Source organism: Mobula hypostoma, chromosome 6 (assembly GCF_963921235.1).
Source record: "Mobula hypostoma chromosome 6, sMobHyp1.1, whole genome shotgun sequence".
Classification (NCBI taxonomy): domain Eukaryota; kingdom Metazoa; phylum Chordata; class Chondrichthyes; order Myliobatiformes; family Myliobatidae; genus Mobula; species Mobula hypostoma.
Genome location: NC_086102.1, coordinates 185,158,407 through 185,653,836, shown reverse-complemented (window position 1 = coordinate 185,653,836; position 495,430 = coordinate 185,158,407). Strand labels below are relative to the sequence as shown.

The 495,430-nt window shown below is 42.3% G+C and overlaps 4 protein-coding genes and 1 long non-coding RNA gene across 7 annotated transcripts; 3 read left to right on the top strand and 2 right to left on the bottom strand.

Annotated features, from left to right (window-relative positions):
• The first annotated feature begins 6,051 nt into the window (after positions 1–6,051).
• On the top strand, positions 6,052–9,772 carry dbi (diazepam binding inhibitor (GABA receptor modulator, acyl-CoA binding protein)). The gene is made up of 4 exons (XM_063050154.1): positions 6,052–6,206; positions 7,954–8,071; positions 8,162–8,224; positions 9,468–9,772. Exons 1-4 carry the CDS (start codon positions 6,198–6,200, stop codon positions 9,542–9,544), a joined length of 267 nt encoding a protein of 88 aa, XP_062906224.1. The 5' UTR covers positions 6,052–6,197; the 3' UTR covers positions 9,545–9,772.
• A 28,341-nt stretch (positions 9,773–38,113) lies between these two features.
• Positions 38,114–53,197, bottom strand: LOC134348685 (uncharacterized). Its single transcript, XR_010018475.1, has 3 exons — positions 53,076–53,197; positions 39,771–39,892; positions 38,114–38,280 (listed from the first exon to the last, which is right to left on the bottom strand). It is a non-coding gene; the product is annotated as an uncharacterized LOC134348685 (long non-coding RNA).
• A 114-nt stretch (positions 53,198–53,311) lies between these two features.
• On the top strand, positions 53,312–89,388 carry tmem37 (transmembrane protein 37). 3 transcript variants are annotated; one of them, XM_063052464.1, is made up of 4 exons: positions 53,312–53,627; positions 65,063–65,207; positions 66,715–66,795; positions 82,261–89,388. In XM_063052464.1, the coding sequence occupies exons 2-4, from the start codon at positions 65,145–65,147 to the stop codon at positions 82,828–82,830; spliced, it is 714 nt and encodes a 237-aa protein (XP_062908534.1). In that variant the 5' UTR covers positions 53,312–53,627; positions 65,063–65,144; the 3' UTR covers positions 82,831–89,388. The 3 variants fall into 3 exon arrangements, with proteins under 3 accessions (XP_062908534.1, XP_062908535.1, XP_062908536.1); XM_063052465.1 differs by lacking the exon at positions 65,063–65,207 and having other exon boundaries at positions 53,317–53,627; positions 82,261–89,386; XM_063052466.1 differs by lacking the exons at positions 53,312–53,627; positions 65,063–65,207 and adding an exon at positions 54,029–54,348.
• Positions 89,389–103,968: 14,580 nt separating this feature from the next.
• LOC134347747 (secretin receptor-like) lies at positions 103,969–191,531 on the bottom strand. The gene is made up of 13 exons (XM_063050153.1): positions 191,420–191,531; positions 170,587–170,704; positions 144,954–145,061; positions 141,941–142,044; positions 137,903–138,000; positions 131,449–131,581; positions 127,200–127,350; positions 127,004–127,064; positions 125,248–125,317; positions 121,775–121,866; positions 112,404–112,542; positions 107,116–107,157; positions 103,969–107,004 (listed from the first exon to the last, which is right to left on the bottom strand). The coding sequence occupies exons 1-13, from the start codon at positions 191,516–191,518 to the stop codon at positions 106,819–106,821; spliced, it is 1,401 nt and encodes a 466-aa protein (XP_062906223.1). The 5' UTR covers positions 191,519–191,531; the 3' UTR covers positions 103,969–106,818.
• Positions 191,532–196,788: 5,257 nt separating this feature from the next.
• cfap221 (cilia and flagella associated protein 221) lies at positions 196,789–396,818 on the top strand. Its single transcript, XM_063052456.1, has 25 exons — positions 196,789–196,843; positions 253,313–253,480; positions 267,059–267,159; positions 271,333–271,419; positions 278,233–278,328; positions 283,016–283,116; positions 286,442–286,545; positions 290,498–290,657; positions 314,253–314,391; positions 317,252–317,348; positions 335,626–335,734; positions 335,992–336,079; positions 348,104–348,193; positions 355,290–355,385; positions 358,663–358,759; positions 360,483–360,610; positions 363,708–363,788; positions 363,987–364,094; positions 365,523–365,702; positions 371,097–371,249; positions 372,491–372,591; positions 377,287–377,382; positions 384,152–384,256; positions 391,468–391,524; positions 393,188–396,818. Exons 2-25 carry the CDS (start codon positions 253,345–253,347, stop codon positions 393,312–393,314), a joined length of 2,637 nt encoding a protein of 878 aa, XP_062908526.1. The 5' UTR covers positions 196,789–196,843; positions 253,313–253,344; the 3' UTR covers positions 393,315–396,818.
• The last annotated feature ends 98,612 nt before the right edge of the window (positions 396,819–495,430 follow it).

The window sequence follows — 495,430 nt, the reverse complement described above, 5'->3', positions numbered from 1 at the left end:
GAGGAGCAGGATCCAAGAATAGCCCTCATTTCTACAATAGCTGGGTTTAGCATTTGTGTTAAAGAAAGGCCAAAGCATATTCAGCCAGAATAGTTAATTCATTTCAGGTTCCTGCAGAGATGTTTGCCAACACAGAGATCACCAGTTACCACTAAATAAATTCACTCCATGTGATAGCAAGAAATGGTTGGGAGCACCAAATACAGCAAATGCCATGGGAGCATACAACACCAAGCTGGGCATGAACTCCAGAATCATGGGCACTAGCCTCTGTGGTATATAGGACTTCTTCAAGGAATGCTGCCTCAAAAAGGTGGCATCCATAATTATAGGAACAGAAAATAGGTGCAGAAGTAGGCCATTTGACCCTTTGAGCCTGCACCGCCATTCAGTATGATCATGGCTGATCATCCAACTCAGAACCCTGTACCTGCCTTCTCTCCATACCCCTGATCCCTTTAGCCACAAGGGCCATATCTAATTCCCTCTTAAATACAGCCAATGAACTGGCCTCAACTGTTTCCTGTGGCGGAGAATTCCACAGATTCACCACTCTCTGTGTGAAGAAGTTTTTCCTCATCTCGGTCCTAAAAGGCTTCCCTTTTATCCTCAAACTGTGATCCCTCGTTCTGGACTCCCCCCAACATTGGGAACAATCTTCCTGCATCTAGCCTGTCCAATCCTTTCAGGATTTTATTCGTTTCAATAAAATCCCCCCTCAAGCTTCTAAATTCCAGCGATTATAAGCCTAGTCGATCCAGTCTTTCATCATATGAAAGTCCTGCCATCCCAGGAGTCAATCTGGTGAACCTTCTTTGTACTCCCTCTATGGCAAGAATGTCTTTCCTCAGATTAGGGGACCTCATCAACTAGATCATGCCTTGTTCTCATTGCTGCTGTCAAGAAGGAGGTACAGGAGCCTGAAGGCACACACTCAACAATTCAGGAACCCTCTGCCATTGATTTCTGAATGGACATTGAACCCATGAACACTACCTTGCTACTTTTTTATTTTTAATTTTGCACTACTTATTTAACTGAACTCATAGATGTATCTTACTGTAATTCACATTTTTCTATTATATATTGCATTGTACTGCTGCCACAAAGACAACAAATTTCACAACATATGCCAGTGACATTAAACCTGATTCTGATTCCAAATTATCTGTCCTTTTTAGCTATTTCAGTACATTGCAACATAATGTTTGGATCTAGCAAGCAGGTTTGCCTCATTAACAAAAAGCAGGACAAATCCAATCCAATCAATTACTGTCCAATCAGACTTTAGTCAATCATTTGCAAAGTGATGGATACTCTCATCAACAGAGCTTTCAAATGGCATTTATTCATCACTAACCCTCTCACCAAATTGGGTTTTGCCAGGACCAATAGTCTTCAGACCTTATTACAGATATAATGCAAATGTGAACCAAATATTTGAATTCCAGAGTGAGATGAGAATGACAGTCCTGACATCAAAGAAATACTTATTTAACAATGGCAACAAGGCACTATGCTGAAATTAATACCTATGCGCATCAAGGGAAAACACTCCAGTGGTTGGAGGAAAATGGCTGTGGTTGTTAGAGGTCAAGATCGCCAGCTACAAAACATCACTGCAGCAGTCCTATTGGTCAATAATATCATAGACCTAGTTATGTACCTTAAGCTTCCCTATTATAATACCTTACTTACTTACGACCCATTATGCAGCTGGTATTTAGGGCAGCAATGAAGGGCCTCTACCTCTGGTGGTGTTCAGGGCTTCCTTCATGTCAGTAGCTTCCTCTCAGTTTTCACTACTGTCAGTCTTGCAGTCGCACCTGGAGATTCAGGAACGCCGTCACAATCAGATGTAGAGGGATTCTTCATTGTTGTTTCCGTAACAATTTTGTTTTACCAGTTAGGGTTGTTAGCCCTGAGCTGAACCCCAGAACCTAGAGAATGGGTGGACCACTCTTAGGCTGCCCTCTATCCTTTGACCTCTTTGGTACGTGTGACCCTACCAAGCACCAAAGCATAAAGCCCTGACTCCAGCCAACATAGCTTTCTGGGTTACTGAGGCACACAAGTCCCCATACCACAATGTTGTGGTTCTCGTGGAGGATTCTAATATCAGAGGTGAGATTATGCAATGTTCAATTCCATTTGAAACTTCAGATAATGAAGCAGCCCATGCATGAACAATAACAACATTCAGGAATCGGCTTATAAACAGCAAACGGTGTTACTGTCACTGAGATATCAGGCAATGATCATCTCCAACAATTGAGGGTCTAACCACCTACCCTTGATATCCAATCAAGTTACAACAACTTACCACACCACCTCCCTCTCCAACACCCAAGGCAATATCTTAAGTGTCATCAGTGGGCTGAAACTCATCTGGACCAAATGCCATAATTGCCATTCCAATCTACAAGAGTAGGTTTGAAGCTAGGTATTCTGTGAGAAATTACACACTCTGAATCCTAAAGCATTTGGGATTTTTTTTGTACAAGGCATAAACCATGAACATGATGAGATATTTTACACTTACTTAGATAAATACAGTGCCAACATCTCTCAAGAGTCTCAACACCACACTGGACAAAGCAGCTGTCTAAATGTTATCATCTGTCCTAAACACTAAATGATCTTCTTTTCCTGTATTGGAGTATTTAATTGCGAGCTGATATGAACAATCACGTTTACCCTTTCAAAGCTTCATAATTTAAAATAATTTAATTATATTATTCAACTAGCTGGGGGTGGTAGTGGAAATAATCTCCCACAATTTATTAAAAGCACCCAATGATGTGTGTCTCAAATACCCTTTGACAACCAAGTCCAGCTCGGGGTCTTCACATGTGGTTTAGCTAGTAAGCCAAGCAGAACCATTTCTACCGACAGGAGAAGTGACAAAGGTGGGTTGCTGACGCCTTAAAACCGGTCGCTTCAGACAGATGGGGCTGGTCAGTCATGGTTGGCAGCTCATCAAGGAGGAAAACTCTGAACTCAAAATTTCACTGATTTGTAGCTCTACCACGGGGAAGACTTCAGAAGTAAACCCTTGGGAAAAGTCCAGAACCAGAGCCCAGAAGGCAGTCCTGCGTTCAGTTCAACGCTGACTGGCAATTCCTGCAATGCCACTTTTGCCAAACTGTATCAGTCTCTACTGTTCCTTTGGATTCATCAGCAGCTTGGAGAGGAGGTGCCGGCTACATGGGCAACAGCTTGCTTTCCATATCATACTGCCCTGGCTTGCGTTTCATGTAGACAGCTGGGACGCAACAAGCATGATTGACTATGTCCAATGGTGGGCCTCAAGAGAAGACAAGCAACTTTGTCAGTACTCACCAGTATTCTCCTCCCTCCATGGACACAAGAAACAGGTGCAAAGGAGCCTTACCACCTCAAGTGCCCCCCTTCTCCAAACTCTCCCACCTCAAGTCACATATCTTCCTGACTTGGCTGTTACCATTCCATCATGCTTGCTGAAGGTTCTATGCTTCATTTTATTTACAAAGTATGCATCTACAATACAACTCTGATATTTGTCTTCTCCAGATAGTCATGAAATACAGAAAGACCATGGGCGTTGATTAAAGAAAAGCCATCAACATCCCTATCCCTGCATGAAAAATAATAACGGGGGACAAGAAGATGGCTGATGAACTACATGAGTATTTGCGTCAGTCTTCACTGTGGAAGACACTAGCAGTATGCCTGATGTTGTAGGGTGTGAAGGAAGAGAAGTGGGTGCATTCAATATTACAGGAGGGGTGGTGCTCAGATAGCTGAAAGACCTAAAGGTACATAAGTCACCTGGACCAGAGGAACTGCACCCTAGAGTTCTGAAAGAGGTAGCATTAGAAATGATCTTTCAAAAACCACTGGAGTCAGGCATGGTGCCAGAGGACTGGAAAATTGCAAATATTACTCCACTCTTTAAGAAAGGAGAAAGGCAGCAGAAAGGAAATTATAGACCAGTTAGCCTGACCTCAGTGGTTGGGGAGATGTTGGAGTCAATTGTTAAGGATGAGGTGATGGAGTACTTGGTGACACAGGACAAGATAGTACAAAGTCAGCATGGTTTCCTTCAGGGAAAATCCTGCCTGACGAACCTGTTGGAATTCTTTAAGAAGATTACAAGTAGGATGGGGGGAGGGGAAATGCAGTGGATGTTGTATATTTGGACTTTCCGAAAGCCTTTGACAAGCTGCCACACATGAGGCTGCTTACCAAGTTAAGAGCCCATGGTATTACAGGAAAGTTACTAGTAGAGCATTGGCTGATTGGTAGGAGGCAGCGAGTGGGAATAAAAGAATCCTTTTCTGATTGGCTGCCAGTGACTAGTGATGTTCCACAGGGGTCGGTGTTGGGACTGCTTCTTTTTATGCTGTATATAAATGATTTAGATGATGGGATGGATGGCTTTGTTGCCAAGTTTGTAAATGATACGAAGATTGGTGGAGGGGCAGGTAGTGTTGAGGGAAAAGGTGGGATGCATAAGGACTTAGACAGATTAGGACAATGGGCAAGAAAGTGGCAAATGAATTATAGTGTTGGAAAATGCATGGTCATGCACTTTGGTAGTAGAAGTAAATGTGCAGACTATTTTCTAAACAGGAAGAAAATCCAGAAATCAGAAATGCAGAGGGACTTGGGAATCCTTGTGCAGAACACCCTGAAGGTTTACTTACAGGTTGAGTTGGTGGTGAGGAAGGCAAATGCCATGTTAGCATTCATTTCAAGAGGTCTAGAATACAAGAGTAAGGATGTGATGCTGAGGCTTTATCAGGCACTGATGAGGCCTCAACTTGAGTTTTGTGAACAGTTTTGGGCCCCTCATCTTAGAAAAGATGTGCTGGCATTGGAGAGGGTCCAGAAGAGGTTCACAAGGAAGATTCCAGGAATGAAAGGGTTATCATACGAGGAACATTTGATGGTTCTGGGTCTGTACTGGCTAGAATTCAGAAGGATGGGGGGGGCAATCTCATTGAAACTTTTTGAATGTTGAAAGGCCTAGACAGAGAAGATGTAGGAAAGTTTAAGACAAGAGGGCACAGCCTCAGGATAGAGGGGCACCCTTTCAAAACAGATGCAGAGAAATTTCTTTAGCCAAAGGGTGGTGAATTTGTTGCCACATGCAGCTGTGGAGGCCAGGTCGTTGGGTGTATTTAAGGCAGAGATTGGTAGGTTCTTGATTGGACATGGTATCAAAGGTTACAGGGAAACTGGAGTTAGCAAAGGATCCACCATGATTTAATGGCAGAGCAGATTTGATGGGCCAGATGGCCTAATTCTGCTCCTATGTCTTATTATCTTATGGAAAAAGAAAATAGACAAAACTCGCAGACCCCCAAATCCCCACCTTCTCCCCACAGAAAATAACAGAGAAAAAATAACAATCCCCCGCCCCCCACTCTCCAATGTTTAGCGTGACACTCCCTAACAACTAACTCTGCTCCGAGTGCTCAGATAACCGAGATGTCTTACAAAAGTAAATGCCTTCACAGTTTATATCCCGAAAAATTAACATGAATTAAAGAGATTCTTGCTCTGCAGAGGAAATTTCAAAGCGGTGCCGGGGATGATGCAGTGTGGGCTACAATGCAATGAAACTAGATCATGCCAACGATGATCTATGTGAGATAACTCAAGACACCCGAGACATTTTGAAGCAAAAACTCATGTGAAATTCCGCGAGTCGAGTCGCATATGTGTAGGCACTAAGATGGTGGATGATTCCGGCCGTGACCTTACATCGGGATTAAATAAGATTGAATTAACATTGTAGAATTCGGTCACGGATAAGCACTGAGATTTTCTGTGGAATCCAAAATTGTTTGAACGATTGGATAAATAATGCATCGTGGTGAATTCTCAGCGGATTATACCGTATTGTGAATTGATTTTGTAATTCTTTGCTTTCGGGTGCATGTGTAATGGTGGCTTTCGACAGAAGGGAAGATATTTGCTCAGCGAGCAGTTTGTGGTTCGTGGGCGCCCCAGCACTTCCTGACACTGCTCCCGGAGTCCCGGGACGTCCGAGCAGCCAGCAGCATCCGGATGGGGCCCCCGCGCTTCGGGAAGGCTCCGCCGACCTAGTCGGTGCTCCCGCATCGCCCAATCAGCGTTGGCGCTGAGATTGTACTGGAAGCGGCGTGATCGAAAGGCAAGGGCTGGGCGGAGCGACTACCGCGGTAGCAATGGCTCAGGTAACGTGCGAGGTGCTGGGGTGGGGGTGGGAATTTGAATGGGGAGTGAAATATTCCAAGGGATCGGCTCGGTCCCGAGGAAAGTTTGGGTTGCAGGACTCGAACCGGGGAGCCAGCCGCTTTGTGTGGTGTTCTGAATGAGTGAGCGGAGTCTTGCCGCAACCCTTCCGATCACGGCACTGAGCTCCCAGCGTTGGGTGCTAGGACGGGACCCGGGGTTGAACCTGCACCCCGACATGATGCCAGTTCGCTGGCTGAGCATGGGCCGCCGCATTCGGCTGAGCACAGGGACTGCAGGGAGGGGGAAAGACTGGGTCTTCATTGCGGATTTCCGCAATCTCCAATGTCTGCCTTTGTTACTGAGATACTGTATAATGGGCGAGGTGGTAAAGAGTCCATTGATTGCAGAGGAAGCATGCGGTGCCGGCAGGCAGAAAGGAAAGGGCATAAAAAAATCTTACAATGGACAGGCAAACTCTTGGCGTTTCTAGTTTGGGGTTTGCTAAGACCAGACTTAAAATTTGTGCTGTAAAATAAATGCCGAAGGATAACTTTTTTCAGGACATTGACCAACGACCTCGAGACTATTAACTCAGGAAGTTACACTGGTGGAAATTCCACCAATTGCCTTACAACGTTTAAAATGACCGAGCCTATAATTAACTTCGTTGAAATTATCGAGAAAAATAATTAATTCTCAGAGCTTGTCGGTAGAGATGTAATAGCTAGATTTGTTTATTTAATATCATCGCACGATATGCTTTTGGTCGATTATTGAAACGGCTGGAGAAGTTACACAACAGGAAAGTTGATGGATGGCAAAGGTGTGTGTCCACTGGTAGCACTGAATGGATTGGGCCACGTCTGCCAATTGGTATGATCATTCTGAGTGTAACACGGGATACAAAAGAGCATTTGTGTACTGTCTTCAGATCCTCTGAGAGTGAAGGAAAACACTCCTGTGATGGGCACAGGTGGTTGTTGGAGTTGATGCTGACTGATAGAACAGCATTTAATTATAACCTGATGCGCCTTTGTGTGGCATCACCAAAGTTGTGTTAATCTTAAGGCAGCTTTAATTAAAACCCCCTAATCTTTGTCGTTTACTTATGTTGAGCTAGGGTGGGAACTTTGATCTAGTTGAAGCTTTATAATCAAATATTACAAGATGAAAGCCAAAAAAACTATAGAACATAGAACAGTACAGCGTGGGAGGAAGTGGAAGTGGTCATGGGGGAGAACAGATGAACTCCTTACAGGCAGTGGCGGGAATTGAACCTGGGTTGTCTGTACTGTAAAGCGTTGTGCTAACTACTACACTACTGTGCCATTTTTATGCACCAGCTACTCATACGGCCATCCACCACCTGGTCCCATGGCTGCACGTGACCTTGATCCAGGGTAGGGGGTGGGGTGGGGACTAAGCAGGTGCTACACTTTGCCTAAGGGTAGCCTATAGGCTAGCAGAGGGAAGGAATACCTTACCCCCCCCCTTTGGTAAGGATGTATCTCCACCCCACCTCCCAATTTCAAATGTACCATTCACAAAGAGGTTACAGTTGTTCTTGGATCACGTTGATACAGCAAACTTACTGAAGTTTACTATTGCCTTCATTAACCCTGAGTTTATCTAGTATATTATTGGAACTAGTAGAGTGCACATAACTCTCTTGAGCAGGATGACAAATTTTGATCATGTCCCAAGGATGTTTTTGATCTATTCTGATCTTATTTTTTTCCATTTTAGGCTGATTTTGAAAAGGCGGCAGAAGAAGTCAAACGTCTCAAAACTAAACCATCTGATGAAGACATGTTGCTCATCTATGGTCTCTACAAACAAGCAACTGTTGGAGATGTGAATACAGGTCGGGTGGTAATCATACTCAGTACCAAAATCAGTTTATAGTGGGGATTGCTGTTCAGTTTTTATATATTATTTTATTTTATTTTTCCAGAACGCCCAGGCATGCTTGACCTGAAAGGGAAAGCCAAGTGGGATGCATGGAGTGCAAAAAAGGGTTTGTATTGTACAGCTAAACAAAAGCCTCCTAATTAGTATAATTAATAGTGAGTGTAGAGTACATAGAACATCTATCTAACTTCACTAGTTTTTTTCTAAATTGGATTAACATTACTAATCAGAAACTGAAATTACAATCTCTTAAGAGAGTAGCTAGTAATATTTAGAACTACCCTGTGTACGTAATTAAGTATAACATATGTAAACCAATAATTTAATGTTTTTGTATTAGTTTCTGCTGTAATTTCCAAGCTGTCACAGTGGGCAGTTATAGTGGTAGAACCTCTCATTAGAGATTAGATGGAAGTTATACCTCAAATTATAACAGGATGTTTGAACCACCTATCTAAGTTGATGAAATCAGAAATGCTTTGGGCCTTTTCATGTGGGGTGGACATATTTTTCTAATTTCCTGGTGATCAAGACTGGAGATTCTTGCACTGAGATTCTGATTCTTGATTTAATTAAATAGAGCAAGCTCATTTCCATTTGCATTTTTATAATACAATATGTTACTACTGACATTTTTTTTAGAATTGCATTGAAAAGAAGGTTCCATTTATAAAATTAAAACTTAGACAATAAGATGCAGGAGAATTAGGCCATTTGGCCCATCGAGTCTGTTTCACCATTTCATCATGACTGATACATTTTCCCTCGCAGCCCCAATCTCCTGCCTTCTCCCTGTGTCCCTTGATGCCCTGACTAGTCAAGAGTCTATCAGCCTCTGCCTTAAATATACCCAATGACCTGGCCTCCACAGCTGCCTGTGGCAACGAGTTGCACAGATTCACCACTCTCTGGCTAAAGAAATTCTTCTTCATCTCTGTGATAAAAGGACGCCCCTCTATTCTAAGGCCGTGTCTTCTGGTCATAGACTGTCCCACCATAGGAAACAATCTCTCCACATCTACTCTATTGAAGCCTTTCAACATTTGATAGGTTTCAATTAGGTCACCCCTCATTCTTCTGAATTATAGTAAGTTGAGGCCCAGAGCCATCAATGCTTCTCATATGACAAGCTTTTCAGTTCCAGAATCATTTTCCTGAACCGCCTTTGAACCCTCTCCAACATCAGCACAATCTTTCATAGACAAAGATCATAGCCCGAAACTGCTCACAGTACTCCAAGTGAGGCCTCACCAGTGCTTTATAAAACCTCAACTTAGTTGTAAATAAATAAGCTAATTTTTAATGCATAGAAGGTAGTTAATTTTAATTCTTTGATTATCCTTTAATAGGTACAACTAAGGAAAATGCAATGAAGAATTACATTGAAAAAGTTCAAGAGCTGAAAGAAAAACATGGCATGGAATAGTTTGTGGCCTTAATAAAGTGGCACATTTTATTTGGAATTGTAGGAAATAAACACAGTTAATTTTTTATCTTCATCTTACTGAGATATTATCTAAACAGGACTGCCTTAATGGTGGTATGATTACTTTGATACGATTACACGTCTCTTCATAATATTTACTAATGTTTAGCCATACTTGAGAATTGGAAATCTGGATTTACAATAAACCTAAGAAAAATAAAATCACAACTGGGTTTCAACTATTACTTATTGCTGTCTGTTTTGGCTATGGAATACTTCAAAAAATCATAACATTACAGGCATTTGAAGTTTTTCATTTTGCTTCAACAAAATGATTTCCATACTAATTTAGAGTGTGCAACCAGATGAGGTGCAGTTCTTCTGTGGCTTTTTAGTCTTTAGAAGTAGTGATTGACCTTTCTGCAAGCATTTCAGGTTTCTAAAAACAGGGAGGAAAGATGTTTAAAATGAACACCAATTTTTGGGAAAGGAATGGGAAGTGAGTTGGTAGGATGGGTAGTTCAGTGAGCGATTTTTTTTTTTTGGTTTAGTTTCTGTTCCCTTTACTACCATGACATACTGATTAACTCCATTTTCTGTAGTCATCAGCCCTACAGGGGCATAGGCCACCAACAGCAGCCCGCCAGAGTCCCCTATCCTGGGCCTGTGTCCCCGGGTGTTACCCACCTTCTAGGCCAAGGTCCTTCTCTCAGGAGGATGTGGAGCTTCTGTTGGCGTTTCGGTTCCTACGGAATAGGGTTGCTGAACCCATACTCAACTTTCCTGCAGCCGGACATGAGACATTCCATGGAGGAGTCATCTCCATTTTAGTTCCCTGCAAAAATGGCATGTGTCACGTAATTTTTGACTGTAAAGGATTATTACTTTTTAACCAAAAATATGCAGGGGGATAAGTTAGCTAAGAAAAGGCATGGGATGGATGGAAAGCTGTTACTGCACGGTAAGATCACAAATTTGCAGTAAAGATACTTGCATGGGAAAAGTCTAAATATTTTGTGTAAAAATGACTCATCTTGAACAAAGGAATGAGATCAGCACACATCTTTGAAACTTTAGGAGAAAATTCCCCTGTTGTTGCAGTTCAGGGTGTAGGGTGGTCAAATAGTTGGGTAAAATCATGCAACACACATAAAAATTGCTGCCTGGCCTGCTGCGTTCACCAGCAATTTTTATGTGTGCTGCTTGAAATTCCAGCATCTGCAGATCTCGTGTTTGCGGGTAAAATCATTGGCTTGTCTTCCCTTTTAGCTTTATGCACCCTAGTAATTAAGAGTAATGCACTTCAGTACTGGTGAAAGGTCTTGGCCCAAAACGTCGACTCTATTCCTTTTAGTAGATGTTGCCTGACTTACTGTGTTCCTCCAGCTTTTTGTGTGTTGCTACTCTGGATTTCCAGCTCTGCAGAATCTCTTGTGCTAATAAGTATTCCTGAAACATGCAGATGGTGGAGGAAGGTATGCAAATGAGGCAGAACTGCTTTTGCTTTCATGTTAAGGCCTATTGAGTCTGCACCACATTCCACCAACCCCCTCAACCTCATTCTGCATTCTCCCCGTAACCTTTGATGACCTAACCAAGAACCTATCAACCTCTGCTTTAAATATAAGGACTTGACCTCCACAGCTAACTGGCAATGAATTCCACAGATTTATTACCCTCTGACTAAGATACCTCCTTATCTCTGTTCTACATGGATATCCCTCTGTTCTGAGACTCTGCCCTATAGTCCTAGACTCCCCACTACGGGAAATGCCCTCTCCGTATACACTCTTATCTAGATTTTTCAATACTGTATTCAATAAGATTCCACCCCGCCCATTCTTCTAACCTCAGAAAGTACAGAGCCGTCAAACACTCCTCACATATTAACCCTTTCATTCCCAGAATCATTCTCATGACCCCCTCAATGCCAACACATCTCTTTGATAATGGGCCCAGAACTGCTCACAATATTCCATGTGCTCTGACCAATGCCTTATAAAGCCTCAGCATTACATCATTGCTTATGTATGATAGTCCTCTTGAAATGGGTGCTGATGTTGCATATGCCTTCAGACATTTGCCCTGAGTCGCCACAGACTCAAGCTGCAAGTTAACCTTTAGGGAATCGTGCATGATGACTCAAATCCCTTCGCACATCTGATTTTTGAATTTTCTTCCCATTTAGAAAATAGTCTATGCCTTTATTCCTTCTCATACACTTCCCTGCACTATAATCCATCTGCTACTTTAGCTGTAGAGGTCAATTCATTGGCTACATTTAAAAGTGGAGGTTGATAGGTTCTAGATTAGTAAGAGGAGTCACAGATTACATGGAGAAGGTAGGAGAATGGGGTTGAGAGATACAGTAGTAAATCAGACAATGGAATAACAGAACAGACTCAATGGGCCAAATGGCCCATTCTGCTCCCGTGCTATGGTCATATACATTGAAGTTGCGTGATGTTTTTGATTACGTTGGATGCTTTTCTGAGGCAGCAGGAAGTCAAGTACTGAATTAGTACTCAAATAATGCTAAGGGTTTGAGTTTTGAAACTCACTAAAGGGACATACACAAGAGATTCTGCAGATACTGGAAATCCAGAGCAACACACACAAAATGCTGGAGGAACTCAGCAAGTCAGGCAGCATCTATGAAAATGAATAAGTAGTTGACAGGTTCTGGCCTGAAATGTTGACTAGTTACTGATTTCTATTCGATACTAATCAAGAACACCTATTAGCATGGTCATTCACCTCCCTCACTTATATCAGGCATGAGATACAAAACATTGAATTCTCCAATTTACGGTAATTCCCTCCCCCCCCCCGTTACCCATCCCAATTTCACTCTGCCCCCTCCCTCAGCTGCCTATCACCTCCCTCATGGTTCCGCCTCCTTCTGCTACCCATTGTGTTTTCCCCTATTCCTTCTTCACCTTTCCTGCCTGTCACCTCCCTGCCTCCCTTCCCCCACCCCTTTATCTTTCTCCTTACTGGTTTTTCACCTGGAACCTACCAGCCTTCTCCTTCCCACCCTCCCCCAACCTTCTTTATAGGGCCTCTGCCCCTTCCCTCTACAGTCCTGACGAAGGGTTCCCGCCCGAAACGTCGACCGATCTTTTCCACAGATGCTGCCCAACCTGCTGAGTTCCTCCAGCGTGTTGTGACAGGTGAAGTATTGCCTCATCTGGAAGGACTGTTTGGGCCTTGAATGGAGGTAAGTGAGGAGGTGAATAGGCAGGCGTAGCATTTCTGTCACTTTCAGGTACATGCCAGGAAGGAGATAAGTGGGGAGGGACAAATGGTCGAGGGGATCAAAGAGGGAGCGATTCTTGTGGAAAGTAGAAGGGGAGGGAGGTAAAGGTATGCTTGGTGGTAGGATCCCCTTGGAGATGGTGGAAGTTGTGGAGGATGATGTTTTGGATGCAGAGGCTCATGGGGTGGGGGAAGAGGAACTCTATCATTGTTAAGGCTGTGGGAGGATGGGGTGAGTGCAGATGACCAGGAAATGGAGGAGATGCGGGTGAGTGCAGCATCAACGGTGGAGGAAGGGAAAACCCTTTCTCTGAAGAAGGAGGACATCTGTTCCCAGGATGAGGCTTTCCTTTCCATCTCTGATATCTTGGCTTATTCTGGGAACAGATGTGATGGAGAAGAAGGAAATGAGAAAAGGGAAAAACATTTTGTACAGGAGACAATGTGGGAAGAGATACAGCTAAGATAACTGGGAAACAGTAGGTTTATAAAAGATGACAGTCAACAGTTTATCTCCAGAGGTGAAGACAGAGATCAAGAAAGGGGAGAGAGTGTCAGAAATGGACCAAGTGAATTTAAGGGCAGGGTGGAAGTTAGAGACAAAGTTGATGAAATTGACAAGCTCAGCATGCGTATGAGAAGAGTCCCATGTTTTCAACTGTCCTGTCTCTGCCTGTAAAGAGTTTGTATGGTCACGCCATGACTGTGTGGGTTTCCCACCACACTCCAAAGATGGACTGGTTGGTAGGTTAATTGGTCATTGTAAATTGTCCCATGATTAAGCAAGGATTAAATCGAGGGATTGCTGGGCGGCACAGCTTGAAGGGTCATATTCCACACTGTGTCTTGATAAATAGATAAAAAACTAGGGGCCAAATCCAACCATACTTAAGATAAAATTGGATATTGAAATGTACTTTTGTTCATGATGTGTGGAATAGAGGTTTTATAAGCATACGCTCAACAATACAGAAATTGGCATATCACTTCAACTACAATGATGAGCACTGTTACACTAAAATATTAACATTACTGTTGTTGTTTACCGGCTGTCATCAGGACAGTTGTTTCAAAGACCCATGATGCAGTTGTGATTAGAGATGCAAGTCACGGTTCATTGCCTGAATGAAACACCACACAGTTTTCTTCTATGTGTTAATGTGACTACTTGTAGAACCTCCAGAGTCCTCAAATTATACATGCAACACTGCATTTTGTTTACAGTCAAGTGTTTCATGCATGAAACTTGTCTATTTTGATTTCCACTTCTGGGATCTCTTTATCAGTAAGTAATAGTCAAACAGTTTAAAATAAATGATTTATCCAGTTTACTGGACACTGAGCATACAAATATATAAACACAGTTTATCCATAGTTCAAAGTCCATTTATTAACAAAGTATGTTTATTATATACAACATTGAGATTCGTCTCCTTACAGGCAGTTACAAAACAAACCCAAACGAACCCATTTAAAAAAAAACACTGAACACCCAATGTGCAGAGAATAAAAAACAACAAATTGTGGAAACAACAAAAGTAAGCAATTAACATTCAGGGCTGAGAGAGAGCTCACAGGCAGGAAGCCAGTCATCAACTGCAGCCAATCCAGGAGTCTGTTAGTTGCAGGCCACAGCCCTAGTTCTACGCATAGATGAGTAAACGTTACCGAGCAGCAAGCTGAACACCTGTCCGTCGCTCGCCTCCATTGCTTAAACTATTAAATGCCCATGCTTGCAGTCTTATACTTTATACTTTATTGTTGCCAAACAATTGATACTAGAACGTACAATTATCACAGCGATATTTGATTCTGCGCTTCCCGCTCCCTGGATTACAAATATTAAATATTAAAAATAGTAAAATTAGTAAATATTAAAAATTTAAATTATAAATCAGAAATAGAAAATAGAAAAATGGAAAGTAAGGTAGTGCAAAAAAACCGAGAGGCAGGTCCGGATATTTGGAGGGTACGGCCCAGATCCGGGTCAGGATCCATTCAGCGGTCTTATCACAGTTAGAAAGAAGCTGTTCCCCAATCTGGCCATACAAGTCTTCAAGCTCCTGAGCCTTCTCCCGGAGGGAAGAGGGACGAAAAGTGTGTTGGCTGGGTGGGTCGTGTCCTTGATTATCCTGGCAGCACTGATCCGACGGCGTGTGGTGTAATGTGAGTCCAAGGACGGAAGATTGGTTTGTGTGATGTGCTGCTCCGTGTTCACTATCTTCTGCGGCTTCTTTCGGTCTTGGACAGGACAACTTCCATACCAGGTTGTGATACACCCTAGAAGAATGCTTTCTACGGTGCATCTAGAAAAATTAGCGAGTGTTTTAGGGGATAGGTCAAATTTCTTTCATTTTCTCAGGAAGTAAAGGCGCTGGTGGGTCTTCTTGGCAGTGAACTCTGCTTGGTTGGACCAAGTCAGGTCATTTGAGATATTGACCCCGAGGAACTTAAAGCTTTTGACTTGTTCCACTTGCGCACCACCGATGTAAATTGGGTCATGCGGTCCGCTACTCCTTCTGAAGTCAACAACCAATTCCTTCGTCTTGCTGACGTTGAGGGATAGGTTATTGTCTTCGCACCATGCCACCAGGTTCTTAATTTCCTCTCTGTACTCAAACACGTCATTACCCGAGATACGGCCTATAATTGTTGTGTCATCAGCAAACTTATATATTGAGTTTGATGAAAACTTGGCTACACAATCATGGGTGTACAGTGAGTACAGCAGGGGGCTGAGTATACAGCCTTGTGGGGCACCTGTGCTCAGAGTGATTGTAGAGGAGAGCTTATCCCCTATTTTTACAGCCTGGGTCCTGTCTGTGAGGAAGTTGAAGATCCAGCAGCAGATCTGAGTTGTAAAGCCCAGGTTCCGGAGCGTAAGAATCAGTTTACTTGGAATGATGGTATTAAAGGCAGAGCTGTAGTCAATGAAAAGGAGCCTTAAGTATGCATCTTTACTCTCCAGCTCCAGATGTTCTAAGGAGGAATGTAGGGCCAGAGAGATGGCATCTGCTATTGACCTGTTGCTCCGGTAGGCGAATTGCAAAGCGTCGAGGTTGACCGGTAGGCTGTGGTTGATGTGTGACATAACCAATCGCTCGAAGCACTTCATAGCAATTGATGTCAGAGCCACAGGTCGATAGTCATTCAGGCATGCCACCTTGCTCTTCTTCGGCACTGGGATTATCGTTGCCTTCTTAAAACACGAGGGGATCTTAGACTGAAGCAAGAAGCAGCTGAAGATTTCAGCAAACACTCCAGCTAGCTCGCTTGCACAGGCCTGGAGAACCCGTCCTGGGACGCCATCTGGGCCCGTCGCCTTCTTTGGATTTATCTTCAGGAAGGCCCTTCTAACGTCCTCCTCGGTGACGATGAATCTCGATGGCACCAGGTTCGGTTCATCCGGAGGGAGTGGGACGCTCCTCTTCTGTTCGAATCTTGAGTAGAATACGTTAAGTTCGTCAGGAAGAGAAGCGCCAGAGTTATTGATATTCCCAGCCTTTTCGTTGCGCCCAGTGATCTCATTTAGACCCTGCCATAATCTACTGGCTTCCCTCTGGTTAGCCTGGGCTTCCAACTTGGCTCGATCTTGCCTCCTGGCGCCCTTAATGGCTTTCCGGAGTTCACGCCTGGATTCCGTGTAGCGACTGGTATCCCCGGACCTAAGAGCCGCAGGTCTAGCCTTCAAAAGGGACTTGACCTCATAGGGTCTTGCTCCAGTAGTCTATATTGATGAATTTTCAGCCACACTTCAGAACACCACTGAAAGCGCAAGATCTGTGTGCTAAACATAGAATTCCATGTATTAGATCAACATGGACCTAAGATCAACTACCCAGAGAAAAATAGACACCCAACCCACAATGCTGAAACATAGAAACATTAAGGCATTGGGATAAATTACTAAGAAAGCACAGAAAGCACAGAGAATATATATTAGCCAAAATGGTAACGTTGATAAGGTACAAACCATAAATCCCTTCACTGAAGGTCTTCTTTTGTGTCTAAGAGTTACATTTAATCATAAGGTCACTTGATATTTTAAATTAATGGCAATTGCCATGAGAGGCAGTTGCATGAGGTGCCTGTTGTAGGCAGTCTATATCTCAGAGCTTATGGGAGTTCCAGAGACACACAAAATGCTGGAGGAACCCAGCAGTCAGACAGCATCTATGGAAATGAATAAACAGTCGACGTTTCAGGCTGAGACCCTTCTTCAGGATTGAAAAGGAAGAGGGAAGATGTCAGAATAAAAAAGTTTGGAGAGGGAAAGAGGCTAGCTGGAAAGTGATAGGTGAAGCCAGGTGGGCAGGAAAGCTCAAAGGCTGCAGAAGAAGGAATCTGATAGGAGAGGAGAGTGGACCACAGGAGAAAGGGAAGGAAGATGGGACCCAGGGGGAAGTGATAGGTAGGTGAGAAGCGGTAAAAGGTCAGAGTGAGGAACAGAAGAATTTGATATTCATGCCATCGGGTTGGAGGCTACCCAGACAGAATATAAGGTGTTGCTTCTCCACCTTGAGGGAGGCCTTATCGTGGCACAAGAGAAGGCCATGTTGGAATAGGAATGGGAATGGGACTTGGTGGATGGAATGGAGGTGCTTGAGGAAGTGGTTCCTCCAATTTACAATCAGTTTTTCCAATATAGAGGAGGCTGCATTGGGAGCAACGGATATAATAGACAACCCCAGGAGATTCACAGATGAAGTATTGCTTTAGCTGGAAGTACTGTTTGGGGCCCTGAATGGAGATGAGTGAGGAGATATATGGGCAAGTGTAGCACTAAGTCCGCTTGCAGGGGTAAGTGCCAGGAGGGAGGTTAGTGGGGAGGGAAAATGGACAAAAGGAGCAACGTAGACCAGGAGATATCCTTCAGATCTGAGGTCCTGCTTTTCTCAGTTGGAGCATGGAAGATGATGGTGAGTTTCATCACTAACATCCATCTTCAGCAAGAGGAAGCGTCTGAGATATGGGAGAATTTCCTTCTTGAATCTCTATTGAGAGAGGCACCATTTTCCAAAGGAGGCAGGTTGGTAGTGTTACATGTTGAGTGTAAGGCCTACCTTTTCATATGCTTTTGTAAGTGAATCAAAGACAGTATTGCTTGTTGCCGTACTTTTTGTTGAGTTTTCCAACAATGAGAATAACGTCCTGTGTGCCTCTGGGTGTGCAGAATCAGGACGACAGTTCAGGAGTAACTCTGACCATTGGGAAGAAGCAGCTGAGATGATCCTGGTAGTGCCTTTCACAACTGCAGATAGCATGGAGTCCCCTACTTTCTGCAGATACCTCATTCAGACTTGTCCATGTCTTGAAGATGGTCACAATTATGGAATCTCTACGGTCCTTTACTTATTCATCTCTTCTTAGAGGTAGACATGAGATTGATGGATCTCTAGATGCATGAGTGAAGCTACTCAGCAACCAAGTTTCAGAAGGTTAGCAGGAATCTGTCAGATCATGAAGCTTTCTTATTTTTTAGTTCAAAGTTCAAAGTAAATTTATTATCAAGGTATATATATGTTACCATATACAACCCTGAGATTCACCTTCTTGCGGGTGTACGCAATAAATATAGAGAACATGAGATGAAGAGTCCTTGAAAGTGAGTCCATAGGTTGTGGAAACATTTCAATGATGGGGCAAGTGAAACTGAGTGGTTATCCCCTTTGGTTCAAGAACCTGATGGTTAAGGGGTAATAACTGATCCTAGACCTGGTGGTGTGAGTACGGAGGCTCCTGTACTTCCTTCCTGACGGCAGCAGTGAAACAAGAGCATGACCTGGGTGGCAGGAGTCGCTGATGATGGATGCTGTTTTCCTGCGACAGTGTTTCGTGTAGATGTGCTCAATAGAGAGGAGGGCTTTACCTGCGATGGACTGGGCCATATCCACTACTCTTTGTACAAATCTGTCTGATGCCAAGGCCTTTCTTATTTTTCAGTTGAGATATGATACGGTACCTTCAAACTTTGGTTTTAATGGAACCAGCAGCAAGTGTAGGCCAAAATAAGAGATGTTCAAATCAAGGACAAAGTTGTGGTTGAGGAGGCCTTCAAAGTGTTTCTTGAAGCAATCATTGACTGCCTTCCTGTCCCTGATCGTTTCAGCTCCATTAGTTAGCAGTATGGAGTCACTGTTCCCTGTAAGCTGTTTGGCTGCATGGCCACGCAATAGCCGAAATGCTCCTGTGCACATAGCTGTTGCTGCACAGCTGGAATTGGGTGCGGCTGGAAGAAGTTTACAAAACAGGAAAGATTTTCTTTGTTGTACTGCATTTCATTATACCCCTCAATTAACAAATAAAATCAATATTATGTGTTTTTTTTTCATTTTCATTCTAAATATTCATAGTATGCATATTACTAAAAAAAATGTTTAAAGTGCTAAGCTGTTTTCAGGCCATGTACAAATTTCTGGCTCACAGCAATAGTTGGCCCACTCAACTGTTAAAAAAAAGAGGCAAGGTTTGATAGGGCTTTGGCTTATTTAGATAGCAGACACCCTTTACAACACAGAAAATCAATTCATATCTTGTCTATTGGAAAGTAGTTGGGCCTCCAGAACTCCTTCCACCCACCATCTCTTTTCAATCATTTTTTTTGCTGGACCTCAGCCTTGATCTACCAGAGGAGCTGTTTCCTTTTGATTTGAAGCCTAACACAATTTTGATAAAACATCATATACTTTATATACTCCTACTATAAGTAAAAATCAAGGCAACTTATCTTTAGCCACAACATGCAAGTATTTTTATCATATGTGAACCCATACATATTTCATATGAGGTATTTAATTTATGGAAAAAACGATATCAAGTATATCACTGCACCATTCAGCCTTGTTTAACTCATAGTTATTAAAGTTTGAAAAACTGCTTTCCATTTTAAGACATGAATCAGTAATTTTCAAGCAATGTTGTATTTTATGCTTTTAAAAGATCAAGCATGGATTGTCCACAAGGCATTGTGGAAAAAAGCTCTTTTTCTAATGTTTGAGTTCTTAAATTAAATTTTCAACACAAGCTCCGACCCTGCGAATGGACTATCAGAAGGTTAAATAGCAGAATAGTTAGTCTGATATTGAATTTGCAACAAAAATAAAACACTGATATATCAGTTTGTTGTCCACTTTTGGCTCCATAATTCCTTCAATGTTTTCAATTTTGATGAGGACATATGTTCCAACAATTTAATACAGAATTGTTGGAAATGAAGAAGACACAATAGATTTACGTCAGTGCTGCATAAATACGATAAGTGATATTTTCTTGGTGATATGACCAAATACTGCCAGGTGTTGACCAGTGGGTGACCTTCTCGAATCAGAGCAGGAGGATTTCAATCTGCTTTGAACTCAGAGATAAGAAGGGTTGTTGTGCTTGCACTTTGTATATGTGGGGATTGTTTGAGATCTGCCCTTAAAGATCATGAGCTCTGTGAGATCAGCCTTGTAAATCTTTCCATCTTTGACATTAAAAATGGATTGATGTGATAGGCAGATCCATTTCAAAAAGTCTGTCCTGTCCTGGAATTGGTTTAAGTCTACATTTGGAAACATACAATGATCTGAATTGAAAGTGAGCAAGCTTCTTGCAAAATACTTATTTACTCAGCGATGCAGTACGGTGTAGATCCTTATGGTCCTTTGGGCCCACCGCCCTAGCAACCACCGACAAACCCAACCAACCCTAACCTAATCACTGGACAATTTACAATGAGTAATTAACCTACCCAATGGGTCTTTGGACTGTGGGAGGAAACTGGAGCACCTGTGAAGAACACACGTGTTCCATGTGAAGTACGCACAGACTCCGGACAGGTGGTGCCAGAACTGAACACCAAAATTCGGAACGCACCGAGCTGTAATAGTGTCGCGCTAACCGCTATGTACCATGGCGCCCATATATAGTCATCTAGTATATTAATGATTTATGAAACCATTAACATACCTACAGATCAGTTTAATAATCTATTTAAGAAACTTCGGGATGCGAGCCAATGAGCTTCCATTATTCACTGAGGAATGAGGAATGAGGAAGATTGAAACATCAAGGCCAACGTGGAAGACGAGCGAGAGTTCAGCACTGGCTACCTGCCTTTCGTTCCCTCTGCTGCCAGAGGACCCTACGTGGCCTTTCACTGTACCCGGAGGATGGGCCTCTCACTTGCCATAATTTTTTTTATTAAGTGCAATCGTGAATAATAGCCAGATCAGAAATGCTGATCAAGTCAACCAGTTCCCAAGGAGAACTGTGATGGGCCAATCAGATGGTTCACTGCTGCTCAGCCAATGTTACCTAGATTCTGTGTTTATGAATTTGGACTGTGGCCTATGGACGTTTTCAGTCTTACGGTTTTTATATTCTGGTTGTTGCCCGTTCTTTCTCATTTTTTTGTGCGGGGAGAGGGGGTTTTGGGGACTCCTGTTCTTGTTGCGCCTTTGTTAGGTTTTTTGTACAGGAGAGGGGTATTTGGGGGTTGACGTTCTTATTGTGTCTAGTGTGGTGGGAGGAGGGATTGGGGGCCAATGTTCTTGTTTTTCGTTTTTGTGTAGGGAACTGAATCTAAGGGGTTAATATTGTGTTGTCATTTTGTGTGTGTGTGTGTGTATGTGTGTGTGTGTGTGTGTGGGGGGGGGGGGGAGTTGCTGTTTCTCTTTGCTTCGTGGCCACCTGGAGAAGAATCTCAGATTTGTATATTGCATACATACTTAGCTAATAATGAACCTTTGAACTTTGAACAATGCATAAAGCAGCCGAACAATTGTCAATTGTTCTTCAATCATAAGAACCAGCGTTATATAAATATGAACCTTGATTCAATTCCAATATTGGCAATAATGCCTCAAAAGAATTTGTGGGAAAGGTGAACCTTATTCTTGATATACTGGTTAAGTGAGATCTTGCTCTTTCCAGCCTGCCCTTTTAGAACTACATGTTGCCAAGGACCAGAACTTTAAGTGCAGCCTGACCAACGATGCACTTAATGTTCTTTTTTTTTATATACACAGCTGAGCGGACCAAACATTGCCCTGAGCAGGACTTTTTGTTCTACACTGCTGAAGCACCTTCAATTACTCCAAAAGACTGAGGTTTGGCAAAATACTGAAAGGCTTTTATTCGCTGTACAATACGACCTCCACAGTGAGTGTCTGCCCCCAGACTGAGGGGGAGGGGCAAGGCGAACACCTTTATACAGGACTCTGTGGGAGGAGCCACAGAGGCAGTCAGCAGAGGGGTGTGTCCAGACAGGTAACCGAGTTACAACATATATACATGGTTTACCACATTCACCCCTCCTTTTTTAAAAAAGAGTCCCACAGGGTGAAGTGACTGACAATATTTACAAGAAGTATATTTACAGGTCAAGTCTATCAGGCGGTCGAGTCCGTCGCTGTGATTTACGTAGCACCGGCAATGGCGGTTGTGCTGGCTCCGGCCTGACTTCAGGTGCCAGCACGTTAGGCGTCGGTAATCCCTCGTGCGTGTGCGTCGCGCCCGGTATGGGAGTGTCGTGTGGTGTCTGTATAGGGTTTGGGGTGCACGGTGTCTTGTAGGTACATACATTGGTGGGGACTGGGTCAATAGTCACCATGGAGTGTTCAGGGTAGGGGCCCGGAGCTCCTGCGGGCGCCAGGTTGCGGATGGAGACCGTGTCCTCTCGCCCATCAGGTAAAACCACGTAGGCATACTGGGGGTTCGCATGAAGTAAGTGAACCCTCTCGACTATCGGGGAGTATTTATTGCTCCTCACATGTTTCCGGAGCAGCACTGGCCCCGGGGACATCAGCCAAGCTGGTAGGGTGGTTCCAGTGGTTGATTTTCTGGGAAAAGAAAAGAGCCGCTCATGAGGGGTGGCATTGGTGCATAACAGGGAGTGGATGGAGTGGAGTGCCTCGGGAAGGACCTCCTGCCAGCGGGAGACCGGCAGTCCCTTTGACCTGAGGGCTAAGAGTGTGGCTTTCCACATTGTGCCATTCTCTTTCTCCACCTGTCCATTCCCCCGGGGATTAGAGCTCGTGGTCCTACTGGTTGCAATTCCCCTAGCCAGTAGATATTGGCGCAGCTCGTCACTCATAAACGAGGACCCTCTGTCACTGTGGATATAGCATGGGTATCCGAACAGAGTGAAGAGCTTGCGCAGGGCTTTTATAACTGACGTGGTAGTGGTGTCGGGGCAGGGGATGGCGAAGGGGAACCGCGAGTACTCGTCAATTACGTTAAGAAAGTACACATTGCAGTTGGTGGAGGGAAGGGGGCCCTTAAAGTCAACACTCAGTCGCTCAAAGGGGCGGGTGGCCTTGATGAGTGGTGCCTTTTTGGGTCGGTAGAAGTGCGGTTTGCACTCTGCGCAGACTTGGCAGTCCCTGGTCATCATCCTGATCTCCTCAAGGGAGTAAGGCAGGTTCCGGGCTTTCACGAAGTGGAAAAGCCGGGTGACCCCCGGGTGGCAAAGATCTACATGTAGGGCGTATAGCCAGTTGATCTGGGCGCTGGCGCATGTTCCCTGGGATAGGGCATCGGAGGGCTCGTTGAGCTTCCCAGGCCTGTACATGATGTCATAGTTGTAGGTGGAGAGTTCGATTCTCCACCTCAGAATTTTATCATTTTTGATTTTGCTCCGCTGCTGATTATTAAACATGAATGCGACTGAGCGCTGGTCAGTTAGCAGGGTGAACCTTTTGTCAGTGAGATAGTGCATCCAGTGCCTTATAGCTTCCACTATGGCCTGGGCCTCTTTCTCTACCGCAGAGTGCCGAATTTCAGGGCCTTGAAGGGTACGGGAGAAGAACGCCACTGGTCTTCCTGCCTGGTTGAGGGTAGCAGCCAGCACAAAGTCGGAGGCGTCACTCTCTACTTGGAAGGGAATGGCCTCATCCACCGCATGCATTGCTGCTTTGGCAATGTCCCCTTTTATGCGGTTGAAGGCCGCGTGGGCCTCGGCAGAGAGGGGGAATGTGGTGGACTTGACTGGGGGCGGGCCTTGTCTGCATAGTTAGAGACCCATTGGGCGTAATATGAAAAGAAGCCCAGGCACCTTTTGAGGACTCTGAGGGTATTGGGAAGAGGGAGTTCCAACAAGGGGCGCATACAGTCGGGGTCAGGGCCAATGACTCCATTCTCCACGACACACCCAAGGATAGCAAGTCGGGTGGTCCCAAATACACACTTGTCCTTGTTATAGGTGAGGTTGAAAGATTTGGCCGCTTGGAGAAAGTTTTGGAGGTTGTTGTCGTGATCCTGCTGGTTGTGACCGCAGATGGTGATGTTATCCAGATATGGGAACGTGGCCTTTAGTTGGCACTGGTCCACCATCCGGTCCATTGCCCTCTGGAAGACAGATACACCATTCGTGACACCGAAGGGGACGCGCAGGGATTGATAAAGCCTGCCGTCCGCCTCGAAGGCAGTGTAAGGGCAGTCCTCCCGGCGGATGGGGAGCTGATGGTAAGCGGATTTTAGGTCTATGGTCGAGTACACCTTGTACTGTGCTATCTGATTGACCATATCCGCGATGCAGGGTAGAGGGTACGCGTCGAGCTGCGTGAACCTATTGATGGTCTGGCTATAGTCCACGACCATCCTATTCTTCTCCCCATTCCGAACAACCACCACCTGGGCCCTCCAAGGACTTGTGCTTGCCTCAATGACCCCCTCCCTGAGCAGCCGCTGCACCTCCGACTTAATGAAAGCTCTGTCCCCCGCGCTGTACCTCCTGCTTTTAGTTGCCACAGGTTTACAGTCGGGGGTCAGGTTGGCGAACAGCGGTGGGGGAGGGATCCTGAGGGTGGAGAGGCCGCAAGTGGTGTCGGTAGTGTGGCAGTTGGCATGATGTTGGGTGGGATGCGCGGGTCGGTGTGTGTGTGTGGTCAGTAGCGGGGTACGTGACATATCTCTACAAAACAGGGGATTTATGACAGTAATTGGCGGGAGGGGCCCATCATACTTCATTGTCACGCTTTTCAGGTGGCTCTGGAAGTCCAACCCCAACAGCACAGGGGCACACAGTTGAGGCAAGACCAGTAACTTAAAGTCCCGATATTCTGTGCCCTGCACCACTAGTGTCGCTACACAACCCCCCCGGATGTCTGTTGTATGCGACCCGGAGGCCATGGTGACCCTCCGACTTACCGGCCGTATCATGAGGCCACAATGCTGCACCGTGGCCGGGTGGATAAAACTCTCCGTGCTGCCTGTGTCAAACAGGCAGCTTGTCCTGTGCCCCTCCACCAGGATGTCCTTCATTGACCTTGCGAGCTTGTGGGGAGCGCTTTGGTCGAGGGTCACGGAAGCCAGGGTGGGGTCGCTGTCTTGGTCCGGCGCGGTGGGGTGGCCCGTGAGCACCCGTTGGTCGTAGGCGGTGGGAGGTGGCGCCGACCAAGATGGCCGCCCCCATGTCTTGCACGTGGTGGCGGCGTGCAGGGAAGATGGCGGCCCCCATGTCTCGCACGTGGTGGCAGTGTGCAGGGAAGATGGCGACCCCCCACGTCTCGCACGCAGCGCTGCTCAATCCCGCTCGCGGTTTTGATTTACAGACCTTGGCGAAGTGGCCCTTCTTTCCACAGCTGGAACAGGTAGCTTGTCGGGCCGCGCAGCGTTTCCGGGGGTGCTTCTCCAGTCCGCAGAAGTAGCACTTTGCGGACTCACGACTGGCGGCAGCTGAGGTCAATTCGCCGGCGGGTTGCGGGGTCTGCGGCGCCCACGAGGCCATCGGGGGATCGCGTGCCTGGAGAGCCTCGGAGTTATGCAGAGCGGCCTCCAACGTATCAGCCAGCTCCATCGCCGAACTTAGGGTAAGATCGGCTTTTTCCAGCAGCCGCTGGCGCACGGACACTGACCTGGTCCCCGTGACGAAGGCGTCTCTCACTAGGAGTTCTGCATGCTGCGCCGCCATCAGCTCCTGGCAATTGCAGGCCCGCACGAGCGTCCATAGGGCCCGGACGAACTCAGCACTCGATTCCCCGGACCGTTGTTGCCATGTCGCTAAACGGTGCCGAGCATAGACGCTGTTTATCGGCCGCAGGTATTGTCTTTTGAGTGCGTTCATTGCACCGTCGTAGTTCGGCTGGTCTCTGATCAGTGAATAGACCCATGGACTGACCCTGGAGAGTAGAACTCTGCGCTTCACTACGGGGTCGGTCGCTTTAATCTCCTCTAGATACGCTTCGAAGCAGGCCAGCCAGAGTTCGAAAGCGTTTCCAGCATCAGGTGTTTGCGGATCGAGGTCTAATTTGTCTGGTCTCAGAGCCTGTTCCATGTTTTAAAATGTACAGCGAATAAAATTGAAGCACCTTCAATTACTCCAAAAGACTGAGGTTTGGTAAAATACTGAAAGGCTTTTATTCACTGTACAATACGACCTCCACAATGAGTGTCTGCCCCCGGACTGAGGGGGAGGGGCAAGGCGAACACCTTTATACAGGAGTCTGTGGGAGGAGCCACAGGGGCAGTCAGCAGAGGTGTGTGTCCAGACAGGTAACCGAGTTACAACATATATATATGGTTTACCACAACTGCCTATAAACTGTGTGGCACATCATATAAAAGCAAATTCCAGCTGCACTACGTGCGTGGGAGCATTTCAGTTACTGCAAGGACACACATCCACACAGCTTTGAAGGAACAGTGAGCCTGATATGTACTTTCTTTCAGTCTGAACAAATTACTTGGGTCAATTCAACCACATAGACATATGTTTGATACGCCAAACTTATAGGATCTGTCAACATCATCTCACCACAGAAGCAATGGTAACGTCCTTCAGTTTTGCCATCCCATTGTTATTTTGTGAGTGCACTCTGTATTCCATTAGACTAGAAAATGGAGCAATGTAATCAGAAATATATTTTAATAGGAAGATGTATATAGATTTCCAATCATAACAGATGCATTTATAAAGGAATTTTCTCATTACAGTACAAATGTCATGATTTCATTTAGATAGAAAAAAATGAATTTTTGCAATACATTTAGCCACAAGAGTGAAATAACTCGTTTTATTTTATATTTTAATCTTCAAGTTGCATTATCTAGAGAGATTAAATAAATTATTTTTGTTCATTAACATAATCATGCTTTTACAAATGTAGCAAATTAATCATGATATCATCTTATAAATTGCAGCAGATATGTTACTGATGTCAGAGATTGTACAAGATAATTTTGCTGTACACAGAGTCCCCAAGTTCCGTTCCTGAGAACTGTTTGCAACACAATGTTTTTGTCAGTCATAAATGAACAAAAGCAGTGTGGGGGAGAGGATCATTGAACAGCTGTAATGGGAGAGGGAATTGGGAATAACCACTCAGTGACTCAGTCAATCTGCTCAACGCTCCCAATTGTTGCAGCCCAGGGGTGGCGGGGTGGCAGGATGGCAGGGTGGGGGGAGGGGGGAGTTATGCGGAAATGCTCCATTCCCACCTGGCAGAAGATGCCCGTCGCCCCACAGCAGCCGGCAAATCCATCGCCATCCATCCCTGTGGTCTCCAAATGGTCATTCATATATAAGGGGGTCCATAATTTCAGCATTCATAACCCATGGACGGCCAGTAATTGGAATTTTAAATAAACATTGGTATGTGTTTGCAATAGAAGCATAGTGCATACGAGATAAGATCATAAGGCATAGGAGCAGAATTAGGCTACTCGGCCCATCGAGTCTGTTCCACCATTCCATCATATCTAATTTACTATCCCTCTCAACCCATTCTCCTGCCTTCCTTCTGTAACCTTTCATGCTCTGACTAATCAAGAACCTATCAACCTCTGCTTTAAATATACTCAGTGACTTGACCTTTATACACTTTCCTGCACTTCTGAATTCCATCTGCCATGTCTTTGCCCAGTCTCCTAATCTGTCTAAGTTCTTCTGCAGACTCCTTGCTTCCTCAACACCACTTGCCCCTCCACCTGCCTTCATATTGTACACAAATTTGGGCACAAGGCCATCAATTCCGTCATCCAACTCATTCACGCATTAATGTAAAAAGAAGCAGTCCCAACACAAACTCCCACAGAACGCCATTAGTCACTGGAAATTAGCCTGCAGCTCTGAGTATAAATGTTAATTGTTGTTCCTTTTCACACATTGAAACACAGAAACATAGAAACACAGAAAATACAGCACAATACAGGCCATTCGGCCCACAAAGCTGTGCCGAACATGTCCCTACCTTAGAACTACCTAGGGTTACCCATAGCCCTCTATTTTTCTAAGCTCCATGTAGCCATCCAGGAGTCTCTTAAAAGACCCTATCGTTTCCGCCGGCAGCCCATTCCACGCAGTCTTCACTCAGCATAAAAAACCTACCCCTGACATCTCCTCTGTACCTACTTCCAAGCACCTTAAAACTATGTCCTCTCGTACTAGCCACTTCAGCCCTGGGAAAAAGTCTCTGACTATCCACACAATCAATGCCTCTCATCATCTCGTACATCTCTGTCATCCTTCGTCGCTCCAAGGAGAAAAGGTCAAGTTCACTTAACCTATTCTCATAAGGCATGCTCCCCAATCCAGGCAACATCCTTGTAAATCTCCTCTGCACCCTTTCTATGGTTTACACGTCCTTCCTGTAGTGAGGTGATCAGAATTGAGCAAAGTACTCCAAGCGGGGTCTGACCAGGGTCCTATATAGCTGCAACATTACCTCTTGGCTCAAACTCAATCCCACAACTGATGAAGGCCAATGCACCGTGTGCCTTCTTAACCACAGAGTCAACCTGCGTAGCTGGGTAGCATTTTTGCCATTTCCTTAGCATTTGTCTGTTTCTAATGCCACCAAGTTGCTAATTCAATGCTCAACCCAGTGCAGATGGAAAGCATGCAAGGAGCCAGCCGGATTTGAATTCAGGGCCACTCGCCTTGAAGTCCAGTGCTGATGCCGGTCCACCACTGGCCGGCAACAAGTGTTAATGCTCGTGATCAAACATTGCCAATGCTTTGCTGTGTTGCTGTGGTTGTCATTGGGAATAGGAAGCGATTTCAGTGAGGGCATCCAGAAGAAGCACAGGTATCTCAGACTCCATTCCTCATTGTGACTCACACAGAGAAAAGGTTGCTTCGTGGACATCCTGGTGAAAAAAGGCAAACTGCAGATAGCCCTTCTTGTCCTTTTCCTTAATATATTGACTTATTTATTGAGATACAACACGGAATAGGCCCTTCCGGCCCTTCGAGCCACACAACCCAGCCATGCCCCGATTTACTCCAAGCTTAATCACGGGACGATCTACAGTGATCAATTAATCTCCCAAACGGAAGGTCTGTGGACTGTGGGTGGAAAGCGGAGCACCCATAGAAAACCCATGCAGTCACGGGGAGGAAGTACAAACCCTTTCCAGATAGGGGTGGGAATTGAACCCGGGTCGCCTGCACTATGTTACCGTGCACAATGCTTGACAGTAACACCGACCTGGGTTCAATTCCCACTGCTGCCTGTAAAGAGTTTGTACGTTTTCCCCGTGACGGGGTGGGTTTCCTCCAGGTGCCCCAGTTTCCTCCCACAGTCCAAAGATGTACTGGTTGGTAGGTTAATTGGTGATTGTAGATCGTTCAGTGATTAGGCTAGGAGTAAATTGGGGAACTGCTGGACGGGACAGCTCGAAGGGCCCAAAGGGCCTGTTCCATGCTGTATCTCAATAATCCAACAAATATGTAAAAACACAAAGTTTTCCTTATTCATTTATTGCCTGTTCTCCCAGATATGCTGCAAGTCCATGAAGATTACTTGCTAATGCGCACACCCTTGGTTGTAACCGGTGTGTTTTTAAGCCTTGAAGCCAAATGAAAATCAGATTAAAACCCATCAGCACCTGACAAATAATCCCTGTTGATTATGATATTAATGAACTCTAGAAAGCACTAGAAATTTGCAAAAATACAGAAATATCTAGTCAAGATTATTCAGCAACTAAATAGGATGTAGTTACTACTTTTAAACAGCACTGATGAAGGGTGGTTTCTGATACAGAACTGATGCACATGTATTGTGCTTCAGAGAGTTTGCGAATAGAAGCACCATCTTCTGAAATGTCAGCACTAGCACAACATCGGCAATATATATTGATTGGCATACAATTCCCCTGTTCTGCAGACCTGCGCTTTACATTAGCTGTGCACATTTTAACATCCTCAGTGTAGTACAGGTACCACTACTTCCACTAACAACAACCAACAACCAACATCTTGGTTCCAAAAATAATACATGCAAAGCCAAAAATACAAAACATAGGATCCAATTTTAAGCCTAATTTCTTTTGCCCTTGTTTTTATTTTTGCAGTTTTAATTAATATAAATTAAAATGGCAGATATACCAATTTTTTGCCAACTGTGTATTGTAGGAGGTAATTTTCTTTAAATGTATTCTTTTGTTTATTGAGATATAGTACAGAATAGGCCCTTCCAACCCTTCAAGCTGCGCCACCCAACAACCCCCAATTTAACCCTGACTTAATCACAGGACAATTTACAATGACCCCATTAACCTACCCACCGGTACAGCTTTGGAATGTGGGAGGAAACCTGAGCATCCAGAGGAAACTCACTTAGTCACGGGGGAAAATATAAAAACTTCCTTTTGGACAGTGGCAGGAATTGAACCCCAGTCGTTGATACTGGGACTTCATTCACTGGAATTCAGAAGGATGAGAGGAGATCTTATAGAAACATATAAAATTATGAAAGGGATAGATAAGTTAGAGGCAGAAAAGTTGCTTCGACTGGTGGGTGAGACTAGAACTAGGGGGCATAGCCTCAAGATGCGGGGGAGTAGATGTAGGACGGAGATGAAGAGGAACTGCTTTTCCCAGAGAGTGGTGAATCTGTGGAATTCTCTGCCCAATGAAGCAGTGGAGGCTACCACAGTAAATATATTTAAGACAAGATCGGATAGATTTTTGCACAGTAAGGGAATTAAGGGTTACGGGGAAAAGGCAGGTAGGTGGAGATGAGTCCATGGCCAGATCAGCCATGATCTTATTGAATAGCGGAGCAGGTTCGATGGGCCAGATGGCCAACTCCTGCTCCTATTTCTTATGTTCTTATAACCATATAACGATTACAGCACGGAAACAGGCCATCTCGGCCCTGCTAGTCTGTGCCAACCTTATGTATCTCTTATGTACTGTAAAGCATTGAGCAAACGACTATACTACTGTGCAACCCACAGTAAAATAATAAAATGATGAGAGTGACATTGTTGTTAAGCCAAATAAAAATATTACTAAATACATATAGGTATTTATAAAACTTCCAGTTGATCTGTGAGCCACATAGAATTTGTATAAGCAGCTCCGTAAATGCTTTAGGAGGCAATTCCCCTTGAGAAAAAAAATACCTATCTACCATGAGGAAAGGAAGTTCCAGGTCTAAAATAATTGTCTTCTCCCTATTTAAAGAACTATTCCTCAGGCAGTGATCTTGATTGACTGGACTTGTCAATCACTATAAACTCTATGGACCCACTGATGCCCATGTTATGGTTGTTTAATAACTTCAGATCTGCAGCAGTAAATGTCATGATCTTACCATTAAATGCTTAGTGCCGATGGGATCATAAACTTATATAGAAAATTGATCTCGGGAGATAGATTAAAACAGTATGATTACTGCATAATTGTTTAAAAATCACAAACAACAAAAATTGTTTAATATGAGGGACGAACATTTTGATATTTTTATGTGCATAAAAAATATCAAATATCTAAAAAATATCTTTTCCTTTCTGTGCTCAGTTGCACAGATTCCACCTGCAAAGCTGAATCATTCACTTGTCACAAATTATTAATGGAAGTTTATTTTCCTTGAGAGATAGTTTTGCTTTTGCTATTGCTTGCATGGGGGGGGGGGGTGGGGGGGATGGGGGGATGGGGCGTTTGCTGCTGCTGGCACGTGGGGGGGTGAGGGTCAATGCTTCTGCTGCTGCTTGTGCGATGGATGGGGGGAAGGTAGCTTCGGGGTTCTGACATTTCTGTCATACATACCTATCCCTCAACATCAGCAAGATGAAGGAATTGGTTGTTGACTTCAGAAGGAGTAGTGGACCGCACGACCCCTTTCTATATCGGTGGTGTGCAGGTGGAACAGGTCAAGAGCTTTAAGTTCCTCGGGGTCAATATCACAAATGACCTGACTTGGTCCAACCAAGCACAGTCCACTGCCAAGAAGGCCCACCAGTGCCTTTACTTCCTGAGAAAAATAAATAAATTTGGCCTGTCCCCTAAAACCCTCACTAATTTTTATAGATACACCGTAGAAAGCATTCTTCTCGGGTGCATCACAACCTGGCATGGAAGTTGTCCTGTCCAAGACCGGAAGAAGCTGCAGAAGATTGTGAACACAGCCCAGCACATCACACAAACCAATCTTCTGTCCTTGGACTCACTTCACACCGCACGCTGTCAGAGCAGTGCTGCCAGGATAATCAAGGACACGATCCACCCAGCCAGCATACTTTTTGTCCCTCTTCCCTCCGGGAGAAGGCTCAGGAGCTTGAAGACTCATACGGCCACAGTGAGAACCCAAGAATCAATGGAATTTTGTTTCTTACCTGAATACAAAGTGTCTGTTCTATCTCTGCCGGCCACGTATACCACTGACTGTTATTATCAGCTAAGTCCTGAAAGGGTTGTTGCCTGGTGATGTTGGACCAAATTATACTTGAGAGGAAAGTGAAACTGCAGCAACTGCATTGACTGGGTAAGTTTCAATCCTTCCAAAACTCTGGAGATTTCCTATTTTTCCTTCAAAGGTTCTCTTCTGTCTACATCGAGTATCCACAGCTCCATTTAACAGCTTCATTAAATCACAGAGACACGCAGCACACTCTTCAGTCCACCAAGCCATCAACCACCCATTTTACACATTACGCTAAACCATGGTCCCAACCTGAAATCCACAGACCCCTCGGTTAATTGTAGGTGTCCATGGCATTAAAAGAAAGTTGTGAACCCCTGCAATAAACCCATGTTTAATTCTTACCACAAGCTCATCAAATCCCAAGGCTGAGTTACAGTGGCTCATTAAAAATGTTTGTGTCCCCCTGTGAAACAAGACTATCTCCTGTCTGTAGAGATGAAATGCACCTGGCCTTGGCTGGATATTGTTCATCCACTAAAGACAAGAAGCAAAAAGTAGCGTAAGGACAGGAAAGAATTTGTAAAGTGAACTTTCCACTAGGTACAACCAGCAGGAAGATTAGCAATGGAGTTGACACTGCTACTTGTAAGAAAACAATACATTTTATTTGGAAGCATTGGATCAGCTTTCACAGCAACAATATTTTTAAGAGATTGGTGATGAAACATATCAGATCCTGCCTGAGAGGTGACTTGTATCCTCTCCAGTTGGCTTATTAGAATAATGGTCTACAGCAGATAACATCCCATTGATTCCTCGCTCAACCCTGGAATATCTGGACAGCAAATATGCGTTCATCAGAATTATCATTATTGACTACAATTCAGTATCCAATGCCATCATTCCCCTCAAAAGTAATCAATAAGCTCCAAGACTTCGGCTTCAATACCTCCTTGTGCAGCTGGATCCTGGATTTCCTCACCTGCAGACCCCAATCAGTTCAGATTGGCAGCAACATCTCCTCCATGATCTCCATCGATGCAGGTACTCCAGAAGGCTGTGTGTATAGCCCCCGGCTCTACTCGTTTTACACTTTTGACTGTGTGGTTATGCACAGCTCCAAAGCCATATTCAAGGTTGCTGATGATGCATTTTTGTTCAAAGTAAAATTTATGATCAGAATACATACATATCACCACATGCAACCCTGAGATTCTTTTTCCTGCAGGCATACTTAGCAAATCTACAGAACAGTAACTGTAAACAGTAAACATCAGGAACTATAAACTGTAAAGAAACTGTGCAAATGCAGACATAAATAAATAGCAATGTTGTGGGCCAAACCGAAGGTGGAGATAAATCAGCACACAGGAAGGAAATGATGATCTTGCTGAGTGGTGTCATAACAACAACCTCTCAGTCAATGTCACTTGTTGCCTGGATTGGGGAGCATGCCTTATCAGAACAGGTTGGGTGAACTCGGCCTTTTCTCCTTGCAGCGATGGAGGATGAGAGGTGACCTGATAGAGGTGTATAAGATGATGAGAGTCGTTGATCGCGTGGATAGTCAGAGGCTTTTTCCCAGGGCTGAAATGGCTAACAGGAGAGGGCACAGGTTTAAGGTGCTTGGAAGTAGGTACAGAGGAGATGTCAGGGGTAAAGTTTTTTTACGCAGAGAGTAGTGAGTGTGTGGAATGGGCTGCTGGTGATGGTGGTGGAGGTGGATACAATAGGGTCTTTTAAGAGACGTCTGGATAGGTACATGGAGCTTAGAAAAATAGAGGGCTATGGGTTACCCTAGGTAATTTTTAAAGTAAGTACATGTTCGGTACAGCATTGTGGGCCGAAGGGCCTGTATTGTGCTGTTGGCCTTCTATGTTTCTATGTCAGCAAGATCAAGGGACTGATTATCGTCTTCTGGAGAGGGAAACCAGATGTCCCTTGAGCTAGTCCTCATTGGAGGATCAGAAGTAGAGAGGGTTAGCAACTTCAAATTCCTAGGTGTTACTATTTCAGAAGTCCTGTCCTGGGTCCAGTACGCAAGTACAATTGCAAGGAAAGCACGGCAGCACCTCTACTTCCTTTGGAGTTTGTGGAGATTTGGTATGACGTCTAAAACTTTGACAAACTTCTATAGCTATGTAGTGGAGAGTATATTAACTGGCTGCATCACAGCCTGGTGTGGAAACACCAATGCATATCAAAGGAAAATTCTACAAAAGGAAGTGGATTCGGCACAGTACATCATGGGTAAAGCCCTCCCAACCATTGAGCACATCTACATGAAATGCTATTGTAGGAAAGCAGCTTCCATCATCACGGACCCCCAGCACCCAGGATATGGTCTCTTCTCACTGTTGCCATCAGGTAGAAGGCACAAGAGCCTTAGGACTCGCACCAGCAGGCTCAGGAACAGTTACTACCCCTCAGCCATCAGGCTCTTGAACAAAAGGGGATAACTACACTCAACTTCACTTGCCACATCATTTAAATGTTCCCACAACTAATAACCACACTTCCAAAGACTCTATCTCTTCATCTCATATTCTCCTTATTTATTGCTATTTATTTATATTTGCATTTGCACAGTTTGTTGTCTTCTGCACTCTGGTTGATCTTTCATTGATCCTGTTATAGTCACTATTCTATAAATTTACTGAATATGCCCAGAAGGAAATGAATCTCAAAGTTGCATATGTGACATATCTGTACTTTGAACTTTGAAGATGTTGCTTCTTCCTATTGGACCAATGGAGGCACTGGGGTCACGTTCTCAAATCGTCTGACTTAAAAAGATTGAAATTTCTTGAGCTGAAAATCAGAAAGACTGCTGTCATCCTCCCTGGAATTTGTTTACATCTACTCTAAGTCATAGTCATAGTCATACTTTATTGATCCCAGGGGGAAATTGGTTTTCGTTACAGTTGCACCATAAATAATAAATAGTAATAGAACCATAAATAGTTAAATAGTAATATGTAAATTATGCCAGTAAATTATGAAATAAGTCCAGGACCAGCCTATCGGCTCAGGGTGTCTGACCCTCCAAGGGAGGAGTTGTAAAGTTTGATGGCCACAGGAGGGAATGACTTCCTATGACGCTCAGTGCTGCATCTCGGTGGAATGAGTCTCTGGCTGAATGTACTCCTGTGCCCACCCAGTACATTATGTAGTGGATGGGAGACATTGACCAAGATGGCATGCAACTTAGACAGCATCCTCTTTTCAGACACCACCGTCAGAGAGTCCAGTTCCATCCCCACAACATCACTGGCCTTACGAATGAGTTTGTTGATTCTGTTGGCGTCTGCTACCCTCAGCCTACTGCCCCAGCACACAACAGCAAACATGATAGCACTGGCCACCACAGACCCGTAGAACATCCTCAGCATCATCCGGCAGATGTTAAAGGACCTCAGTCTCCTCAGGAAATAGAGATGGCTCTGACCCTTCTTGTAGACAGCCTCAGTGTTCTTTGACCAGTCCAGTTTATTGTCAATTCGTATCCCCAGGTATTTGTAATCCTCCACCATATCCACACTGACCCCCTGGATCGAAACAGGGGTCACCAGTACCTTAGCTCTCCTCAGGTCTACCACCAGCTCCTTAGTCTTTTTCACATTAAGCTGCAGATAATTCTGCTCACACCATGTGACAAAGTTTCCTACAGTAGCCCTGTACTCAGCCTCATCTCCCTTGCTGATGCATCCAACTATGGCAGAGTCATCCGAAAACTTCTGAAGATGACAAGACTCTGTGCAGTAGTTGAAGTCCGAGGTGTAAATGGTGAAGAGAAAGGGAGACAAGACAGTCCCCTGTGGAGCCCCAGTGCTGCTGATCACTCTGTCGGACACACAGTGTTGCAAGCACACGTACTGTGGTCTGCCAGTCAGGTAATCAAGAATCCATGATACCAGGGAAGCATCCACCTGCATCGCTGTCAGCTTCTCCCCCAGCAGAGCAGGGCAGATGGTGTTGAACGCACTGGAGAAGTCAAAAAACATGACCCCCACAGTGCCCGCTGGCTTGTCCAGGTGGGCGTAGACACGGTTCAGCAGGTAGACGATGGCATCCTCAACTCCTAGTCGGGGCTGGTAGGCGAACTGGAGGGGATCTAAGTGTGGCCTGACCATAGGCCGGAGCAGCTCCAGAACAAGTCTCTCCAGGGTCTTCATGATGTGGGAGGTCAATGCCACCGGTCTGTAGTCATTGAGGCCGCTGGGGCGCGGCGTCTTCGGCATAGGGACGAGGCAGGATGTTTTCGACAGTACAGGAACCCTCCAGAGCCTCAGGCTCAGGTTGAATACATGGTGAAGTACTCCACATAGCTGAGGGGCACAGATTCTGTCTACTGCCATTTCAAGTTATTTTGATAAATGTGACATTGGGCATTTTGACCTCAGTCTCCATTTCTTGCATCTCATCCATTCTATCAGATTATTTTTGTCTTTTTTTCAGAATAGTGGCTTTCCCATTGTTTATCTTTTCCTTTGGCAGTTAGCTCCTTCGTTGCTATCACGAGGCTTGAATCATCAAATGCTTTTCCAGATGAATTCCCAAACTAACATTACACAAGTTATGCATAATTTAAAACAGCTGTATCTCAGATAACATTTTATTTCATCTGCCAACATTATTTTTGCAGTCTTTTCATTGGATTTGCCAACATAACAATGGCTAGAAACAAGCAAGCACAAGACACAAGAAAATAAGACCAGGGAAAGCCACTTAGCCCTACCATTCTAAAGACTATAACTGATTTGCTCTAGGCCTCTTTTACTTTTCTTTGGCAGTTGCCCATAATCTTAAGTTCCCAACCTATATAAAGTCATCTACCTTCTTTTTAAATACCTCCAGCAATCTGGTCTGCACCACTCTCCAGGGTAGAGATTTCCAGAGTTTTACAGCCTTCTGTAACAAGAAATTCCCTAATCTTGTAATTATGGTAATTCTCCCTCTGGTGGAAAAAATACTGTCAGCAAATGCCTTGTCATACACCATAGGCTCTTACATATTTCGATAAGATCACCACTCCTTCTTCAACCCTCAAATAACACAGATCCAATTTCTCTTGCTACTCTTGATAGGAATTTCCGCAGTGAAAAGTACATTACAATTAATTATTATACAGTATACTAGAACAAACACTTTTTTATTAATTTATTAATTTATAACAGGGATTCCCTACCTTTTTTATGCCATGGACCCCAACCATTAACCGAGGGGTCCATGGGCCCCAGGGTGGGACCCTTGATTTATAGCAACAGCAATATGGATATCCTTGGTAAAACCACCACTTACTATGCTTACTTTGAGTAGGTGTTTGCATCCTGAATCTGTTGACGGACAGACTGAATGATTATGGTGTTAATTGAAAGGCATTTGAACGATACATCACTGGAGTTACATAAAGGCACACACTCAATGTTTCAGGAACAGCTTCTTCCCCTCTGCCACCTCATTTTACAATGGATGTTGAACCATGAACTCCACCTCACTACTTTATGTTCATGTTCGCACTACTTGTTTAATTTAACTATTTAATATAGATATACTTACTGCAATTCACAGTGTAATTTTTTTCTCTATTATTATGCATTGCATTGTACTGCTGCCACAAAAAGAAATTTCATGGCATATGCTGGTGATATTAAACCTGATTCTGGGTCTGATTCTGAATTAGGAGAAGCTATGGCCCATCATGTTCCTGATTTTTGCAGAGTAGACAGTGGATTTCTGAGTAAAGGAGAAATTTATTTTTGAATATCCAAGTACAGTCCACTTTTATCTGCACAGGATTTAGAGGGTTGGTATGTTTTGGCTTCTCATCATTCTCACTCTCTCTCCTTCTCTTGACCCCCGGTAATGTTGATTGATAATGGGTCCTCGGTGATGACAAAGCTGTTGAACAGAAGTGGACAACAAGGAAAACAAGATTCTTTTCACCTGTTGGTAATATTCTTATGTTTTTGTGCATTTAAGGAATGTTTTGTTATGCATCCTTATGCCAGTGTTTCTGAGTGATTCTTCATATCAAGATGCTACCAAGGACAGTGAATATCTGCAGCACCATAAGAGGCTATCTGAACATTTTGCCTATGCAACCTTTTGCTGGGGCAATCCTAAAATAATCCTATTACCGCATCACCTCCCTCTGTTTCCTATTGATTCTGAAGAAATGAGTTAATTAAATAACTATAATAATCACTAGGTGGAGCTAGTGTACCTACTTAATAAAAATCATCTTACAAAATTTGCATTTCATATTAAGACCATAAGACCACAAAATATAGCAAAATATAGACCAGCTGGCCCATCAAGCCTGCTCAGCCATTTCATCATGGCCGATCCATATTCCCACTTAGCCCCATTTCCTGCCTCCTCCACATATCCCTTCATGCCCTGGCTAATCAAGAATCTATCAACCTCTGCCTTAAATGTATCCAATGATGTCCTCCATAGCCACCAGTGGCAAACAATTGTATAGATTCACCATTCTTTGGCTAAAGAAATCCCTCCTTATCTCTTTTCTAAAGGGATGCCCCTCTATTCTGAGGCTGCAGAACTTACTGGTGGGCAAAGATTTTAATTCCAATTCCCATTCTCATTCCAATATGTCAGTCCATGGCCTCCTCTTGTGCTATGAGGAGGCCACTCGCAGGCTGGAGAAGCAACATCTTATATTCTGTCTGGATAGTCGCCAACCCGATGGCATGAATATTTCTCCTTCTGGTAAAAAGTATCCCTGCCCTTACCCCTTTCTTCTGTTCCCTACTGTGGACTCTTACCTCTTCTTACCTGCCTATCATCCCCCTCAGGTTCTCTCCTCCTTCGCTTTCTCCTATAGTCCAATCTCTTCTCCAATCAGATTCTTTCCTCTCCAGTCCTTTACCTTTTCTACCCACCTGGCTTCACCTATCACCTTCCAGCTTGTCCTTCTTCTCCTCTTCCCTTTTTATTCTGGCATCTTCACCCTTCCTTTCCAGTCCTGATGAAGGGTCTCAGCCTGAAACGTCGACTGTTTATACACTTCCATAGATGCTGCCTAACCTGCTGAGTTCCTCCAGCACTTTGTGTACAGTGCTCTGGGTTTCCAGCATTATGGAATTTCTCCTGTTTACATAAATACTTTTGTTGCAAGTACAAGAGCAGGTCAGAAGCTGGTCATCCTGAACCAAGTGACTTGCTTCCTGACACCACAAAGTTTTTCCACCATCAAGCAAGGCACTGGATATTGTCCACATACTTGAGTCAACAGCTTCAACACATCTATCTCCATCCAGGACAAAGCAGCTCACTTGACTGGCCGTATTCTTGCTATCTGCTCCCTCCACCTTCAATACAATGTATGTCATATTTAGTCTGAATTGGAATTGCCCAGTTGTACTTACATCAACAGCTATGAAGTGTTTTGAGAGGCTGGTTTGATTTGGATCCACTCCAATTTGCCTAGCAGAGCAACAGGTCCACATCAGATGCCATCTCATTGGGTCTTCACTCAACCCTGGAATATCTGGACAGCAAAGGTACAAACACCAGGATACTCTTTATCAGCTAAAGCTCAATACCATTCAGTACCATCATCCCCTATAAACTAATCAATGAGCTCCAAGACCTTAGCCTCAATACCTCCTTATGCATTTGGATCCTGGATTTCCTCACTTGTAGAACCCAGTTACTTTGGATTAGGACAGCATGTCCTCCATGATCTCCATCAGCACAGCTCCAATACCATATTCAAGTTTGCTAATGACACCACTGTTATGGGCCAAATCAATTATGATGCTGAATCAGCATACAGGAGGGAGAGTGAAAATTAGGCCGAGCAGTGTCATAACAACAACCTCTCACTCAATGTCAGCAAGACCAACGAACTGATTGTAAACTTCAGGAGAGGGAAACCATGAGCCAGTCCTCATCGGGGGATCAGGGGTGGTGAGGGTCAGGATCTTTAAATTCCTGTGGGTTACTCTTTCAGAAGATCTGTCCTGGACCCAGTACATAAGTGCACTTGTGAAGGAAACCCAGCAGTGCCTCTACTTTCTTCGGAGTCTGTGGAGATTCAGCATGATATCTAAAAATTTGATGAACTTCTATAGATGTGTGGTACAGAGTGTATTGAGTGGCTGCATCATGGCCTGGTATGGAAGAACCAATGCCATTGAACGGAAAATCCTACAAAAGGTAGTGGATTTGGCCCAGGACATCATGGGTAAAGTCCTCCCAACCACTGAGCACATCTACATGAAATGCTGCCATAGGGAAGCAGCATCCATCATCAGAGATCCCCACCTGTCATGAGCCCTGTGGCTTGCAATAGAGCATTAAACTCCTAAGGTTTTTGAGCACCTGTGTTTTCTAATCAATATCTTAACTAGAGTTGTTATGCCCTTGTGTTCTCAGGTTTAATCTTGTCAAGTTCGTTGTGGCTGGCACATGTTTCCCGCAGTCTATGATTATTTATAGAGGACTCCCATTCACTGCCTTGGTGCTTCATTGTGCTGAGGGGGTGAATTGTCTCGTGGTGTCGCTCAGCTAAGACTCTGATTCCAACTTTTAACTTCTGGCTTCCGTCTCTTCCTGGGGATCCAGCCATTTCACTGCATCAGCGTCCGTTCCTCTTGACAGCCCATCATGACACCACCACCCACACTGCTGCCATTAGGTTGAGGGTACAGGTGGCATATTATTATCTAAATGGAGTCGTTAGGAAAGAACAGGAAGGCAGATTATTATCTAAGTGGAGTCAAGTTAGGAAAAAGGGGAAGTACAACGAGATAACGAGATCTAGGTGTTCTTGTACATCAGTCACTGAAAGCAAGTATGCAATACAGCAGGCAGTGAAGAAAGCTAATGGCATGCTGGCCTTCATAACAAGGGGAATTGAGTATAAGAGCAAAGAGGTCCTTCTGCAGCTGTACAGGGCCCTGGTGAGACCACACCTGGAGTACTGTGTGCAGTTTTGGTCTCCAAATTTGAGGAAGGACATGCTTGCTATCGAGGGAGTGCAGCGTAGGTTCACAAGGTTAATTCCCGGGATGGCGGGACTGTCATATGTCGAAAGATTGGAGCAACTGGGCTTGTATACTCTGGAATTTAGAAGGCTGAGAGGAGATCTTATTGAAACATATAAGATTATTAAGGGATTGGACACGCTGGAGGCAGGAAGCATGTTCCCACTGATGGGTGAGTCCAGAACCAGAGGCCACAGTTTAAGAATAAGGGGTAGGCCATTTAGAACCGAGTTGAGGAAAAACTTTTTCACCCAGAGAGTGGTGGATGTATGGAATGCTCTGCCCCAGAAGGCTGTGGAGGCCAAGTCTCTGGATGCTTTCAAGAAAGAGATGGATAGAGCTCTTAAAGATAGCAGAATCAAAGGTTATGGGGATAAGGCAGGAACTGGATACTGATTGTGGATGACTAGCCATGATCACAGTGAATGGCGGTGCTGGCTCCAAGGGCCGAGTGGCCTACTCCTGCACCTATTGTCTATTGGCTCAGGACTTGCCTCAAGAACAGTTACTACCCCTTAACCCATCACAACCCCATACTGTACTGGCCAAGGGAGAAGGGCAACACACAGGAACACCTCACCCTGAGGTTTCACCACAATCGCTTTAAGGGCAATAATTGTTTGGAAATGAAAGCTGACTTTGCCAGTGAAACCTACTTCAGGTAACTGAATAAAGTCATCCATCTACACTTCCCTATCTTTATTTTGACTTCTTTAGAATGATTATTTTTTTGCTTCCTCATTTACTCTTTTTTTTAGGTAATACTGAAGTCTGATAATACCACTGTCGAGGAAATGCCACTTGGGAAGGAAGGGAGTTAAAGTCTGTTGTGTATTTGCAGCCTATCTCAGTATTTAATCAGATAGTGCATATACCATGACTCAACACTTCATGCTCTGAACGTGCCCTTATTTCTCATTCTTGCTTCCATGCTCCCTCACATCACATGATTGACATCATCACCATACCTGACAAGTGCCAAACTACATTAACTGACTTTACCATTTCAATACACGACATCGCTCCTTTCCTGAGAAATAAACTTCAATGTTTTAGCAGACATTCGACTCACAGATTTAACCATTTCAATTCAACACAACACATACTCCCTGATTTGCATGGCTATAACCAACACATTTTCTGTTTCAACTTAATGATAACTCTGGAACTGAAAACTTCATTTTCAACTTACAACAGTTTTCATTGTTTTGAAATGAACTTAAAGCTCTACTTCAATACAAAATTGTTAAACTTCAGTGATTGTTTTCTAACCCTTTGAGTTCTTTCTACTGGTTTCTCTTTGCTTTCAATGTCTGGCAATGGCTTTTGCTCACTGTGAACCTTCAGCTTATCTATAACTGTCCATCATATTGTCCTCCTGTCCAGTACCTCATTGTCAAATCCTTGAATTTCCTCCTGTTTGTCAAAGTCTCTCTTGTGTTGAACTTTTTTACATGTGTGCTGTTCATTGAATACTGCACTTCAGTTGGAGATTCAACTACCACTTGATTTCTTGTTTTCCTCTCCACCCTGTGTGGTGTTGTGTTGAAACATGTGTTGAATTTGTCCATTTTTTCTTGCTGGATAGACACACTGTTGTCAACACTTACAATAGACTCGTGTGCTCCTCTGCGATCATCTGCATACAGCTTGTAGTTTCCTTTATGTTCTGCATCCCGATCTCATACTCCCAGTTCTGCTGTGTGTATCTCCTTGATGTCTGGTAACTTCCCCCTCATTCTGTGGTTGTAGAGAAGTTTGGCAGGATTTCCCCTGTAGTGGCATGTTCCACACATCTGTACACAGTTACATACTTTCTCAGATCACATTTCCAGTCAAGTCCTTCTGCTTGAGCAATCCTAATGCTTTTCATCAGTGATGCATTTTGGCGATCCACTTCACCATTTGCCCAAGCCCACTTTGGCATTGTTTCCAGGTGTTTGATTCCATTTTTCTCACAATATTCAGATCTGATTTGATAGATACGGCAGTCCATGTCTACTGAAAATGTTTCCAGACCGTCAATATCTCTCTCTGCCATTGTAGAGGTCAAAATGTAATATTCATAAAATTGGCTGTGGTAATCTACTACTACTAGAATGAATGAATGGTTTATTGGTACTGGTCCGAGCAAATCAACAACTACTTCCTGCCAAAGATCGTCCGGTAATGGTGTCAGTTTTAGTGGTTCTGGAGGGACGGGTCTAGATACAGTTTCATAGCCGTGACAAGTGTTGCAGTCTTTCTCTGGCTACCAAACCTTGGTTGTGAGATGCTACTTTGTACCAACTATTCCCAAATGTCCTTCATGAGCTAGGGTGAGTGCCCGTGTGTGCAAGGCTTTGGGTAACACAACCTATGTTCCTTTAAGGATAAGATGACCCACTACACACAGCTCATTTGCAATGTGTGCAGTTCTCAAAGGGTCTATTCATGATGGCTTTGTCAAATTTGCTGACAATATCACCCTAATAGGTATCATATCAGACTGTGATGAGACAGCCTATAGGGAGGAGGTACAGCATTTGACAGAATGGTGTTGTCATAATAACCTGGACTTGAACATCACAAAAACCAAGGAGCTGATAGTAGACTTCAGGAAATCAAAGCACACCGAGCACTCTGCTCTGCACATATACGGGAAAGAGGTGGAGAGAGTAGAGAGTTTCAAGTTCCTTGGCGTCCACATCTCGGCTGACCTCACCTGGACCGCCCATATCTCTTATCGGGTGGGGAAGGCCCAACAGAGGCTCTACTTCCTAAGGAAGCTAAAGCACGCTCTCCTCCCTCATCACCTGCTGATCAACTTCTATTGGACAACTATAGAGAGCCTCCTGACGTATTGCTGTGCAGTGTGGTTTGCCAGCTGCACAGAACAGAACAGGAAAGACTTGCAGCGGGTGGTGAGGGTAGCAGAGCGGGTTACTGGCACAACATTACCCTCCCTCAGAGACATTTATACTGGCAGACTTCAAAAGAAGGCTACTTGTATTTCAAAGGATCCCACTCATCCTGGACATCACCTGTTTTCCCCTCTACCTTCTGGGAAGAGATACAGAGCATTAAGGATGAAAACGAAGAGACTCCTTAACAGCTTCTACCCACAAGCAGTGAAATGTATAACACCCCCTTCCCTTCTCCTGACTCCCTCCTAAGACGGCAGCGGCTAAATGCATCACACTTCCAGGAATAGCAGATGTGCAATAGTCCTACCGCCCCATCCATATATTATTAATTTTGGACTGCACTCCTGAGGTTTTAAGAGTTTATTTTATGTATATATTCTTTGTCATGCTGCAAAACATTGAGCTGCTAAACTGTGTTTCATTGCTCCACAACAATGACAATAAAGATATTCTATTCTATCTCCTGCAGCTCTGGAACTAAGGCTCTCTTTACCTCTTGTGTTGTCAGGGATTTGGGCACAGCTATGAACCTGACATATTCCTCTGCATCTTGCTTGTGTCTCCCTTTTTGAGCAGTCTCTCCCTGTAGCCTCTGCATTAGATCTGCAATGTTCTGTTTTCCTGGTATGTGTATGACTCTGTAGTCATATGGTTGCAAACTCAAGATCCACCACTCTATACGCGCGTATGTTTTAGATCTTGAGCTGTAAATCATCACCAAATTATAGACCGGTTAGCCTGACGACAGCGGTGGGAAAGATGCTGGAGTCAATTATAAAAGATAAAATTACGACACATCTGGATGGCAGTAACAGGATAGGTCCAAGTCAGCATGGATTTACGAAGGGGAAATCGTGCTTGACTAATCTTCTGGAATTTGTTGAGGATGTAACTATGAAAATGGACAAGGGAGAGTCAGTGGATATAGTGTACCTGAACTTTCAGAAAGCCTTTGATAGGAGATTAGTGGGCAAACTTTCAGAAAGCCTTTGATAGGAGATTAGTGGGCAAAATTAGGGCACATGGTATTGGGGGCAGAGTACTGACATGGATTGAAAATTGGCTGGCTGATAGGAAACAAAGAGTAGCGATTAACGGGTCCCTTTCGGAATGGCAGGTGGTGACCAGTGGGGTACCGCAGGGTTCAGTGCTGGGACTGCAGCTATTTACAATATACATTAATGATTTAGATGAAGGGATTAAAAGTAACATTAGCTAATTTGCAGATGACACAAAGCTGGGTGGCAGTGTGAAATGTGAGGAGGATGTTATGAGAATGCAGGGTGACTTGGACAGGCTGGGTGAGTGGGCAGATGCATGGCAGACGCAGTTTAATGTGGATAAATGTGAGGTTATCCACTTTGGTGGTAAGAACAGGAAGGCAGATTATTATCTAAATGGAGTCAAGTTAGGAAAAGAGGAAGTACAACGAGATCTAGGTGTTCTTGTATATCCGTCACTGAAAGCAAGCATGCAGGTACAGCAGGCAGTGAAGAAAGCTAATGGCATGCTGGCCTTCATAACAAGGGGAATTGAGTATAGGGGCAAAGAGGTCCTTCTGCAGCTGTACAGGGCCCTGGTGAGACCACACCTGGAGTATTGTGTGCAGTTTTGGTTTCCAAATTTGAGGAAGGACATTCATGCTATTGAGGGAGTGCAGCGTAGGTTCACAAGGTTAATTCCCGGGCTGGTGGGACTGTCATTTGTTGAAAGATTGGAGCGACTGGGGTTGTTTACACTGGAATTTAGAAGGCTGAGAGGGGATGTTATTGAAACATATAAGATTATTAAGGGATTGGACACGCTGCAGGCAGGAAGCATGTTCCCACTGATGGATGAGTCCAGAACCAGAGGCCACAGTTTAAGAATAAGGGGGTAGGCCATTTAGAACGGAGTTGAGGAAAAACTTTTTCACCCAGAGAATGGTGGATTTGTGGAATGCTCTGCCCCAGAAGGCTGTGGAGGCCAAGTCTCTGCAAGTTTCAAGAAAGAGATGGATAGAGGTCTGAAGGATAGGGGAATCAAAGGTTATGGGGAGAAGGCAGGAACTGGATACTGATTATGGATGATCAGCCATGATCACAGTGAATGGCGGTGCTGGCTCAAAGGGCTGAATGGCCTACTCCTGCACCTATTGTCTGTTGTCTGTTGTCAAAGGTTTGTGATCTGTGATCAGGTCAAATTTTCTCCCATATAAGTAAGGATGAAGTTTTTCACAGGCCCATACTAGTGCTAATGCTTCTCACTGTGGTGAGTATTTTCGTTCACCGTCTGTGAGACTGCGGCTCACACAGCAGACAGGTACCATTTCTTCACTTTGTTTTTGTATGAGTACTGCTCCCAGTCTGACTGGGCTGACATCTGTCTCGGCCTGAAACGTCGACTGCGCCTCTTCCTATAGATGCTGCTTGGCCTGCTGCGTTCACCAGCAACTTTTATGTGTGTTGCTATTACTTTAGTTGGCCCATCTTTATTAAACTAGGCCAGTTTACCAGTTCTTACTAGCTCCTCTCTTAGGGCTTTGAATACCTGTCTCTGTTCTCCTCTGAACTTGAACTAGGTATCCTTCCTGGTCAATTGCCCTGGTGGTTCTGACGCAGTTGCAAACTGTGGTATGAATCTGCCGCTATAACCAACACTTCTCACTTCTGTGGCGTTTTGGTTCACAAGCCTCCGTTACCTCTTGCACTCTCTCCCCAGTTGGTCTGATGCCTTCCTGTGACAAGAGAATTCCCATCAAAACTAGTCTGTCCATGTTGAACTGACATTTCTCTGGGTTTAATGTCAGTCCACACTCAGCGAGTCTCTTTAAGACAGCATGCAGTCTCTCATCGTGCAGTTTTTGGTTAGACGCATGTACAATCACATCATCTCAACTCCTTTAATTCCAGCTAAAGCATTTGCTATCTCATGCTGGTACTGCTCACTGGCTGATGACACACCAAATACAAGTCTCTTGCAACTATACACTCCATTATGCACAGCAAATGTGGTTTTCCCTCTAGATTCTGGAGTTAGTTCTAGCTGGTGATAGCCCCATTTCTCGTAGTTGTTAAACACCGCAGTCCCATTCATACCCCGTAGCATCTCATCTACAGTTGGAATAGGACATCTCTCCCCCACAATTGCTTCATTTGCCCTTCTCATGTCAAGGCACTTTCTGATGCCCTTGTCCAGTTTTGGTAAAATTACTATCGGGTAAATCAAGGAGTTGGGGCCTGCCACTTTCTCAATAATGTCCATGTTCATTAGCTGTTCAATATTTTTTTTTCAACAGCCACCCTTAAGTTGTAAGGTCTGTGTCTGAGTGTATGAGCCACAGGCTTTACCTTTGGATCAATGTACAGACTGATCTGCTGAGTGTTCAGCTTTCCTCCCCCTTCAAATACTTTTGAGAAGTGACTCTTTGACATCTGTCACTACTGACACACTTTCTCCAGTCTTTTACACACCCAATTTTGTAATGGTTTCTCCACCTAGGAGTGGTTCACCTTTGCCTTTTGTCACAATGAACTCTTCCTCGTCTTCTGTTTCCAATACTGATTTCACACTCAAACATCCCCTGAACCTCCAGTGATATGCCAGATAAATATGGGTTCAGTTTTCTCTTCTGCTTAATAATACATGAATGGCACTTTATCTTCTCAGACTTAATTTTCCCACACATTTTCACCCAGTACACTACTTCTGGCTCCTGAATCTACTAACATGCACAGATTTACACCTCCTACACAAAGAGTAAATTTTTTCAGATGGCTGTCTCATAAACACCAAGTGCAAATTCTTTCTGTTCATCCTCAACATTGTTCACTTTTTGGGTCTTTAATTCTTTTGTCCAACACATTTTGCAAAGTGGTCCTTTCCAGTGCACTTTCTACATGTCTGTCCAGTTTGGGTCTCTACCTAGGCGATCTGTGTTTCCACATCTGTAGCATTTCCTTTCATAAGAAATAGGAACAGAAGTCAGCCATCTGGCCCATCGAGCCTGCTCTGCCACTCAATAAGATCATGGCTGATCTGGCCATGGACTCATCTCCACCTACCTGCCTTTGCCCCATAACCCTTAATTCCCCTACAATGCAAAAATCTATCCAATCTTGTCTTAAATATATTTACTGAGGTAGCCTCCACTGCTTCATTGGGCAGAGAATTCCACAGATTCACCACTCTCTGGGAAAAGCAGTTCTTCCTCATCTCTGTCCTAAATCTACTCCCCCAAATCTTGAGGATAGACCCCTCCCAGTTTGATAAGTAGACTTTCTTTTTCCCTCTGTCTTTTTGCCATGTGTCGTGTCCTCACGGTGTGAAATATGGCGCACAGTCTATGGCTGGTCCCCTTGGAGTGACATGGCTAACAATTTTTCCTTTTCTTTTTCACATTGTGCTGCTATTTCCAGTGTGCAGGCAAGCATTAAGCCCAGCATATTCTCCAGTAAGTTTCTCCACACATAGACTAAGTTATATTTCCCCGCTATGGCATCCCTGATTTAGTTGTCTGTGTCAGTTGGAAATTTAAAGACTTTTGCTCCCTGTTACAGGTAAGTAGAAAACTCTTGAACCGTCTCACCCTGTTTTTGGACAAGCTGATGAAAATGCTGCTGGGCAAAGGTTGTGTCGACCTAGGGAACAAAACCCGTACCCTCAATGCTACTGTTGTGTATTTGCAACCAATCTTACTACTTGAATAGATAGTGCATATATTGTGACATGTTGTTTACAATGTATATTAGTGACTTAGACGAGGGAATTAAATGCAGCATCTCCAAGTTTGCGGATGACACGAAGCTGGGTGGCAGTGTTAGCAGTGAGGAGGATGCTAAGAGGATGCAGGGTGACTTGGATAGGTTGGGTGAGTGGGCAAATTCATGGCAGATGCAATTTAATGTGGATAAATGTGAAGTTATCCACTTTGGTGGCAAAAATAGGAAAACAGATTATTATCTGAATGGTGGCCGATTAGGAAAAGGGGAGGTGCAACGAGACCTGGGTGTCATTATACACCAGTCATTGAAAGTGGGCATGCAGGTACAGCAGGCGGTGAAAAAGGCGAATGGTATGCTGGCATTTATAGTGAGAGGATTCGAGTACAGGAGCAGGGAGGTACTACTGCAGTTGTACAAGGCCTTGGTGAGACCACACCTGGAGTATTGTGTGCAGTTTTGGTCCCCTAATCTGAGGAAAGACATCTTTGCCATAGAGGGAGTACAAAGAAGGTTCACCAGATTGATTCCTGGGATGGCAGGACTTTCATATGAAGAAAGACTGGATGAACTGGGCTTGTACTCGTTGGAATTTAGAAGATTGAGGGGGGATCTGATTGAAACGTATATGATCCTAATGGGATTGGACAGGCTAGATGCAGGAAGATTGTTCCCGATGTTGGGGAAGTCCAGAACGAGGGGCCACCGTTTGAGGATAGAGGGGAAGCCTTTTAGGACCGAGATTAGGAAAAACTTCTTCACACAGAGAGTGGTGAATCTGTGGAATTCTCTGCCACAGGAAACTGTTGAGGCCAGTTCATTGGCTATATTTAAGAGGGAGTTAGATATGGCCCTTGTGGCTACGGGGGTCAGGGGGTATGGAGGGAAGGCTGGGGCGGGGTTCTGAGTTGGATGATCAGCCATGATCATAATAAATGGCGGTGCAGGCTCGAAGGGCCGAATGGCCTACTCCTGCACCTATTTTCTATGTTTCTATGATGCCTTATGCTCTGAATGTGTTTTTATTTCTCATGCAAAAGAATCTCTGCAGATGCTGAAAATCCAAGCAACTCACACAAAATGCTGGAAGAACTCAGCAGGCCAGGCAGCATCTATGGAAAAGAGTACAGTCAACATTTCAGGCTGTTAGAGTGGATTTCGTTTTGGGTAGATGATTTGTTTACACTTAAATGACTTTGGCCACCAGACGTCTATTTTAACTGTTTGATAAAGGACTGTGGATTGAGTCCACCACAATGGGCTTCCTAAAAGGGTGTGAATACCAGATGCTTCTGGTGCCTGATGCTGTAGTTTCAAAGACAGTATCACCTATACATTATAAATATTAATTGTCTTCTATGTTAACACGGGAAATGCTAAATAAATGTATCGTAGACTTAATTTACATTCCTAAAGGCTGTGGATACCAACCCAGACATGTTGGCGTCAGGAGGAAAGGATGGTGTGATATTTTGTAATGTATCTTCAAAAGGAAGCATTGTCTATAACTTTTAAGTAGTGATTGCCTTTGTGTTTAGCATATAAATATCGAGCCCACTGTGTACATACATCTATTGATGCTTCTGAACACATCTTCACACATTGAGCTAACAGACCTTTCTGTGGAAAGTGTCTCCGTCCGTAAGATGGTTGCTGTATGTTGTCCAATAAAGAAGCTACTTTGTATCCACCAGTGACTCTGTCTCTCCGGTAATTTCATCCACGCTACAACAAGGCCGAAGCAGGACTGGAGGAAATAGATGAGGAGTCAGAGTGAGAAGTGTGGGGGGTGGGGGGGGGGAGGATGAAACATAAGATGATAGGTGAAACCAGGAGGGGCGGGGGGGGGGTTGGTGAAGTAAATAGCTGGGAAGTTGAATGGTGAAAGGGATACAGGGCTAGAGAAGGGTGAGTCTGATAGGAGAGGACAGAAGGCCATGGAAGGATGAAAAGGGAGAGGAGCACCAGAGGGAGGTGATGGGCAGGCACTGAATGGTGAAGGCGGGGGGACATTACTGGAAGTTGGAGAAATCGATGTTCATGCCATCAGGCTGGGGGCTACCCGGACGGAATAGAAGGTGTTGTTCCTCTGGTTGGGTGTGGCCTCATCGCGACAGTAGAGGAGGCAATGGACTGACACGTGGAATGGGAATGGGAAGTGGAATTAAAATCGGTGGTCACTGGGAGAACATAAGAAATAGGAGCAGGAGTCGGCCATCCAGCCCATCGAGCCTGCCCCGCCATTCAATAAGATCATAGCTGATCTGTCTGTAAACTCAGCTCCATCTACCTGCCTTTCCCCCATAACCCTTAATTCCCCTATGTAAAAATCTATCCAACTGTTTCTTAAACATATTTAATGAAGAAGCCTCAACTGCTTCCCTGGGCAGAGAATTCCACAGATTTACCACTCTCTGGGAAAAATAGTTTCTCCTCATCTCTGTCCTGAATCCTCTCCCCTGAATTTTGAGGCAATGTCCCCTAGTTCTAGTCTCACCTACCAATGGAATCAACTTTCCTACTTCTATCTTATCTATCCTTTTCAAAATTTTGTATGTTTCTATAAGATCCCCTCTCATTCTTCTGAATTCCAGAGAGTACAGTCCCAGGCAACTTGATCTTTCCTCATAGGTTAACCCCTTCATCTCTGGAATCAATCTGCTGAATATCCTCTGCACTGCCTCCAAAGCCAGCACATCCTTCCTCAAGTAATGAGACCAGAACTGCACGCAGCACTCCAGGTGCGGCCTGTATAGTTGCAGCATGACCTCCCTGCTCTTGAATTCAATCCCTCTACCAATGAAGGCCAACATTCCGTTTGCCTTCTTAATAACCTGTTGCACCTGCAAGCCAACTTTTTGCAATTCAAGAACAAGCACTCCCAAGTCCCTCTGCACAACAGCATGCTGCAATCTTGCATCATTTAAATAATAATTTGGTTATCGATTTTAATGGATGTTTCGATGACAAATTCTGCCATCTTCATCGAATTCCAGTTCTTACTTACAGCAAGCCCTTTGCTTTAGTTAAAATTCTTCTCCTCTAGTTGTATTACAATGGCTTCCTTCACCAGACCGTCCCAATATCCATTGGGGCAGCATGGTAGTTTTGTATCATCTAAGTCAATCCTACGCCCATTTTGACTTACTACCTCGCTAAGCATTTAACAACCATGCTGTCTCCCTTTGTTGGGTGCTGTGAGCATCACATCCCAAATTCAAATGACTTCGTAAAAATGATAACAAACATCCAGCTGACCCCAGAGGACATAATGGTTAGTTTCAAAGTGGTGTCCTTGCTCAGGAGAGTTCCCATTAGGGACAGCTTGTTCAGCCTGCGGTCAAAGTTTGATAAGGGTACCATTGATCTTTTTGAATACACTCTTACATCGAAGTACTTCCTCTGTAAGGGAACTACTATGAACAAACAGATGGAGTGTCCATGGGATTGCCTTTGTAGCCACCTATTGCTAACTTCTACGTGGAGGAATTTGAGGAGAGGACTCTGAGCTCATCGCCCTTGCGCCCCAAATGCTTCTTTAGATATGTCAACACCTTCGCAATGTGGCCTTATGGACTCCAACATCTCCATGACCATTTGAACAGTATACATCCAAACATTTAATTTACAATGGAGATGGAGAGGAATGATTAGATCCCACTTTTTCTGGCGGACGGAGTGTAGGTGTTTGGCGAAGCAGTCTCCTCATCTACCGATCCTTCTTTCAGTTAGTCCTGATGAAGGGTCTCGGCCTGAAATGTCGACTGTACCTCTTCCTAGAGATGCTGCCTGGCCTGCTGCGTTCACCAGCAACTTTGATGTGTGTTACTACTGATCTCCCACTCGGGTCTCACTGATATACAGTAAATCAATTTATCATTCTTTATGCTCCTTCACCTTACGTGTTGTTTACATCATCACTGTACCAGGTAGGTGTCAAACCGATATATGACATGACATGGTCTGAGTCTCCTACATCTTTATGGCGAGGACTATCCCGCCACCGCCCAAAAAAACATTAGTTTATAGTCAGAGGGTGGTGTAATTCTGAAGTTAGTTGCAGCTACTGTACTTACTGTCATTGTGCAAGTCTAACTCGGCAGTCCAACAGCTATGTTAAACGTCCCAGACATAACTGCCCCTTCCCGTGCATTATCAACCCTTGTTTACGCAGGGCATTTCTTCCAGTGGGGTGAGGGGAGACTTCACACGGGACTTTTCATCTTGTGACGGGAAGCTAATCGCGCGTGACTCATACATACATAAAGATATATAAACCACGCAAGAAAACACGTATGTTTTGACAGACTTTTCACAGCTACTTGGTTCACTGAGTTCCTGCACCAGTTTTTGTTTTCGTGTCTGCAGTTCGTCCATGTCATGTCGAAGCAGACAGCCCGGAGCTATTATTCTTACTAGTCTTCGCGAAGGGCTAGGAAACGCCTGTGGTTTTTTTTTCAGTCGTCAGCAAAAAGGAACCTTCAAAACAAAACATTCCTTCCTCTCCGACCACAGCTCGTTAATCATAAAACTCGACCCGATGACTGTCGGACTATTGTGTGGTAGACGCCCCCGCTGCCCTCGGTAGTCTCTCCGCACCGATTATGAGGACTGGCTTCCCGGTACAGGTACACTAAATCTTGTTTTTACAAAATAGTAAAGTGTACTATACGTGCTGACGTAGGAATCTAGTACTCTAACTGTATTTTGGGGGTAGTATTCGAGCGTTCAAACAGTGGAAGAGGAGATAAAGGTAGAGAGTGAATAAAGTCCGTACGTTATTACAGTATCTACCATACCACAAAATAATAGCTTTTCGTGTTTAGAAGTGTTGTTTGGTCTTTACGAACAAGAATAAAATCAGTTTGCTTTTCCGACAGCCTATCTCTGCTGGAGGAATTTAACAGAGGTAGGGTAACAATATCTGTTAAAGAGGAACGGTGGACATTTGATGCAGAGTTTGGACCCTTTCCTAAACCCCCTTCCTACCACAGACTTTGCTGGATCTATTGAATCTTCCTCCAGCAGACTGTTCGTTTTGTTTAGTCTCCCGTGTATTAGATTTAAAGGGTGGATGCAGTGCACGGCCCTGAGATTTATTTGGCGATACAGCACAAAGTCGGGCCTTTGCCCCATCAACCCCCGACAAACCCGATTAACTCTAACCTAACCACGGGACAACTTACAGTGACCAGTTAACCGGTGGGGCTTTGGACTGTGGGAGGAAACCGGAGCACCCGGGAAAACCCATGTATTCCGGGGGGAGGATGTACAGAGACACCATAATTGAACTCCAAGCTCCAGAACAGCCCGAATTGTAAAATCGCCGACTGAATGACAATAATAAAGGTGAGTTGGGAATATTATTTTCAAAAGGATTTGGTAATATCAGCCAAATGATCCCCAACAGATTCATCAGAACCCTGACTCAGTAGTCAGTGGTAATCTGAACCAGCGGCCATTGATTTGACACTGTTAATCTTATTTTAGAAATCCTCAATTTATTAGAAATGTCTCCAGAAGTGTTCCTACTGTCTTCTGTAAGATACATCACCAACTATTTCTCTGTGTCCTTGCGAAACACTCTAATGTCACAGTAAACTTCAACTTGTGGATTTTGCTTTGTGCTCCGTTACTGGTTTCAGTTTACACTCTACGCAGTAATCACCAATGTTTGTTTGAAGCCCATTATATTATTAAATTCTTTACTGGTTGATCAGTAAAGTATTTGTGAAACTAACAGTCTGATCTTAAAGAGGGTTAATGCCCTGGCTGAGAAAATTGTCCTCTGTTAGCTTTTGTCTTCTGTATCTAGCTTTTAAACCTTGGTCCCATTGACTGCTTACAGCAAGGATGGATCATTAACCTTCCAGTGTTGCAATGTATAATTACTTTTAAAATGCCTATTAATGATTTAAAGTTTACAGCTTGAGTTGTTCACCCTATAAAGTTTAAAGGGAAACTTACTTTCAAATGATAAATTATCATACAATTTTTACAGATTTAATTCATGAAATGATATATTATACAACTTTTGGTAATCTCTGCTGGCTCCAATTCTGCTTCTGTGGATGTTAGATGTCTTCATGAATCATCTTGTTTTTTAAAACTTTGCTAAATTAAAGTTGTTGCATAGTTGCAAGTGCAAGATTGTGTTTGCTGTGTGTGTGATGTTGCTTCAAATTGCAACTAAAACTTTGAAAGAATACATGTAGTAGAGGCAGAATCCATAATCTTATAAATTTACTATTTTCAATTATTGATAGCATGTTTTGTGTTTTCTTCAAGAACACCAAGTTGCATTTTTCCATGAGCTATTAGAGAATGTAACACTTTCTTTGACCTTGCACATGTGAATAAAAGGAAAAAGTTAACATGATAAATTTTGCAGACGCTGGAAATCCAGAGCAACGCACACAAAATGCTTGAGGAATTCTGCAGGTCAGGCAGCGTCACTGGAAATGAATAAACAGTCAAAGTTTTGGGCCAAGACCTTTCAGGACTGGAAAGGAAGGGGGGGGGCGCGGTGAAAGAGGACACAATAAAAAGGTGGCTGGAGAGGAAGGAGGCTAACTTGAAGGTGATAGGTGAAGCCAAGTGGGTAGGAATGATAAAGGACTGGAGAAGAAGGAATCTGAGAGGAGAGGAGAGTGGACCACAAGAGAAAAGGAAGGAAGAGGGAACACAGGGGTGTGGGTTGGTGGAGGTGATAGGCAGGTGAGAAGAGATATGAGGCCTAAATGGGGAATAGAAGTAGAGGGGCGATAAATCCCCAGGGCCTGACAAGGTGTTCCCTTGGATCCTGTGGGAGGCAAGTTCAAAAATTGCCTGTACCCTCGCAAAGATATTTTAAATGGCCTTAGTGACAGGAGAGGTACCAGATGATTGGAGGGTACCCAATTTTGTTCCGCTGTTTAAAAAAGGCCGTAAACAGACGCCAGGAAATTATAGGCCAGTGAATCTGACATTGGATGTGGGAAAGTTATTGGAAGGTATTCTAAGGAACTGGATATATAAGTATTTGCATAGACATGCACTGATTAAGGATAGTCCGCATGGCCTCATACATGGTAGGTCATGTCTAACCAATCTTACTGAGTGTTTAGAGAAAGTTACCAGGAAAGTGGATGAAGGCAAGGAAGTGGATGTTGTCTACATGGACTCTAGCAAGGCCTTTGACAAGGTCCTGCATGGGAGGCTGGTCAAGAAGGTTCAGTCACTAGGCATTCAGGATGAGGTAGTCAATTGGATTGCACATTGGCTTTGTGGAAGAAGCCAGAGAGCAGTTGTAGATGGCTGCCTCTCTGACTGGAGGGCTATGGCAAGTAGAGTGCCACAGGAATCAGTGCTGGGTCCATTGTTGTTTGTCATTTATATCAATGATCTGGACTATAATATGGTTAACTGGATCAGTAAATTTGTAGATGACACCAAGATTGGGGGTGTAGTGGACAATGAGGAAGGCTATGATGGCTTGAAGAGGAATCAGCTGGAAAAATAGGCTGACAAATGGTAGATGAAATTTAATGCAGACGAGTGCAATGTTTTGCACTTCAGTCGGACCAACCATACTCCACTGAGGTTGGGTGGAACTACAACCAGAGGTCATGGCTTAAGGGTGAAGGTTGAGAAGTTTAGGGGAACATAAGGGGGAACTTTTTCACTCAGAGGGCCATGTGAGTGTGGAATGAGCTGACAGCATGAATGGTGTATGTGAGTTTGCCTTCAACGTTTAAGAGACATTTGGATAGGTACGTGGATAGGAGGTGTCACAGTGCAGTCATGAAAGACTGGATCCAGGTCCAGAGGCACGGCGGAATCCCCAGGAAGAGAAAGAAACAAGGTTAAATATCAGAGTCTGAGCCTCTCTGAGCAACAGCACAAGACAATTCATCCTTTCTGACACAATGACCCCACAAAGGCACTGAATGAGAGACCTCTTTAAATAACTATAGAATGTGGGAAATCTGTGCCAGCCACAATCAAATTAACAGGGTTAAACCAAAAACACAAGGCGTAACAACTCTAGTTAAAATATTGGTTAGTAAATATAGGTGCTCAAGAACCCTGGAAGCTCAACACTCAATGGCCATGCCACAGGGCTCACGGCAGTGGGGTTATGGTCCTAGTGCGGGTCGATGGGAGTAGGCTGTTTAAGTGGTTTCAACATGGACTGGTATTTTTTTGTAAATCTCAAATAATTAATTACAATTTAAATTCCACAGCTGCCATGCTTAAAAACACACACAAAATGCTGGAGAGCAAGTCATTAGGTCAGGCTGCATTTATGGAGGAAAGTAAATAGTCGACATTTTGGGCTGGGACTTTTCTTCAGGACTGGAGAGGAGTTGGGGGTAGGACAGCAGCTACAATAAAAGAGTAGGTGGAGGGGCTAGCAGGTGATAGATATCTTTATTGTTATTTCAGGCACCTAGATTACTGCTATGCCCACAGTTTACCCACAGCTATTTTTAGAATTAAGCTCCCATTTATGTTATTCAAAGTTCAAAGTACCTTTGGTATTAAAGTATGTGTACCATATACAGCCTTGTGATTCGTCCTCTACCAGCAGCCACAAAACATTGTGCAAACAATAAAAGTAAGCAAATAGCATTCGGAATTGAAGTTCATGGCAGCAAGTCCACAGACACAAAGCCAGGTGTCGTTGCAGCCAATTTAGGAGCCCATTAGCTGCAGGCCACTGCCTCAGTTCAGCACAAAGACATGTAAACCTCACTGAGCCAGCCCATCCTTCACCTCTGGCCCTGACACCCTAAACTTTTCAATCTGGCCTGGCACTGAAGTCGCCCAAACCTCTGGTTGTTCCTTGCATTCAGAACTGGCCTCCACCGCTCCGACGAGGTCACAGTCACAGGCTCGGGGCTCACTGCTTTGGTTCAGCACGTGCCAGATCTTTTCGATTCGGCCTGGAGCTTAAATAGCTCAAACGGGTCTTTCCTCGCCTCAACCCTTGCCTTGGTTCTGCTGTGTCAAATCAACTCCAAGTCTGCTCCAGCAATGGCTAAACTTTAACTCATCCTCTGCTCTCAGGCCCAGATCCCACCATCTCGATTCAGCCCCATACTCGGTGCTGTGCTACAACCATCCTGCACCTTCAAGGCTTCAGGTTCATACCACAAAAATGCCAGGTTGTACAGGCAGTTCAAAAGCTCACCTCCGAAAGGGAAGTTACAAGCTATTTGTAGATGGGGAGGGGGGAGTAATTTACCACTTTTAAACTGGTATGAAGGACGTTATGAGTCAGAGAAGTTTGATGAAATAAATGTAAAATCTAAAGTAGATGACCCTTTGGGCAGCAGTGAGAGGAAAGAGAGTTGGTACTTTTGAAAGGAATGGTCCTGGGGTATCACAGAGCTAAGCTGCGACTTCACATCAATGATAAACTTTAGAATGGGGAACTTGGCTTTGCCTAATGCTATGTAAAGGCAAGGGAAGCTCAGAACCACTTTCCTAGATCATATAGTGAAGGCAACCATGCTTATAACCACTTAAACAAGTTTACTGTATGGTGGGTGTCAGGGTGGAAATGTCTACCAAAGGAGGTGTAAGGTGCTCCTTCTGCCACTGGCCTGCAGGTCGCCCTTGGGCAGGGTACAGCACCTGCTCAAACCACCCCCCCCCCCACCACACCTCAACCCCGATCAGGGTCACATCAAGCCATGGGAGCAGGTGGTGCACATCACAAGTCCTGGTTATGCGACTACTGACACCAGGCAGGCAATCTGTGAAGAGTATTGAGAATGGCTGTGGTCACCTGTCTTGTAAAGACCCTGCCCTGAATAAGGCAATGGCAAACCACTTCTGTGGAAAAATTTGCAAAGAACAGTGGTGGTCAAGACCATCACCGGCTATTTCCTATGAAACGGCACATAGTGATTATGATGACTGAAATTAAAACGACAAAAATATTTTCTATTATTTTAAAAGGCATTTATTCCTAAACTGTAGTTAATTTCTGGGTACATTTAAAATACGTGGCATGATGTTATTAAATGTTATTGATCTGGAAAAGTGAAGGCTACTCTTTCTCCTAGCAACTCGTGAGGCTTGTTGATGACAAAGTTAAATAAAAGTTGGAGTCTTGTTTCCAAGGGCAATTAATGTTGTGCTGATGCTTCAAAATTTCCCTTTTGTTATGCTCATGGACATAAGTGTGACTTCATGTGAAACTGTTTGCTTTTCCATTGGACTCAGAGGGAAAGCTGCAGGAATTAATCACTATCCACACACTACACATCTGCTTCCCTTCTCACTTTTCTGCTTGATCTCATACATTTGGATAAACATTTTTAATTAACTATTACAGAAGACAAAGTTTGCTTTTGTCGCTCACATTTAACACACTAATCCTGTTCTTAAAAAGTTGAATGCTGACCTTATTTTGCAAGCAAAACACTTCCAGTAATATCCTTTGCCATGTATGTTCCAGTTTCAAAGCGGTTCAAAGGTGTCAAAAGTCAAATGCCATATTATATCATGTTTTTAAATTTGCAAAATAAATTGGTGATAGCTTGTTTCATTTTGGATGCAATGTTGAAAAGTCTGGGCCCCATATGTTGGTATAGCTGATGTAATCCAAATTAGGAATGTGTTTTCAGGTGGACTAAAATTATATTGGAGTTTTCTTCTTTTGCCTGTTACGCCACTGGCACTTAGCAGACATCCCACCTCTTCCGGAACTTGCGGGAGTCTCCCGCATATTAATAGTGGCTCCCTGATGCCCACAAGTTATATACAATATCACGGAAATCAATTTTTTTGAGAGCGAGTGAGAGAAAAGCAAGAGAGAGCGTGAGAGAGAGCACGCGAGAGAGAAAGCAAGCGAGAGCGCTTGAGAGCGCGCGAGCGACCACGAGAGAGAGAGAGAGCGCGCCATGGCAGAGTGTTCCAAAAAAAATATAAAACGTACATCACCCCAGACTACACTAAAGTGTACCCCTGCCTAATAGGGTTCAAAATAATGACAGTGTTGCTCGCTGCACTGTTTGCAACAGTGACTTTCCTATTGCCCATGGTGGGTTAAAATGTAAAAGACGTGTTGAGGTGAGTTTAACAGGTGTCATTCATTCATTAGCATAGCTAATGTTATTTAAACTAGCTGGCCAGTGCTAAGGAGCTACTCTATTGCAGACATCCCACCTCTCCCGGAAGTCTCCCGCAAATTGATGGTGCTACCTCCCTGAAATGAGTTTTTGCAGGGTGGGATGTCTGACTTAGGGCAGCAGTGAAGGTCTTCCATCTCTGGTGGTGTTCATAGCTTCCCTCATCGTGTCCAGCTTCCCTTCTGTTTACTGTCAGTCATGCATGTCCCAGGTGGCGACTTGGGAATATCATCACTCACGATGTAGAAGGATTCTTCATTGCTGTTTCCATAACAGTTTTGTTTTACCAGTCAGGGTTGTTAGCCATGAGCTGAACCCCCAAACCTGGAGAACCAGTGGACCACTCTTAGTTTGGCCTCTACCCTTTAACCTTTTTTGGTGTGGGTGACCCTACCAAAGGCCAAATCATAAAGCCCTAACACCAGCCAGCGTAGCTCTCCAGAATATTGAGGCATGGAAGCTTCTAACCCAAGACAAGGTTGTGGTCCTCCTGGGGGACTCTGGAGTCTACCCAGACAATTATACCAGATTTAGTAATTAATTGTCCAGTTCATCCTTTTGTTGCCTGTTTAAAATATTCCTACTGAAGTATTTTCAATTTGTTGAAGAGGAATTATGGATTCTGTAGGATGTGAATTCTGTTTGTGAATGTTTGACTTACTAGGTTTGAGAACCATTGGGAGCACTCTTCATTAAAGAATAGACAAAATTTCCTCCTGTTGTAAAAGAAAGTTAGTAATGTGATCTGGGAGAAGAACAGTAGAGAAAGATGGATTCAAAAATCTAAACTAGTGTGTTGTGGGTTCTTCTGAACTGTCTCAAGAGCAAAATATTGCTTACTTAAACATGGTTTGTTATGTGCCATGTCATATGACTTAGGTGATCATATGATCACGATTGTTATTGGCAAATTGTTCTACAGATGTGGATTGCCATTAAAGTGGAGATGTATCTCTACCAAAGGACGTGTAAGGCACTCCTTCCCTCCGCTAGCCTGCAGATCACTCTTGGGCAATGTGTAACACTTGCTTAGCCCCTGATCGGGGTCACATGAAGCCATGTAAGCAGGTGGTAAATGGTCGTATAAACAGTTGGTGCATACCTTAAGTCCTGGTAATGCCACTACTGATGCCTGGCAGACAGGCTCTGAAGAGTATTGATAATAGCTGGGGTCACCCACCCATCTTGTAAAGTCACTGCCCAGAAGGCGGCAATAGCAAACCACTTCTGTAGAAATATTTGTCAGAGCAATCGTGGTTGTAGGAAGACCATGATCACCCATGTCGTACCACACAGAACATGATGATGATATACTAATAAAAGCGAGCCAGCAATATAAATAAACTAATCTATCTCTTGAGCCTGCACTGCCAAGCAATAAGTTATGGCTGATAATCTATCTTAATGAAAGTTCCCACCTTATCACCATTCCTTCATTCCTTCAAAGTTGAAAGTGAATTTATTATCAAAGTACATGGATGTCACCATATACAACCCGGAGAAACATTTTCTTGCAGGCATACTCAATCAATCTATAGAATAATAACTATACCAGTATCAATGAAAGATTGAACCAACTTGGGTGTTCAAGATGTATTTCAAATTCAATGTCTTGAAATCAAAATTACAATCAAAGCGGTAATTGATAATGCCTGATCCCAACAGCAGGGGCTCCCAACCTTTTTTTATGCCAGGGACCGAGGGGTCCATGTACCCCAGGTTGGGACCTCCTGCCTTTCAGCAACCTGAGCTAGAGAACTTCACAGATTCACCACCCATTGAGCAAAGAAATTCCTCCTCATCTTGGGCCAAATGACCTAGCCTTATTTTGAGACTTTGATCTCTAATTCTGAATTCCTTGGGGAAATAGACTCTTGACATGTTTCCTCCTGACCCCTTTCCCATGGCAAAGTTCACTCACTGAAGATAGTCCTTTTTGTCCTGTTTGCCCATCGAGAAGAAGGTGCACTCTCTGCCTAGTTTTTGAGTTGACAGTTTCCTGGCTATAATGTCTTACTCAGGGCAGTGATTCCATTGACTGTATATGAGTCTTGACATTCTTGGCCCTGATCTTCTTACTGAAGACTGGACATTGTCTTTGTGAAACTTTTATTTATCATGGGACAGTAGCTGCACACCAGTCACCACATGGATTTTCAGAGGGGGGAATTAATTCAGTGGCAAGCTGGTGACCAGGCTGTAGTACACAAACACGAATACCAATAAGTGGGTAGAGACATACCCACTTACTGACTAACCTCCCATGTTGGATCTGGTCAGATGCTTAACTAAAGTGCACATAGACAACATCCACTGCCTTACCTTCATGAACTTTCCTGGTAACTTCCTCAAAACTCTGGTTTGATATGACCTACCAGGCACAAAGCCATGCTGCCTATCCTTAATGAGTCCATGTCTACCCAAATACTTATGTGAATGATGATAAACCTGATTCTGATTTGGGTCTCTATTGTGGACGGGGAGTGGGAAGGGGGCAGGGAGAAGGGAAATCATGGTTGGGAAAAGGGAAGGAAGAGGGGAGGGAACGGGAAGCACCAGAGAGACATTCTGTAATGATTAATAAACCAATTGTTTGGAATCAAATTACCTTGACTGGTGTTGCAGGGCTGGGTGTGTCTGTACCCACCCCCCCCACCCTGGCACTCATTCTCTGTCACCTATCTCACATTCCTCCAATGGTGCTCTCCCCTTGCTATTCCCAACATTGTTGCTCCCACCAGTTTTACAAATTCGCTCTCCACTCCATGTTGGCAAATACAGTACTGTACAAAGGTCTTAAGCACCCTAGAAATGTATATGTGCCTAAGACTTTTGCACAGGTCTGTATGCCATGCACGTGCTGACTCCATTCATTCTTTTGATCCGATTCAATCTCCATCCTTCCTGTCCCTCAATCACTTCTTTAGTCTTGGCCTTTCTGCAGATCTAGCTCCTCCTTCTACATAAGAATATAAGATATAGGAGCAGAATTAGGCCATTTGGGCCATTGAGTCTGCTCTGCCATTTCATCATGGTTGATCCAATTTTCTTCTCAGCCCCAATCTCCTGCCTTCTCCCTGTATCCCTTCATGCCCTGACCAATCAAAAATCTATCAACCTCTGCCTTTAATGTACATAAAGACTGTGGCTAAGAATTCCACAGATTTGCCACGCTGTCTAAAGATATTCCTCCTCATCTCTGTTCTGAAAGGACACCCCTCTATTCTGAGGCTGTGTCCTCTGGTCTTAGACTCTCTCACCATAGGAAACATCTTCTCCATATCCACTCTATCAAGGCCTTTCAGCATTTGATAGGTTTCAATGAGGTCACCCCTCATTCTTCTGAATTCCAGTCAGTACAGGCCCAGAGCCATTAACCACTTTTCATGTGACAAGCCACTCAATCCTGGAATCATTTTCATGAACCTTCTTAAAACCCTCTGCAGTTTCAGCACATCCTTTCAAAGATAAGGGGCTCAGAACTGCTCACAATACTCCAGGTGAGGCCTCACCAGTGCTTTATAAAGCCTCAACATTACATCCTTGCTTTCATATTCTAGTCTTCTTGAAATGAATGCTAACATTGCATTTGCCTTCCTCACCACAGACTCAACCTGCAAATTAACCTTTAGGGAATCCTGCACAAGGACTCCAAAGTCCCTTAGCACCTCAGTTTTTTGTATTTTCTCTCCATTTAGAAAATAGTAAACCCATTCATTTCTTCTACCAAAGTGCATGACCATACACTTCCTGATGCTCTATTCCTTCTGCCATTTCTTTGCCTATTCTCCTAATCTATCTTAAGTCTAGCTTCTCTACTTCCTCAAAACTACCTGCCCCTTCACCTATCTTAATATCGTCCGCAAACTTTGCAACAAAGCCATGAATCCCATCACCCAAATCATTGACATATAATGTAAAAAGAATTGGTCCTAACACAGACCCTCATGGAACACCACTAATCAGCAGCAGCCAACCAGAAAAGGCTACCTTAATTCCTACTCTTTGCCTCCTGCAAATCAGCCACATCTTATCCATTCTAGATCTTTTAGCTTTTTAAGCAGCCTCATGTGTGGCACCTTGTCAAAGGCCTTTTGAAAATCCAAGTACACAACATCCACTGATTCTCCTTCGTCTATACTGCTTGTTGTTTCTTCAAATACGTCCAACAGATTTGTCAGGCAATCTTGTGCTTGATTCCATCATCATTCCCTGAACTGGGCAACCCTCCTGTATCTCTTCCTTCTGGCCTCTTGCTCTCAACCCATCTGCATGCCCTGAGTTCCTGTGGATAGCCTCTGGCACTGTCATGGAGCAACTTTTCCTCAGCAATAGGCTCAAGTGGCCAATGGCAGTGGCCTCTGGGTCATGCTCTTCATCGTCCGTCAATGTAAGCCCAAGCACTCCATGACTTCTCCAGTGAAAAGGTACATGGCTGAAGAATGGAATGAAGTTGATGGATGTCTGCCACGTTTGCTTCTGATTTCAGTGTGTCAGAAATTCAAGATGATGTTATAAACTAATTTGCAAGGAGTGCAAGAAATATGCTGCTTCAATAATTTATAATGAATCATTAATGTTGGGTGAGTTAATTATGTGCTCGTTTCCATCGTGCTAAATTGTTAACTTTTATTTAAATAAATTTCTTGCTCATCTGAGATTGGATATTGAACAAAAGGGATTACAACTCGGAGAAAGTGAATATTGAAAGAGCCTATGGTAAAGTAAAGGCTTAAAGCTTAACTGCTCGTGTTAACCAATGTTTCAGATAAATGTGTATGCATGTGTGTGTGTATGCATATACTATATATATAATAGAGCACAACTATGTTTATTAATCAAATGGTAATTTATATGATTTGCATATACTAACATTAATTAGTTATCCACAATTACTTACCAAAAAAGCAAATTAAATTTCGGAATGATGTTTCAAACAGATCAATTGAATGTATTACACCCATGTGACCAATTCACCTACTGACTTTGGAATGGGGGAGGAAACCAAAGCTCTCGGGAGCAATGCACACTGGACGAATGTACAGTCTCCTTACAGACAGTGGTGGAGTCAAATCTGTGTTACTGGTACGGTGATAGTGTTATACTAATTGCTACACTATCATGCCACCCCTTTGATTAAGTTGTAGTTAGTTTTTAAAAGTTCATATATTAATATAATAATTTTTATCGCACCAGCACCAGTATTAATGTAGATCTTTACTCAAGTGAATCACTCCATCTGAAAAGATTTAAAATGTGTGCTTATAAGGTAAAATATTATACTAAATGAATTAATATTTTTGGCACATATAGATAGTGAAAAGTAAAACACTATCATGTTTTGTATCCTTGACGGGAGCCAAAATGCTGACTGCAGCATTGATATTCAAAGTTATTGAAGCAAAAATATTACTGATGTGATTAGGCAACTTTTTTTTTTACCTTGAAAGCCTTAAAGGTGTCATAGGATCTAGTTGAAAGCGATCAAGCACTCTGCAATTGGAGCTAAAAGAAATTTAGTAAACCTAATCGACACACACAAAATGTTGGAGGAACTCAGCAGGCCAGGCAGCATCTATGGATACTGTCCTTTTTTTCCATTGATGCTGCCTGGCCTGCTGAGTTCCTCCGGCATTTTGTGTGTGTTGCTTGGATTTTCAGAATCTGCAGATTTTCTCTTGTTAGTAAATCTAATGTCAGGCTCATGTGAAGCCATGGGAGCAGCTGGTGGGTGGTCATATAAGCAGCTGGTGCATATCACAAGTCCTGGTTATGCGACCACTGACGCCAGGCGGACAATCTCTGAAGAGTACTGATACTGGCTCGGGTCACCCATCTTGTAAAGACATTGCCCAGTAGAAGGCACAAACCACTTCTGTAGAAACATTTTGCCAAGCACAGTCATGGTCATGGGAAGACCATGATCACCCATGTCATATGATACGGCACATAATGATGGTGAATGTCAGTTTCAGAATTTACAGGTTAATAGATAATATGTGATCAACACATCATTTGAAAATTATTCTAGTCAATTTCTTGTTTCAAAACCTGTTGCATAATCTGAAATGATAAATTGTCTAATAGGATATACTCCATTGAGCATTGCAAGTTTATTTCTTTTTTTTGCACTAATTTTTAACTCAACCATTTAAAAGACGTATATACACTTACTGAAATTCAGCTTTTTCCCTATATTTATTCATCATGTATTTCATTGTACTGCTGCCATAAAGTTAACAAATTTCACCATGTATACTGATGATATTAATTCTGATTCTGAAATCCTTCTGTTGAATATATTAGAGGCTTTTCAGAGACTTTCAGATAGGCACATGAATATGAGGAAGATGGTGTGATATAGACAGTGTAAGTAGGAGGGATTAATGTTTGGGAGTTTTAAAATTCACTTCTAAGCAGGGTCAGCACAACATTGAGGGCTGAAGTACCTGTTCCTGTGCTGTTCTGTTCTATGAAACTTGTGTAGGCTTCACAGAGCTTGAAATCTGAATAACAAATAAAGAGATGCATCTTACAGCATTAGAAATAAAATAACGAACTAAGATTATTCTTCATATTTATGCCTTTGCAGATTGATGATGGAAAACGTGACATGCACATACTAGCAAAGGTGAAAATGTTCATCAAGAAACAAAATGAATGCTTGCTTAAGGTGAGTTTTTAAACGACTGGATTTGCTCAAAAACTTTTATGAAAAAAGGCACCAATTACCAAATCACATAATGCACCCCGTTCATGACAGGAACGTGTGTCTTTCATGGTGGTGGTCTCTGAGACCCCAGAGGACATCGCCTGAGAATAGAGGGAGAGTGGTGAATCTGTCTAACTTGTTGCCACTGATGGCTGTGGAAGCCAAGTCATTCGGAATATTTAAGGTGGAGGTTGATGGGTTGTTGATCAGTCAGGGCATGAAGGGATTCAGGGAGAAGGCAGGAGATTGGGGCTACAGGGAAAATAGATCAGCTATGATGTAATGGTGGAGCAGACTCAATGGGCCAAGTGGCCTAATTATGCTGCTATATCTTATGGTTTTATAGATATGAATACTGGGGAACAACTGGATGTCATATTTAGAGAGATAACAAAACTCCTACAGTAACTGCACCATGGGTGTGCCTTGCGATCCCAATTTTCCTGTTATAATTGATGTAGAAATACTGTTTAGAATTTCCAACTGATAAAAATAAACACTTAAAAACCATAAAAAAACTACAGCACAGAAACAGGCCTTTTGGCCCTTCTTGGCTGTGCCGAACTACTTTCTGCCTAGTCCCACTGACCTGCACACGGACCATATCCCTCCATACACTTTTGAGGTGCTATGGGGATACGTCTCGACCAGAGGAGGTGTAAGGCACTCCTTCCCACCACTAGTCTGCAGGTCACCCTTGGGCAAGGTGAAGCACTTGCTTAGTCCCCCCTCCCCAATGATCAGGGTCATGTGAAGCCATGGGAGCAGGTGGTGGATGGTCGTATGAGCAGCTGGTGCATATCACAAGTCCTGGTTATGCGACCACTGACACCAGGCAGACAATCTCTGAAGAGTACAGATAATGTCTGGGGTCTGGTCTTGTAAAGGCACTGTCCAGACAAAAGCAATGGCAAGCCACTTCTGTAGGAAAGAATTGCCAAGAAAAATGATGGTCATGAGACCATGATCACCCATGTCATACGACACAGCACATGATGAGGACATGTAATTCACATAACATTTTGTCACGAAGCCCATGACGGGTTGAAAAGGACCAGCAGAAATGGAACACACCTGGAGTCTGGTTTGCTATAAATTAAGACGATATTTATTACTACTATGAATTAATATCATTAAACTGAATAATACAATACAGGTTAGAAACTTTTTTTTATATATATATATCTGTAAATGTGTGTGTGGATACAAAAATAATAGTCCAGGAGGTAGATATCAGTCTTACGGTGTCAGGTAAGTTTAAGCAGTTCAGTTCACTTTGTGTTGTGTCGAGTTGAATTGATAGAGAGAGAGGGAGTTAATTGAGTTGATGTTCAAGTCGGCAGCATTAGTTGTTCTTGCTTCCGAAGTCTTCAGAGTCACTTGTTGTGACCACCCCCACCCCCCCCACACAGACACAGATGGACAGAGCCCCTTCTAGGGAACGGTCTACTAACCCACAGCACGGGTTCACCACCAGCAGACCCCCACAGGCAAGCTCTTACCCGCACTGGTAATCACAGGTCGAAATTAATCGGTCCGTGGCCTCCACCCTCATGGTGGTCTTAAACTCCACCAGTGGTTTCTCGGGTAGCTTCCCCAGTTCTCTCGTGTCGTGTCTCCTCTGCCGTTATCAGACCGAAGGATCAACCTTTTATAATCCATCCAAAATTCCAGCGTCCGTTAGCTCAAACGCTCTGAGCTGTTACCATGGTGACTTCCCAGCTCGTGTCTCAGCTTGCGCTGTTCTCTCTCTTTCCCCCTCTCCCCCCCCCCCCCCCCCCCCCCCCCCCCCCCTCCCTCTCCCCCCTCCCCCCCCCCCCCCCTCCCCCCTCCCTCCTCTCCTCCCCCTCTCTCCCCCCTCTCTCCCCCCCTCTCCCCCCCCCTCTCCTCCCCCCCCCTCTCCCCCCCCCCTCCCCCCTCTCCCCCCTCTCCCCCCTCCCCCCCCCCCCCCTCTCCCCCCCCTCCCCCCTCCCCCCCCCCCCCCCCCCCCCCCCCCCCCCCCCCCCCCCCTCCTCCCCCCTCCCTCCCCCCCCCCCCCTCCTCCCCCCTCCCTCCCCCCTCCCCCCCCCCCCTCCCCCCCTCCCCCTCCCCCCCCTCCCCCCCTCTCCCCCCTCCCCCCCCCTCTCCCCCCCCCCCCCCCCCCTCCCCCCCCTCTCCCTCCCCCCTCCCCCTCTCTCCCCCCCTCCCTCCCCCCCTCCCTCCCTCCCTCCTCCCCCCCCCCCCGCTCTCTCCCCCCCTCTCTCCCCCCCCTCTCTCCCCCCCCTCTCTCAATTTCCTCCTTGTTCATTAGACTGCTGAACTTTCTAGCAGTTTCTCATCTGTGTGACACTGTGGACTCACTTTCAAGGACTCTTCATCTCCTGTCCTCAATATTTAATGGTTATTTACTTATTGCTATTATTTTTCCTTTTGTATTTGCACAGTTTGTTGTCTTGTGCACACTGATTGTCTGTCTTGTTGGGTGCAATCTTTCATTAATTCTATTATGGTTCTTTTATTTACTGTGAATGCCCACAATAAAACAAACCTCAGGGTTGTATATGGTGACATGTATTTATTTGATAATAAATTTACTTTGAAGTACTGAATTTATTTATAATTTTCCTCGGTTAACGAGTTGCCCCGTCTGGACTTAGTGCGGGAAGAGAGATGCAACTGTGGCCCGGAAGTCTCTGCTTTGTACGTGTTACTCTTGCTATTGAGAATGTTGTTTTTCCGAATCAAATTGTGCCACCTACTGGAAGCACCATCTTAGGAACACAAAGTAGGTTTCAGTTTACTGCCATCAGTAGCATTTCTGAATGGGTCCTTTCTTACCCAGAAAGACATTATTGCTCAACATCACCTTTCCTGTTTTGTAAATAGGAAGCTTATGACACAAGTAGTCCTTTGGCAAAACAAGGTCTTTTCCCATGGCCCAGACGGTGCTTTTTCATTTCAGACATGTTTACACACAAATTACAAAAGAGCAACAAGTACGAAAACAAAAAAAAACTCCCAATGCTGTAAGTCCGGGGAAAAAAAATATTCTGGAGCAGAACGGCAGCATAGTAGTTAGCACAACGCTTTACAGTCCAGCGACTCGTGTTCAATTCCCGCTGCTGAGTGTAAGGAGTTTGTATGTTCTCCCCGTGACCACGTGGGTTTCTTCCGGGTCCTCCCACAGTCCCACAGTTCAAAGAGATACCGATTGGCAGGTAATTGGTCATTGTAAATTGTCTGTGATTAGGCTAGGGTTAAATTGGGGGATCGCTGGGTGGTGTGACTCGAAGGGCTGGAAGGGTCTATTTGTTGCTGCATCTAAAAAAACAACTAAATTAATAAGTAAGGCAGAAGATATTGGAATATTTAATACATTGGTAGCAAGTGAAATGTATCCAACACTTTCTGCTTTAATTATGCAAAAATACGTACAGATATTTCTGAAATTTCCCAAGCAAATGACATTTGCACAAGAGTCCATGTCAGGTGAGCATTTTAATATCAGACGGGAAAAACTAATCCTTAAGTATTTGTGTGATGTCCATAATTAGATGGAACTCGATATGGATTCAGTGTGGATTTGCTCGTGTTTGGCATTCTATAAATTAATTACAGAGTAGGCCCATGGGGCCACACCATCCCGACGACCCCAATTAACCCCAAGCTAATCACAGGACAATATACAATCTAAGTGGTACGTCTTTAGACAGTGGGAGGAAACGGCGGCATCTGGGAAAACCTGTGCATTCAGTGGGGAGCACATACAGAGACTCCTTACAGAACGGTGCCCAAATTGAACTCTGAACTCTGGAATGCCCCAAGCTGTAGTGGTGTCATGGTAACCGCTATGCTATGCTATTTATTTCCCCCAACTCGTTTAGTCGAACTACGGCCAGGATATTTAATGGTGTGTGATTTCCAAGAATGAGAGTTTCTGACAATTCTAAGTTGGGCATGCAAGCCTTTTTTTAAAATGGGGATTAAAAGTGAACTACTCTCAGTGATCAGGTTTCACCTGTAGACAGATAAATCGAGTCGTTGTTTGATAAGAATCAGAAGACTTAGAAATCAAAAATGCTTCAAGATGTGTAGAAGAGGGAATCTGAAAGAATAATATTATTTTAATTAGAGAATGTGGTGGGAGAAATGGGTAAGATTTGGGGCTGCTGTGATGCAGATTGAGAAGGCTAGTGGATGGAGTGTGCGGTGAGAGGTCAAGGACACAAATTTGGATAAGCAATAGGTTGGCACTGAGATAAATTTATTTATTTATTTTACTTGTTTAGTGATACAGCATGGAATAGGCTCTTTCAGCCCTTCGAGCCGCCCCTCAAACCTCAACAAACCCACCGATGAACCCTGTCCGAATCACAGAACAATTTACAATGACCATTTAACCTGTGGGTCTTTGGACTGTGGTAGGAAACCCACACATTCCACAGGGAGACCGTAGAGAATGGCACCGGGATTGAAATGCCCCCGAGCCGTAATAGCATTGCGCTGACCGCTTTAAGTGGAGAGAAGTGAGAAGGAAAAATTATGGTTATGGTCTGGAATTGCTGATCTTGCTGCAACCCAATGGTTTTGGCAGAGCCTTTTGTAACTGCAGGGGAGGAGAGCAGGTTTTTGATTTTTGGAGATGGTCAGGAGGCCAGATCTCGAGGGGATTTCAATGATCTGAATGGATCATCAGTGAATGGAGTATTACACAGCTCTTTGGGAAGAGGTCAGTGATTTTGATGGAGAATCATCGAACCTGCATTAGGGCTTGATGATTTGCAAGGCCAGTGGGGTTACAGCATGAAGGTGGTTGGGGAAAGTCAGTGATTGCTGGTTGTAATTTCTTAATTATTAACCAACAAAACAATATCATTACCAAACTATCAGGCTAATTACAAACTGTGTGAGTGAGTCCTTTGGGTATTATTCCTTGCTAATGAGTTTTTATATAAAGAAGTTTAAATAACACTGTCACAAAAAAGCTATCATAACATCACTCTTGAAACAGTTTAATTAGTTCTGTCTTTATGGCTAAATTACAAATTATTAGAGCAATCTGTTATTAAAAAAGTATTAATTTTGGCTTAAACAGTCAGGTAAGGATTAATTCAGATATTAGGCTACTTTATGTAAGCTATCTGACCAGAAATTAATTTCATGTGATACCAACCATCCTAGTTATCTTCGAAACCAGAGGAAATTTCCTGGTAATGTGACCTTTTCTGTTCCAGTTATCTTTCATTTTTTTTCTCCCTGGGGGTAATTTCCTGATTTATCAGTGGTACCTTCTGTACACAATTGGGTTGATGCTTAACAAGTCTTCATCATTCCTATTCCCCTCCCCTACCTTTTTATTCTGGTATCTTCCCTTTCCTTTTCAAACCTGAGGAAGAGTCTCGGCCTGAAATGAAGACTGTTTATTCATTTCAGTAGATGTTACCTGAACTGCTGAGTTCCTCCAGCATTTTGTGTGTGTTACTCTAGATTTCTAGCATCTGCAGAATCTCTTGGTTTTGATTATTATTCCTATTTCCTTCATTTATCACACACTGCTTAGAAAGGGAGAAGCTTAACCTAGAGGCCACTATGACTGTTACTGTTGCCATTAAACAGCACTGATTTACTGAAAATCCTCTACATTACACGTGCAAAACAAGTGAACAACTTCTGCTTTCAGCTTTTGTCTTCCAAATACTTCATTCTGACAGCCACAAATAGTATTTAAGCATTGTAACATGTTGATTATCTTCTTTTCCTTTAAGCTTAATAATGGAGTTTAAACACTAATTTTGATTGCAGTAGTCATAACCAATTGATCATTTACAACACGCTGGAGGAACTCAGCAGGTCGGGCAGCATCTGTGGAAACGATGAGTTGACGTTTCGGGCCGGAACCCTTCGCTACGTCCACCACAACCAGCAGGATCTCCCGGTAGCCACCCACTTCAACTCTGCTTCCCATTCCCATTCAGATATGTCTATACATGGCCTCCTCCACACTGCCATGATGAGGCTAAACTCAGGTTGGAGGAGCAACACCTCATATACTGTCTAGGTAGTCTCCAGCCCCTTGGTACGAATGTAGAATTCTCCAACTTCTGGTAATTCCCTCCCCCCTCCCTTCCTCTATCCCTATGTCACACTGCCCCCTCCCCCAGCTGCCCATCACCTCCCTCATGGTTGCACCTCCTTCTACTACCCATTGTGTTTTCCCCTATTCCTTCTTCACCTTTCCTGCCTATCACCTCCCTCATGGTTCCGCCTCCTTCTACTACCCATTGTGTTTTCCCCATTCCTTCTTCACCTTTCCTGCCTATCACCTCCCTCATGGTTCCGCCTCCTTCTACTACCCATTGTGTTTTCCCCTATTCCTTCTTCACCTTTCCTGCCTATCACCTCCCTGCTTCCCCTCCCCCACCCCTTTATCTTTCAAATTACTGGTTTTTCACCTGGAACCTACCAGCCTTCTCCTTCCCACCCTCCCCCCACCTTCTTTCTAGGGCTTCTGCCCCTTCCCTCTTCGGTCCTGACAAAGGGTTCCAGCCCGAAACGTTGACTATCGTTTCCACAGATGCTGCCCGACCTGCTGAGTTCCTCCGGCGTGTTGTGAGTGTTGCTTTGATCCCAGCTTCTGCAGATTATTTTGTGTTTATAACCAATTGATCAAATTCCTGAAATTGGTAACAGGAAACATACATTTTAGGTCGTCATCATCATCATCTTGCGTCATGTCGTATGCTGTAGGCAATCGTGGTCCCCTTGATCGTTCTTGATGTGATTGTTCTTGGCAATTTTTTCTACAGAAGTGGTTTGCCATTGCCTCCTTCTGAGCAGTGGCTTTGCTAGACAGGTAACCCCAGCCATTATCAATACTCTTCAGAGATTGCCTGGTATCAGTGGTCGCATAACCAAGACTTGTGATATGCTCATATAACCATCCACTACCTACTTCCGTGACTTCATGTGACTGTGATCAGAGGGCTAAGCTGGTGCTACACCTGCAGGCCAGCAGAGGGAAGAGTCGTCTTAGACCTCATTTGGTAGAGACACATCTCCACCCCATCACCCAGCATTTTAGGTAAGATTATGAAAATAAAACTCCAGCTTATGTGAAGGTTTACGGATTATTTTGTTGAATGCATTGTCAATAATAATGTGGAGTGTCATCTTAAGTTCATGTTATGTCCATGATGCCTTATTTTTTTCCACCACATTAGTGGACACTTTGTATTCACATTTTCTTACAAAGTTGGGGGTAAAGTTGTGAATTTCTGAATGAACTTTGTTTCTGTCAAGGTTTAGAGTTTCGGGCTTTATGAAGCTTTGGACACACCACATTTGGAGATTGCGAGCAGCTTTGGGCTTCAAATCTCAGAAAAGATGTGCTGGCATTGGAAAGGACCCACAGGAAGTTCATGAGAATGATTCCAGGAATGAAAGGGTTAAGTTATGAGGAGTGTCTGATGGCTCTGGGTTTGTACTTGCTGAGTTTAGAAGAATAAGGGGGATCTCATTAAAACCTATCGAATATTGAAAGGTCTGGATGGAGTGGATGTGGGGAGGATGTTTCCTATATTGGGTGAGTCTAGGACCAGAGGGCACAGCCTCTGAGTAGAAGAACTTTGATTAGCCAGGGCATCAAAGGGAGGCGAATGAGGTTAAGAGGGATAATAAATCAGCCATGATGGAATAGTGAGATAGTCTTGATAGGCTGAATGGTCTAATTCATTTTGTTATGGAGTCAAGGGTACTCATTGCCAAGGTGGGAAATTCTTTAAAATTCTCCTTCCAGTGAATGTCAGGTAAAATGATTCAAGAATCAAGAAATAAGTGTGCCATCCCTGCCAACTCATGAGGTTCCCTGCATTTGACTGTTCCAAATGAACAAGAAATATTTGAGATGCCATTTGGAAAATCTGAAGTCCATTCATTTACAGGAACACCATTTAGGCCAGGGCTTCCTAACCCGGGGTCCACAGACTCCTTGCTTATAGTATTGGTCATGGCATAAAAATGTTGTGTACCCCTGAGTTAGTGTTCTGACCAGCTGCATCACCGTCTGGTCTGGGAATTGCAAGGCATCTGACCGCAAGGATTGAGGGGATCACCAGGGTCTCTTTCACCCATCGGAGTTTGTTTTCCAGGAGAGCTCCATAAGCAGGGCACTTAAGTGTCAAGGATCTCGCCCATCTGTCCCACAATTTCTTTGACCCTTTACCATCAGGCAGAAGGTATCGTAGCATTAGGACAAGACCAGTTAGGATGGGAAACAGCTTCTTTCCCCAAGCTATGAGACGACTGAACTCCCTGCCAGCACCCAGGTCTCGTCATATATGAAGTGCCAGCAGTGTTATACTGTTTAAATGTGTCATAAAGGCACCGTATGCTAAATGTCAATCTTTTGGAATATATTTTGTTATTTGTGTTGTGAGTTATATGAACTGTTTTACACACCTTCATCTGGAGGGTCATTGATTTGTTTGGCAGTATACATGCATATAGTTCAATGGCAATAAGCAAACTTGATCTGGGATTTCCAATGCACCAGTATTCTTTTAGCCAGCCATGTGGGGATCAAAGATTATTTGCTCCTTTACTAGTGATGAGCTGTGTATTGGTGAATTATTTGCAGGTTAGCTGCTTGACCACTGCTTTATCTTGAAAAAAGCAGTATTCTGGTCATTATCATCATCATCTTAAGCCTATCACTCCTGCTGGGGCGTAGGCCGCCAATAGCCGCTAGCCAGAGTCCTCAGTTCCGGGCCACTCTTTCACATTGTTTCCCTCCCTCATCTTGGAGTACCCTTCCTCTCCCAGGGATGAAGCCTTCGGAGCTTGTGTACTCCAGGTACATAGAGGATGGTGTTACTGGCCCTACCCTCCTCCTTCCACTGCCAGGTTTGGGACCATCCATGGTGGGGTTAGGTCATATATCAAGGAGATACAAAACATTTGGAGATCAAGATCTGCAAAACTCTGCAGTAATACATGGAAGTTCTTCCCACACAGGGATACAGGTGCAATGCCATGAACTCATGAACTTTGTTCCATTTTTATTTCATAATTTATAGTAATTTCGTTTTTGCTGTGCACAGCCGGCACAAAACAAATTTCACATCATATAAAACAATGATAATAAACCTGATTCTGATTTCGATTCTGGTGTCTAGCGAAAAACACCCTCCCTCCTTCCTGACTTCTCACCTGTCAGTCAACCTCTCCCTCGGCCTCCCCTGCCTTCTATTCTTTTCAGCTGCTCACCTTACCCTGTTGGTCACAGCACCCCGACTTCCAGATACCAGAGTTTTCTTGCTATTCTGTCACAGTTCACACCTCTCAGATCAGCTTGCCTGTCTTCTAAAACTGTGAAACCGCACATTCAAACCCTGCCTAACACAGCAGGCCACAAGATGTTAAAACCCTGGCCTCTAGTAATCCCCTGTTCAAATTACTCAGCTTCTAGGCAAACAGAACTGTCAGCTTGTCACAGATGTCAGCATCAGATATTTTCCTTTACTTGAAATTCCTTTTTTCCATGTTTTAATCTTATGATGTGGCCCAGGTGTGATAGCGATCTCCTTGTGCACTGCTGACAATTTACTCTTAAGCTGTAGGTGTCCACATTACATATGGTGCAACATGGCAGGAGAACATGTGTTTATGCCAATCACTCCCCTTCTGTCAGCCCGGAGAGTCATTTGTATTGTGAAATGAACACGGTTTCTGGTTGCCTGAGTACTTATTTACAGACCATTTGAGAGAAAGGTAAAAGGACAGCATTGACCTGGTCAATAATTAATAGCTTTTGGGTTGTATCCATTTAGAAAAGTTTGAAGTAAGACTGCCTAAACATCATAAAAGAAATGCTTTGTGCAAATCTAGACAGAGATTCGATAAGGTTTATCACCCAACTGCTGGACTTGCTGAACTTGTCTGATATTTTTCTGGAGCTTGATGTTTAAAAGCCTGACTACTCTCCATGCACGCATTTCCCTAAAGCCAATTACATCTTGGTCTCATTTTTATTTCCCATCTGCTGTTAAGCAGAAAATTGACCTGGATTTTAGAAGGATTTCATGGGATTTTCAAATGAGCAGAGATTGAGTTGTTCGGGCCCGTATTTCTTAGCGTTGAGGTAGAAGACTGAGACATGATCTCGTTGAAATAGGTCACAGAGTCAAAGAGAAGTACAGCACAGAAACAGGCCCTTCAGCCCATCTACACTATGCCAAAACCATTTAAACTGGCATGTAGTATATACTTAGAGCTGGTGGTTAAGCAGTGTATCATAAGACCATAAGATATAGGAGCAGAATTAGGCCATTTGGCCCATCTAGTCTGCTCTGTCATTTCATTACGGCTGATCCAATTTTCTCCTCAGCCCCAATCTCTTGACTTCTCTTCATATCCCTTCATTCCCTGACCAAGCCTTAAATGTACATAAAGAATTAGCCTCAACCGCTATCTGTGGCAAAGAATTCCACAGATTCACCACTCTCTGGCTAAAGAAATTCCTCCTCATCTCTGTTCTAAAAGGACGCTCCTCTATTCTGAGGCTATGTCCTCTGGTCTTAGACTCTCCCACCACAGGAAACATCCTCTCCACATCCACTCTATCAAGGCCTTTCACCATTCAATAGGTTTAAATAAGGTCACCGCCTCATTCTTCTGAATTCCAGTCAATACAGGCCCAGAACTATTAACTGCTCTTCATGTGACAAGCTACTCAATCCTGGGATCATTTTCATGAACCTCCTTAGAACCCTCTCCAGTTTTAGCACATCCTTTCTCAGATACGGGGCTCCTCAGAACTGCTCACAATATTCCAAGTGAGGCCTCACCAGTGCTTTATAAAGCTTTGACATTACATCCTTGCTTTTACATTCTAGTATTCTTGAAATGAATGCTGACATTGCGTTTGCCTTCCTCACCACAAACTCAACCTGCAAATTAAAATTAAGGGAATCCTGCACAAGGACTCCTAAGTCCCTTTGCACCTTAGTTTTTTTTTGTATTTTCTCTCCATTTAGTAAATATCAACCCTTTCGTTTCTTCTACAAAGTGTATGACGATACACTTCCCAACACTGTATTCCACCTGCCACTTCTTTCTTCATTCTTTTGTGTCTAAGTTCTTCAGTAGCCTCTCTAATTCTTCAAACTACCTGCTCCTCCACTTATCTTCATATCGTCTGCAAACTTTGCAACAAAGCCATCAACTTCAACATCCAAGTCATTGACATAGAATGTAAAAGAATTGGTCCTAACATAAATCCCTTTGGCAGCCAGCCAGAAAAGGCTCCCTTCATTCCCACACTTTGTCTCCTGCCAATCAGCCACTGCTTTATCCATATTCAATTTTTTTCCTGTAATACCATGGGCTTGTAGCTTGCAAGCAGCCTCATGTGTGGCACCTTGTAAAGGCCTTCTGAAAATCCAAGTGCACAACATCAGCTGATTCTCCATTATCTAACTTGCTAGTTAATACTTCAAAGAATTCCAACAGATTTGTCAGGCAAGATTTTTCCTTGGGGAAACCATGCTGACTATGGCTTATGTGCCTCCAAGTACCCTCAGCCCTCATCCTTAATAATCAACTTCAACATCTTCCCAACCACTGAGGTCAGACTAACTGGCCTATAGTTTCCTTTCTTCTGTCTTTCTTCCTTCTTGAAGAGTGAAATGACATTTGCAATTTTTCAATCTTCCAGATCCATTCCAGAATCCAGTGATTCTTGAAAGATCATTACTAATGCCTCCATGATCTCTTCCGTGGCCTCTTTCATAACTAAGGGTGTACGCCACCTGACCCAAGTGACTTATCTACCTTCTGATCTTTTAGTTTCCCAAGAACTGTCTCCCGAGTAATGGTAACTTCACACACTTCATGACCCCTGACAACTGGAACTTCCGCCATAGTACTAGACTGATGCTAAATACTTATTCAGTTCCTCAGCCAATTCATTGTCCCCCATTACTACCTCTCCCGCATCGTTTTCCAGTGGTCCGATATCCACTCTCGCCTCTCTTTTACACTTCATGTATCTGAAACACTTTATGCCTCATTTGACCATCTTGTGCAGATCTACGAATCACAGACTCAGAATAGATAGCAAGTGTTTGGGACAAAAATGAGGAAAGTTTTCCATTTCCAGAGAATCGAGTACCTTGGATTTCTTTTTTTGCTAGGAGGTTCCCAATACTGTTTTGTTGATTTCATTCAAGAAAGAATTCGGAAGGTATTTCAATATACAGAGAACCATAGGATAGCATCATAGAAAAGCGCAGCACAGAAGTAAGCCTTTTAGTCCATCTAGTCCATGCTGAACCATTTAAGCTGCCTACTCCCATTGACCTGCACAGGGAACATAGCCCTCCACACCCCTACCATTCATGTACCTACCCAAACTTCTCTTGAACGTTGAAATTTAGCTCGCATGCACCACTTATGCCAGCAATTTGTTTCACACTCTCACCACCCTCTGAAGTTTCCCCTCATGTTCCCCTTAAACATTTGACATTTCACCCTTAATCCATGACTTCTGATTGTAGTCCCACACAACCTCAGTGGAAAAAGCTTGCTTGCATTTAAAGTATCTATACCCCTCATAAATTTGTATGTTTCTATCATACCTTGTCTCAACCTTCTACGTTCCAAGGAATAAAGTCCTAATCTATTCAATCTTTCCACATAACTCAGGTCCTCCAGACCCAGCAACATCCTTGTAAATTTCTCTGCATTCTTTCAACCTTATTTACATCTTCAAAATCTTTAAACTTCATATTTATTCTTTTCAGAATCTTGAATATTTTCAGAGCAAAAAACCTATCATCTTCATCTAACAAAGCGTGATCATTATCCACAAGACAGCAAGTTCAGCTGCAGTATAAATACATACAGCTTTATTTTTCAAAGAAATACGGCAATGAGCCAGTAAAATAATTCACTTATGTCAGTTCCACATCCCTCAAACCAGCTCGAGGTTCAAATTCATTCTTAAGTATAAGACCGTTTTCAGCAATGTGGAAACTTGATGGTCCTATCCATTTAAACCTGGTTCAGTAAGCAATATTTCCTCTGCTGTTCTTCTCAGTGTAACTTCACAGCTTACCAATTTACTAATTTACACAATGTTCCTGGTGTCTCAAATCATACCGCAAAATTTCAGAAAGCAATATTTTTCATAGAAAGAATTTGAAAATGCACATACTTCTAATTTTATTTTTCAGCAATAATCACTATAACAAAGGTTTCTAGATAAAAGGTGCTAACTGGAAGCTCTTTTCCCAACAGAATGAACTGAGCTGTGTGTGTGTGCTTGTGGAAGAAATTCAAGGAAGTAATATGACCTGCTATCGTGCAGCATGTTATAACAAATTAGATCAGTCTTTGCGGGTTCGAGAACATTGATTTCACAAACTTCTGGTAATTGTTCCCCACCCCTCTCTTTCACCGTTCCCAATTTCCATTTCCCTCTCTCGCCTTATCTCTTCATCCGCTCATTACCTCCCTCTGGTGTCCGCCCCCTTCCCTTTAATCCACAGCCTTCTGTCCTCTCCTATCAAATTCTCCCTTCTCCAGCCCTTCATCTCTTTCTTCAGTCGACCTCCCAGCTCAGTACTTCATCCCTCCCCCTCTCCTGGTTTCATCTATCACCTACTACCTTGTACTTCTGCCTCCCGTCCCCCATCACCACCTTCTGACATCTCGTTTCTTTTTCCAGTCCTGACAAAGGTTTCGGCCCAAAACATTTTGACAGTTTACACATCGCCATAGATGCTGTCTGGCCTGCTGAGTTCCTCCAGCATTTTGTGTGTATTACTAGGGTGTTATAACACACTTGAATGTGATACAAACTATAGCCCTTACTTAAATATGCAATTCAGGTTTCCTCAGACTTGTCCAGGAACCACACAAGCCAAACCAAAATCCAGACCAGGACACACCCATTTTAAAAAATAGCTATGTTATAATGTTCTTTCATTCCTAATTCATGTACCTCAGGCCTGGCTTTCTCTAATTATAATCCATCCTTGACTTCTCTCACCGCTATTTGCTGAGTATCCCAGTCCTATGGTTTGTTCAACATTTTGTCATTGAAGATGAATTTGAATGGATATCTAAAATCATAGAATGGATTTTCTTTTAAAGTCAATCATATAGCCCAGTCCATCATGGGTAATGCCCTCCCCACCAATGAGCATATCTACATGAAATGGTGTCACAGGAAAGTAGCAGCTATCATTAGGGAACTTCATCACCCAGGACATGTTCTCTTCTCAATGTTGCCTTGGTACAGGAACCTCAGGACTCACACCACCAAGTTCAAGAAAACCTTTTGCCCCTCAGACAACAGACTCTTGAACCAAAGGGGATAACTTTGATAATAACTGTACTTTGAATCTTTGAACTTCGCACATCACTTGTCCCATCACTGAAATGTTCCCACATCCTATGGACTCACTTTCAAGGATTCTTCATCTCATGTTCTCAATATTTAGTGTTTACTTGTTTATTAGTACTTTTCTTTTTGTTTCTTTTTGTATTTGCATAGCTTGTTGTCTTTTGCTCACTGGTGGAATGCCCAAGTTGGTGTTCATTGGTTCTATGATGGTCATTGGATTCATTGAGTATGTTCACAAGAAAATAAATCTCAGGGTTGTACATGATGCCATGTGCTTTGATAATACATTTACTTTGAACTTTACCTCAGGTTTTTAGCTACTCTTTCCAGCGGGGCCATCTTATAGGTAGCCCATTTTCTCATCTATGAATTAACTGGGTGTCTGAAATAAAAAAAGAGTTTAATTCACTAACCATAATCCATTATCTGAGTGAGCACAAAATGTGTCAATATTCCCTGCTTAATATTGGCAGTTCAAGGAAACTTGATTGGCTTAAAGTCCAGATTTTATCTTTTAAATATGTAAATACATGTAAAGATCATGTTTTCTCCCCCCATTGTTTTACCATCAAGGTTCAACTGCTTAATTGTATTGATTATCATAAGGGCTGCTTCTGTAACCGATTAGGGAGTGAATTACCACCATGCAGTCTGGGACCACCACTACGATAAAAATTCTCCTAATTACGGTAATTGAAAGTAAAGATTGATGTGGAAAGCTGAGTGAAATCTATTCTCATTGTGAAAGTGACAAGTAAAATTTAATTGAATGTGGATTCTGTAAATATGTCCTCCGGTAGGGTAATGTAATTGGTGGAAACGTACAGAATTCATAACCACTGATACTGGGTTAGGGTTCACATTGAGAGGTGGGTCTGACATGATGAGGGAATTGTGTGAAGGACTTTTAGCTTGCTTTGTGTTCAATTTTTTGGTGGTCAATAAATGAGTTGCTGTGGCTTTTCTGAAACATAAAACGCCTCCACCGTTTTATTTGTAAAAACTTGCACTCCTTTAATAATGTGTACATTTCATTACAGGTTCGGAGCCTCCTGCACAGGAAGACTGGAAGATCAATACTAGATGTACTCATCAGGATTCTTATAATTCTCTGCACAGCAACAGTAGTGGTTCTATCCTCCATTTCTGTGTGCTACGGTCACTGGCTATTTGCAGACGGGAAGATATTTGGACTCTGGCATTTTTGCACTTTAGAATTTGACCAGAAGGCTCAGTGTACAGCTGATATCAGTGTTGCTAAGGTAGACGGTTTATACACTGGCCTAGTTTTCATACGGATTACTGTCACTCTTGCCGTGGTGGTGGCAATGTTTGGTTTGGAGATGCTACTCACTTCTCAGCTTTGCCAAGATGACTACACCAGACGCAAGTGGACCTTTGGCTCGGGACTGACTCTACTATCGTTTTGCATGATGTCTGTTGGCATGTTGACCTTTGCCGTTCTGTTATTGAACTATATTACATTCACTGGTTTAAGTTTAGCATTCTGGTGTGAATTCATTGCCACTTGCCTTTCGCTCCTCAGCAGTATTAGTGGTCTTCAAATTTACACGATCCCCTCAGCTAAAGATAATTCAGTAGATGTGTAATTGTTCTAATTTCCCTACTTCTGTAAAAATAAGCTTCCTTGTCTGTATATTTGAAATGTGAATAAAAGTGCAAGCTGTTATAGTATCTCTTGTGATATTGTTAACCTATCATTTTGCTTTATTTAAAAACCTACTCCAGTTTGTATTGTAATCTGGGCTTTTGTGTTTCTCCCTTTCTACAAGAAGTCAATAAATTTGATACAGATATTCTTCATCTTCTCGAGAGCATCACCACTACTGGGACATAGGCCACTGGAGTCCTCTGTTCTGGGTCAATTTTTCAAGCTTATGCAAGTGTAGCCCTTCATGGTGAATCCTTCCTCTCCCATCAACAAGGTCTGCGGAGCTACTGTTCACATTTCCGTCGCTGTGGGTTGTTACAGGACAGAGTTGCTAGCCCCATGCCCAGCCCTCCTCCCTTGTCAGCTGGGCTTGGGACCATCCATGGCAGAGATGATTCCGATATTCAGACCCAAAAAATTTTCCAGGTGAGATGTGGGGAAGTGTGTGGATTTGTCAAAAACTTTCCTGAAACATTGCAATTTTTGTTCTTTTAGAAGAACCCATTGGGTTGACAGTACTGCAGTAGAGCCAGGCAAGTGAGGAGAAAACATGAAGTTGGCATTGAAGTAATACTTGAAAATTCCAGGCATTTCCTTACCTAAAGAAAGTATCCTGGATATTTTTTGAGATTTTTGTCTTCAAAACAATACAACTACATAGTGCATTTCAAGACAAGTGTCCTTAATGAATTAATAATAGCACCATGGTTTACTACATTGTGCTTTTTTACCTTCATGGGATTTGGATGTGAAACGAAGACAGACTTTCTGGATGAAAGATTCCTGTTCTTTGACTGCAGGAGCTCTTGAGTAAAATTAATGTGGAAAGCCTTAAACCAAACCTTTTGGGGGTTGGTTTACAACATAAAATGTTCCCAAGTTGACACTAAACTAACTGAATCACTGGGAAATTCTGGAAATGACTGATGGCTGGGGGAATTAGGAAAATGGATACTGATGCAGTACAGGTGCTGCTCTGAAGTTGTGTTGAGGCACGTCGTTGGGGTAGAACAGATTTTTTTTGCAGTAAGTTTCACTAAACAATACCTGTCATCTAGAAGTTTTAATTCTGACACTGAACAGAGACACTTTATCATCCTGTGCTGTCAATGCAGTATTTACTAAGGAGGCACTGAAAATTACCCCATATGATAACAATATTGCAGTCAACAGCTTGAGCCTTGCTATTCTGATGTGCTACGTAATGTCCTGCCAGCTCACTGCACTGCTAAAGTGCTATAATAAGTGAAGTGATGTGGCGTTAAATAACTACTAAAGACATGGGAGCAGAATTAAGCCATTTGGCCCATTGAGTTTTCTCCAACGTTTCATCGTGGCTGATCCATTTCCCTCTCAACCCCAATCTCCTGCCTTCTTCCCACAACCTTTCATGCCCTGGCTAATCAAGAATGTATCAACCTCCATCTTAAATGCACCCAGTGACCTGGCCTCCACAGATTCCACACCTTCTGACTAAGGATGCTCCTCCTCATCTCCATTCCACATGGACATCCCTCTATTTTAAGGCGATGTTCTCTGGGCCTAGACTCTCCCACCAAAGGAAACATCCTTTAAGAAAGAATAACATGAAACTCTTTCATGACTAAATCTGAAACATTGGGTTTAATATGAGTAGTTAAATAGTGTAGTTTGAAACCTATGCAAGAACAAATTTAATAAGATCTCTGACAACTATAGACAACTTGTCATTATACAGTAAAGGTATTTTGTGTTATTCACATTCTCATAGATGCTCTTGATTTGATCACAAACATTTCACAATTAATGATACATCATATAAAGGAACCTTTAAGCATGAAATAATTATAATGAAAAAGGACACAAATTACAGCTTAGCTTATGCAGTAACGAAAGGCTACAACAAATCAGCCCAATATCATCAAATTCAGTTTTACACAATGATTATTAAATGCAATAGATCACATTTAAATCTTTTACAATAATGCTGCACTCAACAAATAAATACTTCTGATTCAAATACATTCACAGAATATATTGAGATTTTTTAAAAATGGGGAATTAAGCAAGTATAATATCATCACAAACCAAATATTTAAATGTTATGCATTTTATAAACTTCTTGTTTGAATGGCCTGAATGTTATTACTTTAGCAAAAGGGAGAAGTGGCTTTTAATAATACCTGTATGTCATACAAACTTGTTTTATTAAATATACTGAATAAGAGCAAACCAGTTTTTTAAAAAAAACCTTCTTTCTATCATTAATTAAAAACAAAGAAATTGTAATACAAGTTGTTATTTGCACATCCCCATCTAGCTAGGATGAATTATAATCCACACTGAATTAAAATGCTTTTATTAATATTACTTCTTTGTATTTGTACCATTTTTAAATGATTTGTAAATCTGCATTGTTGTGAAACCACTTTTTTGTGCCTTCTCCGAATTGTATGTTCATTGTAAAATAAATTTCTGTGAAATCAGCTTTAGAATGATGCTGTTAAAAGTAGGCATGTAGTTTGCTGCCTTTTCAAATTTGGTTCAGATTTAAAAAGATAAAACCTTAACAACAGAACATTGATTTCAATGGCTATTCAATATTGTTCATCCTGCACTTTATGCAAGCATTTGTCAGCAATGAAAGAGGCTCTCCATAATGTTCAATTCTGTTTATTGAAGTTCATATTAAAATGCCTTTTGTATATCACATCGGGATGGTTGTGCAACAACTTCTCAGACTAATAGATTTTAGACTATAGATATAATCTTAAGAGTTTATTTCAAACTATAACCTGTTAGCAGATACTTTATTGAATAATTTGCTGAAACAGGGTATTTAGACATTACGTTATGTCAGGGTAGCCTCTAACCTGACGGCATGAACATCAATTTCCCCAGCTTCCTGCAATTTTCCCGCTTTCCCCCTATCCTTTTCTTTAATTCCTCTTTGGGCCCCTTATTACCACTTCTCTTCTCCTTACCTTCCTATCACCTCCCCCAGTGACCTTTCTCCCATGGTCCACTCTCCTCTCCTAACAGATTCCTTTTCCAGCCCTCTACCTTTGCCACCTATCACCTCCTAGATCCTTGCTTCATTCTCCCCACCCCCTCACCAACCGGGCTTCACCTAGCACTTTCTAAGCTTCTACTCTTTCCCCAGCTGCACCCCCCCGCCATTTTCTTGTTCAGGCTTTTTGCCCCTTCCTTTCCAATCCAGATGAAGGGTCTTAGCCCCAAACGTCAACTGATTATTCATTTCCACAGATGCTGCCTACTGAGCTTCTCCAGTATTTTATGTGTATTGCTCTGGATTTCCAGCATCTCTGGAATCACTTGTATTTAGACATTTGCATTATGTAGACAAACTGCTGTGCATTTTGGTTGCAAATATTTTTTTCAGCAGCAAGGGAAATGGGGGTATCTGAGACCTAAATGGTCAGGAGAATAACTCTAAAAATACCAAATAGACAAAATGTGAAATATAGTGTGCAAGGACTGAAAGAAATTAAAATGTGTGAATTCAGTATAAAACTAAGAGATATGTATGGGGTTGGGGGAAAACAGTAGATTTTGAATCTGAAGAACAAAGGAATGAAATCATTAAAATAATGAATATTCTCAAAATTTCCCTCAATAACCCATAACCAAAGAAATGAAACTGCAGCTTATGTAATAGTTTTCAGCCCTTGTGAGATTGTTTAATAGTAATTAATATGTATTCTGTTTTTAACAAGATACGACAGATACAGAGTTCAAAGAGGTTCACAAGAATGATTCATAGAACTAAAAGGTTACTATATGACGAGAGTTTGTGTTGGACCTGTAGTCACTGGAATTTAGAAGAATGTCGGGGGGGAGGTGGTGAGATCTCATTGAAACCTATCAAATGTTGAAAGGCATCGTAGAGTGGAGGTGAGGAAGATGAGAGAATGTTTCCATTGCTGGGGGAGTCTAGGACCAGAGGGCACAGAATCCAAATAGAGCGACGTCCATTTAGAACAGATGAGGAGGAATTTCCTTAGCCAAAGGGTAGTGAATCTGTGGAATTAATTGCCACAGGCGCCCATAGAGGCCAAGTCACTGGGCGCATTTAAGGTGGAAGTTGATAGGTTCTTGATTAGTCAGGGTGTGAAAGGTTATGGGGATAAGGCAGGAGAATGGATCCGAGAGGGGAAAAGATCAGCCATGATGAAATGGCAGAGCAGAATTAATGGGCTGATTGGCCTAATTCTGCTCCTATATCTTATGGTCTTATACTAAATTAAAAAAAGGCATCCGTTAGTCTTGTGAGACCATGGATCTGCGCCTGGAAAGTCTTCACTCTCCAGGGCGCAGGCCTGGGCAAGGTTGTTTGGAAGACCAGCAGTTGCCCATGCTGCAAGTCTCCCCTCTCCACGAAGGGCATTAGGACCCATACAGCTTGGCACCAGTGTCATCACAGAGCAATGTGTGATTAAGTGCCTTGCTCAAAGACACAACACATTGCCTCGAACTCACGACCTTCAGGTCGCCAGTCCAATGCCTTAACCACTTGGCTACGTGCTCATACTAAATGTGAAATGGATTAAGCTTTGTGCAACGTGTTTAGTTCATTTGCCACAGAAGTATACCAACATCACTGGTGAGAACGATGAAAAGATCCCAATTTTTCAAAGGTAAAGTGGAGTGTCATATTCAGAAACAACTAACTTGAACTTGCTGAATAGAAAGTGTTATGAGCTTTCCTGCTAATACTGAGATCTGTTCATTTAAATTTGAAGCAGCATTAGTTGCTTAGCCCAAATAGAATTCCTTTTGATTTTTGTATTTTTTTCGAGCATTTAATAATCACAATTGTAGGTGAAAAATAAATTGACTGTTTATAAGTTTAATTTTAAGGTAATAAACTAGGGTCTTATGGGCATTAATGGCAACAAAGGACAAGTCACTAAAGTGAATAAGCCTTGTTGTGAAGGCCACACAGCACTTTGGGGATACTTGCTGGGGATACAAATCTACATCTCTTATTGCTATACTGTTTGACAATCTGTACCAGCTTTCTTCACAAAGACCAATAACAAAAAAAACTATTTTTGATGGTCTACGTTTCAAAGGGGTGACAGGGTGGAGATGTGTCTCTATCAAATGAGTTATAAAGTGCTCCTTCCCTCCGCTAGCCTGCAGGTCAACCCTGGGCAAGGTGTGGCACCTGCTTAGCCCCCGATCAGGGTCATGTGAAGCCATGGCAGCAGGTGGTGGATGGTCATACAAGCAGCTGGTATATATCACAAGACCTAGTTATGTGGCCACTGACATCAGGCTGACAATCTCTGAAGAGCATTGATAATGTTTGGGGTCGCCTGTCGGGTAAAGACACTGCCCAGAAGAAGGCGATGGCAAATAACTTCTGTTGAAAAAATTTGGTAAGAACAATCATGGCCATGTGAAGACCATGATCACCCATGTCATACGACACAGCACATAATGACGGAACATTTCAAAATCAAATCCTGAAGTTTTAAAACTGTAATGTAATTCTGTTAATCATTCAAAATACCCTTTTCTAGTTTGGTAATTGTTACTTGAATATTTGTGTAGGATAGTTTTAAATTTAGTCATATTAATATTAATTTTTTCTCTATTTTCTCCCTTCATTTGCTGGTTCTTTGTGAAAATATGATGACAGTTAATACAGCTCCTTCCAGTAGCTTTATTCATGGCAGAATTGTAACAATGAGCACTGGAATGATAATTGTTAGTGGTGAAATCATAACTAAATCCTATCATGTTCTCAACATTTCCTCCTGCAAGCTCACAGTGGAGCTGCTGCTCTATAATTTTTACTGTAACACTGGCTGATATTTTTCTCTCGCCATTTCCACTCAATGTGTTGAAGCCACTTTGCTGATATAAACTAACTTTCCATGAGTAATTGAGCTAATAGGGAAGCTTCCAAATTGTGTTTTTTTTTGTGCAGAATTAATCTTTCAGTTAGCAATGAAATCCACGAAGAACAATGAAATCATTTTATATTATTTTGCTGAAACATTTTGCTCAATGCAGATGAGGAATTTCTTCAGCCAGCGAATGGTGAATTTCTTCTCAGACTGGAGGCCTGTGACTAGTGGTGTGCCTCAAGGACCTGTGCTAGGACCATTGTTGTTTGTTGTCTATATCAATGATCTAGATAATAATGTGGTAAATTAGATCAGCAAGTTTGCTGATTACACTAAGATTGGAGGCGTTGTGGATAGCGAGGAAGGCTTTCAAAGCTTGCAGAGTGATCTGGACCAACTGGAAAAATGGGCCAGAAAGTGGCAGATGGAATTTAATGCAGACAAGTGTGAGGTGTTGCATTTTGGAAGGACAAATCAAGGTAGGACATACACAGTAAATGGTAGGGCACTGAGGAGTGCGGAGGAACAAAGGGATAAGACCATAAGACAAAGGAGCAGAAGTCGGCCATTCAGCCCATCGAGTCTGCTCCGCCATTTTATCATGAGCTGATCCATTCTCCTATTTAGTCCCACTCCCCGGCCTTCTCACCACAACCTTTGATGCTCTGGCTACTCAGATACCTATCAATCTCTGCCTTAAATACACTCAATGACTTGGCCTCCACTGCTGCCCGTGGCAACAAATTCCATAGACTCACCACCCTCTGACTAAAAAAATGTCTTTGCATTTCTGTTCTGAAAGGGCACCCTTCAATCCTTAAGTCATGCCCTCTTGTACTAGACTCCCCCATCATGGGAAACAACTTTGCCACATCCACTCTGTCCATGCCTTTCAACATTCGAAATGTTTCTATGAGGTCTCCCCTCATTCTTCTAAACTCCAAGGAATACAGTCCAAGAGCAGACAAACGTTCCTCATATGTTAACCCTTTCATTCCCAGATCTGGGAGTTCAGATACATAATCCCTGAAAATGGCGTCACAGGTAGACAGGGTTGTAAAGAAGGCTTTTGGCATCCTGGCATTCATAAATCAAAGTATTGAGTATAGGAGTCGGGATGTTATGGGGAGGTTGTATAAGACATTGGTGAGGCCAAATTTGGAGTATTGTGTACAGTTCTGGTCACCTAACTATAGGAAGGATATCAGTAAGATTGAAAGAGTGCAGAGAAGATTTACCAGGATGTTGCCGAGTCTTCAGGAGTTGAGTTAAAGGGAAAGATTGAACAGGTTAGGACTTTATTCCTTGGAGCGTAGAAAAATGAGGGGAGATTTAATAGAGGTGTACAAAATTATGAGGGGTATAAACAGAGTAAATGTGAATAAGCCCTTTCCACTTAGATTAGGAGAGATAAATACGAGAGGACACGGCTTTAGGGTGAAAGGGGAAAGGTTTAGGGGGAACATTAGGGGGAACTTCTTCACTCAGAGAGTGGTGGGAGTGTGGAACGAGCTGCCACCTGACGTGGTAAAAGCAGGCTCACTCTTAAGCTTTAAGATTAAATTGGATAGGTACATGGATGGGAGAGGTCTGGAGGGTTATGGACTAGATGCAGGTCAATGGGACTAGCGGAATAACATTTCGGCACAGACTAGTAGAGCTGAATGGCCTGTTTTCTGTGCAGTGGTCTATGGTTCTAATCTGTGGAATTTGCGGCTGTGGAGGCCAAGTTAAGGCAGAGGTTGATAGATTCTTGATCAGTCAGAGCATGAAGGGTTACTGGCAGAAGGCAGGAGACTGGGGCTGAGGTGTAAAATGGATTGACCAGTGGTGGAGCAGACTTGATGAGCTAAATGGCCTAATTCTGCTCCTATATCTTATGGTCTAAAAATACTCATCTCAGAATCTTGTTAGACTGTAGAATTTAATAATTACTTAAATTAAAACCCTTCATTTGTGATTGTTATAGAACAATACAGGTGCTTTGGCCCAAAATGTCCATGGTGCCCACCCAGCTAGTCCCACTTTCCTGTGTTTGGTCCATATCCCTTTAACCTTCTCCTCTCTATGTGCCTGACCAAGTGCTTTTCGAATGGTACGATTGCATCCGCCTCAACCACTTCCCCTGGCAGATCACTGCATCTATTCACCACCCTTGGCGTGGAAAAGTTGATTTCTGGTCTCTTTTAAATCTTTCACCTTTCAACTTAACTCTATACCCTTTATTATTGTACTTTCCTACACTGTTGCCTTATCTCTGTTACCTCTCAGAACTTTAATCACTTTTACTAAGTTAACTCTCAGACTGACCAAAACTGTACACGGTTCCCTTTGTGGCCTCTGCAACAAATTTATACAACTGTAACATAATTTCCTAATTTTATACTCGACACCCTGACTGAAGGTCAGCATTTTAAATACCCTTTTCTCCACTGCCTACCGAAGTCACTTGCAACAAAATTAAAATGTGTGAAATCATTGCCAAACCAAGAAATGTGGATGGGGGTGGGGAAAGTAAGATGGTAAACTTTGAATCTAGAGTACAAAGGAATGAAATCATTAAAAGAACACGTATATTATCAAAATTCTCCTCAATAATCTCTACCCAAAGAAATGAAACTGCTCTTTATGTGATTGTTTAATGGTAATTATTATGTATTCTTTTGTCAACAAGATACCTAATGTGAAATGGACTGGACTTAGTGCAATGTGTTTAGTTCATTTACCACAGAAATATACTAACATCATTCAGTGAATTTTAATGACGAGAAGGATTACAAGGTCCCAGTTTTACAAAGGTAAAGTGGAGTGTCATATTCAGAAACAACTAACTTGAACTTGCAGTTATGAGATTTCCTTCTAATATTGAGGTCTGTTCATTTAAATTTAAAGCAGAATGTATCTTTGTTTAGCTCAAGTAGAATCCCTTTTGTATATTTTTCCCTTTCAACTTAAACCTGTGCCCTTTAGCGCTGGACTCTCCTACGCTGTCACCGTCACCTTATCTACACCACTCCGAAGTTTAACCACTTTTATAAAGTTAACTCTCAGACTGACCAAAGCTGTTCATGGTATTCTGTGTGGCCTCTGCAACAACTTTATACAACTGCAACATAATTTCCCAGTTTTCATACTCAATACCCTGACTGAAGGCCAACATTTTAAAAGCCTTTTTCACCACTGTATACTGACTTCACTTTGAACTAACTATGCAATTTTACTCTGAAGTCCATCTGTTCCATCACACTCCCTAAGTGCCCTACCATTTACAGAATAAGTGCTGTAGTGATTTGACTTTCCAGAATGCATCCGCTCACTCTTGTCTGTATTGAAATCTATTTACCCGTCCTCGGCCAACGTCTCTAACTCAGCAAGATCCCCTGTACTCCATGATGACCTTCTTCACTTCAACAACACCACCTAATTGAGTCATCTGCTGACTCGCCAAAGAAGCCTTGTATACTTGCATCCAAACAATTTAGATAAAAGATAAGTACAAGGGTTCTAACACCGACCCCTGCAATACATCACGTGACACCAGCCTCCATGCCAAGAAATAAACTGCAACCACCACCCTCAGTTTCCCATTTCCAAGCTAAATTGGAATCTATTTCATGAGCTCTCCCTGAATTCCATGGAACCTAGCCTTATAGACCAGCCTACCTTGCAGAAGGTCTTACTAAAATCCAAAATATCCACTGCCCTTCCCTCATCTATCTTTTTATTTACCTCTTCAAAAAAACTCAAGAAGGTTGATGACCTTCCATACTAACTCCTGCTAATCAGCCTATCTATCCGAATGCTGGTAGATCACTTCCCTTGCAACCCCTCCAATAGCTCATCCACCACCAACCTTCTCTTTAATTCTTTTTTTATAGCTGCATAGACCAACCTTTGCTCTGAGAAGGAAATGCTTACATGGCCAGAAAACTGTGCAGCACTTTATATTAATATATAAAAGAAAGTTCCAGCTGCGTGGCAACAAAGGCTATGTGCGCGGAGCATTTCTGTTACTGTGCAGCTGCATACCCGTGCACCTTGGAGGGAACAGTGCCCACCACTGAGGTCAAACTGACAGAAAATGCTGGAGGAACTTCATCAAGTCAGGCAGTATCTAAGGAGATAAATGAAAAGATGACTGACGAAAGGTTTTGGTCCAAGTTGTCAACTGTTCATCCCCTTCCAAAGATGCTGCTTGACTTGATGTGTTCCTCCAGCATTTCATGTGTGTTGCTCAAGTTTTCCAGCATTGGCAGAATCTCTTGAATTTATGAGTTGTAATGCTCTAGCTTGTCCTTGATTTGCTTCTGAAATGAGGAAACAACATTTTACTTTTTGGGAAATTTACCAGTGGCTAATGATAAGCAAATATCTCCACAAGGGCCTTTGCAAATTCTGCTCTAGTCTCCCACAAAGTCCAAGGATACTCTTGGTCAAGCCCTGGTATTTTATCCACCTTACTGCACTGGTTGGCTGTAAATAGCTCCTCCTGGGAATGCAGATGTTCTCTAAAACATGTCCACCTGTTTCCCTTATTTCCTGAGCGACCATAAATTTCTCCTAAGTAAACACAGAGCAGAAATGTTCATTAAAAATCCAACTCATCTCCTGTGGTTGAAGACATAGATCTGATGATATTTAAAGGAACCTTCACTCTCCATAGCCACAACTTTTTTCTTGATACAGCTGCAGTACATCTTTGGATTTCCCTTAACCCGACCTACCAGTTCCATTCTATCTCTTTACATCTCTGCTATTGTAGCAGTTACTTGAGAAACAAATCAAAACCCCCGAGTGACAGGGGATTCACGTTGTGTGACACGCTTCCCAAGAACTGAGTTCCAGGTAGAAAAAAGTATATTCGATCCTTTATTATGAAACCAGCAAAGATGAGCAATCAAAGTTAGTGATGTCAGAATTAGTGAAATGAGGGTAATTCTGCTTGTTTTGCTAATGTCACTAATTTCATAATTGCTAATTTTGTTTCTGCTAATGTTAACGTTAACTTCGCTAATTCTGACATCAGAAAAGAGATACGTGGCTCCTACAGCCACTCTAAGCACTGGTGCTCCACAAGGCTGTGTATTCAGCTCCGTACTCTATTCACTGTAAGCTCATGACTGTGTGGCCAGATTGTGGTCTAACTTCATCTACAAGTTTGCATACACTACTACTGCAGTGGGACTTATCTTAAATTAACAATAAATCAGAGTACAGGAAAGAGACATATCTGTACATAACAGGGATTATAAACCCATCCTGGACATCAATGACAGTGACGCCTCTGCTCCTGATAGGCTGAATGCATTCTACGCACGATTTGATACAACGAATAATATAACATCAAGGAAAGCCTCCTCTCCCCGAGGAACATAGATAGATAGATAGATATACTTTATTGATCCCGAGGCAAATTGGGTTTCGTTACAGCTGTACCAACCAAGAATAGAGCATAAATATAGCAATACAAAAACCACAAACAATCAAACAACAAAATGCAAACTATGCCAGATGGAAATAAGTCCAGGACCAGCCTAATGGCTCAGGGTGTCTGACCCTCCACAGGAGGAGCTGCAAAGTTCGATGGCCACAGGCAGGAACAACTTCCCGTGACGCCCAGTGTTGTATCTCGGTGGAATGTGGCCGGGGTCCAACAGCAAAAAGTTCAATATCCGGTCTACAAACACGTTCCTCGATCGTAATATGACCAGTATTGCACCATCCGTTGTTAACCAGAACAGTAAGCCCCCAACTCCTGTACACTTACCGCTCTCAGTGCACTTCCAGTCAGCCCGAACGGTCTGGAAGCCGTCCATGGAAAAGATTTGATCGGGTATGTCCTCGTGCAGCCCCGTTCCAGTAAAACACATAATACTGCACTCCCGAAATGTTCCCTGACGCCTGGTTAGTGTCAGAGAACAACATGCACCTTGCTTGGCCACAGACAGCGGTGAAGAGGATCCTTGCCAGGTTAAATCCTTGCAAAGCTGCGGGGCCAGATAACATACCTGGTTGTGCTCTAAGAGATTGTATGGCCCATCTAATACAGGTCTTAACAGACATCTTTGGTATCTGAAAAAGGATCTATTGCTTTCCCAGCGTATATAATGAATAAATTATTCTCAGGCTTCCAGCGAGGTACAGGTATCAATTTTAACTGATGTTTCAATGACAAACTCTGCTATCTTTATCAGGGATGATGCCTGGGCATGTCTAGTTTGGTGGTATTTATACCCCCACCATCCATCCCTCCTGATTGGTTAGTCTCATCCAATCAGCTTTTCGCTGTTCCATCTTGTTTACAATTGAATTCCAGTTCTTACTTAGAGAACCTTTGTTAAAATTCTTTTCCTCTAGTTTTATTTCAATGGCTTCACCAAGTGGTCCTAAAAGCCATTGGCGCGGCACAATAGGTTTGCGCCAAAGTCAATCCTACGGCCATTGTGAATGCAATATTCTGCTACCACCGATTTCTCTGGGTAACTCAAACGAATGCACCTCCTGAGTTTTTTGATGTGGGTTTCCACCCTATCTGGTCGACATACACTGCTCCGCATTCACAGGGAATCCTGTAAACGCCAGATATCCTGAGTCCCAGGTCATCTTTGACCAGCATAAGCTGTAATTTGAGCTTCCTTACAGGTTTGTGGGTGGTATTAGTCGGGTATTTCTTCAGAATCCTGGAGATCCTTCCAGAAACTGTGGAAAGATAGGGAAGACAGGCAGCAGTGACGGGTTCCCCCTCATTGTTAGGTTTCCTGGTTTTTCTATTGGCCCTTTTAAGAGCCCGATTGATTTCCTTCACCTTTTAGCCTTAGCTTTTGGGACCACTTGGTGAAGGAAGCCATTGAAATAAAACTAGAAAAAAAGAATTTTAACAGAGACAAACGTCTTGCTCTAAGTAAATACTGGAATTCAATTGTAAACAAAGTGGGACCGCAGAAACCTGATTGGATGAGGCCAAACCAATCCGGAGGGACAGGTGAAGGGGGTATATATACCATTGGACTAGACTTGCCCAGGCGTCATCCCTGATATCGATGGAAGAGTTTGTCATCGAAACGTTGGTTAAAATTGATACTTGTACCCGGCTGGAAGCCCAAGAAGAGTTTATTTATCTTTAGTATCTCTGTGCAATTGTCCATTGTCTCTGTAGGCTTCAAGGCAGTTACCATAATTTGAGCAGCTAGTAATGGATCTTCCACCTTCCAGCTACATTGGACCCTTTCCAGTTCACCTACCACTCTAACTAGTGCAATGATGACGCATGACTTCAGGATTGAATGACGTCCATTTAGAACATAGATGCAGAGAAATTACTTTAGTCAGAGGGTGGTAAATCTGTGGAATTTGTTGCCACGAGTGGCTGTGGAGGCCAAGTCACCTGGTGTATTTAAGGCAGAGATAGATAGGTTCTTGATTAGCCAGGGCATCAAAGGGTATGGGGAGAAGGCAGGGAAGTGGGGATGACTGGAAGAATTGGATCAGCCCATGATTGAATGGTGGAGCAGACTCAATGGGCCGAATGGCCTACTTCTGCTCCTATACCTTATGGTCTTATGACAGCATAGCCTCAGCTCTCCATTCCGTCCTGTCCCAGCTAGAAACTAATGCCTCAGATGCCCAGTTGTTATTCATCAACATCAGCTCGTCGTTTAACACAACCATCCCTTAGAGGCTAGTAGATAAACTGTCCTTCATGGTTTACTCAACACCCCTCCCTGTAAAATGGATCTTGGATTTCTTGACGAGAAGACCCGAGGCAGAAACATCTCAAGCTCCATCACACTGAGCTGTGTGCTCATCACTACTCTTCTTACTGCTGACTCACAAATCACTGCCAGCACCAGCTCAGGTCGCACCATCAAATTCACTGATGGTACAAGAGTGATGAGTCGCACGTGGACCAGACAAGAGATCATTGTGGACTTCAGAAAGGTGCAGGTCAACCACTTCAATGGCTCTACCGTGGACAGAGTGAAGAGCACAAGGTTCCTTGGTGGATGATCTAACCTGGACCCAAACATCTGCTCATTAGTCAACAAGGGGGCAACAGCATCTGAGGTGTGCAAGGTTCCCTTCTCCATTCTAACAGCTCTCTGCAGGAGCACCAACAAAGGTCTCCTGTCTGGCTGCATTATTGTGTGATACCGAAACTGGAAGGCATGGGACTGCAAGACCCTGCAGAGGACAGTCAAAACCACTGAGAGGATCACTGCTGAGGCCTCCGTTCCCACCCCCCCCATATGTGACACTTCAAGTTCAAGTTTATTATTATTCAACCTTATACCACCAAACAAAACAGCATTCCTCCAGATCAAGGTGCACAACACAGCACATATAACTCACACAAATAAAGTGATATTACCACAAATAATAAGATGCATTTATGACCCAAGTGAAAAAGTAAACAGTACAACACTACTGGCACTTCATGTGAGATGAGACCTGGGTGGTGGCAGTTAGTTCGGTAGTCTCAAAGCCGGGGGAAAGAAGCTATCCCCAGGCTGTCATGGCCAGCAGCATTGTATACAAAGGGCCTGAAGCATTGAAGAGGATCCCTGCTACTCATCCCACAGTCTCTTTGACCTTCTACCATCAGGAGGGAGGTACAGGAGCATCAGGACTAGGACTGCCAGGCTGGGTAGCAGCTTCTTCCCTCAGGCTGTCAGACTAATGAATACCCTGTCACCACTGAGGTCTTGTCAGTGGGTCAGCACCTGATAATTAGACATATTAATAAAGTCTCACTTCAGCCCCCTTTGCTCCCTAAGAAACAAACCCTACACCTCAGCTACAATCTTCAAATCACAGCAAAATGTTGTTAAGACTCCTCTGCATCAATTTCAGTGCAATCATATCTTTCCAGTAACATAACTGGAACAGTACAGAGTTCTTCAGTTATGTCTTTTATTGTTGCATACAGTTTTAATATAATCTTCCTGTTTGTCTTTTTGCTTATCTTATTTGTCTGCCCTATGATCTTTAAGGGTCTGTGCATATATACCCCAAGGTCTTCTGTTCTTTAACCTTAAATTCTTCAGTGTTCTTACTTCTGAGGACCTGTCTTGTCCCCAGTGCCTCTACTTCTTTTACAGCTTGCCTGGTAGAGAGTATATTGATTGCCTGCACAACAGCCTGGTATGGAAACACCACTACCCTTGAACAGAAAATCCTACAACGTGTAGTGGATTAGGGCCAGTCTTTCACAGGTGAAGTCCTCCCCACCAATGACCACATCTGCAGAAAATGCTGTGACAGGAAAGCAGTGTCAATCATCAGGGACCCCCACCACACAGCACATGCTCTCTTCTCATTGCTGCCATCAGGAAGAAGGCGCAAGAACCTCAGGACTCACACCACCAGGTTCAGGAACAGTTATTACCCCTCATCCATCAGACTCTTCAACCAAACAGGATAAATTCACTCAACTTCACACACCCTAGGCTGGCTGGTGGCATAGTGGCATCAGCGCCGGACTTCGGAGCAAAGGCTCCCGAGTTCAAATCCAGCCGGCTCCCTTGCACGCTTTCCATCCGTGCTGGGTTGAGCATCGAGCTAGAAACTCGGCCTCATAAAAATAAGAAAGCCTACTAAAAGAACGTCGTCATGACAGCATCCCGATGACTCCACTCAGAGTTAAGGGCTTTCTTCTTCTTCTTCTTCACTCACCCTATCATTGAATTGTTCCAACAACCTATCCTACGGACTCACTTCCAAGGTCTCTTCAACTCATTTTCTCAATATTTATTGCTTATTTATTTATTATTATTATTTCTTTCTTTTTGTATTTGAAATATTTGTTGTCTTTAGTATGCTGATTGAACAACCAATTTGGTGCGATCTTTCATTGATCCTGTTATGGTTATCATTGGAGTCATAGGGTCATAGATAAGTACAGCACAGAAACAGGCCCTTCAGCCTATCTAGTCCATACTTTAACTATTTAAACCGCCTACTCCCAATGACCTACACTGGTACCATAGCCCTTGATATCCCTACTATCCATGTACCTATCCAAACTTCTCTTAAATGTTGAAACCGAGCTCGCATGGATTACCTTGTGCTGGCAGCTCATTCCACACTCTCACGACCCTCTGAGTGAAGAAGTTTCCCCTCATGTTTCCATTAAACTTCTCACCTTTCATCCTTAACCCATGACCTCTGGTTGTAGTCCCACCCAACTTTAGTGGAAAAGGGTTATTTGTATTTGCCCTGTCTACATCTTTCATACTTTACGATACCTCTATCAAATCTTCCTTCAATCTTCTATGTTCGAGAGAATAATGTCCTAACCTATTCAGTCTGTCCTTAAAACTCAGGCCCTCCACACCCAGCAACACACCTGTAAATTTTCTCTGGCAACACACATAAAAGTTGCTGGTGAACGCAGCAGGCCAGGCAGCATCTCTAGGAAGAGGTGCAGTCGACGTTTCAGGCCGAGACCCTTCATTTTCTCTGTACACTTTCAACCTTGTTTACATCTTTCCTGTAGGTAGGTGACCAAAACTGCAGACAATACTCCAAATTAGGCCTCACCAATGTCTTCTACAACTTCAACATAACATCCTATCTTCTGTACTCAATACGTTGACTTATGAAGGCCAATGTGCTAAAAGCTTCCTTTATGACCCTATCTATTTATAACTATTACGGATTTATTGAGAATGCCCACAAGAAAATGAATCTTTGGGTTCTATATACGGCGACATACATGTATTTTGATAATAAATTTACTTTCAACTTTGTTCCTTCACACCACAGGGTTATAAAAAAAGTACAGCACAGAAACAGGTGCTTTGGCCCATCTAGTTTGTGCTGAACCATTTAAACTGACTACTCTCATGGACATGTTCCAGAACCATAGCCTCCACACTTTGACTATCTATGTACCTATCCAAACTTCTCTTAACCGTTGAAATCAAGCTCGCATGGTCCACTTGTGCTGGCAGCTTGTTCCACGCTCTCACGACCCTCTGAATGAAGAAGTTTCCCCTCCTGTTCCCCTTAAAATTTTCACCTTTCACCCTTAACCCATGACCTCTGGTTGTAGTCTCGCCCATCCTCAGTGGAAAAAAGCCTGCTTGCATTTACCTTTTCTATATTCCTCATAATTCTGTATACCTCTATCATATTCCCTCTTGGTACCTACCTCACAGATCCCTGGATTAAATTCCAATTGCGATTTTTTTTGTTGAGATCATCTGTGGTTTTATTCCTGTGAATTACACAGCAAGGTGTTGTATCATCAAATTTCTTTTCATCCTGTATCTTCATCAATGTTTTTATTATTTCTCAATATCATTATCTAATCACAAAAACACAAAGGAGCTGTGGAACCTTTCTGGTAAAGGATGATGCCAAGTCAAAAAAAATCACTTGTCAACCAATAAACTTTCACTTCTTGTTTCTGAGCTAATTTGGTGCATTCCTTTGGTCACCATCTACTTACTCATTTCTGACAAGCCTGCCTGTCGGAAGCCTTGCTAAAATCCAAGCACACTGTTCCTTCATTAACAAGAAAGTTGATCAGACATGCTGTTCCCTTAAAATGCCCAGATTGACTGTTCCTGATTAATCCGTGCCTTTCCAATGCGTTATGTAGATTATAACATGGATTAATGTTGGTTTGCATATACCTTATAATGTACAATTAACTGCTATTGAACAAAAGATCCTTGACACATGAATGTTTGTTTACGCTTAATACAGGCATTTAAAAGTGCTCATATTTTCCATTAAGAAAATACTGATTACACTGGACAACAAAGATTTTGCTTCCTTTCAGCTTGTATCTTAAGGATTTTGGGCCGCTGATCATGAAAATCTTCCTAAAATTTCGCTGTCATGCACCATTTTTAAAAATCGTCTATATTTGTTATTTCAATTTATAATTCAAGTCAGGATAACTGATGCCAAGATTAAGGAAGGCATTTTTTTGGTCCACAAATCAAACAGGCCATTAATGACAGACAACTTAAAGGATTTCAGGTGGGTTGGACAAAATCACATGGGAGGCATTCAAGGATGTTGAAGAAGATATTCTTGCCAACTACAGAGCACCAAACTATGTGCAGCTGGTTGACAACATGCTTCAAGCATACATGACCATGAAGTGCAACATGTCACTAAGGATTCATTTTCTGTATTCCCATTTAGACTTCTTCACTGTCAGTGAAGAGCATGGTGAAAAGATTACACCAGGACATTGTGGTCATGGAGAAATGGTATCAGGGCAACTGGAATCCATCAATGCTGGCTGATTGTTGTTGGACATTTAAGTGAGAAGCCTCAGAAACTGATTACAAATGAAAATCATCAACAAAACATGTTTAGCTTTGTTGAACTATTGCAAAGTGTCAGCACTGTTATGCAATTAAATGCAGTATATTCAATAAAACTTCTGCGTGGATTGTCACCTTGTCATGGTGGAGAAGCTTGTGTGGTTCTGTGATCCCGAGAGCAATGCCGTCTGGAGCTATGCTCCTGGCAGGGTCACCCATGGCGGTGAGGTCGAGGGTGAGGTCCCTGACAAAGAACAATCCAACCAAGAACTCAACGGTGGAACAGGCGGATGAGGTTACCTCGAACTCAACGGCTGTGAAGGCGGATGAAGGCTGCAACAAATCCATCAGCTCCAATCGTCATGGTTTCCATGCCATTGGAATCAGTTGGTTTGTGAAGTACCATGTGCTTCTTGGAGTGCAAGATCAAGTACACGTTAAACAGATACGCGCACAGGCGTCTTCACCCTGTAGGCCACTTCTTTAGAATGAAGACCATCATCCTCGACCTCGAGGGATAGCCACGACGACGATTCAATAAAAGTTAATTTCTTACTTCTCCAAGTAGTCTGAAACTATATTTGTATTCAGCTTCAAGCACTCTATCATAAACCAAAAAAAAGAGGAAGCAATACTCTTCAAAAAAATTTGTTGTTCAATGTTACTTTTCTCAGACTTCCAGACTATAATTTTTAAGGAAATCTTGAATAACTAATCATGTAAGAATTTGATTAATGACATAAAAAAGTTACTATCTTGCAAATTACTGTTAGCTCATACTGTGTATATCATGTGAAGTTACAAGGAAAAATAAGATTAAGCATCATCAATGCTAGAATGAGGATATGTTATATCAGTATTAAAACAAAAACCTAAAATATATTTTATGTTAAGCTTTAACCAGAAATAGATCTACATAAAATAGGGATCTATGGCCTATGATCACTTGAAAAGAGTCTGTCCATTTGCACCTCTAGAGTGATCCTGGACTTCCTGTCAGATCACCAGCAGGTGATAAGAGTAGGCTCCCTCACCTCCACCCCTCTGACTCTCAATACAGGAGCCCCTCTATACTGGGCTGTGTACTAAGTCCCCTCTTTTACTCCCTGTATACCCTTGACTGTGTCACCACCCGCAGCTCCAATCTGCTAAATAAATTTGCTGACGGCACTACACTGATTGGCCTAATCTCAAACATTAACGAGGTGGCCAACAGGGAAATCATCTCTCTGACACAGTGGTGTCAAGAAAACAACCTCTCCCTCAATGTTGCAAAAACAAAGGAACTGGTTATGGATTATAGGAGGAATGGAGATAGGCTAACCCCTATTGATATCAATGGATCTGGGGTTGAGAGGGTAAACAGCTTTAAGTTCCTTGGCATCCACATCACCGAGGACCTCACGTGGTCTGTACACACCAGCTGTGTGGTGAAAAATGCACAACAGCACCTCTTTCACCTCAGACGGTTGAGGAAGTTTGGTACGGGCTCCCAGAACCTAAGAACTTTCTACAGCGGCACAATTGAGAGCATCCTGACTGGCTGCATCACTGCCTGGTATGGAAACTCTACCTCCCTCAATCGCAGGATTCTGCAGAGAGTGGTGTGGACAGCCCAGCGCATCTGTAGTTATGAACTTCCCATGATTCAGGACATTTACAAAGACAGGTGTGAAAAAAGGACCCGAAAGATCATTGGAGACCTGAGTCACCCCAACCACAATCTATTCCAGCTGCTAGCATCTGGGAAATGGTACCACAGCATAAAAGATAAGACCACAGGCTCCAGGACAGCTTCTTTCACCAGACCATCAGACTGATTAACTCACGCTGATTTCAGTGTAGTTCTATGTTGCATTGACTGTTCTATTTATTATAAATGATTATAAATTACTATGATTGCGCATTGTACATTTAGACGGAGACGTAACGTAAAGATTTTTACTCCATGTGTATGAAGGATGTAAGAAATAAAGTCAATTCAATTCAAAAATTCTTTGCTTCTCACTGTAAATTCTCTTCACATAAATGAAGTAGTGCTTAGAGTGTATCTTGAAATAATTCTAATGGGAACTGTTACTGACACTGCAATGAGAGTCCGGCTTCATCACACAGCCAATATTCTAACAGACCTTTAAAATATTTTTAATTCTAATGGGTAAAGCTGCCTGCTTATCTCCAGTTCCTTGCCTCTCACCATGGAGAAAATATGTTGACTTAACATTCATCGGCCGAAAGTGGATGAGACTGTATTTTACTATATTAAATTTCAGTTTTTTCCCACCCACCTACCTGCACTTTGCAACATTCTGCTCTTATCTAAATAACTAATTTTGCATAAAGTTACATTGAGTTTGAAGATCAAATGGATCTTATTGAACGATGGGGCAGGTGGGAAGGGCTGTATGGATTACAGGTGTCTCCCGCTTTTCGAACATTCGCTTTACGAAACCTCACTGTTACGAAAGACCTACATTAGTACAGTACCCTGTTTTCGCTTTCAGAAGGTGTATTCACTGTTACGAAAAAAAATTCAGCGCGCGATAAAAAAACATAATTCTGATTCCCATTCCTATTCCAACATGTCGGTCCATGACTGTCTCTTGTGCCAAGGTGAGGCCCACCTCAGGATGGAAGAACAAAACCTTATATTCCATCTGGATACTCTCCAACCTGATGGCATGAATATTGATATCTCCTTTCGGCAAGCAAATTTCACACCACTCCCCATTTCCTTTATTCCCCACACTGACATTTTACTTTTCTCACCAGCCTATTACTTCCCCCTGGGTCTCCTCCTCCCTCCCTTCCTCCTATGGTCCACTCTCCTCTCCTGTCAGATTATTTCTTCTCCTGCTCTTATTTCCCATCCAGCTGGCTTCACCTATCACCGTCCAGCTATCCTCTCCCCTTCCCCCACCTTTTTATTCTGGCATCTTTCCCTTCCTTCTCACTTCTGTGAAGGGTCTCAGCAGAAACGTTGTCTGCTCATTCAATGCCCTTGATGCTGCCTGACCTGCTGAGTTCCTCCAGCATTTTGTGTGTGTTGCTTTGGATTTCCAGCATCTGCAGACTTTCTCCTGTTTATGATTTGCCTTTCATCGGATAAGTGTTAAGATCTGGTATTGTGTAAGTCAAATTTCAAAAAATTTTACCGGCACCCACCTTAATCACACCCCCGCCAATAATTCACTAGGAAGTTTGTATGGCCACATTAGCACCGTGTGAAGGAAAAGGACAATCTTGCCAGGATTCAGCTGGATGGCTTTTATGAGACTGTCACGAGGAATCAGGCCTGACTTATAGGGACCGTTTGAGTAAGCTTGGTGGGTATGAGACTGAATGGTAACTTCGTAGATGTGCAAAAGATCATGAATGGCATAGAGCTGGTGAGTGCACTTTTACTCAGGGAAAGACAAACAAAAAAACTAGAGGACGTGGACAACAGGTGGTGACCATAAGACCCTAAGATGTAGGAGCAGAATTAGACCATTTGGCCCATTGAGTCTGCACCACCATTTCATTATAGCTGATCCCTTTTCTCCCTCAGCCCCAATCTCCTGCCTTCTCCTGCATCCCTTCATATCCTGACTAGCCAAGAATAATCATGTAGAACATGCACTGCAGATACTTGTTTAGGCAACCCTGATAACAACGTCCAAACTAATGACTTTTACTATCAAAAAGGACAAGAGCTTCATGCATATGAAACCACCATCACTAGCAGGTACCCCTCCCAATCCCACACAATAAATATATCTAATTACTGGAACTCTCTTCCCTATCAGTGGTGTGGGAGGATCTGTGTGAAAGGACTGCAGCTATTTAATGTGGCTGCTCACCTACTGAAGGGTAATACAGAATTAGGCAATAAATGCTGGGTTTCACAGCACAACTACTTTCTGAAAAATGAAAATTATTCCTCCCATTTAATTACTGTTATATTTGATAGATCTATAATTACAAGTTTAATGATTAAAGTCTGTCCTGAGCCTTGTGGCCAATCAGGCCGGTTTCTGTGGCGTGAAGCGACTGAGAGTACGAGACTCCCCCCCGGGATAGGACGCCAGTCTATCATGAGGTTAACCCCCAGTATTCTTGCTGGTACCCATTCTCAGCTGGGTAGACTGGAGCATTGTGTGGTTAAGTGTCTTGCTCAAGGACACACACACTGCCTCGGCCGAGGCTCAAACCCACGACCTTCAGATCGCTAGTCCAAAGCCCTAACCACTCGGCCAGGTGCCACAGAAGTTACATAAGACACTAGTAATTACAAGTTACTAGTGTCTTAAGATTGTCATGGCTGGGGGAGGTTGTGGGGACAAGCTCCCACTACCTATTAAATGCTCTAATGGCGAGCACCTCAAATAGCCTCTGACAACCATGTCCATCTCCTGGCCTTCATGTGTAGCTTAGCTACTAAGCCCAGGGGAACTGTTTCTACTGACAGGACAAGGGACAAAGCTGGGTTACTGGCGCCTTAAAACCAGTCGCTTCAGGTAGATGGGGCTTGTCAGCCGTGGTTGGCAGCTCATGTAAGAGAGGGGAAACTGTTCTCAAGCTTCCGCTGCTTTGCAGCTATACCCACTCACGGGGAAGGCTTCAGGAGTAACCTCTGAGGAAAAAATCCGGAGCTGGAGTCCCTACACTGAATTCGACGTTGACTGGCAACCCCTGCGACACTGCTGGTGCTAAACTGTATCAGTCTCCGCCGTTCTTTTGGATTCATCAGCCACGTGGAGAGGGGAGCCTGGTGCATGGGCATCAGCTTGCTCTCCGTATCGTACTGCATGGGCTAGGACACAGCATCCACGGTCAACCCCAGTCCACAGAGGGCCTACTACTATTTATCACTCAGGGTGTGTTTTCAAGAATGAGAGTATTAAAATCAGTGTTAAGAAGATCATTATAGCATTATAGGTAGATAGGATAATAGGACAGCCATGTTAGAAACCTGCCTGAGGGCTCAGCCTTCCTTTGAGACTCCCATAGTGATGAAATGGTTGAAGTGATATTGCTGTGGATTAGTTTGGAGAGGATGCCAGTGAGGTCTGGCGTTGGGCATTGAAATGTGAGGTTCAGGGCAGCATCCTAGCCAGTGCAGAGAATGTAGACTATCACTGGGGACTAGCACCAGCTACAGTGGATGTTGACAGACCAATATGTCTATCTCATCCTCACCGGTTGGTTCTGATGGATCTCCCTCTTGCTTTCCTTGTCTACACAATTTATCCCATAGGCTTCCCTATGTTGACAAAGGCGATATTATCAATGAGTTAGTGTTATGACTCTCTTTTTCTAAAACATGAACCACACACATTTCTGGCCAAAGGTTCCCAACCTGGGGTTCATGGACCCCTCGGTTGATGGTAGGGGTCCACGGCATAAAAAACTTTGGGAACTCCTGCTTCAGACATTACCAAGTTTGACTGGAAAATAGTTCAACAATACTTTACAAAATACCTGCTCCATAAATTTATAGCTAATGGATAGAACAAAATGAATGTAACTTGCTTGCATACAAAATATACATGTGTATAGTCACACATAATCCACACATGCATATTTTGTATATCTGATCATGACCCTTCTTAATCAGAATAACAATCCTTAATAAGCATTTAACACAAACACCGACTCACCAGGCAAACCATTTTGGGACAGTTTATACTTCCCAGCAGATCTGTCAAGCCTGGCACCTGATCTACAAATAGCAGCATTATGTATTCTCAAATTGTTCACAGTTAAGTAAATCACTTGAACTACAATATCATATTCGCTCCTTTAAAGAACATTTGATTCCTGGAAAACAAGTTCTTGTTCCTTGGAAGTGGAACTTGTCAGCAGAGATGCCCGTGTCCCACCAGTCATTCCACTGCTCATTATGGAACTGTGTCGGTTTTGTGAATCAGCAGCTAAATATTTCTTCTGCTTCCACCGTCTCCATTTTTTTTTGATTTCAGTTTGAACCTATGTGTAAATAGTCATAATTTATTGATAGGAAGGTAGAATCATGTTGATTGTTTTACGGAAAGAAGTGATTTTGACTGTGGGTAAGCATTGTTTATTAAAGGTACTCACTTCGCCATTAAGGAAACAGTAAAGGACTGCAACAGCGGAGCCCTATGGGTTAAAAATAAACTTTATTAATGGTTTGAGATATATTCTCATTGATACATGTATTCATCTACAAAATGCATCCATTCTTGGAATAATCTTAATCTGCAATTATTTTTAACTGGAATGGAATAGGTTTCCTTCATGTACCTCTAAAATCCTCCAGGAGGACCACAAATTTGCCACAGTTTGGAAGCTTGCATGCCTCAATGACCCAGAGAGCTATGCTGGCTGGAGTCAGGTCTTTATGTTTTGGCTCTTGGAAGGTTCACCCATTCCTAACAGGTCAAAGGGTAGAGGCCAGACTAAGAGTGGTCCACTGGTCCTCCAGGTTCGGGGGTTCAGCTCAGGGCTAACAACAGTCACTGGTTAAAAAAATTGTTATGGAAACAGCATTGAAGAATCCTTTTACATCTCAGTGTGCGAATATTCCTGAGTCTTCACCCAGGAGTTGCATGACTGTCAGTAGTGAAAACCGAGAAGAACCTACTGACACGATGAAGGAAGCCCTGAACAGCACCAGAAACAGAGGGCTTTCACTGCTGCCAAAAACACCAGCAGCACAACAGACAGACAATAAGTAAGTGACTTCTGAATCAATTTGTCAGGTAATCTGACAGGATGGACAGGACTGGCAGCTCAATGTTCTGTTGTTTTAGACATGATGGGGGGGGGGCTTTAAAGCATTACTCATCAGGGAAAATGTCACAGTAGTGCTCAGACTGGAGGGCCTGTCTATTGAAGCTATATGGGTAGAACTGAGTAATAATTAAAGGATGACCACGTTAAAGGGACCGCAATACTACGTTAAGGAATGCCTAGCGTTCCATGTCCAGACCACATTTCGGGAAATCTGATCACTTAGCTGTCCTCTTCCTACCTGCAAATGGGCAGTGTCTAAAGAGCAAGGCTCCAGAGGTAAGGACAACAAAGAGGTGGTCATGGGAGGCAGAGGAGCAGTTTTGGGATTGCTTTGAGTTGGTGGACTGGGCTGTGTTCAAAAACTCATCAGAGGATCTGAACCAATACATTACAGTTGTCACGGACTTTATAAAAAGATGTCATAGATGAGTGTGTCCCCGCAATATCATTCAGAGTCTCTCCCCAACCAGAAGCCCTGTATGAACCATGAGATCCGCAATCTGTGATGGCTAGATCAGTGGCATCCTGGTCTGGTGACCAAGTAAAATACAAGAGCTCCTGGTATGATCTCCAGAAAGCCATCTCGTATGTCAAGTGGCAATTTATTTACTTATTTTTCTTTTTATATTTGCACAGTTGTTTCCTTTGCACACTGGCTTTTTGTCTGTCCTACTGGGTGCAGTTTTTCATTGATTTTATTGTGTTTCTTTTATTTACTGTGAATGTCACAGGAAAATGAATCTCAGGGTAGGAACACACATAAAAGTTGCTGGTGAACGACGCAGGCCAGGCAGCATCTCTAGGAAGAGGTACAATCGACAATTCGGGCTGAGACCCTTCGTCAGGACTTATACTGTCAGGGTAGTATACTGTATGGTGACATACAGTGCCTATAAAAAGCATTCACCTCCCCTTGGAAGATTTCATGTTCTATTGTTTTACAACAATGAATCACAGTGGATTTAATTTGACTTTTTTGACACCGATCAGCAGAAAAAGACTCTTTTGTGTCAATGTGAAAACAGATCTCTACAAAGGTGATCTAAATTAATTACAAATATAAAACACAAAATAATTGATTGCATAAGTATTCTTCCCCCCCTTTAATATGGCACACCAAATCATCAATAGTGCAGCCATTTGGTTTTAGAAGACACATAATTAGTTTAAAGGAGATCAGTTTTTGGAGACCTGTGTACAGACAAGGTGTTTCAGTTGATTGTGGTAAGAATCCACCTGTATCTGGAAGGTCCAACTGCTGGTGAGTCAATATCCTGGCAAAATCTACACTACGAAGACAAAAGAGCACTCCAAGCAACTTTGCGAAAAGCTTACTGAAAACCAAAAGTCAGGAGATGGATACTAGAAAATTTCCGAGTCACTGAACATCACTTGGAGTACAGTCAAGTCAATCATCAAGAAAAGAAAAGAATATGGCACAGCTGTAAATCTGCCTAGAGCAGGCTATTCTCAAACACTGAGTGACCGTGCAAGAAGGGGACTAGTGAGGGAGGCCACCAAGAGACCTAAGACAACTCTGGAGGAGTTACAAGCTTCAGTGGCTGAGATGGGAGAGACTGTGCATACAACAACTGTTGCCTGGCTGCTTCACCAGTCGCAGCTTTATGGGAGAGTGGCAAAGAGAAAGCCACTGTTGAAAAACACTCACATGAAATCTCAGCCAGAGTTTGCTAGCAGGCACGTGGGAGACTCTGAAGTTAGTTGGAAGAAGGTTCTATGGTCTGTTGAAACCAAATTTGAGCTTTTCAGCCGTCAGGTTAAATGCTATGTTTGGCGTAAGCCAAACAGCACACATCCTCAAAAACACAACATCCCTACCGTGAAGCATGGTGGTGGCTGCATCATGCTGTGGGGATGCTTCACTGCAGCAGGCCCTGGAAGGCTTGTGAAGGTAGGGGGTAAAAAGAATGCAGCAAAATTCAGGGAAATCCTGGAGGAAAACCTGATGCAGTCTGCAAGAGAACTGAAACTTAGGAGAAGATTTGTTTTCCAGCAAGACAATGTCCCCAAGCATAAAGCAAAAGCTACGCAGGAATGGCTTAAAAACAACTAAGTTAATGCCCTCAGTAGCCAAGTCAGAGTCCAGACTTCAGTCTAATTGGGAATTCATGGCTGGACTTGAAAAAGGATGCTCACTCATGATCTCCATGCAATCTGACAGAGCTTGAGCAGTTTTGTAAAGAAGAATGGGGAAAAATTGCAGTGTCCAGATGTGCAAAGCTGATAGAGTCCTATCCACACAGACTCAAGGCTGTAATTGCTGCCAAAGGTGCATCTACTAAATACTGACTTGAAGGGGGTGAATGCTTATGCAATCAATTATTTTGTGTTTCATATTTGTAATTAATTTAGATCACTTGGTAGAGATCTGTTTTCTTGTTGACATGAAAGAAGCTTTTTTTGTTGATCAGTGTCAGACAAGCCAAATTAAATCCCCTGAGGTTCAATGTTGTAAAACAATAAAACATGATAACTTCCAAGGTGGGGGAATACTTTTTGAGGCACTGTATATATATTTCGTTAATAAATTTACATTGAATTTTGAACTTGGAACTCCTGATAGAGCTGACTGAGTTTACAACTCTCTGCAGCTTATTCCAATCCTGTGCAGTGGTCCCTCCACACCAGACTCTTGTAAATCTTTACAGAAATACTGTAGAGAGCATTCTAATTCGTTGGATCACTGGTACGGAGGGTCCACTGCACAGGATTGGGAAAAAGCTACAGAAAGCTGTTAACTCAGCCAGCTCAATCATGGACACTGGCCTCCTCAGTGTCAAGGATATTTTCAAAAGGTGATGCCTCAGAAAGGCGGCATCCATTATTAAGGAGCTCCATCACCCAGGACATGCCCTCTTCTCATTGCTACAATCAAGGAGGAGGCATAGGACCCTGAAAACACACACTCAACATTTTAGGAACAGCTTCTTCCCCACGACCATCAGATTTTTGAATGGACATTACGTACACTACTTCACTATTTTTTCTTTTTTTTGCTCTTTTGCACTATTTAATCTATTTTCTTTATATATTTCTTATTATAATTTATTTTTTTTTATTATTATGTATTGCAGTGTACTACTGCCACATAATAAGTTTCACAATGTATGCCGATGATATTAAACCTGATTCTGATACTGATTCTTTCTCCCCTGGAGCGGAGGATAATGAAGGGAGTTTTGATAGATTATGAAGGCTAAGTATATGCAGACTTTTTCCCTTCAGGTTGGGTGAGACTAGATCTAGGGGTCACAGGTTTAGGGTGATAGGTAAAATATTTAAGGGGAAAAGAAGGGGAGCTTCTTCACTCAGAGGGCGGTGAAAGTGTGAAACAAACTGCCAGCAGAAGTGTGGATGCCGGTTTGATTGCAACATTTAAAACATAGAACATAGAACAGTACAGCACAGTACAGGCCCTTCGGCCCACAATGTTGTGCCGACCCTCAAACCCTGCCTCCCATATAAGCCCCCACCTTAGATTCCACCATATACCTGTCTAGTAGTCTCTTAAACTTCACTTATGTATCTGCCTCCACCACTGACTCAGGCAGTGCATTCCACGCACCAACCACTCTCTGAGTAAAAAACCTTCCTCTAATATCCCCCTTGAACTTCCCACCCCTTACCTTAAAGCCATGTCCTCTTGTATTGACCAGTGGTGCCCTGGGGAAGAGGCGCTGGCTATCCACTCTATCTTTTCCTCTTATTATCTTGTACACCTCTATCATGTCTCCTTTCATCCTCCTTCTCTCCAAAGAGTAAAGCCCTAGCTCCCTTAATTTCTGATCATAATGCATACTCTCTAAACCAGGCAGCATTCTGGTAAATCTCCTCTGTACCCTTTCCAATGCTTCCACATTAGTGAGGCAACCAGAACTGGACACAGTACTCTAAGTGTGGCCTAACCAGAGTTTTATAGAGCTGCATCATTATATCGCGACTCTTAAACTCTATCCCTCAACTTATGAAAGCTAACACCCCATAAGCTTTCTTAACTACCCTAACCACCTGTGAGGCAACTTTCAGGGATCTGTGGACACGTACCCCCAGATCCCTCTGCTCCTCCACACTACCAAGTATCCTGCCATTTACTTTGTACTCTGCCTTGGAGTTTGTCCTTCCAAAGTGTACCACCTCACACTTCTCCGGGTTGAACTCCATCTGCCACTTCTCAGCCCACTTCTGCATCCTATCAATGTCTCTCTGCAATCTTTGACAATCCTCTACACTATCTACAACACCACCAACCTTTGTGTCGTCTGAAAACTTGCCAACCCACCCTTCTACCCACACATCCAGGTCTTAAATCCATTGGATTTAAGAGAAGTTTGGATAATTACAGGGATGGGAGGGGTATGGAGGTCTCTGGTCCAGGTACGGGTAGATGGGACTAGGCAGAATAACAGCCATCATGGACTAGATGGGCTGAAGAAGCAGTTTCTGACCTGTAGTACTCTCTGACTCTATATTATTGCACTTTGAAAATCATCAGCTGTGTGCAAAAATTATTGTTACAAAATACTATTCCACTGGAATAATAATATATCAAATGATTATTCACTAATTCCAAAGTCTATTCAAGCACATACCTGAAATGATCCAAAAAAGAGATCAAAGCCTATTCGTGAATCTGTTGCGAGGTTGCTTTCTTTATCCGGGAAAAATGCAAAAATGATATAGTGGATTCCAAACAAGGGGATTAACAAGAAAGTTGACTTTGCAAGTCTCCTAGAAATAACAAATGCAACATACAAAAAGTGTTAAAATACATCTGATTTTTATATTCCTGAATGGTTTTTCACTTCTAAGTGGAAAACCTGAATGATTCAAGTAACAGATGTAGTAATTTTGTTGCACATCTGTGTTAATTGCCTAACACTGTGAGTCAATTTAGCCCTCATGGTGTCAATTCCATCAAATAGAAGTTGGGTAAAGAATGTTACCTTGATCATTTGTGCTTGAATATCTGATTATAGTTTTCAGAAATGACTTGGATTATGATATTATTTTCTCAGCATGTGGAAATCAGTGCGCGTTCACTCATTGGTGATGCTGTGAGAGGTTTAGAAAGAGCTTGGGTGCTGTTCAGCTTTTTTCTTGGTGGCGGCAATCAGCAATGGGTCAATAAAAAGAAAGGAGATGTAAGTGGAGTGGCCATTGTGTGACTGGGGCTTTGTTAGAGTGGTCTGGTTTTGCCAAGAACAGACTTAGGCAAGTACAGGTACTTACTTTCTAAGTAAGTAAGTAAGAAAGCTTCTGGTAAGTTTTTCTTTTCTGTTTGTACATATCTAGTGCACTGAGAATGGATGTGGAGGTAGTGTTATGTTCCCTGTGTAAGATATGGCAACTTTGGGAGATGTCCAATCTCCCTGATAACTATATCTACATGAAGTGCATTGAGTTCAGCTCCTTAGACTGTGTTAAGGAACTGGAGCTGTAGCTCAATGTCCTTCAGCTCATATGGGAAAATGAGGAGGTTATAGATAGGAGCTATAGGGAGGTGGTCACCCCTCATTTACAGGAGGCTTGTTCCTGGGGATTGTCAGGCAAGAAAAAGTGAATAGGCAGTCAGTGCAGAGTAGTCCTGTGATTGCTCCCCTCAATAATAAGTATACTGCTTTGGATTTTTTTTTTGGGGGGGGGAATGACCTACAAGGGGAAGCCACACATTGTTCAGGTCTCTGGCACTGAGTCTGGCTCTGTGATTCAGAAGGGAAGGGAGGGAAAGAGGAGAGCAGTAGTGATGGGGGATTCCATAGCTGGAGGAGCAGAAAGCAGATTCTGTGGAAATGCAAGAGAAACCCGGATGGTATGTTACCTCGCAGGTACCAAGGTCACGTCCATGACGTTCCAACAGGGGAGGGTGAACAGTTGGAGATCATGGTACAGATTGGTACTAATGACATAGTGTAGGCAGGAAAAGGGAGGAAGTCCTAAAGGGAGAATATAGGGAGTTAGGCAGGAAGCTGAAAAGCAGGACCTCCAGGTTGGTAATCACTGGATTGCTGCCTGTGCCATGTGCCAGTGAGGGTAAGAATAGGATGATTTGGCAAATTAAGGTGTGGCTCAAGAGTTGCTGCAAGGTTCTGGCTCTCATCTTTCTGGATCATTGGGAACTATTCTCAGAAAAGTATGACCTGTACATGAAGATTGGATTACACCTGAATCCGTGGGGACTGAATATCTTTGCGAGCAGGCTTGGTAGAGCTGTTGAGGAGGGTTTAAACTAATTTAGCAGGGGGATGGGAACTGTAGTGGCAGGGCAGTTGCAATGTGAAGTGAGACTGTGAGGAAGGGCAGGCAAAACTGCAGTCGGTGGGATGAGGCGAAGACAGAGATCTACAATCGGAAAGGGTGATGAACACAGGACTGAAGGTGTTGCATTTGAATGCACGCAGTCCAGGGAATACAGTAGCTGATCTTGTAGTGTTGTTGGAGATTGGCAGGTATGATGTTGTGGGTATCTCTATGAGTCCTGGGCTGAAAGAAGATCATAGCTGGGAGTTTAACATCCAAGGATACACAATGCATCGAAAGGACGGGCAAATAGGCAGAGGGGGCAGCGTCACTCTGTTGGTAAAATATAAAATCAAATCATCACGAAAGAGGTGACACAGGATCTGACGGTATAGAGTCCTTGCGGGTAAAGTTAAAGAACTGCAAAGGTAACAGACCCTGATGGAAGTTATATTCATGCCCTCAAATAGTAACCAGATGTGGACTACCGATTACAATGGGAGATACAAAAGGCATATCAAAAGGGCAATGGTATGAGAGTCATTGGGATTTCAATGTGGAGGTAGATTGGGAAAATCTGGTTGGTGCTGGATCCCAAGGGAGTGAACTTGTAGATTGCTAGTGAAATGGCTTTAAGCAGCTTGTGGTTGACCCCACTAGGGGAAAGGCCATCCGGGGCTGCGTGTTATGTAATGACCCAGATTTGATTAGGAAGCTTAAGGTAAAGGAACCCTTAAGACAGTGCTCATAATAGGAGCACTGAAGATGGTGGAGCGACGCAGCACACACTGGCCTCTCCAGTGATGAATATCTGTTATCTGTCAAGTAGGGTGCTGTGCACAATCCTGATGTGATGGAGACAGATGTGAGAGCATGGAGGAACATCTGGTGAAACTTCTGAAATGCCTATTTCGCTGTCGCTGCTACTGTGTGATCCGGAATCTCCGGAGGGGAAGGCCCCGAGTCCTCGGCTTTGCTTGTTGCTTGGCAGCCGGGGCCGGGGTCGAAGCGCTCGGCAGAGATGGTGCTCGGTGCTCGGTGTTGGAGGGCTGGTCGGAGGCTCTAAGTTTTCGGACGGACTCAGAGTCGGCTGTGGTCGGGTGCTTCCAGGATGCTGCATCGGCAAGTTTGAGGCGCTGGAAGCTCATGGCAGGGAGAGTTTCTCCCTTCTACCGTCTGCGTGAGATGATGGACTATCGGGACTTTGAGACTTTTTTTTACTGTGCCCATGGTCTGCTCTTATCAAATTACGGTATTGCTTTGCACTGTTGTAAATATATGTTATAATTATGTGGTTTTTGTTAGTTTTAGTCTTGGTCTGTCCTGTGTTTTTGTGATATCGTACCGGAGGAACATTGTATCATTTCTTAATGCATGCATTTCTAAATGACAATAAATGAGGACTGAGTGTCCTCATAATTTAATCTAATCTAATCTAATCTAATCTAATCTAATAATATGATAGACCCTAACCCTGCTGTTTGAGAAGGAGAAGGGGAGACATTTAGGGTTTTAGGTATGTATGTCCAAAAGCTAACGAAGCTGAAAGGGGAAGTAGATGAATACTGCTTTTCAGATAAATGCAAGGGATACAAGAACAAGGAGATAATTATATAGTAAATGTGTATTACTCTGCTCTTTTAGCATCAGCCAAAATAATCAAAAATACAGAGAATAAGAAAAGAAGTGTGCAACTGTAATGGAAATATAGTTCGTGCGTGAAAGCCTGAATGTTTCTTCCACTCTATAATGTCTAGTACATCAATTTTGCATCATACATCATGCTTCTGGAAAAACGCTGCTAATAAGCACACTGTAGAAACAACAAGTGAAATAAAACACTCTTCTTCTGTGCAAAATATTCTTTCTGATTATTGATGACACCAGTGCTAATTTAATTTCAATGCACTTTGTAATTCTTTCAATATGTTTAAGAAAAAGTGAGAGATTTAAAACTGATGCATGCAAGCACTTCTTGCAGACAATGATGTACTCTGGGAATTCTCTGTCCCAGAGGGCAGTGGACTCCAGATTGTTGATAGTATTTAAACAGGAAGTACAAACACCATTTCCAGAAAAGTTGGGATATTTTCCAAAATGCAATACAGACATCCCACCTCTCCCAGAAATTCCGGGAGTCTCCCGCATATTAATAGTGGCTCCCTGATGCCCGCAAATTATATACAATGTCACGGAAAACAATTTTTTTGAGAGCGAGCGAGAGAGAGCGTGAGAGAAAACAAAAGAGAAAACACAAGAGCGACCACGAGAGAGAGAGTGTAGCAAGCAAGCGAGAGAGAGGAAGGAAGAGAGAAAGAGAGAGAGAGAGAGCACGAGAGCAAGCAAGCGAGAGCACGCGAGCGAGAGAGAAAGCAAGCGAGAGCGAGAGAGAGGGAGAGGGAGAGAGCGTGAGTGAACGAGAGAGAAAGCATGAGAGCGACCACGAGAGAGAGCGAGCGAGAGAAAAAGCAAGCAAGAGAGAGAGAGAGAGAGAGAGCAAGCAAGATCGCACCATGGCGGAGTGTTCCAAAAAAAGAAAATATAAAACATATGTCACCCCAGACTACCCTAAAGTGTACCCCTGCCTAATAGGGGTCAAAAATAATGACAGTGTTGCTCGCTGCACTGTTTGAAACAGAGACTTTTCTATTGCCCATGGTGGGTTAAGACAGTAAAAGACATGTTGAGGTGAGTTTAACAGGTGTCATTCGTTCATTAGCATAGCTAACGTTATTTAAACTAGCTGGCCAGCTGCTAAGGAGCTACTCTATTGCAGACATCCCATCTCTCCCGGAGTCTCCCGCAAATTAATGGTGCTACCTCCCTGAAATGAGCTTTTGCAGGGTAGGATGTCTGGCAATAAAAACAAAAATCTGTGATATGTTAATTCACATGAACCTTTATTTAACTGACAAAAGTACAAAGAAAAGATTTTCAATAACTTTACTGACCAACTTAATTGTATTTTGTAAACATACACAAATTTAGAATTTGATGGCTGCAACACACTCAACGAAAGTTGGGACAGAGTTGAAATAAGATTGAAAAGTGCACAGAATATTCAAGTAACACCGGTTTGGAAGACTCCACATTAAGCAGGCTAATTGGTAGCAGGTGAGGTATCATGACTGGGTATAAAAGTAGCGTCCATCAAAGGCTCAGTCTTTGCAAGCAAGGATGGGTCATGGCTCACCCCTCTCTGCCAAAATTCGTGAGAGAATTGTTAGTCAGTTCAAAAGGAACATTTCTCAACCTAAGATTACAGAGAATTTAGGTCTTTCAACATCTACAATACATAATATTGTGAAAAGATTCAGAGAATTCAGAGACATCTCAGTGTGTAAAGGGCAAGGTCAGGAACCACTGTTGAATGCGCGTGATCTTCGAGCCCTCAGGCGGCACTGCCTAAGAAACCGTCATGCTACTGTGACAATTATAGCCACCTGGGCTCGGGAGTACTTCGGAAAACCACCGTCACTCAACACAGTCCGTCGCTGCATCCAGAAATGCAGCTTGAAACTGTATTATGCAAAGAGGAAGCCATACATCAACTCTATGCAGAAATACCGGCGAGTTCTCTGGGCCCGAGCTCATCTCAGATGGACCGAAAGACTGTGGAACTGTGTGCTGTGGTCAGATGAGTCCACATTTCAGCTAGTTTTTGGAAAAAACGGGCGTCGAGTTCTCCGTGCCAAAGATGAAAACGACCATCCAGATTGTTATCAGCAAAAGGTGCAAAAGCCAGCATCTGTGATGGTATGGGGGTGCATCAGTGCCCATGGCATGGGTGAGTTGCATGTATGTGAAGGTACCATTGACTCTGAGGCGTATATTAGGATTTTAGAGAGACATATGTTGCCATCAAGGCAACGTCTCTTCCCGGGACATCCATGCTTATTTCAGCAGGACAATACCAGACCACATTCTGCACGGGCTACAACAGCGTGGCTTTGTAGACACAGAGTGCGTGTGCTTGACTGGCCTGCTGCCAGTCCAGATCTATCTCCTATTGAAAATGTATGGTGCATCATGAAGAGGAGAATCAGACAACGGAGACCACAGACTGTTGAGCAGCTGAAGTCTTATATCAAGCAAGAATGGACAAAATTTCCAATTGCAAATCTACTACAATTAGTATCCTCAGTTCCAAAATGATTAAAAAGTGTTATTAAAAGGAAAGGTGATGTAACACAATGGTAAACATGCCTCTGTCCCAACTTTTGTTGAGTGTGTTGCAGCCGTCAAATTCTAAATTTGTGCATGTTTACAAAATACAATTAAGTTGGTCAGTAAGACTATTGAAAATCTTTTCTTTGTATGTTTGTCAGTTAAATAAAGGTTCATGTGAATTAACATATCACAGATTTTTGTTTTTATTGCATTTTGGAAAACATCCCAACTTTTCTGGAAATGGGGTTTGGAGATAGATTTTTGAAATATCGCGGGTGGGGAGGTTGAGGGCAATAGGGAACTGATCTAGAAAAGGAGATAAGAGCTGGTTGTCTATTCCTGCTACTACATCATTATTTCTCGGCCATTTTCAAGCAACATTAATGTGATTTCATCATAATTTATAAAGATTATCCATGTTCACAGTGAAATGCAAATATGAATAAAAAGATCTGAAGACCTAGGAACAGAATTGGGCTATTCAGCCCATCAGACCTGCTCTGCCATTCCATCATGGCTGACTATTATCCCTCCCAACTCCATTCTCCTGTCTTCTCCCCATAACCTTTGACACCCTGATTAATCAAGAACCTATCAACCTCCATCTTAAGTATACCCAATGACTTGGCCTGCACAGCCGTTTGTGGCAATGAATTCCACAGATTCACCACCCTCAGGCTAAAGAAAATTTTCCTCATCTCTGTTCTAAATGGATGTCCCTCTATTCTGAGGCTGGTCCCTCTGGTCCTGGAGTCCCCCTCTATAGGAAACATCCTCTCCACATCCACTCTATCCAGACCTTTCAATATTCGGTAGGTTTCAGTGAGATCCCCCCCATTCTTCTAAACTCCAGCGAGTACAGCCCACAGCAATCAATTGATCCTCATGTGTTAACCCCTTCATTGCTCAGATCATTCTTGCGAACCTCCTCTGGACTTTCTTCAATGCCAACCCATCTTTTCTTGGATAAGGGATCCCAATCTGTTCACAATACTCCAAGTGCCGCCCAGCCAATGCCTTATTAAGCCTCAGCATTACATTGTTGTTTTTGTATTCTTGTCCTCTCAAAATGAATGTTCACATTGCATTTGCCTTCCTTAACATTGACTCAACCTGCAGGTTAACCTTTAGGGAAATTTGCATGAGGACTCCCAAATTCCTTTGCACCTCTGATTTTTGGATTTTCTCCCCATTTACAAAATAGTCCATGTCATTACTCCTTCTGCCAAAGTGTATGGCCATACATTTCCCTACACTATATTCCATCTGCTATTTCTTTGCTCATTCTCCTAATCTGTCGAGGTTCTTCTGTATCCTTTCTACTTCCTCAAAACTACCTGTACCTTCACTTGTCTTCGTACCATCTGCAAACTTGGCCACAGAGCCATCAATTCCTTCATCCAAATCATTGACATATAACCAGAAAAGAAGCAGTCTTATCACTGACACCTGTGGCACAACACTAGTCACCAGCAGCCAACCAAAAAGGCCCCTTTATTCTGACTCTTTCCCTCCTGCCAATCAGGCAATCTTCTATCCATTTTAGTACCTTTCCCATAACACCATGGGCTCTTATTTTTTAAGCAGCCTCATGTGTGGCACTTTGTCAAAAGCCTTCGGAAAATCCAAACAAACAACATCCACTGACTCTCCTGCCTGTTATTTCCTCAAAGAATTCCAAAAGATCTGTCAGGCAATATTTCCTCTTTAGAAAACCATGCCGAATTTGGCCTATTTTATTATGTGCCTCCAGGTACCCCAAAACCTCTTCCCTTAATAATAAACTGCAATATTTTGGCCAGGCTAACTGGCCTTAATTTCATTTCTTCTGCCTCTTTCCCTTCTTGAAGAGGGAATGACATTTGCAATGTTTCAGTCCTCAGCAACTATTCCAGAACCTAGTGCTTCTTGAAAGATCATCACTAACGCCTACACAATCTCTCCACCCACCTCTTTCAGAACCCTGAGGTGTAGTCCATCTGGTCCAGGTGACTTATCTACCTTCAGACCGTTCAGCTTCCCAAGCACCTTCTCCTTAGTAATAGTAATGGCACTCACTTCTGCCCCCTGACACTCTCACATTTCTGATATTCTGCTAATGTCCCCACAATGAAAACTAATCCAAACCACTCCATAAGCTCTTCCCCCATTTCTTTGTCCCCATTACTACTCTCCAGTGTCATTTTCCAGTCTCTCTTTTACTCCTTATATAACGCTGGACTGGCCATGTAATCCGCATGGGTGAAACAAGAATCCCCAGGCAGCTGCTCTACTGTGAGTTTGAGCACGGCAGTCACGATCAGGGCCGCCCCAAAAAAAGATTCAAAGACAATCTGAAATCGTACATCAAATGGGCAGACCTCCAGCCTCGACAACTTGAGGAGTCTGCAGCCGACAGGGCTGCATGGCGTACCCTGACCAGACAAGCTTCATCTGACTTTGAAGATGACCGAAATCAGCGCCTTGCAGCAGCACGAGAGACCAACGGCACAAAGCTGTGTATGCACCTGTTCTAACAACCGCCATTCCATGCCTAACCTGCAACCGCTTGTGTGCTTCAGACTTCGGCCTCCGAAGTCACATGCGTATCCACAGATGACTGTACAATGTTTAGTCTTCCTCGGACCCCAAGAGACAACCACCACCATCTGAAAAAATATTTTGTACCCTCTCTTTTATATTATTGGATAGCTTACCTTCGGATTTCAACTTTCCTCTCATTATGGCTTTTTTTCGTTGCCTTGTGTTGTTTACTAGAAGTTTCCCAATCCTCTTCCTTCCCACTAATTTTTGCTCTATCATATGCCCTCTCTTTTGCTTTTATGCTGCCTTTGACTTCCCTTGCCAGCTATGGTTGTGATCCTGTCCTTAGAATACTTTTTCATTTCTGCTGCACCTTCTGAATTGCTCTCAGAAACTCCAGCCATTGATGTTCTGCCATAATCTCTGCTAATGTTTTCTTCCAGTCCACTGGCCAGCTCCCCTCTCATGCCTCTGTAGTTCCCTTTTACTCCACTGGAATGCAGTGGAACAGTGATCATGATTTTTTCCATGACCATGACTTTTCTTTGCAAATTTTTCTATAGAAGAGGTTTGCCATTGTCTTCTGGGCAGTGTCTTCACAAGATGGGTGACCCCAGCCATTATCAATACTTTTCAGAGATTGCCTGCCAGGCGTCAGTGGTGGCATAACCAGGACTTGTGATGTGTGCCAGCTGCTCATACGACCATCCACCATCTGCTCCCATGGCTTCACAGATCTTGATCCGGGGGTGGGGGGTCTACACCTTACCCGACGGTCTAGCAGAGGGAAAGAGCACCTTACACCTCCTTTGGCAGAGACATATCCCCACCCTACCTCCCAATATTTTTATAAATTTCATCACTTCAGAGGCCATGATATAGGTTATGAAACAAAGCAACATGTTAAATCAGAGATAGCACGATGCTGTGGTATAGATCTTCTAACACTGTTGGGGAGTATTTATGACTTCCCACAGGCAGGGGAAATTTTGCATTTGCCATAAAGAGGATGTCAAGTAAAGTGGCTTACTTGTATTGGTTAAATTCATTCCTCACAACATCAGGTGCCTTTAGCTTTTTGATTAATATGCTGATGATGTGAACAAAGAGCACAAAGCTGATCTGCAAAACAGAAAAAAAAAGTAAACATCACTCACGGAAAGGTGCAGGACTGAACTGGCATTGACTATCAATCATCCATTTTCACTAAATCTACAGTAATCCGGTTTTCTTCTTTCCAGCTCTACATGAGGGCATTTCACTGAGGAAAACCATCTGTGCTGCCCTCCAGTGTTCAGTCAGTGGAATGACAGGCTGGATTGCGTGCTTCTTCACACTGCTGGGTACCTGGTTACTATACCATCAATTTGCGGGACATGTCGCTTAAGGTCTCGCACTATATATGTGTTTTTGTTTGCTTGATTTTTTTTTGTTCACCATTTTGAAAGTGCTGTGTACGTTTTGCATCTTGGCCCTAATTCATTTGGCTCTATCCATTTGATTTAATTTGATAATTAACCTATCAATCCGCAAGTCTTTGGGACGTGGGAGGAAACTGGAGCATCCTCATGTGATCATAAGGATAACCTGCAAACTCCACATGAACTGCATCCAGGGTCAGAATTGAAACTGGGCCCTGTCACTGTGACACACCAGCTGTACCAGCTGTCCCACTGTACTGTCCCCGATGTCTTGGTCCCATTGTACTGCCCCCGGTGTCTGTCCCACTGTACTGTCCCCGATGTCTTGGTCCCACTGTACTGCCCCCGGTGACTGTGTCCCACCGTACTGCCCCCGGTGTCCGTCCCACTGTACTGCCCCCGGTGACTGTGTCCCACCGTACTGCCCCCAGTGTCCGTCCCACTGTACTGCCCCCGGTGACTGTGTCCCACCGTACTGCCCCCGGTGTCCGTCCCACTGTACTGCCCCCGGTGTCTGTGTCCCACTGTACTGCCCCTGGTGTCTGGGTGCCACTGTACTGCTCCTGGTGTCTGTCCCACCGTACTGCCCCCGGTGTCTGTGTCCCACTGTACTGCCCCCGGTGTCTGTCCCACTGTACTGCCCCCGATGTCTGGGTGCCACTGTACTGCCCCTGGTGTCTGTCCCACTGCACTGCCCCTGGTGTCTGGGTGCCACTGTACTGCTCCCGGTGTCTGTCCCACCGTACTGCCCCCGGTGTCTGTGTCCCACTGTACTGCCCCCGGTGTCTGTCCCACTGTACTGCCCCCGATGTCTGGGTGCCACCGTACTGCCCCTGGTGTCTGTGTCCCACTGTACTGCCCCCGGTGTCTGTCCCACTGTACTGCCCCCGTTGTCTGTGTCCCACTGTACAGCCCTCGGTGTCCGTCCCACTGTACTGCCCCCGGTGTCTGTCCCACTGTACTGCCCCCGTTGTCTGTGTCCCACTGTACAGCCCTCGGTGTCCGTCCCACTGTACTGCCCCCGGTGTCTGTCCCACTGTACTGCCCCCATTGTCTGTGTCCCACTGTACAGCCCTCGGTGTCCGTCCCACTGTACTGCCCCCGGTGTCTGGGTGCCACTGTACTGCCCCTGGTTCTGGGTGCCACTGTACTGCCCCCGGTGTCTGGGTGCCACTGGTCTGCCCCCGGTGTCTGTCCCACTGTACTGCCCCCGGTGTCTGGGTGCCACTGTACTGCCCCTGGTTCTGGGTGCCACTGTACTGCCCCCGGTATCTGGGTGCCACTGTACTGCCCCCGGTGTCTGTCCCACTGTACTGCCCCCGGTGTCTGAGTGCCACTGGTCTGCTCCCGTGTCTGGGTGCCACTGTACTGCCCCCGGTGTCTGGGTGCCACTAGTCTGCCCCTGGTGTCTGGGTGCCACTGTACTGCCCCCGGTGTCTGTCCCACTGTACTGCCCCCGGTGTCTGGGTGCCACTGGTCTGCCCCCGGTGTCTGGGTGCCACTGTACTGCCCCCAGTGTCTGTCCCACTGTACTGCCCCCGGTGTCTGGGTCCCACTGTACTGCCCCCGGTGTCTGCCCCACTGTACTGCCCCCGGTGTCTGGGTGCCACTGTACTGCCCCTGGTGTCTGGGTCTCACCGTACTGTCCCTGGTGTCTGTCTCACCGTACTGTCCCCGGTGTCTGGGTGCCACTGTACTGCCCCTGGTGTCTGGGTCTCACTGCACTGCCCCTGGTGTCTGGGTGCCACTGTACTGCCCCCGGTGTCTGTCTCACCGTACTGTCCCCGGTGTCCGGGTCTCACTGCACTGCCCCTGGTGTCTGGGTGCCACTGTACTACCCCCGGTGTCTGTCCCACTGTACTGCCCCCGGTGTCCGTCTCACCGTACTGTCCCCGGTGTCTGTGTCTCACTGTACTGTCCCCGGTGTCTGGGTGCCACTGTACTGCCCCCGGTGTCTGGGTCTCACTGTACTGTCCCCGGTGTCTGGGTGCCACTGTACTGCCCCCGGTGTCTGTCTCACCGTACTGTCCCCGGTGTCTGGGTGCCACTGTACTGCCCCTGGTGTCTGGGTCTCACTGCACTGCCCCTGGTGTCTGGGTGCCACTGTACTGCCCCCGGTGTCTGTCTCACCGTACTGTCCCCGGTGTCCGGGTCTCACTGCACTGCCCCCGGTGTCTGGGTGCCACTGTACTACCCCCGGTGTCTGTCCCACTGTACTGCCCCCGGTGTCCATCTCACCGTACTGTCCCCGGTGTCTGTGTCTCACTGTACTGTCCCCGGTGTCTGGGTGCCACTGTACTGCCCCCGGTGTCTGGGTCTCACTGTACTGTCCCCGGTGTCTGGGTGCCACTGTACTGCCCCCGGTGTCTGTCTCACCGTACTGTCCCCGGTGTCTGGGTGCCACTGTACTGCCCCTGGTGTCTGGGTCTCACTGTACTGCCCCCGGTATCTGGGTCTCACTGCACTGCCCCCGGTGTCTGTCTCACCGTACTGTCCCCGGTGTCTGGGTCTCACTGCACTGCCCCTGGTGTCTGGGTGCCACTGTACTACCCCCGGTGTCTGTCCCACTGTACTGCCCCCGGTGTCTGTCTCACCGTACTGTCCCCAGTGTCTGGGTCTCACTGCACTACCCCTGGTGTCTGGGTCTCACTGCACTGCCCCTGGTGTCTGGGTGCCACTGCACTGCCCCCGGTGTCTGTCTCACCGTACTGTCCCCGGTGTCTGGGTCTCACTGCTCTGTCCCCGGTGTCTGGGTCTCACTGCACTGCCCCTGGTGTCTGGGTCTCACTGCACTGCCCCCGGTGTCTGGGTGCCACTGTACTGCCCCCGGTGTCTGGGTCTCACTGCTCTGCCCCTGGTGTCTGGGTCTCACTGCTCTGCCCCCGGTGTCTGGGTCAGACTGGCAAAGTGGCATTCATTACCCATCCCGAATCGCCGTTAGACTGTGTAACTGAGGTTGAAAGTGAGCTGCTCCCGTCAACACTAGACAGCAAATTGCTGAATGTTATTTATGTTTAAAATATGTTGTTTTAACTAATATTTTACCGCAACTCAGATTTTTTTTAAATTGGAGAATACTTACAAAAATAGATAAAATTACAGGTCCCTTAATAATCCACCATATGAATTCATTTGAATTAATATCCCAGCAGCTGTGGATTAAACAAAAATGTTTTAAAATGTGTTGTTTCTCAAGAAAAAATATAGATGAACCATGTATGTGAATTAGAATAAACTATTGGATTAAATACCACACCTCTTGTCATGTTAAATTTACATATGATTAGAGTTCACTTTACTTTTGGCATCTTTAGTAATTAGCACACAACACACACAAAACTGGATAAGATAGTTATAAAACTAAATTATATAAATAAAATTATATTTTCTAAAAGCACTAAAGAACAATTGTCAAAATGGGCCAGAACAGCAGGTTTTCATTACTACTGGCCTGGAGAGTAGGCCATATACCATAAGATATAGGAGCAGAATTAGGCCATTTGGCCCATTGAAACATAGAACATAGAAACATAGAAAACCTACAGCTCAATACAGGCCCTTCAGCCCACAAAGTTGTGCTGAACATGTCCCTACCTTAGAAATTACTAGGCTTACCCATAGCCCTCTATTTTTCTAAGCTCCATGTACCTATCCAAAAGTCTCTTAAAAGACCCTACCGTATCTGCCTCCACCACCATTGCTGGCAGCCCATTCCATGCACTCACCACTCTCTGTGTAAAAAACTTACCCCTGACATCTCCTCTGTACCTGCTTCCAAGCACCTTAAAGCTCTGCCCTCTCGTGCTAGCCATTTCAGCCCTGGGAAAAAGCCTCTGACTATCCACACTATCAATGCCTCTCATCATCTTGTACACCTCTATCAGGTCCATCGCTCCAAGGAGAAAAGGCCGAGTTCACTCAACCTATTCTCATAAGGCATGCTCCCCAATCCAGGTAGCATCCTTGTAAATCTCCTCTGCACTCTCTCTATAGTATCCACATCCTTCCTGTAGTGAGGCGACCAGAACTGAGCACAGTACTCCACGTGGGAGTATTGAGCTTTGAACCTGCTCTGTCATTTCATCACAGCCCATCCATTTCCCCTCACAGCCCCAGCTCTTTCCCTGTAGCCCTTCATGGGTGATTTCTGAGAAGGTGTTTAACTCACTGCATAGCTTTGAACATATGCACTGTGAGGGCAGTACATAATAGCACTATGCACTTAATAATTGGGATGTATTGGGTGTCCAGGGAGGGTAATCTGTGGTGAAGGGGCTTATCATGTGCATTCTAGGGCAGCCCACTCACCTTTGGTTCCCACCGGACGTTCAGCTCTCACCTGAAACTGCTTTACATGCGACAGTGGCCACACCCTAGTACTCTGCTTTAACAGGCGAGCTAAACCAGGGGAGGGTAGACCAGCAGACTCATACCCTGGAGAGATAGGGGCATGCCTGTCCCAGCATGTGAAGTCAGCTCTGGCGGACTGGGTGGATGAGATCTACGGTGAGATCCAACGGCTAAGGAAGCAGTTCCGTAACACTCAGTGGAGAGCGAAGGGCGTGACAAGCCATAGAAGACGTCATGGTCATCCACTGCAACCAAGGAAGACCCCGGTTTATGATGCTTCTTCGTAGTACTGAACCTGGACTTCTAAGGTCAAGAGAGTGGAGCTGCCCAGTGCAATTGCTTTTCCACTTTAAAAATTCTCTTGCATAGGACCTGACGGACAACAGCTATAACGTCATCCATCTGCGCCATCTAATAAAAACTTTTAATTTTCCTGCAATATTGGTTCTTCACGGACAGCTTTTATTTATCATGGAAACAGAGCTTACCCAATGTTTTCATAAAAGCTTCTCATAATTGCCCAAGGTAGAATAAAAAGTGCTGGGGCACCTGAAAATGAGATGATAAAAGAATCAAAAAAATCAAATAGCATCACTGGATTCAGGAAAAATGGACAAGATTTTCCAAAAACAAACAACGCAAGTGAACACAAAAGTTTAATTTAGTTTTTAAAGGGAAACTTACCCCATCCTAGAATAATGAACCACCTGAAATACTTCTGCGGATACGCAGATACCACCAAGAGTGTGTGCAGATACAGTGCTTCCACAAGCAACCAGCTAAAGTTAGCCAGAGTACAGTATTGAAAGAAAACGATAGCAAATTTGCATTCAACCTGGAAATGGAGCAGACAGAAAACAAAGTAAATCACAAGTTAATTCCTGAGTTAACCTGATTTTAATCTGACATGTTCACCCTGTTTCTCTTTCTCCAGATGCTAGATGACGTTTTGAGTGATTTTTTTAAAGCATTTTTTGATTTGTTAATGCTTTCAGTTTTTGATTTTCATTCATGGGGCAATTCAAAGTTCAAAGAACATTTATTACGTCTTGATGAAGGATCTTGGCCCGAAATGTCAATTGTTCATTCCCACCCACAGGTGCTGCCTGACCAGCTGAGCTCCTCCAGCATATTGTCTGTATTGCTGTTTAAAATCAAAGTGTCCATACAGTATACAACCTTGAGATTTGTCTTCTCACGGGCGGCCAGAAAAGAGAGAAACACTAAAGAACCTGTTTAAAGAAAAACCCCACTCCACAAGATCATCAAATATTCAATGTGTGAAAAAACACAAACAATGAAAAGTAAACAAATAACATGAGCTGCTGAGTTAGTTCAGATCAGCACCGAGGCACCCCGATCAAATCACAATCAAACATAAACCAAAACATAAGACTACAAAACTCTAGAGTTCCCAAAATTCTCTTCTAATTGTAGAAATTGACAACATAGTGGAATGCTATTCACAAAACTACTTCTTTCACAGCTTCCTTTCCTTTCAGATGTGGTGCTGCCTATGGTCCACATTTTGGTGGTATGTTTTCAGGCCAATTGAGTGCTCTGGCACTTTGCTGTCTCCGAGGGGGCTCGGTGAGGTTTTGAGCGAAGTGTGCCGTCTCGAGGACAAGAAGCCTGGTCACCTGATCAGCTCCATTTCTCACCGATCTTGCCAATTAAATTGATGAGGAAGATTGGAGATCATCAAGGATGGGAGTGGAAGGCGGCAGGTGTTCTGTGCCCTCTACCTGTGTATGTCCAGTCTCTCTCTCTCTCCATTTCACATGCTGCTCTTGGCAGAATGTGTCTGTGTGTGACGGTCTCTCTCTCTCCCGTTCACACGCTGCTCCTGAGAATGGTGCCAGTCCTGGGTCTTGGGCAAGGTTTAATCAACACGGTTTGTGGGTTGGACTCTGTAGCTCCCGTTATGATGTGGTTCTGGTTTCTGGTTGCTCCTTCTTTTTGTTGCTATTTTGTGTATACTGACTCTGCGGCCTGCAGGTAACGAACAACACAGCTATAGATTGAGCTGTACTGAAATGCCTGGACTCATTCAATGACTTTTTGCATTTTATATTCTGTGTTTCTCGCTCGCTTTATTTGAAGTTGGCACTGTTAGTTTTTTTGTGTTGTCCGTTTGATGCTTTCCTTTGAACGAGTTCCATGGTTTTCTTTGTTTTGTGTCTGTGGCGAAGATGAATCTCAGGGTTGTATACTGCATGCAAACTTTGATAATAAGTGTACTTCTGAATCTTTGAATCTCAAATCTAATTATTTTGGCAGCATGTTGGCACAACATTTAGTTGAATGGCATGATAGATCAGTAGTTGGTGCTGCTGGCTCACAGATGGGACACATGGGTCAATACTGACACTGGGTGCTGTTTCACTGGATTTTGCACCTTCGCCCCATGATAGCATGGGGCTCCACTCTGGATAATTGTCTTCTGTAAATTGCTCCACAAATATCAGATAGTGGCAGAAAAGATTCAAGGGGTCAATGAGCATGTGAGAGAAAAAAATAAATTGCAGAGATACAGGGAAATAGCGTGGGTTAAGGAGAATGAACCTGATGGGATTGCTCTGCTGTGGAAGAGGAGTGAACTGATGGGATTGCTCTGCTGGGAGCAGGGGAATGAACCTGATGAGATTGCTCTGCTGGGAGAAGGAGAATGAATCTTATGGGATTGCTCTGCTGGGAGAAGGAGAATGAATCTTATGGGATTGCTCTGCTGGGAGCAGGGAATGAACCTGATGGGATTGATCTGCTGGGGAAGAGGAGTGAACTGATGGGATTGATCTGCTGGGATCAGGGAATGAATCTTATGGGATTGCGCTGTTGGGAGAAGGGGAATGAACCTGATGGGATTGCTCTGCTGGGAGCAGGGGAATGAACCTGATGAGATTGCTCTGATGGGAGAAGGAGAATGAATCTGATGGGATTGCTCTGCTGGGGTAAGGGGAATGAACATGATGGGATTGCTCTGCTGGGAGCAGGGAATGAACCTGATGGGATTGCTCTGCTGGGGAACAGGAGTGAACTGATGGGATTGATCTGCTGGGAACAGGGAATGAATCTTATGGGATTGCTCTGTTGGGAGAAGGAGAATGAAACTGATGGGATTGCTCTGCTGGGGTAAAGGGAATGAATCTGATGGAATTGCTCTGCTGGGAGCAGGGAATGAACCTGATGGGATTGATCTGCTGGGGAAGAGGAGTGAACTGATGGGATTGATCTGCTGGGAGCAGGGAATGAATCTTATGGGATTGCTCTGTTGGGAGAAGGGGAATGAACCTGATGCGATTGCTCTGCTGAGGTAAGGGGAATGAACCTGTGGGATTGCTCTGCTGGGAGCAAACAGAGATTCTGTGGGCCAAATGGCACTCTTCTGAAACATAGTAAGCAATACTATTACCACTAATGTTAACTGTGCATAGATGCAGTAAAAAGGTTATTTCTTGGAAGAGAGTAACAATACATTTGGGGTATGAATGAGTAATCAAATGTCCAAATACAATGCAGCAAAAACAGTGGCCTCCCAGAGGACCACAACCTTGATGTGGTTTGGAGACTTGCATGCCCCAATGACCTGGAGAGCTAAGTTGGCTGGAATCAAGCTTTATGCCCTGTGCTTCATGCTTTGGATATTGGTGGGGTCACAGGTCAAAGGTCAGCAGCCAGACTAAGAGTGGTCTACCAGTTCTCCAGATTTGGGGGTTCAGCTCAGAGCTAACAGCCCTGACTAGGAAAACATAATAATTATGGAAATAGCGATAAAGAATCCTTCTAAATTTGTGTGTGTTGGTATTCCTGAGTCTTCACCCGGGATTTGCCTGACTGACAGTAGTGAAAACCAAGAGGAATACTGACATGTTGAAGGAAGTCCTGAACACCACCAGAGATAGAAGATCTCCATAGCTGCCAGTGGCACTACGTATAGGAAGTGAAAGTTGTCTAACACTTTTTGATCTTTGCACCATGTGTGATGTAGCCCCACAGAGTATGAAGATATGATTTAAGATGCAATGCTAAAAAATTTTAGCTTCTGCTGGAATAAAAACACATGAATTCACTTCTGCCATTAACCTGGGTACTTATATTATGCTTGTGTTAAGTGGGGCTAGAAGCTGGGATAATTGAGCAACATGTACCCACTCCACAAAGATACAGGAACCTCCAGGGGCACTCACCATGCTGCTACTTAAATCTCAGTGGGAATTCCTACGACCAAGACAGTTGGACTGAAAAACAGCTTCTTCCCGAGGGCTGTTGTGTAGCTGGATAATGCTACACCCCAGCTTGCCAGTCACGTTTGAGTGTTATGGACCAGCAAAGGCACTTGTTGCATGTAAATATGGAGATTTTATGCATGTATGTATGTATTCAATTATTAATTTATAAATTAAGCTGTACTGCATGCATTGTAAATATCTGTTTTTCACAGACTGGAGTAACACCATAATCCCATTAACTTGAGCAATGACAATAAAGTTCTATTCTATTCTATTTTAAATACTGGAGGCAAAGGCCTAAACCCAGATTCTTTAGCATCCAAATTTTGGTTCAATTGCATCTTAGCAGACAAAATATCGTCTGTTTATTCACTTCCATAGATGCTGCACGACCTGCTGTGTTCTTTCAGCATTTTGTGTGTGTTGTTCTGGATTTCTAGCATCCGCTGACTTTCTCGTGTTTGTGACACCTTAGAATAGCTCATATTGAAGATGATTGCTCCGTGAAATTTGTGGCTTTACTGACACAAACTAGAATATAAAGTTGCAAGCTATGACATTAGCAGAACTAGTAGAAATGTGCTAGTTTGTTGCTTTCACTCATTATTTAAAAAGACATTCTGCTGACATCGGAGAACCGTGAGAGCAGTTTCACAAAAGGTTTCAGGAAGATGTCATTTTTTGTTAAGTTACATAATATTTACCGAGTAAGCACTGCAATGATCAACTTCCTTATTGGAAAACAGGATGCTGTCTTTTATGAAGACGGAAACTGCACGAAGCATGTGTGACACAAAGAGATGCATGTGAATGTAATTCCTGGTGCAATGAAGTTTCCTAAAAAAATACAGAAAAAACAATTAATGAATAGAGTACAAAATTAAATAGTTTAAACATCAGTCTTTCTATACATTTTATAAAATAATGGTACATTTCCCAAGCAGTTCCTAATCATCTTGCAAGTAAGGAATAGACGGCAGAAAGCAGGACCCAGCATCATAATGCTTTACAGTACAAGTGACTCGGGTTCAATTCCCACCGCAGTTTGTAAGGAATTTGTTCTTTCTCCCTGTAACCGCATGGGTTTCCTCCCCCAGTCCAAAGACATGCCAGTTAATAGGTTAATAGGTAAGTTGTCCCAGGATTAGGTTAGAGTTAAATCAGGGGCTGCTGGATGGCATGGCTTGAAGGACCGTAAGGGCTGGAAGGGCCTATTCCATGCTGTATCACAATAAATAAATAAGTATTTTTCCTGAATGAGAAACAAATATACCAATACCATTACCGACATCTATCATTAAGGACTCTCACCACCCAACACATGTTCTCTTCTCATTACTGATGTCGGGGAAGAGATACAGGGGTCCGAAGACCCCCAGTGATCCTCGATGATTCAGTGGTGCCCCACCACTGGTTTCGGAATGGTTGAAGAACCAAGAACACTTCATCATTGTTTCATTTGTACTGTTTATTTTTGTAACTTACGGCCCTGCACTGCTGCTGCAGGTCAAGTCTTATATCAGACATGCAAGTTTGTGATAATAAATCTGATTCTGATTCTGGGCAGCCCTAACACACAGGAGTGGGGAGGGAGATGGAAGTGACCATAACTCAAAGAATGTGAGACAAACTAGGACAGAAAGCTTCAAGCTCAAAACTAGTCAAGAGACAGGTCTGACGTATGGTTTTGCGGAGTGCAGACAGGGAACATCAGTGCCTTCTAACACATAAATCTTCTTGGGTCAGTTGAAGAGACTAACAGGAAAATAATGGATGGGTTTGTACTTTTGGTTAGACTATAGTTTGCTGACTGTATAGACCTCATGCCAATGTTACATGAAGAATTCTGTAAGGTTGACAGCACTCACTAAATGGACTAAATCAGGTGGGATATTCTTTGCACATGCAAAGCTCTCTTTAGAACTCTCAAAATTGTTGTCAGAGATGCCTGTGTTCTTTTACTATCTTCACATTGAAATGGTCATCACAATACAAAATTAGGGAGGGAGCTGGGAAAAATATTGTCTTTCAACTCCCCACTAATGATAGCAAAGAAAATGAATTTGTAAACATGAGTGTAACATCCACTCTATCTACTCCTTTCAATATTTGTTAAGTTTCAATGAGATCCCCCTCATTTTTCTAGACTCCAACGAGTACAGGCCCAGAGCTATCTAACAATCCTCACACGCTCACCCTTCCGTTTCTGGAATCATTCTTGCAGACCTTCCCTGGACCCTCTCAAATGCTAGCACATCTTTTGTTGGATAAGAGGAACAAAACTGCTCACAATACTCTAAGTGTGGTCTGACCAATGCCTTACAAAGCCTCATAAAGCCTCAGCATTTTATCTTTGCTTTTATATTTTAGTCATCTCAAAATGAATGCTAACATCGTATTTGCTTTCCTTATCACCAACACTACTTGCATGTTAATATTTAGGGAATCCTGCGTGAGGACTCCCAAGTAACCTTTGCCCTTGTAATTTTGAATGTTCTCCCCTGTTTAGAAAGAAACTTATTTCTTCTATCAAAGTGCATGACTGTACACTTCCCTACACTATATTCCATCTGCCACTCTTTTACCCATCCTCTCAACCTGTCTTAGTCCTTCTGCAACTCCCTGCTTCCTCAACACTATCTGCCCCTCCACCTTATCTCTGTATCATCTGCAAACCTGGCCACAAAGCCATCAATTCCATCATCCAAATCATTAACATATAACGTGAAAAGAAGCTAGTTACCGGCAACCAAATTGAAAAGGCCCCCTTTATTCCCACTCCTTGTCTCCTGCCAGTCAGCCAATCTTTTGTCCATGCTAGTATCTTTCCTGTAATACCAAGAGCTCTTATTTTGTTAAGCAGCCTCATGTGGGGCACCTTGTCAAAGCCCTTCTGAACATCCAAGTAAACAACATCCACTGACTCTCCTTTGTCTATCCTGCCCAATATTTCCTCAAAGAATTCCAACAGATTTGTCAGGCAAGATTTTCCCTTAAGAAAGCCATGCCGACTTTGGTCTATTTTATCATATGCCTCCAAGTACTCCAAAATCTCATCCTTAACAACAGACTTAAACTTTTTACCAGCCACTGAAGTCAGTATAATATGAGAAGCATACACAAGATATACGATCAGAATCTTTTCCCAAGGTAGAAATGCCAAATACTAGAGAAAATATTGGAGTTACAGTATAGAGCATATCTATTCAGCCTATCTAGTCCCATATGGGTGAAGAAATGGCAGATGGAGTTCAACCTAGCCAAACTTGAAGCCTTACACTTTGGTAGGTCAAATGTAAAGAGGCAGTATACTGTTGAGGGCAAGACCCTTAACAGTAGTGATGAGTAGAGGGATCTTGGGATCCCAATTCATAACTCCCTGAAAGGGTGATAGGTTGATAGTGTGGCCAAGAAGGCACATGGCAGGCTTGCATTTATGAGTTGAGACATTGAGTTCAAAAGTCAGGAAGTTATGTTGCAGCTTTATAAAGCTCTAGTTAGCCCACACTTGGAGTATTGCATACAGTTCTGATCGCCCCATTATAGGAAGGATGTTGAGGCTCTGGAGAAGGTGCAGAGGAGGTTTACCAAGATGCTGCCCAGGTTAGAGGGTATGAGCTATAAGGAGAGGTTGGACAGACTTGCGTTGTCTTCTCTGGGGTGGCAGAAGCTGAGGAGAGATCTGATAGAGGCCTGTAAAATTATGAGAGGCATGGATAAAGTAGACAGACGATATCCTTTTCCATGGCTTGAAATGTCTAATACCAGAGGGCAAACAACAGGAATTCTGCAGATGCTGGAAATTCAAGCAACACACATCAAAGTTGCTGGTGAACACAGCAGGCCAGGCAGCATCTGTAGGAAGAGGTGCAGTCGACGTTTCAGGCCGAGACCCTTCGTCAGGACCAGAGGGCATACATTTAAAGTGAGAGCGAGTAATTTCAAAGGAGATGTGATGGGCAAGTTTTTTACACAGAGTAGGTGGGTGCCTGGAATGTGCTGCCTGGGGTGGTGGAAGAGGCAGAAACGTTAGACACTTTAGGAGATGTTTAGATAGACACATGAATTTGAGGAAAATGGAAGGATATGGACATTGTGTAGGCAGAAGGGGTTTGCTTAGTTAGCCATTTGATTACTAATTTAATTGGCTGACACAACACTATGGAGCAAGGAGCCTGTTCCTGTGCAGTACTGTTCTTTGTTCTATGAAGAAGCTCCCTTCGGATTTCTCTTTCAACCTAAACCTATACTCTCTTGTTCTAGTCTCACCCGCCCTGAGGGGAAAAGTCTTGCACGCATTCACCCTGTCTGCTATATATCCCTTATAATTTTGTATCACCTTTTAATTTCCTGCACTCCGAGGAATAAAGTCCTAACCTATTTAACCTACCTCTAACTCAGGCCCTTCTTTCAAGCTTATTGATATCTTTTCTGTAAGTGTCTGACCAGAACTGCACACAATACTCAAAATTTGTCCTCACCAATGTCTTGTACAACTTCAGTAGAACATACCAACTCCTGGTTTAGGAAGGCCAAAAGCTCTCTTGATGACCCTATCTCCCTATGGCACAATTTTCAAGGAATTATGGATCTGTATTCCAAGGTCCCTTTGTTTTACCACACATCTCAATGTCCAATCATTCACAGAGTAAGACTTATGCTGGTTAGTCCTCCCAAAGTGCAACACCCCACACTTGTCTGCATTAAATTCCATCTGCATTTTTCACCTTCTTTTCCCAGCTGGCCCTGATTACTTTGCAAGCTTTGACAGCCTTCCTCACTGTCGACTATGCTCCCAATCTTAGTGTCAGCCACAGATTTTCTGATCCAGTTACCCATCTTATTCTTGGAGTCTTTCTGAAACAGCAGAACAACATTATCCATCCTCCAGTACTCGTGCACTTCACATAAGGCTAAGGAGGTTTTACTGTGCCTTGAAAAAAATATCCATTCCCCACAGCTATCTTCACATTTTGCTGACTCATTTTCTAAACTTGAAATATAATGAACTAAGATTTTTTGAGCTAATCTACAAAATATTGTGCATTATATCAAATCAATATAAAATCTCCAAAACCTGTCAACAATTTATCAAAAATTAAAAACCAAAATTGTGAGGCTGAAACAGCATTCACCCCCTTTGTAATTACCATGCTAACTTTCCTCAGGGGCAATATACTGCAATACCTTACCAACTCACCCAATTTGTTGATGTAGAAAATTGGAGAATTACCTTTTTTCAATGAATTCGTAAGAATAAATACACCCTCTCTCTGTAAGGTCCAACAGGATGGTAGATTTTCAAAAGACCAAACCAAAATGAAGACAAAACAGCATTCAAGGCAAGTCAGGGAAAGTGACAATAGAGAAGCACATATCTGAGGAAGGGTACAAAACCATCTCATACCTCGCAACTCACTGCAATCCATTGTGAAAAAGTGGGAAAAAAATGAAACCCCAGCCGTACTTCCCAGATCAGTCCGTCACTTTAAAATTAGCCGCCAGAGAAGAAATGCACTTGAAAGACTAGCTGCCGTGATGTCAACATTTACTCTGAGTGAGCTGCAGAAGTCAGTGGTTACAACTGGAAATGAAGTTCATCGTTCCACAATCTCTAAGGCCTTGCACAAAATGGGTATCTATGGAAGAGTGGCAAGGAAGAAGCCCTGGCTAAAGAAAAAAAAACATATCCCTGCCCATAAAGACTTTGCAAAGCGTTACTTAGAAGATACTATAAAGATGTGGAAGAAAGTCTTATGGTCAGATGAATCCAACGTGGACCTTCTTGGCCTCAACACTAAACAGGACAATGACTCTAAAAGTACACTGACAGAACAACTATGGAGTGGCCTCAAATGAAGAAAATTGATGTCCTTGAGTAGCCCTGTCAGAGACCTGACCTTAACCTGATCGAACATCTCTAGCAAGACCTCAAGATTGCTGTCCATTGCTGCTAACCAACTAACCTTGTACAGCTTGAGCAATTTTGCAAGGAGAAATAAGCAAATCCTGCCCCGTCACATTGTGTAAAGTTGATGGAGATTTATTCAAAACATTACTGGCTGTAATAGTGGCGAGGGGTGGTTCAATTAACTACTGAGCAAAGGGGGTTGAATTCTTTTGAAATGCTGATGCTTCAGTTTTTGAATTTTTAGTTTTCATGCTTTACAAATTTCCCTGTTTTTGGGATTTACTATGAAAAAAGGAGCATGTGATTCACAAATAAGAATTCTCAGTTAAATTGACCAAAATCCCCAGTTGTAAAGCTCATTTAAGTGAACAAAGGGTTGGAGGCTGAATACTTTTACAAGACCCTCTAGATATGTGGTGGGGAGTATATTGACTGACTGTATCACAGCCTGGTATGGAAACACTAATGCCCTTGAACAGAAAATCCTATAAAAAGTAGTGGATACAGTCCAGTCCATCACGGGTAAAGCCCTCCCAACCATCGAGCACATCTACATGAAGCATTCTCGCAGGAAAGCAGCATCCATCATCGGGGACATCTACCACCCAGGTCATGCTCTCTTCTCGCTGCTGCCATCGGGAAGAAGGTACAGGAGCCTCAGGACCACATCACCAAGTTCAAGAGCAGTTATTACTCCTCAATCATCAGGCTCTTGAACCAATGGGGATAACTTCACTCAACTTCACTTACCCCATCTTTGAAATGTTCCCACATTAATTGCTTATTTAATTATTATTATTATTTATTTCTTTTTGTTGTCTTTTGCACACTGGTGAACACCCAAGTTGAAGCGATCTTTCATTGATTCTGTCATGATTATCATTCCCTGGATTTCCAGCATCTACAGAATCCCTTGTGTTTATTGAATTTTGGATGTCAGTTTAGAGGATGCATGAGTGGGGTTCGTATATTTATTTAGAGATACAGTGAGGAATAAGCCCTTCAGGCCCTTCGATCACCCTGACAATTCTTATTAACCCTAACTTTATCACGGGACAATTTGCAATGACCATTTAACCTACCCTTGTTCTGAGGAACTCACAAAATGTCATGGGTAATCGTTAGGGAGGTAACTATCACCAATCAAAATGTTCATGTCCATCGAAATAGCCAAAACCATTGGCTCATTCATAGTCATGCACCAATACATTCTAGCAGACAAGTAAACACAGAAGATTGATACTCACCTCAATAATCCAATAATTGCTACTGCAATGGACAAGGATACTAAGGATGTACTGTATCCTACTGTATACATGATCTTCATATTCATATAGTTTGCAGTCTTTGTAAAAATATAAATAAATAATATTATAAAATACATTTAACATCAGACAAGATAAAGAATTAAAAAGAGGTGGGGGGGGGTGGTCACATTATTGATCGGGGTAAATGTCACAGGGGACATCCTGTGAGGTAATATGGTCGGAGATCAGGTATAAGAAAGATGCAACCAATAATGATGGGATCATACAATAGACCTTCAAATAGTCCATGGGAGATAGAGGAACAGCTATGAAGACATATTATGAAAGGATTTAAAAGTCACAGGGTAGTTGTAGCAAGTACCTTTAATTTCCCCAAATATTGACTGGGACTCCACTGTTGCCAGAAACTTAGACTGGGCATGAAGTTATAGAAAGGTTTCTTAAGCAGTAAGCTTGTAGGTGATAACAAAAATTGATGGAATAGTGGATAGTGAGGAAGATTAACAAAGGAATCAGCAGGACATAGATCAGGTGGAAATGTAGGCAGAGAAATTCTAGATGGAGTTTAACCTGGACAAGCGTGAGGTGTTGCACTTTGGAAGGCCAAATATAAGAGAAAGGTATACGGTACTGTACATGGCAGCACCCTCAGGAACACAGATGTTCACAAGGATCTCACGGTGTAAATACACAACTACACGAAAGGCCCAAATCAAATAGACAGGGTGGTAAAGGTGGTCTATGTGCTCAGGGTGTTGAATATAAAAGTCATACTGTAGTTGTATAAAAGATTGGTTAGGCTGCGTTTGGAATATTATGTGCAGTCCTGCCATGATGTCCAGTCCTTTGGAAAGGGTGCAGAGGAGCTTCACCAAGATGTTTCCTGGATTCGAGACTATGAGCTACAAGAAGAGATTGGACAGACTTGGATCGTTGTCCTTGGAGTGTTGGAGGCTGAGATGTGACCTGGCAGAAGTATATAAAATTATGAGAGACAAAGACAGGGGCAATAATCAGTGTCTTTTTCAAAGCATAGAAATATCAAATACTAGAGAATATAGTTTTAAGCTGAGGGGAGTCAGCTTAAGGTTTTTTTAAACAGTGAAAGATAAGTGCCCGGATTGTGTTGCCTGGGGAAGTGCTAGAAGCAAAAACAATAACAATATTTAAGACACATTTAACAGACGCATGAACAGGCAGGGGACAGAGGTGTACAGACAACGTATAGGTCAATGTACTGTTTAAATTAACATAATGGTTTGCACAGCCATTGTAGGCCGAAGGATCTGCTCCTGTGCCATGATGTTCCATCTTTTATGTTCGATATCACTGGCTCATGGTTCAAATGATTTAGCTAACTATATAATTGATTTAATCACTCATGCAAAATTTTAAACTCTATTAATAAAATGTAAATGCCAGCAATGTTGACCGAGCTCCTCCATCCATTCACTCTGGAATATTTGCTCTTTTGCATCAACACACTGTCTCCTGGAGGAACTCAGCAGGTTGTACAGCCCCAGTGAAAGCAAAGAAACAGTCTCCATTCCGGGATGAAACCCTGCACCAGGACTGAGAATCGAGATGCAGTATGGCCAGCATAGAGAGAGAGAGAGGGCAGGGAGTTGACTGATGGACTGAGAAGAGGTCGGAGATGACAGGCAGGGGAGGTGAGCATGGACAGAGCTGGGAGACCATGGCAGGAGAATAATAGATGGAGGCAGACAAAGTGAGAGAGGAAATAGAAAAAAATCAACAGGTGGAGCAAGGTGAGGAGAGGAGTGTGTGAAGATGAAAGACAGTTATTGGACAGCAATAAACAGCAATACAAAATGCTACCCGAGCTGGATTTAGATAAGTAGAAGCGGTGAAAGTCGAGGAGAAGGGAGAGGTGAGTGGCTACTGGAGCCAGCTGAGGGACGGGGGAAGGTGGAGGGAAACCTGTGTGTGATGTTGGTAGTTGGAGCCAGGAGGGGGAAGGGGAAAAAACTGGTTGCAGGGAGGCTGGGAGGAGGGTGGAATAAGAGACAAAAATTGGAGGACTGGAGGATCACAGGCAGCAGGAAACTAAGGGGGTGGTGGGAGAGGGAATAAGAGGGGGCAAGGTTAAACTTAAAACTAGAAAACTCAATATTCATGTCATTGGGTTGTACACTACCCAGGGGAATATAAGGTTATGGTCCTCTTGTTTGCATTAGGTTTCATTTCAGCAGTAGAGAAGGCCAGGGGAGACAGGAGAATGTGGGATTGAGAAAAAAAAAGCTGACATGGTCTGCAAATGGGTGCTTGGAATGGTCATGGTGAACCAAGCATACAGTAGTTGTTCTGCAAAGCAGCCACCAAGTCTTGTAACACACATCAAAGTTGCTGGTGAACGCAGCAGGCCAGGCAGCATCTATAGGAAGAGGCGCAGTCGACGTTTCAGGCCGAGACCCTTCGTCAGGACTAACTGAAGGAAGAGTGAGTAAGGGATTTGAAAGCTGGAGGGGGAGGGGGATATGCAAAATGGTAGGAGAAGACAGGAGGGGGAGGGATAGAGCCGAGAGCTGGACAGGTGATAGGCAGAAGGGGATACGAGAGGATCATGGGACAGGAGGTCCGGGAAGAAAGACGGGGGGGGGGTGACCCAGAGGATGGGCAAGAGGTATATTCAGAGGGACAGAGAGAGAAAAAGGAGAGTGAGAGAAAGAATGTGTGCATAAAAAAGAGTAACAGATGGGGTACGAGGGGGAGGTGGGGCCTAGCGGAAGTTAGAGAAGTCAATGTTCATGCCATCAGGTTGGAGGCTACCCATACGGAATATAAGGTGTTGTTCCTCCAACCTGAGTGTGGCTTCATCTTTACAGTCGAGGAGGCCGTGGATAGACATGTCAGAATGGGAATGGGATGTGGAATTAAAATGTGTGGCCACTGGGAGATCCTGCTTTCTCTGGCGGACAGAGCGTAGATGTTCAGCAAAGCGGTCTCCCAGTCTGCGTCGGGTCTCACCAATATATAAAAGGCCACATCGGGAGCACCGGACACAGTATATCACCCCAAATCTTGTGCTTGGTCTCGCTGAGGTAGAGGAGGCCACACCGGGAGCACCGAATGCAGTAGGCAAGATTGGAGAAGATGCATGTGAATCTTTGTCTTACCTTGACGGACTGTTTACATCCCCGGATGGTGGTGAGGGAGAAGGTGAAAGGAGAAGTGTAATACCTACGCAAGGATGGGGAAAAGAGCAGAGGGTAAGATGGGTTGTGGGTTTGGTGGGATGAATGGACTAGGGTGTCATGGAGGGAGTGGTTCCTGTTGAAGGAGAAAGGGGTGGGGTTGAAAAGGTGTCATGGGATCACTTTATACCAGGTGTAAATGAAGCTGGATGTGGAGATGCATAGGGTGAACGGTAGGGATGAGGGTCCTCTCTTTTCTATCTCAAACAGGGGTTCCCAACCTTTTTTAATACCATGGATCAATACCATTAAGCAAGCGGTCCATAGACCCCAGGTTGGGAACCCCTGATTTAGAAGGAGGCAGTGTAAGAAGTATGAGAAAACAGAGGAGATGTGAGATTAGGCTCCATCAATCACAGAAGAAGGGAAGCTATACTTCTTGAAAAAGGAGGACATTTCAGATATCCTGGAATAGAAAGACTCATCTTAAGAGCATGTGTGGCAGAGATGGAGAAACTGAGAGAGCAGAATGACAATCTTACAAGAAAAAGGACGGGAAGAGGCACAGTCTAGGTAGCTGTGGGAGTTGGTGGGTTTATAATAAATATCAGTGGATAGTTTGTCCCCTGATGTAGAAAAGGGAAAGAAGTATTAGAAATGGTCCCATAAATCTGACAGCAGGGCGGAAGTTGGCAGTAAAGGTGATAAAATTGAGGAGTTCCATACAGGTGCAAGACGCAGCACCAATGCAGTCAGGAAAGTAATGAGAAATAATTGGGGAGGGGTATAGGATGAGGTTTGGAACAGGGACTGTTGCATGTCGCCAACAAGAAGACAAGCATTTGTATTTCTGCAATCTCACCTTGACGTCACTTGTGGTATCATTCACATCATATCCACAAGCTGCTTTGTATCCAGGGAATGTATCTGACCAACCTTCACTCGTACAGTTTCGGTAAAGGAAGCCTGGCAAAATTTGTAAACAGAACTCGATCAGCCTCAGAATCAGATTTAATATCATCAGCAAATTTGTTGACTTTGCAGCAGTAGTACAATGTGATACATGATAAATAAACAAAAAAACTGAATTACAGTAAGTATATCTATGCCTATTAAAAAGTTAAATTCAAATAACTAGTGCAAAATAAAAACAAAAAAAAAAGAATTCAGGCAGTGTTTATGAGTTCAGGTCTTCCAAGACTTTAAAATAAGATATCAAAAATACCATCTGCCGCTGGCTACCCAAAGGATCGTTCCATTTTACTCATGAAGTCCTGATGAAGGGTCTCGGCCCAAACCATCAGCTGTTTACTCTTTTCCGCAGATACTGCTTGGCTTGCAGAGTTCCTCCAGCATTTTGTGTGTGTTGCTCTGGATTTCCCACATCGGCAGATTTTCTCATGTTTGGGAGAAAGATACTATATTACTAGGCTTTTCCCACTGGGGTTGGGTACGACTACAACTAGAGGTCATGGGTTAAGGGTGAAAGGTGAAAAGTTTAAGGGGGATGTGAGGGGAAACATGTGCACTCAGAGGGTTGGGAGAGTGTGGAACAAGCTACCGGCACAGGTGGTGCATGTGAACTTGATTTCAATGTTTAAGAGTAAGTTCGGATGGGTACATGGATGGTAGGTGTATGGAGGGCTATGGTCCTGATGGAGGTTGTTGGGAGTAGGCAGTTTAGATGGCTTGGCACAGACTAGATGGGCCAAAGGACTTGTTTCAGTCCTGTACTTTTCTATGACTCTATGTATTAATTCCCCAGGGTCCCCAGACAATCTGCCAAATATTGCTAATATTATTAAAATTAGCTTTGATGTGCTGAAGGCATTTACGCCTGTAAATAAGCAGAGTGTGTATTCATATCACAGAAAGAAACAAGCACATAATCTAAACTAGAACTTGACTATAAAATTGAAGGAGTGCCTTTCTATTGGAAGTGGAGCATTTCAGAAACAACATTAAACGGAAGTTCCATCTGCTCTGTCACATAGACATCAGCTTCAATAGAAGCAAAGGGTCAAATCTTTCAATGTTCTGGTCAACTTTTATCTCTCAGTTTAACATCTGAAAAAGTCAAGCTTATTATTAATTTGCTTGTTCTTTGTTGGCATAATGTGCAAACTGCCTGTCATGTTTCCAAATACTGAAACTTATTAAGTAGCTCCACTATTAATGATGTTCAGATACATCACAAGATGTACTGGTGCACATTATCAGTGATGCAGCCTGGGGTCATTGGGTGTTTCAAGTCTTTCAACATCAGACACCAACACCCAGGCAGCACAGCCAGGGTTGATCAGACCCTGGCTTGTGTCCCAGCAGCATTGGTCCACGGGTCACACCTCTTGATCCATAGCCATCTGGAGGCTCGCTCAGCAGCCTCTGTGACGGTCCTGCTGGCTCTTCTATTTGCAGCCCCATAATGCCAAGGAGAGGGTAGGTTCTTCACAGCAAGCAGCCAGAAAAACCTCCACACCCCACCTCCATAGGCTCGCATTGTGACCCCCCTCCCCCATCTCTGGCATTGCTCTAACCCCTCCTGGTACTTTGCTTTCCTACACTCAATCCGGTCTTCCCAAGGAACTGTTAGTTCTGCCATGACACCATGGTTCCATCTACCATGACTGAGAGCTCATCACCATGAGATCATGAAATTTGTTGTCTAAATAAACATTCATTAGAGAAATAGTTAATTTTTTTTATCTTTGACAATAATAAACCAGTTTACCGAGGAACAAGTCATGAGTGTGATAAAATACACACCATTTGCACGGGTTAGTACAGTTCCGACAACCCTCAAGAAATTCAATACCATTGCTTGAGTATTCCTTCTACCGTCAGCACACAATAAAGTTCAAAGTTCAAGCTTAATTGTCACTCAACTATACATGAATACTCATGAATACAGCCGAACGAAACAGCGTTACTCCAGGCACAAGGTGCAACACACCTACCAACAGATAACACAAAGCACATACAGTATGAGATACCAGTGAAATACAGTCACACAAAACAATATATCCAAGATGCTGAGTCCATGAATGTTGCAGAAATCTGCTAACACAATACAGCTTGTCTTCTGCCAAGCAAGCACTGGGGGCTGCACTGACTCCAGCTTTTTGACCAATTTGCAAAAGGTATTTGAATAGGTTGTTGGATCAGTTATAGTGACTCTGCTGGTTTCTGACTAAGGTGACTTCTACTTCTTGTCTGTATTTGAGCTGTTGTCAACAGCAGTTGTCAGAGGCATTCCATCACAAACACAAGAGATTCTGCAGATGCTGGAAATCCAGAACAACACACACAAAATGCTGGAGGAACTCGGTAGGTCAGGCAACATCTATGGAAATAAACAGTCAATATCTTGGGCCAAGACCCCTTTTTAGGATTGAAAGAGGGAGGGGAAGACATCAGGATAAAAAGGTAGGCGAGGGGAAGGAGGCAAGCTAGAAGGTGAGAGGTGAAGCCAGGTGGGTGAGAAAGGTCAAGGGCTGGAGAGGAAGGGATTTGATAGGAGAGAACAGTGGATCATAGGGGAAAGGGAAGGAGGAGAGGCACCTGGAGAGGTGATAGGCAGGTGAGAAGAGGTAAAAAGCCAAAGTGGGGGCCAGAAGAAGAGGAGATCGGGAGGGAATTTTTTTAACCAGAAGGAGAAATTGATATTCATACTATCAGCTTGGAATTCAATCATATTGTTCCACTTTTAAGGTGTAGTAATGAAACAGAAACTATAAGAACATTGTAAAATTTATCTCGAAAGGAAAAAGTATTTGTTCAGAAGAAAATATGAAAATAAATTCGATTTCTCATTTAATACCTTGAGATGAAACTTCAGTTTAAAAAATGAGAGTTATTTGCCATTTTTTTTTTACCTTCTTTATGAGTCAAAAGATAAATCACCTTGGGACAAGGTACAGCAACAGTCTTTCCCAATGAGGAGGAGGGCCAGCACGTCATGTTGTCCCACATTCCATCACACTCTGGCGTAATAGAAACAGAAACAGAGAACAAATGCTTAGACCAAATGGTGTTCTTAAACAATAAACATAGTTCACCAGTGCTTGTTTTCTCTTTAAATCCTCCACTACAAACATATTAATATCTTAAAGAATAAATCTAGTTCACCTATGATTGTCCACCTACAGTAAACTAAGTTTCCACATTTAATGATTGTAAAATTTCTATCCATTCCAATTATTCTAATTTGTATTAGGAATACCTGATGTCTTAACATATTAAAAATAATTCTTTCCCCTGAGAAGATATTACTTATGCAATGAGTTTGAGAACTAAAACAGGATTTATGGTGTTTGAATGAACAATGAAAGTCAGAAGAACCGGTCCAAATAATTCAAGCAGAGAATTTGAAAAGATGAAACTTCCCTGTGATCTTTTTCGGTGCATATGGTTTTCACTTGCACCTATACTCTGAGCTTAGCCTGAATCCACCTAGATGTGATAAAACTTATTGGAGATATCAGAGCAGGACAACCCAGGCTCTTGTTTAAAGTTTATAAAGACTGAAAAATATGTCACAAATAAATTACAGTATGAAAAACCATTGAAAAAATTAAAAGATATTACAAGAAACTGCCAAAAATCGTAAGACTCAAATACTTACATTCTATACACTAATAGGAGCCATGTGCAATATTATACAGTTTTAATCCTCCACAATAACTGCAACTTTGACTCATATCAGAATCAGAATTAATATCACCAGCATATGTCATGAAGTTTGTTAACTTTGTGGCAGGAGTATAATGCAATACATAATAGAGAGCAAAAATGTGAATTACAGCAAGTATATATTTATATATAAAGTAGTTAAATTAAGTATGTAGTACAAAAAAAAAGTAGTGAGGTAGTATTCATGGGTTCAATGTCCAGTCAGAAATCAGACGGCAGAGGGGAAGAAGCTGTTCCTGAATCATTGAGTGTGTGCCTTCAGGCTTCTGCACCTCCTTCCTGATGGTAGCGATGAGATCAAGGCACGTCTTGGGTGGATGGGGGCCCTTAATGAAGGACGCCACCTTTTTGAGGCAGCGCTCCTTGAAGATGTCTGGATACAGTGGAGTCTAGTGCCCATGCTGGAGCTGATTAAGTTTACAACTCTCGGCAGCTTAATTCAATCCTGTGCAGTAGCCCACCACCCCCCCCCCCCATACCAGACTGTGATCCAGCCAGTTAGAATGTGCTCCATGGTAACATCTGTCAAAATTTGTGAGCGTTTTTGGTGCCATGCCAAATCCCCTCAAAGTCCTAATGAAATATAGGCACTGTCTTGCATTCTTTATGGCTGTATCAATATGTTGGGTCCAGAGTAAAAAAATTGGATCACTCAAAGAAGGCTTAAAAAAGTAATTTCAGTAAATTAAACTACAAAGTTTAAATTTTTTAAGATTAAAAAAATTGCGGAACTGGAGCCAAATTTGTAAAGAGTACTTTGGAAAAATAAAGGTATTAATTCTTTTTTGGATTTATTTAAAGAAGATAGATTGATGTCTTTTGAACAATTAATTGATAGATATTCTCTTTCATACTCACACTTTCTGCAATACCTTCAAGTTAGACATTTTTTACAAAAATATTTAAGTAATTTTCCTTACATATTGGAGGCTGATCTGTTAGATACTATTATGAGTATGAATCCTTTGATTAAGGATTCTGTTGGAAGAATTTATAATTTATTATTACAATGGGATAAGCGTCCTTTATCTAAGATTAAACAGGATTGGGAAAAGGAACTTAATTTGACTTTTATGTTGGAGGATTGGATGCGGATTTTGAAGTTGGTTAACTCTTCTTCAATTTGTGCTAACCATTCATTGATTCAATTTAAAATTGTACATCATTATCATTTGACAAAGGAGAGACTTTCTAAAATCTTTCAATGTTGATAGTCATTGTGATAGATGTAAAACTGAGATAGCTACACTGACACATATGTTTTGGTCTTGTTCAATATTGGAATAGTTCTGGAAGTCGGTTTTTTCAATAATTTCTAAAGCACTTAAAATTAATTTACAACCTAATAAATTAACTGTGCTTTTTGGAATAATTCCTCAAAATATTCATGGTATTTCTGTGTCTGACCAACATGTTATTGTATTTGTTACATTGATAGCTAGGAGGGCCATTTTGTTGAAGTGGAAGGATACATCAGCTCCCACTTTGTCACAATGGTTCTCTCAAGTGATGCTATGTCTTAGTTTGGAGAAAATTAGAAGTCGAATCTTTGAACCTTTATTTGATTTTGAGAAAAGATGGGGCTCATTTGCTCGTTATTATCATTTGAGTTAATTTATATAATTTTTCCATGATCTAATTGTAAATTTTTTAGTATATTTTCTTTTCTTGCTGGCAGTTTGATGTTTACTTTTAGAAGCTTTTTGTATGACGCATGGCTCCGGGGTTGTACACCTAATGGGTTCTTTTTTTTTCTCACTTTTCTGCTTAGTAGGTTTTTTTTGTTATCACAAAATTTTTTTTCAATCTTTAAGATAATGTCTTTTTTGAGACATTGTAAGTGTTATTACTTCAATGTACTCATGTTATTTTTGCTGTATAATATAACAATAAAAAGATTTGAAAAGAAATACAGTATGTTGGGTCCAGGTTAGATCCTCAGGGATATTGAAACCCAGAAACTTGAACCTCACCTTAATTTTGTCTCTGAAAGCACACACAGAGTGATTGTCCAAAGGATCTCACCAATCCCCAATTGTACAGTCAATCACCCCTGTCACAATTCTCTTGCAAACAGTACATTTATTTTAAATATTATGCAAAGTTTAAAGCAAATTTATTATCAAAGGACATACATGTCACCGTATACAACCCTGAGATTCATTTGCTTGCAGGTATTCACAGTAAATACAAGAAATGTTGAATTTAAAACCAATGTTCCCTCAACCTATGGACTCACTTTCATGGACTTTTCATCTCACGTTCTCAGAATTTATTGCTTATATATTTATATTATTGTTTCTTCTTTTTGCATTTGCAAAGTTTGTTGTCTTCTGCACAACAGGGACAAACAGCCAATGTGCAGAAAACAACAATCTTCATAAATACAAAAGAAAACAAAATAATAATAAATAAATAAGCAATAAGGGTCAAGATCATGAGACAATGAGTCCTTGGAAGTAAGTCTATAGTCTTCTGCGGATAGATTTTAACATGTTTCATTCAGTGCATCAGTCCTTTTAAAGGTCTTTTGCATTTGCTTAAGTTTCATCTGAATCCTCCTTATCTGACAGTACTGATAATTTGATCATTGCAACCCTGCCTCTGTTGTGCAATCTCCTTCCTGTCTGCTTGCTGTAAATCCATTAACTGATTGATTTAAAAATTTCATTCCAAATATTATTAGCACAACAAGAATGTTTCAAAGGGAAAAGTGTGATTTTGCCATCATTCTGAAATTTTACCGATGACTCCTACGTTAAAGGCTGGTGGACAGAAAAACATTAGCTGCAACCACCTTTGTGATTTTTTTTGTTGGCACTGCCTGAGCTTGGAGAAGTACACCATGGTCAAATTTCAAATCCATCCTGATTATGAACATTTTCCTTCAGTTCAAAGCTTGTTCTAAAATTAATCAGAGCTTCATAGTTTCTCTCAGCACACTGTAATCATTTTAAATCAATTTTGTATCGAAGTTGGTTACTGTTATGTTTTGTAGCTTCAAAACATTAAACTAATTCAAAGGAAGACATTAGAGTCTGAAATGTGGGAAAGGGCTCCGTCCACTCGGGCAGAGGAGAAGTGGAGATCAGGAGGAAGGAAGACATTTTAAAGTGACTGGTGCAGAAAGTCCTACCATCAGAAGAAATGCAGCGGGGACAGGGAAACTGGGGGAAATGCAAAGGGAAATATTGGGTCAGGAGAGGATTTTGATGGCACAGTGATGTGGGCTCCCTATTGTATAGGGATAGACTAATTAGGAACATAGTCATGTTCATGCACCATGGCTACACAGAGTCTATCATCAAAACTTTGGTGAAAATCAATATTGGTACCTGGCTGGAAGCCCGAGAAGAGTTTATTTTTCCAATAACTTTCCCAGTACTGATGTCAGGCTCAATAGCCTGTCTTATTCTTGGTTTATTCTTGGAGCCTTTCTTAAACATTGGAACGACATTAGCTATCATCCAATCGTCCAACATCTCACCTGTGGCAAAGGATGCTTTAAATAACTCTGCTAGGGCCCTTGTAATTTCTGCAATAGTATCCAAGGGAACACCTTGCCAGGTACTGGGGAGTTACCCACTCTAATTTGCCTCAAGACACCAAACACCGCCTCCTCTGTAATCTGTATGTAGCCCCCACCCCCCCCCCGGCCACCCTCAGGGTCGCTCGGCTCGCTGTCGTCTAGGGAAACAGCCTCGGCCCCGCCAAACTGGATAATTCGTTTGTGTGGATGCTGTGTGATGTACCCCACCCCGCCCAAATAACAGACAATACACCAGATACGATTAAATGATTTACAGTTTATAGATATTACTAGAACTATATAATTAAGAGAGAATAAAATATAAAAGGAAAATAAAAGGCGCCACACTTATCAAAGTTCAATCTCTTCGTGCACAAAACAGTTGGAGCTCAAGGACCACCTTGACCGGCCGCCTGGGACCAACAACGGTGGTCGACCAGACGCTCCACACAAGTCCATCTCCGTCTCCTCTCCTCGCTGAACGCCCCTCTCGGGTTCTGACCCCCTTAGCGAACATCACAGCACCTGGTCCATCCTCGGTCTCGCTCTCCCGCCTTCTGCCCCAAAACCCCGTGCATACAGTATCTTCAAATACACCAAAACCATAACAACTATCCCAATTGGTTAATAGCACCCTCTTATCACCCTCTAAACCACAACAAGCTGCTAGCGCAAACTTTCTCTGCATTCCCCACATTAGCATAACAAAGACACCATTTTAATTAGCCTCCTCAGTGACATAAAAGTCGAAACCCCCTTACATGTATATGGTCTTTGACCTTGCTGCTGCATTTCCTGACATCTTTAGACTCCGTGTCCATCTCCTGAGTAAATACAGAAGCAAAAAATCCATTTAAGATCTCTCCATCTCATTTGGCTCCATGCACATATTCCCACTGTGATCTTCCAGAGGAACAATTTTGTCCCTTGCTATCTTTTTGCACTTAATATAGCTATAGAAGCCCTTAGGATTCGCCTTCACCTTGTCTGCCACAGCAGCTTCATGCCTTTTTTTAGTGCTTCTAATTTCCTTTTTAAGTGTTCTCTTGCATTTCTTATACTCTTCAGGTGCTTCATTTGTTCCTACCTGCCTATACCTACTTGGCATCTCCTTTTTCTTAACCAAGGCCTCAATATCTCTTGAAAACCAAGGTTCCATAAACCTGTTATCCTTCCTTTTTATTCTGACAGGAACATACAAACTCTGTATTCTCAAAGTTACACTTTTGAAGGCTTTTGAAGACCAAGTACACCTTTGCTAGAAAACAGCCTGCCCCAATTCACAAATGCCAGATCCTTTCTAATACCACCAAAATTGGCCTTTCTCCAATTTAGAACCTCATCCTGCAGACCAGACTTATCTTCTTGCATATTTATGGCATTGTGGTCACTGGATGCAAAGTGTTCCCCTACACAAACATCTGTCACCTGCCCTGTCGCACTCCCTAATGAGAGATCTAGTATCGCACTCTTTCTAGTACAGTCTTCGATGTACTGTTTAAGGAAACATTCCTGAACGTATTGGATGACCTCTTTCTTATCCAACCATTTTAAAATATGGGAGTCCCAGTCAATATGTGGAAAGTTAAAATCACCTATTATCACAACGTTATGTTTCTTGCAACAGTCTGTAATCGCTCTACAAATTTGTTCCCATAAATCCCACGGACTGTTTGATAATATAATCCCGTTAACATCGTCATACCTTTATATTCCTCAGTTCTACCCTAAAATCCTCATTAGATGAGCTCTCAAGTCTGTCCTGACTCAGCAGTGCTGTGATATTTTCCCTGACTTGTAAAGTCATCACTCCCCCCTTTAACCCCTCCTGCTCTATCACGTCAGAAACAATGGAACCCCAGAACAAGGAGCTGCCAGCCCTGCCCTTTCTGCAGCCACGTCTCACTAATGGCTACAGTGTCATAATTCCACTTGCTGATCCAAACCCTAATCTCATCCACCTTTCCTACAATATTCCTTGCATTGATATACAATGGATCCCAGTTAATTGTGGCACATCAGGACCAATACATTTTGGCCCAATTAAGCTGCTGCCCCAATTAGCCAAAGTTCCATGGAAATAGTTAAAACGGTATAAAAAAGACAAACTACCGTTTAACTGAGTAACAAATAGCACACTTAAATGAAATATAGAATAAATTAGAACACTACCAAAACCTCTGCAGTACTATAAAATACTATAAAGGATGATAATGTGTTCTCTTGGACCTTACGGGAGGCAAGTGCAGAAATTGCCGGGGCCCCAGCTGAGATATTTAAATCACCCTTAGTGACAGGGGCGGTGACAGAGGATTGGAGGATAGCCAATGATGTTCTGCTGTTTGAAAAGGGCTTTAATCAGAAACCACGAAATTATAGGCCAGTGAGTCTGACATCAGTTGTGAGTAAGTTATTGGAAGGTGTTCTAAGGGATCAAGTATATAAGTATTTGGATAGACATAGACTGATTAAGGATAGTCAGCATGGCTTCATGGATGGTAGGTCATGTCTAGCCAATCTTATAGTTTTTTGAGGAAGTTACCAGGAAAGTGGATGAAGGCAAGGCAGTGGATGGTGTCTATATGGACTCCAGTAAGGCATTTCACAAGGTCCTACATGGGAATCTGGTCAAGAAGATTCACTTGTTTGGCATTCAGGATGAGATAGTAAATTGAATTAGACATTAGCTTTGTGAGAAAAGCCAGAGAGTGGTCATAGAGGGTTGTCTCTCTGACTGGAGGTCTGTGACTAGTGGAGTGCCACAGGGATCAGAGCTGGGTCCATTGTTGTTTGTCATCTATATCAATGATCTGGATGATGTGGTTAACTGGATCAGCACATTTGCAGATGCCACCAAGATTGGGGATGTAGTGGACAGTGAGGAAAGTTATCATGGCTTGCAGCGGGATCTGCATCAACTGGAAAAATAGGCTTAAAAATGGCAAATAGAATTTAATGCGGACGAGTGTGAGGTTTTGCAATTAGGTAGGACCAACCAGGTTCACTGTCTTACACAGTGAACAGTAGGGCACTGGGAAGTGTGGTAGAACAAGGGAAATCTGGGAATACAGGTCTATCATTTGTTGAAAGTGACATCACAGATAGATAGGGTCATAAAGAAAGCTTTTGGGGTATCTGCCTTCATAAATCAATGTGTTGAGTACAGAAGATGAGATGTTATGAAGTTGCACAAGATACTGGTGAGGCCTAATTTGGAATATTGTGTGCAGTTCTGGTCACCTATCTACAGGAGAGGTGTAAACAAAGTTGAAAGAGTGGAGAGAAAATTTACAGGGATATTGCCGGGTCTGAGGGACCTGAGTTATAAGGAAAGGTTGAATAGGTTAGGACTGTATTCTTTAGAACATAGAAGATTGAGAGGAGATTTGATAGATGCATACAAAATTATGAGGGGTGTAGAGTAAATGCAAGCAGGCTTTTTCCACTGAGGTTGGGTGGGACTACAGCCTGAGGTCATGGGTTAAGGGTGAAAGGTGAGAAGTTTAATGGGAAAGTAACGGGAAACTTCTTCACTCAGAGGGTCATGAGTGTGTGGAATGAGTTGTCCACAAAAGCTCGATTTCAATGTTTGCATATTAGTTTCTAATAGTTATTGACAGAGAAATTCATTCAGCATACGCTGATTTGTTGTTTTGATTGACTGTAAATAAAAAAAATCAGCATGGACACCTAGCGCATCCTCTAAATCATTTTTATTGTAACATTCAAGATGATTGTCAATACTTTCAAATTCTTTGTAGTTCCTAACTTGTTGAAGTAGTGAAACCATTTCATTTTCACTCCTGGCCATTTCTGGCATGTCCAAGCCTCAATGCTTGAAACTGCAGTGAGCAAAACTGTTCCGAATTGTCTTACCGCTTATTTCTTGCCAACAGAAATCACTGATTTTTGAACAGAGAAACATGTAACTGACACTATTTAATAACTGTTCGCTCCAATCACTGTCTAGTGTCTAATGGCCACACTACTGCACGCGACTGACGCTAGTTAGAAACTATTCAGCAACAGTCTCCTGTCCCAATTAAGCAACATAGTGTCCCAAATAAACAAAGGGAATCCCAACTATTTTCTTATTAGATTTTGTTCTTTATTTGTCCCAAATAAGTAGCTGCCCAATTAACCTAAATCCACTGTGTATACAACTCAGAACATCAGTCACACAATGCTCAACCTTTCGATTCCTGACTTTGTATGAAGGCTTATCATCTTTCTCCACAACCACTCCTCTATTTGCTCTGGCACTCTGGCACTCTGGTCCCCATCCCCCTGCATCTCACCCACCCACCCCGTGTAGCACTACCAAGCCTCCCGCAGGGATATTAGTCCCCCTCCATCTCAGGTGCAAACTGTTCCATCTGTCCCACCTTCCCCAGTAATCCAAAGATCTGAATCTGAATCAGAATCAAGTTTATTATCACCAGCATGTGTCGTGAAATTTTTTAACTTCGCAGCAGCAGTTCAATGCAATATATGATAATAGAGAAAGAAGAAATAAATAAATAAATAAATCGCGGTAATTATATCTACATATATTGAATAGATTGGAAATAGTGCAAAAACAGAAATAATATATTTTTTTTACAAAGTGAGGTACTGTTCAAAGGTTCAATGTCCATTTAGGAATCCTATAGCAGAGGGGAAGAAGCTGTTCCTGAATCACTGAGTGTGTGCCTTCTGGCTTCTGTACCTCTTTCCTGATGGTAACAATGGCAAGAGGGCATGCCCTGGCAGATGAAAGTCCTTACTAATGGACGTTGCTTTTCTGAGGCACCACAGCTTGAAGATGTCTTGGAGGCTAGTACCCAAGATGGAGCTGACTAATTTTACGACTTTCTATAGCTTCTTTCAGTCCTGTGCAGTAGCCCCTCCCATATCAGACAGTGATGCAGCCTGTCAGAATGCTCTCCACGGTACATCTATAGAAGATTTTGAGTGTACTTGTTGACATGCCAAATCTCTTCAAACTCCTGATGAAGTATAGCCGCTGTCTTGCCTTCTTTATATTTGCATCGATATGTCGGGACCAGGTTAGATCCTCAGAGTGTCACCCAGCAACATGAAATAAGTCACACTCTCCACTTCTGATCCCTCTATGAGGATTGGTTTGTGTTCACTCGTCTTATCCTTCCTAAAGTCAACAATCAGTTCTTTTGTCATACATTGAGTGCCAGGTTGTTGCTGCGACACCACTCAGCTAGCTGGTATATCTCACTCCTGTACTCTCCCTCATCTCCATCCTAGGTTTCACCAACAATATTAGAATCAGCAAATTTATAGATCGTATTTGAACCATCTAGCCATATAGTCATGGTATTTTTTTTATTAAGTGCAATCGTGAACAATAGCCAGATCAGAAATGCTGATCAAGTCAGCTAGTTCCCAAAGAGAACTCTGATAGGCCAATCAGATGGTTCACTGCTGCTCAGAGAACACGCACGAGGGTCGCTAGCCCCTGTACCCCAGAAACACAGCTGAGCGATGCGGCAGAGGTACGTGCTGTGCATGACCTGATCTGAAAGCATCATGTTAACTCATAACAGATCGTGTTCACAGTGGAACAGCTTAGTCAAGGATGGGGTGATCAGCACAGCTGGACAAATTATACTTCCACTACCCTGGCATAGAGAGAGTAGAGCAGTGGGCTAAGCACACACCCTTGAGGTGTGCCAGTGAGGGGATAATATTATCACCAATCCACGCAAATTGTACTCTTCCAGTTAGGAAGATGAGGATTAAATTGCAGAGGGTAGTACAGCCCTCTCTTCTGCATCACTTCCTCAGTCATATGTTAAACTTTCTGGTCTTACTAGCAGGTGAGGTAGGTATTAATTCTGAGGTCACAACCCTGGCGGTCCTGTCCTTTAACTTAGCACCCAACTCCCTGAACTCACTCTGCAGGACCTTGTCACTCTTCCTACCTATGTCATTGGTAGCTACATGGACCACAACTTCTGGCTGCTCACCCTCCCACTTAGGAATGCTGAGAACTTGATCCAAGATGTCCCTAAACACGGCATTTGGGAGGCAGCAAACCATCTTGTTCTCATCCACAGAACCTCCAGATGTTCCCCTGTCACTACAGTTTGCCTCTTCTCCTCACTTCCTCGCTACGCCACTGAGCCAGATTCAGTGCCAGGGATCTGACTGCTATGGCTTTCCACTGCTAGGTTATCCCATTACTGTGAGAACATTGTATTTTGGATCTCTTTTGTATAATAAATCCATGTATTTTACATTTCCACAATGATATGAGTAATAATGATCGAATTTTATTTGCTTTTCAATATACTTAATTATTCCACAACATGGTAACTATGGATTTAAAGATGTATAAAATTATCCTTGTACAGAAAAAAGCTATGCTCACTTATATTAAAGCTTGCATGAAAATCGTCCATTGTTTCGTTGATGTGGTCCAGTGCTTCACAGATCAATATAAACTCATGTTGCCGTTTGTAAAAGGATGATTAATCAAACGCTTTCTGTGCACTCACTGACTCTATTTATTGTGGTTGCGAAAATGATCTTTCCAGTTAAGCTGTTATGGAGTATCTAGATAGCATCCGTTTATGAATTACTTAGCCAACTGCAGGCAAGGTTCAGACACCACTTCTTGAATGGGGGGGGGGGGAGTGGGGAGCATTGTACAAACTTACAGTATTGAATGCCAAATCAGTTTATTGCCGGAGACTTGGGTGGTGGAGTAAGGATGGTTCTTACAGGGGTAGTACCCTTGTAACCTTTCACTCCTCAGGTAATTTCATCGCAGCTGATCCTTAATCTATTCTAAAACTTTTTTAAAATGTATTTAGGACTGTAAAGCTACCAGGTGCCATAAACTTTCCACCCAGTACGTCACGGGTAAAGCCCTCCCAACCATTGAGCACATCTACGTGAAACACTGTTGTAGGAAAGCAGCATCCATCATCAGAGATCCTCACCACCCCGCCAATGCTCCTTTCTCACTGTTGCCATCAGGTAGAAGGTACAAGAGCCTCAGGACTCACACGACCAGCTTCAACAACAGTTACTACCCCTCAACCATCAGGCTCTTGAATAGAAGGGGATAATTACACTCACTTGTCTATTCATTGAGATGTTCCCACAACATCTTTATCTCATTATCTCATTATCTCATGTTTTTGTTATTTATTCCCATTCATTTATATTTGTCTTGTACAGTTTGTTGCCTTCTGCACTCTGGCTGATCTTTCATTGATCTTGTTATAGTCACTATTCTATTGATTTGCTGAGTATGCCTGTAGAAAATTGAATCTCAGGGTTATATATGGTGACATATATGTAATCTGATAATAAATTTTGCTTTAAACTTTGAAGTTTGATATGACTTCCGACATTCACTGGCAGTGTCAGAAAAGTCAAAATACATGATCACCAACAGTAAGCAGAAAGCATGGCCGTACCTCTATCTCCTTAGGAGTTTGTGGATATTCGGCATGATATCTAAAACTTTGACAAACCTCTATATGAAGTGAATATCGACTGGTTGCATCACAGCCTGGTGTGGAAACACCATTGCCCTTGAACAGAAAGTCTTACAAAAAGTAGTAGATATGGCCTAGTCTATCATGGAGAAAGCCGTCCCCACCATTGAGGACATCTACATAAAATGCTGTTGCAGGAAAGCAGCATCCATCATCAGGGACCCCCACCACCCAGGACATGCTCTCTTTGCACTGCTGCCATCAGGACTTACACCACTAGTCACACACCAGGAACAGTCATTACCCCTCAACCATCAGGCTCTTGAACCAAAGGGGATAACGTCACTCAACTTCACTTGTCCCACCATTGAAATGTTCCCAGAACCTATGAACTCATTTTCAAGGATGCCATCTCATGTTCTCAATAGTTTTTGCTTATTTATTTATTAGTATTATTTCTTTATTTTTGTATTTGCACAGCTTGCTGTCTTTTGCACACTGGTTGAACGTTGAACGCACAAGCTGGTGCAGTGTTTCATTGATTTTGCTATTATTCTGTAGATTTATTGATGATGTCTGGAAGAAAATGAATCTCAGGGTTGTATATGGTGACGTATATGTGCTTTGATAATAAATTTACTTTGAACTTTTAAAGTCACAGATCATTGATATTGCAATGACAATCAGAGAATATGTCAACTAAGCACCGAAAGAAAAGACCGCAGATATCTGGCTCCTGTAAGTAAAATGTAATGATAAGTTTCATGGGATATAGCTGGTTGCTCAGCTGGATCAGATAATGAGCAAATCACCTAATAGGTCTGAGGTTCAAGCTGAGGTCCATAATTTCTTAAAAGTTTTCTGCCAGCATGTTGTGTGAGAGTGCTGGAATCCGGGGTTCCAACCTTTCTTGTGCCACGGACCCCTACCATTAACGAATGGACCCCAGGCTGGAATTATAATTGATGATATTGTAGTTAGCAGAGGCAGATCAGATGGTGTACTTCCCTGAGAATGTTGACTTCTTGCAGTCTTGCAGGGGTGAAGCACCAACACTCACATGATAAATATTTGCTTGTGTATTTGACAAGATAATATGATGTAATACTCATTTTCATCATCCTCAACCAGGGCACTGAGTTCATTTCTGATCAGCTGAAGGAAATGCGTTGTGCATTATGTGGACGATGTAGTCATTTCACTGGGCAAATGCAAGTATATTGAATGATGTCTGTTGAATTCACTGTTGGCAGGGGTCTTTCCAAACAATGAGAAGTTAGTGACAAAGATTAGAGTTTTGTGCTGTCACAGATGAATCTACAATCACAGGTACAATGGCCCACCATCACAGTACTGTACAAAAGCCTTAGGCATGTATATATAGCTAGGATGATTAAGACTTTTGCACAGTACTATATTTATCAACGTGGAGCAGAGAGCGAGTTTGTAAATCTGGCCGGAGCAAAGGATGTTGGGAATGGCAAGTGTGGAGCACCATGGGAGGGGTATGGGACAGGTGGCAGAGAAGGAGTGCCGGGGCGGGGTGGTGGGGGGAAGGGGAGGCATGGGATTGGACACACTCAGCCCTGAGACACTAGGCAAGGTTACTTGATTCCAAACATTTGGTTTATTGAATCAGAATCAGAATCAGATTCTCTCTGGTACTTCCTGCTCCCTCTCCTTTCCCTTCTCCTTTTCCCAACCATGAATCCCCTCTCTCTACCCTCTTCCCACTCTCAGTCCATAACAGAGACCCATATTAGAATCAGGTTTATCATCACTCACATATGTCATGAATTTTTTTTTGGCAGCAGCAGTACAGTGCAATACGTAAAGTTACTACAGTACTGTGCAAAAGTCTTAAGCACCCTAGCTACAGTATGTATATGCACCTAAGACTTTTGCACAGTACTGTATCTCTCTTATGAACTTATACACATTTATCAGGTCTCCCCTCAACCTCCACTGCTCCAGACAAACCAAGAGAAGTTTATCCAACCTCTTCTTATAGCACATGCTGTCTAATCCAGGCAGCATCCTCGTAAACTACTTTTGCACCCTCTCTAAATCTTCGACATCCTTAATGGAGTAATCGGAACTGAATGCATTAATCATAACAAACTGCAGCATAAGAAGGAGAAGAAGAAGGATAAGAAGAAGGAGTCTGAGAGTCTGAGTGGGAGTGCCGAGAAAGAGATTTTTGAAATTTTCGTTATTTTTTTTCTCCAACGGCTTTCTGAGAGGCGGGACTGCGCAGGCGTGTGACGTCGGGCAGTGCAGCGCGGCAGATTTAAAAGGGCAGACATCCTGCTTCGGGTTTGATTCGAAGAAGGAGTCTGAGAGTCTGAGTGGGAGTGCCGAGAAAGAGATTTTTGAAATTTTCGTTATTTTTTTTCTCCAACGGCTTTCTGAGAGGCGGGACTGCGCAGGCGTGTGACGTCGGGCAGTGCAGCACAGCAGATTTAAAAGGAACAAAGCCTCATAGAGCGGGCAGCGTAGTTTGCGGGCTGCGGAGTGAGCCGGGAGCAGAGTGAAGACTTAAGGGCTTCGGCTCACCGGGCTTAGGCGGAAGTGGGCGAGGCGAGGAAGGTTTGACATTCATTTTCTGTTGCTATTTGAGGAGAGGGGCATTATGACTGTGAGGGCAGTTTGCTGTTCTCGGTGTCGGATGTGGGAGGCCCTGGAGTCTCCAAGCCTCCCGGACGTCTACATCTGCGCCAAGTGCATCGAGATGCAGCTCCTAAGAGACCGCGTTACGGAACTGGAGCTGCAGCTCGATGACCTTCGTCTGGTCAGGGAGAGCGAGGAGGTGATAGAGAGGAGTGGAAGGCAGGTGGTCACGCCGGGGCCACGGGAGGCAGACAAGTGGGTCACGGTTAGGAGGGGGAAGGGGAAAAGGCAGGTGATGGGGAGTACCCCGGTGGCTGTGCCCCTTAACAACAGGTACTCCTGTTTGAGTACTGTTGGAGGGGACAGCTTACCCGGGGGAAGCGACAGTGGCCCTGCCTCCGGCACAGAGTCTGGCCCTGTAGCTCAGAAGGGTAGGGCAAGGAAGAGGAGGGCAGTTGTGATAGGGGACTCGATAGTAAGGGGGTCAGATAGGCGATTCTGTGGACGCAGTCCAGAGACCCGGATGGTAGTTTGCCTCCCTGGTACCAGGGTCCGGGATATTTCTGATCGTGTCCAAGATATCCTGAAGTGGGAGGGTGAGGAGCCAGAGGTCGTGGTACATATAGGTACCAATGACATAGGTAGGAAAAGGGATGAGGTCCTGAAAGAAGAATATAGGGAGCTAGGAAGGGAGTTGAGAAAAAGGACCGCAAAGGTAGTAATCTCGGGATTACTGCCTGTGCCACGCGACAGTGAGAGTAGGAATGCGATGAGGTGGAGGATAAATGCGTGGCTGAGGGATTGGAGCAGGGGGCAGGGATTCAAGTTTTTGGATCATTGGGACCTCTTTTGGTGCAGGCGTGACCTGTACAAAAAGGACGGGTTACACTTGAATCCTAGGAGGACCAATATCCTGGCAGGGAGATTAGCGGGGGCTACTGAGGTGACTTTAAACTAGAATGGTTGGGGGGTGGGAATCAAATTAAAGAGGCTAGGCATGAGGAGGTTAGTTCACAACAGAGGGATGGAAACCAGTGCAGAGAGACAGAGGGGTGTCAAGTGAGCATAGAAGCAAAAAGTACAAAGGAGAACAGTAAAAGTGGCAGGCCGACAAATCCAGGGCAAGCATTAAAAAGGGCTAAGAGAGTTGTAAAAGAGCGCCTGAAGGCTTTATGTGTCAATGCAAGGAGCATTCGTAATAAGGTGGATGAATTGAAAGTGCAGATTGTTATTAATGATTATGATATAGTTGGGATCACAGAGACATGGCTCCAGGGCGACCAGGGATGGGAGCTCAACGTTCAGGGATATTCAATATTCAGGAGGGATAGACATGAAGGAAGGGGAGGTGGGGTGGCGTTGCTGGTTAAAGGAGAGATTAACACAATAGAAAGGAAGGACATAAGCCGGGAAGATGTGGAATCGATATGGGTAGAGCTGCGTAACACTAAGGGGCAGAAGACGCTGGTGGGAGTTGTGTACAGGCCACCTAACAGTAGTAGTGAGGTCGGAGATGGTATTAAACAGGAAATTAGAAATGTGTGCAATAAAGGAACAGCAGTTATAATGGGTGACTTCAATCTACATGTAGACTGGGTGAACCAAATTGGTAAAGGTGCTGAGGAAGAGGATTTCTTGGAATGTATGCGGGATGGTTTTTTGAACCAACATGTCGAGGAACCGACTAGAGAGCAGGCTATTCTGGACTGGGTTTTGAGCAATGAGGAAGGGTTAATTAGCGATCTTGTCGTGAGAGGCCCCTTGGGTAAGAGTGACCATAATATGGTGGAATTCTTCATTAACATGGAGAGTGACATAGTTAATTCAGAAACAAAGGTTCTGAACTTAAAGAGGGGTAACTTTGAAGGTATGAGACGTGAATTAGCTAAGATAGACTGGCAAATGACACTTAAAGGATTGACGGTGGATATGCAATGGCAAGCATTTAAAGGTTGCATGGATGAACTACAACAATTGTTCATCCCAGTTTGGCAAAAGAATAAATCAAGGAAGGTAGTGCACCCATGGCTGACAAGAGAAATTAGGGATAGTATCAATTCCAAAGAAAAGTGGCTCACCTGAGGACTGGGAGAAATTCAGAGTTCAGCAGAGGAGGACAAAGGGCTTAATTAGGAAGGGGAAAAAAGATTATGAGAGAAAACTGGCAGAGAACATAAAAACGGACTGTAAAAGATTTTATAGATATGTAAAAAGGAAAAGACTGGTAAAGACAAATGTAGGTCCCCTACAGACAAAAACAGGTGAATTGATTATGGGGAGCAAGGACATGGCAGGCCAATTGAATAATTACTTTGGTTCTGTCTTCACTAAGGAGGACATAAGTAATCTTCCAGAAATAGTAAGGGACAGAGGGTCCAGTGAGATGGAGGAACTGAGTGAAATACATGTTAGTAGGGAAGTGGTGTTAGGTAAATTGAAGGGATTGAAGGCAGATAAATCCCCAGGGCCAGATGGTCTGCATCCCAGAGTGCTTAAGGAAGTAGCCCAAGAAATAGTGGATGCATTAGTGATAATTTTTCAAAACTCGTTAGATTCTGGACTAGTTCCTGAGGATTGGAGGGTGGCTAATGTAACCCCACTTTTTAAAAAAGGAGGGAGAGAGAAACCGGGGAATTATAGGCCGGTTAGCCTAACGTCGGTGGTGGGGAAACTGCTGGAGTCAGTTATCAAGGATGTGATAACAGCACATTTGGAAAGCGGTGAAATGATCGGACAAAGTCAGCATGGATTTGTGAAAGGAAAATCATGTCTGACGAATCTCATAGAATTTTTTGAGGATGTAACTAGTAGAGTGGATAGGGGAGAACCAGTGGATGTGGTATATTTGGATTTTCAAAAGGCTTTTGACAAGGTCCCACACAGGAGATTAGTGTGCAAACTTAAAGCACACGGTATTGGGGGTAAGGTATTGGTGTGGGTGGAGAATTGGTTAGCAGACAGGAAGCAAAGAGTGGGAATAAACGGGACCTTTTCAGAATGGCAGGCGGTGACTAGTGGGGTACCGCAAGGCTCAGTGCTGGGACCCCAGTTGTTTACAATATATATTAATGACTTGGATGAGGGAATTAAATGCAGCATCTCCAAGTTTGCGGATGACACGAAGCTGGGTGGCAGTGTTAGCAGTGAGGAGGATGCTAAGAGGATGCAGGGTGACTTGGATAGGTTGGGTGAGTGGGCAAACTCATGGCAGATGCAATTTAATGTGGCTAAATGTGAAGTTATCCACTTTGGTGGCAAAAATAGGAAAACAGATTATTATCTGAATGGTGGCCGATTAGGAAAAGGGGAGGTGCAACGAGACCTGGGTGTCATTATACACCAGTCATTGAAAGTGGGCATGCAGGTACAGCAGGCGGTGAAAAAGGCGAATGGTATGCTGGCATTTATAGCGAGAGGATTCGAGTACAGGAGCAGGGAGGTACTACTGCAGTTGTACAAGGCCTTGGTGAGACCACACCTGGAGTATTGTGTGCAGTTTTGGTCCCCTAATCTGAGGAAAGACATCTTTGCCATAGAGGGAGTACAAAGAAGGTTCACCAGATTGATTCCTGGGATGGCAGGTCTTTCATATGAAGAAAGACTGGATGAACTGGGCTTGTACTCGTTGGAATTTAGAAGATTGAGGGGGGATCTGATTGAAACGTATAAGATCCTAAAGGGATTGGACAGGCTAGATGCGGGAAGATTGTTCCCGATGTTAGGGAGGTCCAGAACGAGGGGTCACAGTTTGAGGATAGAGGGGAAGCCTTTTAGGACCGAGATTAGGAAAAACTTCTTCACACAGAGAGTGGTGAATCTGTGGAATTCTCTGCCACAGCAAACTGTTGAGGCCAGTTCATTGGCTATGTTTAAGAGGGAGTTAGATATGGCCCTTGTGGCTACAGGGGTCAGGGGGTATGGAGGGAAGGCTGGGTTCTGAGTTGGATGATCAGCCATGATCATAATAAATGGCGGTGCAGGCTCGAAGGGCCGAATGGCCTACTCCTGCACCTATTTTCTATGTTTCTATAACCTAATGACTCTATAACACAGTTCCTCAACGCACAAAGGGAAGCACTTCTTACAATTCTATCAACCACTTTCAGGGATCTAAGGACTTGGACCCCAAGATCCCTTTTCACAACCACATTGTTAAGGTTCTTGCCGTTAACAGTGTACTGTCTCATTACATTTGATCTCCTGAAGTGCAACTCTTTACATTTGACCAGGTTAAACTCCACCTGATATTTCTCTGTCCATTTCTGCAAAAGATCTAAATCCCAATGTATTTTTTGCCAGTCTTTTACTCTACCCACAACACCACCAATATTCCTATCATCTGTAAACCTGGTAAAGCCCCCATATACGTTTTCATCTAGGACATTTATATACATCACCAACAGCAGAGGTCCCAGTACGGATCCCTCCATGTGGAAGCTAAGTCATTGGGTATATTTGAGGCAGAGGCTGCTAGATTCTTGATTAGTCAGGACATGAATGGATATCGGGAGAAGGCAGAATATTGGGGTTGAGAGGGAAATGGACCAGTCATGATGAAATGGCAGAGTAGATTTAATTAACTAAATGGCTATTTCTGCTCCTCTTTCTTATGATCTTATGGTCTAATTCACCATAGATCCAACACACCTTAATCTCCTGGATGAGCTGCCTATGAAGGACCTTACTAAAATTCCTGAATAAATGCGTGCAGACAGCACCCACAGCTCCACCTTCATCAGTCACCTTTGTCACCTCCTCATAAAACCCAGTCAAGTTAGTAAGACACAATTTGCCCTGCACAAAGTCACGTTCACCGTTCTTAGTTAAAGCATCGAAACATAGAAACATAGAAATTAAGCCATTGTTTTCCAAATGCTTCATGGAAGATTCGCTGAGAATCCGCTCCTGTCACTGACATGAGACACACTGGTCTATAGTCTTCAGGATTATCCCTATTTCCCTTCTTGAATAATGGAAGTCTAAGATCCTTAAGTGAAATAATTTTATTGGCTAATTATCCTCAGTATTGAAAGGACTTGAATTTGGTAGAGAGCACTGTTTAGTGCGGTAACAATCTGGATGAATCAATGTTAAATCAACACACTATGATTTATGTGTATTATTTTGCTGTGATGTTTTAACCTAATAGATATTTGGATTCAAACTCGATAGTTTAGATCTTCTGCTGAAGTTTCCACAAACTTTTAGCACAATTCCTACTGGCAAGAGTTGCTCAGACACTCTGCACATCCCCATACATGCCCCGAATCCTCTCTCCACAAAATCCTCATTTCTTATATGCAACACAGGGCCATCGTCATCATCATCATCATTATGTGCCGTGTCATATGACATGGGCAATCATAGTCTTTCCATGACCATGATTGTACTTGGCAACATTTTTTGACAGAAGTGATTTGCCATTCGCCTTCTGCTGAGACAAGACGGGTGACCCCAGCCATTACCAATAATTGTCGGAGATTGTCTGTCTGGTGTCAGTGGTCGCATAACTAGGACTTGTAATTTGCCTAGTTGCTCATATGACCATTCACCACTTGCTTCCATGTGACCCTGATCGAAGGTGGAGTGGGGTGGGGGGGTGTTCTAGGCAGGTGTTACACCTTGCCCAAGGGTGACTTGCAGGCTAGTGGAGGGAAGAAGCACCCTACATTCCCTTTGGTAGAGATGTATCTCCACCCCACCACACAGGGTAGCACATTAAAATACAAATACAAATTACACATTTACTACCGTTGATACTTCAACATGTAGATCGGAAGTTTTGCATATGTACTTGACTTCCAACATTCTGTGAGAATTGAAAGGTGTATTTAACTAAGTTCGGCAATCAGCTGCACAGACTATGATATATTTTGAGAGAATGAGAAGCATCATTTTTCTTCAGCCTACAACAATCCATAATGTTGATAGCCACCACCTACACCTCTAAGGTCTGCTACAGGTAAATTTTATGCATATTACACCATAAAGTTGTTCAAGATCAAGTTGATCTTATTGCAATCAGATTCCCCAAACAGTCTAAAGATATACTGGGATCCTGTAAATGGAGAATACACAAGGAATCAGGTGGCCCTCAAGGTTTCACTACAAATACCGTCAAAACCAAATTATCGATAGCTGTTGTAGGACCACTGATAAATGTGTAACCAAGTCTCAACATGCCTATGCCACTTGCTGAGAAGCAGTGAAAATGGGAGAAAACATTTTCTCATGCCAGTGTGATATATCCCACAAAGATCTGTACACTCAGCCATTTCTAACCACAAAGCACGTCTTTCCCTACCCCCCCCCACTTCCCCACTTTCTGCTTTCCGCAGGGATTGCTTCCTATGTGACTCTCTTGCCTATTCGTCTCTCCCCATAATCTCCCTCCTGGCACTTATCTTTGCAAGTGGAACAAGTGTTACACCTGCCCCTACACCTCCTCCCTCACTACTATCCAGGGCCCCAAATAGTCCTTCCAGGTGAGGAGACACTTCACCTTTGGGTCTGTTGGGGTCACTTGCTGTGTATGATGCTCCCAATGTGGCCTCCTGTATGTCGGTGAGACCCGACGTAGATTGGGAGACTGCTTCACCAAGCACCTACGCTCCGCCTGCCAGGAAACACAGGGTCTCCCAGTGGTCACCCATTTTAATTCCACTTCCCATTCCCATTTCGATATGAAGCCACACTCAGGCTGCAGGAACAACACCTTATATTCCGTCTGGATAGCCTCCAACCTGATGGCATGAACATGGATTTCTCGAACTTCTGGTAATTCCCCTCCACCTTCACCATTCCCTATTTCCTTTTCTCTCTCTCACCTTATCTCCTTGCCTCCCATTCTGTCCCCCTGGTGCTTTCCCCCCTTTTCTTTTTCCATGGTCTTCTGTCCTCTTCTATCAGACTCCCCTTTCTCCAGCCCTGTATCTCCTTCACCAATTAACTTACCAGCTCTTCACTTCATCCCTCTTCCTTCAGGGTTCATCTATCACCTTGTGTTTCTCTCTCGCCTCACCCCACCTTTTAAATCTACTCCTCAACTGTTTTTCTCCAGTCCTGCTGAAGGGTCTTGGCGTGAAACATTGACTGTTTACTCTTTTCCATAGATGCAGCCTGGCCTGCTGAGTTTCTCCAGCATTTTGTGTGGGTTGCTTGTACACTTAGCTTAACAGTTCTCTCCTGCTACCTGATTTTACTTCTTCTCAGAACTTCTTAAGTTATTTTCAAATATTGAATGTCTAAACTAGTGCCTTCAATTCCAAGGAAGACATTTGTAACATATTTATTTCCACATAAAATAATCTTAGCAAATATGCAACAACCTCCATGGAGACCAGAGCCTTGTCGAGGTTCGCATGCCTGTGTCCCTCAATGACCTGGAGAGCTATATTGGCTGGAGTCAGAGCTTTATGCGTTGGATCTGGGAAGGGTCACCATGAAAACGGGTCAAAGGCTAGTGAACAGAGTAAGAGTGTTCCACTGGTCTGCTGGGTTCAGGGGTTCAGTTCAGTGCTAACAACCTTGACTAGTAAATCAAAATTGTTACGGAAACAGCAATGAAGAATCCACTATATCTGAGTGTGGTGGTATTCCTGAGTCTCCAGCGGGACTTGCATGACTGACAGTTGTGAAAACCGAGAGGAAGCTACTGACACGATGAAGGAAGCCCTGAACACTGACAAAGATGGAGGACCTTCATTGCTGCCCTAAATGTCAGCAGCATAATGGGCAGTAAGTAACTAGATAGGCAACAAAACTCAAATATTTACACAAATATGTAAATATAGAAAACTAATTGCATGAAATGAAGGTGAATGTTCCGTGCATCCCGTTCAGTCGACAAGTTTCTAAACATAACCTGTGAATTAATTTTTAAATTACAAAACTATGCCTGTAACATACTCCCAAAACAGATCCTCACTTGAAGAAAACACTGAATGATGTTCAGAATTTACTTTGTTTTCAGAAAGCGGTCATCATCATCATTATGTGTCATATTGTATGACGGGGTGACCATGATTGGTCTTGCTAAATTTTTCGACCGAAGCTTTCTTCTGGGCGGTCTCTTAGAAGATGGGTGGCCTCCCCCCAGTCATTATCAATACTCTTCAGAGATTGTCTGCCTGGTGTCAGTGGTCGCATAACCAGAACCTATAATATGCACCAGCTGCTCATACGACCATCCACCACCTGCTCCCATGGCTTCACATGACGCTGATCAGGTCCTAAACCTTTCCCTTGGGTGAACTGAAGGCCAGCTGAGATAAGGGGGTGTGCTATAAGATGATATCACCAAGCATAACCAACTACCCAATGGCAATACAACATGCAATATAACATAAATTTCCTCGTTGGTTTGATCGGGTTTTTTTTAGAAGTTTATTCTATGCTGTCAGTCAGTACTTACTGACAGTTAATAGTATCCATATAAACCACTAGATGGCAGCAGCAACATAGCATTTTTCCTTGCGAACAGGATTATAAAAATAAATTCTATTATTTTATAAGCATTGCCTTTTTTCTCTTTGAATATTGACCTACAACAATATCTACAACACAAGAAAATCTGCAGATGCTGGAAGTTCAAAGTAACCCACACATAAAATGTTAGAGGTACTCAGCAGGTCAGGCAGCATCTATGGAGAACAGTCAATGGTCTGGGCCAAGCCCCTCCTTCAGGACTGAAGTAGATTTCCTTTTCTCTCCAGTTTCAGTGGCTTGGATGGTGTATACCTCAGATTTTAGATTCAACACTGAGTCATGTCATCTGCAGAAATTGTCTGAAGACTTAGCAATAGTTGGATGCATAAAGTGAGATCCAGAGAGGAATGCAGGGCCCTAGTGGAGGACTTTGACAAATGGTGCAAGCTGAATCATCTGCACCTCAACATCAGTAAGACAAAGGAGATGGTGATGGACTTGAAGAAGACTAAGCCTGCACTGCTCCCTGTCACTATTGATAGAGAGGATGTGGATGTGGTGAGGACCGACAAGTACCTGATGACAGAGTTAAGTGGAGCACCAACAGGGAGGCTGTATACAAGAAGGGCCAGAGTCACCTCTACTTGCTGAGGATACTGAGCAAGGATACTGAGGATACTGAGAAGGCCTCTCCTTCACATGTTCTACCAGTTTGTGTCGCCAGAACAATCTTCTATGCAGTGGTGTGCTGGGGCAATGGAATCAACACAGGTGATGCCAACAGGCTCAATAAACTGATTAGAAAGGCTTACACTGTTATAGGAGTCAAACTGAACACACTGGTGGTCATGGTAGAACAAAGGACCCTACGGAAAATTGTAGCACATTAGAACAATGTTTCTCACCTTCTGCATGCCACCTTGGCTGAATAGAAGAACAATTTTAGTAATAGATTCAGTCAACCGTACTGCTCCAAAGAGTGCTATATGAGGTCATTCTTATCTTCGGCCATTAGGCTCTATAATGAGTCAACCTATAGCCAGGGAAGTGATGACCCCCTCCTGTTAGACTGTTTGAGGTAACTTATATTTTATTCTTTCTTACTTCTCTTCTAATATTTGTTTATTTGTATATCTGTGTACTCGTAATGTGATTGTGACACTGTAATTTCCTTTGGGATCATTAAAGTAGCTATCTATCTATCTATATTGATCACTGTTGATGAATTTTCCATTTCAATTCTATCTACTCCAACAATATTTATGGAGTATTTCTACTGCTGACATTGGTGTTTTATATGAAACACAACACTAGTCTGTATCATTTTTTATAGTTTGGCACTTCAATTGTTTCGCTTGTTCTGTGGTTTCTGAGCTGACACTTACATTTGCATTCATCCTTCAGTTTTACACATTTAACCAAAATTTACTGACCTTCAGAAACAAATTATTGACTTAATTATACTACAAGGCTTCAGTTAGTTCATTTGGCTCAGTTTCTGTCTAATATCTGATTTGAAATTGACTGACCTGACATGCTGAATAAAAAACAGTCAGAGAGACCTGGAATCTTTTTGTAACTGGTTTTAGTAAAACAGACGCTTTTAATAAATTAATGAAATATAAAATGATAGCTGCATCTATTACTAGAGAGTCATTGAAAAGTACAACAAAGGAGCAAGCCATTCGGCCCATCTACTTAATTAAATACAGTAAATCTGTATTTCCATTTCCACTTACAATGTATAATTTATTATTAATTAACACCAGAATGGGCTATGGGTACCCCGAGGTAATTTCTAAATTAAGTACATGTTCGGCACAGCATTATGGGCCGAAATGCCTGTATATGCTGTAGGTTTTCTATGTTTCTATGTTTCTAAGAATGTGTTATGTTTCTTTGGTAATCTGAGCCATACTGGAATTGACAATATATAATTCTCATGAAATCGTACTCATAATTTAAACAATAATTTAATCTAATTATTTGAGATTTGTTTCTTTAAAAAAAACAAAGGAAGTATTTATAGCAGAACATGTACGTTATCTGTTTGATCAGTATCTCTATCCAAAACCACAGTGAGAGATGAACAATATACTGATTGCTTTCACCTTATGTTCTGCTTATTTGACATTTAAAATATTGAAGAATTATAAAACTGGAGATATGCCATCGGATGCTGGCACATAAATTCACTGGGATTTTGAATCAGATTGTTAAGAGGTTGAGATATGCAGGTTAGTGCTTATCCTAAAATAGTACAGAGGAATTTCAGATATAAAGAGGAATCTATACATTCTTATACACTAGCATTTCAATTTCTATTTTAATGAAAATTTATGAGAAAATATTCACTGGTATGTTGAATCGTTTGTTTTTTTTGGTTCCAGTACAGTTAAAAGAGATAAGTTGTTTTGGAAGATGACCAATTATATTCAGAATCTGAATTAGGTTTAATGTCACCGCATTTGTTATGAAATGTGCTAACTTTCCAGCAGTAGTACATGATAATATAGGGAAAACTGTAAATGACAGTAAGTTTATATAAATGTATATCAAATAGGTAAGTGAAAATAAGTAGTTCAAAACAGAAATGAAACGGTAGTGAGGCAGCGTCCATTGAGATACCGGAGAAGCTGCCCCCCAGTCGCTGAGTGTTCTTTTGAACATTAGAAACTATTTCATATATATATATATATATATATAGAGAGAGAGAGAGAGAGAGAGAGAGAGAGGGCTGCCTCAAGGCATATCATCTGCTCCATTCTGGAGTTGTAGTCTTACCTACTTCAAGCTTCTGCGATTCAGGGTGGATTTGGTTGCCTGACAATGTTTGAAGGCAATGCTCCTTCTCCATTAGTAGAATAGCCGGGAGATCACACTCTACTGGATCGTTTCTCACCTAAATAAATGAAAATAAAAGTTACTGTCAGAGCCTTTAATCTGGTATAACGAATATTTTATATTTATTATATATATATATATATATATATATAGAGAGAGAGAGAGAGAGAGAGAGAGAGAGAGAGAGAGAGAGAGAGAGCAAAGCTCTTTGAAATTGCATGTGAAATTTGTGCCAGAAACACAGTATACTGGACTCGTTGTAACCGAAGTGAATTGAAATGGCCCGCACTAAAGCAACAGATGGAACGAATATCACAACAGATGAACACACATATGTTCGTTCGGTCCTAAAAGCATTACTGTATACATCTTTGGCATATACTATTACTTCGCCAACACCGGCTTGGCGCACTTAAACCAGGCTAACAAAAGCAGGAATAAATGCTGGAAGCAAGCAGCATCTGCGGAAGGAGAATATATTCTCCGAACCGAAATCAATTTTCTTTCCCCGATATGATCTTCTAGTCATGCAAGTGAACACTCTCTATACAACATACTTCTAAATCAAGGGGCCCTAACCTTTTTTATGCCTCCCCCCACCGCCATTAGCCGAGGGATCGGTGGTTCCCAAGTTCGGAGCCCCTGTACTAAATCTAGAAGTAAACGGTTTACTTACGATAGCAATAGTGTCCAGGCACATCACAATGAGAAAGATCCTCATAGTGTGGAGATGTCCCATAAGATGTGCTCCTCGGATTTCTGCCGCCCTCTATGTAATTGAAATAAATTGTTTGGGGTCGTTTAATCTTGCCGATGAAGATGGCTGTTACTTTTTACTTCTGAGTATAACTGCCACCTTACAACCATCCGTTTGGCGACCTTTGATGTGAGAGAAACCTTTTCTTGTAAGAAGAACTGGGTTGTAAACTTCTGATCCCGGAGAAGTCCTGATAAAAGGTTTTAATCGGAAACGTCGCCTCGCGCCTTTTGCCTCCACAGATGCTGCAGGGCTCGCTGAGTTCTTCGTGTCAACTGTTTTTGTTTGTAAATGTTTCCTCCTGCCACTGATCGCAATTCGACAACTACAACGGGATTTATGCCCCAGGTGCTGACATTAGCAGATTATACCATCAATATCTCGAAGGCAAAGATTACACGGCTAGAGGAGGGCCAATACACGCAAATGTTTCAGCTGCGGAAAAAAATAGTGTATATAAAACGCCTCCCACCCACCCTTTAGTTTGAAAGTCCCGAATGAGTAAACCTAAGGCTGAAGATGCGCGACCTCTGGCGAAGACGCGAACGCTTGGTCCGGCTCCGCAGGATGATTCTTTTGTTGTTGTTTTGGCCGTTGCTCTGGCCGCCAGTGTTCCGTGGTTTGCCGATATTTCATTATCCTCCAGTCGGCAACAAAGGACACAAGGAGAAGCGGGGAGGAACCCCACCCAGAGCAAAATCAATGATTGCAGTTTATCGGAACGTGGTGATGAATTGTTGTATTATGCTTCCAAGCAGCTGCTTTTTAATCTCTGTAATACGCAGTGAGATTGTAACTTGTTCATGTTTAATAATATTAACGCTGCTTGTTTTGAGCTGCATTATCATTTAGATCCAATTAAATTTGCAACATTTCAATTTGTTTTATGAATAATCAATCCAACGATTTGTAAAAGTGAAATCTATGTTTCATATCTGTTGTAATGATACACAGCCTGCTGGAGATTGCTGCCAACACTTATGTATACAGTAATATGAATAGAAACGTTCGCAGCGTTGGTCTGTGAGACTCCTCCGTGATACCTCACTCATGTGTGCTATTCTAGATACAGGCTGAAAATAGCGCTTATTAGAGATGTCTAAACCACGGCCACAGTCCCCAAAGACAGGAGACAGGGCCACATCAGGTTATCGACAAGTTCCTCTCCTTGTCACATTCAGGGCTCCTCAATAACAACCCATGTCTTTCTGGGGTAGGGACAATGGGTCAAAGAACAGAAGTCATTTAGTTTTGAGGAATAATTGGTGTAGTAAATACATTCCTTACATCAGTTCAGCTGCTCCCTATCAGAGAAAGTAATGTTTTTAAGGTGCTGAGTCAATTTTACAAACCCATTGTATTAAACTTGATTGTGTGCCACTTACTATTAAGGATAGTGCACAGGACAGCCCGCCATGTCTGCACTAAAGCTGATGCAAAATTAAACAAATTCTCTTCTGCCTGTACATGAGACAATAAGACATTTGAGCAGAATTAGGCAATTTGGCACCTTGAGTCTGCTCCATCATTTCATCATCACTGATCCAATTTTCCTCTCAGCCCCAATCTCCTGCCTTCTCCCCATATTCCTTCATGTGTTGACAAACCAAGAATCTATCTACCTCTTCCTTAAGTATGCAAACAGACTTAGGCTCCACAGCTGCCCGTGGCAATGAATTCCACAGATTCGCTACTCTGACTAAAGAAATTCCTCCTCATCTCCATTCTAAAAGGACCCCTCTATTCTGAGGCTGTGTCCTCTGGCCTCAGACTCTCCCACTATAAGAAACATCCCCTTCACATCCATTCTATTGAGGCCTTTCACCATTCGGTAGATTTCAATGAGGTCATCCCAAATTCTTCTGAATTCCAGTGAACCCAGGCCCAAAGCCATCAAAAGCACTTCATATGACAAGCTGTTCAAGCCCAGAATCATTCTCATGAACTGTCTTTGAACCTTCTTCAGTTTCAGCACCCTTTCTAAGATAAGGGGCCCATAATACTCACCAGTGTTTTATAAAATCTCAACATTACATTACATCCTTGCTTTTATATTCTAGTCCTCTTGAAATGAATGCTGACATTGCACTTGTCTTCCTCACCACAAACTCAATCTGCAAATTAACCTTTAGGGAATCCTGAACAAGGACTCCTAAGTGACTTTGCAACTCAGTTTTATTTTGTATTTTCTCTTCATTTAGAAAAAAGTCACCCCTTTCATTTCATCTACCAAAGTGCATGACCACACACTTCCCAACACTGTATTCCATCAACCACTTCTTTACCCATTTTCCTAAACTGTCTAAGTCTTTCTGTAGCCTCTCTAGTTCCTCAAAACTACCTGCCACTCCACCTATCTTTGTATTGCTGCAAACTTTGCAACAAAACCATCAATTCCATCATTCAAATCATTGACATATAACATAAAAAGAATTGGTTCCAGCACAGATTCTTTCCAAAGTCTCTAAATCTTTTCTGTAATGGGGTGACAGAATTTCACACTATACTCCAAATGCAGCCGAAGCAATATGCAGCAATGACATAACTTATTGATCAAATAAAATGGATATTAATTAAAATGGTACATCAACATATAATTTTAACCAAAATAGATGAGGTTCCCTGTCATCATTGTGGGTGCTCAAAACTATTTCTGAAGCAGAAAAAACAACAAATCATTCGCACCCTGGTAATCGATTTACCCAAATACTTTCCTATAACTGCAAAAATTTCAAATTTTCTTAAAATATTTCCCATGCTGTTGCCAATATTTTTCTGGCCAAGAAAAATTACATAATTAAAAATAAAAACATAATATCAAGATGGGGAGTCTTGGAGGTGAGAGGACAATATACCTCCTCCTCTTTTGGAAGAGGTATGAAGTGTACAAAAGTGACAAGTTACACCTGAACCCGAGAGGGAACAATATTAAGTTTTTAAGCTCACCAGTGGGAGGTGGTGCTTTAGCACTGCTGGCCCACCACCTCGAGGGAGTCTTGATCATAAGCGGGCCGAAACTCCTGAAGACAGGTGGCAAATCAACTGATGATCCCACTGGTGATAGCACAGGACAGTTAACATCTTAGTCCACGTGTATTTTGTAACTCTTTTGTTCCGGACACCAGTGACTACCAGGAATAGTCTGGTTGGCATGGAGAGACAGCGGACAGCCAGGAAAGACTGGCACCGGGGGTGTCAGGATTGGCAGTCTGGGTACCAGCTCAGAAGAGCACCCACCTCTTGAAGCTTCTAGTTTACATGGAGATACATACCCTCGGGGTCCTCTGAGAGGGAGGGAGAATGATGGACCCAATCAGACGGATACAGTTAATTACAGGGAACGACTACGACCAAGAGCTAGGATAAGAGGCTCTGAGTGTCCAGTGTGTTGGTGTGGGAGAGCGTTTTCCAGCATTAAAGGTTTACGAGTCCACCAAGCAAAGTTGAAGTGCTATTCCATCCCAGCGGATGAAGATGAGATTTCTTCACCAAGCACAGATGATGTGGTCTTTTCAACCACTGATTCACAAGCCACAGCGATTCGCTCTGGGGAGCGTCATCATACTCTAGGTCAGATGAGAGATAACCCAGGTTAGGTTTCAGACCACAGTACCCACGTAGATTCTTCGCATGATGGCGGTGGTGAGGAGGTAGAGAAGAAGAGGAAGGTCAAGTGGCCAGCAATGGCAGATGAGAAGGCTTGGCGTGTATTTGATGAGGATATCAGTATGATGTTGGAGAACACTCTCAGGGGAACATCAAAGAGAAAGTTGGAAGTGATGGGCGATATGATTTACGATGTTGGAAATTACAGGTTTGGTTTGGTTGAGTTGAAGAAAGCAAAGCCTACACAGCAACCAAGCAGGCACCAGAAGGAGATTAGCAGGTTGAGGAGAGAGCTTAGATCATTGAGACAGAGGTGGAAGGTAGCAAGTGAGGGTGACAAGCCAGGGCTTGCTGATCTCCGAGAGCATTTTCGAATAAAGTTAGCATCACTCCGTCGTGCAGAGTCACAATGTAAAAAGAGAAAGAAGAGAGAGAAGGCAAGAAAGTTGTTCTTTGAGAACCCTCACGAGTTCACAAAGAAACTGTTTGAACAAAGTAAGAGTGGGCAGCTTAACATCTCTCAACAAGAACTTGAGGATCACCTAGCAAGCACTTACTCTAACGAACAGTGGGAGACTCCTCTGCTTGACATTTCAGGGCCTGTGAAGTCTACCAGGCCAGGAGTGAAGTTCGATCTGTCAGAACCCAAACTGGCAGAAGTCGAAGGGTTCATCAGAAAGGCAAGGTCAGGCTCAGTGCCAGGACCTAATGGAGTGCCGTATAAGGTGTTCAAGAAGTGTGAACAGCCGAGGAAATACTTGTGGAGATTGTTAAAGGTGGTGTGGAGACAAGATGTTGTTCCTTTGTCATGGAGTGAGGCTGAAGGAGTATACATCCCGAAGGAAGAGAATTCTTCTACATTGAATCAGTTCCGACCAATTTCACTCGTGAATGTAGAGGGGAAGATCATGTTTGGCATTCTGGCAGAAAGAATATCTTCATTTGTGATAAAGAATGGATTAGTAAATACATCTGTGCAGAAGGCAGGAATACCAGGCTTCCCAGGATGCCTTGAACATTCTAGTATGATATGGCATACCATCCAGGAGTCAAAAAGGTTGAGAAGAAATCTGGCTGCAGTTTGGCTTGATCTGGTAAATGCATATGGTTCTGTTCCCCATGTCCTGATTGAGTTTGCGATGGAATTCCTATGGATTCCTGCTAAGGTGAGGAACTTTGTATGCAGTACTACAATGATTTCCGGATGAGGTTTTCCACTCAGCAGTTTACAACTAGGTGGCAGAGCATGGATGTTGGAATCCCAAAGGGATGTGCGATTTCACCCATCCTTTTTGTGTTAGCCACGGAGGTCATTGTGAGGGCTGCAGGATCAGTGGCACCAGGTGTCGCATTTGCTGGCAGAGGGGAGTTACCACCAATACGAGCGTTCATGGACGATCTCACCCTTTTGGATCCCAGCACGGAGGCAGTGGAAAATGTACTATCTAGACTCGAGGAGCTAATTGATTGGGGAAGAATGAAGTTCAAGACCAAGAAGTCAAGGAGCCTTGTTCTTAGGAGAGGAAAGCTGGTTGACTTTCATTTCCCACCCTTTGTGGAGAGGAGATTCTATCCATTCAGGACAACCAGTTAAGAGCCTTGGGCGATGGTACACTGAGGAGCTGAGAGACACCAAGAGGGTTCAAGAAACAGGAGAACAGATCAGCAGGGGTCTGATGTCTGTTGATAAGTGTGGCTTGCCTGGCAAGTTGAAGTTGTGGTGCTTGCAGTACGGACTGATGCCACGGATAATGTGGCCACTAACTGTCTATGAAGTGGCAATGTCCCACGTTGAGGCAATGGAACGGAAGATCAACAAGTATGTGAAGAAGTGGCTTGGAGTACCGAGCAGCCTCACCAATGTCACAATCCACGGTAGCCAGACAAAGCTTACCATCCCAGTGCAATCCCTTGTTGAAGAGGTCAAGGTAGCCAAGGTAAGATCATTCTTGATGCTTTGAGACTCAAAAGACCCTGTCTTCAAGAACACCCAGCCGGATGTGAGAACAGGCCCATGTAGAAGCTAATGAGGCAGAGTCCAGATTGAAGCACAAGGAGATGGTTGGGGCTATCCAGTTAGGCTGCCAGGGACTTGGATGGACAACCCACAAGTGGTGGTCATCTTCTACAGGTAAGAGCGCTGTGAGCTTGTAACACAAGAAATACGAGAGGTAGAAGAGGAGAAGAGGTTAGCTAAAACAGCTGGCCTGGCCAAACAAGGGGCTTGGACCCGGTGGGAAAGTGTTGAACAACGACACCTGTCTTGAAGCAATCTTGGAATTTCTGTGGCAGATGGAACCGCTCCGCATTTCTTTTTTATGCAGAGCAGCGTACGATCTGCTTCCAACACCTGCCAACCTCAGCACCTGGTATGAAGATAAGACAGACAGGTGTGCTGCTTGTGGCGAGAAGGGAAAACTTCAACATATCTTGAGTGCATGCAGAGTCAATCTTTCCAGTGGCATGTACACTTGGAGACATAACAACGTCCTCAAAGTTGTAACAGAAGCGGTTGAGCAGAGAGTACTGCAGCACAACTTATCTCATGCCCCATGCTGCACAGAACATCGCATATCATTTATGAAAGAAGGCTCCAAGTCAAGGGTGTACAGCATAGGCTCACGATCAAGCATACTTTCTTCAGCCAATGATTGGAGTGTCAAGGCTGACCTGGATGGGAAAGGCAGTTTCCCGGAGCAAATAGCTTTCACCACATTGCGTCCAGATATAATGGTATGGTCTGACACCAGTAGGGAAGCGGTTATTGGTGAACTCACAATCCCCTGGGAAGACAACATCGATGAAGCCCATGAGCACAAGTTAACCAAGTATGCAGAATTAAGATCAGAGTGCAGAAACAGAGGGTGGAAGGTCTCATGCTATCCATTCGAAGCAGGCTGCCGTGGGTTTATTGCGTTCACTCTCCATAAGTGGCTGCTTGACCTTGGCTTCACTAGAAGAGAGATCAAGTCAACCAGCAGGGCTGTAGCTGAGGCAGCAGAGAAAGGATCAGAATGGGTGTGGACCAAGTATGTCCAGAGGGGCGGATAGCCAGACAGTGTATACATATCTTGCAAACCCTTCAGTAGCTGCACAGACACCTGAAGAGCAGACTATCTGTCGGATGGAAGCGACCAACAACTCTGATAGAGGCAGATGTCAAGTTTTTAAGCTCACCAGTGGGAGGTGGTGCTTTAGCACTGCTGGCCCGCCACCTCGAGGGAGTCTTGATCATAAGCGGGCCAAAACTCCTGAAGACAGGTGGCAGATCAACTGATGATCCCACTGGTGATAGCACAGGACTGTTAGCATCTTAGTCCACGTGTATTTTGTAACTCTAACTCTCTCACGAGCAGGTTTGTTAGAGCTGTTGAGGAGGGTTTAAACTAATTTGGCAGGGGGTTGGGAACCAGAGTGAGGGAACTCAGGATAGGATGGATGGTTTTAAAAAAAAAAAGCAAAGATAGCGTGAAATCAGACTTTTAGGAAGGCCAAGCAGATGATAGGACATAATTGCAGCCAAGTATCAGTGCATTAGGGATGCAGAGTCAAAAAGAGTAGCAAATACAGTGCTCAAAGTGTTATATCTCAATGCACAGAGTATAAGAAATAAGGTGGATGAGCTTGTTGTACTTTTACAGATTGTCAGGTATGATGTTGTGGTCATCACTGAATGGTGGCTGAAGGATGGTTGTAGTTGGGAGCTGATTGTCCAAGGTTAGATATTGTATCAGAGGGGTAGGAAGGTAGGCAGAGGGGGTTGTGTGGCTCTGCTGGTAACTTGTTGCATGGCAGCAAATCAGTAGAAAAATCAGGTCAGAAGATGGTGAATCCTTGTGGTTTGAGTTAAGAAACTGCAAGAGTAAAAGGACCGTATGTCAGTTATATACAGGCCTCCAAACAGTAGCTGGGATGTGGACCACAGATTGCAATGGGGAATAGAAAAGGTGTGTCAGAAGGACAATGTTATGATAGTCATGGGATCATTTCAACATGCAGGTTGATTGGGAAAATTAGGTTGGTAATGGATCTCAAGAGAGTGAATTTGTTGAATGCCTACAAGTTGTCTTTTTAGAGCAGTTTGTCATTGAGCCTACTAGGGAATCAGCTATACTGGATTGGGTGTTATGTAATGAAACAGAGGTGATTATTGGGAGGCAATGATCACAATATGACTGTTCAACTTGAAATTTGATAGAGAGAAAGTAAAGTCTGATGTAGCAGTATTTCAGTGGAATAAAGTAAATAACAGTGATATGAGAGAGGAGTGGCCAAAGTAAATCAAAGGAGATGCTGGCTGGGATAACAGCACAGCAGCAATGGCGTGAGTTTCTGGGAGAAATGAGGAAGGTGAAAGATAGATGTATTCCAAAAACAAAGAAATACTCAAATGGCAAAAGTGGATAGTAAAAGCTTTTTCAAGCATGAAAAAAATAAAAGAATGATGAGAGTGGATACAGGACCGCTAGAAAATGAGGCCAGATAAATAATAACTGGGAACAAGAAGATGAAAGATGAACTAAATGAGTATTTTGCATCAGTCTTCACTGTGGAAGACACTAGCAGTGTACCAGATATTGAAGTGTGTGAGGGAAGAGAAGTGAATGCAGTTACTATTACAAGGGAAAAGGAGCTCAAAAAACTGAAAGACCTTCGGGTACATAAGTCACCCAGACCAAATGAGCTGCACACTAGGGTTCTGAAAGAGGTAGTGTTAGAGATTGTGGAGGTATTAGTAATGATTTTCAAAAATCATTGGACTCTGGCATGGTGCCAGAGGCTGGAAAATTGCAAATGACACTCCACTCTTTAAGAAAAGAGGACAGCAGCAGAAAGGATATTATAAACAATTTAGCCCGACCTCAGTGGTTGGGAAGATATTGGAGTCAATTGTTAAGGATGAGGTTTTGGAGTATTTGGTGACACAGGATATTGTAGGACAAAGTCAGCATGGTTTCCTTAAGGGAAAATCTTGCCAGACGAACCTGTTGGAATTCTCAGAGGAGATTGAAAAGTAGGATAGATAAAGGGGGTGTGGTGGATTTTGTATATTTGGACTTTCAGAAGGCCTTTGACAAGGTGCCACATGAGGCTGCTTACCAAGTTAAGAGCCAACTGTATTACAGGAAAGTTACTGGCATGGTTAGAGCATTGGCTGATTGGTGGAAAGCAGTGAGTGGGACAAAAAGGATCCTTTTCTGGTTGGCTGCCAGTGACTAGTGGTGTTCCGCAGGGGTCAGCATTGGGACCATTTCTTTTTATGCTGTATATAAATGATTTACATGATGGAATAGATTGCTTTGTTGCCAAGTTTGCATATAATACAAATATTGGTGGAGGGGCAGGTAGTGTTGAGGGAAGAGATAGGGCAGAAGGACTTAGACAGATTAAGAGAATGGGCAAGAGACTGGCAAATGAAATACAATGTTGGAAAATGCATGGTCATGCACTTTGGTAGTAGAAATAAATGTGAGGACTATTTTCTAAATGGGGAGAAAATCCAAGAATCTAAGATACAAAGGGGCTTGGGAGTCCTTGTGCAGAACACCCTAGGGGGTTAACCTGCAGAAAGGGTCGGTGGTGAGAAAGGCAAATGCAATGTTAGCACTTATTTTAGAGGTCTAGAATACAAGAGCAGAGATATGATGCTGAGGCTTTATAAGGCACTGGTGAGGCCTCACCTTGAGTATTGTGAACAGTTTTGGGCTCCTCATCTTAGAAAAGATGTGCTGGTGTGGAGAGAGTCTAGAGGAGGTTCACAAGGATGATTCTGGGAATGAAAAAGTTATCATGAATGGAATGTTTGATAGCCCTGGGTCTGTACTGGCCAGAATTTAGAAGGATGAAGAGGGAATTCATTGAAACCTTTCGAATGTTGAAAGCCCTAGACAGAGTTGATGTGGAAAGGATGTTTCCCATGGTGGGGGAGTCCAGGACAAGAGGTCACAGCCTCAGGATAGAGGGGCGCCCTTTCAAAACAGAGATGCAGAGAAATTTCTTTATCCAAAGGGTGGTGAATTTGTGGAATTTGTTACCACAGGCAGGCATGGAGGCTAGGTTGTTGGGTGTATTTAAGGCAGAGACTGACAGATTCTTGATTGGACATGGCATCAGCAGTTATGGGGAGAAAGCTGGGGAGTGAGGCTAAGGAGGGGAGAAAACAGATCCACCATAATTGAATGGCAGAGCAGACTCAATGGGCCAAATGGCCCAATTCTGCTCCTAAATCTTATGGCTTTATGGTCTTTTACAGGTAAAGTCATTGTGAGAGAGGAAAAAGAATGTTTAAAAGAAAGACAAGATGGAAATAATGGTTTCAGAAAGGAAAATAAGCTATGTTAGTCTTAGCTTCTAAAATGAAAAAGGCTGGCAAATTGGATGCCTGGAGAAGAGACTGCCTGTGCTTTGGGGAGTTTACAAAAAGACAGATATCAAATGATCCTCAGATGGCCATTCTGGAATGTAATCTCCTTCTCTTGGAATGAAAGGAGCAAGGAATGATTCTTTTGCTCAATGAGTGAGCGGTAAATAGTAATGCCAAAACTTTCACTTTACAGCTCTTTTTCCTAAGAATTCTGTTTAGGATGTCTTTTTTCCCTCTGATTTGGAATGTTAGTGTAGCTAGCGGAGTCATTGCTTTACAGACCCGGAGATCTGGCTTCAATCCTGACCTCAGGTGCAGTCAGTATGGAAATTGCATGTTCTGCCTGTGACAGCGCAGTTTTCCTTTGGTTTTCTCTACGTCCCAAAGACCTGCAAGTTGGTAGGTTAGTTAGACTCTGCAAATTGCCCCTAGAAAATACATAGCTGAGTGGTAGAATCTGTAGGAAGATGGATTATTATCTTTGTATTTTATTTTCCTCCATTGCACTTCTGTGCTCGATCCTGAGCACAGCAGGTAAGTGTAATTACAAAGAAAGCATGGCTATGCCTCTACTTCCTCAGAGATTTTGCATGACATCTAAAACCTTGACATACTTCTATAGATGTGTTGTGGAGAGTATACTGACTGGCTGCATCACAGTGTGGTATGGGGCACCAATGCCCTTGAACGGAAAATCCCACTAAGAGTTTTGGATATGCCTCAGTCCATCATGAGAAAGCCCTCTCAACTATTGAGCTCATCTACATGAAACACTGGTGTAGGAAAGCAGCATCTAGTGTCAGGGATCTTTAGCACCCATGACATGCTCTCTTCTCACTTCTGCCTTCAGGAAGAAGGTACAAGAGCCTCTGGGCTCACACCACCAGGTTCAGGAACAGTTATTACCCCTCATTCATCAAGCTCCTGAACCAAAGGTGATAATTCAAACTTCACTCAACCTGATTTGCCCCATTGTTGAAATGTTCCAATAACCAATAGACTCGACTTTCAAGGACTCTTCGACTCATGTTCTCAATACTTATTGCTGATTTATTTATTATAATTATTTCTTTATTTTTGTATTTGCAGTTTGTTGTCTTTGGCACTTTGGTTGAATGCCTTGGTTGGGTGGTCTTTCATTGATTATATTGTAGCTATTATTCTATAGATTTATTGAGTATGCCCTCAAGAAAATGAATCTCAGGATTGTCAGTGGTGACATATCTGTACTTTGAAAATGAAATTTATTTTGAACTTACTGATCTTATAAAGGTTTGATATTTGGCATGACTTGGTGAGCCAATGAGCCTGTTTCTGTGCTCTGAATCTATGGTTTCTCAGTAGCTAGCATCTAGGATTCACATGCGCTTTAAGGAAATGCTACACAACATTAGGGCCAGTCTATGTAAGAAAATCAAATTTGAACCAGCAGGTGCAATAGCTTTATAATCTTGAAATAACTCATTTTGTGATTTTTAATATGTACAGTAGTTCCAAATGTGTCCCTGTAAACATTCGTTTAAAGAATGACCAAATTTGGATCGTGGGTAGGATAAACCAGATAAGTCAGTTATAGTTGATCTGTCATTTAGCAGTGCCAAAGTATACAGACTATTGACTGTCATGCTGAAAGAATGAACAGTAGAAGTGCACTTGGAATATAGTACATGTAGGAGACAGGAATAGCTCCCTTGTTAAATAAGTATAAGGTTATTATTAGCAACCACCGTAGGTCCCTGTGTTTAGTAACTAATTCATTAAAGCTAGAAGTATATTCAGCAAATAATGAAAAGGACCATAAGAGCACATCATAAACAGAAAAGATTCTGCAGATGCTGGAGATCCAAAGCAACACCCAAACTGCTGGAGGAACTCAGCAGGTCAGGCAGCATCTATGGAAATGAAGAAACTGAGTCCTGAAGAAGGGTCTCGGCCTGAAACATCAACTGTTTACTCTTTTTTAGGGAGCTTAATATAAAGGAACCCTTAGGAGGCAGTGATCATTATATGATTGAATGTTAGAAGGAGAAGCATAAGTCAAATGTAGCAGTATTGCAATGGAGTAAAGGAAAATACAGTGGCATAAGAGACGAATTTGCCCAGATGGATTGGAGGAGGATACAGGCGGGGACGTCAGCAGAGCAGGTATGGCTGAAATTTCTGGGAATAGTTCACAAGATTCAGGATAGATAGGTCTCACAGAAGAAGATGTTCTCAAGTAGCAGAAGTAGGCAACTGTGGCTGACAAGGAAAGTTAAGGACTGCAAAAAGCTAAGGAAAGGGAATATAAGGTAGCAAAAGTGAGTGGGAAGTTGGATGATTGGGAAGGTTTTAAAATCCAACAAAAGGCACCTAAAAAAGCTACAAGAAGGGAAAAGATGAACTATGAGGGCAAAATAACCAAAAATATAAAACAGAACGCCAAAAGTTTTTTCAGTTACATAAAAAGGGAGGTGAGAGTTGATATTGGACCACTGGAAAATGATGCTGGTGAGGTATTAATGGAGGACAAAGAAATGGCAGATGAACTTAATGGGTACTTTGCATCAGTATTCACTGTGGAAGACACTAGTATTGTGCTAGAGGCCTGTTAGCGTCAGGGAGCAAGTGAGAGTGCCATTGCTATTACAAAGGAAAAAGTGCCAGGCAAACTCAAGGGCATAAGTCACCTGGACTAGATGGGCTACATCTCAGAGTCCTGAAAGAGGTTGCTGAAGAGATAACGGATGCATTGGTCATGATCTTTAAAGAATTACTTGATTCGGGGATGGTCCTGGAGGACTGGAGGATTGCAAATGTCACTCCACTCTTTAAGAAGGGAGGAAGGCAAAAGCAAGGATATTATCAGCCAGTTAGCCTAACCTCAGTGGTTGGGAAAGTGTTGAAGTCTATTATTAAGGATGAGGTTTCGGGGTACTTGGAGACTAATGATAAAACAAGTCGAAGTCAGCATGATTTCTGTAAAGGGAAATCTTGCCTGACAAATCTGTTAGAGTTCTTTGAGAAAGTAACAGGCAGTGGATGTCATTTCCTTGGATTTTCAGAAGGCACTTGATAAGGTGCCATACATGAGGCTGCTTAACAAGATAAAATCCTATGGTGTTACTGGTAATACACTGGCATAAATAGAGGAATGTCTGACAGCCAGAAGACAGCGAATGGGAATAAAAGGGGCCTTTTCTGGTTGGTTGCCAGTAACTAGTGGTGTTCCTCAGGGGTCAGTATTGGGACCGCTATTTTTCATATTTGTCAATGACTTAGGTAATGGAATTAATGGCTTTGTGGCAAAGTTTGTGGATGATATGTAGGAGGAGGGATAGCTAGTGCTGAAGAAGCAATGCGATTGCAACAGGACTTAGACAAATTAGAAGAATGGGAAAAAAAGTGGCAGATGGAATACAGTGTTGGGAAATATATGATAGCGCATTTTGGTAAAAGGAACAATAGTGCAGACTATTATCTAAATGGGGAGAAATTTCAAACATCAGAGGTGCAGAGGGACACAGGAGTCCTTGTGTAAGACTCCCAGAAGGTTAATTTACAGGTTGACTCTGTGGTAAAGAAGGCAAATGTAACGTTAGCATTTATTTCAAGGGGAATAGAATATAAAAGCAAGGATATAATGCTGAGCCTTTTGTGAGACGCTAGTCAGGCCACACTTTAGTTTTGTCAACAGTTTTAGGCCCTTTAGGCCCCATATCTCAGAAAGGATGTGTTCTCATTGGAGAGAGTCCAGTAGAGGTTCATGAGGATGATTCTGGGAATGAAGGGTTTAACATATGAGGAGCGTTTGTCAGCTTTGGGCCTATACTTACTGGAATTTAGAAGAATGTAGGGAGATCTCATTGAAACCTACCGAATGTTGAAAGGTCCAGATAAGGATGTTTCCTATGGTGGGGGTATCCAGAATTCAAAATTGAGGAGCGACTTTTTAGAACAAGGTAAAAAGAATTTTTTTTTGCCAGAGAGTAGGGAATCCATGGAATACTCTGCCACAGACTGCAGTGGAGGCCAAGTCTGTGGGTGTATTTAAGGTGAAGTTGATAGCTTCCTGATCGATCAGGGCATGAAAGGATATGGCGATAAGTCAGGTGTATGGGATTGAGTGGGATCCGGGATCAGCTATGATGGAATAGCAGAGCAGACTCGATGCACTGAATGGCCTAAATCTGCTCCAGGGTCTTCTGCTCTGGTCTAAATCCATGCAGACTCAGTGAGGACACGCAAACCTCATCAAATCAGGACTGAACCCAGGCCTCTGGTACTGTGAGGCAGCAACTATGCTTGCTGTAACACTGTGCTGAAACTAGCATATATCTGCTTTTCAGTTAGCCAACATTTTAACAGATGAGTAATTTTCTGAGTGGGTTGTCCTGACAAAATAACAAAAAACAAAATGGCATTTTCTTACCAATTAAAGAAAGCATTATGGAGAATTACAAGCAGCTAAAATAGATAACAAACTACTGTAGGTACGTATGAGCTGAAAATGGCACATCTGTACTTTCACCATATAAGGTAATGGTATCAATGTTTGCTCAATATCACATTTAAACATTATTCATAACACAAATAAACAAAATTCCACGAAAGCTCAGGATCCCTCCTTATTTGCAGGAATCAGCTGAAATACTGGGTTAAAATGACTAGACATAACAGTAACAACAGCTTTGAAGTATCTACCCTCTTATTTCTTATTACATTTTAATACACACTTGTGCATACGATATGGGTTCGTTTCTTGAAACATGCATACCTAATCTAATGTGGTAAAACTTGTTTTTTATGACATACCCTGAACACTTTAGGATCCAGAACATATTGCACAGCTGACACCTTTGTATACTTAGGTGACCTGCTTTTATAGTCATAGTCATAGTCATAGTCATGCTTTATTAATCTCGGGGGAAATTGGTCTTTGTTACAGTTGCTCCATAAATAATAAATAGTAATAAAACCATAAATAGTTAAATAGTAATATGTAAATTATGCCAGTAAATTATGAATTAAGTCCAGGACCAGCCTATTGACTCCGGGTGTTTGACCCTCCAAGGGAGGAGTTGTAAAGTTTGATGGCCCCAGGCAGGAATGACTTCCTTTGACGCTCTGTGTTGCATCTCGGTGGAATGAGCCTCTGGCTGAATGTACTCCTGTGCCCACCCAGTACATTATGTAGTGGATGGGAGACATTGGCCAAGATGGCATGCAACTTAGACAGCATCCTGTTTTCAGACACCACCATCAGAGAGTCCAGTTCCATCCCCACAACATCACTGGCCTTACGAATGAGTTTGTTGATTCTGTTGGTGTCTGCGACCCTCAGCCTGCTGCCCCAGCACACAACAGCAAACATGATAGCACTGGCCACCACAGACTCGTAGAACATCTTCAGTATCCTCCGGCAGATGTTAAAGGACCTCAGTCTCCTCAGGAAATAGAGACAACTCTGACCCTTCTTGTAGACAGCCTCAGCGTTCTTTGATCAGTCCAGTTTATTGTCAATTCATATGCCCAGGTATTTGTAATCCTCCGTCATGTCCAAACTGACCCCCTGGATGGAAACAGGGGTCACTGGTACCTTAGCTCTCCTCAGGTCTACCACCAGCTCCTTAGTCTTTTTCACATTAAGCTGCAGATAATTCTGCTCACACCATGTGACAAAGTTTCCTACGTAGCCCTGTTCTCAGCCTCATCTCCCTTGCTGATGCATCCAACTATGGCAGAGTCATCCGAAAACTTCTGAAGATGACAAGACTCTGTGCAGTAGTTGAAGTCCGAGGTGTAAATGGTGAAGAGAAAGGGAGACAAGACAGTCCCCTGTGGAGCCCCAGTGCTGCTGATCACTCTGTCGGACACACAGTGTTGCAAGTACACGTACTGTGGTCCGCCAGTCAGGTAATCAAGAATCCATGATACCAGGGAAGCATCCACCTGCATTGCTGTCAGCTTCTCCCCCAGCAGAGCAGGGCGGATGGTGTTGAACGCACTGGAGAAGTCAAAAAACATGACCCTCACAGCGCTTGCTGGCTTGTCCAGGTGGGAGTAGACACGGTTCAGCAGGAAGACGATGGCATCCTCAACTCCTAGTCGGGGCTGGTAGGCAGACTGGAGGGGATCTAGGTGTGGCCTGACCATAGGCTGGAGCAGCTCCAGAACAAGTCTCTCCAGGATCTTCATGATGTGGGAGGTCAATGCCACTGGTCTGTAGTCATTGAGGCCGCTGGGGAGCGGCGTCTTCGGCACAGGGACGAGGCAGGACGTCTTCCACAGTACAGGAACCCTCTGGAGCCTCAGGCTCAGGTTGAATACATGGCGAAGTACTCCACATAGCTGAGGGGCCCAGGCTTTGAGCACCCGGGTACTAACACCATCCGGTCCTGCAGCCTTGCTTGGGTTGAGACGCTTCAGCTGTTTTCTCACCTGTTCGGCTGGGAAGCCCACAGTGGTGGTTTCGTGTGGGGAAGGGGTATAGTCATGAGAGCAGGGTGGGGGACTGTGAGGAGGGGTAGGAGGGGAGAGTGGAATATGTGTTGGCTGGGGGCCGACAACAGATGGCTCATGTGTGGGATGGGCAGGGGCCACAATGTCTTTTAGTAAGCATTTTACAGTAATTGTACAATTCTTCCGGAATTAAATAAAAAAATCATAAAACTTTGTAAATTGCAGGATCCTCATGAATAAGTAATATTTTTCTAAGAAAAAGATTATTACAATAGCACATTGAACTGCATTTGAGAGACACAGGTCATAAACTCTGCAGCAAGCCATAAACTGTTGGGCTTCTAGGTTTCTCGAGCACAGGTACTTATTAATTGTTGTCGAAACTAGAACTGTTAAGCCCTGGCTAAGCCTTCGCTAAGTCCATCATGGCTAAGCCCTCGCCAAGTTAATCGTGACTGCCACAGGTTTTCTGCTTTCAATGATTATTTAATGCGGACTCGCGCTAAGCACTGTGTCAGAGTCCTTGCGATGAGAATGATTTGTCTCGCAGTGTCGCTCAGTCATGCCACTGATGCTCTGTTGGTATTCCTCTGTATAATCTCTTGTTTCTGTCTCTACATGGAATTCTGCACCTAGGTTCAGTCATTGCCAGGACTCACTGTGACAGAGTTTGCTTTAGAGGTGGCTTTAGAAATCGTGGACGCATTGGTAATCATTTTCCAATGTTCCATAGATTCAGGATCAGTTCCTGCAGATTGGAGGGTGGCTAATGTTGTCCCTCTTTTCAAGAAGGGAGGAAGAGAGAAAACAGGGAATTACAGACCAGTTAGCCTGACATTGGTGGTGGGAAAGATGTTGGAGCCAATTATAAAAGATGAAATTACGACACATCTGGATAGCAGTAACAAGATCGGTCCAAGTCAGCATGGATTTACGAGGGGGAAATCGTGCTTGACTAATCTTCTGGAAATTTTTGAGGATGTAACTATGAAAATGGACAAGGGAGAGCCAGTGGATGTAGTGTACCTGGACTTTCAGAAGGTCTTTGATGAAGTCCCCCATAGGAGATTAGTGGGCAACTTTAGGGCACATGGTATTGGGGGGGCAGAGTACTGACATGGATTGAAAATTGGCTGGCTGACAGAAAACAAAGAGTAGCGGTTAATTTCGGAATGGCAGGTGGTGACCAGTGGGGTACCGCATGGTTCAGTGCTGGGACCGCAGCTGTTTACAATATATATTAATGATTTAGATGAGGGAATTAAAAGTAACATTAGCAAATTTGCCGATGACACAAAGTTGGGTGGCAGTGTGAAATGTGAGGAGGATGTTATGAGAATGCAGGGCGACTTGGACAGGCTGAGTGAGTGGGCAGATGCATGGCAGATGCAGTTGGATAATTGTGAGGTTATCCACTTTGGTGGTAAGAACAGGAAGGCAGATTATTATCTAAATGGAGTCAAGTTAGGAAAAGGGGAAGTACAATGAGATCTAGGTGTTCTTGTACATCAGTCACTGAAAGCAAGCATGCAGCTACAGCAGGCTATGAAGAAAGCTAATGGCATGCTGGCCTTCATAACAAGGGGAATTGAGCATAGGAGCAAAGAGGTCCTTCTGCAGCTGTACAGGGCCCTGGTGAGACCACACCTGGAGTACTGTGTGCAGTTTTGGTCTCCAAATTTGAGGAAGGACATTCTTGCTATTGAGGGAGTGCAGCGTAGGTTCACAAGGTTAATTCCCAGGATGGCGGGACTGTCATATGTCGAAAGATTGGAGCGACTGGGCTTGTATACTCTGGAATTTAGAAGGCTGAGAGGGGATCTTATTGAAACATATAAGATTATTAAGGGATTGGACACGCTGGAGGCAGGAAGCATGTTCCCGTTGATGGGTGAGTCCAGAACCAGAGGCTACAGTTTAAGAATAAGGGGTAGGCCATTTAGAACGGAGTTGAGGAAAAACCTTTTCACCCAGAGGGTGGTGGATATGTGGAATGCTCTGCCCCAGAAGGCTGTGGAGGCCAAGTCTCTGGATGCTTTCAAGTGGATGCATCTCACTTGTAGTAACTGCGTTTACTTCTCTTCCCTCAGATCCTTCAATGCTGCTAATGTCTTCCACAGTGAAGACTGAAGCAAAATATTCACTTATTTCATCTGCCATTTCCCTGTCCCCGTTATTATTTCTCTGGCCTCATTTTCTAATGGTCCTATATCCAGTCTCTTTCATTTTTTACATATATGAAAAAGCTTTTACTATCCCCTTTGATATTGTTTGCTAGCTTGCTTTCATATTTTATCTTTTCCCTCCTAATGACTCTTTTAGTTGCTCTCGTTGGCTTTTAAAAGCTTCCCAATCCTCTGTCTTTTCTGCTAATTTTTGCTTTGTTGTATGCCCTCTCTTTTGCTTTTATATTAGCTTTGACACCCCTTGTCAGCAAAGGTTGAACTATTTTGCCATTTGAGTCTTTCTTCGCACTTGCAATACATTTATCCTGCACCTTCCTCAATTTTCCCAGAAACTCACGGCATTGCTACTCTGTTGTCAACTCTGCTGGCATCTCCTTCCAATTTACTTTGGCTGCTCCTCTCTCATACCACTGTAATTTCCCTTACTCCACTGAAATACTGCTGCATCAGACTTTACTTTCACCCTATGAAATTTCAAGTTGAACTCAGTCATATTGTGATCACTGTGTCCTAAGGGTTGTTTTACCTTAAGCTCCATAATCACCTCCAGTTCATCACATAACACCCAATCCAATATAGTTGATCCCCTACTGAGTTCCACGACAAATTGCTCTAAAAAGCCATCTCATTGGCATTCAACAAGCTCACTCTTTTGAGATACATTTCCAAACTGATTTTCTGAATCGACCTGCATGTTGAACCATTTCCCCATAGCATTGCACACGCATGTAGAAAGGTCAACTAGTTTTACGTTACTTATTGTATATTATCAAACCTAGAATGAGAAGTGTATGTTTATTATATTTCCTGTAAGTGTTAGTAATATTTATCCGCCTGAATAAGATTGTTTACACATTTATTACTTACTGTCCATTACACCACTGATACTTAGGGCATAAATGACGGTCTTCCCTCTCTGTCTGTCCATACCGTCACACATAGATGTAGAAGGATTCTTCATTACTGTTTCCCTAACAATTTTATTTTACCCGTCTGGGTTGTTAGTCCTGAGCTGAACCCCCAAACCTGGAGGACCGATGAACTACTCTTAGTCCTGTTTGGCATGGGTGACCCTAACAAGAGCCAAAGCACAAGGCCCTGACTCCAGCCGACATAGGTCATTGAGGTATGCAAGCCTCCAAACTCCAAACAAGGTTATGGTCATCTTGGACATTACAAATTTAAGTTGAAGCCATAAATCAATGACCATTATAATTAAATACCCATAGATCTTATCTCTTTTCTGCTTTCAAAAGCCAGAGGCTTACAGCACTTATTAATACAAGGAGTGGCTGTAGAAACTATATGCTACAGTATTAGGGAGAGAAGAATTTTGAAAGGAAATATTGGATGTAGGGGGATAGAAAGGAGGAAAGAGCAGCATGGTAATGTGGTGGTTAGCATAGCAGTTTACAGTACCAGTGATCGGGGATCAGTTTCCACCGCTGTCTGTAAGGAGATTATACATTCTCTCTGTGATCGCATGGGATTCCTCCGGGTGCACCAGTTTCTTTGCATATTCCAAAGACATATCAGTTGGCAGGTTAATTGGTCATTGTAAATTGTCCAGTGATTAGGCAAGGGTTAAACTGAGAGCAATGCAGCAGCTTGGCTCGAGGGGCCAGACGAGCCTGTTCCACACTGTATCCCAGGATCTTATAGAGGTGGAAGTAGGATGCTGGGGAAGACATAGAAATGAAGTATATAAGAAATAAGGCCGATCAAAAAACCAAGAGATAACATACACAAAATGCTGGAGAAACTCAGCTGGTCAGGTGGGACCTATGAAAATGAATAAAGAATTGATATTTCTGATCAAGACATCCTGATGAAGGGTCTCAGCCCAAAATGTCAACACTTTATTTCTCTCCATAGATGCTGCCAGACCTGCCGACACAGCGTCTTGGTTGTGTTTCTCTCGGCCTATCAAAGCCATTTTATTAATAGAAAATGCACTTGGGCACTCTGGAACAAATACATATAATGCTAAGAATGCTCAGAGTCAATACAGCATCTGTCCAGGGAAAGAACTGTAGTTTAAACGTTTCAGCTCAATAACATTTTACAGAAACTGGAAAACAAGCATATTTTAAATTATAGAGGGGGAAAGGGGTGGAGAGAACAGATAAAAAGGAGAAGGGTAACATAAGCTATTGAGGGTGAATAAAGTAAAAGAGACAGGTGGAAGTCTCATTGGCGAGATAAGCAAAACCTCTAAGTGAGCCTTCTTGCAAAAGAAGAGACAGTTGTGGAAATCTGAATTAAAAGTGCTAGAAACATTCAACCAACACACATCAAAGTTGCTGGTGAACGCAGCAGGCCAGGCAGCATCTCTGCGAAGAGGTACAGTCAACGTTTTGGGCCGAGACTCTTCGTCAGGACTAACTGAAGGAAGAGCTAGTAAGAGATTTGAAAGTGGGAGAGGGAGATACGAAATGATAGGAGAAGACAGGAGGGGGTGGGATGGAGCCAAGTGCTGGACAGGTGATTGGCAAAGGGGATATGAGAGGATCATGGGACAGGAGACCCAGGGAGAAGGAAAAGAGGGAGGGGGAAAAACCCAGAGGATGGTCAGGGGGTATAGTCAGAGGGATAGAGGGAGAAAAAGGAGAGAGAGAGAGAGAGAAAGAATGTGTGTATATAAATAAATAACGGATGGGGTACGAGGGGGAGGTGGGGCATTAGCGGAAGTTAGAGAAGTCAATGTTCATGCCATCAGGTTGCTAGAAACATTCAGCAGCTTGACCAATTGCCGGAAAAAGTTAGAAGCTTGAGATGTGAGCTGAAGAGCTGTTAACGTAATCTTGCTATAAAGACAACAGATTTGCAGGTACTTTCCTGAGTGACTCTATGAAATCTTTTATTATAGGAGCTCCAATAGTTCTTCCCTTATTAACAAATGGAATAAACATTGCCAACTTTGTTGTTTTAGTAACCACACTTTTAGGTGTGCTTATGCGATTAATATGTTTAGAGGTTTTCCAACAATATGAAACTAGGTTTAGCTTTTACAGAAATGCATTGGGAGCCAGGAGAGAAGGAGCTTGGGCAGTCATGTAGCCTCAGCATCAAGCTAGACAGAAGAGAGCGGCTTATGACTCATCAGCGGTGACATTCTTTACAGGCAGTATACAAAGTGTAGATCACTTTTCTCAAAAAGTTGAAACAACAATGTTCCAAGAATCTTAGGGTATTGAATTAGGTGAAGTCCCATTTTCTTCTGGTTTAGTAGATATGCTCTCCCTTCAGTCAAAATGATCATAATTTCTATGCATTGGGCTCATTGCAGAATTATCCCCCAGGGATTTTACATTGTTTTCTCATAAAGGAAAACTGAAGCAAAGGAATCAGCTGTCAAATGTAGAGCACAAAATGTACAGATTAGTGTATTAAGGAGGGGAATTCCCATTAGCTACCATTTTATTAATATTAATTCTTTTACATCAATCCAAAACATCACAGTGCTAAATATTAAAAATAAATTGAAGAAGTGCGATATGTTGTGAATAGGTGATTACTTTAAAATAAAGTTTCCTCTGGCAGCTACCTCCATTTGATTCTCAGTTTCAACAGTTTGTTGATATGGTTACCGATGTTGTTGCTTTCCTTAATAGCTCTATCGAACTGTATATCTACCAAGGAGTGTTTTCTAAAGACACAACCCAAGTCACACTCTGGCATTCCTTTCTGTGCTAATCATGACATTAGTGAACTCCCTCTCAATATTGAGCAGTGGATTTCTAAGAGTACCTGGTATGTCTGATTTTGCCATGTCAAATCAAAAGACACAGTAAGATTATCTTTGAAAATTTGGTATTGAATGCAACATAGCTACATGGTAATCCCTGGACACCACCCTGAACAAAGTCCCATATAACTTTATGTTTAGACTAACCAGCAGTTTACCTCTCAGTCTCTTTGATCCCCTTCATTTCTCACCATAATCTTTGTTCTGTGGTTCATCTCTGCAGAACCTCCCATTTGGACCTTCCCTTGTATAACCAATTCAACTTTTGCAATGTTTGTTTTCTCACTTTCAGTCATGACTTTCATTCCTCATCTGCATGCTTTCTTTACGGATATGAGTCAAAACTTTATCCAGGTGAACACTGAAGTTTTTTAAGACATTGGTGAGGCCTAATTTGGAGTACTGTATGCAGTTTTGGTCACCTACCTCGGGGAAAGATGTAAACAAGTTTGAAAGAGTACAGAGGAACTTTACAAGGATGTTGCTGGGTCTGGAGGACCTGAGTTACAAAGAAAGATTGAATAGGTTCGGACTTCATTCCTTGGAACATAGAAGATTGAGAGGAGATTTGATAGAGGCATACAAAATTATGAGGGGTAGAGATAGGGTAAATCCAAGCAGGCCTTTACCACTGAGGTTGGGTGAGACTACAACTAGATGCCATAGGTTAGGGGTGAATAGTGAAAAGTTTAAGAGGAACACAAGGGGAAACATTTTCACTCAGAAAGTCCTGAGAGTGTAGAACGAGCTGCCAGTCCAAGTGGTCCATGCAAGCTCGATTTCAACATTTAAGAGAAGTTTGGACAGGTACATGGATGATAAGGGTATGGAGGGTTATGGTCCTGGTGCAGGTCAAAGGAATTAGGCAGTTTAAATGGCTCAGCATGGGCTAGATGGTCTGAAGGGCCTGTTTCAGTGCTGTCCTTTTCTATGACTCTAATATGTCTTGAAACTATATTGGTGATTCCCACCGGAAATACTTTCAGGCTGATACTTCATAAAAGGAACTGAATGAGGACCACGTGAAAATTAAGATTCAGGCAGTACCTGGACTATGTGCTAGTTATTACAGCGTACCTGCCTAAAAAGCACCTTAAATCGGTACAATCTGGAGGCTCACATCAATATCATGTGACTTCCACTCACAAAATTCTACTGTGCTCAAGGCCCAAGTCTTAGGGAGGGAATGTCGACTCAGACCATGACAGGCCTGTGTCGGGCACTTTCATGCCTTACAAGGTGCAGACTGGAAGTCTGTGTGGGCCACCACTCCTCGCACAGACTAGAGCAATGTGTGATTAAGTGCCTTGCTCAACGGCACAAACACGCTGCCACAGCAGCGGCTCGAACTAGCGACCTTGAGATAACTAGGTGAACGCCTTAACCACTTGACCATGTGCCCAAGTCTTAAGCATAACAAAATAGGTCTGAAAATCTTTAAATCAAGGCCTTTGGTTGAGTAATCCTACAATTAGGTTTTTATTAGAGAAAGTTATCTAGGCTGTGGATTAGATTGAGGGTAGCGACATAAAGATAAGATTGGGGATCAAGTAGTTCCATCAAAGATAAGAATGATGGTTTAAGTTGATGGCTCAGCTATTTAGGTTTACTGGGACAAGTGGGTCAAAGGTTTGGGGTCAGGAAAGGTTCACTTCAATAGACAAGAGTCCACTTCAAGAGTCCAACATTCATTGATGGCTCTATTGGTAGAGTGGCAGAGTTCTGACATTGATAAGAATATGAATGAGAACTGGTGGTCCAGTCCTGAAAAATGTTGGGTGGCCAGACTCACTAGCAAGATCCTAATACAGTTGGCAAAAAAAAACATTCCCTGACTGTTTCTGTGACTTTGGGTTGATGTTTTTTATTCTGGGTTTCTCCGCTCTTTTTTTTTGCCATTTGTGCGTTGGGTGTTTGATGTTTTCTTTATACAGGTTCCATGGTGTTTCCTTGTTTCGTAGCTGTCTGTGAGAAACCGAATCTCAGCGTTGTATACTGCATACAAACTTTGATAACAAATGTACACTGAATTTTTGAAAAAATACTCCAGTTAATGAGCGCTTCAGCTGGGGTGGCAGTGTGCCTGATAATTGTGTCCATTTGATGGCGCTGTAATTGCCCGAAGGCCTTCATGTGTAAAGATGTGAAATGCACAGCACATAAGATCTCCTTGCAGTAAATCTGACACAAGATACGATTGGCATCTAAATTAGTATATTAATGTTCCCGAATGCAGGGTCTTGACCTGACAATTCTTTTCCCTTCAAAAGATACTACTTTAAACTATTAGGTTATTCTAGCTGTTTGTTTTTGCTTTATAAAATACAAATTTCCCAACACACGATATACCTGATTATATTTACCATGACAACACACACAGAACGCTGGAAGAGCTCAGCAGTCAAGAAAGCATCTATGGAGAAGGCTTTTCGGGCCGAGACCGTTCATCAGGATTGGAGGGCAGAGAGGGTTTCACTAAACTCCCGTCAAAGGGAAGATTTAAACTTCATCAGGGTAGGCATCCCAAACAGGAAGGCTGATTAACACCTCCACCGACTAACCCCACCACTACTTTATTATTTCCCGACAGTTAACTAATGTATAGCCTAGCGTCACTTACGTATTTATATTTATGTTTTTAATCATTTATTTATTGAGATACAGCACCTGAATTCTGAGCTGCATCAGATCTCAAGTGACAATTATTTCATTCTCCTCACGCTTGTGTGCAGGAAATGTCATTAAGCAATCTTGAACTGAGTTCTGAAATTTAACTTCTTTTGGAGAAAGTTTTTAATTCCATTCTTATTTTGCAGGATATTCCTTCCCACCCGAGAACCCTTGACTCCAATATTAAAATTGTCAGAATAGTCATACGGAATTTAATTTAAAGCCACCTGGCATCATCTGCTTGTCTGAGGTGTATTCGGATGAACAATGCAGACCCGCGCGAACGCCCAGCGCCCCGGAGAGACCACATGACCGGAAGCTGCTGTTTGTTCCGGCGGCCCGGCTGCTATGGCAACGGGCTGTGGCAGGCGGAGTAAACGGGGTGTTTAGCGAACGGCAGGATTTTCCTTTCTCTGCGCAACAGGGTGAGTGAATTTTGCGCGACCTGGGCGATTCTGTGCCGCTGCGAAACGGGAACCAGACCCAGTGTACCTTGTACTTAGCCTCTTCCAATAAGAGGGCATTTGATAATCCCCTTCACCCTCCGCTGGCCCTTAGTTTACGCTCAGTTATTAAAGTTTTTACACCGTGCATTTGAAGCACGTGATGCAATGAAGTAGACTCTATTCCCTTAAATTTGGAGGGGTGGGGGTGTTGCTGGAAATGTGTTGAGGAAGGATGAACCCTAGGGGTTCCTAACTTTTTTGATGCCGTGGACCCCTGCTAGCCCTTCCCGTGGAGTGTTGAACTTGCAGCAATTGACCCATTTACTTCAACGGGCCTGAGCACTGGCAAAATTAGCCGTGGTAAAACTGGCAGAGGAGGCGGTGCTAAAATGACAGGACCCACAGATCGCCTCCCCCCACTCAGTTTCATAATGCCATGTTTTATGGAATAATGATGGCCTCTAAAATGGAAGTCATACAGCACAGAAACACGTGTGCACTATTCATCTAAACCATGGGTTCCCAACCTTTATACCATGAGCCCCTACCATTAGACAAGGGATCCGTAGACTGATTCTATTTTCCAACGTTTGCTTCCTAGTCTTCTGTGCCATTATGTTTCAAGTGCTCATTAAATAGTTCCTAAATGTTGAAAATTACAAATGAAACACCTTCCATCCAGCATCAAAAATATTTCAACTGTCACAACATTAGTGATCAGTATCATAAATTTGGGAATGCTTATGGTGAAATGTTTCATAGAAACATAGAAAACCTACAGTATGATACAGGCCCATTGGCCCACAATGCTGTGCTAAACATGTACTTTTTCAGAAATTACCTGAGGTTACCCATAAAGTTGCCCATAAGGTTGCCCTCTGTTCTACTAAGCTCCATGTACCTATCCAGGAGTCTCTTAAAAGACCCTATTGTATCCGCCTCCACCACCGTAGCTGGCAGCCCATTCCACACACTCACCATTTTCTCACCAAAAACTTACCCCTGACCTCTCCTCTGTACCTACTTCCAAGCACCTTAAAACCGTGCCCTCTCGTGTTAGTCATTTCAGCCCTGGGAAAAAGCCTCTGATTATCTACACCATCAAAGGCTTTCTTCCTCTGACCATCCCTGCCATTCTCTGACAATTCTGCAGAGGCCAATAGATTCTTGATTAGTCAGGGCATGAAGGGATACAGGGAGAAGGCAGGAGATTGGGGCTGAGAGGGAAAATGGATCAGCCATGTTGAAATGGCAGCATAGACTTGACAGGTTTCCTGTAGGTTTTTTTAAGCAATTATTTGTAGAATTATTTTCTCCTTCAAAAGTTTATCAAAAAAAGCTAGGCAGTTACAGTAAACATTTACCCTCACAGTGAAAATAGGCTTCATTGAAATTTGCGCTTTTTTGAGTGACAAAACCTGGTATACTGAAAGCAGTCATTCAGTTGGGGCAGTCTGGTTGGTGGACACAGTGTGAGCTCAATTGCCTTTACTAGATTTGAGGATTCCACCATATTTTGCTCAACCTTTTGAAAAACGTCTGAATGAAATGTTTAGTGTGTCCAATTGGACATCAATTGGACATAGCTACTTTTGTACTTGTCCCTTTACATTTCTTGTTCATGAAACTTCAGGTGACAATTGACAAGTGGCAAGGCTGCTTCGTACATCCTGCACTGTGTTTCTCAACAGTGGCCACTGAAGTTTCGGCTCACATTCCTGGTCGTGTTCCGATGTCTTGTTTCGAGACCCTATCATATTCCAGCTCAGGCTGCTGGTGGCACACCATCTACATGTCCATTTCTTTTATTTATTAGGATACAGTGCAGAATATGCCACACCGCCCAGCCCTCCCCTTGATTATCTCCTTGCCGAATCACGGGACAATTTACAATGACCCATTGACCTACCGGCCGGTACGACTTTGGACTGTGGGAGGAAACCAGAGCACCTGGAGGAAACCCACACGGTTATGGGAGAACATACAAACTCCTTGCAGGCAGCGGTGGGAAATGAACCCAGTAGCTGGTACTGTAAAGTGTTGTGCAAACCACTATGCTACCGTGCTGCCCTTTGATAACAACTAATTGCTCAAGCAACTCCATTCTCACTGCACACTCTGGCTACACACCTGTCCCCTGGTTCCCAGCTTTGGTTTGTCTGCACATCTCACCCTGTTCTGGGCCAATGCTATATGTGTATGCCGGGCCAGTTGTAGGCTCACACCTCACTACTCCCAGCTGCCGGTCATATTTGCTGCTGGCCTAAGTTTGCTACCCCACTTTGTTCACACACTTGACCCCATGTTTTAAATTTGACCGCTGATAATGTTCAAGGTAAATTTATTATCAAATTACATTTATGTCACCATATACAACCCTGAGTTTCATTTTCTTGTGGGCATACTCAATAAATCCAGTGACCGTAATAGAATCAATGAAACACCGCACCAACAGGATGGACAACCAGTGTGCAAAGACAACAAAATGTGCAAATACAAAAAGAAAGGAAAAAAATAAGTATAAATAAATAAGCAATAAATATCGAGGACATGAGTTGAAGAGTTCTTGAAACTGAGTCTATAGGTTGTGGGCACAGTTCAATGATGAGCAAGTGAAGTTATCCCCTCTGATTCAGGAGCCTGATGGTTGTGGGTTAATAGCTGTTCCTGAACCTGATGGTGTGGGTCCTGGGGCTCCTGTACCTTCCTGATGACAACAGCGAGAAGAGAGCATGGCCTGGGTGGTGGGGGTCCCTGATGATGGATGCTGCATACCTGCGATAGCGTTTCAGTTCAGTAGATGTGTTCAATGGTGGGAATGACTTTACCCCCGTGATAGACTGGGCCATTTTTGTGGGATTTTCTGGTTCCAGGGCATTGGTGGTTCCAATCAATATACTCTCCGCTACATACCTATAGAAGTTTGTCGGAGTTTTAGATGTCAGACTAAATCTCTGCAAACTCCTGAGGAAGTAGAGGTGCTGCCGTGCTTTCTTTGTACAGTTGGCCCTCCTTATCCGCAGGTTCCGCATGCGCGGATTCAACCAATCACGGATCGGGAAAACCCGGAAGTTCTCTCTCCGGCACTCGTTGTTTGAGCATTGTTCGCCTCGCGTCTTGTGTTGTGAGCAAGAGGATGGAGTTTAAGGCTAGTAAGGGATGGCTGGCTAGCTACGTAAAGCGCTACAGCCTCAAGAACTTAAAGATCACGGGAGAATCAGGATCGGCTGATCTTCCCGGAAGAGCTACGATGGTTGCTTCTGTACTGAACATGTACAGACTTTTTTTTCTTGTCATTATTCCCTAAACAATACAGTATAACAACTATTTACATAGCACTTACATTGTATTAGGTGTTATAAGTAATCTAGAGATGATTTAAAGTATACGGGAGGTTGTGCGTAGGTTATATGCAAATACTACGCCATTTTATATAACGGACTTGAGCATCTGCGTTTTTTTGGTATCCGCGGGGGTCCCGGAACCAATCCCTTGCAGATAAGGAGGGCCGACTGTAATTGTAGTTACGTGCTGGGCCTGGGACAGATCCTCTGGAAAAAATAACACCTAGGAATTTAAAGTTGCTAACCCTCTCCATCTCTGATCCTCTGATGAGGACTGGCTCATGGACCTCTGGTTTCCTTCTCGTGAAGTCCTTGGTCTTGCTGACCTTGAGTAAGAGGTTGTTCTGACACCATTCAGTCAGATTTTCCCTCTGTCTCCTATATGCTGATTCATCACCACCTTTGGTTCAACCTTCAACAGTGCTGTCATCAGCAAACTCGAATATGGCACTGGGGCTGTGCTTGGCCACACGGTCATTAACTGTAAAGCGAGTAGAGCAAGGGACTAAGCACACAACCTTGTGGTGCACCTGTGCCTGTGGAGATGTGGAGGAGGTGTTGTTGCCAATCCAAACTGACGAGAATTGGCAACAATCCCCGAACTTTCATTCGTAAAGCCAGTGATGTTGTGGGGATGGAACTTGACTCTCTCACGGTGGTGTCTGAAAAGAGGATGCTGTCTAAGTTGCATGCTATCTTGGTCAATGTCTCCCATCCACTGCATAATGTACTGGGTGGGCACAGGAGTACATTCAGCCAGAGACTCATTCCTCCGAGATGCAGCACAGAGCGTCATAGGAAGTCATTCCTGCCTGTGGCTATCAAACTTTACAACTCCTCCCTTGGAGGGTCTGACACATTGAGCCGATAGGCTGGTTCTGGACTTATTTCATAATTTACTGGCATAATTTACATATTACTATTTAACTATTTATGGTTCTATTACTATTTATTATTTATGGTGCAACTGTAACGGAAACCAATTTCCCCCGGGATCAATAAAGTATAACTATGACTATACTGCAAGAGAGGAAATCTAGAATCCAATTGCATGATGAGGTATTGAGGCCAAGGTCTTGGAGCTCATTGATTAATTTTGAGGTGATGATGATATTTAATGCTGAGCTGTAGTCGATAAAGAGCATCCTGATGTATGCATCTTTGGTGTCCAGATGTTCTAGGTTTGAGTGAAGAACCGATGAGATAGCATCTGCTGTGGACCTGTTGCAAATAGAGAGGTAGTGTTTGTGGGTTCATGGACCCTCAATCTGATGGTGTAGAAGAAAAAGCTGTTTTTAAAACATTGAGTGTGCATCTTCAGTCCTTGCAGATTTAATAGCAAATGACTGTACTAGGTACAGTGATATGAGAGCTGGCAGCTGAACCAGTAAAGAACTTATCTTTCCTAATCGAAATCTACCTGGATATCATGCTGTTTACTTAAACTGGAAGCATTCTCCTTGTGTGCTTATATGAACAACAGCATAATATACTAAGTATGGGAATCCATTTAATGACTTCAACTTTATACCATCATCACAAGATTATTTAGGCCAATAATCCTGATAAGCGTTTATGGTGGTCACAGCTGAGAACTTTTTTCTCAGGATAATTTAAATCTGGGCCTCTGTACCATGATCTTTACTAGAGTCTAGTTTGTTACATTGATGATTAACAAGAGTAAACAGACAGTCTTTTGTCCATAGTCTATTCACTAGCAGGTTCACAGAGGACCTTTGTTTTCTGCAAGTTTAGTGTAAGGCGCATTGTCTCAAATGCTTTAATGATGTCCTGCTATTTGGCTTCTGAACATGCACACATGGACACGTTATCTGTGTAATACACCCCAAGGAGCGAAGTTGGGTTGACTATTGTGGAGTGGAGGTGATGTAAATTGAACTGTTTGCCCTTTAGATTAATCACATTTTTATAGTACGTTTATTAGAGGCGAGGTACGGCATTGCAGTGAAGAAGGTCCACAATGAGACCCTAGAAAGCATGAATTGCTTTCAGTGTCTTGGGAGCCACCTCTCAATCAAGGCAGGCATTAGTAATGTAATTCACCATTCCTTTAAGTGTTAAGTGTATTAGAAAATCAAGACCAAAAGCCAGGGCCAAAGCTTTGGCCTTTGGGCAGACGTAATTTCTGCTCTCCTGTATGGTTATAAGATAGGAACTACCTCTAGCAGATACCTCAAAACTGAACAAATAATGCTATCTCTGAAAAATTCTCCACAGACATGTTCAGTGAACGAATATCAACATACTGTTGCAGACTAACAATTTGAATTTAGAGGCCTTAATTACACTGATTTGGCTTTAATCTGCCACATTGCTTTCATTACTAATGTCAGACTCCTGAAGCACAAAACAGAAATTGCTGGAAACAATTCAAATAGCATTTGTCAAAGAGAAATAGACTCAACATTTCAGGCCAAAGACTTTTTGTCATTCGTGGAAAAGTGAGAAAACACGTATGTTTTAAGTTGCAAAGAGGGACACGATGGAGAGAACAGAGGGAATAAGAATTAGCAGTTTTAAATGGCATAATGGGAAGTAACTGGAATGCATGGTAGAAAGATTTTAAAAGTATATGTAATGATGTTTAGTGGGAATTTCCTGCAGAAAATATGACAAAAAGTCTGAAGAGCTATGAATGAAACTAGTCAAATCATGCTCAATCTCAAGGAGCTCCTGAGAATTGTTTATAACTGACATAATTCCTGTTGATTCTTCCAAAGAATGAATGATCAGGATTCTGCTCTATCCTTTGCAAGATGACACTGAAATAACTTTGCATGTAATCATCTGTACATTCTTAGAATCCTAAAAGGAAACTTCAGAAGGCCACTTTTGGGTGGTTAGGACACCTTGTCCTGAGTCTTTCAAGTCCTTCTGGTTATTCACATTAGGCTCTCTTGTAAAAAATAATTTTAACTTTCTCAACATGCTATCGAGGAACAACTGCGCAGGCGCGTGGACGTCAACGAGTTAACTAGTGGGAAGAATTGAAAAAGAAGGCAGCTTTATAGAGCAGGTGATGAAGTAGAGGGAGTCAGAGTAGGAGGGTTTTGGCTCAACGGGGCTTCGGCGATAACGGATGAAGGTGAGGTAAGGTACTTGTGAAGAATAGTAAGTATGCCTGTGAGGCCGGTGTTCTGTACTGGGTGTCAGGTGTGGGTTGTCCGGGAGACTCCCAGCCCCCCGGATGGCCACATCTGCACCAGCTGCAGCTCCTTAGGGACCTGGTTTGGGAACTGGAGCTGCAGCTCGATGACCTTCGTCTGGTCAGGGAAAGTGAGGAGGTGATAGAGAGGAGCCATAGGCAAGTAGTCACCCTGGAGCCTTGGGAGACAGATAAGTGGGTAACAGTCAGGAGAGGGAAGGACAAGGATCAGACACTAGGGAGTACCCCTGTGGCTGTCCCCCTTAACAATAAGTACTCCTGTTTGAGTCCTGTTGGGGGGTACTACCTACCTGGGGGGAAGCAACAGTGGTCGCACCTCTGGCACAGAGTCTGGCTCTGTGGCTCAGACGGGTAGGGAAAGGAAGAGGATGGCAGCAGTGATAGGGGACTGTATAGTTAGGGGGTCAGACAGGCGATTCGGTGGATGCAGAAAAGAAACATGGACGTAGTTTGCCTCCCATGTGCCAGGGTCCGGGATGTTTCTGATCACGTCTGTGATATCCTCAAGTGGGAAGGTGAACAGCCAGAGGTCATGGTACATATTGGTACCAACGACATAGGTAGGAAAAGGAAGGAGGTCCAGAAAACAGACTATAGGGAGTTAAAAGGAAGTTGAGAAGCAGGACCACAAAGGAGGTAATCTCGGGGTTACTGCCTGTGCCAAACGACATTGAGTAGAGGAATAGAGTGAAGGTGGAAGATAAACGTGTGGTTGAGGGATTGGAGCAGGGGGCAGGGATTCAGATTTCTGGATTATTGGGACCTCTCCTGGGGCAGGTGTGACCTGTACATAAAGGACAGGTTGCACATGAATCTGAGGGGGACCAACATCCTGGCAGGGAGGTTTCCTAAGGCTATCAACGAGAGTTTAAACTATAATTGCTGGGGGGTGGGAACTGAACTGAAGAGATAGAAAAAGGGGCGGGTGGCTCACAAACGTAGACAGTGTGAGAGGGAGGATAGGCAGGTGATAGAGAGGGAATATGCTCAGACTGATGGTTGAGATGTGTCTATTTTAATGCAAGGAGTATCATAGAACATAGAAAACCTACAGCACAATACAGGCCCTTTGGCCCACAAAGCTGTGCTGAACATGTCCTTACCTGAGAAATTACCTAGGGTTACCCATAGCCCTCTATTTTTCTAAGCTCCATGTACCTATCCAGGAGCATCTTAAAAGACCCTGTCATATCCACCTCCACCACTGTTGCCGGCAGCCCATTCCACGCACTCACCACTGTAAAAAAACTTATCCCTGATATCTCCTCTGTACTTGCTTCCAAGCACCTGAAAACTGTGCCTTCTCATGCTAGCCATTTCAGCCCTGGGAAAAAGCCTCTGACTATCCACATGATCAATGCCTCTCATCATCTTATACACCTCTATCAGGTCGCCTCTCATCATCTTATACACCTCTATCAGGTCACCTCTCATCCTCCATTGCTCCAAGGAGAAAAGGCCAAGTTCACTCAATCTATTCTCATAAGGCATGCTCCCCAATCCAGGCAACATCCTTGTAAATCTCCTCTGCACTCTTTCTATAGTTTCCACATCCTTCGTGCAGTGAGGCGATCAGAACTGAGCACAGAACTCCAAGTGGGGTCTGACCAGGGTCCTATATAGCTGGAGAATTACCTCTCAACTCCTAAACTCAATCCCATGGTTGATGAAGGCCAATGCACCATACGTCTTCTTAATCACAGAGTCAACCTGCACAGCAGCTTTGAGTGTCCTATGGACTCAGACCCCAAGATTCCTCTGATCCTCCACACTGCCAAGAGTTTTGCCATTAATACTATATCCTGTCATCATATTTGACCAACCAGAATGAACCATCTCACACTTATTTGGGTTGAACTCCATCTGCCACTTCTCAGCCCAGTTTTGCATCCTATTGATGTCCCACTGTAACCTCTGACAGCCCTCCACACAATCCACAACACCTCCAACCTTGGTGTCATCAGCAAATTTACTAACCCATCCTCCACTTCTTCATCCAGGTCATTTATAAAAATCACGAAAAGTAGGGGTCCCAGAACAGATCCCTGAGGCACACCACTGGTCACCGACCTCCATGCAGAATATGACCCGTCTACAACCACTCTTTGTCTTCTGTGGGCAAAACAATTCTGGATCCACAAAGCAATGTCCCCTTGGATCCCATGCCTCCTTACTTTCTCAATAAGCCTTGCCTTGTCAAATGTCTTGCTGAAATCCATATACACTACATCTAATGCTCTACCATCATCAATGTGTTTAGTCACATCCTCAATCACTGAAGTAAGACTCACCGGTCTATAATTTCCTGGGCTATCTCTACTCCCTTTCTTGAATAATGGAACAACATCCACAACCCTCCAATCCTCCAGAACCTCTCCTGTCCCCATTGATGACGCAAAGATCATTTCCAGAATCTCAGCAATCTCCTCCCTTGCCTCCCACAATAGCCTGGGGTACATCTCATTCAATCCTGGTGACTTATCCAACCTGATGCTTTCCAAAAGTTCCTGCACATCCTCTTTCTTAGTATTTACATGCTCAAGCTTTTCAGTCCGCTGTAAGTCATCCCTACAATCGCCAAGACCTTTTTCCGTAGGGAATACTGAAGCAAAATACTCATTAAGTACCTCTGCTATCTCCTTCAGTTCCATACACACTTTCCCACTGACACACTTGATTGGTCCTATTCTCTCACGCCTTTTCCTCTTGCTCTTCACATACTTGTAGAATGTATTGGGGTTTTCATTAATCCTGTCCGCCAAGGCCTTCTCATGGCCCCTTCTGGCTCTCCTAATTTCTTTCTTGAGCTCCTTCCTGCTACCCTTATAATCTTCTAGCTCTCTATCATTACCTAACTTTTTGAACCTTTCGTAAGCTCTTCTTTTCTTCTTGACTAGATTTACAACGGCCTTTGTACACCACGGTTCCTGTACCCTACCATTCTTTCCCTGTCTCATTGGAACGTACCTATGCGGAACTCCAAGCAAATATCCCCTGAACATTTGCCACATTTCTTCCGTACGTTTCCCTGAGAACATCTGTTTCCAATTTATGCTTCCAGGTTCCTGCCTGATAGCCTCATATTTCCCCTTATTCCAACTAAACGCTTTCCAAACCTGTCTGTTCCTATCCCTCTCCAATGCTGTGGTAAAGGAGATAGAATTGTGATCACTATCTCCAATATGCTCTCCCACTTAGAGATCTGACAGCTGACCAGGTTCATTTCCCAAAACCAGATCAAATACAGCCTACACACATCAAAGTTGCTGGTGAACGCAGCAGGCCAAGCAGCATCTATAGGAAGAGGCGCAGTCGACGTTTCAGGCCGAGACCCTTCGTCAGGACTAACTGAAGGAAGAGCGAGTAAGGGATTTGAAAGCTGGAGGGGGAGGGGGAGATGCAAAATGATAGGAGAAGACAGGAGGGGGAGGGATAGAGCCGAGAGCTGGACAGGTGCTAGGCAAAAGGGGATACGAGAGGATCATGGGACAGGAGGTCCGGGAAGAAAGACGGGGGGGGGGTGGGTGACCCAGAGGATGGGCAAGAGGTATATTCAGAGGGACAGAGGGAGAAAAAGGAGAGTGAGAGAAAGAATGTGTGCATAAAAATGAGTAACAGCTGGGGTACGAGGGGGAGGTGGGGCCTAGCGGAAGTTAGAGAAGTCAATGTTCATGCCATCAGGTTGGAGGCTACCCAGACGGAATATAAGGTTTTGTTCCTCCAACCTGAGTGTGGCTTCATCTTTACAGTAGAGGAGGCCGTGGATAGACATGTCAGAGTGGGAATGGGATGTGGAATTAAAATGTGTGGCCACTGGGAGATCCTGCTTTCTCTGGCGGACAGAGCGTAGATGTTCAGCAAAGCGGTCTCCCAGTCTGCGTCGGGTCTCACCAATATATAAAAGGCCACATCGGGAGCACCGGACGCAGTATATCACCCCAGTCGACTCACAGGTGAAGTGATGCCTCACCTGGAAGGACTGTTTGGGGCCCTGAATGGTGGTAAGGGAGGAAGTGTAAGGGCATGTGTAGCACTTGTTCCGCTTACACGGATAAGTGCCAGGAGGGAGATCAGTGGGGAGGGATGGGGGGGACGAATGGACAAGGGAGTTGTGTAGGGAGCGATCCCTGCGGAATGCAGGGGGGGGGGGAGGGAAAGATGTGCTTAGTGGTGGGATCCCGTTGGAGGTGGCGGAAGTTACGGAGAATAATATGTTGGACCCGGAGGCTGGTGGGGTGGTAGGTGAGGACCAGGGGAACCCTATTCCTAGTGGGGTGGCGGGAGGATGGAGTGAGAGCAGATGTACGTGAAATGGGGGAGATGCGTTTAAGAGCAGAGTTGATAATGGAGGAAGGGAAGCCCCTTTCTTTAAAAAATGAAGACATCTCCCTCGTCCTAGAATGAAAAGCCTCATCCTGAGAGCAGATGCGGTGGAGACGGAGGAATTGCGAGAAGGGGATGGCGTTTTTGCAAGAGACAGGGTGAGAAGAGGAATAGTCCAGATAGCTGTGAGAGTCAGTAGGCTTATAGTAGACATCAGTGGATAATACAGATACAAATACAGCCTCTCCTCTTGTCAGCTTATCTACATATTGTGTCAAGAAACCTTCTTGAACACAACTAACAAACTCCACCCCATCTAAACCCCTCACTCTAGGGGCATGCCAATCGATATTTTTGAAATTAAAATCTCCCACCATGACAACCCTGTTGTTATTACACCTTTCCAGAATCTGCCTCCCTATCTGCTCCTCGATATCCCTGTTATTATTCAGTGGTCTGAAAAAAACATCCAGTAGAGTTATTGAATCCTTCCTGTTCCTAACTTCCACCCACAGAGACTCCGTAGACCATCCCTCCATGTCTTCCTCCTTTTCTGCAGTCGTGACACTATCTCTGATCCACAGTGCCATGCCCCCACCTCTTTTGCCTCCCTCCCTGTCCTTTCTGAAACATCTAAAGCCTAGCACTCGAAGTAACAATTCCTGCCCCTGAGCCATCCGAGTCTCTGTAATGGCCACAACATCATAGCTCCAAAGCGGATGAGCTTAGAGCATGGATCAGTACTTGGAGGGAGGCAAAAGAGGTGGGAGCGTGGATGAAGGTAGAGCAGTAGATGTAGTGTGTATGGATTTCAGCAAGGCATTTGATAAAGTACCTCATGCAAGGCTTATTGAGAAAGTAAGGAGGCATGGGATCCAAGGGGACCTTGCTTTGTGGATCCAGAACTGACTTGCCCACAGAAGGCAAAGAGTGGTTATAGATGGGTCATATTCTGCATGGAGGTTGGTGACCAGTGTTGTGCCTCAGGGATCTGTTCTGGGACCCCTACTCTTTGTGATTTATATAAATGACCTGGATGAGGAAGTGGAGGGATTGGTTAGTGAATTTGCTGATGACACAAAGGTTGGGAGTGTTGTGGATAGTGTGGAGGGCTGTCAGAGGTTACAGTGGGACATCAAAAGGATGCAAAACTGGGCTGCAAAGTGGCAGATAGAGTTCAACCTAGATAAGTGTGAGATGGTTCATTTTGGTAGGTCAAATATGATGGCAGAATATAGTGTTAATGGTAAGACTCTTGGCAGTATGGAGAATCAGAGAGATCTTGGGATGCGTGTCCATAGGACACTCAAAGCTGCTGCACAGGTTGACCGTGTGGTTAAGAAGGTGTATTGGCCTTCATCAACTGTGGGATTGAGTTCAGGAGCTGAGAGGTAATGTTGCAGGTATATAGGACCCTGGTTAGACCCCACATGGAATACTGTGCTTAGTTCTGGTCACCTCACTACATGAAGGATGTGGAAACTATAGAAAGGGTGCAGAGGAGATGTACAAGGATATTGCCTGGTTTGGGGAGCATGCCTTATGAGAATAGGTTGAGTGAACTTGGCCTTTTCTCCTTGGAGCGACAGAGGATGAGAGGTGACCTGATAGTGGTGTATAAGATAATGAGAGGCATCGATCATGTGGATAGTCGAGGCTTTTTCCCATGGCTGAAATGGCTAACATTAGAGGCTATAGTTTTAAGGTGCTTGGAAGTAGGTACAGAGGGGATATCAGGGGTAAGTTTTTTACACAGAGGGTGGTGAGTGCATGGAAAGGGCTGCCGGCCACTGTGGTGGAGACAGATACAGTAGGGTCTTTTAAGAAATTCCTGGATGGCTACATGGAGCTTAGAAAAATAGAGGGCTATGGGTAACCCTAGGTTATTTCTAAAGTAATTACATGTTCAGCACAGCATTGTGGGCCAAAGGGCCTGTGTTGTGCTTTAGGTGTTCTATGTTTCTATGTTTATATATTTCCAAAATGTATATAAATTTGTTAAGTAAATTATGTAGCATTGTCAACTGACTTCTATGATGACTAAAGATTGCAAATTCAATTTAAAAGGCTGTGAAAAAACATTTGTACAGGAAGTTTAATGAGATTATTCACTGAGCAAACAGTGCTGTAATTGATCATCATAAATAGAATTCTAGTTTTGATGAGACATGAGAAGATTCATCTGAAGATATAGTCATAGTCATACTTTATTGATCCCGGGGGAAATTGGTTTTCATTACAGTTGCACCATAAATAATAAATAGTAATAAAACCATAAATAGTTAAATAGTAATATGTAAATTATGCCAGGAAATAAGTCCAGGACAAGCCTATTGGCTCAGGGTGTCTGACCCTCCAAGGGAGGAGTTGTAAAGTTTGATGGCCACAGGTGGGAATGACTTCCTATGACGCTCTGTGTTGCATCTTGGTGGAATGAGCCTCTGGCTGAATGTACTCCTGTGTCCACCCAGTACATTATGTAGCGGATGGGAGACATTGTCCAAGATGGCATGTAACTTGGACAGCATCCTCCTTTCAGACACCACCGTCAGAGAGTCCAGTTCTATCCCTACAACATCACTGGCCTTACGAATGAGTTTGTTGATTCTGTTGGTGTCTGCTACCCTCAGTCTGCTGTCCCAGCATACAACAGCAAACATGATAGCACTGGCCACCACAGACTCATAGAACATCCTCAGCATCGTCCAGCAGATGTTAAAGGACCTCAGTCTCCTCAGGAAATAGAGACGGCTCTGACCCTTCTTGTAGACAGCCTCAGTGTTCTTTGACCAGTCCAATTTATTGTCAATTTGTATCCCCAGGTATTTGTAATCCTCCACCATGTCCACACCGATCCCCTGGATGGAAACAGGGGTCACCGGTACCTTAGCTCTCCTCAGGTCTACCACCAGCTCCTTAGTCTTTTTCACATTAAACTGCAGATAATTCTGCTCACACCATGTGACAAAGTTTCCTACAGTAGCCCTGTACTCAGCCTCATCTCCATTGCTGATGCATCCAACTATGGCCGAGTCATCAGAAAACTTCTGAAGATGACAAGACTCTGTGCAGTAGTTGAAGTCCGAGGTGTAAATGGTGAAGAGAAAGGGAGACAAGACAGTCCTCTGTGGAGCCCCAGTGCTGCTGATCACTCTGTCGGACACACAGTGTTGCAAGCGCACGTACTGTGGTCTACCAGTCAGGTAATCAAGAATCCATGACACCAGGGAAGCATCCACCTGCATCGCTGTCAGCTTCTCCCCCAGCAGAGCAGGGCGGATGGTGTTGAACGCACTGGAGAAGTCAAAAAACATGACCCTCACAGTGCTCGCTGGCTTGTCCAGTTGGGCATAGACACGGTCCAGTGGGTAGACGGTGGCATCCTCAACTCCTAGTCAGGGCTGGTAGGCGAATTGGAGGGGATCTAAGTGTGGCCTGACCATAGGCCGGAGCAGCTCCAGAACAAGTCTCTCCAGGGTCTTCATGATGTGGGAGGTCAATGCCACCGGTCTGTAGTCATTGAGGCCGCTGGGGCGCGGCGCCTTCCGCACAGGGACGAGGCAGTGCTTTGTAAAAGTATTCAGTCCCCAACCCTTTGTTCACATAAATGAGTAATATAACCAGGAATTTTGATCAATTTAAGTGTGATTTTTTAAAAATTTGTGTATCCATTGCTCTTTTTTTCACAGTAGGACCCAAAAACAGGGAAATTGTAACACATGAAAATCTAAAAGTCAAAAACTGTTCAAAAGTATTCATCCGCCTTAGCTCAGTGCTTAGTTGAACCACCTCTTGCAGCTATTACAGCTAGTAGTCTTTTTGGATAAGTCTCTATTAGCTTTGCACAATGAGGTGGAGCAAGATTTTCCCATTCCTCCTTGAAAAATGTCTTAATCTATGCCAGGTTAGTTGGGGAGTGGCGGTGGACTGCAATCTTTAGGTTTTGCCATAGATGTTTAATCAGGTTGTCAGGGCCACTCAAGAACATCAATCTTCTTCATTTGAAACCACTCCATGGTTGCTCTGGCAGTGTGCTTTGGGTTGTTGACCTGCTGAAGGACGAACTTCCTCCCTGGTTTAAGCTTTCTGACAATGGCTAGCAGGTTTTTATCCAGAATCTCTCTGCATTTAGTGGTATTCATCTTCCCATCAATCCTGACCAGATCTCCAGTCCCTGCTGCTGAAAAGAATCCTATAGCATGATGCTACCTCCACCATACTTTATGGTAGAGATGGTGTTACCTGGCTGATGTGCAGAATTAGATTTACACCACATGTACCGCTTAGTGTTGTGGCCAAAAAGTTGCACTTTAGTCTCATCCAACCACAAGATTTTTCCACGTCTTTCCAGTATCTTCTAAGTGATGCTCTGCAAAGTCTTTATGGACAAGTATATGTTCTTTTTTAAAGCTAGGGCTTCTTCCTTGCCATTCTTCCACAAATACCTTTTTTTGTGCAAGGCCTTAGAGATTGTGGAGCCATGATCTTCATCTCCAATTTGAGCCACTGACTTCTGCAGCTCATAGCAGCTCTTTTACAAGTGCCATTCTTCTCCAGAGACTAATTTTAGACTCGTGGTCTCACCTAGTCAGTGTGGCTGTGGTTTCATATTTTTTCCACTTTTTCATGATGGACTACACTGAGCTCTGAGGTATGTTCCGTGCCTTTGAGATTGTCTTATACCCTTCCCCAGATTTGTGCTTCTCTATTATCTTTTCCATGACTTATCTTGAATGCTCCTTTTGTCTTAATTTTGGTTAGGTCTGTTGAAAATCTACCATACTGTCGGACCTTAGAGAGAGAGTTAATTATTCTTATGAATTCATTGAAAACAGGTGATCCTCCAAATTTCTTCATCAACAAATTGCTTCAGTTGGTAAGGTAATACTGAATATTTCATTGAGGAAAATTAGTGTAGTAACTACAAAGGGGATGAATACTTATTCAGCCTCACAATTTTGGTTTTTAACTTTAAGTAAATTCTTGACAGGTTTTGGAGTTTTTCTTATGATTTTCATGAGGCACAATGTTTTGTAGATTGTTTTGTAAATAAATCCTGCAATATGTTTTTTAGATGTAAAAAATTAGACAGTAAAATGTGAAAATAGTTGTGGGGGCTGAATACTTTTTCAAGGCACTGTTCATTACTGCCTGATATATTTGCCAAAGACTATGCGATAGATATAGTTATTATTAATATTTATTGATTTTTAACTACACCCGATTAGACTGGTTGTCGCAATTGTGTAGTCCCAATTACATGCAATTAGTGTGCTGTGTGGCCAATAGTTCTTTAATTCATCTGTTAGAATAATCTTTTATAAGAGTTATTTCTTTATAAAGATCACCGACAAGGCTTGAATTTCTACACTTCCAGCTAGTTAAGGTGACAGTATGAGAGGAGATCACATTAAAACCCATTGAATGGTGAGAGGCCTTGATAGAGTGGATGTGGAAAGTATGTTTCTTATGGTGGGAGAGTGGAAGACCTGAGGACACAGCCTCAGAATTGAGGGGTGTCCTTTTAGAATGGCAGTGGGAGGAATTTCTTTAGCTAGAGAGTGGTGAATCTGTGTAATTTGTTTCCACTGACAGCTGTAGAGGCCAAGCCATTGGGTATCTTTAAGAAAGAGATTGATAAATTCTTGATTGGTCAGGGCATGATATGGGGAGAAGGCAGGATATTGGGGCTGAGAGGGTAAATGCATCAGCTGTGATAAAATGGTGAAGTAGACTCAATGTCCCAGATGGCCTAATTCTGCTTCTTATGGTCTTAAGGTGAACAGTATTATATCAGTCTCCTGACTTATGCTTTGGTAAACATGGAAAGGATTTGGGAAACCAAGAGTTAGATAGGACGCTATGTTGCTGTTGTGCAAATCATTGGTTAGTCCACACTTGGAACATTCTGTGCAGTTCAGATCACCACATTATAAGAAGGATGTGATTAAGTTAGAGAGGACGCAGAAAAGGTTCACAGATGTTGAATGGACTGGATGTGAGGAGTGATTGAATAGGCTAGGACTGTTTTCATTGGAACAAAGATGGCTGCGAGGTGATTTTTATAGAAGCTTAGAAAATTATTAGGTTAGAGAGTCACAGTCTACTTTCCAAGATCAGAGAGTCTGAAAATAGAGGGCAGAGGTGTTAGGTGAGAGGGAAATGCTTAAATGAATCTGAGGGGCTTTTTTTTACACAGAGGGTGGAGGTATACAGAATGAATTGGCAGAGGTTGCTGTAGTATAATTACAAAATTTAAAAGACATTTGGACAGGGACGTTGAAAGGAAAGTTTTACAGGGATTTCAAGTTAATGAAGGTAAATGGGATCAGCGTAGACAGGCATCTTGGTTCGCATGGACATTGAGCCAATGGGCCTATTTCTGAGGCATCCAACTCTTTCCGATATCACTGATGAGAATAATCAGACTCTGACCTTTTCTTGTAACTAACTCAATTAAATTTCTGATCAATAGTGACTGCAAGTTATTCATCTTGGGAATTTGCTGAAGGTAATGCTGAAATAGTTTCTGACACTCTGACTATGACAATATTGCCAGCTACTATTTCCTGTATGGCTGCCAAATTTTAAAAGATGGTTAAGCACCATAGTTGGAGATGATAGATTCTTGCTATACATGTACTCATTTATTGATTCGTCTTGGAATTTTGCACATATTTTACAGAAAGTAGATGTCAACTGCCTCATTTTCTGAGGTGTTGTAAAGGATATTGATTATTGTAATAAAATCTTCTGACATCAAGATTCAAAGTAAACTTATTATCAAAGTACATACAGTGGCATGTAAAAGTTTGGGCACCCCGGTCAGAATTTCTGTTACTGTGAATAGCTAAGCGAATAAAAGATTAACTGATTTCCAAAAGGCATAAAGTTAAAGATGACACATTTCTTTGATATTTTAAGCGAGAAAACTTTTTTATTTCTATGTTTCTATTCAAAAGGTTCAAAGGAACATCTAAACAAGCCTGATGCATTTTGGAAACAAGTCCTGTGGACTGATGAAGTTAAAATAGAACTTTTTGGCTGCAATGAGCAAAGGTATGTTTGGAGAAACAAGGATGCAGAATTTCATGAAAAGAACCCCCCTCCAACTGTTAAGCACGGGGGTGGACCGATCGTGCTTTGGGCTTGTGTTGCAGCCAGTGGCATGGGGAACATTTACTGGTTGAGGGAAGAATGAATTCAATTAAATACCAGCAAATTCTGGAAGCAAACATCACACCGTCTGTAAAAAAGCTGAAGATGAAAAGATGGTGGCTTCTACAACAGGATAATGATCCGAAACACACCTCAAAATCCACGATGGACTACCTCAAGAGGCGCAAGCTGAAGGTTTTGCCATGGCCCTCACAGTCCCCCGACCTAAACATCATCAAGAATCTATGGATAGACCTCAAAAGAACAGTGCATGCAAGACGGCCCAAGAATCTCACAGACCTAGAAGCCTTTTGCAAGGAAGAATGGGTGAAAATCCCCCAAACAAGAATCGAAAGACTTTTAGCTGGCTACAGAAAACATTTACAAGCTGTGATACTTGCCAAAGGGGGTGTTACTAAGTACTGCCATGCAGGGTGCCCAAACTTTTGCTTCAGGCCCTTTTCCTTTTTTGTTATTTTGAAACTGTAAAAGATGGAAATAAAGAAGTGTTCTTGCTTAAGATTAAAGAAATGTGTCATCTTTAACTTTATGCCTTTTGGAAATCAGTTCATCTTTTACTCGCTTAGCTATTCACATTAACAGAAATTTTGACTGGGGTGCCCAAACTTTTGCATGCCACTGTATATATCACCATATAAAACTCTGAAATTCATTGTTTTGTGGGCAAAGTCAACAAATCCATAGAATAAATTCCATAACAGAATCAATGAAAGACCACACCAACTTGGGTGTTCAGTCAGTGTACAAAAGACAACAAACTGCAAATACAAAAAGAAAAAAGAATAAGCGATAAATATCAGGTACGAGATGAAAAGTGAAAGTGAGTCCGTAGATTGTGGGAACATTTCAATGATTGGGCAAGTGAAGTTGAGTGAAGTTATTCCCTTTGGTTCGAGAACCTGAAGGCTGAAGGGTAATAACTGTTCCTGAACTGAGTGGTGTGAGTTCTAAGACTCCTGTACCACCTTCCTGATGACAGCGAGAAGAAAGCATAGCCTGGAAGGTTGCGGTCCCTAATGATGATGCTACTTTCTTACGACAGCATTTCTTGCAGATGTGCTCTGTGGTGGGAAGGGCTTTACCCGTGATGGACTGGACTGGGTCGTATCCAGGACAATGAGGACTAGCTCATGGACCTTTGATTTCCTTTTCCTGAAGTGAATAATCAGCTCCTTGGTCTTGCTGACATTGAGTAAAAGTCTGTTGTAATGGCAACACATTTTGCAGAGCAGAATTTTGTCGAAAATAGTTGAACCTAGGACACTGCTCAAAGTGCAGCATGATATAAGGGCAGTATGAAGACCTTTTACCCGAATGCACACTACATTCATAAAAGATAGATTTTTAAATTCCTATCAAAGATTTACTCCATTGGAAAATCAAGATAATCCATCTGTGGTATCAAATTGAAAGTAAGTATGTGGAATGGTGCAGGTTAGTTGGAGTCCAGAAAACTGATGACATTTTAAAACCAACAAAAGATGACTACCAAAATAGAGGGAGAAAATAGATTATGAAGTAAGTTAGCAAGAAATATGGAAATGGGCAAAAAGACTATATAAATAGGAAAAAAGTAACTAACATAAATTTTAATCCCTTAGAGAATCAAAATCAAAAACAGATTTAATATCACTGGCAGGTCGTGAAATTTGTTAACTTTGTGGCAGCAGTACAATGTAATACATGATAAATATAGAAAAATACTGTGAATTACAGTAAATATATATATGTGTATATTAACTAGTTAAATTAATTTAGTGCAGAAACAGAAATAAAAAAGTAGTGAGGTTGTGTTCATTGGTTCAATGTCAATTTGGATGGAAGAGAGGAAGAAACTGTTTCTGAATTGTTGAGTGTGTACCTCCTTCCTGATGATAACAATGAGATGAGGGCATGTCCTAGGTAGTTGGAGTCCTTGATGATGAATGTGCCTTTTTGAGGCACTGCTCCTTGAAGATGTCTTAGATACTATGGAGGCTAGTACCCGTGATTAAGCTGACTAATGTTACAACTCTCTAGCTTACTGCGATCCTCTGCAGTAGCCGCCCCCCTCCCCCCCACATACCAGGTGGTAATGTAACTGATTAGAATGCACTCCACGATACATCTGTAGAAATTTTCGAGTGTTTTGGGTGACAAACCAAATCTCAAACTCCTAATGAAATATAGCTGCTGTCTTGCCTTCTTTATAGCTGCATCGATATGTTGGGACCAGGTTAGGTCCTCAGAGATATTAACACCCAGGAACTTGAAATTACTCACTCTCTTTACCTCTGATGGCTCTATGAGGATTGGTGTGTGTTCCCTCGTCTTACCCTTTTTGAAGTTCACAATCAGAATTCAGAATCAGATCTATTATCATTGGCACTTGTTGTGAAATTTGTTAACTTAGCTCTTTGGTCGTACTGACGTTGAATGCAAGAGCTGTAACACCTCTCAACTAGCTGGTATATCTTTCACCTGTATGCCCTCTCATCACCATCTGAAATTGTGCCAACAACGGTTGTATCATCAGCAAGTTTATAGCCAGCATTTGAGCTATAAACCTAGCTACACAGTCATGAGTGTATAACCTTACAGCAGTGGGCTAAGAACAACAGGAATTCTGCAGATGCTGGAAATTCAAGCAACACACATCAAAGTTTCTGGTGAACGCAGCAGGCCAGGCAGCATCTATAGGAAGAGGCGCAGTCGACGTTTCAGGCCGAGACCCTTCGTCAGGACTAACTGAAGGAAGAGTGAGTAAGGGATTTGAAAGCTGGAGGGGGAGGGGGAGATGCAAAATGATAGGAGAAGACAGGAGGGGGAGGGATAGAGCCGAAAGCTGGACAGGTGCTAGGCAAAAGGGGATACGAGAGGATCATGGGACAGGAGGTCCGGGAAGAAAGACGGGGGGGGGGGCGGGTGACCCAGAGGATGGGCAAGAGGTATATTCAGAGGGACAGAGGGAGAAAAAGGAGAGTGAGAGAAAGAATGTGTGCATAAAAATGAGTAACAGCTGGGGTACGAGGGGTAGGTGGGGCCTAGCGGAAGTTAGAGAAGTCAATGTTCATGCCATCAGGTTGGAGGCTACCCAGACGGAATATAAGGTGTTGTTCCTCCAACCTGAGTGTGGCTTCATCTTTACAGTAGAGGAGGCCGTGGATAGACATGTCAGAATGGGAATGGGATGTGGAATTAAAATGTGTGGCCACTGGGAGATCCTGCTTTCTCTGGCGGACAGAGCGTAGATGTTCAGCAAAGCGGTCTCCCAGTCTGCGTCGGGTCTCACCAATATATAAAAGGCCACATCGGGAGCACCGGACGCAGTATATCACCCCAGTCGACTCACAGGTGAAGTGATGCCTCACCTGGAAGGACTGTTTGGGGCCCTGAATGGTGGTAAGGGAGGAAGTGTAAGGGCATGTGTAGCACTTGTTCCGCTTACACGGATAAGTGCCAGGAGGGAGATCAGTGGGGAGGGATGGGGGGGACGAATGGACAAGGGAGTTGTGTAGGGAGCGATCCCTGCGGAATGCAGGGGGGGGGGAGGGAAAGATGTGCTTAGTGGTGGGATCCCGTTGGAGGTGGCGGAAGTTACGGAGAATAATATGTTGGACCCGGAGGCTGGTGGGGTGGTAGGTGAGGACCAGGGGAACCCTATTCCTAGTGGGGTGGCGGGAGGATGGAGTGAGAGCAGATGTACGTGAAATGGGGGAGATGCGTTTAAGAGCAGAGTTGATAATGGAGGAAGGGAAGCCCCTTTCTTTAAAAAATGAAGACATCTCCCTCGTCCTAGAATGAAAAGCCTCATCCTGAGAGCAGATGCAGTGGAGACGGAGGAATTGCGAGAAGGGGATGGCGTTTTTGCAAGAGACAGGGTGAGAAGAGGAATAGTCCAGATAGCTGTGAGAGTCAGTAGGCTTATAGTAGACATCAGTGGATAATACAGATACAAATACAAATACAGCCTCTCCTCTTGTCAGCTTATCTACATATTGTGTCAAGAAACCTTCTTGAACACAACTAACAAACTCCACCCCATCTAAACCCCTCACTCTAGGGGCATGCCAATCGATATTTTTGAAATTAAAATCTCCCACCATGACAACCCTGTTGTTATTACACCTTTCCAGAATCTGCCTCCCTATCTGCTCCTCGATATCCCTGTTTTTATTGAGTGGTCTGAAAAAAACATCCAGTAGAGTTATTGAATCCTTCCTGTTCCTAACTTCCACCCACAGAGACTCCGTAGACCATCCCTCCATGTCTTCCTCCTTTTCTGCAGTCGTGACACTATCTCTGATCCACAGTGCCATGCCCCCACCTCTTTTGCCTCCCTTCCTGTCCTTTCTGAAACATCTAAAGCCTAGCACTCGAAGTAACAATTCCTGCCCCTGAGCCATCCGAGTCTCTGTAATGGCCACAACATCATAGCTCCAAAGCGGATGAGCTTAGAGCATGGATCAGTACTTGGAGGGAGGCAAAAGAGGTGGGAGCGTGGATGAAGGTAGAGCAGTAGATGTAGTGTGTATGGATTTCAGCAAGGCATTTGATAAAGTACCCCATGCAAGGCTTATTGAGAAAGTAAGGAGGCATGGGATCCAAGGGGACCTTGCTTTGTGGATCCAGAACTGACTTGCCCACAGAAGGCAAAGAGTGGTTATAGATGGGTCATATTCTGCATGGAGGTTGGTGACCAGTGTTGTGCCTCAGGGATCTGTTCTGGGACCCCTACTCTTTGTGATTTATATAAATGACCTGGATGAGGAAGTGGAGGGATTGGTTAGTGAATTTGCTGATGACACAAAGGTTGGGAGTGTTGTGGATAGTGTGGAGGGCTGTCAGAGGTTACAGTGGGACATCAAAAGGATGCAAAACTGGGCTGCAAAGTGGCAGATAGAGTTCAACCTAGATAAGTGTGAGATGGTTCATTTTGGTAGGTCAAATATGATGGCAGAATATAGTGTTAATGGTAAGTGCCAGGAGGGAGATCAGTGGGGAGGGATGGGGGGGACGAATGGACAAGGGAGTTGTGCAGGGAGCGATCCCTGCGGAATGCAGAGAGAGGGGGGGAGGGAAAGATGTGCTTAGTGGTGGGATCCCGTTGGAGGTGGCGGAAGTGTGGCAGTGGGCTAAGCATGTATCTCTGAGATTTTCCCAGTATTGACTGTCATCAAGATGGAGATGTTATTACCAATCTGCAAAGATTGTGGTCTTCTGATTAGGAAGTCAAGGATCCAGTTGCAGAGAGAGATACAGAGGCCCAGGTTCTGTAGCTTTTCATCAGGACTGTAAGAATGTGGTGTTGAGCACTGAATTATAGTCAATAAACAGCATCCTGACATTGGTATTTGTATTGTCCACGTGGAGAGCCATTGAGATTGCATCTGCTTTAGACCTATTAAGGTGATAGGCAAATAGCAGTGGGTCCAGGATTTGAACACGTGGGATTTGAAAATAGGAAATCTGTACTCATGATAGAAAGCACAATGAAAATTCAGCGGGAACTGAGAAGGGCGAATGAAAAAAAAAATTAACTATCACTTGGGAAAAGGTACTAGGCATTCTTGATGTGACTAAAGCCTAACAAGTCCCCTGGTTACATACTAGTTAGTACCTTAAATCTTGTTGATATTTTCACCAAATATAAGTGGTGGTTAGCAGCAAGTATCCGGGTAAAAAGAGTTTGTGAATAAAGATAGTTATTGTACTTAAATGGAGAAGGTGGATGATAGGGAACAGCACAACAATTTGAGGAGTTAGAACTCTGAGGAAAGCTGGTCAAGTTTTAATTTCTTAATTATCTATTATCTATTTCTTTAAATATCTTGTTCACATATTAAACACTATCTCAAATGCATGGCTTAAAAACAGCTGGTGGAACAGAAGGTTTTGTGAGAAGAGATGTAGAATTAAGTGCTGTGTGCTATGAACTGAAATAACTGAAAAAAATTCTGTTTTTAGTTTTATCTATCTATGCTTCAATTCTTCCAGTCATCTAGTGCCTCTTCAACGGCTGGAAGACATTTAAAATTTCTTTCAAAACCTCAGCAATCGGCTGTGGAATTTTACCATGTTGAACAAGAGATGGAAAAAAATTCAATGACTATCTATGACAGGATGGTGTGTTTGTTGAAGACAGAATTCATAATGTCATCTAGATTTTCTCATTCATAGTGCATACTTGCATAGCACACACACTAAGGGATTTAATCAGACAAGATGTTTCTCCATCCTTTGGGACTTTCATAATCCACACAGTGCATAGCATAAGAAGACCTTTGATCATGCCACTCTGTGCACATATTGGATGAAGGATAATGCTCCCTGTCTATGCAGGATTATTCCCAGTCATATTGGATTGCTGAATTGATGCCACTCCTTCCCCATCTTGAATTATATTGTATAATTATGGCATATTGCAGGCTTGCAAGCAGAATCATTTTTGTTAATATTTTTCATAGGTTCAATTTAATGTCAGAGAAATGTATACAATATACATCCTGAAAATCTTTTTCTTCGCAAACATCCACAAAAACAGAATGCCCCAAAGAATGAATGACAGTTACATGTTAGAACTCCAAAGCCCCCCAGCCCTCCCCCACTCATAAGCAGCAGCAAAGCGACGCCCCCCCCCCCAAAGATCTCGGGTCTCTGGGTACACAGCCAGCAGCCAGCTCGCTGTTTTCGATCTTCCGTGTATCCCCATGACACACCAGTTTTCTGTGGTGGCACCGACCTTGAATTCGCCTGCCTCCAGAGCCACGAAAATCCGGCACCCTGAAGAAGTGCCAGTCTTCTAGTCTGCATCCTTGGCATATCGAAAAACGGCCGATCATGAGGCCCTGAGAACAGGTCCCATTCCTGCAAAGAACTGAAGTCAGCATGTAGCTCCAGGTCAGGGTCTTCAAAAGAACCCTGAAAAGGAAAAAAAGAGATATTAAGATAGAAATAGAGCTGTTTCCGAAGATGCAAACAAAGGAGTCGCCATTAGGTGCCATCATCCTAAGCTCCACCCTCCTACAAATAAATCATAATCTATTTGCAGATTTGTTATTTAGTCAGTTGGAACTCAGCAACCATGCAGAACTGCAAAGGCTAGAGTGATCTGAACATTGCATCAGTGAAACACCTACTTGCATTCAAAAACATTATCTCCCATCATATTGAGAAATAAGAAACGTGGGGCCACAAATGATGTTCACCACTCAAAACCAGAAGGATTATGGAGTGAAAGACTAGCCCAGAAAGTCTTTTCCCTCACTGTTTCCATGCTGACTTGTCAATAAAGCAATGCACGCAAAGGCTAACTTTTTCTATGGCACACTTCTGTTGGCTGAATTACAACCACATGTTTGAAATGTTTTGCCAATACTTGTATTGCTCATTGACAATCTAAAGTTTAGGGCCTGAACCTCGTAAACTCTAGATCATTACAGAACACCAGCATTTGAAATATCCTATGTCCTCCAATTTGTAGCACATTGCTGCATATGTACCAGCACAAATGCGCTCAACTTTTGGAGAAAGTAATTCATTTCTTTCTGCAAGAGAAAAATGTCTGGCATTGTAGTTTTGTGGGATTGCATATTTTCAGCGTATAAAAAAATTATATTTGTGTGATGCTCTGGGTGGATTAGGTAATCTTTATAAACCACAAAAGCCAACACTTCATGATTGTATGATTGCTGCTGATAAACACAATCTATCCTCACGGCTGAGGTATATCTGAGATGCTTCTGAACGCCACAGGGCAAGATTGAACTGAACTGAATACGCTGGACTCATAGTTTTTGTGTTTTATATTCTGTGTTTTTCACTCTTTTTAAATTTTTTTTTGTGCATTGAGGGGAGGGTTTGCTGTTTCACCTTGAACAGTTTTCACAGTTTTCTTTGTTTCATGGCTGTCATGGGAAGATGAATCTCAGAGCTGTATATTGCATGCATACTTTGATAATAAATATACTTTGGATCTTTGATTTAGACCATTAGACATAGGAGCAGAATTAGGCCATTCAGCCCGTCGAGTCTGCTCTGCCATTCCATCAAAGTTGATCCCGGATCCCACTCAACCCCATACACCTGCCTTCTCGCCATATCATTTGATGCCCTGACCGATCAGGAAACAATCTACTTCCACCTTAAATATACGACGGACATGGCCTCCACCACATTCCGTGGCAGAGCATTCCACAGATTCACATCTCTCTGGCTAAAAAAATTCCTCCTTACCTCTGTTCTAAAAGGTTGCCCCTCAACATTGAGGCTGTGCTCTTTAGTTCTGGATAGCCCCCACCATAGGAAACATCCTCTCCACATTCACTTTATCTAGTCCTTTCAACATTAGGTAGATTTCAATGAGATCCTCTGCATACTTCTAAATTCCAGTGAGTACAGTTGCCAAATGCTCCTCATATGTTAACCCCTTCCTTCCTGGAATCATCCTTGTGAACCTCCTCTGGACTCTCCAATGACAACACATCCTTTCTGAGATATGAGGCCCAAAACTGTTGACATTACTCCAAGTACGGCCAGATTAGTGTCTTATAAAGACTCAGCATTATCTCCTTGCTTTTATATTCTATTCCCCTTGAAATAAATGCCAACATTGCATTTGCCTTCTTTACCACAGACTCAACCTGTAAATCAACCTTCTGGGAGTTTTGCATGAGGATTCCTAAATCCCTCTGCACCTCTGATGTTTGAACCTTCTCCCCATTTAGATAAAAGTCCGCACTATCGTTCCTTTTACCAAAATGCATTATCATACATTTCCCAACACTGTATTCCATCTGCCACTTTTTTGCCCATTCTTCCAATTTGTCTAAGTCCTGCTGCAATCACATTGCTTCCTCAGCATTACCTACCACTCCACCTATCTTTGTATTATCTGCAAACTTCGCCACAAAGCCATCAATTCCATTATCCAAATCATTGACAAATAATGTGAAATGTAGTGGTCCCAGTACTGACCCCTGAGAAACACCACTAGTCACCGGCAGCCAATCAGAAAAGGCCTCTTTTATTCCCACTCGCTGCCTCCTGTCTGTCAGCCATTCCACTGTCCATGACAGTATTTTTCCTGTAACGCCATAGGATTTTATCTTATTAAGCAGCCTTCTGAAAATCAAAGTAAATGACATCCATTGCCTCTCCTTTGTCCACCCTGATTGTTCATCGAAGAACTCTAACAGATTTGGCAATTGTTCATGCTAAGCCAGGTTGCAATGTTTGCTGCATTTCATCTGTGCTAAACAAATGGATCTGGAGTACAAACGTTTGCACCTTGCTCCTCGGCATCACTGAAGTACTAAATATACTGGACGGTGCCATTCGAAACACAACTCCAGACACAGTGAATTTAGTACCAACAGGCCGAAATTCTGTTTTATTGTTACATACTGCTTTTTAATTTCATTTTTCTCAGCACAGTTATTGTATGATTTGTAGTGTAAACCATTTCTATACTTTTGATTTGAGTTATTGAACTTCCTTTGTATAGCATATTCCAGTTTCCTAGGTGAGATATAACTAGTAAGATTGGCAATAATTGCTCATCCCTAGTTGTCTTAACTGATAATAAAAATGAAGAAAGAATGAAATTATCATATTTCATATATGTCAAATATGCATGACTTGAAGATGCAGAGATTAATAGGGTGTTCTGGACCTTGATCTTTCTGGTTGCAGAGGTTATGCCTTCAATATGGCATGATATATGTTAAAAAATAAATCCATTGATTTTTTTTAAAGGAAGTTTCTATACCTTGAAATGTACCAAAGTCATGTTTATGTTATGTATATATCTGGGGTCGACCATGGATGTTGTGTCCTAGATGTCTAGACACGCAAAGCCAGGACAGTACAATATGGAGAACAGGTTGTTGCCCATGTAGCAAGCTGCTCTCTCCTTGCAGCTGATGAACCCAAAGGAACGGCAGAGACTGATGCAGTTTGGCACCAGCAGTGTTGCTGAAGTTGCCAGTCGGCATTGAACTCAACGTAAAACTACCTTGTGGACTTCAGCTCTGGATTTTTCCCTTGGCATTTACTTCCAAAGCCCTCCCCATGAATGGGTATAGCCACAAGGTAGCAGAGGTTTGAGATCAGAGCTTTCCTTCTCAAAAATGAGCTGCCAACCACGACTGATGAGCCCCATCTGCCTGAAGTCATTGGTTTTAAGGCAATGGTAACCCACCTTTGCCCCTTCTCCTGTCAGTAGCAACAGTTTCTTCAGGCTTAGTAGTTAGGAGCTGGACTTGGTTGTCAAAGGCCATTTGAGGCACACGCCAGTGGGACCATTTAATCGATAGTTGGAACTTACCCCATGACCACCTTTGGCTATAATAACCTTAAGGAACCATACATACATACTCCAAAGAAATTAATGTATTGCAAATAGAGTCAGAGAGAGATAGAACACAGAAACAGGCCTTTCAACCCCCTAGGTCCACAACAAGCAGCATGTACCATTTTCCTTTTACACTTCTACCTTAACTCATTTTGTTGTTCCTACATTCCCATAAATTTCCCCTATATTCTACCACTCATCTACACATGAGGGTCACTTTACGGTGGCTAATTAACCTATCAACTTGCACGTTTTGGGAACAGGAGAAAGCCAGAACGCCAAACAGAAACCCAGCAAGTTATAGGGACAATGTGCCAATTTCACCATGTCCGAATTGATCCTGGTCCACTGAAAAAATTAAATGTTTGCTATCTGTTATAAATGTGTCAGTCACACACCTTTCCTGCCAATCGATTTAGTCTGGGCAATTAGTACATTTGAATTATCAAGGAAGTTTAGCTCAAAGTTATCCAGAGTGTAATAAATGGTCAATCAATAGATTGCCCGATATTATTCCATGTTAGAACTCACTGACTTCAGTGTGAATGAATATGAAATAAATCCATCGTTCAAAAAGTGAGATGGAGCAAGAAAAGACAATTGCACGATGACTTCAGAAAGAAAAAAAATTCGGTTAATTTGTGTATATGTTATGAATCTAACCTCCCAGGTTGATTTTGGCACTTGGAATAAGCATACAGTATTAATCCTGATTTGTAGCAATAATCATAATTTTAAATATGTCCTAAGGTGATGAATATGTTGAATATACCACATAATTCTATATAGCTGATTAGAACTTTAGTATTAAAACAGTGTCCTTCTTAAAAGTATCTTCTAGGGCAATGTGATGAACGTTAATTCTGGTTTATAAGGTTCAGAATTCATAATTTGTAGAGAATTACGTATTTGTTTGTAAAATCAAAGAATTAAGTGCTCAATAATAACTGTAAAAAGCATTTAACATGTAGATAGAGGAAGTAATCTATTTACTAACAAAATCTTATCTAAGTAGTTTGAAAATCTTGTCAATACAGTTTCTTGTTCGATCTTGTTTTGCAGTCCATTTTGTTTGTAGTTTTGGCACCTTCCAGTTCAATATTTTCTGTGTATTTACATATTTAAATGAATTTAAAAAGTAATTAAGTTAAAATTAATATTGCTGTGAAACCTTTTGTGAAGATTTTACAAAGTCAAAAGAGATTAAAGGAATCAGAATCAGTTTAATATAACTGGCATATGTCGTGAAATTTGTTGTTATGCAGCAGTACATTGCAATACTTAATAATGAAAGCTGTGAATTACAGTAAGAAGGAAGTAATATGTTGTGAGACAGTGTTCATGAGATCAATGCCCAATCAGAACTATGATGGCAGAGGGGAAGAAACTGTTCCTGAATCATTGAGTGTTGTCCCTTCAGGCTTCTGTACCTTCTTCCTGATGGTAGCAATGAGAAGAGGGCATGTCCTGGATAATGGGGGTCCTTAATGATGGATGCCGCCTTTCTGAGGCATCACTCCTAGATGCTGGGGAGGCTAGTACCCATGATGGAGCTGACTGAGTTTACAACTTTCTGCAGTTTATTTTGATCCTGTGCAGTTCCCCCCCCCCCCCCCGCACTATACCACATGGTGATGCAGTCAGTTAGAATGCTCTCCACGGCACACCTGTAGAAATTTGCAAGTGTCTTTGATGACATATCAAATCTGATCAAACTCCTAATGAAATACAGCCCTCTCATGCCTTTTTCTGTAGCTGCATCGATAGATTGGGCCCAGAATAGATCCTCAAAGATGTTGATACCCAGGAACTTGAAATTGCTCACCCTTTCCACTTCTGATCCCTCTATGAGGACCGGTGCGTGTTCTCTCATCTTACCCTTTCTGAAGTCTACAATCTTTGGTGTTACTGATATTGAGTGCAAGGATGTTGTTGCAATACCACTCAACTAGCTGATAGATCTCGCCCCTGTACGCCTTCTCATCACCATCTGAAATTCTGCCAACAATAATTCCTGTACGCCCTCTCATCACCATCTGAAATTCTGCCAACAATAATTCCTGTACACCTTCTCATCACCATCTGAAATTCTGCCAACAATAATTCCTGTACGCCTTCTCATCACCATCTGAAATTCTGCCAACAATAATTCCTGTACGCTTTCTCATCACCATCTGAAATTCTGCCAACAATAATTCCTGTACACCTTCTCATCACCATCTGAAATTCTGCCAACAATAATCCCTGTACGCCTTCTCATCACCATCTGAAATTCTGCCAACAATAATTCCTGTACGCCTTCTCATCACCATCTGAAATTCTGCCAACAATAATTCCTGTACGCTTTCTCATCACCATCTGAAATTCTGCCAACAATAATTCCTGTACGCCTTCTCATCACCATCTGAAATTCTGCCAACAATAATTCCTGTACGCTTTCTCATCACCATCTGAAATTCTGCCAACAATAATTCCTGTATGCCTTCTCATCACCATCTGAAATTCTGCCAACAATAATTCCTGTACACCTTCTCATCACCATCTGAAATTCTGCCAACAATAATCCCTGTATGCCTTCTCATCACCATCTGAAATTCTGCCAACAATAATTCCTGTACACCTTCTCATCACCGTCTGAAATTCTGCCAACAATAATCCCTGTACGCCTTCTCATCACCGTCTGAAATTCTGCCAACAATAATTCCTGTACGCCTTCTCATCACCGTCTGAAATTCTGCCAACAATAATTCCTGTACGCCTTCTCATCACCGTCTGAAATTCTGCCAACAATAATTCCTGTACGCCTTCTCATCACCATCTGAAATTCTGCCAACAATAATTAATGTACGCTTTCTCATCACCATCTGAAATTCTGCCAACAATAATTCCCGTACGCCTTCTCATCACCATCTGAAATTCTGCCAACAATAATTCCCGTACGCTTTCTCATCACCATCTGAAATTCTGCCAACAATAATCCCTGTACGCCTTCTCATCACCATCTGAAATTCTGCCAACAATAATCCCTGTACGCCTTCTCATCACCATCTGAAATTCTGCCAACAATAATTCCTGTACGCCTTCTCATCACCATCTGAAATTCTGCCAACAATAATTCCTGTACACCTTCTCATCACCATCTGAAATTCTGCCAACAATAATCCCTGTACGCCTTCTCATCACCATCTGAAATTCTGCCAACAATAATTCCTGTACGCCTTCTCATCACCATCTGAAATTCTGCCAACAATAATTCCTGTACGCCTTCTCATCACTGTCTGAAATTCTGCCAACAATAATTGTGTCATCAGCAAATCTATAGGTGGCATTTGAGCTCTGCCTAGCCACACAGTCATGGTGTAGAGTGAATAGAGCACATATTGTTGAGGTGTGCCAGTATTGATTATCAGCAAGGTGGAGATATTATTTCTGATTCGCACAGTCTGTGGCCTTGCGGTAAGGAAGTCGAGGATCCAGTTGCAGAGGCACGTACAGTGGCCCTGGATGTGGAGCTTTTTGATCAGCTTTGTAGGAATGATGGTGGTAAACACTGAGCTGTAGTTAATAAGCAGCAGCTTGACATAAGTATTAGTATTGTCCAGGTGATCCAAGGCTGCATGAAGAGCCAATGAGATCGGATCCACTGTAGACCTATTGTGGTGATAGACAAATTGCAGTGGGTCCAGATCCTTGTTTAGGCAGAAGTTGGTTCTCGCCATCACCAAGCTCTCAAAGCACTTCATCACCGTAGATGTGAATGTTACTGGACGATAATCATTGAGGTAGCTCACCCTGCTCTTTTTGGGCACTGGTATTATTCTTGCCCTTTTGAAACAAGTGGGAATTTCTGACTATAGCAATGAGAAATTGAAAATGTCTTTAAACCAGTTGGTGGCACAGGTTTTCTGTGCCTTAACAGAAACCCCATTGAGACCTGTCACCTTGCGAGCGTGCACCCTCTTGAAAGACGGTCTGATGTCAGCCTCTGAGACAGAGATCACAGGGTCACTGGATGCTGCAGGGATCCTCATAGTTGTAGTTTTATTCTCCCTTTCAAAGTGAGCATAAAAGGCATTGAGCTCTTCTGGGAGCGAAGTGTCACTGCCATTCATAATATTACGTTTCGCTTTGTTGGAAGTACTGGGTTGTAAACCCTGCCAGAGTTGACATGCATCAGATTCTACCTCTAACATTGATCAGAATTGTTCTTTTACTCTTGAGGTAGCCCTTCATAAGTTTTACCTGGCCTCTTTGTAGAGAAGTGTTTAAGTCAGTATAATATTTTATTTGATTCTTATTTATGTCCGTTTAATAAACAAGAGAAAATCTGCAGATACTGGAAATCCGAGCACCACACACAAAATGCTGGAGGAACTCAGCAGGCCAGTCAGCGTCAATGAAAGAAAGAACAGTTGATGTTTCGGGCTGAGACCCTTCAGCAGGACTGGAGAAAAATGCTGAGGAGCAGATTTAAAAGGTGGTGGTGGGAAGGGGAGAGAGAACCACCAGATGATAAGTGAAACCTGGAGGGGGAGGGATGAAATTAAGAGCTGAGAAGTTGATTGGTGAAAGAGATAGAAGGCCATGGAAGAAAGAAAAAGGGGGAAGGAGCATCAGAGGGAGGTGATGGGCGGGCAAGGAGATGAGGTGAGAAAGGGAAAAGGGGATGGGAAATGGAGAGGGGGGGCATTGCCAGAAGTTTGAGAAACCAACGTTCATGCCATCAGGTTCGAGGCTACCTAAATGGAATACAAGGTGGTGTTCCTCCAACCTAAGTGTGGCCTATCATACCATTGGAGGAGGCCATGGATAGACATATCGGAATGGGAATGAAAAGTAGAATTAAAATGGGTGGCCGCTGGGAAATCCCACTTGTTCTGGCAGACAGAGGACAGATGCTCAGCGAAGCGGTCTCCCAATCTACATTGGGTCTTGCCCATCGCCTCCCTCTGGTGCTCCTTCCCCCTTCCTGTACGATGGGAAATAACTTTCCCATGTCTAATCTGTTCAGGCCTTCTAACTTTCGGAATGTTTCTGTGAGATCCCCCTCATTCTCCTAAACTCCAGGGAATACAGTCCAAGAAATGCCCAGATGTTCCTCATACATCAACCCTTTCATTCCTGCAATCATTCTCGTGAATCTTCTCTGAACCCCTCTCCAATGTCAGTATATCCTTTCTAAAATACGGAGTCCAAAACTGCACACAATAAGGGGGTAAGGTATTGGTGTGGGTGGAGAATTGGTTAGCAGACAGGAAGCAAAGAGTGGGAATAAACGGGACCTTTTCAGAATGGCAGGCGGTGACTAGTGGGGTACCGCAAGGCTCAGTGCTGGGACCCCAGTTGTTTACAATATATATTAATGACTTGGATGAGGGAATTAAATGCAGCATCTCCAAGTTTGCGGATGACACGAAGCTGGGTGGCAGTGTTAGCAGTGAGGAGGATGCTAAGAGGATGCAGGGTGACTTGGATAGGTTGGGTGAGTGGGCAAACTCATGGCAGATGCAATTTAATGTGGATAAATGTGAAGTTATCCGCTTTGGTGGCAAAAATAGGAAAACAGATTATTATCTGAATGGTGGCCGATTAGGAAAAGGGGAGGTGCAACGAGACCTGGGTGTCATTATACACCAGTCATTGAAAGTGGGCATGCAGGTACAGCAGGCGGTGAAAAAGGCGAATGGTATGCTGGCATTTATAGCGAGAGGATTGGAGTACAGGAGCAGGGAGGTACTACTGCAGTTGTACAAGGCCTTGGTGAGACCACACCTGGAGTATTGTGTGCAGTTTTGGTCCCCTAATCTGAGGAAAGACATCTTTGCCATAGAGGGAGTACAAAGAAGGTTCACCAGATTGATTCCTGGGATGGCAGGACTTTCATATGAAGAAAGACTGGATGAACTGGGCTTGTACTGGTTGGAATTTAGAAGATTGAGGGGGGACCTGATTGAAACGTATAAGATCCTAAAGGGATTGGACAGGCTAGGTGCAGGAAGATTGTTCCCGATGTTGGGGAAGTCCAGAATGAGGGGTCACAGTTTGAGGATAGAGGGGAAGCCTTTTAGGACCGAGATTAGGAAAAACTTCTTCACACAGAGAGTGGTGAATCTGTGGAATTCTCTGCCACAGGAAACTGTTGAGGCCAGTTCATTGGCTATGTTTAAGAGGGAGTTAGATATGGCCCTTGTGGCTACAGGGGTCAGGGGGTATGGAGGGAAGGCTGGGGCGGGGTTCTGAGTTGGGATGATCAGCCATGATCATAATAAATGGCGGTGCAGGCTCGAAGGGCCGAATGGCCTACTCCTGCACCTATTTTCTATGTTTCTATGTTAATACTCTGTGTGGTCTCACAAGTGCCTTATAGAGCCTCAAAATCACATTCCTGCTCTTATATTCTATACCTCTAGAAATGGATGCCAACATTGCATTCGCCTTCTTCACAACCGACTCAACCTGGAGGTTAATCTTCAGGGCATCTTGCACGAGGGCTCCCAAGTCCCTTTGCATCTCTGCATTTTGAGTTCTCTCCCCATCTAAATAATAGTCTGCCGGTTGATTTCTTCCACCAAAGTGCATGACCATACACTTTCCAACATTGTATTTCACTTGTCACTACTTTGCCCATTCCCCTTAACTATCTAAGTTTCCCTGCAAGCTCCCTGTTTCCTCAACAGTACACACTCCTCCACCTATCTTTGTATCATCAGCAAATTTAGCCACAAATCCGTTTAATACCGCAGTCCAAATCATTGACATACATCGTAAAAAGCACCCCTGTGGAACTCCACTGGTAGTCGGCAGCCAGCCAGAGTAGGATCCCTTTATTCCCACTCTCTGTTTTCTGTTGACCAGCCAGTGCTCCACCCATGCTAGTTACTTCCCTGTAACTCCATGGACTCTTATCTTGCTAAGCAGCCTCATGTGTGGCACCTTGTCAAAGGCCTTTTGAAAATCCAAGTGCACCATGTCTAATGCATCTCCTTCATCTACCCTGCTTGTTGTAATTTCCTCAAAGAATTGCAATAGGTTTGTCAGGTGGGACTTTCCTTTCAGGAAACCATGTTGGCTTTGGCCTATCTTGTCATGTGCCTCCATGAACTCTGTAATCTCATCAGGAATAGTTGTTCTACTGGTTATCTTGGTTCACTACTGTGAGGCTCCATATTGTGAATGGCTGGTTTCCCATTAAATCTAGCTACCACTTATTAATCCTGCCCTACTATTCATAAAAATAAATCTTAGTGGTGAATGCTAATTCAGAGTACTTAACAGCTTTCCGGAAGTTCATTCATTCTAGCTAGTCACAAGAATGAATGCCTAGGTTTTGTGATGCAGCATTGGTGCTCTTGGAGAGGAGGCATTTTTTTGCATGCATGGCTTCCAGACAGATGCTAAAATTGCAGTGGAAGAAGATGACATTCAAGGATTACAAGGGAGAAATGTACATAGGAACAAAAGGACCAGGAGCAGGAGTTGTCCGCCATTGAATAGGCTGTCCATTGATGGCCTGGACATCACTTTCCCACAGTCAACCCATATCCCTTGACTCCATTGTAATTTAAATCTCTGTCAATCTCTGACAAATGTACTCAATCGTTCTGCCTCCGTAAATCTGAAGCAGCGATTTCCAAAGATTCACTGTGAGAAGAAATTCCTCCTCATATCTATCTCAATGACCTGCTATATGAAACCAGGTGCTCTGGTTTTAAAATTTTCCACAAGGGAAAACATTTTCTCAAGATCCACCCTCCTCAGAACCATATGAAGTACATTAGATTACCTCTCATTGTTCTAAATTCCAACAAGACAATAGACAATAGGTGCAGAAGTAGACCATTCGGCCCTTCAAGCCTGCACCGCCATTCTGAGATCATGGCTGATCATCTACTATCAATACCTGGTTCCTGCCTTGTCCCCATAACCCTTGATTCCCCTATCCATAAGATACCTATCTAGCTCCTTCTTGAAAGCATCCAGAGAATTGGCCTCCACTGCCTTCTGAGACAGCGTGTTCCACACCTCCACAACTCTCTGGGAGAAGTTGTTTCTCCTCAACTCTGTCCTAAATGACCTACCCCTTATTCTTAAACCATGCCCTCTGGTACTGGACTCTCCCAGCATCTGGGACATATTTCCGGCCTCTATCTTGTCCAATCCCTTAATAATCTTATATGTCTCAATCAGATCCCCCCTCAATCTCCTTAATTCCAGCGTGTATAAGCCCAGTCTCTCTAACCTCTCTGCGTAAGACAGTCCGGACATCCCAGGAATTAACCTAGTGAACCTACGCTGCACCTCCTCCACAGCCAGGATGTCCTTCCTTAACCCTGGAGACCAAAACTGCACACAATACTCCAGGTGTGGTCTCACCAGGGCCCTGTACAAATGCAAAAGGATTTCCTTGCTCTTGTACTCAATTCCCTTTGTAATAAAGGCCAACATTCCATTAGCCTTCTTCACTGCCTGCTGCACTTGCTCATTCACCTTCAGAGACTGATGAACACGTACTCCTAGATCTCTTTGTATTTCTCCCTTACCTAACTCCACACCATTCAGATATTAATCTGCCCTCCTGTTCTTGCTCCCAAAGCGAATAACCTCACACTTATTCACATTAAACGCCATCTGCCAAGTTTCTGCCCACTCACCCAGCCTATCCAAGTCACCTTGAATTCTCCTAACATGCTCATCACATGTCACACTGCCACCCAGCTTAGTATCATCAGCAAACTTGCTGATGTTATTCACAATGCCTTCCTCTAAATCATTGACATAAGTCGTAAACAGCTGTGGTCCCAATACCGAGCCCTGTGGCACCCCAGTAGTCACCACCTGCCATTCCGAGAAACACCCATTCACTGCTACCCTTTGCTTTCTATCTGCCAACCAGTTTTCTATCCATGTCAATATCCTCCCCCCAATGCCGTGTGCTCTGATTTTACCCACCAATCTCCTATGTGGTACCTTATCAAATGCCTTCTGAAAGTCAAGGTACACCACATTCACTGGATCTCCCGCATCTATCTTCCTGGTTACATCCTTGAAAAACTCCAATAGATTAGTCAAGCATGATTTGCCGTTGGTAAATCCATGCTGGCTTGGCCCAATCCTATCACTGCTATCAAGATATGCTGCTATTTCATCTTTAATAATGGACTCTAGCATCTTCCCCACTACTGATGTTTGGCTAACAGGGCAATAGTTCTCTGTTTTCTCCCTCCCTCCTTTCTTAAAAAGTAGGATAACATTAGCCATTCGCCAATCCTTGGGAACTGATCCTGAATCTAAGGAACATTGGAAAATGATCACCAATGCATCCGCAATTTCCAGAACCACCTTCTTTATTACCCTAGGATGCAGACCGTCTGGACCTGGGGATTTGTTAGCCTTCAGTCCCATCAGTCTACTCATCACCGTTTCCTTCCTAATGTCAATCTGTTTCAGTTCCTCTGTTACCCTATGTCCTTGGCCCATCCATACATCTGGGAGATTGCTTGTGTCTTCCCAAGTGTAGACTTCAACTGCTCAATCATTCTTACCATGTCAGCTTCTTCACCCCAGGAATCAAACTTGTGAAGCTTCTGTAGACTACTTGTTTAGGGATAGTCAATATGGCTTTGTGTGTGGTAGACTGTGTCTAACCAAACTTAAAAGTTTATCAAGGAGGTTAACAGGAAAGTTGATGAAGGAAAGGCAGTGGATGTTGTTTACATGGACTTTAGCAAGGCTTTTAACAAAGCCCCACACGAGGGGAGAGGAGGGGGGAAACAAGAAGGTTCAGTCACTTGGTTTCACAAGAGAAGCCACATGTGGTTGTAGATGCTTGTCTGTCTGTCTGGACCACTGCTACTTTATCATTTCCTGTCAGAATCACCTTATGTACAGACACTCCTGTGCCTTTAATGAGCATACATGAATCTATGTACTGTATATTAGCCAGCTTATGTTTTTGTTATGTATTTATTTTTATTGTGTTATTTATTTTAATGTATTTTTTTTGTGCTGCATCGGATCTGGAGTAACAATTATTTCATTCTCCTTTACACTTGCTTACCGGAACAGCCTTGAATCTTGAATCTTGAATCTTGGACACCAGTTCTTAGTGGTGTGTCACAAGGATTGGTGGTGGGTCCACTGTTGTATGTCACCTACTGTATATTAGTGACCTGGATGATAATGTGGTAAACTTGATCAGCAAATTTGTGGATGACACCAAGATTCAGAGCATAGTTCACAGTGAGGAAGGCTATCAAAGTTAGCAATGGGATCTGGGCCAGCTCAGAAATATGGCGGATGAAATTTAATGCAGATTAGTGTGAAATGTTGCACTTTGGGAGGAATAACCAGTGTATGGTAGGGCACTGATGACTGATCAATGAGATAGAGCAAAGTGATCTGGGAATACAGGTCCATAATTCCTTGAAAGTGACATCATAGGTAGAAAGGATCGTAAAGAGAGCTTTTGGCACATTGGCGTTCATAAATTAAAGTACTTAGTACAGGAGATGGGATGATATGTTGACGTTGTATATGATATTAGTGAGGCCTAAGTATTGAGTGCAGTTCTGATTACCTACCTGCAGGAAAGATATCAAGAAAATTGAAAGGGTATCGAGAAAATTTACAAGGATGTTGTCAGGACTTGAGGAACTGAGTTATAGGGAAAGGTTGAACAGATTAGGACATTTTTCCCATGGCATATAAGAGAATGAGAGTAATTATAAAATTATGAGGATAGGGTTAATGCATGCAGGCTTTTTTTTCACTGAGGTTGGATGAGATGAGAACTAGAGATTATGGGTTAAGGGTGAAATGCGAAGTATTTAAGTGGAACCTGAAGGGGAATTTCTTCATTCAGAGGGGGATATGAGTGTGGAATGAACTGCCAGCAGAAGTCGTGGATGCGGATGCAATTGTAACATTTAAGAGAAGCTTGGGTAAGAACATTGAGGGGAGAGATATGGAGGGCTATGGTCCAGATGTGGGTCAATGTGACCAGGCAGAAAACCAGGCTGGCATGGATTAGATTGCCTGGAGGGCCTGTTTCTGTGCTGCAGTGCTTTATCACTATTTCTCCAGTACCTTCAATATGGAGTCCAAAATAAATACTGAATTTTGGACTCAATGAAAAGTTCCATGTATTCTTACAAATCCAGTTTTCAACTCACACAGTACTTGTGCAGGGCCTGGAATCAGTCTTTTCCCACATCAAAATTATGTCCAGCTCAATTTCAAGATATATATAATCATTTATTAACTTTACTCAGAACATTTCATCTGTGTTCTGGCACTAGCAGAAGTCAGCTAATGTCTAATTGTTGCGACCTCTGCTAAACAAGCTCGGGTTGAAGAATGTGATCATTTCTCATTCTTATAAACTTAAGAAAATGAAAGTGCACTTTGGTGAATTTCTCCTTACTGGAAAAACTCACAGTCAGTTTGATGAAATGTTATGCATCCCTTCAATAGCAAATGTATCTTTCTTAAGGAAAAGAGACCATATTTATATTCTGTACAATTTTCAAACACTAGTCTCAGCTGTATAATAGAACATCTTGACTCTACTACCCTTCTCAAATCCTCCTGTAATAAAGGTATATACTGTTTTTGTTTATAATCACACATCATCTGTGGAGAGGGTAGGGGAACAGACAGAATGAGCAGAGCACCCCTGTGGCCATTCCTACCAATAACAAGTACATCATTTTGGATACTGTTGATGGGGATGACCTACCAGGGACAAGTTGCAGTGGTTGCGTCTCTGGCACCGAGACAGGATCCTCAGCTCAGAAAGGAAGGAGGGAAAAGAGGAAAGCAGTAGTGACAAGGGATTCAATAGTTGAGGGGACAGATAAGATGTTCTGTGGAAGAGATCGAGAATCCCTGATGGTCTGTTGCCTCCCTGGTGCCAAGATCCGCGATATCTCGGATCGAGTTCTCAGTATTCACAAGAGGGAGGGTGAGCAGCCGGATGTCATGGTCCATGTAGGGACCAATGATGTGGGTAGGAAGAGTGAGGAGGTTTTGAAAGGTGAGTTTAGGGAGTTAGGCGCCAAGTTAAAGGACAGGACCTCCAGGATAGCAATCTCAGAATTGCTACCAGTGCCACGTGCAGGCGGGTTTAGAAATAGTAAGATAGTGCTGAAGACATGGTGCAGGAGGGAGGGCTTCAGAATTATGGATAATTGGGCAGTTTTCCAGGGAAGGTGGGACCTGTTCCGGTGGGATGGTTTACATCTGAACCGGAGGGGGACAAATATTCTTGCAGGTAGGTTTGCTAGAGAGGGTCCGGTGGATTTAAACTAGATACAAGGGGGAAGGGAACCAAAATGTAGGAACAGATGTAGGGGAGAAGGAAGAAAAAGAAAATAATAAAGTTGTTTGCACCGTTAATGATAAACAGAGAGTAAGAGGTGGAAAATTTCTTAAATGCATTTATTTTAATGCTAGGAGCATTATAAGAAAGATGGATAAGCTTAAAGCATGGATTGATACCTGGAAGTATGATGTGGTAGCTGTTAGTGAAACATGGTTACAGAAGGGGTATGATTGGCAACTATATATTCCTGGATTTAATTGCTTCAGGTGTGATAGAATCGGAGAGGCAAGAGGGGGAGGTGTTGCATTGCTTGTCAGAGAAAATATTACAGCGGTGCTCTGGCAGGATAGATTAGAGGGCTTGTCTAGGGAGGCTATTTGGCTGGAATTGAGGAATGAGAAAGGTGTAGTAACACTTATGGGGGTGTATTATAGACCACCAAATGGGGAGCGAGAATTGGAGGAGCAAATTTGTAAGGAGATAGCAGATATTTGCAGAAAGCACAAGGTTGTGATTGTGGGAGATTTTAATTTTCCACACATAGGCTGGGAAGCCCATACTGTAAAAGGGCTGGATGGTTTGGAGTTTGTAAAATGTGTGCAGGTTAGTGTTTTTGCAGCAATACATAGAGGAACCAACTAGAGAAGGGGCAGTGTTGGATCTCCTGTTAGGGAATGAGATAGGTCAGGTGACAGAGGTATGTGTTGGGGAGCACTTCGGGTCCAGTGATCACAATGCCATTAGTTTCAATATAATTATGGAGAAGGATAGGACTGGACCCAGGGTTGAGATTTTTGATTGGAGAAATAATAACTTTGAGGAGATGCGAAAAGATTTAGAAGGAGTGGATTGGGACAATTTGTTTTATGGGAAGGATGTAATAGAGAAATGGAGGTCATTTAAAGGTGAAATTTTGAGGGTACAGAATCTTTATGTTCCTGTTAGGTTGAAAGGAAAGGTTAAAAGTTTGAGAGAGCCATGGTTTTCAAGGGATATTGGAAACTTGGTTCAGAAAAAGAGAGATATCTACAATAAATATAGGCAGCATGGGGTAAATGAGGTGCTCGAGGAATATAAAGAATGTAAAAAGAATCTTAAAAAAGAAATTAGAAAAGCTGAAAGAAGATGTGAGGTTGCTTTGGCAAGTAAGGTGAAAATAAATCCAAAGGGTTTCTACAGTTATATTAATAGCAAAAGGATAATGAGGGATAAAATTGGTCCCTTAGAGAGTCAGAGTGGACAGCTATGTCTGGAGCCAAAAGAGATGGGGGCGATTTTGAACAATTTCTTTTTTTCAGTATTCACTAAGGAGAAGGACATTGAATTGTGTAAGATACGGGAAACAGATAGGGAAGTTATGGAAACTATGATGATTAAAGAAGAGGAAGTACTGGTGGTTTTAAGGAATATAAAAGTGGATAAGTCTCCGGGTCCTGACAGGATATTCCCTGGGACCTTGAGGGAAGTTAGTGTAGAAATAGCAGGGGCTCTGACAGAAATATTTCAAATGTCATTGGAAATGGGGATGGTGCCGGAGGATTGGCGTATTGCTCATGCTTTTCCATTGTTTAAAAAGGGTTCTAAGAATAAACCTAGCAATTATCGGCCTGTGAGTTTGATGTCAGTGGTGGGTAAATTGATGGAAAGTATTCTTAGAGATGGTATATATAATTATCTGGATAGACAGGGTCTGATCAGGAACAGTCAACATGGATTTGTGCGTGGAAAGTCATGTTTGACAAATCTTATTGAATTTTTTGAAGAAGTTACAAGGAAAGTTGACGAGGGTAAAGCGTGGATGTTGTCTATATGGACTTCAGTAAGGCCTTTGACAAGGTTCCGCACGGAAGGTTAGTTAGTAAGGTTCAATCGTTAGGTATTAATATTGAAGTAGTAAAATGGATTCAGCAGTGGCTGGATAGGAGACGCCAGATAGTAGTAGTGGATAACTGTTTGTCAGATTAGAGGTCGGTGACTAGTGTTGTGCCTCAGGGATCTGTACTGGGTCCAGTGTTGTTCGTCATATATATTAATGATCTGGATGATGGGGTGGTAAATTGGATTAGTAAGTATGCAGATGATACTAAGGTAGGTGGAGTTGTGGATAATAAAGTAGGTTTTCAAAGCTTGCAGAGAGATTTATGCCAGTTAGAAGAGTGGGCTGAAAGATGGCAGATGGAGTTTAATGCTGATAAGTGTGAGGTGCTACATTTTGGTAAAACTAATCAAAATGGGATATACATGGTAAATGGCAGGGCATTGAAGAATGCAGTAGAACAGAGGGATCTTGGAATAATGGTGCATAGTTCTCATGTGGATAGGGTGGTGAAGAAAGCTTTTGGTATGCTGGCCTTTATAAATCAGAGCATTGAGTATAGGAGTTGGGATGCAATGTTGAAATTGTACAAGGCATTGGTAAGGCCAAATTTGGAGTATTGTTTACAGTTCTGGTCACCAAATTATAGGAAAGATGTCAACAAAATAGAGAGAGTACAGAGAAGATTTACTAGAATGTGACCTGGGTTTCAGCACCTAAGTTACAGAGAAAGGTTGAACAAGTTGGGTCTTCATTCTTTGCAGCGTAGAAGGTTGAGGGGGGACTTGATAGAAGTATTTAAAATTATGACGGGGATAGATAGAGTTGACGTGGATAGGCTTTTTCCATTGAGAGTGGAGGAGATTCAAATATGAGGGCATGAGTTGAAAGTTAAAGGGCAAAAGTTTAGGGGTAACATGAGGGGGAACTTCATTACTCAGAGAGTGGTAGCTGTGTGGAACGAGCTCCCAGCAGAAGTGGTTGAGGCAGGTTCGATGTTGTCATTTAAAGTTAAATTGGATAGATGTATGGACAGGAAAGGAATGGAGGGTTATGGGCTGAGTGCAGGTCGGTGGGACTAGGTGAGAGTAAGAGTTTGGCACGGACTAGAAGGGCCAAGATGGCCTGTTTCCATGCTATAATTGTTATATGGTTTATCATAGCTGCATGTTAACGTTTGGTGATTTATCTACAATATCCAGATCCCTCTGAGCACTAACGTATTTCATTCTCTCACTCTATGAAAAGTCCCTGCATTTCAACCATTTCCTCTATGGAAGTGGATGAGCTCAGCATTTTCCACATGGTATTCCAAAAACCAAGTTCTTACTTATTGACTTAACTTCTTTATGTCCCGTGAAGTTTTTGTGCATTCTCCCCATAACCTACATTGCCACTTGGCTTTGCAAATCAACAAACTTGAATATATTACACTCGATCCCATCATCCAAATCATTGAAACAACACACATCAAAGTTGCTGGTGAACGCAGCAGGCCAGGCAGCATCTCTAGGAAGAGGTACAGTCGACTGTACCTCTTCCTCGAGATGCTGCCTGGCCTGCTGCGTTCACCAGCAACTTTGATGTGTGTTGCTTGAATTTCCAGCATCTGCAGAATTCCTGTTGTATCCAAATCATTGTTAAAGATTTTGAACAGTATTAGTTCCTATTTTATGGTTTTCCAACCTAAAGATGATTCTTTTTTTTTCTACTATTTATCCATTAACAATTCCACTGTGTAGGTTAGTATCTGAGTGGTATGCACTAATTTGTTTATTCATCTTCATGAGTGGCACCTTTATACCATTTGAAAGATCTAATACACACTTCAACTAGCTGCCTTTATTTATTCTGCTGACATAACCTAACAAAGTTAGCAGAATTGTGAAAGATAGTTGGCTTTTCAATAATCTATATTGACTCTGCCCAATCTTCATATTTTCTGCATTCCAAGTTATCATTTTTATCCTGCTCGGATCTGGTGCTTTCCCTATTCCGACACCACCCTGACTGCCTGAAGTTTCCTGTTCTTAAAGAGTGGGATTGTATTTTCTACCTTTCAATTTGAGAGAGCCTGTCTGGAATATTGAATGGTGACGAACAGCCCATCCATTAATTCCATATCCACCTTTGTCAAAACTCTAGAATTGATCACAATTCAGCCTGATTAATTTCTCCAAGTGTCGTTAATTTATACAATACTTCTTTGAGCTCCTCTTGACTCAAAACTTCATATTTTCCAGAGGTTATCTTACCAGGGGATATCCAGAGTATATCCACGTTTAGACCTGCATAAGATTGTAAGAAGTAAAACCATACAAAAGTAGATAGGAGCATAAGTAGTGAGAAGGATAAGAACATTTTAAGGAATTATAATAATAGCTTAGGTAAGTGAACAAAAGTTCTCTGAAGGAGTATAATGTGGAAAAATGTGAAGTTGGAATGAAGAACAAAAAAAGAGAATTTACAAAAACATGTAGCACAAGATGATTTGAAAGTTCTTTGCTATAAACACAGAAAGCTAGCACATAGATTAATGAATGTTCACTTTTATTTAAAGTGGTGGGAATACAAAAGTAAGGAAGTTGGGTCTCTTTGAGTTCAGGTGCAACCTGTTCCCTTTGTACAGATCATACCTTCCCCAGAAGAGATCCCAATGATCCAGAAATCTGAAATCCTGTGCCCTGCACCAATTGCTCAGCCATGCAATCATCTGCCAAATTATCCTATTCTTTACCTCACTGGCACATGGCACAAGCAGCCATCCAGAGACTACTACCCTGGAGGTCCTGCTCTTCAGCATTTTACCTAGTTCCCTATATTCTCCCATTTCCTACCTATGTTGTTGGGACCCATATGTACCACAACTTCCAGCTGTTTACCCTTCTCCTTTAGAATGCTGAGGACCCAATGTGAGACATCCCTGACACTGGCACCTGGGAGCAAAATACCATCTGGGTGTCTTTATATGTCAATTGAATCTGCTGCCTCTCCCCGAATTCCAGAATCGTCTAACATTACCACATTCCTGTTCTCCCTGCTTCCCTTCTGAACCACAGAGCCAGCTTCAGTGCTAGAAACCTCGCTGTGGCTTCTCCCTGATAGCAGGGGCAGAACCCCAGAGGCATTGAGGTATACAGCGGAAATTGCAGATCTTTCAGCCCAACTCGTCCACACTGAGCAAAGTACCTATTTGAGCTCGTCCCATTTTCCTGTGTCTGGCCCATATCCCTCTAAATATTTCCAATTCATGTGTCTGTCTAAAATGCCTTTTAAGGATTGTAATTATAATTAAATCCCTTTCTGAATTTTGTCACTTTTAATAAGGTCTCATCCTTTTCTGAATTGGGCATTGTTTGGAAATAATCTGGTGACTCTTTAATGCACTCTTTAGCAGTACATAATTTCTTGGGTAGAGAAATTGTAATTTTTCACAGTATTCATAGAACACAGAACATAGAACAGTATAGCGCAGTACAGGTCCTTCAGCCCACAATGTTGTGCTGACCATTAAACCCTGCCTCGCATATAACCCCCCACCTTAAATTCCTCCATATAGCTGTCTAGTAGTCTCTTAAATTTCACTAGTGTATCTGCCTCCATCACTGACTCAGGCAGTGCATTCCACTCTGAGTAAAAAACCTTCCTCTAATATCCCCCTTGAACTTCCCACCGCTTACCTTAAAGTCATGTCCTTTTGTATTGAGCAGTGGTTCCCTGGGGAAGAGGCGCTGGCTGTCCACTCTATCTATTCCTCTTCATATCTCGTATACCTGTATCATGTCTCCTCTCATCCTCCTTCTCTCCAGAGGGTAAAGCCCTAGCTCCCTTAATCTCTGATCATAATGCATATAACCATATAAACCATATAACAATTACAGCACGGAAACAGGCCATCTCGGCCCTTCTAGTCCATGCCAAACGCTTACTCTCACCTAGTCCCACCGACCTGCACTCAGCCCATAACCTTCCATTCCTTTCCTGTCCATATAGCTGTCCAATTTAACTTTAAACGACAATATCGAACCTGCCTCAACCACTTCTGCTGGAAGCTCATTCCACACAGCTACCACTCTCTGGGTAAAGAAGTTCCCCCTCATGTTACCCCTAAACCTTTGCCTTTTAGCTCTCAACTCATGTCCTCTTGTTTGAATCTCCCCTACTCTCAATGGAAAAAGCCTATCCACGTCAACTCTATCTATCCCCGTCATAATTTTAAATACCTTTATCAAGTCCCCCCTCAACCTTCTACGCTGCAAAGAATGAAGACCCAACTTGTTCAACCTTTCTCTGTAACCCAGGTCACATTCTAGTAAATCTTCTCTGTACTCTCTCTATTTTGTTGACATCTTTCCTATAATTCGGTGACCAGAACTATAAACAATACTTCAAATTTGGCCTTACCAATGCCTTGTACAATTTCAACATTACATCCCAACTCCTATACTCAATGCTCTGATTTATAAAGGCCAGCATACCAAAAGCTTTCTTCACCACCCTATCCACATGAGAACTATGCACCATTATTCCTAGATCCCTCTGTTCTACTGCATTCTTCAATGCCCTACCATTTACAATGTATGTCCTATTTTGATTAGTCCTACCAAAATGTAGCATCTCACACTTATCAGCATTAAACTCCATCTGCCATCTTTCAGCCCAGTCTTCTAACTGGCCTAAATCTCTCTGCAAGCTTTGAAAACCTACTTCATTATCCACAACTCCACCTATCTTAGTATCATCTGCATACTTACTAATCCAATTTACCACCCCATCATCCAGATCATTAATATATATGACGGACAATATTGGACCCAGTACAGATCCCTGAGGCACAACACTAGTTACCGGCCTCCAATCTGACAAACAATTATCCACCACTACTCTCTCGTGTCTCCCATCTAGCCACTGCTGAATCCATTTTACTACTTCAATATTAATACCTAACAATTGAACCTTACTAACTAACCTTCTGTGCGGAACCTTGTCAAAGGCCTTACTGAAGTCCATATAGACAACATCCCCCACTTTACCCTCGTCAACTTTCTTAGTAACCTCATCAAAAAATTCAATAAGATTTGTCAAACATGACCTTCCACGCACAAATACATGTTGACTGTTCCTAATCAGACCCTGTCTATCCAGATAATTATAAATACCATCTCTAAGAATACTTTCCATCAATTTACCCACCACTGACGTCAAACTCACAGGCCGATAATTGCTAGGTTTACTCTTAGATCCCTTTTTAAACAATGAAACAGCATGAGCAATACACCAATCCTCCGGCACCATCCCCGTTTCTGATGATATTTGAAACATTTCTGTCAGAGCCCCTGCTATTTCCACACTATCTTCCCTCAAGGTCCTAGGGAATATCCTGTCAGGACCCGGAGACTTATCCACTTTTATATTCCTTAAACGTGCCAGTACTTCCTCTTCTTTAATCATCATAGTTGCCATAACATCCCTTCCTGTTTCCCTTATCTTACACAACTCAATATTCTTCTCCTTAGTGAATACTGAAGAAAATAAATTGTTCAGAATCTCCCCCATCTCTTTTGACTCCACACATAGCTGTTCACTCTGATTCTCTAAGGGACCAATTTTATCCTTCACTATCCTTTTGCTATTAATATAACTGTAGAAGCCCTTTGGATTTATTTTCACCTTACTTGCCAAATCAACCTCATATCTTCTTTTAGCTTTTCTAATTTCTTTCTTAAGATTCTTTTTACATTCTTTATATTCCTCGAGCACCTCATTTACTCCATGCTGCCTATATTTATTGTAGATATTTTTTTCCAAACCGAGTTTCCAATATCCTTTGAAAACCAATGCTAAGATTCGAGGCGTCTCTATTTTTATAGACTCCTCAGTTACTTTTATACAACATGATATTATTTCTGATCCGAATGGTAGATTTCTATTGGTTAGTGGTTTACTATTTAATAAAAAAGTAGTTTTGGTTAATGTTTATGCTCCCAATATGGACTGTCCAGAATTTTATAAATCATTATTTAATCAGTTTCCAAATTTGAATGAGTTTTCATTGATCTGTGGCGGAGATCTTAATACCTGTTTGTCTCCAGCTTTGGACCGTTCGGCTCCTCTACGGACCTTACCTAATAAACCTGCAACTTTGATTAATTCATTCCTTTCTTATTCTGGGTCGACGGACATTTGGCGTTTTTTGTATCCTCAGGAAAAAGACTTTTCTTTTTTTTCACACGTTCACCATTCCTATTCAAGAATTGATTATTTCTTTATTGATTCTCGTCTTATTTCCTCAGTGATTAAATGTGATTATGACTCTATAACCATTTCGGATCATGCTCCACTTAAGCTTTCTATTAAAATTCTGACCAATATACAAAATAATAGACAATGGCATTTTAATTCGCTGTTGCTTCAGGACTCGGACTTTGTTAACTTTATGAATGAACAGATTGATCTTTTTTTTACAATTAACTATACAGAGGATATTTCTGTCAACATTCTTTGGGACACTTTTAAAGCTTATATTTGTGGTCAGATTATCTCGTATTCTGCTGCTTTGAGGAAGAAGCTGAAGCAGGAGGAGTTGGTAATTGTGGACAAGATTAAGGAAATTGATAAGAAATATGTTATAGCTCCTTCTGAGGAGTTATATAAACAAAGAACTGAACTTCAAATGGAACACAGTTTATTACTCTCGTCCTCGATTGTAAACCAATTAAAGAAAACAAGAAGTGAATTTTATGTGCACAGTGACAAAATTGGCAAACTGTTGGCTAATCAACTGAAGTCTAATTATGCTAAATCTCAAATTAATCAGATTTATAACCAAAATGATCGACTGATACTTGATCATGTGGGGATTAATCAAACCTTCTGTGATTTTTACTCTTCCTTATATCAATCAGAGTCTCCTCGAGATTCTAAATATATGAATGATTTTTTAGATAATTTAGACTTCCCTGAGATTTCACAGGATATGTCTTCTATGTTAGACACTCCCATTACCACGGATGAGATTAAGAATGTTATTTTCTCTATGAATTTGGGGAAAGCTCCTGGCCCTGATGGGTTTACCGTAGAATTTTATAAATGTTTTGCTCCTTCATTAATCCCTTGGTTCTGTAGGGTTTTTGAGGCTTCATTAAAACTTGGTAAACTTCCTGAATCTTTCAATAGAGCGTCAATCTCTCCAATATTAAAGAAGGATAAAGATCCTGCTCAATGTGCATCTTATAGACCAATATCTTTATTAAATGTTGATTCTAAAGTTTTTTCTAAGTTATTAGCAAATAGATTAGAAAAAGTACTTCCTTCTATTATTTCGGAAGACCAAACGGGTTTTATTAAAGGTCGTTACTCTTTTTATAATATTCGCACACTGTTAAATATTGTTTATACTCCCTCACAAAATGTTCCTGAGTGTGTTATCTCTTTAGATGCTGAGAAAGCTTTTGATAGAGTAGAATGGTCTTATTTATTTAAGGTGCTTGAAATGTTTAATTTTAGCTCGAAATTTATATCCTGGATTAAACTGTTATATCATTCTCCTGTGGCCTCGGTCCGTACTAACTCTTTAAGTTCACCTTTTTTTCCCTCTTTTTCGAGGTACTCGACAAGGTTGTCCTCTTAGTCCCTTATTATTTGATATTGCATGAGAACCTCTTGCAATTGCCATTCGAGAATCTCCAACTATTACTGGGATAACTCGGGGCTTAAAGTCCCATAAAATATCACTCTATGCTGATGATTTACTTTTATATATTTCTAATCCCCAAAAATCCATCCCGGCTGTTTTAGAGCTATTAGCACAATTTGGTCTTTTTTCAGGTTATAAATTAAATCTTAGTAAGAGTGAACTCTTTCCGATTAACAAACAACTTCCCTTATATTATAAATTTCCATTTAAATTGATTAATAATTATTTTTCATATCTTGGGATTAAAATTACTTGTAAATACAAAGATTTATTTAAGACTAACTTTTTACCATTAATAGACCATATTATTCAACTTTCATCTAAATGGTTTCCTTTATATTTAACTTTGATTGGTCGTATTAATGCAGTTAAGATGTTTTTTTCGCCAAAATTTTTATATATATTTCAGGCATTACCAATCTTTGTTCCAAAATCTTTTTTTGACAAAGTCGACTCTAAAATTTCTTCATTTATTTGGCAGAATAAAAACCCGAGACTGGGTAAGATACATTTACAGAAAGCTAAGAGAGATGGAGGCTTAGCATTACCTAACTTTAGATTCTATTATTGGGCAATTAATATTCGACATATGAAATTCTGGTTACTTGGCCAGGATATACTATCCATTCCTAAATGGGTAGCATTGGAATTACAATCTGTTCAGGGTTTTACACTTGGCTCTATTTTAGGTTCCTCTCTTCCTTTTGATTTGAAACGCCTTAAACAGGTGTCTAACCCGATAGTTAAATATACCTTACGTATCTGGTTTCAATTCAGAAAATTTTTTGATCTTAATCAATTTGGGTTAGCGATTCCTATTTTAGGTAACATTTTTTCCTCCCTCTTTTACGGATCGTGCTTTTCAAATTTGGAAGACTAAGGGTATTTCACGGTTTTTGGATTTTTTTTAGATGGTTCCCTTATGTCTTTTGAACGATTATCTAATAAATATAACTTATCAAGAATACATTTTTTTAGATATCTACAAGTTAGAAATTTCCTAAGTACTATACTTTCTTCCTTTCCAATGCTTCCTCCTACATACATTTTAGATACTATAATTAACCTTAATCCATGTCAGAAAGGTGCATCGGCTATGATTTATGAAACTTAGGAAAGCTCCATTTGATAAGATTAGGGTAGATTGGGAACAGGAATTGGGGTTTATCATTTCCGTGGATGATTGGGGGCAGATTTTACAATTAGTCAATACTTCCTCTATCTGTGCTAAACATTCCCTAATTCAATTTAAAGTTGTTCATAGAGCATATATGTCCAAAGATAAGTTAGCGCGCTTTTATTCTCATATTAATCCTTTTTGTGATAGATGTCTGGGGCAGATAGCCTCTTTAACTCATATGTTTTGGTCTTGCCCTACTCTGGAAACTTTTTGGAGAGACATTTTTAATATTATCTCCAAGGTATTGAATATAGATATCTCTCCTCACCCTATTACTGCTATCTTTGGACTACCTAAAATTTCCAGTAATCTTTCCCCTTCAGCCCGTAGAATGATTGCATTTCTTAATTTAATGGTGAAAAGATGTATCTTACAACATTGGAAAGAGCTCAATGCTCCAACTACCTTTTTTTGGTTTTCTCAGACGATATTATGCTTGAATTTGGAGAAAATTAGAAGCAATCTTTATGACTCCTCATTTAAATTTGAACAGACTTGGAGATCTTTTATTCAATATTTTCATTTAATGTAATATATACCCTTCTTGTTTTTTTTTGCTGTTTTTAATGGAGGTCGGGATTGAGGACGTGATTTTAAGTTTTTTTAACTGTTTGGTTTCAAGTTAGCCCATTGCTTTGCTTTGCTTTTAGTTAGTTGCATGGTGGGTTTTTTTTTGGGAGGGGGGTTTTCCTTTTCTCTATTGATATATATATAAAAATTAGTATACTATTATGTTACCTTGGTATGTTATGTCTAAATTACATTGTTTGTAGTATTTTTTTTGTATTAATATCTTCTGTAATTTTATTATATTCTAACAGTGTATTAGTGTCTATATGGCTTACCTTTTTGTATACTTATTCAATAAAAAGATTTAAAAAGGATGAAAACCATGGCTCTCTCAAACTCTTAACCTTTCCTTTCAACCTAACAGGAACATAAAGATTCTGTACCCTCAAAATTTCACCTTTAAATGACCTCTATTTCTCTATTACATCCTTCTCATAAAACAAATTGTCCCAATCCACTCCTTCTAAATCCTTTCGCATCTCCTCAAAGTTAGCCTTTCTCCAGTCAAAAGATCTCAACCCTGGGTCCAGACCTATCCTTCTCCATAATAATATTGAAACTAATGGCATTGCGATCACTGGACTCAAAGTGCTCCCCAACACAAACCTCGGTCACCTGACCAATCTCATTCCCTAACAGGAGATCCAACACTGCCCCTTTTCTAGTTGGTACTTCTATGTATTGCTGCAAAAAACTATCCTGCACACATTGTACAAACTCTAAACCATCCATGCCTTTTACAGTATGGGCTTCCCAGTCTATGTGTGGAAAATTAAAATTTCCCACAATCACAACCTTGTGCTTACTACTAATATTTGCTATCTCCTTACAAATTTGCTCCTCTCAATTCTTGCATATTCTCCAAACCAGGCAGCATCCTGGTAAATCTCCTCTGTACCCTTTCCAATGCTTCCACATCCTTCCTATAGTGAGGCGACCAGAACTGGACACAGTACTCCAAGTGTGGCCTCACCAGAGTTTTACAGAGCTGCATCATTACCTGGCGGCTTTTAAACTCTATCCCTCAACTTATGAAAGCTAACACCCCATAAGCTTTCTTAACTACCCTATCTACCTGTGAGGCAACTTTCAGGGATCTGTCGACAGATTTGTACCCCCAGATCCCTCTGCTCCTCCACACTACCAAGTATCCTGCCATTTACTTTGTACTCTGTTTTGGAGTTTGTCCTTCCAAAGTGTACCACCTCATACTTCTCCGTGTTGAACTCCATCTGCCACTTCTCAGCCCATTCTGAATCTTATCAATGTCTCTCTGCAATCTTCGACAATCCTCTACACTATCTACAACACCACCAACCTTTGTGTCATCTGCAGACTTGCCAACCCACCCTTCTACCCCCACATCCAGGTCGTTAATAAAAATCACGAAAAGTAGAGGTCCCAGAACAGATCCTTGTGGGACACCACTAGTCACAACCCTCCTATCCGAATGTACTCCCTCCACCACGAGCCTCTGCTTTCTGCAGGCAAGCCAATTCTGAATCCACCTGGCCAAATTTCCCTGGATCCCATCCCTTATGACTTTCTGAATAAGCCTACTATATGGAACCTTGTCAAATGCCTTACTAAGATCCATGTAGATCACATCTACTGCACTATTCTCATCGATATGCCTGGTCACCTCCTCAAAGAACTCTATCAGGCTTGTTAGACACGATCTGCCCTTCACAAAGCCACGCTGACTGTCCCTGATCAGACCATGATTCTCTAAATGCCCATACATCCTATCTCTAAGAATCTTTTCCAACAGCTTTCCCACATCGGACGTAAGGCTCACTGGTCTATAATTACCCAGACTATCCCTACTACCTTTTTTGAACAAAGGGACAACATTCACCTCCCTCCAATCCTCCAGTACCGTTCCCGTGGACAACGAAGACATAAAGATCCTAGCCAGAGGCTCAGCAATCTCTTCCTTTGCCTTATGGAGCAGCCTGTGGAATATTCCGTCGGGCCCCGGGGACTTATCTGCCCCAATGTATTTTAACAATTCCAACACCTCCTCTCCCTTAATATCAATATGCTCCAGAACATCAACCTCACTCATATTGTCCTCACCATCATCAAGTTCCCTCTCATTGGTGAATACCGAAGAGAAGTATTCATTTGAATACTTGAATAATTTGAGGACCTCAAACAACAGGAATTCTGCAGATGCTGGAAATTCAAGCAACACACATCAAAGTTGCTGGTGAACGCAGCAGGCCAGGCAGCATCTGTAGGAAGAGGTGCAGTCGACGTTTCAGGCCGAGACCCTTCGTCAGGACCTCGCTCACTTCCACAGCCTCCAGGCACATCTTCCCATCTTTATCTCTAAGCAGTCCTATCTTCACTCCTGTCATCCTTTTGTTCTTCACATAATTGAAGAATGTCTTGGGATTTTCCTTTACCCTACTCACCAAGGCCTTCTCATGCCCCCTTCTTGCTCTCCTCAGCCCCTTCTTAAGCTTCTTTCTTGCTACCCTATTTTCCTCAATAGAACCATCTGATCCTTGCTTCCTAAACCTCATGTATGCTGCCTTCTTCCACCTGATTAGATTCTCCACCTCACTTGTCACCCATGGTTCCTTCACCCTACCATTCTTTGTCTTCCTTACTGGGACAAATTTAACCCTAACATCCTGCAAGAGATCCCTAAACATCGACCACATGTCCATAGTACATTTCCCTGCAAAAACATCATCCCAATTCACACCCGCAAGTTCTAGCCTTATAGCCTCATAATTTGCCCTTCCCCAATTAAAAATTTTCCTGTCCTCTCTGATTCTGTCCTCCTCCATGATAATGTTAAAGGCCAGGGAGCGGTGGTCACTGTCCCCCAGATGCTCACCCACTGAGAGATCTGTGACCTGACCTGGTTCGTTACCTAATACTGGATCTAGTATGGCATTCCCCTGGTTGGCCTGTCAGCGTACTGTGACAGGAATCCGTCCTGGACACACTTAACAAACTCTGCCCCGCCTAAACTATTGGAACTAATCAGGTGCCAATCAATATTCGGGAAGTTGAAGTCACCCGGGATAATAACCCTGTTATTTTTGCACCTTTCCAAAATCTGCCTTCCAATCTGCTCCTGGGTATCTCTGCTGCTACCAGGGGGCCTATAGAATACTCTCAATAGAGTAACTGCTCCTTTCTTGTTCCTGACTTCCACCCATACTGACTCAAAAGAGGATCCTGCTACATTACCCACCCTTTCTGTAGCTGTAATAGTATCCCTGACCAGTAATGCCACCCCTCCTCCCCTTTCCTCCCCTCTCTATCCCTTTTAAAGCACTGAAATCCAGGAATAATGAGAATCCATTCCTGCCCTGTTGCCAGCCAAGTCTCTGTAATGGCCACTACGTCATAATTCCATGTATGTATCCAAGCTCTCAGTTCATCACCTTTGTTCCTGATGCTTCTTGCATTGAAGTATACACACTTTAGCCCTTCTACCTTCCTACCTTTACACCCTTTATTCTGTTTCCCTTTCCTCAAAACCTCTTTATATGTTAGATCTGGCTTTACTCCACTTACTACACTTGCAGTTCTCTCATGACCTTTATCCTCCTCCACCTCACTATCTGCTCTAACACTCTGGTTCCCCTCCCCTTGTAAATCTAGTTTAAACCCCCCCCCCCACCCAGAGCAGCACTAGCAAACTTTCCCGCAAGGATGTTAGTCATCCAATTTTATTGTAATTGTACAGGTGGGTCTGTACAATTACAATAAACTTTTCTTACCTTCATATTCAACTCTTCTTGTAACAAAGGCAAACATACCATCTGCGTTCGTAATTGTATGCTGCACCTGCTTGTTGGCCTTGAGAAGCTACAGCTGTTCAGTGACATCAGTCTTGAGGCAAATATTCCCTGCACATTTCAAAACATGTTAAAATTTAGCCTTTTTTCTGTTGAGTGTATCTAAATGTATTTGCAGGTTATAGTTAGTATTGTGAAGCATCATAATTCTTTCAAGCTAAGTGATATTTCATTACCCATACATTTTTTTGAAAGATGTACATCCTACATGAGAGGACTAGGAATTTTGATTAGTTTAATGTAAAATTCACAAATGAGATTTATGGCAAGGTACCACAATTTAGTACCTGATAGTACAAAGTACACAATGGGACAAAGTTATTTCTTTTACATAGCACTGTTTACAAAACCCTTCTCCGAATTCCAAAAAGGAGCTTGAAATTGAGATTAATGTCGTGCTCAAAAGTTTTTATTTTGGATTTCAAGCATTGGCAATTTTTAGATTTTTGTATCTCCTAACATGGCCTACAGTCTTATTGCAACACTTGGATACTTCCTTGGCTGTAGGCTTATGAGGCTTGGGCTTCCCTTTGTAATGAGCTCCAAGATACACTTTATCTTGTATACATTATCCTTCACCTGCAAAACAAACAGGTTACAATACTGGTTTCAATCCTTTTCAAACTGTGCTGAAGTCTTAATATACAATTATTTTCTTTTGCACATTTCTTTAGATCAGAGCAAGCTGTTCAAATTCAATGCCATCATGGAGGTGGAAAAATCCGCTGTCCAGCAGTTCAGCAATCATGGTCATGTCCTTACGAAGCAGGCAGTTCTTCCTAATGACAGATTGGTGGAGGAACCCAAGCATGAAAATGTGCCAAATCATTTACTGGAAACAAGTAAGATAACTTGAGAAGTAAGCAATAAAACCTCTAACACATAGCAAATTCAGGAATGAAATTTTAATCCTATTAAAGAATACATAATTTCTTCTATCTTATATGTGAATACATTATCATACTTTAATCAGTAAGTGGATGTACTGAATAGTAAAGGCATCCGTTAGTCTTGCGAGACCATGGATCTGCGCCTGGAAAGTCTTCACTCTCCAGGGCGCAGGCCTGGGCAAGGTTGTATGGAAGACCAGCAGTTGCCCATGCTGCAAGTCTCCCCTCTCCACGACACCGATGTTGTCCAAGGGAAGGGCATTAAGACCCATACAGCTTGGCACCAGTGTCGTCGCAGAGCAATGTGTGATTAAGTGCCTTGCTCAAGGACACAACACGTTTCCTTGGCTGGGGCTCAGAACTCACGACCTTCAAGTCGCTAGTCCAGTGCCTTCACCACCTGGCCACGTGCCCACATGTACTGAATATAAACTAAACTTCCAATAAATCTATTTTTAAGAGCTAAAAGACTGAATTCCCAAGGATGTTATCTGGCAGCTAATTAACCATACACCAGGAATCGAGCAAAATATGTCTGTTGATGTTTGGATTATTAGATATATTAAATTAAAAATGTTTAATGAAGGGAAGAATATTATATGCATAAGAAATGTGAGTTTAAATCTGTTTTATGTATGTTTTTGGTTAGAACTCAGTGGTTGGATCTGCCCATTGACAACAGCAAAAGGCTGGATCAATTTTTATGCTAAGGCTTAATGAATTATGAGTCTTATGAGCTATTAAATGGTTTCCTGGTACAATAAGATGGACTCTGGACCTCAGTATGATCTTGCACCTTATTGTTTATATGCACTGCTCTTCCACTGTACAGTATCTGTTGCAATACATTGTTAGGGTCTCCCGTCAGATTGTACGGGAGAGAACGGATTAATAATTGATCAAACCTACAGGGAAGTAGTCACCCTGCAGTTGCAGGAGGCAAGTAGTTGGGTGACTGTCAGGAGAAATGGAAATAGGCAGTTAGAGCAGAGCACACCTGTGGGCATTCCCCTCAAAGTATACCGCTTTGGGTACTTTTGTTGGGGATGACATCCTGGAAACAGACAGGAGATTCTGTGGACGTGAATGGGACACCCGGATGGTAGGTTGCCTCCCAAGTGCCAGGGACAGGGGCGTCTCAGATCGTGTCCACAACATTTTGGAGAGGGAGAGCAGCCAGGCGTCTTGGTACATATTAGTGCCAATGACATTGGTCCTAAAAAGAGAATTTAGAGAGCTATGTAGAAAGGTGAGAAGCAGGACCTCCCGGCTAGTAATTTCTGGATTGCTGCCTGTGCCATGTGCCAGTGAGGGTAGAAACAGGATGATTTGGCAGATAAATGCATAGCTGAGAAGCTGGTGCAGGGGGTAGGGCTTCAGCTCGTTGGATCATTGGGATCTCTTCTGGGGGAGATATGACCTGTTCAAAAGTGACGGGTTGCACCTGAACCTGAGGGGGACCAATATTCTTGTGGGCAGGTTTGTTAGAGCTGTTGGGGAGGGTTTAAACTAATTCGGCAGGGGGGTGGGAACTGGAATAAAGGGACTCAGGATAGGACGGATGGCAAAAAGTAAAGATAGCATGCAGTCAGACTGTCAGGAAGGGCAGGCAGGTGATGGGACTTAGTTGCAGCCAACAGGCTGAGTATCGAAACATTAGGGATGCAGAATCAGAAAGGATAGCAAATATGGTACTCAAGGTGTTGTATCTAAATACGCGTAGTATAAAGGCTGATTTATACTTCTGTGTCAAATCGACGCCGTAGGTACGGCGTTACTGCGAACCCTACACAGAGCCTACACGGATCCCTATGCCGTAGCCTGATGCGCACCTCTCCCAAAATGTAACTACGCGTCGCGGCAACACAGACTGAACAACTGTGATTGGTCCGCTTGGTAGCATCGCATTTCCTCCTACACTGCAATAGCTTCCCATTGAGTGACTGAAGGGCAGGGAAGGAACTCTGGCTGCAATGCTTTCCATAAAGCTTTACAGACCTCCGAAATTATGGAGGACACATTTCGCTTCTACGAAAAAAGACGCTTGCTTTAAACTTGTTGACCCCGAGAAAGACTGCCATGACCATGAAGCCTTGCATGGGCAGGTGTGTGCGCATGCGCGATGTGTGTGAATTGCAGAGCGACGCAGACACACCAAGGCACAAGTATAAATGCTCACAACGTGCGTAGGTCACTTGAGTAGGTCACAGCATCCATTTGACGCGGAAGTATAAATCAGCCTTTAGAAATAAAGTGGATGATCTTGTTGCACTATTACAGATTGCCAGGTATGATGTTGTAGTCATCACTGAATCATGGCTGAAGGATAGTTGTAGCTGGGAGCTGAGTGTCCAAGGCTACACGTTATATTGGAGGGATAGGAGGATGGAGGCAGAGGGGGTGGTGTGGCTCGACTAGTAGAGAATGGCATCAAATCTGTAGAAAGACGTGACATAGGATTGGACGATGTTGAATCCTTGTAGGTTGTTAGGAAACCGCAAGGGTAAAAGGACGTTGATGACAGTTATATACAGGCCTCCCAACGGTGGCTGGGAGGCATAGCACAGGTTGTAACAGAAAATAGAAAAGGCGAGTCAAAGGGCAATGCTATGGTAGTCATGGGAGATTTTAACATGCAGGTCGATTGGGGAAAATCAGGTTGGTAATGGATCTCAGGAGCCTAAGAGATGGCTTTTTAGAGCAGTTTGTCATTGAGCCTACTAGGGGATCAGCTATACTGGATTGGGTGTTATGTAATGAAACAGGCGATTATGGAGCTTAAGGTAAAAGAATCCTGAAGAAGCAGTGATCACAAAAGGATAGAGTTCAACTTGAAATTTGATAGGGAGAAAGTAAAGTGTGATGTAGCAGTATTTCAGTGGAGTAAGGGAAATTACAGTGGTAAGGAGAGAGGAGTTGACCAGAGTAAATTGGAAGGAGCTGCTGGCAGAGATGTCAGCAGAGCAGCAATGGTGTGTGTTTCTGGGAAAAATGAGGAAGGTGCAGGACATGTGTATTCCAAAAATGAAGAAACACTCAAGTGGTAAATCTAGTACAACAATGGCTGACAAGGGAAGTCAAAGCTATTGCAAAAGCAAAAGAAAAGGCATACAGCAAAGCAAAAATTAGTGGGAAGATAGAGGATTGGGAAGTGTTTTAAAACCTACAGAGAGCAACTAAAAAAATCAATAGAAGGGAAAAGATGAAATATGAAAGCAAGCTAGCAAATAATATCAAAGTGGACAGAAAAAGTTTTTTTCAAGTATGTTAAAAATAAAAGAGAAATGAGAGTGGACATAAGACCCCTAGAAAAATGAGGCAGGAGAAATAATAACGGGGGACACGGAGATGGCTAATGAACTAAATGAGTATTTTGCATCAGTTTTCACTGTGGAAGACACTGTCAGTATGCCTGATGTTGTAGTATGTGAAGGAACAGAAGTGGGTGCAGTTAGTGTTACAAGAGAGAAGGTGCTCCAAAAGCTGAATGACCTAAAGATACATAGGTCACCCGGACCAGATGAACTGCACCCTAGGGTTCTGAAAGAGGTAGCGTTAGAGATTATGGTGGCAGTAGAAATGATCTTTCAAATATTACTGGACTCTGACATGGTGTCTGAGGACTGGAAAATTGAAATTGTCACTCAGTCTTTAAGAATAGAGGAAGGCAGCAGAAAGGAAATTATAGACCAGTTAGTCTGACCTCAGTGGTTGGGAAGATGTTGGAGTCAATTGTTAAGGATGAGGTTATGGAGTACTGGTGACACAGGACGAGATAGTACAAAGTCAGCATGGCTTCCTTCAGGGAAAATGCCTCCTGACAAACTTGTTGGAATTCTTTGAGGAGATTACAAGTAGGTTAGATAAGGGGGCTGCAGTGGCTGTTGTATATTTGCACTTTCAGAAAGCCTTTGATAAGGTGCCACACATGAGCCCGTGGTATCACAGAAAAGTTACTAACATGGTTGGAGCATTGCTGATTGGTAGGAGGCAGCAAGTGGGAATAAAAGGATCCTTTTTTGGTTGGCTGCTAGTGACTACTGGTGTTCCACAGGGGTTGGTGTTGGGACCATTTCTTTTTATGCTGCATATAAATGATTTAGATCAGCAGTCCCCAACCATCGGGCCGTGGACCGGTACCAGGCCGCAAATCATGTGCTACCAGGCCGCGAGGAAACGATATGAGCCAGCTGCACCTTTCCTCATTCCCTGTCACGCACTGTTGAACTTGAACATAGGGTTGCCAACTGTCCTGTATTTGCTGGGACATCCCGTATATTGGGCTAAATTGGTTTGTGCCATACGGGACCACCCTTGTCCTATATTTCCCCTGCTAAGGTAGAGTGTTCCTGTGAAACCTTTCGTGCCGAAATGGCGTAAAGCGCAGAAGCAATTACCATTAATTTATATGGGAACAATTTTTAAGCGTTCCCAGACCCAAAAAATAACCTACCAAATCATGCCAAATAACACATAAAACCTAAAATAACACTAACATATAGTAAAAGCAGGAATGATATGATAAATACACAGCCTATATAAAGTAGAAATAATGTATGTACAGTATAGTCGGGAAGATTAAGCCAAAACCGATTTGTGAAAAAAAATTGGCACGTACGTGCATGCACACACAGGTGCCCGCGCAAGGTTTCATGGTCATGGTAGTCTTTCTCGGGGTAAGCACAAGTGTCCCGGGATTTGACTGCTACTTTTGTCCCTTATTTGGGAGTGAGAAAGTTGGCAACCCTAACTGTAAAAGACATGTTGAGGTGAGTTTAACCCTACTTGAACACCCCCAGCCTGGTCGGCCGGTCCGCAAGATTATTGTCAATATCCAACCAGTCAGTGGTGCAAAAAAGGTTGGGGACCCCTGATTTAGATGATGGAATAGACGGCTTTGTCGCCAAGTTTGTAGATGATACGAAGATTGGTGGAGGGGCAGGTAGTGTTAAGAGAACAGGTGGGGGGGGGGCGTCACGTGATGACGTGGGATTGAGACGTGTAAATCGAGTTCTCCTGCAACAAATTAGTAAAGTTCCGTTTAAACAAAACAAAGTTAATAAATATTTTCTGAAAACTATTTATAAACTTTGTAAGACTACTTTACGATATGCCTCCTAAACCACAACAAAAGAAGTCTGCTGTTGCGAAGCAGCCGCGAGACGGGAAGAAAAAAGGGCCTACTGCAATGATGGAGCCTCGGACTCAGGTTGGATCTCCTTCGGTAGAACAGGGAGCAATGGCGGTGGTAGCGGTTTCTCCGAAGAAGGCACCGGAAATGTGCATGCACAAAGAAGAGCGCATGCGCAAATCGACACAACGCAAACTACAAGAACCAACAGCCACTGCAATTGAAAATGACTCAGAGTCAGAATTGGATTCTGCAGAGAACACAGATGAAGAAGAGGAGGAAGAATTGGAAGCGATTGGAAGTAAAGGAGATGATAGAGACATAAGAGAGGCTGTATTGCGATCAACGGCTGAACTAAGAAAAGTAAGAGAAGAGCTTAGAGATACGAAGATGTGCTATAATAAAGTTATGGAAAGACAGGACAAAATGGATAAGAAGCTTCAAAAGATGGAAAGAGCAATGGGGCATATGAATGATAGAGTGGAAAAAACAGAAAATGATTTGCTTGTCTGGAACTCGGAAAGAAATCGACTCTTGGAGAAAGTGGACATGTTGGAAAATTTCAGTAGACGTAATAATATTAAAATTGTTGGTCTTAAAGAAGGTACGGAGGGAGAAAAACCAATAGAATTTTTTCAAAAATGGATCCTGGATGTTTTGCAAATGGAAGAGGAGGTTCGACCAATTGAAATTGAGTGGGCACATAGAGCTCTAAGACCAAAACCAAAAGATGACCAATATCCACGATCGATTTTAATAAAATTCTTAAGATTTCAAGACAAGGAAAGGATTCTACAGGCAGCTGCTCGAGCTGCCAAGGATAGAAAAGGGCCATTGATAAATAAAGGGAACAAAGTTTTTTTTCTACCCTGATATACGTTATGAACTTTTGAAGAGAAGGAAGAAATTTAATCCAGTGAAAAAAAACCCTATAGGATCATGGTTATCAATTTATACTGCGTTATCCTGCAACCTTGAAGATTTTTTTGCCTGGTGGAGAAAAAAGATTTTTTGATGACTACCAGAAAGCAGAGCAGTTTGTGCGAGATTCTCTGAATATTCACCAGATACAAGAACAAATCCAGGGGAGCGAGACAGATTGAAGATGAAGATTGGGTTAAAGAATGGACTTGTTGGATTTTTGAAGCTGGATGAATGTATAAATATATCATTAATTATATGAGGGGGGTAAGAAAGGTTAAAACTGGAGGAATATTAGTTGGGAATAGTAACATTAATTTTGCCTATATATATATAAAATTTTTTTTTGTTGCGGGGGAGCTAGAAGAAGCACTGATCGATTGCTACGCTAATCAGGTGTGCAAGCGTGGCTTTTGCCACGACCCGTAAAATGGAGGGGGGTAGTGTTGTGTATCTTTTCATTCATAACATTAGTGGGGGGTATTTTGTTTTTTCTTTTTTTGTATTCTTTCTATCTTTTCTTTTTTGCCTGGAATGTTGGGAGGGAAACACATAGTAACATGGTGAAGTTTAAAGAGATTCCCCAAGGAACTATGAGAGTTGAGAAGATAAGTAGTGTTTTAGATTGGAGTAACTTTGTTAAGAATAATGACTAATTTATTGAATTTTTTGAGTTTTAATGTTAATGGGCTTAATGGACCAGTGAAAAGAAAAAGAATCTTAACACATATTAAAAAAATGAAGATAGATTTAGCTTTTTTACAGGAAACGCACCTAACAGAAACAGAACATCAGAAACTAAAGAGAGATTGGGTGGGAAGTGTTGTTGCGGCTTCATTTAATTCAAAAGCGAGGGGAGTAGCAATTTTGATCAATAAAACGTTACCAATTAGAATACAAAATGTAATAACTGATTTTGCGGGGAGATATGTGATTATACATTGTCAACTTTTTTCTGAATTATGGACTTTTATGAATATTTATGCACCAAACGAAAATGATGCAAAATTCATACAAGGAGCTTTTCTGAATTTGGCGGATGCACATGAAAAAATATTAATTGGAGGAGACTTTAATTTTTGCTTAGACCCAGTCTTAGATAGAGCAACCAAGGCTGTTATAAAATCGAAGGTAGTAAATTTAACTTTATCATTGATGAAGGATTTAAATTTGATTGATATATGGAGAAGAATCAATCCTAAAGAAAGAGACTATTCGTTCTACTCCCATAGACATAAAACTTACTCAAGGATAGATTTGTTTCTATTATCAATGCATATTCAACACAGAGTGAAAAATATGGAATATAAAGCAAGACTATTATCAGATCATTCCCCTTTATTAATGACAGTAATAATGGCTGATAAGGAAGAAGTGGCTTATAGATGGAGATTTAATTCAACATTATTAAAACATCAAGATTTCTGTGATTTTATGAAAAAGCAGATTCAATTTTTTTTGGATACAAGTTTTCATTCAGTGGATGATAAATTTATATTATGGGATGCGATGAAAGCATATCTTAGGGGCCAGATAATAAGTTATACGTCTAAAATTAAGAAAGAATATATGGCAGAACCAGGTCAATTGGAAAAAGAGATTACAAAAATAGAAAAAGAATCTCAAAGATATATGTCAGAAGAAAAACGAAGACAACTTGTTAATAAGAAGTTACAATATAATACGCTTCAGACATATAGAACGGAAAAAGCAATTATAAGAACTAAACAAAGGTATTATGAGTTAGGTGAGAGAGCACATAAAATTCTTGCCTGGCAGTTGAAAACAGAACAAGCTTCCAAAACAATAAATGCAATTAGAACAAGGGCAAATAAAATATCTTATAAACCTCTTGAAATAAATGAAACTTTTAAAAATTTCTATTCTGAATTATATCAATCAGAATCCCAAAATGATGTTGATGAGATAGAAAGGTTTTTATCACAAATTTCTCTTCCAAAATTGAATTTGGAAGAACAGAAAGGATTAGATATGCCTTTTACATTAAAAGAAGTTGAAGAAGCTTTAGGATCACTCCAAAGTAATAAATCTCCAGGAGAAGATGGTTTTCCACCTGAATTTTATAAAAAACTTAAAGATTTATTATTTCCTCTTTTTATGGAACTAATACGTCAAGCAGAAAAAATACATAAACTTCCAGAATCTTTTTCAACAGCGATTGTAATAGTATTGCCAAAAAAAGACAGAGACCCCATGAAACCAACATCATACAGGCCTATTTCTTTATTGAATACGGATTATAAAATAATAGCAAAAATTTTATCGAATAGATTATCTAAATATTTACCAAAATTAATACATATGGATCAAACAGGATTTATTAAAAATAGACAATTGGCAGATAATGTAACCCGGCTACTCAGTATAATTCATTTGGCACAAAAAAGGGATGAGAAGAGTATAGTAGTAGCTTTGGATGCAGAAATAGCACTTGATAGATTAGAATGGGATTTTTTATTTAAAGTATTAGAAAAATATGGGTTAGGAACATCTTTTATAAATTGGATTAAAACTTTAAATTCAAACCCTAAAGCTAAAGTAGTGACAAATTCTCAAATTTCAACACCATTCCAGTTAAAAAGGTCAACTAGACAAGGTTGTCCATTGTCACCTGCTTTATTTGTACTGGCGATAGAGCCATTAGCAGAACTAATCAGAATGGATCCAGATATTATGAGTTTTAGAGTTAATCAGGAGGAATATAAAATTAATCTTTTTGCCGATGATGTTTTGATCTATTTAACAAACCCACAACATTCGTTACATAAACTATCTTCTAGATTGGATGAATATGGGAAGGTATCAGGTTACAAAATAAATTGGGATAAAAGTGAAATTTTACCCCTTACTGAAGGAGACTATAGTCAATGTCGATTTGTAACCCAATTTAAATGGCCGGTAAATGGTATAAAGTATTTAGGTATAAGACTTGATAATGATGTAAAGAATTTATATAAATTTAATTATTTACCACTGTTGAAAAAAATTCAAGAAGATTTTGACAAATGGATGATACTACCAATAACATTAGTAGGTAGAGTTAATGTTGTAAAAATGAATATATTTCCTAGATTACAGTATTTGTTTCAAACATTACCAATACAATTGCCACAGAAATTTTTTCAAGAGTTAAATAAATGTGTGAGAAAATTTCTTTGGAAAGGTAAAATGTCAAGAATATCATTGGAAAAATTGACATGTAAATTTAGGTTAGGAGGGTTACAACTTCCAAACTTTAAAAACTATTATAAAGCAAATCAACTTAGATTTATTGCATCTTTGTTCGATGATCAAAAACCAGCATGGATTAAAATAGAACTAGATAAGATAGGAGAAAATAGACCTGAAGATTTTATATATAAATGGGAATCTAAATGGATACGGGAAAAGAAAGAATCTCCTATAATAACACATTTGATTGATTTATGGAATAAGATAAATGATGATAATGAAACACAGAAATCTCTATTAGCAAGGAGACCTTTGTTTCAAACAGACTTATTCCTTTTACAATGGACAATCAACTTTTATATAATTGGTACCAAAAAGGGATTAAATTTATAGGAGATTGTTTTGAACGAGGTATATTGATGTCATTTGAACAATTAAAGGATAAATATAAAATATCTAATAATACTTTCTTTTGTTACTTTCAATTAAGGGCTTACTTAAAAGGTAAGCTGGGTCAAACAATGTTTTTGCCAAAACCAAATGAAATTGAAATTTTAATTCAAAAAGGGAAAACTAAAAAATTTATTTCTTGTATGTATAATTTGATTCAAGAACAGACAATTAAACAAGAAACCCATAAGTCAAAGCAAAAGTGGGAAACAGATTTGAATATTAATATTGATGAAACAAATTGGTCAAGACTCTGTCTTGACAGTATGACAAATACAATAAATGTTCGACTTAGATTAGTACAATATAATTTTTTACACCAATTATATATTACACCACAAAAAATAAATAGATTAAATTCAAATCTATCTGATAAATGCTTTCGGTGTAATCAAGAAATTGGTACTTTTTTACATTCTACTTGGTCTTGTTTTAAAATTCAACCCTTTTGGATAAATTTAAGAGTCTTATTGGAACAAATTACTGGAACTCAACTTCCACATAACCCTGTATTATTTCTATTAGGTGATATTGAAGGGATAAAACCGAAACTTAAATTGAATAAATATCAGAAAGAATTTATAAAAATTGCATTGGCAGTAGCTAAGAAGACTATAGCAGTTACTTGGAAATCTGATTCGTATTTAAGTATGGATTGTTGGAATAATGAAATGGCTAGTTCTATTCCACTGGAAAAAAATTACTTATAATTTAAGAGATAAATATGTAACATTTTTGAAAATTTGGCGCCCTTATTTACAAAAGATAGGATGGCATATTTAAGTGCTCCGATAAAGACCTTGGTCCCTTGGGGAAAGTAACGAATAATTATACCAAATTTATTTTGAATCCCATGGAGCATATGGAAACCTTCCCACATCCAGGCGGTTCTTTTCTTTTTTCTCTCTTTTTTCTTTTTAGGTAGGACTATATATATGGGGGGGGGAGGGTTAAGGGGAGGGGGGAGGGTAGATTTTATCTTTTCATGTATTCTTTTTGAAAACTCAATAAAAATTATATTTTAAAAAAAGAGAACAGGTAGGATGCAGAAGGACTTACACAGATTAGGAGAATGGGCAAGAAAGTGGCAAATGAAATCCAATGTTGGAAAATGCATGGTCATGCACTTTGGTAGCAGAAATAAATGTGCAGACTATTTTCTAAACAGGGAGAAAATCCAAAAATGGGAGATGCAAAGGGACTTGCGAGTCCTTGTGTAGAACACCCTGAACGTTAAGCTGCAGGTTGAGACAATGATGAGGAAGGCAAATGCCATGTTAGCATTCATTTCAAGAGGTCTAGAATACAAGAGCAAGGATGTGATGCTGAGGCTTTATAAGGCACTGGTGAGGCCTCACCTTGAGTATTGTGAACAGTTTTGGGCCCTCCATCTTAGAAAAGATGTGCTGGCATTGGAGAGGGTCCAGAGGAGGTTCAGAAGGATGATTCCAGGAATAAAAGGGTTATCATACGATGAACATTTGATGGCTCTGTGTCTGTACTCACTGGAATTCAGAAGGATGAGGGGGGATCTAATTGAAACCTTCCGAATGTTGAAAGGCCTAGACAGAGTAGATGTGGAAAGGATGTTTCCCATAGTGGGAGAGTCTAGGACAAGAGGGCAGAACCTCAGGATAGAGGGGCGCCCTTTCAAAACAGAGTTGCGGAGAAATTTCTTTAGCCAAAGGGTGGTGAATTTGTGGAATTGGTTGCCACATGCAGCAGTGGAAGCCTGGTCGTTGGGTGTTCTTAAGGCAGAGATTGATAGGTTCTTGATTGGACATGGCATCAAAGGTTACGGGGAGAAGGCCAGGATCTGAGGTTGAGGAGGAGAAAAAAAAATATCAGCCATGATTGAATGGCTAAGCAGAGTCGATGGGCCAGATGGTCTAATTCTGCTCCTATGTTTTATGGTCTTTTATCTTGGTCTACCTTAATGCATTCTAACAATTAGATCTGTATTAACAGTATGCAAGACAGCTTTTCACTGTATCTTGGTACATGTGACAATTCCAGATCATCTAAAATTTGTGGACACTTATGGGGACTGAACAGGTTGTAGATTCATGGAGGCCCTTCAGTTTAACTCATTCAAGCTCATCAAATTATCTAGCTGAGCCAGTCCCATTTGTCTGAGTGTGACCCATCTCCCTCTAAACCTATCCTGTCCTTAAACCTGTCCAAATGCCTCTTAAACATTGTGAACATACCCATCTTTACCACTTCCTCTCTCAGCTCCCGCCAGTTGTCCCTCTTTAGGAAATTAAGAGTATCTTTAACTGGAAGAATGTGAATCTTTTAGATTCTCTGTTCCGGTGGACTAGTGATGCTCTATCATTCAGTGCATTCAAGACTGAGATAAATAGACTCTTTTTTTAATCCAGGGAGTCAGAGAATATCAGGATTGAATCAGTAACTGGAAATAAAATAAAAAATCAGCCATGATGTTGTTAAATGTCAGAGTGAGCTTGCTGAAGAGTGGTTTACTTGCTCTTCTATTTTTAATATTTTTATGCTCTGAAATATATTTGGGGTAGGTGCAGCTAATAATAACGCTTCACGCAATTTGCACCATTTGTAGATGGAAATACTTAACATTGTGAAGGCTCTTCAGTCTGCAGAACTGAGCAGTTTTATAAGAAATTTGCATAAATATTAAAAGCATCTAAAATTAATTAAGTTTAGTAGCAACATGTAGTTTGATATAAAGTTATTTCCTAGCTCTACCAGACAGAAAGACTTGCATAATTCCTGTGCTGTCTGTCATCAGATATCTGAATGGTCCATGAACATCACATCATTCCTTATTTTCACTATTTATTTTGTGTATTATTTGTTCATTGAGATACAACGTGGATTAGGCCCTTCCAAGCCTTCGAGCCATGCTGCCCTGAAATCACCAATTTAACCCTAGCCTAATTATGAGACAATTTTTATAATGACTAATTATCCTACCAACCAATACATCTTTGGACTTTGAAAGGAAACCAAAGCACCCGGAAGAAACCCACAAGGTCACAGGGAGAATGTACAGACTCCTTACAGGTGATGGCAGAAATTGAACCCAGATCACTTGTTCTGTAAAGTGTTGTGTTAACCGGTATGCTTCCCAAAGTTATAGCAATTTTATGTCTTTGCACTGTACTGCTGTTGTAGAACAAGAAATCATATAAGATTCAAGACATATTAAAGTGACAATAAGCCTGACTCTCATTTTAATAGCCTTAACTGCATGCCTTGACTTACATCCACCTAATCCCTGTCCACAATCAAAAACTGATCTATAGGTTTGTTGTTTTAGTACAGTAATAGTCACAATGTAAAAATGTTGTTGGCAAATTACTAGAAAGGACATAGGAATAGATTGGTCATATATAATCGCTCATCATACTACAGGATAAAATTCATATTTGCTTTTAAACAATAGCTTCACTAACAAATAAATAACAACAACTTTGTGTTAAGTAGTGAATTGTGGAATTTAGACTTGGATATGTTTTCAGTCATACACAACTGGTTTCCTAAAGAGTTTTAGAAAATATCTTAATTAGTTCCATAAAACAAGTATTTTACATTGTATAAAGCACAGTTATGCATTGAGAGTAAATTGTAGAAGTCAATGTTAATAGGTATTTATATTGTTTTTTGGCAGACAGGAAGATTAGACAATCCTGGTCTGAAAAGTACTGAGTTCCTTATTTGCAAACAAATGTATTTTATCTGGTCTATGAAGGAAGCTTTAATTTAAATTGAATATTCTTTAAAATGATGCTTCAATTTATTTAATATTCTTCTGCCAACTTTTCATTTTCTATTTTTCCACTCTTATTTTGCAGAAATCTATAGCACATTACAGAAAAGCAAAACAATTAAGGCTATCCCTGCTGTTCTACATTTTGGAGGTTATGACATAGAAAAGCATCACCAACAGAATCTGGTAGGTTGAAAACTTAAACTAGCGAAACATTTTCCCTATACATTGTGGATAGTTTCATCATCCAGAGTGGATAATTTCATCAAGATAATGCAAGTGATAATGCGTTTTGACGTTATGCTTTGAATATTTTCATTAATTTATAGGGATGTGGGTTTTATTGAATCGGCCTGCATATATCGCCAATATTTATTTACTCTTGAAGTGACAATAACCTTTCTTCTTGAACTGCTGTGGTCTCTGAAAATACTTAAGGAATTTCCAGAACATAGCCTTTCCAATGATAAAAGAAAAACAATATATTTCCAAGTCAGGATGTTGTGCAAGTTGAAAGAAAATTTCCAAGTGACAGTGTTCTTGTGCACCTGTTACCATGGTGCTTCAAGCTGAAAGAAGTCACAGATTTGACAAGCCCTGCTGACGAAGCTGGGGTGGGTAACTGCATTGCATGTTGTAGTGGAAGGACATGGTAGCAATAGAGAATGCAGAAAAGATTCACTGGGATGTTGCCTGGAATAGAGAGTTAGAGTTTCAAGGGAAGGTTGGATAGGCTGAACTTGTTCTATTTGGAATTTAGGAAGCAGTAACCTTATAGTGATTTATTAGATCAAGATAATTCTCAAAATCGTTTTTCTCCAGGGAAAGTAGGTCTAGAACTAGAAGGATTAGGTTTAAGATGAGAGGAGAGAAACAAAGAGATAAGGTTTTCATGCAATGTATGGTAATTATCTGGAGCAAGCTGCCAGAGTAGGTGGTAGAAATAAATTGAATTAAAGGGCATTTGGACAGGTAGCTAGAACGTGTAGAGGAAAACCAGATGAGCAATAAGCACAGTATGGATGTGGTTGGCTGAAACAGCTCATTTCTGTGTTGTGCTGACAGAGGACAGAAGTAATATTTTGGAAGCTGGTTGGTATGCCAATCAAACAGGCTATTTTGCCCTGAATGGTGTCAAGCTGTATTGGAATTGCGTTCATTTGACAATTCAACAGATGTGTTTGTTCTTACAGATGAACAAGGAGGTGAGTCACTCCTCTCAGTATAGCCATACCTTGTCTAATAGTTGTAAGTATTGTATTTAGGAAGCTTCCTGTCCCATGGTGTTATCTGTGGGGAAAAAAAGTGGTAATACTGTTGAATTAGAAGGCGGGTGGTTTGACTGTCTTATTGGTGATGATCATTGCTGAATTTCACATTATTAATGTTCTTCACATCAAAGTTGCAGGTGAACACAGCAGGCCAGGCAGCATCTCTAGGAAGCGGTACAGTCGACGTTTCGGGCCGAGACCCTTCATCAGGACTAACTGAAAAAAGAGCTAGTAAGAGATTTGAAAGTGGGAGGGGGAGGGGGAGATCCAAAATGATAGAAGACAGGAGGGGGAGGGATGGAGCCAAGAGCTGGACAGTTGATTGGCAAAAGGGATATGAGAGGATCATGGGACAGGAGGCCCAGGGGGAAAGAAAAGGGCGGGGGGAAAACCCAGAGGATGGGCAAGGGGTATAGTGAGTGGGACAGAGGGAGAAAAAGGAGAGAGAGAAAAAAAGAATGTATGTATATAAATAAATAACAGATGGGTTACGAGGGGGAGGTGGGGCATTAGCAAAAGTTTGAGAAGTCAATGTTCATGCCATCAGGTTGGAGGCTACCCAGACGGAATATAAGGTGTTGTTCCCTCAGCCTGAGTGTGGCTTCATCTTTACAGTAGAGGAGGCCGTGGATAGACATATCAGAATGGGAATGGGACGTGGAATTAAAATGTGTGCCACTGGGAGATCCTGCTTTCTCTGGCGGACAGAGCGTAGGTGTTCAGTCCTTCCAGGTGAGGCGACACTTCACCTGTGAGTTGGCTGGGGTGATATACTGCGTCCGGTGCTCCCGATGTGGCCTTCTATATATTGGTGAGACCCAACGCAGACTGGGAGACCGTTTCACTGAACACTGACACTCTGCCCGCTAGCTCTTCTTTCAGTTAGTCCTGACGAAGGGTCTCGGCCCGAAATGTCAACTGTACCTCTTCCTAGAGATGCTGCCTGGCCTGCTGCATTCACCAGCAACTTTGATGTGTGTTGCTTGAATTTCCAGTGTCTGCAGACTTCCTCGTGTTTGCGTTATTAGTGTTCTGGTGATTTGCAGTTGATCAAAACCTTTATTGAATCAAAGATATCAGCACTGTGTGATACTTGTCACTTCATCAAACCATGTCTGCAATACATGCAGTGCCGCTGCGTGTGAGCACCCTCTGCTTCATTTTTGGGGGGCTGTGAATGTAATTAAACATCCATCAAATAACCATACCAGTCCTTATGAAGCAAAAGCTGGTGAAGATGTTCATGCCCACAAAACATTGCATAACTGTACTGAACTGAACATTCCTGGACTTTGTGGTTTGATCTTTTATATTCAGTGTGTTTTTGCTCATTTTTTGCTGTTTGCACAATTTCTTCTTTACTTTGCATGTTGAGTGTTTGATGTTTTCTTTGAATGGGTTTCATGGTGTTTTTTTTTGTTTCGTGGCTATCTGATGGAAGATAACTGTCACAATTGTGTACTGCATTCATAGTTCGAAAATAAACGTACTTTGAATCTTTGACAAACTCCTATCATGGGCTTGACCTCCAGAAATCACAACCATCTTCAGTTGTATGCACATTGACTCCAACCAGTGAGTAACAAGCCCACAATTACCATAGATTTCAGTGTTGTTAGTACTTCGTTTATTGCCACACACAGTCATCCTCGTGTTTGTGTCAAACACAAATGCTGCTTTGACATCAAGGTCAAAATTTTTACTTTACCTTCCAGAAGTGATCTCTTCATATTTGGACTAAGGTTGTGGTGGGGTCTGAAAATCCAAACCTAACATCACTGAACACAATTATGGTACATTCACTTGATAGCCCTGTTGATGATCCATTGATTAATTTTTGACTGAAAATAATTTAATGGGGAAATAATTATATGAGTTGAATTTGCTCTACCTTTTCTGTGTAGTGCATAACCTAGACCAGTGGTCCCCAACCACCGGGCCGCAAAGCATGTGCTACCGGGCTGCGAGGAAACGATATGATTTGGCGATATGAAGCAATATGAGTCTGCTGCACCTTTCCTCATTCCCTGTCATGCACTGTTGAATTTGAACAACACCCCCCCATCCCTCCCCCGTCGCCCAGTCCGGAAGAATATTGTCGATATTAAACCGGTCCGTTGTGCGCAAAAGGTTGGGGACCCCTAACCTAGACAATTGTCCACGAAGTTTGGTAGTTGCAGTTGTTATAATTGCACTGAAACAGTAATGAACTAGCCTTCAGCTCTGCTGCAAGAATGTTATTTTGTCAAAGGCCTATCCTATGTCCAGCACTCCCAGCCATTGGTATCACATGCCATTAATTGATCAATTTTTCAAATAACATTGATAAAAGTTAAATAGTATTAAAATAACATTAATTGGTAACTATGTGTAAGATTGCTAAATTAGATTTAAGAATAATCTTAAGTTATTCAGTGAATTATATAATAACAGATGATATTTACTTCTGAGATTGCATTATAAGAAATATTATAATGGTTGTAACATGCAATATGTTTAAAAAAAATTTAAAACTCATTCACTGAGTTCTTTTAAGAACATTTGCTATCTGCTCTAATTTAGAGAATTGGACCTCTTTCAATAAGGCCTTTAATTTTCAAGGGCCTTTACAATGAGAATAAACATTAAAGTCTGAAATTCATATTAGTGATTTCAAGTGATTTTCATGAACAAAGGTGCCAACTATTCATCTTAAGGAAAAGCTCATTTCAATGTTTAGCGATGGATAATGATAAGTAAGAGATAATCTGCAGATGCTGGAAATCCAAGCAACACCCATGAAGTGCTGGAGGAACTCAGCAGGTCAGGTAGCATCTATGGAAAAGAGTACAGTCGATGTTTTGGCCCAAGACCATTTGGCAGGACTACAGTTGACGTTTCGGGATGAGACCCTCCTGCTGAAGGGTCTCGGCCTGAAACATCGACTGTACTCTTTTCCATAGATGCTGCCTGATAATGTTAAATAATCTTGCATTTATTTACAGACTGAAATAAAACGTTCATTTGTTCAAAACTAAAGCAAAAATATGGCATGATGTTTAATGTTTATTTAAATTAAATATATAAATTTTAAATTGTTTCTTTGCAGAAGCTGGTCAATATTTCTACAGTAGTGACAAATGTTCATATTCTACCTCCTCAGACAAAAAAGTTCCAAATTAAATATACCAAAAAGGTAAGTACTTTGTTAACCTTTTTGTTTTGTGCGAAGCAGACAGAAAAGAGATCAAGTAAGATTAATTTTCCTCCTTGGATTGAACTGATCTTTACTCAGTTTGAGATCAATGGTTGTTTTTGCCTGTATTAGCCTAATAACCACTTTAGTTGTGTCTGTATACTATTTATTTTCCTTTATATTTGTCTTAGCGTACTGAAATGAAAAATAATCGTCAATAAAACATCTAGCACCCTTGCTTTCTAATTACATCTCCAGCAAGCTCCTGTTGGATTTGAGATAGTAGTAATAACTGTTGTAATGCAAGGAGGGGGTGGCAGGGTGGAGATATGTAAGGCCCTCCTTCCCCTCTGCTAGCGTTCGGGTCACCTTTGAACAAGGTGTAGCACCTGCTTAGTTGCCCCCCGATCAGGGTCACGTGAAGCCCTGGGAGCAGGTGGTGCACCTGACGACCCTGTGATCTCTGTTTCAGAGGTCGATGTTAGGCAGTCTTTAAAGAGAGTGAACCCTCGCAAGGCGGAAGGTCCTGATGGAGTACCCGGTAAGGCTCTGAAAACCTGTGCCAATCAACAAGCAGGAGTATTCAAGGACATTTTCAACCTCTCGCTGCTATGGGCGGAAGTTCCCACTTACTTCAAAAAGGCAACAATTATACCAGTGCCTAAGAAGAATAACATGAGCTGCCTTAATGACTATTGCCCAGTAACACTCACATTGACAGTGATGAAATGCTTTGAGAAGTTGGTCATGACTAGACTGAACTCCTGCCTCAGCAAGGACCTGGACCCATTGCAATTTGCCTATCGCCACAATAGGTCAACCGCAGCCATAATCTCAATAGCTCTTCATACGGCTTTAGACCACCTGGACAACACAAACACCTATGTCAGGGTGCAGTTCATTGACTATAGCTCAGCAATTAATACCATCATTCCCACAATCCTGATTGAGAAGTTGCAGAACCTGGGCCTCTGTACCTCCCTCTGCAATTGGATCCTCAACTTCCTAACTGGAAGACCACAATCTGTGCAGATTGGTGATAACATATCCTCCTCTCTGATGATCAACACTGGCGCACCTCAGGGGTGTGTGCTCAGCCCACTGCTGTATCCTCTATATACCCATGACTGTGTGGCTTGGCATAGCTCAAATACCATCTATAAAGTTGATGACGATAGAACCATTGTTGGTATAATCTCAGGTGGTGATGAGAGGGCATACAGGAGTGAGATATACCAACTAGTGGAATGGTGCTGCAGCAACAACCTGGCACTCAACGTCAGTAAGACAAAAGATCAGATTGTTAACTTCAGGAAGGGTAAGGCGAAGGAACACATACCAATCCTCATAGAGGGATCAGAAGTGGAGAGAGTGAGCAGCTTCAAGATCTCTGAGGATCTAAACTGGTCCGTACATATCGACGTAAGACCAAAAGGCCATAAGATATAGGAACAGAAGTAGGCCATTCCGCCCATCGAGTCTGCTCTGCCATTCAATCATAGAAACATAGAAATATAGAAAACCTACAGCACCATACAGGTGCTTCAGCCCACAAAGCTGTGCCAAACATGTCCTTACCTGAGAAATTACCTAGGGTTACCCATAGCCCTCTATTTTTCTAAGCTCCATGTACCTATCTAGGAGTCTCTTAAAAGACCCTATCATATCCAACTCCACCACCGTCGCCGGCAGCCCATTCCATGCATTCACCACTCTCTGTGTTAAAAAACTTACCCCTGACATCTCTGTACCTACTTCCAAGCACCTTAAAAATGTGCCTTCTCATTTTAGCCATTTCAGCCCTGGGAAAATGACTCTGACTATCCATACGATCAATGCCTCTCATCATCTTACACACCTCTATCAGGTCACCTCTCATCCTCCGTCACTCCAAGAAGAAAAGACCGAGTTCACTCAACCTATTCTCATAAGGCATGCTCCCCAATCCAGGCAACATTCTTTTAAATCCCCTCTGCACCCTTTCTATGGTTTCCACATCCTTCCTGTAGTGAGGGACCAGAACACAGTACTCCAAGTGGAATCTGACCAGGGTCCTATATACCTGCAACATTACCTCTCGGCTCCTAAACTCAATCCCACGATTGATGAAAGCAAATGCACTGTATGCCTTCTTAATCACAGAGTCAGCCTGCGCAGCAGCTTTGAGTGTCCGATGGACTCAGACCCCAAGATCCCTCTGATCCTCCATACTGCCGAGAGTCTTACCATTAATACTATATTCTGCCATCATATTTGACCTTCCAAAATGAACCACTTCACACTTATCTGGGTTGAACTCCATCTGCCACTTCTCAGCCCAGTTTTGCATCCTATTGATGTCCCGCTGTAACCTCTGACAGCCCTCCACACTATCCACAACACCCCCAACCTTTGTGTCATCAGCAAATTCACTAACCCATCCCTCCACTTCTTCATCCAGGTCATTTATAAAAATCACCAAGAGTAGGGGTCCCAGAACAGATCCCTGAGGCACACCACTGGTCACCAACCTCCATGCAGAATATGACCTGTCTACAACTACTCTTTGCGTTCTGTGGGCAAGCCAATTCTGGATCCACAAAGCAATGTCCCCTTGGATTCCATGCACCTTACTTTCTCAATAAGCCTTGCATGGGGTACCTTATCAAGTGCCTTGCTGAAATCCATATACACTACATCTACTGATCTAGCTTCATCAATATGTTTAATCACATCCTCAAAAAATTCAATCAGGCTTATAATGCATGACCTGCCTTTCACAAAGCCATGCTGACTATTCCTAATCATATTATGTCTCTCCAAATGTTCATAAATTCTGCCTCTCAGGATTTTTCCATCAACTTAGCAATCACTGAAGTAAGACTCACTGGCCTGTAATTTCCTGGGTTACCTCTACTCCCTTTCTTGAATAAGGGAACAACATCCGTAACCCTCCAATCCTCCGGAACCTCTCCCACTTGGAGTACTGTGCTCAGTTCTGGTCACTTCACTAAAGGAAGGATGTGGAAGCCATAGAAAGTGTGCTGAGGAGAGGTTACCTGATAGAGGTGTATAAGATGATGAGAGGCATTGATTGTGTGGATAGTCAGAGGCATTTTCCCAGGGCTGAAATGGCTGCCACAGGAGGACACAAGTTTAAGGTGCTGGGGAGTAGGTACAGAGGAGATGTCAGGGATAAGTTTTTTATGCAAAGAGTGGTGAGTATGTGGAATGGGCTGCAAGGCGGCGGTGGTGGAGGCGGAAACGATAGGGTCTTTTAAGAGACTTTCGGATAGGTACATGGAGCTTAGAAAAATAGAGGGCTATGGATAACCCTAGTAATTTCTAAGGTAGGGACATTTTCGGCACGACTTTGTAGGCTGAAAGGCCTGTATTGTGCTGTAGATTTTCCATGTTTCTATATTTTATGTCCCCATTGATAATCAAAGAACATCGCCAGAGGCTCAGCAGTCTCCTCCCTTACTTCCCACAGTAGCCTGGGGTACATCTTGTCTGGTCCCGGTGACTTATCCAACTTGGTGCATTCCAAAAGCTACAGCACATCCTCTTTCTTAATATCTACATGCTCAAGCTTTTCAGTCCGCTGTAAGTCATCCCTACATCTTTTCTGTAGTGAGTACTGAAACAAAGTATTCATTAAGTACCTCTGCTATCTCCTCTGGTTCCATACACACTTTTCAACTGTCACAGTTGATTGCTCCTATTCTCTCACGTCTTATCCTCTTGCTTTTCACATACTTGTAGAATGCCTTGGGGGTTTTCCTTTATCCTGTGCACCAAGGCCTTCTCATGGCCCCTTCTGGCTCTCCTGATGTAATTTTTAAGCTCCTTCCGGCTAGCCTTATAATCTTCTAGATCTCTATCATTACCTAGATTTTTGAAGCTTTCGTAAGCTGATCATGGGCTGATCCAATTTTTACAGTCATCCCCACTCCCCTGCCTTCTCCTCATACCCTTTGATGCCCGGGCAAATCATGAACCTATCTATCTCTGCCTTAAATACACCCAATGACTTAGCCTCCCCAGCCGCTCGTGGCAACAAAATCCACAGATTTACCGCCCTCTGACTAAAGTAATTTCTCCGCATCTCAGTTCTAAAAGGACAACCTTCAATCCTGAAGTCATGCCCTCTTGTCCTAGAATCCCCTACCATGGGAAATAACTTTGCCATATCTAATCTGTTCAGGCCTTTTAACATTCTGAATGTTTCTTTGAGATCCCCCCTCAATCTCCTGAACTCCAGGGAATACAGCCCAAGAGCTGCCAGACATTCCTCATATGGTAACCCTTTCGTTCCTGGAATCATCCTCATGAATCTTCTTTGAATCCTCTCCAATGTCAGTATATCCTTTCTAAAATAAGGAGCCCAAAACTGCACACAATACCCCAAGTGTGGTCTCACGAGTACCTCATAAAGCCTCAACATCACATCCCTGCTCTTTTATTCTCTACCCCTAGAAATGAATGCCAACATTGCATTTGCCTTCTTCACAACCGACTCAACCTGGAGGTTAACCTTTAGGGTATCTTGCATAAGGACTCCCAAATCCCTTTGCATCTCTGCATTTTCAGTTCTCTCTCCATCTAAATAACAGTCTGCCCGTTTAATTCTTCCACCAAAGCGCACGCCTACACACTTTCTAATACTGTATTTGTATTTCATTTGCCACTTCTTTGCCCATTCCCCTAAACTATCTAAGTCTCTTTGCAGGCTCTCTGTTTCCTCAACACTACCCGCTCCTCCACTTATTTTTGTATCAGCATCAAATTTAGCCACAAATCCATTGGTACCATAGTCCAAATCATTGACATACATTGTAAACAGCAGCGGTCCCAACACTGACCCCTGTGGAACTCCACTGGTAGCCGGCAGCGAGCCAGAATAGGATCCCTTTATTGCCACTCTCTGTTTTCTGCCGACCAGCCAATGCTCCACCCACGCTTGTAATTTCCCTGTAATTCCATGGTCTCTTATCTTGCTAAGCAGCCTCATGTGCAGCACCTTGTCAAAGGCCTTCTGAAAATACAAGTACACCATGTCCAGTGCATCTCCTTCATCTACCCTGCTTATAATTTCCTCAAAAAATTGCATTAGGTTTGTCAGGCAGGACTTTCCTTTCAGGAAACTATGCTGGCTTCGTCCTATCTTATCATGTGCCTCCAGGTACTCCGTAATCTCATCCCTAACAATCGATTCCAACAACTTCCCAACCACTGATGTCAGGCTAACAGGTCTATAGTTTCCCTTCTGCTGCCTCCCACCCTTCTTAAATAGTGGAATAACATTTGCAATTTTCCAGTCATCCGGTACAATGCCGGAATCTATCGATTCTTGAAAGATCACCATTAATGCCTCCGCAATCTCTCCAGCTACTTCCTTCAGAACCCAAGGGTGCATTCCATCAGGTCCAGGAGTTTTATCCACCCTCAAACCATTCAGCTTCCTGAGTATCTTCCCAGTCGTAATTTTCACTGCACAAACTTCACTTCCCTGACACTCTTGAATGTCCGGTATACTACAGACATCTTACACTGTAAAGACTGATGCAAAATACGCATTCAGTTCCTCTGCCATTTCTGCATCTTTCATTACAATATCTCCAGTGTCATTTTGTGTTGATCCTATATCTACCCTCGACTCTCTTTTACCCTTTATATACTTTTAAAAAATGGATATCGTTATAAAGAAGGTAAGACAGTGGCTATACTTCATTAGGAGTTTGAAGAGATTTGAAGTGTCAACAAATACACCCAAAAACTTATATAGCTATACCGTGGAGAGCATTCTGACAGCCTGCATCACTGTCTGGTATGTGGGGTGGGGGGGTCGCTATTGCACAGGACCGAAAGAAGCTGCAAAGGGTTGTAAATCCAATCAGCTGCATTTTGGGTACTAGCCTACAAAGTACCCAGGACATCTTCAGGGAGCAGTGTCTCCGAAAGGCAGCATCCATTATTATGGACCTCCAGCACCCAGGGCATGCCCTTTTCTCACTGTTACCATCAGGTAAAAGGTACAGAAGCCTGAAGGCACACACTCAGCGATTCAGGAAACGCTTCTTCCCCTCTGCCATCCGATTCCTATATGGACATTGAACTCTGGGACACTAGCTCACTTTTTAAATATAAAGTGGTTCTATTTTTTGCACATTTTTTAATCTATTCAATATATGTATACTGTAATTGATTTACTTATTTATAATAATTATTATTTTATTTATTTATTTTTTCTTCTACATTATGTATTGTATTGAACTGCTGCTGCTCAGTTAACAAATTTCATGTCATGTGCCAGTGATAATAAACCTGTTTCGGATTCTGGTGGATGGTAGTATGAGCAGCTGGTGCCTGTCACAAGTACTGGTTATGTGACCACTGATGCCAGGCAGATGATCTCCGAAGCGTATTGAGAGTGGTTGGTGTCACCTGATTTGTAAGTACATTGCCCAGAGGAAAGCAATGGCAGACCACTTATAAGGAAAAAATTGCGAAGAACAATCATAGTCACGGAAAGACCATGATCGTCCACGTCATATGACATGGCACATGATGATGATGAATACAAGGAGAAGTGGAAATGCGAAGTTTTGGTGAAAGCTAGGTGGCTGTTTACTGTGCTCCCTTAAAATTCAACAGGCTTTTTTGGAGAACTTGTTATGCAATTTAAAAATATGTTGGCATATTAATAGGAATAATATCCAGCACCACCAAATTCCTTTGAGTGCCACATTAACAGGAGTTTTACTGTACATTATATTTTAAATATGTATTATATTTTTGAGGAAGTAATTAATTTTGTAATTTATCATGCAGAATCACTTGGTGCCTGGAATATCATTAATAGTTACAGTTGATTTCTGCCCTAATGAATGGCGATATTATTATGACTGCATTCGCATTCATTGTAAGGTAAGTCTTTAAGTTGTTTCCCAGTAATGGCTGTTGTGCAAGGTGCCTTTTGGAGTGACTGCTCCTTGGATAGAATGCTGCCTGGCCTGCTGCGTTCACCAGCAATTTTTATGTGTGCATGCTTGTAGATACTTTCTTTTTGGCTTGCCCTTCCTGCATATAATAATTGAATTGTGTTTGTGAAACACAAAATTATTCAATACAGCAATGCCTATACATCATAACAGGGAGCAGAGTGGTGCAGCTCTAATGTTCTAAGTTTAGTCAAAGATTGTTGATGAAACATGTCAACTCTTCCTTTAGAAGTGACTTGGATCCTCTCCAATGTGCCTTCAGTCCTGTCACAACAGGTCAACAGTAGTTACCATTTCATTTGCTCTTCTCTCAACCCTGAAACATCTTGACAGCTAAGACACATACATCAGGATGCTCTGCATTGACTGCTGTTTGGCATTCAATACTATTATCCTCTCGAAACTAATCAATAAGCTCAAGGCATAGGCATCGATACATCCTTCTGCAACTGGATCCTCGATTTCCTCACTTGCAGACTTCAGTCAGTTCGGATTAGCAACAACACCTCCTCCACAATCTCCATCAGCACAGGTGTACTACAAGGCTGTGTGCTTAGCCCCATGTTCTACTCGCTTTAAATTTATGACCGTGTGGCTAAGCCCAGCTCCAATGCCATATTTAAATCTGCTGACAACACCACTATCATTGGCCAAATCAAAAGTGGTGACAAATCAGGGAGATTGAAAATCTGCCAGAGTGGTGCCACAACAACAACCTCTTTGTCAATGTCAGCAAGACTGTGAAGCTGATTATTGACTTCAGGAGGAGGAAACTGGAGGTCTGTAAGCCAGTTCTCTTCAGGAAATCAGAAGTGTAGAGTCTTTGTTGTCAGGATCAGTCTTGGGTCCAGCACATAAGTGCAATTGTGAAGAAAGCACTTCTACTTTCTTCAAAGTTTGCATAGATTCAGCATGTCATCTGAAACTTTGACAAACTTCTATAGATGTGTAGTGAAGAATGTACTGACTGCCTGCATCACAAACTGGTATGGAAGCACCAATGACCTTGAGCAAAGATGCCTACAAAATGTTGTGGATACAACCCAAAGTAACACTCACAAAATGCTGGAGGAACTCAACAGGCCAAGCAGCAACTACGGAAGAAACAAAACAGTCAACGTTTCAGGCCGCAACCCTTCTTCAGCACTGGTGTTTATGTATTCCTTATTTTCTCATGTTTGTGGGTACAACTCAGTCCATCGTGGGTAAAGCCTTCCCCATCATTGAGCACATCTGCAAGGAGCACTATCGTAGGAAAGCAGCCAGCATCATCAAGGCCATGGTCTCTTCTCTCTTCTTCCATCAGGAGGAAGATACAGAAGCCTCAGGACCCACATCACCAGGTCCAGGAACAGTTACTACCCCTCACCCATCAGATTCTTCAACCAGAGGGGATAACTTTACTCAACTTCACTCACCCCATCACTGAACTGTTCCCTCAGCCTATGGACTCACTTTCAAGGACTCTTCATCTCATGTTATTGAAATTGATTGCTTATTTATTTATTTTCCTTTCTTCTTGTTTGCCTGTCCTGTTGGGTGTGGTCTTTCATTGATTCTATTGTGTTTCTTGTATTGACTGTGAATGCCTGCAAGAAAATGAATCTCAGGGTTGGAGACGGTGATATATATGAACTTTGATAATAAATTTGCATTGAACTTTGAACTTTAATTGTGATCTCTGGTGCCATCTGTGTATCGTGCACATTTTCCCTGTGACATTGAGTTTCGTCCAGGTGTTCCATTTTCTACCCACATTTCAAAATGTTTGGGTTTATAGGTTAATTAGCTGGTGTAAATTGTCCTGAGATGAGAGATAGAATCTGTAGGAGTTGATGGGAAACTGGTGAGAATAAAATTCCATGCAGAATTCATGGCTGAAGGGTCTGTTCCTCTGCTGTACAGCTCTCTGACTTAGTCTATTAGAATATCATTGTTCAGGCAAAATAAATGAAGACGTTTCTTATCATAACTATGGATGTTTGGTTGAATTAGTGAGTTGTAAAAGTAAGTACAATACAACGTCTGGTATTTTATAAAGCAAAAGGAGAACTTTGAAGAATTAACACTCATTTCATGGAATGGATGGTGCACTAACAGGAGTTGTGGAGAATGTGCTGAAGAAGATGGTGCCTGCAAACAGCATAACCAATGGCGATGTCTTTCAGACTGTTCATGAAATTACTTCTTTTACTTCTATTTCTTTCAAATATGATTCTACGACTAAGCTGGAGGAGGGGGCCTACATTTGACCAGATCTCTCCCTCTCACTCACTAGTGCTGGAATCTTGGGTCTTGGGAAAGGTTTAATTGATGCAGGTTATGGATTGGACACTAGTTCATGTTGTTATGTGTTTCAGGTTTCTGGTTACTTTCCGCTTTTTTTGGTTGCTATTTTGTGCAATTTTGATTGCAATGTAGTGGCTCTGCGGCCACAGTCAGCAAATGACATAGTGCTAAATTGAACTAAACTGAGCACTCCTCGACTGTTTCAGTGACTCTGTGGTTGGATGTTTTATATTCTATGTTTTTCGCTGTTTGTGTGATTTGTTCTTTATTTGCGTTTTGGGTGTTTGATGTTTTCTTTGAATGGGTTCCATGGTGTTACAAAGACAAGAAAATCTGCAGGTGCTAGGAATCCAAGCAGCAGACACAAAATACTGGAAGAACTCTGCAGCTAGGTAGCATCTATGGAAAAGAATAGACAGTTGACATTTTGGGCCAAGACCCTTCATCGGGACTGGGAAAAAAGACGAAAACTTCCATGGTAAACACGAGGATTTCTCCAGATGCTGGAAATTCAAGCAACACACATCAAAGTTGCTGGTGAACGCAGCAGGCCAGGCAGCATCTCTAGGGAGAGGTACAGTCGGCGTTTTGGGCCGAGACCCTTCATCCTGACGAAGGATCTCGGCCCGAAATGCCAACTGTACCTCTTCCTAGAGAAAACTTCCATGGTATTATTTTGTTTCATGGCTGTCTGTGGAAAGCCAAATCTCAGGGTTGTATACTGCATACCTATATACTTTGAATCTTTGAATTCGCTATCAGAATTTGGTAAAGACTGAAACATTATACAAGGACAATGGAAAATTATTGTAGGGATCAGTGGGTACAGACTTACCTGGAGAAGATTGTTGGAAGTATTATTGTGATCATCTTTTGACTGGCAATTGGTCATGCTCACCCTTTGCAGTTAACTTCTTTGTTTACCATTCGAATATAGCCAGTATGCCATGTATTACAGGTCAATTAACTGTCAATTCTGCATTAGCAGATAATGATTTTGGAATGTACAGATGTAAAAATAATACTATAATCAGGGAGTTGGTCATTTATCTTGTTTCCTGATTTCTGGAGCTTGTGAGCACTTTCAGGAAGTAATTCTGTACCTTCTGAGCTTGGCACCATTTATCAGCTGATAGCAAACAAACATAGAACACAAAACAGGACAGAGTAGGAACAGGCCTTTCGGCCCACACTGTCCGTGTCAAACACAGTTTAATCTGCTCATCTGTCTGTCTATCTCTCCACTCTGTACCTGTTCTTGTGCTTGGCTAAGTGCTCCTCAAAGCTTAAGAAGAGTCTTAGTGCTCCGTTAGTGAGTCGAGGAACTTATTAAATTTAGCTGTGAATATCAGCAGTGAAACAGTGTGTGGATTTATAAATATTCTTGTTCTGTGCCATTGTCACTATGCAAACTCTTTTGGATAGGTAATAGAGGACCTTGAGTCTGTTTGCAGCAAGAAAAGAGTACTAAAGTGAAACAAATAACTGTATATAGTTATCCCTAAACAATAGTCCTGATAATCTTATTCCTGATTGGTTGAATTTACTTCATTCTCTGTGACAAACTGTAACAGAAGAAATTCTCAGATCAAATGCATAGATTCATGGTATGTTACTAGATTAGATGTTGCAGTCAGCTACAAAGCAATGGGCCAAGACGCTGATAATGAGGAAGTGTGCAGACATATCCAGTATATTTTGTAGTCAAACACTCGGATGTTCAGATGTTAGTTAGTGTCAGATTCAGTTCGAATAGGAAAGAAATAACATAACTGGTAGCTTGTATATTAAGTATTTTACCAGGATTTAGAAATGAAAGATCAGTTGTATATATGGTGAAAATTAAAATATCAGATGTGTGTAATTTAAAGCATATAAAATATTTTTTGAAATAAATTAGAATTTGTAATTCTTAGCTGATTGAGTTACAAACCACACATAAATTTACCAGTTTTGTGCCAGGAATTTGCTAAGCAGTAACTAGTAATTCATATCCTATTAGAAACTCAAGATCTTATGCAAAAACCGTAACCTGTGGGGAGCAGTTAGAAGTAAACTCAGCTTATTCTTTTCTTAAATTTTGATTAATAGAACCGATTTCTTGTTATTGTCTGAGAGCAGGTCATGAGATTGTTAACTAGATAACTGTCAGTTTTGAGGATTTTCTGGCTAAACTATGCTTATGCGTAAACCCCAAATTTGCTTTTAATTTTATACTGTTATTCTTCAAAAACTGATAATTTCTCTAAGGTCTGTTTGATTGCCACTATTTTCTGGGTACATTTTTTTCCTCATTTTAATTTTTAACATTCATATTTTTGCAGGAAGATGAAACACTACTCATTCCTATACATGCATATCCTGTTGCAAACATAGTGGATTTTCCTGCTCACATAAATATAACTGATGTCCCTCTTGGGCAAAGGTAAGATTATATAATTACTTTTTTCTATTTTTGAAGGTCTTTACTATTTCTTTACTAATTATTGAATTTTATGTTCTTTGTGTTGTACCTATAGATATATTGGAATAATAATGTCTACCTTTCTTACTTTTTTAGCATTACATCTAGATGCGGATGTTATATATCATAACGTGTTAAGTGATTGACATGCAGTATAAGACCATAAGATACAAGAGCAGAATTAGTCCACTTAGCCCATTGAATCTGCTCCACCATTTCATCATGGCTGATCCCGTATCCCATTCAACCCCATGCACAATACTCCAAATGGGACCTCACCAGCGCTTTATATAGACTCTGTCCTGAATACATTCTATGCATTCCCCATTACAACTACTTTACCAAATAGATTTCTCAAAGCTATGTGAAGATTAAAGTCATCAACAGCAACTTTATGGCAGTACATTCTGCTGCTTTCTACCTGTCTTTTAGAACTGCCATGGTAGTTTTGTATAGGAATACCAAGGAGAGGCAAAATCTCATCTAAAAGCCAAGAATCTTTGTTGGCATTTTTATATTTAACTTGTTTGTGTTTATAAATTTGGCTAGGAATACTGAATTTATGTTCATTTTTAGTTTATCATTATGGCTAAGTTCATGCTGTGGTAGTCAGCAGATGAGATAGCTGAATAGTAAAAGGTGTGAACTTGTATGACTAGATATCCTCTCTGTCCATTGCTCTGTGGCAGGAAAAATGGGAATATATTTAATATTCAAGATAGTGCATCTGTTACCTTATGCAACAGTGAAGGGCTAACCAATGCTTTTTGTTTTGGAAGAAACCCCACATATAGAAGTCAGGTCGCTAATGGCAAGATGGTCCTTATCCTACTTAGAGTTTAACGTTGTAGCTGGAACCCAAAATAAATTTCAGTGAAGCTGCTTGAAGTGAAGTGAGATGTTTCAAACTTTGTTCCTTGGCAAAACTCATTTTGGAGAATTAACCCTGAGATCACACATGGACGTGCAAGAATATTGCCAAGACCTGAGGATTGAGTAAAAGGGGGAGGTTGGGCAGGCTAGGTCTTTTTTTCTTTAGGATCAGATTTTTAATCCAGGACATGGCCCCTCCTCATTACTAGCATTAGGGAGAAGATACAGGAGCCTGATGATGCATACTCAGCATTTTAGGAACAACTTCTTCCTCTCCACAATCAGATGTCTGAATGGTTCATGAACCCATGAAACTACCACAATATTTTGCTCTCTTTGCACTATTTATTTTGTTAATGTATTGTTATTGAAAATTGTAGTTCTCTGTGTATTGCAAGGCATTTGATAAGATGCCCCGTGCAAGGCTTATTGAGAAAGTAAGGAGGCATGGGATCCAAGGAGACATTTCTTTGTGGATCCAGAATTGTTTTGCCCACAGAAGGCAAAGAGTGGTTGTAGACGGGTCATATTCTGCATGGATGTCAGTGACCAGTGGTGTGCCTCAGGGATCTGTTCCGGGACCACTTCATCTCTTTGTGATTTTTATAATTGACCTGGATGAGGAAGTGGAGAGATGGGTTGGTAAATTTGCTGATGACACAAATGTTGGGGGTGTTGTGGATAGTGTGGAGGGCTGGCAGAGATTACAGCGGGACATCAATAGGATGCAAAACTGGGCTCAGAAGTGGCAGATGGAGTTCAAACCAGATAAGTGTGAGGTGGTTCATTTTGGTAGGTCAAATATGATGGCAGAATAGAGTATCAATGGTAAAACTCTTGGCATTGTGGAGGATCAGAGGGATCTTGGGGTCCGAGTCCATAAGACACTCAAAGCTGCAGCACAGGTTGACTCTGTGATTAAGAAGCCATATGGTGCATTGGCCTTCATCAACTGTGGGATTAAGTTTAGGAGCCGAGAGGTAATGTTGCAGCTATATAGGATCCTGGTCAGACCCCACTTGGAGTACTGTGCTCAGTTCTGATCACCTCAGGAAGGATGTGGAAACTATAGAAAGAATGCAGAGGAGATGTACAAGGATGTTGCCTGGATTGGGGAGCATGCCTTATGAGAATAGGTTGAGTGAACTTGGCTTTTTCTCCTTGAAGCGACAGAGGATGAGAGCTGACCAGACAGAGGTGTATAAAATGATGAGAGGCATTGATCATGTGGATAGTCAGAGGCTTTTTCCCAGGGCTGAAAAGGCTAACATGAGAGGGCACAGTTTTAAGGTGCTTGGAAGTAGGTACAGAGGAGATGTCAGGGGTAAGTTTTTTACGCAGAGAGCGGTGAGTGCGTAGAATGGGCTGCTGGCAACGGTGGTGGAGGTGGATACAATAGGATCTTTTAAGAGACTCCTGGATAGGTATATGGAGCTTAGAAAAATAGAGGGCTATGGGTAACCCTAGGCAATTTCTAAAGTAAGTATATGTTCAGCACAGCATTGTGGGCTGAAGGGCCTGTATTATGTTGTAGATTTTCTATGTTTCTATGTTTTACTCCCGATGCTGCCTCTCCATTGGTGAGACCTGACATACATAGATTGGGGGACCTCTTTGTTCAGTTCCTTTGCTCTATCTACAAAAAGCAGAATTTCCCAGTGGCCAGCCATTTTAATTTCAGTCCCCAATTCCATTCCAAAATGTCAGTCGATGGCCTCTACAGCCACAGTGAGGACGCTCTCAGGTTGGAGGAACTGCAATTCATATTCTGTCTGGGCAGCCTTTAACCCGATGGCATGAACAATGATTTCTCTAATTTGCGGTAATTTTCCCCCTCCACCTTCCTTCTTCTTCCATTTCCCACTGTGCCTCCCTTCTCTCCTCTCAGTTCTCCTTACCTGCCTATCGCTTCCTCCTTTTTCCCTTTCTTCCATGGTCCATTCTTCTTTTCTATTAGATTCCTTCTTCTCCAGTGATCACTTCCCTGCTTCTTGCTTCCTACCCCACCTGGCTTCACCTATCACTTGCTAGCTTGAATTCCATCCTTTCTCATTCTAGCTTTGCTTCCCTTCTTTTCCAGTCCTGATGAAGAGTCTTGGCCCAAAATATCTACAGTTTTTCATTTCCATAGATGCCTGCTGATCTGCTGAGTTCCTTCAGCATTTTCTGTGTTTGCTGTGGATTTCCAGCATCTACAGCATCTCATATGTTTAAACTTTCATGACAAATGTCAGTGATAATAAACATGTTTCTGCTTTATTTTACTGTAAGATTAACTGGATCTGCTTTGACTTTCCTTTATAGTTTTAAATAATCTTTATTTCCAAAACAATGATTGATCTGTTAGCATGTATAACTTTGTGTTTTATTTAAAGCACAAGTCTTAGTAATATTACTTTACTAAATTTTACAGCAAAGACATCATCATTCCTTTGCGATGTAGCTGCCCGGTTGATTTTGAGTTTCAGTTGAATTGTTCACAGCTGCATCATGCATTCAAAATTCGGCCTACATCAGGTAGGGTACATTGTTAATCTTTAACATTTCAAACTAGGGATGTTGAACCATAAATACCACTCCTCATCACCCCACCAGATGTGCAATGCCACCCGCTGTTTAACAACTTCTAGGTGGAATTTTGTATTATAATTATTGTTGAAAGCTTAGAACATCTTCTTCTTTTAGTTAAAAAAATTAATAAAGCATGAATTTTATTTTCTAAGAATTTTTCACCAATGTTGTAAATCAGAAAAGCAGAGAAAAATGATTTGAGAATTACATTTTTAAATACATTAGTTTCTTTGGCGGTTTGAGCACTAAAACCTAACGAGTCAAACTTGAAGCAACACACATAAAAGTTGCTGGTGAATCCAGCAGGCCAGGCAGCATCTCTAGGAAGAGGTACAGTCGACGTTTCGGGCCGAGACCCTTCGTCAGGACTAACTGAAAGAAGAGCTAGAAAGAGATTTGAAAGTGGGAGGGGGAGGGGGAGATCCGAAATAATAGGAGAAGACTGGAGGGGGAGGGATGGAGCCAAGAGCTGGAAAGTTGATTGGCAAAAAGGATATGAGAAGATCATGGGACAGGAGGCCTAGGGAGAAAGAAAAGGGGGAGGGGGGAAGCCCAGAGGATGGGCAAAGGGTATAGTGAGAGGGGCAGAGGGAGAAAAAGAATGTGTGTATATAAATAAATAAATAACGGATGGGGTACGAGGGGGAGGTGGGGCGAGAGTGGAAGTTTGAGAAGTCAATGTTCATGCCATCAGGTTGGAGGCTACCCAGACGGAATATAAGGTGTTGTTCCTCCAACCTGAGTGTGGCTTCATCTTTACAGTAGAGGAGGCCGTGGATAGACATATCAGAATGGGAATGGGACGTGGAATTAAAATGTGTGGCCACTGGGAGATCCTGCGTTCTCTGGCGGACAGAGCGTAGGTGTTCAGCGAAACGATCTCCTAGTCTGTGTCGGGTCTCGCCAATACATAGAAAGCCACATTGGGAACACCGGATGCAGTATATCACCCCAGCCGACTTACAGGTGAAGTGTTGCCTCACCTGGAAGGACTGTCTGGGGCCCTGAATAGTAGTGAGGGAGGAAGTGTAAGGGCATGTGTAGCACTTGTTCCGCTTACAAGGATAAGTGCCAAGAGGGAGAACGGTGGGGAGGGATGAATGGACAAGGGAGTCGCGTAGGGAGCAATCCCTGCGGAAAGCAGGGGGGGGGAGGGAAAGATGTGCTTAGTGGTGGGATGCCGTTGGAGGTGGAGAATGCAGGATCTCCCAGTGGCCACACATTTTAATTCCACGTCCCATTCCCATTCTGATATGTCTATCCACGACCTCCTCTACTGTAAAGATGAAGCCACACTCAGGTTGGAGGAACAACACCTTATATTCCGTCTGGGTAGCCTCCAACCTGATGGCATGAACATTGACTTCTCTAACTTCCGCTAATACCCCACCTCCCCCTTGTACCCCATCCGTTATTTATTTATATATATACACACATTCTTTTTCTCCCTCTGTCCCTCTCACTATACCCCTTGCCCATCCTCTGGGCTTCCCCCTCCCCCTTTTCTTTCTCCCTAGGCCTCCTGTCCCCTGATCCTCTCATATCTCTTCTGCCAATCACCTGTCCGGCTCTTAGCTCCATCCCTCCCCCTCCTGTCTTCTCCTATCATTTTGGATCTCCCCCTCCCCCTCCCACTTTCAAATCTGTTACTAGCTCTTCTTTCAGTTAGTCCTGACGAAGGGTCTTGGCCTGAAACGTTGACTGTACCTCTTCCTAGAGATGCTGCCTGGCCTGCTGCATTCACCAGCAACTTCGATGTGTGTTGCTTGAAATTACAGCATCTGCAGATTTCCTTGGGTTTGCGAGTCATACTTGAAATCATCTTAGGCAAAGATGTCAATTTTATCAGTAGGAACAGAAATTATATATCAGAGGTAGAAGCAAGTAGCTCAGCTGATGGATTGGGTGTGATATGTAAAATTCAGCTCACGATGAATAGGATCTTGAGAATGCAGACACATCCCAAATCTGAGTGATGCATATAATCATTCAAATTAATAAAATTTTGTTAAGATGTCATTCAGAATAATGGCTTCATAAATTTTATTAAGTAATATACGATTTATACAACATATTCATATTTTTGAACAATTCTAAAATCTTATTTATTTTACATACATGAGTTGGAAATGCAGAATAATTTTTTTTTGAGAATTTGATACTTCTGATATTAAAGTTGATTACTGAAATACAAAAATGATAATCCAGATGACTCATAATTCAGAGTTTTTGTAAACAAGCTATGTATCAGAGTTGTAGTCCTGGTGTAACTCATTAGCGGGTCTTTTATCTGCATAGAGAGCACTGTGAACAGGACTCACTGTTCTCCATGGGTCTAACTAAAGTCTTTAGTAAGAACATGTGGTTTTTGTGTTGGTTCAACTCATTCCTAGTTTTAAACCATGATCTTCTCTAAATTATGTTTATAAGAATACTACAAATTCACAAATATACAAATTGCACATAAATATAGTGTAATACCTGGGCCTTTAACCAAACTTTAATTTGTATCAGCTGAACTTCAATTAATTGGTAGCTGAACATAATGACATTAAATTCAGATCCTCAGATCTTTGCTGTCAATCTTTGTGTGAATTTGGTAGTTCATATTTAACAAAGTTTAAAAAGTTCAAAGTAAATTTTATATTATCAAAGTTCATATATGTCACCATATACATCCCTGAGATTTATTTTCTTGTGGGCATTCACAGTAGGTACAAAGAGACACAATAGAATCAATGAGAAACTACATGCAAACAAAGGACAACCAATGTGCAAAAAACAACAAATTGTGCAAATACTAAAGGAAAAACAAAATAATAATCTTCAGGGTAATCTTCCTTCCCTCCCCCCACCTTCTTATCATGACTTGGTCCCCCTTCCTTTCCAGTCCTGATGAAGGGTCTTGGCCCAAAATGTTGACTGTTTACTCTTTTCCATAGATGCTGCCTGGCCTGCTGGGTTCCTCCAGCATTTTGTATGTGATGCTAACAAAATAATAATAATAATAAATAAGTAATGAATAATCTTGAGATGTAGTCCTTGAAAGTGAGTTCATATGTTGTGGAATCAGTTCAGTGTTGGGGTGAATGAAGTTATTTATACCTAAATAAGTAAAAATAATTGATATGTCGAAGTTATAATTTTATTATTTTATTATTTTTATTATTTTTTGCCCACACAGAAAAAGCCCCTTTCATGGTTTGTCCCATTCTTTTCTAACAGTATTTGATTTATAATTTCTTGTTGTACTCTGCTTTGTTTGAATGTTCTTGCCTGTATCAAGATGCAAGTGCCTTGTGAAAAATGGAACCAGATAAAGGACAGATATTGTACAAACTTTTTTTTAGCGTGTCGTACCAGACAGTCGGCCATTCTTGTCTGGCGCGTGGTGTCAGGATTGGTCTCCTTTCGGATTAACCGGGTCACAATATGAACGTTCCTGACTCGATCCTTTTTCTTTTAACAAGGCCGAGTGGCTAGCTCGACGCTCAACCCGGCACGGATGGAAAGCGTGCTCGGGGGAGGTGGGGTGGCCTGTCTTGGATTCGAACTCGGGAGACTTTGCTCCGACGTCCAGCACTGATGTCATTGTGCCACCAGCTGGCCGAATAACTTACTGTACAAACTTACTGTATCCTATCAATGTCATCTATGAAACAATGGTTATATATAACTTAACTGTGAATTTCCTGGTGGGTTTTCCCAAGTGGATTTGGCAGATCAGCAACAACATTGTTAAGGTTATCTATCCAAGATAAGGAGATTAAAGTTAAAAAATGTTGTTTCTAAATGGGGATATCTTAATAATAATAAGTAATAGTGCAACTATGTTGATGAATGTAATATGTTTATAAATGTTAGTCTGGATGATTACTTGTGGGTTTTCATCATACAGGAATAATACCAGCTAATGAACAAATTGACGTTGTTGTCACTTATACACCATCTGAACGTGCTACAGCTCAAAGTAAGGTGCAGCTCATCATTTCAGAGTTCAACGCAAAGCCCTACATTTGTACTATCACTGGGATTTACTCTCCAGGGCACAAATTTAGGTAAGTAGTAGGCAGTAAAGCTGGATTATTTGTTCTTTCAGGAGGATTTCCAGTAGATGTATCTATTAATGCAAAAGATGTGTGATGTAGTGTAGTTGTCACCTGAAATATGGTCACATCCAGTGACCACACTGTCATTAGTTTCAAAGTAAATATGTAAAGAGATTCTGTGGGTTGAGATTCTAAATTGGCGAAAGGCCAGAAATGATCTGGCAAGTGTGGACAGGCTGTCTTCTGGCAAAGGTGTACTTCAAAAGGATGAGGTCGTCGAAAGCAAACTTTTGAGAGTACAAACCTTGTATATGCCTGTCAGAATAAAAGGTAAAGATAACAAACATAGGGAACCTTTGTTTTCAAGAGATATTGAGGCCTTGGTTAAAAAAACAAAAGGAGATGCGTAACAGATATAGGCAATTAGGAACAAATTTATTATCTTTACCTTATGGAGTCCAAGAAATGTAAGAGAACACTTAAGAGAAATGAGGAGGACTAAAAGAAGGCAAAAAGTTGCTCTAGCAGACAAGGTGAAGGAGAATCCTAAGGGATTCCACAGGTATGTTAAGAGCAAAAGGATTGCAAAGGACAAAACTGGACTCTAAAAGACCAGAATAGTTAACTCATGTGAGGAGCCAAAACAGATGGAGAAAGCAGAAATGTGGCAAATCTTCAGGGGATACTTGAGTGGTGTTCTGCATAGGTATGTTCCAATGAGACAGGGAAAGGATGGTAGGATACAGGAACCATGGTGTACAAAGGTTGTTGAAAATCTGGTCAAGAATAAAAGAAAAGCTTACAAAAGGTTCAAAAAAACTAGGTAATGATAGAGATCTAGAAGATAATCCAGTTTGGCAAAAGAATAAATCAAGGAAGGTAGTGCACCCGTGGCTGACAAGAGAAATTAGGGATAGTATCAATTCCAAAGAAGAAGCATACAAATTAGCCAGAGAAAGTGGCTCACCTGAGGACTGGGAGAAATTCAGAGTTCAGCAGAGGAGGACAAAGGGCTTAATTAGGAAGGGGAAAAAAGATTATGAGAGAAAACTGGCAGGGAACATAAAAACGGACTGTAAAAGCTTTTATAGATATGTAAAAAGGAAAAGACTGGTAAAGACAAATGTAGGTCCCCTGCAGACAGAAACAGGTGAATTGATTATGGGGAGCAAGGACATGACAGACCAATTGAATAATTACTTTGGTTCTGTCTTCACTAAGGAGGACATAAATAATCTTCCAGAAATAGTAAGGGACAGAGGGTCCAGTGAGATGGAGGAACTGAGCGAAATACATGTTAGTAGGGAAGTGGTGTTAGGTAAATTGAAGGGATTGAAGGCAGATGAATCCCCAGGGCCAGATGGTCTGCATCCCAGAGTGCTTAAGGAAGTAGCCCAAGAAATAGTGGATGCATTAGTGATAATTTTTCAAAACACGTTAGATTCTGGACGAGTTCCTGAGGATTGGAGGGTGGCTAATGTAACCCCACTTTTTAAAAAAGGATGGAGAGAGAAACCGGGGAATTATAGACCGGTTAGCCTAACGTCGGTGGTGGGGAAACTGCTGGAGTCAGTTATCAAGGATGTGATAACAGCACATTTGGAAAGCGGTGAAATGATCGGACAAAGTCAGCATGGATTTGTGAAAGGAAAATCATGTCTGACGAATCTCATAGAATTTTTTGAGGATGTAACTAGTAGAGTGGATAGGGGAGAACCAGTGGATGTGGTATATTTGGATTTTCAAAAGGCTTTTGACAAGGTCCCACACAGGAGATTAGTGTGCAAACTTAAAGCACATGGTATTGGGGGTAAGGTATTGGTGTGGGTGGAGAATTGGTTAGCAGACAGGAAGCAAAGAGTGGGAATAAACGGGACCTTTTCAGAATGGCAGGCGGTGACTAGTGGGGTACCGCAAGGCTCAGTGCTGGGACCCCAGTTGTTTACAATATATATTAATGACTTGGATGAGGGAATTAAATGCAGCATCTCCAAGTTTGCGGATGACACGAAGCTGGGTGGCAGTGTTAGCTGTGAGGAGGATGCTAAGAGGATGCAGGGTGACTTGGATAGGTTGGGTGAGTGGGCAAATTCATGGCAGATGCAATTTAATGTGGATAAATGTGAAGTTATCCACTTTGGTGGCAAAAATAGGAAAACAGATTATTATCTGAATGGTGGCCGATTAGGAAAAGGGGAGGTGCAACGAGACCTGGGTGTCATTATACACCAGTCATTGAAAGTGGGCATGCAGTTACAGCAGGCGGTGAAAAAGGCGAATGGTATGCTGGCATTTATAGCGAGAGGATTCGAGTACAGGAGCAGGGAGGTATTACTGCAGTTGTACAAGGCCTTGGTGAGACCACACCTGGAGTATTGTGTGCAGTTTTGGTCCCCTAATCTGAGGAAAGACATCTTTGCCATAGAGGGAGTACAAAGAAGGTTCACCAGATTGATTCCTGGGATAGCAGGACTTTCATATGAAGAAAGACTGGATGAACTGGGCTTGTACTGGTTGGAATTTAGAAGATTGAGGGGGGATCTGATTGAAACGTATAAGATCCTAAAGGGATTGGACAGGCTAGATGCAGGAAGATTGTTCCCGATGTTGGGGAAGTCCAGAACGAGGGGTCACAGTTTGAGGATAGAGGGGAAGCCTTTTAGGACCGAGATTAGGAAAAACTTCTTCACACAGAAAGTGGTGAATCTGTGGAATTCTCTGCCACAGGAAACTGTTGAGGCCAGTTCATTGGCTATATTTAAGAGGGAGTTAGATATGGACCTTGTGGCTACAGGGGTCAGGGGGTATGGAGGGAAGGCTGGGGCGGGGTGCTGAGTTGGATGATCAGCCATGATCATAATAAATGGCGGTGCAGGCTCGAAGGGCCGAATGGCCTACTCCTGCACCTATTTTCTATGTTTCTATAATAAAGCTAGCAGGAAGGAGCTTAAGAATGAAAGTAGGAGAGCCAGAAGGGGCCATGAGAAGGCCTTTTCGAGCAGGATTAAAGAAAATCCCAAGGCATTCTACAAGTATGTGAAGAGCAAGTGGATAAGACGTGAGAGAATAGGACCATTCAAGTGTGACAGTGGAAAAGTGTGTATGGAACTGAAGAAGATAGCAGAGGTACTTAATGAATACTTTGCTTCAGTATTCATTACAGAAAAGGATCTTGGGGATTGTAGGGATAACTTACAGCAGATTGAAAAGCTTGAGCATATAGACATTTTAGAAAGAGGATGTGCTGGAGCTTTTGGAAAGCATCAAGTTGGATAAGTCTCTGGGACCAGACGAGATGTACCCCAAGCTACTGTGGGAGGTGAGGGAGGAGATTGCTGAGCCTCTGGCAATGATTTTTGCATCATCAATGAGGACAGGAGAGGTTACGGAAGATTGGAGGGTGGCAGATGTTGTTCCCTTATTCAAGAAAGGGAGTAGAGATAGCCCAGGAAATTATAGACCAGTGAGTCTTACTTCAATGGGTTGTAAGTTGATGGAAAGGATCTTGAGAGGCAGGATTTTTGAACATTTGGAAAGGCATAATGTGATTAGGAATAGTCAGCATGGCTTTGTCAAAGGCAAGTCGTGCCTTACGAGCCTGGTTGTATTTTTTGAGGATGTGAATAAACACATTGATGAAGGTAAAGCAGTAGATGTGATGTATGTGGATTTCAGCAAGGCATTTGATAAGGTACCCCATGCAAGGCTTATTGAGCAGGTAAGGGAGGCATGGGATCTATGAGGACCTTGCTTTGTGGAGCCAAAATTGGCTTGCCCACAGAAGACAAAGAGTGGTTGTAGATGGGTCATATTCTGCATGGAGGTTGGTGACCAGTGGTGTGCCTCAGGGATCTGTTCTGGGACCCCTTCTCTTTGTGATTTTTATAAATGACCTGGATGAAGAAGTGGAGGGATGAGTTAGTAAGTTTGCTGATGACACAAAGGTTGCGGGTGTTGTGGATAGTGTGGAGGACTGTCAGAGGTTACTGCGGATCATCGATAGGATGCAAAACTGGGTTGAGAAGTGGCAGATGGAGTTCAACCCAGATAAGTATAAGGTGGTTCATTTTGGTAGGTCAAAAATGATGGCAGAATATAGTATTAATGGTAAGACTCTTGACATATGGAGGATCAGAGGGATCTTGGGGTCCAAATCCATAGGACACTCAAAGCTGCTGTGCAGGTTGACTCTGTGGTTAAGAAGGCATACGGTGCATTGGCCTTCATCAACTGTGGGACTGAGTTCAAGAGCTGAATGGTAATGTTGCAGCTATATAGGACCCTGATCAGACCCCACTTGGAAGTACTGTGCTCAGTTCTGGTCGCCTCACTACAGGAAGGACGTGGAAACCATAGAAAGGGTGCAGAGGAGATTTACAAGGATGTTGCCTGGATTGGGGAGCATGCCTTATGAGAATAGGTTGAGTGAACTCCATCTTTTCTCCTTGGAGCAATGGAGGCTGAGAGATGACTTGATAGAGGTATATAAGATGATGAGAGGCATTGATCGTGTGGATAGTCAGAGTCTTTTTCCCAGGGCTGAAATGGCTTACATGAGAGGGCACAGTTTTAAGCTGCTTGGAAGTAAGTATAAAGGAGATGTCAAGGGTAAGTTATTTTACGAATAGAGTGCTGAGTCCATGGAACAGGCTGCCAGCAACAGTGCTGGAGGTGGATACGATAGGGTCTCTTAAGAGACTTCTGGATAGGTACATGGTGCTTAGAAAAATAGTGGGCTATGGGTAACCCTAGGTAATTTCTAAAGTAAGTACATGTTCGGCACAGCATTGTGGGCCGAAGGGCCTGTATTGTGCTGTAAGTTTTCTATATTTCTTTGTTTCTGATATCTTAAATGCATTCTTTGCATCAGATCCAGTGTCTATAGAATTGAGGCAAAGCAGCATCAATTTCATGAACCCTGCACAGATTACAGAGTAGAAGGAGTTTCCTACCCGGAGGCAAGTCAGGGTAGATAAATGCCCAGGGCAGAACAAGGTGTTTCCTTGGACCCTATGAGAGACAGGGCCCCCAGCAGAGATACTTAAATCATCCTTAGTAACCGGAGAGGTACCAGAGGATTGGAGGATAGCCAGTGTTGTTCTGCTGTATAAAAGAGGGCTCTACACATAAACCTGGAAATTATAGGCCAGTTGAGTCTGACGTCAGTTGTGGGAAAATTATTGGAAGGTATTTGGATAGACATGGACTGATTAAGGATAGTCAGCATGGCTTCATGCATGTTAAATCATGAACAACTTACAGAGTTTTTCAAAGAAGTTACCAGGAAAGTGGATGGAGGCAAGGTAGTGGATGATATCTACATTTACTTTTGTAAGGCACTTGATAAGATCCCACACGTAGGCTGGTCAAGAAGGTTCAGTCGCTCTACAGTCAGGATAAGGTAGTAAACTGGATTAGTCTTGGCTCTGTGGGAGAAGCCAGAGAGTTGTAGTAAAGGATTGCCTCTCTGATTGGAGGCCTGTGACTAGTGGTGTGCCACAGGGATTGGTGCTGGGCCCTTCATTGTTTGTCATCTATATCAATGATCTGGATGATAATATGATTAACTTGATGAGCAAATTTGTGGGTGACATCAAGATTGGGGGTGTAGGGGACAATGAGGAAGACTGTCTTGGCTTGCAGAGGAATCTGCATCAGCTGGCAAAAAATGGGCAGAAGAATAGCAGATGGAATTTAACGCAGACAAGTGCGAGGTTTTGCACCTCAGTAGGACCAACCTGGGTAGGTCTTACACAGTGAACAGTAGGGCACTGAGGAGTGCAGTAAAACAAAGGGATCTTGGTTTACAGGTCCTTAATTCGTTGAAAGTGGCAGTACAGGTAGATAAGATCATAAAGAAAGTTCTTGGCACATTGGTCTTCATAAATCAGTGTATTGAGTGCAGAAGATGAGATGTTATTTTGAAGTTGTATAAAATGTTAATGAGGCCTAATTGGGGTGTAGAATGTGCACTTTTGATCACCTAACTACGGGAAAGATGTAAACAAGTTTGAAAGAGTGCAGAGAAAATTTACAAGGATGTTGCCAGATCTGGAGGACCTGAGTTATAAGGAAAGATTGACGAGGTTAAGACTGTATTCTTTAGAATGTAGAAGATTGAGAGAAGATTTGATGGAGGTATATGAAGTTGAGGGTCATAGATACGGTATATGCTTTTTCCACTCGGGTTGAGTGGGACTACAACCAGAGGTCATGGCTTCAGGTGAAAGGTGAGAAGTTTAAGGGGAACATGAGGGGAAACTCAGAGGGTCATGAGAGTGTGGAATGAGCAGCCAGCGCAAGTGATCCATCCAAGCTTGATTTCAATGTTCAAGAGAAGTTTAAATAGGTACATGGATAGTACAGATATGGAGGGCTATAGACTCAGTGCAGGTTGTTGGGAGTAGGCACTATAAATGGTTTCAGTACGGGCTAGATGGGTCAAAATGCCTCTTTCTGTGCTGTACTTTTCTATGACTCCGCAAAACTAAAATAATGTATTTCGTAAATGTCTGGCATTTTTCCTGTATTCCACAAGAAAACCAACACTATAAAAATAATTGTGCTTCACTTCAGCTAGGTTTTAGTTTTCTTAATCTATTGCATGCCTAAATGTCGAATGAAACTTAACTGAATGTATTTAAATGCAGGATTATTGTAAAAATAATAGGATGCAAAAATTCTGCAAATCTTACTTGATTTGTTCTATACATAACTCCAGACCCTCAGCAATGGAGTGAACTGAACTGCTCTCTGAAATGATCTAACAGGGGTAAGTTGGGTTGTTCAAGAGTGTTGGTTTGGCCAATGGTACTCTAGTCTTACAAATAAATACTGAAAAATTCTAATAATATCTGAATTTTTCACTAAAAGAATATGTTAATGTTTTAACCATCTGATCTAATTTTCTCCCTAATTTTATTGACTCTTGGAGGACCATCTTCGGACATGCTGAACCTATGTATGTTGTTGAGAATGAGCCTAGCCATGTCATAATGATTAATTCTTATCTATGTCATACTAGCTTTATAGAATGGTATTTATGACAATAATCAGAAAAATTATAAACTTCTCAATTAACTTAATCTTGAAACACTTCATTTTGCTTCTCACTCATTTGGGTAGTTCAGTCCCTCCTGATCAAGTGGCTTTGGACACAGGTCAGGTTTAAATCCACAAAATGTAATAGTATTTCATATAATTGATGCCAACCCGCTGACCTCTCGATTTAGCACAAGTGCTTCAAAATGTGATAGTATTTCATATAATTGATGCCAACCCGCTGACCTCTCGATTTAGCACAAGTGCTTCAAAATGTGATAAGGATATGTACTCCAGAGACTCAATACCAGAAGATATAGGAGCAGAATTCAAGACCAGAAGATATAGGAACAGAATTAGACGATTTGTTACTCCACTATTTGCAAATGTTACTCCGCTATTGCAAATATTGCTCTACTTTTTAGGAAGGGTGGGAGGCAGCAGAAAGGAAAATACAGACCTGTTAGCCTGGCATCAGTGGTTGGGAAGTTGTTGGAATCGATTGTTAGGGATGAGATTACGGCATACCTGGAGGCACATGACAAGATAGGCCAAAGCCAGCATGGTTTCCTGAAAAGAAAATCCTGCCTGACTAACCTTCTGCAATTTTTTGAGGAAATTACAAGCAGGGTAGACAAAGGAGATGCGGTAGATGTGGTGTTCTTAGGATTTCAGAAGGCCTTTGACAAGGTGCTGCACATGAGGCTGCTTAGCAAGATAAGAGCCCATGGAATTACAGGGAAGTTACTAGCGTGGGTGGAGCATTGGCTGATTGGCAGAAAACAGAGAGCGGGAATAAAGGGATCCTATTCGGGCTAGCTGCCGGGTACCAGTGGACTTCCACAGGGGTCGGTGTTGGGAATGCTGCTTTATATGATGTATGTCAATGATTTAGACAATGGGATTAATGGATTTGGGGCTAAATTTGCAAATGATACAATATTGGAAAGTGTCTGGTCATGCACTTTGGTGGAAGAAATAAATGGGCCGACTATTATTTAGATGGGGAGAGAATTCAAAATGCCGAGGTGCAAAGGGACTTGGGAGTCCTTGCAAGATACCCTAAAGGATAACCTCCAGGTTGAGTCAGTGGTGAAGAAGGCGAATACAATGTTGGCATTCATTTCTAGAGGTATAAAATATAAGAGAAGGGATGTGATGTTGAGGCTCTATAAGGCACTCGTGAGACCACACTTGGAGAATTGTGTGTAGTTTTGGTCTCTTAGAAAGAATATACTGACATTGGAGAGGATTCAGAGAAAATTCACGAGATTGATTTGAGGAATGAAAGGGTTACAGTGTGAGGAACTTCTGGCAGCTCTTGGGCTGTATTCCCTGGAGTTCAGGAGAATGAGGGGGGATCTCATAGAAACATTCCGAATGTTAAAAGGCCTGAACAGATTAGATATGACGAAGTTATTTCCTACGATAGGGGAGTCTAGGACAAGAGGGCATGACTTAGGGTTGAAGGACGTCCATCTAGAACAGAGATGCGGAGAAATTACTTTAGTCTGAGGGTGGTAAATGTGTGGAATTCGTTGCCAAGAGCAGCTGTGGAGGCCAAGTCGTTGGGTGCATTTAAGGCAGAGATAGGTAGGTTCTTGATTAGCCAGGGCATCAAGGGGTATGGGGAGAAGGCAGGGGAGTGGGGATGACTGGAAGAATTGGATCAGCCCATGATTGAATGGCAGAGAGACTCAATGGGCCGAATGGCCTACTTCTGCTCCTATATCTTATGGTCTAAGAATCTTATTTGGCCGGTCAAGTCTGCTCTGTCATTTCATCATGACTGATCCAATTTTCCTCTCAGCCCCAATCTCCTGCCTTCTCTCCATATCCCTTCGTGCCCTGACCAATCAAGAATCTATCAACCTTTGCATTAAATATACATAAAGACTTGGCCTCCACAGCCTCTTGTGACAATGAATTGCACAGATTCACTAACTTTCTGGATAAAGAAGTTCCTCCTCATCACCTTTTCTCCATTCTAAAAAGATGCCCCTCTATTCTGAGACTATGTCATCTGTTCTTGGACTCTCCCACCTTAAGAAACATTCTCTCTACATTCACTCTATCAAGGCCTTTCACCATTCAATAGATTTCAATGAGATCACCCTGTTTCTTCCGAATTCTAGTGAATACAGGCCAGAGCCATCAAATGTTCTTCGGACAACCGACCAGGTGTGAGCCATGGTGGCAGGGCCTCTGGCACTGAGTCTGACCCTGTGGTGCAGAAGGGTGGGACTGAGAAGAGGAGAGCTGTCGTCACTGGAGACTCTATAGTCAGGGGAGCAGACAGGAGATTTTGTGGACGTGAGAAGGACACCCACATGGTTTGTTGCCTCCCGGGTGCCAGGGTCCGGGATGTCTCTGACCGGGTGCACGACATCCTGGTACGAGAGGGAAAGCAACCAGAAGTCGTGATACATGTTGGGACCAACGACATAGGCAGGAAGAGGGATGAGGTCCTGAAGTGTGAGTTTCGGCAACTAGGCAGAAGGCTGAAGAACAGGACCTTAAGGGTGGCATTCTCAGGATTGCTGCCAGTGCTACGTGATAGTGATGGTAAGAATTGGAGGAGATGGCAGTTGAATGCGCGGCTGAGGAGTTGGTGCAGGGGGCAGGGTTTTAGATTTTTGGATCATTGGGATCTCTTCTGGGTATGGTGGGACCTGTACAGATTGGATGGGTTGCACCTGAACTCGAGGGGGAGCAATATCCTTGCAGGTAGGTTTGCTAGCATGGTTCGGTAGGGTTTAAATTAATTTGCGAGGAGGATGGGACCCAGAGCGATAGAGCAGTGAAAGAAGTGCATGGAGTAAAGCCAGATTTAACATATAGAGAGGCTTTGAGGAAAGAGAAGCAGAATAAACAGTGTAAAGATAGTAAGGTAGAAGGGCTGAAATGTGTGTACCACAATGCAAGAAGCATCAGGAATAAAGGTGATGAACTGAGAGCTTGGACACATACATGGAATTATGATGTGGTGGCCATTACAGAGACTTGGCTGGCACCAGGGCAGGAATGGATTCTCAATATTCCTGGATTTCAGTGCTTTAAAAGGGATAGAGAGGGCGGAAAAAGGGAAGGAGGTGTGGCATTACTGGTCAGGGATACTATTACAGCTACAGAAAGGGTGGGTAATGTAGCAGGATCCTCTTTTGAGTCAGGATGAGTGGAAGTCTGGAACAAGAAGGGAGCAGTTACACTATTGGGGGTATTCTGTAGGCCCCCTGGTAGAGCAGAGATACCGAGGAGCAGATTGGGAGGCAGATTTTGGAAAGGTGCAAAAATAACAGGGTTGTTATTATGGGTGACTTTAACTTCCCTAATATTGATTGGCACCTGATTAGTTCCAAGGGTTTGGACGGGGCAGAGTTTGTTAAGTGTGTCCAGGACGGATTCCTGTCACAGTATGTTGACAGGCTGACTAGGGGGAATGACCTACTAGATCTAGTGTTACGTACCCCGTAACTGGGTTGCCAAACCAGCAGAAATGGACCACTTAGTTGGAGTCTGGATTACTGGAACTAAGAAAGTTTTATTAAAGAAATAAGTAACAGAGTATTCTAATCGTAAGGATATAAATGCAACAGGTTAGCAATGATAAAACACACATGTACACAGAACTAGGATAATAGGAATCAATCAAGCTCTATCGCAGTCTAGGGGTAAAATGATCAGTCTCAAGTGACGCAGAGTTCAGTTCAGCTTAGTACAGTTCGCAGTAATCGCTGTTGTGCCGTTGGAGAGAGAGAGAGCGAATGCAAATTTCGATTCACAGACCTTTGATGTTCCCCGCAGTTAGCTTTCGGGCGAGCCCTTTTAATGTCTTCGGAGGTCACCGACTGTGACCCCTCCGTTCCAGATACTATCGTTCTTCCGCGGTGAACCCGGCACCCAGGCAAAGGCGGACACACACACCAGGTTCCTGCCGATCGTACCTTCTCACCCTGTGCGTCTATGGTCGGTTCCCGCGACCAGACCTCCAAACTCCCACCAACTTCTAGGGGCACACCACTTTTCCAGGGTGTCGTTATCTCGTGATCTCGTGGTGTCTGTCTTACCTTAGCGAACCTGTTCCTTTTATCCCCCTGCTGGGGTATCTCCTGTCCATCAAACTTCAAACAGTTCAGGTTCAAAGCAACTGGTCTGTCAATACTCGGAACTGTGTCTCTTTTCGTTAATCTCGCTTCTCTCTCATTAACATTTTGAACACTTCTCCCTTTGTCTCTCTTATCTCTCTCAGCATCAATCTTCTGATAACTTGGTCTTTCGTCACACTAGTATAAGGTAACGAGGTTGGCCAAGGTGCAACAAGTGAAGGAGTGAGTGAGGCAACTGGCTGAGAAGGAGGGGTTGATTTAAAAACCGGTCGGGACCATCCAGCAACACAAACGTTCAAGGTCGGACGAGGTGCAACAAGTGAAACGAATTAGTCAAAATATCAGCCAATATAATCAAGGTTTGCTCTAGGGGAGTGACCTTGTCGAAGGAAGTACCTTGTGATAAAAGTATGAGTCTTTGTCTCGAGAGTCTTTGGTGAGGAGGCTGAGGGAGGAGACTACGTCACAGCTGGAGAGGGTGAGAGGTGGTGAAGAAATCACAGGTCAACTGATTCAGTGTGCTGCTTGCATGATGTGGGAGGTCACATCATCCGGTTGACGGTGCTTTTGGCTGCTACAAATATGGAAAGTGTGTCCAAGTTCAGCTCCTGAAGGACCGTGTTGAGGCACTGGAGAAGCAACTGGGTGACCTCAGGTTCATCTGAGAAACCGAGAATTTTCTGGACAGGACCTACAGTGACATCGTTACACCGAAGATACCGGAAGAGAGAGGGGAGTGGGGGCGACGATGAGGAAGGGATGGATGCTTGGAGTACAGGAGATGTACCTCTTGAAAACAGGTTCACCCTCTTGGAAGCTGTTGGGAAAGAAAGCATTACCAGTCTGAGAGGCGGTCAGGTCTGCGAGTCAAAAATTGGCGCTGAAACAAAGCCGAGGAGACAGAAGTCAGGCAGAGCCGTGGTAGTAGGGGACTCCGTAGTGAGAGGTACAGAAAGGGGTTTCTGCTGCAACAGGCGGGATTTAAGGATGGTGTGTTGCCTCCCTGGTGCCAAGGTCCAGGATGTCACGGACTGATTGCATGGCATCCTCAAGGGTGAAGGTGAACAGCCAGAAGTGGTGGTGCATGTCGGCACAAATGACGTTGGGAGGATAAGGAAAGAAATTCTGCAGCGTGACTTCAGAGAACTCGGAAGAAGGCAGGACCTCCAGGGTGGTTATCTCCGGTTTGCTTCCAGTTCCTTGTGCTGGAGAGGACAGGAACAGGGAGATAGAGGATCTGAATATGTGGCTGAGGAGCTGGTGCGGGAGGCAGGGATTTAGATTCTTGGACCACTGGGATCTGTTTTGGGGTAAGGATGAATTGTACAGAAGGGACGGGTTGCACCTTAACAGGCGGGGGACCAGCATTCTGGCAGGCAGGTTTGCCACTGCTACACGGGTGTGTTTAAACTATGTAGTGGGGGGGGGATGAACTGGAAATATAAGAATGGAGTTAAAGGGAAAGAGAGAATAAGAACAGTTAAGAAAGACAGCAGAATTAATGAGGCAGAAAGATCAGGAAGGGATCGGAGAGTATGGGCAAATGCAATATGAATTGATGTGAAAGGTGAGAAGAGTAAAAGTATTACTTTAAAAGGATTAAAAGTATTATATATGAATGCACGGAGTATAAGAAATAAAGTGGATGAGCTTGAGGCTCAGTTGGAAATTGGCAAGTATGATGTTGTGGGAATAACAGAGACATGGCTCCAAGAGGACCAGGGCTGGGAAATGAATATTCAGGGATATACATCCTATCGAAAGGACAGACAGGTTGGCAGAGGGGGTGGGATGGCTCTGTTGGTGAGGAATGAAATTCAGTCACTTGCGAGGGGGGACGTAGAATCAGGAGATGTAGAGTCAGTATGGATAGAACTGAGAAACTGTAAGGGCAAAAAGACCCTGATGGGAGTTATCTACAGGCCCCCAAACAGTAGCCTGGATATAGGATGCAAGTTAAATCAAGAGTTAAAATTGGCATGTCGCAAAGGTAACACTACAGTTGTTATGGGGGATTTCAACATGCAGGTAGACTGGGAAAATCTGGTTGGTACTGGACCCCAAGAAAGGGAATATGTGGAGAGCCTCAGAGATGGATTCTCAGAACAGCTTGTATTAGAGCCTACCAGGGAGAAGGCAATTCTGGATTTAGTGTTGTGTAATGAGCCAGATTTGATAAGGGAACTCGAGGTAAAGGAGCCATTAGGAGGTAGTGACCATAATATGATAAGTTTTAATCTACAATTTGAGAGGGAGAAGGGAAAATCGGAAGTGTCAATATTATAGTGGAACAAAGGGGACTATGAACCCATGAGGGAGGAGCTGGCCAAAGTTGACTGGAAAGATACCCTAGCAGGGATGACAGTGGAACAACAATGGCAGGTATTTCTGGGAATAATGCAGAAGGTGCAGGATCAGTTCATTCCAAAGAGGAAGAAAGGTTCTAAGGGGAGTAAGGGGCGACCGTGGATGACAAGGAAAGTCAAGGACAGTATAAAAATAAAAGGAAATAAGTATAACATAGCAAGGATGAGCGGGAAGCCAGAGGATTGGGAGACTTTTAAGGAACAACAGAAGATAACTAAAAAGGCAATACGGGGGAAAAAGATAAGGTACAAAGGTAAGCTAGCCAAGAATATAAAGGAGGATAGTAAAAGCTTCTTTAGGTATGTGAAGAGGAAAAAATTAGTTAAGACCAAAGTTGGGCCCTTGAAGACAGAAACGGGTGAAATTATTATGGGGAACAAGGAAATGGCAGACGAGCTGAACAGGTACTTTGGATCAGTCTTCACCAGGGAAGACACAAACAATCTCCCAGATGTAATAGTGGCCAACGAACCTAGGGTAACGGAGGAACTGAAGGAAATTCGCATTAGGTAGAAAATGGTGTTGGGTAAACTGATGGGACTGAAGGGTGATAAATCCCCAGGGCCTGAGGGTTTGCATCCCAGGGTACTTAAGGAGGTGGCTCTAGAAATCGTGGACGCATTAGCAATAATTTTCCAATGTTCTATAGATTCACGATCAGTTCCTATGGATTGGAGGGTAGCTAATGTTATCCCACTTTTTAAGAAAGGAGGGAGAGAGAAAACAGGCAATTATAGACCAGTTAGTTTGACATCATTGGTGGGCGAAGATGCTGGTGTCAATTGTAAAAGATGAAATAGCGGCATATTTGGGTAGCAGTAACAGGATCGGTCCGAGTCAGCATGGATTTATGAAGGGGATATCATGCTTGACTAATCTTCTGGAATTTTTTGAGGTTGTAACTATGAAAATGGACATGAGAAAACCAGTGTACCTGGACTTTCAGAAAGCCTTTGATAAGGTCCCACATAGGAGGTTAGTGGGCAAGATTAGAGCACATGGTATTGGGGGTAGGGTACTGACATGGATAGAAAATTGGTTGGCAGACAGGAAACAAAGAGTAGGGATTAACGGGTCCTTTTCAGGATGGCAGGCAGTGACTAATGGGGTACCGCAAGGCTCGGTGCAGGGATCACAGCTATTTACAATATATATTAATGATTTAGATGAAGGGATTAATAGTAACATTAGCAAATTTGCAGATGACACAAAGCTGGGTGACAGAGTGAAATGTGTGGAGGATGTTACAAGAATACAGGGTGGCTTGGACAGGTTGGGTGAGTGGGCAGATGCAGTTTAATGTGGATAAATGTGAGGTTATCCACTTTGGTGGTAAGAACAGGAAGGCAGATTACTATCTGAATGGTGTCAAGTTAGGAAAAGGGCAAGTACAACAAGATCAGGGTGTCCTTGTCCTTCTTCATCAGTCACTGAAAGTAAGCATACAGGTACAGCAAGCAGTGAAGAAAGCTAATGGCATGTTGGCCTTCATAACAAGGGGAGTTGAGTATAGGAGCAAAGAGGTCCTTCTGCAGTTGTACAAGGCCCTGGTGAGTATTGTATGCAGTTTTGGCCGGTACTGTGCTGTACTATTCTATGTGCCTATATTTCTATAACAAACCATTCAATCCTGGAATCATTTCCGTGAACCTCCTTTGAACGTATTCCAGTTTCAGCACATATTAGGTTGGACACTGTTCATTGGAAATTATAATGACATCGGTTGGAATCGAAGGTGCATGAAGAAATCTGGGGACAAATTCTTAAACTGCATCCATCAACAAAATAAAATCTGGAAATGTTGGTAATTCTCTGATGATCAGAAAATATCTTTGGAGAAAAAAGCAGTTTCAACATTTAACATTGATGAACATTCTCAAGTGCTACCAGATCTTCAAAGCATTTCCAGCAGTTTTTAATTTAGATTTTCAATATCCACAATGTGATTCCATGAAAGGGGGTTTTCAGGTGAATTGTGTTTCATTCAGTACAAAAGTTTGGTTTGTGATAGTTAGAGTCATAGGAAACTACAGCACAGAAACAGGCCATTTCAGCCATTCTAGTCTGTGCTGAACTATCTAACCTGCCTACTTCCATCAATCTGCACTGGGGCCATAGCTGTCCATACCCCTACCATCCCATGTACCAATCCAAACTTCTCTGGATCATTGAAATCAAGCTCACATGCACTATTTGTGCTGGCAGCTCATTCCACACTCTTGCCACCTTCCACCCTTAATCCATGACCTCTAGTTGTAGTTCTACTCAATCTCAGTGGAAAAAGCTTGCTGCATTTACCGTATCTATACACCACATGATTTTGTTTACCTCTATCAAATCTCTGTCTTCTATGTTCCAAGGAATAAAGTCCTAACCTATTCAGTCTCTCCTTATAACTCAGGTCCTCCAGATCTGGCAACTTTCTCATAAATTTTCTCTTTATTCTTTCAAGCTTCTTTACATTTTCCCTCTAGGTAGGTGACCAAAACAGCACACAGTAGTCCAAATTAGGCCTCACCAATGTCTTGCGCATCTTCCACCTAACATCCCATCTCCTGTACTCACCATTTTAATTTCTGAAGACCAATGTGCCAAAAACTTTCTTTACGACAGTATCTACCTGTGCTTCAGTGAATTATGAATCTCTATTCCCAGACCCCTTTGTTTACAGCACCCCTCAATGCCCTACCGTTCACAGTGTAAACCCTCCCCTGGTTGGTCTTAACGAAGTGTAACACCCCACTCTTGCCTGCATTAAGTTCCACCTGCCATTTTTCAGACCATTTTTCCAGCTGGTCCAGACCTCGCTGCAAGCTATGTTAGTCTTCCTTCCCGTCTACTACACCCCCAATCTTGATGTCATCTGCAGATTTGCTGATTGAGTTACTTTTGTTGGATTTCCACAAGTTATTCAACAATGCTATCACTTCCAACATCTCCCCACTTGTTCATTGCATTTTGTAAGTCAGCATTACAATATTGCACGCTGCTCACAGCAATATTTTAGGCTTCAAAGGGCTGTGAAGAGCATACATAAGAACAGTTGAAAAGTACTTCTCTTTGCCTGCAGCTACAGGGGACAGAGGATCTTCAGGCTTGCGTAACGATATATTCTGCACTTATGGCTTAAAGGCAGAACATAGAAAATAGAAATTTACAGCACATTACAGGCCGTTCAGCCCACAATGTTGTGCCGACCATGTAACCTATTCTAGAGACTGCCTAGAATTTCCCTAGCGCATAGCCCTCTATTTTGCTAAGCTCCCTGTACTTATACAAGAGGCTCTTAAAAGACCCTATTGTATCCGCTTTCACCACCGCTGCCTGCAGTGCATTCGAGGCACCCACCATTCTCTGTGTGAATTTCCAAGCACCTTAAAACTAGCCATTTCAGGCCTGAGAAAAAGCCTCTGGCTATCCACACGATCAATGCCTCTCATCATCTTATACACCTCTCATCAGGTCACCTTTAATCCTCTGTCACTCCAAGAAAAAAGGCCCAGTACACTCAACCTATTCTCATAAGGTATACCCTCCAATCCAGGCAACGTCTTTGTAAATCTCCTCTGTACTCTCTCGATAGTATCCATAGTCATAGTCATAGTCATAGTCATGCTTTATTGATCCCGGGGGTCCACATGCTACCTGTAGTGAGGTGACCAGAACTGAACACAGTACTCCAAGTGGGGTCTGACCAAGGTCTTACGTAGCTGTAACATTACCTCATGGCTCTTGAACTCAATCCCACAGTTGATGAATGCCAGCACACCATACGCCTTCTTAACAACACTGTCAACCTGTGCAACATCTTTGAGTGTCCTATCGACACAGACCCCAAGATCTCTCAGATCCTCCTCACTGCCAAGAGTCTTACTATTTATATTATATTCTGACTTCAAATTGGACCTACCAAAATGAACCACTTCACACTTATCTGGGTTGAATTCCATCTGCCACTTCTCAGCCAAGTTCTGCATACTATCAATGTCCTGCTGTAACTTCTGACAACCCACAAGACTACCCACAACATCTCCAACCTTTGTGTCATCGGCAAACTTACTAACCCACCCTTCTACTTCCTCATCCAGGTCATTTATAAAAATCACAAAGAGGAGGGGTCCCAGAACAGATCCCTGTAGAACTCTACTAGTCACTGACCTCCATGCAGAATATGACCCATCTACAATCACCCTTCTATGGGCAAGCCAATTCTGGATCTACAAAACAAGGTCTCCTTGGATCCTTGCTGAAATCCACATACACTACATCTACTGCTCTCCCTTCATCAATATATTTAGTCACATCCTCAAGGAATTCAATCAGGCCTGTAAGGCACGACCTGCTCTTGACAAAGTCATGCAGACTATCCTTAATCAGATTTTGTCTCTCCAAATGCTCATAAATCCTGCCTCTCATGATCTTTTCTAACAACTTGCCCACCACTCAGACTCACTGGTCTATAATTTACTGGGTTATCTCTACTCCCTTTCTTGTACAAGCGAACAACATTTGCAACCCTCCAATCCTCTGGTACTTCTCCTGTCCCTATTGATGATGCAAAGGTCATCGCAAGAGGCTCAGCAATCTCCTCCCTCGCTTCCTACAGTAGCCTGGGGTATATTTCATCTGGTCCTGGTGACTTATCTAACTTAATGCTTTTCAAAAGCTCCAGCACATCCTCTTTTTTAATGTCTATGTGCTCAAGCATTTCAGTCTGCTGTAAGTCATCCCCACAATTGTCAAGGTCTTTTTCCCTGGTGAATACTGAAGCAAAGTATTCATCAAATGCCTCCACTACCGCCTCCGACTCCATGTGGATTGGTCCTATTCTCACACGGCTCATCCTCTTGCTCTTCACATACTTGTAGAATGCTTGGGGGTTTTGGGGGTTTCCTTAATCCTGCTCACCAGGACCTTTTCATTGACCCTTCTGGCTCTCCTAGTTCCATTCTTAAGCTCCTTTCTGGCAACTTTGTAATTTTCTAGAGCTCTAACAGTACCTAGTTTCTTGAAACTTTCGTAAGCTTTTCTTTCATTCTTAACAAGATTATCTACATACTTTGTACACCATGGTTCTTTAACTCTACCATCTTTTCCCTGCCTCAATGGAAATTACCTATGCAGAACTCTATGCAAATTTTCCTGGAATATTTGCCACATTTCTCCCGTGCATTTCCCTGAGAGCATCTGCTCCCAATTTATGCTCTCAAGTTCCTGCCTAATAGCATCATATTTCCCCCTAACCCAATTAAATGTTTTCCCAAATTGTCTGCTTCAATCCCTCCACAGCACTATGGTAAAGGAGATAAAGTTGTGGTCACTACCTCCAAAATGCTCTCCCACCAAGAGACCTGACACCTGACCAGGTTCATTTCCCAGTACCAGATCAAACAGCCTCCCCTCTCTGCAGAAGTTTAATTTCTGAAGAGGTTGAAAATACTATAGAAGAGGGTGGTATATCTAGTTCCAGTAGGATACCCGATCCTGATGGTCCTGGTGATCACATTGTAATTGCGTTTGAGAAAGTAAATGAGTACCTTTGGCTATTAATCTCAGGATCTCTCTAAGGCCCTGACAGAAATTTTGTAGGATCTTGCAGTTAAACACTGGTAAGTGCATTAAGGAGATGACAGATCTTTTCAAGGGCTGGCAATTACAACAATTCTACTAATAATGAGTCCATCCTGATGAATGTGAACTCAAGTTTGCAGTTTTGACTGACTTTCCGTTGATATAGAATGTAATTGAATACATGCACATGTATTTCAAAGCTTCCCAAAAATTTGTGAGAGTTTGCAGGCTCATAGTTTAGAAGATCTATGGCTACAAGATTTCCTAACACTTGCTGTTTTTTTTTGTTCTGAGCAGTCGATCTTGCCTGATCTGTATTATCAGCAGTGTAAAGCGTGACTGATTACCCCAATGAGCAACCCACACAATAAAGCCAGAAATAGTTTACCCAAAACCTCTTTCCCAAAAGATATATGATTAGAAATTATCAGCAGGCTGAAAATACATTTTAAGTGATGAATAACTCAACCTTTTCCACAATGATACTCAGTACAGCTCCTTGTAAAATGTCTCAGGAAATATAAGCTTTATAAATGTCCATTTCATTCAATGATTGAGTCTCTGCAGTCTTACTTGGGAGAGAATTCCAAAATCCATCACTTTCTGAGTGAAAAAACTGCTCCTTTTTCAGTCATCATTTGCCCACCCTTTCTTTTGAACCCACGACCCTTAATAAACCAGGCTCCATATCCAGGAAAAACATCCTTTCTGCATCTGCTCTGGTGTGTCTTCTGAATATTTTACAAGATTTTCTGAAGTAACATCTCATTTTGCTAAATACTAAAAAACAGAAGCCTAATCTACTCAATCTCTCCTTGTGTGATAGCCCCACACTTCCTGTAAACTCTAATGAAATTTTTGTGAACTTCATTCGTAGCAGTATATTTTCTATGATAAAAGACTAAATTTCAGCACAATACTCCAGGTGTGGTTGTTGTTAGGCTTTGGAGTTTCACTCTTCTGATTTGAATAATTACTAGAAAATAAATTACTTTTCTTTCTTTTTCTTCTGTTTATTCAAGGATTCACCCTTTTTTCATATCTGTATTTGATTCTGCATTGAATTTATCATATTAACTTACATCTTCATTACAGTCAAATTAGTGAAGATGGAATCCATTTAATGTTGATATTCAGTCTAATCCATATGCTCACTGGGCACTTGACAGAAGATTATAAAAATTATGAGAGGCAGACATAGATACATTAGGTAGTCAAAATCTTTTTGCCAGAATGAAAATGTTAAATACTCGAGGGATATGCATTTAAGGTGAAAAGATGAAAATTTAAAGGAGATGTGTGGGACGTGTTTCTTACACAGATGTTATAATCTGGACCTGAGAAGTTTTCCTATATTACCGGCTGCAAATTCACAAGTATAAATAATGACACAAGAGATTCTGCAGATGCTGGAAATCCAGGGTAACATACACAGAATGTTGGAGGAACTCAACAGGTTAGGCAGCATTATGGAGAAGAATAAAGAGATGAAACGTCAGCTTTTTATTCCTCTCCATAGATGCTGCCTGACTTGCTGTGTTCCTGCAGCATTTTGCATGTGTTACTAAAAATAATAACCCTTGGCTTGTGTGTGGAAACCTCTGGACTTTGCTACAGAGGAATTTTTCTGATTTCTTAAAACTGAAGAGCATACACATGCATTTTATTGACCCATAGGAGTATGAAATGCATTTGGTTCTTTCATCTAGAATAAGTCTAGTGGCAGCTTTGGATGTATAGTATGAATGCCAAACAAGCAGTCCACCTCATTATAGAAGGAACAGATTCATAATGAGGAATTTGCCAACTCACATTGTCTAAAATAATCTATCTGAAGTTCCACCATGTTTATACTGTAACTATATTTTTTCAAGAAAATAGGTGCTGAAGAATCAGAGTTTTTAAGCATACAATAGATTTCCAAGCAGGCCAATGAATGTCTAGTCATAGAATACTACAGCACAGAAGTAGGACCTTCAGGTCACCAAAACCATGCAGAACTATAAATCTGCCTAATCCCATCCACCCGCAGCTGGACCATATACCTGTCCAAATTTCTCTCAAACCTTGTAATTGAATCCACATCCACCACTTCCACTGGCAGCTCATTCCACTCTCTTACCACTCTTAGAGTGAAGAAGTTCCCTCTCATATTCCCATTAAATGTTTCACCTTTCACATGAACTCTGGTTATAGTCCCACCCAACCTCAGTGGAAAAAACTTGCTTGCATTTACCTATCTATACCCGTCATAATTTTATATACCTCTGTCTAATCTACTCTTATTCTTTTACGCTGTAGAGAATAAAGTCGTAACCTATTCATACCTAACCTATAACTCAGATCAAGTCCTGACAACATCCTTGTGAATTTTCTCTTTACTCTTTCAATCTTACTGACATCCTTCCTGTAGGTAGGTGACCAAAACTGCACATTAAACCTTTTCAATATCTTACACAACTTCAACATAAGATCCTAACTCCTGTACTAAATACTTCGTTTTATGAAGGCTAGTGTGCCGAAAGTTTTCTTTACAACTCTAGCTACCTGTGACACCATTTTCAAGGAATTATGGATCTTTTTTCCCAGATGCCTCTGTTCTACCGAACTCCTCAGTCCCATACCGCTCACCATACAAGCCCTACTCTAGTTTGTCCTCCCAAACTGCAACGTCTCACATTTGTCTGCATTAAAGTCCATCTGCTGCCCTGTCCTTAAAGATGTTATTGAAAACATTTCTCGAAAGGACAGGACCATATTTTAGGTAAATGTTTGTTAGTGCAAGAATGGTAAAGATAATAAGAACTTTTTGGTCCACTAGAAATCATAACAGAAGTCCACCAACTCATTCAAATGAAGAACATAAACAAGAGGAGAAGATACATTCCTGGCATTTTCTCTATTGTGTGTATGCTGAAAAATTATTAACTTTGTGACACCAAATCATAAAGTTTGAAAAGTTCAAAGTGCAATTAATTCTATATACTTGTCTATGTTTTACAGAGGATAGGAATACTTGCACTAGCAGAAAGATTGAGTTTTTATCTTTCCAATTAAACCTGAACATCTCTCCAACACTCACCATCAGCACAGGTGCACAACTTTCACTCTGCCCCTCCCCCAGCTGCCTGCTACCTCCCTTATGGTTCCGCCTCCTTCTACTAACCATTGTGCTTTCCCCTATTCCTTCTTCACCTTTCCTGCCTATCCCCTCCCTGCTTCCCCTCCCCCACCCCTTTATCTTTCCTCTTACTGGTTTTTCACCTGGAACCTTCTAGCCTTCTCCTTCCCACCCTCCCCCCACCTTCTTTATAGGGCCTCTGCTCCTCCCCTCTTCGGTCCTGATGAAGAGTTCCACCCTGAAACGTTAACTGATCATTTCCACGGATGCTGCCAGACCTGCTGAGTTCCTCCAGCTTGTTGTGACTGTGTGCTTAGCTCCCTGCTCTACTCACTTTATAATTAGGATTCTGTGGCTAAGTACAGCTGCAATGCCTTATTTAAGTTTGCTGATAACACCACTGTTGTTACCCGAATCAAATGTAATGATATCAGCATATAGGAGGGTGATTGAAAATTTGGTCGAGTGGTATCACATCAACCTCTTACTCAATGTCATCAAAACCGAAGAGCTGATAGTTGACTACACGAGGAATAACCAGAGGTTCATGAGCCAGATCTCATTAGGGGAATGGAGGCGGAGAGGATCAGTGGCCAGGTGTCAACATATCAGAGGATCTGTCTTAGGATCAGTGCACAAGTGTCATCACAAAGGAGGCACAACAGTGCCTCTACTTTCTTAGAAGTTTACATAGATTAGGCATGTAACTAAATATATTTTGACAAACTTCTTTAGATGCACAGTGGAGAGAAACTAATTGTTTGGATCACAGACTGGTATGGAAACACCAATGCTCAGGAGAAAGAAAGGACAACAGAAGGTGGTGGATACAGCCCAGTCCATCACAAGCGAATCGCTCCCCAACCATTCGGTATATTTTCATAGAGCACTGCCACAAGAAAGCAGCATCCATCATCAAAGACATGCACCATCTAGACCATGCCCTCTTCCCGCTACTACCATTGGGAAGAAGTCACAGAAGCTTTAGATTTTACACCATCAGTTTCAGGATCAGTGATTACCCTTCAACCATCAGGCTCCTGAATGGGAATGATTAACTTCATTCACCAATACTCCGAGCTGATTCGACAATCTATAAACTCACGTTCAAGGACTCTACACCTCATGTTCTCAGTTTTATTTTTATTTGTAAAGTTGGTCTTTTTTTTTGCACTTTGGTGTTTGGCAGTCTTTGTTTTTGTTTTTTTCGTATAATTCTATTGTGCCTATTTTTACCTATAATTGCCTGCCATAAAATGAATCAAGGCAGTAAATGACAGCATACTGTGTATGTATTTTGATAATACAGTCAGTTGGAACCTTCATCTTTAAATCCCCATTTTCAAATGATACCGTATTGGAAATTCAAATTGATGTGATTTACCTAATATATTTCAGGCTTCAAGACGAATATGAAGAAACTAAAGACACCGTCACAAGAAAATTACTGGATCCTCAGAGTATTTCGCCAATAAACATTTCAAGAAAAAAGAGACATCAGAAGCATGTATTGGATCAAACAGCTGAAAAATTAAAGGTATTTTTTTTTAGGAAAGGGATAGCAATTTTTCTGTGGAATAGTGAAAGAAATTTCAAGTTTTATCCAGGTATATAAAAAACATTGGAAGTAGGTCATTTGAACAAACTAAACAGGATCAAGTCTAGACTACTCAGCCCTTCATGCCAGCTCTGCCATTTAACAAGATCATGTCGATTGTCTATTTAATCTCATTGTAATTTCAGCTCCATATTTCTATCTTCCTGTGGTAATTATACACCTGCGTGCAAATCAATCTACCTCTGCCAAAAAATATATTCAAAAATATTATCTTTAACAGCTTCCTGCCCTACTTGTTCCCAAGCTCCTATGAAAATATCCTCTGCACATCAATGCTATCCAGATCCTGCAAATTCTTATATATCTCAATAACTTACTTACTGTAGTTATTTTAAACAACAGGTGTGAATCTAGTATGTCCTCTTGCCCACACATTTCAGTACTGGTTGAGTTAATTTTTCTGATCTGCTTCCAGTGCTGTTGTACCCTTTATTAAATACGAAAAACAACACTATACATGTTGCTTCAGATAAGGTCCCACGCCATATTGTAACTAAATGTAACCACTCTACTTTTGTATTGCATCCCCCAGCAATAAAGAAGTTCACTTTCTTAGCTTTCCTAAATATTCTCTGTATCTGCAGATTATCCTTTTGTGCATCATTCATGAGGACACACAGGCCCCTCTGCATTCTCAGAACGCTCTTCAGTCTCTCACCACAAATGATTTTTACTTTATTTTCCCTGCAAAAATGGACATTTTCATGCATTTACTCCATTTGTCAAATCTTTGTCCATTCAATTAGTTAGCATTCACCATTATGTGCCTTGTATGATGTGAGTGATTATGGTCTTTGACCATGATTGTTCTTGGCAAATTTTTCTACAAAAGTGGTTTGCCATTGCCTTCTTCTGGACAGTGTCTTTACAAGACAAATGAAATTAGCCATTATCAACACTCTTCAGCGATTGTCTGCTGGCCTCAGTGATCACATAACCAAGACTTGTAATATGCACCAGCTGCTGATATGGCCATTCACCACCTGCTGCCATGGCTTCATGTGACCCCAATCAGGGGTCCAAGTAGGTGCTACCCCCTTGCCCAAGTGTGACGTGCCGGGTAGCAGAGGGAGGGAGTGCCTTACATCTCCTTTGGTAGAAAGCAAATAGGAAGGTGAAGCAACAAATAATCTACTGGAGGAGCTCGGGGGAGGGAATTGACAGAATTTTGGGCAATTTATTCTCCTCCGATTGATGTTGATCAATCTTCTGAATTTCTCCAGTAGATTGTTTGTTGCTCCAGTTTCCAGCATTGCAGTCGCTAGGAGATCGCTCTGCTATTTTAGAGGGTAGAATGGTTGCTAGTGGGATCTGCTGCCAGAGAGGAGAGACTGCCTTTTGATTGCTAGTGGGATTGCTCTGCTGCTGCAGAGGGTAAGGCCTGCCACTGTGCCCAGAGAATGTTACCCAGGTTTTCTGCATTTTGGATATGGACTTGAACTATAGACTTTTTTCAGTCTTGTAGTTTTTTTATATTCTGTGTTTTTTGCCCAATCTTTCTCATTTTTTATGTGTTGGAGAGGAGGATTTGGAGATCAATGTGCCTGTTCTGTTTTTCTTCATTTTTGTGTGGGGAGGAGAGATTTGGGGATTGATGATCAAGCTGCTGTTCTTTTCTCTCTTGGTTTCATTGCTATCTGGAGAAGAAGAATGTCAGAGTTGTATACTTTGATAATAAATTAGCCTTTGAAAATAATTTGCTCTCATAAATTTATGTGAAAAAGTAAATAACTAAATGCAAAATATATTTTTCATCTTGTGTTTCTTGATGCATGCATGGATGATGAACTTCACATAATGAAATGTCACGATCCAGACCATTTTTTTGGAATGCAACACCTTCCCCTGTAACAGGAAGGTCACCTATACATGAACATGCAGGGAGTAAAAGGATACAGACTACGTGCAGGCAAAAGGAAGTAGTTTAGATTGGCATTGTCATTAGTTTAGTTGTGGTGGGTGTTGTGACTGTGAACGTAGTCACGTGAGAGACTCTGAAGTTGGTTGACATAGAAGTCTTTATTGAGCCAAACAAGCAGACATCATACTGGAGACACTCTTGAAAAAAGAGGCTTGCCTGACCCAATATTACATGACAATTTTTATGTACTAAAGATCAAAGGTACCAGCAAGACAGTTCTTAGTTACAATGTATCCACAATGCTTTCTTTGAATTACATATAATTTTCGAACATCTCCATCTTCACATCAACAATCCAGACACCCAAAATGAATGTTAATCCCCACACCCTCTGCAGCTGCATTCATGCACATGCAGACAGACACCTTACATGAAAAAATGTTTCTTGCTTTGCAATCAAAGCCAGTTTGCAGCTCCAGGAAGACTATTGTTTTAGGCTGCACTTTAAACTCAATCTACAGTCCACACTCAGACCTGAGGACTGGCTGCTATTGAAATTAATATTTGTTATATTCCTTAATTCCAGAATGTGCCCTAACAGTGGGCCAAAGGGCTAATTCCTGTTCAGACTATGTGCAGGCAGGTGGAATTAGTTTAGGCTGGCATCATCATGGTGCAGCTGTACCATACTGTTCTTGCTTTACATTCTCTTGCATTTAGTTTTTGGTGAGGAATTTGACTTGTTCTCATCAGTCAGTGTTATTGGACCATGAAATTATGACGCAAGGCTGAGATATTGTATATATACTTATAGAGGGAAAATTATGAGTAGGAAGAAAGTCTAATATCAACAAATAAGGAATAAATGATACTTAAAATTGTAAAAAAATAAGTACATGTTTTTTTTTTCTTTACCAGGGCTCAAAGTTTCCAGCAGATTTGTCCAATCCACATGCTGTAGCCCTTGTATTAAACCAGAAACCTGGCAAATTACGTCTTAAAGATCTGCGAGAAGGTAATTCAGTAACTCAGTTAGTTACCCGATCACTAATTTATTACATTTCTTTCTTAAGTATAATAAACAAAATAATTTTTATTTTTGAGTATTTATGATATTTTTTTACCCATGGAGCAGGAAGGATGAACTATTTTCGATTAATAGCAGCAGAATTTCAATCATACCAGTTTAATACATTTAAAATCAAATTAAATGTATTATCAGAATACGTATCTATCACTATATACAAACCTGAGATTCATTTCCTTATGGAAATATCGATAAATTCATAATAGAATAATAAACATAACAGAATCAATGCAAGGCTGCTCCAACTTGGGTGTTCAACTGGTGTGCCAAAGAAATGATAATAAATAAGCAATAAATATCGAGAACATAATATGAAAAATCTTGCAATGGAGTCCATAGGTTGTGGGAACATTTCAATGAAGTGACATGCCCAGGTGAAGTTATCCCATTTGGTTTAAGTGCTTGATGGCTGAGGGGTAGTAACTCTTTCTGAACATCTGGACAATAATAATCATAACAGAATCAATGAAAGACTGCCCAACTTGGGCAAAAGCAGCAGCAAGAAGAGAACATGATCTGGATATTGAGGGTCGTTGATGTTGGTTGCTGCTTTCCTGCGACACTGCTCCATGTAAATCTGCTCAGTGGTAGAGAAAACCTTATCCATGATGGACTGAGCTATATCCACTACTTTTTGTCGGATTTTCTGTTCAAGAACACTGGTGTTTCCATACCAATATACCAAGTCAACATACTTCGGGCTCATAATTATGTGTTCACGATATTTTCTCCACAAGGTGCAATACCTTCAGAACTCTAAACCTCATATCATACGTGCACCCATTGATTGTATTTTCATTGTTGACCTACACTGGCAGAACTGACTGTTTTTTATTCTCCCACTTTAAATAGTTGTGCGGCTTTCTCCAGCCAACAGCTGCCAATGAACACTTCATTCCCCTAATTCTTGCTCTAATTCTTCATCACTAACTTCCTCCAACCTCACTCTGTGTACACTTCTTGCTGCCTCGATAAAGCAACTAACCTAATCAAAGACCGGACCCACCCCACTCATTTTCTCTTCTCACCTCTGCCATCGAGCAGAAGATAAGAAAGCCTGAAAGCATGTACTGCCAGGCTCAAGGACAATTTCTTTGCTGTTGTTATAAAACTTGAATAATCCCCTAGTCCAATAAGGACAAACCCTTGACCTCACAACCAACCCCATTATGGCTTTGCACCTAATTGTCTGCTTTATACTGCATTTTCTCTGGAACTGTAATACTTTATTGTATGTTCTGATATTGTTTTCCCTTGTATTACCTCAGTGCATTGAAGGTGTGCAAAACAGTTTTTTTTTACTATACTTGGGTACATGAGACAATAATAAATAACTTTACCAATTTACTTTCTTAATGGTGTTTAGAAGTCTTTCTTAAGGTGTGTTACGGCATTTTAGCTATTTTAATGTGTTTTTTAATCTTAGTTCTTCCTATTTTTTATTCATTGCTTTTTCAAGATCTCTGTGTTGCTTCGGAGACCAGAATGTATTGTTAATACATAATTACTCTTGGGAAGGTGTAGAGAATCTGTGACTTTGAACAACTTTAGTCCTCATGTTGACGGTATACCCACAGTGCTGTTGGTTAGGAAATTACAATATTTAGAGCTAGCAACAATGGTAATATATTTTTCAATTAGGATGATAAGTGACTCTGTGGGTGGTTAGCAGAAGAGTGTATAGGTGTACAGGTGGAGATTTTACCATACTTTGGAAGTCCTGTTTGTAGATTATAGATTCAACAGGTGCTGTTGAAATTGCTTAGGCAAGTAACTACTGTGCATTTCGTAGATGGCACACAATGCAGCCACAATATACCAGTTTGTGATGGAGATTATGGATGTTTAGGGTAGTGGATGGCGTACCAACGGTTTGGACTACATTGTTCTGGATGAGATGGCAAGCTTCTTGACTGTTGTTGAAAGTGCATTCATTCAGATATGGAAGTATTCTAGCATACTTCCAACTTGTGGCTCGTCAGTTGTGGAAAGTCTTTGGGGCATCAGGACGTGTATCAAGCCTCTGACATACTTTTGAACTTGTGGCTGGTACAGTTGAATTTCTGGTCCTTGTTGACTCCCAGAATGCTGGAGAAGAGAAACTCAATTATGTTAAACTGGGGCATGCTCTCTTCTGGTTCCGACTGTTAGGGAGGACACACCATATTGATGATCCAAACTCAATGATTCAGAAACAGCTTCTTCCAAACAGTCATCAGATTTCTGAATGGTCCAAGAACATACGAACAATACTTAATTGTTCCTTTTGTTGCACTATTGATTTCTTTCCAGTTATAGTAATTTTTTTGTCTTTGTACTGTACTGCTGCTGCAAAGCAACAAATTTTATGTCGTTTACAGTGCCTTGAAAAAGTATTCAGCCTGTAATTACAAATTTTATGTCATTTACAGTGGCTTGAAAAAGTATTCAGCCCGTAATTATAAAGGGGGTGAATTCTTTTTCAGCCTCACAATTATGGTTTTTCATTTTTAGTAAATTGCCAGTGGCATGTGTTACAGGGTAGAGGCATGGTGCAGTTAAAACAGAAAGCAACAAATACTGGACTGAGAGTGTTGTGTTTGAATGCACGCAGCATAAGGAATAAAATGGATGATCTTGAAACCCAGCTACAAGTTGGCAAATAGTTGTGGCCATTTCTGAAACTTGGCTAAAGGATGGCTGCCATTGGGAGCTGGATGTTCAAGGATATACGGTGTATCGGAAAGATAGGTCAGCAGGCAGAGGGGGTTGTGTGGCTCTGTGAATAAGAAATAATATGAAATCATTAGAAAGGGATGACATAGGATCGGGAGGTGTAGAGTCTCTATGGGTTGAGTTAACAAGTGACAAGGGTAAAAGGACCCTAATGGCAGTTGTATACAGGCCTCCAAACAGCAGCCAGGATGTGGATTACAAATTACAGCAGGAGATAGAAAAGACGTGTCAGCAAAGTAATGTCATGGTAATCGTTGGGGACTTTAACATGAAAGTGAACTGGGAAAACCAGGTCAGTACTGGACCTCGAGAGAGAATTTGTAGAATGTCTAAGGGATGGCTTTTTAGAACGGTTTGTTGTTGAGCCCACTAGGGGATCAGCTGTGCTGGATTGGATGTTGTGCAATGATCTGGAGGTAATAAGAGAGCTTAAGGTTAAGGAACTCTTAGGGAATAGTAATCATAATATGATTGAGTCCACATTAAAATTTGAGAGGGAAAAAATAAAATCCAATGCGTCGTTATTTCAGTGGAAGAAAGGAAATTACAATGGCATGAGAGGGCAACTGGCCGAAGTTGACTGGAAAGGGGCATTTGCAGGAAAGACAGCAGAGCAGCAATGGCTGGAGTTTCTGTGAAAAATGAGGGAAGTGCAAAACAGATATATGTCAAATAAGAAGAAATTTTCAAAGGGAAGAAGGACACTACCATGGCTGATAGGTGAAGTCAGAACCAAAGTAAAAGCAAAAGAGAGGGCATACAAGGAAGCCAGAGCTAGTGGAAAGATAGAGGATTAGGGAGCATTTAAAAACTTGCAGAAGGAAATTAAGAAGGTCATTCGGAAGGAAAAGATGAATTATGAGAGGAAGCTAGTGACTAATATCGAAGAAGATACTAAAAGGTTTTTTAAGTATATAAAAGGTAAAAGAGTTGAGGGTAGGTATAGGACCAAAAGAAAATGATGCTGGAGATACTATAATGAGAGATGCAGAGACGGCAGAGGAACTGAATGTGTATTTTGCAACATACATCAAAGTTGCTGGTGAACGCAGCAGGCCAAGCAGCATCTATAGGAAGAGGCGCAGTCGACGCTTCAGGCCGAGACCCTTCGTCAGGACTGTATTTTGCATCAGTCTTCACAGTGGAAGACATCTGGCAGTATACCAGACATTCAGGAGTGTCAGGGAAATGGTGTATGTGCAGTGAAAGTTATGACTGAGGAGGTGCTCAGGAATCTAAATAGTCGGAGGGTGGGTAAATCTCCTGGACCTGATGGAATGCACCCTCAGGTTCTGAAGCTGGAGAGATTGCGGAGGCATTAATGATGATCTTTCAAAAATCGATAGATTCTGGCATTGTACTGGATGACTGGAAAATTGCAAATATTACTCCGCTATTTAAGAAAGGTGGGAGGCAGCAGAAAGGAAACTATAGACCTGTTAGCCTGATATCAGTGGTTGGGAAGTTGTTGGAATTGATTGTTAGCGATGAGATTATGGAGTACCTGGAGGCACATGACAAGATAACCCAAAGCCCACATGGTTTCCTGAAAGAAAAATCCTGCCTGACAAACCTACTGCAATTCTTTGAGGAAATTACAAGCAGGGTATACAAAGAAGATGCAGTAGACGTAGTGTTGTAATTGTATCTGCCTCTACCATTTCCTCTGGTAGCTTGCTGATTCCATATGCCTACCACCCTCAGGTCCCCTTTAAATCTTTACGTTCTCACCTTAAACTATGCCTTCTAGTTTTAGACTCCATCACCCTGGGAAAAAGATTATGACCAATGATTTTATTTTGATTTTCAGAAGACCTTTGACAAGGTGCTGCATATGAGGCAGCTTAGCAAGATAAGAGCCCATGGAATTACAGGGAAGTTACTAGCATGGGTGGAGCATTGGCTGGTCAGCAGAAAACAGAGAGTGAGAATAAAGGGATCGTATTCTGGCTCGCTGCCGGTTACCAGTGGAGTTCCACAGGGGTCAGTGTTGGGACCGCTGCTTTTTACGATGTATGTCAATGATTTGCACTATGGGATTAATGGATTTGTGGCTAAGTTTGCCAATGATACAAAGATAGGCAGGGGAGTGGGTAGTGTTGAGGAAACAGAGAGCCTGCAGAGAGACTTAGATAGTTTTGGGGAATGGGCAAAGAAGTGGCAAATGAAATGCAATATTGGAAAGTGTATGGTGCAGAAGAAATAAACGGGCACACTGTATGTAAGCGAAACAAGTGCTACACATGCCCTTACACTTCCTCCCTTACCACCATTCAGGGCCCCAAACAGTCCTTCCAGGTGAGGCATCACTTCACCTGTGAGTCGACTGGGGTGATATACTGCGTCCGGTGCTCCCGATGTGGCCTTTTATATATTGGTGAGACCCGACGCAGACTGGGAGACCGCTTTGCTGAACATCTACGCTCTGTCCGCCAGAGAAAGCAGGATCTCCCAGTGGCCACACATTGTAATTCCACATCCCATTCCCATTCTGACATGTCTATCCACGGCCTCCTCTACTGTAAAGATGAAGCCACACTCAGGTTGGAGGAACAACACCTTATATTCCGTATGGGTAGCCTCCAACCTGATGGCATGAACATTGACTTCTCTAACTTCCGCTAGGCCCCACCTCCCCCTCGTACCCCATCTGTTACTCTTTTTAATGCACACATTCTTTCTCTCACTCTCCTTTTTCTCCCTCTGTCCCTCTGAATATACCTCTTGCCCATCCTCTGGGTCACCCCCCCCCGTCTTTCTTCCCGAACCTCCTGTCCCATGATCCTCTCGTATCCCCTTCTGCCTCTCACCTGTCCAGCTCTCGGCTCCATCCCTCCCCCTCCTGTCTTCTCCTATCATTTTGCATCTCCCCCTCCCCCTCCAGCTTTCAAATCCCTTACTCACTCTTCCTTCAGTTAGTCCTGACGAAGGGTCTCGGCCTGAAACGTCGACTGCGCTTCTTCCTATAGATGCTGCCTGGCCTGCTGCGTTCACCAGCAACTTTGATGTATGTTACACTGTTATTTAGATGGGGAGAGAATTCAAAATGCAGAGATGCAAAGGGACTTGTGCAAGATACCCTAAAGGTTAACCTCCAGGTAGAGTTGGTTATGAAGAAGGCGAATGCAATGTTGGCATTCATTTCTAGAGGTATAGAATATAAAAGCAGGGATGTGATGTTGAGGCTCTATAAGGCATTCGTGAGACCACACTTGGAGTATTGTGTGCAGATTGGGCTCCTTATTTTAGAAAGGATATACTGACATTGGAGAGGGTTCAGAGAAGATTCACAAGAATGATTCCAGGAGTGAAAGGGTTACTGTATGAGGAATGTCTGTCAGCTCTTGGGCTGTATTCCCTGGAGTTCAGGAGAATGAGGGGGGGATCTCATAGAAACATTCTGAATGTTAAAAGGCCTAAACAGATTAGATATGGCAAAGTTATTTCCCATTGTAGGGGATTCTAGGACAAGAGGGCACGACTTTAGGATTGAAGGACGTCCTTTTAGAATTAAAATGCGGAGAAATTACTTTAGTCAGAGGGTGGTAAATCTGTGGAATTTGTTGCCATGAGCAGCTGTGGAGGCCAAGTCATTGGGTGCATTTAAGGCAGAGATAGATAGGTTCTTGATTAGCCAGGGCATCAAAGGGTATGGGGTGAAAGCAGGGGAATGGGGATGATTGGAAGAACTGGATCAGCCCATGATTGAATGGTGGAGCAGACTCAATGGGCGAATATCCTACTCCTGCTGCTATATCTTATGGTCTTATGGTCTCACTTCATACAGGCATGGACTAAGGCAATGAAAATAGGAACTTTCTCCCAGCAATAGAAGTGCTGCAAATAGTTATAGAATCATAGAGCACGGACCAGCCCTTTAGACCAATCCATCCATATCAACCAGTTGCTTACCTGAGCTAATCCCATTTCTTGTGTTTGGCCCGTATTCCTTTAAACCTTTTATATACCTGTTTAAATGTCTTTTAAAAGTTGTAATTTTTATCTGCCTCTACCATTTCCTCTGGTAGCTTGCTTTATTGTGTGCAATTTTGGTCCCCTAATCTGAGGAAAGACACTCTTGCCATAGAGGGAGTACAAAGAAGGTTCACCAGATTGATTCCTGGGATGGCAGGACTTTCATATGATGAAAGACTGGATCAACTAGGCTTATACTCGTTGGAATTTAGAAGATTGAGGGGGGATCTTATTGAAACATATAAAATACTAAAGGGATTGGACAGGCTAGATGCAGGAAGATTGTTCCCGATGTTGGGGAAGTCCAGAACGAGGGGTCACAGTTTGAGGATAAAGGGGAAGCCTTTTAGGACCAACATGAGGAAAAACTTCTTCATACAGAGAGTGGTGAATCTGTGGAATTCTCTGCCACAGGAAACAGTTGAGGCCAGTTCATTGGCTATATTTAAGAGGGAGTTAGATATGGCCCTTGTGGCTAAAGGGATCAGAGGGTATGGAGGGAAGGCTGGTACAGGGTTCTGAGTTGGATGATCAGCCATGATCATACTGAATGGCGGTGCAGGCTCGAAGGGCCGAATGGCCTACTCCTGCACCTACTTTCTATGTTTCTGTTCCATATACCTTCCACCCTCAGGTCCCCTTTAAATCTTTTTCCTCTCACCTTAAACTATGCCTTCTAGTTTTAGACTCCATCACCCTGGGAAAAAGATTATGACTGATCATTTTCTTAATCCCCCTCATGATTTTATATACCTCGATAAGATCATCTCTTAACCGTTTATACTCCAGGGAAAATAGCTCCAGTATCTGGGTATAACTCAAGCCATCTTGTGAATCTTTTCTATATCCTGTCCTGCTTCAGGACATCCTTCCAACAGCTAAGTGACCAGAAATGCACACAGCACTCTCAGCTCTCGCAGCTCCTATGCTCTAGATTCTGATCGATCAAGGCAAGCATGCCAAATGTCTACCTGTGTCACTGCTTTCAGGACACTCTGTGCTTGTAACCTTGGTAACTCTACCCTTCAGCATTTTCCAGAAACCTGCCATTATAAGTCCTGCCCTAGTTTAGCTTTCCTAAATGAAGTATTTCACATTTGTCTGCGTTAAATGTTACCTGCCATTCCCTGGCCTGCTTTCACAGTTGTTCTAAATCCTGCTGTAATCTTAAAAAGATTCAAAGTTCATTTATTACCGAAGTATATATACAAAATACAACTGTGAGATCCATCTTCACGCAGGCAGTCATGAAACAGAGAAACACCAGGGAACTTGTTCAACAAAACGTCAAACACCTGCATGAAAGAAGAACAAATTCGCAAACAGCGGAAAGTGAACAAACCATGCATTCAATCTCAAACATCAGGTATTCAGCTTCGTTCAGTTCAGTACCATACCACTAGCCAATAAAGGCTGCAGAACCATTCATTGTTGAAATGCCCCAGTCCACATCGATCACCCAAATCAAATTGCTCAAAAACAGCAGGAAAAAGAGGGTAACCAGAATCTAGGAACACATGCACCTCAAAGCCCTCCAAAAGGAATGCACAACCTCCTGGCAACATGGATCCCAAGACTTCTGCATTTTGCTTCGACAGCAGCTAGCGAGAGGGAGACAAAAACCAGTCAAGCACAGGCAGATGGCACCAAACAGCTGTCCATCCTCCACCCTCATTCTCATCAACTACAACCTTGCTTGACACTTCAATTGGAGAGAAGAATTAGATTCAATAATGGGCTCACACCCTCAACATGTCAACCGGAGAGAAGCAATGGAGTCGATCATGGGCTCGCACACCATCTCCAGGCTACAAGGCCTCCAGGCCAGACGCTGCACTCCAAACCGCATCGAATTCTCTTGGAGACAGCAAAGTGCCAGACGGTTCAGTCGATACCAAAACACACCATTAAAAATTAAATCACATGTTCCAATTGCACGCAGCTTAGTAGTTCAATCATAGAAAACATAGAAACATAGAAAACCTACAGCACAATACAGGCCCTTCGGCCCACAAAACTATGCAGAACATGTCCTTACCTTGGAAAATACCTAGGGTTACCCATAGCCCTTTATTTTTCTGAGCTCCATGTGCATATACAGGAGTCTCTTAAAAGATCCTATCGTATCCAACTCCACCACTGTCACCGGCAGCCCATTCCACACATTCACCACTCTCTGCGTAAAAATCTTACCCCTGACATCTACTCCCAGGCACCTTAAACCTATGTTTTCTTGTGGCAGCCATTTCAGCCCTGGGAAAAAGCCTCTGACTATCCACACAATCAATGACTCTCATCACCTTATACACCTCTATCAGGTCACCTCTCATCCTCTGTCCAAGGAGAAAAGGCCGAGTTCACTCAACCTATTCTCATAAGGCATGCTCCTTAATCCAGGCAACATCCTTGTAAATCTCCTCTGCACCCTTTCTATGGTTTCCACATCCTTACTGTAGTGAGGTGACCAGAACTGAGCGTAGTACTCCAAATGGGGTCTGGCCAGGGTCCTATATAGCTGCAGCATTACCTCTTGGCTCCTAATCTCATTCCCACGATTGATGAAGGCCAGTGCACCATATGCCTTCTTATCCACATAGTCAACTTGAGTGTCCTATCGACTCAGACCACAAGATAGATAGATAGATATACTTTATTAATCCTGAGGGAAGTTGGGTTTCATTACAGCTGCACCAACCAAGAATAGAGCATAAATATAGCAATACAAAAACCACAAACAATCAAACAACAAAATGCAAACTATGCCAGATGGAAAATAAGTCCAGGACCAGTCTATTGGCTCAGGGTGTCTGACCTCCACGGGAGGAGCTGCACATTCGATGGCCACAGGCAGGAATGAACTCCCGCGCTGCCCAGTGTTGTATCTTGGTGGAATGTGGCCGAAATCCAACAGTAAAAAGTTCAATATCCGGTCTACAAACACGTTCCTCGATTGTAATATGACCCGGATTGCACCATCTGTTGTTAACCAGAACAGTAAGCACCCAACTCTTACACTTAAATCCTCGGGGGACCAATATCCTGGCAGGGAGATTAGCGGGGGCTACTGAGGTGACTTTAAACTAGAATGGTTGGGGGGTGGGAATCAAATTAAAGCGGCTAGGTGTGAGGAGGTTAGTTCACAACAGAGGGATGGGAACCAGTGCAGAGAGACAGAGGGGTGTAAAGTGAGCGTAGAAGCAAAAAGTACAAAGGGGAAAAGTAAAAGTGGCAGGCCGACAAATCCAGGGCAAGCATTAAAAAGGGCTAAGAGAGTTGTAAAAGAGTGCCTGAAGGCTTTATGTGTCAATGCAAGGAGCATTCGTAATAAGGTGGATGAATTGAAAGTGCAGATTGTTATTAATGATTATGATATAGTTGGGATCACAGAGACATGGCTCCAGGGTGACCAGGGATGGGAGCTCAACGTTCAGGGATATTCAATATTCAGGAGGGATAGACACGAAGGAAGGGGAGGTGGGGTGGCGTTGCTGGTTAAAAAAGAGATTAACGCAATAGAAAGGAAGGACATAAGCCGGGAAGATGTGGAATCGATATGGGTAGAGCTGCGTAACACTAAGGGGCAGAAGACGCTGGTGGGAGTTGTGTACAGGCCACCTAACAGTAGTAGTGAGGTCGGAGATGGTATTAAACAGGAAATTAGAAATGTGTGCAATAAAGGAACAGCAGTTATAATGGGTGACTTCAATCTACATGTAGACTGGGTGAACCAAATTGGTAAAGGTGCTGAGGAAGAGGATTTCTTGGAATGTATGCGGGATGGTTTTTTGAACCAACATGTCGAGGAACCGACTAGAGAGCAGGCTATTCTGGACTGGGTTTTGAGCAATGAGGAAGGGTTAATTAGCGATCTTGTCGTGAGAGGCCCCTTGGGTAAGAGTGACCATAATATGGTGGAATTCTTCATTAACATGGAGAGTGACGTAGTTAATTCAGAAACAAAGGTTCTGAACTTAAAGAGGGGTAACTTTGAAGGTATGAGACATGAATTAGCTAAGATAGACTGGCAAATGACACTTCAAGGATTGACGGTGGATATGCAATGGCAGGCATTTAAAGGTTGCATGGATGAACTACAACAATTGTTCATCCCAGTTTGGCAAAAGAATAAATCAAGGAAGGTAGTGCACCCGTGGCTGACAAGAGAAATTAGGGATAGTATCAATTCCAAAGAAGTAGCATACAAATTAGCCAGAGAAAGTGGCTCACCTGAGGACTGGGAGAAATTCAGAGTTCAGCAGAGGAGGACAAAGGGCTTAATTAGGAAGGGGAAAAAAGATTATGAGAGAAAACTGGCAGAGAACATAAAAACGGACTGTAAAAGCTTTTATAGATATGTAAAAAGGAAAAGACTGATAAAGACAAATGTAGGTCCCCTGCAAACAGAAACAGGTGAATTGATTATGGGGAGCAAGGACATGGCAGACCAATTGAATAATTACTTTGGTTCTGTCTTCACTAAGGAGGACATAAATAATCTTCCAGAAATAGTAAGGGACAGAGGGTCCAGTGAGATGGAGGAACTGAGCGAAATACATGTTAGTAGGGAAGTGGTGTTAGGTAAATTGAAGGGATTGAAGGCAGATAAATCCCCAGGGCCAGATGGTCTGCATCCCAGAGTGCTTAAGGAAGTGGCCCAAGAAATAGTGGATGCATTAGTGATAATTTTTCAAAACTCGTTAGATTCTGGACTAGTTCCTGAGGATTGGAGGGTGGCTAATGTAACCCCACTTTTTAAAAAAGGAGGGAGAGAGAAACCGGGGAATTATAGGCCGGTTAGCCTAACGTCGGTGGTGGGGAAACTGCTGGAGTCAGTTATCAAGGATGTGATAACAGCACATTTGGAAAGCGGTGAAATGATCGGACAAAGTCAGCATGGATTTGTGAAAGGAAAATCATGTCTGACGAATCTCATAGAATTTTTTGAGGATGTAACTAGTAGAGTGGATAGGGGAGAACCAGTGGATGTGGTATATTTGGATTTTCAAAAGGCTTTTGACAAGGTCCCACATAGGAGATTAGTGTGCAAACTTAAAGCACACGGTATTGGGGGTAAGGTATTGGTGTGGGTGGAGAATTGGTTAGCAGACAGGAAGCAAAGAGTGGGAATAAACGGGACCTTTTCAGAATGGCAGGCGGTGACTAGTGGGGTACCGCAAGGCTCAGTGCTGGGACCCCAGTTGTTTACAATATATATTAATGACTTGGATGAGGGAATTAAATGCAGCATCTCCAAGTTTGCGGATGACACGAAGCTGGGTGGCAGTGTTAGCAGTGAGGAGGATGCTAAGAGGATGCAGGGTGACTTGGATAGGTTGGGTGAGTGGGCAAACTCATGGCAGATGCAATTTAATGTGGATAAATGTGAAGTTATCCGCTTTGGTGGCAAAAATAGGAAAACAGATTATTATCTGAATGGTGGCCGATTAGGAAAAGGGGAGGTGCAACGAGACCTGGGTGTCATTATACACCAGTCATTGAAAGTGGGCATGCAGGTACAGCAGGCGGTGAAAAAGGCGAACGGTATGCTGGCATTTATAGCGAGAGGATTCGAGTACAGGAGCAGGGAGGTACTACTGCAGTTGTACAAGGCCTTGGTGAGACCACACCTGGAGTATTGTGTGCAGTTTTGGTCCCCTAATCTGAGGAAAGACATCTTTGCCATAGAGGGAGTACAAAGAAGGTTCACCAGATTGATTCCTGGGATGGCAGGTCTTTCATATGAAGAAAGACTGGATGAACTGGGCTTGTACTCGTTGGAATTTAGAAGATTGAGGGGGGATCTGATTGAAACGTATAAGATCCTAAAGGGATTGGACAGGCTAGATGCAGGAAGATTGTTCCCGATGTTGGGGAGGTCTAGAACGAGGGGTCACAGTTTGAGGATAGAGGGGAAGCCTTTTAGGACCGAGGTTAGGAAAAACTTCTTCACACAGAGAGTGGTGAATCTGTGGAATTCTCTGCCACAGCAAACTGTTGAGGCCAGTTCATTAGCTATGTTTAAAAGGAAGTTAGATATGGCCCTTGTGGCTACAGGGGTCAGGGGGTATGGAGGGAAGGCTGGGTTCTGAGTTGGATGATCAGCCATGATCATAATAAATGGCGGTGCAGGCTCGAAGGGCCGAATGGCCTACTCCTGCACCTATTTTCTATGTTTCTATGTAACTCCTTTATGCTTACCACTCTCAGTGCACTTCCGGTCAGCCAGAACGGTCTGGAAGCCGTCCATGGAGAAGTTTTGATCGGGAAGGTCCTCGTGCAGCCCCGTTCCAGTGAAACACGTAACACTGCACTCCCGAAATGTTCTCTGACGCCTGGGTAGTGCCGTGAATTCGTCCATTTTATTATCCACCGAACTCCTCTTCTCCATAAGTCTCTTTTGTCTCGACCCGGTCCTCTCTCCTCGACTTTGTGATCCCCTTCTGCATCCTCTGTGTGTTTTCCTCCAGATTTCAGCTGGGGTGTCTGCCGCTCTGGTCACTAAACCGGCCAGCATTAGTGCAAACAGCTGGTCCCTGGAATACACAATGCGACCTTGCTTCTGTCCCGCGTGTCGGGATGTAACTATTTCCAGCGCTAAAAACCCAAATAAAACTCTTTCTACCAGCATGTTAGAGAGGCTGCATATTTGACGTGTTACCATGAAAAAAAATACAAAAAATAACGTAAGTTAAAAAGTAAGAAGAAGAAAGTAAGAATAGATCGGAACGACTGTACCAGGCTGCATGCGCGATCCCTGTGATCTGATCCACACAACCAAGAGTCTTACCATTAATACTATATTCTGCCATCATATTTCACCTACCAAAATGAACCACTTCACACTTACCTGGGTTGAACTCCATCTGCCACTTCTCAGCCCAGTTTTGCATTCTATCAATGTCCTGCTGTAACCTCTGACAGCCCTCCACACTATCCACAACACCTCCAACATTTGTGTCATCTGCAAATTTACCAACACATCCCTGCACTTTCTCATCCAGGTCATCTATAAAAATTACGAAGAGTGAGGGTCCCAGAACAGATCCCTGAGGCACACCACTGGTCACCGACCTCCATGCAGAATATGACCTGTTTACAACCACTCTTTGCCTTCTGTGGGCAAGCCAGTTCTGGATCCACAAAGCAATGTCCCCTTGGATCCCATGCCTCCTTACTTTCTCAATAAGCCATGCATGGGGTACCTTATCAAATGCCTTGCTGAAATCCATATACTGTACACTACATCTAATGCTCTACCATCATCAATGCGTTTAGTCACATCCTCAAAAAATTCAATCAGGCTCATAAGGCACAACCTGCCTTTGACAAAGCCATGCTGACTATTCCTAATCATATTATGTCTCTCCAAATGTTCATAAATCCTGCCTCTCAGGATCTTCTCCATCAAGGTACCAACCACTGAAGTATGACTCACTGGTCTATAATTTCCTGGGCTATCTCTACTCCCGTTCTTGAATTATGGAACAACATCCGCAACCCTCCAATCCTCCAGAACCTCTCCTCTCCCCATTGATGATGCAAAGATCATCGCCAGAATCTCAGCAATCTCCTCCCTCGCCTCCCACAATAGCCTGGGGTACTTCTCGTCCGGTCCCGGTGACTTAATCCAACTTGATGCTTTCCAAAAGCTCCAGTACATCCTCTTTCTTAATATCTACATGCTCAAGCTTTTCAGTCCGCTGTAAGTCATCCCTACAATTGCCAAGATCCTTTTCCGTAGTGAATACTGAAGCAAAGTACTCATTAAGTACCTCTGCTATCTCCTCTGGTTCCATACACACTTTTCCACTGTCACACTTGATTGGTCCTATTCTCTCACGTCTTATCCTCTTGTTCTTCACATATTTGTAGAATGCCTTGAGGTTTTCCTTAATCCTGGCTGCCAAGGCCTTTTCATGGCCCCTTCTGGTTTTCCTAATTTCATTCTTAAGCTCCTTCCTGCTAGCCCTACAGTCTTCTAGATCGCTATCATTATCTAGTTTTTTGAACCTTTCATAAGCTCTTCTTTTCTCCTTGACTAGATTTACAACAGCCTTTGTACACCATGGTTCCTGTACCCTACTATCCTTTCCCTGTCTGATTGGAATGTACCTATGCAGAATCCACGCAAATATCCCCTGAATATTTAGCACATTTCTCTGTACATTTCCCTGAGAACATCTGTTCCTAAATTTATGCTTCCAAGTTCCAGCCTGATAGCTTCATATTTCCCCTTACTCCAATTAAACGCTTCCTAACTTGTCTGTTCCTATTCCTCTCCAATGCTATGGTAAAGGAGATAGAATTGTGATCACCATCTCCAAAATGCTCACCCACTGAGAGACCTAACATCTGACCAGGTTCATTTCCCAATACCAGATCAAGTACAGCCTCTCCTCTTGTAGGCTTATCTACATATTCAGTCAGGAAACTTTCCTGAACATACCTAACAAACTCCACCCCATCTAAACACTTTGCTCTAGGAAGATGCCAGTCGATATTTGAGAAATTAAAATCTCCCACCAGAACAACCCTGTTGTTATTACACCTTTCCAGAATCTGTCTCCCTATCTGCTCCTCGATGTCCCTGTTAGTATTGGGTGGTCTACAGAAAACACCCAGTGGAGTTATTGAACCCTTTCTCTTCCTAACTTCCACCCACAGAGACTCTGTAGACAATCCCACCATGACTTCCTCCTTTTCTGGAGCCATGACACTATCTCTGATCAACAGTGCCATGCCCGCACCCTCCCTCCCTGTCCTTTTGGAAACATCTAAAACCCGGCACTCGAAGTAACCATTCCTGTCCTTGAGCCACCCGCGTCTCTGTAATGGCCACCACATCATAGCTCCAAGTACTGATCCACACTCTAACCTCATTCGCTTTGTTCATGCTACTTCTTGCATTAAAATAAACACATCCCAAACCATCAGTCTGAACACGTTCCTTCTCTATCACCTGCCTATCCTCCCTCTTGCACTCTCCAAGCTTTCTCTATTTGTGAGCCAACCGCCTCTTCCTCCGTCTCTTCAGTTCTGTTCCCATCCCCCAGCATTTCTAGTTTAGACTCTCCCCAATGGCCTTTGCAAAACTCCCCGCCAGGAGTCATCCTGGGATTCAAGTGCAACCCGTTCTTTTTGTACAGGTCACACCTGCCCCAAAAGAGGTCCCAGTGATCCAGAAATCTGAATCCCTGCCCCCTGTTCCAATCCCTCAGCCACATATCTATCCTCCACCTTCTTCTATTCCTATATTCACTGTCACGTGGCACAGGCAGTAATCCCAAGATTATTACCTTCGTGGTCCTGTTTCTCAACTTCCTTCCTGACTCTCTGTAGTCTGTTTTCAGGACCTCCTTCCTTTTCCTACCTATGTCGTTGGTACCAATATGTACCACGACCTCTGGCTGTTCTCCTTCCCCTTCAGGATATCTTGGACGCGATCAGAAACATCCTGGACCCTGGCACCTGGGAGACAAACTACCATTCATGTTTCCTTCCTGTGTTCACAGAATCACCTGTCTGACCCCCTAACTACAGAGTCCCCTATCACTGCTGCCATCCTCTTCCTTTCCCTACTCTGAGCCACAGGGCCATACTCTGTGCCAGAGATGCGACCACTGTTGCTTTCCCCAGCTAGGCTGTCCCCCTCCAACAGTACTCAAACAGGAGTACATATTGTTAAGGGGGACAGCCACAGGGCTGTTCTCTAGCCACTGAGTCCTGCCCTTCCCTCTCCTGACTGTTACCCACTTATCTGTCTCCTGAGGCCCCGGTGTGACTACCTGCCTATAGCCTCTATTTATTGCCTCCTCACTCTCCCTGACCAGACGAAGGTCATCGAGCTGCATCTCGACACACCTAGTGCAGATATGGCCATCCGGGAGGCTGGGGAGTCTCCAGGACTTCCCACACCTGACACCGAGCACAGAACATCGGCCTCACACAAATACTTCCTGTCTGTATTCTACACAGGCAACCTACCTCGCCTCAATGCATTATCGCCGAAGCCCCATTAAGCCAAAGCCCTCCTACTCTGTCTACCTCTACTTCATCACCTGCTCCTCAAATGCCCGCTCTATGAAGCTGTCTTCTTTTAAACTCTTCTCGCTGTTCTAACTGGCTGACGTCCACACGCTCGCACAGTCTTGCCTCGGTCAAACTGCTGAAGAAAGAACTGTCTCCTTTTAAACTCTTCTTGCTGTTCTAACTGGCTGACGTCCATGCGCTTGCGCAGTCGTGCATCAATCATATTTGAAATAAATAAAAGAAGTAGTTTCATAAACTGTCAACAGGATGTTACTGTGGTCATGTTGTTCGCTGACACATTCTTGGTTAATTTTCTTCACTATCCATTATTACCATCTATTTTAGTGTCATCCACAAACTTACTAACCATATATAAGGAGGTGGTGCCACAAAATACATATCTGATACAGAAAGTGTGTGTTTAGTACAGGCATGATTGAGCTGTTAGAGTACTTGGTCAATTTTCTAGCTTGATCTAATTTGATTGGAGGCCCTGTGACTGCCAGTAAAATCATGCTGTTTGGAAAAAGTGCTGTAGAATCAAATTTCTGTTTGGCATTCTATGACAATTCTGGCTGTTAAAGGATTGTCAAATCGTTTTTTCTGTGAGGTGGGCTTGTTTTTGCAATCTTACCTGGTACAATTATGGCATAGAAAGATAGATTTTACCAGAGGTCCATCAAAATGACGGTTTTTCTGGTTGTTCTGGTGCTACCCATGTTATAGGGGCTTACTTTTGAGCAATTTGAAAAGCCCATTTTCAAATGGATGCAAAGTTAGCATATTGCTGGATGGATGTGTACAATATACACCAGTGACACTCTTACCCATGACACCAAGGTGCTATTGCAGGTGAGAAGCAAAAAAGGAGTTTGTTTTTGTTGGACCAATAGAATGTCACATTCTTTTATGTAAGAACAAAGAAATCTAATAGTGAATCCATTTTCATGCCGCAATGCCTTTAATCTGTCTAGAAATAAATAGAGCCCACACCCAATAAACAGCTGAGGAGTTCTCCTTTCATGTTTCCCAAAAATGCCCAAGATCCTCTGTCAGCAGGGTCTTTTTTGCCATTAATTGGCCTTCAGTCATTAAAGAGGATTATTCCACTGCCATGTTCATCTCTTTTCTACACGCCCTCTCTTTTCTGTTATTTGTATGTTCATTTCCCTTCCTTCCATTTGATGTCAACGATGTACAGTCAGTAATCTCTTTGTTTTTCAGAAGCATTTGTATCTTTTAGAAGGATGCAAGAAAGGTTAATCTTCCTATTTCACTTAACTTGGGCCAAGAGGCACTAAAACTAAACTAATGTTATTTTTCTGTTTGCCCAGGGATGTGAAAGATTATTTGTGTTTTTTAAGTAATTAATATTTTTAAAGTATGCACTGTCAAATAGATCTTATTATTAAGGTAAATTATAAATTCTGACATAGAGTGTTACTTCTCAAGTTTTTTAAAGAATTTGCAACCATTTTATTTAAAGCATTGGCAAGTGTTCAAGGAGCAGCACAAGGCAGACAGGCAAAGGAAGCAATGTTTATTCAAAAGGTCAACAATACTGCTTCGTTGGAACAAGCTAACCAATTACAATGGTAAGTGGAAGATAAAATAATATCAATTGCACCGATTTGTATTATTACTTGAAATGTTAAATGCTTTCCAAATATGATTTTTATTTTTAAACATTTAATATATTGTTCAAAATACAATTTGATAAGTCATTAACTTAGACATATTCATTTTAACTGATCTTGTATTTATTCACTTCAGTTTCTGGTTATTTTTCTTTAATTTGTAGCTTCTCTACAGATGACACCAAACATTGTTGTATTGTTGTATTGCCTTTCAGGCAGTCACACCTTGGTAGAGATCCAATTTCTCCTAGAGCTAAACAGTTAATTCTGGAAAATAGACAACTGGCGGATGAAGAATACAAGGTTTGAAATTTTTTTTGCTGAATACATAAATGTAACAGTAGCTGTTTGAACATGAGGCTAAATATGATCTATTCCTTACTCAGCAACCAAGGCAAATGTGGAACTGTTGCAAAATAGCCTAAAACCACTGGTTATTCTGTCAGTTCAGCATATTTACATCACTGGTTCAGGTAAATATGACATAAATTATTTTCTGAGTAAAATGAAGTTCAGGTCCACAATCCCTTATCCGAAATCCCTGAGGCCAGTTGCATTTTGGATTTCAGAATTTTTCGGATTTCAGAATCCCCCCCCCCATACCAAATAACACGTATGCTCAAGTCCCTTATTTAACCTGTCTCCGTGTGGTGGACTTTAGGACCCAGCGGCGCACCAAACCTACGCACATCCTCCCATATACTTTAAATCATCTCTACATTACTTATAATACCTATTACAATGTAAATGCTATGTAAGTAGTTGTTATGCTGTATTGTTTAGGGAATAATGACAAGAAAATATTTTATTTCCAACAAAAACATTCAATAAAACATAAAATTATACAGCTTCAAATGAGCCGAATCAAACACATGGTAAATGACTTAATTGGAATAAATGTAGAATATCACTGTCACTATAAAACTTCAGTAACTTGTCTTTCTGTTTATTTAAATCATACACAGTGGTAGTTCTGACACTATTTTCTTCAGTAAGACGGCGCACAGACACACCACGATCAAGCTTCTGCAATAACTCCACTTTCTGCGTTATTGATAATGATAGATGCTTCTTTCTGTTTTTCTCATTGTTACCCATAGGGGTATCTGCAGCTCGTTTTGGCATTTTCACAGTGAAATTATACACAAAGTCAACAGTGAACACAAAATATCAGCAAACAGCAAATGCATGTGTAACCAGTACAACGCGCTGAGCCACAACTGACGTCTGGCGGCCTCTGCTTGTGCTGCCACGTCATACCTGAGTGACGTTAGCTGTTGGCGAAAAGAACTTAGGTTTTCGGAGCTTCTTGGATTTCAGAATTTCAGATAAGGGAATATGCACCTGTAATAGAAACAGGAACTCAATGGAACATTGAAAGAATGCTCACAAAAGAGAGACAAGAGTGGATACCTCACTGCTGGGATACGATGCTGGAGAGGAAATAATGGGGGACAAGGAAATAGTGGACGAACTGAATAAGTATCTTGCATCAATCTTCATTATACTAGCAGTGTGGTGGAAGTTCCATATGTTGGGGGTCATGAAGTATATGAAGTTACCATTACTAGAGAGGTGGTTCTCAGGGAACTGAAAGGTGTGAAGGTACCTTTCAGATCTATAAGTCACCTGGACCAGATAGTGTACACACCAGTGTTCTGAAAGACATGGCTGAAGAGATGGAGACATTAGTAATGATCCTTCAAGAACCACTAGATTCTGGAATGATCCCGAAAGACTGGAAAACTGCAAATGTCACTCCAGAAAGGAAGTTATAGGCCAGTCAGTCGGACCTCAGTGATTGGGAAGATGTTGGAGGCATTTGTTAAAGATGTGATTTCAGGGTACTTGGAGGTGTATGATAAAATAGGCCATAGTCAGCATGGTTTCCTCAAGGGAAAATTTTTCCTGACAAATCTGTTGAAATTCTTTGAAGAAATAACAAGCAAGGTAGAGAAAGGAGAATTGGTTGATGTTTTGTGTTTGGATTTTCAGAAGGCCTTTGACAAGGTTCCACAAATAAGGCCACAAGCTACAAGCCTATGGTATTACAGGAAAGATTTTAGCATGGATAAAGGAGTGGCTGAGTGCCAGGAGACAAAGAGTGGGAATAAAGGGAGGCTTTTCTGGTTGGCTGCCAGTGACTAGTGGTGTTCCAGAGGGGTCTATGTTGGGACCATTTTCTTTTTACGTTACAAGTCAATGATTTGGATGATGGAATTGGTGGCTTTGTCATAAAGTTTGCAGACGATACGAAGATAGGAGGAGAGGCTGGTAGTTTTGAAGTCACAGGATCAGTTCATCCCAAAGAAGAAGCACCCTAAATGGAGGATGAGGCAACTGTGGCCTACGAGGGAAGTCAAAGGTATCATAAACACAAAAAAAGAGGACGTACATTATAGCAAAATCCAGTGTAAAGATTGAGTACTTGGAAGCTTTTGAAATCAGCAGAATGCGACTAAAAAACCAATAAGTTTGGAAAAACTGAAATACAAATGTAAGATAACCAATAATGTAATATAGGATTTCAAAAGTTTTTTTCAGTTATTTAAAGAGTAAAAGAGAGTCTAGAGTGGATACCGGACTGCTGAAAAATTGTGTTGGAGATGTAGTAATGGGAACAAAGAAATGGAGGATGAACTGATTAAGTATTCAAAGATAGGTGGAAGAGAAGGACACAGACAATCTGCGGAAGGGCTTGCTTGCAATGATTAGGAGAATGGGGAAAGAAATGGTTTATGAAATACAGTCTATGGTGATGTACTTTGGTAGAAGGAATAAAAGCATAGACTATTTTCTAAGCAGGAAGCAAATTCAGAAAGCAGAGGTGTGAAGTTTGGTCAGTAGTAAGGAAGGCAAATGCAATGTTAGTATTCATTGTGAGAAGACTAAAATATAAACCGAAGGATGTAGTGCCGAAGCTTTATAAGGCTTTGGTCAGACCACATTTGGAGCATTGTGAGCAGTTTTGTGCCCCATAACTAACATTGCGCTGGCATTGGATGGTGTCCACAGGAGATTTACAGGAATGATCCTGGGAATAAAAGAATTAATGTCTGAGGAGCATTTGATAGCTCTGGGTCTGTGCTCACTGGAGTTAAGAAAAATGAGGAGGGATCACATTGAAATCTACTGAATATTAAAAGGCCTGGATAAAGTGGACATGAAGAAGTTGTTTCCAATTGCGGGATTACAGCCTCGGAATAGAAAAGTGTCCCTTTAAAACAGATAAGGAGGAATTTCTTTAGCCAGAGGATGGTGAATCTGTGGAACTCATTGCCATAAATGGCAAGAAAGTATGTTGTTGAAATAGATTGTACAGTGAACATGCTAAATTCTGATAAAACACACATATGTTCCCAGTGCATTATTTTGATGGCAGTATCGAGCCAACACTAACCAAACTGCTTATCATATTGACACATATTTATGGGCTGTTATTTCAGGAGTAGTAACTTAAGATAAAGTTGATGTCACTCACTAAAATGAAGTTTGCATCTTTTAAAGTAAAGTTATTTTGTGGATGGAAATGATGATGATTATACTCAAGCAAGGGCTCCCAACCTGGGGCCTACGGGTCCCTTGCTTAATGGTATTAGGCCATGACATAAAAAAGGTTGGGAACCCTGCTCTAAAGGTTTTGGAATTTTCCTGAAAGCCATGATGAAACACAGAAGATATGATGCACCCCTGTTTTTTTAATAATTGTTCCTTCGTGGACAAAAGGGAAAAGTGGATCAAAGTCTTCTTTGTGGTACACCTTACATTGAGACTTGACCAGAAGAAGGAACATAGCAAGAAAGTAAAACACTGGACCAGAAAAGTCTTCATGTTTGGAGGATGAATTAATGATCTAGGTGAATCTTCCAGTAGCAAAGATATCTGTGACATCATAGTTGGTTTTGTTTGCTAATTCTTCTGTACCAAATGCTTCGATTTCCATCTTTTCATCATGTCTACCATCAAAAGCAGGGGTTCACAACCTCAGATCCACAGATGCCTCAGTTAATGGTTGGGGTCCATGGCATAAAAAAGTTTGGGATCCTGCTCTAAAGAGATGTAACTTAGCTTGACAGCACTAACAAAATATAATATTTTTTTTAAAATCATTATTTCAAATTGATTGCAGACATTGAGCCCAAATTTCATTTTTGGCTGCAGTCACACACAGCAAAGCTAGTGATGCAGGGGAGAGGTAAGGAGTGGAAATATTGGGGGAAGAAAGAAATTATAAAAAATATGGTTTTGAGTTTGAACACAGCATCACATTGGAACAAACCAGAGTGAACTTTTCTTTACTAGCTATTAGTATTTTTATATGGTAGGTTAATTTCAACAGAGTATTTGAATGTAGTGTGAAAGATTAAAATGAGGGTAGTACAGCTGTTGCTTTGAGGATGGGACAAAACCATACTAATGGAGTACTGCATGGGAGTTTTCTGTTGATTTGTAACATTCTGTATTTAATACTGTATACTAAAAGTGAAAGAATGTTTAACACCAACACGCCTCATTTGATAAGCACTTAAAACACATAAATTAAGTAATGTTTCAATTCCCTTACATAGAAAAAGATCTAACTCCAGTAGAGTAAATTCCAGGAAAGCGAGAAGAGCAGACGAGAAGGATTATGTTAAACTTTAGCTTCCTTTAATATGGATTAAGTACAGCTTCTTTCTTTATCCTGTCAATACAAAAAGTCACTTTGACCCTGTTTACGAAGCTGTGGTTTGTCAGTGTACAAGGCAATGAAATCCATGTGCGATGTGCTAATTTAGGAAGGTCATTTGTGGAAGGTCATTACTGCAGCAGATAAGATAAATGATCCATTTTCTATGCCATGAAATGCAGCATGTACATGGACAGATAACTGCTTGTTTCAGATGTGCATGAAATGGCTAAAATTATGTGATTGGGACTGCATTTTTGCCTTTCCTTTACTTGGAAGTTATCGAAAGATAAAGTCTTAGACAATCTAGCTAACTATGTGCCTAAAACTTTTGCACAGTACTGTAAGTGGTTGTAAAAATTCTCCAAATCTGCTTTCTAACTGCAGGAACTCCTGTTTCAACACTCTGGAAAATATATTTCATTTGCCTTATCTTCACAAATTAATTTGTATTTTCCATCTATATACTACTAGACAATGGGGTGACCCGTTGGGGCTCCCTTTGAGAGAAGGGTTGTGCAGTCTGATGTGACCAGAATGACCATTAAATTTTCCTGAATGCTATTGCTATCTCTTTGATTTCCAAATTAAAGAAGAAAAGCTCAGCTTATTAAAGAAGAAAGACGCATAGCAAGACAAATATGTGACCAGAATGAACATTAAATATCCATGAAGTAAATGTCCAACGTAATGATGGATTTGGCCTTGAATAATCACAGAAGGATTCCATCGATTCATAGAAATATAGAAAATAGGTGCAGGAGTAGGCCATTCGGCCCTTCGAGCCTGCACCGCCATTCAGTATGATCATGGCTGATCATCCAACTCAGAACCCTGTACCTGCCTTCTCTCTATATCTCCGATCCCTTTAGCCACAAGGGCCATATCTAACTCCCTCCAAATATAGCCAATGAACTGGCCTCAACTGTTTCCTGTGGCAGAGAATTCCACAGATTCACCACTCTCTGTTTGAAGTAGTTTATCCTCATCTCGGTCCTAAAAGGCTTCCCCTTTATCATTAAACTGTGACCTCTCGTTCTGGACTTCCCCAACATCGGGAACAATCTTCCTGCATCTAGCCTGTCCAATCCTTTTTAGGATTTTATACGTTTCAATAAGATCCCCCCTCAATCTTCTAAATTCCAATGAGTATAAGCCTAGTTGATCCAGTCTTTCATCATATGAAAGTCTTGCCATCCCAGGAATCAATCTGGTGAACCTTCTTTGTATTCCCTCTCTGGCAAGAATGTCTTTCCTTAGATTAGGGGACCAAAACTGCACATAATACTCCAGGTGTGATCTCACCAAGGCCTTGTACAACTGCAGTAGTGCCTCCCTGCTCCTGTACTCGAATCCTCTTGCTATGAATGCCAACATACCATTCGCCTTTTTCACCGCCTGCTGTACCTGCATGCCCACTTTCAATGACTCGTGTACAATGACACCCAGGTCTCGTTGCACCTCCCCTTTTCCTAATCGGCCACCATTCAGATAATAATCTGTTTTCCTGTTCTTGCCACCAAAGTGGATAACCTCACATTTATCCACATTAAATTGCATCTGCCATGAATTTGCCCACTCACCTAACCTATCCAAGTCACCCTGCATCCTGTTAGCATCCTCCTCACAGCTAACACTGCCGTCCAGCTTCGTGTCATCCGCAAATTTGGAGATGCTGCATTTAGTTCCCTCATCCAAGTCATTAATATATATTGTAAACAACTGGGGTCCCAGCACTGAGCCTTGCGGTACCCCACTAGTCATTGCCTGCCATTCTGAAAAGGTCCCGTTCATTCCCACTGTTTGCTTCCTGTCTGCCAACCAATTCTCTATCCACATCAATACCATACCCCCAATACCATGTGCTTTAAGTTTGCACGCTAATCTCCTGTGTGGGACCTTGTCAAAAGCCTTTTGAAAATCCAAATATACCACATCCAGTGGTTCTCCCCTATCCACTCTACTAGCTACATCCTCAAAAAATTCTATGAGATTCGTCAGACATGATTTTCCTTTCACAAGTCCATGCTGACTTTGTCTGATGATTTCACCGCTTTCCAAATGTGCTGTTATCACATCTTTGATAACTGACTCTAGCATTTTCCCCACCACCGATGTTAGGCTAACCGGTCTATAATTCCCTGGTTTCTCTCTCCCTCCTTTTTAAAAAGCAGGGTTACATTAGCCACCCTCCAATCCTCAGGAACTAGTCCAGAACCTAAAGAGTTTTTAAAAATTATCACTAATGCATCCACTATTTCTTGGGCTACTTCCTAGTTGGAATGACCTCTTTGGCACCAAAGTATGTCATTTGGAAGAGGCAATTGTATTGTCTGATGTTCTTCCTGAACTCGTTTGTAATAAGTTCATCATTGCTGTACAAATTGAGGAGTTCATTAGTTAGAGGCTGCAAATTGCCTCCCTGTCCCTTCATACAGCAGAAATGTGCAGTTTCTCCAGTGAATAGGAAGGCACGACAGTGAGGGCATACTCTGGTCATCGAATCAACATCAGCAGAAATGTGACGGCATGCCAGTCGTGCAACTTGCCTTGCTCTTTCTCTGTCGAGGTATTGTCGTTGAAAGCGGCCATTGTCGTCTTCAGCAACTCTCGCAATAATTACTCTATGCCGCATATTCTCGAGTTGATCTTTCCTTTTCTCCTCTGTTTCTTTCTCTCTCCTCCTCCTCTGCCTGTTTTTGTCATTCTGGAGATGCGCAGGCTTTTCATCCTTCGTCTCTTCATCTCTTCTACCATTTGTTCTTTCTCTCTGATCCTGGAGTCGTGCAGCCCTGGCCTGATCGGATTCTTGTTCTCTCCTCTGTCTGTGCCTATTGTTGTCATTTTGGAGACGTGCATGCCTGTCCTCCTCTGTCTCGTCTTCTCTCAACTTTTTTGTCCTGACTCTTTGATCCTGGAGTCGTGCGGCCCTGGCCTCATCTGATTGTTGTTCTCTCCCTCTCCTTGCTGGTTCCCGACGACGTTTGGCGTCATCTCTTGACCATAATGTCCCCCTTCTCTTTCCACGCGGCATAATTAGGCTATCCATATATTTTTATCCTAATGCTTGATAGAAGATAGGAAACAGTAACACCAAAGTCTCTAAGCTGCTGAGGCTGGCCGTGCGCATGCGTCGAGCTGTGGAGTCACTGTCTCCATGGAAGGTGGAAGTGGCTCTGTGAGTATCGTGAAGCGCTACTGAGGCTGGCCATGCACATGCATCAGGCTGTAGCATCCCGATTTCCATGGTGGCCGATCGGGTCTCGGGTGAAAGGCAGCCTGTTGATTTTTGGCGAATAAGCAATTTTATATGAATATATAACCCTGAACTTTGCCTGCGTTCTGTAAGTTAGTGCATTTTAATTCGATTTAGCCAATAAAAGTGCTGCTCCAATGCACCATTTGTGCTAATTGGAGGTCACAAACAGACAGACAGAGCATGAGAGATTTAGTAGTATATAGATTGTTCTTTTCTAGCACATTTGGTAGCAATAGAACTTCTGAATCAAAAGGGTTATGTTTTAAAAATGCAAACACGAGGAAATCTGCAGATGCTGGAATTTCAAGCAACACACATCAAAGATGATGGTGAATGCAGTAGGCCAGGCAGCATCCCTAGGAAGAGGTACAGTCCGACGTTTTGGGCCGGGACCCTTCATCAGGACTAACTGAAAGAAGAGCTAGTAACAGATTTGAAAGTGTTGTTTTAACCCCATTTGAGAACTTTTGTACACAATATGTCCAATTACTTAATATAGAGTTAATATGGAGTTTGGAAAGTTTCTTTGAAGGTCTTGACTTTCAGATAAGATGTACAGACAAGTTCTCATCCACACATTTGAGTGGTTCCATTTGGTTCAAAATCCCAAGATACTTTTTGATGAAGAAAAATAAAAAAATTGAGTTAAAATAATGGCCAAGATCTTCTTGGGAAATAACAACAGTTCCACATGGAATGCTTTGGCAGTGTCTTGCTGTTTTCCAGCAGTAATGCTGGAAATTAGCCATCCAGCAGCCTATCCTTTTCAGTGGAGACATGTTGCTATGTAGAAAAAGATGTAAGCTTCAGGTAATTTATATTGTTGGTGTTAATTATATTTCAAAAATGAATACAATTAATTTGTATTTTCTTGTGTTTTAAATATGTATTTCAGGTTTTATTAATTTTTATAAATCTTCACATTTTCAATTATTTTGTGGCATGTGTAATCTGTAACAATCTAATGTTTTTGAATGTGAAAGACAATTGCAGTCATTCAAATTGCTTAAAGCTTTGACTACTGAAAGTGTTGTTTAAGCAATTCTCAAAGTGTTTCAATCAGCAGAGCTTTCTCAGTACCTACCGTTTCATGCTATTCCCACTAGGACTGCACAGAGCTAACTAACCATGTCAGAGACAGTTTTGTGGACCTTGTTGCCACTTGGTAACTGCAGACCTGATGGATTGGGAAACGGAAACCTTGATGTTTCCGGTAATTGGAGACCAACAGATAAATAAAGCAAAAGTAAAGTGCAGGCAAATAAATACAAATAGTTCATAATAAAGCAGTACACATAAATTACTGTCTCAACAGAAGAGTCATTTTGCATTGAATGACACAATTGATTAGTTAAGTTGCATATTGTAATATTTTTATTTATTCATTGGAATGGACATTTCTTCATTGCCAGCATTCATTGTTCCATTCCTAATTTCTCTAAACTGTGAAAGCAGATAAGAGTCAAATGGATTGATTTGAAGTCCTGTACATTGTCAGATTTAAGAATTATTTTGCTTTCCAGTGCCTTTGGACTACACGGTGAGTCATGGTGAGTATTTATGGAGTAGTAGTAGGTTATTTAGTGAGGTCATGGGGGATAATTTCTCTTAACAGCATCGCCTGATTCCTCTAAAATTATTTTTAAGTGCAATAAAATGACCAAACCTCCCTTGCCACCTTCAAGAAATTTCAATTCAGTTCAATTGAAATTTAATTGTCATTTAACCGTATATGAATAAAATTGATGAATGCAGCCAAACAAGACAGTGTTTCTACGGGGTCACGTTGCAAAGACACATTACCAGCAGTCACAGTAAGCACACACAAGATTACAATCATGTAATAAGAGTCCATCACCCACCCCCACCCCTATGGCGCCGTGGCTTGATGCATACAAGTCAACAAGCCCATATTGAATGTCAATAAAAATACAACAATGCAGAATATGCATGTGTGTGTGTGTGTGTGTGTGTATTTTATGTGTATGTGTGTGTGTATGTCTGTTTACATATATATTTTAAATCCTCAGTCACCATAACTGCCCTTCGCCGCCCTGGCAGAGAATGATGGCTTGGACGCGTCACCTCCAGCGGATGAAAAGCAAGCAACTCCGCAGCTTGAGGCCCAAGTCTATTGAGTACCCTAAAAAAATCTGCAGTCGGCCGCAACAGAGCTTGTCTTCTGCCAAGTGAAACTCTGGAGGGTAGCTCCGACTCCATTCTGGATACAGCACCACCTGGCCCCGGTGAAGCGCAATGACTTTGTCCCCTTACTCCGAGCAGCTGCAAACAAGAGACACTGTGGCTTCAGGCCTAGTCCTTGCTACAACCAAGGACTAGGCCCCGTCAATCCACCCTGCTCATATCCAATAAATCAGCGAATCAAACTTGCGGTGTACCAGATTAACAATGTCCAAGGGGATCTTGCAGTCACAAGAAACGCGACCATGATGGGCACTCACTATTGGACTGTAAGCCTCCATCAACTCAAGCAGCAGTACATTGCTCAGCTTCTTTATTATCTCCACCAACAAGGAACTTGTTTTGAGTTCTTAACGTTTAAATAGAACGGGAACACCTTTTGTTGATCCCGTATAAGCCACTGTGACCAGTCACTCTGCCATCTTGCCAGAATCTTGTCAGAGCTCATTTCAGTTTACGTATTTTAAAGCAACAATGTCAATTCTGGACCGCTCAGCCAGGACAAACATCTTTTTGTACCTATACTTACTCTATCAAGCTTTCTAAAAATTATATATATTTCAATGCTCACAGATCATTCTTGCAAACTGTAATGACTTAGGGATCTAGTCTACTCAATCTCTGTCAAATGACAGTCCTGCCACCCTAGGGACCAATTTGGCAAATTTTAACCACCTTTTCTCTAAAGTAAGCATATTCTTTCTGGGAGAATGCACTTAGTACTCCCCGTGTAGTTTAACTAAAGCCCTATAAAATTGTAATGAGGCATTTTTACTCATGTATTTTCTTGTATTTTATTACAGTTTATCTTGCTTCCTCCAGGATAGGTTGTGAAAATAAAGCTTCTTTATCTTGTTCCTAATGGAAGTGGTGACTTTTTCTGACAGGATATACACAAGGATGCAGGCAGGATCTGACCAGTCTTCAGCTTGCAGTAAATTAATCCTTATGTGCATACACTACCAAAATATTTTGCAACAGGCAGAAAAACGGATACTGAAATCTCTAACACGAGGAAATCTGCAGACCATAAAAGTTGCTGGTAAACGCAGCAGGCCAGGCAGCATCTCTAAGAAGAGGAACAGTCGACGTTTCGGGCGGAGACCCCTTCGTCAGGACTAACTGAAAGAAGAGCTAGTAAGAGATTTGAAAGGGGGAGGGGGAGATCTGAAATGATAGGAGAAGACAGGAGGGGGAGGGATGGAGCCAAGAGCTGGACAGGTGATTGGCAAAAGGGATATGAGAGGATCATGGGACAGGAGGCCCAGAGAGAAAGAAAAGGGGGAGGGGGGAAGCCAAGAGGATGGGCAAGGGGTATAGTGAGAGGGACAGATGGAGAAAAAGGAGAGAGAGAAAAAGAATGTGTGTATATAAATAAATAACGGATGGGGTACGAGTGGGAGTTGGGGCATTAATGGAAGTTAGAGAAGTCAATGTTCATGCCATCAGGTTGGAGGCTACCCAGACGGAATATAAGGTGTTGTTCCTCCATCTCTCACTAACTCTTCTTTCAGTTAGTCCTGATGAAGGGTCTCGGCCCGAAACATCGACTGTACCTCTTCCTAGAGATGCTGCCTGGCCTGCTGCGTTCACTAGCAACTTCTATGTGTGTTACTAAAATCTCTCATGTCTTGCTTCAGTAATGTGTAATTTCTTGTGCATCTGTTACCCCAATGATTGTTGGCTTGCAGGGTTCAGTGCATGGAGAGAGTGAAAACTCAATTTTAATAGAAAAAAGAATTCTATTTTATAAATGTCTCATTAAATCTATTTAATACCTGTATTATGGAAGGACAACTTTGAGAAACAATTCTGGAAGGGAGAAATGATATTTTGTCAACCTAAGAGCTACAATGTTGTCTTGCTCATTGGTAGATTGAAAACCAAATCCTATTTAAAATAACTTCAGTCACAGTGGCATATAGAGAAATTTTTCCTAACATATTTCTTACCTATGCGCTAGATCTTCAACAATGAATTTCCTTTAAATCAGGGGTTACCAGTCCGCAGACTTCTTTCCTAATGGTATTGGTACATGGCATAAATGGCATAAAAAGGGTTGGGAATCCCTGCTTTAAATGCATTGATATTAATCAGTGCAATGACTCCTTTCAGTATTAACTGGAAGCATAGATTTCTTTCTTCATGGGTGTATGTGCTTAGACTCTATAATAACATTGACATTGTTACTTAATAGGTTTACCTGGATGTCCATGTACCACAAAAGGAATGTCAAAGACAGGAAACAAAGATTTCATTGATTCGCGTCCTCCGATCTGCTGGACAGGTTAATTATGTTTTCTTTGCTTACATTGTTTGACATATTTCAACATTTTTCAGTTGTAACTATATTTTTCCAATAGATGATTTTTATTTCTGAAAATACCATTCTATTTAATACCCAAATATACTCTGTACAATAGAATAGAACTTTATTGACATTGCTCAAGACAACAAGATTGCAGTGCTACTCCAGTCTGTGCAAAAAGGATATTACAATGCATGTGGTACAGCTTAATTTAAAAAACATTCAAAATAAACCGTAAATTAGTTTCATGCTACTGTGAAAACAGTCAAGTAGAAATCCATTAAATTTGGTAAATTATTAGGAGAATCAAAGATAACAATAGTTCCAAAGGAGTTTTTAAAAATAAATCTTTAGTTGTTTTATAGGATTTGTGCATCACTATCAAGGCTAACATTTTTATTTCATCCTAATAAACCTTGAAAAGCCATTGGGATTCCTGAACTGTTGTATTTCTTCTGATACAGGTATTCCCAAAGTGTTGGGTAATGAACTCAATGATTTAAACCTGGTGGCAATGAAAGAGCAACTACATATTTCCAATTTAGAATGATGGGCACTTAGAAAGAGAAACTCTAAGTAATGATCCCTTTGCCCCAAAGCCCTCTTCCTTAGAAGTTACAATTAAGAAAGGTGCTTACAGAGTTAAATAGATTATTAACCATGGTGTATTTTGATCCATTTTTGATATGCAGGTAATTAAGGGAATAAATGTTTAGGCAGGTGGATGGTAGGTTTTTAAGCAGGCTTCTTGGGAGATGTCACTACTCTCTTGTACTTTTTAAATAATAGAAAGACTTTGGTGTGGAAAGACTCAGGAATGGTGGAAAGACTTAGCAAGTGAGTCACTGGGTTAAAAGTACTGAGCCTTGGACTTGTCCTTGTAGGCCACAGTATTTATGTGGCTCGTCAATTTGGGTTCCTCGTCAATGATGACTCCCAGCATGTTGACGGTTGGGAATCAATGCTATACAAACTGAAGAAAAAATACTGGGACCTGTGAAGGTGGTAATTTCATGGTAGCTTTATGCCTTAAACATAATTTGCCTTTTTCAGTTCATGCTTGAATATTGCCTACGTCTTTCCCACATGGATTTGGACTAGTTAAAATGCAATCACCAGGGAACATGCACATTTCTGACCTTATGATGAAAAGAAACTCCTGTAAAAAGTAGTGGATACAGCCCAGTCTATCATGGATAAAACCCTCTCAACCATTGAGCACATCTACATGAAATGCTGTCATAAAAAGCAGCATCCATCATCAGGGACCCCTACCACTCAGGAATGCTCTCTTCTTGCTGCTGTCATCTGGAAAAAGGTACAGGAGTCTCAGGACTCTCACCACCAGGTTCAGGAATAGTCATTACCTCTCAACCATCAGGCTCTTGAACCAAAGAGGATAATAACTTCACTCAACTTCACTTGCTCCATCATTGAAATGTTCCCACATTGAACAACTTCTTTCCAACTGTGAAAAGACTGCTGAACAGACCCTGACTGGGATCTAGGCCGTACCCTCCAAATATCTAGACCTGCCTCTCAGTTTTTTTGCACTACCTTACTTTCCATTTTTCTATTTTCTATTTATGATTTATAATTTAAATTTTTAATATTTGCTGATTTTTACTATTTGTAATATTTTTAATATTTGTAATCCAGGGAGTGGGAAGCGCAGAATCAAATATCGCTGTGATGATTGTACGTTCTAGTACCAATTGTTTGGCGACTATAAAGTATAATCTATGGGCTCGCTTTCAAGGACTCGTCATCTCATGTTCATGATATTTATTGCTTATTTATTTATTATTTATTTATTTATTTATTTATTTTTGTATTTGCAAAGCTTGTTGTCTTCTGAACACAGTTGAATGCCCATGTTGGGCAATCTTACAGTGATTCTGTCATGCTTATTATTCTGTATATTTAATGAGCATGGCCAGAAGTAAATGAATCTTAGGGTTGTATATGGGGACATGTATGTATCTTGATAATAAACTTATTTGGAACTTTGAATATTTGTCCTATTGTAGAAAAATGACTTAATTTTGCATGTTTGCTACCATTATTGTAGATATTATTTGGGATTTAATAGCATTTGTACTGGTTTATGTTCCATTAGCGGGTAAAGGATATGGATAGTATAAATTGATAAAACTTCTTAATTTCAAACGTTATATATTATACCAAGTGTTCTCAATTTGCACATAAATGTATTCATTCATTGCAAGAATCTAAGAACTGAAATAATGCATCTGCATCATAAATTGATGGTTCATAGGCCGAATTGAATTTGCTTTTTGTTCTTAATTAAAAAAGAACCCTTCACAGGCTAAGCTTTCCTTCATTCTAGATCATTTTGGTTCCTGGGACCCTGTTAATTTTAGCTGGCCAGGAATAGTGGTAAGGCACCACCAATAGTGGTGACAAAGATGTTCATGTCGAGTTTCAACGTTTCATGTAGAGGTACTCAGTGGTGGGAGGGCTTTACATATGATGGACTGTGCCATATCCACTACTTTTTGTAGGTCAGATGGCATTTGAATAGACTTTTGAAATCTTACTTCCAACGGAATGATTACCTCTCTGCCCTCAGTTGTTCTTAATGAGTTGTGTATTTGGCCTTGGATGCTCTTGACAGTGTTGAAGAATCTGCACATGTCTTGCTATTAGCAATCTGCTGGACTTCTTGCAGCCTTCCCACCCATGATTTCTCCTTTATCTTCTGAGTTTTCTTCTGGACTTAGACTTTTAGGTGCTTGTGAAGCACTTATTCTTCCCTTGAGGTGTGGTGGAGCTTCCAGTGTAGGACACTTTGCACTTGCCTATAGCTAAGTCCTGGATCTGCTGGTCATTCACATCAAAACAACTTTAGTTCTTTCTAGCAAAGAAGTCAAGAGTCTTCTCAATCAGAGTACAGACCAGTATCAAGCAAGGTTTAAATGTTCTATCTTCCATGATGCAATGTTGCTCTTCATCAGTAATAACTTACATGGCAGTGTGGAATAAATATATATAGATTCAGTCTATATGGAATATCTAAATCCTTATCGACTCATTGCAATCTCAGCATTCAAGCTGGAAATTTAAGATGTAGTATGTGTATTCAAAGATTGACTTCCAAGTCATCATTTGGTATTTTCTGAACCAAAGAGAGGATGGGAATTACCTTGAAGATATGAGAAGGAAAAGCCCTCTTCTAGACTGACCCTGCTCAACAATGTTATTCACTTACAATAAAGGTCTAGGTCAGAGGCTGAGAGAACTTGTATTGATTCCATTATTTTGCAAAGAAGACAGGATAATAGAATCAATATCGCTTTCCTCTTCCTGGACACCCAAAGAAGTTGTGCATAAAGCACCCATAATCATGATACTACGAGGGGTGATTGATAAGTTCGTGGCCTAGGGTAGAAGGGGTCAATTTTAGAAAAACCTAGCACATTAATTTTTCAACATAGTTCCCTCCTACATGTACACACTTAGTCCAGTGGTCGTGGAGCATACGGATCCCTTCTTTGTAGAAGTAGTCCACAGCAGGGGTGATTGATAAGTTCGTGGTCTAAGGTAGAAGAAGATGAGTTATACAGCTCTCATTACATGCACGTGCAATTCAACTCTTTTTCAGTGATTATGCAGAAAGCTTGAAGTTTCTTCTCATCTCCTTCTACTTTAGGCCACAAACATATCAATCACCCCTGTTGTGGACCACTTCTGGAGGTCCAAGATGCCGACTTCTACAAAGAAGGGATTTGTATGCTCCATGACCGCTGGACTAAGTGTGTAAATGTGGGAAAAATAAATGTGCCTAGGTTTTTTAAAATTGACTCCTTCTAACTTAGGCCACAAACTTATCAATCACCCCTCGTATATAATCTATGCACGATAACATGATTTTGCTTGCTTGATGCACAATCGCTATAGGTTTAGGCCACTGATTCCAATTACTTGCACACATACACCATTTTCTTTCAGCCTATATTTCCCCTTATCAACTTGAAACTTCTTTGGATTGGTCTCAGGCTTGCATCTGTTTACATACAAATGTTACGCCAATAGAATGGAATTTCATATATAATCAGTGTATCCTGTTATGTCGATGGAACTGACTTTGAAGCACTAATGCTGAATACGCTATACCAATATACTTTGAGTTATTCACCTGGTCTGTACTTATTACTGTTGCTTTTCTTTTTTTAACCTTGAGACTGTGTAAGTAAGACTCAACTGGAACATGTGGCCATTTTAAACTTGACATCCATTGTACTGATGACAGTTAACTGAATAGATATCACTAGTACGCTTCGGACTGAGTTTCAGAACCTTAGATCACCACAGCTCACTGAGCTTATTTATTTTATACACTTCTCTTTATGTGGGCATTGTTGGCAATGCCACTATTCATTGTGCATTCCTTATTGCTGTAGCTGATGGCAAGCCACTTTCCAAAACCATAATAGCCACCTGGAGGAGAAACTCCCAGAGTACTCAAACACGAGGAAATCTCCAGATGCTGGAATTTCAAGCAACACACACAAAAAATAAGGTGTTGGAGGAACAACACCTTATATTCCGTCTGGGTAGCCTCCAACCTGATGGCACGAACATTGACTTCTCTAGCTTCCACTAATGCACCACTTCCCCCTCGTACCCCATCCGTTATTTATTTATTTATATACACACATTCTTTTTCTCTCTCTCCTTTTTCTCCCTCTGTCCCTCTCACTATACCCCTTGCCCATCCTCTGGGCTTTTTTCCCCCCCTCCCCCTTTTCTTTCTCCCTAGGCCTCCTGTCCCATGATCCTCTCATATCCTTTTTGCCAATCAACTGTCCAGCTCTTGGCTCCATCCCTCCCCCTCCTGTCTTCTCCTATTATTTCAGATCTCCCCCTCCCCCTCCCACTTTCAAATCTCTTACTAGCTCTTCTTTCAGTTAGTCCTGACGAAGGGTCTCGGCCCGAATCGTCAACTGTACTTCTTCCTAGAGATGCTGCCTGGCCTGCTGCGTTCACCAGCAACTTTTGTGTGTGCTCCCAGAGTACTGTTGGCTTGTAAATTCCAGGATTAGTCATAGCAACAATGAAGAAGTGACAACCAAGTTCCAGGGCAGAGTTGCTGTGCAAGTTGGAGGGGAACATGCAGATGCTATGCATTTGATAACCATCTTAATAGTAAAGATCAAAGATTTGGCAAGAGCTTTCTGAACACCATAAGTGAGCAACTACAGCATATTTAATTGATGGCTCATATGACAGCCATTGTGCATTGATAGATGTGAAACTAATCAAGCGGGCTACTTTATTTTTGGGATAGCTTCGACGATCTTGAGTGTTATTGAAGCTGCACATTAAGGCAAGTGGAGAGCAGTCCACACACTCGTGACTCGTGTCTTGTATATTATGGAAAGGCTTTTGGATACATGGAGGTGAGTTACTAGCAGCAGGATACCCAGCCTGTGTGGCCACAGTGTTTATGAGATACATTTAGTGGCCAGTTTATTAGGTACACCTGTACACCTGCTCGTTTGTGCAAATATCTAATCAATCAATCACATGGCATCAACTCAATGCAAGCAGCATGCAGACATGGTCAAGATCATGTTGTTGTTCAGACCAAACATCAGAACGGGAAACAGATGTGATCTGGCTGAGTCTGACCATGGTATGATTTTTGGTACCAGACTGTTGATCTCAGCGGTAGACAGTAACTTAAATAACCACACATTAGAACAGTGGTGTACAATAGCACATTTCTGAATGCACAACACGTGGAACCTTGAAGTGGATGGGCTGCAGCAGCAGAAGACCATGAACATACACTCAGTGGCCACCATATTAGCTACAGGAGGTACCTAAGAAAGTGTATATCACTAGTTCATTTGAGATTTCGGTTTGTTGTGCCATGCCCCCCCACCCTCTCCCAGTTTGTTGATGGCTGATGACCCAGTGATAACAATGCTGTTTACATCGGTTCGGTGATGTCATTTTGTTGGAGGATGGACGTTGCCTGACACTGTTGTGGCATGAACTTACTTGCCACATATCAGCTCATGCTTGAATGTTGTTGAGACTTTGTGGTTTGCAAGCATGAGCTGCTTCGTTTGCTGAGGAGGTGTGAAAGGAATTCAACATTGTAAACTCACTGATAATACCAACAGCTTGTGGTAGAGGTAATTCTCTAGCATCCTTGGATGATAAGTGCAGCAAAGTTTGAACGTGTCCTGAATTATTTTCTTCATCTGCTTGGTAGTCTCCCATGACTGAACTTGGAATACAATGTTTGCACCCTGAGTGCAGTGTTGGGAATGCAAACAATATTTTCTGCCAAATTAGCCAACTATGGACTCATTGCTACATTCTGAAGAGTCACTTGCATTATAGCAAAAGTTCATAGCTCAAGTGTTCGGAAATAGAGGAATACCCATATAGAAATTTAGCAGCTGAACAGTAGAGGCTGCCTTAGGAAAGCCTGCTGACAGCCGTCTAACACCAATGGCAGAATTCAAAGAATGTGCTGTAGGTTAAAAACAATAACATTTGGTTGAAAGGAAACAGAAATGATGTAATTTATTTTCTTTATTAATAACATGTTTTTAATTATTGAAACCAGAAGCTGGCAGAAATAAATTGGCTGTTTAGAAGTCACCTGTAGCAAAAGAAAGAAACATAAACTTTTTAGATTAGCAACTTTGCAGCAGGATCTCTGATGAACTCTATATTTATTCTCCATGCTATCTCACATACTCATTTCTGTTTATTGGTTGCATTTTATTAATTCTGTTTTATTTCAGATTCTTTGCATCTGTGGTATTTTGCTTTTGTATTTAATAATTGTTATATCTAACTTAATTTCTAATGAATAATTATTTCTTATAAAATATTCTGCAAAAGGCAAATCATATGGTTATGAAAAAGTATGTTACACAATCTTTTACAACGTTAACAAAAATTGTGAAAAGAAGTTTGAGTAAGGGTAGGGTGTATAAATTACATTTCATAAATGAATCAACTTGATCGTTACATCATATCTGAAAATTGTTAACGTACGATCATTGGGATTTTGTTTTATGCGTTTTAGTTTCCAAGCTGCATCCCAGAATTTGATCCCTATTCAAATGATCCCTGGGAAGTTCGTCATAGAGTTCTCAGACATTTTCAGCTAACTGCAAGAAAGGTACAACTTAATCATAGCAGCTTTCTCTTCTTGTCTTGAACTTTACAAATTTGTCGTGCAGTTTTGTTGGGCAATTGTGTAAGGCAGGAATTCTAAAGATGTAAAAGTTTCTTGTAATTTCAAGGATAACTCCTTTTTGCTTAAAAACCTGTTGACCCTTCCACCCCAGTACTTTTTACAATTTTCCTTTCCTCTTCTTGAATATGACATATATATATAGTCAAACAACAGGAATTCTGCAGATGCTGGAAATTCAAGCAACACACATCAAAGTTGCTGGTGAACGCAGCAGGCCAAGCAGCATCTATAGGAAGAGGCGCAGTCGACGTTTCAGGCCCGTCCTGAAACATCGACTGCGCCTCTTCCTATAGATGCTGCTTGGCCTGCTGCGTTCACCAGCAACTTTGATGTGTGTTGCTTATATATATAGTCATCTCATCCAGATTTCTTTGTTTGAATTTTCCCAATAGGCTTCCACCATTCTCACGATAATGTTACAACTGACATATCTTATATGATTTATTCATCTGCAACCTTTAACTCAGTTAGTCACACCATGCTTAAATTTTGTCAGTATGCATCCAATTGAATTGGGTCTTAGTCAGACATTTAGGTTTCATTGTTATCTTTCAGATCTATCCTAAGAATCACTTGCAATGACTTTTCTTTCTGTGTAATTACTGTCCCTTCTGGTGCTCCCTAAAGCCCAATTTATACTTCTGTGTCAAATGTATGCCGTAGGTACCGCATACCCTACGCCATAGGGTGACGTGCACCTCCCCAAAAATGTAACTCCAGCACTTTTGTGTGTATTGCTCAAGATTTCCAGACACTTTAGCTGGCATCCAGCCATGGTTGAGCATGAATTTCCTTCATTTAAAAATCAGGAAGACTGGAGAAATTAAATTAACACTAGGAAGCAAAAAAAAAGGCATCATATTTAGTTTGGATCACAAATGTCATTCTGCTCCCTGACCTTAAACTGACCATGTCCAGCCTCGTTTGAACTGAATTTAGATCTTGTATCTATGTCACGTGTAGGAACATCAAATTCCACATACATTACATTGACCTTCTGTAGTCTTAGGAAGTTTATGTCAGATCATTGATAAATTTGAAGACATGTCATCTTTAATTATCAGCATATTTTCTTCTCCTGTTTCAGTTCCGTTATTTGTCTTTTCCTTAACTTCTCTTTTCCGTAATCATTTAGAGGACACATCTGGGAATAGCCTTATTTTATAAAGATCTGGGTTGTTATACTACAAAACTCACTAATCACTGGCATATGACTTGCTTAGGCAGGTGCTTTATCTCCCATTTAGTAGATTGATGTAGCCCACTTATTTAATAAATGACAAATATTGAACATAAGCACGAATAATGATTAGCTAATGATTCAATTGTTTCCTGAGTTTTAATACATAGGCAACTTATTTGCAGTTATTTAGAATAACTTTCTCAGAAGGCAAGACTAAACAATTAAAATAGTTATTAGATCTGAAAAAAGTGTTTGAAATAAAGAAAAAAACTGAAAATGTCAACCTGTTTTCAATGACAAAATTAAACTCCAGATTTCTGCAGCGATTAATTTTTTTTGATTTCTATGAGACTTTCATTGAAATTGATGTGAATGGGTGGCTCTTTTTAACTATACAGATGAATTTTAGAGCAAAGTGTTCGAGATTAAGAGTAATGGAATTAGAAACATATGTCATGAATGGAGAGCAAGTAATTCAAATGTATTTTTAAATCGCTTGTAAGCTTGTAGTGGCTCTTTATTTGCATGTTCCTGGCAGGCATAATGATTTCCTCTCCCATGGCATGACTGGAATATTACTATTGCACTTCATCTACTGAGGTACTAAAATAAATTGACTAAAAAATAAACTTTTTAATTCTAATCATTTCTCTCCGTCATTTTCTCTTTTTCCCATTCACTTACTCTTTTGGACTCACAAGTTTAATTTCCCTGATCATCCTACACTCTTAACTTGTCCAAAATAGCTGTTGGAGTTCCTGCTGCTCTTTCGTTGTTTCTCGATCCCCTTTGGCTTGCATGGAGCTTGAAGTGGTATCCTAAAATGTTGGGTTCCTGTTACTCCAGAGCCATCCCTTTGTGGAAGACCAGCAATGTTTTGATGGTCAGCTGTCCTAAGTCTGAAGTGTACTGAGTCAATGTCATGCCATACTTCATGTAAATTCATATTTAGATGTGCCAAGTTTAACCTTAATGAAACGATTTATCTCATTGCTTTCCTTCTCCCTTGTCATTCTGGACTATCATCGTCACTTTTTGTAGAGCATCATTTCAATCTCTCTCCTGCCCTGATCATTCAGTTGTGAAATTGCTCTTCCCATAATCTGTAACATGCCCAGTTCAGAATTTATTTTTATTCAATGCCTTGATTTCAAAGATTTAAAGTACATTTATTGTCAAATTATGTATGGAGTATACAACCCTGAGATTCGCCTTCCCACAGACAGACACAAAACAAAGAAACACCATGAACCTGTTCATACACAAAAAAAGAACTAATCTCGCAAGTGGCAAAAAAGCGAGTGAATAACACACAGAATATTAAACATCAAACCACAGAGTCCTTGAAGCAGTCTAGGAATGTTCAGCTCAGTTCAGTTCAATTTAGTGCTGTGTTGCTGACTGACTGCAGGCCGCATCGAAGTGCTCCAATCAAAATCATGCAAAATTGCAATAAAAAAGGTGTAACCAGAAATACATATAACATACACTGCAGAGTCTTCTAAAAACAAGCCCAATCCACAAACCGCACCAATCAAATCTTGCCCAAGACCCAAGATTCCTGCACCTTCCTCCATTTTTTCTCATTTATTGATTTCTCAGACTTGACTGTCAGCATTTCTTGCCATCTCTAAATGAAGGAGGCAACTTCGGTTAGGATTGAGATCCAGCTATAACAAACAGGAAAATATATGTCCAAGTCAGGAGAGAGTGTGGGCTTGTAGGGAGATCTGCAGGTGATAGTGGAGGCACTGGTGCAGTGATATCCTGGTAGTTAATTCCATGTCTGTCAAGTGATTGCTTACTATTCCTAATGTTTAGGTACCTAAGTTCATTATGTACTTTATGATTGCCATTGATGTATACTGTTTATATTGGCCATTACTGGAACTCTTCTCTTAAACACACTTGTTTATAAACTTTACATGGCATCCATATTTCAAATTAGTTAACCTATTTTTTTTGGCATGTCCATTCTACCAACATTTTATCTGCAAGTATTTCTTTTGAACTTAGGTTATCATACAATGCCGAGTAAATCATAGGTTGATTTTGTTGAGAAAACTTATTGAAACTCTCAAAACTCAACGAGAAAGTTTAATTGATTTCAATGGTAAGCATTTGATTTTTCAAATCTCTTAATATAAGTAACAATCATTTTAAATGGAAAAACCCTTACTTATAAATCTTCTTATTCCATCATTCTCTGACATACAATTACCAACTGGTTTTGGATTATTCAACATGTATGTATATCATGGTGACATTGTGGAATTGTCCTTATTCTAAATTTCGGTAATTGTGCTGTTTTCAAATAACTGTTTGCTAAAGGAATGTTTGTAACTTTACGCATTTTTAAAGCGTCATTCAGGAGCTTTTCAAGCAAATCTGAATGACACTTTTAAAAATACATACAAACGAACAATCCTTTAGCAAACACATATTTGAAAACTGTATGCTGAGAGGAACAACATGGTGAGGAAAAACTGCTTCTCTCAGATGGTCGTGAGAGCATGGAATGGGCTGCCAGTGCAAGTAGTGCCTGCAAGTTCAATTTCAATGTTCAATAGAAGTTTCGATAGGTAAGTGGATGGTAGGGGTATGGAGGGCTATGGTCCCGGTGCAGGGTGATGGAAGTAAGCAGTTTAAATAGTTTCAACATGGACTAGATGGGCCAAAGGGTCTGTATTTGTACTGTACTCTCTTTGACTCTGTGACTCTAAATCAGACATATAAAACATTCTGAAGATGTTAGAAATCTTGAGCAAAGCATCCGAAATGCTGGAAGAACACAGCAAATCTGATTAATCTTGGAGAGAAATAAAAGTCGAAATTTTAGGCCAAGACCTTTCATCAGGATTAGATGAAGGATCTGGGCCTGAAATGTCAACTGTTCGTTCCCTTCCACAGCTGCTGCTTGACTTCCTGAATTCCTCCAGCGTATTGTGTGCATTGCTCAAGTTTTACATGCAACTCTGATTGTAAACACAACAAATGAGAGGAGAGGCTTTAATAGTAGTATTGAAATTTTAAGGCTCTGCTTTAGCAGCAGAAGTACCATGAATCCAAGAATCTCAGATATCTAGGCCCCCTTAAATTATATATATCTATATATATATATATATATATAGACAAGGTAATTTGGCTGGACGGTCTGAGCCAATCAGTATGATGTGCATCAGTATGTTTCCTCCTGACCTGTTAGCACTAGGTGGACTTAATGGAGCTCTTCCCTTAATTGAAGATTTAAAAGAATGCACTTAAAAAAAAGCCTTTAGATGTAAATTAACCACCCAGCGCAGTGCTCTGAAACCTTTCCCGCTGTTCTCACAATTACCTCCAGGTGTCAGAAGTGAGAATTCCAGAAAACCTCTAAGAGGATCTGTGGGATGACACATCAAAGTTGCTGGTGAACGCAGCAGGCCAGGCGGCATCTCTTGGAAGAGGTACAGTCGACGTTTTGGGCCGAGACCCTTCGTCAGGACTTCGTCAGATGCCGCCTGGCCTGCTGCGTTCACCAGCAACTTTGATGTGTGTTCCTTGAATTTCCAGCATCTGCAGAATTCCTGTTGTCTGTGGGATGAAATCCTTTTGGTGGTCCATGAAACCCTTCGATATTATAGCGAAGTCCAGGAGAGGCACATCATTTTCCATTAGCAAGAAATGTTGTTAAAATCAATTTCTACCCTAAATTTCAGTGGCTATATGCCCACCTACTCTTTATTCCTTGAACCAAGATGGAGGATGGTAACTATGTGCTGTGACCAAAGCACAAATTTCTTTGTTTTCCTATATTAACATGTTTTAAACTATTTTCCTTCCCCCTTTTTTGGCAGTGAGCAGTAAAGTCACCATTGATTGGTCGGATCAGGAAACTGAGAAGTATCGTGCAAGTCTTTCCATGGAAAAAGTTCAGCCTTTTACATTCCCTTATTATGTCTCTCCTGACTGGAGTGATGAATTAGTAAGTGAATTAACAGAATGTGAAGGGAATTTTAATTATTTTCATTTAATTACTGTCAAGACAAATTTCAAACACATGAAACAGATACTTTTTTATATTCATAATTTAGTTAAAGCAACAAAACAATTATATTGACTATAAGTACATTCTTTTTCATGTCATATTTTATTTACAATAGGTTATAAAAGACAATAACAAATTACAGTATAAATTCAACATTTTGGCAATTGGATAAATACTTATAACTAAAAGTAAGTGCAGTCAAAAATGGGGTAAATAGTGAGGAAAATGGAATTCCATTTAGGGTGACAAAGCAAATGCAGATGGGGATAGTTAACTGGCATGCCTAACCTCACTCAAAGTAATTGATTCTTCAGTACGTAATTTTTTTTCCATTCTATTTCAGAGGTCAGATTAGGGTGCAGTTCAATGATATAATCCTTATGGATGCAAACTGGATTAGTGTAGATAACAAAATAGTTTGAATGGACTTGATGGACCAAAGGCCAGTTCTGTGCTCTACAATTCCATGAATCTATAATTTTAAAAACAAGGAAGTCTGCAGATGCTTGAAATACAAAGCAACACTGACAGAATACCAGGGGAACTGAGCAGATCAGGCAGCAACTATGGAAATGAATAAACCATTCAGGCTGAGACCCTTCTCTAGGATTTTTTAAAAAAAGTGGGGGAAGACATAGAACATAGAATAGTACAGCACAGTACAGGCCCTTCGGCCCACAATGTTGTGCTGACCCTTAAACCCTGCCTCCCATATAAGCCTCCACCTTAAATTCCTCCATATACCTGTCTAGTGGTCTCTTAAATTTCACTAGTGTATCTGCCTCCACCACTGACTCAGGCAGTGTATTCCACGCACCAACCACTCTCTGAGTAAGAAACCTTCCTCTAATATCCCCCTTGAACTTCCCACCCCTTCCCTTAAGGCCATGTCCTCTTGTATTGAGCAGTGGTGCCCTAAAGAAGAGGCGCTGGCTGTCCACTCGACTATTCCTCTTAATATCTTGTATACCTCTGTTATGTCTCCTCTCATCCTCCTTCTCTCCAAAGAGTAAAGCCCTAGCTCCCTTAATCTCTGATCGTAATGCATACTCTCTAAACCAGGCAGCATCCTGGTAAATCTCCTCTGTACCCTTTCCAATGCTTCCACATCCTTCCTATAGTGAGGCGACCAGAATTGAACACAGTACTCCAAGTGTGGCCTAACCAGAGTTTTATAGAGCTGCATCATTACCTCACGACTCTTAAACTCTATCCCTTGACTTATGAAGGCAAACACCCCATAAGCTTTCTTAACTACCCTATCTACCTGTGAGGCAACTTTCAGGGATCTGTGGACATGTACTCCCAGATACCTCTGCTACTGCACACTTCCGAGTATCCTACCATTTACTTTGTACTCTGCCTTGGAGTTTGTCCTTCCAAAGTGTAGCACCTCACACTTCTCCGGGTTGAACTCCATTTGCCACTTCTCAGCCCACTTCTGCATCCTATCAATGTCTCCCTGCAATCTTCGACAATCCTCTACACTATCCACAACACCACCAACCTTTGTGTCGTCTGCAAACTTGCTAACCCACCCTTCTACCCCGACATGCAGGTCGTTAATAAAAATCACGAAACGTAGAGGTCCCAGAACCGATCCTTGTGGGACACCACTAGTCACAACCCTCCAATCTGAATGTACTCCCTCCACCACCACCCTCCGCCTTCTGCAGGCAAGCCAATTCTGAATCCACCTGGCCAAACTTCCCTGGATCCCATGCCTTCTGATTTTCTGAATAAGCCTACAGTGTGGAACCTTGTCAAATGCCTTACTAAAATCCACGTAGATTACATCCACTGCACTACCCTCATCTACATGCCTGGTCACCTTCTCAAAGAACTCTATCAGGCTTGTTAGACACAATCTGCCCTTCACAAAGCCATGCTGACTGTCCCTGATCAGACCATGATTCTCTAAATGCCCATAGATCCTATCTCTAAGAATCTTTTCCAACAGTTTTCCCACCACTGACGTAAGGCTCACTGGTCTATAATTACCCGGACTATCCCTACTACCTTTTTTGAACAAGGGGACAACATTCGCCGCCCTCCAATCCTCTGGTATCATTCCCGTAGACAACGAGGAATGGTACCGGAGAGACCTCAGAATAAAAAGATGGAGGAGGGGAAGGAGGATAGCTGGAAGGTGATTGGTGAAGTCAGGTGGGTGTAAAGGTAAAGGGCTGAAGAGGGAGGAATCTGATAGGAGAGAGTGTGCCATAGGAGAAAGGGAAGGGAATCAGGCCAAGTGACCTATTTCTGCTCCTATATCTTATGATGGACATGTTCAGCATTTAAGAAAGATTGACATTTGGCATTCATACTGGAGAAATAAGCATAATTTGGATACTTAGTGTATCGGTTATTTTCAAACAGAACTAAACCGCACAGAGACTAAGCGGGGTTGGGGGGAGGTGGAGGGAGGTTGACTCTGTATGACGCACTGCACAAATAACGAAGTCCTAATTCAAAGAAAGTACTTTCGATCCTTTATTAAGAAATTAGCAAAAACGAACTGTCTTGTAATGATAAAAATCTAATTAAACTGAAACTAACAATATAAATATATTCAATCGTACTTAAGCATTAGTGTTAAGCGTATTTAAATGTAAGTGGTTTTAAGCAGTCAACAAAACAAATAATTCCCCTCACCTACCCTCGCTTTAACCAGACTAAAGCTGAACTAAAGATGAAGTATGAATACGCGACTCTACTCTTCACTTCTACCATGCCCCAATGCATGTGACAAATTACCTATAATAAACACAAAATACAATACAGACAGAAAATAGACACGTGGCTCCTACACTTAGTATTTAATCCTTTTTAAGCTTTTTAGGTGGTTTTATTCATAGTAAGAAAAGCATTCAATTTTGGTCATAGTCTTGTCAATATCTTTGCCATACTAACCCAGCACATCATTGTTCAGTTTGAATAAAGGCAGTGTACAAAGTAATGTCCCCACTAAAATACAAAATAATATACAAAAGTAGTATATTATGTTTGTTACATAAATATATAATTTCTTTAGGCTGCTGATGGACTTGGATCTGTGCCTGTCAAACCTTCAGAAGTAACGTTCAGTCGAGTGGTACCATACTTTAACCTAAAGGTTAGATGCTTTATCACTTTTATTTTCAATGGTGCATGGTCTCAGAATGGTATTTTCAATATATTTATAATGGGGTTATATACATGAAGCTAAATTCTTTAAGAAATTTGTTTTAAAAGCCTTCATTCCATTGGTTAATTGATCTTTGTTATTTTTAATGTACTGTTTTATTTTATATGTAATTTATAAATTTTATAGGCTTTTCGTCGTTATCAGTTAATGGATTATGAACCTTATTCTACTCAATATTCTTCATCCACTTATGTTCCATTAACTTTGGCACGGCCTCTCAGGACAGGAGCAGAGGTAATCTTTAGTTTAGCACATAAAAATAATATCTATTATTTGTTATCAAGAATGGAATTAAGATTTGGGGACATTCAAGAAACTAATTTGGCCATTATATATCTCAAATAAGAATTACACATATCATCTAAGTTCAAATAGAAGAAAGAAAAATGTCTGTAATATGTTGCACCTTTAATATCCATTTATTTTTCAAACTTATTCATTTCTTCTCCAGTGTGTGCAAAAAAACTGGCAGAGCTGCACAAATTGCCCTGACTAGTCGTGATATTTTGGTCAAGAGAAGAAACAGCAATCTCATCAGAAAGAGCATACTCATGCCAGTTGACCTTATTAAAAATATATAGGATGATTATTATTAATGGAATCAAATGTCATATACTGATAAATGATGTGATTTGTTTCCTTATTAAAGAATAGGAATCAAATGTGAACTGATCTTCTGCTGTGTTGCTGCTGATTGGCTCCAGTTGTTTAAATGAAAGGGATGATTGCAGTGAGAGCAGCCAGGGACAGATCTCACAAATTCTTGTCTGCTTTGCGAAATATGTAAACAATAGTTAAGCCTTATAGGAAACATAATAAGTGAAGTTTTTTTCAATGAAGTATTAAAATCTATCTTAATGACATGCTGTTTGAATATTATTTAGATCAGTAAGAAACAACAGGGCGGGGGTGGGAGAGAGATAACCTGGGGTGATGTAAAATCAGATTTTCAAAATTCAGCAGTATCTAACAGTACCTAGAATAAATGGGTGGGATTTGATCCAGATGTATGCATCTATTGCTCCGTTACATCCAATAAATTTCCCAGGCCAAGCGTCACTAAATATTAATGATGAATCCACCATCAGATCCAAGGAAGTAGTAAGTGGTATTTTAGTAGAATTTGCCCAGCCAGTGCCACAAAAGGTCAAAGCTTTTTGCAAAAATAAGCCGTGAAATTCCTTGGCCAGCGTTGAAGTGTTCAACAGCTGAGCACTGGGAGTAACTTAAAAGAAGCTAAACGTCCATCTCAAGGATTGGTTCCAGACTTTATATGGCAACCATCAAGACCTGTAAGAACAGAGGTAGATTGGAGCGACCATAGTGGGAAGGGAAATTAAATGGTGGAAAGAAGAAAACAGTTGGAATGATGTTAGTGTCATAAACCTGGGAAATAGCTATCAAGTATCCATTGACCTTATCAGTGAGGTGTTGTGTTACTGTTAGCCATAAGAGAAAATTTTAATGTCAGTAGACATCCATGTAGGGAGCAGATTACGTCTGAGAGCATATTTTCAGTTAGCGCATTGGTGGTGCCTGAATATCTACATTGAGCAGTTCCTGCTCAACAATGAAAGTAGGCATTGACTGTCTTTGCATTGTTACTATTGTAAATTCCAGTCCAATTTGAAACATCATTCCTTTTAAATGTTCTTTCTACAGGATGAATGTATCTCAGTGCCACTAAATTGTCAGAAACATTTTGAAACTGACACACATTTGGATGACCGGCACATGATAAAACCTTTGGCAAAGGATGAAAAATCAGCCTCAAGCACAGCAAACTTACTTCCCCCTGACAAGTTACTCAGACAGCCAGACTTCCATCCGTTATACGTGTTTGTAAGTAATAAGTGCAAACATTCAATTATAACTTAAAATTCCTCTCCAGTGATTGAAATATAATTGCATGATATCATAACATGAATGAAGTATAGTGTTATTAGGTTTTCATGTGTAAACATGTACTGTATCAGTTTTAGTGCACTTTATTGTGTTTGTCGATTGCAAGCCCTCACAACTGTGACATCAGGGACATCTCACCAGCACATTGTACTACTGGAAAATGTTAGGACCTATTCTGGAGTTATGCTATATAGCAAACACTAATTTCAGCAGCAGCCAGTCTGAACGTGGATTGTAGATTGAATTTTAAACACAGCTCTGAACAACGGTCTTCCTAGATCTGCATTTTGGGGGTTGACTGCAAACAAAGAAACACTCAATTTTACCTCAGATGCCTGCTTATGTATGAATGCAGCCCAGAGGCATGGGAATTAAGGTACAAATCAAATCAAGTTTAATTATCATTCAAACCATACATAGATACTGCTGAATGAGAAGGTGCAAAACATTCAAAATAACAAGCAAATATTCAGAAATAGTGAGCAACATAATTCAAACTTTCAGGCAAAGAAGCATACTCATTCGGAAAAAAAGCATATATAATCCAAGACCCTGAGCAACAATGTCCAGCAATTGATGGTACAGTCTCCCAGTAGTGTACAGATGCATGCAATCCAGCCTGTCATTCCATCACTTGAATACAGGAGGGCAGCACCAATAGGCGAGGCCAGGCCCCAGCCAAGCTCAACCATGCTGTCGTGCTTCTGCATCCTCACCTGGTCTGCAGCAGCAGGCAACCCCAAGGCTTGAGGCCTAGTTCTCACTACAGCTGAGGCTACACAGCTCCCATGTCGACTGCCCCTCCACCAGACAAGGCTTGTGGCAACTTACATTATCACTGCCCAACAGAGTCTTGTGATCACAAGTGAAATGTCCAAGAGAATCTCCCACAGTTATACTGCACTAACTCCAATGCTTCCAAGTTGCAGACAGCAACACCACTCTGCAGCCAGGTCAGCTCCTCCGATCCCAAACCAGCAGGCTCCCCGACATCCCAATGGGCTCCTCCGATACCCGGCGGGCTCCTCTGATATCTGGTGTGTTCCTCTGATATTCCGACAGGTTCCTCCAGCTCCTCCAGTATCCCAACGGGCTCCTCCGATACCCGGTGGGTTCCTCTGACACCCCGACCGCCCTCTCCAACATCCCGACCAGCTCCTTCAACACCTCAGCTGGCTCTTTTGCCACCATTCTGGCCGGCCCTTTCAACCCCTCAACCGGCCCCACAGCCGACACCAGACCAGCTACTCCTATCAACAAGCAGCTCATTGATGATATTATCATTAATCTTTTATAGATTCTGTTATACTTCTTGGATTAACTGAGGATGCCCACATGAAAATGAACTTCAGGGTTGTATATAGTTGCGCATATGTGCCTGTACTTTGATAATAAATTTACTTTGAACTTCGAACTTCCATGATAATTGATTTATTGTTGTCACATGTACCAAGATACAGTAAGAAAACTTCCTTTTGCATGCCATTGACACAGATTGTTTCATTACAACAGTGTATTGAGGTAGTACAAGTGAAAACAGTAAACCAAAAGGGCTTCTCTGGAGCCATTTTGGCCTTATTCTCATGATCTGTTACCCTGATTGTTGACTTCAGGGTAAGGAAACTGGAGGTCCACAGTCAAAGGTGGAGAGGGTCAGCACTTTTAGTTTTCTTGGTGCTATTATTGCGAAGGACCTGTCCTGGGCCCAGCACATCAGTGCAATTATGAAGAAAGCATGGCAGCGTCTCTACTGCCTTAGGAGTTTGAGGAGATTCAGCATGACATCTAAAACTTTAGCAAACTTCTACAGATGTGTGGTGGAGAGTATATTGACTGGTTCTATCACAGCCTGGTATGGAAGCACCAATGCTCTTGACTGGAAAATCCAACAAAATGTAGTGGAAATGGCCCAGTCCGTCACAGGTAAAGCCTTCCCCACCATTGAGCACATCTACATAAAACACTGTCACAGTAAAGCAGCATCCATCTTCAGGGACCCCCACCATCCAGGACATGCGCTCTTCCTGCTGCTACCATCTGTAAGAAGGTACAGGAGCCACAGGACTGTGACCAGCAGGTTCAGGAGCAGTTACTACCCCTCAATCAGCAGGCTCTTGAACCAAAGGGGATAACTTCACTCAACTTCACTTGTCCCATCATTGAAATGTTCCCATAACCAGTGGACTCATTTTCAAGGATTCTTCATCTCATGTTCTTGATATTCATTGTTTATTTTATTATTGTTATTATTTATTTATTTATGTATTTTTGTACTTGCAAAGCTTATCTTTTTCACACTCATTGAATGCCCAGTCAGTGCGGTCTTTCATTGATTCTATAATGGTTATTGTTCTGTTATGGATTACTTGAATATACTGCAAGAAAATGATTCTCAAGGATATATATGGTGATATATATGTACTTTGTTAATAAATTTACTTTGAACTTTTCAACCCATTTCTTAATGACATCCTTATCCTCCCATATGATCTTATGGCAATCAGCAGTAAAACGTGGACTGGGTGTTAGTTCTGTTGCTACATACATATACCACATGTCTGTGTCACTGCTATAAACAGTAAGCCTCATCTCCAGCATCCCTTGTGCAGCTGGCTTAGGCAAGCATGCTCCACAATCATTAAGTCGGTTAAGACCTCCCTGATTGCCACATTATTGCCAGTCAGATTGCGTTGCTACTTGCAATTTGCTCATGCTGATATTGCGACGTAATAAATGTTGTTCACCAAAGTATAATTCAGGAAGGTTTCATTATTGACATGGAACAGTTATATGTAGCAAAACCACAGTCAGTCAGGTCTCTTCATACAATCTTTTCTAGACATGCCCAATGATTCCTGCTTGGACTTGTGCAACTTGATTGCATAGGCTGGTGGGTTGCTTCGAGATAGCCATGTTTCCCTGTGATATTTCCGACATTATGCACTGTCATGAGAGGTGGTTGTCACTGTGTCAGGGAATGTGGAGGACCTCTTCAACATACAGTGAACTCCTCTCATTTCTGCAGTCCCTCAGGACATGACTAGTTAGTGTTGGACTTGCAATGTAGCACACAGAGGCACCTTCACCCACCCATTGTTTCATCTGGTTGTCTGATAACCAGTTCAGGACTCTGTGGCCTTTCATGAATGTTTGTCTTGACAAGACCCAGGCAGCAGATGTTGTACAGACTTCATTTTTTTAAATCACTGTGCCGGGTATCATTATTCAGTCTTTCAATAATCTCTTTAGCTATATCCTTTAATGGCTGCAATAACTGGATTGTTTCCAACTACACCTCTGTTCTTTGTTTACCTGCTCTACTAGTTTATGTGCATTGTGCTGGATATCCAGCCTCTACAGAATCTCTTGTATTTAAGAAAGGGCTCACAATCTAAAACCTCTAGGGAGACTGGATATTAGATAGCATAGTAGTTATGTTACTTGATTATTGTTCTAATGAAACAAATTTAGATTGTGCTATGCAGCGAAATTCAATTAATAGTTAATTAAAAGATGTACATTATATGGTGACCGTGTAAACAGCAAGTTTGTTGTTTACAACTACATCCAAATTATTTATGTCCTTTGAGAAAAGAATTGTTAACCATTTCAAATCTAATCTAACTCCAGAACAATGTCTACAAGGCTACCTTGCAGCATTTCACTGATATTAGAAATGGTTTAGTCATGCCAATGATTAGGGGATTTCTAACAAGTGCTAGCCATATTCTGTGAATTCTTGTGAAGCCCTGTCCTATGAATAAATTTTAAAAAAGCACAAGATGAAAATACATTGAACATGATGTGTAATGGATATACATTAGCAGAAGAAAGCTTTGAAATCTTTTTGTTGTCTAAATGAAATAGCAAAACAATTAATCCAATTTTGTTGAAAATTGAGATAGACACATGCAAACAGGCTAACTTAACATCTAACCACAAAATCCCACCCTGTCTGCATAGACATATCTGCAAATGATTGAATAAACCTTTCACAGGAATGGAAACTTAACCTTAAGAGTGGCACTTTCCATGGAAGTGCAACTTGACCATGCATACTTGACTTGTATGTTGATAGTTCAATGGTGAGGAAATTGAGCCATTTAATTGATTGTGACGTTAAATGAATGATCTTGTAAAATTTACTTGAAAGATTAAAATATGCATAAATCTTGTAAAGTAAGGGTAAAAAGTTAATAATGTACACATGGAAATGGTACAGTACAAAGGGCACAGGTCACTTCCATTCCTTCTTTGAATTTCATAGAAAGTTCCCACCTGGATAGTGAGCCTAGATATTAGGGGTTGGTATGTTTTGCCCTGTACAGTAACAAAGGGAACAGTCATTTCAATACAAGTGGCATTTGATCTGATGAAGAAAGTTTTCAAAGATTCACAAAGAATGCACTGCTGGCAATGGTGGTGGAAGTGAATACAATAGGCTCTTTTAAGAGACTCTCAGATAGGTTACATGGAGCTTAGAAAAAAAGAGGGTTCGCAGTAGGGAAACTCTAGGCAGTGTCTAGAGTGGGTTACATGGTCGGCACAACATCGTGGACCGAAGGGCCTGTAATGTGCTGTAGATTTCTATGTTCTATGTTTTATGTTCAAAGTACATTTCCTGAAGTTCATCTTCCCCACGGACAGTCACGAAACAAAGAAGAACCGTGGAACCAACCCTTTCAAAGAAAAACATCAATTATCTAACCCCCTCCCCCTCCCGTGCGCAAAAAAATCACACAAACGGCATAGTTTAGTATAGTTCAGTTCAGAACCTCTACATGAACAAAACAAACTTTCACCATTTTTCACTATATGGTACCCTATTTTTAAAAATTACGGTCCAACTCTTGTCAATTCAAGATCATAATGGAAGTATTCACAGGATTCACACTTGCGGAGCAATCCTACATGCTGAAGGTTCTGAGGTTCAGCAGAAAATTGTTGTCTGATTATTCATGATGTTTCCTATTCTTAGCTCATTTATATTTATTCTTCAACAATAGCTGATTTATGGATTTTTTAGGCTACTAACCAGAAGTGGATGAAAGTGCAGGGTTCGACAAATGAAATATTGCCAAGGTCCAATACAGAACATAGGGGAGAGGATAATCATTGGTAGGGAAAATGCAGGCTGAAAGAGGGACACCCAAAGAGTGCTGGAAACTACAAAGTCTGCAACGTGCTGGTAATCTTAATGCAGTTAATTCACAATTCTCCTGTTTGGTGTGGTTTGCTGTGGATAATACCCTGGATGAACATAGAAGTATGGAAAATTAATTGTAGATATTATTCAATAGTATTTAACATCTTTACTTTATCTTTTTCTAGAACCTTGTTCCTGATCTTTGTGCATTTAAGAAACCTCTTTCGTTTGCTGAAACAGATCTGGAATTTCATCTTTGTCCTCTGCCAAGATATGTCATAGACAGTAAAAATGGAAGTAATTTTGCAAGTACACAGAAGAAATTTCTCGATCGTGATGTAAGCAGCTGTGATCATTTGATCTTTGTTTTCAAATAATATTTTGGTCTTATTATTTTAGCTAAGCCTCCTCTCCACATCTACCTTATCTAGTCCTTTCAAAATTCAGTGGGTTTCAGTGAGATCCCCACGCATTTTTCTAAATTCCAAAGCTGCCTCAAAGCTCCTCATATGTTAACGCCTTCATTCCCAGAATCATTCCTGTGAATCTCCTCTGGATTCTCTCCAATGACAATACATCCTCGCTAAGATAAGGGCATGCTTGCCTTTATTAGTTGAGTCAATGAGTTCAAAAGTCAGAAAGTTATGTTACTGCTTTATAAAGCTCTAGTTAGGGTACATCTGGAATTTTGCATACAGTTCTGGTTTCCCCATTATAAGAAGGTTTTTGAGATGGTCCAGGTTTACCTGGATTAGAGGGCATGTGCTACAAGAGGATGGGCAAACTTAGCTTGTTTTCTCTGGAGTGACAGCGGCTGAGTGGAGATTTGATAGAGGTTCATAAGATTTTGAGAGGCACAGATAGAGCAGACGGACAATATCTCTTTCCCAGGGTTGAAATGTCTAATGCCAGAAGGCATGCATTTAAATTGAGAGGGAGTAAGTTTAAAGGAGATGTGAGGGTTAGAGAATTTACAAATTAGCAGGAGTAATCAACTGAGGCCTTCAAGTCTGCTCTGGAATTCTATAAGATCGTGGCTGATCAGAATGTAACTTCATTTCTGCATTCTCATCTACATCTCAGCTTCTAACCTCGAAAATCTATCTGCTTCTGCCTCAAAAATATTTGAAAAAGCTGCTATCACCAGCCTTTGGGAAAGATTTTCTGAACTTGCAATCTTCTAAATGGAAAAAAAGTGACATGTTTAAACATGGATCATGGATTCTGCATTCCCTCAACATGAAACATCTTTATCTCTTTTTATAGATGCTGCCTGACTGACAATTTATTTCCTGTTTTTTGGGGAGGGATTTCCAGCACCTGCATTTTTTTTTAGATAAATCAGTCATAAATAAGTGCTAGTTTGTATGGTTCAATTATCTACTAACAAAATTTCTGATAATCTGAAACATACCCAAAAAAGCAATAATTCAAACATTCAGATTATTTGATATATTGATAATGAACAAATAATATATCAAAATTTACTGTTCACTTTTCTTATGTCATCATATTTATTCTAAATAGTGAAGCTAAATACTGTATTATCAATCTTATTAACTATTGTTTTTTCATACAGGACATAATTAAAGGCTTAATGAATTGGAAAAAGTTTCCTTCTGCTGCTCTTAAGTCTGTAACGACCACTGACTTTCTAACTAACTCATGGGTGCCAAGATGGTATGTATTATTAGGACTTTCAATGGTAAGATTTGACTGAATCTTTTAATTTTTACTTTCACTAATTCAAAGTTCAACATAAATTTATTATCGAAGTGCATATATGTCACCATATACAATCCCGAGATTCATTTTCTTGTGGGTATTCGCAGTAAATACAAAGAAACTCAATAGCATCAGCGAAAGACGATTCTCAACAGGATTGACAAGCAATCAATGTGCAGAAGACAGCAAACTGTGCAAATACAAAAAAACCCAATGATGAAGCTAGAGCAGTAGATGTAGTGTATATTGATTTCAGCAAGGCATTTGATAAGGTCCCCCTTGCAAGTCTTATTGAGAAAGTAAGGAGGCATGGTATCCAAGGGAACCTTGCTTTGTAGATCCAGAATTGGCTCGCTCACAGAAGGCAAAGAGTGGTTGTAGATGGGTCATATTCTGCATGGAGGTCGGTGACCAGTGGTGTGCCTCAGGGATCTGTTCTGGGACCTCTTCGTGATTTTTGTAAATGACCAGGATGAGGAAGTGGAGGGATAGGTTAGTAAATTTGCTGATGACACAAAGGTTTGGGGTGTTGTGGATAGTGTGGAGGGCTGTCAGAGGTTACAGCGGGACATCGATAGGATGCAAAACTGGGCTGAGAGGTGGCAGATGGAGTTCAACTCAGGTAAGTGTGAGGTGGTTCATTCTGGTAGGTCAAATATGATGGCAGAATAGAGTATCAATGGTAAGACTTTTGGCAGTGTGGAGGATCAGCGAGATCTTGGGTCTGTGGCTATAGGACACTCAAAGCTGCTGCGCAGGTTGACTCTGCGGTTAAGAAGGCATACAGTGTATTGGCCTTCATCAACCGTGGCACTGAGTTTAAGAACTGGGAGGTAATGTTGCAGCTATATAGGACCCTGGTCAGGCCCCACTTGGAGTACTGTGCTCAGATCTGGTTACCTCACTACAGGAAGGATGTGGAAACTATAGAAAGGTGCAGAGAAGATTTACAAGGATGTTGCCTGGATTGGGGAGCATGCCTTATGAGAATAGGTTGAGTGAACTCGGCCTTTTCTCCTTTGAGCGGCGGAGGATGATAAGAGGCATTGATCGTGTGGGTAGTCAGAGGGCTTTTCCCAGGGCTGAAATGGCTAACACAAGAGGGCACAGTTTTAAGGGGCTTGGAAGTAGGGACAGAGGAGACGTCAGGGGTAAGTTTTTTATGCAGAGAGTGGTGAGTGCGTGGAATGGGCTGCCGGCGACAGTGATGGAGGCAGATATGACAATGTCTTTTAAGAGACTCCTGGATAGGTACATAGAGCTTAGAAAAATAGAGGGCTATGGGAAATTTCTAAGTAAGTAAATGTTTAACACTGCATTGTGGGCCGAGGGGCCTGTATTGTGCTGTAGGTTTTCTATGTTTCTATGTTTACTAGAAGTGACACCAAAAATGTACAAGTTGAATTTTGTAAGACTTTTTGGTTACATTCTTTCAACCCTTAAGCAAGTGTATTTTTGTCTACTGAAGTTAGTATGAAGGATTCCAAGACTCCCTTTTGATGAACAGTGCATTTTGAGTACATGCTAAACAGTACTCCGCAAGGGACCTGCACTAGTTTGTCCAGGTACTTGTCATGTACATTATTCCATGCAAAGATTGTATATTTAAGCAAGATTAGTTGTGATGATTTTTCACGTCAGAGTACATTTTTACTCGTAACTGACTCATACTGAGCTTTTGTTTCTCAGCTTCTTGTTGGTGCTTGTAAAGATATGACTGTTGTCCTGAGGCTTCTGTGAACTAGCTCACTCACACTGTCCAGACAGTTCTGTGACCAATTCTCTGAACTATTTATCATCAAAGTTCGTGGAAGTCCCATTGTTCTGAGATGGTGATGGACGTGGCAGTGTTGAAGTATAAGCTTTCATTACACACTCTCACCAGAGAGTGGTGAGTGCGTGGAATGGGTGGCCGGCGACAGTGGTGGAGGCAGATAAGACAGTGTCTTTCAAGAGACTTCTGGATAGGTACATAGAGCTTAGAAAAATAGAGGGCTATGGGTGCAGTTTTGGTCCCCTGATCTGAGGAAAGACATTCTTGCCATAGAGGGAGTTCAAAGAAGGTTCACCAGATTGATTCCTGGGATGGCAGGACTTTCATATGATGAAAGACTGGATCAACTAGGCTTATACTCGCTGAAATTTAGAAGATTGAGGGGGGATCTTATTAAAACGTATAAAATCCTAAAGGGATTGGACAGGCTAGATGCAGGAAGATTGTTCCTGATGTTGGGGAAGTCCAGTACGAGGGGTCACAGTTTGAGGATAAAGGGGAAGCCTTTTAGGACCGAGATGAGGAAAAACTTGTTCACACAGAGAGTGGTGAATCTGTGGAATTCTCTGCCACAGGAAACAGTTGAGGCCAGTTCATTGGCTATATTTAAGAGGGAGTTAGATATGGCCCTTGTGGCTAAAGGGATCAGGGGGTTTGGAGGGAAGGCTGGTACAGGGTTCTGAGTTGGATGATCAGCCATGATCATACTGAATAGCAGTGCAGGCTCGAAGGGCCAAATGGCCTACTCCTGCACCTATTTTCTATGTTTCTATGTAACTCATGATGAATTGTCTTTCGCTAGCCCTAGACTCAGAATATCTTTCCCTTTGGAGAAACCCTAATCTGGTCTACTTCCCAGATCAGCCTCACCCTTTGCATTTCCACTTCTCAACCTAATAGTGGCCACTACATGCATTTTGCCCTTGTGTTCTATACAATTGTGTTACAATAGCTGCCTCAGTTTATTCTTACAATGCCAAAGATGGATGTCATCTTGCGAATCGGCTCCCCAATGAACAATACAATTAATCTCAATCCCCTTTCTTATTTCCCAAATTACCTACAATTTTCTCTCTCTTGTATTTCCCCTCAGCTCTCATTTGATTTTTTTTTTTACCATTAGCTCACGCTCAAAGTAGTTTTAAGTGGCCAATTAACCTGCCAGCGTATCTCCAGGATACGGAAGGAAACCAGGGCACCCAGAGGAAAACCATGTTGCACTGGATAGAACTCTACACAAACACACCCAAGGTTATGCTTTGAATTTGGGACCGTAGTGCTGTGAGGGAGCAGCACCAATGATTTGCCAGGTGCAGTGCAAGCATGAAAGGAAAAAGAAGAATAAAACTGCAGATGCTGAATTTAGAATTATAAGCAAGTGTCAGAAGTCATAAACACAAGAGATTCTGCAGATGCTAGAAATCTTGACAACACACACAGAATTCTGGAGGAACTCTGTAACTTGGGCAGCATCTATGGAGGGGAATAAACAGTCAATATAATCTCCATGTGTGTGACATGGGAGTTCTCCACACCGATGATGGTTGGTCTCTGGTTCCAACCATTAACCCATTTCACAAGTAATGCATTACTGTGGTGAAATGGTGATCCCCCAAAAGGCCCGTTTGAACAAGCAACAAACACAAAATGCTGGAGGAACTCAGCAGGTCAGGCAGCGTCTATGGAAATGAATAAACAGTCAATCTTTCAGGCAAAGACCCTTCATCAAGACTGAGAAGGAAGGGGGAAGCTGCCTGAATAAAAAGATGGGGGAGAGGGAAGGAGGGTAGCTAGAAGGTGATAGGTGAAGCCGGGTGGGTGGGAAAGATCAAGGGCTGAAGAAGAAAGAATCTGATAGGAGAGGAGAGTGGGCCACAGGAGGAAGGGAAGGAGGAGGGGACCTGGGGAAAGTAATAGGCAGGTGAGAAAAGGTAAAATGTCAGAGTGGGAAATAGAGGGGGAGAGGTGGTCAGAATTTGTTCACTGGAAGGAGATATTCATCCTATCAGGTTGGAGGTTACTCAGACGGAATATAAGGTGTTGCTCCTCCACTGCGAGGGTGACCTCATTATGGCACAAACATTTGATTTTATCAAGTATAGGCTTCCAGTCATTTTTGGCTTCCTCACTTTTGAAACCGTTAGCACTTTTAGTAATTCCAAAGTCCTTAATGAAATAATGCTGTTTAAAACAATTATGCACTCCATTTAACTTTATATTTTTAAAGTTATAATCAGATGTAGTTGCAAATTACTGTTGATTTTTATTCTTAAAAAGTTACTTTTTCACAATTTATCACATTCTGCGTCACAGTTTGAAAGAAATATTTAATCCAAGATTCTCCCCTCCAATCAAGACTTACTGTAGTTAATCGGGTTCAGCCCAGACAACTACAAAATTCACCCTTAGTTCAACACCTTTGATTCCAATAGACTGTTCACTACCTCACCCAACTATCATGTACCCTAACTGAGATAAGTAAGAATTTCCTTCCATTTCAGTGGTCAGCATTTCCTAGTCTCTTAATATGATACAATCTGATATGGTGCAACATTTCTACTTTTTTAAAATTATTATTATTTTACTCAAATAGAGTGAAGGACTTCAGGTTACCTGGAAGAGCCACAGACTTTATAAACAATACTGACAACATTCCATTAGTATCCATGAAATAGTATTAAAAAGTAGTGATCTGCCATTTTTATTTTCACAGCACTGGTGCATTGATTCTGATGCCAATTATAGCGGCTGGTTTAGAAGCAATTCTGAATGCTAGTAATTATGAAATCATTTTACACTGCATTAGAAATTACTCTAGCAAACTATGCATGACTGCATTTTGGCATGCCTGATTACTTGACATGTTGTTTGTCTAGGAATGATCCATTTTCATTGGATATGCTTCCTGTTGATGTTCCTTTGCAACTGGATCATAAATTAGATGGAAACAAGGAGAACATAACTGCAGAAAGGTATTCTTTAAAATATGGACTTTTACGTTTATACTTTCTATTGGTTGACAACATGTGAATCTTCATATACTTCACAGGGAAATGTGGAAAATTAACAGGCAACATAGAATAAATGGCATGAGTTGTTTAGAAGAAACTGCAAAAGTTCTTAGTTTTATGAAAAAAAATTGGAGAGCAAAGGCAGTTGTTGACATTCTCAGCATATTGCCACCATTGAATCATCTCTCTCCCCCTCACTTTTCAGCATTCCAAAGGGATGTTTCATTCTGGGGCATTCGAATTTATCTCATATCTTCAAGTATACAGCTGGAAGAATATCTTCCCATTCAACAGCTACTTTTTAGTTTTTTTCTTCTTCCCTCATCCAAAGCACTCTTTTCTGCTGAAGTTGGTGCCTTCCTCGTATTCCTTTAAATTTATTGCACTATACTCACTGTATTGGACTGTAAGTCCCTGCAAAGTACTATGAGAATGGCTGAGAGGATTAGAGGGTTTTCCTACCATCCATCAAGGACATTTATCAGGAGCACTGTGTACCTGGGGCCCTTAGTATTATTAAGGATCCCACCCATTCATCCAACATCTTCTTTGACTTTCTACCATCAGGCAGGAGACTGATGCATAAAAGCAAGAATGGTCAGGATAGGAAAGTTTCTTCCCCCAGGCTTGTGAACTTCTTGCCACTTCACATTTGAGGTGTCAACGGTTAGTTTGTTCTGTACCTGAAAATATTTAATTTATACTTTTTACTTTGTTTATTTATGTGTAATTCATCTGTACATTTTATCCTTACTTTCCTAAGTTATGGTATGTGTATTATGTGTACCTTTGTGCTTTACACCCTGGTTCGGAGAAAGGTCTCATTTGCCAAAAAACACTAATCGCTAATTAACAATAAACTTGACTTGATGTGACTTGACTTGACTGCTCAGATTATGGACTGATCTAGAGGGGAATAAGCATAATATTGATGTAGCCTCGCAGAACACGAAACAGTGCACCCTAACGCCTTCACCATTGTTTTGGGGGATTTTAACCAAGCCATTCTGAAAAAAAATCACTGAACAATTACTGTCAATAGATCACTTGCAATACCAGAGGAAACAACACACTGGACCATTGTTACAACATCAACAAGAATGCTATTCCACGTCTCACTTTGGGAAGTCTGATTACCTGGCTGTACTTCTACTCCCCGAGTATAGGCAGAGACTGAAGACTGCAGCACCAGTAGTGAAGACCAAGATGGTGTGGACAAGGGAAGCACTTACAGGACTGCTTTGAATCGGTGGTCTGGACTGTATTCACGGATTCATCTTCGAATCTGGAGGAGTATGCTGCTGTCGTTATCAACTTCATCAAAAATTTTGTGGATGAGTGTGTGCCTACAAAGACTTGCTCTACGTTCCCAAACCAAAAGGTGTGGATGAACCAGGAGGTGAATCATCTGCTGAAAGCTAGATTTGTGGCATGCAAATCTAGCGACCTAGGTCCATACCAGAAAACCAGCTATGACTTGTGGAGAACTGTTTCAAAGGCAAAGAGACAATTTTGAACAAAGTTGGAAGTGACATCGGATCTTTGACAACTCTGGCAGGGTCTGCAAAACGTTACTTCCTACAAAGCAAAACCCAATTAAGATGAATGGCAGTGATGCTTCACTACCAGTTGAACTCAACACCTTCTATGCCCGCTTTGAAAGGGTGAATATACCTACAGCTGTGAAGATCTCTGCTGCACCTGGTGACCCTGTGATCTCTGTCTCAGAGGCCAATGTTAGTCTGTCTTTAAAGAGGGTGAACCCTCGCAAGGTTGAAGGTCCCGACGGAGTGCCTGGTAAGGTTCTGAAAACTTGTGCCAACCAACTGGTGGGATTATTTCAAGGACAGTTTCAACCTCTCATTGCTATGGGCAGAAGTTCCCACTTGCTTCAAAAAGGCAACAATTATACCAGTGCCAAAGAAGAATAATGTGGGCTGCCTTAATGACTACACCCAGTAGCACTCACATCTACAGTGATGAAATGCTTTGAGAGGTTGATCGTGACTAGACTGAATTCCTGCTTCAGCAAGGACTCGGACCCATTGCAATTTGCCTATCGCCACAATAGGTCAACGGCAGATGCAATCTCAATGGCTCTTCACATGGCTTTAGACTACCTGGACAACACAAACATCTGTGTTCGGAAGCTGTTTATTGACTATAGCTCAGCATTTTCTACCAATGACCTAAGTAGAAAAATGGAGGAGGTCCTGAAGAGAGAATTCAGAGAGTTGGGTAGGAAGCCGAAAAGCAGGAGTTCTGGGGTAGTAATCTCAGGATTGCTGCCTGTGCCATGTGCTAACGAGCGCAAGAATAGCATGATCAGGCATGTTAATGCGTGGCTGAGAGACTGGTGTAGGGGGCAGGACTTCGGGTTCCTGAATCACTGGGGCCACTTCCTGGGGAGGTACGACCTGTACAAAAAGGACGGGTTACATCTGAACCCAAAGGGGTCCAATATCCTTGCAGGCAGGTTTAATAGAGCTGTAATAATATTTAATAGAGCAGGTTTAATACACAGTGTATCGGAAAGATAGGTTAGTAGGCAGAGGGGGTGGTGTGGCCCTATGTATAAGAAATAATATTAAAGCATTAGAAAGGGATGACATAGGATCGGAAGGTGTAGAGTCTCTATGGGTTAAGTTAAGAAATGGCAAGGGTAAAAGGACCCTAATGGCAGTTGTATGCAGGCCCCCAAACAGCAGCCAGGATGTGGATTACAAATTAGAGCAGGAGTTAGAAAAGGTGTGTCAGAAGGGCAATGTCATGATAATCGTTGGGGATTTTGACATGAAAGTGGATTGAGAAAACCAGGCCAGTACTGGACCGCAACAGAAAGAATTTGTAGAATGTCTAAGGGATGGCTTTTTAGAACAGCTTGTTGTTGAGCCCATTAGCGGATCAGCTGTGCTGGATTGGGTGTCGTGCAATGATCCAGAGGTGATAAGAGAGCTTAAGGTTAAGGAACCCTTAGGGAACAGTGATCACAATATGATCGAGTTCACTTTGAAATTTGAGAAGGAGAAACTAAATTCCAATGTGTCGGTATTTCAGTGGAATAAAGGAAATTACAGTGGCATGAGAGGGGAACTGGCCAAGGTTGACTGGAAAGAGACACTAGCAGGAAAAACAGCAGAGCAGCAATGGCTGGAGTTTCTGTGAAAGATGCGGGAAGTGCAAGACAGATATATTCCAAATAAGAAGAAATTTTCGAATGAAAGGAGGACACTATCATGGCTGACAAGTGAAGTCAGAGCCAACATAAAAGCCAAAGAGAGGGCATACAAGGAAGCCAAAGCTAGTGGGAAGAATGAGGATTAGGCAGCTTTTAAAAACTTGCCGAAGGAAACTAAGAAGGTCATAAGGAAGGAAAAGATGAATTATGAAAGGAAGCTGGCGACTAATATTAAACCAAGATACTAAAAGCTTTTTTAAGTATATAAAGGGTAAAAGAGAGTTGAGGATAGATATAGGACCTAAAGAAAATGATTCTGGAGATATTGTAATGAGAGATGCAGAGATGGCAGAGGAACTGAGTGTGTCTTCAGAGTAGAAGACATCTGTAGTATACCGGACATTCAAGAGTGTCAGGGAAGTGAAGTGTGTGCAGTGAAACTTACGACTGAGAAGATGCTCATGAAGCTTAATGGTCTGAAGGCGGATAAATCTCCTGGATCTGATGGAATGCACCCTTGGGTTCTGAAGGAAGTAGCTGGAGAGATTGCAGAGGCATTAACAATGATCTTTCAAGAATCGATAGATTCTGGCATTGTACCAGATGACTGGAAAATTGCAAATGTTACTCCACTATTTAAGTAGGATGGGAGGCAGCAGAAAGGAAAGTATAGACCTGTTAGCCTGACATCAGTGGTTGGGAAGTTGTTGGAATTGATTGTTAGGGATGGGATTACGGAATACCTGGAGGTGCATGACAAGATAGGCCAAAGCCAGCATGGTTTCCTGAAAGGGAAATTCTGCCTGACTAATCACAAGCAGGGTAGACAAAGGAGATGCAGTATATGTGGTGTACTTGGATTTTCAGAAAGCCTTTGACAAAGTGCTGCATATGAGGCAGTTTAGCAAAATAAGAGCCCATGGAATTACAGGGGAATTACTAGCATGGGTGGAGCATTAGCTGGTCAGCAGAAAACAGACGGTGGGAATAAGGGATCCTATTCTGGCTGGTTGCCAGTTACCAGTGGAGTTCCACAGGGGTCGTTGTTGGGACTGCTGCTTTTTACGATGTATGTCAATGATTTGGACAATGGGATTAATGGATTTGTGGCTAAATTTGCTGATGATACAAAGAAAGGTGGAGGAACAGGTAGTGTTGAGGAAACAGAGAGCCTGTAGAGAGACTTAGATAGTTTAGGGGAACGGGCAAAGAAGTGGCAAACAAAATACAATGTTGGAAAGTGTATGTTCATGCACTTCGGTGGAAGAAATAAATGGGCAGTCTATTATTTAGATGAGGAATGAATTCAAAATGCAGAGATGCAAAGGGACTTGGAAGTCCTTGTTCAGGATACCCTAAAGGTTAACCTCCAGGTTGAGTCGGTTGTGAAGAAGGCAAATGAAATGTTGGCATTCATTTCTAGAGGTAGAGCATAAAAGAGCAGGGATGTGATGTTGAGGCTCTATAAGGCACTCGTGAGACCACACTTGGAATATTGTGTGCAGTTTTGGGCTCCTTATTTTAGAAAGAATATATTGACATTGGAGAGGGTTCAGAGAATAATTCCAGGAATGAAAGGGTTACTGTATAAGAAACGGCTAGCAGCTCTTGGGCTGTATTCCCTAGAGTTCAGGAGAATGAGGGGGGAGATCTGATAGAAATATTGAGGTTATTTCCCATGATAGGGGAGTCCAGGACAAGAGGGCACGACTTCAGGATTGAAGGACGTCCATTTAGAACAGAGATGCGGAGAAATTACTTTAGTCAGAGAGTGGTAAATCTGTGGAATTTGTTACCACGAGCGGCTGTGGAGGCCAAGTCATTGGGTGCATTTAAGGCAGAGATAGATAGGTTCTTGATTAGCCAGGGTATCAAAGGGTATGGGGTGAAAGCAGGGGAGTGGGGATCACTGGAAGAATTAGATTAGCCCATGATTGAATGACGGAGCAGAGTCGATGGGCTAAATGGTCTACTTCTACTCCTATCTCTTATGGTCTTATTTAACACTGTCATTCCCACAATCCTGATTGATAAGTTACAGAACCTTGGCCTCTATACCTCCCTCTGCAATTGGATTCTTGACTTCCTAACTGGAAAACCACAATCTGTGCAGATTGGTGATAATAGCTCCTCCGTGCTGATGATCAACGTTGGTGTGCCTCAGGGGTGTGTGTTTAGCCCACTGCTCTACTCTCTCTATACCCATGACTGTGTGGCTAGGCCCAGCTCAAGTACCATCTGTAAATTTGCTGATGATACAACTATTATTGGTAGAATCTCAGATGGAGACAAGGGCATACAAGAGTGAGATATACCAACTAGTGGAGTGGTGTCATAGCAACAACCTTGCAATCAACGTCAGTAAGATGAAAGAGACTGTGGACTTCAGGAAGGGTAAGACGAAGGAACACATAATAATCCTCATAGAGGGATCAGAAGTGGAGAGAGAGAGCAGTTTCAAGTTCCTGGATGTCAAGATCTCTGAGGACCTAACCTGGTCCCAACATATCGTTGCAGCTATAAAGCAGCCAAGACGGCGACTATACTTCATTTAGAGTTTGAAGAGACTTGGTATGTCAACAAACACACTCAAAAACTGGTATAGCTGTACCATGGAGAGCATTCTGACAGGCTGCATCACTGTCTGGTATGGGGGGGGGGGGCGCGCTACTGCACAGGACCAAAAGGAGCTGCAGAGGGTCATAAATTTAGTCTGCTCCATCTTGAGTACTAGCCTAGAAAGTACCCAGGACATCTTCAAGGAGCAGTGTTTCAGAAAGGCAGTGTCCATTATTAAGGACCACTAGCACCCAGGGCATGCCCTTTTCTCATTGCTACCCTCAGTTAGGAGGTACAGAACCCTGAAGGCACACACTCAGCGATTCAGGAACATCTTCTTCCCCTCTGCCATCCAATTCCTGAATGGGCTTTGAACCCTTGGACACTAGCTCACTTTTTTAATGCGTATTCTGTTTTTGCACAATTTTTAATCTATCGATATATGTATATATACACTGTAATTTATTTATTCTTCTATATTGTGTATTGCCTTGAACTGCTGCTGCTAAGTTAACAAATTTCATGACACATGCTGGTGATAATAAACCTGATTCTGATTCTGACATCCACTATGCCCTAAACATACAGATTTTTCACCTCTTTCTCTTAATCCCATTCTCCTACAGTTTTGCAATAAACCTTAATGCAGTTTGAGAAACACCACCTTTTTCTTTTGACAGGGCACATTGCAGTTGCTAGTCTAATTAAGTTAATTGACCTCAGAAAATAAACATCTCTAGTCATGATATTTCAAAACTCTGACATTTACAATGCCTTGCTTTGGCTATCTATCCGAGTTAATGATTTTTACTAGTTACAAAAAAAGAGAAATACCAAAAGCAGTGAAAATCCTCAGTCTTCAGGTGATTGTTCTTAATCATGAACCTGATAGTTAAAGTAACAATGAAAATTGAAATGAAATAAAATTAGACCTGTGTTGCATTTATTAAAAGAGTGTGGTTTCTGTAATAATTGTTGATTTTTGGATCATAGTCCTGAAGAGGTTGTATTGACACCAGAAATGTTGGAAGCTGAATTCACAATGATTCAAAGTGCATTATCAGAGAATCCTAAATTTGAAGCAGAACAAGAAGATGAGTAAGTGTACACCCAGATAGGCTTCTTGCATCTTTCTTAACTACATACTATGTCTGTGATTGCATTCAGTTTTGGCAGGTTAGTAAATGAACCGTTCTGTAATTATCTCCCATTAATAATGTTAATGGAAAGGAAAACTGATATCTACTTAGAGCAAGGGATTTAGATGGGGTGGAGTTTGTTAGGTGTGTTCAGGAAGATTTCCTGGCACAATACGTAGATAAGCCATTTAGAGGAGAGGCTGTACTTGATCTGGTATTGGGAAATGAACCTGGTCAGATGTCAGATCTCTCAGTGGGAGAGCATTTTGGAAGTACTGATCTCCTTTGCCATAGTGCTGGAGAGGGATAGTTGGCACGTGGCCAAATGGTTAAGGCATTCGTCTAGTGATTTGAAGGTCGCTAGTTCGAGCCTTGGCTGAGGCAGTGTGTGTGTCCTTGTGCAAGGTACTTAACCACACATTGCTCTGTGACGACACTGGTGCCAAGCTGTATGGGTCCTTATGCCCTTCCCTTGGACAACATCGGTGGCGTGGAGAGGGGAGACTTGCAGCATGGGCAACTGCTGGTCTTCCATACAACCTTGCCCAGGCCTGCGCCCTGGAAACCTTCCAAGGCGCAAATCCATGGTCCCATGAGACTAACGGATGCCTATAAAAGGAGAGGGATAGGAGCAGAAAATTTGGGAAAGCATTTAATTGGGGTTATGAGGGAATATAATGCTATTAGTGGTGTGTCACGGGGATCATTGTTAAGTCTGTTGTCATTTGTCACCTATATCAATGATCTGGATGATGATGCGGCCACTTCAATCAACAAATTTATGGATGACACCAAGATTGGGGGTGTAGTGCTCAGCAAGGAAGGCTATCAAGGCTTACAGTGGGATCGGGACCTGCTGGAAAAATGGGCAAAAAAAATGGCAGATGGATATTTATGCAGACAAGTGTGAGGTGTTGCATTTTGACGACAAATCAAGTTACAACTTACCCAGTGAGTGGTAAAGCACTAAATAGTGCAGTAAAACAGTGGGATCTGGGAATACAGTCCCCTAATTTCTTGAAAATGATAGCTGATGTAGATAGGGTAGTAAAGAAAGCTTTTGGCACATTGTCTTTTACAACTCCACGTATTGACTACAGGAGTTGGGATGTTATGTTGAAGTTGTATAAGACTTAGGGAGGGCTAATTTGGAGTGTTATGTGAAGTTTTGGCCACCTGCAGTACCTACAGGAAAGATATAAAAAGAAGAGCTCTGACCAGCGGCCAATCCGGACAATGAAAGTTTTGAGAGGAGGGGACTTCAATCAGGTCCACTACCCCGGTACAAAAGGCAGCAGCGAGTCACTACAGTGAAAGAGAGCTTTGACTAGCAGCCAATTCAAACATAGGAAGTTTTGAGAGGAGGGGACTTCAATCAAGTCCACTGCCAGTACAAAAATCAGCAGTGGGTTGCTACAGCAAAAAAAAGAGCTTTGACCAGCAACCAATCAGCGTTTGGGATTGACTGGCAAGAGCAAATTAAAGAAAAGGCAGGGGTAAGCATAGTTGCTGTCATCGCAGCAGCCATTGTCTGTCTGGACAGAGTCAGAGTGGTGATCTTGAGGCTTTAGTTCTTCAAGGCTTCCGCGAAGAGAGGCTTCAGTCAGAGAAAGCAAAGGAAAGAAAAGCTGAAGGTTAAGTTTTTTTCCTTTCCATCTTTTGATTTGCTCAGCTAGGACAGTAAAGATGTCAGGCAGGATAGTTGAATGCTCCTCTTGCGAGATGTGGGAAGGCAGGAAGACCTTCAGTGTTCTTGATAACTACAACTGCGAGAAGTGCATCCCGGTGCAGCTCTAACAATCCATGTTAAGGAGTTGGAGCTGGAACTGGATGATTTCCGGATCATTTGGAGGCTGAAGGGGTGATAGAGAGTTAGTGACACCCAAGATGGTCACAGGAGACCGGGTGACAGTCAGGAAGAGGAAGGAGGTTAAGGAGGGAGTATAGAGTACACCTGTGGCCAGCCCCCTCAACAACTGCTATATCACTTTGGATTCTATTGGGGCATGACCTATTGGAGGAAGGACACAGTGGTCAGTTCTCTGGCACTGAGTCTGCCTCTGTGACTCAGAAGGGAAGAGGGGAGAAGAGGCACGCTGTGGTGATAGGGGATTCATTAGTTAGGGGAACAGAAAGGAAGTCCTGTGGATGAGAACGAGATTCCTGGACAATATGTTGCCTCCTAAGTGCCAGGGCCCGGGACATCTTGGATCAAATCCTCAGCATTCTTAAGCGGGAAGGTGAACAACCAGAAGTCATGGTCCATGTAGGTATCATTTATATGGGTAGAAAGAATGATGAGGTTCTGCATAGAGAGTTCAAAGAGTCAGGAACTAAGTTAAAGGGCAGGACCTCCAGGGTTGTGGTTTTAGGATTCCTACCTGTGCCACGTGCTAGTGAGGCCAAAACTAGGAAGATTATACAGTATATTATGTGGCTAAGGAGTTGGTGTAGGGGGGAGGGCATAAGATTTTTGGACTCTCTTCCAGTGGAGGTGGAATCTGTACAGAAGGGTGGTTTGCACCTGAACTGGAGGGGGACTAATATCCTAGGGAAAAGGTTTGTTAATGCTGTACGGTGAGGTTTAAACTAGAGTTGCAGGGGGATGGGAAGCGGATTGCCAGAACAGTTAGCAGGGGGGTTATGAAGGCAGATGTTGCTAAGACCTTAGACAAAGTCACGAATCAAAACTGAGCATGGTGCAACTGATGTCCTGAGCTGCACATATTTCAATGCAAAAAGTATTGTAGGAAAGGTGGATAATATTGCTGAAGATGAGGTAGCTGGTTTACAAACAGAGGGAATGTGTAGTGAGGAGAGGCTATTGTGAGGGCAAAATTGCAGTCAACAGGATGAGTTGCAACGTAAAAGGCAGACAAAATCAAAAAGGGTGAATACAAGATTGAAGGAGTTGTATTTGAATGCATGCAGTATTTGCAATAAGGTAAATTAACTTGCAGCAGAGTTGCAGATTGGCAGGTATGATGCTGTAGGCATCGCTAAATCATGGTTGAATGAAGGTTATAGCTGCGAGCTTAATGTCCAAGAATACACATTGTATTCAAAGGACAGGCAGGAAGGCAGAGGGGGTGGCGTTGCTCTGTTGTTAAAAAATGAAAGAGGTGACATAGGGTCAGAAGGTGTTGAATCATTGTGGATAGAGCTAAGGAACTTCAAGGTAAAGAGATCCAATCAAATAAAAGAATATCTACAGATGCTGCAAATCCAAGCAACACACAAAATGCTGGAGGAACTCAGCAGGCCAGGCAGTATCTAGGAAAAGAGTAGTGTTTCGGCCTGAATTGCTGACTGTGCTTTTTTCCTAGATGCTGCCTGGCCTGCTGAGTTCCTCCAGCATTTTGTGTGTGTTGTTCAAAGTAAAGAGACCCTGAAGGGAGTTGTATACAGATCCCCAAACTGTAGTAAGGATGTGGCCTACAAATTACAGCCAGAGATAGAAAATGCATGCCAAAAGGGCAATGTTACAATAGTCATGGGGGTCTTCAATATGCAGGTAGATTAGGAAAATTAGGTTAGTGCTGGATTCCAAGAGGGGGAATTTCTAGAATGCCTACAAGATGGCTTTTCAGAGCAGCTCGAGGTTGAGCCCACTAGGGGATCAGCTATCCTAGATTAGGTGTTGCGCAATGAACCAGAATTGATTAGAGAGCTTAGGGGGAAGTGATCACAATATGATCGAATTCACCCTGAAATTTGAGAAGGAGAAGCTAAAGTCAGATGTATCATTATTACAGTGGAGTAAAGGGAATTACAGAGGCTTGAGAGAGCAGCTGGCCAGAATTGATTGGAAAAGAATACTGGCAACGATGACAGCAAAGTAGCAATGGCTGGAATTTCTGCAAGCAATTCGGAAGGCATAGGATATATACATCCCAAAGAGGAAGAAATATTCTAAAGCAAAGATGACACAACCATGGCTAACAAGAGAAGTAAAAGCCAAAGAGAGTGCATATAATAGAGCAAAACTTAATGGGCATTTAGAGGATTGGGAAACTTTTAAAAACAAACAGAAAGCAACTAAAAAGTCATTAAGAAGGTAAAGATGGAATATGAAAGTAAGTTAGCCAATAATATTGAAGTGGATACCAAAAGATTCTTCAGATACATAAAGTGTAAAAAAGAGGCAAGAGTAGATATTGGACTGCTGGAGAACGATGCTGGAGAGGTAGTAATGGGGGACAATGAAATAGCAGATGAACTGAATAAGTATTTAGTGTCAGTCTCAACTGTAAACTGTTGGAAGTTCCAGGTGTCAGGGGTCACGAAGTGTATAGTTACCATTACTAGAGAGAAGGTTCCTGGGAATCTGAAAGGTCTGAAGGTAGATTCTTGCCATAGAGGGAGTACGAAGAAGGTTCACCAGATTGATTCCTGGGATGGCAGGACTTTCATATGAAGAAAGACTGGATCGACTAGGCTTATACTCGCTGGAATTTAGAAGATTGAGGGGCGATCTTATTGAAACGTATCAAATTCTAAAGGGATTGGACAGGCTAGATGCAGGAAGATTGTTCCCGATGTTGGGGAAGTCCAGAACGAGGGGTCACAGTTTAAGGATAAAGGGGACGGCTTTTAGGACCGAGATGAGGAAAAACTTCTTCACACAGAGAGTGGTGAATCTGTGGAATTCTCTGCCACAAAAAACAGTTGAGGCCAGTTCATTGGCTATAAGAGCGAGTTAGATATGGTCCTTGTGGCTAAAGGGATCAGGGGGTATAGAGAGAAGGCAGGTACAGGGTTCTGCGTTGGATGATCAACCATGATCATACTGAATGGCAGTGCAGGCTCGAAGGGCCAAATGGCCTACTCCACCTATTTTCTATGTTTCTAGATAAGACATCTGCATCAGATGCTTTACACCTCAGGGTTCTGTAAGAGGTGGCTGAAGATATCATAGAGACATTAGTAATCATCTTTCAAAATCACTAGATTCTGGAATGGTTCCAGAAGACTGGAAAATAGTAAATGTCACTCACACTCCAAGAAGGGAGAGAGGCAGAAGAAAGGAAACTATAGACCAGTTAGTCTGACCTCAGAGGTTGGGAAGATGTTGGAGTCGATTATTAAGGATGAAATCTCAGGGTACTTGTAGGCACATGATAAAATAGGCTGTAGTCAGCATGGTTTCCTCAAGGGGAAACCTTGCCTGACATATCTGTTGGAATTCTTTGAAGAAATAACAAGCAGGATAGACAAAGGAGAAGTTGATGTTGTGTACTTTGATGTTCAGAAGGCCTTTGACAAGGTGCCACACCTGAGGCTGCTTAACAAGCTATGAGCCTGTGGTATTACAGGAAAGATCCAGCATGGATAAAGCAGTGGCTGATTGGCAGGAAGCAAAGGGAGTCTTTTCTGGTTGGCTGCGGTGTCTAGTGGTGTCCCACAAAGGTCTGTGTTGGGACAGATTCTTTTTCATTATATGTCAGTGATTCAGATGATGGAATTGATGACTTTGCTGCAAAGTTTGCAGGACCATATGAAAGTAGGTGGAGGGCAGGAAGTTCTGAGGAAGTAGAGAGACTCAGAAGGACTTAGACAGATTAGGAGAATGGGCAAAAAAATGGCAGTTGGAGTGCAGTGTCAGGAAGTGTATGATCATGCACTTTGGTATAAGAAATGAAAGGCTGAATATTTTGTAAATGGAGAGGAAATACGAAAACTGAGGCACAAAGGGACTTGCAAGTCGTTGTGCAGAATACCCTAAAGGTTAAAGGTGGATTTCCAGGTTGAGCCTGTGGTGAGGAGGGCAAATGGGATGTTAACATTGATTTCAAGAGGACTAGAATGTAAAAGCAATTATTGTCATTTTGAGACTTTAGAAAGCTCTGGTGAGGCCTCACATGGAATATTGAGAGTAGCTTTGGGCCAATTATCTTAAAAAGCATGTGCTAAAACTGGTGAAGGTTTAAAGGAGGTTCACGAAAATGATTCCAGGATTGAAGGGCTTGTCATATAAAGAGCGTTGGATGGCATGGGCTTGTATTCACCAGAATTCAGAAGAATGAGGGGTGACCTCATTGAAACCTATCAAATGGTAGAGTGGATGTGGAGAGGATGTTTCCTCTGGTGGGAGAGTCCAAGACCAGAGGACACAGTATCGGAACAGAGGAGTGTCCTTTTAGAACGGAGATGAGGAAGAATTTCTTCAGCCAGAGAGTGGTGAATCTGTGGAATTCTTTGCCACAGGCAGATGTGGAAACCAAGTCTTTATGTATATTTAAGGCAGAGGTTGATAGATTCTTGGTTGGTCGGGGCATGAAGGGATACGGGAAGAAGGAAGGAGATTGGAATTGAGAGGAAAGTTGGATCAGCCATGATGAAATGGTGAAGCAGACTCAATGGGCTAAATGGCCCAGTTCTGTTCTTGTATCTGGTCCTATAAATAATCTTATGGTCTAAATAAGATCCAAAGAATGCGTAGAAATTTTACAAGGATATTGCTAGGACTTGAGGACCTGGGTTATATGGAATGGTTGAATAGGATAGGATTTTATTCTCCGGAACATGGAAGATTGATGAGAGATTTTACAGGTGTATACAAAGTTATGATAGGGTAAATACAAGTCGGCTTTTTTCCACTGAGGTTGCATGAGACTACGATGAGAGGTTATGGTTCAAAGGTGAAAGGTGAACAGATTAAGGGGAACATTAGGGGGAACTTCTTCACTGAGAGTGCAGTAAGAGTGGAATGATCTGCTACCAGAAGTGATAAGTGGAGGTTTGATTTCAACATTTAAAAGAAATTTGAATAGGTACATGGATGGGAGGCGTATGGAGGGATATCCTCTGGATGTAGGTCAGTGGGATTAGGCAGAATAATAGTTTAACTCAGACTGGATGGGCAGAAGGGCCTGTTTCTGTTCTGTAGTGTTCTATGACTCTATAAGTCACACAAGTTTGGTTCTGTTGACCAGAGGGCTGACAGAAATTTGACCTAACATTTTATAAAAATCAAACTATCTGCAATAGTAATATAACTAATGTTTATTTTAGTTTTTACTTGTTCATTTTTTATTTTTAAATCAGTTTTTAAAACAATTCTATTACTTATTTTGGGAGCACAGATTAGAAGAGGGGAGCAGGAAATTACAATTCTTTAAACAGTATGGAAAGGTGCATTAATCAACAATGTTTTCTCTTTATTTACAGTAAGCTCATAAAGGCTAAATCTTCACAAACATCAACTCCTGTTCAACCCACTCCAAGGTAAATATTACACTCATACACAGACAAACCAATTTTTGCTTCTTTGAAATATCAAAGAACTTCTTAAGCTGTTTAAAAGCATCTAGCCGAGACAGCAATGAAAACTAAGCATCAATGGTTGTTTCACTCGTAAAACAGTAGGTACAGTATTTAATATTCTGTGCTTAGGAAATTGGAAGCAGTAAATCATTTTTATTATTGATATTAAAATAGCTTGCAATTTTAACATCAAAAGAATCAAAGAAAAAACATGGCAAGACAGGGCTCGGATTTATGATATTAATAAATCCTAAATTTATTTACAACATTATTGCAATTCATGTAAAAAGCAATGGATTGAAAATACATTGTGTTTTTAGTGAATATAATTGGTATCTAACAGTTGCAAAAGTAGTTAAGTAGTTTAAAGAAGAAACCTGTCAATGCTGAGTATGGGACAGCACAAAAATCAGCTGGTTGCTTATCAATAGATGATGAATTAAGGAGTTCTCTTCCAGGAGCAATTGCATGAGGAATTAAGTCAATTTGCAGTATTCTAATCACTCTTTAGGAAATAAAATATTGTAGCTGGAAATTTATTTGAAGTAGTTGATATATGAACAAGCAGAGCACATGCATTTCCCAACCTCATTGTCTTCAAGTATAAGGGAGAAACCAAAGATTTATTATTTTTTTGTATATTAATGCAATTCAAAAGAAGATTTCTATTTATAAATATTGTTCAATGACTGTGATAAGGATAAACTAGAGAAACACAAACTTTGTGCTATTATCTAATTAGATTTTAAGTTCTATACTTGCATGTTTTGAGAATGCAGTGTCAGGTAGAGTTACATTTTAGTTCATTGCAAATGGGAAGTGAGGCTTTATGATAAAATCTACCCAACAGTTCCACCTTAATCCAAAGGGAAGAGCAGCAGAAAGCACAGGGAAGTTAATTTGATTTTTTATGGGTTTGTGTTAATGACTGGAGAAACTCAAATATCTACAACATACTGTATACATCAGATACTTATATTCATAACATGCCATCCTTTGCAAAAGGTTTGTCAATATAAGTAGTCAACCAGAACTATTACTTGATACAAATGCACCACAAATATAGAAATTTTATTTTAAAAGAGAGATAGCTTATTGAGATTGAGAAACTTTCATTCAGATAAATCAAAATAATTGGTTTAGCATTCAACATTTTTATGGTATGAATGCATTATTTTCTTAATTCATTCTATTAGTATGCTGTAAGTTCCTTAATTTAAATAGGCAATACCTGAGAATTCAGGATTTATTCTATAGATTTTTAAAATTATAGTAATAACAACAGTTTGCTGGAATTGTTGCAGTACAGCTGCCCGGAGAAATTGGGAGCAGCACCCCCATCGGGAAATTCCTCATTCTTGGAACATGGCCATGACTGGCGAGACCAACATTTAATGCCTAGCATTAATTGCCATTTTACGGATGTTGATAAGCCATCTTTAGAGCTTCTGAGTCCGTGGCTTGTCGAACACCAGGGTACTTCAGAATGTAGTGACAGTAAAAGGCCAACAATAAATTTTCCAGTCTAGTGCATGCTATTAAAGGAATCAGTGTATCTTGTGTATATATATTCTACTCCACTCTTTCTGTTCTCAGCAGTGCTAATCAGTGATCATATTTTCAGGGAAGTAAGAGAACAACATTTGGAGAATGCCCTACAAGTTCAGAACAACCGTTTGGGATCAGGTTTTCAAATGCGACTGGAGCACCTCAGACGTTTAAGTATCAACAAGTCGTTGCTTCTAAACTAAAATTGACATTTATTACTACATCGTAGTTTCAAAATGACATGTGAACTGCTTGGTGCACAAGTATTTCCATACTTACAATTATTTTTCTAGTTTGCTAAAAGTACAATTATACATTTATGGAATATTGACATTGTGCCATTATAATGAATCAGGAATTCCATGTGCCCAGATTGCAATAAATAGTAGAGTAAAATTGTTGTAAATAAGGTCAAAACTATAATTAAATAAATACTTTGTTATTGTGATAACAGTCACATGTTAAAGGTAATATGTTATCCATACTCAAGGAATTATTTCTGTGTGGCTTTTTATGGTGAAGGCAGGGGACTGTTGGAATGTTGAAAAAGTGGGAAATAGCCTTGCATATAAAAAAACTAATCAACTGATTTTTTTCTTAATCTGAAATTTTGCCTCTTTATATCAGCGAGTAGTAATTAATCAAAATATTAATGATTAATAAGACAATAAAACATTCGAGCAGAATTGAGCCATTTAGCCCAATGAGTCTGCTCTGCCATTCGATCATGGTTGATTTACTTTCCCTCTCAACCCCATTCTCCTGCCTGTAACCTTTGATGCCCTTACTAATTAAGAATCTATCAACACACTGTTTAAATATACCAAATGGCTTGCCCCCCACACCTTCTGTGGGCACGAATTTCACAGCTTCAATATCCTCTGGTTCAAGAAATTCCTCTTTATCTTTGTTTTAAATGGATGTCCCTCTATTCTGAAGCCATTCCTTCTGGTTTCCACTATAGGAAACATCCTTTCCATGTCCACTCTATCAAGGCTTTTCAAAGTTCAATAGGTTTCAATGAGATCCCCACTCATTCTAGCGATTACTGGTAGAGAGCCATCAAATGCTTCTCATACAAAAATCTTTTTATTCCCAGAATCACTCTCATGAGACTTCTTGAAACCTCATACCTTATAAAACCTCATTATTATATCCTTGCTTTTATATTTTGGACCTTTTGAAATGTTGACATTGCTTACCATTGACTTAACCTGTAAGTAAAGGAATCCTGCTTGGGGACTGCTAAGTCCTTTTGTACCTCTGAATTTTGAATGTTCTCCCCATTTAGAAAAGAGTCTACGCATTTTTTCCTCTACCAAAGTACATGACCATACATTTCCCGACACTATATTCCATCTTTGCCCATTCTTCCAAACTGTCTAAATGCTTCATCAACACTACCTGCCCCTCCACCTATCTTTGTGTCATCTGCAAATTGGCCACAAAGCCATCCATTTCATCGTTCAAATCATTGACATATACAGTACTGTAACATGAAGAGAACCGTTCCCAAAATGGACCCCCTCGAAACACCATTAATCACTGACAGCCAACCAGAAAAGGCTCACTCTATTCCTAGTTTTTGCCTCCTGTCAATCAGACAGTCTTTTATCCATGTTGGTATCTTTCTTGTAATGCCATAAAGTTTGTCTTGTTAAGCAGCCTCATGGGCAACACCTTGTCAAAGGCTGTGAACTCAATCTGAGACGTCCCTGACTCTGGCACCTGGGAGGCAACATACCATCTGGGTGTCTATTTCACAGCATCTCCTAACTATAGAATCCCCTATCACGACTCGCTCTCCTCTTCTGCCCCCTCTCCTTCTGAGCCACAGAGCCTGACTCATCCAAAGTGATACATCTGTTGTTGAGTAGTACGGCCACAGGAGTACTCTCCACTGGCTGCCTATCCCTTTTCCCGCTCCTGACGGTTACCTAGTAACACGTGTTCTGTTCCCTGCGTGTAACTCCTTCCCTATAATCCTGTCAGTCAATCCCTCAGCTTCGAAATGATCTGAAGTACATCGAGTTCTAGCACCAGTTCCTTAACAGGGTCTGAAAAAAGCTGCAGGAGGATGCACTTCTTGCAGGTGTAGTCATCAGGGATAGAGTTCTTCCCACATCCCGCAAGAGGAGCATTCCATTATCCTGCTTGGAATCCCCACTGATCTAACTATGCAGTAACAAAGAAAGAAAAAATAAACGAAAAAAGATCTAACTTCTGCCTCTGCCTCTCCTCACCAAAGCCTCTATGTGCCAAAGTCTGAGCTCCCCACTATAACACTGGCCCATGCACACAATGCTTAAACCTAACTTCTTTATATTGGATCTTGCCAAAGTGCCTAATTAGGCACAACCCAATATCTCCCTGGGAACTCTATTGCTTAAAATATCCTCGCTTCTTTTGAACACTCTCTCCCGCTATGCAATCCATTGATTTAACAGAGATCTGTAGCACACGCATCTTAGTGTAAAATAGACGCTTCTGAATAATTTTGCTTTTATTGATGAAATATTAAACAAAAGATTACCTCATTCACATCATTCATTATGGTGACATTTGGTGGCAATATCTGTTTACATCACATATTCCCTATCATCTACCATTTTTCTTTTCATTATGATTAATCAAGTTGAGATAAATGCTCATAGCACCGTACTCTGCCACTGAAACTGAATGAAACAATTTATGTATAATGTGCTTTGGGGTGTTTGTTCTTCAAATGAATTTTTTAAAGTAAAAATAGGTACAATGATAATATTACATAGTCTTAATTTACAATGAAAATTCTTAATGGCAGTGTCATCTACACTTAGGGTATAAAACCTTTCAATATATGAAGGGGGCCGATAAGGTTAAAGTGAGATTTGCAGACTCCTCCATAAGAGAGTTAGAGGTACTTAGCAGGTGTTTGATAGGTGATGTACAGTTTGGGAGCTAGTCATCTGCTTTTGTTGCTTAGCTGGGTTTCTGTGTGCTCTTGATTAAACAGATTCAAAGTAATTAATGCTGATTTGTTTATCCTCTCAGTGGATTTGAAGGAGTTTGTGATGTACTTTGAGGTACCTGGAGGAGGTAGCACCTGATGCAGAAGCATATAGTTGAGTAATGATTGTTTAATATATTATGTTTGACAATTTTGCTCTGGAGGAAAGATCCTGACTATCTGCCCTATTATACTTCTCATAATTTTAAAAACATGATAAGTTTCCCCTCAACCTTCAATGCTTCAGTGGGAACAAGCCAAGTTTGTCCAACCTGTCCTTGTAGCTCATACCCTTTAATCCAGGAAGCTTGCTAGTAAACCTCTTCTGCATCCTTGCTATAATGAGGAAACCAGAACTACACACAATACTCTTTCTAATTGAAGTTTTATATAGTTGGAGCGTGACTTCCTTTCTCTTATAATCAATCTCCCCACCAATGAAGGCAATCATGCCATATGCTTTCATTACCACCCTATTCACTTTCAGTGAACTATAGACCTGGACTCCAAGATCCTTTTCTATCTCAATGTCATTAAGTAATCTACCATTAACTTTATCTGTTTATTTGACATCCTTAATTGCAACACCTTGCACTTACCCAGATTAATCTCCATCTAACACTTCTCTGCTCACATCTGCAACTGATTTCTATCCTGCTATATTATTTAGTAGCCTTTTATACTGTCCACAACTCACCAATCTTGGTGTCATCCACAAATATGCTGATCCACCCATCTGAATTTTCAGCCAAATCATTGATGCATATTTTAAACAGAAGTCACAGCAACTAGCCCTTGGGAACACCACTGGTCACAGACCTCCAGCCAGAATAACAATCTTCCACCCTTACTCTGTTTCCTATTGGCAAGCCAGTTCCAAATACAAGCTTAAAATTCATCCTAGATTCTATGCATCCTTATCTTCTGAATCAATCTACACGAGCAGCCTTACTAAAATCCACTGTCTTACCCTGATCAAGTTTCTTTGTCATCTTCTCAAAAAACTGGTCAAGTTTGTAAGGCATGACCTGCCCCAGACAGAGTCATGCTGACTTTCCCTATGTGGGCCATACCTTTCCAAATGCACATAAATCCTGTCCTTAGTATCCTCTCCAATAGCTTCCTAACCATTGAGTGAGGCTCACTGGCCTATAATTGCCTGGATTATCCTTTGTGCTTATCACTGTGATAGATAAGTCTTGGCAATGTCAGGAGCCTCTTTTCCTTATTCTTTCCTTTCTACTCAGACCCTGTGAGAAAATCATGTCCTGACATCGAAGTCAGTCAGGAGAATCAGTTTGCTTTCTGGAATGCAGGCCAGGTTTGAGAATTGGAGTAGATAACCGTAACTTTGGGATTGTAACATGTGAATGTAATCATGGTGTGCTGGTTCAACCATAGAACAAGATGTAATGTTCTGAGACACTCACTTAGTCAACAGGAAGAGCCACTGAGATGTCAAACTGGATCATTCTTGACAACAGAGCTCACCCCATGAAGATAGCATTGCTCTTATAGTTTGTCCTTACAGAAAAAGGTATACCTGATTTCCTCTTCTTCAACCTGGCCATCTTCTACCTATTATCTATTACCTAGAGCAACAATCTCCATGTTAAATCATCTGGATCCTTGACCTACAGTACTGTGCAAAGGTTTTATGCAGTAGCTTCAGTGCCTAAGACTCTTGCACAGTACTGTATGAATGGTGCATCGTTCAGGTTTGTTGCTAGTGGATTTATCCATGTTATGGACCACTACTCTTATCTTTGGAGCTTTTTGATGCATGCAGATATCAATTATGAAATTTGCCATCACTCACAGTTTTTGATGAACAGCCTTTGAGAAAAAGGAGGTTTGAAGATCCTGACCTCTGGTACTATCTGTGCGGAGTTTGTATGTTCTTCCTGTCACTGCATTCATTTGCTCTAGTTGCTTCTGTTTACACCCACTTGTGCAGGTTCATAGATAAATTCCCCAATATAAGTAATTCCTAAGGTGAGTGTAACCGTGATAGGATTTTTTTTTAAGATTATGAGAACACTTAGTCCTCTTTTATTGTCATTTAGAAATGCATACATGCATTAAGAAATGATACAATGTTCTCTGGAGTGATATCACAGAAAACAGGACAGACCAAAGACTAACACTGACAGAACCACATAGTTATAACATATAGTTACAGCAGAGCAAAGCAATACCATAATTTGATGAAGAACAGACCATGGGCACAGTAAAAAAAAAGTCTCAAAGTCCCAAGTCGATCGACTCCCGAGTCCCCGATAGCAGGTGGCAAAAGGGAGAAACTCCCTGCCATAAACCTCCAGGCACCGTCAACTTGCCAATACCTGGGAAGCAGCCGACCACAGCCGACACTGAGTCTATCTGTCCGAAATCTCCCAGCTTCTGACCAGCCTCTCAGATACAGCCTCCCAAGCGCCATCCTCTGCCGAGCGCCTTCGACCTCTCCTCGGCCGCTGAAGCATGCAAAGCCGAGGATTTCAGGGCCTTCAGCTCCGGAGATTCCGGTTACCACACAGTAGCAGTGGCAGCGAAGCAGGCATTTCAGATGTTTTCCAGATGTTCCACCGCACTCTGACGTCTGTCTCCATCAAATTAGAATTGTGCACGGTTCCCTACTTGACAGATAATAGATATTCATCACCGAAGTAGCCGCGCGCGCTGCCGTCGCGCCGCCATCTTCTCCCCCCTCTGATGGGAGTTTAAAAAGTGAGGGGAATAAAATGGGGTTAGAGTATCATTAATGTACATCAAAACTAGTATGGATTCAGTGTGCCAAAGAGTCCTTTCATGATGTGGGACTGCCTGCAGTGGGTAATGAAGTACAAAAATGGTTTCATGTTCTAATATAGTTGCTAGCCATGAATGCAATGGTGAAGAAGATATGAAGCATGGAAGTGGACTGGAGGTATTTTAATCTTTTAGCATATTGTCTTGGGCTTGTATCTCCAATCTGGAAGAGTGGAAGTGGGCTTTCTAAAGGTGGATACCTATTTTATGTACTGGATGACAGAACAGAATATTGAAACAATGACAGAAATTAACTCCCTTTGAATGGATATTATAAATTTAATACTTGTTGACACAATTAAAATAGATGGGAAGTCTTTGTGTGTGATTTCTATCTCTAGCAACATACAAAATCCAACCAGAACTCTATAGAAAAGGATGTCTCAAAGTTCAGAGTACATTTATTAGCAAAGGATCTATGCAGTATACAACCCTGAAATTCGTCTCCCCCACAGACCATCACGAAACAAAGAAGAACCTTGGAACCAACCTGTTCAAAGAGAAACATCAAACTTCCTCCTCACGCAAAAGAAAAATTGCGCAAATGGCATCAAAAAAATCAGCTCAGTGTTCATTATTTGCTGTACATCCAAATCATAAAATCTCCCAAAAAGTAGAAACAAAAAACTAGAACTAGAAATCGAACACATCATAAAAACTGAGTTAGAGCCCAAATCTACAATTGGCATCAATTAAATCTTTCTCTGGCCATCCACCGACAGCATTGAGAGAGAGATCAGTCAAACACAATGACCTTCCCTTGGGAGCAGCGAGTGAGACAGAGCAAAATAACATCATGCACAGACTCCTTCTCCAGCAGCGACAGGCGAAAGGCTGGTAGACAGCGCTGAAAACTAACTCACCTTCCGCACCCACCTCGATGGTTTTCAGTCTTCATCGGCACTTTAATCAGTGAGACGTGGAGTAAATCATAGGCCTGCACCAGGTCTCCTAGATTCCATGCCACAGGTTTTGGTTACAGCTTCGTGAGACAACAAAGCACCAAATAGCCCCATCAGCCCAAAATCACACGCCAGATTGTAGATTACAGGCTCTAACAGTAGCAGAACCATATCTGAAATAAAAAAATATTTAAAAGAAGTGAAAGGAATTTCTTCATGACCCGTCTTGAGGACGTCACCTTTGGAAGTATTGTTCACTGATGCCATCTTCTCTCTCCTACACCTCTTCTCCACAATATATCTTTGATGTTTCAGCCATCCAATCACATTCTGTATCATGGCTACACAAATGCTAAGTTAGAGCCAGGAGCCTGAAAGATATCAAAGTCAGCAACATTTTCCATATGTGACACCTGCACCAATTTTCTGTTCCGCCATAGACTCCAAGAGGCACCAACATTGTCTCTGCAGCAGTTATGTTTTGTGGAGCTTGTAGAAGCAATATAAATTGTAACATGGTTTTAACAAGATGCAGTGATCTCAATCAGTATAAAAAGTATACCGATAGACATATTATATTATTCTTTGCTTGAAGGGCCAAACCGAATCATGCAGCTGTATTTGAAAGAAAAAGAGAAAATGCTGGAAATTCTCAGGTCAAGCAGCATCTGTGGGAAGAAAAAAAATATCATTTCATCTTTAACCTGAAAAGTTAATTTTGTTTCTCTTTTCACAGGTATTGCCCGTACTGAGTATTTCTAGCATTTGGTATTTTTTGTTTCAGATTTCCTGCATCTGCAGGTACCTTTTCAATATTGAGAACACTGAAATTGTTGATAATAAAGAATTGCATAATAAATAATTTAAAAAGAGTGAGAAAAAAGTGATTGGAATGAAGATGAAGAAAGTGGTGGAGCAAAACTGGAAAACATTCTAGTCCAGCAATGGAGAAATTACTGTCAACGGCTCTTTTTTAGCATAATACAATTCTGAGTGGTAATATTTCTCACAATGTTCACCAGATTGAATTTTTTCCTCCATCTATCTGATTTCAGCCTGTGAAGGAAATATCTGGTTATTTGATTAATCAAGAGGACATTCTCATAGCCTTAAGCTTGAGTTTCAAAGCAAACTGCATTTGTCTGCTATTAATAGTGGTTACAGCCATTTGTTGTGCCTTACAGCTCACCTAGTCATAAGATCAGTACATGTCCTTAATAGTTTAATCAAATCTAATTCCAATTTTCACCAAAATGAGTTTCACAAAGCTGTCACAACCAACTTAACACATCTGTATCATTGCTGATTTAGGCATTTAGTTACCTGCACAATCGTTCTTTTCTTATATGAAAGTTATATTTGCACAGAGTTCTCATGCTTTTTATTTGTTTACTTCATCACTCTTATGAAATCAGAATTAAGTCATATTTCAACTGGAGCTTCCTTTATGACATTGTTTTTCAGGAAAAAAAATATTTTTTAGAATTTTCGGTAGTGTGCAAAAGTCTTAGGCACATGTAAAAAAAAATTCTGTAAAGCAAAGATGCTTTCAAAAATAATGAAATGAAAAGTTTCTAAATATTAAAAAATTGCTATAAAGAGCAGTAAACAGTAAAATAAACTAAATCAAATCAATAGTTTTATTTATTTCTTGATGTACAGCACAGAATAGGACCTTTTGGCCCTTTGAGGCAGGCTGCCCAGCAATCCCCTGATTTGATTCTAGTCTAATCACAGGACAATATACAAGACCAATTAACCTACTAACCGGTATGGCTTTGGACTATGGGAGGAAACTTAAGGACCCAGTGGAAACCCACACAGTCATGGGGAGAGTGTACAGACTCCTTACAGGCAGCGGTGGGAATTGAACCTGGATCACCTGTACTGTAAAGTGTTGTGCTAACCACCACATTGCTGTGCTGCCTTTTGTGACCACCCTTTGCCCTTAAAACTATCATTTCTCTTAGGTACACTGTCGTGCAATTTTATAAGAAAATCGGCAGGTAGGTTGTTCCAAGTATCTTGGAGAATTGTTCTTCTGCCGACTTTGACTGTCTCACTGGCTTCTATCTCTCCAGGTAATCCCAGACAGCTTTAATGACGCACAGATCAGAACTCTGTGGACACCATACCATCTGAAACTGTATAAGTCTAGGGCGCTGAAGACTTTTGCATCTATGTTAATCTGTGTGATTATGATCCAGTGAATTTAGACTATCTTACTGATGCTTTACAGTTGCCTTGTTGCCCTAATATTTTAATTCTCACTGCCACTGTTAAACATCTTATTTCTCATTCTCACTGTAGAAGATTTTCTGTTGTTATTTGAGGAGAGGGGCAGTATGAGTGTGAGGGCAGTTTGCTGTTCTTGGTGTCGGATGCGGGAGGCCCTGGAGTCTCCAAGCCTCCCGGACGTCTACATCTGCGCCAAGTGCATCGAGATGCAGCTCCTAAGGGACCGCGTTACGGAACTGGAGCTGCAGCTCGATGACCTTCGTCTGGTCAGGGAGAGTGAGGAGCTGATAGAGAGGAGTTGCAGGCAGGTGGTCACGCCGGGGCCACGGGAGGCAGACAAGTGGGTCACGGTTAGGAGGGGGAAGGGGAAGAGTCAGGTGATGGGGAGTACCCCGGCGGCTGTGCCCCTTAACAACAGGTACTCCTGTTTGAGTACTGTTGGGGGGGACAGCTTACCCAGGGGGAGCGACAGTGGCCGTGCCTCTGGCACAGAGTCTGGCCCTGTAGCTCAGAAGGGTAGGGCAAGGAAGAGGAGGGCAGTTGTGATAGGGGACTCAATAGTAAGGGGTCAGATAGGCGATTCTGTGGATGCAGTCCAGAGACCCGGATGGTAGTTTGCCTCCCTGGTGCCAGGGTCCGGGATATTTCTGAGCGTGTCCAAGATATCCTGAAGTGGGAGGGTGAGGAGCCAGAGGTCGTGGTACATATAGGTACCAATGACATAGGTAGGAAAAGGGATGAAGTCCTGAAAGGAGAATATAGGGAGCTAGGAAGGGAGTTGAGAAAAAGGATCGCAAAGGTAGTAATCTCGGGATTACTGTCTGTGCCACGCGACAGTGAGAGTAGGAATGCGATGAGGTGGAGGATAAATGCCTGGCTGAGGGATTGGAGCAGGGGGCAGGGATTCAAGTTTTTGGATCATTGGGACCTCTTTTGGCGCAGGCGTGACCTGTACAAAAAGGACGGGTTACACTTGAATCCTAGGGGGACCAATATCCTGGCAGGGAGATTAGCGAGGGCTACTGAGGTGACTTTAAACTAGAATGGTTGGGGGGTGGGAATCAAATTAAGGAGGCTAGGCGTGAGGAGGTTAGTTCACAACAGGGGGATGGGAACCACTGCAGAGAGACAGAGGGATGTAAAGTGAGGGTAGAAGCAGAAAGTACTAAGGAGAAAAGTAAAAGTGGCAGGCTGACAAATCCAGGGCAAGCATTAAAAAGGGCCACTTTTCAACATAATTGTATAAGGGCCAAGAGAGTTGTAAAAGAGCGCCTGAAGGCTTTGTGTGTCAATGCAAGGAGCATTCGTAATAAGGTGGATGAATTGAAAGTGCAGATTGTTATTAATGATTATGATATAATTGGGATCACAGAGACATGGCTCCAGGGTGACCAAGGATGGGAGCTCAACGTTCAGGGATATTCAATATTCAGGAGGGATAGACATGAAGGAAGGGGAGGTGGGGTGGCGTTGCTGGTTAAAGAAGAGATTAACGCAATAGAAAGGAAGGACATAAGCTGGGAAGATGTGGAGTCGATATGGGTAGAGCTGCGTAACACTAAGGGGCAGAAGACGCTGGTGGGAGTTGTGTACAGGCCACCCAACAGTAGTAGTGAGGTCGGAGATGGTATTAAACAGGAAATTAGAAATGTGTGCAATAAAGGAACAGCAGTTATAATGGGTGACTTCAATCTACATGTAGATTGGGTGAACCAAAGGTGCTGAGGAAGAGGATTTCTTGAAATGTATGCGGGATGGTTTTTTGAACCAACATGTCGAGGAACCAACTAGAGAGCAGGCTATTCTGGACTGGGTTTTGAGCAATGAGGAAGGGTTAATTAGCAATCTTGTCGTGAGAGGCCCCTTGGGTAAGAGTGACCATAATATGGTGGAATTCTTCATTAAGATGGAGAGTAACATAGTTAATTCAGAAACAAAGGTTCTGAACTTAAAGAGGGGTAACTTTGAAGGTATGAGACGTGAATTAGCTAAGATAGACTGGCAAATGACACTTAAAGGATTGACGGTGGATATGCAATGGCAAGCATTTAAAGGTTGCATGGATGAACTACAACAATTGTTCATCCCAGTTTGGCAAAAGAATAAATCAAGGAAGGTAGTGCACCCGTGGCTGACAAGAGAAATTAGGGATAGCAACATACATCAAAGTTGCTGGTGAACGCAGCAGGCCAAGCAGCATCTATAGGAAGAGGCGCAGTCGACGTTTCAGGCCGAGACCCTGGGTCTCTTTGATGTATGTTGCTTGAATTTCCAGCATCTGCAGAATTCCTGTTGTTTGCATTTAAATTAGGGATAGTATCAATTCCAAAGAAGAAGCATACAAATTAGCCAGAGAAAGTGGCTCACCTCAGGACTGGGAGAAATTCAGAGTTCAGCAGAGGAGGACAAAGGGCTTAATTAGGAAGGGGAAAAAAGATTATGAGAGAAAACTGGCAGGGAACATAAAAACAGACTGTAAAAGCTTTTATAGATATGTAAAAAGGAAAAGACTGGTAAAGACAAATGTAGGTCCCCTGCAGACAGAAACAGGTGAATTGATTATGGGGAGCAAGGACATGGCAGACCAATTGAATAATTACTTTGGTTCTGTCTTCACTAAGGAGGACATAAATAATCTTCCAGAAATAGTAGGGGACAGAGGGTCCAGTGAGATGGAGGAACTGAGCGAAATACATGTTAGTAGGGAAGTGGTGTTAGGTAAATTGAAGGGATTGAAGGCAGATAAATCCCCAGGGCCAGATGATCTGCATCCTAGAGTGCTTAAGGAAGTAGCCCAAGAAATAGTGGATGCATTAGTGGTAATTTTTCAAAACTCATTAGATTCTGGACTAGTTCCTGAGGATTGGAGGGTGGCTAATGTAACCCCACTTTTTAAAAAAGGAGGGAGAGAGAAACTGGGGAATTATAGACCGGTTAGCCTAACGTCGGTGGTGGGGAAACTGCTGGAGTCAGTTATCAAAGATGTGATAACAGTACATTTGGAAAGCGGTGAAATCATCGGACAAAGTCAGCATGGATTTGTGAAAGGAAAATCATGTCTGACGAATCTCATAATATTTTTTGAGGATGTAACTACTAGAGTGGATAGGGGAGAACCAGTGGATGTGGTATATTTGGATTTTCAAAAGGCTTTTGACAAGGTCCCACACAGGAGATTAGTGTGCAAACTTAAAGCACACGGTATTGGGGGTAAGGTATTGATGTGGATGGAGAATTGGTTAGCAGACAGGAAGCAAAGAGTGGGAATAAACGGGACCTTTTCAGAATGGCAGGCGGTGACTAGTGGGGTACCGCAGGGCTCAGTGCTGGGACCCCAGTTGTTTACAATATATATTAATGACTTGGATGAGGGAATTAAATGCAGTATCTCCAAGTTTGTGGATGACACGAAGCTGGGTGGCAGTGTTAGCTGTGAGGAGGATGCTAGGAGGATGCAGAGTGACTTGGATAGGTTGGGTGAGTGGGCAAATTCATGGCAGATGCAATTTAATGTGGATAAACGTGAAGCAAAAATAGGAAAACAGATTATTATCTGAATGGTGGCCGATTAGGAAAAGGGGAGGTGCAATGAGACCTGGGTGTCATTGTACACCAGTCATTGAAAGTGGGCATGCAGGTACAGCAGGCGGTGAAAAAGGCGAATGGTATACTGGCATTTATAGCGAGAGGATTCGAGTACAGGAGCAGGGAGGTACTACTGCAGTTGTACAAGGCCTTGGTGAGACCACACCTGGAGTATTGTGTGCAGTTTTGGTCCCCTAATCTGAGGAAAGACATCCTTGCCATAGAGGGAGTACAAAGAAGGTTCACCAGATTGATTCCTGGGATGGCAGGACTTTCATATGAAGAAAGACTGGATGAACTGGGCTTGTACTTGTTGGAATTTAGAAGATTGAGGGGGGATCTGATTGAAATGTATAAAATCCTAAAGGGATTGGACAGGCTAGATGCAGGAAGATTGTTTCCGATGTTGGGGAAGTCCAGAACAAGGGGTCACAGTTTGAGGATAAAGGGGAAGCCTTTTAGGACCGAGATTAGGAAAAACTTCTTCACACAGAGAGTGGTGAATCTGTGGAATTCTCTGCCACAGGAAACAGTTGAGGCCAGTTCATTGGCTATATTTAACAGGGAGTTAGATATGGCCCTTGTGGCTACGGGGGTCAGGAGTTATGGAGGGAAGGCTGGGGCGGGGTTCTGAGTTGGATGATCAGCCATGATCATAATAAATGGCGGTGCAGGCTCAAAGGGCCGAATGGCCTACTCCTGCACCTATTTTCTATGTTTCTATGTAAGATATTTGGGTGGCTCCTCCTTTCTACTCTTCTCTAATCTCTGGTTGGCTTTGAAAATGCTGCAAAGACAGTCAACTGGAAAGCAGTACTTGACCCCAGCAGTTAGTGTAGATATTTTCTAATCTGATGTTCAAATTGGTGTTGGTCAGAAAGAATGACCCAAATCAGTGAAGACTTTCTGAGACTGTCCTTGCAGTCCCCATTTTGTGAACTGTTTGAACCAATTTCTTGCTCTAAGACAATTTAATCAGTGAAATGGAATGTGGACGCAAGGAGTTTTCTGATAATGACCTGCTAAACCTGAGGACATTCAGACATGTAGCTATTTATTATATAAAGTGGCAGGCTTCCAGAAGAAGCAGGAGGAGGCTTGGTGTCTGCATCACCTTGTTTGAACCAGAGTGAAAAGAACAAAAGGTATGATGAGACTGAGGGAAAAGACCGTACGTAGAACAATGCTGATTGTAGCCCTGGGCCAGAGCCAATAAGAAGGTGACTTGGGTAGATCAGGTGACCTCAGGCCAACGGAATGAAAGTACAACATTTGAACTGATACAAAATGATTTTCAAAGTAAGGAGCTTGTATTGCAAGGCAGTACCAACTCTCCAGAGCCCAACAATTGCAGATGCAGAGGACCCCATGGACATGTGGAAACAGCCTAGACTCCTTTCCTGTGTAATACTTCTTCTCTTCATTGACTGTTCATGGAGGGTCAGGGAATCCCAATGGGTGCACACAGATAGTTAGGCTGTAAACCTAGGTGCTTTTTAGTTGAAACAACCAAGGTACAGTATTTGTTGGTAATTACAGATTCCCTCTGTGTCTCTCTGATCATTATCACTAAGGGATAGATCCTTGTAACAATGGAAATGGACTGTTCCCCTTTAATTTTTATTTTCAACCCCACCAAATTTGTTTCTTCCCATGTTGTCTTCATCCTTCCTCCCCCAGCCCAGTTCTTTCCCACTGACATCCATGACACTGTGGATGGCCTTTCTACTTAGGTAGTTTGCAATTCTCTGGTCCTAACCTATTTTGTCTTCACAAAGGACATAAAATCCTTTCATACTTCCTTTCTACATCAGGAGGGTTTCTGAGCACCCCCACCTCCCCTTCCTTGACAAGAATTTCAACCAGTTTTCCGCTACTATTACACACTGTTCCACTTACACCCCTTTAGTCTGACTGAACTTGTCCTAACACTGAACAACTACTTCATTTACTTTCATTAGATCAATGGTGTAGCCATAAGCACTCACATCAAAACAATCTACACTCAGCTTTGTTTTAAAGAATATATGGAACCATTTTTATTCCATTTTGAATTGGGCCAAGTCCTTCAACCCCTTATCTGGTCTGCCTATAGCTGCATCGGTGCTGCTTCCTACACTCATAAGGAAGTTTAAAATGTCATCAGTTTTTGCAGCCAATTTCCACCCTGTCCTCACCTTCACCTTTTTGACTCACTTTATCTCCTTAAGGGACACACTGGCCATAGATATACAAGTCCACAAGTTCCCACAGCTATCTTGACTATACTACTTCCCACCCTACTGTAAAAATATGCATTCCACCCTCCCAGTCAATCTGTCTCATCGATTTCCCATGCCTTGGCTCTCAACCTCTCTCCTCTGGGACACAGCAAGAACAGAGTTACTCCTGCCCTTGCGTTCCACCCCACCAATCTCTGGATTCAATGGATCATGCTTCCTGCTCAACCAGATTCCACCACCAAATATATTGTCCCCGCCCTTTTTCAGCACTTTGAAGAGATCTCTCCCTGTAAAACTCCCTGGTCCTCTCTTTATCCCATGCAAAGAAAGGAGATCCAACACCTGTCCTGTCACCTCTTCCCTTTCCACCATCCAGAGACCCAAACTACCTTCTCTGCGACTGAAAGATAACTTATACAACTTCAGTTCTGATAAAGTGTCCCAGATGTGAAACATCAGCTGTTGCAAAGTACACAAAACATATCACAAAATTTGGTCATGTTTCATCATACCAAATATATCAATTTAGATCTATAGTTTATCTAAAGAGGAATTTCCCATTTCACAATGTATTCCTTACATGTCCATATCAGAATCAGGTTCAGTACCATCAGCATATGTCATAAAATTCGTTAACTTTGTAAACACAAAATAATCTGCAGATGTTGGGGTCAAAGCAACACTCACAATTTGTGGCTGCAATACAATACAATACATGGTAATAAATAAAATGTGAATTACAGTAAGTGTAAATTAGTGTAAAAACAGAAATAAAAAAGCAGTGAGGTAGTGTTCATGGGTTCAATGTCCATTCAGAAATTGGATGGTGGGGGGAAGAAATGTTCCTGAATCACTGTGTACCTTCAGTCTTCTGTACCTCCTTCCTGATGGTAATAATGAGAAGAGGGCATGTCCTGGGTGGTGGGGGTCCTTTATAATGGACACAGCCTTTTTGAGGCACCTCTCCTTGAAGATTTCTTGGAAACTACAGAGGCTAGTGTCCATGATGGAGTTGACTAATTTTTTCTATGTTTCTTATTTTGACTGAATCCTGAAAATTATTTGTTATAATTCCTCTGTGTTATCTCTTTAAATGGCACTACCGAGTGGTCCTACATTTCTACCTTAAGGAGAAAAGGTATGTCAAGCGATATTAGAGACATGCCCTCCTATCAAAGCATACAAGCCAAGGTGAAAATATATGTTCAGTGGCCACTTTATTAAGTATGCCTGTATATCTGTTCGTTAATGCAAATATCTAATCAGCCAATCGTGGCAGCAGCTCAATGCATAAAAGCACGCAGACATGATCAAGCAGTTCAGACATCAGAAAGAGGAAGAACTGTGATCTAAGTGACTTTGACCCTGGAATGATTGTCGGTGCCAGATAGGGTAGTTTGGTTATCAGAGAAACTGCTGACCTTCTAGAATTTTCATGTGCAGTAGTCTGTATAGTTTATAGAAAAAGGTGTAAAAAAAAAACCAAAAAAAAACACATCCAGTGAACTGAAATTCTGTGGTGAAAATGCCTTGTTAATGAGAAGTCAAAGGAGAATGACCGGATTGGTTCAAGCTGACAGGAAGGGAACAGTAACTCAAATTACCACAGTGATGTGCAGAAGAGTATCTCTGAACACACAATGTCTCAAACCTTGAAGTGGATGGGATGCAGCAACAGAAGTCCACAAACATACACTTAGTGGCCACTTTATTAGGTACAGGTGGTTTCTAATAAGGTGGTCATTAAGTGTATATCAATGTAAACTATAGGCAGATTAAGCCCCACTGCAGTGATCTGAAAGTCACAGATGTAATACAAGACGCGGCAGCTCCAGAAATGCTTAAGAATCTCAATAGCATTTAGGAAAAAGCAGCCTACTTGATTGATGCCCCTTTATTCTCTGAATATTCCCCATCTCCACCATCACTGTGCAAATGATCTTCAGGTGCTCATCAAAGTGCCTCTGACACCACATTTCAAACACACCAGCTCTACCTCTGAAAGGAGCAGCTACATGGGAACATAATCAAATGGAACTTACCCTCTAATTCACACAGTATCCAAGCTGATTTATATAACCATCACTGCATCTAAATACTGGAACTCTACTAATGGTAAATTGAAGTCCTTTTTATTGGAAGGACAACGGATTCAAGTAAAGAGCTCACCAGTACCTTCAATCAGGGATAGGCAATAAATGATGGTTTTGGTACCAAAGAGCTTGCTGAAGGGGTGCTGTCAGACCTGCTAAATGTCTGTTTTTATATTTTGAAAAAAGAACTGAGTTAATCCACCACAAAAAATGGCTGCAATTTCTCTCAGCATAGGGTCAGGACCACCATTTCAACTGAACTTTTCCTTTCTCCTGTGAACAATGACCTAAATAATTTGGAGCTACCTTTCATAGGTTTAGACCATTTGACACCCAGAAAACAACTCCACCTCACTGATAACACTGGCACACTTCAAGAATGTGTGCTTAGCCCACTGTTCTAGTTACTCTGTACACCCATGACTGTGGCTAGGCACAGCTCAAATGCTATCTATAAGTTTGCAGGTGTCTCAATTATTGACAGAATTTCAGTTGGTGACAAGGCATACAGGAGTGAGATATATTGGCTCGTTGAGTGGTGCTGGAACAACAATCTTGCACTCAATGTCAGTAAGATCAAAGAATTGATTGAGGGACTTCATTAATGGTAAGACGAGGGAACACACAACAAACCTCATTGAGGGATCAGAAGTGCAAAGAGTGAGTAATTTCAAGTTCTTGGGTGAAAACATCTCTGAGGATCTATCCTGGGCCTAAGATATCGATGCAGTTAAAAAGAAGGCATGACAGTAGATATATTTCATTAGGAGTTTGAGGAGATTTGGTATATCACCAAGGACCCTAACAAATTTCTACAGATGTACCATGGAGAGCATTCTAACTGGCTGCACCATCACCATCTGATTTGGAGAGGTCACTGTACCGGATCAAAATAAGCTGCAGCGAGTTGTGAACTCAGTCACCTCCATCATGGGCATTAGCCTCCTCAGCATCCGGGACATCTTCTAGAAGTGAGGCCTCTAAAAGCTGACATCCCATCATTTAGAACCCCATAACCCAGGACCTGCCCTCTTCTCATTGCTACCATCAAGGAGGTGGTACAGGAGCCTGAAGGCACACACTCAGTGATTCAGGAACAACTTCTTCCTCTTTGCCATCAGATTTCTGAATGGGCATTGAACCCATGAACACTAGGTCACTACTTTTTTTTTGCACTAATTTAATTTTACATATATCAGAATCAAAATCAGGTTTATTATCACCAGCATGTGTTGTGAAATTTATTAACTTAGTAGAAGCAGGTCAATGCAATACATGATAATACAGAAAGAAAAAAAATAAGTAAATGAATTACATTAAGTACATCTATATATGTATGTATTGAATAGATTAAAATTAATGCAAAACCAGAAATAATATATATTGAAAAAGTGAGGTAGTGTTTGTGGGTGCAACGCCCATTTAAGAATTGTATAGCAAAGATGAAGAAGCTGTTATATAATAACAGCATAACAACAAATTTCACAACATATGCCGGTGATATTAAACCTGATTCTGATTCTGAAAAATTAGTAAGGGTTGGTTGAAAACTATTAATATGCAGCTGTTCTTGCCAAGGGACCAAAGTAACCATGGATCAGACAGATAAAATTGCAAATTATTGAGTTTTGGATTTTCAAATGACAAAAACAACCAGCTATTTTTATAATTAAATATAGGAAAGAATGCCACCTGATATGAATTTGAGAAATAAAATTCATATAATATTAGAAAGCTCTCCTTTTATTTTTTCTTACTCTCTCTCTCTGGCAACATGAAAAAGACTTCAATAATTTTGAGAAAGAAATTTATAGCTGTCTTTTACACTCCAAATAATATTTACATGGTGTTTTTAATCAGCTAATTTTTCAAATGTTTTTACAGAATGTTTCTTAATTCCTTATCAGTCTATTTACTGACTGCCAGAAATAGTATTTGCTCACTCTGTTCTTTTATTCAGTCTGTCATCACTTGGCAAGACATTTCATCATGTAACTACAAGACTTTGCCATCTATTTTTAATAAATTTAGCCATCTATTTTAACTAATCTATCATCACTTGGCAAAACATATCATGTAATTACCAGGCTTGGGCCATCTATTCCAGACTGGACTTTGTAAATACTGGGAGGGATGCCGCCATTATTCATAATAATGAAATATTCAACTTAACTCCTAAGATGTGTTCAAAAAGTATTTTTTTAAAATTGTTGATCATTGAGTGTTGCTAGTTAAGTAATTACTGGACGTATTCAACATATTGCTTTCTTTGCGACCCCATGTCTTCACACCTATCAGCCTGCTCTAGACCCTCCTGTTCACGTCTACCATTTTAAACAGCCTCTGTTTTCTGGAGATGATCCAAAAGCCAGTTTGTATGAAATCCATTCATCCATCATTGCTGGGTTTGCTGACCTACATTAAAGATTCAAAGTACATTATCAAAGTATGTATGCAGTGTACAACCCTGGGATTTGTCTTCCCACAGACAGTCACACAACCAAGAAAACCATGAAACCCATTCAAAGAAAAAGATCAAACCCCCCCACCATGCACCGAAAAAAGAATATCACGCAAATGGCGACAAAAAAAGAGTGAGAAACACAACTCATACAATATAAAACACAAAATTCAGAGTCCAAATTTTAGTTCAGTTCAGTGTTCATTATCTGCAAGCTGCCCTGATTCAAATTGGCCCAAAATAGCAACAATAAAGGAGCAATCAGAAATCAGAAAAATATTATAACATGAATTACAGAGTCTAATCCACAAACCATGCGGATTAAACCTTGCTCTGGCACCATCCTCCGACAGCATCGAGGGAGAGAGGGACCATTCAACCGCAAGGACCTTCCTTCGGGAGCAGCAAGCGAGAGGGAGAGAGAGACCACACTCAGACACCCTCTTCCTCCAGCAGCAAGTGAGTGGCTGGTAGACGGTGCTGAATACCCACTCGCCTCGATGACTCCAATCTTTCTCGGCACTTTAATCGGCGAGATCAGTGAGATGGAGTTGGTCATGGGCTCACGCCCTGTCTTGAGGCTTCTTGGCCTCAAGACCACCCACTTCCAGTTTAGCAACATTTCAATTGCACAATCATCATCTCGCCTTTCAAATTCCCTCACAAACTCTCCCATCCCAAACTCTTCCATTTCCATAGCTTCTGTGATTCTGTTCTCTAGTACTGGCTTCTCACATATCTCCACATTTAATCACTCTTAATGTCATTCATTCAGCTGCTCAGATCTCTAGCACTTCAATTCCTTACCTAAACCCATTTACTTCACACTTGCACATTCTCTTCAATGGTTCTCCTGTGAAACCCCTTGAAATGTTAAATCAATGTAAGGGTGTTTCTTTACATTATACTGAGAAAAGCAAGGTCTAAATAGTCTCTGAGTGTCTACTTGCCCCATCCATGATTCATTGACTCCTAGTTTAGGTCTAATTGTAATGACACTGTACATCCTCTTGCGCCCTCCCTTGTGACTATTCTTTCTTCTGAGATAATACAATGATGCGGCTGTGATTGAGGCTTTGGGATCCAGGCCTCAGAACGTATCGAAGTGACTGAACCCAATGTTTGGACAATGATTTAAGCATCAGACCATATTGGAAAGGTCAAGTATTGGTCAAATCAAGGTGGCAGGGTCCGGGCTCCAAAACATATTGAAGCAACTGAATCTGATGTTTGGACGATGATTTAGATGCTGGGCCAGAGTGAAAAGGTCAGGGTGTTGGGGCCCGAGGCGAGGGACAGGCCAGTTCAGCTCACTGCTCCATGATGTTTATTCGGCTGTGGATGGACTCCCTTTGTGAACTTCAGTCAAGAATACTATTTGCTTGTTTTTATTGTTTGTGTGGTTTGTTTTTTTTCAGCACATTGGGTGTTTGATCGTCTTCTTTTGTTTTTAACAGGTTCTTTTGGGTCTCTCTGCCTGTTAGGAAACAAATTTTCTACATACACATACTATGATAATAAATGTACTTTGAACTTTGACATTTAAAAGTCTGGTTGATCTATTCCCCCTGAAACATAGTGTTTTCAAGTATAAGACACTTGCTGTGACTGCAGTAGACACACCTAATTGAATACATCTGTATGACTTGTATGTCTTGGCTATCATTCGGTATTAGCTGCTGAGCACACTGCCTGCTTATTCGCAATATATTCCCAGTGAAATAAGATAGAACACCGTAATCTTAGACCCTACTTTGCATATATCTTAAAGTGAGCTCACACTTTGAGAAAACTTTTTTTTCATTATACTTGAAAAACAGAATAACATCATTCAACATAAATCTATTTCTGTCATGAGTATACTTTATTAACAGGTTTATTGTGTACATGACTATGATTTACGAATGATCTGTGGGATTTCTTTTCCAAATTTTCTCTGAGACACTCTTCAGAAGATTCCCAAAAATCTTGACTTTTTTTTAAATCGTATTCCTCATTGATCCACATTCGTGGAAAAATTAAAGGACAGAGAAGTTATAATGAATTATAGCCAAAAAACCTGCAACTAAACCTCAATAAAGCATGATGGGAAAGTAAGTCACCTTTATCTGACTAACACATCATTGTGAGATGATAAAAAACAATTTCCGAACTGAAGGGTGGGTGGAGTCTTCAGTTTGAATAGGCCACACACAAGCAACATTAAATGTCTGTAAAGTTTACTAAGAATGCTGAGAAAACTGATAACTGAAAGAGTGTTCTCAAGTGTTAAATTATGGATCACAGAACTGTGAATGGGAGTTATTGTGAGAGGCCATTTGTGGCAATTTAGCAAAAAATGTACTAACTGAAACAAGATCTACATGAGATAAGAAAATAGCATTGGCAAGTACACGCTGTCCCTGGAAAATGAATGGGTTCTCTCCTTGCAGGTGTTCATACATTGATTTTGTTCAAATAAGAGATAGGAGAAGAATTAGGCCATTTGGCCCATCAATTCTGCTCTGCCATTTCATCATGACCAAACTATTTCCCTCTCAGCCCCAATCTCCTACCTTCCCCCCATATACCTTCATGCCCTGACAAATTAAAAATCTGTCAATCTCTGCCTTAAATATGCTCAACGACTTGGCCTCCACAGTCATCTATGGCAACAAATTCCCAAGATTCGCCACTCTCTAGCTAAAGAAATTCCTCCTCATCTCCATTCTAAATAGACTTCCTTCTATTCTGAGGCTGTGTCCTCTGGTCTTTGACTCCCCCACCACAGGAAACGTCCTCTCCACATCCACTCTATCGAGGCCGTTCAATATTCAATAGGTTTCAATGAGGTCTGAGGTCATGCCTCATTTTTCTGAATCCCAGTGAATAGAGGCCCAGAGCCATCAAATGTTCCTCATATGATAAGCCTTTCAATCCCAGAATCATTTTGTTAGCTTCCTTTGAATCCTCTCCAATGTTAACACATCCTTTCTTGGGAAAGTCAGAAGATGCACAAAAACAGTTTGATATGGTAGCCATACCTCCACAGTATTACATACACACAATACATACACAGTACATACACACAGTTAGACCAGTAAGAATGAACAATTACTAAAGGTGGAAAGAAAGAGGAATGAATCTCCTACAAGTGGCAGAAGTATACACAGCACATAATTGTTATGGGAGCTCGTCCATACGCCAGGGGTTCACAACCTACACTGTTTGGTGGCTTTGGGCCTGCACTCTCTGGAAGTTAGAAAAATGAGGGGGATCTCATTGAAACCTATTGAATTTTGAAATGCTTCAAAAGAGTAGATGTGGAGAGGGTGTTTCTTACGGTGGGGTTGTCTAAGATCAGATGACACAGCCACAGACAGATGTCCGTTTAGAGCGGAGATGAGGAGAAATTTCTTTGGCCAGAGAATGGTGAAACTCTGGAATTCATTGCCACAGATGACTGTGGAGGCCAAGTCACTGGATATGTTTAAGGCAGAGGTTGATAGATTCTTTATTAGTCAGGGCATGACGGGATACGGGAAGAAGGCAGGAGAATGGGGCTGAGGGAAATGGATTAGCCGTGATGAAATGGCGGAGCAGACTCGACCGGCCAAATGGTCTAATTCTGCTCCTAGATTTGATGGTCTTAAACCCTCAGACTGCCTGTAATTGCCACTCTATCTCTTTGTTATCAGTGGGAGTTCCTTACTCAAAGATTCAGAAGCCTAATCAATTGGTTATATTGAGATGTGAAACTAACACATCCCATGATAGCAAAGACCTCTACAACAGGCAGAAGGGCTGGTTGTCACTATGGTAATAAGAGATAACCAGAGGGCTTGGTTAAAATAGTGAAATATTTCTCTCACAGCAGCTCCCGATTGACAGTTCTGTGATCAGACAGTCAATACTGGAGAAACCTTTTCCAATTACACAACTATCATTTCTCTTAGTGGTCTTAGTAAACTTCACAGACTGTTAATGTTACTAAGAAACTGTCAGCAGCAATTATTTCCATGCTCTTCTGTGTTTGATTGGGGTTTGAAGAGCCACAGGATTCAGAAAGATTGATATAAAAATGAAAGGAGAAGGGCCACACATTACATTGCCAACAATAACCTGAAAACAACTATTACAGAAGAACGTCCTTGGATTCAGAACTCGGAGAAGACTGCAATCCATTGATGTGAGCCTGGCCAGTTCACCTCACGTCTGAGTCAGAGTTCAATGTATTGAGTGGGAAAATAAGGCAGTGAATTCAATGCAAGGACATTTTAAGAGTCAATGGAATGCTTGCATGTTGCTCTGACTACTAACAAAGATTGAATTCTAGTAAACTTCAGCTTGACTGTTTTCTTTCTATCTGTTGGGTCATTTGATTCCCTGAAGAAGGTTCCAGTACCCCAGCAATTCAGACCATATGCAGACCAAAGGGATAAGGCCAAAACACAAGCACATTTTTACAAAGTGGAGTCTGTGAGGAAAAATCAGGTAACATCTGTGGGGAGAGAATCTGAGTCAACGTTTGCAGCAAATTAAGAAACTTTAAGGAGGTGCAGAGTAGAGCAATGAATGAAAGGGAAAATCTGAGATGTTATGGGATGTGGGAGGCATAAAATGTCAAATGTGATCGTGGTACATGGTGAAAAAAACTTGTAATAAGAGAAAAGAATAAAATATATTAACACTAGAGATTCTGCAGATGCTGGAAATCCAGAGCAACATGCACAAAATGCTGGAGGAACTCAGCAGGTCGGGCAGCTTTTATGGAAATGAATGAACTTTCAACATTTCAGGCCAAGACCCTTCTTCAGGACTGAGGAGGAAGGAGGAAGGTGTCAGAATATAAAGGTGGCGGGAGGGAAAGAGGCAAGCTGGAAGGTGAGAGGTGAAACCAGACGGTGTGGCGGGGGGGGGGAGGATATGGGCTGGAGAATGAATCTGGAAGCCACGTGGCAGAAGGTGGTCGTGAAGACCAGCTCCAAAGAAAGAAAAACATTGGTCTGGAGAAGTAAATCATAACAGTCAAATATATTAAGGAGTAATGGTTAGGCCTCTAGCTGAGATAAGAGAATTGACTTGCAATGTTCTACTTCAGTGACTGCCTCTGGAAGTTGCAGAGGTTTACAATGGGTGGAGAACACCAATGTGCATATTTGTATAACTTTCTCCATGCTGAAGGCAACTCAACCCAGAAATGACACCACTGGGATTCTAATTGTTATGCTCTCCTGCAAGAAAAGGCAACCAGTAATTTAAAAGCATGGCTGTTTTTAATGGAAATATCTGGTGTTTACTACAGAGCTGAACCCATTGCAGTATTTACCGTAACCTTAAAAGAATGAAATCAGAGCACATTCTTTCTAGTTGGCAGTATCTGTAATTGATGGAACTTGGATTTTCAAAACTTCATTTATTTCGCAAACTGTCAAGTTGAAATTTGGAATTGCACTATCTGGACCAGTCAATAACATAGCATGAACACTATGTCACCTAAACAAAACTTGAAAAACAGATGCTGTTTCTGGAAATCTGAAATAAAATTAAATGAATGTCATCAGGGAAGTAGAGCTTCAGAAATACTCGCAGGAAAGCCCCCTCCTGGGGCAGCACGGTGGCGTAGTGGTTAGCACAGCAGTTTACAGTTCCAGTGACCCAGGTTCAATTCCCGCCATGGCCTGGGAGGAGTTTGTACATTTTCCCTGTGTCTGCATGGGTTTCCTCCAGGTGCTACGGTTTCCGCCCACAGTCCAAAGACCTACCAGTTGGTAGGTTAATTGGTTACGGTAAACTATCCCATGATCAGCCTAGGATTAAATCAGGGATTACTGGGCAGTGTAGCTAGAAGGGCCATACAGCCTATTCGATGCTGTATCTCCATAAATAAATAAAACTGGTGCCAGAGCAAATGGAAGCCCTGGTATGTTGCAGTCTATCCTGTTTGCTGCAAAATCATCTAGGTTCAACATCCACAGTGACACAGCATAGCCACTACCAAAACTCATGGTACTATTCACTTTCTCTTTCAGTCTCAACTGCCAGACATCTACCTCATAAACATTATCATTGCTAATAAATCTCTGCTTCATCCCTCCTGAGTTTCCCTCCTGAGTTTACCGATGTTTAAGTTGCTGTGGGATTTTGAATCTAGGCCATTTGAGGATATCACATAGATAAAGATTATCCTTTGTAAACAAAAAAAATTCATAATTTCAGATGTTTACTGAGGCCCTCCATTGCTCATGGTTGACCATGGATGTTGCATCCCAGCTGCCTATATGACACACATACGGTACACTAGCCAGGGCAGTATGATATGGACAGCAAGCTGTTGCCCATGCAACAAGCTCCCCCCAACCCCCTCTCCACACAGCTGGCGAATCCAAAGGAACAGCAGACACCGATACAATTTGGTACCAGTGGCATTGCAGGAGTTGCCAGTCAGCATTGAACTTAATGTAGGACTGCCTTGGGGACTCCAGCTCTGGAATTTTCCCTGGGGTTTACTCCCAAATCCTTCCCCATGAGTGAGTATAGCCGCAAGGCAGCAGAGGTTTGAGGTCAGAGTTTTCCTTCCAGACAAGCAACCACAAATGGCTGACAAGCCTTATCTGCCTGAAGCAATTGGTCCTAAGGGACCAGTAACCCACCTTTACCCCTTCTGTCAGTACAAGTAGTTCCGCTGGGTTTAGTAGTATGCCTGTAGGTTCTTTTTCCGACAGGCATACCCAGCAAATCTCTAGCATAGTAACTAACAGGATCAATGAAAGATCAAGTAGAATGCAGAAGACAAATACGAATATAAATAAATAGTAATAAATAACAAGAGCACGAAATAACACGATAAAATTCCTTAAAGTGAGATTGTTGGTTGTGGGAACATCTTAATAGCTGAGTGTAGGTGTCCTCTTTTGTTCAAGAGCCTGATGGTTGAGGGGTATCAACTGTTCTTGAACTGCTGGTGTGAAACCTGAGGATTTTGCTCCTTCTACCAGATGTCAGTAGCAAGAAGAGAGAATGGCCTGGAACCAGTAACCTGCTCTTCAGTAATACATAAATCCAAATCAGAGTTCTGAAAAAGATGTATCATGACTTTTTTCAACCCTTGTGAAGACAGTTGTGAGAAGTGCAGCAGCCTGTAGTGATACTCAACACTAGCCTTCCTCAACCCACACATTAGGGTTAGGCTTAGGAACAATCTACATACATTTCACATGTCAATTAATTAATTCGATCAGTTGTAGGTACATGGTTCTTTTGATCAAATTTTATTTTATTGAGACACTTTTTAAAAAGATTAACAATAGTAATGCATCTTAAAACCACGCATAATAATATTTTTTTAAATGCTAAAAAATTAAGAACAAAAGACAGGAGGAGACTTAGGCCATTCAGACCATCGATTCTACACAGAATTCTACACTGTTTAGCTTAGTTTTTTTTGGAGAGATATATATTTTCTTTCTTTTTCATGATTTTTTTTAGATTTTTTTTGTTTTATATTGTTCATCTGTATCCTGTATGATTTGGAGATTTAACACTCGTGTCAACTGCGCTTATAAATATAATTATAAATATAATTAACTATGTTAATCACAACAATGTATTCCCAATAACTTTGTATCAATATTATGCTCTGTTTATTATGAAACTAATAAAAAGATTGAAAAAGAAAAGATTCTACACGGAATTTGATCATGGCTGATATATTTTCCTTCTCACTCCCATCCTTCTGCTTCTTTCCCATAACCTTTGATGTCAAGAACCTGTCAACCTCCATGTTGGATGTGCCCAATGACTTAGCCTCCACAGCCACAAATTCCACAGATTAACCACTCTCTGGCTAAAGAAATTCCTCCTTCTCTCTGTTCTAAAGGGATGTCCCTCTATTCTGAGGCTAAAAGGAAGCTTAAGATAAAAGAACCCTTCGGAACCAGTGATCACAAAATGATTGAGTTCAATTGAAATTTGATGGGGGGAAAGTAAACTCTGATGTAGCAGTATTTCAGTGGAGTGAGGGAAATTACAGTGGCATGAGAGAGGAGTTGGCCAAAGTAAATTGGAAGGAGCTGCTGGCAGGGATGTCAGCAGAGCAGCAATGGTGTGTGTTTCTGGATAAAATGAGGAAGGTGCAGGACATACATATTCCAAAAATTAAGAAATACTCAAATGGTAAAATAGTACAACCGTGGCTGACAAGGGAAGTCAAAGCTATTGTAAAAGCAAAAGAAAGGTCATACAACAAAGCAAAAATTAGTGGGAAGATAGAGGATTGGGAAGTTCTTAAAAACCTACAGAGAGCAACTAAAAAATCATTAGAAGGAAAAAGATGAAATATGAATGCAAGCTAGCAAATAATATCAAAGTGGATAGTAAAAGTTTTTTCCAGTATGTTAACAAAAAAATGAGAAATGCGAGTGGACACAGGACCGCTAGAAATTGTAGCAGGAGAAATAATAACGAGGGACAAGGAGATGACTGATGAACTAAATAAGTATTTTGCATCAGTCTTCACTGTGGAAGACACTAACACCCTCTGCCTGATGTTATAGTGTGTTAAGAAAGAGAAGCGGGTGCTGTTACTATTACAAGAGAGAAGGTGCTTAAAAAGCTGAATGACCTATAGGTACATAAGTCACCCGGACCAGATGAACTGCACCCTAGGGTTTTGAAAGAGGTAGCGTTAGAGATTGTGGTGGCATCAGTAATGATCTTTCAAAAATCATTGGGCTCTGGCATGGTGCCAAAGGACTGGAAAATTGCAAATGTCACTCCACTCTTTAAGAAAGAAGGAAGGCAGCAGAAAGGAAATTATAGACCAGTTAGCCTGACCCCAGTGGTTGGGGAGATGTTAGAGTCAATTGTTAAGGATGAGGTGACGGAGTACTCAGTGACACAGAACAGGAATAGGACAACGTCAGCATGGTTTCCTTCAGGGAAAATCCTGCCTGACAAACCTTTTGGAATTCTTTGAGGAGATTACAAGTTGGATAGCTGAAGGAGATGCAATGGATGTTTTATATTTGGACTTCTGGAAGACCTTTGACAAGGTGCCACGCATGAGGCTGCTTACCAAGTTAAGAACCCATGGTATTACAGGAAAATTACTAACATGATAAGAACATTGGCTGATTGGTAGGAGACAGTGAGTGGGAATAATATGATCCTTTTCTGGTTGGTTGCCAGTGACTAGTGGTGTTCCGCAGGGGGTGGTGTTGGAACCGCTTCTTTTTATGCTGTATATCAATGATTTAGATGATGGAATTGGTAGTTTTGTTGCCAAGTTTGCAGGTGATACAAAGATTGGTGGAGGGGCAGGTAGTGTTGAGGAAACAGGTAGACTGCAGAAGGACTTAGACAGATTAGGAGAATGGGCAAGGAAGTGGCAAATGAAATACAATGTTGGAAAATGCATGGTCATGCACTTTGGATTTAGAAATAAATGTGCAGACTGTTTTCTAAAGTCTGAGATTCAAAGGAACTTGGGAGTGCTTGTGCAGAGCATCCTAAAAGTTAACTTCCAGGTTGAGTTGGTGGTGAGGAAGGCAAATGCCATGTTAGCATTCATTTCAGGAGGTTGAGAATACAACAGCAAGGCACTGGTGAGGCCTCACCTTGAATATTGTGAACAATTTTGGGCCCCTCATTTTAGAAAAGATGTGCTGGCATTAGAGAGGGTCCAGAGGAGGTTCACAAGGATGATTCCAGAAATGAAATGGTTATCGTACAAGGAACATTTGATGGTTCTGGGTCTGTACTCGCTGGAATTCAGAAGGATAGGGGGGGTGGGGGGTATCTCATTGAAAGCTTTCGAATGTTGGAAGGTCTAGACAGAGTAGATGTGGAAAGGATGTTTCCCATGGTGGGAGAGTCTAGGACAAGAGGGCACAGCCTCAGGATAGAGGGGCACCCTTTCAAAACAACGATGCAGAGAAATTTCTTTAGCCAAAGGGTGATGAATTTGTGGAATTTGTTGCCACATGCAGCTGTGGAGGCCAGGTCGTTGGGTGTATTTAAGGCATTGATTGATTGGACATGGTATCAAAGGTTACAGGGAGAAGGCTAGGAACTGGGGCCAAGGAGGAGAGAGGAAAACGGATCAGCCATGATTGAATGGCAGAACAGAGTCGATGGGCCAGATGGCTTAATTCTGCTCCTATGTCTTATGAAAGTATGTATTCAGTTAAGTGTTCTGCACATACAAGTAAATGTGTCCAACTAAAAAGATAATTTTTCATAAGCATGGAAGTATTTCAGCAAGACTGAATATTGGCATGAACTTAAATGCAGATTTGAATCCAACAATTTTCAGCCATTTCATTTGTCATATTCAGCCCTTTTTTCTCTTAAAATGCTTGGTACAATATTTATATAGAGGGAGAGGCCTGTTTACTAATTTTTGTGATCTATCTTCTTCAATGTATTGGGTGTCACAAGCAGGGGAGATCCAGTTAATCATCTGAAAAACAGTATTCTCTGAGGTTTTGGAAATGTTTGGTACTCCAAAAGCTCTGAAACTTAATTTCCCTCCCATGCCCAACTTCAATCACAGAGGGCACCTAACTGAAAAAATTAATTATTCACTGCAATGCAACTGCGTTTACAATATATTTCTAACTGTCTAAGTGATGCATTCATTCTGGCATCTGAAACGTTTGTAACAATGAACATTTCTCTGTAACAAAAGAGTTACAAAAGAGGGAGGGGAGGAGAAGATGGTGGCGCGACGCAGCGCGCGTGGCCGCTCCGAAATATCATATTTGTTAAATAGGGGCCGTGCACAATCCTGATTTGATGGAGACAGACATGAGAAGCACGGAGGAACATCTGGAGAAACTTCTGAAATGCCTGCTTCGCTGCTGTTGCTACTGTGCGATCGAGAAGCTCCGGAGGGGGAGGGCCCCAAATCCTCGGCTTTGCCTATCGCCTGTTGCCGGGGCTGGGGTCGAAGTGCTCGGCAGAGATAGTGCTCGGTGTCGGAGGGCTGGTTAGAGGCTCGAAGTTTTCAGATGGACTCAAGAGTCGGCTGTGGTCGGGTGCTTCCAGGGAGCTGCATCGGCAAGTTTGCAGCGCTGGAGGTTCATGGCAGGAAGAGAGTTTCTCTTCCTTCTACCGTCTGCGTGAGATGATGGGACTTTCGAGAGACTTTGAGACTTTTTTTTACCGTGCCCATGGTCTGTTCTTTATCAAATTACGGTATTGCTTTGTACTGTTGTAACTATATGTTATAATTATGTGGTTTTTGTTAGTTTTTTTAGTCTTGGTTTCTTGTGTTTCTGTGATATCATTCTGGAGGAACATTGTATCATTTCTCAATGCATGCATTACTAAATGACAATAAAAGAGGACTGCGTATCCTCATAATCTAATCTAAGATCACCATATCTACTAGCAACACATGCAAAATGCTGGAGGAGCTCAGGAGCTCCAGCAGCACCTATGGAAAATGACATTTTGGACCAAGTCCTTTCTAAGTCCTGAAGAAGGGTCTAGGCCTGGAACATCGACTGTTCATTCATTCCCATAAATGTTGTCTGACCTGCTGAGCTCCTCCAGAATTGTGTGTGTTTTAATCTGGATTTCCGACATCTGCAGAATCTCTTGTGTTTATTCATTTCCATAGATGCTGCCTGACCTGCTGAGTTCCTCCAATATTTTGCATATGTTGCTCTGGATTTCCAGCATCTGCAGACCTTTACATGCTTATAACCATATCTATTAAACTGCAAGGAGGGTATCTGTTACTTGCTTTCAACTTTGGAACCTTTGCCCTGCAGCTTTGATTATTTCCTTGAACTGTAAAATGGGGCAATTATAAGATTGAAATCCAGTGTTGTTAATCTACACCATCACACACCACTTGTTCATATCTGCAGCATTCTCAGCTGACAGATAACAATGTCCAAACGTTTAAAAGAATACCACTGTTAGTAATTAAAATCGCATGCTGCAAAATAGGGCCATTTGCAGTTTACTCGATGAACTTCATACTTCTTAAATCATTGGGTCTTTCAATACCGACATAGGAACATTGTCCACCAAATCAAACATTTATTATCAATACACGTATGCATTATGCAACCTTGAGATTCAACTCCATGCAGGCTGTCACAAAACAAAGAAACCCAATAGAACCCATTTAAAAAAGATAGTTAAACATGTGACATGCAGAAAAAAAGAAATGAATCGTGCAAACAATAAAAGCAAGCAAGTCGTGTTCAGGAACGAAGTCCATGAAAGAGTCTGTCCACAGCCTCAGTTCAGCGTAGAGCTGAGTAAACGTCATGGAAAATGAGCTGAAGACGCCCACCCCTCGCCTCCAGGGCCCCCGACACCCTGACCTTTTCTTTCTGGCTCAATGATTAAATTTTCATCCAAACATTGGTGTTGCCACTTCGATATGCTCTGCGACCTGGGCTCTGCTGCCTTTATTTGGCCTGTACCTGATCTTCCTGATTAGGCCCGGTGCTTAAACCTACCGAACCTTGGGTTTTCCTCTCTCAGCAAGAGGTTCACTACCTTGCCTCACCTCAGTTCTGCCACTTCGAATCATCTCCAAGTCCAAAGGAAAGTTATAGACAGTGAACATTTACCAGAAAAAGGGTTATTAAAGTATTCATTTGGTTCCTTTGTTTTGTTTGCCACTGGTAAGTAGTCGCTGGGCTTCAGCAGCACCATCTTAAACTGGAACCCCACACCCTATCTACAGTAATCCCACAAAAAAACACATTAAACACATTATCCTATTAATTCCACCACAGAACACACTTCCATCTTTCCAGACCAGAGGTTCCCAACCTTTTTTTATGGCATGGATTGCTACCATTAACCGAGGGGTCCAAGAAGCCCGGGTTGGGAACCCCTGTCCAGACTCCACTTGCCTCGACACTAGGGGGCAATTTACAGTGGTCAATTAACAACCCACCCACATATCATTGGAATGTGGGGCGAAGCAAATTTGGTCACAGGGAGAACGTGCAAGCTTCAACAAATGGCACTAGAGGTCAGTTTAATTTTTTATTGGGATACTGTGCAGAACAGGCACTTGTGTTCCTTCGAGCCACACCACCCAGCAATCACCCAGCTTAATCCGAGCCTAATCACAGGACAATTTACAGTGGTCAATTAACCTACCGAATAGTACATCTGTGGCCTGTGGGAGGAAACCCATGCAGTCATGGAGAATGTACAAACACCTTACTGACAGCAGAGGGAATGGAAACCTGGTTGCATTGTGCTAATCGCTGTGCTACCATGCTGCCAGGTCACAGTAATTCTGGGTCAAACCTAGGTCATTAATTACCATTAAATCCAGGTCACTCGAATTACAAAACAGCAGTTCTGCAAGCTGTCTCTATTTTACCAGAGCAGATTATTTAACAGCAATTGCCACCATTTGTACATTCCTTCATAACTTTAATTAATTTTTTTATCTGGCAAATTGTTGAAAATGCAACCACAATAAAAAAAAAATCAGAAGACTGAGTGAACAGGACAAGCAAATAGGCAGATTGGAAGCTTGTGGAATCAACATTGCAAAAACGAAGAACTAAGTGCAAATTAGGATGTGCTTAGTTACTTAATTTGCAACAGGACACTTTGTGTAGCAAGTTTACATAACTTCTGCAGTGCAAGTATGATAACCACACTTCTCAAAGCACTTAAGCAGGTTATGAAATGTTGTTTTCACTTGTGGCCCTAGTCGGTTCAGATTGGCAACAGCATCTCCTCCACAGTAGGTAGGAGGTAGGAGGGAGATTGAAACTCTGGCTGAGTGCTGTCATAACAACAACATCCCACTCAATGTCAGCAAGACCACGGAACTGATTACAGACAGGAGAAGACAACAAGAGGTTGACGACACGGTGTTCGTTGGAGGATCAGAGGTGAGGATGGTTAGCAACTTTAAATTCCTTGGTGTTATTATTTCGGAGGACCTGTCCCAGGCCCAGCACGTAACTGCAATTATGAAGGAAACACAACAGCGCCTCTACTTCATTAGGAGCTTGTGAAGATTCAGCGTGACATCTAAAACTTTGGCAAATTTCTATAGATGTGTAGAGGGGAGTATATTGACTGGTTGCATCACAGTCTGGTATGGAAACCAGATGGCAAGAACATTGAATTCTCAAACTTCCGGTAATGCACCCCAGCCCCTCCCCTTCACCATTCCCCATCCCCTTTTCCCTCTTTCACTTCATCTCCTTGCCCACCCATCTCCTCCCTCTGGTGCTCCTCCCCCTTTTCTTTCTTCCATGGCCTTCTGTCCTCTTCTACTGGACTCCCCCCTTCTCCAGCCCTGTAACTCTTTCACCAATCAACTTCCCAGCTCTTCACTTCATCCTTCCCCCTCCAGGTTTCACCTCTCACCCTGTGGTTCTCTCTCCCCTCCCCTACCTTTGAAATCCACTCCTCAGTTATTTTTCTCCAGTCCTGCTGAAGGGTCTCAGCCGGAAATGTCGACTGTATTCATTTTCACAGATGCTGCCTGGCCTGCTGAGTTCCTCCAGCATTTTGTGTGTCTTATTTATCATTATGTTTCTATTTGCATTTACACTATTTGCTGTCTTCTGCACCCTAGTTGAACACCCAAGTCTGGAGGTAATTAGTTACTATTCTATAGATTTATTGAGTATGCCCATAAGAAAATGTTGTATATGGTGACATATATGTACAATGATAATAAAATTTACTTTGAACTTTGAGATAGCTGACTAGTGAGTGGAAGAACGAGCATTAACACTAACTTCACTGTGACGAAGGCCCACCACTGACTACGGATGGCACATGACACACTCGGTAAAACACTCATCCGCAGTAGTAATAGTGACTGGGTCTGAAACCGAGCTGCTGCATGGAGCGGTCTCATTTCGAGGCAGCAGCTACCTGCACAGGTGTTCTGATGGTGGAGGATACCATCTTTAATTGGATAATTGAGTTATTTAGCTTTTGGTTGGTTTAGGGAAGGGGCTTAGCAGTTATAAGCCTCAGGTTACCAAGGCTTTGGGGTTAGTTTTCTTTTGTGTTTAGTCTGAGGGTGGCTATATATATATATATATATATATATATATATATATTCCGGCCCCCCCCCCCCACAGTTTTTGTCTTGTTTTGAGGTAAATAAAAGCACAATTTATTTTTGAGACTCAAGCCATCTGGTTATTTTTCTTAAACAATTGACCCACAGTTTTTTGTGACATTCATAAAGACAAGGAAGTCTGCAGATGCTGGAAATCCAGAGCAACATATACAAAATGCTGGAGGAGCCCAGCAGGTCAGGCAGCACCTCTGGGAAAAGAGTAAACTTTCAACGTTTTGGACCAAGATCCTTCATCATGATTCATTTATACTAACTTTTCACTTTCTGCTTTTTCTGTCAAAAGGCACAGCAGATTTGAATGTAGTGAAACAAATAAAGGTAGGCATGTTTAAATTTGTGCTTCAAGGAGCAATGCCTCAAAAGGGCAGCATCCGTCATTAAGGACCTCCATCACCCAGGACATGCCCTCTTCTCATTGCTACCGTGGGAGAAGAGGTATAGAAGCCTGAAAGCACCCACTCAGCAATTCAAGAACAGCTGCTTCCCCTCTGCCGTCCAATTTCTGAAAGGACATTGAACCTATGAACACTACCTCCCTAACTTTTTGCACGATTCATTTAATTTAACTGTGTATATACCTCTACTGTAATTCAGTTTTTATTAGTATGTATCACAATGCACTGCTGCCGCATAACAAGTTTCTTGATGTATGTCAGTGATACTAAATCTGATTCTGTTTCTGAGGATGGAGACATTCTAACAAACTTCCCGACAGTAACAGCAGAACAACACTAAACACTCAAGACTGTTGGAATGTTCCCTTATCTCAGTGATCATTGATTGCTGGAAAATGAATTAGACTTGGTGTACAGATGGTATTTTTTTTTAAAATTTGACCTATTTCTCATTCCCTCCACATTCCCCATTTCTGCTCCAGGTTCCTCAATCCCAATGAGCTCAGACGAACTTCCAGCTAAATGGGACAACTGAGAATGACCACGTAATACAGATTATGCCAAGGACAACGTCCAATGTGTTAATTTTACACCAGGATCACCATGGCTTTTCAGTAGTGGAAGGAATCAATCATGCTTAGCTTGTGCATAAAAACCGTAGTTATTATTTATTTATTGAGATGCAGCATGGAATTCAAGCCACGCCCCCAGGCAATCCTCTAACCTAATCACATACAATTTACAACAACCAATTAACCTACCAACTTGGAATGTGGAAGGAATCTGGAGCACCCGGAGGAACCCCACACACTCCACCAGGAGGACTCTAACGGTTCAACTCTGAACTGTAAGACCATGAGATATAGGAGCAGAAGTAGGCCATTCAGCCCATCGAGTCTACTCCCCCGTTCAATCATTGGCTGATCCAACTCTTGCAGTCATCCCCACTCCCCTGCCTTCACCCCAGACACCGAGCTGTAATAGTGTCATGCTAACCACTACACTACATTTTCTCTCAAGCTAAATTTTTTAAGACAAATTGCAACACCTCTTGAACATAAGGATATGGCAGATTGTGTGAGTAATTTATATTAATTAATGCAACAAGTTTATGTCATACCTTGTGCAAAATACCTGAGGCTTGCTGCTGAAGAAAAGCGCACTCGTCGAAAAAACAGCACCACGACAACACTGGAGGACAGCGCCTTCAAGTGCAGTCGCTGCAGCCGAGACTGTCACTCCCGTGTGGGCCTCTACAGCCACAACAGACGCTGCTCTAACACAGACTAAAGCAAGACTTTCCAGGCGCAGATCCATGGTCTCGTGAGACTAACGGATGCCTCCAACCAACCAGTGCAAAATAGAAGGGCTTTATAGTTATGCCGGTGGATTGTGCTGGAATTCTGGGCCTTGCGAAAGGTTTAATCGATGCGGTTTGTGGATTGGGCTCTGTAGTTCATGTTATGGTGTGTTTCTAGTTTCTGGTTGTTCCTTTTTTTTTGTTGCTATTTTGGGTGATTTTGATTGGGGTGGCTTTCAGATAACGAATGACATAGAGCCAGATTGAACTGAACGGAACGTGCCTGGACTCTTTCAATTTTGTGTTTTGTATTCTATATTTTTCGCTTTTTTTTTGCCATTTGTGCAAATAGAATTTTTTTTCTGCACGTTGGGGGTTTGACATTTCTCTTTGAATAAGTCCCAGGGTTTTCTTTGCTTTGTGACTGTCTGTGGGAAAACAAATCTCAGGGTTGTATATGCATACATACTTTGATAATAAATGTACTTTGAACCTCTGAATTTTTCTTCAGTAAGAATGTCCATGGTCAATATTTTTGGATTATATTTCCAGTCTGCTGAAACGGAAGTTATTGATAAAAACATCTATCTGCTTTAGGCTGTAAATATGAAACAAAGTAAATTTACCATCAAGGTCCTGACCTAAATTTGGAACTAACAGCAGTTGACATAAGAGTTCAGTTTCAGGATTGGGTTTAATATGTTGTGAAATTGTTAACTTTGTGGCAGCAGTACAATGCAATACACGATAAGAGAGGAAAAAAAACTGTGAATTACGGTAAGTGTATATCCGTGAAGTGAGTGGGTGCCTTCAGGCTTCTGTACCTCCGTCCTGGTGGTAGCAATGAGAACAAGGCATGGCCTGGGTGATGGGGGTCCTTAACGATGCCTGTCACCTTTTTGGGACATCGCTCCCTGAGGATGTCCTGGATACGACAGAGGCTGGTACCCATGGCAGAGCTGACCTATTTTACAACTCTCTGCAGTTTACTTCAATCCTTTGCAGCAGCCCTCCATCCCCTACCCTGCATACTTGAAGGTGATGCAGCCAGTCAGAATGATCTCTATGTACACCTGTAGAAATTTTGAGTTTTTTAGATGACATTTCAAATCACCACAAACTCCTAATGAAATACAAAAAATTAATTGTGAGATAAAACCACAATTCATTGGCTGGAGTTTGAACGATAAATTAATTTTAAGTAAACTCAGCACTAAAAAAGGATTTTATAGATGACTCATATTCAAGTGATTCTGTCCATTTTAACCACAGCAGATGCAAGGTCACAAAGCTTCAGGACAAAATGAACAAACAGCTTATTTTTCATCTGCCTCCCTATTGCATAAGTTCTATTTAATATGAGTCATAACAATGTTCCCTTGCTGCTGAAAGCATTTTGTGTGCCTCGCTCTTTGTAAAAGAAAAAAACAAACAACTTTGTAGTTTTAAAACTTCCAATTTTCCCAGCCTGGGGTCCACAGACCCCTTGGTTAATTGCAAAAAAGGATGGTTAATTGGCATAAAAAAGGATGGGAACCCCTACATTGAAGTTACAATTTTAATAGAGAAAGGGACAATTTTATACTTTAGCAGGAAACAGCCAGAGTAAGAGCAAGTTCTAACTTGCTATCCATATCATACTATAAGATATAGGAGCAGAATTGGGCCATTTGGCCCATCGAGTCTGCTCCACTACCTCATCATGGCTGATCCATTTCCCCCTCAGCACCAGTCTCCTGCCTTCCCCACCATATCCCTTCATGCCCTGACTAACCAAGAAACTAGCAACCTCTGCCTCAAATATACCCAATGACTTGGCCCTCATGGCCACCTGTGGTAATGAATTCTGCAGATTCAGCACTTTCTGGCTGAAGAACTTCCTCCTCATCTGCCATTTTGTGTCCTCTGCTCTTAGCCTCTCTCACCACAGGAAACATCCTCTCCACATCCACTCTATCAAGGTCTTCCACCATTCAATAGGTTACAGGAAGGTCATAGAACATAGAAATCTACAGCACATCACTTGCCCTTCGGCCCACAATACTGTGCCCACCATGTAATCTACTCCAGAAACTGCCTAGTATTTCCCAAACGTATAGCCCTTTATTTTTCCAAGCTCCATATACCTATCCAAGAGTCTCTTAAAAGACCCTATTGTATCCACTTCTACCATGTTCGCTGGCAGTGTATTCTGCACACCCACCACTCTCTGTGTGGAAAAACTTACCCTCGACATCCCCTCGCTACCTACTTCCAAGCACCTTAAAACTTTGCCCCCTTGTGTAAGCCATTTCAGCCCTGGGAAAAAGCCTCTGACTATCCACACAATCAATGCCTCTCATCATCTTATACACCTCTATCAGGTCACCTCTCACTTTCCGTCACTCCAAGGAGAAAAGGCCAAATGCACTCAAACTATTCTCATAAGGTACGCCCTCCAATCCAGGTAACATCCTTGTAAATCCCCTCTGCACTCTCTCGATAGTATCCACATCTTTCCTGTAGTGAGGTGACCAGAACTGAACACAGTACTCCAAGTGGGGACTGGGTCTTGTCTAGCTGTAACATTACCTCACGGCTCTTGAACTCAATCCCATGGTTGATGAATGCCAACACACCATACACCTTCTTAACAACACTGTCAACCTGCGCAGCAGCTTTGAGTATTCTATGGACATGGACCTGCAAAATCTCACTGATCCTCCACACTGCCAAGAGTCTTACCATTCATATTATATTCTGTCTTCAAATTTGACCTACCAAAATGAACTACTTCACACTTATCTGGGTTGAACTCCACTGCCACTTCTCAGCCCAGTTCTGCATCCTATCAATGTCCCGCTGTAATCTCTGAATACCCATGAACACAGCCATACGAAACAGTGTTACTCTGGGGCCAAGATGCAAAATGCCGCACTAACAATGATAATGGTGGTATGGTGGTTATCTCTCGGGGTCCGAGGAAGACTAAACATTGTACAGTCATCTGTGGATACGCATGTGGCTTCGGAGGCTGAAGTCTGAAGCACACAAGCAGTTGCAGGTTGGACGTGGAATGTCGGTTGTTAGAGCAGGTGCATACACAGCTTTGTGGCGTCGGTCTCGTGCTGCTGCAAGGCGCTGATTTCGGTCATCTTCAAAGTCAGATGCAGCTTTTCTGGTCAGGGTACGCCACGCAGCCCTGTCGGCTGCGAACTTCTCAAGTTGTGGAGGCTGGAGGTCTGCCCATTTGGTGTACGGTTTCAGATTGTCTTTGATTCTTTTTTTGGGGCGGCCCTGATCGTGACTGCCGTGCTCAAACTCACCGTAGAGCAGCTGCCTGGGGATTCTTGTTTCACCCATGCGGATTACGTGGCCAGTCCAGCGTAGCTGGGCCTGGAGGACCCTTGCCTCAATGCTTGTGCTGTTGGCTCTGTCAAGGACTTCCTGGTTGGTGATTCGGTCCTGCCATCGAATCCTCATGATCGACCGCAGAGAGCGCATGTGAGGACTAACAATCATACATAGCACATAGAAGATAGCAGTGAAATACAGTTACACAAAAATATATAGGCCAGGACCCTGTCCATGAATGTTGCAGCAGTAATCTATTTATGTGATTAAGAATTCTTCATTTGTTTATGTAATTCATATGGGTTACATGTAAGTAGTAGAGGAATGGCATACGTCATTAAGTCACCATGTGAGCGCCTCACTAAAAAGAAAAAGCTAAATAAGTAGACCTGTATACTGGTTCCTGTGTTTTCCTTTTGATTACTGTCTGGAGTTACAAAACATAACACCAGGGCTTATAGCTTTAATATAAGGGGCCGGAAATAGAAAGCAGATTTACAAGGCAATTATTTTATATAGATAGAGTCATGGGTATAGAAATATAGAAACATAGAAAACCTACAGCACAATACAGGCCCTTTGGCCCACAAAGTTGTACCAAACCTACCTTAGAAATTACTAGACTTCCCCATAGCCTTCTATTTTTCTAAGCTCCATGTACCTATCGAAGTGTCTCTTAAAAGACCCTATCGTATCTGCCTCCACCACCGTTGCCAGCAGCCCATTCCACGCACTCACCACTCTCTGCGTAAAAAACTTACCCCTGACATCTCCTCTGTACCTACTCCCCAGCACCTTAAACCTGTACCTCTAGGGTCAACCATTTCAGCCCTGGGAAAAAGCCTCTGACTATCCACACAATCAATGCCTCTCATCATCCATCGCTCCAAGGAGAAAAGGCCAAGTTCACTCATCCTGTTTTCATGAGGCATGCTCCCCATTCCAGGCCACATCCTTGTAAATCTTCTCTGCACCCTTTCTATGGCTTCCACATCCTTCCTGTAGTGAGGCATTACCTCTCGGCTCCTAAATTCAATTCCACGGTTGATGAAGGCCAATACACCATATGCCTTCTTAACCACAGAGTCAACCTGCTCAGCAGCTTTGAGTGTCCTATGGACTCAGACCCCAAGATCCCTCTGATCCTCCACACTGCCAAGAGTCTTACCATTAATGCTATATTCTGCCATCATATTTGACCTACCAAAGTGAACCACCTCATACCTATCGGGGTTGAACTCCATCTGTCACTTCTCAGCCCAGTTTTGCATCCTATTGATGTCCTGCTGTAACTTCTGACAACCCTCCACACTATCCACAACACCTCCAACCTTTGTGTCATCAGCAAACTTACTAACCCATCCCTCCACTTCCTCATCCAGGTCATCCAGGTATCTGCTATGTGCTGTCAGTAGTAGAAGCATATATATTACTGACTTCTAATTGATTCATGGAAAGGCAAGGATTGGAGGATTACAGACCATGCACAGGGCAGAGATAAGTTTAAATTGGCATCATGGTTGGCACGAAGATAATGGGCCAAAGGGCCTGTTTCTCTTCTGTTCTATGTTCTATCTGTTCATAAAATTAACTCTGCTTTTTAAAAAATAATTGTTAAATGATTCTCCTTGTTTCTGTGCCATTAAAGAACTAGCAAAGTCTAATTGTTTCATCTCTAGCTGAGTTGCTATGTGCACCTACTGCATCTTCCAAATTCTTACTTACAGAATCCATCAATATTATTGGGATCCTTAAGGCTGTTACAGCCAGGGGTGATAGTGCAGATAAGCTCCCACTGCCTATATAACCTGTCAAATAGCCTCGGACAGCCAAGTCCAGCTCCTGGCCTTCACGTGTGGCTTAACTACTGAGCCCGGTGGAGCTGTTTCTACTGACAGGAGAAGGGACAAAGGCAGGTTACCGATGCCTTAAAACCAGTCACTTTGGGCAGATGGAGCTTCCCAGCCATGGCTGGCAGCACATCTAGGAGAAGGAACATTTTGATCTCAAATCTCCACTGCCTTGTGGCTATACCCACTCACGGGGAAGGCTTCAGGGGTAAACCCCAAGGAAAATCTGGAGCTGGAGTCCCTAAGCAGTCCTATATTGAGTTCAACACTGGCTGGCAAATCCTGCGAAGGCCAAACTATATCAACCCCTGCTGTTCCTTTGGATTCATCAGCTACAAGGCGGGAGGAGAGAGAGTAGTGCGCCGGGTGTGCGCAGCCCTCCGGTGAAAAATGATATTGTATCCATTAAATAAGGACCGTGGACAATTCTGATTTGATGGAGACAGACGTGAAAGCACAGAGGAACATCTGGAGAAATTTCTGAAACGCCCGTTCGCTGCTGTTGTTACTGTGCGGTCGGGAATCTTCTGGAGGGAAGGCCTCAAAATCCCCGGCTTTGCCAGTTGTTGGTGACCAAGATTGAGGTCGAATCGTTCGGACAGAGATGGCGCTCAGTACTCAGTGTCGGAGAGCTGATCGGAGGCTCGAAGTTTTCAGATGACTCAGATTCGGACTGTGGTCGGCATGGCAGGGAGAGTTTTCCTTCCTTCTCCCATCTGCGTGAGATGTGGGACATTTGAGAGACTTTGAACTTTTTACTGTGCTCATGGACTGTTCTTTATCAAGTTATGGTATTGTTGCACTGTTATAACTATATGTTATAATTATGTGGTTTTGTTAATTTTTTCAGTGTTGGTCTGTCTTGTGTTTTGTGATATTACACCAGAGGAAATAATGTATCATTTCTTAATGCATGCATTACTAAATGACAATAAAAGAGGCCTGCTTGTCTTCATAATCTAAATCTAAATGGAGAGGGGGAGCCTGCTACACGGGCAACAATTTGCTCTCCATATCGTATTGCCCTATCATGGAGACGACTGGGACACAACAAAAGAAGAATTGGTTGATGTTGTGGACTTGGATTTTCAGAAAGCCTTTGACAAGGCACCACACAGGAGGCTGCTTAGTAGTGGCTTATTGACAGGAGGCAAAGAGTGGGAATAAAGGGAGCCATTTCTAGTTGGTTGCCAGTGACTAGTGGTGGGACTGCTTCCTTTTACAATATATGTCAATGACTTGGATAATGGAATTGATGGCTTTGTTGCAAAGTTTGCAGATGATATGAAGACAGGTGGAGGGGCAGGTAGTTTTGAGGAAGTAGAGAGGCTACAGAAGGACTTAGACAGATTAGGAGAATGGGCAAAGAGATGGCAGATGGAATACAGTGTCAAGAAGTGTATGGTCAGGCACATTAGTAGAAGAAATAAAAGGGTAGACTATTTTCTAAATGGGGAGTAAATTCAAAAATCAGAGGCACAAAGGGACTTGCGAGCCCTTGTGCAGGACTCCCTGAAGATTAATTTGCAGGTTGAGTCTGTGGTGAGGAAGGCAAATGCAATGTTAGCATTCATTTCAAAAGGATTAGAATGTAAAAGAAAGAATGTAATGTTGAGACTTTATAAAGCATAGTTGAGGCTTCACTTGGAGTATCGTGAGTGGTTTTAGGCCCCTTATCTTAGAAAGGCTTTGCTGGCACTGGAGAGGGTTCAAAGGAGGTTCAGGAAAATGATTCCAGGATTGAAAAGCTTGTCCTATGAAGAGCATTTATGATGGCTCGGGGCCTGTATTCATTGGAATTCAGAAGAATGAATTAGAATAGAAACCTACTGAAAGGTGAAAGGCCATGATAGAGTGGATATGCAGAGGATGTATCCTGTGGTGGGAGAGTCTAGGACCAGAGGACACAGCCTCAGAATAAAGGGGCATCCACTTAGAAAGAGATGAGGAGGAATTTCTTTAGCTAGAGAGTGGTGAATCTGTGGAATTCTTTGCCACAGGCAGCTGTGAAAGCCAAGTCTTTATGCACTGTATCTCTAAGGCAGAAGTTGCTGGATTCTTGACTGGTCAGGGCTTGAAGGTTACAGGAAGACCATAAAACCATTAGATATAGGAGCAGAATTAGGCCATTTGACCCACCAAGTCTGCTCCATCATTTCATCATTGCTGATCCATTTCCCTCTCAGCCCCAACTTCCTGCTTTCTCCCTATAACCCTTCATTCCCTGACGAATCAAAAATCTATCAACCTCTACCTCAAATACATCCAACGAGTTGGCCTCCACAGACACCTGTGGTGATGACTTCTATACAGTCACCACTCTCTGGCTCCTCATCTCCAATTTAAATGGATGTCCCTCTATTTTGAGGCTATGCCCTCTGGTCCTAGAATCCTCCACCATAGGAAACAGCCTCTCCACATCCACTCTACTGAGACCTTCCAGCATTTGCTAGGTTTCAATGAGATCCACCTCCTCTTTTCTGAATTCCACTGAGTATAGGCCCAGAGCCATTAAATGTTCCTCATATGATAAGCCTCATATAACATTCATGGAGGACCCCAACCAGTGGAGGCCCTCACAATATCATTGGCTCCTCTAGGGACAAATAATACAAGAACAATCGAACTTTCATCTGGTCTCATCTACCTGGCACAAGAAGTTGAATAGAGAGAGTAAATTTTACCTCCACTTAATTGCCTGGAGATCAGCTGTCTGGGCTTCTTTACTTGTTCAGTACTTTCCATCGTTCATTCACTGAACCAGCAAAGGACAGCCTCAACTAAAGCTCAAAAATATTTATTAAATGGAAGACCTTTCCAAGAAACAAACATCATTTTTCAATGAATCCAACAAAATTCTGCCAGGGCTTTGCTTGGTGGTTGCAAGGATGAGGTTTCCCCCAATTAATAGTTGAAAACCAATGTTTCTGTTTCAAAATAAGGAATTAGATATCCCTGGTTGAAATGAGATACAAAAGTATTTCAGAGGCAGACTCTGTAAATACATTCAAGAGAGCGGGATAGATTTCAAAGTATCTTTAAGTATGTATACTGTATTAAATCTTGAGATTTGTCTTCTTGCAGGCATCCACAAAACAAAGAATCCCAATAGAATCCATTAAAAAAGCAGACTGTTAAACAAACAACGTGCAAAGAATAAATTGTGCAAATAAAAAGCAAATAAGTTCAGAACTAAAGTTCGTGAAAGTGAGTTCACAGCCACGAAGACAGTCATTACTGCAGCCAGTCCAGGAGCCTTTTAGTTGCAGGCCACAGCCTCAGTTTGGTTAGAGATGAGAAAACCTCGCTAAGCAGTGAGCTGAACACTGGCCGGTTTCTCACCTCCGGTCGCAATGCTCTGTCCTTTTCAATCTGGCCCAGCGCTTAAACTGGCCAAACCTCGGCTCGGTACTTGCCCTTTGACCTGGGCCCTGGTGCTTCGGTACGCTCTCGGGCCCAGGTCCCACCACTTTGAACCAACCCGTACCCGGCCTTTGCAATTAGGCCCAAGCTTAAACTGGCCACATAGTGGCTCGATCCTTGCTCAAGACCCAGGCCCCATCACCTCGACTCAGCCTCACCTCAACTTGACTCTGCCACTTCAAACTGGCTCCAAGTCCGCTCTAACAATGGCCAAACACTGGCTCGTTTCTCACTTTTGCTGCATTGTGGCATTCCGGTAACTGATCCGCCATGAATTGCAGACCAGAAGTGAGGAGTTTATTGACCTCCTGGCACTTATCCGTGTAAGCGGAACAAGTGCTACACATGCCCTTACACTTCCTCCCTTACCACCATTCAGGGCCCCAAACAGTCCTTCCAGGTGAGGCATCACTTCACCTGTGAGTCGACTGGGGTGATATACTGCGTCCGGTGCTCCCGATGTGGCCTTTTATATATTGGTGAGACCCGACGCAGACTGGGAGACTGCTTTGCTGAACATCTACGCTCTGTCCGCCAGAGAAAGCAGGATCTCCCAGTGGCCACACATTTTAATTCCACATCCCATTCCCATTCTGACATGTCTATCCACGGCCTCCTCTACTGTAAAGATGAAGCCACACTCAGGTTGGAGGAACAACACCTTATATTCCGTCTGGGTAGCCTCCAACCTGATGGCATGGACATTGACTTCTCTAATTTCCGCTAGGCCCCACCTCCCCCTCGTACCCCATCTGTTACTTATTTTTATGCACACATTCTTTCTCTCACTCTCCTTTTTCTCCCTCTGTCCCTCTGAATATACCTCTTGCCCATCCTCTGGGTCCCCCCCCCCCGTCTTTCTTCCCGGATCTCCTGTCCCATGATCCTCTCGTATCCCTTTTGCCTATCACCTGTCCAGCTCTTGGCTCTATCCCTCCCCCTCCTGTCTTCTCCTATCATTTTGCATCTCCCCCTCCCCCTCCAACTTTCAAATCCCTTACTCACTCTTCCTTCAGTTAGTCCTGACGAAGGGTCTCGGCCTGAAACGTCGACTGCGCCTCTTCCTATAGATGCTGCCTGGCCTGCTGCGTTCACCAGCAACTTTGATGTATGTTGCTTGAATTTCCAGCATCTGCAGAATTCCTGTTGTTTGAGTTTATTGACCTCTTCCTATTTTTATTTCTTATTATCTTGCACATGATTATTCCAAGACAAGCAGACTGGTTCTATCGTGAACAACAATGACACATTTGCATCAATCTCTGGAGACCCTTCGGTGAAATTCTACAAATTTTAAAGGGGCGCACATCCATTACTTTATAAGCCACATATGTTACACACATTATTTTAAATGGTTACCAAAACCATCACATTCTTAATCTTTTGGTGACCTCTGATGTAAGTGGGGGTGGAGGTGTATTTTCTTTTACAAATTGAGTGGCAAATACAAGATGTTGTCAAAGGCAGTTTCTGTTTCAAGTAGCATGTGTTTTGGTTTCAAGTTAGATTCATCTACTTGACATCTACATCTGGAGTCAGCAGTATTATTTCCACTTGACATACTATTAGGAGTATTGACAACAAATGAGAAAGAACTAAAATGCTGGTGACGTGAGGCAAAAACCAAAATAAATTTTGAATCAATGCCTCAGTAAAAATCAGGTAGATTATTTATCTTCTATGAAACCCGTTTGCTGCTGCCCTGCCTTCTTGTACTCAGAACACAGCCTTTTGTTCTTCAAGCATTGTCTGACTTTCAGCTGTGGTGAATAAAACAATTAAAAGGTTATTTTCAGGCACCAGAGCACCAAAAAAAAATCAATGGTAACACATTTTTACGGCAATCTAAAACAATCTGAAATATTAATTTCAGCCAGAGATATTATTTGAGTAAACTTGATTTTGATAATGGATATTGTCTGTTTTGAGCAGTGTGTAGAGACAGACTGCATGTTAATTGAGGCCTCTCCCTGCCAAGGTAAATGCAAGCAGGTGGAAGCATATTAGTTCGTAATTTTCCTGATTGCTACTATTAGGGAGGAGATACAGAAACCTGAAGGCGCACACTCGATGATTCAGGAACAAATTTCACGACATATGCCGGTGATATTATATCTGAATCTGATTCATCAGCAGATCCTGGTTACTAGAGCTGCAGACCTGTAGTGTGACCCACCGAACCATTTCTACCGATGTGCGTTCTAAATGGCTGGATCACTGTCTTGTATGTTGGGGGTTGGGTTACTGCACAGGATTGAAATAAGCTGCAGAGTTGTAAAATTAGTCAGCTCTATTATGGGTTCTAGCCTCCGTAGCATCCAGAACAACTTCAAGGACGGTGCCTTAAAAAGACTATGACTATCATTAAGGACCCCCCATCACCCGGGTCATACATTATTATAGTAACACACACAAAATGCTGGAAGAACTCAACAGGCCAGGCAGCATCTATGGAAAAAAATACAGTTGACTTTTCAGGCTGAGATCCTTCAGCAAGATCGGTGATATTAAACCTGATTCTGATTTTATGACAAAGGAAATGTCCCAGTATGTGTGGAAATCTATCTGTAGAACCACTTTATACCACAAGGTGGCACTAACAGATAATTTTTCCAAGGTCGTTCACAAAACTTTAATTGTCACAATCATTAGTTCAAAGTTCAAAATAAATTTATTATCAAAGTACATATATTTCGCCATATATAACCCTGAGATTCATTTTCTTGAGGGCAATCATATAAATACAAGAAACACAAAAGAATCAATGACAGGCTGCACACATCAGGGACAACTGTGCAAAAAAAGCAGGAAACTGTGCAAGTACTAAAACAAAGGGATAAAAGAAGAAATAATAATAATAATAAATAAGCAATAGATGCTGAGCACATGAGAAGAAAAGTCCCTGAAGTGAGTCCATAGGTTGTGGGAAAAGTTCAGTGATGGGACAAGTGAAGTTGAATGAAGTTATCCCCACTGGTTCAAGAGCCAGATGGTTGATGAATAATAACTGTTCCTGAACCTGCAGGTCTTGAGGCTTCTGTACCTTCTTCCTGATGGCAGCAGTGAGAAGAGAGCATGGCCTGGATGTTCTACCATCGTGCAGAATGGTTTATGGTAATTTAAGTCCCTTGATACAAAGCCATATAAATACATGCAATATGTGTGAATTTAAATTATCAGAATCAGATTTATTATCACTGGCATGTGACGTGAAATTTGTTAACTTAGCAGTAGCAGTTCAATATAGTACATAATATGGAAGAAAAAAAATAAGTAAATCAATTAAAGTATACATATATTGAACAGATTAAAACATGCAAAAACAGAAATACTGTATATTAAAAAAGTGAGGTAATGTCAAAGAGTTCAATGTCCATTTAGGAATCGCATAGCAGAGGGGAAGAAGCTGTTCCTGAATCACTGAGTGTGTGCCTTCAGGCTTCTGTATCTCCTACCTGATGGTAACAGTGAGAAAAGGGCATGCCCTTGGTGCTGGAGGTCTTTAGTAATGGATGCTGTCTTTCTGAGACACCGCTCCCTGAAGATATCCTGGGTACTTTGTAGGCTAGTGCCCATGATGGAGCTGACTAGATTTACAACCTTCTGCAGCTTCTTTCAGTCCTGTGCAGTAGCCCCTCCATACCAGACAGTGATGCAGCCTGTCAGAATGCTCTCCACAGTACAACTATAGAAGTTTTTGAGTGTATTTGTTGACATGCCAAATCTCTTCAAACTCTTAATGAGGTGTAGCTGCTGTCTTGCCTTCTTTATAACTACATCGATATGTTGGGACCAGGTTAGATCTTCAGAGATCTTGCCACCCAGAAACTTGAAACTGCTCACTCTCTCCACTTCTGATCTCTCTATGAGGATTAGTATATGTTCCTTCGTCTTACCCTTCTGGAAGTCCATAATCAGCTCTTCTGTCTTACTGACATTGAGTGCCAGGTTGTTGCTGCGACACCACTCTACTAGGTGGCATATCTCACTCCTGTACACCCTCTCGTCACCACCTGAGGTTTTATCAACAATGGTTGTACTGTCAGCAAGTTTATAGATGGTATTTGAGCTATGCCTAGCCACACAGTCATGTGTATACAGAGAGTAGAGCAGTGCGCTAAGCACACACCCCTGAGGTGCACCAGTGTTGATTGTCAGTGAGGAGGATAAATTATCACCAATCCGCACAGATTGTGGTCTTCCAATTAGGAAGTCGAGGATCCAATTGCAGAGGGAGGTACAGAGGCCCAGGTTCTGTAACTTCTCAATTAGCATTGTGGGAATGATGGGCTATAGTCGATGAACAGCATCCTGACGTAGGTGTTTGTGTTGTCTGGGTGGTCTAAAGCCGTGTGAAGAGCCACTGAGATCGTGTCTGCCGTTGACCCTATTGTGGCCATAGGCAAATTGCAGTGGGTCCAGGCCCTTGCTGAGGCAAAGTATTTCACTATGAAAAAGTGAAAGTTTTGATCATTTAGATTATGAAGACAATGGGTAACATTTTTCAGCTTACAATTTATGATAAGATTGTAGATGTGTTAACTAAATCAAAATGAACTACTTACTAATATCTCTGAGGGCCTAGACTGGTCCCAACAGATCGATGCAGCTATAAAGAAGGCCAGACAGTGGTATATTACATTAGGAGTTTGAGGAGATTTGGTTTGTCACCTAATTACCATTATGGATACCGTTGGGGGGGGATGACATCCCAGGGGAATGCCAAACAGACCAGGTTACTGGCACTGAGCATGGGTGCAGAAGGGAAAGAGGGAGAAGAGGGGAGCGGTAGTGATAGCAGACTCAATAGTTAGGGGAACAGACAGGAGATTCTGTGGACGTGAACATGACACCTAAATGGTATGTTGCCTCCCAGCTGCCAGTGTCGGGGACGTCTCAGTTCACATCCACAGCATTTTGGAGAGGGAGGTGGAGCAGTCAGATCTCCTGGTACATATTGGTACCAATGACATAGTCACGTCAAGTCAAGTCACTTTTTATTGTCATTTCGACCATAACTGCTGGTACAGTACACAGTAAAAACGAGACAACGTTTTTCAGGACCATGGTGCTACATGAACAATACAAAAACTACACTGAACTACGTAAAACAACACAAAAACTACACTGGACTACAGACCTACCCAGGACTGCATAAAGTGCACAAAACAGTGCAGGCTTTACAATAAATAATACACAAGACAATAGGCACAGTAGAGGGCAGTAGGTTGGTGTCAGTCCAGGCTCTGGGTATTGAGGAGTCTGATGACTTGGGGGAAGAAACTGTTACATAGTCTGGTCGTGAGAGCTCGAATACTTCAGTGCCTTTTGCCAGATGGCAGGAGGGAGAAGAGTTTGTATGAGGGGTGCGTAGGGTCCTTCATAACACTGTTTGCTTTACAGATGCCGCGTGTGGTGTAAATGTCTCTAATGGTGGGAAGAGAGACCCTGATGATCTTCTCAGCTGACCTCACTTCAGGAAGAAACAGCAAAGAGATCCTGAAAAGAGAATTTTGAGAGCCAGGTAGAAAGCTGAGAAGTAGAACCTCCAGGGTAGTAATTTCTGGATTGCTGCCTGTGCCACATGCCAGTGAGGGTAGAAACAGGATGATTTGGTAAATTAATGCGTGGCTGAGAAGCTGGTGCAGGGGACAGGGCTTCAGGTTCTCGGATCATTGGGATCTCTTTGGGGGGAGGTATGACCTGTTCAAAAGTGACGGGTTTGCACCTGAACCCTGGGCTGGTTTGTAAGAGCTGTTGGGAGGGTTTAAACTAATTTAGCAAGGGGGTGGGAATCGGAGTGAATGGACTCAGGATTGGACGGATGGTAAAAAAAGCAAAGATAGCGTGCAGTCAGACTGTCAGGAAGGGCAGGCAGATGATAGAAGTGTACGTGATAGAAATGTTCTCAGGTGCATCTACTTCAATGCAAGGAGTATTGTAGGTAAAGCAGGTGAGCTTAGGGCTGGATTGACACGTGGGATTACGACATTATTGCTATTAGTGAGACTTGGTTGCAGGAGGGGCAGGACTGGCAGTTTAGTGTTCCGGGGTTCCGTTGTCTCAGACGTGACAGAGGGGGAGGGATGAAAGGGGGAGGAGTGGCATTACTAGTCAGGGAAAATTTCACAGCTGTGCGTAGACAGGACAGCCTGGAGAGCTTGTCTACAGAGGCTATATGGGTGGAGCTGAGGAACAGGAAAGGGGTGACCACATTAACAGGGTTTTATTATAGACCGCCCAATAGTCAGAGAGAATTGGAGGAGCAAATCTGTAGAGAGATATCAGACCGATGTAAGATACAGGAAGTTGTAATAGCAGGGGATTTTAACCTTCCACATATTGACTGGGACTCCCACACTGTGAAAGGGTTAGATGGCATGGAGTTTGTCAACTGTGTTCAGGAAAGTTTTCTAAATTAATATATAAAGGTACTTATGACAGCAGATGCAATACTTGATCTCCAATTAGGGAACCAGACAGGTTAGGTGACAGAAGTATGTGTGAGTAAACGTTTTGGGTCCAGTGACTATAATGTCATTAGTTTCAAGTTAATTATGGATAAGGATAGGTCTGGTCCTCGAGTTGAGGTTCTAAATTGGAGAAGGGCCAATTTTGTGGAAATGAGAAAGGATCTAGGAAGAGTGGATTGGGATAAGTTGTTTCCTGGCAAGGATGTGTTCAGTATGTGGAAGGCATTCAAAGGCAAAACTTTGAGAGTGCAGAGTTTGCATGTTCCTGCCAGGATTAAAGGCAAAGTTAACAGGCATAGGGAAACTTGGTTTTCAAGGGATATAGGTGATCTGGTTAAGAAAAAGAGAGAGGTGTCTAGCAGGTATAGGCAACAAGGAACAAATGAGGTACTTGAAGAGAATAGAAAATGTAAGAAAATACTAAAGGAGGAAATCAGGAAGGCAAGAAGACATGAGGTTGGCAGATAAACCGAAGGGTTTCTACAAGTATATTAAGAGTAAAAGGATAGTAAGGGACAAAATTTGTTCCCTAGAAGATCAGTGTGGTCGTCTATGTGTGGAGCCTCATGAGATGGGGGAGATCTTAAACGATTTTTTTGCATCAGTATTTACTCAGGAAACTGGCATAGCGTATATGGAAGGAAGGGAAACAAGCAGCAGTGTCATGGAACATACAGAGATTAAAGAGGAGGAGGTGCTTGCTGCCTTACAGTGAATAAAGGTAGATAAATCCCCTGGGCTGACATGATATTTCCTTGGACCTTGAGAGAGACTAGAGTAGAAATTTTAGGGGCCCTGGCAGAAATATTTAAAATGTCCTTAGCCACAGGTATGGTGCCGGAGGATTGGAGGTTAGCTCACCTTGTTCCATTGTTTAAAAAAGGTGCCAAAAGTAAACCAGGTAATTACAGGCTGGTAAGCCTGACATCAGTAGTAGGTAAATTATTGGAAGGTGTTCTGAGAAATCAGATATACAAGTATTTGGACAGCCAAGCTCTGATAAGGATAGTCAGCATGGCTTTGTGCATGGTAGATCGTGTTTAACGAATCTTGTAGAGTTTTTTGAGGAGGTTACCAAAGTAGATGAAGGAAAGGCTGTGGATCTTGTCTACATGGATTTTAGTAAGGACTTTGACAAGGTCCCACATGGGAGGTTAGTTCAGAAGGTTTAGACACTAGATATCCATGGAGAGGTTGTAAACCGGATTTGAAACTAGCTGTGTGGGAGAAGACAGAGTGGTAGTGGATGATTGCTCATCAGACTGGAGGCCTGTGACTAGTGGTGTGCCTCAATGATCTGCGCTGGGACCATTGTTGTTTGTTGTTTATATCAATGATCTAGATAATAATGTGGTACATTGGATCAGCAAGTTTGCTGATGACTGTAAGATTGGAGGTGTTGTGGACAGCGAGAAAGGCTTTCAAAGCTTGCAGAGGGATCTGGACCAACTGGAAAAATGGACCAGAAAATGGCAGATGGAACTTAATGCAGACAAGTGTGAGGTGTTGCACTTTGGAAGGACAAATCAAGGTAGGACATACACAGTAAATGGTAGGGCACTGAGGAGTGTAGAGGAACAAAGGGATCTGGGAGATCAGATATATAATTCCCTGAAAGTGGCGTCACAGGTAGACAGGGTTGTAAAGAAGGCTTTTGGCATCCTGGCATTCATAAATCAAAGTATTGAGTATAGGAGTTGCGATGTTATGGTGAGGTTGTGTAAGACATTGGTGAGGCCAAATTTGGAGTATCGTGTGCAGTTCTGGTCACCTAACTATAGGATGGATATCAGTAAGATTGAAAGAGTGCAGAGAAGGTTTACTAGGACGTTGCCGGATCTTCAGGAGTTGAGTTACAGGGAAAGATTGAACAGGTTAGGACTTCATTCCTTGGAGCGTAGAAGAATGAGGGGGAATTTGATAGAGGTTTACAAAATTATGACGGGTATAGACAGAGTAAATGCGAGTAGGCTCATTCCACTTAGATTAGGAGAGATAAATACAAGAGGACATGGCTTTCGGGTGAAAGAGGAAAGGTTTAGAGGGAACATTAGGGGGAACTTCTTCACTCAGAGAGTGGTGGGAGTGTGGAACGAGCTGCCATCTGACGTGATAAATGCAGGCTCACTCTTAAATTTTAAGAATGAATTGGATAGATACATGGATGGGAGAGGTCTGGAGGGTTATGGACTGGATGCAGGTCAATGGGACTAGCGGAATAATGTTTTGGCACAGACTAGCAGGGCCGAATGGCCTGTTTTCTGTGCTGTAGTGTTCTATGGGTTCTATGGTTCTATGATAGAACAAAATTGCAGCCAGCATGGTGAGTATCAGTGCATTAGGGATGCAGAGTCAAAAAGGGTAGAAATACAGTACTCAAAGTGTTATATCTCAATGCACAGAGTATAAGAAATAAGGTGGATGATCTTGTTGCACTTTTACAGATTGTTGTGGCCATCACTGAATGATGGTTGAAGGATGGTTGTAGTTGGGAGCTGAAAGTCCAAGGTTACACGTTGTATCAGAGGGTTAGGAAGGTAGGCAGAGGGGGTGGCATGGCTCTGCTGTGAAAAAATGGCATCAAATCAGTAGTAAGATGTGACATTGGATTGGAAGGTGTTGAATCCTTGTGAATTGAGTTAAGAAACTGCGAGGGTAAAAGGATGCTGATGGCAGTTATATAGAGGCCTCCCAGAAATAGCTGGGATGTGGACCACAGCTTACACAGAGAAATAGAAAAGGCGTGTCAGAAAGGCAATTGTCACTAAGTTCGGATGTGGCCCAAGTGCAGAGTGAAGGACACTGAAGTGGGTCGACAGTTCACAGACTTTAATGAGAACAGTGTTAAAGGGGAAAGAAAGCAATAAACGCTAGGCCAACCAGGGCCGCTAATGAAAACTCTCAAATGGAAAAAAACGAAGCCTACACTGAGGCTGAAAAGAACAAGTAAATATTACACGAAGCCGCTAGTCTTCAGAGTCAGTTGACTCGACAGTCCAATCTCAGGCAAGGCAGAATGCAAACAGGCAGTGAAGTGTTGCTGTGCTGTGCCCAAGTCTCGACAACTACACATTGTACTATGACAACAAGTATGGAGTTAAATATTATCACAATGAAATAATAATTAGCTGACACGTGCATATTCACAAGCGCAATTGCCATATCTCCTGTGCTGCCGAATCCGTGGATGTGACAGGCCCCACCCCCTTCTCTAGGCTCAGCCCCTGAGGCACCAGAGACCAGTGTCCACTGGAAGTCCCAGATCAGTGACTTGTCCAAGATGTCCCTCGCCAGGATCCAAGTATGTTCTTCTGGACCTTACCACGTACCCTGTGAGATGCCAGGAGACGCCACACAGTATAGACAAGGGAACCATCTACCAAGTGGGGAGGAGGGGGAGGTGGGGTGAGTGGGGCCAGGGGAGAGGTAGTAACCAGCTTGAGCTGGGAAACATGGAATACTGGGTGGATCTTCAGTGATGCTGGTAGATGCAATCTATAGGACACCTTGTTGACAGCCTTTTCCACTACCAACGGTCCCACGTAGCGCGGTGCCAGTTTCCGGTTCTCGACTTTCAGGCCAACCAGACCTCCTCTCCTGACTTGAATGGCCTTACCTTTCAACGGAGCCGATGCGCCTGCGGGGAATGCTGTTTCTGGGCGCGCAGCAGAGAAGCCCTGGCTCGTCTCCAGCTGCGCTTGTAGCGCTGGATCGGCTGTTCAGTAGCAGGAACTCCTACGTCAATCTCCTGATCAGGGAAGAGCAGGGACTGGAGTCCCTTCTAGCATTCAAAGGGAGACATACCAGTGGAGGATGACTGGAGGTTATTGTGGGCAATCTCTGCCCAAACCAATTGGGAGCTCCAGGACGTGGAGTTGGAAGAGGCAAGACAGCGCAGAGCTGTCTCCAACTCCTGGTTCACTCTCTCAGTCTGGCCATTAGATTGGGGGTGGAACCCAGACGAGAGGCTGGCCGTGGCTCCTACAAGACAGCAGAAAGCCTTCTAAAAGTGGGAAGTGAACTGTGGTCCACGATCAGACATTATGTCTTGAGAAAAACCATGGAGCCTGAACACACATTGAACCATGAGTGTGGCAGTCTCACGAGCCGATGGGAGCTTGGGGAGGGCAATGAAGTTGGCAGCCTTGGAAAATCGATCCACAACGACCAAAATGGTGGTGTTTCCATTAGACAGGGGCAGACCAGTATGGAGTTAAATACTATCACAATGAAATAAAAATCAGCTGACACGTGCATATTCACAAGCGCAATTGCCATATCTACTGCGCTTCCAAATCCGTGGATGTGACAGCAATGTTACGATAGTCATGGGAGATTTCAACATGCAGGTTGATTGGGAAGATCAGGTTAGTAATGGATCTCAAGAGAGTGAGTTTGTTGAATGCCTACCAGATGGCTTTTTAGAACAGTTTTTGTTGAGGCTGCTAGGGGATCAGTTATACTGGATTGGGTATTATGTAATGAACTGGAGGCAATTAGGGCTCTTAGAAGGCAGTGATTAACTTGACATTTGATAGGGAGAAAGTAAAGTCTGACAGAGCAGTACTTTAATGGAGTATGGGAAATTACAGTGGTATGAGAGAGGAGTTGGCCAATGTAAATTCGAAGGAGATGCTGGCAGGGATGACAGCAGAGCAGCAAAAGTGTGAATTTCTGGGAAAAATGAGGAAGGTGCAGGACAGATGTATTCCAAAAACATTAGAAATACTCAAATAGCAAAAATGTACAACTATGGCTGACAAAGGAAGTCAAAGCTAATGTAAAAGCAGAGGACACACGGCAAACAAAAATTAGTTGGAAGATGAGTATTTTGCATCAGTCTTCACTATGGAAGACACTAACAGTGTGCCAGATGTTGAAGGGTGTGAGGGAAGAGAAGTGAGTGCAGTTACTAATACAAGGGAGAAAATGCTCAAAAAACTGAAAGACCTAAGGGTGCATGAGTCACCCGGACCAGATGAACTGCATCCTAGAGTTCTGAAAGAGGTAGTGGTAGAGATTGTAGAGATTTTGTTCTTTCAGAAGGCCTTTGACAATGTCCCACACATGAGGCTGCTTACCAAGTAAAGAGCCCATGGTATTACAGGAAAGATACTGGCATGGTTAGAGCATTGGCTGATTGGTTGGAGGCTGCGAATGGGACAAAAAGGATCCTTTTCTGGTTGGCTGCCAGTGGCTAGTGGTGTTCCGCAGGGATCAGTGTTGGGACCACTTCTTTTAATGCTGTATATCATTGATTTAGATAATGGAATAGATGGCTTTTTTGCCAAGTTTGCAGATGAGGAAACAGGTAGGCTGCAGAAGTACTTAGACAGATTAGGAGAATGGGCAAGAGAGTGGCAAATGAAATGCAATGTTGGAGAATGCATGGTCATGCACTTTGGTAGTAGAAATAAATGTGCAGACTATTTTCCAAATGGGGAGAATATCTAAAAATCTGAGATGCAAAGGAACTTGGGAGTTCTTGTGCAGAAACACCCTAAAGGTTAACTTGCAGGTGAGGAAGGTAAATGCAATGTTAGCATTCATTTCAAGAGGTCTAGAATACAAGAGTAGGGATGTGATGCTGAGGATTTATAAGGCACTGGTGAGACCTCACCTTGAGTATTGGAAATAGTTTTGGGCTCCTCATCTTAGAAAAGATATGCTGGCATTGGACAGGGTCCAGAGGAGGTTCACAAGGATGAATCCAGGAATGAAAGTGTTGTCATATGAAGAATGCATGATGGCTCTGGGTCTGTACTAGCTGGTATTCAGAAGGATGAGAGGAGATCTCATTGAAAACTTTCGAATATCGAAAGGCCTAGACAGAGTAGATGTGGAAAGGATGTTTCTCATGGTGGGGGAGTCTAGGACAAGAGGGCACAGCCTCAGGATAGAGGGGAATCCATTTAAAACAGATCTTTAGCCAGAGGGTGGCAAATTTGTGGAATTTGTTATGTTACATACCTCAAGGAGATCTGTGATTTTTTGGGGGGGAGAATGATGTAATAGTCTTTTGGAGGTCACCTGATGTAATTTTCCCGCCGATGTGAGATCACGTGATGACATGTGCACCACGGGTATATGAGGGAAGACCTCAGATGACGCAGTTAGTTTTTTTTTAAGTCTTTAGTTTTCCAGCTGGAACGTTAATGTGTCTCCATTTCTGTTGCGTATTTGTTTTTATGACGCAGTTTCATTTTTAAAACAGAGTGTTATGTTCTGTTGCAAGGTACAATAGTGCTGGACTGGAAATTTTTGCTAGATGTGATGATGTACCTTATTCCATCAGTAGTACGGGAAAGTGAAGACCTTACCGAAGTATAGGACCCAAAGAATTGAGAGGAGTCGGTATCGTTTGGTAGTTTAACAAAGGATCACCCTTATTGAGTCTTCGTTGAAGGAGTAGTGACCTGCATCGAAGATAACTCTTGCCAAAAGAACAAAGAGTTCATGCAAGGTGCTCTAGAATTTAAGGTCAGTTGTTTTAAACTGTTTATTTCCTGCATCGTGAATCCTTTGGACAGGGCCAACAGGAAAGTCGCGTCTATGAAGAAATCCTTCTCCAGAGAAATCTCTCCCAATTGAACGTATAAATCTGTTGGATTTTCGAATTCACCATTTTAAGAACTATATCTGACTTTACCGCTTTAAGAACTGTTTTCGTATTTAACGCTTTAAGAACCAGTGCCAAGTGACGATTTGTTGAACGGCTGCATAGCGGTTAACTTCCGGTTAAGGTTTTAGCTTTTTTTAAAATTGTTTATCCTTGTTTAATAAATGTTTGGTTGTTTTTATATAACCTGCCTCGATTGATATTCATTGTTGCCGGTTACGTGACAGTTACCACATGCAGCTGTGGAGGTCAGGTCGTTGGGTGTATTTAAGGCAGAACTTGATAGGACATGGCCTTGAAGGTTATGGGGAGAAGGCCAGGGAGTAGGGCTGACGAGGGGAGGAAAAGGTTCAGCCATGATAGAACAGCAGAGCAGACTCAATGGGCCAACTGGCCTAATTCTGCTCCTATGCCTTCTGGTTTTATTGCCTTATGGTCTAAACCATTTGAAAACTTCTACAGCTGTACTGTGGGCAGCATTCTAACTGGCTGCATCACCTTCTAAAAAAGGGGTAGGGGGTACTATTGCTCAGGATTGTAGTAAGTCACAGAGTTGTCAACTCCATCATGGGCTCCAGCCACCATAGTTAACCAGGACGTTTCCAAGGAGCAGTGCCTCAGAAAGGTGTCATTCATCACTCAGGACATGCCCTTTTCTCACTGTTACCATTAGGAAGGAGGTACAGGAGCCTGAAAGCACACACTCAATTCAAGAATCACCTGTTCCCCTCTGCTATCTGATTTTTAAATGGACATTGAACCCATGAAACACACACAAAATACTGGTGGAAATCAGCAGGCCAGGCATCATCTATGGAAAAAAGTAGAGTTGACGTTTCTGTCCGAAACCCTTCAGCAGAATGAACACTACCTCACTACTTACTTTAAAAAAAATTCTGTTTTGGTACTACTTATTTTAACTATTTAACATACATATATACTTACTATAATTCACTTTTTTTCTGTACTTATCATATATTACATGGTACTGCTGCCGCAAAGTTAATAAATTTTGCAATGTGCCGGTGATATTAAACTCGACTCTGATTTAGGTTCTCAGCCATCCACAAATTTCCCTCAAAATTGCCTCTCCTCACCCCCCTTAGCTGTGCCAGCTGAGATCACATGGCAAAACCAATGAAAGAACGTATCCGTTCTAATTGACTGCAACATAGCGCAAACAAATAATGAAGGCAAAAACCATGCGAGAGGGTATCTGAATACTGCGGGTTCTTCTTCTCGCCAAGCCTTCTGGCAGGAATTTAGCGTTAAAACCAGAGAAACAACTCTGGTGGCTTTCTTACTGACAGTGTCATTTCTGTGAGTATTCCACCCGGAGAATTAGCACCTACATTTCAGATGTGGATGGATATTCAATAGAGTGTAAGGATTATCTCTCTGGGGTTCTGCATCTTTGTATCTGCTGGTTTGCCTTACAGGGAAATAACATTAAATTATGCAAAGCCAGCATTCCTATCTTGGGAACCTCCGCTGGTTCATTAATCTTATTCCCTATAAAAACAAAATACTGGGGTTACCAAAAGTCTGAAATTAAATACCAAAAAATACTCAAATGGTCATGAAAAAAATCTATGAAGTGAGAAAAAGAGTTAATATTTCATGCTGAAGACTCATCATCAGAAATTTATTCCCAGCTGAGTCACTATTAACTCTTTGCACCTTCCAAGCTGTTCTAAATATACTGGAACAATACACTCTTTTCTATAGCACCCTTTACACGGACACTTGGTGTTGTACAGAAGCAGATTGGCAGGTTCGGTATGTGAGACAGCAGATACTGATTGTGGGTAAGTATAGCAACTCTTTACTCATAAGCAAATAATGAAACACTTTACTCACATGTAAGTCGAGCAAGCACTTATCTAAGTCTCCCAGACTATAGAAACTACAACACTGAGTATTCAGTACATATGTTAAATCTCAAACAAGAGAAGGTCTGCAGAGGCTGGAAATCGAAGCATTACTTTCTGTTTTCTTAACAATTACATTCTCAAGATGTTTCCAATTGCCAGCTAATTCATAATGTCAGCTGGGGCAGCACGCGGCTCTCCTCACTCTGTTTATTGGGATAATTCATATCACTGGACTTGTAATAAACACTGATAGCTCTGCTCGTCAGGGCAATTGGAAGGAGGCTCAGGAGTAATTTAAAACTCAGTTGGGATTGATTAAAATTTAGCCTCCGGGGGAAAAAAATGCAAATAGCACTGGGAATTGAAACTTTGATCTTTTTCAGGTGGAAATCTGGTAGTCAGTCATGAATTGCTGATTTGGAAGACTAAATTAATAATTTCAAATGCTATTAAGATTTAAAGAGGCCAATCTGTTATGAGCAATACAACTGATGCAGAAATTATTTATTTCAGAATTATACAGAAAATGTTTATGTTACTTAACAACAAACAGAATCTGATAACTTTGAAAACAAGAGGAACTAATTTAGTAGGAAAAATTTACACAATTGTACAGGAAGCAGTGGAGCTTCATCAAGATGACTGAAATGGCCAGTCAGCACCTCAACACAAATACATGGGGTTGAATTTTGCGTTCGACTCACATCTGGTGAGTCTCATTGCCCACTGACTGACTGACTCTCCAACTACACCTGATAAAGGTGATGTTTTCTGTGCCTACCAATATTTTCACACATAAGTGTCTCAGACATTCAGATAGACACTATCGCTCTGTTGCTGCCCCCTGACTGTCAGTCAGCCCGTTTATTCTGTTGTTGTCTACTATTGAACTACTTGGAGCTGCTGAAGGTCACCCTGAACAACTATTTGGATCTTTTCTGTTGTAGTCAGTAGACTTCCACCAGAAATGGTACATCTGCTGGATAAAACACTGGTTAGGAAATGAAAAATAGGCAAATTCAGACAAAAGGCTTACATATGAGTTTATGCACAAAGGAGCATTCCATTGCAATTTGCCTATCGCCACATGCAGATGCCATCTCAATTTCTTTGCACGGCCTTAGACCACCTGGGCAATACAAGCACCTATGTCAGGATGCTGTTCATCGACTATAGCTCAGAATTTAACACAATCATTCCCACAATCCTGATTGAGAAGATACAGAACCTGGGTCTATGTACCTCCCTCTGCAAGGGTGTGTGCTTAGCCCACTGCTCTACTCTCTCTATATGCATGGCTGTATGGCTGGGCATAGCTCAAATTCTTGTAATGTGAGCATTATTAAAAGTAAGTTAATAGAAGGTGGGAGGAGAAGATGGCAGCGCAACACGCGCATGCAGCTCTCCGGTGAAACGATATCGTATCTGTTAAATAGGGGCCATGGACAATTCTGATTTGATGGAGACAGACGTGAAAGCACAGAGGAACACCTGGAGAAATTTCTGAAACGCTGGTTCGCTGCCACTGTTACTGGGCGATTGAGAATCTTCCGGAGGGAAGGCCCCAAAATCCCCGGCTTTGGTTGCTGCTGGCGATTGAGGCTGAGGTCGAATCGTTTGGATAGAGATGGTGCTCGGTACTCGGTATCAGAGGGCTGTTCGGAGGCTCGAAGTTTTCGGACGACTCAGAGTCGGACTGTGGTCGGGCATGGCAGGGAGAGTTTTCTCCCTTCTCCCATCTGCGTGAGATGTGGGACATTTGAAAGACCTTGAACTCTGTTACTGTGCCATGGCCTGTTCTTCATCAAGTTATGGTATTGTTGCACTGTTGTAACTATATGTTATAATTATGTGGTTCTTGTTAGTTTTTCAATCTTGGTCTGTCCTGTGTTTTTGCGATATCACACCGGAGGAATATTGAATCATTTCTTAATGCATGCATTACTAAACAACAATAAAAGAGGACTGCATGTCCTCATAATCTAATCTAATGCTAATTAGGATAATGGGAGATTTTACTTCCGTTCTTTTTACTTCCGGTGTGCTTTGTATATAGTGTTCCTGCCATGCCGTACGGGTTCTGAAAACCTCTGTATATACATAATGGTTTTGATGTTCGAGATAAAGTGGTTTCTTTAGGCATGTATTTGTCAAGTGTGCCTTTTTCAAAGTAGAAGTTACCACATATTTTTGGTGACGAGGTAAACTGGTTTTGTGGACGTGTCGGCGCGTTTCGAACGGGAGCAGCAGCGTCGATAAGGGGCCTCCCGTTCAGATGGCTACGTTTGGAACTATCGTTGAAGTTAACGGAGAACTGGCCGGAGTATGAGGAAAGGTTGGGACACTTTTTCTGTGCTAATGGAATTACTAAGGGGGCTAAGAAGCACTCTATTCTCCCGAGTGTGTTGGGGGCAAAGACTTACAAGCTAATAAGGATTTTAGCCACACCACGGAAACCAGGGGACATTCCATATGACGAACTGGTCAAGCTCGTGGGGAATCACTACAATCCGAAACCTTCTGTAATAGTCCAACTGTGTAAGTTTCACAGCCGTTTCAGGAAGCCAGGTCAGTCTGTGGCCAATTTTGTGGCCGAGCTCTGGCAGCCGTGGGAGCACTGAGATTTCGGAGCAGTGTTGGATGACATGCTCTGTGATAGATTGGTATGCAGCATTAATAATGATGGCATACAACACTGCCTGTTAGGGGAAACCCCACTGCTGACTTTCAAGAAAGCCTTAGAGATTGCCCAAGGCATGGAGGTGGCTGCTAATAATGTCAAGGATATCCAGAAAGGACATGGGGGTGGGGGTCGCAGTCGGCGGCAGTGCACCAAGTCAGGAGGGAGACTGGTAAACAGGCAGAGCGGGTGGAATATTTCCGGTGTGGAGGGACGCACTATGCAAATGATTGCAAATTCAAAGACACTGTCTGCCATGCTTGTAGCAAAAAGGGACATTTAGCTAAAAAGTGCAGGAGTTCAAAGGGTAAGATTAAGCCTGGGCAGGGGAAAGCTCACAGGCTCAGGCAGACACACACCATCTAGAAGAAGCAGATGAAGAGACAGTGTGTGCCTACAACATGTTTGCAGTGGAAACAGATGAGGAACCACCTGAACCATATTATGCCACAGTCATAAGTTTGAGATTGATTCAGGGGCTACTGCATCGGATATTAGTGAGGAGACCTGCAGGAGGACATGGGGGTCCAACCTGCCCCCCATTAGACCGTCAGAACTCAAACTTAGGACATATACAGGGCAGCCCATACCTTATTTAGGGGTGTTATATGTGGACATTTCAGCCGGGGGCCAGAAGGCTGAAGCCAGGCTAGTGACAGCTAAGGGCAGGGGGCCCAGTCTTTTGGGTCGCGATCATCTTCGCAAAATCTGGCTGGCTGAACTGGCATGAAATTAAGTATGCACACACGACAGAGGACATTCTGCAGCAGTACAGTGATGTTTTCAAGGACGAGCTAGGAACACTGAAGGGTGTGACAATGAGGCTACACCACAATTTTTTAAGCCCAGGTCAGTGCCCTATGCAATGAAAGGCAAAGTCGAGGAGGAGCTGGGATGTTTACAGAGGCTGGGCATTATTGAGCCCGTCCAGTTTTCAAGGTGGGCGGCTCCCATTGTTCCAGTTTTGAAGGCAGACAAAACGGTGAGGATATGTGGGGATTAAAAGCATACGGTGAATCAGGTCTCTAAACTGGAGGAGTACCCATTGCCACAGGTGGATAACCTGTTTGCGACCCTGTCAGGGGGTAAGTTGTTCACAAAGCTGGGTGTGAGCCACGCCTACCAACAGCTGCTGCTCGACAAGGATTCAAAGGAGTATGTCACAGTTAACACACACAAGGGATTATTCAAGTACAATCGCATGGTGTTTGGAGTGGCGTCCAGCCCTGCCATTTTGCAAAGGACAATGGACACTTTGCTGCAGGAGATTCCACACGTAGCAGTGTACCTTGATGATATTTTGATCATGGGGGCTACGGAGGTGGAGCATCTGGCTAATTTAGAATGGGTGCTGAAGAGGCTCTCAGATGCAGGGCTGCGGTTGCAATGTGGAAAATGTGTGTTCCTGGCATCGAGTGTGACTTACCTGGGACACAAGATCACAACTGAGGGGCTTTTCCCAGTGGAGGACAAAGTGAGAGCTATTAAGGAAGCCCCAAGCCCTAAGACCATCACGGAACCCAGATCATTTTTGGGCATGGTGAATTATTATGGCAAGTTTCTTCCTGACCTCTCAAGGGTTTTGACCCCACTGTATAAGCTGCTTCACAATGACACTGAGTGGCAGTGGGGTGAAGAGCAGGAGAAAGCTTTCAAGGAAGTGAAAGAACTCCTCCACTCAGCGAAGCTGCTTGTTCACTATGACCCAGACAAGGAGATCACCGTTGCATGCGATGCCACGCCCTATGGAGTCGGGGCAGTTCTCTCACATGTAATGGAGGACTGCTCAGAGAGGCCTATTGGTTTTGCTTCACGTACCCTGACAGCTGCTGAGAAGGGATATTCACAACTAGACAAAGAAGGTTTTTTGCGGTCAAACGCTTTCATCCGTACCTTTTATGGACGCACATTTACAATTTATATGGACCATAAACCACTGATGAGCCTATTCAGTGAGACTGGATGCATCTCACTGCTAGCCTCAGCCAGGATACAGCGTTGGGCTCTTACATTGTCAGCCTACCGGTACACTATAGTGTACAGAGTGGGTGGGAATAATGCAAATGCTGATGCACTGAGTCAACTACCTTTACCTGAGACACCTGTTACTACATATGTGCCTCCAGAGACTGTGTTTTCATTGGAGAGGCTGTCAGAGACACCTGTAAAGGCGACCCAGATCAAGCAGTGGACAGAGAGGGACCCAGTCCTGTCCCAAGTCAAGACTTTTCTTTTACAAGGTTGGCCCAGAGTCGTGGAAGGAGAGGAACTGAGGCCTTATGCCAAACACAAGACAGAACTCAGTCTGCAGGATGGCTGCATTTTCTGGGGGCGAGGGTCATCGTGCCAGGGTCACCCCTGGCCATTCACAGGTTGTGGAGGAAATTCATGAGACTCACCCAGGAGTGTCTCGAATGAAAAGCCTTGCAAGATCCTATGTTTGGTGACCAGGAATGGATCAGGATCTGGAGAACAAGGTAAAATCATGCACGCAACATCAGACTAATCAGAATATGCCACCACCAGCTCCTTTGCACCCATGGGAGTGGCCAGACCACCCCTGGTCTAGGCTACATTTGGACTTTGCTGGCCCTTTTATGGAGCAGATGTTTCTTGTAAAGGTAGATGTGCATTCTAAATGGATCGAAGCTCACATCATGAGCAACATCACAGCCCCCTCAACCATAGACAAACTCAGGCAAGTGTTTGCAGTCCACAGGTTGCCTGACACTCTGGTCACTGATAATGGCCCAACGTTCACCAGTGAGATGTTCAGTGAGTTCCTGCAGCAGAATGGCATTCATCACATTCGGACAGCCCCTTTCCACCCAGCCTCCAATGGTTTGGCTGAGCGGGCTGTTCAGACAGTGAAGGAAGGCCTGAAGCAGATGACAGGGGACTCTCTTAGCATGCGGCTTTCACGTTTCCTGTTTAAATACCGCCTCACGCCACAGACTACAACTGCCCACACTCCAGCAGAGATGCTGATGGGGCGTAGGCCCAAGTCAAGATTGGACCTGCTGCACCCGGACATGAAGGCGAAAGTGGAGAGAAAGCAGGAAAAGCAGAAGGAGGGACATGATCAACATGCGCGAGAGAGGCAGTTAAAATCGGATGACAATGTCTATGTGAGAAACAATCAGCAATGGCTGCCTGGGGTTATTCTTCAGCAGAGTGGTCCCGTCTCCTATGTTGTAAAGCTGGCTGATGGGCGTGTTTTCCGCAGACATCAGGACCATGTGCACCTGCATCATGATATCGGCTCAGAGGCAGACAGTTCCATGGAGTTTCCATTTGTGAGACAGCCTACGGTGGAAGCATATCCACCAGTGGCTTTGCCAGAAGGCGAGATGCTGGCAGAGGGGTCGGGGTCTCCTGAAGAGGATGGACATTCTCACACAGACACACAGACCCCTCTCATGCCCCCAACACCAGATCCACCCAAAACACTCTCACCAGCGGTGCCTGCTGGGTCACCGGGGGTAGTGCGCAGATCACAGTGCACTCGTAAACCTCCTCACAGACTGAATCTTTAACAGGACAGTTTTTCTTTTGTTGTTGTTAGATTGAATGTTGAATTTGTCATGTTTTCCAGATGTTTTGTATTGATAAACTGTTGCTGAGATACGAGTATAAGTTTTCAGGGGTACGCAAGTCAATAACACCACTGTTCTTATTTCCTAGTTTTTTACCTTTGGGGAATGTTGGATTTTAAAGGGAGAAAAGTGTTGTAATGTGAGCATTATTAAAAGTAAGTTAATACTAATTAGGATAATGGGGGGGTTTTACTTCCGTTCTTTTTACTTCTGGTGGGCTTTGTATATAGTGTTCCTGCCATGCCGTACGGGTTCTGAAAACCTCTGTATATACATATCATTTTTGATGTTCGAGATAAAGTGATTTCTTTAGGCATGAATTTGTCAAGTGTGCCTTTTTCAAAGTAGAAGTTACCACACAAATACCATCTATAAATTTGCTGATGATACAACCATTGTTGGTAGAAGCTCAGATGGAAACAAGAGGACATACAGGAGTGAGATATGCCAACTAGTGGAATGGTGTCGCAGCAATATCTACAAAGAGCGGTGTCTCATAAAAGGCAGTGTCCATTATCAAGGACCTCCAGCACCCAGGGCATGCCCTTTTCTCACTGTTACCATCAGGTAGGAGGTACAGAAGCCTGAAGGCACACATTCAGTGATTCAGGAACAGCTTCTGTCCCTCTGCCATCTGATTCCTAAATGAACATTGAACCCATGAACACTACCTTATTTTTTAATATTTCTGATTTTTGCATGATTTTTAATCTATTCAATATATGTATACCGTAATCAATTTATTTATTTATTATTACTTTTTTTCCCTGTACTATATTATGTATCGCATTGAACTACTGCCGCTAAGTTAACAAATTTCATGACACATGCCGGCAATTCTGAAAGGTAATTACTTGACGTTTGAATAATGCTTTTGTCCAAATGAAGTTTTTAAATTGTGAACACTATTTATCTCACCACAAATGTTGCTGTTTCCTGTTTCATTCACAGTATTTTGTCTTTGTTGTAATTGATCACTCACAACTATGATTCTGAATGTCAGTTTGTTCTGATCTTGTATTCACCAATTGAAGTCCACTGACGTCTGAAATTGCTCACAATAGATAGTAGGTAATACTGTGGTGGATTGGGGATTTTTTAATAAGACCATAAGACACAGGAGCAGAATTAGGCCATTTGGCCCATCGAGTCTGCTCCATCATTTCACCATGGCTGATCCATTTCCCTCTCCGCCCCATCTCCTGCCTTCTCCCCATATCCCTTCATGCCCTGACTAATCAAGAATCTAGCAACCTCTGTCTTAAATATACCAATGACTTGGCCTCCACAGCCACCTGTGGCAACGAATTCCACAGATTCTCTGGCTAAAGAAATTCCCCCTCATCTCTGTTCTATTCTGAGGCTGTGTCTTCTGGTCTTAGACTCCTCTACCGAAGGAAATATCCTCTTCACATCCACTCTATCAAGGCCTTCTCAGTCTTATTCTCCTTAATCATGTCATTAATTATAACATGTAGGCTTTTCTGGCAAGACCAGCTTTCCACGGTTATAACTGATTGCCTTTTGAGGACACAGGGAGGACACATCTACTTGAACCACTAAGGGCTTGTGATGAAGTACTCCAGCTGTTAGATCGGGAATGGTAAGACCTTAACCGAGCAACAATGGAAAATGCCAGTGTGTTTTCAGGTTAAAGTGATGTGTCATATGGTGAGAGACTTGCAGTGATGGCAGTCCCATGCACCATCTAACCTTGCCCTTCTAATCCTGGCTGCCCAACCATTCGACATAAAGAACCATTTTTAAATCAGAGCAGAAGGCGTTAGGGAGAGGTACAGTGGCAAAGCTAGTAAAGTCACTGCTTCGTGGCACCAGATGCCCACGTTTAATTGGAGCTGTCTATGTAGAGTTAACGCTTTCTTCCACTGACCATGTGGCTTCTTCCAAGTGCTGCCGTTTCGAAGTTCAAAGGTATTTCATTATCAAACTACGTATACATTATACGACCTTGTGATTCGCCTCCTTACAGGCAGCCTCAAAACAAAGAAACCCAAAGGAATCCATTAAAAAATAAGACCGTCAAGCATTCAATGTTCAGAGAGTAACAAAAAACAAATCATACAGACAACAAAAGCAAGCAAAAAGCATTCAGAATGAAAGTGAGTCCATAGACATGAAGGCTGAAACATCAGGAGCAGGCCACAGCACCTGTTCCGGGAGAGCCAAGTAAACGTTGCAGAGAAACGAGCAGAACAGGCCTGACACTCGCCTCTGGTCCTGACATCTGCCTTTTCGAACACAAAATAATCTGCAGATGCTGGGGTCAAAGCAACACTCACAACACGCTGGAGGAACTCAGCAGGCTGGGCAGCATCCGTGGAAAAGATCGGTCGACGTTTCGGGCCGGAACCCTTCGTCAGGACTGTAGAGGGAAGGGGCAGAGGCCCTATAAAGAAGGTGCAGGGAGGGTGGGAAGGAGAAGGCTGGTAGGTTCCAGGTGAAAAACCAGTAAGGGGAAAGATAAAGGGGTGGGGGAGGGGAGGCAGGAAAGGTGAAGAAGGAATAGGGGAAAACACAATGGGTAGTAGAAGGAGGCGGAACCATGAGGGAGGAGATTGGCAGCTGGGGGAGGGACAGAGTGACATAGGGATAGAGGAAGGAAGGGGGAGGGAATTACCAGAAGTTGGAGAATTCTATGTTCATACCAAGGTGTCATACTAACACCTCATATACTCTACTGCCATGATGAGGCTAAACTCAGGTTGGAGGAGCAACTCAAGGAATTCTGCAGATGCTGGAAATTCAAGCAACATACATCAAAGTTGCTGGTGAACGCAGCAGGCCAGGCAGCATCTCTAGGAAGAGGTACAGTCGACGTTTCAGGTCCTGATGAAGGGTCTCGTCCTGAATCGTCAACTGTACCTCTTCCTAGAGATGCTGCCTGGCCTGCTGCGTTCACCAGCAACTTTGATGTGTGTTGGAGGAGCTACACCTCATATACCATCTAGGTAGTCTCCAGCCCCTTGGTATGAACATAGAATTCTCCAACTTCATGTAATTCCCTCCCCCTCCCTACCCCTATCCCTATGTCACTCTGCCCCCTCCCCCAGCTGCCTATCACCTCCCTCATGGTTCCGCCTCCTTCTACTACCCATTGTGTTTTCCTCTATTCCTTCTTCACCTTTCCTGCCTATCACCTCCCTGCCTCTCCTCCCCCACCCCTTTATCTTACCCCTTACTGGTTTTTCACCTGGAACCTACCAGCCTTCTCCTTCCCACCCTCCCCCCACCTTCTTTATAGGGCCTCTGCCCCTTCCTTCTACAGTCCTGACGAAGGGTTCCAGCCCGAAACATTGACTGATCATTTCCACGGATGCTGCCCGACCTGCTGAGTTCCTCCAGCGTGTTGTGAGTGTTGATCTGCCTTTTCAATCTGGCCCAGCTTTCAAATTGTGTAGTCATCAGGTTATTCCTCGCTCCAAGACCAGGGCCCCGTCACTTTGACACGCTCTGGGCCCAGACCCCAGACCCCTCCACCACATCTCAGTCTGTAGCTGACCTTTCCAATCGGCCTGGGGCTTAGGTTTAGGTGCTCTAGGTTCCCTGCTCTCGGTTTTGGTGGAAGGGCCTTACCTCACTCACCTCGCCTCTTCCTCACCCTCACTCTGCCCCAACCTCGCCTCTCCACTGTTTGCGGTGATCGTTTGTCAGAAATTTTACCAGAGAAAGTGTTATTAGTGAAGTATTTAGTTGCATTCCTTGTTTTCTTTGCTGCTGGAGAATGCTGTAAATTGCCATGAGTGTGTGCAGGTGAGTGGGAGCTGCTCAGAGCAGTTTAAGAGAACATGGAAGGAATGCAAAATGAATATTAATTGGAGGATTAGTTTAATTGTGTTGTCAATGGTCAGAATAGACTCCAGGTCAAAGGGCCTGTTTCCACTCAATATCCCCAATGACACTGTGATTCCATGAGAACATCACAGATGAACTTTGTCCCCCCATGTTCATATACATGATGCTCACATTTGTATGTTGTGTTCACACATTTATGATACGTGTGTTGTAATATAATGTAGAGATTGCAACAACAATGAAACAGGTTTTAACTGAATGGTCAACACCTGGTTTAGCTTCATAATCTCATGGGTTACCGTGAAGGAACGTTATATTCTACCACTGAGGACATTCAACATCAGAGCATCTTCAGTGGAATTACCTTGGACAAAATAATTGTACATCCTTTTCTTTCTACAAAATGGTTTTGAAGAAATCTTAGTGAATTGCTTCAGTGTAGTGGTTTGTGGGTGGCCCACATACAGGCCATGGTCTGCCAAGGGTTGAATGTTTGGCTTGTTCATAGAGTGCCTATTGAGTGGACATTTTGGTCTAGAGTAGTGTCAAGCTACTGACTTCCATTCTGTGTTTATTGTTACAATTTGTAACAGTGTTTATAACTTGAAACACTGACAATGTAAATACACTGAAGCTCTAAAATATTTCAAAGTAAAGGTTGTGGTAATGTTAATTATTTAGACAATTTATGGATTATGTTCATTAACACAATTAATTAGAGGATATTTCACTATTATATTACCATAGATCTCAATTATATTAACATAAACTCAAAATTATATTAAACATTATATGAAAATTCCGGCTGCACGGCAACAAAGGCTAAGTTTCTGGTCCCTTGAAATCACCACCACACCCCACTACCCCTGCTCCACCACTCTCCCCACCCCAAACACACACACACACACACACACATATATATATATATAGCACTAAAGAACATTTCAGATTTGATTAAGTTGATGCTGTCCAATATCAAGAGGAGATAGTTAAGGGCCTCAGCCTGAAGCACTGACTGTTAATTCATTTCCATAGATGCTACATGACCTGCTGAATTCCGACCGCATTTTGTGTGTGTTGCTTTAGATCAGGGTCTCTTTCGCCTCAGACGGTTGAAGAAGTTTGGTATGCCCCCCAGATTCTGAAAACTTTTTATAGGGGCACATTTGAGAGCATCCTGACTGGCTGCATCACTGCCTGGTGTGGGAACTGCACCTCCCTTAATTGCAGGATTCTGCAGCGAGAGGAGCGGACAGCCCAGCGCATCTGTAGGTGTGAATTTCCCACTGTTCAGGATATTTACAAGGACAGGTGTGCAAAACGGGCCCAAAGGATCATTGCGGACCTGAGTCACCCTAACCACAAACTGTTTCAGCTGCTACCTTCCGGGAAACAGTACCACAGTATTAAAGCCAGGACCAACAGGCTCCAGGACAGCTTCTTCCACCAGGCCATCAGACTGATTAATTCATGCTGACACAACTGTATTTCTGTATTATATTGACTATCCTGTTGTACATAATATTATAAATTACTGTAATTGCACATTGCATGTTTAGACGGACACATAACATAAAAACTTTTACTCCTCATGTATATGAAGGATGTAAGTAATAACATCGATTCAATTCAATTCAACCACCAGAGTGCAAAAGACAACAAACTGTGTAAACACAAAAAAATGAATAAGTAAGCAACAAACATCGAGAACATGAGATGGAGAATCATAGAAAGTGAGTCCATAGGTGGTGGGAACAGTTCAGTGATGGGACAAGTGAAATTGAGTGATGTAATCCCTACTGGTTCAGGAGCCTGCTGGTTGAGGGGTGATAACAGTTCCTGAACCTGGTGCTGTGAGTCCTGAGCCTCCTGTATCTTCTTCCTGATGGATTTGTTTCATAGAAACACAGAAACATAGAAAACCTACATCACAATACAGGCCCTTTGGCCCACAATGCTGTGCCGAACAATGTACTTACTTCAGAAATTACCTAGGGTTACCCATAGCCCTCTATTTTTCTAAGCTTCATGTTTCTATCCAGGAGTCTCTTAAAAGACCCTATCGTATCTGCCTCCACCACTGTCGCCGGCAACCCATTCCACGCACTCACCACTCTCTGCATAAAAAAACTTACCCCTAGCATCTCCTCTGTACCTACTTCCAAGCACCTTAAAACTGTGCCCTCTCGTGCTAGCCATTTCAGCCCTGGGAAAAAGCCTCTGACTATCCACATGATCAATGCCTCTCATCAACTTATACACCTCTATCAGGTCACCTCTCATCCTCCATCACTCCAAGAAGAAAAGGCCCAGCTCACTCAATCTATTCTCATAAGGCATGCTCCCCAATCCAGACAACATCCTTGTAAAGCTCCTCTGCACCCTTTCTATAGTTTCCACATCCTTCCTGTAGTGAGGCGACCAAAACTGAGCACAGTACTCCAAGTGGGGTCTGATCAGGGGCCTATATAGCTGCAACATTACCTCTCGGCTCCTAAACTCAATCCCACGATTGATGAAGGCCAATGCACTGTTTCCCTTCTTAACCACAGAGTCAACCTGCACAGCAGCTTTGTGTGTCCTATGAACTTGCTCCCCAAGATCCCTCCAAGAGTCTTACTGCCAAGAGTCCACTGCCAAGAGTCTTACCATTAATACTGTATTCTGCCATCATATTTGACCTACCAAAATGAACCACCTCACACTTATCTGGGTTGAACTCCACCTGCAACTTCTCAGCCAGTTTTGCATCCTATCGATGTCCCACTGTAACTTCTGACAGCCCTCCACACTATCCACGACACCCCCAACCTTTGTGTCATCAGCAAATTTACTAACCCATCCCTCCAGTTCTTCATCCAGGTCAGTTATAAAATCCCGAAGACAAGGGGTCCCAGAACAGATCCCTGAGGCACACCACTGGTCACTGACTTCCATGCAGAATATGACCCAACTACAACCACTCTTTGGCTTCTGTGGGCAAGCCAATTCTGGATCCACAGAGCAATGTCCCCTTGGATCTCATGCCTCCTTATTTTCTCAATAAGTCTTGTATGGGGTACCTTATCAAATGCCTTGCTGAAATCTATATACACTACATCTACCCTCTACCTTCGTCAATGTGTTTAGTCACATCCTCAGAAAATTCAATCAGGCTCATAAGGCACGTCCTGCCTTTGACAAAGCCATGCTGACTATTCCTAATCATATTATGTCTCTCCAAATGTTCATAAATCCTGCCTCTCAGGATCTCCTCCATCAACTTACCAACCACTGAGGTAAGACTCACTGGTCTATAATTTCCTGGGCTATCTCTACTCCCTTTCTTGAATAAAGGTACAACATCCGCAACCCTCCAATCCTCCAGAACCTCTCCTGTCCTCATTGATCATGCAAAGATCATCACCAGAGGCTCAGCAATCTTCTCCCTTGCTTCCCACAGCACCCTGGGGTACACCTCACCCAGGCCCGGTGACTTATGCAACTTGATACTTTCCAAAAGTTCCAGCACATCCTCCTTCTTAATGTCTACATGCTCAAGCTTTTCAGTCTGCTGTAAGTCATCCCTACAATGGCCAAGATCCTTTTCCGTAGTGAATACTGAAACAAAGTACTCATTAAATACCTCTTCGCCCCCTGATTCAGGGTCACGTGAACCCATGGGGGATTAGATGGTTGTATGAGCAGCTGGTGCATATCACAAGTCCTGGTTATGCGGCCACTGACGCCAGGCAGTCAATCTCTGAAGAGTATAGATAAAGGCTGGAGTCACACGTCTCGTAAAGACACTACTCAGAAAAGGCAATGGTAAACCACTTCTATAGAAAAAATTGCCAATAATAATCATGGTCATGGAAAGACCATTACTGACCACATCATAAGACGTGGTGATGATAATGTTCAAGCCATGTCATGGCTTGAACATTATACTTAATACAGGAAGTGGCGAAGGTTAGCAGTTTTAATCAACATTAGTTAAGGAGAATGCTTATTAGAAGATTGATTATTATATTCAGTCAAAGTTGTGTTTCACTTTTTCAATAGTTTAGTGTTTCGTTTGTATCTGGAATGCATTTGATTTTTGACATGTGTAATTGTGGTTCATAAGTGGAAAATATTTTGTATATGTATCAAAATTCTGCAATGTCCAACCCTAATTGAAATATCTTTTACACCAGTTCAGAGAACACTGTGTTAAAAGTGAAATCAAATAAAATACGGAGAAAACAATGGGATGAAGAGAGAAAGGAAAACATCTTTATCATATCCAGAAAGAAGTGGGATGATCGAGGAATGGAGAAAAGAGCAGGAAGGAGGAGGTGATAATATTGAGACTGAGGTTTTGGCACACAGGGTTAAATAGTACATTGTTTTTAATCAAGAAACACAGTAATGGACACAAGATGTACTGCAGATGCCAGAAATCTAGAGCAATACATACAAGCTCGGAAGGTTAGGCAGCATCTGTGGATGGGAATAAACAGTGGACATTTCAGGCTGAGACCCACTCCTGATGAAGCGTCTTGGCCTGGAATGTTGTATGTTTATTCCCTTCCATAGATGCTGCCTGACCAGCTGAGCTCTTCCAGCACATTGTGTGTACAACACAATAATGAGAGGTGTGAGTATTTTAATCAATAAGAAATGGTTGAGCATAGACTGCTGAGGTGTCCAAGATATAAGCAAGAGAGGGGATGGTTGGTTTAACGTTATCACGGAATAAAATACAATTTAACATTAACAATATTTTGCAGAATACGATCACAGAATTATTGCTTTAAATATATAGTACAGTTCCTTAAGATGCAGGTTTTTTTGCACAGAATCTGATACAGTACCAATATAAATATGTTTATATTTCTCTATCAGGGGCACACCAGCCTCCATAGTATCCTTGACATCTTCAAGGAGCGATGCCTTAAGAATGCAGGGTCCATCATTAAGGACCCCCATCACCCAGGGCATGCCTTATTCTCATTGCTACCATCAGGTAGGAGGTACAGAAGCCTAGAGGCACACACCCAGCAATTCGGGAACAGCTTCTTCCCCTCTGCCATGAAATTTCTAAATGGACGTTGAACCCATGAACACTGCCTCACTCCTTTTTTCCTGTTATTTTGTGCTACTTATTTTAATTTAACTATTTAATAGACATATATACACTTGCTGTAACTCTGTTTTTGTCTGTATTTATTTATCACGTATTTTATCATACTGCTGCCGTAAAGTTGACAAATTTATCAACATATACCAATGATATCAAACCTGATTCTGATTCTGATATAGGATTTAGATATCCTAACCCATAGGAGAGGGGAAGGGGGAAGTAGTCGAGGTAAACGTTTACAAATTCTGTTTTATTTTAGTCTGTGTTTTGGCCTTTAGGAATAGCACTGAGTATAGTTTATGAGGTAAAAATAGTTTCCCCTATAAAGGTTACAATGGAATTAGCCAACAAGATTGATGCATAACAAAATTTAGTACTCTTCAGGAGGATGAGTGATTTCAATTTAAGTGATGGGAGCCTTCTGTAAAGATGAAGGTATAATTAAAGAGCAAACTTGTGGAATCACTATTTCCCTTCATTAATATGATCTAAGCTGAACTGACTTGGTGGCTGTCACTCTTGGACTGTTTTGGGGATGCTACAGTTTGACGTTCAATATTCTGTGTTATATTTGATTGCTTTTTGCTGTTTGTGTGATTTGTTCTTTTTTGTGCATTGTCTGTTTGATGGCTTTTCTTTCATTGGGTTCCATGGTGTTTCTTTGTTTTTTGGTTGCCTGAGGGAGGACAAATCTCAGGGTTGTATACCATATACATACTTTGATAATGAATGTACTTTGAATCTTTGATCCAATTGTTCCAACTTTCTTCTGATAGTTAATCTTCTATCCATGACTAATACCCCAGCCACGTTCAATGATTGCAAAATAAAATCTTTCTCTTGGTTGCATTCTGTTGAACAGAATTGATTTAGACAGGACGTTAGATTCATTTAAATTTCCTCAGCATAAATTTGACATCTACAGTACAGTGCAAAAATCATGGGCATATACTATATTTACAGATAGGATGCCTAGGACGTTTGCACAGTACTTCACTAATTTTGTATCATACCATACTGCTGCTCCAAAAAATCATTGTCATGGTCATACTTTATTGATCCCGGGGGAAACTGGTTTTCATTACAGTTGCACCATAAATAATAAATAGTAATAAAATCATAAATAGTTAAATAGTAATATGTAAATTATGCCAGTAAATTATGAAGTAAGTCCAGGACCAGCCTATTAGCTCAGGGTGTTTGACCCTCCAAGGGAGGAGTTGTAAAGTTTGATGGCCACAGGCAGGAATGACTTCCTATGACGCTCTGTGCTGCATCTCGGTGGAATGAGTCTCTGGCTGAATGTACTCCTGTGGCCACCCAGTACATTATGTAGTGGATGGGAGACATTGACCAAGATGGCATGCAACTTAGACAGCATCCTCTTTTCAGACACCACCGTGAGAGAGTCCAGTTCCATCCCCACAACATCACTGGCCTTACGAATGAGTTTGTTGATTCTGTTTGTGTCTGCTACCCTCAGCCTGCTGCCCCAGCACACAACAGCAAACATGATAGCACTGGCCACCACAGACTCGTAGAACATCCTCAGCATCGTCTGGTAGATGTTAAAGGACCTCAGTCTCCTCAGGAAATAGAGACGGTTCTGACCCTTCTTGTAGACAGCCTCAGTGTTCTTTGACCAGACAAAAAATAACAAAAAAGCTAATTTCATGACATGTGTGAGTGATGATAAACCTGATTCTAATATGGATTTCTATTGCAGACTGAGAAGTGAGAAGGGGGCAGGGGGAGGGGAATAGAAAGGAAAGGGAGCAGGAAGCACCAGAGAGACATCGGGTAATGTTCAAGAACCAGATGACCTTACCTGGTGTCTCAGCGCTGAGAGCATCTGCACCTTCGCCATTCCCAACATTCCTTGCTCCCGCCAGCTTTACAAAGTCACTCTCCGCTCCACACTGACAAATCCAATACTCTACAAAAGTCTTAGGCTTAATAGCTATGCTGCTGCTGACACATTAGCGGTGGTTCCATCATGCTGTGGGGATGCTTCAGTGCAGCAGGCCCTGGAAGGCCTGTGAAGGAAGAGGGTAAAATGAATGCAGCAAATTATAGGGAGATCCTGGAGGAAAACCTGATGCAGTCTGCAAGAAAACTGTGGCTTGGGAGAAGATTTGTTTTCCACTGAGACAATGACCCCAAGCATAAAACCAAAGCTACACTGGAATGGTTTTTAAAAAAACAAAGATAATGTCCTGGAGTGGCCATGTCAGAGTCCAGACCTCAATCCAATTGAGAATTTGAGGCTGGGCTTGAAAAGGGCTGTTCTCTCATGATTTCCATGCAATCTGACAGAGCTTGAGCAGTTTTGTAAAGAAGAATGGGGAAAAATTGCAGTGTCCAGATGTGCAAAGCTGATAGAAACCTACCTACAAAGACAAGACTGTAATTGCTGTCACAGGTACATTTACTAAGTACTGACCTGAAGGGGAAGAATACTTTTGCAAACAATTATTTTGTGTTTTATACTTGTAATTAATTTAGATCACCCTTGTAGAGATCTGTTTTCACACTGACACGAAAGAGTCCCTTTCTGTTGAGCAGTGTCACAAAAGCCAAATTAAATCCACTGTGATTCAATGTTGTAAAACAATAAAACATGAAACCTCCCAACGGGGGAAAATATTTTTTATAGGATATACATCTGGAAATGAGAGGGCTGAGGTGCAGCACAGAGGCACTGCTCATGGCTGCACAAGATCAGGCACTGAGCGCAAGAGCGACACAAACAGGGGTCCATCACACCAGACAAGACCCAAAATTAAAACTGTGCAAGGAATCCGCTGAAACCATCCAGAACATGGTGGCAGGGTGCAAGATGTGGAACGGGAGAGCAAACACTGAACGGCAGAACCAAGTTGCAGGAACTGTGCAGAGGGACATCTGCAATGAGTAAAGACTGGACACTCGCAAGTCCAAATGGGAAAAAGCTGAGAAGGAAGTGGAGAATGCCAGAACTAAGATCCTTCCAGATACAGACTGATGAGCAGGTCCTGGCCAACCAACCAGACACAGTAATACTGGACAAGGAACTGAAGAAAGCAACGGTGATAGATGTGGCAATCCCGAATGACAGTAACATCAGGAAAAAGAATAACAGAAGCTGGTGAAATACTGGGGCTTGAAAGATCAGATAGAAAGGATGTGGAAGGTTCAAGCCAGAGTAATTCCGGTGGTGATAGGAGCACTTGGAGCTGTGGCGTCTGGACTGGGAGAGTGGCTTCACAAATCCTGGGAACAACATCTGAGAGCTCGGTCCAGAAGAGTGCTCTATTAGGGACTGGAAGGATACTGCACCAAACCCTCATGCTCCCAGGCCTCTGGTAGAAGACCTGAGATTGAGGGAAAAATACACACACACACACACACACACACACACACACACACACACACACACACACACACCACCCATAGTGGGGTGAGATATATATATCTCACTGTCATGTAACTCAAAAGTTGCCTAATTTAACTCAATGCTTTAAAATTCTCAACACATGCACTTACTTTGAACCAAAACATAAATTTCAAAATGAAAAGGTTAAACACAGAACATTGTAAAACAGAGTAGTACTCACTTAAAGAAGATAATGAAATGTTCAAGGATTCAGCACAAAGGAACGCTGAAAGGTATAGATTGTACATACGTAACATGCTAAATTGAATATATCCAGATCAGCCAAAACTCCAAGAGTTTGTAAGCTTTGTCCCTTTTTGATCTAATACAACATAGAATAGTACAGCACAGTACAGGCCCTTCGGCCCACAATGTTGTGCTGACCCTCAAACCCTGCCTCCCATATAACCCCCCACCTTAAATTCCTCCATATACCTGTCTAGTAGTCTCTTAAACTTCACTAGTGTATCTGCCTCCACCACTGACTCAGGCAGTGCATTCCACGCACCAACCACTCTCTGAGTAAAAAACCTTCCTCTAATATCCCCCATTGAACTTCCTACCCCTTACCTTAAAGCCATGTCCTCTTGTATTGGGGAAGAGGCGCTGGCTATCCACTCTATCTATTCCTCTTATTATCTTGTACACCTCTATCATATCTTCTCTCATCCTCCTTATCTCCAAAGAGTAAAGCCCTAGCTCCCTTAATCTCTGAAGAATGCAGAATTCAGATTGTAAAACCCTTCTTCATTAAAAGCCAAGGTAATGTCTGAGTTAATTCCCAAAGTCAAAGTCCTTTGTGATAAGGACAAACTTCATCTCAGACCTGTTTTTTTATTTTTATATATCCCCCACACAAGATTGGGTTTTCCATCCAGATAATCAATTAAGAAGGAATGAACTCTGCCAATTGGCACTGATTATTTTATAGGTGGTATTTTTTGTGGGTTGTCTTGACAACATTCAGTTAACAAATACCTGAGCAATTGTCATGCCTGGGTTTCCCAAATCAAATCCTGATATGACTGTTTTAGGGAAGGGTTCTGAGTGATCTGGAAGAGACTTGAATTGAAATTGAAGCTAACTAACATTAAGGCACAGTAATGCCAATGAAGTAAACCAATACAAACAAAAATTGGAAGAAACTTAAAAAGAAGTATAAGACTATGAGGCAAAAAGTGTTATAGACCACAAAATGCCATGTGCTACCACAACATTTGCACTCTAGTAGCCTCATTCAGCTTCTAATTGTTAGTGAACTGTATCTTCAGCTTCCATGGAATTAGTCCTAACTCCAAATCTGGACCCAACTTGTCCCTTTGTTGACCCCAGATTTGTTCATCGTTTTCTCAGGTTTATCACCAAAGATTCATTTTTATAATGGAACAGATTCTTTCTCATGATGATTGATGCAAGCCCCTCGTGAGTTAAATGTCATCTTTCCGCTTCTTTTCCAGTCCTGATCCAGGGTCTCAGACCAAAACGCCAAATGTTTATTCATTTCCATAGATGTTGCCTCAGCAGCTTGAGTTCCTCCAGCATCTTGTTTCTGTTCAATGCTCATCTTCCTGAAAGTTGTTTCAACAAATTAAAGTAAGAAAAAAGCATTGAGGGTGGTTAGGGGAGCAGAGAAGGTTGTTGGGGTCTCCCTACCTTCTGTCCAAGACGTCTTTCAGAGTTGATGCCTCCAGAAGACACGGTACATCATTAAAGACCCCTCACACCCTCTCCACGAACTGTTTGTTCTTCTGCTATCAGGCAAACGTTACAGGAGCATCAAAACTAAAACCACAAGGCTACTAAACAGCTTCCTCCCACAGGCAGTCAGACTGCTAAATAGCTGCTCCACCTGACTCTGCTTTGGACACTTTTAACTTGCACCGGACACTTATAACTTGATTTTAACTGACATGTGGCTGTTGTGTTTTACTGTTTATTGTTATGTTTATTATTTAGTGTTGCGTTTGTTATGTTATGATTGCACTGCCCCTGAGAAACGCTGTCTCATTCTGCCCTGCAGAGCTGATGTACGGTTAGAATGACAATAAAGTTTTTTGAATCTTGAATCTAATAAGTACAATATATATCAAAGTAACAAAGTACAATATACATTAAAGTAATAAAAAACAATATATATTAGTGACTTAGATGAGGGTATTAAATGTGGCATCTCCAAGTTTGCGGACGACACGAAGCTGGGCGGCAGTGTTAGCTGTGAGGAGGATGCTAAGAGGATGCAGGGTGACTTGGATAGGTTAGGTGAGTGGGCAAATTCATGGCAGATGCAATTTAATGTGGATAAATGTGAGGTTATCCACTTTGGTGGCAAGAACAGGAAAACAGATTATTATCTGAATGGTGGCCGATTAGGAAAAAGGGAGGTGCAACGAGACCTGGGTGTCATGATACACCAGTCATTGAAGGTGGCCATGCAGATACAGCAGGTGGTGAAAAAGGTGAATGGTATGCTGGCATTCATAGCAAGAGGATTTGAGTACAGGAGCAGGGAGGTACTACTGCAGTTGTCGAGGCCTTGGTCAGACCACACCTGGAGTATTGTGTGCAGTTTTGGTCCCCTAATCTGAGGAAAGACATCCTTGCCATAGAGGGAGTTCAAAGAAGGTTCACCAGATTGATTCCTGGGATGGCAGGACTTTCATATGATAAAAGACTGGATCAACTAGGATTATACTCATTGGAATTTAGAAGATTGAGGGGGATCTTATTGAAACCTATAAAATCCTAAAGGGTTGGACAGGCTAGATGCAGGAAGATTGTTCCCGATGTTGGGGAAGTCCAGAATGAGGGGTCACAGTTTGAGGATAAAGGGGAAGCCTTTTAGGACCAAGATGAGGAAAAACAGAGAGTGGTGAATCTGTGGAATTCTCTGCCACAGGAAACAGTTGAGGCCAGTTCATTGGCTATATTTAAGAGGGAGTTAGATATGGCCCTTTTGGCTAAAGGGATCAGTGGGTATGGAGGGAAGGCTGGTACAGGGTTCTGAGTTGGATGATCAGCCATGATCATACTGAATGGCGGTGCAGGCTCGATGGGTCGAATGGCCTACCCCTGCACCTATTTTCTATGTTTCTATGTTAATAAGCTGACAAAGTATTGGTTGCAGAATCACTCAAACTGCTGATGCCTTCATTCCAATCCTTGGATAGATCCAGTTCTGTGATCGTTGAGCCCTCCAGTGGCGGAAGTGTGATATTACAAAGGGATGAATCCAACTACCCAGCTGTCATTCAAATCTTCAAAGTTTATTATCAAAGTACATATATGTGCCCTGAGATTCATTTTCTTGTGGGCATACTTAATAACTCCATGGTAAAATATTAACTACAATAAAATCAATGAAAGATCTCTCCAACTTGGGTGTTCAACTACTGTGCAAAAGGCAAACTCTACATATAAAAAGAAATAAATAATAAATGTAATGCCCTGGGAAAGGTTTCACTGCTAATGAAATAGTTGTTCTGTAGCAGCAGCAGTGTTTGGGTCATGACTAGAGGTAACGGCAGCTTTGGAATGTGTGCCGGCCAATGAAGGGAGTGTTTTCTCTTGTTGTGTGCCTGAGAGCGAGTCGTTCAAGGTCTTTTGTTCGGCGGAAGATGGAGAGAGAAGATGCCACAACAGAGAGGTCATAAACTGCAGGGTGGAGTGGACTTGGAAAGGGGTTAGGAGTCGACAACGCCCGGGGGAAAGCAATAGAGGACTAACGGACGGGAAACCGTGAGCTCCAACTTGTGCACGTTATACTGATTCATTAAAATGGGCCCTTTTCTTTACTAACTCTCTATATATTATAAAGCTAAATCATTTAATTGTATATGGTGTACTGTCTGGTATTACCTGGTACTGATTTGTAATGGGGGAACACATCACACAGCATTCACACAAACAAGAGGTTTTGCACTTCCGATTTCACATGTTTGGCAGGGCCAGAGACTTTCTGTCCCTAGATTAATGCCGCTGGCCAAACCTGACAGTTCCATAAACAAACAATAACTATCTAAAATAGAAGATGAAGAGCCCTTGAAAGTGAGTTCAGAGGTTGTGGGAACATTTCAGTGATAGGGCAAATGAAGTTGCTTCAACCACTTCCCCTGGCAGTTGATATAACATAGATACCACCCTATTTAAAAGTGCCCCCTTGAGTCCCTCTTAAATCTTTTCCACCTCACCTTATACCTGTGTCTTCTAGATCTTGATTCCCCCGTTCTAGGAAAAAGCCTAAGTCCATTCACCCTGTGTTTCCAACCCTCATGATTTTATATACCGCTCAGTCTCGAAGGAATAAAGTCCTGGTGTGTCCAACTTCTCCCCATCATTCAGTCCTTCAAATCCTGGCTGCATCCTTGTAAACCTTCTCTGCACTCTTTCCAGCTTAATAATATTTTTCCCATCACAGGGTAACCAAAACTGAACATGGTATTCCATGTGTGGCCTCACCAGCATCCTGTACAACCACACCATGATCTCCCAACTTTTATACTCAAGCCTTCTTCACCACCCTGAATACCCATGACTCCATTTTCAGTGAAAGTTGTTCTCGTACTTCAGGTTCCCCATGTCCTGCCATTCATTGCAGAAGTACTACCTGGACTTGACTTTCCACAATCCAACACCTTGTATTTATCAGAATTAAACTCCATCTGCCAGGACCTAGGAATGCAAATGGAGTTTGATCTTGGAGTAGATCAAAATCTCCATCAAAAAAACTCAATCATTTTTGTAAGACATGATCTCCCATGCTCAATTCCTTATTGATATGTCCGGGTATGCAGATGACACCAACATTGCCCAGTATAGTGGACAATGAAGAACTAAGGTTCCAACAAAAATATGGATCGGCTGTGACAGTGTGCAAAGGAACACCAAGTGGAAACTAAACCACAGGAGTGACAGGATCCTGGGGAGTATTGAACAGGAAAACCTTTGGAGTTGAAGTACATAGTTCCGTGAAAGTGGCAACACAGATAGACATGGTTGTGGAGAGAGTTGTCTCTGTCTATGTCAGTTAAGGTACTGAGAACACGAATTGGGACATCAGCATTTTGTACAAGTATAATATGGTTAGGCTGCATGGTGTGTTGCATGAGTTCTGGTCACCACACTATAGGAAGTTGTGATTAAGCTAGACAGAGTGCAGACAAGATTTATAAAGATGTGGGCTTGAGTTGTATGGGCAGATTGGATATGTTGGGTCTGTTTTACCTGGAATGAAGAGGAGTTAAATGATACAAGGCATTTATAGGATAAATAACTAGAGTGTGTTTCTCATGGCAGGAGTATCTAAAACTAGAGGACACAGGTTTAAGATGAAAAGGAGGGGGTTTAAAGGGATCTAAGGGGTAAGTGCTGGACATAAAGGACAGTTGGTATGAGCTGCCAGAGGAGGTGGTTAAGGCTCAAACAGCTCCTCTCATTCAATCACTGCTCCGGACCAGAGTACGAGGAAATATGGAATTAGTACAGGTAAGAGGGATTAGTATGGATAGGCACAATAGTCAGTATGGCGTATTTCTATGCTATGTTTGGGTTTATAGAGTGTTCAGGGAGGGGTAGCACCTCCAGTGAAGGGGCTTGTCATGTCCATTCTGAGGCAGCTCATTCACCTTTGGTCCTCACTGAACACTCACTCTGACCCGTTGCTCCCAGTAGCTGTTTGCATGCGACAACAGCCGTACCCCGGTACACCACTTCGCTAGGCCAGCTAAACCAGGTGAGGGTGGCCAGCAGCCTCATACCCTAGTGAGATGGGACATGCCTGTCCTAGTATGTGAAGTCAGCTCTGGCAGACTGGGTGGATGAGATCTACATGAAATCCAAAGGCCAAGAAGGCAGTACTGCTACGCCCCACAGAGAGCGAAGGGTGTAGAAGACCTCATGGTCATCCACTGCAACCAGGGAAAACCCCAGTTTGTGATGCTTGCTCGTACCACAGGACTTGGACTTCTGAGGTCGAGAGAGTGGTATGCCCCACCCAGCACAATGGCTTTTCCACTAGGTTCCAGAACAGTTACCACCCTTCAACCATCAGGCTGTTGAACAAAAGGTGATAACTCCACTCACTTGCTCATCCATTGAGATGTTCCCACAACCAATGATCTCACTTTAAAGGCTCTTTATCTAATTATTTCATGTTCTCATTATTTATTGCTACTTATTTATATTTGCATTTGCACAGTCTGTTATCTTCTGCATGCTGATCTTACATTGATCCTGTTATAATTACTATCCTATAGGTTTGCTGAGTATGCCCACTAGGAAATGACTCTCAGGGTTGTATATAATGACACATATGTACTTGGAAAATAGCGTTTACTTTTCTTTTCTTCCCATTTGAACCTCCTGCACAGGTTCCCTGTCATTGTCCCCTCCCCCCTCCAAGGTGCATTACCACCACTCTCGGAACTGGAGTGAGGGTCAGGATATTTCAGTCCTATATCAGAATCAGGTTTAATATCACTGGCATATGTTGTGAAATTTGTTAACTTTATGGCAACAGTACAATAAAATACATGATAAATAAATACAGAGAAAAACTGAGTTACAGCAAATGTACATATGTCTATTAAATAGTTAAGTTAAAATAAGTAGCACAAAATAAGAGGGGAAAAAAGTAGTAAGTTAGTGTTCATGGGTTCAATGTCCATTTAGAAATCTGCTGGAGGAGGGGAAGAAGCTGTTCCTGAATCGCTGAGTGTGTGTCTTCAGGCTTCTGTAGCTCCTGATGGTTGCAGTGAGAACGAGGCATATCCTGGGTGATGGGGGTCCTTAACAATAGATGCCACCTTTCTGAGGCACTACTCTTTGAAGATGACTTGATACTACGGAGGCTAATACCCATGATGGAGCTGACGAAGTTTACGCTCTTTGCAGCTCATTTCAATGCTGAGCAGACCTCCCCCTCCCCCACTCCATACCAGTTGGAATGCTCTCCATGGTACATCTGTCGGAATTTGCAAGTAGCTTTGGTGACATGCCAAATCTCCTCAAATTCCTAATGTAATATAGCTGTTATTGTGTCTTCTTTGTAGCTGCATCATTATGTCGGGTCCAGGATAGATCGTCAGAGATGTTGACACCAGGGAACCTGAAACTGCTCACTCTTTCCACTTCTGATCCCTCTATGAAAGGGAAGATGGCCTCCACCAGCTATTTTTTCCTGTTCTTGGAGGTTACATTAATTTAAAATTTATTTTGTATGATGATTGTTTAAGAGCCTCCACTCTTTTTATTCCCCTTGTGCTTTTATCACATTTGGCCTTTCAATTTCCTAGCTCTTCCTCTTTGCTTTATGGTTTCAATTAAAATGAATCCTCAAGGGTACCTTCATGGCATTTAAACAGAGCTTGAGATGAGAGAAAACAATAAGTGGTCTGGTGAATTCTCTATATTAAACTTCTTTTTTTGGCAAGACCTTTCAGGAAGAATACTTGTGCAAATGCTCCAATATTAATTATTGACTTTTCTCAAGACTTTTTTCTCATCTCTGTCAAATCATCTAACCATTTTCTAGCAGTAAGCAGGAATAAATGGATGCATTTGTTCATAAATCATGCTTTTTAAAAAGCATTAGCCTCTGACATTTCCAATTTTCATGATCTCCTTTAAAAGACTGGTCTGTGTCTGTTTATAAAGTATTAATTACAGCTTTCACATTTGATTTACCAGCTTCACACAGGATGTAGAATTCCCAGGGTAAGTTTTACAATGTGTTTTTATACAGTACAAAACTGATTTTCAATGCTTTTGCATATCTAGAAACTCAATTTTCCAATGACATTTTCTATTTTACATAAAATCTTTGACAATTATTCTCTTGTTCAGCAGAGAATATTCAAAGCCAAACTAAAGAAATGCATGCAACTGGCTAAGAGCCATGTAAACAGAAAAAAAAAATCTGAAATGAAATTGGATAACGTTAGAAATGTTCAACAGATGGGCAGCATCTGTAGAAAGAGTAACAGTTAACGTTTTGAATCAAACATAACTCTTTCTCTTTCCGAAGATGTTGCAAGACCTGCTGAGTATTTCTGGTATTTTCTGATTCTGCAAAGCTAGAAACATCTTCAGATCAATGAGCAACATTTGGGATCAACCAGGTATGGTGTCAACAACAAGGTGATGCTCTACCAGAGTTGCGTTCTGTCCACCCTCTTATACGGGTCAGAATGCTGGTGCATGACAGAGAGCGACCTTGCCAAGCTATCATCATTCCACACCAGGAGCCTCCAGAATATCATCAGTATTTTCTGGCTAAGAAGGATATCCAACCATGCCCTACTCTTTCAGTGTCATCAAGAAAACATGACCACCATCATCAAGATGAGCCATTGAAGATAGACTGGAAATGTGGTGATAAGAGAGGCCAACTTTAGCATCAAAACAGCACTTTATTGGACCCCAGAGGGCTGAGGAAACGTGGGGGACCGAAGACAACTTGGTGCCATACCATAGAGGAAGAAACAAGGACCCTGAACCACACCCGAGGTACAATAGAGAAGATGGCCAAGGACAGACAGATGGAGACCTTCAATGCAACCGTATGCGCCAAAGGCATAATGGGCAGTAAGTAAATACGGTGATTCTTGAAATCAACTGACCAGAGGTAAACAACACTTGGGGTCCCAGGAATCAAAAACATTGAGTCTTTTGCAAACAATGAGGTTCTGCACATCCCAATCTAGTTGGTGTAATCTTGGTATTTATTGAAGGCAGCTGTGTACATACATCTATTGATGCTTCTGAACACATCTTCAGTGATGTTCCTGGAATCATCGAGTGTTTCGGGTCTTTCAACATCATACCACCTCCTCCAGGTGACCCAGCCGGGGCTGATCAGACCCCAGCTTGTGTCAAGATGGCTAGCTACTTATGACTCCATGGCTCCCCTCTTTTGAGCCACAGCCACCTTGAGGCCCTCTCTGCCGCATCGGTGGTACTGCGGATGGCTCTCCTCTTCCTCTCTCCCTCGATGCCCAAAATGCTGAAGGCTCTAACTAAAGATCAACCCCTCCCTTTGCCGTTGCCTCCAGAATTTGGTTAACATCTTCATCAAACTGCTTCCACAGTGAAGTCATGTTAGCTGCAGGCCATTTGATTTGCCTCCTGTTAGACTTCATGTTAGAGGGATTAGTTTGCAACACTTGGAGGTTCCGGGCACTATGGGGTGACTCCGGGCCTGGCCCCTCCTTCGTCTCACCAGGTTGGACACCTGCGCGTTGTGCTGCTCCTGCTCCATGAAGATATTAAAGTGCTTATACTTTGATATTTTTAAAAATCCAGAAATACGGCTGGATTGTTTTCTATTATTAGATTTCTAATGTTGGTTCTCAGGCTTATTGGTCTGAATCCTGACTTTGGTTTAAAAGTACTAGAGGAACTCAGCAAGTCAGGCAGCATCTATGGAGGGAAATAAACAATTGGCATTTCAGGCTGAGACCCTCCTCAAGGAAGGGGGAAGAAGCCGGAATAAGAAGGTGGGGGGAGGAGGAGTACAGTACAAGCTGGTACGTGATAGAGGAAACAGAATCTGGGTGAGTACCTGTCAATGAGTCGAAGAACGCAGATATCACAGAGGGGGAGCAGTGAGAGAAGGAATTACCTTCACATTTCGACCTCCGGAAGCATTTAGTTCACAATACATGAAACCCCAGAACTACTGACCAATGAGGTGGAAGCTCCTGTTCTCATTGGTGCTTACTATTGATGATAACGTCATAAAGGGGTGACAATGAACATTGAAGACTAATCCTTTAAGGTGCCACATTCAAATTATTTGCACAATGGTCCTTGTGATCGGGAAAGATTAACGGGGCCCTAAAAGAAAAGTAATTCTACTATAGATAGCCTCAAGCCCTGCTGTAAAAGGAGGAGGGTTGGACATGGGGCTAGCAACCCCATCCCATAAAAACACGGAGGGACAAGAATGGCAACAGGAGCTCCAAGGGCTTCAATCCTGGGACAGGATCCTCACCTAGTAAATGTATACTGTTGTGTAGTGAAAGCAGAAGCCACGGAGTTAATTAACCTTCTTACGACTGTTGGAAACCACTGTTTTTATAATAATATTTTTTATAACGGTGTGTGGTTGTTCGTCCCCACTCACTGGCAGAAAGTGGTATAGCAGCTAAACTAACAGTTTATCACCTTTCTCACTTTTCACTGGCTAAGTATTAGCACATGTGACACAATCGTTTTTATTATGTATCCTATTAACTATTTTATTCCTTTCTAAGGTTTTTTTTATCTTTTATTATTTATAAGTGATGGATTTTTCAGAGGCACCATCTCTATTCTTTTGGTCTTTGCAATCATTCACCCTCAGCATTGTTTCTGAGCTCTTTTAGTTTAAATTGAATTGAATTGTCTTTATTACTTACTTCCTACATATACATGAGGAGTAAAAATCTTTACGTTACATCTCCATCTAAATGTACAATGTGCAATTTATAGTAATTTGTGATAAATAGTATTTATAACAGTACAGTCAATGTAACATAGAAATACAATTGTATCAGCATGAATTAATCAGTGTGATGGCCTGTTGGAAGAAGATGTCCCAGAGCCTGTTGGTCCTGGCTTTTATGCTGTGGTACTATTTCCCGGATGGTAGCAGCTGGAAAAGTTCGTAGTTGGGGTGAATCGGGTCCCCAGTGATCCTTTGGGCCCTTTTTACACACCTGTCTTTGTAAATGCCCTGAATAGTGGGAAGTTCACATCTACAGATGTGCTGGGCTGTCTGCACCACTCTCTGCAGAGTCTTGTGATTGAGGGAAGTACAGTTCCCATACCAGGCAGGGATTCAGCCAGTCAGGATACTCTCAATGCTCTTAGTAGCTGCATATTTGTGGTACTTTAAAATAAACAACCATTAGAATTAAGAGTGCTTGCCATTTTTGACTCCCAGAAGAACCCTGAAGATCAGAAAGTAAACAGAGATGCAACACAGTCTTGGACAGAGGACTTTGATCAGCTGCCGTCACTGGCCTACGCCCCAGAAGGGATGATGGAAGAAGGGGAAGAAGTAAAAAAGAAGATTCTTTCTGAAAAAATTGGCGATATGAGAAAGTAAACAATATTTCAGGGACGAGAGAGAAAGTTTTATTTTAAAAGGAGACTGAGAACGCAATATACTGTGCTAATGTTCAATTGATATTTGTAAAATCTAAACTCAGAATTGCATTATTCAGCCCAGTGGGTTGGCGCTAATGCTTCACATCAGCATGCTCTGAACTGTAACAGTGCATAATCTATTATATCTCTTTGTGCACTTTCCCTTCTGTGTATCCACAGGGGATCAAAGGAGGCCTTTTAGTTTAAATCATTAGGCTAATGGGTGGTGAAACATTGCAATCTAGTCCAATGTATCAATGAATCAAGAAAATAATCTTGTTGTGTGTGGCTGATGGATAATTCTGGGTTCCCATTTCTAATTATTATTAATCCCTGCTAGAAGAAAATGCTTGAAAATGGATGTCTTGTGAAATCTCAGTTGGACCTGTCTGCCTGGAATTGTGCTGGAAAGGGATATCGGAACCAGAATCACTGTAATGCCAGTATGTAAAACAGACCAGAATTGATTGTGGTTTGGTGTTGAGCATAAAGTCCAGTACAATACCATAACAGACACACAATAGCAACCAACAATTCACAAGACAACTGTGCAAACAGCCATAAGAAATCAACAATTCGCACAATGGTCACATGCAAATATCAATAACCTCTGGGTCCAACATATTATTCTCCGTAACTTCCGCCACCTCCAACAGGATCCCACCACTAAGCACATCTTTCCCTCCCCCACTCTCTCTGCATTCCGCAGGGATCGCTCCCTACGCGACTCCCTTGTCCATTCGTCCCCCCCATCCCTCCCCACTGATCTCCCTCCTGGCACTTATCCGTGTAAGCGGAACAAGTGCTATACATGCCCTTACACTTCCTCCCTTACCATCATTCAGGGCCCCAAACAGTCCTTCCAGGTGAGGCAACACTTCACCTGTGAGTCGGCTGGGGTGATATACTGCGTCCGGTGCTCCCGATGTGGCCTTTTATATATTGGCGAGACCCGACGCAGACTGGGAGACCGCTTTGCTGAACACCTACGCTCTGTCCGCCAGAGAAAGCAGGATCTCCCAGTGGCCACACATTTTAATTCCACATCCCATTCCCATTCTGACATGTCTATCCACGGCCTCCTCTACTGTAAAGATGAAGCCACACTCAGGTTGGAGGAACAACACCTTATATTCCGTCTGGGTAGCCTCTAACCTGATGGCATGAACATCGACTTCTCTAACTTCCGCTAATGCCCCACCTCCCCCTCGTACCTCATCTGTTACTTATTTTTATGCACACATTCTTTCTCTCACTCTCCTTTTTCTCCCTCTGTCCCTCTGAATATACCCCTTGCCCATCCTCTGGGTCCCCTCCCCCCCCATCTTTCTTCCCGGACCTCCTGTCCCATGATCCTCTTGTATCCCTTTTGCCTATCACCTGTCCAGCTCTCGGCTCTATCCCACCCCCCCCCCGTCTTCTCCTATCATTTTGGATCTCCCCCTCCCCCTCCAACTTTCAAATCTCTTACTATCTCTTTCTTCAGTTAGTCCTGACGAAGGGTCTCGGCCTGAAACGTCGACTGCACCTCTTCCTAGAGATGCTGCCTGGCCTGCTGCGTTCACCAGCAACTTTGATGTGTGTTGATTGACTTTTAATCGTGTTTTTTGGCACCAAAAACAACTACTTCAGTTTTCTCTTTTCTTAACTGGGGGAAATTTTGGCTCATCCAATCGTGATTTGGTCAACAGAGTTTTTTAGTGATTAAATGGGGCCATAGTCCTTGATGACACTGTTACATAAATCTGAGTGTCACTGGCATAATTATGGTAAGATATTTTGTTGCTGATCATGATTTGAGCTCGAGGAAGCACGTATATATTAAACAGAAGAGGCCCTGATAGCCAATAATCTTCTCTGCTGAGGCAACCTGGAATTGGAGAGGGAGGAGGCGCCATTCAGAAAAGACAAAACAGGATCCTGGATTTAATGTCCAGTTAACTGAAATTATGATTAATTACTTGGTTCTGTACTGTAGTGTGATTTATTTATATGATTTATATCTGTTTCTATTATTAGCCTGGGAAGCCAAATTATGCTGAACAGAATAACATTAGTCATAATAAACCCCAGCCTAGGAATTGGATTGCTTAATTCCTTTTTTTTGACACAGGTGAACATTGTTGGGTGCAAAATCCCAAACACTAGTCACATTCAGGAGACTCGTGTCTCCCTACACACCAGTTACACAGGTACACACCAATGACATCACTTTATACTAAACACTGATTTTTGTCCTTATCTGCAGCAGAAATGGGTACATGACAATTATCATCTGACAGCCTCAGAGAAACTGGTTCAATGAATTACTGCTCTTCTGTTCTTTAAAATATTGTTCCATAGACATCTAGAAATCTGACTGGACAGTTTTGCAAACAGCTGCAGACGGCATAAACACCTTCCAAAGTGGAAAGTGTGATAGAGTTGTATCACCCTGGTTAAGATGTTACTGCTAATGCTGTTGGGTATTTCATTTAATAGCTTTCTGCAGAAGCAGTGTGTTCTGCCGAAGACAAGGGGTTGTGATGTTCAACTTAGGGATGTTGAGTCAGCCAATCAGGATAGTGGAATTGGGAGAAGGTTCCAGAAACAACTGGGGGGGGGTGAGGTTTTGTGAGGGCACTGGTCTGGGTCGAAATCATTTTGGCGGGAGGTGAAGAGAGAAGGAGATTAAGAGGACTGGCCATAGGATTCTAAACAAATGACAAGCGTGATTCGATGGAGCCTAAGATGGGAAGTTCCACTGGTAATCAGTGAACAGGAGTTGTGAGTAACAGGACACATCCAGCTTTTGGAAGATATGAGCTCCAACCTTGCATGCATTTGACTGGTTTAATTATAACGGGCCTTTTATTTTTTCTTTCTTCTTTAATAATTGTTTAGTTGGGCTGACGTTTATAAATACACCTTCTGTATAATTGTATGCAGTGTACAATCTGCTATTTCTTGCTGATGGATAATTGTATGTGAGCAGTATTTACACAGTATTGGTTCAGCTCAAAGTCCCAATGGTGGAAACATCCCAACTTCCCAGTTTGGTGGGACCCAAGTCATCCCGATCCAAGACATACGAAGTTTTTCGGAAGGTAGTTTTCTCATGGCTGAGTTCAGTGCTGTTTACCAAGGGGCTAATGAGCTGTGTCTCCAGAGATGCCCAGTAAAATGAGGTTTCATTGTGGAAGCCCATCCAGGATTTGATTCCCTGAATACTGTGTATTTGCTGTAAGAACTGATTAAGTGGTTTGTGTGTTTAAGCCTGTGTTTAAACTAGTGCCCAGGAAAGTGATGAAGATACGTGATTATGGATGCTGCTAAGATGAAGCTTTGGTGTGATTTGGTGAAATTATCTGCAATTAATGTTTGTGTTCTAAGCAGGATGGATATCCACAACCCAGACAAATTGTTGATTGGGTTTTAAATACTGTTAAAGTATTCGGGAAAGTTACCCTCGTTGAACGGCGTTTTTTCAATCAGCTGGTAAGGATGTTGTGTTAGTGCAGACTGGCAAGAACGTGAAGGGCGTGGTTCTGCCTGGTGCATTGTGGCACGTGGAGAGGCAGGGCCTTGGGCATTACTCTTAGAGAAGAGGGGAGTGTGGCCGAGGGAGAAGAATTTGAGGAGGAGTTTCCTGCAGCTGAGGGTGGAGACTTTAAAGACAAGTTGCCCTTGTTTTTGCAAAGTGAGGGGAAGGAGTTGTCTGATGTGAAAGGCCTACTGACTCCTTCAGCTGGTGGTGAAAGTTGCGAGCTGGTATCGGCAATTTCATCCCTGGTGGATAAATGGCAAAGTGCACTGGCGGACAGCCAAAGTTATCGTAGGCAGAGAACGTGCTCGGCAGTGAAGCCCACCCCCAAGGCAGTGACTGGTAGAGAGTCTAAAAGGTCTGGCTGCTGAGGTGCTGAGGTCCTTAAACACAGAGAACCCATTTGCCACTTCCGCAGGGTACATGCAAGAGTTAGAAAGCATTTTTGGTATGACTAGAATCCCAGTGGAGCTTATGACGGGGTTTAGGCACGTTTCAGGAGAAAAGGGAGAAACTTTCTGCCTACGTTTTTCAGTTGGAGAGACAGCTACTTTACTTGTGGCATAAAGGGGCCATTCAACTGGCAGATGTGAATCAGTTAGGACGGACCAAGTGGCAAAGTGCGTACAGTCACGTGACGTGATTGCTTTAAGCCCCTGAATGTCTTGCAGGACGCATCCCCCTCACTTGTTTGTTGAGCTGATCAGAGGAGTAAGCGATGGAGGAGCAGGAGGCCTCAGTCAGCAGGACAATCTTTGGTAGTAGCCTCCATTGCTGAAGCAACCCCTGATGCCACACAAGCAGGGGTCTTGCAGGATGTGTTGAAAGATCTGAGAGTTGAGGTATCTCAGTTGATAACAACTGGTCCTGCCACCAAACATGACAAGGCTGATAGGGAGCTGGACCCTCCAGTGGGACGTACTAAGCAGAGGTGTTTTCTGTTACAACTGTGGTGAGGACAGACATTTCAAGTGGGAGTGTAAAGGGGAGGAAAACCTTCGGAAAGTGAACCAACAGCGACTTAAAGAGAAGGGGAAGTCGGGAAACTTCAGAGAGACCCAGTAAAGGAATGGCCTGGTATCTCAGAGGGAACACGTTGCAATCAATGTATTAAGGAACACACCAAACTGCGAAACCCTATTCCTGAAGACTTAGTGGGGTCAAGCTTCAGTGTATCCATAGAGATTGAGGGTATTTATGCTAGAGCCATATGTGACACAGGTCCTCAGGTTACCCTGCTGTACAGATCCGTCTACAACTGGTATATGACACATCTACTATTGGCACCACGCAGGGCATTAGAGCTTTGGGGCCTTAGTAGTGATGACCACCCACAAGATGGTTACTTGTCATTGAAGCTGGAACTTTAGGAAGCAGACCTTGGAGTAGCTGAGGCCCTTGATATGTTAGTGTTGGTCTGTCCGGACCCAGTTGAAAAGGGTGAAGCTTCCATTCTTGTGGGAACAAGTACTCTTATTGTGAAAAGGCTAGTTGGACCCTGCAAGGAGAGAATTGGAGAGAGATTTCTGAAAGCCTTGTCCATTCTCATGTTCAGAGCTGTTTTTGAGAAAGTGCAAGCTCATCCTAGGCCGGAAGATGAGCAAAAATTGACAGTCCAAATCCGTCACGTTATGGCCTGGGGAAGTAGCTAGAGTGATGGGAAACCCCAAATTTCCTGGAGTGCCCGATGCCAAGGCTCTCTGGGTGAATGCTCCGGAAGACCATGAAGAGGAGTCACGCTTACTTGCTGCGGTACTGGTGAGACCTAAACCACAGAAACTGTCGGCTATACACGTAAACTGGATGACAGTGATTGTCAGGAACACCTCAGAGAGAGACAGGTCACCCTCAGGCGTGGGGTGATGGTGGCACATCTTTTCCCAGTGACCTTAATGTCAGTTTTCCTGTGAGATAACCGGGAGAAAGAGACAATCTTCCCAGATCAGGAAAGTTGACAGCCAAGTCATTCAACTTTGGCAACTCCCCGGTACCTGGGGGTTGGAAAAGGAGACTGCCAGAGAAGACATTAAAGTTTGAAGATGTCTTTTCTACTTACAAGTTTGATGTGAGTTGTTCCAAGATACTTGCCACACCATTGGAGTGACAGAAGGCACCCCTTTCAGAGAAAAGTCTTAACAATTAGCACCAGCAGAGGTGGAAGATGTTCGGCAGCATCTGTTGAAACTGAACAAAGCTGGGATTATCACTGAGTCCAGGAATCCCTATAAGTGGTGGTGAGGAAGAAGAATGGGAAGGTATGAATGAGTTTTGACTATCGGACTCTGAACTGGTGCACAGTCCCTGACCAGTTTACTGTCCCCGGATCAAGGATGTGCTGACCTACCTGAGTGGAGCAAAATGTTTCAGTGTGCTGGACCTCAGGAGTGGGTGTTATCAGATCCCCATGAGTGAGGCTGACAAAGAGAAGATGGCATTCATTTGTCCACTTGAATTCTTTCAGTTTGAAAGAATGTCCCAGGGCATATCAGCAGCACTGGCTACTTTCCAACATGTCATGGAAAAGACTGTTGGGTACATGAACTTGCTTGAGGTACTGGTGTACTTGGACGATCTCAAAGTGTTCAGGTCCACCCTGTAAGAACATGAGATGAGGCTCCTGAAGGTGTTAGGCCGCCTGAAAGCTGAAGGGTTAAATCTGTCACTGGACAAGTACCAGTTCTGCAAGACATCTGTCAACTACATCAGGCACATAGTCTCATGGGATGGAGTAGCTACGAATCCCTCCAAGGTAGAGGCGGTGACCACATGGTCAAGGCCCAAGAATGCCAGTGCTCTACGCTTGTTCCTTGAATTCTGTGGGTACTATCGGAGGTTCGTGAAGGACTACGCCAAAGTGAGTCACCCTTTGAATCAGCTTTAGTGTGGTTACCCTCCCTTGGGGAAGAAAGGGAGGAGGATGAAAGGAGAAGGTGGTAAAATTTATCTCAGCCCTTTGGAGACAGATGGAATGAAAAACGTGAAGAGGGCTTCTGGTTGCTGAAGGAGGTGCTGACTAAAGCACCTGCGTCGACCTTTGCAAACCCCCAGTTGCTGTCTGTACTGCATACAGACAACAGTCATCAGGGTATAGGGGATCCTCTATATCAGGACCAGGGCCTAGGGTTGAAACCTGTCTTTTTTGTCAGCAGGAGTCTGTCACCCTCCAAGCGAAACTATGCCATACACAAATTGGAGTTTCTGGCATTGAAATAGGCTGTGATGGATAAGTTAGAAGATTCTCTATATGGTGCCAAGTTCAACGTGAGGACTGATAACAATACACTGACTTATATTCTGACCTCAGCAAAATTGGACACCACAAAGTTGGTTGGCGGCATTGTCTGCTTATGATTTCAGTCTGAAGTACCAGCTGGGGAGCCAGAATATTGATGCCAATGCATTGTCCTGATGTATGCATGAAGGGCTGGAAATGGATGGAGAGTGGGAGAGCGTTCCTGCCTCTGGAGTTAGAGCAATGTGCCAGTTTTCTGCAGTGGGGAGATCAGGGGTAAGGTTATGGCAGGATGGAGCTCTGGATCATTTGGGAGCTTCTGGTTACTTCATTCCACAAGCTTACGAAAATCAGACCGCTCCGAATACAACGGAGTTGCCTGAGTTGAGTCCTGGGGAAGTGGCAGCCACTCGGCGAGATGACACGTGTATAGGTGCTGTCTGGTCAGCTGTTGCAGAAGGGGATGTGGCACAAGTTGAAAATACAAATCGCCCTACCATACCCCTACTGATGAGAGAATGGAACAAACTGGAGTTGAGGAACCAGGTTCTAGACTGAGTCATGTCTTCTCCATACAGGCCTTGGCGTTCACAGTTGGTGCCGCTTGAGAAACATCGGAGGATTGTGTTGAAGTCACTTCATGATGATTCAGGTCATTTCGGATTTGCCAGACTGCTCAGAGATCAGTTCTGCTGGCCCCGAATGAAGCCCGAGGTTGCAGAGAACTGTACGTCCTGCATTCGATGTACTCAGAGGAAGTCGCAGCTCCATTATCCCATTTAGAGCGCGGGGCCGCTTGCTTTAGTATGTATGGATTTCCTTTTCATAGAGCCTGATTCCAGCAGCACTGCAAATATTTTGGTCACTACTGATCACTAAACCAGACACGCTCCAGCCTTCTCTACAAAGGAAGTCTACCAAGGTGTTATGGGAAAAGTATTTTGTTCATTATAGCCTTCCAAGAATACATGCAGCGATCGGGGAAGTGATTTTGAGAGTAGGCTCACACGTGAGTTACTGGGCATCCTTGGGGTCAAGAAGTCAAGGACTGTGCCCTATCAACCTCAGGGTGATCCCTGGCCTGAAAGGTTCAATTGGACATTGTTAAACATACTCAGAACTCTGGATATCAGCAAGAAGAGTGAATGGAGTCAGCATATTGGGCAGTTAGTCCACTGCTACAACTGTACACAGAATGAAGCTACTGGATACTCGCTATACTATTTGATGTCTGGCGTGAAGCGAGATTACATGTAAATCTCTGTTTTGGGACTGTCAGGGAAGACTTGCCACAGAATATGTATCTTAAGTATGTGTCCGACATGAGGAAGGAACTGCAAAAGGTTTATGAACTAGCACAGATCTCTGCTACCAAGCAGAATCAAGGAAACAAAAGAAGATATGATCAAAAGATTAGGTTCTTCCAACTGATGCCTGGAGACAGAGTTCTAATAAGGAACTTGGTGCTACCAGCAAAGCAAAAATTGGCTGACCGCTAGGTGGTTACACCTTGTGTAGAGGAGAGTCAGACGCCAAATGTGCCAGTTTTCTGGATGGAACCAGAGGATGGGAGTGGACCCAGAATCACTTTTTACCTCTCGGGCAGGAGGTACATGTTGACCTAGAGCATGACATGGACTATACACCTGGTAGGAGAACTCTTTGCCAAAGGGGGGAGAACAGAAAGACAATCAGTGGAGAGACCTAAGTGCTATACAGGCTCAGAGGATGAGGAAATGGGGGTGTAGTATATGTTACCTTAAGCAAACTCCCCAATAATTGATGAAGACATTCCTGAACTTCCCCATGCTGACTCGAGGTAGTGGTGGAGGGGGAGGATTAGCAGTGGACGGGCTAGACAATGAAAGGAAGCGAGGCTCCAATGTAATTGGGGATGAAGTTGAGCTCAGTCAAGTGACAGGGGGGACCAAAGTTGCCAGAAAGCACGAGTAATAGACAGGGGAAGGCATCCCCAAGTAGACAGGGAAGATCCCAAGGAGTGCCTGAAGCTGAAGGTGGAATAAGGAGGTCTCAAGGAGTCAGGAAACACCCAGACAGGCCGCCCTATGACTCGCCGTGAAACAGAGGTTTGTGTCTTTTGATTGCTGAGTATCACCCTACTACATTACCAGAGAGGGAAGAGGCGGCTGCTGTGCTCGGAGAATGTTGCCCAGATTTTCTGCATTTTGGATGTAGACTTGGACTATAAACGATTTTTTTCAGTTTTTGAGTTTTTATATTGTGTTTTTCACCCAATCTTTCTTGTTTTCTTGTGGGGGGGGGGGTCGATGTGCCTGTTCCATTTTGTTAGATTTTTGTGCGGGAGGGATTTGGGCGTTGATGTGCCTGTTTGTTTTTTGTGCAGGGAGGGGGGATTTGAGGTTGATGATCGTACTGCTGTTCTTTTCCTGCCATCCTCTTGTGACTGGTAATTTTTGTTTTAAATAGTGTAGTTGTTTATATAATACTATTTGAAATGTATAGGTTTTATAGTTCTTTATTCCAACAGATATGGTGGACATGGCAGGGGTAAACATGGGGATGTCCACGAGGGACATGTTTTTGTTTGCAGGCAGCCTGGCCGCTGTGACCAAAGATGCCCTCAGGCCCAGACAAGTTTCGGTAGCCATGGGCACTCACATGGGCTCCAGCTATGCCTGCCTCTTCATTAGCTACATCGAGCAGTCCATGTTTGAAGCCTTCCCTGATGATACTCCCCAACTCTTCCTCTGCTACATTGACAACTGCGCTGGTGCTGCTTCATGCGTCTACTATGCCTCTAACTTCCACCCTGCCCTTAAATTCACTTGTTCCATCTCTGACACCTCCTTCCCCTTTCTCAATCTCTTTATCAAACTGTCAACCAACTGATTCTCAAGGTTACGCCATCTTCCCACTGCCGTAATAGTGATAGACCATTCATGCCTCCTCACTAATCTCCCTCCTGACACTTATCCCTGTAAGTGGCCTAAATGCTACACCTGCCCAAGCACCTCCTCCCTCAACTCCATTCAGGCCCTCAAACTGTCCTTCCATGTGTGGCACACTTCACCGGCATATCTGCTGGAGTTGTCCCTTCTGTCTGGTGCTCCTAATGCAGCTTCCTCTACATTGGTGAGCCCCATTCTAAATTGGGGGACCACTTAATTGAGAACCTCCACTCCAACTGCCACAAACGGGACATCCCGGTGGCCAAACATTTTAACTCTAATTCCCGGACCCTTTCTGACATGTCGATCCATGGCCTCCTCTTGTGCCAAGATGAGGCCACCTTCAGGGTGGAGAACCAACACCTTATATTCTGTCTGGATAGCTTCCAACTTAATGGGATGAATATAAATTTCTCTTTTGAGTAAAAAAATTCAAACAATCCCCTTCTCTGTTCCCCACTCTGACATTTTACCTCTTCTCATCTGCCTTTACTTCCTCCTGGGTCCCCTCCTCCTTCCCTTTCTTCTACGGTCTACTTTCCTCTCCTATCAGATTCCTTCTTCTCCAGCCCTTGACCTTACCCACCCACCTGCCTTCAGCTATTACCCTCCAGCAAACCTCCTTCCCCTGCCACCATATTTTTATTTTGGCATCTTCCCCCTTCCTTTCCAGTTCTGTAGAAGGGTCTGGGCCCAAAACATCAACTGTTTATCCATTTCCATAGTTTTGCCTGGCCTGCTGGGTACCTCCAGCATTTTGTGTGTGTTGCTTTGATAATAGTCTCCACTTGTTATCAGACATTTGCTATAAATATTTACACTGACTCTCCTTAGGAGTAGCACATGACAGTGGACAATTATAGAAACTACGTGGGTTTCTTACCTCTTCGGAACTCCGATAAAACACGATGAACCATGAGCCTTTTCCTGCTTTGCAGTTCCTTACTTCAACTATGCAACTCATACTCGCAGGAAGGATGAATTAACAAGAGCAAACAAATGAGCTGACTCCTTTGCTAAGGCAGCAACAGCAGATCTTTATGGCCACATAGCACCCCAGTGTGATCAGATTGCCAATACTTTCCAAGTTCTTTTGGTGAACTTATACAATCACAGCGTGATGCATCAGGGGCTGAACAGACCTTATGGACTAAAACAGACTATGTGCAAGGCTGTAAATGATTATAGATATAATGGATAATGAGAGATTCTTGACCATAGCAGGAAAAGCAGCAAATAGTATGATTTGCCAGAGACATAATCCTGAAAGACACTGTTGGTATCTAGCACCCCTGGTCCTTCCCCAGGAGATTACTTGTGCATCTCCAAATGGACTTGATGCAATTGCCTAAATGTATAGGTTGTGATTATGCCCTTGTCATTTTGTTTGTTATCTCTGCGGGTAAAAGCTTATGCAACTCACAGAAATGACGTCGTAACTGTTCTCCTTTATGAAATTAGGTTAGGTGGGAGCCAGGAAATTTGAAGAATTATTGTTCTTGCTTCATTCCTTCTCAGCATATGATAACTTTCTCAAACAACTTGCCAGAACTATTTTGGTTATTCTTTTCACTCTTCGGCACAGACAGTGGCTTGAAATGTTCTTTCATCTTCATGGGCCTCTGGTTCAAAGATTGTTGAATCGTTAATCTCCTCCAGCTTCTAACCTATGATAATCCAAAATATTTGTCGACCAAGGGGCAAATTCTGCTCCAAGTCATAAAGTTCCTATTAAAGATTTGGTCACTTCTTCTGGATAATGGAAGGCTAATTTCAAAGTACATTTATTGACAAAGTATGTATATGTGTTATAGAAACATAGAAAACCTACAGCACAATACAGGCCCTTCGGCCCACCATGCTGTACTGAACATGCACTTAGAAATTACCTAGGGTTACCCATAGCCCTCTATTTTTCTAGCTCCATGTACCTAGCCAGGAGTCTCTTAAAAGACCCTATCTTATCCGCCTCCACCACCGTCGCTGGCAGCCCTTTCCACACGCTCACCACAAAAAACTTACCTCTGACATCTTTTCTGTACCTACTTCCAAGCACCTTAAAACTATACCCTCTCTAACTAGCCACTTCAGCCCTGGAAAAAAGCCTCTGACTATCCACATGATCAATGCCTCTCATCATCTTATACACCTCTATCAGGTCACCTCTCATCCTCCGTCACTCCAAGGAGAAAAGACCAAGTTCACCCAACCTACTCTTGTAAGGCAGGCTCCCCAATTCAGGCAACATCTTTGTAAATCTTCTCTGCACCCTTTCTATAGTTACCACATCCTTTGTGTAGTGAGGTGAGGTTATATAAAGGGTATGTACACAGGGTGTATGATTACACAACATTTTATTATATGTTTTGTTTATTTTTGCATCTCTTATCTCACTTTCTACCATCTCCTTCACACTTCCCTGTACCTTAATCCTCAAGTGATTAATACTGTTAAAATAAAGATTTTTTTCCATAGTGCAAGTAATTGAGTTTGATCCACTTAACCTATTGCAAATCTGGACCCCTCAGGGTTTGGTGAATCAGCCAGAATAATGTGAAAGAGATGAGTTAACATTTTCTATTGTGTTGTCACTGTGTATAATCTGAGGCCTGAAAAGAAGACGCATGTCACTACAAGCCAAAGTGAGCAACTAAACCTGTCCTTCAGGGCATCATTAGAATAATTGCTTATTTCAACCAAAGCAGTTTCACCCAAAACTACCACTTGAACCATTAGATGGCAGACTGAAAATCAGAGTGGTCATTTACAATCTATCTTATTCTATAACATTGCTCCTCAGGTGCCTCCTATCTACAGTCAATATCTAAGGATGAATAATCCTGAACTGTATTCAAATATTTTATGTCTCATATTTTGTGTTTTTAATCATTTTTTGCTTTGTTTGCACTTTTTTTGTGGGTAAGGAGGGGTTGATGTCTGATGTTTTTCATCAAACAGGTTGCTCCCATGGTTCTTCTCTGCATTGTGACAGTGGGAACGACAAAATTCAGGGGCGGTTGCCGCATACATACTATGATAATAAATGTACTTTGAACTTCCTTTAACATTTCTCATGGTTGTGAAATGATAAGAGTGATAGTTGAGTTTAAGAGGCAAGATAGAAAACTACAAGTACCACACAAAACAAATGATAGACTCTTAAGATAACCAGCAACTCACTAACACGAATTTCAATTTGAGAGCAGTTATGCAGCATAGTCGTTTTTAATCATTACACATTCATAAAGG

Bases quoted from the DNA above. Each gene is read 5' to 3' on its own strand.
- dbi (XM_063050154.1), top strand. The intron at 8,072-8,161 runs GTCGGGTGGTAA...TTATTTTTCCAG, and splicing joins TGTTGGAGATGTGAATACAG to AACGCCCAGGCATGCTTGAC. The intron at 8,225-9,467 runs GTTTGTATTGTA...ATCCTTTAATAG, and splicing joins TGCATGGAGTGCAAAAAAGG to GTACAACTAAGGAAAATGCA.
- tmem37 (XM_063052464.1), top strand. From the start codon at position 65,145: ATGCACACTGGACGAATGTACAGTCTCCTTACAGACAGTGGTGGAGTC. The intron at 65,208-66,714 runs GTACGGTGATAG...ATGCCTTTGCAG, and splicing joins GAGTCAAATCTGTGTTACTG to ATTGATGATGGAAAACGTGA. The intron at 66,796-82,260 runs GTGAGTTTTTAA...ATTTCATTACAG, and splicing joins AAAATGAATGCTTGCTTAAG to GTTCGGAGCCTCCTGCACAG.
- LOC134347747 (XM_063050153.1), bottom strand. From the start codon at position 191,518: ATGCAAAGAAACTGGTGCACCCGGAGGAATCCCATGCGATCACAGAGA. The intron at 125,318-127,003 runs GTAAGCTCTGTT...TTTAATCCACAG, and splicing joins AGCTTTTATGAAAACATTGG to CTGCTGGGATATTAATTCAA. The intron at 107,158-112,403 runs GTATGTGCTTGA...TTTAACCCATAG, and splicing joins TCTTTTTTGGATCATTTCAG to GGCTCCGCTGTTGCAGTCCT.
- cfap221 (XM_063052456.1), top strand. From the start codon at position 253,345: ATGGAGGTGGAAAAATCCGCTGTCCAGCAGTTCAGCAATCATGGTCAT. The intron at 348,194-355,289 runs GTTAATTATGTT...TATGCGTTTTAG, and splicing joins TCCTCCGATCTGCTGGACAG to TTTCCAAGCTGCATCCCAGA. The intron at 360,611-363,707 runs GTAAGTGAATTA...TAATTTCTTTAG, and splicing joins CTGACTGGAGTGATGAATTA to GCTGCTGATGGACTTGGATC.